Genomic DNA, 576,716 nt, shown 5'->3' with positions numbered 1-576,716 from the left:
CAAGATTCCTCTGGCTATTCGGGGTCTCTTTTGGTTCCATACAAATTTTAGGATTATTTGTTCCATTTCTTTGAAAAAAAGTGGATGGTATTTTGATGGGGATTGCATTAAATGTGTAGATTGCTCTAGGTAGCATTGACATCTTCACAATGTTTGTTCTTCCAATCCATGAGCATGGAACGTTTTTCCATTTCTTTGTGTCTTCCTTAATTTCTTTCATGAGTATTTTATAGTTTTCTGAGTACAGATCCTTTGCCTCTTTGGTTAGATTTATTCCTAGGTATCTTATGGTTTGGGGTGCAATTGTAAATGGGATCGACTCCTTGATTTGTCTCTCTTCTGTCTTGTTGTTGGTGTATAGGAATGCCACCGATTTCTGTGCATTGATTTTATATCCTGCTACTTTACTGAATTCCTGTATGAATTCTAGCAGTTTTGGGGTGCAGCCTTTTGGGTTTTCCACATACAGTATCATATCATCTGCAAAGAGTGAGAGTTTGACTTCCTCTTTGCCGATTTGGATGCCTTTCATTTCTTTTTGTCGTCTGATTGCTGTGGCTAGGGCTTCTAATACTATGTTGAATAGCAGTGGTGATAGTGGACATCCCTGCCGCGTTCCTGACCTTAAGGGGAAAGCTCTCAGCTTTACCCCATTGAGAATGATATTCACTGTAGGTTTTTCATAGATGGCTTTTATGATATTGAGGTATGTACCCTCTATCCCTATACTCTGAAGAGTTTTGATCAAGAAAGGATGCCAGACTTTGTCAAATGCTTTTTCTGCATCTATTGAGAGGATCATATGATTCTTGTTCTTTCTTTTGTTAATTGTATTGTATCAGGTTGATTGATTTGCGGATGTTGAACCAACCTTGCAGCCCAGGGATAAATCCCACTTGGTCATGGTGAATAATCCTTTTAATGTACTGTTGGATCCTATTGGCTAGTATTTTGGTGAGAATTTTTGCATCCATGTTCATCAAGGATATTGGTCTGTAATTCTCCTTTTTGATGGGGTCTTTGTCTGGTTTTGGGATCAAGGTAATGGTGGCCTCATAAAATGAGTTTGGAAGTTTTCCTTCCATTTCTATTTTTTGGAACAGTTTCAGAAGAATAGGTATTAATTCTTCTTTAAAAGTTTGGTAGAATTCCCCTGGGAAGCCATCTGGCCCTGGGCTTTTATTTGTTGGGAGATTTTTGATGACTGCTTCAATTTCCTGAGTCGTTATAGGTCTGTTTAGGTTTTCTATTTCTTCCTGGTTCAATTTTGGTAGTTGATACATCTCTAGGAATGCAGCCATTTCTTCCAGGTTATCTAATTTGCTGGCATAGAGTTGCTCATAATATATTCTTATAATTGTTTGTATGTCTTTGGTGTTGGTTGTGATCTCTCCTCTTTCATTCATGATTTTGTTGATTTGGGTCATTTCTCTTTGCTTTTTGATAAGTCTGGCCAGGGGTTTATCAATCTTATTAATTCTTTCAAAGAACCAGCTCCTAGTTTCATTGATCTGTGCTACTGTTCTTTTGGTTTCTGGTTCATTGATTTCTCCTCTGATCTTTATGATTTCTCTTCTCCTGCCTGGTTAGGCTTTATTTGCTGTTTTTTCTCTAGCTCCTTTAGGTGTAGGGTTAGGTTGTGTATTTGAGACCTTTCTTGTTTCTTGAGAAAGGCTTGTATTGCTATATACTTTCCTCTCAGGACTGCCTTTGCTGTACCCAAAGATTTTGAACAGTTGTGTTTTCATTTTCATTGGTTTCCATAAATTTTTTTAACCAACTGAGCCACCCAGGCGCCCTCCATGAATTTTTTTAATTCTTAATTTCCTGGTTGACCCATTCATTCTTTAGTAGGATGCTCTTTAGCCTCCATGGATTTGAGTTCTTTCTGACTTTCCTCTTGTGATTGAGTTCTAGTTTCAAAGCATTGTGGTCTGAAGATATGCAGGGAATAATCCCAATCTTTTGGTAGCGGTTGAGACCTGATTTGTGACCTAGGATGTGATCTATTCTGGAGAATGTTCCATGGGCACTAGAGAAGAATGTGTATTCCATTGCTTTGGGATGGAATGTTCTGAATATGTCTGTGAAGTCCATTTGGTCCAGTGTGTCATTGAAAGTCTTTATTTCCTTGTTGATCTTTTGCTTAGATGATGTGTCCATTTCAGTCAGGGGGGTGTTAAAGTCCCCCACTATTATTGTATTGTTGTCAATGTGTTTCTTTGCTTTTGTTATTAATTGCCTTATATAATTGGCTGCTCCCATGTTAGGGGCATAGATATTTACAATTGTTAGATCTTCTTGGTGGATAGACCCTTTAAGTAGGATATAGTGTCCTTCCTCATCTCTTATTACAGTCTTTGTTTTAAAATCTAATTTGTCTGATATAAGGATTGCCACCCCAGCTTTCTTTTGGTGTCCATTAGCATGGTAAATTGTTTTCCACCCCTTCACTTTCAATGTGGGGGTGTCTTTGGGTCTAAAATGAGTCTCTTGCAGACAGCATATCGATGGGTCTTGTTTTTTAATCCAATCTGATAGCCTGTGTCTTTTGATTGGGGCATTTAGCCCATTTACATTCAGGATAACTATTGAAAGATATGAATTTAGTGCCATTGTATTGCCTGTAAGGTGACTGTTACTGTATATTGTCTGTATTCCTTTCTGGTCTATGCTGCTTTTAGGCTCTCTCTTTGCTTAGAGGACCCCTTTCAATATTTCTTGGAGGGCTAGTTTTGTGTTTGCAAATTCCTTTAGTTTTTGCTTGTCCTGGAAGCTTTTTCTCTCTCCTTCAATTTTCAATGAGAGCCTAGCTGGATATAGTATTCTTGGCTGCATATTTTTCTCGTTTAGTGCTCTGAAGATATCATGCCAGTCCTTTCTGGCCTGCCAGGTCTCTGTGGATAGGTCTGTTGCCAATCTAATGTTTCTACCATTGTAGGTTACATATCTCTTCTCCCGAGCTGCTTTCAAGATTGTCTCTTTGTCTGTGAGACACGTAAGTTTTACTATTAGATGTCAGGGTGTTGACCTATTTTTATTGATTTTGAGAGGGGTTCTCTCTGCCTTCTGGATTTTGATGCCTGTTTCCTTCCCCACATTAGGGAAGTTCTCTGCTATAATTTGCTCCAATATACCTTCTGCCCCCCTCTCTCTTTCTTCTTTTTCTGGGATCCCAATTATTCTAATGTTGTTTCATCTTATCGTATTGCTTATCTCTCGAATTCTGCCCTCGTGATCCAGTAGTTGTTTATCTCTCTTTTTCTCAGCTTCTTTATTTTCCATCATTTGGTCTTCTATATCGCTGATTCTCTCTTCTGCCTCATTTATCCTAGCAGTTAGTACCCCCATTTTTGATTGCACCTCATTAATAGCCTTTTTGATTTCGATTTGGTTAGATTTTAGTTCTTTTATTTCTCCAGGAAGGGTGTCTCTAATAACTTCCATGCTTTTTCCAAGCCCAGCTAGGATCTTTAAAATCATGATTCTGAACTCTAGGTCTGACATCGTACTAATGTCTGTATTGAGTAGGTCCCTGGCCGACAGTACTACCTCTTGTTCTTTTTGCTGAGGTGAGTTCTTTCGTCTTGTCGTTTTGTCCAGAGGAGAATAGATGAATGAGATAACAAAATGCTAACAGGTTAACAACGTCCCCAGCAAATATACTCTAAACACATCAGAAAAGACCTGAAACCAGGGGAAAAGAAAGGGAAAGAAAGAAAAAAGAAAGAAAAAAAAAAAGAAAGAGATAAAAACAAACAAAACCAGAACAAAACAAAACAAAAAGAAACAGAATATGATCAAATATGATCAGGCTAGTGCATAGATCAGTGCCACACACTAGATTTTGTGTGTATCTTGGTCTGTTAGAAGATAGTGCCTCCTAAAATTTAAAAGAAAGAAAGACTTATATATGTACAAAATAAGGGTTGATACAATGAAGGGATGGAAGATGACTGTAAAGATGAAAATTATAAAAGATTTTATAAAAGGAATTGATAAGTTGTTTGAAAAAAGAAAGAAGAAGATTTAAAAAAAAGGGGGATACAGAATGTGATCAGGCAGGAGACTAGAACAAAGCCATACACTAGAGATTTAGCATATATTTTGATCTGTTAGAAGAAACTGTATCTCAAAATTTTAAAGAGAGAACAACTTATATATATATGCCAAAAATAAGGGTAACTACTATGAAGGGATAGAATATGACTCTAAAAATGAAAAATAAATTAAAAAAAAATGGATTGATAAGATGTTGGTTGCAAAAGGGAAAAAGAAAAATTCAAAAAAAAACAGTTAAAAAATTAACTTTGAAAAACTAATGAATCATGGTAAAAATGCCATGAATTCTATGTGCAGTATTCCCCTAGTGCTGGAGTTCTCCCGTTCTCTTTGATGGTAAACTTGGTCTTGGCTGGCTGTTCGTGCTGATCTTCTGGGGAAGGGGCCTGTTGCTGTGGTTCCCAAATGTCTTTGCCGGAGGCGGAATTGCCCCACCCTTGTCCATCCAGGCTAAGCAATCTGCTCCGGTTTGCTCTCGGGAGCTTTTGTTCCCTGCAAGCTCTCAGTATAGCTTTGGAGGATGAGAGTGAAAATGGTGGCCTCCCAATCTCCGCCTGGAGGAGCCGAGAACTCAGGGTCCCGCTCCTCAGTGCGCCCCCAGAGAAAAGCAGTCAATCACTCCCGTCTCCCCGGTCTCCAGCCGCACTCCGTGCTCACCTAGCCTGTGACCAAGCGTTTCTATCTCTGGCACCCGACCCCATGTGGAGTCTCCAAACCCAGCAGATCCCTATGGTGCACTTCCGTGCCGCTCCTCCCGGGGGAGGAAGGGGAGTCTCCCCCGCTCTGCCACTTGTTGGGTCCCTGCTGGAGGAGCAGTGGCCCGACTGGGCCGCGGATCACAGTTTATGGCCACCCTGAGCTGAGAGCCCACGCCTCGGCTCTGTGTCTGCAGCCGGCTTCCCTGCTCTGATACCTGGGAGCTCTGCCGCACTCAGGCACCCCCAGTCTTTCTGTGACCCTGAGGGTCCTGAGACCACACTGTCCCGTGAGGTTTCCACCTCCCGCTGAGCCACTGGAGTGACGTCCCTCAGCGGAGCCAACTTCTAAAAGTTCCGATTTTGTGCTCCGCGGCTCTATCACTTGCCAGAAGCGGCCGACGGAGGCCCCCTCCCCCGCCATCTATCCTCCCGAATATCGCCTCGAATTCACTTCTCCGCACGTCCTACCTTCCAGTAAGTGGTCGGTTCTCTGTTCAGAGAGTTGTTGCTACTCTCTTCTTTGATCTCCTGTTGAGTTCGTAGGTGTTCAGAATGGTTTGATCCCCATTCAGCTGAATTCCTGAGACCAGACGAAATCCAGGTCTCCTACTCCTCTGCCATCTTGCTTCGCCTCTCCATTATTTATTTTGAAGCTCACTTCCCAGATTTGGCCAGTGTGACCCCTTTAAACTTGGCTCCTCTGTTTTTTGTTTTTGTTTTGTTTTTAACATGTACTCATCATTTTTTGAGATCATTCTTAATTTCAGGTCCAGTGAGAAATTAGAGGTCATCTTATCCCTTCCCTGCTCTAGTCCTAGAGTCCTTTAAATGAAGAATGGCTTTAAGAAGCCAAGATCTGGGCTTTACATGTGAACATTGCTACTGGAGTATCATTGCTTCTAAACACTTTCAATAGAAACAGCTAGGAAATAAATGTGTGCATATAAACATATACTTCTGTGTCTATATCCAAAACTTTGTGTTTATACTAATACCACCAATCCCAATCCAATGCCAGACGGTTCATTTCTAGCCATCGACCTTTTTATATTTTAACTCCCTTCTTCAATACTGAGAAATCTGCTTTCAACTTTCATCAATGCATTTGGTTATTTGCTCATTTGCAAGAAACATAAAAGCAGTTTCAAAATTGCTAACCCCACACCACAAGGAAAACAAACCTAGTAGACTAATATCTGTTTAATAATCGTTAACAGCTCCTTTTGTCTTTAATCTGTGGATTTATATGCAAAACATTCTGTTCAAAATTACTTGTTTTTTTCCTCCCCTCAGTGCAGCTATAGTATTCATCCAAAATACAATTAGATACATTTTCTCCAGTTTATATTACATTTTAGTTCCCTCCTTCCTCCTTGATGATTTTATTTTGTTATTTTTTTAGTATGAAAAACATTAGTATGGTTCCAAAAGTCAGAACTACCCAAAGATCACTATGTCTACATCACTTCCACTCCATTTCTATGTCCCTGTAGGTATCCACGTTCACTAATTTATTCTTTACCCTTCCTGTGTTTCTTTTTTGCCGAAATGAGTAGTTACACACAAATTTTATTATTTTAGTTTCTTTCACAGAAGTTAGAATTTGCATCCTAGGCATGAATGCCTCCTTAAATTTTGTGCCCTAGGACCTCACTTACCATATCATAGTCCCTCCCTGCCTACCAAGAATTGATTAAAGAAGAAAAAACAACTTGCACTTAGTTGAGAGATGGGTATACAGAGCAACCACTCTCAGATGGAAGCAGATGTTACAGCACCGTAATTCCTCTCAGACGAGGACGGGGGAAGGGAAAGCCTCCCACCAAGGGTGTTTAGCAGTTCATCTGAATGTCCACTTTGCCTGGATGAAAAAATGGCCAGGAGGGAAGGTGTGTACTGATTTACAGCCAGGTGCTAATGGGTTGTCTGTGCTATGGACTGAATGTTTGTACTTCTTCAAACTCATATGTTGAAGCCCTAACTCTCAATAGGATAGTGTTTGGAGGTGGGGCATTTGGGAGGTAATTCGGGTTAGATGAGGTCATGAGGATGGAGCCCCCATGGTGAAATTAGTGCCCTTATAAGAAAAGGAAGAGACCAGAGAAAGTTCTCTTTCTCTCTCTGCCATGTGAAGATACAGCAGGAAAGCAGCTATCTGCAGCCAGAAAGAGGGTCCTTACCAGATACTGATTCTCCCAGTACCATGATCTGTGACTTCTCAGTGTCCAGAACTGTGAGAAATAAGTTTGTATTATTTAGCCACTCAGTCTATGGCATTTGCTATAGCAGCTTGAGCTAACTAAGTGTGTCCATATGGTCAGAATTCAGAAAAAAATAAGATTACAAAGGATGAATACCCACCATTTGCATTGACATGGATGGAACTGGAGGAGATTATGCTAAGTGAAATAAGTCAAGCAGAGAAAGACAACTATCATATGGTTTCACTCATATGTAGAACATAAAGAATAGTACGGAGGACCACAGGGGAAGGGAGGGAAAACTGAATCAGAAGAAATCAGAGAGGGAGACAAACCATGAGAGCCTCTGGACTCCGGGAAACAAACTGAGGATTACAGAAGGGAAGGGGGGGGAATGAGGTAACCGGGTGATGGGTATTAAGGAAGGCATGTGTTGTGATGAGCACTGGATGTTATATGCAATTAATGAATCGTTGGACACTACATCAAAAACTAATGATGTACTATATGTTGACTAATTGAACATAATAATAAAAAAAGTTAAATATCACAAAAAATAAGATTAGAGAATTGATGATTGGAGGTTGTGGGAAAAGCAATGTGGAAGAAGCTCTTGAACTGACACCATTGTATGAGGATATTTGGGTCCCTTGTGAATGGTCATCAATGGCACTAGCTTTCAAAGGGGGCTACCGATAAGCAGGTGGGCAAACTCATTCATTCTTCAGATGTCAGCTAAACTCTTCCTCAGTCATCCTAATGGTACTCAGTGGTACCATTTACAAGTACTTACGGGGCAGAGATGGAGTATATGCAGAAGCTCATCAACATGGATTCCCTTCACTAAAGCTGATCTGGATGCCACCACTGTTGACTTCCCAGCTTGCTAGGAGCAGAGACCAGCACCAAGCTCCTGCATGGCACCTGCCACCTGGAAGCTGATTACAATGTACCCCTTCTACCTTACAGGTAACAATTATATGTTCTTACTGGAATAAATGCATATTCTAGATATAGATTTGCCTTTTTGCCCACTATACTTCTCCTAGCACCTTCATACATGGTACTGTATTTGCCTCCCCATTTTCCCATAAAACAAAGAAACTCATTTTATGGAAAGAGAAGAGAAGCAGTGATACCACAGCCAAATAATTCATTGTTCTTATCATTTACCTGATAGAATTGACCTATTGAAAACTGAACTATGGAGCTAATTCTCTACAAAGTTTCTATTTTCTATGTATAAAAATACCTCATACCTATTCACAAGGTTTTTATTTCCCATCTTTATATCTTTTGTTTTGTTTTGTTTTTTGAGAGAGAGAGAGAGAGTAGGGAGGGGCAGAGGGATAGGGAGAGAGAGATTCTTAAGCAGGCTCCATGCACAGTGTGGAGCCCAGGGAGGGGCTGGATCTCAGAACCCTGAGATCATGACCTGAACCATAATCAAGAGTTGGACACTTACCCAACTAAGCCACCCAGGCATGCTCCATCTTTGTATCTTTGAACTATGATATGTTCCCGAGACACAACAACTGTTTTCCAGTTGGAAACTGGGCCTCCCACTTGGTTATTTGAATCTCATTGTTCTGTAGAATGAATAGACAAAGAAGGAGATGACTGTACTGGCTAATGCTGTTGATCCCAACTAGCAAGGTGGAATTTGGTTACTTACTGCTACACATAGGCATGGAAAGGGAGGAGTAGGCCTATAGCCTACAGGATTCTATGGGATACCCCCTGGTATTTCCATGTCAGTTAGGAAAATTAAGAGAAGACAATAACAACTCAATTAAGGTAGAATCACTGAGAACTTAGATCCTTTAGGAATGAAAGTTTGGGGTATTTTGATAAAATATCCTAATCAGCTGAAGTGTTCACAGGATGCAAAGAGAACACAAAAAATAGTGGAAAACAGAAGTTATAAACATGAACTAAAGCCTTATGACGTGTTACAGAAATGATTGGAGCAGCTATGTATATTTTTTTCCATGCTTTTCATGGTGGCCAGCTTCCAAGATGGACCCTAATGATTCCTGCCTCCTGGTACCCCACCCTTGTGTAATCCCCTCCCACATTAAAGCAGGGTTGATCTGTGTGTCCAGTAGAGTACAGCAGAAATTTTGGTATGCCAATTACAAGACTAGGTGATAAAAAGGCACTGAAACTTAAGTCTTGGTCTCTCTGTCTTTTTCCAGTCACTTGCTCTGGCAGAAGCCAGCCACCATGTCATCATGAACAGTCCCATGGAGAAAACTACATGGCAAAGAACTAAGGGCTCCAGCCAACAACCATGTGTGCAAGCTTAGTGTTAAGCCCTCCAGTTATAATCGAGCCTTCAGATGACTATAGCCTTAGCCAACAACTTGACTACAGATCATGATAGGCCCCTGAGCCAGAACCATCCAGGTAAGACACTTCTGGTTTCTTGATTCTCAGAAACTGATTTAACTGAGGTAATAAATATTTGTTGTTTTAAGCTCTTACATTTTGAGGCAATTTGTTATGCAGAAATCGGTAAATTATACACTTGTTATTTCACATTTATAAATATTAGCTAATCCTCCTCCTTTTTTCTGAAATAATTTTATTTTATGAGTTGTTTATAATTTAGACTCTCAGGTACAGAATAATCAAGTGAAATGGTGACTGAACTAAAAAAGGAAATTACCATCATCCAGAGATAGATAAAATGATTGATGGATTTTTGTATCTCAACTTTTTTTAGGAGAGGGTAAGATCATCTTTATTTGTACCGTTGAGGTGCTATTGAGGAAAAGTATTCATCTTCAAAGAATAGTTGCATTATATTAGGTAGAAGTATAAAATGGTTGTCACTGAACTCTAGGAAACAAACTGAGGGCTGCTGAGGGAAGGTGGGTGGGGGAAGGGATAACTGGGTGATGGCCATTAAGGAGGGCACTTGATGTAATGAGCACTGGGTGTTATGTGCAACTGATGAAACACTAAATTCTACCTCTGAAATTAATTTTAAAAAAGTGGAAAAAAGTGGTTGTCACTGTTGTATGGAAGCTTAAATGTATATAGAAGGTTGTATTTGAATACTGAATAGCCAAAGGGGCTGGTTATTTTTCTGATGTGTCTCAGCCCCCATGTTTCCATTCTTTGCTCTGTACTGCTGGGTTACGGAATCTGAAAACTGCATTTCCCAGATGCCTTTGCTGGCTGGCTTCCTGTTTGGTTCTGCCCATGGGAGACATGGGAAGAGACCAGAAGATAAAAACTTCATGGTGCTCGTTCTGACAGTACTGACAGTTACTAGTGATGGGTATAGGGCAGGAAGAAGCAGGCTGCTGTGACTCCCGCATCCCAGGGAGTGCACCACCTCCCTGACGGGTTCCAACTGCTACCTTCGTGACAATTATGATTCCAACCCTGGCAGAAAGAACAGCTTTTCGGGCTTTCTGGTACTGGCAGCTGCCAAGTAACCCACAGCACAGCAACAGGCTCAACACACGGGTCTAGCTCCAGAGTGTTAGCGGCCTTCTGATCTCTTAATATCACCTCTCCCCTTTTATAACCCCCCCCCCAGCATCCCCTCCTTCTCCTTTGTGCTCCTCAAGCCCCCTGAGTACTTTGTAAGTTATTCACTGTATTATATCACTTCTATTTTAAATACCTCAATGGTTTGTGTCTTCCTGACTTGAACAAGACTAATATACATTCATACTTGGTGGATGCACTTTGGGGAACAGCAAGCTTAAACACTTCTCTGAAAGTCCTTTCTTTATCTCTCAATATTTTGGAAATACACAAAAATATTGTATTTTACCTGCATGTGTTCTATTGAAGACTATGCACATAACCAAAATTTGTTAACATCTGGAAACTATCACAGTGCTGACAGATACTTCTTCCAGTGAGAAATAGTGCAAAACAATCTATAATCCAGAAACTATAGTAATATGAAACATACCAAATTCTGTACTTAAATATTTAGCTACAAAGTAAAATCGGCCTGTGCTGAGAACTATTTATTGTCGAGATAATTACTTATTTAACTGGAAACCGGTATCCTCATAAAAGCATGTTGCATATCAGTACGTTAATGGACCCTTTCAAATCTGTGTTCATTCCTTTGTTCCTTTTTTGTGCTATGGTTTTTAATATGCTTCCCATGTACTGAACACATAAATAAGGAAATTGAAGGTAAAAGTGTTGATGCAGAGATGTGTATTAATTGATAAATGCTAGTGTATAGCTCCCTGAGTTGGCCACTGCCTACCTCCTCATCTTTTTCTGTGTCCTTGCTGCAGCCACTCTGGCCTTCTTGCTGGTCTTCAAGCATGCTAAGTCTGTTCCCAACTCAGGACCTATCCATGTGCTGTTCCCTCTGCCTGAATGCTCTTCCCTCATATCTTCACCTGCCTCACTCCTTCACATCATTGCAGTCTTTGCTCAGATGGTTAACTTTTCAGAGGCTCCCTATCTACCCTTTCCCAGGTTGCCGACCTACCTGGTCCCTCTCCAGCCTCTGGGCCTGCTTTACTTTTCTTCCCGGACCTTATCTCTCCCTGAAATCATATTCTGTATATATAATCCTATTTTTTACTGTCTTTCTTTCACCGAGTGTAAACTCCAAAGGGGCTAGGAAACTTGTCTTTGTTCACTGTCTTATTTCCTGTGCCAAGAACAGTGAGGACTCAGCGCATAGTGAGTCTCTGTAAATATTAAATCAATACGTTGGTCTGTATATTTTTGTTATTGTATTTCATATTTTTATTTCTGCAATTTTAGGTTTAACATACATTTTCAGCATTATATGTTTTAAGCACTACAGAGTATGATGGTTAATTTTCTGTGTCAATTTGACTGGGCCACAAGGTGTCCAGATAGTTGGTCAAACATTATTCTGGCTGTTTTTGTGAGGCTGTTTTTGGATGAGATTAACATTTAAGTTGGTAGACTGAGTAAAGCAGATTGCCCTCCCTAATGTGAGTGGGCATATTCAATCAGTGGAAGGCCTGAATAGGACAAAAAGGCTGACCCTCCCCCAAATAAGAGGGAATTCTTCTTGCCTGACTGCCTTTAAGCCAGGGCATCAGTGTATTCCTGCCTTTGGACTTGAATTTAACCTTGGCTCTTCCTGGGTCTCAAACTTGCCAGCCTTCAGACTAGAACTGCACTGTAGACTCTCCTGGGTCTCCAGCTTGTTGAGCACAGATCCATAATCATGCTGTGAAGCAATTTCTTATTAACACATACATACACGAACAAACAAACATATCCTATTGTTTCTGTTTCTCTGGAAAACCCTGGCTACTACACAGACATTATCTATGTTTTCTATAAATGGCACATAGATAAACACTATCCATGTCAACAGACTATCTCATAGGTGCCATTGGTCAAATTTTTCCTCAGGACAATGATTATGGACGGTTTGATTCTGGTGGCACTACTATTAGACACTTACCTCAAGGATCCTATCAATCTTGGCTCACTACTTTCATTCAAATGTGTAAACATAGGTCAACACAACTAAGTTAAGCTGAATAGCATTTCAGTAGCAATTTGCAAAAAAGTACCTTCTGTCATGCATTTGATAGAGACTATGGCTCAGTTCAGAGCCTGTCACTGAGGGCGCCCTCATTTATACCTTCCCACTGAGATCACAGTGTGTGTCACCACATCTCTGAGCTGTGTTTTCTAACAATGAGTTAATTTTGCTTGATGAGTTGGTTTTAATTAAGAATATTTTTGTCTCTCTTGCTTACGGGGGCACCTGGGTGGCTCACTCGGTTGAGCGTCCAACTCTTAGTTTCAGCTCTGGTCATGATCTCAGGGTCCTGAGATCGAGCCCCATGTCCGGCTCCATGCTCAGCTCGGAGTCTGCTTGGGATTCTCTCTCTCCCTCTCCCTTTGCCCCAGCCCCCCATCTCACTTGCTCACTTGCTCTATCTAAAAAAAAAAAAAAAAGAGAGAGAGAATATATTTTCTCTCACATTTGAATTATTTAAATCAAGTTCTTTTTTTCCCACTTGGAGATTTCTAGACATCACATACATTTTGAATTCCAAAACATTTTTTTAAAGATTTTTATTTATTTATTGAGAGAGAGAGAATGGTAGAGAGAGAGGATGAGAGGGAGGGACGAAGGTCAGAGGGAGAAGCAGACTCCCTACCGAGCAGGAAGCCCGACGTGGAACTCGATCCCAGGACTCCATGATCATGACCTGAGCCGAAGGCAGTCGCCCAACCAACTGAGCCACCCAGGCGCCCCCAAAACATTTTTGATGCTGTTTACTCTAAAGGCATTCCAGTTGTAGAATATTGAGAAATTAACACCTGAGATACAAGAATCAGTGTTGTGTTTCTTCTTATTTCCTGTACTTAAGAAGAATGAAAAATATGTCTTTTCTTCTTTATGCTAATTAAAATATAAGAGAATAAATTATAACTGTATCTCTTCAATTGCCTTGTATTTTATTTAGTTTTGTTGATTGTAAGTCAGAATTTAAAAGGGGAAGAAAGAAGCCCCACAAAGTTGTGCATCAAACCAAAAGTTATTTTTGTTCTGCCTTTGCCACTCTGCTTTGGCATCACTATCTTTATAGCTATTTTCTTGAGGTAGTAGACACTAATCTCAGCCCTCTTTACATCTTTAGCATCTGCTGGAGTATAGTAAGTGCTCAATAATGCTTTTGATGGCAGTAATTGCTCTTTACTTAAGTAATGATAAGAATTAGACTTGTCAATGCCTTAGAAAATGTAATCAGTCAAGCACTGGTATGGATTTGACTTGCCTGCCAAGATTTATACTATTTTGAGTAGTTTTCCTTGTTCTGTGCCTGGAGGTTTGGGTGGGGTTTGTTTGTATGTTTGCTGAGAAAGCATACTGCCCTCCCTCTCCTGGTTTGCCCCAGTTACCCAGATACTTGTATTTTTACACTAATGTTCTGATCTCATTTGGAAGGATAGAGTTTACTTGCCAGCGTGTAGACTCATCCACATGACTCTCCTGGAGAAAAATATAAAGCAGATTGTTCTGTTTTGTAACAGTTTATGAGACAAACTAATCTCTTTCCTCTTTTTTAATTTCCTTGACTACTTCCATTAATATTGAATTAGCATTCTATGTGATATGCAATTTCCAAATTCTCCAAGGTAAACCTGTCATATGTCCTAGCTTCAGTCTAAGCTTCATTATGTGGGTGTGGGTACCAACAGAAGCCTGCGCCCCTCCCTAAATTTGACTCAGTGGAACCATCAGCTTAAGCAGGTGGGTGTTTTCTGTTTTTACAATTTAGAGAGAAAACGCATTAGAAAGAAATTTGAAAGATTTATTAGGTTGAAGAATTGAATGTGAAACATAACTTTTATCATCATGAAATGCCTGATTAATGTCAAGAGAGCCTTTTGCTAGTACTATAACAAATTAGAGATCAAAGAACAAAAACATTTGTGAGCAGGAACCTATTGATTAAAGAAAGATATGAAAATCACAGAAAAAATTACATAGAGAGCCAGCATAAAGAAAATAATACAATTATTAACAATTGTAGCGAAATCATGCTAAGAACAATGCCAGAATATTTAAACTTATCTGGTTAATTTACAGGAGTCCAATGTTCAATAATTGAGATAAAATGTCTACTTCCACATTTTAAATTTCAGCCTGAAGTCTCTTAGGGCAACACTAAAAGTTTCATCACTAACGATTTTAATATGAATAGGAAAATGATCAGATGTCACCTTATGAAAAACAATTCTGAAATCACAAGGAAAGTGGTTTATAAGAGACAGATTTAAACAGAGTTCCCAAAGTTCCCCAAAAGGCACTTTTTTTCAAGTTATTCTTTCAAAACAAGACAAGTAAACTCACCCTGAAAGGAATGATGAAGAGCCTGTTTAGTAAGCTACTTCCTCTGGTCCAGTCAAGGGAGAGGTTTTCTCTCACATCATCCACAAAGGAGGCAGGGATTTGGAAGTAGAGTTTACATGTGATCTGCTGGAAGGAACCATCTAAACTGAGAAGTGTTTTGAAGAATTCATAGAAGGGATACTGAGATTGTCCCTCTGACAAGGGATTATTGCAAAAACTGTAAAACCCATAGGTGAGTTTCTAATTATGCTGGTCAACACACTCTAGAGCATGCAATGATTAGATAAACATTATTTGTGCTCATTTGTAAATGTTGACCCTGTCGGGTGCCATGTAATAGGTGACTGTGTATAGAAATCATATGCATTTAGGAACATTTATTTGTCTAATTTTTTTAAAATCAAGCTCAAATTTCTATAGCACTTCAGCTAGTTCAAGCTTAAGCAGCACAAAAAAAGATTTACATAAATTGCATATGCACCCAAGCATTTATTTATCTAAATAGAGTTTTAAGAACTATAACAATGGTTGAACCTTGGATTCAAATTCTGGAAAATCATAAAGGAAAGATTAACGTGATATTAGATATCCACTGAGCAGCAGGACCTGCGTGAACCTCTGTGGTTCTTTCCTAGAGAGCCTTGAAAAACAGAAGAAAAATTGGAAATAGAGTAAAACTAATCATATAGAATTACCAGATAAGAATAATCATCTAACTGTAAGACATGTGGAAGAATATAAAAGAAATATACTGTACAACTATAAGAACAGCAATGTAAGCATGATACATCAAACAATTATAATATCTGTGTGTATCAATAAAGATTTGTTGGAATAGTTAATGTTTTAAAGGAATTAGTTTTTTAATTAGTTTTTATCATAATTCAGTATGATAAAAGATTTAATTTTGGTGATTTGTGATTGTAAACATTTGATTATAATTGCAATATTAGTTATTTGGGGGAATAGTCTTTCTTTTATTTAATGAAATACCATATTCTCCACTTGGGGGCAGCAATGGTTCAAAAAAACCAAAGGAGTTTTGAAAAAAACGTGCTTTAGCGTTGAAAATCTCACTTATAGGACAAACAGATGAACAGACAACTACTAAACTACAATAAGCTAGTTACATAACCCATAATACAAAGTTCATAGTTTCATGGAACTATCTAGTATATAGAAATGAGCAATTAAAACCAAATATTGGCTTTTTTAATGTTTTATTGGCAATATTGATTAAGTTTCTTGTTAGAATAAGAAAACCAGTTTAAATGGTATCACAAATGGATTAATTGCCATCCAACATACAAATAAGCTACAGAGATATCAAGGTATTTCTTTTCTCTAGAACAGATTTTAAAATAATAATTTGTTTTGGGGGTGCCTGGGTGGCTCAGTCAGTTAAGCATCTGACTTCAGCTCAGGTGGTGATCGCAGGGTCCTGAGATTGAGCCCTACACTGGGCTCCCTGCTCAGCGGGGAATCTGCTTCTCCCTCTGCCTCTGCCTCTTCCCCTCCCCCTGCTTGGGCTCTCTCTCTCTCTCTCTCTCTCTCAAATAAATAAATAAAATATTTAAAAATAAAATTAATTTGTTTCTAACTACTTTCAAGTAAGAATAATGTCATAATTATTTTAGTACTCCCTCTACCCAAAACTTCGGCTGGTATCTGTACATATTCAATAAGGATTTATTGAACAGAAACAAACTAAGGATACAGCCAATTTTATACGTATATGTAAATTAGGTAAAATTCCCTTGCAGTTTTCTCTGACTTGCCATCTTTGCAATTGTTGTAAAGGAATGTCAGCATTTATTTACTCAGTCAATGAAAGTATTTAGGATTTACCATGTATCAGTCACTTGTTAGGAGCTGAGAGTTTAAACATGACTAGCAAGTTTGGAATCTCAGAGAATTAACACTTGAATGGAGTAGAGACTTGAAAACAATTAACTTTAGAAGACTCTTAGGAATATTTAAACACATATACAAACTGCAGTGGGAGAAGAGAAAAAGGGGCAATAAACTCTAGTAAGGGACGGGTCTCAAAAGTTTTCAAAAAGACACCATTGAGGTGTTTTGTAACCTGTTTACCTAAACCACCAAAACACATGAATCTCTCATTGGTCCACAAGGTAAAATAGCAGAACCTGGTACTCACCGGAGAAAATATTGAATTTGAAGACTTCTAGCTCCTGTTAAAATTGAGGCTAACCAAAGTGAGATTCAAAGAAAACATTCTAAGTATATGGAAGACATTATCTATTTACTCATTTAGAAAACAGCACAGATTTGAGCCAGGTGCAGATGTCTTTCTGCCTCCCCATGCCCCTCAGCATCTTGCTTAAGAGCTGTGTGAGTGGGCTGCCCCTCATCCCAAAAGGGTCATTAAGAAGAGCCCCATGGAGCCCTGGTGGAACCTGCCCCTCCTCCTCCTCCTCCTCCTCTATCATCCCTTGGCTTCTGATCCCTCCTCCACTCCCCTCCTGCATCTAGGCTTCTGCTGAAGAGCCCTTCGGGAGGTCAGCGTCCTGTTGTCCTTGTATAATCCTGGAGACGGGCCTCCTAGCTCCCTTTGACAACGTTTGCATAGAGTCCAATTGAAGGGAGAGTTACATGGCCTTTCCATCTTCTCTGAGCCATTTCACTTCTCTCACACACCAGATTTCAGTGGCTTGACTTCTATGAATACAGTTTTCTATCAGACGCTTACTTTGTTTATTTAGTTCTGTTGGTAAATACTGGAACACACTCTTCTAGTCATTCCCCCAGAGCTAGGACTGTCAGCTACTAGGAGCTAAAAATAAGAGGGACTCGCAGGCATTTAAACAAATACTGACATTTAAACAAAATCTCTCTTCCTTTATTCTAAGAATTCAAAAACACAATCCAGGCAATTATTTTTCACATACTTAAGTACACTCTTAGCTAAAAATAGTGCTATGTTTTAATATCTGTAACCTAGAATTCTCATCCAAGCAAAAATATTCTGCCTTACTGTGGTCCTGTTGTGATAAACATCTCTTAGGGAGATTGATCCATAGATTTATCAGTACTGTATTTAAATGTGAGTACCCCCCTAGAGAAAAACATATTTTCTTCGGCCAAAAAAATTCTCTCCTTCAATGATTTTCCCCTCTCCAATGTAAGTCCTTATTAGGAAAAGTGGGAAGAAAATTGACATTGTTTGGTCTCTGTTACATTATAGCTGCCTAATAAACAATTTCCATACATTCCCGACTTTAGGCCTCACAACAAACCTCTTAGGAAGATATTACTAACTCCATTTCCCTGAGGAGAAAACAGATTTGTGGGATTAAATCACATATCAAAGATCACAGAGCTAGAAAAATGTCCATCCTGAGTGTTGAGCCATGGTTGGTCTGATTTTAAATTGCTACTTCTAGATTTGTGAGATTTAATCTATTCTTGACACATGCAGTAGACTCTCTTCCTCTAGCCCTGGTTTTGGAGGAAAGGATCGGAATGATGAGAAAATTTTCTGTAATGTACAAGATCATGTACACCCAACATCACATCGGTAATTAAATGTGGTTTGCTTATATATGCAGTTATGTTTTGGGGCAGGCGAGACTCACAATTTAATAGCAACAATGAGGATGAATTGATATTTAAGTGATAAAATCTGGCTTGTACACTGTATCATTTTTACCCTCATTGAATATATTGAAATGAAACCACCACCATGTAAAATGGCTTAATGGTAAACTAACAGAATGTCCTATAGTTCTCAGTGTGTGGCTGGATCTTCTTGACGTATCATTTTTATTCTAACCCAGAGGATTACTCTCCGCACCCCCCCCCAAAAAACCCTCTGATTATTAACTTCTCTTATCTTTTAAGTTACTTAACAATCAAGAAGATTGACAATGGCCTTTGTTCTTCATATAAGAGGGCAGAACATACCAGGCCTTTCATGGATCAATAACTTTTTTGTATTGGCCTTGAGGCTTTCACATCTGTTTTGGTAAGGATTTTGGTGTAGTTTGAGGTCATCCTTTGGGGTGCAAAAAAGTAACTCCCATGTCCAAGTTCTGACTCCATTTGTATTTTTTTGACTCTCTCTCATGGCTCGACCAATCCCTTGATTTCGGTACCAGATTAGTCTTTTCATAAAACCTAATCTAAAAGTAGTCCCTGTTCTTCATTCCAGATTTGCTCATATACTTCTCTTAAATTCCTCTGATTTTCTTCCTAGGCATGCCTGCATAAATTTAACTATAAACATTCCTTTTTGACCTCAATATATTATTGGTGCTCAAAACATATTATTACTAGAATAGTTTTTGCTGTGAGTAATAAAATCTTGGAATCCAATGGTGATGGCATCATGGATCCAGCTTCTTTCCATCTCTTCTCAACCATGCCAGCTTTGGTTCCATCTTTAGGCTAATAGCAACATAGCTGTGGCAAATCTAGTCTTCTCATTCTGACTCAGTATCTAGAGAAGAAAAGACCATCCTCTTTTTTTTGCAGTCTCTCCTCGGAGCCAGGAAAAAGATTCCTGGCAGTCCCTGAAGACCTCCCCTCATGTCTCATTGGCCATATGCCCATTCTTGAACCATTCACTGGCAAGAGGAATGGATATGCCATGATTTGCTTAGGCCAGTCACCTGGGTAGAATGAATTTTAGGGAATCAACTACAATATTCACATGTAGTGAATTTCTTATAAGCATATTATAGTTAATGATAATGCTAATGTACTATTTGTGTGCATAGTGTCTTGACATTAGTCTATTGAAAATCAAGAAATATTTTACATATTCTAATATTACTGGTTGCAGAACTGTAAAATATGTTTAATGCAAAGTTCCTGTTATATTTACAGGTCCTACCACATGTTGAAACTCTCTAATGCCAAGAAATTTATCCAAAGTTAAAATCTGAATGAATTATATTATCTACTTCATCCTTATAGGACAAAAATGCATCCTTAAAAATGCAGGATGTTAAGTGATGCTTTTTACCATAGCTTGGTTTTAGCAGAGGTCCCGGGGCTGAGAAAAATCATAGGACTTAATATGGCTTTTCAGTCATGCTAAGAGACTGTGATATGGTTTTGTCAGCATTGGTAGATCATCCATCTCCATAACACCCAAAAGAAGGAAATTGAAAGCACCAGTAGATTTCTTTGATAAGGGTTGTCATTGAGTTGTGTTCTACTCCCTTGCTGCTGTTGAGTAGAAATGGGTACTTATTCCAAATGAGAGGAGCCGTAAAAGTACCATAAGCATATGCCCATTAGTATTTGGAGATACCTGATGAACACCTGAAAAGGTCTAAGGGGAAGGGCCTGGCCAACCTCTTTGGAGGCAAAGCAAAGGGAGATTAAAATACTAATAGGGAGTGACTTCCCCACCAAGAGCAAGGTTGAGGTGTGAATTTCCCATGATGACGAAAACTCACAGGAGGAAGATGGTCTTGAGTCCTCTTAAAAGTTATCTGAGCAGTCTATGAAGAAAACCAGGCAGTCAAGATGTAGTGGAAGACAGGAGAATGGACAGCAATAGCAAAAATTTCTAAGTACCAAGTGACCACTGGATTTAGCATAAAGCTTATTGACACTTTTGGTGTGGAACAAACCAGGCTATAGAAGGTTGCATTTTCATGGTGATCAGCTATACGTTTGGTGGAGGGAAATTGGAATTTCCATCTGTATTCATTATTTATTGATTTATAACAAATTACCCCCAAATGTAGCAGCTTAAAACAGTACCCATTAATTATTTGACAGTATCTCTAGTGAGGGGTTTGGGCACAGCTTAACTGGGTCTTGTGATTTAGGGCTTCTCAGAAGTCAGCAATCAAGGTGTCAGCCTTGGGTGGACTCCCATCTGAATGCTTGACTGGAAGGGAATTGTTTCTAGGTACATGTGATCATTGGCAGAATTCAGTTCCCCCAGGACTGATGGACCAATGGCCTCAGTTCCTAGCTGGCTATTGGCCAGAGGCTGCCATCGGTTTCTTGCCACATGGGCCTCTCAAATATGGTAACACATCAGTTTTATATTTTGTATAACAAATTACTACAAATTTAGAAACCCAACATAATACCCATTTATTTTCTCCCAATTCCATAGATCAGAATCCAGAGGGGCTTGACTGAGTTCTTTGCTTAGGGCCTCCCAGGCTAGGGTCAAGGTATCAGCCATGCTGGGCTGTTATCTAGAAGATCTGGGAAAAATCCACTTTTAAGCTAATTCAGATTTTTGGAAGAATCCAGTTACTCATGGTTGTAGGCCTGGAGGTACATGTTCCTTTGTGAGCCATCACTTGAAGACTTCTCTTTGCTCTTAGAAGCTGCCTGGATTCCTCATCCCATATTTCCCTCTCTCAGCAAAGCCCACAATGGCTTGATGAATCCTTCTCATGCTTCAGATCTCTCTTGCTTCCCTTTTTGCAACCAGTCAGAGAAAGCTTACTGTTTTTAAGGTCTTGTAAGACTAGATTATACCCACCCAGATCATTTTCATATTTTGAGGCCAAGTGTGCCATATTATATAACATAATCATGAGAATGATACCGTCCTATATTCCTAGGTTCTGGAGACTAGAGCACAGCATATTTGGGTGGGCTAGTTTAGAAATTCTGCCAACTACAGGCATTTTGATTCATTACAGTGTGGTAGCCAAGAAAGCAGTACAGCCTGTCAAAATGCAAATTACGGTAGTGTGGAAACAGCAAAAGGTGGTGATTATTGGGAACCATCTTACCATGGTCTGCCTGCCATACCACCTAATGTTCCTATTTTCTCCATGAAGTAAGCAGCTGAGAGTGAGTAGGAATTGCTATGGCCAGAAGTTTTGGAAGAGTGGCAAATTTTTCAGATAGTCATAGTGGAGAATGAGGAAGCACACAGACTAGGGAAACACAGGTTTGCTGGACACCTTGAGGTTGGGCTTTAGGAATTTAGCTTATTTAAAAGGCTCACAAAATGGTTCTGGTTTTCAGAAATCTTGGTCTACTCTGTGTGTCATAGATATTAGATGGCATTTCTAGATTCATGAGTGGTCTGAGGGACTTTGATTAATTTAGCTATAGCAAACATGCCATTCTTTTTAAGACTATCTGATAGGCAGCCATGGCCCCAAGGAGGTTTTCTACCCAAAGTCTACAGATTCACTCAGATGCGTGTTTATTTTAGAGGAAAATAACCAAAAGTTAGCCAATATGATAGTATAATTAAAATGTGAAATTACAATTAAGAAATGCAAGGCATAATTGGTTAAATGTTTAGTGTTAAAACAATTCAGCAGACATTGAGTTGGCAACTGTGTTATCTGATCTCAGTTTTCTTTCGGATTCTCCAGCCTTAGGTAATTTGAGCAACTACGCATAGAACAAAGCTATTGAATGGAAAGAGCATTCAATAAGTGGATGAAAAGTATGTAATTTTAAAACTCTTATGTATATTGCTTGGCAGCAGAATCTTATTCTGACTTTAGACAAGTCACTTAATGTCTCTGAGCCTTAGTTTCTTTACCTGAAAAATTGGAACAATAATATATCTCCCACAGATTAATTGTAAATATTAAATGAAACGCTATATGTAATTAGTACAGAGTAAGCAATATAGGCATTTATTATAAATGCATTTTTATTGCTTGATTTACTCTAAAAAGAATTATGAGTTTACATGTTGTCATTCTAACCTAAATCACTGTAAAACCAAATCAATGCCCAAGGTCTATTCCAAGACCCTAAACGAACTAAAAGCCAAGTCTTGGATTTTGTTTTTCTTGTTGGGAGGGGAGTCTAAAAATAAATGCAAACCCCTTTTCGATAATAGACACTTTATCTTAATTGTCTGCTTGTTCAAAAGGCTGAGTTACAATCATTTACTGTGTTCTGATGTTGTCAAAGAACCCAATTATTTCTCTGATGGAATTGATCTATAAATGTTCATACTTCAAAAGCCTTAATAAATAAATATTAGAGAATCTCACAAAAACTATGAATGAAAAATGTATATTGAGTTCAACCAAGAAAGAAATGAGTATAATCAGACTGCCACTCGATTTTGAAATTGCGAGAACAAAGCAAGTAAGTGGCTAATTTCATGACAAATTGGAATGCACTCAATTGCCAAAGAATAATGAATGGTTTTTTGTAGACTCAAAAGAAAAGTAGGCTATTAATTGAATTTTAATTATATTGGCCTTTCCAGTGGCCTTTTTTGTTCATATAAAACTTGAATTTTACAATTCAGTTGAAGTGGAATTTGGAAAGGAATAAAGTATATTTTCATTTAGTATCTGCTATTTTTAATAAATTAATCCATTACTGATAATCAAGGAATGTATGCATATGGATACTAGTGCCATTCATATATCACAAGCCATATTTACTGCTTCGATCAAACTAATAGTACATATGCAAAAATTAAAGGCTGAAGTGATCATTTAAAATTTCAAGTTACTTTTGACAGTTTGAAACGATTCACTTAGGAAGCCACAATTTACTTCCAACAGTAGAATTTATTTGGATGAATTGGAACCATTAGATAAAGTATGGAACTATAAACCAAGACCAAACACAAAATCACACACACATGCACACGTGCACACGCATGTGCACATCTTTGCTATGGTACATACATGTTTATAACTGTATACTAGTCATTCATTAATTCAATGAAAAAACAAAAGTGAGGTCCACATCATGGTGTCAGGCATTGATCTATGTTCTGTAGATACAATATTAAGCAAGATATAGTCATTGCCCTCATAAAGCTCACACAGAGAATAAAACAGGCAATCAGAATACCCTGTCATAACTGTTCCAAATAATAAAAGGTACCACTGACTCATATAAGAAGGCCAGCTTCTATTCTCTTATCCCACCCACCAGACGATTTTCAGGTAGGGAACCTTGGCCAGGTAAAGACAAAACATATGGACGACTTTGTACATAGTCATAGATGCCCCTAGAAAATCAAGTCCGTCCACATGTCCTACTGGCTATCCCCATATTTGAGTTACCTATTTTTTAGGTATCTAGTTTACTGTAGGAACATCCAGTTTTACCCATACCCTACCACTTTAATTTTTTTCAAGGAGCATCATGGTTATGCATATCTGAATAACTATATACATAAAACACAACCGAAGGAATTTACATTAACTCTTAATAATTGCTTTCTTGGTGTTGAAAATTGGGGGAATATCACTTTGTTCACCATCTATTTCTGTATCTTTGTATTTTTCAACATACATGTATGACTTCCATGATCAGAGAACAGTAAGGATAAACATATTCCCTCTCTTTCCTGAGGACCTCAAGAGCTTTCCTAGCTGTCATCCTCTTGCTCTTTTACTTCATAGCCAAATGTATTTAAGGAATATTCCATACACCTTTTCAGTTCCTCGTCACCCATTTCTTTCACAAACTAGCGAAGCCTGCTCTCCCTTCCTGGTTTCCCTCACCCTATGGTAAAAACAACAAAAGAATACCTCATCTCTTTTATTTTTTATGTGACGTCCTTATCTTACTCGCCTCTCCTTTGAGCCACTATTCGCTATCATTTGTTCTCTCTTCTTTCTCAACTCCTTTTCTAAGTTGGATTGCCAACAAGATAACAAACCGGTTTCCTTTCTGTGGCCCTTGTCCCATTACATGTTCTCAACACAGCAGCCTTTTACAGCTATGTGGCATCTGTCATTCTTCTTCTCAAGGTCCTCCTCCAATGGCTTCCCAACACACTCAGAATGAAAGGCTTCCATTGTCTCTGTCTTATCTCCTACTACTCCCTTCCCACCTAGCCCTGTTTCAGCCACACTGGCCTCCTTCCAGGATTCTCTTTCTTTACTCATTATGTCAGATTCTGTCTGCCTGGAATAGATCGCCTTCCTTACCAAATTCACATGAGTCTCTCTCTCACTTACCTACAGTATTGATCCAAACGTCACTCAGTTCACACCATTCCTTACCTCTCCACTTTGGTTTTCTCCTAAGCATTTATCACTATTTAATATACTACATAATTTGCTTTTATACCTTGTTTATTATCTTTCTCTTTCACTAGAAAGTGATTCCTTCAAGGGCAGTGTTTGCCTTTTTTGTCCCTGCTTATTCCCTGTTTATAGAAAAGTACCTGGCGAATTGTTAACCCTCCCTCCCCCCCAAAAGAGTGTTAACTGTAGGAATGAACATAACAGTATAAATGTTTAATAAATAATCATTTATTCATATAACTGGTATTGGCTGAGTACCAAATACATGTCAGGAACACTTCTAGACACTCAACACACACTGGGAAACCCAGACAAAAGAAATCCTGTCCTTGGGGTGCCTGGGTGGTTCAGTTGGTTAAGCGTCTTCCCAAGGTCATGAGCCTGGTGTCTTGGGATCGAGCCCCACGTCAGGCTCCCTGTGCAGCGGGGAGCCTGCTTCTCCCTCTCCCTCTGCCTCTCCCCCCAGCTTGTGCTCTCACTCACTCACTCACTCTGTCTCCCTCAGATAAATAAATAAAATCTTAAAAAAAAAAAATCCTGTCCCCATGCAGCTATAGTGAACAACTAAATAGAAAATACAATTTTTGATCTTTAAATATATCATGAAGAAACTTAAGGCAGGATAACAGGGTAAAAAAAATATGAGAAGATAAAACACTAGTGACAAGGAGAGAGAATTAGGTAAGGGAAGACCTTCTACAGAGGTGACGTTTGACATCATGGTTGTGCTGATGGAGATGATTGTAATGACATAATGACAATGATGAGGAAGACAGTTATAAAAGAAGTGGCCAAAGGTTAAGCAGAAAGTCTCTGGGCACAAAATGCAGCTCTCTAACATCCCCGCTGCATGGTGCTGATTCCCTAGAACAAGTTGTGTCTTGTATCTAATTTGTTAAACGCTTAAATAAAAGATTGTACAAAAATGTGAGACTAGCACCATTAGTATTGTTCCTGGTTCTATTACATTTTGTTCTTTTCCAAATTGCTTGTTTACTCTTTTAAAAAAAGTACATCATTTATACTTTCTAGGATGGATCTCAATGTATTTTAAATAAGATCATGACCATCACAATTATTGAGTGGAAAAGTTCATAATTCTCAAGGAAAGTAAACAATAAGTTCTCATTTTAATGAAGACTGTGACCTACAGCAAATTGGACATGCCTAATCTCTTCTCGGCAATCAGTTAAAGTTTCCAGCAGGAGACCAGCCAAAGAAGGTCCAAGTAATGATTTTCCTTGACATTAACATTATTATTTCATCCTCTGGGTAGCTAGTTGTATTCCTACCCTCAGCCCCACACTCCCACCCGGAAGGCTTTTAGTGGTGTGAGTCCTTCCCAACATAATCCTGACACTTCCAGGCACAGAGCCTCTAGAGTATGTATCTGAAGTAAGCAGTCCTCTTAGTTACTTCAAGAATAACATCATTTTCACTTCTTTTGTAAGTCATTATCTTTTTAGTCCTAAACTTATTTCATTCCTCTTCCTAAATCTTCTTTGCATCCAATAATTCCAATCACCTTTCTTCTCTTTATCTATACCCAAAATAGACCCAGTATGGATTTTTCTGACTAATACTTCCATTTTATAGGACTAAAAAAAAAATTCCTGTTCATTTTAAAAGGCAAACTTCCTAGAAGAAAATTAACTATTTACTGATGTATATCAATATTTTTTTTAGAATTAAGGTGGTGTTATTCTTCTGGACGATGACAAAAACATACACTGATCACAAATTTTTACTTTATTGTCTGAGGCCATGGGCTGGGCACTGAGCAATCATATAAAAGGCTTTTGCTTTCCATGTGCTTTTGTAGGTCCAGGTATTTGAGAGTGACAATTATACAATCAAAAAATAAGCAGGATTGGCCACATGTGGTGTGAGATTATTTCAATGGCAGTGCAACATATGTGAATCTGGCATATATCACATAATTAATGCAGAAGAAAAGATATGACATGAAAGTTGCTGTTTTTCTTAAAATACAAACTGTGAAACACATCCCAATGTATTCCCATTTGTTTATGAATAAAGACTGCAAGATAATATCTTAAAATATTGATCTTTCTACTCTTCTTTCCTACCTTTTCTTAAAATTTCTTAAAATACCTCTGTATTGACAGACACAATGCAACTGCCTTGAAGAGATAAAATTTTTATAGTGCACTGGAAAAAGAAGTCAACGTTTACTTTTTTACATAAACTTATATGTTAAATCAGTGATCCCCTAGTCCTGGCAGGCCAAAAACCCTTGAAAATCAATGATCACAAAAACAATTTTTCTACCAGGTATCCATTGCCAAAATGGAAAGAACACTATTAAGCTAGTAATGGGATTTGTGTAAGAAATAATTTTAATTCGGTATAATTTGTTTAAGAACAATTCTTAGCAATAGGGATTTCCACTCCTTTGGAAATAAGTTGTTCTCACAATATTTCTTTTTGCGCATTAAGAATAAATTGTTTGCTTATTTCAGTGTTAAGGATTTATCTGTGACAGATTCCCAAAACGAGCAGCATTCTGAACTATGTGTGCATATTGAGGTCAGGATTTAGGGAGTACTTGATGTGTGAAGGGGTTTAAAAGCAAGAATGACCCTTCTCAATCAGAGAGGGAAGTTCATATTAATTACACAATACTTTACAATCTTTACAGGGCCAGAAGAGTTATTTTCTGCAACAAGCTACTACCTATTCCAAAAATGGCCCAGGAATGGACATAGGTTGGTGCCTCTTGAAGGATCCATGACCTGCAATGATCACCATTAATCTCCTCAGCATGAAAGGGGACCATGTACTAGGTGCTTAGCTTAGTAACTAATCTATAGCCCATGACTCTGTTTTCTTTATTTTGCCACATCTAAAATCAACAGTTATGATGAGACCAATTTAAATTTCGGGCTTTCAATGAAAGGTTTACTCAGAGACTCTGTTCTACTCTCTTGGCCTTTGTTATGGGTTTAATTGTGTCCCTCAAGAAGGTATGTTGAAGCCCTAACTTGTAGTATCTGTGAATGTGACCTTATTTGGAAGTAGGGTCTTTGCATATTTAATCAAGTTAAGATGAGGTCATTAGGATGAGACCTACTCCATTATAACTGGTGTCCTTATAAAAAGAAGGCCATGTGAAGAGATGCAGAGAGGGAGGATGCCATGTGACAACAGAGGCAGAGATTGGAATGATACATCTACAAGCTAAGGGATGCCAAGCTTTGCGGGTAACCACCAGAAGCTATGAAGGGAAAGAGAACACATTCTCCCTCAGAGACCTCCGAAGGAGTCACCCCACTGACACCTTGAATTTGAACTTCCAGCCTCCAGAACTGTGAGGCGGTACACTTCCGTTGTTTTAACTGTTAGTTTATGGTACTTTGTTAGCAGCCCTAGGAAACTAACACAGCCTTGGAAACCACTTCACCACATAATCTATATCCCCCTCATCTTCAAATCTCAAGGGGCTCGGATGATAGCAGCTCACATTTCTGACCACATTGTAGTTAGTCCCCTTGCTGTTTATACTCTAATCCATCCATGGCTAACTTCATGTCACTACTTTAGGAAAAGGAAACCATCATATCTCCTTATTTCTGGCTGCCTTACAGATATTCTAGGCCCTAACATGCAATTTCTGGTCATTTCCCTTCTTTGAGGAAGCAGTAGCTTGCACAAAAAATCTTCTATCAATATTTCATTACTTTATTCTTTTCAAAGGCAAGGAGACCTTCAAATTGTGATTATCAACTTCCAAAATTCTTTATGAGTCTATTATAAAAAACAGTCACCTGTGTCCAGAGAGAGAACGTAGTCAATTAGATTAAACTTCTACATTTTAATCCTGCCCCTTGGCATTGTTTTCCTTGGAACTTGGGGCAAATCATTTAATCTTTCAGTACTTCGGTCTAATAATATTGACTTACCTTCTAGGGACATCCTGAAGATTAAGTAATATTGAATTGAAAAACACTTGAGAATTATAAAGATAAATGTTAAAGGTTAAAAAGATGACCCTTCCTGACCTGAGAGGGAAGTTCAGGTCTTGATTCATTCACATTACTATCTAGCCACATACCATTCTCAAAGGATTCTTCTTGTAAAAAACGGGCTGTTCATTAAATTTGGAGCAATAAAAAGTCACCTTGCAAGGTAGGACTAATATATCTTTTACTGATTTCACATTATTCACATTTCAATAACTATATTAACAATAGCAGGATAAAACAATGTTTCTGCTTCCATGCACTGCATATTCACATTACTTTTTTCTGCAGTAGTTCTTACAGGAAGAACTGCCAGGATTTATCATGGATCTAAGTCATGATATATTACAAATCCCAAAACCATGGACAGACTCTTATGTTTAGAGTAACTGAGATATTTTCTATGTTTGAATTCTGGTATTTTATATCATTTGGGAAGGAGCATGGGTTATTATAATTCATTTCACATCCATATTTACACAGCTTAAAATTGTTTTACCTTTAAGAGTGTACAGATTGGGCCACTGAGATCAGCCCAGATAATGGAAGATGTAAGTTGTATTCTTTTATTATTTCATTTTACAAGTAGTTTGTTTGCTGCTGCTTCATTCTGTGTGCCCTGGTTGAACACTGTTGCTTTACTGCATTTAAACCTCAAGATTAATTTTTAGCTAAATCATTTTATATGCTAATTTATATAATTGTATCATTGGCAGATTTCTCTTTTAAGGACCTGGGCCCCAGATATTGAGGAGAAAATGGTGAATCTAGCTTGTGTTGCATCCTCCCAGGCACCAGAAGAGAGATGGCTATAATACTTACTCTCTGTGGTGTTAAGGAAAAACAGCACTAAACCTGCATTCAATGACAGGCATGGAATGACCCCGTGGAACCAGTTGCCTGGTTGCTCCTTTGATTGAGCTTCTTTGCTTCCTGTTGGCTTAAAGGCAGTCTCCAGATTTCTGTGCTCTTTTCTGGGTGTCCTTTAGAAATTTTAGCTTGTCAAGTCCTAGAGAAGATGTGTGATTTGACTTCCTGTCCCATACTTTAGGAGATGAGCAAGTGCGGCTACCTGTCAGGACTTAGGACATTTTCTGGAAGCAGTATCCCTGGTGGTGGGAGACCATCCTGTCCCAAGCTTGGAGCTGTGAGTGGACTCTCCACCCCGCATCATCTCCTGCCTCATCAATCTCCTACCTGAAAAGGGTCTCCCTGTGAGACTTTGTTTTGCCATGCAACTCTCTGAAAAACACAACCCTTTCTTTCTTATGTTTTCTAAACTTGGCTAGCAGAAAATTTTAAGCCTCTGTCAGGTCTCTAATCAGTGTGAGCTTATAGTAAATAGACACAGAAGCCTGTTACTTTAATAGAGAGTAGTTATACTTTCTCTTCAGTAATGCCCATCTGTACTACCTATTGCAGCAGCATTTTGGATCCAAACCTGTGAGTGGAATCTCCTCTTTTCTTTAAATACATAGTCAGAAATTTTAAGTGAGTGATCCAGCCACTACCAAATATTCACTAGAGTAATTTTGAAAATTTAATACCATGAAGAATTTCTAGGAGTGCTTTCTCAAAATCTAGAGCTCCTGACATGACCCAAGAAATACTGATAGTAGGTGAATCTTATGCAGGAATGTGGTAGCTTGCCTCCAAGGTGAATCTTATGCAGGAATGTGGTAGCTTGCCTCCAAGATGGCTGCCTCCAACTTGTCTGGGGATACCATTCTGCCAACAAGAGGTGGAGTCAGTTCTTCTACCCCTTGGAATCAGGCTGGCCTATGGCTTTGACCAATAGAATACAGAGGTGTTACACTGTTACACTGGCATTTTGAGCTGGTAACTTCTGCCTGGTTTTCTTGGAATTCTCATTTTGGAAGAAGTTAGCTGCCACTGAGAAGACTAACTACCCTGAGACCACCATGCTTTAAGAATCAGCCAGGTCATAGGTATTCCCCCTGAGCTCCATGATGAAGATACTCTCTGGGTCAATCTAGAGTAGTGGTTTAGAGATGCAAATGGGCCCTCCTTCAGAATTAAACTATTCCAGAATGAGCTAACTATAATGTAACCCAGATAGAGGACACCCCATGCTCAAGAATCACCTTACTCTTATGTATGTGCTTACCATCAGTAAAACCAAACAAAACCTGGAGCCTGCACATCCACAACATATGCATAGTAATTTAGTTATAAATTACATACATACAAATGCAACTTGTAAATGGATGAGATCACAAATAAATGGTGTGAGATAATAGAATGTGTGTGTGTGTGTTTGTCTGTCTGCTCCCAGTTCCTGGCACAGAGCTCCCAAAACTGTTGTAATTTTTTCGCTGATAAGAGTACTAGGAGCACCTCTTGTTTTCATATTTGTCCTTGACCCTGTCCCTGACATAGGGCTCTGAAAACCCTTATAAATTCCTAAGTGATTAGAACACTAGCAACATCTTTTATTCTAGTGAGGTGACCCTGGGTGGGCTCCTGCATGGTTCCTGGATGGGAGCTGGTCACCAGAAGGACCAAACCGTGATTAGAAGCTCAGAATTTTCAGTTCCACCTGCTGTCCTCCAGAGGGAGAAGAGGGGCTAGAAAGTGGTGTTCGTAATTTGTCCTATTTATGTGATGAAACCTCCATAAACATCCCAAAATATGAGATGGGAGAGCTTCCAGGTTGGAAAACGGGTGAGGTGAGGGGAGAGTGGTGTGTTCAGAGATGGCATATAAGTCCCCAGCCCCTTGCCACATCCCTTGCCCTACACATCTCTTCCATCTCTTCATTTGTATCCTTTATCAGATCCTTATATCATAAACTGGTGAACAGTCCTAAGTTCTGTGAGCCTCTCTAGCAAACTAACCAAACCTGACAAGGGGTACCTCAGATTTATAGCCAGTTGGTTGGAAGCACAGGTGCAACCTGGACATGTGTCTCCCATCTGAAGCAGAGGCCGTCTTGTGGGACTGAGCCCCAGCCTGTGGGATCTAATGCTGCTTCCACATAGATGGTATCAGAATTAAGTTAAACTACAGGACACCCAGCTGATGTCACAGAGAATTGCTTGGTGAGGGGGAAAAATCCCTACACATTTGGTGACTACAGTGTCAGAAGTGATGTGTTCTGTGTGAATAGTAAAGGACATACATAGTAGGGAGGAACTGAGGTCTTCTAGTACAAATGGAAATTCTAATCATTTCTTTTCATACCCCAGAAAGATCATCTTGCACATCCCTCTTGGGAGCTGCCGGTCGGGGGAATGAGGCTGGCCTCATGTTCAATCCTCAGTATGTTTGTACCACAGCTCCACAGCTCTCAAATAAACCCGACTTTTGCATGCTTCCATGGATTCCTCCTTTAAAAAGAAAACCAAAATCATTTTTTATTATATAAAATTTCAAGGATATGCAAAAGTAAAGAGAATAACATAATGAACTCCCACTAACCCATCATCCAGCTTAAAGAATTACCAAAGAATAGTCAAAGTTGTTCATCTGTACAATTCCTTCCTACCCCCTTTTCTGTCCTCAGTATATTATTTTGAACCAAGCCATATAATTTAATTTACAGTGTTTTATTTTACACATCTAAGAGTTAAAGACTTTTTTAACCCACATAGTGTCACTGTCACATCCACAAAGATTAATAACAATTCCTTAACATTCTAAGATATCCAGTCTGTGTTCAAATGTTCAAAATTATCTTATGTATTTTTTAAATTTTATTTTATTATGTTATGTTAGTCACCATACAATACATCATTAGTTCTTGACGTACGATCCACGCTTCATTGTTTTCGTATAACACCCAGTGCTCCATGCAGTACGTGCCCTCCTTAATACCCATCACCAGGCTAACCCATCCCCCCACCCCCCTCCCCTCTAACACCCTCAGTTTTGTTTCTCAGAGTCCACAGTCTCTCTTGGTTCATCTCTCCCTCCGACTCCCCCCCTTCATTTTTCCCTTCCTTCTCCTAATGTCCTCCACGCTATTCCTTATGTTCCACAAATAAGTGAAACCATATGATAATTGGCTTTCTCTGCTTGACTTATTTCACTTAGCATCATCTCCTCAGTCCCATCCATGTTGATGTAAAAGTTGGGTATTCATCCTTTCTGATGGCTGAGTAATATTCCATTGTATATATGGACCACATCTTCTTTATCCATTCATCTGTTGAAGGGCATCTCGACTCTTTCCACAGTTTGGCTATTGCGGACATTGCTGCTATGAACATTGATTGGGGTGCATATGGCCCTTCTTTTCACTACATCTGTGTCTTTGGGGTAAATACTCAGTAGTGCAATTGCTGGGTCATAAGGTAACTCTATTTTTAATTTTTTGAGGCAACTCCGCACTGTTTTCCAAAGTGGCTGTACCAACTTGCATTCCCACCAACAGTGTAAGAGGGTTCCCCTTTCTCCACAACCTCTCCAACACCTGTTGTTTCTTGCCTTGTCAATTTTTGCCATTCTAACTGGTTGTAAGGTGGTATCTCAGTGTGGTTTTGATTTGAATTTCCCTGATGGCTAATGATGTTGAACACTTTTTCATGTGTTTGTTAGCCCTTTGTATATCTTCTTTGGAGAAGTGTCTGTTCATGTCTTCTGCCCATTTTTTGACTTGATTATTTGTTTTTTGGGTGTTGAGTTTGAGATAAAAAAGATGTGTATTAAGGAGGGCACATACTGCATGGAGCACTGGGTGTTATACGAAAACAATGAAGCATGGAACACTACATCAAGAACTAATGATGTATTGTATGGTGACTAATATAACATAATAAATAAAATTTTAAAAAAGGAATGGCAAAAATTGACAAGGCAAGAAACAACAAGTGTTGGAGAGGTTGTGGAGAAAGGGGAACCCTCTTACACTGTTGGTAGGAATGCAAGTTGGTACAGCCACTTTGGAAAACAGTGTGGAGGTGCCTCAAAAAATTAAAAATAGAGCTACCTTATGACCCAGCAATTACACTACTGGGTATTTACCCCAAAGACACAGATGTAGTAAAAAGAAGGGTCATATGCACCCCAATCAATGTTCATAGCAACGTCTGCAATAGCCAAACTGTGGAAAGAGCCAAGATGCCCTTCAACAGATGAATGGATATCTTATGTATTTTTAACTGTGTTTGCATCAAGATTGGAAGTAAAGTGGATGCATTTTAATTGGTTGTAAGGCTCTTAAATATTTTAAAAACCTTCAGCCTTCTAATTTTTTTGTTTTTCAGATTGTTTGTGCAAAAAACTATTTTTGTTTTTGATGGTTTGTTTTGCCCCTTTGAGATTTCTATGGTCTGGATTTTGCTGATTGTATCCCTGTGATATTTTTTCAAATGCATTTCTCTATACCCTGTATCTTCTGGAAAGTGGTAGTTAAATCTTTAGACTTGATCAGATTCAAGTTCAATTGCTTTGCCTTCATTTTCTCATTCCTCAAATCCAGGTCACGTGTAGCAAACTTCACTGATGGTTCAACTATTAGCTATCTATTGTTGTGTGGCAAATTACCACAAATAAGGTGGCTTAAAATAATACATTTATTATCTCACAATATCTGTGGGATAGGAGTACAAGAATGACTTTGTGGGGTGCTCTGCTTAAGCGTCTCACTGACTGCAATCATGGTGTTGGCCAGGGCTGTGTTTTCATTTGAGGCTCTTTTGGGGAAGGATCTGCTTCCAGGCTCACTTAGGTTGTTGGCAGAATTCAGCTCTTTGCAGCTGCAGCACTGAGGACTGGGTCTCTTGCTGGCTCTCTGTTGGGGGCCACCCTCAGGATCTAAAGCCTCTCACAGTTCTTTGCCACATTGGTCTCCCAACTCAGGCAGCTTGCAACAGGGCAGCTTGCTTCTTCAAAGATAGCAAGGGAAAGAGAAAGATGCAGCAAAGCAGGTGCTATAATCTTGGGTTTATAATCATGTACACATCATCAGATAAATCCTATCAGCTTTGCTGCATTCTACTAGAAGCAAGTCACAAGTCACCAATGTGCAGGCATGAGCATCAAGAGACAGGGATCATGTGGGGACCACTCTATTGCCTGTCCACTACAGCCTGAGAATTCTGGAGGGGAATACAGCATAGTGGAGCATGGCAGATAACTTTCAGTTTAGTATGTATTAGATGTCCTTTTGCTTGGCAGACTTGCCTCTGTGAACTTTTCACTGGCCTTCTCTCTCTCCTTGGCTCTCCTGTATCCCCTTATAGCTAGGTTTTATGCTCTCTACTCTTTGGGCATCATCCCTTCTTGACTATTTCTAAAAGTTTGCTTTTCTTATACAAAGAATTTAGTTTTCTTTGTTCCAGTATTTCATTTTTCTGGACACTCCCTAAGGCCAACTTTTTCCTCAATTAAATGCCTTAGCTAAAAAAAAAAAAAAAAATTGTATTTTCCAGTCTTCATTTATATGACCAACACACTGTAGTTACTCACTTTACCCTAATATTCTGCTGAATTCCATATACTTTTGGAAGCTGAAACATAAAGAATGTCATGGAGAGGCAACTGCTACAAAAGGTCTTTCCTGTGCTTTATTTAGGGTAGGGCCACATGCTTTTTTAGAGTTTTTTAAGACTATAAAATTTCCCTTATATATGAGTGAGAAATTGACTCATTGAATCAAACCTACATTGTTGAGCATGATGGGTTTCTACACAGACTTCTGTCTTCCCATCTAGTTACTCAGATCAAACAGATGTCTTATAGAATAAGACAAAAGAATAAGAAAATCCCGACTCATTGATAAATTTAAATTTTTGGTTCAAGAGGGCAAAGAAGCTTTTTCTCCAAGATACAATCCAATACAGTGATTCTCAAATGCTCACATCAGAATCATTCAGAGCGCTTGTTAAAATATAGATCGCTTGGTGCCACCTTCAGATTTTTTTTAAAAAAGATTTTATTTATTTGAGAGAGAGAGAGAGAGAGAGAGTGTGTGTGTGTGTGTGTTTGAGAGAGAGAGAGCGTGCACAGGAGCAGGGGCAGAGGGAGAGGGAGTGAGAGAAGCAGACTCCCTTGCTGAGCCGGGAGCCCAATGTGGGGCTCCATCCCAGGACCCTGGGATCATGACCTGAGCCGAGGGCCAACATTTAAGTAACTGAGCCACCCAGGCACCCCAACCTCTAGGTTTTTATTCAGTAGGTCTGCAGTGGGGCCCAAGAAGTTGAATTTCTAACAAATTGCCAGGGGTGATGATGCTGCTGGTTGGGCACCACACTTGGAGAACACAGCTGTATACAACTGCCCAAAATATCTCACAACACAGCAAAATGAGGTGTGATGAAATGGGCAAATATGCCTTCAAATTCTAAAGGCTATGCTATGCAGCATTAGCAATAGCCATGACACCTAGAGTAGAAGACAAAAGTCTAAGTAATTACATACTCTGCATCAGTGCTACTGATTTTCCCAGTGTTATCCCAATTTTCTAGGGAGAGCTATATAACTACAAGATCTGCTGTCTTTTATTATCATTATTAGTACTGAGGTATAATTGACATACAGTATTATATTAGTTTCAGGTGTACAACACAGTGATTGCTCATTTATATACATTGATGAGTGATCACTACAATAAGTCTAGTTACCATCTGTCACTTTACAAAGTTAATGCAATATTATTGACTATATTCTCCATGCTTTACATTACATTTCTCATGGCTTATTTATTTTATAACTGGAAATTTGTATTTCTGTCTTTGGAGAGTATCTGAAAGCATAAAGAACTGAGGTATTGATGAGTAGGACTAAATTTTATTGGGCTCAATACAGCATCACGAGAAAACTTGAACATGACAGTATAATCAATTATTAATCAGTCACTAGCAATAACAATTTTTTAGTTAGAGGGCAGTCACTAAGATGTCTTTTGTAATGTTTACAGGTTTCAATACTCAGATTCATCCATTGTTACCATTTAAGAATGCCTTGTTCCTGGGGAGGGGGGGAGGGGGATGGGTTAGCCCGGTGATGGGTATTGAGGAGGGCACGTTCTGCATGGAGCACTGGGTGTTATGAACAAACAATGAATCGTGGAACACTGCACCAAAACCTAATGATGTAATATATGGTGATTAACATAACAATAAAAAAAGAATGCCTTGTTCCTAATTTTGGCAGAAAATGATATGTAATCACCTTTCTTACTTAGTTGGTAGTAGGCATTTTGTTTTGTTTTGATTGTTTGATTTGTTTGTAGTTTTATAAATAAGTTTACTATTTAGGTCATTCATAAAACTATAAGTAGAAAGTAAATCCCTGAGACTTAGAAAATAAATAAATCCTGTATGGAATAAATAACCAATAATCAACTTCAATATAAAGTAATTTCTCTATCAAATATGTCCCAAAAGAATTAATTTAACTAGTACCTCATACTTCTAAATGAATTCTTTTCAGAGACAACATGTTTTGTAAAGCATTTTCTTTGGAGACAGGCAAATGCCTATGGTTCTACCAAAACCCAAAGATGAAAACCAAACCAAATCAAAATGCGTCATAGATACATCATTTTAAGTGCAGTGTAACAAAAAGAAGTATTTTCTGCTGAGTTATACAGTGAATTTTCTCTCCAATAGTTCTATTTGTTAATGTGAATAGTTAATGAGTTGTGTATAAATTGGGAGAAAAAAGTGGAAAAGAAAAGAGGGAATCGATTTATCCCAATGTGAATTTTATTTCTTTTTACTTTTTAGCCTTATTTATTTATTTATTTTAATTCCAGTATAGTTAACATACAGTGTTATATTAGTGTCAGGTGTATAATACAGTGGTTCAGCAATTCTATACAGTACTCAGTGTTCATCATGAGAAGTGTACTCTTAATCCTCTTCACCTATTTCACATATTTTACCCATCACCCCATCCACCTCCCCTCTGGTAACCATTAGTATGTTCTCTATAGTGAAGAGTCTGGTTTTGGTTTGTCTCTTTTTCTTTCCTATGTTTGTTTCTTAGATTCCACATATGAGTAAAATCATACGGTATTTTTCTTTCTCTGACTGGCCTATTTCACTTAGCATTATATTCTCCAGATCCATCCATGTTGTTGCAAATGGCAAGATTTCATTCTTTTTGATGGCTGAGTAATATTCCAGTGTGTGTGTGCATGTGTGTGAGTGTGTGTGTATACCACATCTTCATTATCCATTCATCTATTGATGGACATTTGGGCTGCTTCACTAATTTGGCTATTATAAATAATGCTTCATTAAACATAGGGGGGCATAGATCTTTGAATTAGTGTTCTCATATTCTTTGGGTAAATACCCACAGGAGAATATAAGGATGAGGGACAGCCTACACTGTTAGCAAGTTAGGTAGCAAATGTTGGCACTGGACTGGTGCCCACAGATGTCTATGTGTTTATGCTGGGGGCAGGGGAGGGAAATGGTGCCCACCAACTCCTTTGTTCCTAGAAAAGTCTCCCTAAGACCCCTGTCCCTCCACCATATGTTCTGGCATTGGTAAACAAATCTCCCTCCCATATACCCCAGGCATTTTTCAAACTGCTGCTTCTATTCTCTATCTCTGTGGGACTATCTCTTTAAGGTCAGGGACTCAGTTTCCTCTTGTCCTCCTGGCTCTCCCAGGAGTATGTTGATTTTTTTAAGTTCCAGGTGTTAAGCCCTACTTACTGTAAGAACTAATGAAATTCAACCCTTCTGGTTTTTAAAGCCAAATATTGTGGGAATTTATCTTGGTGTGAGAGTCTGTTGCTTTCCCCTCTCTGCACCTGCAGCATCCCTCCCTCTTGCAGACAGTCCCATGGGTCCATTTAGCTTCTGACTGCATCTGACTGCATCTCCACCCTTTCTACCCTCTTTGGTCCAGCCTCATTTCTACATTTAGCTGTGGAGAGTCTTTTTTACCAGTCTTTGGGTCATTTTTTAGATTCTTTACACTGATGTGGGTTATCTCGTTGTATCTGTGGGATGAGGTGAGCTTAGGGTCTTCCAACTCCATCGTCTTCCCCAGAAGTCCCAATGTGAATTTTATATCAAGACATCTGGGCCATCTTTAGATGCAGTCATGATATTTCCTGTAGATGAGTTCATAGGTAACGCTGAGAAAACCACCTAAAAACATTTGGTCCTGGCTCCTTTCTGTGCTGACATTTGCTGTTATCTGGTCTATCCTCCAAAGGTAGATATTTTTTATCTCTCCCTGTACATGTGATTTTAGCATCTGTTAAGTTGAATCATATGAAGTTGCCGTATTTGGCAATTTTTGAACTACAAAAATGATTTCATATATCACAACTTAATAATTTATCAGGAAGAATGTTGCACAGTATAACATGTATATTTCTAAGCTCATTTCATTTCTTTGGATTTCAATTCTTGCAGGAGAGTAGTTTGTAAATTGTGATCGTATTTTTTAATAAATAAACTTGCTCATGTTTTTTAGCATCCTGGTGACTGACCAGGCAGACCACCATTGGAAGGAGAAGAGATTACCCAAATGCCTTTGCTTCTTCACTTATAAAAAGATTGCTTAAAGTAATTATTGAATATACAACTGCAGAAGGAACTTGAAATGTTGTAAATTTCATACATAGATGGAAAACTAAAATCCTACAAAAAGTTCATATTGTACCTTATAATAATCTTCAATAATACAGATCAGATTCAATCTTAATATCTGGGCTCAGTCAACACATAAGAGAATCCTCAGCAATAAATTTGGGAAAGAGAAGTGTATTCCTTCCTTCCTCCCTTCCTTCCTTCCTTCCTCCATCCGTCCATCCATCCATCCATCCATCCATCTACTCACCCAGTTAGCATTTGTTGAGTGCCTCTCTTATGCTTGACACCATTCTATCAACTGAGTTTGCGCTCATGTAAAAGAAAGACATGTTCCCTTCTCTCACTGAGTTCACCTTCTATTCTAATCATATTGCCACTAGGGAGAGTGAGAATGCTTTAAATACAATACTAAATACAAATGTCTGCATAGTGATCTATTGGACGTCTATCCCAAATTTGCTATGGTGTTTCTTATATATCTGACTTTAATTAGAAGAATAGTTATAAGAAGCATATTGAAGTTGATAATGATATACTTTCATAAAATCTCGGTTCTGTAATTTGACATATGTAAAATAATTTTTAGAGCTAAAATTTCTTAATATTAATGTTATCTGCAATATGACTCTATATGTATATACTGCCTCGTATATATTAAAAGAACTCTAATTATTCCCAGTTCCTATGGTTAAAGGAAATTGATTCTCTGGATCAGTAGTTCTAAACCTGGGGTGATTTTGCCCTACTCCCTGCCCCCCAGTGTCCCCCTGAAATCTGCTATTTAGGGACATTTGGCAATGTTTGGAGACGTGTTTGGTTGTCACTAGTGGCATCTGGTGGATAGAGGCCAGGGACACTACCAAACATCCTACAATGTACAGCATAGCACATCCCTCCTCCACCCCCCAAAAATTTCCTGCCCAAACTGTCAATAGTGCTGAGGTAGAGAAATCCTGCTCTCACTAATGAAAGAGATTATTCCCTTCTTCACATTTCCTTTTTCCTCTGTCTCCACATCTCACTTTTAGAGTTTAACTCCATTAGTTTTTCTGACCACTCATTTATTTACATTTCTCCAAAATCCACTGTTAAGACATTATGGGGGGTACAAAGACATAAAATAGGATATCTGGTCTCTAATTCCTATCTGATTTTAAGAACCTACCTTACATCTACCTGGAGGATTATTTGGCTTTCTGAGAAGGATGAGTGACCAATCAAAACATTCCTTTGGATGATGATACCTAGAGATCTTTTGTGCATTCTGCTCATCTTTCCAGTTTCCTCTATCTCCAGTTGAATGTCATTTTGCATGGTAGAAGTCTGGTTCTGAATTCTCTGGAAGATAAAAATGCAGTTCTATTGTTCCAATTGCATTAAAGGCAGAACCATGGGGGGGTGAGAAGGACAAGAAAATATGACCCTTTGTAATCATAATGCAGGGGAAATGTTTGGCTTAATAATAGGTTACAAAATAGATTTCTTAATCTAAAACGATAAAATCTCTTGAATAAGGGCAAGATGATACTCCAAACCATGTAGAAATAAGGCAATATTTAATCACATTGTAATCCTGGGCTACATCAAACAACTAACCCTTTCTTGTCTGCTATTAGTCAAATTTACACTCTGACAATACAAAGATCCTCCTCCTTTGCACCCGAGATGGCAATGAGTTGAATCAAGAAGAGAAAATAACATCAGAATTGTGTAATAAATCCTTATCTGAACAAATATAGGTGTTCTTTGACTGCATTTGGTTGAGAAAATATAGAGACACAGAAAAGCTAAGTATGAACAAAGAAAAGTTAATGTTTTTCATCATCACTCACTACTGCACATACACTGTGTGTGTGTGTATACACATACATATTCTGTATTATCCAGAAACACCCATATAATAGAGATACCCTGCCTGAATTTCTGTAAAGAGCTGATTATGTGGTTCACAATGGTGCAGTATGCTATATGCTCTTATCCTCAATTTTCCTGATGATTCACCTAGAATATGGCTATCTATCTAGAAACAGCTAAAATTAACAGAACAATTTAGAAAACCCACTGAGCTAAAGTTGCATAGTGCAGACTAAAAGAAAAGAGGAAGAGGGGCACCTGGGTGGCTCAGTCGTTAAGCGTCTGCCTTCGGCTCAGGTCATGATCCCAGGGTCCTGGGATCGAGCCCTGCATCGGGCTCTCTGCTCTGCGGGAAGCCTGCTTCTCCCTCTCTCACTCTCCCTGCTTGTGTTCCCTCTCTCGCTGTGTCTCTCTCTGTCAAATAAATAAATAAAATCTTTAAAAAAATTTTAAAAAAAGGAGGAAGATGGGTGACTCGGGATTCTTAATGGAATTTTAAATCTTTCGTTTTCAGACTCCCTCAATTTATGGATGAGGCAGTGTTCTCTTGGATACTTCCAAAGTGCTTTTTTGGACAACTCATTACTGCAAATTAGGGGAGGCAGATAGCAGGTGTGGTGTTTCAGGAGCTAGTCAAGAACAGAGGCCAGATTTCCCACTCTGGATTGCTGGTATTTAGAAACTTGGTTTATAGGGAGCCCCCTCAGTGGCTCAAGGGCCTATACAACATTTGATCTCCCTGGGAGGCCCCCTCCAGTGCTGATAATCTCCTCCCCTAAATCAACCCCACTGTCTGAAAGAGGTTCTAAAAATCCTTTGGTCTAGGGACGTGTGGGTGGCTCAGTTGCTTGGGCGTCTGCCTTCGGCTCAGGTCATGATCCCAGGGTCCTGGGATCAAGTCCCGCATCAGGCTCCTTGCTCAGTGGGCAGCCTGTTTCTCCCTCTGCCTGCAGTTCCCTCTGCTTGTGCTCTCTCTCTCTCAAATAATAAAATCTTTAAAAATAAAATAAAAAAATAAAAAATAAAAAATAAAAATCCTTTGGTCTAAGGACATAACGATGCATTGATTCCTCCTAGAGCAGCTTGCATCCCCAGGAGAAAGTTGGGGGCTAGAATGCCCCCCATAGTCACACACGATAATCTCCCAAGCTAGGAGCCAACCCAAGGCAGGGGTCATTTTCTGTGAGCTCCCCACCTCCAAAGACATGGCAGTTTCAGATCACAACACTGGAGTAGTCACAAGATCTGGACTAGTTCAAACATTTAGAAATCTGAAACAGGGGTATTGGGTACTTTTCCTAAAATAGATAATCATAATTTATGCAAAGCTTTCACAAGAGCCCAGTCACCCTACTGTTCCCTAGTGTCTCAGAGAAAGTGGATGGTGGCTGGTCATTTAATGAAAGATGTTCACAATTTAATTTTGTTATTATGGGGACAGATTCTCCCTTTAATTCATGACCATAAACCTGACATGGGCCTGGCAGCCAAAATGTGATCAAGAAAGAAGAGGTTCTGGGGAAGTCTATGAGAAGCTATTGACCCTGTGTAGGGTCCATAACCAATACCTGGTGGTGAGTCTGGGGTCTGTATTGGACAACAGGGCCAACAGTCAGGAAGACAAGCAGATATGCTGTAGAGGGGAGCAAAAGCAAGCTACACTGATCTATCACCACATCTCAGAGCAACAACTTTCTGAAGGGAGTAACCACTGTCTATCTGTTTTGGTGAACTCTAACCTGGAACCAAGCAGGGAGATATTCTAGGAGAGGAAGTAAGAGGGCTTAACTGAGTTAACAATAGCATGGCTCAGCAAGAAATGATAATCAAGATGAGTGACCAATGCAAAGCACATTCATCAAATAAATATAATAACCTTCACATGTGCTTAGCACTTACTGATTTATAATTTCATTTTGTTAAGCTTCCCAATCTTGTGAGATAGGCATTATCATCTTCATTTAATTGATAAAGAAAATGAAATTCAGAAGAGTTAAATGACTTGCTCAAATTCTTACAAAATTAGTAAATGGGGGACCCAGAACTTAAGTAGTTAGATAAAGACTGAAAATTAATCATTGGATCCAGCAATGGTGACCATGGCAAGAGCAAATTTGATGGCATGATGGGAACAAGAAATTTTTTGGTGTAAGTTTATGAGAGATCAGTTGGAAAAGAGAGAAGCAAAGAAATGCATTAGTAGCTGGGTGACAAGAGAGGCCAAGGGAAGTTTTTAAAATGAATATTAATTTTTTATTTGAGCATAGTTGACACAATATTACACTAGTTTAAGGTGTACAACATAGTGATTTGACAAGTCTATACCTTATGCTATGCTCTCCACAGGTGTAGTTACCATCTGCTACCGTACAACATTATATAATACCATTGACTCTATTCCTTATGCTGTATCTTTCATCCCCATGACATTCATTCCACAATGGGAATCTATATCTCCCATTCTCCTTCAGTCATTTTGCCCATCCCCTTGCTCCTCTCTGGCCACCATTAGTTTGTTCTATTTATGGGTCTGTTCTGCTTTTGTTTGTTTTTTTTAGATCCCACATATAAGTGAAATCATATGGTATTTATCTATCTCTGTCTACTCACTTCACTTAGCATAATGCTCCCTAGATCCACCCATGTTGTTGCAAATGACAAGACCCCATTCCTTTTTATGGCTAAGTAAAATTCCATTTCATATATATATATACTTATAAATATAAGTATATACTATATAAATATATAAATATAAATTTATTTTTACCACTTCTTTATCCATTCATCTACTGATAGACACTTAGGTTGCTTCCATATCCTGGCTATTGTAAATAATGTGGCAATAAATATAGGGATGCATATATCTTTTTGAATTAGTGTTTTTGTTTTCCTTGAGTAAATACCCAGTAGTGGAATTGTGGATCATGTGGTATTTCCATTTTTAATGTTTTGAGGAAAGTTCATAATGTTTTCCACAGTGGCTGTACCAATTTGCTTTCCCACCAAAAGTGCTTAAGGGTTCCTTTTTCTTTACATAAGGGAAGTTCTGTTTTTTGCTTTGTTTCTTAAGTTGGAAGAATAAAAATGTGTTCATATGCTAATGGGAATGATCCAGTAGAGAGGGTGCACTTGACTTGAAAAGTAAGGGGAGAATTGCTGGAGAAATGTGTTTGGTTAGAAAAGAAGAGAGGCAAGCCAGCACACTAGAGGCACTGGCTTTAGAAGTGTGGAATCTCAGCCTTGCTAGCCACTTCCACTCCCACCAGCTTGGTCCAAGCTGTTGTGGTCTCTTACCTGGATGATTGCAATAGCTCCTAACTAGTCTCCCTGCTTCTGCCCTTTATCCACTTATAAACTGTTCTCAACACAGCATTCAGAGTGATCTTTTTTAAAAGTATGTCAGATCAGGTCATCCCAGTGCTCTAAACCAATGGACCTCACTTCACTAGGAGAAAAGTCAAAGTCCTTGCAATGATACACCAGGTACTTGGTGATCTAGTTCTCCATGTGTCTATAATCTTTCTTCTCTCTCTCTCACTCACTCTCTTTCTCTCTCTCTCTCTCTCACTCTCTTCTTTCTAAACTTCTTGACTTTTCTTGGATCGCCCTGGAATCCCCCTGCCACAGGGCCTTTGCTCTATCTTTTGCCTCTGAGTAGGACACTCTTGTTCCAGATATTTCCTCATTTGACTCCCTCTCTTGCCTCAAGTTTTGTTCATTTCTCAAATTTTCAATGAGGCCTGCCATGACCACCTAGCTAAAATTATAACCTTAGTCCATCTTCTTATCCCCCTCACAGTGTTTATTTTTTCTTTTTTCCACAAATATTTATACCTTCTAAAGACGATGTAATTGACTATTTTCTTACGTTTATAGTGTGTTGCCTCTCTCCCCCAGATAGAATGTGAGTTCCAAGAGAAATATATCCATGACTGTGTCTCAGGCTCTTTAAAACCATGCCTGGAACATAGTAGGTAGTCAATAAATATTTGTAGGATGAATTAATATATTTAGATATCAGAAAAACTCTAGTAAGCTCTCTGAAGGTTTATGAATGAGAAGTCAGAAACTGCCTCTTGGTGCCAGGTCAATATATTGTTCTCTGTAAATCTTGTCATGGTGTGTCTGGTAAGCTGCAACAAATTAATTTGAAAGCTAAAGGATGTGTATGATATTTTTATCTAACTCTTTTGCATTCAATGTAAAGCACATTCATCAAATAAATATTTATAATAACCTTCACATGTGCTTAGCACTTACCAATTTATAATTTCATTTTGTTAAACTTCCCAACCTTGTGAGATAGGCATTATCATCTGCATTTAATTGATAAAGAAAATGAAATTCAGAAGAGTTAAATGACTTGTTCAAATTCTTACAAAATTAGTAAATGGGGGACCCAGAACTTAAGTACAGACTTTCTTATATTCCATTGGAGATGCTTCCTAGCTTCACTATTTTACATGGAGAAATAGCTCATGTAACATCAAATATGGCAACTGCACACTGAAGGAATTTTATTTCATATTGGTAGATTGAGAGCCTTTATATCAGATTTTAACTAGATATCTATATATCCATTTATCCATCTATCATTCACACATATATACATTTGTTGAATATTTGTGCCAGGCATGATGTTAAGTGCTATGCAAATATTATCTCATTTATATCCCATCCAAACACTATCATCAAGATATTCCATTTTATAAATGGGAAAACTGAGGCACAGAGAGGTTAAATAACTTGCCCCCGGCTGACATCAGAATGAGCCACAGTGTAAACCTAGAAAGTCCATCTGCACAGTCAGTGTTCCCAACCATCCCAACATACATTTTCCTTCCTCAGTAAATGAGAGGACGTTTGATAATCTTAACCAGATAGTATGGAGAGGGAAATAATTTCTGAACTGCTTTGCTTTATACCTGAAAAAAGATGGGTATTTCTTAAAGTGCCTTTGACTGATGTTGTGCTATGGGGCTAGTTGCTGACCAGTCCCACTGTCCTGAGTGGAGCTGACACACCATCTCACATGCAGGGAGGTCAGAGACACCACCCTGCTAGAGTTCCTCTTTTCTTTTGGAACCTGCATCTGATATAAGTGTTCAGTCTTCAAACACCTGCCTCAGTGACTCCCCACACTGGTCATTTTCAACCCAGTTCCTGGAGGCTGAGCACAGCATACCAACATTCTATGTTAAAAGATACATTATTTTAAAATATGGTTAAAATATCTTCATTGGTTAAAACATCTACTCTTTGCTGTCCTCATACCTATTAACATTTTAATCTGAGCAGTTTGGAATGGGTGAGTGCAAGAAGACCAGGGTAAAATATCAAATTCAGATTGTAGATATGTACATGTGAAGAGATGAGCATCTAGAAAAGTAATCCATGTGTTCATAAACTCACTTTTAACTATATTCCAGAAATCTCTTTGCACTCAGAACCTGACCAAAATTTTATAGTTCAAGATCTAAGCTTCTCTGGCCCTGGAAGAGGTAAGCAATACTTTTTACTGCTTCTTTGGTGGCCTGTTAATTACCACTGGAGAAAATAGAGAATGGAGGAAAACAATATTCTTATTTTTAAGAGATCAAAATAGTACATGTAACGATGTCTCTGGGGATTCTTCTATCAATTTATGATATAGGCATTCTGCATTTATCTAGATTTATCAATAATAAGAAGAGCTAGATAAGTTTCTTTCACCTAAAGTAGTGAAACTATAAGTAGGTTGGAATAGGCTAACCTAATAATTAGTCTAAAACAAGTGCAAACCCGTTCCCTGAAGTGGTTACCAGAATAGTTTCTTTCTGAACACTGTCTGGCTTTTATTGGGCTACTCCACTACATTTTTGTTAGACTCATCTTGATTTCTTTTAACCATTGGTCATTTATCCACTGATTCATTTAACAAACATTTTATTGGACATCACCTATGTTCTAGAAACTGTGTTTAGCATCAGGGACACAGAGGTGAATTCAAACCAGTTCCAACTCTGAGGGACTTAATAGCCTTATGTAAAACAACTACCCTAACAGGTAATTATACTATAATGTGATAACCACAGTGATAGAGATAGTTATATAAGAACCTGTGCCTTATAGCACTATTTTAAATCAGACAATTTCTGCGGCATATGAAAGCAAATTAGAAATAGAAACTGTCAGACTATTGTGTGCAAAACTGTATCTCAAGCTATACAATGCATAGAGCCATGCTATATTAATCTCAGTAACAGAAAAGAAAAAGAACCCATAATATTACAACTCTAAAAAAGCATCAGATCATTAGATATAAGGTATGGAACTACTTCATTATCCTAGCCATAGTGTTAAAAATAGCACTTGATACAATGTACTTTGTTATTTTTTAATTCTTAATTCCCAAGTTTTAATCAACTTTGCACCTCTGGTTCTTCTGAATCATAATAGATTTTTCTGTCTTCCTCTTCCTGACCAGTTATTTTTAAATTTGTATTTATAATTATTTGTTCAGAATATAGGTTTGTTTCTACCTGCCTGATTTTGAAGTGCTCAAATATTATTTTCATGAAGGCCTTCCATTGTTACTGATTGGCAGACAAGTAGAATCGTCAAACTGCTGAGTAACAGGCTAATCTCGATTCTACTTCCTTTTAGTGACAGCACGTCAGTGTTATTCAGCCAGAGGGGGGACACCAAGGTACTGCTTAAGCCTAGACTGATTAGTGCCTCTTCTACTCTCTGTGGGGGGAGTATGAGTTATATATACTTTCCTAGTAAGGAAAGTAAGTTCCTGTACTTCTCCATTTTATATATGGAGAACTACTGGAGCAGGTGTGAAGGAGAGGGAAATATCAGATCTTGGCAAGTTATTGGCAAGGATGGGAACCTATGTAGAATTGGGAGGAGGGGGAGATTTTCTTGATCTACTCATATGTGTTCACATGTGCATAGTCAGTGTACCGATCTGCTTTTCTGGGCATAATCAAGTAGAGACTTGAAATCGGCAGTGCTCCCCAGAGGAGAGGAGGTGAGATGAATATGGAAAGAGACTGGAGGAGAGAGACAGACAAGTGGCAGACAAGGGCCCTGGAGTGAAAGACAGCCACGGGAAATGATCAGCACTGGGTTCCATAAGGCATTTTAAAGAAGAAAGTTACCATTAACACCCCCATTGTAGTTTTTGGCCATACTGTAGGGTAACTGCCTCAGTTACCTACAAGCCTTCAATAAAACTACACTATATAAAGCAATGTTGTATTTGAGGTTGTTTAGGAACACATAAGTAAAAGGATCTATGATGAACATTAAGGTCATCTTGAGGCTCAAAAGAGACTAGCCATAGGAACGAAGTATAGGACCCAGGTTTCAGTGGAAAAAGAACATGAGGGGGGAGCTAAGATGGCTGTGTAGTAGGAGGACCCTAGCCTTGCCTCCCCTCTTGAACACAGCTAGATAACTATGAAATCATTGTGAATACCCAAGAAATTGACATGGGGACTGATAGAACAAACTACAGAACTAGAAGGAGAGTGAAGTCCATTTCGAGGAAGATAGGAAAAGCAGAGACGTGGTTTGGAGGAGGAACAGATCACTAATATCATCCTCATCGGGGAAAAACAGAGCTTTTCCTCTGTAGTCAGGAACAAGAAAGGGATGTCCACTTTCACCACCATTATTTAACATAGTACCGGAAGTCCCAGCCTCAGCAATGGGACAACACAAAGAAATAAAAAGCATCCAAATCAGCAAGTAAGAAGTCAAACTTTCACTATTTGCAGATGACATGATAGTCTATGTAGAAAACCCAAAAGACTCCACCAAAAAAATTGCTAGAACTGATACACGAATCAGGATACAAAATCAATGTACAGAAATCTGTTGCATCTCTATACACCAATAATGAAGCAGCAGAGAGAGAAGTCAAGGAATCAATCCCATTTAAAATTGCACCAAAAACCACAGGATGCCTAGGAATAAACCTAACCAAAGAGGTGAAAGATTTATACTCTGAAAACTATAAAACATTGATGAAAGAAATTGAAGATGACACAAAGAAATGGAAAAATATTCATGCTCGTGGATTGGAAAAACAAATATTGTTAAAATGTCTATACTACCCAAAACAATCTACATATTTAATGTAATCCCTATCAAAATACCACCAGCATTTTTCATAGAGCCAGAACAAACAATCCTAAAATATGTGTAGAACCACAAAATACCCCAAATAGCCAAAGCAATCTTGAAAAAGAAAAGCAAAGCTGGAGGCATCACAATTCTGGACTTCAAGTTATATTACAAGGCTGTAGTGATCAAGATGGTGTGGCACTTGCACAAAAACAGACGCATAGATCAATGGAACAGGATAGAAAACCCAGATATGGACCCACAACTATATGGTCAACTAATCTTCGACAAAGCAGGAAAGAATATCCAATGGAAAAAAGACAGTCTCTTCAACAAATGGTGTTGGGAAAACTGGATAGCTACATGAAAAAGAGTGAAACTGGACCACTTTCTTACAGCATACACAAAAATAAATTCAAAATGGATGAAAGATCTAAATGTGAGACAGGAAACCATCAAAATCCTAAAGAACACAAGCAGAAATCTATGACATTGGCCATAGCAATTTCTTACTAGATATGTCTCCTGAGGCAAGGAAAACAAAAGTAAAAATAAACTATTGGGACCTCATCAAGATAAAAAGCTTTTGCACAGTAAAGGAAACAATCAACAAAACTAAAAGGCAACCTACAGAATGGGAAGAGATATTTGCAAATGATATATCTTATAAAGGATTAGTATCCAAAATATATCAAGAACTTATAAAACTCAACACCCCAAAAACAAATAATTTAGTTAAAAAATGGGCAGAAGACATGAATGGACATTTTTCCAAAGAAGGCATTCAGATGGCCAACAGACACGTGAAAAGATGCTCAATGTCACTCATCATCAGGGAAATGCAAATCAAAACTACAGTGAGATACCACCTCACACCAGTCAGAATGGCTAAAATCAACAACACAAGAAACAACAGGTGTTGGTGAAGATTCAGAGAAAGGGGAACCCTCTTACACTGTTGGTGGGAATGCAAACTAGTACAGTCACTCTGGAAAATAGTATGGAGGCTCCTCAAAAAGTTAAAAATAGACCTACCCAACAATTGCACTACTAGGTATTTACCCAAAGGATACAAAAATACTGATTCGAAGGGATACATGCACCCTGGTGTTTATAACAGCATTATCAACAATAGCCAAATTATAGAAAGAGTCCCAATGTCCATTGACTGATGAACAGATAAAGAAGATGTGGTATCCATATATACAATGGAATATTACTCAGCCATAAAAAGAATGAAATCTTGCGTTTGCAACAATGTGGATGGATCAAATGGTGTTTCAGATCAAATGGTGGTTCTACCTATAAACCACACTTGTAGTGAGAGATACTTACTGTTGTATTGCTTGTTTAATAAATCAGCTCAGCTGGTTTGAGTCTCTGCTAATGAAACCATTCAGGAGTTTACCTTTCACTCCAGGCATTTCCCCTTGTGCAGAGGAGAATTCTGTGCCAAAGTCGGGGCCACTCCAGAATGACTGATACAGAGCAAAGCAAAGTCCTACTGTGTTCCAAGCCTGGCAAATGCTGCTCCTTCTATCTGAACTCCATCCCTGCCTCCCCACCCCAGACAAAGTGTATTATCACCCACCTGGTAAGACTCAGCAGAGAAGTTACATCTCCGTAAATCTTGGTATGCTCCCCACTCTGGAAGGAATGTCCTTTCCCTCACTCTCCCTGTATCCCAGTGCTCTATTTGGACTTCGTCAGTCACTGCTCTTGGAACCCTGTAGAGAAAATCAGCCATGGTAAATGAATAATGCTGGGGTAACTAGTAAGGACTTTTCAAGGGAAAAAAAATCCTTTTAACATTCAATTAATTAACATTCTGTAATACTTGATTACATTCCACTATCATGCTAGTATCATATGCCAGGCTCCGTGTATTATGCAGTGAATCATTCCAGGTCCAGGGACCCCATCTTATCTTATCCTTGAACCCCAGGTTCTTCCATAACAGGTGCTTATTTATAAATGTGTGTTACAAAAATAAGTAAATAGGTGGATGGACAGATGATTGGATGAAAGAATAGATAAATCTCTTGCCCCAACATCTGCAGTTTCCCTAGAAAAGGCAAGGCTTCTTGTTGTTGCTATATTTTGCTTTAAAAAAAAAATCAGTGGATGAAGATGAAAATATCTGTGAACTGAGGTAAAACTAAAAAGGAACTGCTTAGGACCAGCCTTGTCCATAATCATCAAATACATCTTATATAAACCTCTCATAAAGGAGAATAAGAAAGAGATTGTGGATGGATTAGTGACAACCTATCCTCACAAGTAAGAAAGTGAAACCAAAAGTCTGGAGGTTAAGTTAGATCAGTTTTGTGGTGGAAAGAGTACCTCCATTTAGAAGATGTATTTGTGTGGGAAATATAGATATTTCCTATATAAAAATTTTTGTGTAAAATTATATATATATATAATTATATATATTAGAATTAGAACTGAGAACAGGACACGCCCTATAATATATGGGGATCCAGTGCAAAACGAAAATGCAAAGCCCTATATTCAAACATTATTCAGAATTTTAAGACAGTGACAGTAGAGCATTAAACCAATCTCAGGGTCTTTCTAAGTGTAGGTCCCATGTGACTGTACATTTGACGTACCAGGAATTCAGCCCTACAATTATTCCTTTTTCTACAGTCTTTAGATATAATACATTTTTGTTTGCTTCTAATTATATATGATTGTCATGCTATTTTCAGCTGGAGGCTATAGAATGTCAAGGATTATATTGCATGGATATATTCCACTTTGTAGCTATTTTACATATTATTTATATCCTCCAATACTAATGTCTTTATGTTCTAATCATCAAGATTGTTTACGTAGGGTCCTTGTGTGGTATGTAGTAAACTCTTGATAAATGTTTAAAACAGAAAAAATATCTATTCTCGTTCATCTTAATAAAATAAAAGTTTCATCAGCATCCCTGGTTATTGGCAAATAGAGGTATTAGTGAACAATAAATTTACCATCCAATATACATTTATATATGTAAACTTCTGAATATATACAGTAGTGTTTGGGAGCTATATTCTAAAACCTTCATTCAATTAAGACAAAGGTTAAATATTGCATTTTTTAAAGGATTTTTATTTTTATTTGACAGAGAGAGAGCACAAGCAGGGGGAGTGGCAGGCAGAGGGAGAAGCAGGATCCCTGCTTAGGGAGCCTGATGTGGGGCTCGATCCCAGGACTCTGGGATCATGACCTGAGCCGAAGGCAGATGCTTAACCGACTGAGCCACCCAGGCGCCCCTAAATATTGCATTTTATAGGAAGTTCTAATGATGTCAATTATATCTCAGTTCCATCTTTGAAGGCACATGTACAAAGGAATGGAAAATGACATTTTCTACTCTCTGGAAGGTGCTTTTGAAGTCAAGAGTGTTAACTGCGGATGCGTTGCTTTGGCCCCACTCAGAACACTGATTCCTCTGTCCAGTGGTAGCCAGTGAATGCTGGGAGACTTCTACGTGTCATTTGGGTATCAGGTTCTGTGTTTGGTATTTCTTGCATCAGTTCCATTGTTCTACATAATGTGTGACTTAATCAGACTTAGTCTGGGTCCTGTCAGATCAGCTCCAGAACATTAGCTTTATTTTTGTAGCACTTCTTACGTACCAGAAACTTCCTTTAATCTGCTGCTTTAATTCAGCTATTATCACAACCCATCTGACACTTATTGACTAGTTTTTCTCGATGCCTATATATACCAGGTACGATTTTAGACACCTGTACCTCCATTATCTAAAAGCCAGAAATACTGGGACAGATAAAGTAGAATCTTATTATAAAGAACTTAGAGTATTTAAATGTTTTATTAAAACTCTGAAAAAAGGGTTTATCTAAATAAAACATATATTAATGTTACTGGAAATCTAGAAATCACATGTAAAACTCTTCTTCGTATGGCATTGGAAGATGAGAGGGTGTGAGGTCTAAGATACAGTTTTTCCTCATTAGCTCTTAGGAAAATATGCAGTGGTATGTTTTTGTGGCCTCTGGGCCTAAATGGTTCCCTATTATTTACATTTCTCTTTTCATCTGATTAGCAGGTGAAACTGGTATAAAGCCCTTGAATAAATATTTCTTACATAAGTGGGACTGATTTAGTAGACTTAGTAAAATCAGATCTCCTAAGGACTTTTAGAGCAAAATTTTCTTCAGAAGCATCATCACTGATGTTGATTATACCTCTTCACCCTAGAATCCATAGCATATAAGAATTGTGGTTTCATTTTATTTAAACTCTACCTATTTCTTTATAAGCTATTTGGAATAAACCAACATAGACTAAGAATAAACAATGGCAGAATGTATCTACTTTTCTTCCCAACTGACTTCCAAAGGTTAATTCAAGTTAGCAAGGGACACATTATGGGTTCCCAAAGAGGCATGGTGGAGGGTTTGGTTCCCAAGGAGGCATGCTGGAGGACACTAGATAAAGAGTAGACTGACTACGTGATTTCTTGGAGGAGTGGCAGTGCCTTCTATAAGAGAAAAGCATAACTGCTTCCTAGTGGTGGCAGGGGGGGATGAAGGGTGGGTAGAGGGTGAGCAGACTATAGATGTGTGGTCAGAGAAAACTAGAAGAAATAGCAGATTTGGACTTTAGAAATATCTTTGAGTAGGTTCCACACATGTACTGTTTACAAGCTGAGCCACATTAAAATATGCTGAAAGTAAAGGAATCTCACTTAGAGACAAAAAAGATGGGGTAGAGATAAGTGGAGAAGAATAAAAATGCTAGACCAGATCTTAACTGAGTGAGATTACATGATATCTCTAAATTTATAGATTTGTCAGTTAGGAATCTTTGGCTCTGAAAGACAGAAGGCTCGATTCAAACAGGCTCAACTACAGTGGAGGCTACTGGGCTCCTTAACTGGAAGTCCAAAGGCACCCCGGGCTTCAGGATGGATTAAATAAGCAACCTCTGCTCCACTTGTCTGCAGTGTTCTTACCGTTTCTGCCCTTCTAGGTGTCAGATTCATAGTTGGGCCAGGAGTAAGATGGTGGCAGCCGCTCTGGGTCTTCTATCTATATATGGCAACGTCCCCACAAAGGGAGAAAGGATCATTTCTTGAATTTCTTTGGAAATGGGACAAAAGAACAGTTCTAGAAGCCTCTTCTTTAATCTCACTGGCCCGTATTGGGTCACATGCTCACTCATGAACCAATCGCTGGAAAAAAGGATGGTATTCTTTCTCTTTAGACTAACAGGGCCTATTTCTTTTCTCCCTTTTTTTTCATGAAATATATTGTATCTTTGTGAAAAACATTCCAATACACATCAACTATTGCAAAGTTTACTCCACAATCTCTTTCATAACATTTTATTAATTACCTTAGTTTCTAGCAGTTGTTCTGATAAAGAAAATATAAGATGGTATGTAGTCCATTTTCCTCAAAATTAACTAGCCTAATAGGGCTCATTTCTAAGTCTGGGGTTTGGTTAAATTGGGGTCTCATTGGGCCTGCATGAGAACTCTATCAACTGTCTAACACTGGGCTGTTTTTCCCCTACTGGATATAGAGTTATATTTGAGAATAATTGAGTAGCATATTTTGTAGTGAAGCTCTTTCTAGTGTAAGAAAAAAAACCAAGCATTTCCTTAGAAATAAAGATTTCCTTCTCTTATAATGCATGTTATTTTTTTATTATTGAAATGATACTACTCCCTTTAGAAAACTGTAAATATGGAAAAGTATAAAGAAGAAAATAAAAGTTATGTACAATTTCTCACCATCATTAACATTCGGAAAGCTTTTGCTATTCTGTTTTCTGTGCATATTTGTTTAACACATATTCTATTTGTTGTAAATGACATAGACCCATTTCAAACTGATTTAAACAAAAATGAGAATTTATGTCAAGTACACCAGTGATGCTCCAGGGAACCACAAGGAGAGCAGAACCATATATGGGACTAGTACCAGAAACTGGGAAACAAGTGGGAACTTAGGAAGTACAGGCTCCACCCTTCTCTCTTTTTGTAGCAAGGCTTTCTTTGCTTTGGCATGCAGATACTCAAAGTTGGCCACTTCTTAGGTCCCAACTGTGCACCTTATTCTTTCTCCCACTTATCAAGAACAAGCCCATGCTCAGTTTTCCCAAGCTTGGTGTTCACCCTGAGTTCAGTCAACTGTGGCAAGGAACACTCACGTAGAATAACATGGCAGCTAAGGGCCCATGTGTGTAGGTAGTGGGTCGTTTCTCAAAGAGGACCATTGTCACATGAACGGATGTCGCCAGAGGAGCATATTTATAGGCTCTGAGGATTAGGGCATGGACATCTTTGGGAGGTCATTGTTCTGCCTACTACAGATAGGAAATTGAGGAAACTTGGGTAGAATGTTTTGTTTTTAATTAGTGAAAGAGAAGTTTCAATAATTTCCTCAAAGTGAGAAAAAAGAGATAAGGCTGGAACTATTTTCGTTTTCAAGAAGCGAAACCAAAGAACACACAACTGGCAGCAGCTTTGGCCAGCATAAACTATCAACTCGGATATATCAGGATTAGCTGATACCCTGGTATAAAGATTGCTTTGCTTAATTGTGATTGTTTAGTTCCTTATTTACACTTATTTGTTTAATGTCTGTTTCTCCCTTAGTTCGTAAACAACATGGGAGGGGGTGGGAGGCAGCTGTGTCTCTTTTTTTCACAGCTGTATTTCCTGTACCTAGCATCAACAGTAGGTACTAAATAAATATGAACTGACCAAGTTAAATAAAAACCCTACTGGACAGTCTGACATTTCCACACTTGCAAATTCAATGGTTTTACTGGTAATGAAACCTAAAAGCTTCTACAACCACCTACAGCTTAAAGGGACAGGACTTCCAAGCCATATGGTTCAAAGGCTTTCCTGAACTCCCCAAGCCCAAATTCCCCAGTCGTTCCCTTGGTCAGCATGTGCTATTCTGGACTGGTCCTAGGCTCTCCTAGGCACCTAGAGACATGGTGGGGTTGATCTTGATGTCTGATCGCTCATTTTTCTCACCAGAGTCCAAATCCCTGATTTCAAGGTCCTGGATTAGATAGTCTTTTCTTCTAAAAGTATCCAACAGCTTGCCCCCAATACAGACAAGATATTTTTAACAGCCTTACTCAGGTATAGTGATATACCAAAAAAAAAAAAAAAAACATATTTAAAGTATACAATTTGATGAGTTTTGACATATGTATATACCCTTGATTGTGTAATAGACATATCCATCACCTCCAGAAGTTTCCTCCTGCCCTTTTTTTTTTCTGTTTTTTATTTGCTGTTTTGTGGTAAGGACATTTAATATGAGATCTACCCACTGAACATTTCTAAATGCACAGTATTATTAACTACAGGCACAACGTTGTACAACAGATTTAATAGTAGCTTCTCAAAGAGTAATGCTCTCCTTCTTTCCGAACTTATAAATTGACCCATTAACTGTGAGGTACCCATGGCAGTGTTTCTGGAGCAGCCAGTTGTCCCTGGGTCCTCTTATCTTTCCTTTTTGGGTGAAGTCATCCTTGTGGGCTGGAGGTAACCCTGACTCTAGAGTGGCTCTTGGGAGCAATGTTTAATCAACAGTAGCCATTACCTCATATTAAATTCCAGCCACAACGCCACGTGCAATCTGGCCATGACCCTCACAATTCAAATTGTTGTGGACTTGGATTATGTAATTCTGAGCTACATATTTCCTTCAGACATGAAGTTGGCTCTTCTGAGTCATTGAGATCAGGGAGATTTCTAAGGGTTGCTTTTCTACTTGGAATGATAGATTGGTGTTGTTCTGTCCAGTTCTTTTTGTGCTTATCGGTGTTGATATGCCCAGTTATTTTTGTGCTTATCAGGAAAAAATAGACCATGAACTGAGGCTGGGAGTAGTCTGTGATGATCAAAAATAATAAAGGTAATTTAATCCTTGGTGATTTAACCCTTGATCATATAAGAAATTTTAAGAATTTAAGTAGTTCAGGGGCGCCTGGGTGGCTCAGTCGTTAAGCATCTGCCTTCGGCTCAGGCCATGATCCCAGGGTCTTGGGATCAAGCCCCACATTGAGGTTCCTGCTCAGCCGGAAGCCTGCTTCTCCCTCTCTCGCTCCCCCTGCTTGTGTTCCCTCTCTCGCTGTGTCCCTCTCTATCAAATAAATAAATAAAATCTTCAAAAAAAATTTAAGTAATTCAAAACATTAAATACACAAAGTTCATTTAATTTTGCTCGTTAGAAGGCAACTCCATTCAGAATCCCGTAACAAGAGAGTCTGTAAGTCCTAAAAGGAACAAATTCTGCTTAATTAGTTTAAAATATCATCTCACGGGTGCCTGGGTGGCTCAGTTGGTTAAGTGACTGCCTTCGGCTCAGGTCATGATCCTGGAGTCCCGGGATCGAGTCCCACATCGGGCTCCCTGCTCAGCGGGGAGTCTGCTTCTCCCTCTGACCCTCCCTCCTCTCATGCTCTCTCTCTCTCTCTCTCTCTCATTCTCTCTCTCAAATAAATAAATAAAATCTTTAAAAAATAAAAAAAATAAAATAAAATAAAAAAATAAAAATAAATAAAATATCATCTCACTCCCTACAACAGCAAATTATAATTGAAGAGCTAAACACAAAATTAAATAATAAACATAAATATAAAAAATAGAAGCAAATATTCACCAAAACTTTAGGAGAAGAAATGTCAAGCAACAGAAGAAATTACAAAAGATTGAAAGATATATTTACATAAAAGATTGAATACATCTAAAAAAATATAATAGCTCTTTTTCCCCCATTGCCAAGCAATGAGGAGCTCTTGTCTATGTTCGCAGCCATACGGTCCAAGGGTCCTCTGCAGTCCGTGCAGGTCTTCGGTAGCAAGGAGACAGCCACAGCCACTGCCTCATCAAGGTGAATGGGCAGCCCTAGCCCCGCATGCTGCAACATAAGCTATTGGAACCAGCTCTGCTTGGGCGCAAGGAGCAATTTGCCAGGGGGGACATCTGAGTCCGAGTAAAGGGTGGTGGTCACGTGGCCCAGATTGACGCAATCCACCTGTCCATCTCCAGAGCCCTGGTGACCTATTATCAGAAGTACCTATTATCAGAAGGATGAGGCTTCCAAGAAGGATATCAAAGACATTCTCCTCCAGTACAACCTGCCCCTGCCGGGTAGCTGATCTCTGGCGCTGCCAATCCAAAGAGTTTAGAGGTCCCGGCACTGGTGCTCGCTACCAGAAAGCCTACCAATAAGCCCATCATGAAGATCAGGGTTCACCTTTATAATAAACAATTGTCATGGGACTTACAAAAATATATATAATAGAAATTAAAAGTCAGGGGCACCTGGGTGGCTCAGTCGTTAAGCGTCTGCCTTCAGCTCAGGTCATGATCCCAGCATCCTGGGATCAAGCCCGGCATCCGGCTCCCTGCTCAGCCGGCAGCCTGCTTCTCCTTCTCCCACTCCCCCTGCTTGTGTTCCTGCTCTCAGTATCTCTCTCTCTCTGTCATATAAATAAATAAAAAATCTTTAAAAAAAGAAATTAAAAGTCAAATAGCACATTGGAGCAAATCATTTGTTATACCAGAAAGGATTATTAATTTTTATATAAAGACATATTTTGATATAAGCAATGAGAGCTGATAGGAAAGTAGGCAAAGAACAAGGTTTCTCTTTATTAATAAAAGAAAAAAACACAACTGGTTGATAAAAATACAGAAAAGTGTTCTACCTTGTGGTCATCAATGAAAATTTTTAAGACCCAAGATAAAATTTTAACTTCTCTAGTTATTTACTTATTCAGTAGGTGATTCACTCAACCAGCCTTTATTAAACAGGAAGAGGCAAGGTGCTATGGATTAAGTGATTAGATACCCAGAGTGCTTCTGTCAGTGAAATTTCAGCCCCCTTGTAAAAAGAAAGGCCCAGAGAAAAGAGGCACACACACATAAAAGGGGTAGTAAAATATACCTGGTGTAGCAAATAGTTTCAGAAATATTTCACATCATTAATAATATTGCTACTGATGAGAATTTGGTACAGATGGGTCTCCTTATACTGCAAATAGGAGTAAAATCACTATCACATTTTTTGGACAGAAATTTGTCATATTATTTTAAGAATTGTAATTCATGAACTCTAAATTCATACCCTTTGATCCTACTATTATTTTTCTGGGCATCTAGTCAAAAGAAAAGGTTTTATGTTCTGAAAAATAAATTCACGGGGTGCCTGGGTGCTGTTGTTAAGTGTCCAACTCTTGATTTTTGGCTCAAGTCATGATCTCAGGGTCATGAGATCGAGCCCTGCATGGGGGTCTCGGCTGGGCATGGGATTCTCTCTTTCCCTCTCCCTCAAGCTCATGCTCTCTCTCAAAAAAAAAAATTCACAAAGATTTCCATAACACCATTGCTGATCAGTATAAGAGCAAAAGACTGAGAGAAACCATAGAAAACTCTGGTTTCTCCACTTAATGAAATATAGCCATTAAAAATAAGTTTCATGAAAAGTATGATATAAAGCAAATATTTGAAATCTGAAATTGTATACATACAAAAAATAAAATCTATTTAATAAATAAACTGTATCTAAAAATATCCCTGAATAAAAATGTTAGCAGAAGTTGTTTGGATATAGCAGTCATAGTAATGTTATTGTTTCTAATGATTCACTTTATTCATAACTGTAATAGTGTCCCATTCATTCTGGCTTTAGCCATGTGACTTGCTTTGGCCAGTGGAATGTGCATGCACTCTACTCCAGGAGAAGTTTTAAATGCAATTTCATGAGATTAGCACATCCCAAAATAAGGACTACTCCTCCAGCCTAGATCTTGGAATAAGACATAAATCACCCGCACAACCCCCCTGTAATGTGATAGGAAAGTGAAGATGTTATTTTAAGTTGCTGGAGTTTTAGAACTGTTTATTTCTTCAGCAAAGGCTAATTAATACAGAAATTTTGTTTACTTTTTAGAATACTGTGTTTTCAGAAATTTCTCAGTAAGCGTTTAATGATTTTCAAAGTTTCAAACAAGTATCTCTGCCTGAAAACTAACAAAGGCCCTGGAGGGAAATGAAAATAGTTATTTTCACACAAGATGGAGGATCACGTCTGAGTATCATGGGAAATTATTATGACTTGTCCTGAGGATTAAAACAAAAAACAAAAACAAAAACAAAAAAACACCTCAGTTAAATGAAATTTTTTCACTCTTAAACTTATTTTTTTAATTTTCTTATTAAAAGTGAGGGCGAAAGCCACTGAGGACTGACAATCAGGAACAACTAATGAAGATCCAGATTCTGGAACAAATTATATCCTTCTACAGTGCATTCTTTCCCTTCCTGGCTCATTCTTATTCTTTCCAATTAATGTTGTCCTTATTACCTCAGAATAATGGGAGTCAGCTCCGCCACCATTAGGCTGGCAATGAGTGCAGTGGCTTGCCTGGCAGCAGGAGTGACAGCAAAGACCCCTAATATTTAAAATACAGAATGAGCCCTTAATAAATAGTAGCAAATAATACTCAAAATATTCATTAGCGACAGTATTTTTCTTGTTCCAGAAATGAGAATAAGAGCCAGTCTGTAAACCCACTGCTGCCAACCACATATCTAAAATAGTATACAGGGGATTTTATCATAGGGGAAATAAAGAGATTTCCTTTAATGAAGGATTGTCAAGACTACACAGGGAAGAGAAATGTTGACAGCCAGCTGTGGCTGGAAAGTGATCGGATCACTAAAGCAGGTAGCACAAGCTATGTTAAAAGGAAAGACTTATGCTATCCAAAACCTCAATGAGAACAGCTTCCTAAGTAGAATTTATCATGCCTCAGTGAATTAAATTTTTTTATTTTGTAAGTAGCAATGTCATTTGAGATAATTATTAATTGTTCAAGATTTGCTTTCAATCATGTGCTGTTATATATATTTCCTCATGATTGCCCTCATGGCTTATTATACAAATCCATCTAAATTAGTAACAGCCATTACTCTCAGTGCACTATTAATATTCCTTTCAAACTGTTGTTATCATTTTTAGTTATATATCTGTAAAATAATTTCTTTAATATTCACTTCTTCTACTAGACTCACCACCATATTCCCAGTGTCCAGTATCTGAGAAGCACTGAATAAATATTTGTTGGTTAGTTGGCCGGGTGATTGATTGCATGAGTTAGAAAGTTAGATTACGTGACTATAAAAGTTGTGGTTTTATGATATCCCATATTTCTGCAGACAAGGATTTCTATGCAGTCTAGAAGAGCTGGTGGATTTCCTCCTGCTTCCCCACAGTGAGAAATATACTGTAAATAAAGTTAAAGCTCAGAGAAGTTAGTTTTCTGCAGATCACACCATGGTGGTTAAGAGCATCTGGAGCTGGACTAGCCCCACACTGCTTGTTTAACACATGTCTTTGAGATAATAGAAAATATATGTATTGGTCTCTGCCCCTCGTTCCTGGCACAGAGATCCTAAAACCCTGGTATATTCCTAAGTGTTAAAGAGCACTAGGAGCATCTTTAGTTCCATTGAGGAAACTCTGGTTGGGTTTCTGGATGGCTCCTGGACAGAGGCCGGTCACCAGAAAGACCAAGCCATGACTAGAAGCTTGGAATTTTTAGCCACCCTCCCCCATATCCTCCAGAGAGGGAAGAGGGACTGGAAGTGGAGTTAATAATTGATTATGCTTATGTAAGGAAACCTCTATAAAATCTCAGTAGTATGGGGTTCAGAGAGCTTGCAAGTTGGTGAACACATTCACGTACTGGGGGTGGGGGTAACACCCTACAACTTCACAGAAACAGAAGCTTCTGTACTCAGGACCTGCCCAGGCCTTGCCCTGTTTATCTCTTCATCAGGCTGTTCATCCATATCCTTTATTCTATCCTTTAATATATAGATATGTGTAAGTGTTGCCCTATGTTCCGTGAGCCACTGTAGCAAATTCAGAGAACCAAAGGAGGGGGTCATTGGAACCTCTGAGCTACAGCTGGTTGACCAGAAGCACAGGTGATAACCAGGGCTTGCTGTTGGCATCTGAAATGAATGGTGAGGGTGGGGAGCAGTCTTGTGGCCCTGAGCCCTGAACCTATGGAATTTGATGGTGTCTCCAGGTGGAGGGTGGTGTGGGGAAAACAAAACCCCATGTTTGGTGACCAGAAGAGTCAGAAGCAAAGTGTGTGTGAGTAGTAGAGGAGACACACAGGAGACACATGGGTGGAAAACTGGGTCTTTCTTATCCAGTGACCATGGACAAGTCACTTAAACTCTCTGTGTTCCAGCTTTGTCATTGGTAAATTGGGGGTAATAAAAGTACTTACCTCATGGGGTTGTTTTAGGATTTTAAAGTCCTCAGAAGAGTGTCTGATACATAGTAAGTGCTATGTAAGTGTGAGCTATTATTATCAAATAATTGAAAATAATCTAGACTGATTCCTAGCATCATGAGCCCAACTATTTAAACATCTCCTTGGCATTTTCTGTGTTAATCTAGGTATTAATCTAGGCTTTGAGGATGCAAAATAATGTAGACAGTCCTTGCTCTTGAAGAACATGCAATCCAGGAAGGACAAATAAGCCAAAGAACAGATATCCCAGTGAAATCATGGTAAGTGATATTGCTGAATTAAAACTGCAAGTGCTCCTGGAGTACAGAGGAGCAAAATAACCAATCCTGCTCAAGGCGAAATGAGGAATACTTACCTGAGGTGTTGCCACATCAGTTGGGCCATGAAGGATGAGTAGGAGTTGAATTGATACAGCAGATCCACATTCATGACACCCCCCTGTTCTCTGAAAATGGAATCTTATTTTTTCAAGAACTCCGCAGAGATTTCCTGATCTTCAGGCAAGTAGGTCCCTACCCTAGTCCTATGGGATATATCAAAATCAGTAAACCAATCCTGGTAACATCTGTCCTCTTCACCAGCAACTGGTTCAGTCTGTCAAATTAGATATAAGGAAAGGCTGGCTGAAAAAGTCTGTCCTTCCGAATTAAGCAGACAAAGCCTTATAATTAGAAGGCCACTGTTTGCTCTTCCCTTCCTCCATCTGCTGGTACACAGATGCATTGCCTGGAGGAAGATGCAGCAGAGGTAAGAGCCAACAGGCCTCAGAGGAGAGAACAGGGAGATGGAAAGAAGCACGTTTCCCTGACACCATTGCTGGGTCACCACAGCATCCCTGAACTACTTACCTGTAGTCTTGTTAAGGGAGAAAAAAACACCCCAATTTGTTTAAACCATAGTGGTAAGGTTTTCTCTTACTTAACAGCTGAAAGCACTCCCAACTGACACAAAGAGGCAAAGCGAGGATGTATTTAAACAGAGCAGAGTCTGGGCAAGAGTCTGTTTTGCCTACAGATAGGTCAGAAGCTTAGTAAGGCAGGAGTGAGTGTGGATAATAAAAGGAAGAGAAGAAGAGATGTGGGGCTAGACATGTAAATCCCTAATGCTATAGGTTTGAATTTGGATTTGTATCTTACAGATAATAGCAAGCAACAGAGCATTTTAAGCAGTTAAATGATGTGATTGATATTGCTTATATAGGAAAATAACCCAGTCACTTGTGTACAATGCACTGGAAACCAGTTAAGAAATGGGAGTAGCAGTTTAAGAAAGAGGATGAACCAAAATAGCAATATGGGATGAAGAAGAAAGGTCAGCCACAAGAGGCCTTCCCTCTGGAAGGCACCAGGAGGCTTCCATATTGTATTGCATTGGTCCCTCAGAAGCCGGGAAATAAATGGAAGGAGTTGATGAGTGAACTTGAGTAGAATCACAGCTCCTCTGCTTGGCACCTGTGTAGGCTCCCACGTGACCGTCAAACTTGCAAAGCCAGTATTCTTACCTGTAAAGTGTGCTCCATAATACAATTATTTTTATTTATTTAATAGGAAGTTATGTGCCACTTACTGTATGCCAGAAAGTTTCTAAGTGCTTTACAAATACTGCAAAATTTAATCCTCATAACAAACGTATTAGATAAGTACTATTAATATCCCCATTTGAAGTATTGCCCCCCTTATTGTGTCCGACACACTGAAAACCCTCAATAAACACTTTCTTCAGCTACTCCTTTTCTTTCTGTTGAAATTATTACAGTGAAATTTCTCTTTTTATTTCTCACCCTTTGCATGTGTACATAGTAATTAGCAGTACAGAAATATTCCATTTCTTCTCCTCCTCTCTCTCTCTCCCTCCCTCGCTCCCTCGCTCCCTCCCTGTCCCTCTCTGAGAGGGAATGGTCAGATTTATTGCAATATAAATTATGTGCCATAAATTTCACCCTTTAAATGATTGATGAGTTTTGACAAATGTGTGCAGACATGTTGCCACTACCAGTTCGGAACACTTCTGTCACCTATTTCTATCACCCAAAAAGTTCCCTCTTGGTCTTCTGCAAATCAACATTCTCCTCCATCCCAGAGCCCCTAACAAACCACTGATCTGATTTCTCACCCTCCTTTAGTTTGTCTTTTTCCCAAATGTGATATACATGGAATCCTATAGCATGAATTACTGTGTTCTGACTTTTTTCACTCGGCGGGATACTCTTGAGATGTTGTTGTGTGTATCTGTAGTTCATCCTCAGTATGGCTGAGTATTATTTAATGTATAAATGTACAAGTCCTTTATCAAATAAATTTTCTTCAAATATTTTCCCCAGTCTGTGGCTTATTTTACACTCTCTCCAGAATGCCTTTCAAAGAGTAATAGTTTTTAATTTTGATAGTTTGTGCTTTTTGTATCTTAAGTCTGTAGCTCTAGGTCACAAAGATTTTTCTCCCATGTTTTCTTCCAGAAGATTTATGGTTTTATGACATACATCCAGAATTGTGATCATGTTTGAGCTGTATTTTGTACTTAGTAATAGACACGGGTTAAGATTCATTAATTTGTATATGGATATCAAATCATTTGTGCAGTAAGACTACTCTTTCCACTATTGAATTACCTTGGTACCTTGTTGAAAGTGAATGTGTGTACATGTTTATTACTGAATGCTGTTCAGTTTCATAGAACTATGTTTTTCCATTCAGTCTTAATTACTATAGCTTATAGTAAGTTTTGAAGTTAGGCAGTGGGAGAATCCCTGACTTTATATTTTTCAAAAACTTTGGCTACTTTAGGTCTTTTGATTTTCCATGAAAATCTTAAAAAGAGCTTGTCAATTTCTTGAAAAGGAACTGCTGGGATTTTGAGATTTCAATGATGTATAAAAACCTATCGGTCAATTAGGGGAGAATTGACAGCTTAACAATTTTAAGTTATCTGACATATGAAATGACATATTTCTCCAATATTTAGAACTTATTTAATTTCTCTCTGTAATGTTTGTCTTGTTAATATTTTAGATCTTACCCATATTTTATTAAATATCTCCCTAAATATTTCCTGGTTTAATGCTATTATTCGTGGTATAGATTTTTACATTTTAATCTCCAATTACTTGTTACTACTATATAGAAAAACAATTGATTTTTATATTTATTTTCTATCCTGTGAATTTGTTAAACTCACTAATTCTAGAGGTACTTTTGTAGATGCTTTAGATTATTTATATAGATGATCATATCATGTGCAAATAAAGACATATGTTTCTCTCTTTCCAATCTCCATCCCTTTTATTTAGTTTTTCTTGCTTTACTTCACTGACTAGGACCTCCAATACAATGTGAAGAGAAGTAGTGAGAGTGGATACCCTTGCCTTGTTCTTTATCTGGGAGAAAAAGCATTCAGACCTCCACCATCAAATCTGATGTTAGCTGTCAGTTTTCATGGATGACTTCTATTAGAAGTAGAAGTTTCCTACTATTCCCAGTGTAGTGAGAATTTTTATGATGAATCTTGTCAAATTATTTTTCTGTATCTATTGAGCTGAGCACGTAGTTTTGCTTTTATAGTCTGTTAAAATGGCAAATTATATTGATTTGCGGATGTTGAAACCACCTCACCTTCTTTGCATAAGCTCTATTGTTCATGAAGCACTATCCTTTTTATACATAGCAAGATTCAGTCTGCTGGTATTCTGTTAAGGTTTTTTATCCTGTCTGTGTTCTATTTTCTGGAAGAGTTTGTGTAGAATATGGATTATTTCTTCCATAAGCATTTTGGTAGAATTCACCAGTGAGGCCATCTGGGCCTGCAGTTTTTCTTTATGGGGAGGTTTTTAACTACAAATTCAATTATTTTAATAGATATAGTGCTATTAAGGTTATGTTACTTCTCAAGTGAGTTTTGGTGGTTTGTGTCTTTCCGGGAATTTGCCCATTTCATGTAGGTTATCAAATTTATTGGCATAAAGTTGTTCATAATATTTACTTGCTACATTTTAATGTATGTAGAGTCTGTAGTGATGACCCCTTTTTCATTCCTAATGCTAATAATTTGTTATTATTCCTCTCCTTATTCAGTCTGACTAGGCACGTATCAAATTAGTTGCTCTTTTTAAAATAACCAGCTGGTAATTTCATTGCCTTTTTAAATTGCATTGCTGCTTTTTATTTCATTGATTTTTGCTCTAACATTATTTTCTTCCTTCTTTGTGTTTAATTTTATCTTCTTTTTTTTTAGTCTTTAAGGTGAATGCTTAATCGTTCATTTAAGACCTTTTATCTTTAATTTTCTAATATAAACACTTGATGCCATAAATTTCTCTCTCAGCACACTTGAGTGACATCTCACAAATTTTGATATGATCTGTTCCATTTCCATTCACTTCAAACTAATTTCTGATTACTTTTGGGTTTCTTCTTTGATCCAAGAATTATTGGAAGTATATTTAATTCAAATATTTATGGATTTTTCCAGGTATCCTTCTGTTCTAGTTTAATTTCATTGTGGTCAGAAAACATTTTTTATGATTTCAATCATTTTAATTTACTGAAATTTGCTTCCTGATCCAAAATTTTGGTAAATGTTCCAGGTGTATTTGAAAAGAACATGTCTTCTTCTGTTGAAGGTTGAAGTGGACTATAAATGACAATTAGGTATAGTTCACTGAGAGTGATGTTCAGATTTTCCATATATTTGCTGATTGTTTTAAATTTCTTTTTCTCTCATTTGCCGAGAGATCAGTTGGGACATCACTAATCGTTGACTTATTTTTCTCTTTTCATCATCAGTTTTTACTTTATGCATTTTGAAGCTCTGTTACTACGTACAAGCATATTAAGACTGTTTTATCTTCTTGATGAATTGATGCATTGATAAAATGTAATGGCTCTTTTTATACCTGGCTGTATACATCCTGTATTCTGAAGTCTACTTTATCTCATATGAATATGTTTACTCCATCTTTCTTTTGATTAGTTTTTCCATGCTATATGTTTTTCATTTTTTTCTCCTTTAACATCTACATCTGTATGTTTAAATTGAATTTCCCTACAGATGATTTAATTGAAGTCTTGCATTTTGATTCAATTTGATAATCTTTGCCTTTAGTCAAGATGTTTAGGACATCTAGGGTGCCTGGGTGGCTCAGTTGGTTAAGCGACTGCCTTCGGCTCAGGTCATGATCCTGGAGTCCCAGGATCGAGTCCCGCATCGGACTCCCTGCTCAGCAGGGAGCCTGCTTCTCCCTCTGACCCTCTCCCCTCTCATGCTGTTTCTCTCTCTCTCTCTCACAAATAAATAAATAAAATATTTTTTAAAAAAAAGATGTTTAGGACATCTAAATTTAGTGTAATGCTGAATTTGATTGGATTTAAATCTATCCTCTTCCCAGTTTGCTATTTGTCTCATCTATTTTTTGTTCCTTTTCCCCCTTGTTTCCTGCCTTCTTTTGAACTAACTGAACATTTTTTATTCCATTCATCTTCCCTATGACTTATTAGCTATCCTTTCTTTTTCTCGTGGTTGTTCTAGGGCAGTGGTTCTTAAAGCAGGGCACTTTTTCCCTCAACGGGATATATGTTAATGTCTGGGGACATTTTTGACTGTCATGACTGATGGAGTACAGCTGGCATCTAGTTGATGGAGGTCAAGGATTTGGCTAACCACCCTACAGTACACGGGGCAGCCCCCACAACAAAGAATTATCAGATGAAAATGTCATTGTATGTCTGAGGGGCCCTCTGTGACTTCATATTTCTCTTATTTCTACCACACAACCTAACAACCCTCTTATGGCCTATGATTTCTTGTACGTCATGAAGCAAAGAGAAGCCTATCAGACACAAACCTACTCCTCTCTCTTACACTAGAGCTGCACAGCCTACATCCACAATCTTCCCAGGGGATGTTTCCTCAAGTCCTCTCTCTCCAAAACTACTCAGAATCCTATTCATCCTCATCACCATCTCAAGGGCTTTGCCCCCTCAGTTAAACCCTCACACTCTTGCATCATCCATCAATTTCTATCTAAAGGATCATTCTCATCATCATACTTATATGCTCTAGTATCTCCTATTAAAGGCAAACAAACACATCTCCGTTGATCCCACATCACTCTCTAACAACTACCACATTCACTGCTCCCTCTCCTAGCCAAATGTAGTTGAAGAGCTGCCCATATCTGGTCTCTTCCTACCTCCATCCATTTCTTCACTTCCAGTTTCAGCTTATATGTCTCTCAGAGGGGCCGTCCCTATCACCTTGCCCCAAACAGGTCTTCTTCTCTTAGTCTGTCTCTCAAATCACTGCTTAATTCCTTCCTTCCACTTACTACTGCACATTTTTTCTGTGTGTGTGTGTGTTTATGATAGGCTGATTGTTTGCTCCCTCACCAGAATATAAACACCATGCAGACAGGAACCACATCCAACTTGCCTACCACTGTCTTATATTATCATCTGTGACTGGAATGGAGCCTGGTATATAGTAGAGGCTCAGAATATTCCATGATGACTGACTGGCAATATGAGTGAATAAACAAATGGAACAGTGCCATTGAAAACCGGATATCAGTTGTGATGTTTAAAATGCACTCTTTGGAATGTGGCATGGTTATTTTTAAAATTTCACTATTATTCATTGTTTTGAACTTGAAACTTCTTTTATTATAATGCTGAAATGACAAAGTTGTAGCAGTATCAGCTTATTCACTTTACATATCTTTTATGGGTAATTTAATTGTGAAAAAATATATATAGAGCGCCTGGGTGGCTCAGATGGTTAAGCGTCTGCCTTCGGCTCAGGTCATGATCCCAGGGTCCTGGGATCGAGTCCCACATCGGGCTCCCTGCTCAGTGCAGAGCCTGCTTCTCCCTCTCCCTCTGCCATTCCCTCTGCTAGTGCTCTTCTCTCTAACTCTCTGTCAAATACATAAATAAAATCTTAAAAAATATATATATATTTCATTATTTTCCAAGCACAGCTACAAATCCTTCATAAGTTTCTAAGTTCCAATTTTAAAGAATTCAGAACTAAATGACTTACAGTGTTCCAGTCCTCTGTGAGGTACCTCTTCCCGTTTTTTCCTCTTTTTTCCTTAATCCTTGACCCTGTGTAGAATTGCAGTCTACAAACTGACAGGCAATAATTTTACAAAATACATGATATTGCCATTTCACACTGGCTACAATTTAACTTTATTAAGATGCTCATTTATCAAGCTTCTGGCAGTTTTCAAGGAGCACTAATGTAAATTCAAATGAGCTTTAAAAATGCTTTACAAAAGCCCATTAAAACACCACATGCTTCTTTTTTTCTTTACTATATAAAGTTTGGCATTACTGGTGATAACCGCCAGAGTATTTTTATATAAATCAAAACTCTCTGCCTTCTAGTCCAACAACTTTCTGGCCTCGTTGTACAGTGTTGTCATAGAGTGTTGTTTATGACATCATCACACTTTATCAGGAGAGGGCCTATGACGATGTGAGCAAAGGTTGGTGTGTTCAGTTCTTCATTTATCCTTAACACAATCCAATGACAGCCTTTTCCTCTCTTGGACCTTAACTTTGATAGTGAAACTCTCCTTAGAAAGAAAGGTTTTTATTCAAAACTTTGATAGTGAAACTCTCCTTAGAAAGAAGGATTTTTATTTAAAACTATGTGATGTTAAACAGAAGCCATTCAAAAGGAAAAGGAATGCTACAAAAAACTAAAATCACCTCATCTTCCAGTGCTAGAAATATCAGGAAAGCAGGACTGCTCCCCCAAGCTTTCCACAGATCACCCCTTGGATTTCAGGTTGCAGCAGAAATGCCAAAGCAGGCAAAGCAAGGATACACAAATTCCTCTGAAAACATTCAACTGGCTAGCCATCTCGTAAGATTTCAACCAGTCTCAGCTTCATTTTCCGAAAGATGTCTAAGAAATTGGTTCTCGTTTTTTTAACAACTTTGCTGATAAAAGAGGCAAAGTCCTGAAGTCGAAGGGAAAATTGTTGGAGCCAATGACATCTCTAGTTTTTATATTTCAATTCCTTTATTTGAAATGCTCTTCCATTTCAAAAGGACTCAATTATCAGTTTCTTCTAGCACCATCATATTCGAGCAGTGAAGGGGCAATGCTGCAATTTGATTAATGGTTTCCAAGAGCTGAAGTCATCAATGGGCAGTGTTGCTCATTATTTTAGGAAAAAAGTGACCTTTGTTCTGATTTATTATATATATCTCAACTGGGCTTATCACGTTGCTCCAGTAATTTTTGCCTTGGAGAAATATTTTGAGTTTTGAATGTCATGATAGCATATTGTGACTGGTTAAAATATAATAACATATCAAAGGGATGTTTCCTTGTTTCCTACCCTCCAAAGAACCTTAGAAAAATCTGAGAAATGTTGCTACTAGAGCCTTTAGCTATGTAAGAATCCTTTAAGAAGAGATCTTTGAATTATTTTAAAAAGTATTTTTAAAAAAAGTAATTGCTGGTATCGTCAAGGAGAAAGGTTTCCCTTGTAATAATTGTGGAGACCTTAAACATAACAATTGTAAAAGGTCTTTCCCCCCCTAGAGCTTATTAACGTACCTAATATGAATGTGACAAATTACTTTACTACTTTACTACTTTACTACTCATATTTAAACATGGTGAAAATGGTCAACAGAGGCCTTGAGCTAAAAGTGCCCTTTGATGATGGTCATTGTTCAATTACACAAGAATCAACAATTTCAAAAATACTTTTAAAAGTCATTTACTTTTGGCACCTTGGTGGCTCAGTCGGTTAAGCGTCTGCCTTCAGCTCAGGTCATGATCCCAGGATCCTGGGATTGATCCCTGCGTTGGGCTCCCTGCTCAGCGGGGAGTCTGCTTCTCCCTCTCCCACTCCCCCTGCTTGTGATCCCTCTCTCGCTCTCTCTCTGTCAAATAAATAAATAAAATCTTTTTAAAAAAAAGTCATTTACTTTACCACTGTTAATTCAGTATTATAGTTAAAATCCCTGATGTAGAAGAAAAGTAGTTCTGTGTTCATAACTAATGCTAACAAAAAATATATATGTGTTTTCTAAACATATTTGAATTCTGACTGCTTTAAGTCCTCTACTACTGATGTGAAAAACCCATGATAATAGAGTTAGTATTAGCTTACTTGCTCTGGAGTTCTTAAAGTACCATGTCATTAAATAGGGAGACCACACACTCTGGACACAAAACCAGTATCTTAGTCCATTTGTAAATTCAGGCATACTTCTCAATGCAATAAACCCGCTGTGACAAGGACAAAATAACATTGCTCCTTCTATCATTTATTTTGTGGTGATTTATACTTTTAATTTGGATGTGAAGGTAACATCTAAACCTGCCAGTTTCCAGTGATCATCCAGAGTCATAAAGGTTTAAATACTGGCCATAATTTTTTGTTGAAATAATATTGGATTTAATCAGCACCCATTATGTACACTCTGTGTTCTAGATGGCACCACAATATACGTTATAGCCACTGGGCCTCAGAACAGTAGTATGATTTTACTTGCAGCGTCAACAGGCACAATCACCTTAAAAGGGACATTTTAACTCACCTTTCTTTCTCTTACCAGTTTTCATGCTATCATTGGTTCAAACTTGGAGGTCAACTCCAATTTGGTTATGATAGTATAAGATAGCAATATTATAGACACCTTATTTTCTTGTTTGTTTTTTAAAGTTTATTTATTTAAGGGTGGCTCAGTCGTTGGGCGCCTGCCTTCGGCTCAGGTCATGATCCCAGGGTCCTGGGATCGAGCCCCGCATCAGGCTCCCTGCTCGGCGGGAAGCCTGCTTCCCCCTCTCCCACTCCCCCTGCTTGTGTCCCCTCTCTCGCTGTGTCTCTCTCTGTCAGATATTTAATATCTACACCTAACATGGGGCTCAAACTTAAAACCCTGAGATCAAGAGTCACATGCTCTTCCAACTGAGCCAACCAGGCTCCCCAGTATTACAGATTCTTTAAAAGAGATCTTTGCTTTCATGTATCATTTGCTTCAGTTCTTAACGACAAAAGCGGTTTGGAGTAAAGAAGTTAAATTTTTTAAGTGCTGTTTTCTAACTTTTCCTCACCATTAGGAGTATGATGAGAATCATAGAGGACAAGATTGTTGTGTTAATTTCGAAATTTGTCCACAAAGTTTTGATAATCCTTCCCTTTAAAAGTGGGTGCCCCTTTCCTTGGGTGTGAGCTAGATTTAATGGCTTGCTTCTGGTGTGGTAGAAGTGACCATGTATGAATTCCAAGACAAGGTCATAAGAGGAACTGTGACTTCTTCCTTGCTTTTGCTTTTGGATCCACCATTCTGGGGGGAAGACAGCTGCCTTGACATGAGGACACTCAAGCAGCAGTATGGAGAGGATCATACGGTCAGGAATTGAGGCCTCCTGCCAACAACCATATGAATGAGCCACTTGGGTCTTGTAGTCGCATGCAAGCCTTTAGATCAGGGGTCAGAAAGCTATAGTGCATGGGCCAAGTCCCTCTCATGGCCTGTTGTTATTTGGCACTCAAACCTAGAATAGTTTTGTTTTTTTTTTAAGATTTTATTTATTTATTTGGAGGGAGAGAGAGAGTGTGAGTGGGGGCAGGGGCAGAAGGAGAGGGAGAGAGAGAATCCTAAGTGGGCTCCACACCTAGTGCAGGGTCTGATGCAGGGCTTGATTTCACAACCGTGAGATCGTGACCTGAACCAAAATCCAAGAGTTGGCTGCTTAACCCACTGAGCCACCCAGGCGCCCCTCGAATAGTTTTTCCATATTTTAAAGGAGGTAAAAAAGAAGGAGGAGGAGGAAAATGAGAAGAAGGAAGACAGGAGGATAGGAAAGAAGAAAAAGGGGGAGGAGGAGGACATAAGACAATGTGACAGAGACTGATGGAGCTTGCTGTGTGCCCACCCCCTACTTCAGATGACTACGACTCTAAATAACGCCCTGACTGCAACTTCAGGATATACCTAGAGCCAGAACCACACACCTAAGCTGCTCCTGAATTCCTGACTCTCATAACCGTGTGAGATAATAAATGTGAATGAGATAATAAACTGTTTTAAGCTGTTAGGTTTGGTGGTAATTCTGTATACACAACAGATAGCTAACACAACTAGTTATAATATGAACTCCATTTTATCTTAGTCATTTTCCCCACCAACATTCTGTTTGGAAAAACTTCACACAACCTTGATTTAGTTGATTTCTTTCTCAAGATTAGATTCAGATTAAACATTTTGTCAAGAACAATATGTCAGTTATACCCTATTTCCAGCTATCTTTCCTGCTTATCTATTAGATTGTAGATTAAACATCTCTTTTGCAAGAAAGTCTTCTTTGAGGCTTTGTTCATCTCCAGTATACAGACTTTTTCTTTGTAATGCTTTCTCATACAACAAAGTATTTTCTGCATCACACAATCCTAAGTGTAAATATTGAATTAATATCTGTTGCACCCGCACCATGTACTCCACAAGATCAGGAATTGCATTGCCTTTCTATTTTAGCCAATATTAGCACTGTCCTTTGGAAAGAGTAGATTCTGAACAAATAGTTGTTAAGTCAATACCTTTATGAATAAAGTCATTGATTTATAGCTGTTTTATCCAGTTCAAATTTGCATAATAATTTTACCTGGCATTCATTGGATGCCTACTATGTGTTAGGCCTGTGTTAGGTATTTTTAAAAATAGCTGTAATTCAATGAAATATGCAATGTTCACTTATTAATTCGTTCAAAAAATTATTTTTAAGTGTCTCCAGTGTGTAATATTTTGCATTAGGAACTACTGGCTAGTTGGTGCAATTATGAATCTCAAATCTTTTGAGCAAAAAAAAGGGAGCCATAATATCTTTCTTCATAATTTCTTGTTTTAAAGAATATGAGGAAGGAACTATATGTTATAAAATTGGTGAGAAACAATGATGTTCCAAAAATGTATGGCCTCAATCCACCAGCTAATCTAGGTCCAAAAGGAGACAGACACTAAGCCTTCTGCTCTTATTCTACAGAATTTGGGGAATTTGAAACAGGTCTCTTTCTTTGATATAGAAAAACTGATTTGTTTAGTTTAGCAAAGATATATGTGAATTTTGTGATAAAAGACTCTGAGCACAGATGGTCAGGAAAACAAGAGATGAACATGGAGAGTTTAATGGAAGGAATTGAAATTGCTAAGTTGGGAAGGGTTTGGTGCCAAGTGTAGCACAGAAGCAAATGCATCAGTTCAGGGACACATTTATCAACTTAACACATGCCTGCTGTGTGTGGCTACATCACACCTGACTGTACTGAGCATCCCCACTCAGGGGATTTGACTGGAACCTCTTTATCTTTTTATTTTTCAATGTGAAAATCTGTGCCCAGGGCTCCAAAGTTCTCTGGATATACCAACCATATCAATTACCAAGCAAAACAGCACCTCTAAGGTGCTGTTTCCAATCAGTACGGTGGAACTAAGAATGAGCATGAAGGTTTGTCATCTGACCAAGACTGCGCCCTCAGAGGACAATTCCTGATTTTATTTTTTTCCCTTGGGTTCATATAGCCAGTCGGTCAGATAAGGCAAATCACACTTGATGCTTCCTTTTTCATAATATGTTTATACAAATAAAGTCAAATCAACAGAAACATTTATTGAGGGGAAAATGGTTCAAATTTAAAAAGTAACATGTTTGTAACATGCTAGGCACTATTTTACCATAGGGCTATGTGTATGTTTCTCTTTTAGCCTATACAAACACACACACACACACACACACACACACACAATTTATATACAATAGCCAGCTTTATATACCATAGCCAAGTTGGTGGGGTGGAATACAAAATAAAAATGGAAAGAAACTACCTGTAAGCTTATTAAACTTGAAATATAATGTTAAACCTCTTATTTTCTAAATCTTTTTTAGTATAGCAAAAATAATAAACTCCTCTCAGAAGACCTGAGTTTGGCCACTGGATATAGTAAAAAAAAAAAAAAAAAAAAAAAAGATACATAAGGTATAAAGTTGATGAGTTAAGGTCATAGAGGTGCTGAGATTATTCTTAGTTGACACCTTGGAAATTTATTTACCCAACTGTATAAACCAAGGTTAAGAGGTATGGACTTTGTAGAATTCCTTACTGGATCTGGGTATTGCTCACTCCTGTGATGGAGTGAATTAAAAGGCTTAAGCTACATAAAGTGCCTTGGGAAGATTGATTCATCTCTAGAACCACCAAGGGACTGCTATGAAAGAGTGAATACTAGTCTTTTGTTGTTGTTGTTTCTTCTTCATTTTTTCTTTTCAACCCTATGGGTGGAACTCAAAGTACAGTCTATGTAATTTTAAAAAGGAAATCTTTGGTGTTCTCAAGATATTAAACTCAACAGCTTAATGCATTCCACTTGAAATTTGTGTCTCCTTTTTAATAGACTACAATCCTGGAATCCTTTCAAAATTGTAGCTAAGGAGCAGATAGGCCTAATGCATGGCATTTCCATTATGGCAACTATCATATATTTTCCTCTTTTAGAGAAATCTACTGAGAATACGACAAGGTTATTTGCAGTTTTCTTCTTTCCTTTTTTTTTTTAAACCTTAGCCTTTGACTTAAATAATTGGTTAATTATGGGCTATGATGGATGGTTTTACTACAGGTTCACATCTGATTTCCATACCAAGCCCACAGTGTTACGCTATTTCAGGAGTTTGGGAAGAATGACATCTTGAAACACAAAACAATAATTTCCAGTTGTCATTTAAAAGATGATGTATTCTGTCATTACTCATAGCCAACCTCCCCCATTTTTTAAACTTTTACCTCTTATTAAGGAAAAAATCAAACATACACAAATAAATTGGATGATATAATAAACTTCCATGTATCCAGCTCCAACAGTCATCAACTTTCTACCTACTGCATCTATATTCCTCAATATACTCCCCACTGTTCCTTCAGATTATTATTTCTTTAGAGCCCTTTTTTCCACCATTCTTTTTAATTTATACCTTGATCACTTGATGTCACCTCTGGATGCGGTGGATGCATGCTTCCTACTATTGGAAATATAAATATGGTTGTACATATAGAGGACAAGGATTTGTCATGACCTGCCTTTAATAGACAACTAGTCTGGCAATGCAATTCCTGCCAAAGAGAAGAGCTGCAAATAACAATTCTGAAAATAAAGTCATTGTTTCTTGTCATTGACTGGTTTATAGCCTGCCCAGTATTTCTCATGCTCTGGGAACTCAACCACTGTCTTTGCAGAACCTATTTCTTGTGGTTCTAGTGGAGGCAACTCTGCCCTGCCCAGGAGTGAACATGTGATCCAGAGTGTCCAGGGAACTCCATTCCATGGTGACTGCAATTCATGAGCACGTGATTATGTGGGCCCTGGGGCAGAGGCTCTGATACTGCCTTTGAGACTGTGAACTCTGAGGATACTATGAACATTTGAAGCTAAAAGTCATTTACCATCAGGAAGAGGGAGCCTAAGAATGAAGCAGTACAGAATAAAGAAAAGTAGAAAGACCAAAGTAGAAAGAGACAGATGGAGAGAGACTGAGGGAGACAAAGAGGAGAGAACAACATTTGGACACTTGAATATCCAGTTGTACGTGGGGCAGTCCTGACTTCTTCAGATGCATGAGGCAATAAATTCCCTTTGTTGAGTAAGTGGTTTCAGTTGGTTTTCTGCCACTCAAAACAGAATCCTAGTACAGTAAATGTCTCCCAACATTTTGCTGACCACCAGCCATAAATACTGTACCACAAATTCATTCAGCGTTCTGCTACCTGGCAGCATGTTTTCCAGCCACCCTCATGGAGGCAGGGACCTATGTAGAGCCACATCTGTGAGGAGCTCGGATGGCCTGGAATCATGAGTATGAGAATAGCATGTCCCAAAATGAACTCTTAATCTTTCCCTGCAAAGAGCTTTCTCCTTTGGCATTTCCCATCCTGTAAATGGCGCCTCCATCCCCCAGTTATGTAAAATAGAAACTTAAATTCTGTGCTTGCTCCAATCACTCCTTCACATGCCACCCCCAGGCCATCAGTAAGTCTTGTCCACTCTGTTTTCAAAGCACAGCTTTGCGTCCTCTACTTCTCTCCATACCTGCTGCCTCTACCCTCTCTGAACTAGGTCAACTCTCACATGCACAGCTCTACCCAGACTGCTAAATACCAGATTCTGTCACTCTCTTCCTTAAAACCATCAGTGGTTTTCCATCCCACCTAGAATGATTTTCAGCCCCCTTATAAGAGCCTGCAAAGGTCCCCATGATCTGGTCCCCAGACAATCCAGCCCAGGCCCATGATCCGTGAAGCCCTAGCTCACACATCATTCCAGCAAAGGACCTTCTCTGGGTCGGGCCAGGATACCCAACTTTTTATCACGTCAGCATCCCTGGGCAGACTTTCGTCCTCTTTCCCCAGTTTTTACTGTACAAAATACCACTTACTATTTTGCTTTCAATTTAATGTCATCTCCATAGAGAAGGTTTCCCTAACCTTTCAAATCTGAAGTAGTTTCTTCTGTGTGACCCTGTAACTTACCTTTGTTCTTTTTCTCCTCAGAAATATCACAATTTTTAATTTTGTTTATTTCTGTATTCACTTGTTTATTGTTTCTCCCTTTGGGGCTATAAGCTCCACGATGGCACCAATGGTGTCTGTCCTCACCATGGAATCCAGAGGGCCTGGCACAGCTCTTGGCATGTAGTAGACACTTCATAAATCATTTAATAAATAAATCACTTAAAGTAATCATTGTTTAATGAAGCTTTAGTAAACAGTGGCTGCAATTAGTAGCTTTCTAGGAAACTGTATATATTACAAAGTTTTTAAATTAAAATATATATTAAAAATTTTTTAAAATAAAAAGTTTTAAAAATAAGTAAAATATTTAGGAGAATTTTGTTGAATATATAGAAATCTAAACAAAAATTTTCATTGTGAGTTTCTATAATTAATAAATTATTATTATCATCATTTATTATTATCTGTCCTGTATGTCAGCTTTTACTGTAGACAGCTACCTCACTTTCCGTTCACTGGTTATCAGTCATGCTATGAATCCATATAAGTGACTTGTGTTCACGTATGGGACTGAGGAAGAGGTGCTCCATCTTCATGCTGAATTAAGACAGAAAGCAGGGCATTCTGACAAGTTCTGAAATCAGAAATTAGATCATTGAAACTGTGGTAAAACCAAATTAATTTTTAGTTTTAGGAGTTTGCTAATTCATACATATAAATTAACTGTGGAAACAAAATTATTTTTGTATGTTACAAACAGCCCTAAACGACATATGTTTGCATAGAAACAAAAGACCAGCAGAAAATCCACCAAAATGTTCCCTGTGGTTTCTTTCAATAGGCTGAGTTTGAATGTGGTGTTATTTTTTGCATTTCTAATTTCTACATCGTGTCACATTTCAAATTTTCTACAATAAGCTACAAATTATGTTTAAGATTAAATTTTATTCCATAAAATAGCATATAAAAGTATACTATTAAAGAGATGAAATGGGGGCGCCTGGGTGGCTCAGTTGGTTAAGTGTCTGACTCTTGATGTCGGCTCAGGTCATGATCTCAGGGTCAGGAGATCGAGCCCCACGTTGGGCTCTGCACTGGGCATGGGGGCATGGAGCCCGCTTCAGATTCTCTTTTTCTCTCAGGGCACCTGGGTGGCTCAGTCAGTTAAGAGTCTGCCTTCAGCTCATGACCTGAGCCCTGCCTTGGGCTCCCTACTCAGCAGGGAGTCTGTTCTCCCTCTGCCTCTGCCCCTCCCCCCACTGCTCCTGAGTGCTCTCTTTTTCTCAAATAGATAAATAAAATCTTAAAAAAAATTCTCTCTCTCTTCTCCCACCCACCCCCTAACCCCAGCATGTGTGCACCTGCTCTCTCTCTCTCTTTCTCTCTAAAAAAAGAAAAAGAGATGAAATGATAACCTTGGAACCCCAACACCTGCATATTTTGAAGTCCACTTTTGAACAGGAAGTATAATAGAAGAATACATTGACCTGGCCTACTGGCGAGCTTCTGGGCCACAGCATCATCATGCCCGGCATCATTATGGTAAAATCTCACCTCAATAGTATAAGAGTTTTTGTGACCAATAGTAACTAAACTGAACTATCGTTAACATTATTGCAATTCCATTATGCAGGAAGCATTGTGATAAATCCTCATCGTATATTACCTCATTTAATCTTTATCACAAAAAACTAATGATGTAATGTATGGTGATTAACATAACAATAAAAAATTAAAAAAACATCATCTTTATCACAATCTTAGGGTTAGGACAGCAGTTCTCAGTGTGTGGGCAGGGACTTCTGGGGATCTCTGAGTGTCTCTCAGGGGGTCTGCAAGTTCAAAACTATTTTTAAAATAATCTAATGACATTATTTGTCTTCTTCACTTACTGTTCTACAGGTGAGAAAAGGGGCTCAGAGATTTAGGTACCAGTAAATGGTGGAGCTAACATTTAAAACTTTGTCTCTCATCCAGAAACCTGTACCCCTAACCACTACACTTCATCATTTATATTTTTCCACTTCTACTCCAATGAATTTACCATTTGGCATCAAGGAAACCTTTGAAAGTTGCCAGTGTTCTTGTTGGTTTCATGCAACTCTGCCTAACAGGGTGACCTCACAAAGTTAAGGTTTTTTTTTTTTTAAAGATTTTATTTATTTATTTGAGAGAGAGAGAAAATGAGAGATAGAGAGCATGAGAGGGAAGAGGTTCAGAGGGAGAAGCAGACTCCCTGCTCAGCAGCAAGCCCGATGTGGGACTCGATCCCAGGACTCCAGGATCATGACCTGAGCCGAAGGCAGTCGCCCAACCAACTGAGCCACCCAGACGCCCCAAAGTTAAGGTTTTGATAGACTGAGAGAGACCAAGAGAAAGACATTCTTCCCCTCATGTCTATGATTTAGAAGTTAAAAGTTTGGCTTTTACTTTCCTAGGTTTGGGCTGAAACTTTATGGTCATTCAAGGAGGATGAGAGCAGTTTCCTGGCTTTTCTAGAAGGCTTCACCTTATCTTACCTCCTTACTTGTCCATTAATCCCATCCCTTCTGTATTACTAAGGTTTTCTTATCAGAGCCACTTTTTGGATTAGAGGCTCTTGTACTTTTTTTTTTTTTTTTTGAAGATTTTGTTTATTTGACAGACACAGCAAGAGAGGGAACACAAGCAGGGGTACTTTTGAATGTGGCACTATTAGCAGGACATAAAGAAACCCTGGATTCTGAGACATTAAATAGTAATGTGCCTCCCCTCACTGAGACAGCCAAAAATGTGGGGCAAATTCATCTATCATCATAGAGGCGGTATGTTTATAATCTGCAATACAAGTGTTTATTATTAGCAGCAATGAAGTAATTGATCAAAATAGCTGCTTGCCATCTTGAAGAGCAAAAGGGATAGTGACACTTGGAAGGTGAAACAGGAAAAATCTGATAAGCAGACAAAGGCTGTCCTGGGCAAATCAGATGTATGGTCACCTTAGGCACACAGTGAATCCCTGTATTAGAAGGACAACTGAAGGTTTTCTGAGGAACCTGGACTTCTGGAGGTTAGGACGTGGCATAGGGGTGAGCCCTGGAGAAGGCCAAAGACGACCTCTTTCTCCTCAGTCTTTTTGCCCAGGTTTTCCTTGCTCGGCACACAGGAGAGAATTCCTATCCCAGCCTACTAGAACTAGGCAAATGTTGGAATTCAAATAGAAAAACTGTAATTTCTTCTCTGCCTGGGATGAAAAGCCAAAATTGTTTGGGTAGCCTGATATATATTCTCCCCAAACAAATCTCCAATTCTAAGAATTCTAAAGATTGAGAAGGTGAAGGACAATGGCAGGCAAGAGACTACTTGCAGAGAGATCAATAACAATGGGTTAAGGATACACTAGCCATTGCTAGAAACAGCATGTTAGGAAAGCCAGTCACAGGAGTGCCTTTCTGACCTTTGAACGGTTACATAACAATATGCCCTGGGCCTGGAACATTTCCTTATGGAGAGATAAAGAACACTCTCAGCCTATGTCGGGCATATTTGTTTGTTTGAGTTCCATGTTCTGGGTTTGTTCTGCTTCACTGTGGGCCTCATAAGGCACCTGACCCATCCCACTGCCCTACCTGTTCCTGGAAGGGAGGAACAAAGTCCTTGGCCTGCAACAGAAACCATCTTCCGGTATCAGCTGCAAGATGAGCCCCGCTGCCCCTGGGGGGCTGACCCTCACTATTAAGGCTGATCCTGCTTTGTCTCTGTGCGAGGACAGTGTTGCTCCATCAGGGCCTGTGTGAGTGTGAGTTGTCATTCTTGGTGACCCTGACTGAGAGGGTTGACATCCTGGGATTGTCGCTTCTAGTGGAAGGCAACAGCTTTCACTTGCTTGACACTGAAGGCATGCATCTCTGGTACCCTCACCCGCACGCTCAGCTCAGCCTGACTCATAGAACTCCAAGTTCATAGCCGAGAGCCAAATCCCATTAGATCTCAATTCAATGCTGTTTCTCACCAAAGCAGTCAGTCAAAGGCATTGTTCACCCCAAAATGTATTATTTATCCCATCTGAGATTTCCTTCACTAGAGTTTAAACACTAAAAGCAAAACAAAAACAGTCCACCAACCCTTGAATGTGTGTGTAGCTCCGGGGAATAAGGCTCTGTCCCTACCCAGTTAAATAAGGCTAAAATACTGAATCCAGAACGCACACTTTTACCTGATCACTGATCCTATTCTCCCCTCCTCTAGCACATTTTTAAAGTGTATCTCAACCATTCTGGTATCTCAGTCAAGTATTATAATGGGGAATGAGTTCCAAGTTCAGGTTCAGAGAAAATTGTACCAATATATCCAAACTTATCTCTCATGGAATATGGTTTCATATTAGAGGTTTTTTTTTCATTATCCTTTTTTTAGGTGTCGATGCCAATTGATAAATAGTGACAGCTAATATTCACTGAGTATCTTCCATATACATGAGGTAACACTGAATGTTTTACATATGAGGTAATATGGATCTCATTCCATATATTCAAGTATGCATGAAATAGTTCCTATCTTTATTTTAAATAAATCAATTTAAACTTTATTTTCATGCCCATCCCTCTGACTGGCAGGAAACTTAACTGTCAGTCATTCTTGGGTTTTCTGCCCTACCATCCAGAATTTTGTGATTCTGTGCTGAGAGCATACCAAGAACCAGAGTGGGGCGGAACCTTTGCTCATCAGTCATACATTTTCACAGGCTCCCACTGAAACATGCAACCTTCCTACCCACATAGCTTCTCTGCTGCAGTGGTACTCAGTGGCTACCAAGCTACTTTTAGGTCACTGGGAACCACTGTGGAGCTTCCTCAGGCCTCATCAGCCTTCACCTACCAGGTAGTCATTCCTCTCTGGGGTTTTGCTGCCTCAGTGGACACTGCCAGAAAGCAACAAGAACACCACTGGCTTCTAGAATCCACAGTCCTCTCTGTTCCTCTCACATCCCAGGATATTGGTGAGAGAAATCCTTCTTCGAGTTTTTCCAGATCCTTTCCTTTGGCACACACCCCTTTCTTCCTTTTATTCCCTTTGGCAAAACCTGTAAGTTCTCCTATGAACTTATGCTCTTGGAAAAATAAATCCAGACAGAGTCTCTCAGGCTACTTGTGCTTCCCTCCTTCCCTGACACCAGCCCAGAGGAAGTTGAAGAAGCCAGTCACTCGTGGTTTTTAAATTAAATTTATAAAATTTAAATTTTATAAATAGGAAAACAAATTCAGAGTGGTTACCCAGGTCACATGACTATTAAGGCTGAAAATGTAACTCTGGGTCTATCGACCCAGGTACGGTCAATCTTACTTGCAACGTTCTTTGTAAATAGGCTATATCATAGAATGTGGACTATACTTACTTATAAGTATCGAATTTTTTTGGATTATTTGGCCTAATTAGGTTTTTTGTTTTTTTTTAATTACAGGAGAGAAACTCACAGCAGTGTTTGAAACTGACATACCGATGTATATATTAAATGCTTTTGCTTCTGAAAAAAATGTTCCTCATGAACTTGAAGATTGCATTAACTCTGCCACTACCAAACTGGGACCAAGTATTTTCAAGGCAGCTTGACAAATTTTCATACTTAGAGGATTTGTTCTTGTTCAAATGGGGGCATTGCTTGCCGAGACTCTCCTGCCTGCTGGGCTTCTGGCTTGTAGGCATTTTGACAATATGTAGTCTTTAATTGGCCTCTTTGCAAATGCCTGCTCGTCACTTTTGGCATTAATTGCTAATTAATAAAAGCATGAAAATGTCAGTGTGTCAGCGTATGAGCCAATACCTCAATGTTGAGGAATTAGGCAGAAACACAGCCTTTAGATTTGGGATAGGAAAAATGAAAAAAATTTAACAGGTCTATAACATCTCTTCTTCAAACTTATCCTGAAGTGTTAGGAGAGTCAACGTTCCCAAGACCCTCAGGACATTCCCTTCCCCCAAGAGACTTAGATAAGAAGGTTCTGCATAAGCAGGATGCTGGGTCACACTTGCCACTCTCTGCAAGGCACCCACCCATCACCCCAAGTGACGGGAGATTTGTTTGACCTGAAATCACTGTTAAACTTGGGATGCGTTAGGTACAAATGTAAATACACACTCGATTGGTCCCATTACTGCAGTTTTTGGTACCTGGGGTAAGAGGTGAGTTTGTCCTTGGAAAGGAGGAGAAGCTTTCCCCTGGGCCATGAGCTTAAGCCACAGATATAGCCCCGGTTTTCAGAGGGCAGGAGTCCTTCTGAAAGGAAGGGGCCCTCCAAATTCCCACTTGCTAGCAAAATGCCTATAAATATGTGCTTTGGGAATCTCATGGGGAAGGCTTGCAAATATTTTTCTGCACTGATGTCCACTAGATACCAGGATGTACCATCATGGAGAGTTCTGAATGTAAAAAATAAGAGTTCCTTTTCCTACAACTCTTTCTCCCTCTGCTCAGAGCCTCTATTAAAGCAAAAAAAAAAAAAAAAAAGCTTTGAGTTAAAATGGGAAGGAGGTGCCTGGGTGGCTCAGATGGTTAAGCATCTGCCTTTGGCTCAGGTCATGATCTCGGGGTCCTGGGATCCTGGGATTGAGCCCCTTGTCTCGGGCTCCCTGCTCCGCGGGGAGTCTGCTTCTCCCTCTCCTCTGCCCCTCCCCCTGGCTCCTGCAGGCTCTCTCTGTCTCTCTCTCAAATAAAATCTTTTAAAAAAGAAAAGAAAAGAATAAAATAAAATGAAAGGAGAGGGCCTAGAATTTTCTGAGTATGGCAGATATTGTAAAAACATTGTTTCAAAATGGGCTCTCTCTTATCCTGCTTCTAACCACAGCCCAACTCCAGGTAGCTGGCAACTGAAGACTTTATCACTGTTGATAAAGGGCAGTGGGTATTGGGCAAGGGTGATTGTCTCAATTCTCCACTTTGCTTTTATAAGAAATAAATTTACTTTAGAATATTTTTACAGAAAAATTAAGACGGTAATAGAGACCGTTTCCTATACCCCTCATTCCATTTCTGAGAATGTTAACATTTTACATTACCATGGTACATTTGTCAAAACTGAGAAATCAATATTGGTACCTATTTTTGACTAAACTCCAAACTTTATTTTTCTTTCACTAGCTTTCCCACCGATATCCTTTTCTGTGCCGGGATCCAATTCTGGGTACCACATTGCATGGAATTTCCTTGTCTCCTTCGTCACCTCCGGTCTATGACAGATTCTCAGCTTCCTTGTTGTTCAGAACTTTGACAGCTCTGAGGTGTGCTGCGTAGGTATTTTGTCAAGTGTCTCTCAGTTTGGGTTTGTCTGATGTACTTTCTTATGATTAGACTAGGGCATGGGTTTTATGGGAAGAATATCACAGAGGTGGGATGCCCTTCTCATTCTGTCAGAAAGGGATTTGAAGAGGTAGCGTGATATAACAAGGGGATCTTAACCTTAATAACTTGGTTAAGATAGTGTAAGGAAATGGTAAAGAAACATTTTTCCTTTTTCCCTTCTAAGTTCTTTGGCTGGCCTAATAATTAAACTGACATAAGAAAGATGAACAGGAAAACAAAATTTAGCTTTGTACACATGGGGCCGCATTACAATATGAAACTCAAAGAAGTGACCAAAGTAGGCAGCTTTTATACATTTTAGACAAAGAAACAAATTTATGAAGAACCAACAAGACAAAGGGGTTTGAGCTTAGAGTAGTAAAATGGTGAAAAATTAGCAGGTTTGTTTATACATCCTCCACTGCCCTAAATTCCCTATTTCTGGTAATAAGGATGCCTCAATCCTCTAGGTACAGGCAGGGTACCCTTCACATGGGGAATTTATTTCCTAATTTCAGGGGGACAAAGGAGGGACAGAGTGCTCTCCTTACACTAGCTCTTTCTTACTAAATTAAATTCAAAATAAAAATGGCATATTTTGGGGTGGCACATTCTGCTCCCCTTCAATAGAATTTGCCAGGTTTCCACAACATGGAATCACTATTACTCCCTTTCCATACTCTAGTCCTTTGAGGCCAGTCACTAAGTCCAGTGCCCACTGAAGAAGGGGAGGGATTAAGCCCCCCCTTCCAGAGAAGGAGGGAATGTCTACGTATATTATTTGGAATTCTTCTTTAAGGAAGGTTTGTCCCTTCTCTGCCATGTATTTATTTATTCAATCATTTTTTGAAATCATTATGAATTCATTTATATTATACTTTGGATTATACATTAATTTTTATTTTGCCCAAATTATTTCATCTTTGGCCATTGGAAGCTCTTTCGGGTGTGTCCCTTTTATATGCTCCTTTTGCTTATTTTTTGACCACTGCCTTAGTTTTGGGCACAGCTTGAGGATCATCCTATATTTTCCTTATCCCACTCCTAGACTCAGTTATTTCTCCAGGCAGCCTGATTCCTCCGTTGCAGAATGATATTTAGAAACCAAGATCTGGGCACTGGGTGTGCTCATTGCCACTGTGGTTCATGCCTCTAAGGCCTCTGAGCTGACAGAGCTAGAATATAAATCTATTATACTGAGCCATGTATACCCACACATTTACAATTATTTCTATGTCTATTCACCTATATAAATATTAGGATAAACATGAGTTCTTATTGATGTCTCTAATTCTAATCCAGTATTCTAAGATTTATTCTAATCTCTCCCCCTTGCTTATCTGTAACGTCTCTATGCAAAAGTGAGAAACCAACTCTCACCTTCCACAATCCACATACTTATTCGTTCAACCCCAGTACATTTTGCTTTTTGAAGCAGGGAAAATCAGAATAGTTCATAATATCAAAAGATAGAGAATTAATGTAGTGGTCTGTGTGATTCATGAAAAATAAGACTTTTAAATCCTCCCCCCCAGGGGCACCTGGGTGGCTCAGTCGTTAAGCGTCTGCCTTCGGCTCAGGTCATGATCCCGGGGTCCTGGGATCGAGCCCCACGTCAGGCTCCCTGCTTCCCCGCGGGAAGCCTGCTTCTCCCTCTCCCTCTTCCTCTCCCCCTGCCTCTCCCACTACGTGTGCTCTCTCTATCTCAAATGAATAAATAAAATCTTTGAAAAAAATAAATCCTCCCCCCCATATAATGCACATAAATTAAACTTAAGTACTATTTTTAAAAATAGTTAAACTATGTATTTGTAAAATTGCAAAGAATAATAATTTCTACCTCATGACATTACTTGTGAGAATTTAAATGAGACAATACATTTAAAGATTTTAGTAAGTAGTAAGTTTGGGATAACTCCTGGCTGTTATTATTATAAATAATAACCCAAACTGTTGAAATGGAATTCTTTATAAATTTATCTTATAAAAATGTAATTTTCTCCTCTACATAAAACCCTGAGACCCTCGTGTAGAACAAACCGGAAATGGGTTTTGATACCAAAGCGGTAGGGAGGCCCAAGTTGACCCACAGGTACTATAAGACAGCACTGCGGGGTAGTCATGGTTCTGTTGCCACGCTGCCCTTGGTGGATTCCCCAAAGACTAGAGGCCTGAGACTTACGTGAAACCAAAAAAGTAATAAAAGTTCAGTGAGTACAATTCAGGAGTTAAAGGAGCACTGGGAAGTTAAGCCCAGCACTGAGGAAGACAGCCCAAGCACAGCTTACTAAAGATAAAAAGAGGAGTCTTGTTTTTCCAAAATAGATGGAAGGTACTGTCTCCCACTCAGCAGTGTGCAAATGCAAAGAGCCAAAGATATAATAAAGATTAAAATACAAGCACAGAAGATGAAAAACAAGAGCAGATATGACAGAAAGCCTCAACACCATCTCCTCTGTGAGTGAGGCTGCAAAGACCGCAGAGCCAGCAGAGTCTAATGATGCTACAGTGTCCAAAGGTCACTGACTCTAAAAATATGGTCCCTGGCCCACTACTGGAAGGGTCTTGTCACAGGCGAAGAACTGACACAAAATGAGAATCCTTTCTTTAGATTTTAATCAGTTAGATTATATGCCTTTCTATGGATATTCATTTTTACATACAACTGAATAGCTTCCAGTGAGCTTATTGGGTTATTAAAGATTATATAAACTAAAAGGAGCACATTATGAAAGTTGGTCCGGCTGCCATGCAAAGTTGGGCAAGGCTGAGACGCTCCCACTGTGTGCCTGCACCTTCAGACATCTGGATTTTGCAAATGAATCATTTTTTGAAAGGACCATTCATTCTGAGTGCACCACGGATGTTGGCTAAAGGGGAGCAGAATATGCCACCCCAAGATGTGCCACTTGACATGTGGATTATTTTAAGCTGAAGACAATCAAGACCCAGCAGAATCAGGAAAAGCTTTTTACCTCTGCCATAACTGCCTAAAAGAATTTGGAAAGGGGGCTTATACCAGGGAGAGAGCTATTACCAGAGATAACATTTTCATCTGACACACCTGTCTGCATGGCCTGGCAAACATTTATTTACCAAACTTTCCCTCTTCTCACCTTCCTGTGAATTGCTTTCCCACCTCTTTAAGCCCCAAACCCCTTTTCCTTTCCATAGCTCAGGTTGGTATATAAACCTCCATTGCTTTGGCTGTCTTTGAGTCTCTCATATCTTTATGGGGCTCCCATACAAATGGAATTAAATTAAATTTTCTCCTGTTAATCTGTCTCATTATAGGAGAGTCTCAGCTAAGAACCTAGAAGGTTAGAGGTAAACTCCTTTTTCCTCCCCTACATTTCTTAAGTTGGTCATGCTTGTATTTACAGCTATTCTTGCTTTTGAATTATAAACACTCCCAGTTTCATTTCTTCACCCAAGTTTAGTCAGAGATTATTTGGTTCATCCTGTATGGATATGTAACCATAAAATCATTCACACCATATTGTTAACAGAAATACCCAGTAGTTGCCAATATTCCCTCCATAACAAAATAGACGTGCTTAGAACATGATTCTTAACTGTTCCCACCTAGAAATAGAGAAAGCAGTGAGTCTTTTACAGTAAGTTACGGAACCAAGACAAAATAAATGAGGTGGGATTGGTGAATCACATTTCTGCTGTGTAAATTGTAACTTGTTACCAGTGTATGTATGACAAATCTGCCTATAGCTGATCATGCAGTACTGTGTTCTTCCCAGCCATTTATTATCAGAGTTCAAATTAAAGAAGCCTATTTAAGTAATGTGAAAGCAGAAAAACTCTAACCAAGTGGTCCCAAGGAACGCTTTGTGGATAGTCATAGTAACCAAGCCTGGAGCGCCTTGACTGCATCTGTCTCATTTTGGCTGATGAAGAGGATTTTTGCCAGGAAGCAACAAGCTTTTCCCTAGTATTTAACACCACTGATTGCTGAGAAGTAGTTTCAAACCTCACAATCATCCTGGTTAATTTTTCTTTTAGAGATGAAACTGAAAGTTTAAACATGACATTCTTCTGGCTTCTATCTGTTCTTGGGAGTTTGTATCTTTTCTCCTCAATTTGATGTCTTAAGTGAAAAATTGTAATTGCCTTAATATACATCTCATTCTCCAATTTGGATTTTGCAAAACTTAGCGAATTTGAGCAAATTCTCATTTGACGATAATTTCTGAATTCCTCCACTGAACATTTTAGTTGTGACTCATAGAAATATGTTAAAACAATGTCTTAGCTCAGATTCTCCCCAAAGCTGAGCCTGAGATAAGAATTCAGTTGTAGGTGGCTTGGGAGTGGATTCCAGGAAGGAGAGAGAAGAGAGAGTGAGATGGGGAAAGAGGAAAAGCCAAGAAAAAGACTAGCTATCTGCTGAGACCAGATCGCCCTGGAATCTCTGAGATTCCTTCCAAAGGACAGGAAGTGGGGCTTGACCCACAGCAGGCTCCTGCCCCATGGGCTGAGGGTTGCTCCAAGAGATGTTTACACCCTCCTACTTCTGGATGAGAAGGCTCCCATGGCTTTAGGGAAGATGTGGAGGCACAAAGCGAGAGACTGAGGGTAGCCTGGAAGTGGTTGCTGTCATTTGAGGCTGTGCAGCCACTGAACTGCCCCGCCCAACTGCAGCCAAAATCAGAGGGAGACTAAGGGTATATGTTGGGGCACAAGACCATCTGCTACAGATACACCAAGAACGCTCTGTTCCATTACATGGCACAATTACTCTACTTCAGCGATTACTCTTACCTCCTTTATGATGGTTTGTTTCATTCTCTCATCAGAATAGCTAGAGACTGATATACTCCAAAGATAAGGAGAGTGTCATATGACATTAAGTTTCTTCACACTTTTAAAATTATATACCCTATCAATCAAAAAAAAAAGTTGAGAAGTTAATCCAAATATATGTATATTATTATTTAGACATCACATACATGTACTGTCACACCAATTAACTGTATAAATAGTACATATGTGTGTATAATAATATACCTATATGTGTATCAACAATGTACATAAAATAACATTATCAAAGTTTAAATAAATAGAAATTTAGGGACACCTGGGTGGCTTGGTAGGTTAAGTGACCAACTCTTGGTTTCAGCTCAGGTCATGATCTCATGAGTCCTGGGAGCGATCAAGCCCTGCATCAGGCCCTGTGCGCAGTGGGGAGCCTGCTTGAAGATTCTCTCCCTCTGCCCCTCCCCCCACTCACGCTCTCTCACTCGCTCTTTTTCTCTCTCTCTCCAAAATGAAGAAATAAATCTTTAAAAAAATATATAAATAGAAGTTTGAACAATTTTTTCTTAGCCTCAATATATCATCTGACATATTCCTGTTTTGGAGACTAGAGATTTTAATATTAATATATACATCTTTTTTTCATAACTCAAGCCTGAAATAAGGAAATTAAGTTTGCGCTGTTTAACTCCTGTTTAAATTTGTTTGTGTCTGGTTGCTAAAAGCCACGAATAAGTTTCATTTTACATGAAACTCTTTAATGTTATAAACTCCATGAATATATCCTAATTCCTTTATTCTCTGGTAATAATATGCTGGTAAAAGGAAGTATATTCTTCTGTTTATTAGATTTACTGTCTATCCTGAAGCCAAGGCCATAACTCACTAATCATGTTTGGAAAGACATTCTCCTCTTAATTTATGAATGAAATAAAAGTATACTAATTATATCCCTGCAATGCTGCCAATGTATGCAAGTAATTAAATACTCGGTTCAGGTCTCAGAAGGAAGTTTTAGCAATTTCAGATACATACTAGAAATAGTCACTAATATTTAAGCTTACAAAAGGTGAATTCTCATGTTTTTTGAAGAACAAATATATGAGCAACGAAACATGAATTGTCCTCTTTACATAAACATATCTTGTTTTACCCAGCAATGAAAATTGCTAATTGAGCTATTTTTATGGAGGTCAACTCTAAAACATAGACTTACCTGATGGGGAGTTGATGGGAAGTGTAATCTGACCTCATTCATCATTTCATAACCAGTTTTTAGGGAGACCTTTTTTCCTACCCCATCTCTAATCTCAAAATTAGTATGTTTTTCTTTCTTCAGCATGATGCCATGGCATCTCATTTTTTAAAGGTTATTTAAGAAATAGGCAGGCAAGGTATCATATTTATCTTTTGATATCTTCAGCTCCTCTTGATTATGAAAGATAATTAATGGTTACTCAATCTATTCTGGAATTGGCCTAAACATATTCACAGGGCTTACTTCACTTTGTTTTCAAACTAGGAGTCTATGTTAACAGATGGCAGGATTTTCCAACATTTAGATTCCAGTATTGAAAAAATTCACCAAAGTATGAGCTTCAATTATGAAATTATATTTAAGTCAATGATAAAGCAATATTTATACTGATTTAAAGCACACGTTCCATGTTGTTAGGCAAAAGAATTTAATCCGGAGAAGGGAGAAAGAAGAAGATCCTGAGGAGTCAACAGGCGGTGGACGCCTTTGAGGTGATTATTAAAATATCCTTTTCATTTTTTATCACTATTTCTCCACCCACCACAAAGACCGGCATTATGGTTATTGCTTTCATTGTCATTCTTCTGGAGGAGAGGTATTAGTGGGGAGGGCAGGCCCAGGTAGACAATGATAGGACCACAAGTCTACCTGCGTGAGGGAGAGAGGCTGCTCCCCAACATGCAAGGGCCAGTTAACAGACAAACCGCATCTATTGCTTTTGCCCTGAGGATTCTACAAAACCCTGGGGAGTTATGTCAGTGGTGAATATCAGAATGGTTAAAAGCATGCAGGCTTTAGCTGGAATGCCTATATTTGAATGCCAGCTCCGTGTCTTACAGCTCCAGGATTTTAAGCAATTTATCAAGTCTCTCCTGTATGTTTCTTCCCCTTGTAAAATGGGGATGGTATGAGGGCTTATTTTGTAAGGTTGTTATGAGGATTAAATTACTTATATATTTGCAAATGCTTTCAAGAATGCCCGATATTTAAAAAATCATATGTGTTTCGTTAAGTTAAAAAAGTATAGTAAGTAAAATATGACTCCTCTCCTTAAAACCTTTGGTTCTTCTCATCTCATTCAGAGTAAAACTCCAAGTCCTTCCAGTGGTCTGTCCTATGGGATCTGTCCCCTGTTTTTGTCTGACTTCACTCCATCTGTTCTAGACTCAGCTAGATTGCATTTCTAAGCCCTTTTGCACTGAGGCCGTGCAGCTACTTCTGGCCGTGGCATGTGGCTACCATGATGCATTTCTAGGCCTGGCTGACAGTCCCCAACCATCCCGGTGTGCTGTCCCAGTTTTCATTCTGGAAGTCCCACATCCTGGGAAACCTGGCAAATTGGAAACAGTTAGTCACCCTAACCCCGGCCTATAAAAAACACACACACACACACAAAAAAAAACAAAAAAACTCTTGTAACTCTTCATACTCTGTTCTACCATCTGCTGGATATCAATGTCCAGAGTGACCTTGAAAGTCACATGTTAAAGATGACAGAGCCACCATCAGCCTGGGCTTCTGAATGAAGCAATTATGGCCTCCGCTCCCCATTGGATTTTATGTGAGCAAAAATAAATTCTATTCCATTAAGACTAATGAAACCATTACAATTTTTCATTGCATTAGCTTAATCAATAAACTGATTACCATGCTGGTCATTCTGGCCTCCTTCCTGTTCTCTGAACAAAATAAGCATGCACCGACTGTTCATTCTGCCCAGGATGCTCCATTCCAGACGTCTGTGCAGCCAAATCCTTCACCCCCAACCACTGTTTGCTTAGTTCTTGTTTTCTATGGCACCTACTTGACCAGTTCATTCAAAAATATCACCCTGATCTCCTCCGCCCCCCACTCCTCCTTCTATCTTCTTTCTCCTCCTCCCCCTTCTCCTCCTCCCCCACCCCCTTTTTCTCTTCCTCTTCCACTTCTTCTTCTTTTGACACAGTATTACCACCTTCTCATTTATGCAGTAGCCTCTCCTTGTCCATGGGGGATGTGTTCCAAGACCCTCAGTGCCTGAAACCACAGATGGTGCTGATTCTTACATAAACTGTTTTTTCCTATGAATACATACCTATGATAAAGTATGATTTATAAATTGGACATGGTAAGAGATGAACAACAATAACTAATAATAAAATAAAACAATTATAACAATATACTGTAGTAAAAATTTTGTGAATGTGGTCTCTCTCTCTCTCTCTCTCTCTCTCTCTCTGTCAAAATATCTTATTGTACTGACCTCACCCTTCTTACAGTGATGTGAAATGATTAAATGACTACATGATCAGACGAAGTGGGGTGAACTTAGGCATTGTGATGTAGTATTGGGCAACTATGAACCTTCTGAGGATATGTCAGAAAGAGGATCATCTGCCTCTGGATCTCTCGTGACCACAGGTAACTGAAACCATGGACTGCAAAACCATAGAGAAGGGGTGACTACTGTACTATATTGTTTACTCTCATTTCTTATGTTTATTATCATCTGTCTGGCTTTCTCCCTTCAGAATAGAAGCTTCACAAGGGTTGAGAACTTTGTTTTGATCACTGTTTATCTCGAGTCTAGAACACTGCCTGACATATAATGAGCGCTCAATAAATAATTGCTAAATGAATGAATTATTTCAATTTATTTCATTTTCAAACTTTATCAAGTTGACAAAAATAAAATCCAACCTTCAAATGACTCCCCCTGCAAGAAGTAACACATATCATAGAGTTTCAAAATGATGATTCCTTCCAGCCAGTTTCAGAATATTATTATAGGTTTTAGAAATTATACACAGAATAATCCTTCTATTTGTTATTTCACAATAACTTTTGTTCCTGGTGTGCATCCAAATTTCTCCAGAACAGAGAATCTGAATAGACTATGTCTGAAATCAAAGATTTCAGTCTATCTCTATTTTGGCTTTTGTAGTCACCTTAATTACTCGTTAGACTCTGCTATGCCTTAAATCACGTTCCCTATCTTTTTAATGCTGTAGCAATAGCTTACTATTGACACTTCATCTCTTTCTGCCTCCTATCAGTACTTGCATATCTCAGTAATTCTGGGTGTTTCAAAGAATGTACAAGCTGGAGGTTCTGCATCTTTGAGCAGAGTAAAGGGATAAAGAGTCAGTTGGCTCTCCTATTGATTCATTATCCAAAAATAGAGAACATATTTGTTATATTTAGTTTCTTAGGGAAGGTGTTATGTATCAGTCTTTTATGGCAATAATTATAATGCAGAGATCTGCAGGTCACAGTTTGTATCTTCTTTTCAGCAAACAGAACACAGGGTATCACCTGTTCTATGGGCACTCTTTTTGGTCCAAGTTTCCAGCTAATCGAGATTTGGATTTGGCAGGTATAGCACCCCTGAGTGATTGCTTTCAGAGTGCATGGAGCTTTTGCATTCAAGGGAATGTTACCATGGAGAAAGTCCTCCATCCATTGATATGATTGGTATGATTCTGGAAAAGATTAAACAGGCCACCCCTGTGTAATTCCATTGTTTATTTATATACCTCTGAGAATGGTTTGAGAATGGCTGTTATCACTGAAGCGTGCATATTCAGAGAAGCTACCTAATGAGAGGTAAGTTTCGAATAACTATTTACAGACGATCTAATCCCAAATCTTCCAGAATTATTTTTTTATGATTTATTTTGAATTTATTTGCCTACGAACGTTTTTTCAGTCAACCCCCAAATAAACTATGCATCAGGAACTGAGCTAGGTCCTCCATGACTTCAAGGAGCTTGCAGGCCAGTGGCAAGGACGGGATGAGTGAACAGAATGTAATTCAGTGCCTTCCTGTGTTTGTATGGAAGAGGGAAGAGGGAAGTACTGAGTACCCTAATCCAGGTTTAGTTTGCTTCCGTTGATTAGCAGATGGCAGATGGTGCAGGTGACAGCAAGTCTGGTGTAGTAGGGCAACAGCAAACAGTTCACTCTGGTGGGTGGTTGCTGGGGAGGGAGTGAAGGAGGTGTGGCTACTGGGGCTGAATAGGGCTTGAGAGGTAGGATTCTGTCTACTTCCTGTACAAAGGAGTTTGAACTCTAAACATACAGGAAACCATGGAAGGTTGTAAGAGGAGGAGTCTTTTAGAATGTGCCCTTTAGAAATGTACCCTTTAGAAAGTTCACTCGTCTGTAAAGAGGTGGAGGAATTTTGAATGGTTAGAACAAAACAAACTAGGAGGCTGAGAGACCTGTTTTGACAGGGCTTACTTAAAGAGGCTCAGTGACGGTGGTGACCTTAAAGTAAAGTGGTGGCCAGGACAATGGAGGGCAATTAGAACCCAAGCTGAATATCTAGATTGGTGGTGGGACACTGGTAGTGTAGATTGCCTGGGGACACTGGGAGAGCTCATTAAAAACAGTTTGGGAGACTCAAAAATTTAAATTATTGGTAGGACAACTGAAGAAGACACCCATCCTCTGTGTGTCAGCTTCACATTCCTTAGTCTTGTTAAAAGTCCAATTAGGAGGAAAACATAATTTCTCTTTCTCACAGGCTTTCAAATTTTCAATTGCAACCCACACGCAAAAATGATATTTCACATCATTATACACATGTACACAGAAATGGCAACAAAAAAATCTATAAACAAAATTACCCTCCTTACATTGGGAGTGCTCTGATGTCTTCTGTCCTGCTACCATTTTTACTGTCTCTTCCAGCAGGGTACACATCATAGTCATGGACACAGAAGTTAAACTTGAGGGGTGCCTGGGTGGCTCAGTCGGTTGAGCATCCAACTCTTGGTTTTGGCTCAAGTCATGATCTCAGGGTCCTGGGATCGAGCCCTGAGTCAGGCTACACACCCAATGGGGAGCCTCCTTGGGATTCTCTCCTTCTGTCCCTCCCCCCACTCACACTTACATGTGTTCTCCTCTCACTCTCTCAAATAAATAAATAAATAAATAAATAAATAAATAAATAAATAGAATCTTAAAAAATTAGTTCAACTTGAGTAATAAGGAGTGCTCTGAGGACATTTTCTTCCATTGAACTCAAGACCTTACACAGGAAAATAAACTGGAGAAAGACCTGGACTTCAAAATTACACTGAGTTCTGCCCTAGAGTCACAATTTATTAAGTATGCTGCCTAAGGCATAACTCCTCCTCTGAGATATATGGTAATGCTACCAGCTGTCATTTAATAGGTATTTTCTCCATACCAGGCATTGTATTGATCTAAACACACACACACACACACACACACACACACCACCAAAAACCAAAACCAAAACCAAACCAAACCAAAAAATCACCAAAGTAAGGGTAAAATAACAATAATACAAAATTAGAGGATTGTTGTCCTGATTAATGGAAGGAGCCCTAGCATAGGATCTGGAATATAGTAGTTCAAAAGTGAGTGAATAAAAAACATATATATAATGTAAAGCATTTATTAAAACCCTTATGAGGCACCAGATGGCTCAGTCAGTTAAATGTGGGACTCTTGATTTCGGCTCAGGTTGTGATCTCAGAGTCATGAAATCCAGCCCCTGGTCGGCTCCAAACGCGCCCAGGGGTCTGCTTGAGATTCTTCCTCTCACTTTCCCTCTGCTCCTCCCCACCCGCTCTCTCTCTCTCTCAAACAAACAAACAAACAAACAAACAAACAAATAAATAAATCTTTTTTTAAAAAACCATTATTAAACAGAAACTCTTATTATATAGTTTCAGACATTAAAAGAATACACACGCCCACACAGATGCATGATTTTTTTTTTTTTTTTTTTTTTACAAAACAGACAATTTTTATTCCCAACTGGGGTGGCAGAGTGGAGATACTCCCAGGTCAGTCCAAAAGCAGAGATACTGGGGGGAGCAAATGGTATAGGGATTCAGCACTTGTTCTCGCCCAGCCCAGCATGTGGGTTTTAGGCATCCAGGCCGGACCCTGGAGGTGAAGTTGGGATGTCCTCATGATCTTCCCTCTCATCCGCAGCTCGGTCCTCCTCTCCCTCCTCCTCACAGGAGCTGCTCAGCTATTCCTCTTCCTCCTCCTCATCATCACCTGTTGGCCCCACCCTGCCCTGCAAACCCACCAGCTCTGTGGTCTGCAGATGGGACTCCCAGGTGCCTTTCTGTTCACTGTAACTGAGGGGATGAAAGATGATGACAAACCATAAACTCATGTGCTCAGCAATCAGCTTAAGAAATAAAATGTTAGCAGTATCTTTGAAGCACCCTGGAAGGAAGCTCCTGTAAAAAGGAATTAAGGTTAAATGACATAATAAGGGTGGGGCCCTAATCCAATATGATTGATGTCCTTATTCGAAGAGGAAGACACGTCCAAGCTCTTTCTGTATATACAGAAGAAAAGCCATGTGAGGACACAGTGAGAGAAGTTGGCCTCTGCAAGCCAAGAAGATATGACAAGTTGTACTTTAATTTTCATTTAGTTCAAAATACTTTTCAATTTCCCTTGAGATTTCTTCTTTGACCCTTATGTTATCTAGAAGTGTGCTGTCTGATCGCCCCAAGTATTTTGGGATTTTCCATCTCTTTTTATGTTATTGATTTCTAGTTTAACATCATTGTGATCTAAAAGCAAATATTGTATGACGTACATTCTTTTAAATTTATGAAGTTGTGTTTTATGGCCCAGAATGTGGTCTATCTTGATGAATGCTCCAAGTGAGTTTGAGAAGAGTGTGTATTCTGCTGTTGGATGAAGTACTCTGTAGATGTCCATTATATCCAGTTGATTGATGGTACAGTTGAATTCAACTAAGTCCCTACTGATTTTTCTGCCTGCTGGACCTGTCCATTTCTGATAAAGGGGTATTAAAATCTCTAACTATAATAGTGGATTTAACTCTCTCTCCTCACAGTCCTATCAGTTTTTGCCTCACATATTTTGATGCTCTGTTGTTAGGTGCATACACAGTAAGGATTGTTACATTTTCATGGAGTATTGACCCCTTTATCATTATGTAATGCCCTTCTTTAATCCTGATAACTTTCTTTATTCTTGATGTCTGCCCTGTCTGAAATTAATAAAGCTCTTCCCATTTTCTTTTGAGTAGTGTTAGCATGGCATATCTTTCTCCATCCCCATTTCGATCTATGTGTGTCTTTATATCTAAGATTAGTTTCTTGTATACAATATATAGTTGGCTTGCTTTTTATCCACTTTGACAATCTCTTTTAACTGGTGCATTTAGACCATTGACTTTCAAAGTGACTACTCATACAGTTGGATTAATATCTACCATATTTGTTACTGTTTTGTAGTTGTTGCCCTTATTCTTTGTTCCTATTTTTGTCTTCCACACCTTTTCTGTCTTTTTTGTTTGTTTGTTATAATTAGGCAATTTGTGATATTATTTTCTCTCTTTTCTTACCAGATAAATCATCCTTTTTTTTTTTTTTACTCTTTTTAGTGGTTACCCTTGAATTTGCAGCTAATCCATGTCCACTTTCAAGTAACACTCCATCACTTCACTAGGAGTGCAAGTGCCCTTTTTTAAAAAGATTTATTTATTTGAGAGTGAGAGAGAGAGATGCGTGAGCATGCACAAGCGGGAAGAGGGGCAGAGGGAGAGAAACACCAAGCAGACTCCCTGCTGAGCGCAGAGTCCTATGCTGGGCTTGATCTAACCACCCTGAGATCATGACCTGAGCCAAAATCAAGAGTCAGACGCTCAACCGACTGAGACACCCAGGCGCCCCGCAAGTACCTTTTAAAAACAAAATATTCTTAATTCCTCCCTCCTGTCCCTTGTATCATATATATATACACATGTATAATCAAATATATTGTTGCTATTATTATTTTGAACAAATTGTTAGATCAGTTAGGAACACGAAAAAGTTTTTATTTTACCTTCACTTATTCCCTCTCTCATGCTCGTTCTTTCTTTATGTAGATCTTTTACCAAACTATATTATTTTCTTTCTCTCTGAAGAATTTCTTTTAACATTTCTTACAAAACAAGTCTGCTGGCAACAAATTCCCTCAATTTTTGTTTGTCTGATAAAGTCTTTATTTCTCCTTCACTTTTGAGGGATAATACTGCAATGTACAAAATTTTAGGTTGGTGGGTTTTTCTCTCAACACTTTAAATATTTCACTGCACTCTTCTTATTTTCATGTTTGCTGAGGATAAGTCAGATGTAACTCTTATCTTTGTTCCTTTATTTGTAAGGTGTTTTTTTTTTCCTCTTCTTTCAAGATTTTTTTCTTTATCTGATTTTTTGGAAGTTTGAATATATGTCTAGGTGCCTCTTTTTTGGGCATTTATCCTGCTGGTGTTTTCTGACCTTCCTGGATCTGTGGTTTGGTGTCTAGCCATTAATTGGGGGAAATTCTCAGTCACTATTGAGAAAGGAAGGAACTATCGTTCCTTTCTTTCTTCCTTTACTTTATAGTATTCAAAAAATACATATATTACACCTTTAATATTTGCCCCCACAGTTCTTGGATATTCTATTCCCTTTTTTTCAATCTTTATTCTCCTTGTTTTTCAGTTTTGGAAGTTTCTATTGATATATCTCAACCTCAGAGATTATTTCCTTAGCTCTGTCCAGTCTACCAATAAGCCCACCAAAGTTCTTATTCATTTCTATTAGAGTGTTTTTGATATCTGGCATTTCTTTTTTGTATTCTTTTTTAGAATTGACATCTTTCTGCTTACATTATTATCCATCTATTCTTGCATGTTGTTTACTTTTTCCATTAGAGCCCTTAGCAGATTAATCATAGTTGTTTTAAACTCACATTCTGACAATTCCAGCATCACTGCCATATCTGAGTCTTGTTCTATCTGTTTGCTCTGTCTCTTCAAACTGTGTTTTTGCCTTTTAGTATACCTTGTAGATTTTTCCTGAAAAGCAGACATGATGTGCTCTAGTAAATATACTTTTAGTTATGTGGTGGTAACATTTCTGGAGAGTGGAAGTGTTATATAGCCCTATTATTAGGTCTTGGTTTTTTAGTCTGCATTTATCTGTCAGCTGTGAACTTCATAAATGTTTCTCAGTTTTTTATCCCCCTTAAGTGGGACAGGATGGCTAGAGTGGGCTGGGGTTGGGTATTTCCCTTCCCCCACATGGAAGGTTAGAGGAGCTCAAGATCAGTATTTTCCTTCTCTGGGTAGGTTAGACACTGGTAAAACCCCAGTAGATTACACTCTGGTAAAACAGTTTGTCTTGAGGGAAGGCCTTGTTAAGGAGAACAGAATGCTCTTGAGTATTTCAAAATGGTTACATTTCCCCTCCCCTTGCCTGGAGCACAGGAATCCTCCTTTTCTCCTTTATTCACTGTGAGGAACTATTAGAGGTCCTGGCAGCAAAACACACAAAAGTGTGAGGGCCTCTTTATTTCTGGTCCCCTTTTGACTTTTAAACTCTCACACTTGTCCTCTCTGAGCCTCTAGCAATTTGTCAGTTACAGTTTAGGTTTTCCTAGCCTGATACTGGTTGTTGTGAAAATGTCTGCATATGGGCTTCTATTCTGGTAAGTTGTGATTCTGTCCTCACCTGGCTGTCTCTCCAGTTTTGGGGGCAGCAGTTTTTCAGGTAACCTCACTTCTCTGATGGACCCAAGAAGAACTGATTTCTCAGTTTTAGTTGTTTTTCATCTGGAATGATGATTTCTAAGTTCCTTACATGCCAGACTGAAAACTGGAAGTCTAGACATCTTTTATTGGTATTAGTTCTATTAATTTATCTATAGGCTTTGTTAGGGTTTTCTATGAAAATAATCATATTATCATTAATATAACCGGTTTTGTTTTTCTTCCACAATTATTTATTTCTTTTTCTTGTTTTGCTGTACTGAGACCTTGAGTACACTGTTGAAACGAAGCAGTGATATTGAGTATGGTTGTCTTCACCATGGACAACAATATTTACATTCTATTCTGATTTTACTAAGAAGTTTTTTTTATATAAATAAATGATGTATTTTATTAAATGTTCTGCATGTTTTGAGATTTCATATGATTTTTCTCCTTCAATCTGGTAATGTGATAAATGATAGTTATAGATTTTACAATGTTAAGCCTTCCTTGAATTCCAACTTGGTTGAGGTATAATCTTTTTTAAACATCACTAAGTTTGCTATTATCATACTTAGGATTTTTGCATCTTTAAGATGAATGAAATTTTACTATATATTTTTTATTCTACTGTCCTGTTCAGGTTAATGTTTCAAGGTTATACTATCCCTTGGAATGAGTAGGGTAGTATATAGGTCAGTTTATGTTTTGGTAACAAATGACTCCAAAATTGAAATGACTTAAGTATGAAATATTTACTTCTTGCCCAGGGTCTGCAGATCAGCTTCAGCAAAGCTGCACTAGCCTGGGCTCAGTTGAGTTCTAGGTGTCTTCTCATTCCAGGACTAGCCTGAAAAGAAGTCACTCTTTGAGACTGATCCTCACACATCCAAGCCCAAAGTCAGTGAGAAAGCCACCTACAATCTATCACGGGGAGTATTTCCTTTTACTGTGTTTTAGAAAACCTTGTAAGCAATTGAAATCATCAGTTTCTTGAATGTGTGGTGGTGCTGCTTCATTAAAGCATCTGAACCTAGAGTTTTCTTTGTAAAGGAATTTTAACTATTAATTTATTTAATGGCTATGTGTATTTTCAGATGTTATATTTCTTCTTGAATCTCTTAGGTAAGTTACATTTCTCTAGAAATATATAAATTTCATTTAGCTTTGCAAACGTATTGGAATAAGATTGTTTTTAATGTTATTTAATTGATTTTTAAACCTCTGCTGGATTCACACCAATATATGCTTTGTCATTTCTAATGCTACTTGTCTTTTTATACTGCTCCATATCACCATAGATTTATCTTTTTTAATAATTTAAAAAAAATTTTTTTTAAAGATTTTATTTATTTATTTGACAGAAAGAGACACAGCGAGAGAGGGAACACAAGCTGGGGGAGTGGGAGAGGGAGAAGCAGGCCTCCCAGCTGAGCAAGGAGACTGATGTGGGGCTCGATCCCAGCACCCTGGGATCACGACCTGAGCTGAAGGCAGATGATTAATGACTGAGCCACCCAGGTGCCCAAAAAACAATTTTTATTATATTGATCTTTTATATATTATCTTTATTTCTCTTTACAGTGAATTTTTAATCCCATTTTCTAAAAACACTTGAAATTTACCCTGTATATAATGAGAAACACTTATTTTACCTCCATTCTGTCTGTATAAAAAATGATGCCCAATGTAGACTAGTATCCTTTTATAGTTATGTCAAGGGTTGGAAAAGTTGTTGGTAGACTGAATGCAAATATTTATAGTGCAAATTTTGTGCAGTATAATCATCTTCCATGCAGCCTGTAATAATCTTGACAAATTTAGTTAAGTTCTTAAACTAATTAAAAAACACCAAATAGCTTTTTCTGAAATAACTATGTACATGTCACAGAGATTCTATTTTTGTTTGGAACTTAATAATAACCATACATGTTGTAACGCACACAGGTATGCTTCTTTTGTTATAGTAAATGTCCCTTCTCTTTATCAGTGCTATACAGTATGACAAAATGCATGAGTCAAGAATATTTATGAAAAGTAGGTGTTTGAGAGCAATTATTTTTAAATTCTTTTTAAAGATTTATTTATTTTAGAGAGAGAGAGTGGAGGGAGATGGAGAGAGAGAATCTCAAGCGGACTCCCTGATGAGTGTAGAGCCCAGTATGGGGCTCAGTCTCATAACCCTGAGATCATGACCTGAGCCAAATCAAGAGTTGGATGCTTAACTGATTGAACCACCCAGGCACCCCTTAAAATTTTTGAAACACATGATCATCTCTATTGACAGTGGTTGTATATGAACCAGAGAGACCATTATAAATCATACAGCTATCACTAAAAATTTTTTTTTAAATATTTAATTATTTTAAGGTTCTTTGTTCATTATTCATATTTTCATAAATTTTTAAATGTCATACTTATTCTAAATCATGGCTCACTAGTTTTGTTTCTTTTCTTCATTATATAGACTCTCTCAAGCCACATGCTATCTATTCTAGTTTGTTCTCATTCTTTTAGATTAAGTACTTACATTGAAGGATGTCTTTCTCATCTCAGTTCACCAAAGTGTACAGTAACTTCAACTGTATTTTGGAGATTTATAAAATATAGAAAATAAGAGAGGAATACAAATAAACAGAAGTGTAACAACAGGTAATTTTCTACCTTGTGCACAAGACAACATGATTTCTTTTCTTTTTCAGGCAAAGTAGGAAATATAGGACATGTCATTGTATTTCATATAATATTTCTAAGATATAACTATAGGTAAAATTACTCTGTATCTCTCAGCATAATATACTTTATTGCTAAAATATTATTATAATCGTCAATTCATTCATTAAGGAATACCTAATATGTAAATGAACAAGGGAAGTTACTTTATGTTTTATTCTATAAAATACTTTTCAAAATTCATAGGAAAATTTTCCATTTCTGCAACACATTGAAAATTACAAAATTGAGATGAACAAAGTCATTTGATAAGAACGTTGAGAAAATTTTTCCTACAAAGTTAGCACTTTAGTCTCATCAGAAAGGAAAATAAAATTGAGGCATCAAATGTGGACATATGAATTTAAGGTCCCTGAAGATTTTCTTGTTTTACTCAAGGTGAACATACAAAACATAATAATTAAACTCCTAGGAATGAAATTTTTCTTGCTCTTTAGTCGTTTTAAAAGATAATTGTTGAAACAAAAAACAATGACAGTGTCATTATTATGCCAGTTCACAGGTCAACCCGTAGTCATGTCCCCTCAGTAACCTCCCCCAACACTATGTATTTAATATTAGAGCTTTAAAATACATAAAACAGAACTGAAATAAGAAATAGATGAACTCGCGATTATAGCCAGAGATTTCAACATCCCCCTTCTCCGTAATTGATGAAACAAGTAAGGTTATAACAGAAAGGACAGATTTTAACAAAGGAAGGCAAGAGGAGGCTGGAAGTGTTTTATTAAGTTAGAGAGCCAGGATCCTGTAGGGAGAGGAGGGGAATCAGCAGAGGGAGAGAAGAACAATGCAACAATGTAACCATGAGTATGGTCAATGAGTGAAGACTCCTGCAAATGCTGGAAGGGTTGGGAGTAAATGCAAGGATGATGCGTTAGTCAAGGCAAAAAGACAGGCACAGATAAAAGGGAGAGTGAAGATTAAGAAGCTTTTGATTTGAAGGTGAAATTAAAGGAGCCTGTACACCCTTCTCCCCTCCTATACTTGGGTTGCTTAGTACCACTGCAGATACCATGTGGTCCTGCAGATGGATGCCAGTACAGATTTATGGTGTCCAATCATTACTGTAGATGTTTGCAAGTCTCCCTCTCTTCTATTTCCTCAATCTTCCCCTCCCTTCCTCAGGCTAAATATTCCCTATGGACAATCATATACATGTTAATGACTCTAATTATAATCTTGGTAACTTATGACTCCTAAATTTACAGCTAGTGCAAATGACTTGCCCTTTTCAGATCCTTATGTCCAATGTTGAAGCCTTCTACTCTGCTCTACCTGGAAAATGCCCCAACTCAACATGTTCAGAAGCATACCTATGGTTTACATCTATTGTCATATAAGATGGCACACAAATGTCCACTCACTGAAGCCAGAAACTTGAGGGTCACCCTAAATTTGTCCTTTCCCTTACTCTATATTGAATAAGTCATCAATTTCTATCAGAACTTCCTCTTTATCACCCCTACCACTGCCATTTTCCTACTGCTAATATATTGTGGGCTCTTGTCAGTTTTCTCTTAGAAAAGAACAAGAACTTCCTAACCATCAACAAAATGAAAAGGCAACCTACTTAATGGGAGAAAATATTTGCTAGTCATGTATCTGATATGGGGTCAATATTCAAAATATATTTAAAAACTCACAACCCAATAGCAAAAAAAAAAAAATCTGATTTAAAAATGGGAAGATCTAAATAGAACTTTTTTTTCCAAAAAAAGAGATGCAGTAACCAAGAGGTACATAAAAAGGTCTCAACAGCATTAATCATCTGGGCAATGCCAATCAAAACCATTCCCTACCTCACTATTCCTAAAAATTCCTATTCATCTTTTAGATCTCTTCTCAAAATCCTTCCCCATAAAACTTTCTAAGATTCTGCCACTCATTCTTAAGTGCTCCTTCTCCTATATACCTATGTGCACTTTGACTCTCATAAGATTAGATGCTGAAAGAATTTGGTACAAATAAAATCATGATAAATCAGAGCATGATTTCACATCAATAAGATTTTACAAGATTCCCAAAGTAAGAAGGTGGGAGTATGAAGGAAATTTCAGAGGAAAGGGAGTTTAGGTGCTGGTTGAAGTCTGTGCCATTTGGACTCAGCTCTGGGAGAGAGGAAAGGATAGGGGACAGTAAGTGATAATACAATGTCCAGATTGATTGTAGAATCTGAGAGTAGAGACCAGAGCCTCTCTTCCTGAGCAGACCCTTAGGGAGGGATGGAACAATAGGAGAAAAATGGCAACATCATGTAAATCAGCAGACAGGGCTGCTCAGGATGTAACAGAAATAGGATGATGACATTGTGGGCCTGAGAGGTACACATAGATAGGGTCTCAGCCACATAGTGGATTTTCAGGACTCATGGGTCTTGTGGCAGCAAAATTTATTTCTGTGCACCAAGGAAGGGTATGGAAGTAGCAAGAAGAGCTGCCAGAACTAGGGTTCTCACTCACTGGAAACAGCAATAATGCATCATAACTCCTGTGGGCAAATGACATTGAGTCAGTTAAGATTTACCCTTGGAGTTGCTGAGGTGTCCAACCTTTTTCCTCATCTCCAACTCCAAAGGTAAATTGTAACTGATAGCTCATCCTGGTAGCCATGCCAAGTCATGGGGGTTTTACTGGGGATTCTAGAAAAATCTTTGTTCACTGCACAGAAGGAGGCCCTGGAAGGGACAGTCCCTTTCTGTCTCTGAGTGTTGCTGTCTCTTGATATCTCTGCAACCACTCCAGGCATTTTACAGTCATAAGGCAAGATAACCTGAGAGCAAAGCTAATATAAGGAGGAGGAAGAGAAACAGATGAAAAACCAAGGTCCTTCATGATGCTGAGCCACTGTAACAGTTCTGAAATCTAACCTCCACTTAAGTGAGGTAATATATTTTTCTTTATTTTTTACACCACATTGGGTCAGGATTTTCTGTTATTTGAAATCAGAAGCATTTGAATTATATAATTATAAACCTAAACTTGCCTTCTGAAAACCAGCACATTTTGGTGGTTTTGTTCATTTGCAAGAGTTTCATTATCAATTGTATGCCATTATGTGTTGAAATGGTTCACTAAAATATCAAATAAATGGCAGAGAGGGAGGCCAAGATGGAGTACATAGTACATGTTGTATAAAAACACTCAGCTGAGGGTTGTGCAGACAGCCTACATTGGTTGAGAGATCTTTTAGTGTAGAGAACTGAGACTCACAGGTAGTGTTCAGTCTGCACTGCTAGTTGTCATTGTCCAAGGGCACATGACAGTAGTTGGCACGCGAAGGGATATACGTGAATGTTTTCTTAGGAACATATCTCAAGGAGAGAGATCATACATTCAATTAACTAATAATTTTAGGTAACTATAAAATTAATCAGTGCTGCATGGTTGGCATCAAATGGGATCCCTATTCAGTGTGCTTTCATGGTCTCTGTTCTCCAGAGACTGGAAGCCTAAAGAACAGCAAAGAAAGCAGACAGTAGGAGTCACACAGGCTGGTGGGAGTAAGAATCTAAGAGAGGGAGGAGGAAGGGTTGGAGCAGGGGGAAGGAAGGTTAAAATGCAAAGGACCTAGGGTGGCGCTGATTGCTGTTCAGCTCCATCTGATCATGAAACCTGGTTGAGGAGGGCAGCAAGTAAGGGTGGAACAATGTGACAGTCTGAAATCATTAGGAAAGGTGAGTAGATGTAATAGCAACAAAGAAGTGGCAGAGATGGTGGGCCAAAAGAGAGATTTGAGAGTCTGATATCGAAGAGACAGATGTAGAGGGGAAGGGCTAAGATGCAACTAAGCTGGTTGAGTGAGCGTGGAGGATGGGGGACAGTGAAGGACAGGGGGAGAGATACTGTGAGCACCACATGCTGGCTTATTATCCTGTCATCTGTGTGGATGGAAAGAGAAAGCCCATTTCAGAAAATAGCATAATCTTTCATTATTGGCCAAATATTCCACATGCAGAGATAAAAAAAATTGCATTAAATGAAGGTATTTAGCATAACACTAATCATCTCTTTTTACTTTGAAAACACAAAGAGATACAGTGCATATTTTAGTAAGATGTTTGCCTTAATCTGCTTCAAAATGCAGTCACCATACAAACTGGCTTGCTGAGCCATTTCTAGGGGAAAAATATGGACTATATTGTTTTTTTAAATTTCCTTTGCAATGTCTGATGTTTTATGACAACTTTCTGCTCTGCTTACTGAGAAAGGTTGAGATGAAACAAAATTTTTTTAATCTGTCTCTTGTTCAATTGCTTCCTTCTCTGTGGTGACTAATATCTTTTTGCTTTTGTTCTTCCCTTGTGTTTATTTTTGTTTACTACCTTGCAGGTTGTTACCCAAGTAGAGCGTTCGGATCCCAGAGAAGCTGCAGCTTCACCCCCAAGTATAGACTTTGCAGCCTCCTGAGCACCATCAGACCCTTCCACTGAAGACTCAGAATGAGAGCATTGGACCACACATCCTGGAGGTTCTCTAACAACTAGTTAGACCTAAGGTCTTGGTTTCAATATTTTTCTTTGAGAGCTAAGACTGGTATATGTAACATGGATTGATGAAAGAACTTGGACTTTGAGACTCAGTGGGTCTTGTATGTTTTCCTAATTATGACTTCTACAGAAAGTTATTTAACCTTTCTATGCCTCAATTACCTGTCTGTAAACAGGTGGTGACAGTAATGTTCATCTTCCACATGTCTTATGACAATTAGGTGAAATAATGGATTATGGTATCTGATTAAAATAAGCATTCAATGAATAGTAATATCATCCTCTAATTTTCTTCAGATAGGTAGAATCAATTTTTTAAACTAATAGAAGGACTTCATTTGGGTCTTTTGTTCCACTTTGTTTATGCTCCTAAGGCTCATAGGAAATTAAAAATTTGTTCCCAACCAAGCTCTCATCCTGGCCTTCATGTCTGATTTAGACTTTCATCATCTAACTTTCCTTTAAATTATCTTTCTTTTCTTCAAATAAGTCATTAAGTTCCCCTTTTCTAATGCACTTTGCAATTGGCATTGCTTCAAATAATATGCGACTCTCATTAATATTACACTTGCAAATGAAAATAATTTTCTCTCATTCCTAAATTTTTAAAGTACAGTATGGGTGATGTGTGTCTCTTTGGGAAAAGTTTTCTGTAAAATGCTGCTGATGGTTTCTTTCTCTTTAGTCTCCTTTCCTTAGCAGCAGGGGCATTCCTACCTGTGTCACCAATCATTACCTTTGAGTGACAATTGCTGCATCTTACAGTGGGGAAAAAAAGCACTGAAATGGAAGCCAAGAGACTGGGTTTTAGCCCCAGCTCTGCTATCAACCAGCTGGGAGAAGCTGAACTAGCTCACTAAATATTCTGTTACATTAAGTGATTAGAACAGAATTGCTCTTCCCAATAGCCTTGAGCACAACATTAACATTGTGTTAATTAAGAAAAAAAAAAAAAGGAAGAGCGTTTCATACCAGGTTAAAGAGAATAAAATGTTTCTCAACAGCAGAACTTCTCAGGGCCTTTAGTATGCTAACGAATATGATGAATCTTTAGAAAAATATATATGCTGGATTTCCCAAATTTTTTAATCAGTAAGTACTATTTCATGATATTACTACTAAGAAAACAAGACAACTTAGGAAATTCTGCATGGGATAGTTTCTGAAATCCCTACCTCTTCCATAATGCTGACTACTGATTAGTTGATGTTTAAAGAACATTGAATTAGTTTTTGCTATGTACCAGACAATATGGCAGCACTGGAACACGGGTCATACTGAGAAGAAAGATATAGTCTCTTCCCACAAAGATCTCATAAATCTCTAGTTAGGGAGAATATGATACCAGAGTTATTCAAATCCAAATCATTTCTTAATTTTATTCATATCCCCACCTCACACCCATCTTCAAAGGTAGGTGAAACGAGGTATGTGTGGAGTGAGGGCCAGTCAAGCCTCTTTGGTGACAGTGGGTTGTTTATGCCAGCAAAGGAAACCCTTCTGCTCATTCCCACTGCTCTCCTAGGAGAGACACTTAACCACTACTACTCATTTTAGTGATCTCTAAAGGGAGGGGTTGTTGCAAGGGATATTCTCCTACATAAAGAGAGCTCACAGACAACAAGAAAAATACAAATACCTCATTAGGGAGAATAGGCAGAGAAAGGACACATGAACTAAAAATCAACAAAAATAAAATAAACCTTAAAATGAAATGAAATGAAATATGGCATAGTATAGTATAATATAGTATGATATGATATGATATGATATATATGATATGATATGATATATGACATACACACACATACACCAAGCACCATGCTGGGCACTGGAAACAAAAAATGACTGGATTTAAGGGAATACAGAAAAATGACTGATAGATTTAAGGAAAGGAAGAAAAGAAAGAAAAATGACTAATAGATTTAAGGTAAAACAGACACATAGACAAATAATTATAAAACACTGTGGTAACGCTAAGATAGAAAGCTCCAAGTGTCCTCCCAGAGCACAGAGGAGAAGTTCTCTCTCTCTCTGGACCATGCCCACAAAGGCATCCCAGGAGAAGGAGTGTCTTAGTTGAGTCTTGGAGGACCCAGACAGACAAATGAGGGAAATGAGTCTAAGCCAAGTATTCCTTCTTTTCTGTGGTATCATCTAAAAATAGTATGGCCCAATAGGCCCCAAAACTTGTGAAACTTAATTATTGCCTCTTCCAAGTAGAGATAAAGACCATCTTCCTTTTTTTTTTTTTTGACCTTATTTCTAAAGCTTCCCTTTGGATATTTACTTTGTTTATATACCATTAGTCCCTTAATGCATAGCCCTAAATTTCTTAACTAACCTGTTTTCTAATAAAGGACTAGTGAAGTGTGTTTAACAGATTGAGGCACACTTGTTAGATATAATATCACATCCTCTTGGCCCACCTGATTTTAACCAAGGAATACTGAACAGTAATGTGCACTCTGCCGCATCTCTCTGCTTGGCTACTCCTTAAGCTGTAGAGACCGCTCACCTATGCACAGGGACGACCCCCAAAATAGAGAGGTATTAATGTTTCCAAGCTCAGCCTTCAACCCATGGGGAACAGGACATGGTAGAATGCTTCAGTCTCCCTGTCTTGAAGTGGGACAATTCTGATATGCAGTCTGCACAGCTCCTAAGAGGACCAGCAAAATTGTATCCCACAGGTTAATACACTCATCAAAGCACATTGATTGGTCTTCCCACCATTCACTCTGTGGTAGGCAGAATGGTCCCCCAAAGATGTCCACATCATAACCCCCAGAATGCATTAATATATTAACTTATATAGCAAAAGAGACCTTCCAGTATGATTGAGCTTAAAGACATTGAGATGGGGAGATTAACCTGGATATTCCAGGGAGGCCCAAGCTGATCCCAGGAGACTTCAAATGCAGAGAAACTTTCCTGGCTGGGGTCAGAGAGAGATGTGACTATGGAAGAATGGTCCTAGAGAGGCAAAGTTGTTGGCTTTGAATATGGTGGAAGGATTCATGAGCCAAGGAATGTAGGCAGGCCTCTAGAAGCTGGAAAAGGCAAGAGAACACATTCTCCCCTAGAGCCTCCAGAAATGAATGCAGGCTGCTGACACCATGCTTTTAGCCCATGAGACCTCTGTTGGACTACTAATCTACATAACTCTAAAATAATAAAATTGTATTACATTAAGCTCTTAAGTTTGTGGTGACTGGTTACAGAAGCAATAGGAAATAAATATACCTGTCTCACCTTTCTATTTCTTCACTTCTGTTTCCTAGAATAATCTCTGAAATAAACTACTTGCAGTGAGGTCCTTGTCTCAGGGTTCAAGTAGCATAAAGGACACATCTTTTATTGAGGCAATAAGAAATGCCAGTTCTTGGGGATGCTGCCATATTTAGATAATGATGACTGTCCTCTGAGGACTAAGGTAGAGAGTAGGAGATGCTGTCATGGAAGAGAATCTATAGTTTCAGTGGAGGTGATAATCTTCCAGAGTAGCAGAAGCCAGAAGACATCGCAAGGGTAGACAAAAGTACCATAATGGGCAGCTAAGCCAGAGTGGTCAGCAATGCACCTTGGCCTATCTTGATCTGTCATGACAACTAACAGATCATTATTTTAGGGATGAGATAAATGGGCAGCTGACTAGGGAATTGCTTGATTTGTAAAACAAGAAAAAAATTCAGAGCTGGCAAGAAGAAAGTTAACATCTACTACTTCAATAGGGCATTGCAATTCCTTGCTCAGTTCCCATATCTGAGTCAAATCTTATATGCAAGAGCCATTGATGGAAGCAGACACTTTTTCTTCTTGAGGAAGTATGCTGATCATCACTGCAAGTATACTCAGTAAATATTCCCCCAATACTTCCCTAAAGAGATGGGATGCTGTTTATCAGAGTAACTTCACATGGAATAAAAGGGAAAATTCAAACTCTTTGAAAGCAGTTATATACAAGGCTTGAGGTAGCAATAATACCTGAGGGTCCCAAATTCCATCATAAGGGTTGTCATGGACGTTTACTGAGGCCAGGTGATAAATGGAGTCCTAAACTAACACATCTTAGAGTCACTGCAATGGGTGATTCTGTGAACCAAACGAATATTTTTTGGAAGAAATCAACAAAACCTCTGGTCCCTTACTATTGCTATTGCTCTAATAATAATTCTTTTTAATCCCCATCAGCAAAGAGAAGTAGAAGTAGTTTGCTTTCATATGGAGAAAACAGCAGTTCACATTCGATGTCTTTCTCAGGGGCTATGTTAACTCTCATGCTCTCTGTCACAACATAGTGTCTGACTGTCTTAAAATTCTGCAGGACACTGACCGTCTTAAAATTCTGCAGAATGATACATTGGTCCAATGTTCTGATAACTTCATGTTAAGCAGAAAGTAGCAAGTACCCTGGATGCTCTGCCAACATATTTGCATGTCAGAAATAGGAAATAAATTTATAGGTCCATCAAATTGGTAAGTTTTGTATAAGTCCATTGATCTGAGACATGCCAAGACAACCTCTCTAAAGTAAAGGATGAATTATTGCTCCATGTACCCCCTGTCATTAAGAGGCATAGTACTTATTGGAACTATTTAGATTTTGAGGCAATATAAGCCATACTTGAGAATATTCCCCGAACCCATTCTCCATCAGGTGACTTAGAAGGCTATCATTTTTAAGGGGGACTCAAATCAGTAAATGGTTCTGCAGCAGGTCCAGACTCTAGTTCAACCTTCCCTGCCTCTTAAGTCATAGGATCTTGCAGATCCAATGGTGGTAGAGAGAACACTGTGTGAGTCTTTGGCAAATCCTAGCAGAAGGGTCCTAGCGTTCTAAAGCAAGGTCTCATGTTCCTCGGCAAAGAACTGCTCATCACTTGAAAACTAGGTCTTGGCATGCTCCTGAGCCCTAGTAGGGACTAAAAGCTTGATCATGGAATATCAGTGACTATATAATATCAGTGACCATCAGATCTTCAAAGTCATAATGTTGAGTGGGTGCAAGAGCAATTCCTTGTATAGTGCAAATGATCCACTGGGGATCAATCCCAGGCTGGTCCAGAGAGCTTTAGTAAAATACATGAAAATGTGGCTCAGACTCTCATTTCACCTATCACTATTGAACTGATATTGCTCCCTCACTTTCTACCTAAGAACTGGGGGATTTTCCCGTGACCAGCTAATGAGGGAGGAAAATTCTCAGGCTTCACTTAATGGATGGATTGGCTCAGTACAATGGTGCAAGCCAAAAATGGACTGCTGCTAAATTACAGTCCCACTCAGAGTAGGCCCTAAAGGATAATGGTGCAGGGAAATCCTCTCAGTGGGTACAGCTGCAAGCATTTCAGGCCATCAAATTTATATGAAGGAAGAAATGGCCTGGGAAATAATATAAAGAGAATCCAGTGACTTGGATGGTTGATCAAAAGCCTAGAATATTAGGAGAATGGAGGCAAGGAGTTTGAGGGGTGAAACATGTGAATGGACTTGTGAAGTGGCACAAACTGGGAAGATATCCATGCTCATGGCATTTCTCCCCAGAGATTAAACTTCATAGAGGATATACTCATGAATCCAATGGGCTGGTGTCAGTCAGGCTCCATCTTTGGTCACCCCAAAGGTGGTATATAAGAGGACTATGAAGAGAGTACCCCTACCCCTAGTGGTAGAGATGAAAGCTATTCATGGACCTAAAACATGAGCAACCTCTCACCAATTCTACTGCTGAAGACTGACCTATCAGTAGCAGGGACCAAATCTTAGGGAAGACTGAACACCTGACTTATACAGCCAACTTCCTCTTGACATTTCCACATACATACTGAATAAACATCTCAAGAAGGAAGGGATGGTGGAAGGGGGGGAGGAAGGGAGGGAGGAAAGTCTAATGGATTGAATAGTATCTCCCAAAAAGATATGTCTAAGTCCTAGGTCCAAGGTTCATACCTCTGGTACCTATGATTATGACCTTATTTGAGAATAGGTTCATTGCAGATGTAATTAAATAATTAAGTTAAGGATCTCAGGATGAGAACATTCTAGATTTGGGGTGGAACTTGTAAGAGAAAGGAGAGGGAGATTTGAGACATAGAGATGCTGAGGGAAGAGACAATGGGAAGACAGAAGAGATTGGAGTTATGCTGTCACTAACAAAGGAATACTTGGAGCCACCAGAAGGTGGAAGGCAAGGAAGGATCCTTCTCTAGAGACTTTGGAAGGAGCATGGCCCCACAGACACCTTTATTTCAGACTTCTGACTTCCAGAACTGTGAGAAAATAAACTCTTGCTGTTTTAAATCACCAAGTTGGTACTAATTTGTCGCAGCAGCCCTTAGGAACCTGATATAGGGGGGGAAAGAAGACAAATAAGCAAGAATTGCAAATACTTGATAAGAGCTTCATATTTGATATAATTTATAAATTGAGAGATAGTAAGTGATTGCAATGATTCCTTCTAGCCCTAAACATTCATAAGTCTAATCAAGGTCTTGCACTAAATATCTACTATATTTTGAAGGAACTAAGGAAAGACCAGGGAGATGGAATTCTGGTGCTACCTTGAGGTTCCCCTGCAGTGTGGGTGTGTACACTGACTGGGTGAATCTTTTCTCCAGTAATGGAAATATTGCATTGTTTTGTGGAAGAAGTATATGTGGGAAATTGCCCTGCAAGAATGCAGTGAAGACTATTTGATTCAAAGTAGTTAACACATTTTTTATCTGTATAGAAGAAAGAAAATAGATTTTATTTTAGTCCTAGTGCAGCAGAGATTGAAGAAAATGGAAAATACTGATGAACATAATTCAGGTCTAAAATATACAGAAAAGTGAACTTAATAAGCAAATTGGCCTCCGGCTCTAACATTAGGTTTCAGTTCTGCAGGTAGAATCATTATGTAAAAAAAAAAAAATCTAGCATTTTTGGTTCTCAACTTTGTTAACTAAGCAGGAAAGTTGAAGGTAAAAAATTTATTCTGCTGGTTCTTAGGCAGAGATGTACGGTGTTTAGAGTGTGCATCTCAGAAATTCAAATATAGAGACAAACATAAAGATGTTCTGGTACTTTTTGAATGTCAATATTCAGGTATAAGTAATACAGATTTACTCGCTTATATGTGATTTTATTAACTACACATCTTTGCTATCCACAATCACTCCCTGATGAGCTCTCTAAGTTTCATGGCTTTAAAATACCATTTTACTGCTGACAACTCCCAAATTTATATCTCCAGCTCAGACTTCTCCCCTGAACACCAGACTCACACATCCAACTGCCTCTTGACATCTCCACATACTTATTGAATGAACCCCTGATGTCACCCTCAAGCCTGCTGCCACTGCTCACTTCTTTGCATTCATTGGTGGCATCTCCATTCTCATCATCATTTTCCTCTGGCATCCCACACTCAATCCTTCATGAAATTCAGTCACTTCTCCCATCAGGATACATCCAAATTCTGATCACTTCAACCATTGCCACCCTAAGCCAATTCCATCATCCTGACCTGAATCTTGCAATAGTCTTCCAACTGATATTTCTGCTCCCACCCTCCTACAATCTAATTCTCAAATAAGCCGCAGGAAAGATCCTTTTTACACATAAGTGAGATCATGCCATTCTTTTTCTCAAAATCCTGCAGTTTCTTTCCTTCTCACTCAGGGTAAAAGGCTCCTCTTACCTACTTCCCTGAACTTGCCTGCAACTACTGGATCCTTGCCCATCCTCCCTTGCTACACCAGCCTTCTTCCTCTCCTTGAGTACAGCTGGAAAGGCTCCTCTCAAGGCTCTTGCTACTGCTCTTCCCTCACCTGGAATGTTCTTCTGTAAGTCCAAGTCTTCCAAGAGGCAGACACCAAGATGGGATTAGTGTGCCTGGATTTTATTAGAGGAATTCCCATGATTCAAGTCTGACCCTGGTGAGGGGGAGAGGGAAGGAAGGATGGGTGGTGGCATCCTAGAATGCCACGCACACTATGGAAGTTTCCATAAAGCCCCTCAGGGAGTTCCCAAGTCACAGTCAGCTGTCTGGAGAGTCCCAGGTGTCCCAGGAATGGGCCTGCCTTGATGCTGGCACTCTTGAACCTTGTGGAAGTCAGAATTCCGCACTCCCCTACCCCCACTAAAGATGTTCATATCCTCATCCCTGGAACCTGCAAGCATTACATTACATAGAAAAAAGAGGTTTTGCCAATGTAACGAAGGTTAGAGACCTTAAAGTAGGGAGACTCTCCTGAACTGGGGACAAATCTAACCACATAAACCTTAAAAGCAAAGAACTTTCTCCGGCTAAGAGCAGAAGAACTGTGACGGAGGATAAGTCAGAGAAATTCAAAGCATGAGAAAGACCCACTGTACTGTTGTGGGAATGCAGGTGTTCTTTGGGAGCTGAGAGAAGCTCCAGCGGATAGCCAGCAAGGAAATGAGGACTTGGGTCCTACAGCTGCAAGGAACTAATTCTGCCGAAGACCTCAGTGAGCTGGGAAGCAAATTCTCCTCCAGAACCTATAAATAGAAGTCCAGGCCCGCCTACACCTCGATTTCAGCCCTGTGAGACCTAGGGCAGAGGAACCAGCCAAGCCCATCCAGGCTTCCGACTTACAGAAACTATGAGATAGTAAGTTTGTATTGTTTTGAGCCACAAGGTTTAGGGTAACTTGCTATGGTAGAAATAGAAAAAAAATACTCCCTGTAGCTGGAGGTCTGTGAGGCACCCTCTCCATTCCACCCTATTTAGAGGCACGGCCCAAGCCTTTACTCCCTAGCCCTCCCCTGCCTTACTCTCTTATAGCACGCATATATCACTTTCTAATACTCCTTATCATTTCCTGATTGGTTTGGCTTATTGATGTTTCCTTCCAGAAGGACTAAAATTTTCATCCGTGTGCTCACTGGTGGGCCTCTGACAGTGCCTGGAACATAAAAAATGTTCTTTAAAACTGAAGGAATGAATGACTATTAATACTCCTGCATTTGCATTTGGTTTGGATCATGGCAGCGTGCAATTGAATGCATGGGACGTGGGTCAAGAAGTCCAAGTAGAGAAAGATATAAGGCTAGGGGCGCCTGGGTAGCTCAGTCAGTTAAGCATCCAACTCTTGATTTCGGCTTATGCCCTAATCTCAGGGTTGTGAGATCGAGCCCCGCGTCGGGCTCTACAATGGGTGTGGATTCTTGAGATTCTCTCTCTCTCCCTCTCTGCCCCACCCCCCTAAAAAAAAGAAAAGAAGATGTAAAGCTATAAAAATTGAGTATCAGTGCCATTGATCTGCTGTCTTCCTCCCAAGGATATATGTGGTTACTGATTATCTGAGTGATTGCATGTCCTATCTGCATGTTCATAGACTGACTAGTAATTTGCTGCAAGGGACACCGCCTACAAATCTTTTGACTCATTGATTGGCAAGATGGTTAGCCCCTTCCCCTCTCCTCCCTCCTTGGGTATCCTGGAGCTACCCACTTAGTCCAAGAAAGCTGTTAAACCCTGACTTTGGCATTTTATCGTTTGCAAATCACATTGACACCTGTGATCTGTTTATTTTGATGAGCTCATTCACCACAGGTCCAAGTGATACAATCTCCAATTTAGAGATAAACTGAAGCTCAGAAAGACAGTCATTTGCTCAGTGTTATACAAATAATTAGAAGCAGAGCCTGCACTCAAACCCATAATTTCCAACTTCAAATTCTGTGTCGTTCACATTGGGACATGCTGCCTTTTAGCTTGATTGGTTTAAAATGATGAATGAGAAAGAAGGCATGTGGGAACAGAGAAATCAGTTTAAGAGAGCTAATTGTAGTAGAGTAGGAAGATTTTGAGAAGAGGAAAATAAATTAGGGCATAATAAATTTAGAAATGTACCAAAAAGCTTTATTTTTGAACATGCCTAAAAACAGACCACATGCATTAAATATGTACACAATCACTGGGGACTCACCATATATTTCATTAACCTGGACGTGACCCTGGGAAAATCCTAATGAAAACCATGACTCTACGTGCTCTTTTCTCAATGCACTGAGTACAAGATGAGGAGAGAATCATAAGCATTGCTGAAGTCAGAACATCTTAAATTATCATCTCACCTCAAGGTTACTGTGGCTTATACCTGACTAGAGAAGAGCATTAGGTACAAATCACCAGGGTTTCCTCATATCTCATGCTGACCGCAACTCAGTTTTTCTTCTAAAATGGAGGCTGCTGGGGGTGCCTGGATGGCACAGTTGGTTATGCATCGAACTCTTGGTTTTGGCTCAGGTCATGATCTCAGGGTCCTGATCGCAGTGTCGTGAGATTGAGCCCCACGTCTGCTTGAGAGCCTGCCTCAGATTCTCTCTACTTTCTCCCTCTGCCCCTCTTGTGCTCTCTCTCTCTCTCTCAAAATAAATAAAGAAATCTTTAAAAAAATAAAATAAAATGGAGGCTGCCATGATTTTTCCTATAACATGGATGGTTAAAAAAACATGGGGGAAGGACAATTATAAAGTTAAGAATTGGTTATTTTAGAAAATTTGAAAAATAGAGAAAAATATAAAGTGTAGGAAAAATTTTACCCAAAGTGCCACCCTCCAGAGTCTCCCACCTGCTAACATTTTATTATACCTCTGTCCAATTTATTTTGTGAATTTTTGCACATTATAAATAAAAGGCTATAAATAAAATTGAAGTACTTTAAATTCTGCTTCCCCAGATCTAAACTCCTGTCCCCCCAGAGGCAATCACTTTAAAAAACCTGACATACATCCTTCAAGTCAATATTTTATATTTTTGTTACATACACATTTGCATTGTATTATTTTTGTTTTTAAATGTTTGCGTAACTGCTAGCATACCGTTCTAAAGCTTTCTTCAACTCAGTTGTTTTTCATTCAATCTATTTTTTAAATCTATCTTTATTGTCAAAGGTAAATATATTGCTTATGAATTTCAACTGCTAGATACTATTTCATTATATGACTAGACCACAATTTATTTATTCCTTCTGAATAACATCTAGTTCTTCTCAATTTCTTCTCTTATAGTTAAAGAACACTATAGTGGATATTCTTAAAATATGACTTCCTGGAGCACATTTTCAAGAATTTCTCTGGACAATATTTTTAGAGGAGAAATTGCTGGATCATAAGGTATGCACAATTTTAGTTTCACTTGATATTGCCAAATTACTCTCCCTGTAATGGGTATACCAATTCACCTACATGCATGAGAAGTCTTTTTTTCACATGCTTACCAATATTTGGTACACACACACACACACACACACACACGTATAAAAACACACACATATATACACATACACATATATTATATATCTATACATACATGAATATTATGGATATGAACTTTATGTTACAATGTTTCAGCTGTTTTATTTCAATCTGACACTTGCCATTTAAATCTTACAAGTTTTAAATTTGATTGTAGTCCAATTTATCAGTCTTCTACCCTAAGACTTGTGCTCTTTTATGTCTTATCCAAAAAGTCCTTTTCTTGACTCTCAGTCATTGTGTTGTTGGATAATCACTGTTTGCCCTTCCAGATTCACCCTCCACCCTGCCCTTCTCTGTGCTCTGTCAGCTGGACTCACTTGACCTCTAGCTTCCAGCTGAGTTTCACCAATGGGAAACATCTGCAGATCGAGAGGCAGGAAGTGAGGTATTTATATTCCTGATTTATTCCTTGACATATGAAGGTTTGGCGATATTGCATTCCTCTATCTCAGGTCAAGCTCCTGCTGAGTGGCCCTTTTCTGCAGCTCCTGCTTTCCCTTAACTGATCCCTTCCCACTCCCCTTCAAGCCTAGGGATTGTAACAGGACCATTGGTTGTTGTCAGTCCCAGAATGCTTCATTATCCCATATTTGTTTCCCTTAACTGTCCCCACAGCTTTGTAAGTGGTCCAGTCATTAAGCTCTCTTCAATTGCCACTTTTGAGTGACTACCTGTTTCCTGCCCAGACCCTGATCAATATAGTCATCAATATTTTCTTATATATGTTCTTCTAATAATTTCAGTGTTTCTTTAGAGTTTATGTACAGCATATGGTATGAGGTCAGGAACTAATTTCATTTTTCCCCATATATCTGGAAAGCTATGTGTCCAGCATCATTTATTGAACAGTTCCAGTCTTTGCCACTGACTTGAGGTGCCTTCTCTATCATACACCAAGGTAGCACATACCCTTGGTCTGTTTTTAGGTAATTTATTCAGTTCCGGAGAGGCAAGGTCCTTAACCTCTCCATGCAGATAGTACTAGTATGTACTTCATATTGTTGTTGTTGCGAGGAGTAAGTGAATTCATACTTATCTATTACTTTGATCAGTAGAGGCACAGAGCAAAAGCTAAAAAATTCAACTATTAGTGTTGTCATTAATATTCGTAGGTGTTTGCATGAATCCTGCATTATTTTAATGACTCCAGCTTTATAATTAATGTTGGTTTCTGCTAACCCAAATCTTTTTTCCTGTTTTCTTTTAAATTAAAATTTTCTTAAATATTTTAAGCATTTTCCCCTTAAAGTTATAAAAATTATTAAAAATTGTTAGTAAGAATGATTTTTAATGGTTGAATATCATTCCATCATAGGTACATACCTTAATTTACCTATTTTCCTGATGTGGTGCCTATTCCATTACTATTGTCAGTAATGTTATGACCAATATTTTATATAAATTTTTATTTGTATGTTATATTATTACTTTAAGATAGAGCTCTTAAGTAGAATTACTGAGTTAACATGGGTAGAACACAAGTTACTAAGGGTATTGAAGACCAGATATTTTTATACTTTTGAAATAAATTGTTTTTAAAAATCTGTCAGGCTAGAAGCTTCTGAATTTAGTGTGTGGTGTGACCAATGAATCCCATAATTATGTGTCCACTGCTGTACCTCTTTTGCTATCAGAGTTAGAGGCAATGATATATGGAGTTGTATGCCAGTATTCGGATACTCCATAAGTCTTATATGGTGGAGGCTGAGATCTGCATAGAGAAAGGAAAATGTATACTTGGAATATGAATCAATTCCAATAGGGAAAAATTGCTGACCTTTTCAGGATAGAAGGGATATTTTTAGGGTAATCAACTTGTCACCAAGTAGCCGATAGTAACGTACTGGAGGCTTAAAGTCAGTCTTTGTGGATCATGAGTTGAACACTCAGCAGCAGTAATAGATATATCAGCCTTGGTGAGAGAGCCATGGTGGCAGACTCATGTATCACTTCCACTCTGCCATAGCTACTCTACACATGAACACACTGCATAGCACTGAGGTAGCCAAGGACAGACTGACCGTCATTTACTGGACTAATTATTCAATTCACCTGTATGCTAGTCTCTTCTGTAGTGGATGCTCCCCAGTGGATGTTAACATGTGATACTAAGACTCTTACACTCTGTGCCAAATTCCATTGGTCTGTCAACATGCACCCTCCATGACCTCCTTATGCCCAGTCTTCCAATCTTACTCCTCTGGGTCCTAACCAACCATCAAAGACATTCACCCCCACCCATAAATTCAAGTAAATCCTTACCTCAGGCACTTTTATTTCAACACAAAGTAGATGACCAAATGGTCATTGGGAAGATTTCTACTCACCATTATCTTTAGAAGTACCCTTAAATGAGACTGTATGGCAATGGTAATCCATTTCCAGTTCACCAACATACTAAGCCATGAATCAAGCTCATTATTTTCTCTTCCATCAGTCAGTCATAGGCAATCCCCCATGAGGCCATAGACATGAGCTAAGGGAGAGGCCCTGGTGCAAAAATAATGAGCCTGAGAACTCCTTGGGCCTGAACTCAGATATATCACCTTTACTGCACAGTGGATTAAAACTGAGCCTTAAGTCTTGATGGGTCTGCAGCACTCACCTCATGATGGCCAGCCTGGTCTGCATAGTTAAAGGATGTCCCATGGTACAGACATTCAATCTCTACCAGGGTACATAATAATATTGAGAGCCAGGTTTTCAAATGGTATACAGTTCTCTGCTGCAGATGGCATGACCTTGCTCTAGAACCCAGGAATCTGTGCTGTGACATTCCTATTGTGACTTGCCAGAGACTCCATGTGGCATTTTTATCTTCCAACAGATCCTTCTAGCATGATAGGATCTGCCATATCCATAGGGCCTGATTGGCAAGTACAGGTGTGATTTCAGGTGAATCCCAAGGCTCAACCTGAACATGTAGAGAAGTCTGGAGTATAAATAACAACATAGAGTCTCTTGTGTTTTCAGGAAGTAAGCTGGTCTTTCATATTTCTATATCAGTCATTGGGTTGCTCCAACTTAGGGGAAGAATAGGGAAATTCTTGAGCACCTCCACCTTTCAGTTGTCTATGTGAAGCAACTGGAGTAGTCTAATAGTGGTTCTTGAAGAAAGATGCAGGAACAATCTAATAGGAGTGAGCACACTGAAGTAAAGGGAAGGTAAAGAGGCTCTGCGTGGGGGCTGGGGATCTGAGCAGAGTACCAGCATCGTCCATTATAGCAGGCCCATCCATAGAATTGCGGGAGGCATGATAGATGGGGCCCAAAGGTCTGGTAAATGTCAAATGCCACAGCAAATCCTCCAACCAAAACCAATCCTTGATACCAATAAAAACATGTATTAAACCCAAAATCCTACATAGCAAGTTCTATATTTTTGTATAGGATGTATATAGATGCATATAATATTTGTCAATCCCCTAGTTCTTACACTTTTCCTCTTTTGACTTGTTCATAAAGGAATTTTCTATGTTCTAAATCTGTTCCCCTTATGCCTTGGAGTTACTTTTCTTTATTCTAATTTAACAGATCACATTTGGTACTACTACTATTATTATTGAAAGTCTTTAGGCCTCGTGGTATTCCATTTCCTAGGATTAAACCTAATATTTTGGAGTGAAGTTGAATTTACTGGTGGTGTTTTCGCCAAAAAAACTTGATTATGGTTGATGTTGCAAGGAATTCTCAGTGATTACCCGATACGGCTCTGATTTTAGAATGCTGATGGGTATTCCAGTGATATACTAGGAAACTATTTGTGATGATGACAATCCTGAAAGAGAAGGAACATGTGAGCATAATGTCATTACAGAGGGATGATTACTTTTGTAAAAATAGGACAAAGCAACTTGTTAAGTATGATAAACCCAAACAGATAAAAATGAATACACTCTTGGTGATAGCTATTTTACAAGGAAAGAATTCTCTATTTTCATATAAACTTGAAGAAGATTATATAATGTTTAGGGTCATATACTCAGAAAAGGTATGATAAATATTATGACATTTTAAAAGTATAGTTTAGTCATTGGGCTAATCTCAAGTGAAAAATGAAGTGATTTGTTCTATTTGACCCAAGAGATCGCAAAACCTAATTATTCCATTGCATAATTTCCATGTCTGTTTTTGTAAGAAGCTAATTCTCTGAGGATGCTATTAGTAACTCACTTCTGCACTGTTTGTCCCACACTGGAAATAATGCAGGTGTTATAAATGTCACTGTGTTTCCAAAGTATAAACCTCCATTAATCTCTTATATTTATGGCTTATCAGGAAATAATGTCCTAGGTGGTAATAGGATATTATCAGGATAAGGTAAATAGGATACTGAGGGTTTTTTAGGAACAATGTATATTTTCATGCCTCTGTGCTACTATTCCCTTGGCCCAGGTTCCTCTTTATCTCTCTCTGCTATTGAATTTCTGCTTGTATTCAAGGCCCAGATCAAATATCAGCTCTCTGAAGCCTTCTCTGTATGTACTCCCAGGTAAAAAGCACTCTCTTCCTCCCCTTTGCTTATGCAAATATTTTAATACTTAACAGGCTCTGACCATGTGCCTCTCTCTAGTTCTGTGCCTGCTTCTCATCTGTCTACTCTATTACATTTCAAACTCTTAAAAATGAACCCTTCTCATCTGTGCTTCCTCGATACTTGATACTGAGTGGCACACAGTAGCCATTCAGTGAATGCCTATACCACGTGTTGTTATTTTTCTGAAGGGTCACTTTGCTCCACCCATGCCTTTGTCAGTACCTGTCAATATGGATACCTCTTTGCAAATGTTTGTAGAATCGAATAGAATCCATTTACATGTAAGACAAATATTTGATGATTATTTTAATTTTCTTAACACTCTCCAAATGGCACGAATAATAGTAGATCGATGCTTATTTCTGTTGCTATAGGCAGTCCATAATGGCACTTAGGAATGATTAATTGGCTTCAACTTTCTTCAATAAAAGCTTATAAACTGAAACCACTAGACATGTGTACTGGAACTGGACAATTAAGTAAATGGATGGTAGAAGATGGGAGCCAGGTTTCTCACTGTTGGAGTGGGACATTACAGACAAGCAAGGGGAGAAGGCTAGAATGATCCATGTGATAATAGATTAGACCTAGAGACATCAGTGTGAACTAATATGTAGCTTGATATAGAGATGGGTACACACACACACACGCAAACAGGGGTTTGTTTGCACATATGTATTTCCTGGCTTTGTCAACTGAGAGGTCCTAGAAGTAAAACACCCCAGTAGCAACAAGCACACCTATTGCCCCGATTTTGATTTCTAATACCCTTCTCCAAAATAGCAACCAGGCATCCTTGGAGAAATGGCTAATTATAGAACTAGAGCAGGAAATATAAGATGAGCCCAGAGCATCTTACAGTGCCAGAAAGTAAGAAGTGCTCAAAAAAACAACAATGATGGGAATATGTCAAAGAGGCACAGAAGTCAATTAAAATAGCTCCCTATAGTCAAAGTGGCAATCATTTGAGCAACAGAATAAATTGGCATTGGATTATAACCCAAAGTATAAAATAAAATCTCTAAGTCCATACCAATATAAATAAATGATGGATAAATAAATAGGCAGAAAAGACAAACTTTCTCTGTAGAAGAATTCCAATGATTTATGTTACTCCATTCTCAAGAGGGAGGAACATCGTTCCTTGATCTTTAAGTGTGAGCTGTTCAGTGACTGACTTCCCAAAAGTACGGTATGGAAAGGTGAGAAACTAGTGGAGACAGCTGACAAACAGTACTTCAGGCAAGTGGTCAAGAGTAACATCAACAGCACTAAGTCAGGTGCGTATTATGTTGTGATGAGAATGGCACTTTACCTCTGTGTGTCTCCTTTGATCTTTTTTGGGATCTTCTTTCCCAAAACCCATAGCCCAAATTTAATCATGAAAAAAATGCCAGAAAACCCCCAAACAGATACCTTCTACAAAATACCTGACCAGGATGCCTCAAACTTTCAAGATCATCAAAAATAAGGGAAGTCTGAGAAGGTGTCCTAGCCTAGAGGAACGTAAGAGAACGTGACAGCTAAAAGGAATATGGCATCCTGAATGGAATCCTGGAACAGAAAAGGAACATTAGGTGAAACCTAAGGGAATCTGAATGAACTTTTGACTTCAATTAATTTTTTTTAAAAACCTATAAGTACATAATGTAAACTTGTAATACCAGAATGCAGGGTAGGAGCTGGCATGTAGTGGACATTTAATGTGTATTAGATAAAGGGGTGTGGGAATGATTGGCCCTCCCTTACATTTATGCTCCTCATCCAAACACATATTAGGCCCATAATTATATAAACATAAATACTTTTATCCATAAATGTCTGTATATAGAATAAATACTAGTAAGTAAAAGTAGATAAGCAATTGTATCCATTTCTGGCGTATTAGTTTGACCTTATTTTCAGATCCTGAGCCCTTTATTTTTATTCTCCCTCTCTCATTTAATAGAACATAAGAATTTCTGCAGCCAAAGTGATGACCCAGTGTTGGCCTGTTGGCTTCTGCATTTCTGTAAAGCTCAGAGATAAAGATGTAGAGAAAACACTAAGCCACTCTTTTGAGAAAACAACTGCCAAGTGTAGCTGCTGATTGCTTCTCTTAACATCCCAGTGGCAAATGGCCAAACGTTCATTCACATCTTTCATGGGGATGCTGGACGCACCACTTTTCACAATCCCTGACCACTGGCAGCTAATTCTATGTGTACTGAGGGATACAGATGGATGAAGGAGCAAGTCAAGGCACGGTAAGAAACTGCACCCGAAATCAAGGAAAACGTAAGCAAAGAGGTCTGGTTCAGCTGGACTTGAAGGATGAGGAGGTGTTCAATCAGGAAGAACGACCATACTAAAGGTTGAGAAGAAAGGGACACTTAGAAAAACAATTCATTCTGTGCTTCTACATAAGGACGGGGGGGAGAAGCCTATGAATAGAATTACCCTGCTAAGGAAAAGTCGAGGCAAAATGGCAAAATTGGTGAGGGTTGGTTTTGGTGCTTCCTGCTCTTAGGTGAGGTGAAGAGTGTTTAGGATCAGGTTTAAGGCAACCTGAGTTTATAGCCCAGCTCTACTGTTTATGACTGAGTGAGCTACAGAAGTTCTCTGTGCTCCAATTTCTCATATGTCAGATGGGATAATAACAGTGTCTACCTCACCTGGTGAGAGAATCAGTGAGATACCATATACAGCAAACACTTGAGTAGAGTGGGGCACATGAGCATTCAAGACAAGTTGTTTTTATGTTAGTGCTGTTTTTGATGATAACACAGGACAGTCCTGAGGTGGCATGGTCTCCCTTGGAGCGTATGTCTGCATTTTGGGACCTGCCATCACACCATCAGTGGGACCTACCTTTGGCCGCATAGAGGCTATCTTTTAGGCTTTACCCCAGCATTGAAAATGAATAATCTTTGTCATAAAATCCTATCCTCCCTGAGTGAAGATGATATCTCTATCGTAAAATAAGTTCCTACATGTTTTCGAACTAGACAATACGTACATTATATCATAGTGTTATATATGAATTTCTAAAGTTGATGGATGGGAAATGCTCGAGTCTCCACAACCCTGAAGGAGTACATTATTGTGAATAACTGCATCTTCCAGAGAGCTTAGGGAGCAGTACTTCAAGATTCAAAACTTCTAAAATTGTATCAATTTCAAAGGAATATTATTCTGTAAGAAATAGCCCTATTTTATCAAGAGTACTTTTTTATTTACCCTTTGAGTTATAACTCTAATAAACTGTTCCCTGTAATATTTTAAACTCTAAGGGGAAACTCATTTTGGCCCTATTGCAGACTAACAAAGAAAATTTCATTATTATAAATTCATAGAAATAAAGGATGAAATATAACCAAATTTGAAAAAATACACGACTGAGCTAGAAAAAAAGAGAAGGAATGTTCCTGGTGCTAGCTAGAGTTGCCGCAACCCAAGGGATGTAGAATCAGAAATAGAGGGAGGGTCTAGGAACTGTGGTTTTAATCGACATGCCAGGACAGAACGTGTTACTTTGGGGCTCCATCCGTTCACGGTGTTTACCTACAACTGAGACACCTGCATGTAACTGAGCTCTGGAAAGGCTGCCCCCCCCCCAACAACAACAAAAAAAGAATTTGGAAAGCTTGTTCTGCCAGGGAAGTGATAAAAAGCTGTGGGTGAAGGAAATAAAAGTCTGAGCCATGTACCAGTAAATCTTACCAAATGCATAGTAAGGGAACCATCACAATAAGAAGTTAATGTCAAAAACTAGTCCGGATGTGGGCAAACACATGGGACACCAGGCAGAAGCAAATGCACAACTTCTCTACATCATGCTTCAGCCCAGAGGACATGTGGTTCTCAAAAAAAAAAAAAAAAAATCCCCGTTGAAGATATAAACTCACCTTCCAAAATTACATGATGTACAAGGAAATCATTCGCCTTATGCAAAAGTCAATGGACAGGAGAAAGAGCCAGATTAGACTTTCAGAACGTTCACAAAAGTAGTTGTATCTAGAATGTTAAACATGTTTTTAAAATGGAAACATAGGCAAAAACAGGATATTCTGAGAAAAGAAAACATATCATCTTTTTTTTTTTTTTTTTTTGGTCTTTGCTGATCTTTATTAAATGAAGGATACCGGGGCAAGCAGGAGGGATCAAGAGCCACAGCAGGAGCAAATATAAAAGTATAAAATGTAAAGTGCAGCACTGGGCAATGTGTGCAGGGTTGAGCCATGCCCCACAGGGACCTTGGGGACACCAGACAGAGGACGAGCCAGAGCCCACCCTCTAAGGGAATCTAGGCCTGAGGAGCCTGTGAAGGGCTCTTGGCTGGGGGTGGAAGTGGCTTGAATGGGGCCCAACCTTGGGCCGTGAAGTAGGAGACCAGTTGTGTGGGTACTTCTGCGAGCACAGTCTGTGCCGGTGTCTCCCAAGGGGCATTCTGGAAGCGGCGGTAGGGCATAAACGGCACTACGTCACGGGCAGCTGCCTCCCCGGAGCGTGCATGCAGGGGTCCACCATCAGCATCCAGCTGCTCCATGGCCTCGCAGTCAGCGCCACCCACACCCATGATGATCACTGACATGGGCAGGTAGGAGGCATGCACCACAGCCTCACCTGTAGCCTCCACATCTGTCACAGCACCGTCAGTCAGCAGCAACAGCACCAAGCATTTCGAGGCAGTCCTCTGATGTACAGTCTGGGTTGCCAACCTGGCCACATGGTTGATGACGGGTGCAAAGTTGGTGGGGCCATAGAGGCGAACTTGGGGCAGGGCTTGGCGGTAAGCATCCACAATGCCCTGGATGCCTGGGCAGTAGGGGTTGCTGGGGTTGAAGTTCAAGGCAAATTCACGGGAGACCTGCCAATTGGGGGGGTACCTGGGCCCCAAATCCAAATGCTGGGAATAGCTTGTCCGAGTCATAGTCCTGCATCACACTGCCCCACTGTCAACTGTCAGGTACTTGCTGACCCCTGTTGGGCTTGAGGTAGTGCAGGGAGTCTGGGGAGGAAGGCTCTCCATTGGAGCCCGTGAAGTCAATGCCTACAGTGAAGTTGATTTGACAGCCTCCCATCCCATAGTCCAGGAATGAATACTGTGTTTCCACCTGGCAAATCTTGACACAAACAGTCCCAGAGTTCTTGTAGCTTTTCTTTTTCTGCTGTTTCTCAGGGTGGTTACATTCAAACTCAGCGGGGACTGCTTGCAGCTGGGCCAAACTGGTGTAGAAGGTACCAATGAGATCATGTGAACCATCACTGTCATAGTCTGAGCATCGCACCTGGATGGGTGTGTTGGGGTCTCCCCCACAGAAATGCTGAAGGGGGACAGAGAAGCGCTTCCATGTAGGGTTCAAGTTGTTCTTGATTACCTCAGATCTGTATGCCAGGTGCCATTTCCCATCACCCTGACGGAAGAACTCCAAGAACGGGTCCGATTTCCCCAAGAAGTCCTTCTTATCTAGTTTTCTGGCCTCCACCTCCATGGTCACTATACGATTATGCTTCATCTCTTGAGCAGATACCGTGATAGTCCCCCACCCAGCAGGTTTTCCAGGCTTCAGCATCAAGGGTAGAGTTATTATCTGGCTGGACACAATCTGTCCTAGGGAACACTCAGCCCCTCCTTAGGAAGTCATCATCCCCCAGCTCAGGTGTCTTGTTGTCTATGTCACAAATGCCAAATCGGAGCTTCTGGACTGTTTCAAAGTGGTACTCAGGCTGCAGTCTTGGAGAACTCGGGGCTCGAGCAGTTCCGCACTCGCTCAGTTCGGCCAAGCTCAGCCCAGCTGCCCCCTCCCACATCCTGTAAAAGGACGCAGAGTGGGTCGGACTTGGAGCCGATGTCCTTGTCAATGAGGTGGTCACAGGAAATGGAGAGTTGAACCAAGGTCACGCAGTGGGTCATCTCTTTGGCTGCTTCACAAAATGGACGACAGCCAGCTCAGCAGCTCTGAGTTCCAGAAGGGGGGAATGGTAAAACATACTTTCTTAAATAAAAAAGAATATCTAGAAATAAAAATTTCAAATATTTGATATTAAAAACTTTGTGAATAAATCAGCAATCTGATTTATTTTTTAATATCAAATAGTTGATATTTTAGTTTTTAGTATTTAACATATTAGATATTTAGTATTTAGTTTTTAATATCAAATAGTTGAGATTTTAGAGATACTAGTAGAAGAGAGAATATGTTTCTAAGGAAATTCATTGTAGTGCAGCACAGTGAGAAAAACAGATAAAAATATGACAGTTGTTAAAAGACAAGGAGTAAAGAATCAAGAAGGAGAATGTATAACAAACAGGAACATTAAGAGAGATGATAAATGATAAATATTCATTAAATAAGACAGAAATCCTTAGATTAAAGGAAAAACACCTAGTCTAGTTAGAATGAATAAAAATAAATTTGCACCTGGAAAAAATCTTAGTAAAAGTACAAAACATCAAAAACACCGAGAAGATTGTTAAAAATCACCCAGAAATAAAAGCTAGATTATCAGCAAAGGAACATTTGTGCTGATGGCTATTTTCTCAAACACAATAATAGAGGACAAAAACCAAGGGTAAAGTCTACTCCTGAGAGAAAATAGCTGTGATCCTCCAATTTTAAAAGTATCTAAACTACCGTTTAAGAATTAGATTAAAAACTGCATTTTTAGGCAAATATTTTAAAAAATACTAACAGATGGACTTCAGGAATAAGTAAAGTGACAGGGAAGGTGTAGGATAGAATGTGTGGAGAAGGGAGGAACAAAGGCATCAGAAAACATCTGGTAAATCCAAACAAACATGCTGTAAAAACAAGAGCAAGGACTGATTTGGAGTGAGAGGGTTTAAAAAGACGGTGGAACCGAAATATTTCCCGGTCGTGATATGGACCATGGGAAGAGCTGTAATTTGATTACAAGTGTTGTAAAATGCTTCTATAGTTCAAGCGGAAGCCAGACCTTTCGATTATTATTAGCTCTTTAGATTCAAGAATGCATGTCAAAAATTTAAGAATAATTAAATAAATAAGAAAAGAATCTGTAACTCTCAACCAGTTGACAGGCGAAATGGTGAGGAATAAAGAAAACTTGATCAGTCCAATAGAAATGCTCTGTGATCCTACAATTCTGCCTCTTGCTACGTAACGCAGAGAGACTCTGGCACATGCGCAAAATAAGATGTAGACAATGTATTCGTTGCATCATTCATCTCCATCAAGAGCAGAATAAGTAAACTGTGGTAAGCTTATCCAATAGAATGTTATAGGCAATTAAAATGAATTAGCTACAGCAACATGGCTCAAGCTGAAAAGGAATGTTGAGTATAAAAAAGTAGAACCATAGGTAAAAATGATGCATTTATGTAAACTTAAATACACCAAAAGAGATCTGGGATGTTGATGAAAGCATATATGCACAGGTAAATTATAAAATCATGCACAGGAGGGATTTATCCCCATTGTAAGATAGTGGTTATCTCTGGGGAGAGTGGGAGGAGGAGTGGGAACAGGGAGGTGGGTAAATGGCTTTAGCTCTATCTATGACACTTAAATCCTTTTGTAAAAAGAGAGCTGCAGGAAATATGTCAAAATATTGACATTTGATAAATCTAAGTGATGGAAAGACAGGTATCAGTTCTATTTTCTGTACTTTTCCATATGTTAAACTTATTAATTTTAAAATATTAAAAAACAATTCAAATAATTTATAAGTATACAAATCAATCTTCTGTCCCTCTCTTCTGGCAATTTTATCTTTCCATATTTCCTTTTGCTTGTGCAAGAATACATATTATTCTGGAACTTTTTTTGACTCAGTATATTGTAGAGAATTTCTTTTTTTAAAGATTTTATTTATTTATTTATTTGAGAGGGAGAGAGAGAACATGAGCAGGGCAGGATGGGGGCAGAGGGAGAGAGAGAGAAGCAGACTCCCCACTGAGCAGGGAGTGCCCCAGCAGGGCTGATCTCAGGACTCTGGGATCATGACCTGAGCCAAAGGCAGTTGCTTAACTGACTAAGCCACCCAGACACGCTTAGATAATTTCTTCCAGTCAATGCACATGGATTTACTTCATTCTTTGTATTTTTCCACAGCATGGATGTTATCATAATTTTACCCCCCACTGATTACCATATTAATTAGATTTCCAGGAATGTTTTCATTTGTTGGTTTGTTTGTTGTTTATTTGGGGAGAAATTGCTACTAAAACAATTTCTTATAAGTTGCTGCCCTCTTATTTTTGCCGGATATATTCCCAGAAGTGAGACTTTGGGGTCAAAGAATATATACATTTTCCTTTTTCATAATTATTATGAAATTGCTTGCAATGATAACTGTAATATTTTAGAGTCCCAACAATTGTGTTTGAGAATGACAGTTTCATGTATCCTGGCCAGCCCAGAAACTATCAATCTTTTCCATCTTTGGCATTCTAAATTATTGGTTTTTGTTTTGTTTTGTTTTTGCATTTCCCTAACAACTTATAAATTTGAACATCTTTTGTATGTTCACAGGACATTTGTGTTTTCTCCTTTGAGAATTGCCTATTAATATCCTTTGCTCTTATTAAAAATGACTTCATAATTTCTATATAACTCACTCATTTGCCCAGTAAACATTTATAGAGCTGTAGTGAGGGTCTGGGACTAAGCACAAATGGCAATTAAGATACAGATTGGGGGCACCTGGGTGGCTCAGTTAGTTAAGCCTGAGACTCTTGGTTTAGGGTCAGGTCACGATCTCAGGGTCCTGGGATCGAGCCCCATGTCAAGCCCTACATCAGGCTCCATGCTCAGTGGGGAGTCTACTTGAGGGTTCTTTCTCTCCCTCTCTCTCTCTGCCCCTCCCCCGTTCATGCTCTCCCTTTCTCAAATAAATTAATCTTAAAAAAAAAGATACAGACTTTTTCTTCAAGGAGCTTCCCATCTAGTACAGAGATTTAGTGATAAAGTGCTACAAACACTGCAAGAAATGTCTGTCTGAACAGATTGCAATGAGCCACCTTTGGAGACCCAAGAAGGATAGAAAACCTTAATCCAGCATGTTGATGCTTCTACTATTGGGTCTTGGATTGAGTAGGTATTGGCCAGGCATTTCCCAAAGCTTGGGATCTGTGCAAAAGAAAGGCAGTGCAAGTAGAAGAAACTGTATAAATCATGCGGATATGAACCGTGTAGAATAGTGCTCAGGAGTCATACCACTAAGATAGGAAATCAGGAGGAATTGTAGCTTCCTTAAGAGAATGAGGAAGAGAAAGTTGAAGTGCCTATAAAATATCCAGCTGGAGACATCCAGTGCATAGTTGAGTAAGTATGTCTGGAGTGCAGAAGAATGGTCTGTTAGAAATCCATTCTTGAGGGTCATCTACATATAGGTAGCAGTTTGTCATTCGTTATAGCAATTTTGAAGCTGCCCCAGCTCTCTGGGGTTTCTGGTTATGTGGGGCAGTTTGTTAGCAAACTAAATGGCTTTCAACTGCTCTTTTTTTTAAAGCTTTTGTCCTTACTTTATTGTATATATTTTTTTAATGTCTCTGCCCTTGCTTTAAGACTCATTCTTAAGGCTGTGAAGTACCTCCTATTATATTCCCTTTTCTGCCAACTTACTAAAAAGCGCTGTACATAGAGATTGGCTACTCCTCCCCCAAATTTGGGATTATGTATATATACTGATATCAGTATCTATTAATAAATCCAACAGGAAGGGTATGAGGAGCTGTCTTGGTAAAATCCTGAGATGTGGAAGTGTCTTTTTTTAAGTTTTTACTTAAATTCCAGTTAGTTACCATACAGTGTTATATTAGTTTCAGGTGTACAACATAGTGATTCAACACTTCCATACATCACCCAGTGCTCATCACACGTGCACTCCCCCCCCTCTTTTTTTTTAAACAAGGGAGATTTTGTTTATTAATCAGCTTACAAAAAGTATAGTCTGGTCATCCTAGTTCTTCTTTCCTCTATTTGTCTTTTTTTAAATTTAATTTTATTATGTTATGTCAGTCACCATACAATACATCATTAGTTTTTGATGTGGTGATCCACGGTTCGTTGTTTTCGTATAACACCCAGTGCTCCATGCAGTACGTGGAAAAATGAAAGGGGGGGCAGTTGGAAGGAGAGATGGACCATGAGAGACTATGGACTCTGAGACATGTGCCCTCCTTAATCCCCATCACCTGGGGGATTTAACCCATCCCCCCACCCACCTCCCTTCTGGTAACCACCAGTTTGTTCTCTATAGTTAAGAGTCTGTTTCTTCATTTGCCTCTCTCTCTTTTTTGCCCCCTTTGCTCATTTTTTGTTTGTTTATTTTGTTTCTTACAGTCCACATATGAGTGCAATCATATGGTATTTGTCTTTCTCTGACTGACTTATTTCACCTAGCATAATGCTCTCTAGCTCTATCCATGTTGTTGCAAATGGTAAGATTTCATCCCTTTTTATGGTTGGTATATATATATATGCCACATCTTTATCATCAGTCAATGGACATTTGATCTGATTCCATAATTTGACTTGTAGATAATGCTGCTATAAACACTGGGGTGCATATATCCCTTTGAGTTAGTATTTTTGCATTCTTTGGGTAAATACCCAGTAATGTGATTGCTGGATCTTAGGGTAGTTCTCTTTTTAACTTTTTGAGGAACCTCTATACTGTTTTCCAGAGTGGCTGCACCAGTTTGCATTCCCACCAACAATGCAAGAGGGTTCCCCTTTCTCCACATCCTCACCAACACCTGTTGTTGTTTCTTGTGTTGTTGACTTTAGATATTCTGACAGGTGTGAGGTGATATCTCATTCTGGTTTTGATTTGTATTTCCCTGATGATGAGTGATGTTGAGCATCTTTTCATGTGTCTGTTGGCCATCTGTATGTCTTCCTTGGAAAATTGTCTATTCATGACTTCTGCCCATTTTTAATTCAATTATTCATTTTTGGAGGGTTGAGTATTTTAAGGTCTTTATATATTTTGGATACTAAGGAGGTTATGTCTTTTAAGAAGTTCGTAATTTACATCCTGATTCTTGTGTGTTTTCCAAGATAGGTTAAGGGGTCAGATACTTGAGTTCTGGATCACTGAAACTTTGCTATGTTTATAGACTTAGACAAAATATCAGCATTTTTAATTGTCTTCATTTTACAAATAAGTTATTTAGGAATTGAATTTTTCAAGAAAATCATTTGAGCAAATGATTTACATTTTCATTTCAGACACACTTTAAGATGAATATTTAATAGCTCTACTTCTCTCATTTTAGCTTGAAGATCTTCTTTATCAAGCAGTTTATGATCTAGGACTAACAATGAAATGCAGATGGCATCCTCACTATTTAAAAGATGTCCATCACTGAATCCATAGTAAATTGAGTAATATCTTGTAATCAAATCAGTACCCCAAATTATTCTGATTTATGAATTCTAATCTGATCTCACAATTTGTTTTTATTTGGCATTGCACTTTGTATTTCCCTTTACAGTGTCAAAATAAGATATGCATGTGGTTGCAAAGTCAAATAGACTGAAGAGTCTGCTGCTGCATCTTTCCAATCCACCGGTTTGCTCTTTAGACGCAACCCTTTAAAAATGTTTGTTTCTAGTTCCTTTGTGATGCCTCAACAATCTCTTAACTTGCTCACTAGTGCTCACTGCTCATTAGTGTTTGTGTTTTCATAACAGTTTTAGACAGTGTCTATTAACATCCTACTGATAGATGAAGGTTTATCTCATATATATCTCCTTACTTCACCTTCCCTTTTTCCTTACCTCCCCATCCTTTGTCACTATTTACACTTCTACTGGATGTCTCTGCAATTGTAAACAACTTATTAAATCTCTACTTCCTAGCCCAACAAGTATCTGGCCCACAGCCAGTATCTCTTGTCCTCCACTAGAAAAGGTCAAGACAGCAATACACCACTTTTCTATCCATCTCTTCAACTCCAATCCATCTCCTTATTTCATATCTTTTATGTTATAAAGATGGATATAACCTTTACATTCTTTCTTGTAATACAGTTAAGTCCCTGATTTGTCTATGGGTTAATTTTTGTAATTGAAAGTTCAATGAACAATTTAAAATTTACAATATTACCAATATGTAAATTTTGTTTCCTGCAGAGCCAAGTTGTGTGATTGGATTATATGTTTTCTACAGATCCGATGTCATGAGTACTGTGCCATTCAAAGGAAACATTCCTATAGTCAGGTTCAAATGGATTCTCCTTTCTCTGTTCCATCACATTATTTACCATATTCCCAATCTTATCAAGACTCTCATTCTATCTAATCAATTAAATCTCCTTCTCTCCCTAAGTCTGGATTGGGAAACCTTGGCCCCTTGCTCACATCTGGACTAGTTACTCTTTATGTCTCAATAAAACTACGATTTAGGGATTATATACCATTGATCTTCTGGTTTGGCACTTCTATCTCCTAAAGCCTATCTTGTCTTTTTCATGGTTTAGTTGGAACACTTCTTTAGATAACTTTAAAAAATTGCTGAGCATCATAAAAACAGATACACAGACCAATGGGATAGAAGAGAGAGCCCCAAACAAACCCTCGCATACATGGTCAAATGATTTTTAACAAGGGGGTCAAGATCATTCAATGGAAAAAAGGATAGTCTTCTTAACCAGTAGTGCTAGGAAAACTGGATATTACATGCTAATAATGAAGTTGGACCCTTATCTTACATCACATGCAAAAATTAACGGATCAAAATGAATCAAAGATCTAAACATAAGAGCTAAAACTATTAAATTCTTAGAAGTAAACATAGAAGGAAAGCTTCATCACTTTGAACTTGGAAAGACACCAAAAACATAGGCAATAAAAATAGATAGAAGTCATCAAAATCAAAAGCTTTAGAATATCAAAGGGCCCTATCTACAGATTGAAAAGGCAACCCGCAGAATGGGAGAAAATATTTACAAATCATCTGATAAGGTATTAATATCCAGAATATATAAAGAACTCCTACAACTCATCAACAAAACAAACCAATTAAAAAATAGGCAAAGAAAAAAGTTTTGTCTATAAAACCAAAGAGTTAAAATAAAACCTTACATTTCAAATGGGAAAAAAAAATAGGCAAAGAACTTGAATAGGCAGTTCTTCAAAGAAAATACACAAATGCTTGATAAACAGAGGAAAAATGCTCAACATCACTAAGCATTAAGGAAATGAAAATCAAAACCACAATGTGATACTACTTCATACCTTAGGATGGCTATTATAAACAAACAAACCCCAAAATAAAAGGTGTTGGTGAGGATGTGGAGAAATTGGAATGCTGTGTGTTGCTGGTGGGAATGTAAAATAGTGCTGCTGTGGAAAACAGTATGTCAGTTCCTTAAAAATTTAAACATATACCAGAAATTCCACTTCTGGGTATTATCCAAAAGAATTTAAATCGGAGACTCAAACAGATATTTGTACACCAATGTTCATAGCAGTATTATTCACAATAGCCAAAAGGTAGAAATAATCCAAACTTCCATTGACAGATGAATGGATAAACCAAATGTGATATATACATGCAATGGAACATTATTCAGCCATTAAAAGGGATGACATTTTTGATACATGCTACAACAGGGATGGACCTTGAAAACAAGTGACATAAACCAAACACAAAGGTCAAATATTGTAGGATTCCTCTATGAGGTACCTAGAATAGTCAAATTCATAAAGGTAAAAGTTGAATAGTAGTTACCAGGGTCTGAGGGAAGGGAGAAATGAGTCTTTGTTGCTTAATGTCTATAGAGTTTCAGTTGGGGATGATGAAAAAGTTCTGGAGATGAATAATAGTGATAGGTGTACAACAACTGAATGTACTTAATGCCACTTAATTATACACTTAAAAATTGTTAAAATCATAAATTGTATATTATGTCTATTTTACCACAATAGACAATTACAATTATATGGAAAAAATAAAGTAAGCTACTTAGAATATTTTAAAATAATAAATGAAAAGAAAACATTTGATTTCTTGGAAGTCTAAAAATCCCTTTAATTTTCCCTCAGATTTTATTGATAGTTTAGCCAAGTATACAATTCTAGGTTTAAAATAGTTTGATTCAGAAATCTGAAGACTTTTTGCCAGTAAGAAGTCTAATGACAACCTGATTCTTGTTCCAGTTCTCTCAAAAGTTCCTAGAAATTTAGCGTGTGATCTTAAAATAAGACATACCTATTGAAGACCTAAGAAATTCAATGGCCTTTCCCCTTATGTTTTAAATTACAGATAAAGCTTCAAACATAAGTTATAGGCATCTGATCTGTTAAAAACAAAGATTGTTTATGGTATTTAAAAATAACTCAATCTCACAAACTTCAGAGTTCTGCAACTAAGTAACCATGCATATCAAATTATTAAGAAAAGATTTTCCATATGTATTCCAACAAGGAGTTCGAATCCTATATGGGTACTTGTTTCTTTTTATGCTTATGTTACAATTTAGAAATAGTGAAGTCCCACTGCTTCATCAAGCACTATAGATCCTAATATAAAAAATAGCATGAAACACCATGAAACTAATCATTGACTGAAAAGACAAAAGCACTGTTGGGGCTGATTTTATCAAGGGAAACTGTGCAATATCTTTTGATACTGGAAATTTAATTAAAAGAAATATGTATTTTGATTTTTCATTTTTTTTTTACCTTACATGGGAAGACTGTCAAGCGTGAAGGTTTAAATACAAACCAGAGATAATTAAACTATATAATCAAAGCTAGACTTTTGAGTAAATTTTTTTCATACCCTTATGCTCTGAGTTCATTTTCAGTAAAAGGAAGGCTAGTGATATTAACTTAGCCGAGTTGTCCTCTGAGTATCCTGTATACATAATAGACATTCCAATCCAGACATTTATAAGCTTATTTATTTACATAATACTGCTTTTGTATTACTTACTGTTACCAAAGAAACATAATCTTCTTTTCTGCAACCAGAAAGTCAATGATGAATGCCCCTAAATGATACCAAGCAACAAAAACAATATTACTGATCATTACTTGTTCCTTAATTCTGTTTACAATTTGTGGATATTTTCAGATTGTTGATTTCTGAATTTGAATTTAATTATCTTTGCTCCATAAAGCCATACAAGGTTTGGGGCTAAATTACCTTTGCATCTCACACCCCAGCAGCACAGCAAGTAAGGTATGTTCCCATACCTGAATACAGAAACACAGCAAGGCCTCCACATGGGGGCTTCCTCACTACCATTCCCTTGTTGGTCCTTAGGGCTTCAAGCACAATGCATGCTTTTGTTCTGCAACAGTCTATTGAATTTTCTGCCTACTGGATTTAGTTTCACTTGATGTAATGCTATTACTTTTTTCCAGTGGCCAATGTTGTCTTACACATTTAGTAAACAGTCAAATTACATTATTTTGTTTTATGGAATTTCTACCTGCTTTTAAAATCTGGCAGCACTGAGACCAGAGAAAGAAAAAGGGACAATAGCAGTTAAATGCACCCATCTTAGAGGGTTCACTGCATTTTGTACTGTTATTTTCTTTGTACCTACAACCTTCTTGGAAATGGGAATTCACCCCACCATTACTTAGTTGTGAAACTCTCATCCCACCATAAACATAGACCTGCATCTTATTTTTTGTGTGTGTGGAGACTTATAAACTATATAGAATATCTCACCAAATCTAAAGAATACTGTAATTTAAGAAATAGGACACATATGTCACTTTTAACATTTTGTATTCATGTGGTATTTCATCTTATGAATTATATTTTATATATTTAATCACATTTGATCTTCAAAGAAATCCCATGAGAAGAAAATTATTGGTCTTATTTTACAGGTGAGAAAACAGAAGCTCAAAGTGGTAAAAGGATTTGCCTAAGGTCACATAGCTATTGACTGTCAAAGCCAGGAAGTTAGCCCAGCCTTCTGAAACCAAGCACATGCTTTTGCAAATATCTAGCACCTACTCTTCTTCCCTGAGGTTCTTACCCACATATTACAAGAGGAGCAAGTTAAAAAGAAAGCAACAGTTCACAGGACTCTCAGGTCAAGTGTTTCAGCACGTCATATTTCAGATTAAGTGAGGAAAACAGCCCAGAGGCTGACAATCCCCACCTTCCTCAGGCTTGCACCAACCTACATTGTCAATCTTATTACTCTCTATCATGTTGCATGCACTTTTGGTCTAGCAACTTCTTTCCTAAGAAATGTTAAAAATGTAAATTGTTACAAAAATTTTGTTACCAGTTAATTTTGACTAAGTCCCCAATGTGAGTAAGCTACTTAGAGGACACAAAGAGAAAAAGAACTTATATTTACTGAGAGTAACTTACATTACATCTGTGGTTGATATCTTTACAGGTATTATCTTAATTAACCTTTAATACAACATTTCAAGATAGTTATATTCTCTTCCTTTTTGCAAACAAGAAACCAGAAGTTTAGAGAAGCTAAGTAACTTCCCCATTCTCATGATAATGTCCTCAGTTTGTTTTGAACTTCATAGATTATTGTAATTTCAAAGCTAGTAATTTTTAATTTTTTCTTTTCCAAATTTCTCTTAAGTTGCTTATGATCTAATTATAGAGAAACAGATGTCCTTTGTAACTCTATTTGAAAAGTAATTGTACAATAGCATTTAATACACTTATTACCTTAGAAATCCAATATAATATATGATAGATGAATGTATGTCTATTCTAAATGCTACCATTTTCTAGGAAAAAAGAGTAGCAGATAATGTGGTATAGTCAGGAGAGAACAAAAGCTCTTCTGCCTACAATAGTTAAGAAAGTTACTTCAGAGAGTACGTGGGATTTAAGTGAGGTTTTTCCAGAATTCTCATTGATGGAGAAGGAAGGAGAGGGTATTTCAAGATAAGAACATGATGTGGTTGGAAGAGTGAACTGGGCAAGGCCGAATCTCTGAGGGAAAGTGACTATAGGAATGAATGTGGGGAATGAGGGTGGAAACAAGAGGTAGAGTCAAATCATGGAAAGGTTTGAACGTTAGGCTAAGGGGCTGGACATTTATTTCATAGGCAGCAGGGAAAGATTTTTGACCCCAGGTTGATAGTAGTGTTTGGGGAAGGTGAGAGTGGGAAAGTGTTCATACTGGAGGAAACTGTGGAAATGGAGCAGAGTATGAGGCCGTGTGTGTGTGTGTGTGCGCGCGTGCATGCGCGCGCGCGCACTTTCAAGACTGGGTTAGAAGCCATTATGAAAGAAAATTCACAGTACTTGTTTAAGTAGCTGAAAGTGAGAGGGAGCAAGCCATGAGTTAAAGTATGGCTGCCAAATCTTTGATGCAGACAATGGAAAGAAGAGTGGTCAGGCATGGTGATTGGGGGTAGAACTATCTCAGATGAATTAATTTGAGGTAATGGCAGAATATCCAAATGAGAAAATCCAATACACAGTTGGAAATGTAACACTAATTGCAATGATAAAGGATTAGAAAATGTGGCTTGAGGAGTCATCTGCATATGGATGAAGTCTTAGGGACAGCACTGGTCAGGGCCGGAGGAAAAGGTGGAAGCATCAGGAAGGAGACTATAGTCAACTTCGATTCTGGCTTTCCTAATTTCATCATTTCCATGCAACTTTCTAAGGGGTAACCCCACTTGTGATGGAAATTATTACACATTTTTAGCCACTAAAACTGTTCCTTTAGCTGTGACGGATATAAAATTGTTCATAAAGTGCGATAGTGTGAGGGAAAGAAGGAAGGGATATCCAATAGGAATGCTGAAAACTTTGTGAAATCCACATATTTCTTAAGGAAAAAATGAGTGACTTTGTACAGAAATCATTTACTCTGAGATAGTCAAGTAAGTTTTCATTTAGACAGGAGATTTATTAGAATTTTAATTCTCTAAATCATAAATAATTTTGGGACATAGCAATGGAACAGCCAGTCCAAATATTTAACAAAGTCAATGTTTATTACTTGATATACTACATATTTTCAACATAAAATGGGTCCCCAAGGTATATAATGTGCCTTATTATTTAAATGATCAAAGAGGGGCACCTGGGTAGCCCAGTCCGTGAAGTATCTGACTCTTGACTTCAGTTCAGGTCATGATCTCAGGGTTGGGCTACCTAGATGTTGGGCATGGAGCCTGCTTGAGATTCTCTCTCTCCCTCTTCCTCTGCCCATCCCCACCCTCTCTACAGAAATTAAAAAAAAAAATTGATCAAAGAAAGTATCACAGTTCTTAGGTGCCCTTTGCCTTGGTGAGTTTTATTAGGAAAAAATCTCTAATGTACTTTTTTTTTTTCCTTAAGAGTGTGAGAAAAGTTGCTCTTGATCATGAACAAGTTACATTCTTTAAGTCTAAGTATCTTTTTTGTTTTGTTTCACTTTTTTTGTTTTAAAGAGGGGCTTGCTAAATACTTTGAGAACCTTCCCTATCTTGTAAAATGGTATTTTAAAAATAGTGTTTAACCTCATTCTTTGATGATATTTATCTTAAGTCCCTGATTATTATCTCAACGTTACCTCCAGTTCTACTTCTGTGATCATTTTTTAGACACGAGATTTCTCTATCTCTGTTTCCTTATCGTTTCACTCTAGTAGTACAATTTAAATGTTCCTCTTCCTATTTTCCTCTGTAATCATTTGTGTTACTCTTTTCCAAATTCCCTCATCTGGCCACATTCTTCTGGTAATAAAGTGTACAGAATGGACTGTAATTTTCCAGGTCAAATCTTAACAGAGTCATTTAAATGTCAACAGCCACATTTATCAAATGGGGACGCCAGGAGTTCTTCATAGTTCTGTGAGCCAAACCGTAATATTGTCTACGGGCACTCAAGTCTCATGCTTCAGGGAGTAAACTGGAGATTTGTAAAGAGACAGCAAAGTGCGTCTTCCTTCCCCGGAATTCACATTTCAGCTAATTCAATTTATCCACTTTTTTAAGTGTGTGTGTGTGTATGTGTGTTAATCTCTAGTTCTACAATTATTGGTAATTGCCACAGGCAACATAGAGAATTACATAAGCCAATAACCTTACTGTATAACTGTATTGAAAGTCTTGTGCCCGGTAATAAGCTCTCTTGAGCTTGTCATTCTTAATAGGTAAATTTCATTTTTAAAAAATTATTTTCTTTTATTTATTTATTTTTAAAGATTTTATTTATTTATTTGACAGAGAGAGACAGCAAGAGAGGGAACACAAGCAGGGGGAATGGGAGAGGGAGAAGCAGGCTCCCCGCGGAGCAGGGAGCCCGATGCGGGGCTTGATCCCAGGACCCTGGGATCATGACCTAAACCGAAGGCAGACACTTAATGACTGAGCCACCCAGGTGCCCTGGCAAATTTCATTTTATGTATTAGATAGAAACATGCTCTTTTCAATTATTTCATAATATCCTATAGGGTGCCCTTCAAAATTTCAAAATGAACTTTGTGCAAAAGGATGAACTTTCAAGCTTTCTCCTGGGACTATAAGAATTAGAAATGTTTTAAATTAATGAAATCTGTAATAGAGAATATGATGAGCCTTGCATTAGATTTCTTTTGTGTCACTTGTTATCAAAGGCAGTTGTCACAATGATTGCATTTGGTAATTTCAAAACAGTCTAAGAGAAGGCCACACTCCTCTTTGTGTGTACTCTAACTAGCTAATTCCACCGGGTACCAGTGATGCACACCCACAGCTAATATCAGGGACTAGTTTTGGAGGGAAACACAAGTAGTGAAAGAGGGATCAAGAGAGATTCTCTATTGCAGGTGAGATTTTTATCCCCCTACTCCAATTAGCATGAACCACAGAAGACATTGGTTTCGGTTTTTGTCGCTGTCCTCAGGAGAGGTTAGTTTTCTGTTGCCCTCGCTTCCTTATGTGGGGGAAAGGAATATGATGGGATGAGTCACCGCTAACTTAAAAGCTCATGAAGATTTACTTCCTTAATGATGCCAACATGTCTGTCAAAGCAGTGCCATGTGAACTGATCAACAGCTAGGATGGTGAGGGGACTTATCTGATAGCAGGAGCAGAAAGTCCAATTAAATTGCTTTTGTGCCCATTAGACTGACTTAACAGGCTGAATTTCTATGTTTGAATTCCCGTCTTTTCTCCCATGTGTGATCATTGCTGTGAGCAATGTGATTAGCTAGGTCAAATATGAAATATGACAAATTCTAAAACCTACTTGGGTCTGGTTTAGTTATGCGTAGAGTAGAAGTGGTGGCTGGGGGTGTAAGAAGTAGTCATTTCAAAATTTTTGTTTCTATATTTTAAATTCCAGGCAAAATCACTTGTTCTTGTGTTCAAAAACATACCGTGTTTGTTGAAACAAGTCTTCGTTTTTTTTAAAGATTTATTTGTTTATTTATTTGAAAGAGAGAGAATGAGGGAGAGAGAGAGAGAAAGAAAGAGCACATGAGGGGGGGAGGGTCAGCGGGAGAAGCGGACTCCCTGCTGAGCAGGGAGCCCGATGCGGGACTCCATCCCGGGGACTCCAGGATCATGACCTGAGCCGAAGGCAGTCGCTCAACCAACTGAGACACCCAGGCGCCCCAGTCTTCATTTTTTTTATTGAAAAGTATTTTCAATACAAAAAGTAGATTAATAATAGAACCAAACACATAAAACACACATTGACAATTTTAACTTCAAATAATATATGTGGCATAATAATATATATTATATGAAGTAAAATAATGAATATGTGTCATAATTAGCATATATGTTCAATTCCATAAACTGACAATTTGCTGGCAGTTAAGCAACCTGAAGGTTAGAGTTATTGAAAAAAACATCGTTCTTCCATTTCTGTAATATATTTTAATGAAAATGTGCTTATATTTAAGTTTGTATTCCTTCTCAGAAGTGTCTATCAATTTTCACTAGTTATATCTATTCATTTTTAATACTTAATGCTTTTCAATAATTACTATGTTAAATTCTTGATATAATTTTAGTGAATATACAATGTTAGGGTGCTTTTAAAAAGCTCTGCTTTTACATTTATTACCACAATATATTTTATTTGGAACAAAACATTAAAGCATGGCCTTGATTAGTAGTGAGACATGATACTTTTAAGGCTACAGATCCTAGTAATGACTAATATTTCTGCTTGATATGGCAAAGAACGTTTTAAAGGTTCAAGAGTGCCAGTTACTGGGAAGACCAAGAAATATGGCAGCATACTTTTTTGTCATTCGGAGAAATCATGGCCCTATTGGAAGTATGTCTCTGTTGAATGTACTGTCAGCTCAGATTTTATTCTCAGAAGGGAACAAAGGCACTGCTAGAATATCCACCACAATTTAAACCCGATCGCTTTGTTGAGTCCTAGATCTACACAGAAATTTTTTCAGAAAAGACTGTGGGTAACTAATTTAATTTTGCTTGTTGTGGTTGTGATCTTGGCTTCTGACAGACAAGGTCCTTGCCTGGCCATGAGAGACATCTTACGTCATTATATCCACTTTTTGCTTATAATGATGTGAAGTCTGGGGCTGAGAATAATGCCCTAGTATTTGCAAAGAGGGCTCTTTTCACTTGTGACTGGTTGTACTTCCTCTACTATTGGAGATTATTCCATTTCCTACTTACCCAAAACCCAGATTACTCTAAGAGTCCCAGAAGCTTTCTGATCTACCACACTGGTGGTATGTTCACAATATGGAGCTGTTTAGTCCTTTTGGGTGGAGAGTGATTCACAGAGGTACCTTCCTCTGTAAGCCTGAAAGCCTTTATCCTAGTCCACGGCGACATGCCTCATCCCAAATGAATCCAGCCTTGTCAGGTCAAATCTCCGACAAACGTCATGCAGACAACTAGTGAGTGGTGTGGGTGGGGCAGCATCAGTCTACCTATTGGGGAAACAAAAGGTGTATGTCCTACCTCCATCCCCCGCTTAGGACCAGGAACACATTCTTTTCTTCTCTTTCCTTTTCTTTTCTTTAGGTAGATGGTGTTTGGCAGCTCCCACATTTATCTTAACCAGATTTCCATCCTGAAAGTTAAAAATAATATTTTATACGATTTTCCCACTTGAGCTTGAGACAATCTAGTGAAAGAGGCAGAAAGGTAGTATCAACGTGGGGTGAGGTAGCGGGAACATAGTCTAAAATTTTAAGGTCACGCTGCCTCAGTCAAATTCCAGTTCTGACAGTGTGATCTTAGGCAAATAATTTAAAAATTCTCTCTAGTTCACTTACTTCCTTTTTTAAATAGAATAATAAGGATCGGCCCTACCACAAAGAACTATTATAAGGAGTCAATTAGCATATACCTGTAAAGAATTTAGCCCCGTGCCTGCCATGTAGTAAATGTCTCGGTAAAATTTACCTATTTTTAGCACACAGCACAAATACATAACAGACATAGGACTAAGATCTAACTAGGAATCCAATCCTTGTTTCATTGTGTCCCAGAATAACAGTTAGCTTTCAGATCCTAAGTAGTATATTTTTGAAATTTGCAGTTCACTGGCCTCAAAACCCCTCATCCTAAGCCTCTCAGATTCCTATGAAGAAACGAAGTTCTAGACTCATACTGTCTGGAAGTATCACTAAGGATGGATGCAAACACAGTACTTACATTCATGCTACTTACTACATGGCAGGAAAATGTTGTGTTTAAGCATCTGGCATCTTTCAAAAAGTTCATGCTGAGTATAAGAACTGTTAAAAAAATACAAATTCAGTCAGTCTAGAGCTTATCTCTCACTTTAAATCTTCAAAGGACAGCCAAATCTGTCTCAACTAAATTCAAAAGAATCAATGAGATAGTACTTATCTCCTTAATGAAGAACACACAGACAGCTCATTTATTTTTCAAGCCTTCACTGCAATGTGCAAGTGTAGGATTTCAGTGGCTGCTAGGATTCTGAGACTTGCTCTAAACCAACCCAGCTTTCCTACATTTTCCTTCAGAAGGGCAGAAGAAAGCATATTAGGTCTCAGAATGTGGTAAATTCCAATTATTCTTCAGTGGTTGCTTTCTTGTATGATGATAAGCACCACAGTAGTATTAGCCCCTATTTTTAAAAAGTGTAGTTTCAATCTATGTATATATTTGGTTTGATTAAAATGTAGTATCCTCATGGGGCTGATGTTTAAATAAGATTAATATTCATCTATCTTTTGGTATAATCAGGTTATACCAAATAAAACAAAACCTGTATCTCAAACTCTTAGAGATAATTTCTTTAACTTGTTCATGTATATCCTTCCAGAATACACACACACATACACACACACACATTTACATAAATGTTTGTAAATTTTCCCCTTTAATGGGCTTTGCATCATTTTTAAATATTGTTCTTTTAGAACTTGTTTTTGTTTGGTTTTACTCAGTATGTCATACACTTCTTTCAGCTGGACCTTATAAAAAAACTTAAGTCCAACTTTAATTCTTCAGTCTCCAAAACCATAAATTCTTATCCTTATGCTTTTAACATTTTTAAAATATGTTCATCCTCAAGCCTTTATTACTTTAGTCTAATCTATACAGGCTCGCTCTGCAAGTCAATTCGCCAGTGAAATTTCAACTTGAAACATTAAAGTGTAGTCAGTAATGATGTTATTCAGGTTAGGTTAAATATTTTCAAATGCTTTATTCAATAAAAAAAACCAAAACCTATTATGCTTGATATTTTTTTGTGTATATAAATACACCAGCATTATGATGGATGAGGAAATACTTCATCTAAATTTTATCTGCTGATGTGCATAAGACTATTGCAAGTTAAACTTACATTATTTATTTTACCAAGCATTATGAGGGAAGCATTTTGACATACGAAACATTTATCTCCTTCCTTATTAATATAATTCTATCAAAACTCAAGGTGAATCTGAGAAATTGAAATACAAAAGAAATGTTTCCATAAATACCAATAAATGTAAAAGAAAAATAAATGGCTTAAGGGGCAATGTGAAAACATGTCTGACTTTTCAGCTAGTTCATTTTCATTTTTGCTTTGGAGAACAACTGAAAAAATACAAAACTGTATATACTAAGGCAGTAGAACCACGTGGTGATAATCAACACAAGAGTTGTAGCCCTTACAGAATTCAAGCTATGCCTATGGAGAACTCAGCTATTCCAAACAGTTTGTACACTAGGTTATTCTCCATAACCTATTTGGGTCATGAGTAATTTATTAAGCAGAATTAGATTTTATTTCCAAAGACCATTTTTTCCATAGCATTGCATACTTGTAGACACAATTCAGGGATGATGGATACACTACTCCTAGCACCCTACTTCCACAAAATGGAGACAACAGCAATGTCTTTTAGCCCATAGATAATTTGATCTCTTGACAAATGATCACTTAGTAGGAAAATGGATTTGGATTTCTAAACTCTAATGGAAATTTAAAGTAAAAAAAATTTAACGAATTATTAAATTCTTCCTACAGTGACCAGTCATGTTGATGTAAGGCTACTAGGTAAGGGGATTTTCACCACCTCTAAAACTTATGAAAGATTACACCACTTAACTTTAGGCACACCTCAAGTGAATCTTAAGTGGTTTTTGTGAACTTAAAATATTTTATAAATTCTATTCATTTAACGAAGAGTGCCTGAGAGAAGTTGCAAAATAAATGTTTGGTGGATAAATAGGTGTCTCTTACATATGTGGCTTTGGGTTAAATGTAAGGAATGCAAACAAAGTGATATGGAATCTACCCTGGAGAAACTTACTTAAACAGTACGAAGACCTGTACAGGAGGAGGAAGTCGGAAGGTGGTATGTCTTTAAAAAGATAGCTCCAACCATGTGCTATAAATCAAAGGGGAAGAGTTGGAAGAGACAAGAGTTTGAAGTGGGATCTGAAGTGCTGGAATGATTTTGGATTTGAGAAGGGGAGAGGGGCGTCCTAGAAAGAGAGATTTCCACATGCAAGGGCACAGGTGTACAGACACTGGGAGGGAATGGGGAACTAGGGAACCTTTGTGATCAGGGAAATGAGATGGTCAGGATTGTGCTTGGGGAAGACCAATCTGCAGAAAGCACGGGAAATGTACTGGAAGGTGGAAAGACCATAGGCGCAGGAGCAGATATCCTGCAGGTCCCTGGAAATGTGCCGCTGAAGCTTGGAAACAGGTCAGGGTTGGTGTTAAAGGTGTAGGAATCTGGAAGTCCTCTTTCTCTTCCTAGTAGTCATACTTGAGAAGCCTCAAGAAGAGCAAAGGACCAGGACAGGTCCTGGGCGGAGGGTGATGGCGTGTGAAGGGCCAACTTCTATACCAAACATCCTGCCCAACATCTGGCACCTCGAAAAAAACAAACCACCTGCACAAGATAAGGCCTCTGGAGGGGCGGGAAATCAAGGTGTAGCGATCCCTAGATGATAGTGCTTCCCAGTACACCGCAGGGCCACTAAAACCGAAACATGGACTAAATGAGATCTATTTAAAACTGAGTGCATTTTGACTCTCTTCAATAGCCCTCTTTCTTCGACCAAAGAAACTCAGAAGGGAGTCCCAGCTTTGAATATACAATAATGGCCTACACGCTTTTTTATAGGGTGTTTTAAGCTACTTTGTTTTCCTAAAATCCCCTCTAACTGTGCCCGTTAAGAGCACACGGGTCAGGGAACCGGAGAGCCCAGTGATGTTATTATTCAAGTTCATCCTGTCTTTACCGCACCAGAAGGTAAGGAAAGGTCTGGGTGTCCACCAGGCGGCCTCGCCGAGGAGGAACTTGGCACAAATTCTCCAGATCTCAGGGAGAGCGGGCAAAAGAAAGCAAGCCAGAGTACGAATAGCGCCCCCGTGGAAAGCGAGACTTAAGGCTGCCACCAACCCACCCGGCTTCTCCCTCAAACCCAGGAAAGAGGGATTACGGGGGTTGGCTACGGCCCCTGAACGGAGCTGGAGGTGCTGGGAGGAAAGTCAGATCCCATCTGTGCTCCCGGTCAGCCCTGCACTCCTCCGGGAAAATACTCCGGGCCCTATCACTCAGGAGCGATCTCTCCTCACCCCAGGTCCCCGGGGTCGAGTAGCGGGCCCCGGGTCAGGGTGGCGTCAGGGCGGGCGTGGGGAGAGCCCAGCATCTGGAAGCACAAGGGCCCAGGGAATCCCGCGAAGCCACCACAGCGCTCGTCGGCGGGGCACCCCGGGCTTTCCCCGCCGCCGGCTGCGCGGCGACCGCCGAATGCGGACCCTCCTGCCGCAGAGCGGGAGCCACAGAGGGAAGCAGGTGGGTGTGGAGCCGGGCCCGGGGCCCCAGGGAGCGGCGGGCGCGCCCGAGGAGAGGGAGGTGCCAGCCGAGGTGTGGGCGGTGCCCGCCCGCTCGCCCGCGCCCCGGCCGCGCCCTGGGCTCGGGGTAGCTGTCCCAGGCCGGGCGCACACCTCCCGCCCAGCGAGGCCGAGCCGGGCCGTACCCGGAGGTGCCCAGCCGGCCGCCCAGGCCCGCCACGCGGGCGCGCTGCGCACCTCGAGAGCCGCGAGCGCCCCGGGGGAGGGGGAGGGGGAGGGGGAGGAGAAGGAGGAGAAGGAGGAGGAGGCGGAGGCGGCGGCGGCGGCCCCTACAGCCCGCGGGTGCGCGGAGCGCGGGAGGAGGCGGAGCGCGAGGCGGGGTGGCCGCGGGCGGGTGTGCGCGCCGGAGCGGCGCCCCCGAGCGCCCTGCCTCGCCTCCCGCGTCCAGCCTCTCCCGGGCTCAGCCACAGACACACACCCACCAAGCACCCACCACCCTCCGCCCCCGCCGAGCGCCGCCACCTCTCCGCCGGCAGCCCGAGCGAGCGGCAACTCTCCGGTCCGCACGGCTCGCCTTCCCGGCTCCTTCCGCGCGGCGAGCTCAGCCCCACTCGATTTTTCCTTTTCTATCCAGCCCTCTCCTGTCTGGGCGGCGGCGGCGGCGGCGGCGGCGGCAGGGTGATGGGGGCCCGCGTGGGGAAGGGGGCGAAGATCGATGAAGATTATTGTTCTTTTTAAGGATACCTTAGCTTCCTCCCGCCGCCTCTCCTTTGAGCTTTCCTGCTAGAGACCGTGAACAGAGTCAGGGATGTGAGGAGAGGGGGGAAAAACGCCAGGAGCTCCAGCCAGCCGGGAGACCCTCCTCTCCGTGGAGGGGAGGGGGATTTTCCAGCGACAGATCACTGGCGAAGGGGACCGTCGCAGGGAGAGGAGCCCCGGAGGGAGCGGGGAATCCCACAACCCTCTGTGGCGCCCGAGCCCGTGCCGCCTGCTGAGCGGGGTCTGTGGGAGCTAGGTAAGTGAAGGGGCATTGCTGCTCCCCGAAGGGGTCTTCCTTTAAGAATGAATCATCGCGGGCAGCGTAGCCAGACTTGAGTTGCTAAAGGAATTGGAAACTGCCATATGGCGCCGAGTGGACTTACACACACAAAGCTGAAGCTGACTTAGCCCTGAGAGGTTTTTAATGCAAGGCTCCGTCCCCGTGGGGAAGGCACTCCAGTGTTAGCCCCTGAAAAGGTTCTGAGCAGTCTGCCTGGGAAGGGATGGGGAATGTTATTTCTGGGAGATGAGCTCCTGTTGCCTTCTGTTCATTTGTTGGTAAATGCCACACTCACATGCACACACTTGTGGGACCGGATTTAGGGAGTGTGATGTCTCTGATGTATGAACAGTGCTCAGAGCACAGAGACATGCATGCATCTTATCCTTCGGGCGGTGCGCGTTCTCCGTTCTGTAGCAAGGTTCCCGAGAGGGAGAACGAGTCTCTAAGGAAAGAGCTTCATGGCTGTTTCCAACACACTCTGCTAGAGGACTTGAGAATACAGTTGCCCTCAATGGCACCAAAAGACACCGACCATTTCTCTCATCGTTTGCTTCCAATGCTAAATGACTGTTTTCAAAATAGTATGCTGCCATCCATTTTCTCGAATTCTAAGCATTTTTGTGTGTTCATTCATAAAAATTGTCAGTGTGCAATATGCACAAACATGGCATTTATACATCATTTATGACTGCACAAGTGATAGAATCATAGATACAAGATTACACTGAAAAATTTAGGATGCACAGATGTACACTGGGTTTATTTCATGCAGGTTCAACAGTCCTTCTAATCAAGTTATGCAATAATGTCAATATTTTAAATAGCTTTTCACATTTCTGTTTTTGCACTGGTTGTTGGCTTTTGTTGGGATTTGATTTTTTACGCTCAGCGAAAAAGAGAAGTAGGAATTTGTTATTGTTTCTAAATGTGTGGCATTGTGTGGGACAATGGTCTCTTGGTATGTTTATCAATAAACATCAATTGAGATATTACATTTCAGAAGACAAGAGAAAGGTAAATTCTGGTCAAAAACCTAAAGGCCACCTTGTCAATACTGCATAACTTCCAGGAAAGATTTTCAAAAAAGAGGGTAACATTAAAAAAATATATGTATATATGTATTGAAGTTTTACTTTATTTCACTCTTTAGAGAGAGAGAGTGTTGTGTGTAGGTGAATAAATATAAAGTTGTCCAAAGCTTACTTGTAAGACATGAATTAGATCGATAGACATCTAAACTAAAGATTTTTGATTCTTAAATTAACCAAAACTTAAACAGTTGAGTAATCTGGCCCATTATGTATGTGTATGTGCGTTTAATTGCTGCTAGGGGTGGTGTTTTTAATGTAGGGCATAAATAATGTGCTTGCTTCCTTGTGTGGCTGGGTAGAGTTTCTGAGGGTACTGTGTATAAATAACTTTTTTTCTCCACTGAATAAAAAGTATCCTCTTCACCTAAAAGGATGAATATGCCTCCACAAAGTAAATACTATAATCCCCTCCCTCTTGCTGTCAGGTTCAGACCAGTTGTTTACCATGAATAGAATTCCGTCTAATGCACTCTTTTTCCTTTTCTGGCACAGCACAGACTCTTGGAGAAAGGAGTGAATCAGTTGGCAGTTCTCTTTGCTTTCTTCCCCCTTTTAACCTTCACCATTCCTTCTCCAGGGTAGTGCTTCCAAATCTCCCTCATACACAAACACACACACACCGACTCCAAAAAATAACTTCATTGCCTGCCACTTTGAGAATCTTAGCGTCTGTCTTTTCTTTTTTCTCTGATGTTTTTCTAAGTAGAATCAATCCATGTGTCACTTTAAACTATTTCCAATTTCACTTTTCTCCAAATCCCACAGTTGAACTTTCCAGGCATACATGTTTACTGAATACTCAGGTGGGAGTAGTGAAAATTATCACCTTATCTAATCCTGGCTGTTTGGCTTTTAAAGTTTCCTTGTTGACACCATGGAGCAACTAACTGAGCGTGAACGCACGCTTCTCATTTCCAGTACAGTAACAAAAGTGAGACCGCTAGAAAAAGTGGAGTGGCAAGGATAGGCTTTCAGTCACATTTCTTGGTAACTCAAAATAATATCTGCCCAGGTTCTTTTTGCCTACCTGCCTGTATGTCTGTGGAAAATCTTCATTAAGCATGGAAAAAATATTTTTTCTTCAATTTATATTTGTCATTTTGAAATAGTATTCTAGGGAGATTGGGATATGTGTGTACATACTATGAAAGTAGACCAAACTACTGGTAAAATCTAGGAGAGCTACAAAATCTGTTCATTCTAACTTCATGCATTTTTTCCTTGAGGAATTATAAAGAAGTAATTTGTTATTTGAAATGTGCTATCCCTTAGAGACTAAATTCCTTAAAGTTGATAGGACATCTTCTCAGGGACATTTTTAAGGTAACTACGTGAGGTTAAGATACTCTGTTTACTTCAGAATGTAATGTTATTTGGGATTTGCTTATATTCAGCAAGTGGATTCTGCATAAAGTCACAATGCCTGTTATTTTCACAAAGGTTTCAGAGAAGAGTAAGCACGTATTAGTGATATTTTTTAAGTTCAGTATTTTTTCAGAGTATTTTTTAAGGTAAGAGCTTACGACCTTGTTATTCCCAAAGTGATAAGATAAACTTCATAGAGCAGCACAGTCTTAAACTTTTTAGTTATATACTACAAGCATCTCCGTACTCTAGATGTATAGTCCATTCTTGTTCAGTGGTTGTTTCCTCTTTGTGCTTAAGTATAAATTCCCACCGATTCTTTACTATAAGCCCTGGCTGTCGAGCAAAAGGTCTAGTGTGTGTGACCACAGACTCCGTGGCCTGTGTAAGCCAAACCCTACCATATTATCTTTTTTTTCCTATCATATTATCTTTAAGGGAAAAGTACCTGTTCCTGTAGATTGAATTGTACCTATCTATACTGTGATTTAATGTCATGTATCTACTCACTCATTCATTAATTCATTTATTACTCATTAAGTGTATATAAGGAGAAGTGTGCTTGATTAGAATGTAACCAGTATAAAACAGCTAGATAAAAGACATAGTCCTTGCCCCTCAAGGATTTTTTAAAGTGTAGAGAATACAACTTGAATATATAACTAGTCAAAGAATCACATGTGTCGTTCAAAATCAGAGATCTCTGGCATATAGACATACATTTAACAGTTTCATACTTAATAAATTAATTAAGGCAAATCATGAAGAGGATCATGAAAATTTGTCACAGTCTATGCTTTGGGGAATTATTAAAAACCAATAACAACTTTTATTAAAGTGATTACTCTTTAAATTGAAATTAAATTAAAACATTATTATAAATATTTATATTTTAATTTTAATCATTATATTGTGATTATTTTATTTATATAAACAAAATAAATTTCTTTTTACTATTATTATTATAACAAGCACTTTGGCCAGGAAATGTTTTCAGTGTTTTACAAATATTAAATAGTCTCACCACCACCCTATGAGGCAGCTATCACTAATTCTCTTCATTACACAGAAATGAAAATTCAGGTACAGAGACTTTTTATATAAAGTCACGTAGGAAGTAAATGGTACAAACTTGTCAGGCATTCTGGCTCTACTTAACCACTATGATATTAAGAAGTATTAAGGGTGATCCCAGACAGAATAAGAAAAGATGTTTGCAGCTTCTAGATTTATTTGAAGCTCTATCTTCCCATTAAAGGATACAACCATAGTTCTGATTACAGGGATGCTTGGAAAAGGTCAAAAAGGGACTTTCAGTAGGTGAAAATGCCAAAATTTTCAACGTAAATTTGAAATAAGAAGCTAGGTTACCTGGACGCTGATCTTTAAAAGTTGGGTAGACTGTTATCAGAATGCTAAAACATTAGAAAGTACTGCTTTTAGAGTGACCACAGAGAATAAAGCTGGCTGAGAGATGACTGACTAGCCAATTTCAAACGATAGATTATTTTATTTTCATTTCCAGTTTTTAAAAACTTTTGTGAATTGTTTTGAATAAAGTGTTATATTTTTAATTTATTATTTTAGAATTATATATTCATATGTTAAAAGAAAAATTATTAGTTTTCCAATATATAATTTTCTTGTACCCGTGTCCCCATATTTTCCTCTGTGAAATGTACCTCCCATATATTATGGAAATTGGAATACAGTCACTTAACAGTTTTACTTTCTAGTATATTGTCTAGAATGCATTTATTTTATTAAATGACAACTATAATATAATTGTGAAAGCATAAATCAAATTATAAATTACTGAGATTTTTAGCAAGGAAAGCTTCTATAATATTTGAGGTAAAGTTCTTTCTAAATAGCCATGGCTTCTGGTTATGTGAAAAATACCACCTGGATTAAATTTGGACGATAAAATGGCCAAATATTCCCTGAAGCATGCCATATAATTAAATATTTAGATATATCCTCATGATTAACATTTTAATTTTTCCCACAGATGTTAGGTTTCATAAGCTCAGTTGCGTATTGTATAGACAACTCTCAACCTACAGTTGGCTTAAAGCTTATAAGTTGATTTTAAAGGTTTGGTTTTTTTTTTGGAACCTGTATTGCATTTAGAGAAGCAGTACTTTTCTGATGTTTAGGTCTCTAGCCCAATCTACAAATGCCCTTTTTTAAAATCAGTAATATACCCAAAGTATAGTAATACTAGTACTAAAAACATAACCATTGTGTGTAGCAATATTCCTGGGGAATAACTTGATTTGAATAATATTTATTGACTGCTTCCTCTGTGCAGGGTTCTTTGGGGATACAAAGGTGAACATGGTGCTGCCTGGGCCTACAAGGAAGAGAGAAAATTGAGTTCATACCTAACTCGCTTTCACGTTAGGCAGAATAAAGAAATATAATATTGGTATAGGCAAAAGAGTGAATAATTGATTCAGAGATCTATCAGAAGAGCCAGGGACTGCCTACCTCCTTAGGATTCTCATCTGGTGTTTCATCCTCAGGGTATCTCCCGAGCTCCTTTCTTGGTGCCAAGCCCTAAGCTAGGTGCTGGGGACATAAATATGAATCGGACAGCATGCTTTCACAGCCTGCACATGCAGACAAGTAAATCATAACAAAATGTCATAAATGCTGTTGGCAGAGCAGATTGGCAATTCAGTGGAGTAGTTGCCTGACAGAAGCATCCCGAGAGTAAAAAAATGTGATTGCTCTGAGTTCCTAGATGGATTTAGTCGTGATTCACTCCTCAATTAGACCCAGTGTCCCCTTTTAGTAAGCAGGGTTTTGTAATGTCCCTTTTACTTTCCTGAAATGATATTTATAGATAATATAACCTATCTTCATATGTAATATTTTAAAAGTCAATCAGTTCTTTCTCTGTAAGAGAAGCCAGAAATCAAAGGAAAGCTGCTTACGATAAGCTTGTAGGTGTATCAGTTTGCATATGCTCAGGCGTAGCTATACTAAGAGGTGCTAAAGTAGTCAGATGCTTGCTACTTAAAATGCATAAACTTGGGCTTAAGAGAAAACATTGAACTGAATATTGGTGACACTTTTGTATATTTGGCATTTTTGAAATAAGAATGAAGTAAATATATCCATGGCATGCGACAGCTACAATTGCAAACATGTGGGTGTACTGTATTAGTGAGTGAGTTCACATGAGCAGCGTTATGGCTGGTGACATGACTCTCCAAAATGGTGAGCAAATCGTGGTGAAGTTCCAAATATGGTACTTTCCTAGAAAATGCCCATGTAGAAAATATTTTTTGTATGACAGGGTTAAGATCGCATCACAGATGCTCACAAGCAAGTTTTTCGTGTATGTATGTGTCTGATCAGTAGTGTAAAACTTAGGGAGTGCAGGATTTCTGTACATGTTATGGGGTTTCTGGTATTCCTGGGCCTTGCCCTCCAAATATTTCACAGTTGTAGAAAACTCACCCAAAAGACTGGGTTAATCTCATTCAACAGCACTGATTACAGATACAGTCTGCCACCGAAGGGAGCCAATCTCATTCTAATGCATCACTGGGCTGTTTTGAAAAAGCAGGACTCTCTAAATTTTTAGTAAGAAGATAAATTTAAAGGCTGATGGAATAACAAAGAAAATAAACAGCAACAAAATCAGACCATGTAGATAACTGAATAATAGAAACACCCCAAGAGTAGGCACAATATATGAGGCTGGCTGATCTGATCATAAATGTCAGGATTCCGTTTCGTATGTGGGAGTGTCAGACAAGACTTCACAGATGAAATGACAACTAAGCTAATTTTTAAGAGATGAGCAAGCATTTTCCAGGCTAAAAAGGAGGCAGATGGAGAACATTCTAGGCAGAGGGAACAGCATTTGCAAAGCAGTGTCATAAAGAGGGCTTGGCTGGTAATTGGGGCTCAACATTGTCAGTTGCAGGGAAATGAGGGGAGATGAGGTTGAAGAAGGTTGGAGGTTAAATGGGAAGGGTGTTGTGTTCTATCACTTGGATCTTATCCTGTGGGACAGGCAGTGGGGTTAACTGCAATTTGAAGTAGGGTGACATGGTCCACTTTTTGTGGGGGACAGTCTCTGAGCTAGCGTGAGGAAGGTGGATGGTGAGAGGAGAAAAGATTGAATCCCAGGAGACTAGTTAGGAGCCTGTTGAGGCATACAGGCAGGATATGGTCCAGGACTTACCTTAATAGGAATGGTGAAGAAGAGGAGGGTCTGAATTCCCCAAGTGTCCATAAGGCTTTCAGCTCCCAACTTGGGTTGGAATAACAAGCTTGGAGCCCCACTCTTTCTTCTTCAAGGGTCATTGTCTTAGTTGTGGTAACACGAGCTTCTGTACTAAAACTCCCTATTTCAGTGATTAATAGAGTAGAAGTTTATTTTTTGCTCACATAGGAGTCCAGTGTGTGTGTGTTTTGTGCAGTGATTTGGGGACATATTCTTGTGAAGTCCTAGGAATTTGGAGTTCTCTGCATCTAGCTGGGAGTTATGGACGAGAATGAACATAGAGAAGGTTTACCCAAGAAGTGACACACCTTGCCTCCATTCACATTCTTTTGGTGAGAGAATCACATCCCTCCATCTATATACAAAGAGGGCTGGAATATCTAATATCTGGTTAGCCGCTCCCCAGCAACGTTTCTGTATCATGGAAGGAGAAGCAAAATTTTGCTGAACAGCTATTTCTATCATATTCTGCCTCTCTGGCCACATGTAGCAAAACCTCAGCCGCAGGAGACTACCTGAATCCCCCCTGGTCATTGCGTCCATGTCAAAGTCCAGGCTGTAAGGGTGATGCTAAGTCCTCCCCATTACGTCTGGATATGGCTCCTCATTGTCCAGAAACCTTTATACTGAAAGACAGGTTATCGCCCTCCCATGACAGAGTGATGGATCAGGTGTAGAATAATTGTATTAAAAAATTCCCATTTGGAAAAGGGAAGAATGGGAGATGCAGTCATTGGCCCATGACCTGGAAGAAATCCTGCTAGACATTGCCAAACACCTCCTGCCCTGGCAGTAGGGGAAATCCTTTATTTTGTAGACTCTGTGTTTTCTATCTTGGAATAACTTTGTTCATTGTTATCTGTAGCCCTGGCCACCCTCTGAGAGATTCTTCCCTACCGATTACACACACATCCAAAATGGATATTGGGAATTATATTAACTTCTCAGCACCCTTCTTGCTGGTCCAAGTTTGGGTGCCTTAGAGGATGTTTTATAGTCACTGTTTGTTTGTTTGTTTCCTTAGGCCAGGCTCCTAATTTCTTTGACAATACAATTCCCTTAAAATCTTCATAGGTTTTTAATGTATTTGCTTTGTGTCAGTTACACTACTAACTACATTGAAAATTCTTTCCTATTCATAATTCTTGAACCTGCTGCATTTCTTTGCTCATGTCTCAATGCCGTGTCTCAAGTGGTTACTTTGAGGTCATCTGAAAGAACAGCCATGGGTGGTTGGGTGACTTATTAATCAGATCTTTGTTGCAAGGCCGAGTCATTTTGTCAAAAATAGGTATCTGTTATTCGAATCCATTTTCAGAGTTATTCCTCACTCTTAGAGTCCCTGAAGCAATGTACTGTTGCAGCTTCATAGTCTTGGATTTCTAGAGTTTGGCAATTTGCCCCATCTCTGCTCTCAAACCAGGCAATTATTTCCTGAGCTCATCCATTATTTTATAACACCTTGCTGTAGGCAGTGAGAAACAACCATCACACACAAGCATTCTGGCTCTTTCCAGCCATTTCCTCTGGAGTTAGTGCAGTGTTGCCAGGGCTGAGGAGGGTTCCAGGCCTCCAGTCTCCTCTGGCTATCTCCTGACTGATGCCCACGCTACATATTTAGATTTTTATAAAGGCAGCACCCACTTCAAGGTATTAGCTTCAGAATGAGTTAGGATGATGCCAGCTGCTATAACAAACTGAAATGTTAGTGGCTTGACATAATATAAAAGTTTCTCACCCACATATCAAATGGGGAGAGGTGTTTATGTGGGGAGAAAGGGAGAATTGAAAATGCACATCTACTTCTTAAACATCTTGGCTCAGAAATTATGACAGCAACACTCCTGCTTACAATCTGCTGATGAAAACTAGTCGGATGGCCCCCCCTAGAACGCTGGGGGGCTGGGAAATGCAATCCCTGGGTCAATAAGAGCTTCCCAGAGACAGTTCTCTCTTACAAAAGTGAAGCATAAATTTAGACAATTAGCCCATTCCTGCTGTAGTCATCTTCCTCCAGAATAAATTAGGGAGGAAAGGGCTTGAGTTATATTCATTCTCCAGTTAATCCGTTCTACGCATGGCATCGCCCCACCTCACCCCCGTCTTCTGATTGGCTCTCCATCCAGACTTCCGGGACTAGCACAGCCTTCCTTAGTTCCCTAAAGCATCACTGGTGTAAGGCTCTTGTACATAACAGATTCTGGCTGAGTGCTTTTGGATAAAGGATGGTAATTCTACCAAAGACAAGAAACTAGTTCTAATTGAATGTTAGATGTCAATGCTTCTAGAACTGTCTTTACCATTCCTTACCATGGGGGTTTGCTCACCGGCCCAGATACAAGCCGTTTGCTAGCCTTTCTCTTCCCCCAGGCTCTTCCTCACATCTCTTTATCTAGGATTTCCCCTCTATCCTTTCTCAAGGTGCAGTGGACTCGGTGTGCAGGTCTACAAAGGGACTTGCCTGTAATAGCCAAACAGTCCATTATGGTTTTATTGTTTTTCCAAAACAAAGCTGTAGTTCTTTCTCTAAAAGGACTTACTGCTTTCTCATAGCCCAACTGTCTCAAAATTGTAGCCAGCTTTTTAAAGACATGCATTTAGCAAATATTTGTTAAGCACTTTTCATAGGTAAAGCATTCTTCTAGGTCACCAGGTTAAACAGAATTGTTCCTTATCCTCACAGTGCTTAGAGTCTGTCGAGAAACAAAGAACCGCCCAGCTCCCTCTTCAGTGGCAAGGGCAGTGAGTCTGCCCTAGGTCCAGACGATCGGGGGTTCTTTCTATTTGGAAGGGAAAGTGCCGGGCAAAGGCAAAGCTGCTGGAAATGAAAGGGTGAGGGTGACACTTGTGGAGTGAGGAGCCGCATGTGGGCTGTGGTGTGCTAAAGTGGGGGATTTGAGACATTATGCCGCCATTATTACCCAGAGATACCTTTATGCTCTGCTTCTGGTCACCTGGTTTGTTTGTTGCAGACTCCGGGACTTGAGTTCTTTGCTTCTTTTTCCACTCCCTCCTCCTGTTTTCTAACAGTGGGCGCTCAGTCATGGCAGGGTCCAGGTAAGCTGGTCCTAAGAGGAAATCAGGCAGGTAGGCACACGTGGCATCTGGAAAAGCCAGAGATGGATGGCTGGCGGCGGTCCAAGTGGGCAGAAAGTTAGATCTCTGGTGTACTGGCAGAAGCCCCAGTCAAATTATGGGGAGGGGTGTGTGGGAACAGGCAATATTTGAGACTCAGACAGGTAGGGGCAGACGGGGCAGGCAGGATTAGGAAGATCCAGCCCCATAGGCTCAGATGCTATGGTTTGTGGACACTTAAGAATTTAGAAGGAAGTCTATTGTATGGAGCTAGCAGGAGTCTGGACTAGTTTAGACATGGGTGTCTCTTGTCAGGAAAGTAATGTGATGGTCACATCATAAATGCAGGGTTTCGGGCACAGTGGACACAACCATTCCCTGTGCCATCACCCAACTGCCAACACCTCTTTCTGGACTTCCACTAAAGCTTATTAACTGGACTCCTAGCTTCTTTTCTTGTCCCCTCAATCCATTTTGCCCTTTGCTTTTCTTTTTTTATAAATGGCAAATCTGATCTTATCACCCATCTACCTTAACCCCTTAAATGATTTCCCACTTTTCTTAGGACAAAGGCCTCAATCTTTAACTCAGGGGTTACCCTATTCCTTCTTCACTTTCCAAAGCATCGCTAGCGTAAGGCTGTTGTTGGTAGAGGCTCTGGTCAGTCTGGCCCCTGCCCGCCTGCCTCGTTTCAGGCCACTCACCCTTCATAGTCTGCTATGATTTCTGGCTTTCTTTTAGTTTATCCCAGGTGCCTGAGATTCCTTGCCACAAGGCATACACAGGTGGTGGTTTGGGGTACTGTCTCTTCCTTTTACCTACCTCACTCTTACTTATGCCCCTGATCTCAGGTCAAAAGTCATTTGCTCAAAGAAGTCTTCTTGGGTCTCTCCATTATTCTCTTTCTTAGCACCTTCTATTCTCCTTTACAGCACTTACCCAATTCTAAATTGTGGGTCATTTTCCTGTGTCGTTTTACTGTGTGAGAATGTCAGCTCACTAAAGGCAGAGGCTGTCCATATTCACTGCTTTATCCACAACACCTCCACATAGTTGGTGCTCCTTGTTAATGTGTTGGGTCATTGAGTGAAAGAATGGATGGAACCAGGACCCAAGTCAGGTTCTAGGTCACAGAATAGCTACCAGGAGTGCAGCTACCAAGAACTGCTGCCCAGGGTGGGCCAGAGTAGCACCAGAGTAGGACCAGCATGTTGATGAACTGCCAGCCCATGGCCCTGCACTACTCACACATTCTTTACGTGCTTCTTGACAAGGGCTAAAATGGTTCTGCAGCCTGGGCTGGAACAGTTGGAAAGTGGGGGTTGAGGGGCTACCACTGGTAGGAATGGAGGCCACTGGTGGAATGAGATGAGGAAGAACATGGTACTTCCAATGGAGTTTTTCTTTCATCCCTATTTTCAGAACAGGACTCAGCTTCATAACTTCACAGGAGTGAAGACCAGTGCTTTCCGATAGAACTGTTGTGATGATGGGCGTTTTGTCTGTCTGCGCTCTTCGATTCGGCAGGCACTAGCCATATAAGCTATCGAACCCTTGAAATGTGACTCGTGAGGCTGAGAAATTAAATTTTAAATTTAAATATCCATATGTGGCTAGTGGCTACCATACGAGACAGTGCAGGCCTGGATTATTATTAGCATGAATTACTTTAGGAAACACTAAGTTTCAAAAGCAGTATGGTTTAAATTCTAGAAATACCCACTTACAACCAACATCAGCCTCCAACTAACCATATATAAACATGCAAGCCATCTGTGGAGTCCAATGCCTATTTTGACTCAGATGAGTATCTCCCAGGTACATCCTAGTGAAGGGATTTGAATGCACTATGATTTATTTCTGTGCATAGGAATTGTTCTTTATTGAAGGCATTTCTTTCTTTATGTGAACTACAAAATGTAAAATGTGATACAAATATAGAACATTATCTTTGTAAGCGTCTAATGTGACCTTAAATGCTTTCTCACGCCCACTTTTCCCAGACAGGATTTCCTTCCTTCCTTTATTTTTCTTTCTTTCTCTCTCTCTCTCTTTCTTTCTTCTTTCTCTCTCTCTTTCTTTCATTCTTGTCCATCTTTTCTCTCTGTCTCCTGCTTCTATTCATGTTTCTTCCTCTATTCATGTTTCCCTTCTAACCTCTAAAATGACACAGACACAACACTGTGTTCTTTAACAAGTTCCTTTCCTTTTGCATATTGATTTCTTTTGTGCTTATTTGTAAGAGCTGTTTTATCAGTTCAGATTACTAACAAAAAATCCCTCTGAAATGATAATAGCTCTTGACATGCCAATTGATATATTTTTGGAGATTTGTCAGATACAATAATTTCAGTATTTATTATGTAAAGCACGTTATTATGGTGAAGTATTATGCTGTTTTTTTTTTTTTTTCACGGTTATCACCTAGATAACATTAGAGTTGCTTTTAATCCTTGGAAGTTCCCGTTTGACTGGATCTCTTGAATTCTTTGTTCTGCTTTTCACAGATGAAAAGCACTATCTTCCAGAAAGATAATACCAGAATGAGAAAGTAGTATTTAGAAGGTACAGTTCTGAAATATAGCAGTAAAGAAACATTTGAGAAGAGATGGTTCATCTTTAGTCCTGTTCTCTAGTCTGTATAGCTTAGGACAAATGTGTCTAGGGGCTTCCATGCTAAATGTCTTTAGTTCGTAAAATCACAATTATTAATTAGACTACCATTCAATATTAATTTACTTTTGAGATAAATGTCATTTTAAATTTGGAATCCTAGGTTTTTTTTTTTCTAAATCTAAGGAGAGCATTTTCATTAGGCTTAATAGAAAGAATGCACATAGAAAGCTTAGAAGCTATTAAAAAGTTACTTTTTTAAAATTGTCTTCTGGTTTCATTTAGGCCCAGCAAAATAATAAACATGGCTTGTAATCATATATGTGCAGCTAAAGTAGAATGTTATAGTAAGGGTTTTGTCTTTTCTTCTTTTTTATCTTTTGTCTTTTCTTTTTTAGGGAGCCATTTTCTTGCAGGCATTTTATAACACAATGTTTGATACAGTTGTAGGTGCTCAGTAAGTATTTGTCGAGTGACTTAATGAAATAATCCATTTAATTCATTAATTCATTTAAGACCTCCAAGAGCCTTTAAAATTGCAAATGATGGCCAAGGCTATAGCTCACATAAATGAACATTATGTTCTATAAAGCCCCATGAATTAAAACATCTGTGTCACTTCCTGGCATTTTATACTTTTCCCTTCCTTCACATTAATATGTTTAAATCAGGTGGAAAGCATTAATTAGGTGCCAGTTAAAGAAATATTTAAGTCCATAATATTATCTGAGCCTGTAAGACATATGCTAAAAGCACAAATCCAAAAATTCTTGTAATATTCTTTGCAGTGATCCTATGGGTTTTTTGAGATCAAGGGCTGGCTACCTTACCCAATTTTGTATCCCCTGCATTCAGTATAAAGTGATAGCCAATTAACACATTGTTTTGGAAGGAAGGGAGGGGGGGAGGGAATGAGAAAGGAATAATTTATCTAAATCAGTATGTATTATTTGTAATGTTTGATCTTTTTCCATTCTGACCATTATTGGAATAGGAGAAATTATAGATTTATGTTATAGTCAGGATTCATTAATAATTAGGTTCAACTCATCAGTATTTATAGGTTTAACTGAATATAAGATAGTTTGATTGCTCTTACTTCACTTTTTCTCTTCCATCATTGTAATTTTATATATTGATGCTCTAAGGTAGCAAAGTCTAGTGGAGAAATATAGACTCAGGAACAAGAGAGTTGACTTCTAGCCCTGATGCGGAATGGACCCTGGGAAAATCACTTAAATCCACTAATGTTGCCCTTCCAAATGCTATGAATTATATATGTGTGTATATATATACACATATATATGTTTTTTAAAGATTTTATTTATTTATTTGAGAGAGAGAGAGATAGCGAGAGAGAGAGCACAAACCGGGAGGAGAGAAGCAGGTGCCCCTGAATTTTATATTTTTAAGGCATCTATCTTGAGTATAAATCTCAAATTCTAAGGCTAATAATATTGCTTTTCAAAGTCACTTACTAAAATTTATTTAGGGGGCGCCTGGGTGGCTCAGTCGAGTAAGTGTCTGCCTTTGGCTCAAGTCATGATCCCAGGGTCCTGGGATCGAGCCCCATGTCGGGCTCCCTGCTCAGCGGGGAGCCTGCTTCTCCCCATGCTCTCTGTCTCAAATAAATAAATAAAATCTTTTAATAAATAAAATAAAATAAAATCTGTTTAGTTTAAAAATTTAGAACTGCAAAAATAGTTGCCAACCCTACCATCTCTATACATGAGAAAATTATAACATTTAATATATTTTATACATGCCACTTAGAGCAAAGGATAGCTATAATGGTATAAGAAGTATTTGAGTTTTAGTCTTCTACATCATGCTAAAAATATTCCTCAATATTGTTTCCATATTTCCATTTGTTTATCATTCTGAGGCATCCAGAATCCTGCCATTCAAGGAAAATCTCCAGCATCTTATGAGGTTAAGGACATGGGCTTTGCATTAAGATAATGCTGGATTGGAATCCTGGCACCAGCACTCACTAGTTGTGTCATCGTGAACAAGGAACTTACCTTTCTGGGCCTCAGTTTCCTTTCCTTTTTTTTTTTTTTAAAGATTTTATTTATTTATCTTGACAGAGAGGGACAGCGAGAGAGGGAACATGAGCAGGGGGAGTGGGAGAGGGAGAAGCAGACTTCCTGCTGAGCAGAGAGCCCGACGTGGGGCTCCTATTCCAGGACCCTGGGATCATGACCTGAGCCGAAGGCAGCTGCTTTAATGACTGAGCCAACCAGGCGCCCCAACCTTTTTTTTTTTTTAAAGATTTTATTTATTTGAGAGAGAGCAGAGAGTGGGGGGGCACATAGAGGGACAGAAGGAGAAACCGACTCCCCACTTAGCAGGGAGCCCCAACTGGGGCTCCATCCCAGGATCCTGGGATCATGACCTGAGCCGAAGGCAGACGCTTAACCAATTGAGCCATCCAGGCGCCCTTGAGCCTCAGTTTCCTTATTTGTAAATTAAAGATAATACCCATCCCTAGGTGGGTTGAGAATTAATGCATGTTCATTCTGAAAATTAAATTTAAGGGATAAGCATAAAAACTGCATATAATAATCACCCAACATGTGGTAGGTGATAAAAATGGTAATTATTAACAAAATTCACAAAGCAAATGAGATCATAACTTTGGCTTTCCTTCAGATACATCTCCAAGAATATTCTTACCTTCTAGGAAATACAGTTTCTACTTATGGGCATTTTGATCTTAAGCAGAAATAAAATCCAAGTTTTAAATCTGAATCTTATAGCAATAGCTTATTTTACCTTGACATGCTCTTGGACTATAATCCTGACTACGTGAAGCTTGTAAAAGTGAAAAAGAGTGCTTTAGATACCACCATACCTAAACCCAATATTTTTGACTCTTTCCATGAAGAAAAAACATTTCCTTGAAGAAAAAACATTAAAGAAGAACTGAAAAGGGGAAAAATCCAAGATTTCATCATTCTTAAACATACTAGTCCGTTCAGTGAAAAACAGTAGGTAGGTGTCCTTTATTTATGAATATTTTCACCTTTGCTTCAAAATGACATTCCCTTATCACAACCATAATTTTTATGATTTTTTTCCACACTGTTCTCCAGATTATTTATTTCAAGACTGTATCATCTGGTATAAGTCACATGAACTGAAGGCTTTCAGTCAGTCCATCTGTGGTCCCGAATTTTCACATTTTTATTTTAGAATATGTTGATGGAATATGATTAGCTCATTTTCCTCATCAAACCGCTTTGATATTTTCTTATCAAATTGTGCTAAATTATATTATTAGCAGTAAATTTAACATCCTAAAATTCTTAGATGCTAGTAGGTCATCTCATCCATCTGCCTTATGTTCTTACCATTAATTATTTATTATCATTGTAGTTCCCTAGCATTTTATACAACAGAGACACATGGTAGATTGGGAAAGGGAGCAGGGGCAAGGGGAGGAATATTTATAAAGTGCCATACACAGATGGATGCTTAATAAATGCTGTTTAATGATCCTCACTGATGACAAGGGTGGATGGAAAACATTAATTATAAGGGATGTGGAGATGGATGTCTACAGTTCAGTGAGCCTCTTTCCTTTTCTACTTAATGCACAGAATAAAAATCAAGCATATGATTACTTGTGACACATTCTGATTTTTTAAATTAGCTTCATTAATGAAAGATACCATTGATTTGTTAGAAACTGTTTTTTCACACTAGAAGCTAGAACACATGACAGTATTTTGAATATGGACAGTCAGGAAAGGTACCTATGGCTGTGGCTACACTGAGCATCCTAAGTCAAATTTTGGCCATAGTCTCCTTTGAGTCTGAAGACATGGCCACCTATATATTGTGATTTGAATATGTTGGGAAAGATTTCTACCTTTCAACTTAAACTATTTTCCCAACCCAAATACGGCTCTGCTTGTATTTCCGTTACCACTGGGTCATTCCTTCGATTAAACTTTGCCCTCCTCGTATAGTTTTTCCATGGCAATACTTTATATTAATTAGAAAGAGGAAAGATCATTGTTAAAGGGTGTGAGCTCACCTCTGGGGGGAAAAAAAAGGGACTCACTAACTCTGGTACTTTCTTTTCTTTTCTTTTTCTTTTTTTACTACTGAAAATTCAATCACATTGTCTCTTCTGGCTTGCATATTTGTCTTCAGAGCGAGTAGTGTAAGCTGAGAAATTGAAAATTCACTTCTGCAAAGTTTTAAACTTAAGAAATTGAAAGGGTGGGGTGCCTGGGTGGCTCAGTCGGGCTGAGCATCCGACTCTTGGTTTCAGCTTAGGTCCTGATCTCAGGGTCATTGGATTGAGCCCCGTGACGGGCTCCATGCTCAGCGGGGAGTCTGCTTGAAAATTCTCTCCCTCTGCCCCTCCCCACACTTGTATGTGCTCAAGCTCTCTCTCAAATAAATAAATACATCTTTTTATTTAAAAAAAGGAAATTGGAAGGGTGAGCTTTTCCCTATTCTTCATCTGTCCAGTGGAATGTCTAGATGAGTGGTATTCACTTAAATCTCATAGAACCATAAAATTGGAGTGATGGAAGCCACTTTGAAGGCTATCTTCTACATCTCACAACAGGGTAGGAGTTTCTTCTGTGCATACCTGACAGGTGGTCACCTGGGGTCTACTGGAACATTACTAGGCTAGGCCCAGTAGTGTTTTCAGGTAGCATATTCCAGTTGGGGCAGCAATAATTGTTAGAGTCTTATTTATTTATCACTTCTTCCCTACATATTCCAGAAAACCTAGTTCTTATCTTGAACCCAGGCCTTGTCAAAATAGATAAATAAGGGCCAGTAGAACTTCTAAACAAATTGGAAGTCACCAAAATAAACTGATAATAGGAGATGTTACCCAAAACATTTGACCAAAAATAAAGATAATAGTGCCTTGAAATTCATTATTCACTCATTCATTCATTCTTTTGGATAGTCCACAAAATTTGTTAGGCATTTGCGTGCCAAAGTTGCAAATATGGATAAGAGAAGCTTATTACTTTTTTTTAAATTTTTTTATTGTTATGTTAACTGCCATACATTACATCATTAGTTTTGGATGTAGTGTTCCCCATGATTCATTGTTTGTGCATAACACTCAGTGCTCCACGCAGAACGTGCCCTCTTTAATACCCATCACCAGGCTAACCCATCCCCCAACCCCCCTCCCCTCTAGAACCCTCAGTTTGTTTTTCAGAGTCCATCATCTCTCATGGTTGGTCTCCCCCTCCGATTCCCCCTCTTAATTCCTCCCCTCCTGCTATCTTCTTCTTCCTTTTTTTTTCTTAACATATATTGCATTATTTGTTTCAGAGGTACAGGTCTGTGATTCAACAGGCTTGCACAATTCACAGCACTCGCCATAGCACATACCCTCCCCAATGTCTATCACCCAGCCACCCCATCCCTCCCACCCCCCCACCACTCCAGCAACCCTCAGTTTGTTTCCTGAGATTAAGAATTCCTCATAACAGTGAGGTCATATGATACATGTCTTTCTCTGATTGACTTATTTCACTCAGCATAACACCCTCCAGTTCCATCCACGTCGTTGCAAATGGCAAGATCTCATTCCTTTTGATGGCTGCATAATATTCCATTGTGTATATATACCACATCGAGAAGCTTATTACTTTTAAGAACTCACAACCAAGAAGGTATTTTCAGTTAAAGCTCATGTGGAACCTTCTTCTCCGTTGTAGTTTTTTTTCACAGTTGTAGTCAGTTGCTTGTATGTTTGTTTGTAGAATGCCTATCTACTTCCACTAGAATGTAAGCTCCATGATGTCAGAGACTGCGCCTCAAGCAGAGTAGAGCTCATAAATATTTGCTGAATGAAAGAATAAAAAGATTGAGTAAATGAATAGTTATGATATAAGATAAAAGCATTATAACATATAGAGCAAAGTTCTAATTCATTATGGCAAAAGAGATTAATTCACCCCGGAACAAGATATTTGTTCTTGATCTTGAATAATGAATAAGCGCTTATCAGATGGAGAATGTAGAAAAGAGCATTTCATACATGAAGGTCAGATTGGATTTGGGGAGTGGCAGGTAAATATGGGGTAGCCGGAATGAGAATATAATTTTTAAATAAATGCTAAGTAAAATATAAATCTGATCATTCACTTTTTCATTCAAAAATATCATTGTGGGTGTACTTCATGCCAGGCACTTGGGATACAATGGTGAATAAGATGAGACATGATCCCTGCCTTCAAGGAACTTAGAGTCTATTAAAGAGGATGGGTATTAATCAAATAATCAAAATACTCATCCCAATAAATATAAAACTGCTGTTGTGACAAGTGCTACAGGTAAAAGGCACCTACTTCTATATAAGTTCTTAAAATAAGATGATTGTATAGTCAGGGTAATCAGGGGATGTTATCTAAGATGTGATTCTTGAGTTGATATCTAAAGGTGAAGAGGGGAAAAAATAGAAGTTGTGCAAATTTCCTGTAGGAGGAGAATAGCACATGAAAGAAATGAACAGAAAAGCTAGAACACAGAATGAGAGGTAGTACGGTACATGATAGAACTGCAGGGAGAAGTAGAGGATAGACCTTGCAGTCTTTGTATGTCGTGTGTCTTTATCCAGCCCTTGGGAAGCATGGGAGCATCTTCTATACGAAGTGACCCCGGTTTCCTGGTGTTGGGGCTGCAGTGTGCAGAACTGACTGAAGGGATCCAGAGCAGAAGGGGGTAGTAATCATAAGAACTGGTACTAGGAAAGGAGAGGTAATGAAAGAACAATTCTGTGAAGTTCACCTCTCTTCATCAGAGCACAGTCAAGTTGCCTGACTACAGCCATTAGCCTTTAAAGAAATGAACAATATATAGGAAATATTGCATCTCAACTTAGTGTAGTTTGAATCAATATTTTGACATGGGGGTAGACAAAGAAATAAAAGCTTTTAAAAACTGTAAGGTGAAAAGCAAAGAATAACGAGGTGGGATGTAATAGATAGAGACTTATGTAGGCATTTATAGATCTCGTCGGTTCTAGTCCAAGTTTGGCAACTACTGGAGAGAGAGAGATCAACCAGTCACATGACCTCATTGGATCTCAGTTTTGGAACCTGGAAATAAGGAATTGGACTGGATCATATACAAGTTCCCTTTGCTACATTTTGTGATTCTAGTCTCCAAACATGAGGGGATATAAAGTATGGTATAATGTTTAGGTCATAGAAACTAAAATCAGACTCAGTATTCGAGCTTTTAATAAAAACCACATTGCCTGTAATGTGTCTGATTACCAGAAGTAAGGGACCAGAAAGTAACTGGAAAGTGTATTTTTGCTTAATGTAGCCCAACTGAGAGAAACCTCCCTTGTCAAGAATGTTACTACTGAACATTCCAGATCAATCATTACATGATCTAAAAGCTAATTTTATTGGAAGAAACCTAACAAATATTCAAATCCTATCCAAATTTCATGAACATTTTTTTACTTGGTCTTATAGAGGCTAAATCTAACTTAGGCCAAACACCCACATGGCATATGAAATCTGAGTCCATCACCCAATTGAAGATTGTATCATCCACATAGAACTGAAGTGTTTGTGATTTTTATCAGGATATTACAGGGTGGCCCAGGCTTGTTTTCATTCCTTTCAGTGGCACAAGTAGTTTTTCTGTTGGCTGCCTTTTTAACTTTTCTCATCGCCTTTCATCTTTATTTATCCCCTTCACGGCATTGTGACTCTGGGAGGACGTTTGCAAAAAGAAACTTAAAAGAACACATCTTGGGCCCCAATGTAAAGGGCATTTTTACCTTCATAATAAAAAATCTTCCACCAGCTGAATGAACATGAACACTCATGTAAAAGTTTTAGCCTTTCTGTGTGTTTGGAAACAGACTGAAAATTTCAAGCCATGACTATACCTTATAGTTTATAAAAGGCCCAAGATGCATTATAATATCAGTATTATATTTTTCAAAGTAGAGGATATTTTTTGTCAGCTATGTCTTGTAAAAAGCCCTGTTACTAAAGGCAAACCTAGTGCTTTAATCTCTAATTATAGCAAACATATATATGTAGGATCTAATTATTTAAATAGTTCTCTATTCCGATGAAGAACAATCATATTATGAACAATCATATCAGAAAATGGTTTATTTATAAATTTGGTTATTCAGAGACATCTGTGATATTTAAAGATGCTCATATTGCATATTCTACTTATTGTCTTTTCCCCTTCTTACTGCAACACAATGCTTCCTCTGACCACTGAAAGCAAAGCTTTTAGGATTTTGTTCAAGTGTATCTAAAAAAAGCATCGGTTATATCAAGGATAAAGGTCCTAGATTTTTTTTAAACTAAGGACTAAATATTTGTGCTAAAAATCGAGGAACATATTATATTAACAGCTTTTGATTGCAGAAAAGAAATGCCACCTTTCGCCTTTCTGATGACAAGGACAATATATCAGTTATTGCTAGAATTTGATATATTAAAAACAAAAAACACTATGAAATTCATTGATATTTCTGGCCAGGTTCTAAAGTAATTCAGCGGGTTTGTTCAATTTCTTAGGATAACTGAGTTTCCAGGGCTTTACTTTAAAGTACTATCTTTCTCCAATGAATTTGATTCATTTTTAACTTGTTATCATTTTTTTTCATTAGTAAATTCTGGAAGTAGTCTCAAAAATTTCAGGAAGTACTAAAATTTTTTTTAAGAAGCATTGATTACATTTTCAACTAATAATTAGGGTGCTTTTCTCACAGATATCTACTACAAATAAACTTAGTGGCTCTCTGAACCAGAAATAGCTATTATAAAAAAAGATTCCTTTACTACTTAATAACGTACATGAAAATTTAAGAAAATGCTTTAGCTATACATTGAGTGATTTAGACTTTAAGGTCTCAGAGCTGCTTGTGTGCAAATGCCTGCTCAGTGTGTACTAGCAACACAGAAATGAAATGTTTAAACTTCACTTAGATCTTTAGAAAGATTTGCTTTGCGTCTTCACAGGATCACACATGGGACTTTATCCTGCCTTGCTACCCTAAGGAAGTGTCAAGTGTATGACATAATGGTAGTATTTTTGAGACTACAGTAAACTCCACCCCCCACACCCCCCCTCCCCCAGCCGCCACAACCTAGAGTCCCAGGCTGTAATTATGATGCCGTGATCAGAAAGTTGTGTTTTGTCAGGTTTGGCCCTGAACGGGTTGGCAGCATAATTTCATGCTGCTGGTAACAGCACAGTGCAGCTGTGCAAAACGAGAATGTTTGTTGTTGTTTATTAGTTAAAGAGTCGCTTTTTTCTCTAACAGACTAATGAAGGGAGTTTTAGTACATTTGCACGGGTCGACTGATTGTTGCAAGCTTGACTTTTCAATTGATCAAGTGAGGTGAAATAAATCAACAAACTGCCCTAAGAAAAGGTTCACTGAGATTTTGCCCTTGAAATAAAAAATTCTTCAGTTTATAACTATCTATGCATATAAATTCTACACAGTTGCATAACATCTACATCGTTTGAACATTGAATTATTACATTTTATATTATACTTATATACTAAATTAGGTGATAAATTTTTATGGAGTAAAATCATGATGATAGACATAATTTCACTTATAAAGCTAAATGTGAGAAAATGTCCCATCATATCCATTTTAATTACTAAAATTAAAATCATAAATTTTGTGAGCTCTTAAGAGTGTCAAGATGCAGTACCTAACCCAGAGGAAACCGACAGGTTCATTGTTAGAAGTAAGATTAGTATAGCAGAAAAGAACGTAGATGAAAAATGAAAAGTCAAAATATAGAAAATTAAACACTAAATAAAAGATGTGAAACTTTTATGATGTTCTGAAGGTAGTTTCAAGATCTGGTAAATACTAAAGGGTTCTTGAAAGGAAACATGGAAACCACCTTTTTAAAAGAAATTAGGAAAAAATTCTTCATTGACTCTAAGGTAGTAGGATTTGTTTACTTTTATCTAAAGTGAAGATAATGATTGGAGCGGAGGGTGGTAAAATCACAGAATCATAGTGCGAGGAAAGATTAGCCAAGTGTCATAGGATATTAATGATCTGTAGGGATAAAATGCCATTATTTAATGGATGAGGAAACAAGTCCAACCAGAAAGGTGAGGGGGAGGCAGAAACTCAGCCCGACTGGACCCAGGGGTCCTTAGCCTCTGAGCAAAGCCCCTTGTGTGAACTCATACAACGTCCCCTACAGAGCAGCTCAGTTTAGACGTTTTTCTCTTCTGGATAGAGATATGGCATTTTCAGCTCAAGAGGTTTTCATATTAAGACTATAGAAGACTTTTTGAAGTGGGTACAAGTTTGAAATTATATAGTTTGATTTTGTGGTTGGTTAAAGGCTCCAAGGATAAAAAAAATCTAGGGAACAAGATCAGAAGAGAGGGAAAGGAATGGGAGAAAGGTAAGGAATGTGTGGAGAAATAGAGACAGGAAAGTGGGAGAGAAAATCCACAGAGGAAGAAAGAAAAGGGAGAATGACAGGTGGGGGGCAGACAGAAAGGCTCAGCGCATTTCAGAGGTACTGTACTCTGCACTTGTCTTCAACTAGAAGCTCCAAAGATGACCATTTGTTTTCTTTTTTTTTCCCAAAGGAAAAAGGTTTAATATAAAGATTCAAGATTCACATCATGATAAATGATTTAAAATTGAATACATTCTTCTGACAAATGTTCAACTTTTCCATATTTTCCCTATTTAACTTATATTGCCAATTTTTTTCCTGTGTTTTTCTATTACTTTCACCTCACCTCTCCCTATGGTCACATTGACAGATTCCCTCCCTCTCCCCAGTAGTTTAGAAAGCCTAGTCTTGCACAAGCTACAATGATTAACACTAATTTTAACACAGCCTTTAACTTCAGCAACATCTAAGCAGTATCTGTAACCTTCCTTTCCCCTACTCCCCAAGTATACTGTTCACAGTCCATCCTCCTGGGTAGAAATGTGGCATTTTAATTTCATTTTCCTTTTTGACTCTTGCTGTGGGAGGAAGGTAATATATATTGTGTGTACATGTTTATAGTCATCCTAGATTGCTAAAGTATATCCTCCAGTAATTCTTTCAAAGAGGGTATGCAAGAAACAAACTGTGAATTTTTTGGTATCAAAAAATGTCTTTGTTTACCCTTCAAAATCAGATGCCAATTTGGCTGGGCATAGGATTCTAGGTGTAAAGCCTTTTGCCTGCAGAACTTTTATGACATTGCTGCACTGACTTCTGGCATCTAGAGTATCTAATGATAAGTCTGCAGTCGCTGATTCTTGTTCCTCTGTAGGTTATATCTCTTTTTCTGGAAGCCTTTAGGATTTTATCTTTATCACTGGAATTCTCAAATTTCACCAAGATTTGTCTAGGAGTGAGTCTCTTCTCATCGATCTAACTAGGTATTCGGTAAGCACTGACAACCTCAAGATTTGAATCCTTTAGCTCTGGAAAGTTTTCTTCAATGATTTCCTTAACTATTTCCTCTGCTCCATTCTCTTTATTATCTTTTTCTGGAATTCCTATCAAATGGATGTTGGAACTTCTGGATCTATCCTCTATGTCTCTTCACCTTTCTTTATTTATTACCTGTTTGGCCAATGGCCAATGAAGAAAAAACAAATAATGACCATTTGCTTTGCACGATTATTCTGAATGCCTGATGAACTCTCTCAACACTATTCAAAGCTCTTCAACTGCTTGAGAACTTAGGCCTTTGAGCCTGTACTCCTTATCAGATAATAAGCAGAACATTCTGCCAAGGGAAGATACAAACTTTTAACCACAGTAACAGTAATCAGAGCAGACCATCTTTAAGTCTTAAGAAAATCAAATCAGTAGGTCACATTCTCTCATCCTAAGTTTCTTTACCCCTGCTTTGAAGACAGGGCATTGAATTTCAGCTGTCTTTTATTCTGGGTCAGTCAACACTGGATTTCCTATAATAGGAAGTTTTTGATCAGTAAAAGAGATATTGTGAAATTTAAGTCTTAGGACTTCTCTTCACTAGAGACACACAACCTACAAAAAGGGAAGTTCACTGTAAATCATCTGTGAAATTATCTGAGACAAATGGTGACTATGACATAGCATTTATGCTTTTAATAATGACTTTTACAAGAACGCAAGTCACACTAAGCCCCTGCGCTGGAACAAGAGATGTTTGTATCAGTGTTGGGGTTTGTTCTCTCTCTTTCCAGAAAACCTCTAATCTGATAGTCTAGTCAGTTCAAAAACTGTTTATCTTTTTCACATTAGTATAAGACATGATATTCCAGAAAGAATAAATTCATTTTAATGTTTATTTGTAGCCAAATTAAAAATGGATTAGCCTTTGTTTAGTATTCATGTGGACTGTTCACATGATCTATATGGATTGCTGAGATGTCATTGAGTCTACAACCAAGTTATTTAATGGAGAACAAACAATCAGATTTTCTACTGGAACTGCTCCATCTCTAATATTTTTAGTTGTTTTCCCTGATCCTAATATTGTTGCTCAATTTTGTGTATGTGTATATATACATATTCCCTTGTCACCTGAATACAAAAATTGGACATGGGCATCAAGGGCATCCAAGATACATGCTGTAGGTGCCTGTTATGTGTAGGTACGGTGCAGGTACAGAAAAAGTGTGACCAATAGTTGCTGGCCTTACAGACTTATAATTTACTGGAGAAGACAGAACATATGAATAAGGAAACAATTTAAATGCTAGCATTTACTTAATAGATACTAGTGTAGCTTTTAATCTCAGTTTTCTTTCAGTGACTCGAAAACAAACTTAAAATGAGAAATATAAATTTTCTTATTCTGTTCAGATATACCTCCCGGTAGCGAGCACTTCACATACACTATCTCATTGAATCATCATAGTACTGCCTGTGATACTGTAGATACTGTTATCCTCATTTTGTAGAGTAAGAAATTGAAGCTCAGAGAATTTAAGTTATTTACCCAATCATTGTGGCTCTTCTTTATTTTTGTAAAAATAGGTATTTTTGTCATCTATGATGACAGTGTGTATGTATTTACTTAACATATTTCTGTCACTGTGTGGTTGAAAAAAATTCTCAATTCAAGTGTATTTATGGGCCATACATGAAACATTTCTTATAAAGTCCATCGACTTTTTTTCATAAATATGACTTTTTTTAATTTGAGAGGATACTTGACTTCCAGATGGAGAAATAAATTTAACTTATAGGAGTGGAGAAATCAGAGACATGCAGACATTGGTGTTGTATCTTAAAAGAGTTCTAATTATAAGGACCTCTTAAATCTAAGAGGCTATGAAACATGGTGTTTTACATTAAAAGTGGTGTTTTGGATGTATTGCTTGAAGCTCCATGATTTTCTGCAAAAACACTATAGGGTAAGATCAAATAAGAAGATCCTTGCTGCTGAAGATCAAAAGAGTAGATCAACAAGAGGGAATACTAGAACAGTTATTTCTTAAAGATTTAGTACCCAGGAGGAAAGAGCTGTGGAGCAAAAGAATACAAACATGAACACACACAAACACACACATTCTGACATATACTATGTACACACAAACATATATATGTATAACATGTAAACATAGATGCATTTTAGGCAAGTCATTCAAATAACCCCATTTATGCATTTTTCTGGCCATAAGCATTTTTATCAGCTGTTTTGTGGAAAACAAAGAAATTGATTCATTATTTAACATTTATTAAACTCTCACAATCTATAAGCACTGTTCTTAACAATAAGGATACCACAGACAAGATAGTCTTTGTCTTTAAGAGCTCCCAGCGTCCTGTGGGAAGAGTGTTATTGCAGTGGTATGATGAAACAGAAGTGACATTCACAGAGGTTTCATGATCCTAGAGGAGGAATGTCATGGAGGGCTTTCTGGAGGATGTGATTGATGTCTGAGATGAGTCTTGAAGAGCAAGCAGCAGTTAGTCAAAAGGAAATGGGAAAGGTAGAAGCCCTTCCAGGACACAGCATGAAGAAAGCTCCAGAACTTGAGACAGAAGGATGTGTGTAGTCTGGGGTTGCTGGAATATAGTGATGATGGAGGGATGAGAGGTGAAAGTGAAGGGGTAGGCCAGACCTAATAAGGCTAACTGGACTTTATACTGCCAGTAATTATGGATCTTTGTAGGATTTAAAGCATGGAAAGGGCCAATTTTGTTTCTTAGCCGATCATTCTAGTAGCTGTGTGGAGAATGGTTTTTAGGTTGACAACACCAGAGTTTGGGATCCAGTTTAAGAGGCTGTTGTAGAAATGTAGGCAAGAGATGCTGAGGGTTTGAACCAAAATCATGGTTCAAGGGTAACAGGGACTGGGTCATGGTGGTGGAGCACTTAAGCAATGTTTAGAAGGTACAGTTGGTTAAGACCTGGTTCTTAATTGGATGTAGACAGATGGATCGGGATTTCTCAGAGTTTTAGCTTGTGTGGCTGGCTGTGGGGATGTGGAGGGTGAGAAATCTGAAATGGAGAAAAGAACAGGAACTGGTTGGGCAGGTTGGAGGTGTGGTCAGGTTAGTGTAAGGTGTCTGTGGTTCATCTAGGATGAGCTGATCAACACATTAGATATGTTAGTCTAGAGCTTGAGAAAGTGGTCCCTGGTGATAAATCTGGGAGTTACCACCTTCTAGATGTATAACATTGAATACACAGCCTATTCTGTGTATAGTACGTTGTATTGTCTTTTTCTCTTTTCTCATATCTTGAGGCAAAGATTCCTATCTCCATTAATACACAGTAATTAATATTAGACCCCCTGGTTGTTCAGTGAACAACAAAAGCGATCCCAAAGAGTAGGAAATGCTTTAGGAAAGTAGAAGTAACCAAGTGATCATTGTTGCTTTTTTTCCAGTTGTGTCGGTGGAAATGCCTACCTCAGAGGGAGATCACTTCAGCTGACCCTCCCACAGCTCATTCTTTCGAGGAGCCTGGCTCTGCGGCTTTGTCCAGTTCAAAATGGCAGAAAAGGTCCCCCCTGGCTTAAACAGGAAGACTTCAAGGTCGACACTCTCCCTTCCACCAGAACCTGTGGACATCATTAGGAGCAAGACGTGCTCGCGGAGGGTTAAAATCAACGTGGGGGGCCTCAACCACGAAGTCCTGTGGAGAACGTTGGACCGGCTGCCCCGGACACGCTTGGGGAAGCTCCGGGACTGCAACACGCACGAGAGCCTCCTGGAGGTGTGTGACGACTACAACCTCAGCGACAACGAGTATTTCTTTGACCGGCACCCGGGGGCCTTCACTTCCATTTTAAATTTCTACCGGACGGGGAAACTCCATATGATGGAAGAAATGTGCGCTCTCTCTTTTGGGCAAGAGCTTGATTACTGGGGGATTGACGAGATCTACCTGGAATCCTGCTGCCAAGCCAGGTATCATCAGAAGAAGGAGCAGATGAACGAAGAACTGAGGCGGGAGGCCGAGACGATGCGTGAGCGGGAGGGAGAAGAGTTCGATAACACCTGCTGCCCGGAGAAACGGAAGAAGCTCTGGGACTTGCTGGAGAAACCTAACTCGTCAGTGGCTGCAAAGGTATGAAAAGCGGAGTGTTGCTTTCCTGTGTGTGTGTAGTCAGAAAATGTGTTGCCTACCTTCCAGACAGCGTCATTGTCCTCTTTTGAGATGGTTTGGTAAGACAGAACAAAATGTGTCTGCTCGGTGAGAAACACTTTCCAGAAGCTGATGTAGTCACATAGAGTTATTCTTCCTGCAAGATGCCACGCAATGGCATTACTCTTTCTTAACTATCATTATTGGGTCAGAACAGGCCCTGGGCAGCAGAATCTGGAAGGGTTCTGGTGGCCATGGCGCTGCATAGAGTCGGTGGCTTGAGTTTGCGGAGAGCACAAGCCAGGCTCCATCCCACATGGAGTCCTGCAGAAGGTTGGGGCTTATGCTCCTTCCTGGATACAGGCGAGGTGCTGTCATTGAGGGTGGAGGAGGTGCCTCCTGGCCCGGTTCTCTCGAGGAGCAGGGAAAGAGAGAGTGTGGCCCCGTGTAGCTCAGAGGGCTGTGGGACCCCACGCCTGAGAAAAGGGCCATCTCCTTAAGCTGTCTCAGGAGCCAGTCCATGTCCACAATGCATCCATTTACCTCCCTTGTGAGGTCTGCTCTGACACAATGATGTTTCTGACTCTTGGTGTATCGGTTTTTTCCACAACTGACGAATTACCCTACCTCAGAGTTCATCGTGGTTGCTTAGGATGAAGGCAAACTCATGTTTCCATTGTGCCCACATGCATCTCAGTCTCAGAGAGTAAGTTTGTTTTGCCACGATTTGCAGCATTTAATTCAACAGCATGATTCTGTTTATCTAATTTTACTTAGAGCTTTGAGGGTTAGGGCAAACTGATTTTCATCCCATATATTTAGTTCTGTATTGCAATATGAATTATGAATACAGTGTCAAGAGTCATCTTGAGCTGCCGAGGCACAGTAATGGTATTTTGTGCATGTTAGATGAAAATGGAATATGGAATAGAGAAAAGAAAAATAGCAGAAAAGCGTGTCATCATATGAATTCTTTAAATTGCTTCGAAGCTTTTCAGTGGTTCTTTCTTAAAAACAGTAAAGATTATGGAAATGTAATAGACCATATGTGCCTTTTGACTGGAAATTAAGGTCGTATATGATAATTTACAACATGTAAATTATGTAAACAATCAACTGAAAGCAGACGGTCGTAAAACTGCTTCTGCTCTATTTGATATGCCTAGTTTTGCATCCTGGTGACTTCTAAAGGCATTTTACTTTCCGGCCAGAACATGGAAGTCAGTGAAATAAAGTATATCTCTGTTGTACATAATGAGGAAATGCACATCTTGTAGCAGATGGAAAGATTTCAACTAGGTCTTTTGTAGTTATGAATAATTTGTTTACTTTTCTCTTATCCAGAAGAAAGAAATAAATGTGCTACACTTGTGGGTTTGGGTTGAGAAAGGTTACTGCTCATTTTAGTGTCAAGTGTTAGGTTACATATTTGAGTCACTGCTAAAAGTATGGAGTGAATTTTAAAGATGAAGGAGATAAATTCTGGATTTAAAGGAGTATTTTGGGTGCTAAATGAACTCTTTCAGACCTTTAGGCAATTGAGGTCTAAGTCATTGTTCCATCAAATGTTCCAGAGGGTGTCAGCCATCAATGCAAAACTCAGCAGCTAAATCAAAGAAAATGTAGAGGTTAATATGGCTTATTTGCTTATAACAGCGTTATTAATACATATCTAAAATTAAGTACTGTTATAGAAAAAATCTTAAGGTCTATACATTTGTTTTTCTGAAGCATTTCTGTTGAGGATAGAATACGGTCAATAACCTGATTTCCCAGATGAGAGAATTCACTGAATCTCTAAATTTTAGAAGCAGCAACTGTCTCTTCATCTCTAAGAAGGTAACATTGATAATGGCCTATTATGGTACCCTATAATATACACCTGCATATCAGATAGATTATTGAAACTCGCTTCAAATTATGTATGTACAGAGAAGATATCTGCCTACAAACTACACCCAGCAGCTAAGGACAGTGGTTTTAGAAATTTTAATGTAGTTATAAATAATTTGTTTCCAAATTATTAATCAAGCCAAGCCAATCTTTGCCAGTCTAAGTAGATTCTTTACTAAATTTTCATAAGGGATTTGTATTTGTTTATTTAAATATCTACATTGTCCTCTCTGTTTGAACGGTGAAATATTATAGAAATTATTTACATTTGATTATATGGTAGTTTAGTGAAAGTATTGTTCATTTGTCTGAGGTTTGGAACCTTTTAAAAACAGCTCTGTATGATGTCTTATATAAATCACTACCTTTTCCTATACTCTTCTCGAATCATATAACTTGTTGTTTCTCTAGAATAATTCTTGGTGAGGTGAGTGCCATGTGTGAATAGCATTTTTACAACTTAGGAACAATTTGTTTTGTTAAAAGTGCAGTAGGATGATACTCTGGCCCTCACTATTTATGTTATGGGTACATCAGGATCCTGCTTATGCTGTGAAGCTCTTGTGTTGGAATGCTTGGAATCTATGTGTTTTTCCTAACTTGCTTAGGAGGTGAGATATCTTTGGAGGAGAATATCTGTTTACCTTGCCTCTGCAGTGATTGCTTATTCAGTTGGGTAGTTCAGTTGAACATATATAGAAGGCTCTATGCAGGTGACACACATTAAAGTGGACATGTAGAAAAACACTCCCTTCTCTCCAGAATTTAAAATATATTCTCTTAGCTTACACAGGAATTTCATATCCTTGAAACTATTTGTTTTCTTCCCTTTTGGTTTTTCTGTCTTTTATAATTTATTGAATATTTCTGTAATAAAGTTTAAAGTTATGAGTTTATCTGCCAAATCCCTAGCATAGAAAGAAAAATTTGACCTTTTCTATCAAATATTCCACAATGGGTTAAAATATCTATTCAGTGACATGGAATAAATACTCAGTAATCAATTCAGTAATAATTGTTCAGCCTAGGCTATGTGCATCCACTATGATACACAAAAATTTGCAAGTCCCCTTGACCTGTTGTGTTTTGTCCTTGGGTATGATCCTAAAAATAACAATTTGGCTCTTACAGAACATGCTTCTTGGTGTCACTTCTATTAATTAAACTTTGTAGTATATAAATAACTGGGAAAAAATGCCAAAACAGAGTTTAAACGGGTGGTATATCTTAAATGTCTATATTTCACAAATCAGCATTTTTACACATCTACAGAATAACATGAAATATAATTGTACTTTTCACAAAATAATAACAGGGCTAATAGAAATTGTTCTTTCATAGTTTTCCGTGGTGTGGTATGATCTGGTAACGTGACCCGAGTTTATATCTGTATGATGGACTTTGGGTTCTTTTAGTCTTGTTAGATGGGGACTGTCTGTATACCCTCAGGTAGAGATACTGTACAAAGTTTCAGTTTGAGGCTTTTTGTGAATGTAGGGCCCACCAAATGGGCCTGGAGGAGGGCTGGCCCAAAGCTCTGGAATTGCTGGTTCTGGCATGCCTTTCATAGGAATGTGCAAGGGAAGAAGATGGGCTTAACTGGCTGCCAGTTTCCTGGGCAGTGAATTGGAATTAGACTTGATCCTGTACCTCTTCCAGCCCTGGGCAATTTAGTCAGCCTCTGGCTTGGAAATATTTCTTCTCCCTTTTCTTTGGCCTTTTCCCAAAGGGACTGCTATTTGCCTTTAAATTTTGCATTACAGACACTTCAGTCTAAGAGGTGTTTGAAAGCCTTAAAGGAAAGCATGTGGCATGTGGTATTGTCTGCCTTTGTGATGAAACAACAACCAACAAGGAGCAGGGCCCACCTGAGAGCTGAAAAGAGAGACGCAGTACTGCACAGTGCCTTCACTTTAGATATCTGAAGAAGGTCAAGAGCAAAGGACATCAACTGTGTCTTTAGGCAAACCCAGTTAGGAAACGGCTCAGCCTTCTGAGGCAAGCCTCAGCCTGGGCACAGACATGGATATGGTGTTCAGGACAGTGCCGGCCAATGGGCTCATCTCAAGTGTCAGGTCGGGAAGCTAGACTTTAGCCCTTATTTGATAAGAACAGTATAAGGCTGCAGAAAGACATTTCTGTTCATCGGAACCCATACAGTGAGAACCACCCAGCAACCCTGTTGGGCAGGATCCAGGGTCAGGGGGACGGCTGGGGGGGGTGGGGAGGTGCTGTTTCTTATCGGCTTCCCTTCCCACTTTTCCTGTGTATCCACAGCTACCACTTATTTACCTAAGGATTTTCCCTCATCCTCTTATGTTTTTCCCATTCTCTCCTCCTCCTCTCTTTCTACCTCCTTCCCTCAGAAAAGGGACGATGATTGACTAGAGAATTATTTCTCAACCTTTTTTCATTAATGGCCCCCCTAAGGAGAAAAATTAAGTTAAATTTAAATTCTCCCTAAAGAGAGAAACTAAATACTAAGGAATAAGATTTTGTCAGGTAGGGTAGAGCGTGGAAAGCTACAGACTATTGTAATATCTAAGATTTTTTTCACCCTTCCCCACAAGAACCAATTTCTCCCACTGGCAGTGACATTGATCCCATGGAGAATGCATACGATCATGGAAAGGAGACCTGCCTCCAGCTCCTTGCCTGCACACGCCCACATGACCGTCCCCATTGGCACAGCACAACACCTAAAGCAAGCATGGGGAGGCTCGGGAGACCTTAGACATTGTTGGATCAAGAGAGAGGCCTATAGGAGCAGATGCACAGAGTCTTCCTTTGGGACTCCAACTCTCTGGAGAGAGCCAGAGGTCAAAGTTCAGAGTTTCTCAGGGGATGGCGCCTGTTTAGTTGCCCTGTTGGTGGTAACTCCTTGAGAACCACACTCTGCCTTCCGACTGAATTAGAGTGTGGGCATCTCAAGTCACAGAAGTAGTGAAAAGAAAATAAGTCCAAATAAAATAAAAACTCCTGTGTACTCATAAAGGGGAAAAGGGTGCATAATATTTTCATTCTATTTCTAGTTTATGGATCAGTTATTCTAATGCTTTGGATGAAAAAAAAAAGAAATATATTGGAACAGAGCCACCAGTTATTTCCTTTTAGTCCAAGAACAGAACTTCCTCATATTGTGTGGTGTGTGTGTGTGTGTGTGTGTGTGTGTGTGTGTGTGTGTACATGTACAGGTTTCCCCCATTATCTGAAAATAGAGCATTCCTAGGAAATCCTTTGTAAGCTGAAATGGCATAAAGCAAAGAAGCAGTTATTTCACAGAAGTGAAAATCCTATTTCTCTTTCTTTCAGGCAGTGAAAACAGGTCCTAGTGTATGTAGGTCTTTCATAAGAGCCGAGTAGCATAAGGAGAACTTACATATAGAGGGGGACAGCGACATCTAGGTATGTGTACATACACACGCACACACAGTCGGGTGAACAACTCCGCCTGTACATAGCTCTGAGTTTAGCTTTCTGATGACTGTCTTAGTGATAAACAACAACAGCATCCATTAGAACCATAAATGGGCCCCCCGAACAAACTGATGCAGTGTGAGCGCACCTGGAAATCTCCCTACCTGTGCAGTTCCCCAGTTCTTATCCAGGATTGCCAGTGGCCTAATTAGTGTGCCAATCATGTCATTTCTGTGTTGTTTCCTGTTTTCTCTTCTTGCCCTTTCCTTTCTACAACCCAGCTGTACAGATGAGGTTGTTTGTTCTCCAATAACATGGCATAAGAGTTCAGAGGTCCTCACAGGGGATAGCTTAAAAGACCTTGGCCAGTCTATAGAGGTTTAGACTGGAGATATGTGTTTTTTTTTCTTTCTAAAATATATAATTCATGCAGACTAACTGGTTGAAAGCCTGGACTAAATTAGACATAAACAAAATAAAAGAGTTAAGATAGAAAATGTTGGGTTTTGATTAAAATGTCTCAAATATTCCATTCCTTAGCTGTAGTGGTCCTATTTTGAGAGCCATGCTCCTCTGTTTTCCCCAAAAGGCTGCCCTGAAACTGCACCCCTTTTTGTCCACTTGACTTCGTTTGATCAGGGAGAGAATGGTGAGAACAGAAAAGGAAATTGATAAAAAGCTCACATCACACATTCTCTTTCCTTGGGTGCCATGGGTCCTGCTTTTACTGAGAATGCCCTGGTTAATGCCTTTTGTCTGAGGCTAATTAATAAAAGCATCTCCTTTCACTCTTAAGAAGTGTCCCAGTTTGGACAATAAATGATTATCTTACACGTGAATATCTTTGAAAAAAGAAATTATCCAAGAATCGTACACTTTTCCTCTTTGCTTCTTTGTTCCATTTGAGGAGGGCCTGTCTTAATTTTCAAGAACTTTTTCCATCTCTTTTGAAAAAAGCCATTGGTTTTAATTAATATTAGAGTAAGATTATCAGATTCTTTTCAAGCTTGGCTCTTAAATCTCAATAAGTAATTATCATTTTCAACATAAAAAAACCAAACCAAACCAAACCTAGGTGTTCTTTCTACATTATCTAATGTTATCACAAAACAGACTACATTGGCAGTATTTAAATATTCTGGTTTTGAGAATTCATGTACACTGCTTTGGTTATTAATAGATTTGTTTTCTTTATTTCAAGTGAGAGACTTTGAAAACTGAATACTGCACTAATTTAGGTAAGCATAAGTATTATGAAGGCATGGTCACAATATTTAACACTTTCCACTTTGAAGACTCTAGAAGGGTTTGACTAATACTTTAGATTAAGTATTCTTATCTGAGCTCTGTCACTGTGAACTGACCATTCTAATGAAGAAAGATACTTTCAAAATGATCAACAAAGTTGATTCTGAAAGAATAACTGGAATAAAAATTGATCAAAGCATGATTACATAGAAGAAGAAACCTTCCAGCTGCTGATGTATAATTCATGAAGTAACCATAGATTATAATAGATTTTTTGGTTTTGGCATTGATTTAGCATTGGTGGTTTTCTTCTATTTGAGAACAACCCCGGAGTTCCATGACATTCAATAATCTATAATGTGATGAGGCATAAATCAGAATGCTCTATAATATCAGGTTGGTTAGTTGGAGCTGGTTGACTTTGTTAGAGAGTGAATTTAGCTGGCCACTGAGCAGTAGCCTAACCCCATTTGGTTTTTTTCTCTTCATTGTTACATATACCAACTCTTATGAAATGTTCCTGTATTTTATAGGGGAGATTATGTGGTACAGTAGAGCTTTGCAAAACTCTTAAGACACATTCCTCATTAAAAATATCCTATTTAGGTATTCCAAGAGTGACAGATTTTTAAGGTAGCAGTCAGCCTGGAAATTATTCTTGCCCTCCAATAGCCTGGTCTTTAAAACCTTTCCTGCCTCGGCAGTGGTTCAGAGAAGGATAAAGGATTCTCCAGGCCAAGACAGCGGGAACATTCCACAAGCTACACTTCCTGTATCTATCAGCAACATTCAGCCCTTCACCCAACTTACTCTGTCCCCACATATCCTGGAATAGAGTTGATGACTTTATAATTTACAATCAGAACTTTGAAGGACTTGAGGAGATGGAGACTTCTCTGTAATTGCAATGTCAGCCTTGATATACAGATGTAACCAACCCAGAATAAAGAACCTAGACATAGACCAATCAGCTGGGAGCAAAGAAGTATAGTGACCGGCACAGAGACAGGTGAAATAGTGGAAGAGGAGGACATCTGCTCTCATCCCTCCATCATCCCTCCAAAACCTTTACAGGAGACACTAAAAGCTAACATCAGAACTATATCAGATTTTGCACCTATGTATTATTTACTTTTGGCTGTGTCTATATCTATGTTTACATGAACTCTTTTGCTAATGCATGAAGCAAATGTATTTTTCCCCTTAAATCGTAACATTTTTATAAAGCTTTAAGTGAAGGAACTCTGGATATTATTAAGAACAGAAACCTGAGGTGTATAGATCCAGCTAATGTTTGTAGTGAAATTTGTGTGTCTCAGGTGGGTGAACCAGGTAGTATCAGCCCTCACTGAGTGGTACCTGAACTAGGTCTGTTCCTGTGTGTGTGTGTGTGTGTGTGTGTGTGTGTGTGTGTGTGTGTGTGTGTGTATGACAGAGAGAGAGAGAGAGAGAGAGAGAGAGAGAGGGAGAGATGCATGTTATTTATACACACTGCCACCTCTCCTTTAGAGCATATTATATTATAAAAATCCACCTGCACAAAAATACAATAAACTTCCACCTGTATTTGGTAATTTAGGGTAGATGCAATTTTGTCATCCGAGTAAGACAGCTATTCAGAATATAGCTTTTATGATAACCTGATCGGGCATGAAGTCCATGGAAAGTGCTCTAATGGTCTAAAAATAGCAGGAAGAAGTATTTTCATTAGTCTCCTAGGATTTTGTTTCACGATGCTGGAGGTCATTGCCACACTGGATTTCACGCTTGTACTTATGTCTCGTTGAGTCACTTCTGACACAACCACAGGTGTTGAATGCCACTTTAAATAGCTTCTCTAGCCTATGCCACACACTGCCAAGGACAGCCAAGTATCCCCTACACAGTTCTGAAGGAGGCTGCCTGGTTGTGGCATTCTTCACTGAAATGAACCTCAGGATATTTGCACATGCATGAAAGAACTCCCAGGCTTCCAGTCATTGTTTTATCACTAATTAACAAAACCTAGAGTACAATTTTGGATATTGAAATGCAGTTGTCTTAGCTGGTATCATCTAAATTAAATCCTCAACTATATTTATTCCTTGAATTAGATTTTTTCTCCTAAACATTCAAATTTTAGTTTACATCTTAGTGTTGCACCTATCTTTGGCAACATTTTAGAACTGTCTAACTTTTATAATGGTGTCCAAGCGTACGGTTTCAATCAGAATTTGGTTGGATGGAAAAATAACTCAGTGCCACTATCTATGAGCTATAGCAACATATTTGTGCTATGAAAAACAAGTGTATTTCATTAATACAATGGAAATTTTTACTTTGGGAAAGAAACTAGCAGGAAGCTTTGCATAATATCCTTAAGGTGAGCAACCTGTTTCATTTCAGTGCAGCTTTTAGTTCAGAGGCAGAAAAACATTGGTAGGCAATCCTGTTTTTTCAAAGGTGATAATTTGCTCTACTGCAGATGCAGTGACCTACAAATGCAATGAAAGAAAATATGAAATAGTAGGCTAGAATCTAGTATAACATGAACTTGCTGTTACATATTTGCTATGTAAAAAAAATCTAGCACATTTTATTATATTTATTAAGTGAATTCAGCAGGTGTGAAAATTATTGTATTATGTAAGTAAAGTAATTGCATTATGAGCAGTACTAAAATTCAAAGCAAAAATCTCTTTTTAGCACTGGTCTTTATTTTTCAAACTCTAGCTCATGAGCCATTATAAATATTTTAAATTATACAGAGTATTTATAAAATGCTAATCATACTCTTTTTTCCCCCCAAAGTTTTGTGTATAGATTATACATGAGGTAGCTGAAAGGGTAGCAAATTGTTTTGATAGGCATAATTAACAACCCATGAGGTTACATGGCCTGAGGGAAGAAATGTTATATATCAAGGGAAAAACTTGATTTGGGTTCCGTGTTTCCCTGTCCTTGTTAAGTTATCCAGCATATGCCAAAGCACTGAACTTTTTCTGTTCTGCTGCACTTTGATGCACACATCTAAAATTGAGTCTGAAGGTTAGATGACAGGTCTCTGCTGTTTATCAGGAATGCAAAACCTGTTCTACTTCCCACTTCACACACGGCTCTGCTCGTTCCCTCAAGAACCCTCCTCATCAGGGAATGTTTTAGTTACACTTCCTAGAACAACTTTTTATTACTATTTTTTTATTAAGGTGTAATTGACATAGAACATTACATTAGTTCCAGATATACAACACAATGATTTGGTATTTGTATATATTGCAAGATGATTCCCACAGTAAGTCTAGTTAATATCCATTACCATACATAGTTACAAAAAATTCTTTTTCTTGTGATGAGAAGTTCTAAGATCTATTCTCTTGGCAACTTTCAAATATATAATAGAGTATTATTAACTATAGTCACCATGCTGTACATGAACAACTATTGATTTTCCATTTAATTTCTTAGGCTCCAATTGGATTTCACCTTTTTTAAAGCCCGGTTTTAAATATTTCATGAGGTGATACCTGCTTAAATTTCAATGAAATTGAATGTAGTGAAGTTTCCAAATTAGAGAAGGTGGATAAACCTGAAGAAATCCAGACTTTATTTTGTCTTTAACTTATAAACGGCCATTTGTTTTTCCTTATCCCAAAGCATCAGAGTCTAAGAGTAGGTAGACTTTTTCTTCTAGACTCTTTAAAATCAGTATCTAAATAGGACTTTTCCTCTCCGTTTGAAAGAATCTGATTCTTTACGCATCCTGTAGCCTCGCTTGATTCATGAGCTCTGGCTGTTAAAATCAAGCTGGTTTTTCTTTCCACTCCCTCATAATAGTTGTCAGTATCCCCAGAGCCTTCTGTTTTGAGCAGAAATTTAATTCTGGGGGAAGAGACTGGTTAATTGATACCTGATACAGTAACAGATGCTTTTTACAAGGCTAGATTAACTTCTGTTTTCAAAGTCCTCTGTGAGATAGAGCTGTAACTTCCTGATAGCTTCAGAGTGTTCTTGCAACACTTACCCTGTCTTCTTATTTTGAAACCAGTTCTCTTCTAACAATACTCCTTCCTTCACAACCTGGAAAAAAACGAACCTTGTTCCCTGCAGCCCAGAGTCATGAAGTGAAGGCCACATTTTTCTTGTTTCTTCAATAATTAGTGTGACCTTTCTCAAAGAGCACAAAGGGAACAGTTTATATTGAGCATCGGCCACGTGCCATACACTGAACTCAGGGGTTTTTCATATTGACCCTTTACAACAGAGGTCAGCAAACATTTTCTGTAAAGCGTCAGATAGTGAATATTTTCAGTCTCTGTCACAGCTACTCAACTCTGCTGGTGTAGTGTGAAAGCAGCCATAGACAACAGGTAAACAAACATCGCTGGGTTCCAATAAAGCTTGGCGTCAGGCTAGATTTGGCCCTTGAGCCATAGTTTGCCTACTGCCGCTTTATATCAATCCTATGCAAAACGTCATTTATCCCATTATACAGATTACAGAGGCTGAAACCCAGGAAGACCAAATTTGTGTCTCTTGTCCTTTGCTAAGTGGCATGTTGGAATTTGTATCCCATCTACCAGTGCTTCCCCATAATTATTCTTCCTATCTAGTGGCATTTATCATTCCTTTCTCATCACTGTTCATTATTCCTGTCACTCTCCAATATTCACTGAAGACTTTGGTTTATGACTGACAGTCATCTTACTACTGTACCCCCTTGCTATCCTGCAGGCCAGCGAGCTGTCATAAATTTCAGCCTACATGTCCCCCATCTTGAACTCAGCATGTGGATGAAACTGCTCTCCCTTTGGAATCTGGAACTCTGATTACAACCACTGAGCCTTCCATTTTCCACCCAATCTATACTTTGTCCCTATTGCAACTGCTTTAGCCTTGACTTATCGCATTCTTTTTCTCCTCACTGGGGAGCACTGGATCCATTGCCATAGGTGAGGCCTTCACCACCTCATACTTGGGTTGGGGCGATGTTGCGAACTGGACTTGCTCACTTCATTTCCGCACCAGCTCTCATCTATTCTCCATGTAGCCAGCAGAATTGCCTTTCAGAACACGATTGGGTTACTTCTGAACTAGAAACCCCAGTGATTTCCTGTTGCCTGCCGTCTAGTTCAAACTCCTGAGCATTGCATTTAAGAGTCTTCCCGACCTGCCTATCCAACCACATGCCTTGCCACTCCTCATACATAATGCTCCAGTCATTCCAGAACATTAACCATTTTTGAAGGTGGGGCTCTGCTCTAGACAGGTAGCCCACTGCACTCAACAAGCAGTGCTCTTACGTGGCTACCTTCATCCTTTCTCTAATTTGCACGGGGGTGACTTGTAAACTGGCAGTGGCCATACCTGCACACAGCTAACACATTCATGGCTCGGCAGCCACGACACTTTCCTGACCTGGTGTGCCCTTTGCCCCTTTTCTGTCCTCTTATGTCTCAGCTCATATGTCCCTCCTCCATGATGTCACCTGACTCTCCCGCCCCTGCTTTTCCCAAACTCTTCCCTCCTGCTTGTAATCTAGAGTTTCTGTCTGTGCCAGGCTCATTTCCCCAGTTAGGTTTGTCATCCTTGAGGAATCAGACCAAGTCTCTTCATTTTCAATTACTTACACCTAGCACAGCTCCTGGCACATACCAAACACTCAGTAGTAACTGCCACCAAATGGCACCGAAGGGTAGAAATAACAATAGGACCAAGTGTTTCACGATATTTTAATTTCTCTGTAAAAATTGAACAACACAGATAGTGGTTGAATATCACATCCCAGTGATGATACCAGAATAATGCTAGGTTTGTTGTAGGCAGGTTAAGAAAGCTGGATATCTTACCCGTTTTAAAGGGTATGTTTTTGAAATAGGCGAAGAGCCATAGATGTGGGTTTTCCATTTTTACATTGTATAAATTCTCCATCTAGAATAGTGTGTAGGCTGCTCTGTATGCCACAGAGTTTATGCAGAGAAAGGCGTCAGGTGCTGCTGAAAGGCAAGCTTTCAGATGCTTTGCTTTGCTAAGATTGCTCATTTTATTTGAACTTCAGGTTCTGGGAACTCTTGTTATAGGTAAAATGTAGCCTGTGTATGAATTGGAGGCTGTGTATGAATTAGAGCAGGGGAAGGGCTTGATCTGGCCCCCAGGGAGTGTGCAGTCCTTCCATACCCTCCAGAGGATTGATAGATCATTTCTTTACATTCAACCATCCAACTTTTGGAGGACCTTGGCACCAAGTGGAGTTATCCCATTACTCAGAAAAAGTCACAAAGATGGATAAATCCAAGATTTGAATCAAGACAGAGCTGCAAAATGGTGTCTTTTTTGTAGGAATGTGAAGAGAGTCTGAAAAAATAAATTCTTAATGGCATAATGGAAAAAAGGGAGATCAAGAATCTATTTTTACTACAAAAGCTAAAAGAATCATAATGGTTTCAGCTTAGGGGAACTGACTTTTATTGTAATCCAGAAAGGTATTTTCTGGAAACTTTGTAGTTTGAGTTTGTTTGTTTCTAAATAAAAATTAGATGTTCTTTTTTAAGCTCAATATTGCTTGCTATCAGCATGCTACCTGGACATCAGGTATGTTCAAATATAATTCTGATATTTCAGACTGCACTGGTGGGATTTTCTCACTTGGGTTTTCTCATATGGGTGGGTTTTTCAGAAAGAACCTTCGTCGACCCCTTTTAAAATTTCCCAGTCACTTAGGAAGCAATTTTGACATAATTTATTTTAATAATTCATAAAATTATTATTTGAAGAGCTTCTTTGTATATAAGAAGTCTCTAAGCTTCATATGTGTTTTCTAAGAATTTTAATGAGGTAGCTGCTAAGAATAAAATCATTTTCATTTGTTAAATCTTTTGACCTTATCATATCTCAGTTTTTAAGTTTTTAGTAGGTACTGTAATTTAATTCTTTCGATTTTATCACAAAAGGAAACTGTCAAGTTAAAGTATGTTTTGAGTTCTGCTGTTCCAATTATTTGTGCACTGACCAGGGGAAAAGTAATCTTCGAGGAGCTCATAAGACTTTATGGGAGACAAAACTGATAGATATAAAGTGATCAGTTCTTAATACCACAAATTTAAGTTATCTTCCATTTTGTATGACATTTAGAATTTCAGAGGAGGGATCTAATAATGTGAATTTTTAACAGGTAGGGAAAGCTTTGTAAGTGAGAGGAAACCAAATAGGAGAAATAGAAAAAAATACTTTGAGAAGAAGGAGGAAAGCCTAAACTTAGGGTAAAGAAAGGGATTAGAGTGCCCAGTGCATGTATGGGACATTAGGGAAGTTGTCAGTATGAGGAATTGGGTTGGAAGGGTCAGGGAGGGCCATGTGTTGACCCAGCTTGAGTGTCCACCTGAGAGTCTGCATTCCCAAAGAAGGTCATAGGTGGATGACATTTGGGCCCATAACTATTTGTTGCTGGTGGGAAGCTGCTAGGGAGGTGGGGCAACACAGTGGTGAGGAGCATATCCTCAGGGGTAAGACAAACTTGTGATGGAGGGCTGGCTCTGCAAACTGCTAAATGGTGACCTTCTGAACCTCAGATTCTCAGTGGAGAGTGGAGAGGATACTCATTTGTACCTAATACAGTTATTGTGAGGATTAAATGAGCTAGTTAGCTAAATGCCTGGTACATAAGCACACCTGGATTATTTTATGTATTAGTGTTATAATTATTATTACCGTTATTACTCAAAATAATCCATTTTTTATTTTTATTTTTTTAAGATTTTATTTACTTATTTGAGAGAGAGAGTGAGAGAGAGAGAGAGAGAGAGAGAGCATAAGCGGGGGCAGAGGCAGAGGGAGAGGGAGAAGCAGACTCCCTGGGACCCTGGGATCATGACCTGAGCTGAAACCAAGAGCCCGATGCTTAACCAACTGAGCCACCCAGGTGCCCTCAAAATAATTCATTTTGAACTATTACCAAGAGGATTTTTTTTCCCCATAAATATCTGGTATTCTTCTGTTGCACTTTGAATTTTATTAGACCATGAAGGTAAGGTCTATGTGTAGGTAACAAGTTATTTTCATCTCATTTTTAGAACCAAACTCCTTAAAAGTAGCTAATTAAATTGATATTTATTTATTGACTTGTCCAAATTTTCATGATAGTGATACCTTAGAAATGGAACCTGGAATACAAATTAAAATTTAAATCTTAAAAAGTCTATTTTGGGGAAATGGATCTTGATGAAAACAATGAAAATAAAAAGAACGAACTGACCATTCCAAAGTTTGATTACAGTATAACATTTGTATTCATTGCTCTTCTCCTGATGGTCTCCTTTGTGTTAATCACTGATACTAATATAACTGCCTGGAAGTTGAGCAGCTATAAATAGCTCTATTTTTGTTCACAAACAGTGTCTTTGCCCTGAGAGAGGGAAGCGATCAGACTATCACTTTGTGCTTTCCAGTTGGGTTCATTGGCTCATATTTCTTATCTAAGTATCTGTTAGTAGGGTATGAAATTGAACACAGATCATTGACCTTCTAAATCCCTTGTCATTATGATGCATTAACAGTAATATGTTTGATTGCAAATAATTATTTGGCTCAGGAAAAATTGGATTCAAAGTAAATGTAGTCTCAGCCTTAAAATTTTCCATGCTGAACCTCAAAGACACTCAGGATTGTTAGAAATGCTGTAATAACTCAGTGTTTAGAAGGTTATTACGCACAGAAGATAGTTCTTTAATACTAGTTTTCCATGAAGAACCACATTTTCGAAATTTAAGATTGACACAGGTATTTAGCCCAGCACTTGTTTTCTGACGTGTAGATTTAAAATAAATAATCAATATTCTCTCAAAATCAAAATATCCGATTTTTAAACTGAGATTAGCATGTTGAAAAATCATTTTCTTGATTAAGGACAGGTATTACTATATCTCACTTCCCCTGAATTATTCAGTGGATCATGCAGAGATATATAATATGACAGGATGATAAATGACTGAATGGATTGTGGATAGATTGGTAGATGGACAGATAGATAAATAGACTAAAGGGAAAGATACACTAAATAGAAAGCTAATCTAGAGAGATGATAGACGGATGGATAGATGGATTGATAGATAAAAGACAGAAAGGAAATATGAGTGGAAAAATAAAGAGGAAACTGGGAAGATGAGCATATAAAATATTCATGACACAAGTGCCCAGTACAATTGGTGGAGGAGGGCAACAGGCTTTGAGCATCCTTAATGCTAAAGCAAATAAGCAAAAAATAAAAAGAATAAAATTACATGAAATCTGGATTTTGCAGGCAGGACTTTTGGTCCTTTACCGAGTAGGTCCATTGGAAAGGGAAGAGATGTGTACAGACAGCAGTTCCGATGACCATTCTCTTACTGAACACAGAGTACCAGACTCTGTCCTAGGTGCTGGGGATCTAGTCTTGAACAGAGTAGACACAACCTACTGTTGCCATGGAATTTACATTCTGTAGAGAGGAGAGAGATGATAAAGTAAATGAATAATTATATAACAGATACACAAGTGTTCAAAGAAATGGAGGAAAATAACGCAAGAAACAAGGTTAGGGAGTTCCTGGGGGCGGGTGGTTTCATTTTAAAAAGGATTTCCAGAGAAGGCTTCTTTGGAAAGCTTTCTGAGCAAAGTGCCAAAGAAGTGAAGAAGCCCTGCGGATGTGTGGGGAGAGGGTTCCAGCAGTGGGAGATGCATGACTGGCAGCATGGCTCTCAACCTGGGGGACTTTGTCCTTCAGGGAACATTTAGCACTGTTGGGAGGGTCCCATCACCTTTTACTGGGGCTTTCAGCTTTTCCCTAAGAGAGAATGGGAGCCAGGGGTGACTCCTGAGCAGTGGTGACCTGACTCACAGTGTAACAGGCTCAGTCTAACTCCTGTGTTGAAAATAGACTTCAACGAGGAGAAAAGATGAAGCTGCTTGGGGCCTATCATAATAATTCTGGAGAGAGACTGAATCACATTAAATACTAAAATTATATAGGGTGAATGAGTATGTTATTTATCCAACAAAATATCATCCAGATTATTTACATTTTATGTCTTTTAACTTAAAACTAGGGTTTATGGATATGTTCTTCTAGTTACCCATTTTTTTAAATTACAGAGAAAAATTGCTATCTGTCAAAACTTAGGTTTCACCAGAGAATAGAATATCTCAAAAACAAAACCAAACCTCTTTCATAAGTATAAACCAGTGTAAGAATGCTAGTAGTGGTGGACTTGTCTTAAGCAATCCTTATAATTAATTAACTTGTTTAGTGCTGTCTAAAAAAGGGGGCACTTAGGAAAAAATAAAACCAAGCACAGACAAATCCAGATACCTTTTTAGGGACATCAAAAGTGGGTTACTTTTGTAAAAAAGTCAATCAGAGAAGATTGATAAATACAGGTTTAAAAAAAAAGGCAAATCCAGATGCAGGTAAACATGAGGAACTCTGAAAGCAGGCAAATCCAAAGTCAGGGAAATGCCATAGACCTTGTTGGGCTCTGGTGCTTGGAGTGGGCTCAGTGCTGACACTCCCACAGGCCCTCTCTCCCCTCAGCTCCCCAAGGGCTAATTCAGTGCTACTGGAGGATGCACTTTTTTCCTTTTTCCTTTACTATAGATAAATGAATGAATATTTGTGTTTCTGTATATAAATACACGTGTTTATAATATTTTGTCAATTATAAGTAGCAAGAATGATTTACAGGAAGTGAAAAAAAAATTTTTTTAATTTAGACTAGATTGAGACTATCCTACGAAGCTCCACCTACTGACAATGTTATAAGCTACCCACCTACCCCCTCCCCTGCACAGGAACGTGAACTATCTCTCTAGAAAGCCACAGCAGATCTCTGTGTAATCTTGAGCAAGTAAAACATTGCTGTTTCTACTGTATGAAAAAGGCATGGTCTTATACATTTAGAATGTTTAAAATCATGGAACACACGTTGGTGTTTCTTTGTGGTTACTTGCGATTGACAAAAACGGCCATCAGGAGCCCTGATTTGGAGCTATTGGAGCTACAAAAGCCTTTGCTCCTTTCTCTGTGCCCATCTCTCTTGGCTCCCTTACCCCAGATTAGTAGAAGGAGCATGGAGTGGAAAGAGGGACCTCTGGAGCCTCTCCCTTGCCAATCATGGCTCTGGGACTCAATGACATACTAGGCATTCATGCAGGTAAGCACCTTGTACCTGATGTTCCTCATCTGGAACATGGGGGTGGTCACAGTCCTGGCTTACTGGGTCTTGCCGACGATTCAACCCCTTAATACATGTTATGTGGCTTTGCAGAATACCTGGTAAATGGAAAGCACCAGACAAGGGGATTTGTTGTTGTTGTTGTTATCAGTTTCTCTCCCTGGCCAAGTGTAGGCAAAAGATTCCATCAAGCTTTGTGAACAGCTCTCAAGTAACAGGGAGAAAAGTTGCAAGTAATTACCTAGGAATTGTTCGTAATATCTAAATTGATAACGTTTTATTTATTTTTTTATTATTATGTTATGTTAATCACCATACATTACATTATTAATTTTTGATGTAGTGTTCCATGATTCATGGTTTGCGTATAACACCCAGTGCTCCATGCAGAACGTGCCCTCTTTAATACCCATCACCAGGCTAACCCATCCCCCCACCCCCCTCCCCTCTAGAACCATCAGTTTGTTTTTCAGAGTCCATAGTCCCTCATGGTTCGTCTCCCCCTCCAATTTCCCCCTCTTCATTCTTCCCCTCCTGCTATCTTCGTCTTCTTTTTTTTTTTTTTAACATATAATGTATTATTTGTTTCAGAGGTACAGGTCTGTGATTCAACAGTCTTGCACAATTCACAGCGCTCACCATAGCACATACCCTCCCCAATGTCTATCACCCAGCCACCCCATCCCTCCCACCCCCCACCACTCCAGCAACCCTCAGGTTGTTTCCTGAGATTAACAGTTCCTCATATCAGTGAGGTCATATGATACATGTCTTTCTCTGATTGACTTATTTCACTCAGCGTAATACCCTCCAGTTCCATCCACGTCATTGCAAATGGCAAGCTTTCATTCCTTTTGATGGCTGCATAATATTCCATTGTATATGTATACCACATCTTCTTTATCCATTCATCTGCAAGCTGGTGCAGCCACTCTGGAAAACAGTATTGAGGTTCCTCAAAAAGTTGAAAATAGAGCTACCATACAATCCAGCAATTGCACTACTGGGTATTTACCCCAAAGATACAAGTGTAGGGATCCAAAGGGGTACGTGCACCCCAATGTTTATAGCAGCAAAGTCCACAATAGCCAAACTGCGGAAAGAGCCAAGATGTCCATCAACAGATGAATGTTTTATTTTAAGAAATCATCCTGCATTTAGTTATCTGTTTCTTCTTGAGTTTTCTGTGGATATGTGTTCATATCCCCCGTTAGATCTTAAACTGTGTGAAGGATCAACTCCTGTTTCCTATTTCCCTCTCTCTCTAATATTCAAAGTCGTGTTACAGTGTGGTGCAAATAAGCATGTGATCAGTAAATGCTTCATTTTGGAATTTTTTCTTTAAAAACAAGTTACATTAATGGCAAAAAAAGGGGAAAAAACTAAGACTTTGTATATAAATGATTATGAAAGACAATGATTTCTTGTAATAGATACCCACTGGGTTTTCCAAGCAGGTTTGGAAAATACCTTATTTCAGCCAAATAGCGGCAGCTGACATTTGTTTGAATTTGTCATTTGATGTTTTTTAAATCTACATTTTCAAAAAAGAAAGGAAATCGGCAGTTTGAAAAGGCAGTCATTTGAAACGTTTTAAAGGGTATGGCATTTCTCTGTACTCAGATCTCTTCCAACAATTAATTGCCATTTCGTATGTTCTCTGTCACTCAAAGTGGCCTCTTATTAGCCCACTGCCAGTCCTGAAAAGTGACATACTGATGTTTCTCCATGTGGATCATAAGAAATGTCCACCCTGCCAGAGAGATGCCTTAGGCTTAGCAGAATGAAACCCTGCATTTCTGCCCCCTACCTCCTTACTACGAGATCAGAAAAACTTTTACAAAATTAACTTCTTAGAAATACGTGGGACCAGGGTACGCCTGGGTGGCTCATTCGATTAAGCTTCTGCCTTTAGCTCAGTTCATGATCTCAGGGTCCTGGGCTCTTTGCTCCATGGGGAGCCTGCTTCTCCCTCTCTTTCTGTGCTCTCTCCCTCTGTGTTCTTTCTCTTGCTCTCTCTCAAATAAATATATAAAATCTTAAAAAGAAAAAAGAAATACCTGGGACTGGTTATCAATGCAGAACCCATCACTAGTTCCATTCTACTTTGAAGTATTATCTCTGAGGAATGGCAAGATTCTGTTTGTAAGCGCTTTTTTATTGTTGAGGTTCAAGATGGAGTGCCAGGTGCTACTTAAATTAGGATTTCTCTTTTTATATATAAGCTCCAGGTAATTTAACTAGTTCACCAAAAAGATAATAAAATGTATCAGGTGATATCATCTTTGAGACAAATGTGTTGAGCGTTTTGTAATTTCTGCACTTAGTTAAAAAAAATCTTCATAGAAAGGAACCAAGCAAATTGAGGAGCATGGTGATAATGCAGAAATGTGAGATGTCTAGGAAGGAGATGAACGTTAATTATCTGCCATAATACTTTTCACATTGTCCTATTTCGGCCACACAGTAATCCTGCGAGTTGGTTGCTCTTATTCTTACTTTGGAGGATGAAAATCTAAAGCTCTGAGAGGTTAAGAAACAAATCTCAGGGCATTTCCAAACTTCAGATCCTGGTTGGAGTGACTCCATCACCTGTGCTGTGAAGACAGTATACATAATCCTTGGATAAAGAAGGCGAACTGCAGTCAGCAGTCTGACCACATCACATTTATTGAAAACCACTTTGACTCCTAGGACTGGGGCCACTTTTGGTGGTCACTAATTTAATTTTCCGGCCATCAGGAAATATCACCCTCACACTCCACAGAAGAGGTAACATACACTATCCTCTCGCAAAGGTGGCTAGCGACTCTCTATCTGAGGTTAGCCTCCCTGAGTTCTTTATTTTTTTTTTTTAAAGATTTTGTTTATTTATTTGACAGAGAGAGAGACAGCAAGAGAGGGAACACAAGCAGGGGGAGTGGGAAAGGGAGAAGCAGGCTTCCGGAGGAGCAGGGAGCCTGATGCGGTGCTCGATCCCGGGACTCTGGGACCATGACCCGAGCCAAAGGCAGACGCTTAACAACTGAGCCACCCAGGTGCTCCTCCCTGAGTTCTTTATTAAAATAGGACCTATGGAAAGCAAAGACAAAATCTGAAATTTTGTCTTTGGCTAAGTACTTACTACCAGTGCATTGCTGTCAAGAAAGAAATAGTTCTTTGTTGTTGGTGTTGTTTTACTGGAATTCACGCAGTATGTACAGACTGGATAGTGAAGAAATTAAAAAGCTTGACTTTGTAACCTTGTGGACAGCTCATCAGCGCAGCTTTAATAGGACAGCTTTACCCCGTGCTTGCGAGAGTCACATCGTTTTGCACACTGAGTGCCGATCCGGGTGGGTCAGCTTGGCTACCTCAAGAGATCAGAGAGCTTGTTGAAGACAGGGATTATCTCTCTTACTTCATTATTTCCTGCTCCTCCTAGATGACAAGAAAATCGGCAGTGCTCTGTACAGGGGGCTCAGTGAAAGAATGAATGAATGAGTTTGTTACATCAAAATATGCTGATGTTGCGATTAGTATAAATATTGCAAATGTAAACTTCAAAACAGGTTGAAACTTTATTTTTAAGTTACTTTTTACTTAAGATTGTTATGCTTTGATCACATTAGGAAAATAGGACTAAATATTACTTGTTAGTGCACATATGTATATGAGCTAGAGCCAGAGTTAACTTTGTTAAAATGGTTCATTTAATTGAGGAGACTGTCTTTTCCCCATTATGCATTCTTGCCTCCTTTGTCATAGATTGAGTGACCATATAAGCGTGCATTTATTTCTGGGCTCTCTGTTCTATTCCATTGATCTAGGTGTCTGTTTTTGTGCCAGTACCATACTGTTTTGATTACTATAGCTTTGTGGAATGAGTAAGTCATGGGAAGAAAAGCCACAGCATAGAGAATATAGGCAATGATATTATAATAAAATTGTAGGGTGACAGATGGTAGCTACACTTGTGGTGAGCATAGCATAATGTATAGAAATGTTGAATCACTATGCTGTGCACCTGAAACTAATATAACATTATGTATCAACTATACTCAAATAAAACTTTTTTTTAAATAAAGTGATTCATTTAAAACCTGAAAGAGAATAGATTTAAACATCTGCCCATATATAAGAAAAAGGTTAATGTTATGCTCTGTGTGCACTATTTTTGTGGAACATTTTTACTGAAAAGCTATTTTCCTGGTTGTTGGATTAGAACAGAACTGGCTCCTTGAAACATGGTCATATCTTTCAAGCCTGAAAGATCTGTCTTCCTCATACATTTTCATAATGACACACTTTAGCGTTTATGATTTTAAACTTCTAAGTTTTCTTCCAGTCTATAGTGTCTGAGACCCTCTGGGAGGATTCTTCATCTTAAAAGAGACTTTTTTTTTTTTTTAGATTTTATTTATTTATTTGACAGAGAGATAGCAAGAGTAGGAACACGAGGAGGGGGAGTGGGAGAGGGAGAAGCAGGCTCCCCACCGAGCAGGGAGCCTGATGCAGGGTTCGAAGCTGGGCTCGATCCCAGGACTCTGGGATCATGACCTGAGCCAAAGGTAGACGCTTAATGACTGAGCCACCCAGGCACCCCAAAAGAGACTCTTGAATATCATTCATCTCCATTCACTTGGACTGTGGGGCCAATGGCCAACACTTAGCACCTGCTGTGCACTGACATTGTTCTAAGCACTTTAATGGAATAACTCACTTAGTCTTCACAACAAACCGAAGATATTAGTATTTTTTTCACCCCATTTTACAGGTGGAAACATGCCCTGAGTCACAGAGCTGTTAGCCAAGCTGGGTCTGAGCTCATACTGTGCTTCCAGATTCTCTGTTCTGCCTCACTGGGCATACTGCTCTAGTCACGGGGGGAGTGTGAAAATATGCAGAAACCATACCAACAAGAAGAGGACACCCAACACTAGAAAGGAAGGGTAGATAAACTGAGCAGTCAACCAGGGTCAGCACCAACCGTTGATTACTCAGAGGCCACAGAAGTATTAGGTGACCCCTGAATGTATGAGTGTGGATTGCTACTCCCTCAGAATGTATGGAATGGATGATGGCAAATAAATCAATTAATTTGAATCTCTTAGAAGGCTTATTTGTAATTTTGGACTGTGCATCTGTTGTCCACTTTATGTGAAAGTTTGTGGCATGGAGAAGCGTATAAAAACATAGATATCTAGCTTTTTAATATAAACTTTCCTTTTAAAATATGTTAGGACAATAGTTCTTAATGGGAGTGACACCTCTCCCTTAGGCGACAATATGTCTCAATGATTGTCTCAATGATTGCGGCGCTGTTGGCACTTGGTAAGTAGGGGCATTCTTACCAAGTTGGCACTTGGTAAGAATGGTCCTCTGCCATTCACAAAGCCATTTTTTTTTTACCTCTTCTCTGAAAGAACTTTGGAATCAGAATAGAGCTAATACCATTGAGCAATACCTAAGGAAGAGTTAATTGATAGATTTCGGAAGCCTGTCTAATTATCCAAACCTAGAACCTAAGTCTGTTGACATATTTATAAGCCCAGTTTTCATCCACAGTGTTTTTTTCAGGGACCCAATAGAAGTGTACATCTAAAGACAAGTGCACTTAACTTTCGCTCTGATTTTTACACATGTTCGACATTTCTGAAATTACATCATCAGTAGCAACACTGCTCATGGTATTTGAGGCACTAATAACACACATTTGCAGATACCATACTGCTTTCCTGGTGATTATACAGCTAAGAGCAGGCACACGGCTCTTCCGTTCCAGTTGTCCAACCTGAGAATTTACATTATGAAAATATGGATTACTTTATTATAAATTCATTTCCTTTTATCTCTTTTATATTACAGTTGGATTCTTGTAATGATTTAAAAAAAAGGTGAGTGTGTAGGTAAGTTCAATTACCCATGAATTTCAGTTTAATATAATAAATGAGACCACACAAAATGATGTTTCTCAAAGGAGGTGTTGTGAGTGATAGAATTGAGAAGCCCTGGGTTCAATTCCATGTGGAGCCATAAATACCCAGAGTCATTCATTTTACTCTTCAAAATTTTATAGCAACTTTAACTGTAGGTAATTTAATCACCTCAGAATTATCTCCTTTTTAAGTACCATGTGGTATGATTAACATATGTATACAGCATCTATCTTCTTTGTAATTCAAATTTCACGAAATCCAAAAGCAATACAAGAATGGAGGTGTCTGGGCCCCCTAGGTGGCTCAGTTGATTGAACCACTGAGTGTCTGCCTTCAGCTCAGGTCCTGATCCCAGGTGCTGGGATCAAGCCTTCCCATCGCCTCCCCCCAACCCCCGCCCCTGTCGTGGGGCTCCCTGCTCAGTGGGGAGTCTGCTTCTCTCTCTCCCTCTGCCCCTTCCCACCCCCCCCCCTTAGGTGAATAAATAAATAAAATCTTAAAAAACAACAACAACAAAAGAATGGAAATGTCTTCCTGAGATGGTTCTCTTCATTTTCCTGCTGCTTTTGTTTTTTTTTTTACCTCTTCTCTGAAAGAACTTTGGAATCAGAATAGAGCTAATACCATTGAGCAAAAGGGCAAAGTTACTTCTTTTAAAAGAAAAGCTCATTTTTCACCATGGTAACCAGCATATCATATGACATACACACCACATGGCCTGTGAAATATGAACCCTTTCAGAAATAAATTTCTACCAGAGCATAATGAGCTTTCATGTTAGTGTAGCAAGGACTGGAATAAGGTGACACTTCAGGTTGATTTGGGTCAAATGATTCCTTTTATATCTTGTAGTGTTTTTCTCGCAGTTTGCAAGAGGTAACACTAGCATTTAATTTTTTTTTAATGCTTAATGAAAGTGAACCATATGCTATGAATGCAAGATAAATGCATTCCACTGAGTCCTAGATACGGCACGTTTCCATTTCCTGTGAGTGTTAGGACCAAGAAAAGACCCTGAGATTTTGTCTTCAGTTTCTCAGGGTGTTTATTTGTCACTGCACACTCAAGTGAAAACAAAAACAAAAGTTAAAAATCACAGCTGAGTGTAGTGTGCCCAAAGCTACTCTTCTTTCTTTTAATTATGGTAGCTAAAACCTTTGTTTCTGATTTAAATTTATGGTGCTTGACCAATGACTAATAATGAAAAGGAAGACGAAAACCTTTTATAGGTATGCATCACATCTTGGGAGAGGGAAAAATGAAAATGTTTCACTCAACTTTTAAATATCCTTTTGCCCTTTTCGCTTGGAAACACCTTTTGTTCAGTCAGCTCTTTTCGGTTAATATCTTTGAAAATCTCTTCTAACCATAGTACTTCCTAAGTGTACTTTCCTAATGCTGGGATACTTTATATTCAGTTGAGCTAGTTTCATAGGCATTCAGAGGTTTCACAGGTCCCTGAAAGCTCTGGGTAGCTTCAGATCCAATGACTCCCATAAGCACAGATTTCTATAGCCAGACACTGATCTGTCCCTTTCAGGGCATCCAATAGGTTATTAGTGGTTTTGGAACCAAAAGGTTTCTTTCCGAGTATATAAATCAACCAAAAGTATCTTGATGTCTGGAGGAGAGCTGGAAGTTGATGGGCACATAGAATAAGTTTCTTTTGAAGCTTAGTCAGAAATGTAATAGAAATTAAATATGTTATCTATTGTGAAAGTAGAAACTATTTATTCTAGTAATCCCAATGGCAAAACTATCGAATCCTATCATATGTTTAGTCATCAGTGAAAAGTCAGGAGTTATGTTTCTATTTCTTAATCCAATTCCTTTTCCTCCTCAAATTTTCCTGTCTGCATGGACATGAAATCGCAAGATTTTAAGGAGGGGATGTAAGAAAGATAAGATTCTTATACACAATGGAAAAAATTCACTGTAGGGTAATTAGACCAGACTATCAAAGGATTGAAGATCATGGTTATATTTCATTCAGCTTAGGAACCCTTGGGTACTATGGGGCTTAGTAGACACTCAGTAGATGTTTGGTGAGATAAAATTATTTTGGTTATTATTTTATGTAAAGGTTTTCCAATTATAATGTTAGCCTTTTGAATTATAAGAATAGTATCACTGAGAATAATCTTATATAAGCTTATGTAACTAAGAGCTAGATAATCTCTTGAAATGAATATTTAGCTACATCAAAGTATACATCTAAAACTTAAAGCATAAGAAATTTACATTTTGGCTTTAGAGATTCACATTATTATTGAATTATGCTATGTCCATCTGCTCAAGTACTGGATATATTTAGGCTCTAGTGAGCCAAAATGAAAGATTCAATGGATTATTCATCTGCCTCATGCTCTGATACATAGAAACCTTCTGATTTGTAATTTTACCCAAAAGTTGTCTTCTCTCTTAGTTTCATGGTAAGAAAATTATGAAATGCATACTTGGGTGAAGAATGATTTTGTGATTTTTCTTCTTCACTCTTAAAGAGAGAAAACAGAGTTAAGTATAGTAGAGTGAGTGCTTGCACTGATGCTGAGTTTGAGAATGACTTATCTTTTTCTTACACTAATATCACACACAAGTATAAATATATAAATATATATATTTAGTATATGTAATATAATTTGGTATATAAATTAAATGTAAGTGGTTCATTTTTGTATGCAAGGTCTACTTAAAATTGTGGTTGTCATTAGGACTGTTCACAGATAGGTCTTTCAGGTGCCATGGCTATGTCTTGCATTGACCAATGAAATGTGACTATTAAAGTGGGTGTCACTTCTGGGCAGACACTTTAAGATTCAGTGTGTAGTTTGCACATTTCTTTTTTCCTGTCTTGGTAAATATGGAAGTGTGTACTGAGATGGGTCTTCCGTGAGCCAGGATTTCTCAGTGACTGTTGTGCCAAACACCCTGAAGCTCAGTATTAGTCCCATGCCTTGAGAATGAGAAAGAGACTTTTGTGTATTGAGCTTCTGAGGTTTTGATGTTCTGGTTTAGTTTTGTTTTGTTATAGCAGTGTAACCTAACATACTGAGGCCAAATCTGGAATACCCATACAGGTCATTTTTGTCTTCTGTCCCTGAGGGAAAACGTAGGTTTGTGTTTGTGTAAGTATAAGCATTTATAAGAGGATCTGAGGGAATAAAAATAAAAGAGTTTTTGAATTTGAGCTACTTTGAAATTTATAGACCTTTAGGCTTCTTTTGTAAAGTTGTAAGAGAAGAGAAATGTAAAAAAGAAGTTTTCTTTGATTACATTGACTATTTGGCATTCTTGGTATTTGGTTATAATTTAAATTAAAAAAACAATCACTATAATTAGTGTTTGTGGTTGTTTATAGACATCTTTTAAAGTTTGTATAATATTTACATTTAGAAAGATATGCTGCGCCCTAAATATCTGTGTGAAAAGAAATACTTTAAAGTACAAAACACTATAAATGAAATATGACTTATGGAAAGAGTTGCATTAAATTCTTTAATTGTGTCCTCAAGGTAAACCGCTTTTTGTTTTGGGAAGTACAAGCATGTAACTTAACTTGAAGATGTGTTAGATGTTCCTTTTTTGCTATGGAAAAGGCAAAAGAGACAGATTCTGGGATCTTTAGTGACCAAAGGGAAAGATGTCAAAAATCCAGCTGAATGGGAGAAAAACGAGACTTTCCCAGAATGTGTCTCTTCTGAAGTGGGTGTTAGGAAAAGCAGGGTAACTGCTTTCCTTTCCTATGTCTGTTAGCTCCTGGGCAAGTAGTTGAGAACTGATGTGAGGTCAGGGCTATGCTCTGACAACTTTCTCATCTTGGTGATCTTTCAGGAGATGGTGTCCAATGTGGGACCACAGGAGTTAGGGACCACTTCAGGGTTTGAGTGAATTTCCGAAAATCCCTTCCTGATCTGGAGCCATCATCTTTGCCATGGTTGAATTGGTATGTGGTGATCAATTGTGAAGACCATTGTTATGGCATCTAAAATGATTGACTGTGCTGGATTATGGTTAATTTCATAAATAGTGAATGAGCTACAGTCTGCCAAATGGCTTTGTTCTGTTTTTTGGCCTCATAGGAAGCAAATGGAAACTTGTCCTTTTTTTTTTTTTTTTTTAATTTTCAGATTGAAGAGGAAAGAAAATCTCTGTGTACAATGTCAGTTAATACAAACCTTTCAGTAAGTTTCAGTGAAGGTTGTTTTGCTTATCTCTACTCAACAGTAGTTAATTGAATAAGACATTATGCTAAATACTGTAGGAGATAGAAAGATGAGAAGAGTTGGCCTCGGTTTCAAGGAATTCATAGTCTAACTGAGGAAATGATAATCTCGTTATGTACCTCGTCTTGATATTTCTTATGAGCCAGTTTCATTGATATTTATGATAGCCTTCAAAGAATTTGAAATAAGATAACAAACAAGTTGCTTATTATTGAAATATAAGGTGTCTTCAGTTTGAAAAATGTTAAAAAATTTAACTACCACAAGAAGCAAAACAATTTGGTCCCCCCTTAACCTTGCTACCCACTATCATTTAAACGAATGTCTAGCACATTCTCTGGTCCAGAGGACCAGAGAATGTATTTTTCAAACTAAATAGAATCAGGCAGAAAAAAATTTAAATGCTTTGGCTTGTGATGGACAGTCTTGGAGGTATGGAAGAAAAAGGTAACATTTCAGGTATATTTGGTGGTTATAGAAAGTACAGTATTTGAGTTAGTGGCTGTAGCCTAGACTTTTCTTTTGGTAATGACCCAGATTTCTAGACAAATGTGTCAGTAGAAAAGCATACAAATTTCAGCAAGCTACTTGCTTTTCATATGGCAGAACTTTTCTTTACCTGGGAATCATTGACTCAGCAATTCCAAGTAAGGAAACACAGGGAGTAACAGAGCCCTCCCTCCCTTCCCTGCATGCTATTTATGAAAGTTCACTCAGCCGATATCCTTACTCTTTTTTTAAATTAAAAAAAAAAAGTCAAGCATTTGAGTAGTCTTAAATATTATAGCAGACTATACAGGAGCGGCCAAGAAAATTAGAAAAATTCCCTCAGTGGACTCACATTGGTCAGAAGTGATGGTTGACAAACAACTGGACAAGTGGAGATGGAAAGGGGCTGAAAAACTGTACAAGAAGAAAGAGCTCAGCGACCTGGGGCCAGTTAGTGGAAGGGAATTGTTAATAGTTCAACAAACCCTTTGGGTGCTGCTATTTTCCAGACAGGAATACAGTCTGACCCTGTCAGTCTCCCAGGTAAAAGAGCAGCCTCTTCCCATTAGCATCACCTCCGAACTCATTAACAGAGCCCATCCTGGGCTAGCCCTGTCTTGCCCTGCCCACCATCCTGTCCCTCTCTGCTCTAGCCGTTGAACATCTTCACATGGTCATCCTCAAATGCATCATGTATATCTCTTGTCTCTGGCCCTCTGGGTTTTTTATTTTTCCCCTGGATTCCTTTTTGCTAGTTTCTACTCACCCTTCGATGATCACCTCATATGTCACTAGCTCTGAGATGTCACTGATCCTCCTAGAATCAGTCGAGTGGCCTTGCCATGTTGTGTTCCCGTAATATCCGGTATGTCCTGTATCTAGCTCATTCCACATTATAATGTAATGGCTTGTTTCATGGTCTTGATCAGGGGTCAGTGAACTGTGGCCTGTGGCCCACGGAACAAATCCAGTTCCTGCCTAACTGTGCAAATAAAACTTTATTGGAACACAGCCATGTTTATTTCTATGGCTCTTTTTATACTGGCAAAGTTGAGTAGTTGAGACAGATATCATTATGTCCCACCAACCAAAACTATTTACTGTTTAGGACTTTTACAGAAAAAGTTTTTTGTTTTTTTTATTTTATTTTATTTATTTATTTGACAGAGAGGGACACAGTGAGAGAGGGAACACAAGCAGGGGGAGCGGGAGAGGGAGAAGCAGGCCTCCCGTGGAGCAGGGAGCCCGATGCGGGGCTCAATCCCAGGACCCCGGGATCATGACCTGAGCCAAAGGCAGACGCTTAATGACTGAGCCACCCAGGTGCCCCCAGAAAAAGTTTTCTGACTCCTTGTCTCAAGAACAAGGAACATGTCTACTTTATTCACTACTCAATCTCTAATATTTGGGACAGTGTTTGTGCAAAGGAAATATTCCATGAATTTTGAAGGAATGAACTAAAAATAAATACAAGGAAACTGGTCAAGGAAAAATCAAGATAATTATCCAGCATCTTCCATGTGCTAGGCACTGTCCCCTGTGCTTTACGTGTATGCTTGCATAATCCTTACAGTAACCCTGTGAAGTAGGGACTGGTCTTCCTAATTTGCAGTTGAGACATTTAAGTTAAGCGTGAATAAATGATTTCCTTAAATGCTATGAAGCAAGTAAAAATGGCTTACCTGGAGCTTGAACTCAGACTTTCTTTGTAGTAAGGTGCTCTCTCTAACGTGAAGAGACTGTCTAGTGTACAGAGGTGGTAAGAATAGAATCTGGCAGAATGCGAGATCTAAATCTTGGCTCTACCACTTACTGCTTTCATGACCTTGTACGAGTAGTCACTGAACTGCTTCTGTGCCTCATTCTCCGCAGCTGTAACAAGTTACATAACCTCTCTGGCCTTTGTTTCTGCAGATGATAAATGAGATGATTTTAGCATCTCACTTGTATGTTGTGAAGTTTAAATGAGATGTTATGCATAAGGTGCTTGGCACATAGGAAGCATTCAAGACATGTTCATCCTTATTATTTTATAAAACTGCCTCAAAATCATTGACAATAGCTCAGAATTTTCAAGAAATTCCATTCGATTTATAACTTCTATTTACCTAGTTTCAAAGAGGGTTTTCAGTGGCATTTTGATTTGGGCACTGTATGCTCTGTTTATAAAGGTAAGGAAGACCTTATAAAGGTCTTGATCACTGACCCCTGATCAAGACCATGAAACAAGCCATTACATTATAATGTGGAATGAGCTAGATACAGGACATACCGGATATTATGGGAACTCACGTCCTTACCTTTATAAACAGAACATACAGAGCTTTTTATTAAAAGCAACACCAAGTCTTGTATCTTATTTTCTCTGTTGAACTAAATAAATCATGTACTGTTGCCATTTGCATGAGTTGTGCCTACCTTTTGGAATTTTCCAAATATTGTATACATGATGTTGAAATGTAATGCCTGAATCAGTGTGTGGCTTACCTCCTAAGGATTTTCTGTTGATGTTAGTGACTGTGCTATTGGCCCCAGCATGGTAGGAACGCTGTATGGCAGCCAGCTTATTTCCATTTCACCTTGCCTGAAGCTGGCATGTTTTCCTTTATATAAGGAAAGGATCAAGCCCTTGCATACAAAACCAAAGATGTCTAGAATCCATGTACAGTTTTGGAGGATTTTTCACTTGTTTGTTTTGTCTTTTAGTTAAAGCATCAGTGGGTTATCAGGGCACTGTAAGAAATTTGGGGGAACATTTTGTAAAAATGAAAATATAGCTACTCAGTGAAAGTATGGTTGCCCAGGCAATATAGGAATCGGCTTTACAGTCTTGCTTCAATTCAAGTCTGTCCCAGCTTCTTGAAAGTCCAACCTAACAGAGTAGACTATTTTCTTCATGAAATCATTGTTAGAATAAGAATTAAGCTTATTGGACAGAAGGGTAGACTTTGGCTCTAATGATACGGTTAAGATTATTTGTTCTGCATGGATGGAACCAGAGGGTATTATGCTAAGCAAAGTAAGTCATTCAGAGAAAGACAGATGCCATATGATTTCACTCATATATGGAATTTAAGAAACAAAACAGATGAACTTAGGAGAAGGGAAGGAAAAAAAGATAAAAACAGAGAGGGAATTCAAACCATAAGAGACTCTTAACTCTAGGGAACAAACTGAGGGGAGGGGAGGGGGGGTTGGGATAACTGGGTGATGGGCATTAAGGAGGGCACGTGATGTCATGAGCACTGGGTGTTATGTGCAACTGATGAATCACTAAATTTTACCCCTGAAACTAATAATACACTATATGTTAACTAAATTGAATTTAAATTAAAAAACAAATACAGCACCCAACAGAAGACCTCCCAAAAATGTGTTTTGGGGTATGCAAAACAAAAAAATTATTTGTTCTGGCCTCATTTGAGACTATGAAGTTGTCCTAGATCCATGATTCTAGAATTTACCCCTAACTTTGCCAGCCAGTGCATCCCAGCTCATAAACACTTGAAAAGAAACAAGGATAATATGTTTTAGTCACAATGAATCCTGTATTTTGATCTTAAAATTGTATTACTACCTACAAAGAAAGAGCATCAGCAAATTTGTTAATTATCTTTTAAATATTTTGGTTGGTGAATTAAGAGCATTTCGTTTAACATTCTCTTAATTGACCATAATTTTAACTCTCAGTAGGAGTTGATGTACTTGAATTTCACCGTTGTGTCAATTACATTGGCCTTTTAGTTGCCACAAGGGATGATCCTTAACAATCAGCACTTTTTTTTCACAATATGATTCCAAAGATAAAAGTCTAATAATTAAGTTGTTAATACACACTCCATAGAACAAACACATTCCAGTAGAAATTCTGTCATTAGACCTCTATCAATTAGCATTTTGCTTCCTGTGACTTAGAGAAAGGGGAGGATTATGAGCCATGAGTTTGGGGAAAGAAGCAAATTGGGAGTCACAGACTTTTCCTCAAACAGTAACATGTAGGAAATTCTGGTTCTGAACTTGATTGGCTTCTCTTTAGTAGTGATATCTACATGACAAATTAAACTTCTGTAGGTTGAAAATCTAACCACTTTTGTGTGGAGTTGAACATTAAATCTTGCACTGACTGCTGGGTAGTGATTTGACTCATTCTAACTTGATTACTTCATTTCCACTGCAAAGCGTTTAAGGGGCAAATACTCGGGCAGGCTACTGAATACTGGAAATAGGACTATTGTGCTAGCAAGGTAAACCTTAACTCTTGAAATAGACATTGATGTGGTTTCTTGACTTGGGTAGCTTGAGACGCCAGTTCAGGTCAGGATGCTCTAACACAAAAACAATTTGTGGAGAATAACACTGGAGCACTACTTCAGCAGCCCTAAATGATGTTGGCAGGCCGCAAATGAGGACAAGAAGTCATGAACTGAAGCTCCAGAGACATGCACACATTTGCAAATGTATTTTAACTTGCTTAGGTCCTCAGAATTGCAACTCAAGTCTGGTCAACAATCAAGTAGTTGAAGGCTTGTGCTTTTCCAGACATGCTCTATTTCTGTTCACTCTGTGTGTGTGGGCAGAAGCCCTGGGAAAGCTTTGTTATCATTCCTGAAATGCAAAGTATTCTATTTAGCTTACAAGCTCTATTCTTGGTACTAATAACTGATATTAGGCCGCTCCAGCCATTTAAAAAACTATTAAGAGAGAACAAACCTTGGCATTTAATTTCAGAACATCTGTATCAGTAACTAAGTGGTCTGTTATGATTATACCAGGGTAAATTTGGGGAGGTAGCCTCAATGTTGTCTAAATTCTTCCCCTGCCTTTGGGTGGCATAACACAGTCGAATTTTTCCCACTGATACCCACTACTGAATCACTATGAGAATATTTTGCTACCCTCCTGAATTTTAATCATGGGATAAATGTGCATTTTAAGTTACTTTAATTTCTGTCACCCTTATCAATATTTGTTCATTTAGCTTTACAGAACATCTCTGTGTGAGAGATGAAATGAATCATGCCACCTCATTTTACCAGGAAGTTCCAGTTATCTTTCCCAAACGACCCCAGAATGTAGTGGCTTCAGCAACAGGCATTTTACTCTGACGGTATCAACTGTATCAGGCAGTATCAGCTGAGGTTAACCGATAGAATTCAGCTGGCGGCTGGCTGGTCTTTGCTCATAAGCCTGGCCCCTGTGTGGGAGCATTTGAAAGGCTGGGCTCATAGAAGCTCCTTTCCTTTTCCAGGTCGCCTCTGGGTATTTCCACAGGATCTCTCCGGTAGGATAGTCAGACTTTTTATATGGCAAGTCCAGCTTCTTAGAGGCCCAGATGGGAGCTGCAAAGCTTCTACTGACCTAGCCCCAGAAGTCCCACAGCATGATGGAGCACCCCCAGAACCAAGGAAAGTAGACACGAACATTGCCTTTCTCTAGATGGAAGGAGTATCAAAGATTAAGAACATGCCAGACAAAGCCACCATGTTAGTCACTGACCATGAAGCCATACCCCCCACAAACCTAATGTATATCCCATCCTTCCCTTATTCCCTACAGCCAGTCAAATTATCATCTTGAGTTTTACCCCTGGAATTTAGTCTCTGGGCATCTCTTGTATAACCTCCCAACTAATAACCCTGTCTTTCCTGCATCCTCTCCATTACTGTCAAATCACACATGTGATGTGTCACTCACTTCTCATTCATGGCTCCAAGTGGTCTATGAGGCAAAATCCAAATGTGTTAGCCTGACCCACGAGGCCCTCTGTTATTTGGCCCCAGTCTTCTTTTTAACCACAGCACCCACCATTCCCTCCCCACTCTCCCCCACCTCTGCTCTCTGTGCTCCATGTTCTAGTGTGCTCTGGCTATGCTAGTTCTCCAGCTGCGGCATGCTCTTGCATGACTGTGTCTTACTTGGCAGTTCTTTTCTTGAATATTTGCCATTCTCTCCACATCCACCTACCAAAGGTGGACAGCATTGCATTCAAATATCACCTGCCCTGCACTCCCTTAAGACTGTGTTGCACTCCCACACCACCAGTGCAAGAATGGATCACACTTTTGTCTCTTTTTTTCCCCTTTGTTCATTTGTTTTGTCTCTTAAATCCCACATATGAGTGAAATCATGTGGCATTTGTCTTTCTCTGACTGACTTATTTCACTTAGCATTAAACCCTGTGGCTCCATCCATGTTGTTGCAAAATGGCAAGATTTCTTTCTTTTTTATGGCTGAGTAATTCCATTTGTATTTGTATATATGTGTGTATATATATGTATATATATATAATGTTTATATATATATATATGCACCACACACACACATATATATACACCACATCTTCTTTGTAAGGTATTTTAAATGTTTATGTGTGTATATTCCAGTACAATGGAGCTCATGTTCTATTTGGTTTTTATGCCTTATTTTGAGAAGCAGTGTGCATAGCAGAAAATGAAAACCCTGAGTTCAAGTTCCAGATGTGGTATTTAAAAGCTACACTGATTTTTGAGCCTGTCTCAAAATTTTTTAGCATTGTTGTAGAAGTACCTGTTCAAATGAACATTTTTGGCAATGAATTCTGTATTTTTCCCCAAAGTATTTTTGTGGTTTTAAAATCTGTGTCCTTTCACCTAAACTCCAAAGGTCATCCCTGTCAGGGATTAGAATGCTGAGTAGAAGCACATGATTTTTTTTTAACGTATCTTTCATGATTTTATGAACTAGCCATCAATCACACCTTCTCCTATGTTTTGTGACAAGCTTTCCATGACTGCCTCTTGATGCCAAGCTGGTTTTGTCTTGTTCTCATAACTTTATCAGCAGTCTTGCTTAGACTACTTTATTTTGTTCCTGTTGTGCTGTCACTTTTGAGATAGCCAATCCACCTAAGTGTGATTCACCCTTGTGTGCCACTCAAATGTGCAGTAAGAAAGTATTTGCCACCCAAGGCTAGGAGATGAAGTTAATTAATAGAAGGAGGCCGTAAAACGTCGCGTGGGGGGATGTCGAGAAGAAATGCAGTGCCCCATCACATTGGTGTTGTGCTCGTTAGCAAGTCTGACACAGCACGGCTGGGATGTGGTGGCAACGGCGGTGCCCACACACTCATCTAGCTTCTCGGCAGCTGGCTGGTGTCTTGGCTACACCTAGGGCTCTGCCTAAGACATCATTAGGGGTTGCGTGGTGTTGGCAGCTTTTGATTTTGTTCATTGGGCTCACTTGGGTCATTATTCCAAGTCTGAGACATGAAGACTTTTAACGATGGGGAAAACTATTGCATGGCCTTAAAGAATTTTCTTAGGAGAAGAAGAGAACAGGATTGAAAGAGAGCCATGTGGTCTTATTAGAGCAGCTTTCTAAGTCATTGCTAAGGAAAGGAGCATCTTTCAAGAGTAGATGTTATACACATAGAGAGATGTATATAGAGTATTTTTTAATGCTTTGAAAACTGCTTTAAGAAAATTATGTGAAGCCTTTTATGTTACACACAAAGTAATTTATTTGCAGACCAATTCACTGAAATCTTCCAAATGAATCTCTTTTCCAGTTTTTAATTTTGTACTCTGTCCAGATGTGTGACTCAACAAAGATGCTAATGATGGCAGGTAAGCATAATGGTATAGACAAGTGGTAGTTCAATGGACTTTATTTTTATAGGAATATAAAAATAATAATTTAGACTAGTTTTTTAATAAAAACTATAAAAATGTCCTATCCTTAATATTTTCTAAACAAAAGGAGCCCTACCCCAACAATTGAAAGAAAAGACAATTTACAAATTAACCAAAATATTACCAAAGAAATATAGATTGCAATAACAACTTACTTTTCAAATTGTACAATGGCAAAGATTGCAAAGCCTTAAAAAAAGAAAAGAAAAGAAAAGAGGACTCCGTGCTGGTGAGTATGAAGTGAGATGGGCCCCCAGTATAAGCTAAATAAGTATCATTTTCTGGAAAACAATTTAGCGGCATATTCATACCCTTTGACCCAGTAGTTTTATTTCTAGGAATTGGTCCTAAGGAATAATAAGAGACTCACTCAATATTAGGTATAATACTTCTTTCACAGAACTATATAAGAGAAAAAACTAAAAACAATTTTATGGGAATGACTAGACAGTAGTGACAAATCCATGGAATTCTATTTACTGCTGGTTAATATTTAGTGATATCTGAACATGCTCATGATTCAAGTAAAAGAGAATACAGAATTGTAGATGGAATACTATACCATTGCATAAAATGTATAATATTTTAAAAGATAGGACAATGTACAAAATGTTAATGATTGTCTGTGACTAACAGAATAATGGTGGTTTATAATTTTATTATTAGTATCTATCTTTTTAATTACTAATTATTATTTTACAACCAAAAACAAATGGAACATTAAGTTTTTAGCCTGAAGGCATCTCAGCTCCACAGCCCCTGAAGGTTTGGCCCTTTATGAGGCTGTGGGTTGGTCTGTTTGGCCAGGATGTGATTTGCATGGAGGACTGATAAGCCATGGAGGAGAGATCGTGAATAGACCATCAGCGATGCTCCCCATGGAGAAATGATCCAAGCAAGTAGAAACAGCCACTTAGCTGCCACAACCCATGAGCACCAGATGATGAAGTAACCTCTGGAAGGTGAAGCAAATGTTGAGGTTGAAAAGTGTACCTGAGATGAGAGCTGGGCTCTGGGTTCCAGAACCTCATTGCTGGGAATGAATACCTGCTAGTGGGCTGGATGCTAGAAGGAAAACTGGCGAGATTGGTGTCTGGGGGAGCCTGAGATCGGGGTCACACAGCTGTGAGTACAGTCTAGCTAGAGAAGAGCCCAGGACAAAATTGGTTCTAGAATGATGGATTGCACTGTGTGTTGAGGGAGGGAGAGAAGGTAAATAACTGGGTAACTACCTCAACCACTGACTGGTGTTTGCCAGGTCCCTTATGGGGCTCTCTTCCAGCAATGTTTGGGGCAGCGCGGGCAGTGATAATGCTGAAGAGGTGATCAGTGTCAAAGGCAGCCAGAGGAGCGGCAGCCATTGGAGTGGGGAGAAGGATAGGGTTTAGGTGAGTACCAAAGCAGAGGCCCATGAGTAGCAGAAGGGAGGAAGGTGGGCTTCGTAAAGTAGAAAGGACTGTCCTCAGCAGTGTTGCAAGGCACTCCGAGGACCCCTTATTTCCAAATGCAGCAATTTGGGGGAGAGAGATGGAGGGCTGGGATTTTCACAATACACTTACTGGAGACTGAGCTAGAGAATTTAATTGTGTTACTGCTATAGTGACTCATTCTTCACTACTGCACTCTCAGGCTGGCATGTCCTAGCCAATGTGAAAATACCAAAGTGTATGAAGCATAAGGAAGATAAAACACTTCATTGTCTCTGTGATTAACAGTAATACAATGAGCAAGAAGGTACGATTTTGTGATTTATACTTTATGATCTATTTAGAAAATAATCAAGTCTTTTTAACTTTTGGATATAGTTATAGAAAATTTGCCTTCCCTAGTCTCTGAAGATTTTATCACTTACATACTGGATAATCAGTCTTAGGAAGGAAGTCTATTTATTACAAAATGGAGAAGATCCATAGATGCACTTCATGTGGAAGTGATACAAGATTGGATAGGAATATGAAATACTATAAAAAAAGATTAGTTTGTCTTTCTAACACATTTTGAACACCACATATTTATTTACAAAATTAAAATTATAATGATGAAAGAAAAGTGACTTGTTTAGATTGTGTCAGTAAATGAAAAGGCAGAAATCATTCATTCATCATTATGAAGCAAACGTTTATTGAGCATCTTCTATGTGTCAGGCATTGTTCAAAGAGCCAGTGTTTCAACGTGAACTGAGAAGACAAGATCCTGCTCTAATGGAGCTTATATTCTCATGGGGACAGAGTGGCAATAACCTGAAAATTTTTGCAGATGGTGATGAACTGTTCAAGGATTTTATTTTTATTTATTTATTTATTTATTTATTTATTTATTTTTATTTTATTTTATTTTTTTAAAGTAGGCTCCATGCCCAGTGCGGGGCACTGACGCACTTGAACTCACGATGCTGATATCAAGACCTGAGCTGAGATCAAGAGTCAGATGTTTAACTGAGTGAGCCACCCAGGTGCCCCTGATCAGGGATTTTAAAGCAGAATGATGTGAGAGAGACTTCCGGTGGCTGCTGTAGATTGTGTAGTGGAAGAAACCCCTTTGGAGAAGGAGCCTGTCTTGTGTACACTTGCAGCAGGATGCAGGAGGCATTCCTAGCAGAGATAAGAGTGGCTAGGATGGGGGAGTGAACAAAGAGCAGGGGAGAGGCCAGGTGACACAGAGCCCTGTTGGCCAGGGAGAAGTGGCTGGACACGGTTTTGAGTGCGGTGGGCAGACATTAGGTGGCGTTAAAGCAGGGGTGTGGTGAGTTCTGATTTCTACTTTTAAAAAATGACTCTAGTAATTTGGGGGTGGAGTCTTTTGTGTTTTCCACATAAAGTATCGTGTCGTCTGCAAAGAGAGAGAGTTTGACTTCTTCTTTACCAATTTGAATATCTTTTATTTCTTTTTGTTGTCTGATTGCTGTTGCTGGGACTTCTAGTACTATGTTGAACAATAGTGGCGAGAGTGGGCATCCTTGATGTGTTCCTGATCTTAAGGGAAAGGCGCTCATCTTTTGCCCATTGAGAATGATATTCGTTGTGGGTTTTTCATAGATGGATTTTATGAACTTGAGGAATGTTCCCTCTATCCCTATACTCTGAAGAGTCTTAATTAGGAAAGGATGCTGTATTTTGTCAAATGCTTTTTCTGCACCAATTGAGAGGACCATATCGTTCTTCTCTCTCCTTTCATTAATGTGTTCTATCACATGATAGATTTGCAGATGTTGAACCACCCTTGCATCCCGGGGATAAATCCCACTTGGTTGTGGTGGATAATCCTTTTAACGGATTGTTGGATCCTATTAGCTAGGATTTTGTTGCGAATTTTGGAATCCATATTCATCAAGGATATCGGTGAGAAATTCTCCTTTTTGATGGGGTCTTTCCTGGTTTGGGGATTAAGGTAATGCTGGTCTCGTAGAATGAGTCTGGAAGCTTTCCTTCTGTTTCTGTTTTTTGAAACAGCTTCAGGAGAATAGGTGTTATTCCTTCTTTGAATGTTTGGTAGAATTCCCCAGGGAATCCATCAGGCCCTGGACTCTTGTTTTTTGGGAGGTTTTTGATCACTGCTTCAGTCTCCTTACTGGTTATTGGCCTATTCAGTTTGTCAATTTCTTCCTGTTTCAGTCTTGGCAGTTTATAGGTTTCCCGGAAGGCATCCATTTCTTCCAGGTTGCTTAATTTATTGGCATATAGATGTTGATAATAATTTCTAATAATTGTTTCTATTTCCTTGGTGTTAGTCATGATCTCTCCCCTTTCATTCATAATTTTATTAATTTGGGTTCTTTCTCTTTTCTTTTGGTTAAGTCTGGCCAGTGATTTATTGATCTTATTAATTCTTTCAAAGAACTAGCTTCTGGTTTCATTGATCTGATCTACTGTGTTTCTGGGTTCCAATTCATTGATCTCTGCTCTAATCTTAGTTATTTCTCTTCTAATGCGTGGCTTAGGCATCATTTGTTGCTTTTTCTCTAGTCCTTTAAGGTGTAAAGTTAGTTGGTAATTTCAGGATTTTTCTATTTTTTTTTTGAGTGAGGCTTGGATGGCTATGTATTTCCCCCTTAAGACCACCTTTGCAGTATCCCATAGGTTTTGGACCAGTGTGTTTTCATTCTCATTGGTTTCCGTGAATTGTTTAAGTTCTTCTTTGATTTCCTGGTTGACCCAAACATTCTTGAGCAGAGTGGTCTTTAGCTTCCAAGTGTTTGAATTTCTTCCAAATTTTTTCTTGTGATTGAGTTCCAGTTTTAGAGCATTATGGTCTGAGAATATGCAGGGAATAATCTCAGTCTTTTGGTATCGGTTAAGGCCTGATTTGTGACCCAGTATGTGGTCTATTCTGGAGAAAGTTCCGTGTGCACTCGAGAAGAATGTGTATTCTGTTGTTTTAGGGTGGAATGTTCTGTATATATCTATGAGTCCATCTGGTCCAGTATGTCATTCAAAGCTCTTGTTTCTTTGTTGGTTTTCTGCTTAGATGGTCTGTCTATTGTTGAGAGTGGAGTATTGAGGTCTTCTACAATTAACGTATTGTTATCAATATGACTATTTTGGTTAACAGTTGGCTGCTCCCATATTGGGGGCATAGATATTTACAATTGTTAGATCTTCTTGTTGGATAGACCCTTTAAGAATGATATAGTGTCCTTCTGTGTCTCTAACTATAGTCTTTAGTTTAAAATCTAATTTTTCTGGAAAAAAATAATAAAATAAAAAATGGCTCTGAAAAAAAAATCCCTCTGGTGGCTATGTGGAAAGTAGTCGAAAGCAGAGAGGGTTAAGTTAGAGATGCCCATTGGTGTCAACCTGGCAGCTTGAATATATAGATGGAAGGGAAGCGAGCCCAGGAACTAGCCCTGGGGGATTAGGCAGAGGAAGAGGAGACAGCAAAGGAGACTAATAATGACAATTCGAGGGTGGGCTCTCAGAAGATAAGAAAGAAAAGTCTTTCAAAAAGGAAGGGGTGAAACATATTCCAGGGCCTGGATGTAGGACACCACTGTGCAGATTAATTAGGTGGAAACCGGGAGCCTACTCAGCTTCACAACCTTTCCCAACTTACAGTTATGATATAGATGTTAACCTTCCAAAGTTGGGTCAAAAGATAGCTCTAAGAAGGAGCACGATGAACAAATAAGCAATTTTACTTGATGGCTCATGATGTGGGGCAATTATATATATATCACAAGTAATTTTCTATGATGGAGACATAACTTTAAGCCAGAGCAATGTGGTGGGGAGTAGGTGAATTGTTTCAGAGAGTGAATGAGAAGACGTCTCAGAGTTGAAGTCTAACACCCCTTTCATTTGACAGATGAGGAAACTGAGTCCCAGGGCATTTAAGAGAACTTGTTCAAGATCACATAGTTAGTTGTTGGATGAGCCAAAGCTATAACTTGGGTCCATGTTTCTTGGGCCCAATAGCTCCCCTATACACACACACACACACACACACACACATTTTCCACACATATTCAAAAGGATATGCACACATATGAGCACATGGTATTAGGTGATAGTTATTTGCTTTTAAAAGTGATTTAAAACAGTAATGCTGAAAAATAATGAACTCTCCTGGAGCATTTTTAAAGGTTTGATTCATAAAATTTGAGTTAAGACTTCTTTTTCATGAACTTTCCCTATAAACTGTGTTATATTTGCCCTCTAAGGTGGGGGGGACAAAAAAACAACAAACACTATTCCTTCGGAATCAAAAATGTTAGCATAAGAAATCTCTGCATCAGGGTTTATAATTTTACTCTTTTTTTCCCACTAGGTACAAGAATTTACCCATAACAAACATTATTAGGATTTTCTGCTGTTCTTTTATTTGTGCTTGAACATAAAGTAGAGTTGATACAGTTAAAATGAGATTTGAAATGTACTGCAAAATCTGATATTAGACAAAAAGAGCAAGAAAGAAGTTTTTAATATTTTATGTTATAGTGTCAGTCAGGTTCAGTTTACTATAATTTGATTTGCAGTTCTTAAAATATCTGTGGAGTATTTTAGACCATCAAGCATTAGGCGCATGTGCATTTACCCAGCCGTTTTTCTTTACCGTCTCCAGCTGCGTCCCCATTTTTCTTTACCATCTAGACATCTGCAGTAGAGCCACATTGGTAGCCTGCTCCAGCGCACCATTCACCTAGAACCTGACCTAGGGGCTGCTGTTCACATGGAATGTGTTCATGGCTCCCTGAGACTTCTTTTTTTTTTTTATGTAAAAATCCTGAAAACCTAAAATAGCTTTTTCTTGCTCCTATTAAAGTACAATAAAATGATAGTATCTGAAAAGAAGTTGGTGACTTTTCTGCCCAGAGTGTTATGAGAAAGCAACAGGAAAAAAAATCTACCCGTCCGTGAACAGAAAAAGATCAGAGTGAGAAGTTGTTAGAAGGAAAAGATGATGACTCTTAAAGCACTTCAAATCACTTCTCTTGAAAAGTAGATGTTGTACTGAAATATAATCCCCTTGTCTTCAAGGGTTTAACATCCCAGTCTTCCTGCTTAAATCAGTGGGATCACTTCTTCTAACTGATGTACAGGCAAAGTAGGCTCCAAGCTAGGAGCAACGTTTAAAACAGAATCTAGACTTTAAGTAATGATTTATGATTTATGATGACAGGAAGATTTGTTTCCTATTTTTTTTCTTATTTGGGTTTACCAGGCATTACTTTTTAAAAGCCTAGATATGCAGTTGATTTGTCTCTTTCTGAAATTTTCTAAACAAATCATGCCTAACCAAAGGATAAGTAATAATTTCACTAATAATAACCAAAAATTATGTAGCACTTTGTATATGCAAGGAACTGTTCTAAGCACTTCGCAAGTATATTAACTCAGTCCTTACAACCAGCTATATGATGTAATGTCTGTTAGCTTATTTTAAAATGCAGGTGAGGAATTAAGGCATCATTAAATTAAAAATGGAATCATTCCAAAGGAAAACGAAGACGAATTGATTAGATGGGGTAAATTCGGAAGACAGCTTACATAAGACAGGATTCTGGTATTTTAAAACATGTAAGAATAAGACAGGCAGCTTGGGTCATAGAAGGGATAACAGGGTAACTTAGGTCAAATCCAGTGAGATCAGATTTGTAAGAAAATGGTTTTGTCTCAAATGAGCACTGACTTCACAGGCTGGCCTTGAGTTGGAGAAACCACCTTTTGAACACTGCTTTTGTCACTGGTACTGATTAAAAACAGTGATGCTCAAAGTATCAAGGTGTGTATGTTAAGATTACTATAGACTCATGTAGCTGTCATTTTGTAGGGAATAAGGAGCACTGAGTAAAGGGAAAAGATGTGCTATAAATCTTAAAACTGAGGCCATATTTCAATTTTCAGCATATTATCAGTATTGTCTTATAAATTCCTGACCGTCGTGCAAATGGTTGATCTTAAAATATCACGTTTAAAGTTGATTGGTATTCCAAAGTGTTAATTGTATTAATTTTGCCAATACCTTTACAAAGGTTGCCAACCTAGAGAAGGCCCTTAAATACAGATGGAGTCTCCCTTCTTCCAGATGCCACCTGGGACTAGAGTTGGTCTCACCACCTTTAAGCCTGCAACTCTTGAGTTTTTTGTGACCTTGGCATATTGAAGTCCCCTGTCTGAATCTGTCAACATCTCTCATATTACTTTAGCCACAACTTATGTGTATATTTTGCAATATATGATCTTTCAATGATCTATACTTCCTGTGATGAGAAAGGTTCCCTTGCATGTGAATTGCATATAACCCGAATGGCAACATTGGTGGACAAAAAGAGTACATGTGTAGCAGTTTGCAAGGCACACTGGCTCTTCACAATGGACTGTGTAAGGAACACCCCTTCTGTTGCGGTGTACCTTCCGCCTTGCAACACCTAAAGATGTAAATAAAATATGGTTCTTTCAATTTCAGCTTTTTGCTCTGTGTTAGTTATATACGGGAAAAGAAAATATCAGGCCTTAGCTCACTCCAGTTAAGACTTAATATCCTATGTGGTCCACTTGCTGCCTGACTTTGAAGAATCCATTTTTTTTTCAGATTCTCACTTTTCCTCATTTGCAAAAAGGGACGATAGGATTGTGATATAGATGAAACTGGTATTAATTCATGAGTATCTGTGCCTGAAATATGTTTAACAACTCACTAGATGCTAACTACAGTATTATTTAAAGTGGAAAAAATAATGCTAGCTTATCTGTTATAGAGTTCAAATAAAACACATAAGCCTTAAAAATAGTATACAAATGTCAGGTACTCTTACATAATATATCCTAAACAATGTCATTATCAACTCCACATTTTACTTAAAATTCGTATCAGTAAATTCTGTGATTTTTCTCAATTCATTGCTTTGCCAACAATGTTAAAAGTTTGTCCTGCTTTCTTCCTCCCTTTTCTGTCTCTTTTAAGCAAATTATATCATGGAATATGCTACAGGAATTAAAAGCAGGTGCCCCTGAAAATCTGATTCTAATTCGAGTCTTAGTAATGTTCGACACATTGAAGCGGGCAGTGCCAGGCACCCAGATACCAGGGTCCAAGTCTAGAACAAGGTAAATAGAAACAGTTGCCTTGGGCTCTGTGGAGGTAGAATGGACATCTGAGTGCTGCTGGGTGAAATAATTGCTTTTTTCTGAGGCAAATATTATTGCAGTCCTTAGACCTCCCAGGCTTTTTCAAGTTTTAACTTCCTAAGAATTATTTTTTCAGTGTAAAGTGCAGTGTGAGAAAATAATCTGGAATGTTCTTTTCAGTAGATTTCATTGTTAAAGTCCCAGCGTTGTAACACTTTTTTTGGAAAATTAAACTTGATGGTATTGTTAGAAGATACGATCCCCTGTTGAAATAACATCCTATAAAGTTAATGTCAAATGTCATTTTATTCATTCACGCACATGCACACACATGTGCGTGCGCACACACACACATTATAAAATTAAAAAAAACAACACTAGATAACAGTAGATCAAGAACTGCTCCATAGTGGGGCACCTGGGTGGCTCCAGTCAGTTAAGCATCTGCCTTCAGCTCACGTCATGATCTCAGGGTCTGGGATCGAGCCCCATATTGGGCTCCCTGCTCAGCGGGAAGCCTGCCTTTGCCTCTCCCTCTGCCTGCCACTCCCCATGCTTGTGCTTGCCTGCTCTCTCTCTCTCTCTCTCTCTCTCTGTCAAATAAATAAATAAAATTTTAAAAAACCTGCTCCATAGTTACATATGGACTAATTTGTTTCTGTCCTGCTGCTTCATTATAGGGTGTTCCACGCTATGGCCAGATAGAGTGAATCTGAATTTAGAACGATAAGCTGAAAATAAAAATGAAAGCATTGGATTTCCAGCAGGCAATTATCTTCCAGCTGAATTCAGTCGTAACAAGCAGAAACCAGATTATCACATTTGGCCTCTGCAAGTCCTTAGGGAATCTGCTACTGTGCCTGTGATAACTATAAATTTATATTCCCTGGAAAGAAGGTTTTAAGCTCCTTTCACACTGTGATCCGATACACATCGAGTCACTGACAGACTATGAGTTCTGTGTCATGTAGGTCTAAAAATTATTTCTGATCAGTCGCATGTGTCTTCAGCATTTGACTTAGAAGAAAAACAACATAAAAATAAAATCCCTCTTACGTCAGATCAGTGTTTTGCTGTGTATTAAGATCTGTCCATCAGGGGAGTATGCCCAACTGGTGATACTTCGTGCCTCAGTTTAAGCTGTGCTTCCAGAAGTAAACTTCAACCCACTTTGGCCTATCCCAGCCATTCTGGGATGTCTGAGAACCATTTCCATACATCTAACGCAGTTGCGTTGTTGCTCTGATGTGGTTAAACAGTGGCCTTGTCAGTTGCTGCCCGTTGGCACATCGAATATTTAATTAGCAGAGTTCTTTCCTCTACTGGTAAATTCTGAATGGTCCACATTTAAAATTCAGCGCCAGAACGAAGCAATGCAGAAGAAGAGTGGTTTCTGGAGCTCTTGCAGTTATTTAGAGTCTTATCCGTTGTCAATATGCAGAGATTATGGGTTTAAACTCCCCCACGGCCGCTGAGATAATGACACCAACTCAAAGCATATATGTGGACCATCTAATTTTAGTCGGGTGGCCATGAACTGTCCTGTAGAAATGCTGCCCGTCATCCTCCTGGGAGGGACAGGGGACATACTGAGTCACACCACTGATGCAAACTAGTTTTGCTCCTGCAAGAGCATGTGATGTGCAGTCTGTGTGAAGCAGCCCTTCCTTCTGACCACATCGTAGTCTCTTCTCCCAGCACCGTGCATTTGGTAAAAATAGTTTTATTAGATATTGATTAAATGCCAAATAGGAATGAAAGACCTTCTAATTTATTTCTAATATAGTTCTTTATTTTAGCTCCCACTATGGAAGGATTTTGTTGTTGTTCTGAAGGGTGAATGTAATGAGGGTCAGTGAAGAATCAGAGAGGACTTGGGTTTAAATTCTAACTCTGCCCTATTTGCCCTGTGCATGGAGGCAAGGTTCTTAACTTGGAAACTTGATTTCTTTTGTTGTTAAATGAGCGCTCCCTGCCAGATTGTATCGTTCTTACGACTGAATTAACAGTAAAATATAAGATCAAGCACAGAGTCGATAGCAGTCCATGACTGTTGCAGTTGTCTGCTGTGTTTGTCCTTGCTCTGCGTGCTGGAGAAAGGGTGTCTATAAGGGGGTGTTGCTCTTGTATGGCTTTTTCAAGGAGAATTGCTTCGGGATACTTTAAAATCCCCCACCTTGTGCCTAGACACTGAGTCTTTGTCTGCTTCTGTAGGTTCTGACTTTCCTGAAAACAACTGATTTCATTTCTTGAATAATTTTCTGTTCCTACTCCATCTGACAGAAAAGTTCAGGGGAGACATGGTTTCCGTGGAGACCTGGACAGATGCCATAACTAGGTGATTGAATGCCGAAATAATTTTGAGGAATCAAAATTATCAAAGAAGCAGGAACTGTCTTAGTCTGCTCAGGTTGTTGTGGCAAAATACTATAGATTGGGTGGCTTACACAACAGAAATTTACTTCCTCCCAGTTCTGGAGGCTGGAAGGCTGAGATCATGCTGCCAGCATGGTTGGATTCTGGTAAGGCTCTCTTCCTGGCTTACAAATGTCACCTTCTTGCTGTATCCTCACACAGCAGAGAGAGAGAGAACAAGCTCTCTGGGGTTTCTTCTTATGAGGGCACTAATCCCATCACATGGACCCCACACTCATGACCTCATCTGAACCTAATCATCTCCCAAAGGTCCCATCTCCAAATACCATCACCCTGGACATTGGGGCTTCAACATATGAACAGTGTGGGGGGCGGGGCACACAATTTAGTCCACAGCAGAGACTATGTATTGTTACTAAGAGGCCCCATAATTGGGTGATAGAAGTGTTCAGGGCAGGCCATAGCAGTCCACAACAGTGAACAGACTTCTTTCCACCTAGCACTGGCTGCCCGAGCTATCCCTTGGACTCCACGTTTGCAGGTGATGAGGAAATTATGGCCAATCCAGAAAACAGGAGCATGGAACTCCTTAGAAGACCTAAAATCTAGCCCCAGGTCTGCCTCTTGCTAAGTACTTGCAGTGGGCACATCATTTGTTTTTTGTGTGTTTTTTTGTTTGTTTTTTTTGTTGTTGTTGTTGTTTTTTAAAACCTCAGTTCCCTTATCTGTAAAATGAAAATCAAAAGATCTCTACTGCCTCCCTGAAAGGGTGGTTGTGAGAATCAAGTAAGACATTGTATGTAAAATCACTTAGTAATCTGTGGTCCTGTTAGTTCCTTTCCCTGATCTGGAGCATGAGGGGCATAGCAGGCTCAAGCTAGAGCACAAAACTCACATTAATGCTGTGGAGTTTGAGTTCTCAGTTGCATGAGAATTGCCCAGGGGGCTGATTTAATATACAGATTTCAGGGCCTCACTCTATGAGTTCCTAATTTATTTGGCCCACAATAGAGCCTGGAATATGCATTTTAACAAACGTGCACATGATGGTTTGGATAGAGCTGGACCTTGGGCCAAGTTTTGAAAAATACTGTTCTGCTCCATTTATTTTATGAAATAAAAAAGTAGAGAAGAAATAATGAAGTAGAGAAGAAGTATAGACTAGGAACTCTGATACCTGTATTGTACTTTACAATTTGGAAAACTTACCAAAAATTGAATAAGATAAAAAAGATTCTCTAAACCTATAAATTGTCTTTTCTGGGCTCACATCAGGCACACACATTTTTTAAAAGTGAATAAATGAAATGAATGGATGAAGGAAGAAAGATAAGATTCATCCTCACTGGAGTCCTTAACCTCACAGCTTTAAGTATCAGAAATTATTTTACGAAGTTTATAAAGTTACTGGACAAAAGATAATTTAAGTTTAAGACATACAGAAAATAATGTATCGCTCTTAAAATGTCAGCTGCCCTGTGCAGGATTGTCCCGATTCTTAGCCATCCCTAGTTTATGAAACCTGAGGCTACATACTGACAACAGAAGAAAGCCTCACTGAGCTATCTGAAGAGTCATGCATTTTATAGTTCACAGTGGACCATCATGTTACCCTTTCTCTTTTTCTTTTAAATTCTGTGTTAAAGGATGCCTTTTCAATTTATACATTTTGTTGGAATTAAGCATAGAATCTTTCCGAATTGTCATCTTCTACTTCCTGGCCATTCAAAGTTTCAAATGGAGATTTGGAATAGCTATAAACTTAGAACTGGGGTGGAAATATAGCTGTAATTTTTAAAGCAATATGGATTTTGGTTGTGCAAGTGGCACCTTTATAAGGAGTGGAAGCTAACAACAGAACAATGTCATATATAACCTCCGGGGTGTTAAGTCACTTGCGCAAGGCTTTTTTTTTTTTTTACTCTAAAGTTTTTAGAACTTTTTGAATCACCAAATTCAGACATGTCCCAGTATGTCTTAACTTGAAATTCTCCAGTTCTTAGGCTTTTTTCAATTGGGCTTTGTTAGGAGGAGGACAGTAAAGTATTATCTAGACCAAGAAGGTTCTTTGAGACTGAAAAATGAGGCAAGCTACTCCATACTGTTTACAGAGTTTTATTCAGGGCAACTTACTGACAGGGGATCTGGGGCAGTGGATGATCCAGACACTGCACAGCTATTCTCTGCAAAGTCAGGGCCTTAATCCCCAGATTTTATAGCATTGAGGGGACAGATAGAGGTCATGGTGGTGAGGTCAAAGGGTAGCTTTCTAAAGCGGCACCATCTGTGCACCAGAGGGAACATCAGAACAAGCCTTCCCGTATTCCGGTCAGGGCAGACATTAACCTCCAAGGGGCCTGGAACATGTAGCTGAAGGGAGGTCACTGCATGGACACAGACAAAATGGAGGACCAAAGATGGAGTCCAGATTGTCAGCACTCCTACAGACCTCCATTTAAATACTCAGTGTTGTTGTTCTAAGGGTGCATCCCAAACTACCACATACAAGGAAATCCCTCCCTTTTGTATCACATTACTTGGTTTTATTTCATAGCGTGTAGCACTGTCTGAAATTTCTGCATTTCTGTATCCATTTGCTATCTTCCATGTCCTCCTAGAAGGTAAGGTTTATGAGAGCAGGAATTTTGCCTGTCTAGGTTAGAACTCTTCCCAGTTCCTAAAACTATCCCTGGCACACAGAGAATTAATAAATATTTGCTTAATGTATGGAGAGGAGATTAATATAATCGGCATAGATTCCACAGAGCCTCTGCACTCTGCCCTTTGCCTTATACTGAAATGATGGAGGAAGCTTGGAAGGGTTTCAATGAATCACAGGCGATCTTTGTTAACTTCGAGAATTCCTCCCTCTCCCAAAGTTCTCTGACTTCACACCACGGGCCAGCTTCCAGCTCTCATGTGATTTATCTAGAGCAGTTCCCAGTAGCTGGTGAAGTAATTCCTGAGAAGGTAGGGTCTACAAGCAACAGTGCACACTAATCAAGAGGAGCTATTGTTCATTGTCCATTTGGGGTTTCCATCCTACTAGTCTACATTCATCAAATGCACTGGTTACTGCTTCCTACTGGAAGCAAGGTAAGGATCAGATGGGAATCTCAGGGAGTGAAAGCTGAACCTGTCCCTCAAAGATGAGTCCTTCAAGTCTGTCTGTAGTTAGATGGAGAAAGCAATAAAACCTGATTTGGTGGGCTCCTGGGTGTCTCAGTCAGTTAAGCATCTGATTCTTGGTTTCGGCTTAGGGTCATGATCCCAGGGTGGTGAGATCAACCTCACATTGGGCTCCCTGCTTAGCACGGAGTCGGCTTGGGATTCTCTCTCCCTCTCCCTCTGCCCCTTACCCCACCCCTCTCTCTAAAATAAATGAATAAATCTTTATTTAAAAAAAAGATTCTCTCTCCCACTCCCTCTGCGCCGCCCCCCCGCCCCCGTGCAGGTGTGCTCTCTCTCTCTCTCAAAAAAAAAAAAAAATTAAAACCCGATATGGGCCCCGGAGTCCTGCCTTCCTAAAGTGATTGTCCTTTATTTCACATACTTCTTTGCTATTTCCTTTTCCGTCTGAAACATACATCACCAAACACATATCTTTGTTTTTGAAATTAGAGATAAGGATGTATTCTGAAATACTGTTCAGACACCAGGTTAGAACCCATCATTTTGGAAAGTCTGGAGGGTTAGAGCAACTTAGATCATGAGATTACTTGTCAGTGTATCCGGTAGTGGGTGGAGATTTAAGATACGGTTCTATTAGGGAGAGGAAAGGTTTGGAAAAGCTGCGGAAACAAAGCGATGTCTACGGAATCAGTCCAGAATAGGGCACACAGGTTGCAGATAGAACAACACCTCCTAGCTAAGAAACCTGAAGGAAAGGAAAGGACACAGACCCATTTCCCAAACTCACTGACATGCCCAGAACTGACCCAATTTGTCTCCAGCGCCAAGGTTTCATGTTTTCTTCTCATTTCAAAACTCTCCACCTAGTGGTTTCCCCAGACACTAAATTCCCCCACACCCCTCAAAAACATAAACAACCAACTAAAAACAGAGCAATTTCTGGCAAGTGCTGTCTGCAGCCTTTTTTAAGAAAATACACACCATAATATTATCTAAGCTTCTCGGCTCTTTAGCAAGGGAGGTACATATGTGGGAAAATGACTTTGGGGCTCACAGTGTAGAACATCAGCAATGACATCGAAAATCGTTCGCCCCACAGCCGCTCTGCAGCCTCCCACGCTGTGGTACCTCCACACACTGCTGTTTCCCATACAGAACCTTGTGTTGCTGCATCTGTGTGACAGGGAAGCTAAAAATACCTGCCAACATGGCGGCATAGACTGATGTTATCTCACAAGCTTTTCCAACTGCACAGCTCATGTAGGAAGATGATCCCAAAGCAGTAACATCTCAAATGATTCAAGTTTCTGTGGGACCTAGAATCGGAAGAGTAGGTCCAAGTTCAAAAACAAATAGTGCCCCCAAATAAGTTTGGGGTCTACCCCCTTAGAATCAGAGACACTCTCCTTTTTTTCTTGCTAGTTAATTCACCCTAAATATTAATTTAAAAATAGGTGTCTTGCTGTGTTGTCATGCAGCCTTGTCGCTGATAAAACTAGATCTTAATAAAAGATTTCTTTTTATTATTTTTTATTTTTTTAAATTTAAATTCAATTAGCCAACATATAGAACATCATTAGTTCCAGATGTAGGGTTCCATAATTCGTCAGTTGCACATAACAGCCAGTGCTCATTGTATCACATGCCCTCCTTAATGCCTGTCACCCAGTTACTCCATCCGCCACCCACCTCCCCTCCAGCAACCCTGTTTCTTTCCCAAAGTTAAGAATCTCTCATGGTTTGTCTCCCTCTCTGACTTCTTCCCATTCTGTTTTCCCCTCCCTTCCCCTATGATCCTCTACACTGTTTCTTATATTCTTCATATGAGTGAAACCATATGATAATTGTCTTTCTCTGATTGACTTAATTCTCTCAGCATAATACCCTCCAGTTCCATCCACGCTGACGTCAATCATAAAATTTCATCCTTTCTGATGGCTGAGTATATTCCATTGTATATCTATACCACAAAAAGATGATTTCAATGAAAATAATTTTTTATTGTTTTGCTGTTGATAGAGTAGTAGTGAAAAAGTTAAATACTATGTTGTCATGCAAGAAGAAATATAACTAATAGTTTAGATGCTCTGTCCAGAGAGCTGACCAGTGCTCTTCTAGATGAACCTAGAGGCACATCTGGAAAGAAATAGGCAGGTTTATTGTCTGTGCTGATTCAATCCTAAGTCCTCTTTTGCAATATCAACAGTATAAATTAGTGCTAACTAGAAGGAGTTAACTGGATCTTAAATTTTCTGGGAAGAAAGGGATTTTAAATGAGCATGTACAAGAGAGGCAAGCATTTTAGTGCCCTCTTAAATTTGTCTGTGATAAATCCCAGTGTCCCTTTCTAACCAAATCATTTTTCTTAGAAGCATTTCTGTCCAAAGATGTCAGGCTTTGCAGCATCATATTTTAGATATATTAATTCAGGGCATTGTGTGTTAGTTAGGCCCTTAAATACAGAAGTGACTTTGTGGGCTTTTTCATTTTAATTGTGGTGAAGTGCACATTACAGAAAATTTGCCATCTTAACCATTTTTAAGTGTATGGTTCAGAGTGTCAAGTACATTCCTACTGTACAACCAATCTCCAAGAACACTTTGTCTTACAAAACTAAAACTCTATCTGTACCTATTAAACACAACTTCCCATTTCTCCCTACTCCCATGGTTCTGAAACTTTTGTTTTTTCTGAGAAATCTAACCATCTTGTATGTGGGTATCCTAGAACAAGAAATATTACTATATTGTGATTAATATAAGTGATTCTGCACCTATGGTTCTTCCTTTTGACATAAGAGATAAGACTGCAAATTCATGCAAATATGTTTTTCAAAAGAATCCCAGTTGAAATTGCATCATTACTTAACCCTTTCTGATCTGAATTTTTTATTTGATCAGAATGATTTTTTAAAAAATTTTTTTTGTTTGAGCATAGTTGACAGTGTTACATTAGTTTCAGGCCTATAATATAGTGTTTTGACAAGTCTTTCTGTTATGCTGTGCTCACCACAGGTGTAGCTACCATCTGTCGCCATATAACCACTATTATAATACCACTGATTATATTCCCAGTGCTGTGCCTTTTATCCCTGTGACTTATTCTGATCCAAATGATTTAAACCCAAGCATGTCAGGAACGACCTCCCATACATACCAAGTAGCTTCTGCCATCTGGTGGTGTACCTGGAAGACAAGGCAGTCAAGATCCTCAACATGATCCCATCGCCCAGGCCACATCCCAGCTTCCAGATCTTTCTACTCAAACAACTAGAAAGATGGAATGGATCATCAGTTCAGTTAATGGCTCTGTCTCTTGCTTCCCAGAAGTTTTTTGGTTGTTTTTATACGATAGCCACATTACTTGGCTCAACTGTTTTCCTTCATTCATTTTAATTAGCAGCACAGTTTAAAAAAAAAAAAAAAGAATCCAGTATCAACACCACAGTTTTTTTGTTAATTTTTATTTATTTGAGAGAGAGCATGATGGAATGGGAGAGGCAGATAGGGAGAGGCAGACCCCCCACTGAGCGGGGAGCCCGATGTGGGGCTTGGATCCCAGGACCCTGGCATTGTGACCAGAGCCAAAGGCAGATGCTTAACCGCCTGAGCCACCCAGGCACCCCAACACCACACTTTTAGTAAAATTTAGACTAAAATCTTTGATTAATTATAAAAATCAAATAGAGATCTAATGAAATCTATAGTTTAATTTAATCATATTTTGAAATTTATTTTGAAAAGTTATCTCCGAGTTAAATGTTGAAGGCTGGTATTCACACATCTGATGTGAGTGTCCGAAGCAAATACTGAAGCAGTGAGCCTTGACAAACTGTTTAGAGTTAACAGTTTGCCTTTTAAAACATAAATTTGTATTCCTTATCTATAATCTACTTTAATAACTCATTCTATCTATTAGTGCATGGTTAATGAGTATCTGCCATGTGCCAGGCCCTGAGTGAAGTGTTGGGGAGACACTGATAAACAAGACATCATTCTGATCCCTGTGAAATGCGCAAAGAGAACAAACATGCTTTAGACTTTTCTCAGGGCTTTGTTTTGTTCTGTGAAACAAGAAAAGAAATATTTTCTTGGTTTTAACATATGATAAACATTTTTAAAATGATTTATAAATGATTTCAGAAGGAGAAAAGCCCTATGCCTCTGTAACTGGTCTTATGAATAAATGTCTCCCCAGTCTGTCACTATTATCCAAGAGAATTAAGACTAGTTGGAGCATTTCTTGACCCTCCAGTAACAGGAGACATTCAAACATGTTACTAACATGATCTGTCACTGTACACAACTGAAATAATGTGATAGTAGTTATGATCTACTAGAAAGTCTAAAAGTGTATATTCCCTTGGTGACAAGTGATTGAATAAGCATCTTCCTACATATGCAAAGTGAAATGGGGATGAAAGGCATTTCCTCTGTGACAAGCCTCCAAAAATGGTTAGTTTATTAATCAGAAAACTTCAGGCAAATTTAAAAAAATAGGAATCTAATGAAAAGGGACATGAATAATTTACATAATGAAATCCTACTGTGCAATGTTCTTTAAAAGTTAACCTACAGTTAACGCCATAAGAATCTGAAGAGAACCCTAATGTTTGATTGTTTGGTTCTATATAGCAGTGTTCACTCAAACATAATTTGTATGCAGCAGAACTTGATTTGAAGTGGGTTCATTTCAGACCCCTATCTATGAAAGTGCTCAGTGCATCTTACTTCTAGTCAGAGGTACCTGAAAGAGATTCCCATGGAGCAGCTCCAGGAGCCAGGGTACTGGGATCTATTCCAACTTGTTCTTGAACTCATTGTGTGGGCTCATGTGAGACACTTAATCTCCCTGAATTTCTTCGTCTATGAAACAAGGGGGTGGGCTCAGCATTCTGATTTTACAAAATCAGAATAATGCAAAAAGAAGGAAGCTGGAGGCTGGTAAAGGTTATTTTTGGTGTGTCTCCATTGACTGGCTTGTTAATCATGATGCCATCTCTTAGCAGCATTTCTGTTGTAAAGAGTTCTGTTGGAGTCAGCCAGAGTCAATCAATGTTGAGGTTAACTTTCTCTGACGCTATCAATCAGGCGAAATAGTTACCCCCAAAGCTGGAGGAAGGAAATACAACTTAGATCACAGAGATGCCCATCACGATTTAGTGGCATTTCTCGTCCTTTGCCCTTCAGAAGTTGACATAACTCCAGGAGTGCAAATACTCAACTTCAGCCTTGAGGAGGGGCCAGTCAGGAGCAGTGGGAGACATCTCAGGGCCTCTGGAAGCCCACACGGAGGAAGGGATTGGGCAGAGGACTGAGACGCCATTTACTGAAACAAGGAGGGTGGGGAGACAGAAAAGGCAGGAAAGTGAAGGCTCTGGTGTGCAGTTACCGGTCTTTTCTAGTGGAGGACCTTGGAACCCCAGCCATTTGGATGCATTTCACGGGACAGTGAGGAGCTCAAAATGTTTTACAAATGGAAGGAAGGTTGATAGGTTGTTAGGGGAATGATGAGTCATGACCTTTTGAATAAGCTGAAGGAGGGAGGCTTCGAGCACATAGGAAGCTTAAACCAGATTTCACAAAGATTACCTATTTGTAACATTTCAGAACATAGAGCCTACATCTCATTGTTGATTTGGGAAGAAAAGGAAAAGGTTCTTAGTAGTAGTTATTAATACGGCTTCTTCGGAGGTTATCAGAGTGAATTTACGAACATCTTTTTTCTGTTGTTCATGTTTCTGTGAAAGAAGGTATTTGGATGCATATGATCAGTTGAGTAAGTGTTAATCTGTTTTCCTAATAAATAGTATTAAATCTTACAGCTAACATTTATCTTCCTGGCAGTATTCTAAATGCATTACCTATATTAACTAATTCTTACAATACCCATCAGATGTAGGTTGGTTCCTCCCCCTATTTGATAGATGAGGAGAAGTCATGGGAAAATCAGGTGCCCAAACTCTCAACTGTGGAGGGTCACACTCAGGCTGGCCCCTGAGACATGCTTCCATTTGCATAAAGTGTCCTCTCTAGCCACTGCCCCCTGAGTGTCCTTGTGATCACCCCTTCTCACAGACAGCCAAATGTTTCAGGACTAAGTCTTCATCAGCACATAAACCTATGTTCATTAGATAGGGTGGTTAAGCTGGTCCACAGCTAATCCTATAAATCACTAGAAGACCCAGAACTAAAAACCATGTCTCTTCCTTTTTTTGTTCACTCCACTCTGATATTTAAATAGTTTATATGATATTCATATTAGTAAAATATTTAAACGTGAGCTATTCTGTAAATGTGTGCTAACTTCTTAAATATCTTTATTCTGCCTGATGCATGCTTGGCTTTCTCTACTAGTCTGTCAGTCAAAGCATATGGAACTAGATTATTCTCAGGGAAAATTTCTCCAAGTTATCTGTATGCTCAGTAGATCTGGGAGAGCAGCCTAAATGAGGAAGCACATATTCAGTGCCTTCTCCTTTACTGAGATGTTCCCCTGCTGTGGCACACCATCCCTTTGTGCTTGTGGAAACACTCTCTTCAACAACAAAAATGATACCGTTATGGTTCTATGGTACATTTACAATCTCTTACACACTTTATAAGCCTGAAATGGCTTTTAACAAATGATTTTTTTTTTCCCCTCGGAGGTAGGTTTTCTAACCAAAGAAGGAATCAAAAGTCTACTGTTTATAGAATAAAGGACTCAAAATTTAAAAAACTTACTCTACATGATCACACTAAATGCTAACTAAATACTGTGGCTCCGCATTCATTTATTGGGTCCACACATCATACTGAGCACTGTGGCAGATAGACTCTCTGGGGGGCCCCTAGACTTCCACCTCCTGGTGTTCATACCCTGTGTCCTGCGGTCCCCTTGAGTGTGGGCAGGGCCTGTGACTTGCTTCCAAACAAGTGAGTGGTGCAAACGGATATACATGATGAGATGTAAGTGATTGTATTACGTAACACCACAGCATGCATCTTGCTGGAATCTTCCTCTCTCCTTGCTGGCTTTGAAGGAGTGGGCTGTCTGTTTTGGGAGCCCACGTGACAAGGGGCTGAGTGCGGCCTCCTAGAACTAAGGGAGCCTCCAGCCAACAGCTGGTAAGAAACCAAAACTTGCAGTATCATAGGCATAAGGAACTGAATTCTGCCAACAAAATCAGATACGATACTTCTCTACTCAGGCCTTAGACAAGACCTCGGCACTGGCTGACACCATTATTGTAGCCTTTGTGCAATCCTCGTGGAGGACCCAGCAAGCCGTGTCTGAACTTCTGACCCATGGAAACTGGGAGATGCTAAGTGTTTGTTGCTTTAAGTCACTAAGTTTGTGGGAATTTGTTACATAGAAATGGGAAGCCAACACAAGCACCTACAGTGTTCCAGACATGGTTTTAGATGTTGGAAATGGAGCAGTGGACAAAACAAAATGCTTTCCTGGAGGAGGTTGTGCTCGAATAAATCTAGAACATGCACATGCTAGAAGCTTCAATTCATTTAAATTATAATTTCTAAGTACAAAGCTCACTAGCCTTAGCTAAATGAGAAAGAAAATCTGAATTTTCTCTAAAGTCTTTGTTTCCAGTGTGGTAGATATTTTACATTTGAGGATTTGGGTTTGGGTCCAAAGGAGAAAAAAAAAATCATTCTGAGCAAATGCTAGTATTGAATTACCAGGTGATACTATTCAAGGAAAGAACATGGGGACAACATTGTCAGCTGCAGAGAAAATGTTCTGTGTGGACTTCAGCTTTGGAATCAGAACTTTGCAGGGCCCTGAGAATGCACTCACACAGTACAAGTAATCATTTCAAAAACAAGATACTTAAAAGCTTAAGCGCAAAACTGCCAAATGTCACCAGAATAAAAAAGCAATTTCCAAAATTAGCCTAGCGATTCTATTTCTATAGAAAGACTACCACCTAAAAGAAAACCTAGAATTCATTCAGAAGATCGGAGTCACATTTATTAACGTGTCACAATCATTAGTTCTGGTGTCTGGGCCAGAGAGCCAAGCTAAGGAGGGTGAGGGCTAGGCTGGAATATCTACATGAGATACTCTGGCTTTGCATGCAGCCCTAGAGTGCCCATGCACACAGGCCACAGCCCACCCTAGGTCATCTGTCCAGCTCTTTTGTGTTACTAGTCTCTTGGGTCCCCAGGAACCTGTGCTTATGCAGCAAAGCACAAAGCAAGGGCCACATTTTATAGACTAAACTTAAGTGTCTTTTGAAATTGATGGGTAATCCATCACATTCCGAGCACGTTTGGGCAGCTTATGTGTAGATGTGTCACATACAGTTAAGTGACTGACGTTTGTATTGTGTACAGAGGGTGTCTATAGAGCTAGCTCTTATTGAATTCCTGTTATTGTTATTAATAACACGTATTGAACACTAGCTCTGTCTAGATCATGTGCTGAGCACTCTGATATGTATTTACATATGTTTTCTTTTTTAAGATTTTATTTATTTGAGAGAGAGAATGAGAGAGAGAGAGAGCATGAGACGGGGGAGGGTCAGAGGAAGCTGAGCAGGGAGCCTGATGCGGGACTCGATCCCGGGACTCCAGGATCATGATCTGAGCCGAAGGCAGTCGCTTAACCAACTGACCTACCCAGGCCCACTAATTATGTTTTCTTAAAAGGATCACTATCCCCGTTGTATGGATGAAGAAACGGAACCTTAGGAGCATAAGAGACATACCCAAGTTCCAACAAAGAAGGAGGGGTGGGGTCAAGAGAAATCCAGACATTCTGATTGCAGAGCTGGTGCCCTCAGCCATCACACATGCTGCCTCCTGATGACGGGACAAGCACGATACCAGAAACTATGTTCTTCCATTTATTCCTCATAACAACCCTGTGAAAAATATATGAGGGTGGTGGGATGGGCCCTGAACAACACTCTTAAACAACTAGTATAAGGAGGAACCAGGATGGAGACATGCATCTTCTGATGCCACAACCAGGATAAATGGGGCGCTGAGGGCCATTGGTCTGAGTAGACGACCACTGTGTGCTATTTATGAAATATTTACAAGGCCTCTATTTTTACCTTTAGTAGCAGTGCTCCTACCCCTTTGATAATGACTGACATCCAAAAATACATGCTAAATTCCTTTACCTTGAAGTTTTGATCACTGTAAAATTGTTCCTTCTCCTTTAAGCTTATCAGTCACATATACTTCAGTAAGAATAAGTTTAAGTTTATCACACTTTTTCATGAAAGCAGGTTTTCATGCAGAAGAGAATGCAAAAATATGAGGATCCCAAGTGCTAAGTCTAGAGGCCACTAAGGAGTGAAGAGAAAGGGCAGGAGGGATTTAGCCTAATAACAGATCCTAAAAACACCTTCTGGAGGCTTTAAATTTGGATTTTTCTGTACCTCCAATTATATTATATCGTATATCATGGACAACCTTGTCTCTAACCTAGATTCAGTAGAAAGTATAGAGTCAAAAAGCAGGGCACAGTCAGTTTTGCTGCCTACTTACTTAGAAAATGCAGTTGATACGTTAGGGAATGGTGAGCATAACAGAATGTTTTGTTTTCTTCTGTGTGATTTTGTCCACGATAAACGCCAGTGAATGCATAACGCTGCACCCAGCTGAAAGGGACTATGCACAAATGCACAAACCATGCGCTACACGCATCTCTCACATTTGCCTTTTTTTTTTTTACAGCTACTTCAGTTCCCGGTGTGTTGGGAGCCACACACACCCACATCTGGGGTTCCAGCTTTCCTTCTGCATTCAGATCACCTTCCTCCCACCCCTTCCCAATAACTCACAAGCTGCAGTCCTTCCAAAGCCCACTTCCACAAGCAAACTCCAGGTTGTTTCAAGATAAAGTGTTATAGTTATTGCGTTATTTATGTATTTCTGAACCATTTAACATGTGTAAAGCTCTGCTCCCGTTTTTATTAGGTGACTTTTTCCCTACTGTTTCACCGCTGCAGTTTGTGAGCATCCATTTTTCTCATGAGCCCTGCAGTTTTTATTGCGTGATTTTGCATAGCATGGTGATCTTTAGAAACCGTGTGTAATGTTATAGCAGAACTAAGTGTATTGTCCTTGATTATGTGGATCGTGTCCCTACTGGGGCGTGTGTTCTGTGCACTGAAGGAGGGGCTGACATTTAAATTTGGACATTATCTGAAGCACTTCTTTTCACAGTGGTTTAGCAGATTAGCAGATTTCTCCCAGGAAGGAAGTGCTAGCCAGGCATCAAAATCACACGTTTTAGGAGAGTTTCTGGAGGATTGATTCTTGAGATAGATATCTCAAGAGACCTCATGCTAATAAATGTGTATCTCTGCAGTGCTTAGAGAGGCAGCTTTCAAGGTAGGGAAGTTCTCACCTTTGCATTTACCCCTTTATCCTTAGATATAGCTGATATCGGGAGTTGGTGGATTTCTCTTAGGGTCAACATTTGTGAATTGGCCTAGCCCTACTCCCTGCATACATGTGCTATTGAATGTGCTTTCTGAGCCCTGTGCAACTCTAGAAGGTGATGTTAACTGAGGAGAGTCAAAGCCATTGTTATTCAGGACAAAAACGTGAAGACATTTGAAGCATTTTGCCACCTAACAGTTCTGACATAAGGAAAAGTCAGATATGGTAAATCTAGGTAGGATAAATCCAGGACTTCTGAAGAATAAATTGCGACTCATACTCAACAAAACACTGTAGGAAGGTTCAGGTGTTAACAATGGGAAGACTCCCACTGATAGGAGGAATAGATTCCTACTGGTTGGTAACCCCTTATTTAGGGGCACTGATGTTACCAGAGTTAAGCTTAATTCTGTGTTCATCAGTCTTAGGCAGGCTCTCCCTTCATTGGCATTCTATGGCGTCCAGAGACTGCAGCCTTACAAAATATCCTCTCAGCAACCCCAATGGAATTCAAATTCTTCTCTCCCAGAATCCCAAAATAATAGTAAAGATAATGATAATAATGCAATACTGAGCTGCCTTGGTTCTGTTTGAATCGCATGCCAGTCCCTAGGCTAAGCATAGTAGCTGGTATGGCAAGGGAATTGTGATGCTCTGATTGGCCAGGCCTGATTCACATGCTCAATTTTGAGCCAGGAAAGGAATAAATTTCACTTCAATCACATGAATTGAAAGTAGAAGATAAGAAGTTCTTCAAAGAAAAATGATAGTGCTATCACCAGAAGACAATGGCCCTGGACATGCAAGAATACCAGATGGACACTCTCAGAGCCTCCTAAGCCAGGCATTTTACTAGCCACTGAGGCTTGACCAGGAGCAAGAGACCGAGCCTCTGCCCTCCCTCAGTTTACAGTGGTTTAGAGAGTGGGAACATTAGTTGAATAAATACACAGATGAGGAAACTGGGGCCTACAGAGATAAGTCCCTTTCTTAATTTCCCAAACTACTTAGAGGCAGCACAGTATCTAGAAACTCTGGAATCACTTCCAGTTCCGAGGTGCTAACTTACCCTATCCCTTATAGCAAGCTAACCCATTTGAAGCATGAGTATCTGTCAGATGTACAATTTTGTAACTTAATATTGTTATAGCCAGTTGTGTTCTGGACCTGATTGGCACCAGCTGGTGAGAAATGATCCTACTAAGTAAGTGTTCAGTGAAATAACGCTAGTAGTTCAAAATCAACTGTGGCGGAGATACTTATGCCACAGAAACTGGCAAATATGAGAAACCAGACCTCTTCCCGCCCCCCCAAGAGCTGGTGATTAAGCATTTATCCCCGCACTACTAGTTATAATAGTTATAAGAATTAAATCTTCAAGTAAGTTATTCTGCACAGTATTTAATAAAATTCACATAACAGTTAACATAGATGGAGAGCTATAACAGGGTGGGAATTTAATAAAGCATAGAATTTTTGTTTCTTTTTCCTTTCATCCTTTTTTTTTTTAAGATTTTATTTATTTATTTGACAGAGAGAGAGAGACAGCGAGAGTGGGAAAACAAGCAGGAAGAGTGGGAGAGGGAGAAGCAGGCTTCCCGCTGAGCAGGGAGCGCGATGTGGGGCTTGATCCCAGGACCCTGAGATCATGACCTGAGCCGAAGGCAGATGCTTAACTGGCTGAGCCACCCAGGCGCCCCCTTTTTCCTTTCAAATCCAGAGGTCTTCAATTTTACACATTTGGTGCAATTGATATTTCATTTCTCTATTTAGTACATGTTGATCAAACTGCCACTCTCTATTAGCAAGGCACCGATAGGTAGCATGTGTGAATTTCCAGCTACTGACTTGACCTCAATAATGTTGATTTTTTTTTTAACACAACAAATAAAAGGGCCAGACTTTATAACGGTGCAGACTGGTAGCCCATCCCCCGTACTACCAGATTTGTTAGCATGACCCCTTTCTACCAGCATGCAGTTATTTTGGCAAATGAGGGGAAAGAAGATACATAGAGACCACCCCTTTATATCCTCACTCTGAAAGGAAGAAGAAAGGCATTTGTATTAGTATCCTAGGGCTGTTCTTAACAAAGTATTACAGACTGGATGGCTTAAACAACAGAATTGATTGTCTCCTAGTTCTGGAGGCTAGAAACCCTAAATCAAGATGTCAGCAGTGTTGGTTCCTTCTGAGGTTGTGAGAGTAGAAATCTGTTCCATGTCTCTCCTAGCTTCTGGTGGTTTGCTGGCAATCCTGGTGTTCTTTGCCTGCTGTGTCACCCTGATTTCTGCCCTCATCTTCACGTGGCATTCTCCCTGTGTGCAGGTCTGTGTTCAGATTTCTCCTTTTTATAAGGACGCTGGTCATATTGAATTAGGAGCCACCCTAATGACCTTATCTTAACTTGATTACATCGGTAAAGACCCTATTTCCAAATAAGGTCATATTCTGAGATACTGGAGGTTAGGACTTCAACATATCATTTTTTTTATTGGCAAGAGGAGAGGGCCAGGGGAACATATTTCAACCCATAACAGCATTGTCAGTGAATTGTTAAATTGTCAGATATTAATATCAATACGTGAACAGATGTTCCTTGTCAAAGTAGAATTCTAACAAATGAATATTTCATTCTTTCAAAAAACAGACATTCCTATTGAGCTGACTTCCCTATTATTCAGATTGTCCTGAAGGAGTTGTCAGTCCATCCTGGTCTTCAGCCTTGTAGCAGTACCTCCTTTGTCCAAGTACAGCCTTAATTTTAGGACAGGGGTCAGCGGACTCCAACCCACTGCCTGTTACTGTACGGTCGCCAAGCCCAGAATAGTTTTCACGTTCTTGAAGCGCCGAGAAAAAAATCAAAAGAGGAATAATATTTCATGACCTAGGAAAATTCTAAGAAATTCAAGTTTTGACGCCAATAAAGTTTTATTAGATCACAGCCTTATTCATTTGCATATTGCCTATGACTTCTTTCACACTACACTGGCAGAGTTGAGGAATTGCAAAAGAGACCATTTGGTCCACAAAGCTTAAAATATATACACTCTGTGGCCATTTATAGGAAGAGTTTGCTGATGCTTTAGGATGCTAGTTCTGTGAACTACACTTCACTCACAACTAATTGCTGAGAGGGTGGAGGAATGAGGAAATGTGTGCAGTGTTGCTAGTTTGCTAATGAAGCAAAGATACGCTTCAGTGCTCATTGTCACTATTAGGTTCCTTCTCTCTCTCTCTTTCTGTCTCCCTCCTTCCCTGCCTCCCTCCCTCTCTTTCTCTTATGTTTCTTTTGAAATAGCTGATTCTTGGAAGACCTCTCCAAATCCCTCTTCTCTCATCTCCTTTACATATAAATTCCATTTAACAGGTGAGTTGCCCTGTCTGTTATGAACTTGACCCAAAGACTGTTAAACCTACAAGTCACAAAAGACTAGGCATCAACCTCGTATGAGAACAGAAAGCAGATTGGGTACTGAAAAACCTACTAGAGACCAGATTGGAAGGTAATTGAGTGAGATGAAGAAGGAGGAGGAGGAGGAGATGGAGAAAAAATGAACAAGCTATGGAACGAGGAGTAGATAGAAAAGGGTTTAAAAAAATCTGAAGGGGTAGTTGGGTAGGTGTTTCCTTGTTTCTCCTCTTACCAACTCTAAGACTTTGGACCAGCTCACTCTTTGTGTTCTCATCTGCAAAATGGGATAATGATAACACTGCCTGTCTTGTATAGTTGTGAAGATTGAGAAAATGAATGGAGAGCGGTTAGCACATGTTTATACCTGTATTCATCCGTTATTGTTGGAATTTTCACCTTTTCCCCCACACTAGTAATTAGTTTCCTACATCAGCTCTGCAGAACACTGTAAGGGATCATTTAAGATCCTGTGAGAGCTTTGCAGTGAGTCAGAACCTATTTTGTCATCTCTTCTTTTTTTTCTCTTTGTCTTTCACAGTGCACTAAACCTAGAGTGGATACCCAAAGTTTTCCCCTGTAGATGCATGGAAACGTGCACAAGATTGGCAAATTACCATCAAATTAAGCCTTTTTTTTTTCTTTAATCCCCAGAAACTCTTTCCACGAAGGGCTTTGGCCACCAAGGTTCAGGGGTATGGCTAATTTTGTGACTTCTTTCCAAAATAACAACATGCCAGTCTCCTTCACAGCTCCAGGAAGTCCTCTTCTCAAAGCTGAATTCTTCTTTTAAGATTTTTTTAAGATTTTTAAAAAAGATTTTATTTATTTATTTTAGAGAGAGAGAGCATAAGTGAGCAAGGGAAGGAACAGAGAGAGAGGGAACGAGAACCTGAAGCAGACTCTGCACTTAGCATGGAGTCCTCCGCAGGGCTCGATCCCACAACCTTGAGATCATGACCTGAGCCAAAACCAAGAGTCATACACTTAGCTGACTGAACCATCCAGGCACCCTGCTGAGTCCTTCTTTTAATGAATATTTCCAATTGTGCGGCTCTTGTGTAAAGCAAACGCATATATTTTCAAGTCAGCCTTAAAATCTTAACTACTGTCTAATTTCTGCCTCTGAAGCAAACAAAAAGCACACACAAGCCAGCGGTGCCCCCAAACTTCTGCAAAATCCAGTTTCAATAAATGTATAGCCTTTTATAGCTGGAAAAAGACTCACAAGCCATTTGATGCCATTTTCTCCATTTTATTGTTGAGGAAATTACATTGGAGAGGTTGGATGACCTGCTAGGACATGTGGTTGTTGTGAAAGAGCCTGTAACTTCCCCTACTACATTGTATTGTTTCCCACCCCAAAATAGAAGAACTCCAAATAAAAACACCCTTGGTGCCTCTAGAGGATAAATGCACAAAGGAAGTACTTCTAAGGCCAACTTTAGACAGCATTGAATCCATCACCCCATTTTTTGTAAGATTTATTTATTTGCGAGAGAGAGTGGCAGAGGAGAGGGAGAAAGAGAATCTTCAAACAGACTCCCCACTGAGTGTGGAGCCTGATACAAGGCTCAGTCTCACAACCCATGAGATCATGACCTGAGCCAAAACCCAAGAGTTGCACACTTAACCGACTGAGCCACCCAGGCGCCCCTCCATCACCCAATTTTATGTAAATTCATTGTGACTTCTTTGATTTCTCATTATTAACTCCACTCATGCCCAGTGTGCACAAATTACCTAGGAAGTTCCTTCTTTCTCTCTCCACTGATGGCACAGACTAGCGATACAAACTGGCTTTAAAAACTTTAAGTCATTTTATGGCTAACAAACCCATCATGATACAGAGGAAGCTAGGACTTGGGGGATTAGATTCCCTGATTTTGAGGCTGATAAACAAAACCTTCCCCAGCATGGTCTTGTTACATCCTAGAAAAACCTCCGGGCCTGGTTCTGACCTAGCCCGACTGTTTGAAAGCTTGCTTTACCATGCACAGGAGAAGCACAGAAATAAAACTAGCAGGCCCCAAATCTATTGATTAGACATCCACCAGCTTTGTTACTAATTACCAGCTCTTCAACCTTCAGGCAGAGAAACATGTTTCCTGCTCCCATTCAGTCATTTATTTTAAAACTCTTTAATATTTCACATTTTCTTTCTTTGGTTTTTGATTTCTCTGTCTCCTTCTGTGAGGGTTGCCTTGTGTTATTATTTGACAAACAGAGCCTGTTTCATTTGGCCTCTCTTCTGCCTCCAACCAGAGAGGGGGGAGAGCGCTCCCTCCTACATAAGGTTGTGCAGAGATGCCAAGGGATGTGTGATTTCACCCAAGTTTGGCTCCTCAGGCTTCATCATCACCAAGGAGAGCAGTGTTTTGGAATCCCAGCTGTTTTCTAGAATCACTGACAGAACATTGAAAACTAAACTTATTGTGGAAATCCCTTTGCGATATATGCAGGTCGAATCATTAGGCTGTACACCTTAAACTTATATAATGCCATCTGTCAGTTATCGCTCCATCAAACTGAAGGAAAGGAAACATGTGGGTGCTGGGGCTGCCCTGGAGACCAGTTGAAACACAATGTCAGGGGAGAAGGTCTTGCCGTGGGTCTATTTTTCTTAAGCGCCCAGGTTAACCTAGTGGGCAGCCAGGGTTCAGAACTAGTTTAGAGTTTTCTTTAGAGAATAAAACTTGGTCAAATGCATCATTGAGCATGTCTAGAGCTATAAGCTCAGGGTGGTGTGGCAGTCCCCCTGACCCAAGATAAAGGGGCTCTTTCACCCGATTAAGACAAGTGAAAGAAAAGAGTAGTGTGTACTTTGTTCAATGAACAGCAACAGTTGACTCTGATTTTAGGTTTTGCTTGCTGGTGTGATACTGACTGTACTTTGTATATTGGTCTCCTGTAAGACAGTGACTTCTCCAATAATGGTAACATGTCTGTCTCTAGTGCTGGATGCATAGCAGCAGCTAAAGATGTACCTGAGGAACAAATGAATCAGAGAAGGATGAATGAATGAATGAACAGCAAAATTGTACCTAGGGGCCAATCCTCTGTTTTGCTGGGTTTTATTATGGTCGCCAATGATCTGATGTCAGGGCATACCATGGAAATGAAGTAACCCAAATCCTGCTTTATCAGAGTCTTCACTTTCGGAAATTTTATCCTGATCTTTCAGAAAGTGCTGTCAGTGGATTTCTGTAGTAGCCCTTAATCCAGTGTGCTGGAAACACTAATGCTGGGAGATATCCATTTTTAAAAAACCAACTTTGTTAAAAATTCCATTTTTAAGCTCTATAACATCAGATGCTAGATGATAAAGTATTAGAAAGTCCATAAAACTCATGATAAAAAATACATTAAGAAGAAGAAAATTAATTACAGTGTATAAACTGTTGATATTACATTATGATTAACTTCAGTATGGGCCAGTCTTCATGATTTTGGTGAAAAACTTTACATTCTGAACCTAAGGTATTTTAAATGATGCTGTTATCAGCTAATCAATCAATTCAATTTTATATTACAAGTGGTGCAAGACAAGCCTTAAGCAAAGGTCTAAAAGCAAAAGAAGTTGGTCTTCCCTCACTGATATGAGGAATTCTTAATCTCAGGAAACAACCTGAGGGTTGCTGGAGTGGGGGTGGGGTGGGAGGGATGGGGTGGCTGGGTGATAGACATTGGGGAGGGTATGTGCTATGGTGAGCGCTGTGAATTGTGTAAGACTGTTGAATCACAGATCTGTACCTCTGAAACAAGTAATGCAATATATGTTAAGAAAAAAAAAAGAAGATAGCAGGGGGGGGAAGAAGAAGGGGGGGATATCAGAGGGGGAGACGAACCATGAGGGACGATGGACTCTGAAAAACAAACTGAGGGTTCTAGAGGGGAGGGGGGAGGGGGGATGGGTTAGCCTGGTGATGGGTATTGAAGAGGGCACGTTCTGCGTGGAGCACTGGGTATTATGCACAAACAATGAATCATGGAACACTACATCAAAAACTAATGATGTAATGTATGGTGATTAACATAACAATAAAAAATTTAAAGAGAAAAGAAAAAAAAAAGAAGTTGGTCTTCGGTGCCCTTCCCGCCATAATCTTGGGCACTTACATAGTAAATGTTGATTCTCTACATGTTCCTGTATCAGAGGAGGAGGTGCGTATGGTGGGCGGGGGGCGGTGGAAGAGATCGGTAAAAGGACAATGACAATTTTTAAAATGTGAAAAATGGAAGCAGAAGTACAAGAGAGCAGGCAACAGCTCCCTGGTATAATCATGCCAGGGATGAAACCGCCTAAATCCCCTCTCTACAATCTAACAGAATTTTCCTCTTTAATAAAAATTTTGATGAATCAAAGTGCCATCATATGCTTTAATTTGGGGATGATTATTTTGATGGTAATGGTTCTACCAGAGATAATAGATTTAATTGCTCCCTGTTTGTAGATGCGTTCATTTTCTCACATCCCCCAAGCCCCATTTTACCGAACAACTCCCAATGTCCTGATTTTTCTGTAACTGCCTCGGTGGGTTAGGTCAAGTCCATTTCATGAATTCTTCACTGTCTGCTCAAGAGAGAGATGTGTGTCATGCGTTTCTATGTCAGGCAAAAGAAATGGACATTCTGATGTCTTGGCAGATACTTTCTTTCCTTGCTTGGGTAGCGCTCATTACTAATGCTTCCGGTCCTTTGCACCTTTGTTTTTACAACACATTAAATTAGAAACCAAACAAATTGAATACCTTTGTCTGTCCTTGAGTCATCTGAATACCATGAGTGCCTGGTGGGTGGTGTGCACCAGAACTCTGTGATCGGGCTACCTAGACCTGAATCTTGATACTGCTTCTTACTAGCAGCATGATTTCGGTCCGGCTCTGTTATTAACTAAGACTCAGTTTCCTCCTTTGTAAAATGAGCACAATCATACCTCACAAGCTAGTCGTGAAAATTAATAAAACAATATATGTAAAGCATGGAACATAGCGCCTGGGGCCAGAAAAGGGCTGGATGGAGGTTAAGTACTAACTGTAACACCAGATATTTCATGTGCAGTCATGACTGCTATGCACACGAACCTCTGTAAGCCAGAAATACTTATTCAGTGAATTTTCAACTACTTATTAATCATATACTCTGGACACAGGACTGTGTCCTGTGTCCAAATTTAAAGCCCAGGATTTAAATTGAACCTTGAAGTTTAATTAGGTAGGATTTAGTTAAGTACATGGAGAGGAAGAACAATCTATACTATCTTAATAGGGTAATCTCTCACTCCATGTCTCTACTGAGCACTTGAAATGTGACTCCTCTGAACTGAGATGTGCCGTGATGGATGCATGATTTTGGAAACTTTGTGCAAAAAAAGAGAAAATTTAAAATATCTCATTAACGATTGTTGAACTGATAATATTTGGGGTATATTGTGCTAAATGAAATATATTAAAAAAATAAAAATGAAATAAATGAAATATATTATTTCATTCATATAAGAAATAGCCTCACCTATTTCTTATACTTTTAAAAAATGTGACTGTTAGAAAATGTAAAACTACGTATGTGCCTTACATTATATTTCCAGTAGGAAGCACTGTTCTAGATGGTACAGCCCCTCATTTTAAAAAGAGAGCAGTGGGATGGGAAGTGACTCAAAGAACTTACAGTGGGAAAAAGGAGACGGTGCTAATACACAGGAGAGAAGAGTCCGCAGTCCCTTATATGACCTGGTTCAGAACCCCTGGGAGCTTTGAGGTCACCTTTCATACTCAGGCAGAGTAGGTGGAGGGAGTTGTGACAATGGCTGTCCTCTTCTGAAAACCCACCTAAGCAACAGAGGAATTTTCCTAACCATTTTTGAGAACTTAACAGCACCCTGTTAGCGTTCTACAAAATCAGATATCAAAATAGCAAAATGAAGGTAAAAGAGCTCATTGATGGTCTTCAGTCTTCGGGTCCTCTTTGTTCAGCAAACTTTTTTTTTTTTTTTTGCATCGGTTTATGTAGTATTTTGGCCAATAGAGTTGAGACATATTCTGGAGTACTTTGTTGAAATAATATAAGACGTGAAATAAGCTGTTATATAGAGGACTTGAAACCAGAAGAAAAAAGGCACATTTTAAGGCTCTTAGCTTTGTCAAGAAATAGCTGTTTTAACTTTCAGAGAGATGATTTTTGAGCCTGCCAAGAAAAGGAAACAAAATTTTTACTAGCCTACCAGAATCTTATTTTCCTTTCCATAATATGCCAAATTTGAAGTAGCTGTTCTGTGTTCTAGTTCAAAAGCATGCTTTCATTCTGTTTTCAGACCCACCCAATGGGTACGCTGCAGGTACCCTTTCCACTCACCGCCAATAAACACAGTACATCTTGTACCTTCAGTTTTGGAAATAAATAAGGGGAGGATGAAAGTGAGGATGGAAAGAACAGTCCCTTTGTGGAGCTTCTTCCTTATGTCAGGCACTGTGCTAGGCATCTTCACTTTTAATCGAGGTGTGAGCTGGGCTAGAACTCTCTGGGAAGTCAATTAAAGTGTGGAATTAGAAGCTCCTTAGTCATCCCAGGACAATAGTGACAGTATTGCACACCCCTGAACCTGCATCTAGACTGAGACCACTTAAGGATTCCTTTTACCCATTTTGCATATCTGACTCATGAAGTGGCCTGAAATCCCAGATCCACCACAAATAGGAAGATCCCTCTGTGTAGAGTGAACCATTCACTCTGCTGAGATGTGTTGGTTTGCCCTTTTTTTTTTTTTTTTAAGATTTTATTTTTGAGTAATTACACCCAACGTGGGGCTCGAACTCACAACCCCAAGATCAAGAGTTGCATGCTCTTCTGATTGAGCCAGCCGGGTGCCCCTGGTCTGCCTTTTGATAGGAACATGGTGCACATTTTCGAGAACTACTCATCCTTCTGAATTTGTATCACTTTTGATCACTGCTAGCTTTTCTCTTTTGGGAAATACTCTTTGATGCCAGGAATCCCTAATGGACAATATAGAGACTCTAGACACTTCCCATACATAACTGATTTTTGAAGACCAGAGGACTTTTGCTGAGTAAGGGAAGATACATCTGATAGACAAATTGTCTCTTCTCTGAGAAGAGCCTGTAGAGAAAACTTGTTAGGAGAACATCAACCAACTTGAGGAAATCCTGCAAAAACATGGAGAAGAGGAGTTTTAAGTAAACTTTTCTCTCATGTTCTCAGCAATATGAAATTAGCTTAAATGGGACAAATCAAGGGAAATAACCTTTGTTTGTCTGGGGGTTATAGCATTTTAAACATCTAAGGAAAGAATGGCGCTTCATTCATTGAAATATGTGTGCAGTAAATGAGTAATAACATTATGATTGGCAGCCTAAACTTGTATGTAAAAAAGCCATGTTCTTTGAAAGTGGATTTTGTGCTGTACATGATCTAATTGCTTTCATGCTATGAAAACAAAATGCATACCAGAAACTTAATTACCCATGTGTACCACAATTATTCCAACTACATTAAATCCTGGTTTTTAGAAATCCTACATCCCCTTCTCTTCTGTCTGTCTGGAAATGAAATCATGTTTTTCTTTTATTTTGTTTTGCCATGTTAGAAACCACACGTTTGTCTATAGAACACAAACAGAGCCTTAGAATAGCATCTTACTAAAAGAACTCTGGATTTAAAGTAGATAGCCATCACTTTAAATATCATTTTAAATACATCTCAAGTGTTTGCTTGGATCTCTAACTGTATTAGCTTATAATTCAGTTAAGATTTGTTCTATATTTTCCTTGTACCAGGTACTCACTGAACTGTTCATGTACATTATCTCATTTAGTCCTTGCAGAAAGCCCGTGAGCTTATTTCTCTTGCCTTACCAACAGAGATGTCTAGAAAAACTAAATGGCTTGACCAAAAGAAATGAAAGTCAGACTCAGATCCAAGTCTGCTGACCCCAAGTCCATTGATAGGTTTGCTGGCTCTGTCGGAGGCCAGGAGCCAATGCAGAAGACTTAGAGACAGGAATGCCCCAAAATGCAATAGACAAAAGCAAATGATGCCAGGGTTTTCTATTAGAAAATGAGAAAAATTGTGTTTGTGATCTCTGTGGAATATAATTGAGCCTCAGCCCCACAATGCAATCCATTGCCAGTGAGCGCTGGGAAAAGCCTAATCAGTACCATACTAGTGTTAACTCTATCTAATATGCAATGATGTAAAATCTTAGAGCCCATCTTTTGCCTAAGAACCATGTCTCATGGAGGCAGGGTCTCACCCTCAGGACTTGCTGTTTAATGTCCTGGGTATATACTCTAGATCTCTGCCCCATGCCATTTTAGAGGCTCCTTATTACAGACCATGAGTCCCATTATTGGAATATGTCGGGTTTTCAGGAACATCTGAGTACTCCTGAACTCTTCATATGAGCAGCTACAAGATGGCAGTAGTGCATTTTATGTTCTCAAGTGCATCTTTTATATATATATATTTATCACAACATCAATTCTATCTTAGCTAGGCCTAATAACAAAACTGCTGTCTTCCTCTACTGCTGAAGGCAGCCCCAGAGAAAGTATTATATATAGTTCACATTGATTCACTTGGCTCAGCTCTCAGTGATATCAGAGCTTCTGGGCTCCTATTTCAGAGTAACTAATGGGTGGCTCTGTTCCATTGAAGCTTCAGAGAGGACACAGGACTGCTTTAAATTCTATCAGCTCAACTGCCTAGTGATCTCAAAATGGAACCAAATACCAAATTATGTCCTGATGCTTCTAGGTGCCAGCCTTAAGCACTCCCAGAATCACATGTACTTGAGGATAGAACTCCAAATGGAAACATGAACAATTTTCCTGCCTTTATCAGTTTTAGATACTGATCCATCAACAGTGTCACCTTCTTGATTGGTAGATGACAGAGGACACTGATGAGTCTTTCCAGCTGTTGTCACTGTTATTCAATAAATGTTCTGTTTCAGAAATTACAAATTGGTACATCACTAAAAATGCCACCTGTCCCGAAATTATTTTTATCGTTTCTTCTTCAGCTTTTTCATTAATGTCAACAGCAAAATTTTTCACCTTCATTTTGTAACATGGATGAAGGATCTACCAAGTTGAGTTGGGGAGTGTTTTTTGAGTTGTGAATCAATTGTATTTTCACTATTTTTCTAGGTATATATAAGTTTAATATAATCTGACATAGATATATCAGAAATACTTTATATATTTGAATAGTACAATATATTTAAATATATGTTAAACATTACATGTACATTAATATTGCCATTTGAATTGCATATTATTTTGTGTTTGCATTTTTTGTTATAAATATCAATGAATGTATTAGAATGTATATATTATGAGAAGTCAAATTAATAAGTATAATTTTCCTGAAATCCTTATTTCTTATGAGAGAATATAGTGGTAGTCCCTCAGAACTGAACTGTTCCTTTTCTTTTTTTTAAAGATAATTCATTTATTTATTTGACAGAAACAGACAGCACACGGAGGGGAACAGCAGGGGGAGGGAGAAGCAGGCTCCCCGCTGAGCAGGGAGCCCATTGCGGGCTCTATCCCAGAACCCTGGGATCATGACCTGAGCTGAAGGCTGATGCTTAACTGACTGAACCACCCAGGAGCCCCTAGAACTGAACTGTTTCAAGGAACTGAAGAATTGGTTTATAAATCTTCCAGCATCTATTTGGTTGCATGATGAAAGTCAGAAAGATAATTTTTAGATAGGGGTTATACTTCCTAAAAAATTAGGTTGAAAACTATCCTGTATTCAGCCTTAAAAAGGAAGAAAATTCTTACACATTCTACAACATGGATGGACCTTGAAGACATTATACTAAGTGCAATAATTCAGACACAAAAGGACAAATATTGTGTGATTCCATTCTACTCCAATGAGATACATTGAGTAGTCAAATTCATAAAGATAGAAGAATGGTGGTTACCAAGACTTGGGGGAGCAGGAAATAGGAGGTAGTGTTTAATGGGTATGAAGTTTCAGTTTGGGACAGTGAAAATGTTCTGCAGCAGGATGGTGGTGATGGTTGCACCACAATGTGAGTGTACTTAATGCCACTGAACTGTTCACTTATAAATGATTAAAGTGGTAAATTTTATGTTATGTATATTTTACATATACAATATTTTGAAAAGGTGATTCTGTTATGGTTTCCCTGTTACTTGAGAGTGTGATTCCCTGAGTCCTGAGGGGTTTCTGACAGAGGGAGAGAATTTGGGGGGGTGGGGAAGGGACCAAGCACGCATTTAACAATGTGTGGTTTGGGGGAGTTTACCTTTTCTTACTTTTTAAAAGTTAGCGCAAGAGGTGGAAAAACAACACATTTTTCTATTCACCACAACTCTCAATAATTCCTCATAGAGGTGCTGCAGTTTTGAGAAAGATCCTAGAGATGCAAAATAATAATACATTTTTATAAAAAAACATTTTTTACTGAAATCTTCTAAGGAAAATTATAATGATTTATATTCTTGGCCAAAGTTCCAAAATAAAAGAAGGTTAATTCACCTCAAGATCACTCAGTAAATAAATGGAAGAGCTAAAAATGGAACTGAGGATTCCCTGACTCTTGGCGTCTCGATAAACACGCACACATCCTTCACTGCAGCAGTGAGGTTGGCAGGATACGTGAGGGGCTGGCAGCAGGAAGAGAATCTTCCATGTCTTAAAATAGTTTTTGGGTTCTAAAAACCTATCATGGCAAAGCAAACTCTTACAAATGCTGACTCTGTATCCCAACCCACCACTGTCTACTAAAGGACAAGAAATTTGAGGAAATAGCTTTCCTTTAATAGCCAAGTTGTCATTTCTTGATGAATTCCTCCTATCTGGATGCTTAATTGTTTGGCTAATTTTTAACACTGTTTTTCCTCTTTTTCTAGAATAACATCCATCAAATTTGCTAGAACTTTTTCATGCCAAAGAAACTAACAGAAATTTAAAAATCAATTCAGTTTCAACATATTACTCTTCAATTTACTTTTAGAAAGCACATACATTCATTGAAGTTCGGGGAGCCCGATGCGGGACTCGATCCTGGGACTCCAGGATCATGACCTGAGCCGAAGGTGGTCACTTAACCAACTGAGCCACCCAGGCGCCCTGGGTTTCTATTTTCAAGTTATTCATCACTGAGAGTCTGTTGTTTGTCTTATTCTAACCTTCTCTGAGAGATTCTAGAACACCACCTCCCGTTTGCTTAAAGGATATGGTATCGTTCAGTTTGTAGAGGGGAGATTGAAGGATGAATCATGGTCCCTTTAAAAGCTCTATTTCCTACTAATCATCAATGAGAATAGATGCTTCCATGATGGAGATGTGGTGTCACAAATGTCAAGCAGGGTACTATGAAAATCTTCCCAGGCCTCCATTATAGACTAGATCCCATTAGAATTTCAGTGAACCTCTAAACACACTGGTCTTTTCCTCCTTGTGGGGATTCTTAACAGTTCCAAATGTGATATGATCAAATAAAGTGATTGTCATAGCCACCTGGAATAACTCCTACAGGGCAGATCACTAAATTGTAACTGATGACATCCACATCTCACTAAACAGATGACTCTTCCGGTAGTGACAGGTCTGTTCTTAAGTAGTTGGTAAGAGAAAGCAGGGAACCCAGAAGGGCCACCCACCGAAGGCAAGACTGGATAAGAGTGGTCCAAGGTTCTTCTTCTTTTTTTTTTTTTTTAAGATTTTTATTTATTTATTTGAGAGAGAGAGAGAGAGCGTGAGCAAGGGGTAGGGGCAGAGGGTGAGGGAGAGAGAGTCTTAAGCAGACTCTGGGCTGAGTGCAGAGCCTGATGTGGGTCTCGATCTCACAACCCTGAGATCACGACCTGAGCCAAAACCAAGAGTCATTGCTTAACTGTGCCACCCAGGCGCCCCAAGAGTGGTCCAGGATTCTAACCTATTTTATGTTACCATGGATCATAAATAAGCAAAGTGTCATTAAAAGAAAAAACAATAGGGAGCCTGGGTGGCTCAGTTGGTTAAGCGACTGCCTTCGGCTCAGGTCATGATCTTGGAGTCCCGGGAGCGAGTCCCGCATCGGGCTCCCCGCTCAACAGGGAGTCTGCTCCTCCCTCTGACTCCCCCTCTCGTGCTCTCTCTATCTATCTCATTCTCTTTCTCAAATAAATAAATAAAATCTTAAAAAAAAGGAAAAACAATACATAGAAATCTTTAAAGTAATCACATACATACTTATTATCTTAAATAAAAAATATTTTTCATGGGGAGAAAAATAGATAGGTAATATCCTGTAGCTATTTTATAGCCCCTGCCTATAAAGCACTTTTATAGATAGTCTGCTTTATCTTTACAAGTCCATTCAACCAAAAGTTCCAGGTTTCTTCACTACCTTGGCCATTTCCCTACAATCCAAACCTTACGGGCACCTGGGTGGTGTAGTCAGTTAGGCGTCTGACTCTTGATTTTGGCTCAGGTCCTGATCTCAGGGTTGTGAAATCGAGGCCCACATCAGGCTCTACAATGGGTGTGGAACTTACTTAAGATTCTCTCTCTCCCTCTCTTCTTTCCCTCCCCGTCTCTCTGTCTAAAAAAGTAAAAAAATCAATCAGTCAATCCAAATCTGGGATTTCAATCTGCTGGATGCCCCAACATCATCTTCTAGCTCCCACTTAGTGGCTGCCTTTTTCTAATAGCTCAACAAGAGACAAGAAATGACATTGGAAGAATTCTGGCCTTGAGTTAGCTTTCAGTACATTTTCTCATTTAATCTTCACAACAATCTCCATTTTCTGATGAGGAGACTAAGGTTAGAAAGGTTAAGTAACTTGCTCAACATCATGTTGATGGCCTTTCAGAGCCAGAGATCACCACCAGCCAGCTCTGATGCCACCTGAACATCCCACATCCCAAGATCTACTTACCCACTGATGAGTGAGGGTATCTTCAATAGTCTGCTTGGAAAAGAGGGGTTTGGGGATTTATAGGGTATTTTTTGTTGTTTATTTTTAAAGGGAAAATCAACATTTATCATGCTTTCTGAAGAATTTACCTGTCAATATCTCTAAGCTCTGATGAAGACATAGAAATAAATACAAAGATGCAGATAGAGAGATATCTCCCCCCAGCAAAGTGACTCTTAATCTCCCCAGAGACACTTTCATATTTACTATATGGCAGCCAAGAGCTATGTAGTGACTGATACATTTGGGAACTTCAAGATAGTCCTGGGTGTCAAAACTGACATTAATTTTCCAAACCCTAGAATTACTGTGTCACAAGGCTGTGGGAAGCATTGGGGGAAAATGCCTTTTCCTGTGCTCTACAGCATTCATTGAGAAAACTTTGGTGAAGAGAGTGTAGGGAAATGAAGAAAAAACAAAGCATAAGTTTAATGCTTTTCTTTCAATCTGAACATGTTTATTACTAAGGAGACATAGTTATGTGTCATTTCATTTTCTCCAAGCATTATAAAAATCATTTATTAACATTTTCTTCTTTCTGTTAATACCCAGTATGACCTATAGCTGATGAAAGTTATTTTTTCCCATAAGTAAATAATTTTTCTGTACGGGCCAAGGGAGGCTATTTGGGCAAAGGAATAATAAACAATTTTCTCTTGGGAACTCTTTCAAAAGGTGCATTTCAGTTCAGATGGTGTTGGATAACAAAGGCAGTGTGAAGTGGAATTATGGATTTGAAGTACTTACCATCCAACACTAAAACAACTCATTAAACTCCTACTGTTAAAGATTACTTAACATTAACATCCACAGAGACTTTCTGCCCCCCCCCAAAGTCAATGAAGGCAGTGCTGAGCCATACAAACCAGTGATAAAAGGCTCAGCAGTGACTTGGCTAGAGGCCCAGATGTGGTTCATCCACTGTAAATTTTCCGAGATAATCACAGTCAATTCCAAGCACCTTTTGAAAAGTGCTTTTTTTTTTTTTTTTTTTTTGGTCTTTGGGCACTAGATACAAATCCAGTTTATCCAGTCAACCTTTCACTATTAGGAGGAAATGTGACATCAATTTATTACATTATTTGAAGATACAATAATACTGGAAAAGAGCTTATCAAAAATTAACCCCCAATTCAGTATATGCAGCTGTCTACAAGATCTCTTTACTTGAATGTTTAGCAGGCATCTCAAAGATAACAGGAAGAAGCAAATCTAGAGTCCAGCCCCACCACACACAAACACCCCACACACCAGATGAGCATTACCCGGTTTACCCCATCTTGGTAAATTATATCACCCAGTGACTCAAATTGAGAAAGTGATGAGTTGTCCTTGATTTTTCTCTCAATCTCATTCCCAGCAGCAGCAGTAAGTCCATCAATTCTACCTCTGTAATCTACTTTGAATTTGACCTCTTCTCACTACCTTCTCACAAGTAGCCCAAGGCCCAACCATCATTAGCTCTTGTGCAGATTTTTAAAATGCATCCCTTTCTCAAGACATACCATCTTTTGGAATATTGCTCTTCTGTACTGTTTTTCTCCAAAGAAGGCACATCACAGCATATCTGCTGGAAAGCTGTTATAAGAAATATATAAGCCATGTGACAAATACACAGTGTTCATACTCTGAATGACACCTCTGGGATTGTGCTGTGCACAACCTGTAGGATCATTTAGCGACCCTGAATCAGGCAACCATCATCAGATGCCTAGATTACCGTCAGAGCTACCTACTGTCCTACTTCCTCTTTTGCCTTCCCAATACAGTCCGTTTTTCCACAGAGCATTTAGAATGATCTTTTTAAAATCAGATATCAAATGATGTTTCTTCCCTACTCAGAACCTTCCAATAGCTTCCATGTACACTCAAAGTAAAATCCAAACTCCCTTCCATGGCGTACACATCCCAGTAAGATTGGGCATCTGCCGACCTCTCCAGTCTTTTCTCTGACCTCTCTGGTTGAAAATGTATCAGTATGTACTGGCAGGCCGTAATGAATGGAGTATGTTCTGATTGGCGGTGCCTTTGTCATGTTCATCACTAAATATTTTAGGTATCTTCCCAGATTATCTCTTTCGGTTCTGCCCTCATGGCTGTAGTTCTACTGGTTTTGCTGTTCCTGGAACATACCAAGCATATTTCCATTTGCATTAGTTTCTTAGAGCTGTCTTAACAAATTACCAGAAACTGGGTGGCTGAAGATAAAAATGTATTCTTTCACAGTTGTGAAGGCAAGAAATCCAAAATCAAGATGTTTGCAGGGTTGATCCTTTCTGGAGGCAATGAGAGAGAATCCTAGCTTCTGGTGGATGTTGGCAATCTGGGATTCCTTGGCTTGCAGCTTTGTAACTCCTGTCTCTGCCTCTGTCTTCACTTGGCCTCTGCCCTCTTTTCTCTTTGTGTGTTTCCACTTTTCTTCTCGAATAAGGACTTGTCATTGGATTTAAGGCCCACTCTGATTGGGATAATCTCAAGATCCTTAACTTAATCTCATCTGCAAAGACTCTTATTACAAGTAAACTCATATTCTAAGGTTCCTGATTGTCATATCTTTTGGAGAGCCACTGTTCAGCTCAATGCACAACATAATAGCTCTTTTATCTGCAGGTTTTTTCCTAGAATTTCTATCCACTTGGCAAACATGGCACTGCTCCTTGGTTTTATCCCAGTCTCATCTCAAGTGGTAATTCCCCAGAGCGGCCTTCCCTGACTGCTCCGTCTAAAATAGCCTCTCCATTCCCCACTCATTACTATTGATTCTCTTATTCTGCTTCTACTTTTCTTCATGAAACTTTAATACCATCTGCCATTTCATTGTATTTTGTTTGTTTTTTTATTGATTATTGTCCCTACTAGCATGTAAGCTTCATGAGGTCAGGGAGTTTGTCTTCATTTTGGTATTACCTAGAATAGGAGTCAGCAAACTCTGTCCCACTGGCCATATCTGGCCTACCACCTGTTTTTTTTGTTTGTTTGTTTGTTTGTCTTGTTTTTTAAGTTTCACTGGAGCACCACCATGCCCATATGTTTACATGTTATCTATGGGTGCTTTTGTGCTATAACAGCAGAGTTGAATAGTAATGACAGAGACCATATGGCTCACAAAGCCTAAAATCTGTACTATCTGGACCATTAAGGAGAACTACGTGTGTATACATATGTGTCTGGTTTATGGTATATATTTATTGATTTACATTGTAAAGAGTTATTTCTAAGCAGAGAAATTAAATTTTGTCTTAGGGTTGACACTCTGAAAAGGAAGATATCTGGGTTCTTTTTTCTTCTGTTTCTAATTTAGAATGATTTGTGTGGTTAAAAAAAGAAGAGGGAATTCTATTAAGATTACAGAATGCAGAAGTCAATCCCACTTACAACTGCACCCCAAAACATAACATACCTAGGAATAAATCTATCCAAAGAGGCAAAGAATCTGTACTCAGAAAACTATAAAATACTCATGAAAAAAATTGAGGAAGACACAAAGAAATGGAAAAACCTTCCATGCTCATGGATTGGAAGAACAAATATAGTGAAGATGTCAATGTTATGTAGAACAATCTACATGTTTAATGCAATCCCTATCAAAATAACATCACCGTTTTTCAAAGAAATGGAACAAATAATCCTAAAATTTGTATGGAACCAGAAAAGATCCCGAATAGCCAGAGGAATGTTGAAAAAGAAAAGCAAAGCTGGTGGCATCACAATTCTGGACTTCAAGCTCTATTACAAAGCTGTAATCATCAAGACAGTATGGTCCTGGCACAAAAACAGACACATAGATCAATGGAACAGAATGGAGGGCCCAGAAATGGACCCTCAACTCTATGGTCAGCTAATCTTCAACAAAGCAGGAAAGAATGTCCAATGGAAAAAAGACAGTCTCTTCAACAAATGGTGTTGGGAAAATTGGACAGCCACATGCAGAAGAATGAAACTGGACCATTTCCTTACACCACACACAAAAATAGACTCCAAATGGTTGAAAGACCTAAATGTGAGACAAGAGTCCATCCAAATCCTAAAGAAGAACACAGGCAGCAACCTCTTCGACCTCAGCCACAGCAACTTCTTCCTAGAAACATCACCAAAGGCAAGGGAAGCAAGGGCAAAAATGAACTATTGGGACGTCATCAAGATAAAAAGCTTTTGCACAGCAAAAGAAACAGTCAGCAAAACCAAAAGACAACCAACAGAATGAGAGAAGATATTTGCAAATGACATATCAGATAAAGGGCTAGTATCCAAAACCTATAAAGAATTTATTTAACTCAACACCCAAAGAACAAATGATCCAGTCAAGAACGGGCAGAAGACATAAACAGACATTTTTCCAAAGAAGACACCCAAATGGCCAACAGACACATGAAAAAGTGCTCAACATCACTCGGCATCAGGGAAATCCAAATCAAAACCTCAATGAGATACCACTTCAACACCAGTCAGAATGGCTAAAATGAACATGTCAGTAAATGACAGATGTTGGCAGGGATGCGGAGAAAGGGGAAACCTCCTACACTGTTGGTGGGAATGCAAGCTGGTGCAGCCACTCTGGAAAACAGTATGGAGGTTCCTCAAAAAGTTGAAAATAGAGCTACCTTATGATCCAGCAATTGCACTACTGGGTATTTACCCCAAAGATACAAATGTAGGGATCCGAAGGGGTACGTGCACCCTGATATTTATAGCAGCAATGTCCACAATAAACTATGGATAGAGCCCAGATGTCCACTGACAGATGAATGGATAAAGAAGATGTGGTATACACACACACACACACACACACACACACACACACACACACACACACACACTCAATGGAATATTATGCAGTCATCAAAAGGAATGAAATCTTGCCATTTGCAATGACGTGGATGGAACTGGAGGGTATTATGCTGAGCAAAATAGGTCAATCAGAGAAAGGCATGTATCATATGACCTCACTGATATGAGGAATTCTTAATCTCAGGAAACAAACTGAGGGTTGCTGGAGTGGTGGGGGTGTGGGAGGGATGGGGTGGCTGGGTCATAGACATTGGGGAGGGCATGTGCTATGGTGAGTGCTGTGAATTGTGTAAGACTGTTGAATCACAGACCTGTACCTCTGAAACAAATAATACATTATATGTTAAAAAAAAAAAAAAGATGACAACAGGAAGGGAAAAATGAAGGGGGGGAAATCGGAGGGGGAGGAAAAAAAGATTAAAGAATGCACTTCTTAATCACAAACTGCTTTGAAGAATGTGCCACCTTGTTTAATTTTCATAATTACCTAATTAGTTCAGTATTATGCTCTTTCACGGGCAGGTAAAATGAGATCACACTCAGCCAGAGTGCAAGTTCTAGCAAGGCCAGAACTCCACCTGGGCTCTAACTTGGGGTTCAGATGTCTTCCCTTTGCTTCTGCCCACAAGAAATGTAATCTTCCAAAGTCAGCAAATCTAGATGCTTCACTAGGACCACTTCATGCTCCAAACAGTCTCTGTGAACATGTGTATCATCATGAGGCACATCTCAGGCTTCCCAAATCATAAGTATCTTATATGTTAGTGTTAAAGATTAAAGATTATCACCTACCTCAGAGCTTAAGAAATGCTATGTATTTTTGTACTCTCACAACATCTAGAAGAGTACAAGGTACTCTGAGATAAGTAATCAATACTCAGTGAATGAATTGGATTCTGATACCCACTACAAAATAAAAAGTAGTGCTATTTAAAGGCTTAATGTTTTTCTTGGAAATATTTGTTTGAAATTTCTATTGGCCATCTGGAGTATAAAGTAAAAGGTATGTGGGTTTGTTAATAATGTAGACTGTATCATTAACTGCTTTTCCAAGTTCTTTAACCATTTGCTTTAAAAAGAAGTATTAAATAAAAAAGTAGTAAACATCAGAATGGATATTTAAAAAACAATTAGTGAATAAGAATACTAACTTGAATTCTTCTAGAATGTGGAGCAGAGAGATAAGCAGGGAAAACTGTGAGAGAAAAGGCAAAAGATATGGAAGACAGAGTAAGAAATTCACTGTCTATATAATAGGAGTTTCAGAAGAAGAAAAACAAATGAGATGGAGAACAAACTATTATCAAGCAAAATCTTGAGTATTAATTAGATTGAAAGATTTAGGAAATGATAGGATTAATGAATGAAGAAGAAAGATAACTATGTCCTGGAAAATTACTGATTTCCAAAATAAGTAGAGTACCTGTAAACCAATAATAGGCTGCCCATAAAGGGAAGGTAATCGAGCAACAGACATATTTTGACCATGATACATTTAGGCATTATTCTGGTTGGTAAACTATTTGCAAGGTTATTGATGGGGTCAGAAAGTACTCATAATCATGATTAAGACTTTGAGTAGAAGGGTGGAAATTTTACCAGTCATATCATTCTAAAAGACAGGATGGATATTGCTACCTCAAACTTAGTCCTTTCTTGTTTTTTATTTAATTCATGCACTTGCCATAAGGGCAAAGCACCCAGTGCTAGATGCTGGTGATAACACAGATGAATAAGGCATACTACTCGCACCCAGGGAGCACATAGTCAGGTGAGAGACAAACGATTTCAATAGGCATGGCCTGGGAGAGGTCAAGGAAGGCTTCTCAATGGAAGAGCCTTCTGGGTGGGAGATAAGGGAGGAAGGGCATGATGGGCAGAAGAACCAGTATGTGTCAAAGTGCAGAGGCAAATGAGTTGAAACTTAATTGTCATAGTTATGTTCTCCTTTCCACTTCTTTACCCCTATACTGTCAGTGTTGCACCTGGGACACCAGACTAACTATATTTTAGGAAAATTAACATCTTCATTCATTGTTTCATTGCTCTCCAGTGAAGGAGTGTGCAAATGATGACAAAAGGTTAAAAAGATAAAGAAAGAAAAGGACAAGTGTCTTAAACAACTTGTACCTTTGAGAGCTATATCTAGAGTTGAGAGTTTTAATATGAAATATTTTTCCTGTCTAATTCATTCAGTAAGCCCCAAGGCGGAAACCATGCTTACGCTATGGCTTATGTAATGCTGAATTGGCTGTCAACACTCAAGTCATAAATAATAATAATAGCACACAAAAGCCAGGAAATGCAAAAGTGAAGGCTTTCACATAATGTTAACTCATCCAAATTGTACACATATATTGTCTCTCAGTATCTAGATGAACTTTCCAGGGTTGTTTTATTATATGAAAAATGTGCAATATAGCCAAGTTAACTGTAATGAGAACCTTAGATTTTCACAGTTTGGGCTTTTCTGAGCATTATGGCTTAAAGCTTTAACATTGTATTAGCAAGAAGTTTCATATTAAGGAATAAAAGGAGGCTGCCCTTTGTATTTATAAATAATTCTCCCCTGTGGAAGCAGGGGCACATGTACTATGGAAGCTATTTTTCAGTAAAAGTCACAGATTTCCTTGATCACCTTTGTACTTTCTCACCAAATCCAGCTTAAAACTAGCAGTTCTTTTTCATTGTGGGGATGTCTGAGGGAAAGGAGGAATTGTGTTGCCTGAGATAGAAAAGCTGATAGTCTGTTTCTGTAAGCACACATGTGGGATACAACCCTGGCCTCTAAATGATCGTTGGCCACAGGCACTGTTGTACAGTGGTAGAAAACCGCTCAGTATGTTTTCAAATTCACTATATTTAAGTAAAGTGATTTTAATTCAATTTTATGAATATTTATTACCTCTAATGTCCTTGTGTTTAAAACATACACTAGTTACAGTACAACACACATAGATTGAAGCATACTATATGCTCACACACACAAAAAATTGCAGTCTGTAGGAGTAGTGGTCAGTTACACCAAGATGTTGCAAGATAGTGTACAATTAAGGTAGTACAAAGTACTTTGAGAGTTTATAGGGAGAAATCACAGAAAAGGATCAAAAGCAAATTCCTAGAAAGGGAACCATTAAATATAAAATGTTAAAGATGAAGAGGTATTTTAAAATCAAGATTTATATACTTAAATATATTAATCTTGAGTAAATTCAGCCCCAGTTACACAGAAATAAACTTTGAGTTTCGAATATCTCCAATTGCAAGATTGGTCGTGTAAAGCTCCTAACTACTGTTCATGTTGTGGAGAACCCATTAAGCAGCCACAACTGGAAATTTTATCCCTAAATTATTTAGGAGAAAAAGAAAAGGAAACATTTATCCATGAAAAATCACTTTTAAACTACATTTATAAAATATTCTCCTAAGAATTGTATTTAACTTCCATTGAGAAATTTGTATAATCAGTTAACTATAGCAGAAACTAAATGAGAAGAAATTCAAAATTACTTTAGAAGAAAAACAAGTTTCTGTGTCAATAGAAGAGATTTGAGGTATAAGGTATAAACCACTTATTAATAAGATTCCCATTTATATAATGTATAGCTATAAATCATTCACTTAAGAATGACAGTTCTATCAAGTTACCATTTGAAATATTATAAAATTATTACATAATAACAATAAAACCAAAATCAGTATTATATTAGAAATAAAAATTTTTTGCTGTGTTCCTAGATGATTTTAATGGACTTAACAACAATAAAGATGTTGTGATTAGGCTACTTAGACATAGAATTACAAAGATGTAACTAACTTACAAGATTCACATTTCAATAATCTACATTTATAAATTATCCTAATTATAATTCTATCAGGCTTCCATTTGAGCCATAATCCTAGCTTAATGGCTATACAGTTAATGGAGAAAACATCAAATTATTTTAGTCTGAGGGTGGGGCAGAAAGCTTCTTGCTATGGTTTTGGACCTTCAGAAGGAGGCTTCTTATTAAGGGAGGATCAACTTGGAAGGTAACTCACTTCTGCTTTCAGGTTGTGTGGAAGACCAAATTTAGAGCTTGTTGTAGAGATACCTCTTGTTGCCAGTAGAGGATGTTCTGAGCCAGGGAAGCCCCTCAGGGGCAGGAGAGAATTCCTAGGGAGTTTTGTTCTTGCTCTCAAGAACAAGGGAGGGAAAGGGGGTTCTTTTCTTGGGAACTATATCCTAGGAGCCCTGGGTAACATCTGACCAGTGATGGGATCATGAGATGGAGAACGAGTACTGTGACTTGTGGGTTCTCATTCAGGTGGGAGGGTTGAATCAAGAAGAAGGTCCCAAGTGCCAATGCAAAAAGCCCCAGGAAAAGTTCTGGCATGCCTTCATGGAGGATCTCCTACATCAGGATGGAGGTGGTCTCGGAGGGATTCTGCTCCAAGATTTCTGGGCCCCAGTAGAATGGCATCTGGTTCATATGGGATGCTGGAACTGAATCCCTCCACCATCACAATTTCTTCCATGGGGATCTGGTTTTCCAGAGGATTCCCTGGTGCTCATTGCAACCTTCTGTCAAATAGCCTGTTTCCAACAGAAAGGAGGACATAAGTATACTTTTCAAAATGTTTAAATTCTTCCACAATAATTTTTTTTCTGATGTATGCCTTGTTTCTCCTTTAGTTATTGAGATTTCTCTCAGCCAACAAGGCTCTTAAACATGAACTTTTCTTTCATGAGCAATAAACTGGCTTTGATAAGAATTTGTGATTCATTCAGATTTTTCTGAAAGAATTTTGGCTTGTACTGTATAGATGTCCAGCCCTTCACATGCATGGATGATCTGATATTAGCTTTGCAAAAATTCACATCTGTTTTTATGGATAAAATTAGTTCTCCGTTGGTTGTTTGGAGAAAATTAACTTTTTATTTAATATAGTTCAGAAAGGACCTAAAGTTTCTCCTGGACTTCCTGCAGTGGATTTTCTTTTATTTATTTATTTTTTCCTTAGATTTTATTTATTCATTTGAGAGAGAGTGAAAGCGAGAGAGGTCACAGAGGGAGAGAAACAGACTCACCGCTGAGCGGAGAGTCTGACGTGGGGCTTGATCAGATCATGACCTGAGCTGAAGGCAGACGCTTAACCGACTGAGCCACCCAGGTGCCCTTGGACTTCCTGCAGTGGTTTTTCTAACTGCTGGGAGGCCTTCTCTGTGTGCAGACATCTAATATCTTTCAATTCATTGGTTATTTTATTTTCTTCAGTTAATTTAATCTACATTTCTTTCCTTTTTTTCTTAAATATGTATTTGACTCAGCCCTGTCAATCAGTTTCTTCAAAACTGGTTTGATTTCCTGTTTCAAGAGGTCTCCTTTTTCTGGTGCATTCTTTTTTCTGGTACATTCTTTTTTCTAATTCCAGGTTTCTACCCCCCTGCCCCCATGTTGCTTCTTCAGGAACAGCAACCCAGTCTCTCTTCTTTAGCAAGAGGGCATCCAAAGGCTTCATTTGACTTTGTTATTTAAACTTGTCCTATAGGCGCTTCAGTGTTTTCTCCTACTTTATTATGTTTAACACAAGTTCGTTCACTCTTGCTTCCATTCCTTAGCCTCTTATGAAAGCAGCTTATACTTCTTGGGAAGTAGAATTTTTATCCAAAGCATTTTTAGTGCTGTATGAAGTCGTTCTTTATTTTTCAGATGTGTTTTGAAAGCTGTTTTAGTGGTGGCTACTTGAAATTGGATGTTTGTTGATGCATCTTCTAAGGATTGAATCTTGTAATGTCAGGCATCAGTTCAACTTTTCTAAATGTTTAAGTTTCTCTTCTTGAAGGCCTTTTAAACCTAAATAAACAGCTGGGTGCCTCCAACTCTTGCCTTTCTTTTCCAACGAGGCTAAGCTTTTCAAGAATTTGATCTCATCTCTCCTGAAGGGCAGAAATTCTAGTAGCCAGGAGTTCTTTGTTCTACTTGCACAGAGTAGATTTTTGATGACTAAGAATCCTACCATGAGAATCAGTACCACCACTTCCATGGCAATTGGGCTCGGGGCCTGGTGTAAGGGTCCTGGCAGCACTGGTACTGCCTGGCACAGCATCTCCAGGGCTAACACAGTGCAGAGCATCAGGACTAACTATGGGGCTACCATGGCTCCAGAGGCCACTGCTGACATGACTCAGCTTTCCAGGACCACAACAGACTGCAGAGAATAGTGGTGAGCATTCCTCCCGAAACCAAACCCGTGCAGGGCAACCAGCACAGATGTCCCTCAGGAGTGAGGGAGAGAGGACACTTCCTCCCAACCTTCCTCTCAGCAAGAAATACTTAGATAATGATAGCCTTGTGTGATGCTGGGGACTATGAACTGAGGCGACCAGGGGAGATGGATGATGTCCTGGAGCCAGACCTGGAGCCAGTCCTAGAACTAAGGGCAGCAGTGTTACAACATAACCCATTCAGTGTCACCCCTTGTACAACCTTACTGGAGAGGATTTGGAAGACTCCCAACTAGCTAGCACTCTTTATTTGCTTTATTCTGTGGCACTTGAGACCTCATCCTGCCCACAGGAGTCACAGAAAACTGCTCTTAGGCCTTCCTTAGTCTGCATCTAGCATGAGGAGGGGTACAAGAGGATTTGGGGTCTTTTCACTAGTTTGATCATTAAAAACTAAGGAAGAAATATGTGGGATTTTCACAGTTAACACATTCCAAGAATGTGTCATCAACTGTGAGCAAGGAAAGCACAATTTTCAGACTCTTTCTGTTTGGTGACATGGAAGTCTTCAGGCTGCTGATGTTCAGAATGACCATCTTAGAGGGTATTAGAGTTCTCCCTGAAGTGGCAGGAGTGCTGAGCCACCTGAGCTCCTTCCCAACATGTAGGCATTCTGGGCATGGGATGACAACCAACAATGATGGGACACTGCTACCATCCAGGTGCTAATTGCTTCTCATGGGGTTGCTCATAACAACAATATGAGGTAGGTACTTCTGTTTTCAGCTCTTGTAGTTGGATTAACAAAGGCTTGCAGAGGTTCTATAACCTGCATAAGGTTCACACAACTAGGAGGCACTTGATCCCAATCCCAGTTTTTTATATGAGACATGGCAGAATGAAAGTGAGCAAATATTCCAAGTACCAGAGCAGGATGCCCTGGTTTAACATGGGATAGCTATTGGGTATTGAAACAGAGAATAATGGAAAGGTAATTTGGGGTCATCATTTGTGGAAGATCTTGCATAACAGAGTGGGAAAAAAAGGCTCTTTAATTTTTCAGGCCATGGTCTTGGGAATGGCTCTATGAGTCTGAATATTTGTGAATATGTGTGTGTGGTGGTAGGTGGTGGTGGGGATGGGTTTAAGAACCAATTGGTTTCTAGGTTTTCTATCCCTACCCTACTTTCCACTTTTTATCTGTATTACATTTTGGTGTAACACTTATTTTTAAGAAAGGATTCTATTGCTTAAATATAAAAACCTTGCCAACCACTGTTTTGAACAATGAAAAGTCCCTGGAGATATCTGAGAGGGAGTAACAGGAGATGGGCTGAACTGTGGTAAGATTAAAATGTTGCTAGAAGATGGATGGAGTAGAGAGAGATGAAGGGTAGAGCACCCAGAAAGGGTGATTTTTACCCTGATAAAATAGTAGCTTTCATATTTCTGCATTTTTTGTTTATTTGGTAAACAAAGATCTTAAACATGTTAAGGTATTGCTTCCAAAAAAACAACTACAGTGTGTCCATTTGTCAATGCAACATCAATGTCTTCTTATAATTTTCTTTGCATAAATAAATGGGCCTCCTGGGTGCCTGGGTGGCTCAGATGGTTGAAGGTCTGCCTTCGGCTCAGGTCATGGTCTCAGGGTCCTGTTATCGAGTCCCGCATCGGGCTCCCTGCTCCTTGGGAGCCTGCTTCTCCCTCTGCTTCTCTCTCTCTCTCTCTCTCTCTCTCTCCCTCTCTCTCTCTCCCTCTGTCTCTCATGAATAAATAAAATCTTTAAAATAAATAAATAAATAAATAAATGGGCCTCCTCTGTGGTGCTTTAGAGGAGGCCCTGCCTGAAATCATGAAATGAAATTCTCTTTGAATGCAAAAGTTGGATTATTTTAATTTTTTCGTATGCTCCAGTTTTCTGATTTAGATTAAGGTAAAAAGGAAAATTTGTTTTCATTACAGGAATTTTATGACTTCCCTGGGCTTTCAAAGCTAGAAGTTCCCAGGAGATAAGAATGAAACTTGCTGACCTCTCTCTTTCCAGAGGCTGTCTCTTCCACCCTGTGTCAGCTTTGCCTCCTCTTTTACTCTGCAGCTTCCTCCCAGATGAAGTCTGCACAAGGGATTTTGTGTAGGGCTGGCCCAGAGATTAGGTAAAGGAACTTCTGAGGAAGGAAGAATTCGCCTACATTTTGTGCTAGGGGTTAATTTGAGGTGAAATGAGCATTCATTTATTTCTATGCTTGAGGATAGCATCTCCAAATGCCTATCACTCCTCTCACCTAAAGCTCTAACACTTTCCATCATCTCTGGTGTGATTGATGGTCTTGTTGCTGAGAGTCAACACAAAATGCTGCCTGCCTTACAAAAAACTTTTTATATCACAGAGACCACTCCTGTATAATGTTATTTCAAAGGACAGGCTACACTTCCTTATTTGGAGTATAAAAAGCATCCCCCTCATTCTAACATTCTGTCACATAACATATCTTTACTGCATACCTACTAGGTGTCAGACACTGTTCTGGGTACTGGAGATACAGCAATAAGGAAAACAAAAATCCCTCCCCATCTGCCACTGCTTTCCAGTGGAGAAAATTAGATAAAATAAATAAGAAAAATCATAATGTGTTAGGAAATGATAACTGCTATGGAGAAAAAAAATAGGGAAATAGTTTTGGAATTGTTGGGGGATTGCAGTGAAGTAGGATGATCAGAGAAGGGTGTGGGACCAAACCAGTTAGCACAGGCAGAGAAATAAGGACAAAAGCCTGAGGGAGAGTGACTTCAGTGTTCAGTGGGTATCACATGGGCTAGGGAGGCTGATGTGCTGAGAACCAAGGGAAAGGGCAAATGAGGGTAGGGGCATACACAAGGAAACAAATATGGAAGAACCCTGGAGAACTGGAGTTCACTGCATGTGAGCTGGAAAGCCATTGGAGGGTATTGATAAAAGTAATGTGTTGCCATGAACTGATTCCCTTTTGAATGTGATGCCTTGAGTTGCTATGCTGAGAATAAAAGAAAGGGAAAGGTAAGAGGGAGGAGATCCATCCTGTGTCAATTGTGATCATCCAAACAAAAGGTCCGTGGTAGTTGCAGGGGAGATGGTAAGATGTGGGTAGATGCTGGTGAGAGAAGCATCTCTGAGAGAAGACAAGGATGTCTCCAGGCTTTTAGCTGGAGCAACTGGGATGGTGAAATTGTCATTCACTGAGATAGGGGAAATGCTGGGGGAACAGATTAGAGAAAAGAACAGAGAAACCCTGTCAAATACCTGTTGCTTGTCCTTCATATCACCATTTAAAAAGCTGAAGGTATTGGGGCACCCTGGGTGGCTCCATCGGTTGAGCTTCTGACTCTTGGTTTCAACACATGTCATGATCTCAGGGTTGTGAGATCAAATCCTACATCAGGCTCCATGCTCAGTGTGGAGTCTGCTTAAGATTCTGTCTCTCCCTGTCCCCCTACCCCTCTCCCAAGGTCACATGTTCTCTCTCTAAATAAACAAATAAATAAAATCTTTAAAAAGCTAAAGATATAAATCATATTTATAAAAGAAAACATATATGTGGAATTCCAAAGTAGACATTTTTTAATCAACATAATAAAAGCATTATACAGGAAGATCATCAGATTATTTGGGAGGACATCTCTTATTCACTATTATAGTCTTACAACCTAAGATGCCCTGGCACTCAATGGATATTCTTTGAATTCAGTCAAATTTACTACTATGGAAACTAACATAGGTAGATTTGTTCTTATGGGTATTTACAAATTGTAAGATTGAGTTTGTCCCAAACAAAAACTTAGTTCCATCCAGATGATTATGTTTTATTCAACTAAAAAAGCAACTGTAGACCCAGCCAAAACAGACTAGTTGCCTCCCATCAAGCTAATCATTAAACACAGTAAAACTCTCCCGTCCTAACCAGCTGCCGTACTGTGAAAATAAACTGGTTACTGCAGCGAATAAGGAAATAAGGAGGGTGGAGTTGTGTGTACTCCAAGAGAAGGGAACAGGCTCCCTGTGTCCACATGGAGGTGGCTGGGTGTCTGTTATCCCTTCCTGATTTGCCACAAACTATGACTGTCTCTCCTTTATTTATTTATTTATTTATTTTTTGTAAAGTAAAACCAGGAAGATGTGTTCCTTTTCAAGATGACTTTTTAAAAAAGATTTATTTATTTACTTGAGAGAGAGAGAGGAGGGGCAGAATGAGAGGCAGAGAGAGAATCCTCATGCAGACTCCCTGCTGAGTGTGGAGCCTGATGTAGGGCTTGATCTCACAACCCTGAGATCATAACCTGATCTGAAACCAAGAGTCAGCTCAACTGACTGAGCCACCCAGGTGCCCCTCAAGATGACTTCAAAAACAACAACTGCCCCTATGAACTTCTTCCACTTTGTTTTTTACAAACAATAATAATAATAATATATTTAATACAAAAAAAGTTGTTATGCAGATGCTTCTGGCAGACCTCATTTTCTTTCTAGTAGCATATACCTGATACCATGACACTATACTAAAAGATTACATTTTGGATCCCGTTGTCATATCTCTTTCTGCTGCTTAAAAACAGGACCTCTCTCTTTAATCCATATATCATCCATTTAGAGAAAATGTGATGAGAAGACCTTAAGAGAATAATGATGACCAATATCGATAACACTTTGCCAAAGCACTTTTGAGTACATTTTCAAGTGTAATTTTCAAACCATGATCTTGATTTTATAGATGAGGAAATAAAAGCTTGGATTGAATTCTGAATGAAAGGTTGGGGAGATAGGGTGCTTGGGTGGCTCACTTGGTTAAGTGTCTGCCTTCGGCTCAGGTCATGATCCCTGGACTCTGGGATGGAGCCCTGAGTCAGGCTACCTGATCAGTGGGTAGTCTGTTTCTCCCTCTGCCCCTCCCCGACCACTCGTGTGTACATACTCTCTCTCTCTCAAATAAACAAATTTAAAAAAAAAGGTAAGGTTGGGGAAAAATATCTTCTGGTGTTATGCTTTATTCAGTTAGTTGTCTGTAATGTTTTTATATTTTCTTAGGTGACTTTTAAATAAGAAGCAAAAAGACTTTTTACTTTAGTGACAACTTTTTTGTGTATATTTTTCCTAATTCTAGAAATTATGACTATTAGAAATTCTTTTAATCCTTGACTGTTTTTGTTATTTATTTTGTTATTTTTGTTTCGTGTTTCCCTTTCTATTTATGACATTGAAGTAGAACAAAAAAAGAGCATAGGTTTTGGAACCAGATGTTTGGATTCTGATTCTTCCATGTAATTGTGTACTTGGTGGGGGGAAGGTGGTGGAAAACAGAGACAGAGGTACACAGAGAGAGAAAGAGAGAGAGGGAGAGAAAGTGACAGAGAAACTGAGATATTTAAGTTATCTGAATTCTCTACATCACGTTTTGCACTTCTAAAATATAATGGGGGTGGGGAGGGTGCCTGGGTGGCTCAGTCAGGTGAGCATCTGACTCTTGATCTCAGCTTAGGTTTTGAACTTAGGGTTGTGAGTTCAAGGCTCTGTGCTTGACGTGGAGCCTACTTAAAAATAAATAAATAGAGGTAGCAGAGGGACAATGGCAAAAGAGTATGGGACCCGTGTTTCATCTGGACCCTTAAATTCAGCTAGATATCTATCAAATCATTCTGAACACCTGTGAATTCAACCTGAGATATAAGAAAAGAATTGCTGCAATTCTACAAAGAAAAAAGCAACCACTTTTTGCAAGCGGTGAAAAAAACCTTCAGGGAACAAAAACCACATAGAGCAACCTGAAGCAGTTTACACTGAGCCCAGCCCCCTAGCAAGGGGTGGTGCAACTCTGCCCGGGAAAAGACACCTGAGAATTAGTGCAGCAGCCCCCCAACCCAGAAGACCAGTAGGAACTTCAGGCGAATACCAAGTTTATGGATCACACAAAACTGAAAAATTTCTGTGCTAGGGGAAAATAGTATATAGAATTCAAGGTTTTTTCTCATGAGTCTGTAGTCTTTCAGTTTAAAATTTTCTTTTTCTTTCTTTTCCTTTTCAACTGGTTTCTTATTTTATCAACTCTTTGTTTTTAAGTCTTTAATTTTCATCTTTGCACTTATATTTTATAGATATATTCATCTTCAGCTTCCTTTCACTGTATCCAGTTTTATTTTTGTACATATATATACGTTTTACTTTCTTTACAATTTTGGGGATTTAGTGTCTGCTAACAAACAAACCAAAATACACCCAGGACCAAATGGATCACCCTTTTTTGTCCACCTGTGAGATTATATTCTCTTTTTTCCCTTTTTTCCCCTTTTGGGGAGGGGAGCAGGTGGTTTCTTGCCCTCTTCAGATTTGTCTAGTGTGTATTTCACTGGGGTCATGGTTAATATTTTTGATTTTTGTTTTCTTATTCATCTATTCTCCTCTGGACAAAATGACCAGAAGGAGAAATTCACAACAAAAGAAAGAACCAGAGGTAATACTCTCTGCCATATATCTAATCGATATGGATATAAGTAAAATGTCAGACCTAGAATTCAGAATAGTGATTATAAGGTTACTAGCTGGGCTTGAAAATAAACATAAAAAACACTGGAGAATCTCTTAGTGCAGAAATAAAATCTAATCAGCCAAAATTAAAAATGTGTTAACTTAGATGCAGTCTAAAATGGATGCTCTAACAGCTAGGGTAAATGAAGCAAAAGAGAGAGTCAGTGATATAGAAAATAAAATGATGGAAAGGAAGGGTGCTGAGGAAAAGAGAGAAAAACAATTAATGGACCATGACAGGAGCCTTCAAGAAATCAGCGATATCATAAAGCAAAACAATATTGGAATTATTGGGGTCCCAGAGGAAGAAGAAAGAGAGAAAGAGAGGGACAGAAGGTATATTTGAGCAGATCATAGCTGAGAACTTGCCTAATCTGGGGAAGGAAACAGGCATTCAAGTCCAGGAGGCCCAGAGAACGTCCCTCAAAATCAATAAAAATAGATCAACACCCCAACATATAATAGTGAAGTTGCAAATTTCAGAGATAAAGAGAAAATCCTGAAAGCAGCTTGGGACAAGAGGTCCTTAATGTACAAGGGTAGGAACATTAGACTGGCAGCAGACCTATCCAGAGACCTGGCAGGCCAGAAAGGGCTGACATGATATATTCATGGTACTAAATGAGAAAATCATGCAGCCAAGAATACTTTATCCAGAAAGGCTGTCATACAGAATGGAAGGAGAGATAAAGGGCTTCCAGGACAAACAGAAACTAAAAGAATTTGTGATCACTAAGCCAGCCCTGCAAGAAATAATAAAGGGGATCCTGTAAGCAAACAGAAAGCCCAAAAGTAGCATAGACTAGAAAGAAACAGAGATAATATACAGAAACAGGGACTTTACAGGTAATACAGTGGCACTAAATTCATATTTTTCAATAGTTACTCTGAATGTAAATGAGCTAAATCCCCCAATCAAAAGACACAGGGCATCAGATTGGATAAAAAAGCAAGACCCATCTGTATGTTGTCTACAAAAGACTTGTTTTAGACTCAAAGACACCTCCAGATTGAAAATGAGGGGGTGGAGAACCATTTATCACGCTAATGGACATCAAAAGAAGGCTGGGGCAGCAATCCTTGTATCAGACAAATTAGATTTCAAACCAGAGACTCTAGTAAGGGATGAAGAGGGACACTATATCCTACTTAAAGGGTTTATCCAACAAGAAGATCTAACAATTATAAATGTTTATGCTCCTAACTGGGGAGCAGCCAATTATATAAGTCAATTAATAACCAAATTAAAGAAACACATTATAATAATACAATAATAGCAGGGGACATTAACATCCCACTCACAGCAACGGACAGATCATCTAAGCAGAAGATCAACAAGAAAACAAGGGCTTTGAATGACACACTGGACCTGATGGACTTCACAGATATATACAGAGCATTCCATTCTAAAGCAACAGAATACACATTCTTCTCAAGTGCACATGGGAACATTCTCCAGAATAGATCACATACTGAGTCACAAATCAGGTATCAATTGGTACCAAAAGATTGGAATTATTCCCTGCATATTTTCAGACCACAGTGCTTTGAAACTTGAACTCAATCACAAGAGGAAATTTGGAAGGAACTCAAATAGTTGGAGGTTAAAAACCATTCTACTGAAGAATGTATGGGTCAACCAGGAAATTAAAGAAGAATTAAAAAAATTCATGGAAACAAATGAAAATGAAAACACAACTATTCAAAACCTTTGGGATGCAGCAAAGGCAGTCCTAAGAGGGAAGTACATAGCAATACAAGCCTTTTTCAAAAAATTAGAAAAGTCTCAAATACACAAGCTAACCTTACACCTAGAGGAGCTGGAGAAAGAACAGCAGATAAAGCCTAAACCAATTAGGAGAAGAGAAATAATAAAGATTAGAGCAGAAATCAATGAAAGAGAAACCAAAAGGACAGTAGAACAGATCAATGAAACTAGAAGGTGGTTCTTTGAAAGAATTAATAAGATCGATAAACCCCTAGCCATACTTATCAACAAGAAAAGAGAAAGGACCCAAATTAATAAAATCATGAATGAAAGAGGAGAGATCATGACCAACACCAAGGAAATACAGTTTTAAGAACATATTATGAGCAACTATATGCCAACAAATTAGGCAATCTGGAAGAAATGGATGCATTCCCAGAAACTTATAAACTACCAAAACTGAAACAGGAGGAAATAGGAAACCCAACAGAACCATAACCAGCAAGGAAACTGAAGCAGTAATCAAAAGTCCCAACAAACACGAGTCCAGGGCTGGATGGCTTCCAAGGCGAATTCTACCAAACATTTAAAGAAGAACTAATACCTATTCGTCTGAAGCTGTTTCAAAAAATAGATGGAAGGAAAACTTCCAAACTCGTTCTGTGAGGCCAGCATTACCTTGATCCCAAAACAAAACAAAGACCCCATCAAAAAGGAGAATTACAGACCAATATTCCTGATGAACATGATTGCCAAAATTCTCACCAAGATACCAGCAAATAGGATCCAACAGTACATTCAAAGGATTATTCACCACGACCAAGTGGGATTTTTTCCTGGACTGCAAGGGTAGTCGACATTCACAAATCAATCAGTGTGATACATTACATTAATAAAAGAAAGGACAAGAACTATATGATCCTCTCAATTGATGCAGAAAAAGCATCTGACAAAATACAGCATGCTTTCTTAATTAAAACTCTCCACAGTGTAGGGATAGAGGAAACATACCTCAGTATCTTAAAAGCCATATACAAAAAGCCCATGGCAAATATCATTCTCAAAAGGGGAAAAACTGAGAACTTTTCCCCTAAGATCCAGAACACGACAGGGATGCCCCTCTCACCACTATTGTTCAATGTCAGCATTCAGACAACAAAAAGAAAAGGCATTCAAATTGGCAAAGAAGTCAAACTCTCACTCTTTGCAGATGATAGGATAGTTTATGTGGAAAACTCAAGACTACACCCCAAAATTGCTAGAACTCATACAGGAATTCAGCAATGTGGCAGGATATCAGATTAATGCACAGAAATCAGTTGCATTTCTATACACTAACAATGAGACAGAAGAAAGATAAGTTAAGGAATTGATCCCATTTACAATTTGCACCCAAACCCATAAAATACCTAGGAATAAACCTAACCAAAGAGGTAAAGGATCTGTACTCTAAAAACTACAGAACACTTAGGAAAGAAATTGAGGAAGACACAAAAAAATGGAAAAACATTCCATGCTCATGGATTAGAAGAACAAATACTGTTAAAATGTCTATGCTACCCGGAGCAATCTATACATTCAGTGCAATCCCTATCAAAATACCATCAACATTTTTCACAAAACTGGAACAAAGAATCCTAAAATTTGTATGGAACCAGAAAAGACCCTGAATAGCCAGAGGAATGTTGAAAAAGAAAACCAAAGCTGGTGGCATCACAATGCTGGACTTCAAGCTGTATTACAAAGCTGTAATCATCAAGACAGTATGGTTCTGGCACAAAAACAGACACATAGATCAATGGAACAGAATGGAGGGCCCAGAAATGGACCCTCAACTCTATGGTCAACTAATCTTCAACAAAGCAGAAAATAATATCCAATGGCAAAAAGACAGTCTCTTCAACAAATGGTATTGGGAAGATTGGACAAGCACATGCAAAAGAATGAAACTGGACCATTTTCTTACACCATACAGAAAGATAAACTCAAAATGGATGAAAGACCTAAATGTGAGATAGGAAACCATCAAACACAGGCAGCAACCTCTTCGACCTCAGCTGTGGCAACTTCTTGCTAGACACGTCTCCAAAGGCCAAGGGAAACAAAAGTGAAAATGAACTTTTGGGACTTCATCAAGATAAAAAGCTTCGACGCAGCAAAGGAAACAGTCAACAAAACTAAGAGGCAACTGACGGAATAGGAAAAGATATTTGCAAATGACATTACAGATAAAGGGCTATTATCCAAGATCTATAAAGAACTTCTGAAACTCAATACCCAAAGAACAAATAATCCAGTCAAGAAATGGGCAGAAGACAGGAACAGACATTTCTGCAAAAAAGACATCCAAATGGCTAACAGACACATGAGAAAATGTTCATCATCATTAGCCATCAGGGAAATTCAAATCAAAACTATAATGAGATATACCACCTTACACCAGTTAGAATGGCAAAAATTAGCAAGACAGGAAACAACAAATGTTGGCGAGGATGTGGGAAAAGGGGAACCCTCTTACACTGTTGGTGGGAATGCAAGCTGGTAAACAGTATGGAGGTTCCTCAAGATGTTAAAAATAGAGCTACCCTACGACCCAGCAACTGCACTACTAGGTATTTACCCCAAAGTTACAGATGTAGTGAAAAGAAGGGGCACATGCACCCCAATGTTCCTAGCAGCAATGTCCATAATAGTCAAACTATGGAAGGAGCAGAGATGCCCTTCAACAGATGAATGGATAAAGAGGCTGTGGTTCATATATACAATGGAATATTACTCAGCCATCAGAAAGGATAAAATCTTACCATTTACATTGATGTGGATTGAACTGGAGGGTATTATGTTGAGCAAAATAAGTCAATCAGAGAAAGACAATTATCATATGGTTTCACTCATATGTGGAATATAAGAAACAGCACAGAGGATCTTAGGGGAAGGGAGGGAATACTGAATGGGAAATCATCAGACAGGGAGAAAAACCATGAGAGACTCTTAAGTATAGGAAACAAAGTGAGGATTGCTAGAGGAGAGGAGGGTGGGGGGGATGGGGTTATTGTGTGATGGGCATTAAGGAGGGCACATGATGTGATGGGCATTAAGGAGGGCACATGATGTGATGAGCACTGGGTGGTATGTGCAACTGATGAATTATTGAACTCTACATCTGAAACTAATGATGTACTATATTTGGCTAATGAATTAAAAAAATAATAATAAATAAGTAAATAAATAGCTTATAATAATATTTGCCTTTGTGAAGAGTAGCTAAGTTAGCTCATGATACATAATACGCCTCCCTCTTTATCCTCTGTCTGACTTCTGAATGTTAGAGGTGCTCAGAGATTAGTTCTGGACCCTGTCTCTTTTATCTGCATACATTCTCTCTAGGTGACCACATCCATTACTGTGGCCTTAAATATCATCCATCTACCTATCTGCTTTCACCTCTCAAATTTATATCCTTAGTCCTCTCCACTTAGATGTCTCACAGCTACCTAAAAGTTAACTTGTCTAAACATAAACTTTAGGCCCTTCCTTTATCCTACAAACCTTTCCTTCCTCCGGTCTTCTCCATTTTAGTAACACTGTCATATACTTGGTTAAAGACAGAAACCTAGTAATAGTCTATTAATTGTCTTCTCTATCCCTCTTGAAATACAGCCCATTACCAAAGCCTGCATCCTCTTTATCCATTATATATCTTAAATCTTCCTTTTCTCTTCATCTCTATCACCCTCTCCACCCCAGCCAAGTCTGAGTCACCATCATCCTCCTCCTGGACAGCTGCCTGATGTCTCTTCCTCCACTACACACCACTCAAATCCTCTTTCCGTGCAGCAGCCATTGAGATCTTTGGAAGATGTAAACCAAATACCATGCTCTTACTTAACACCCTTACGTGGAGTCTTGTTACACATAAAGCATAAACTCTGTAACCTTTATAATCTCCTCATCAGAGATTCCTCATGATTATGTCCTTGTCATTCACTACCCTCTGCTCTCACTGACTGTGTTGGGGGGATTCCAAGACCACTCTCAGGTTCAGTGATTCACTAGAAGGACTCACAGAACTCTGAAAACCTGCTGTACTCATGGTTATGGTTTACTGCAGTAAAAGATACAGATTAAAATTACCAAAGAAAAAATGCACACAGGTCAGAGTCTGGGAGAAACCAGCCATGAACTTCCCATTGTTCTCTCCCATTGGAGTCATGTGAATAGCCCTTAATTCTCCTCCAATGATGTGTGTATGTGACAACATACAGAGTATTGCCAACTGAAGATGCTCACTTTAGCCTTAATTACTGGGTTTTTACTGGAGACTAGTCGCATAGGCATGGAGTACCCATGTGGCTGATCTTAGTTAATGTCTAGCCTCTTTAGAGGCCCAACTGATAACAGATAACCCAAGGCACCCATCATAAATCAGATTGTTAACGTAAACTATCTGGGAATCAGAGCCCTGGGTAAGCAAACAAGGGTTTAGAGGATATAGTCAAACACCAGACTTTTCTTTGTGATGTGCAAGGTTTGGATGACCCAGGCCTGTCAAGTTAAGCCTGTGGATCATCTGAGTCATCTGGATCATCTGCATCATCTGGAAGTTCCTAGAACAGGCCAAGTCCTTTCCCTCTCTGGGCTTTTGTACCTGGTATCTCGTTATCCTTCAGGTCCTACATTAAATACCACTCTTCAAAGAGTTTTTTCCTGACCACCAGACCTAAGTCAATCATCCCCTTTATTATTCTCCACCACAGAACCTTCATCAGATCTTTAGTAATACTTATTTCTAAGTGATGATTATGTTTGCATGTGCTTATTTACTTGCTTATTGTCCATCTCCCCAACTAGATTTGAAGATCCACAAAGAAAGGGACCATGTTTGCCTTGTGCATAGCATATCATCTGAGAGGTGGTTGTTACTCAAAGACATTTTTTGAATCATGGGAGTTGTTCTTTTTATGTGTGTAGTTGTCTCCTTGGTTTTTATTTGTAATTTTAATGGATGTTTTATAAATCATTCTAATCTGTCAGTCAGATGTGAGGATATTCTAGTTAGACTACGTGTAACCTCTTGAACTCATTAGACTAATCTGGCTGGTCAGGCAATTTCTATTTTTCTGTTGGTTCTTCAGGTGTGTCTTTGTGAAGCTGCCCACTCTGTGAAAGAGGGTGAGAGGTAGGCCCCAAGGGAAAGCTACTTGTTTCTTCATAGTTTTTTACCAGAACAAGATCCACGGCAGCCATTGATCATGTCTCCCTTTGCTTTGTGAATTGCATGTGTACAACATTGACATTTTAACTGAATCACTGCTAGTCAGAAACTTTGGTAGAATTAAGTATCATAGCTCAGTTAGATTTTAAAGCATGTATAAGTTGTGTTTTTAATTTAACTAAAATATTGAATTAATAATGGTTATGGAAATAATTGAATAAAAACATACACTTCTCAGTTCATAGAAACCTGACACAGAGCTGAAAAAGATAAATACATCCAAAAGATTCTGATTCACAGTGGTGTAATTTTAGAAATGTCACTATAATAAACAGTAACTTCTTTCAATTTTGAAGTTTTTAAAAAAAAATCTAATTGCCTGTGGCAATTTCCACAAAATTTATTCTTTTATAGTAATGAAATCATGTGACATGTATTTCATTCAGATTTTGTACAAGAATTTAAGGTAGTACAGTATTTTAAAAGAATTTATTTATTTATTTGAGAGAGAGAGAGCACAGAGGGAGAGGGAGAATCAGACTCCCCGCTGAGCAGAGAGCCTGATGCAGGGCTCAATCCCAGGACCCGGAGATCATGACCTGAGCCAAAGGCAGATGCTTAACTGACTGAGCCACTGGTAATACAATACTTTCAAATAAAGCACAATCATAAAAATCTTCCATGATTCCATGATTTCACATTTTCTACCTTATGGGATTTCAAATCTGCTTGTCACTCAGGGTCTTGGAGAATTAGGAAGTGGCCAATATGTATAACCTCCTCTTCTAATCACAGAAATCTACTCCATACCAGCCTTACCATACTACCTGCTGTTCCCTGTCCTCAGATATTTTGTAGTTTAAGCAAAGACCCCATGGTTGAGAATATTGACTTAAACATCTGAACAGACATGAATGTGCCTGCATGCTAATTAGTATCATACAAAAAGCACCAGAGGAGCATGGTGAGGAAAGTTGGACTTTGGTCTGAATCACTTGACTCACTGAGCCTCATTCATAAGATAGGGAGATTGAACAAGATAATCTCTAAAGTGCTTATAACTCTGAAGCCTGGATTCTATCTTCCTTGTGTTGATGGTCTAGAAGACTTCATTAGTTATCAAGAGATTAGATTGTGCTCAACCAGCCAGGTGGACAGTTCAGCCTGCTGAAAGGTAAATGACCAATGAAGTGCTTCTATGGGTGGTTACTGCTTTTGGTAATAAATCAATTTAAGCTTCTCATGACTCTAGTGATGCTTTCAAGGCTAATTACTGTGACAAAGATCTCTGGTAGAATCTGGTTTTGGAATAAATTCATTGTAATAGAAAGTTTGGGAAGATTTTGAGAACTGCCATTTACTGTAGGATATATAAACTTGGAGTGTAACTTGACTGGCTTCCTATGAAGAAAGATTTAATGGGCAAGATGCTGGGCTATTGCTCTTACCCCCCAACCCTCTTTCTTTCAGATTCCCCACTCTCACTGCCATCTTTCCAGTTCAGAACCTCATTATCTCTCACCTAGACAATATTAATAACCTGTGAACTTATCTGCCCACCTCCTCTCCCTACATAAGGCAGTTCTGTACAGAGCTGTCAGATTAATCTTCCTAAAATAGGTAAGTCTGCAGAAATAAGTACTAACTCTTCAGTTTGCTCCTCAAAGCCATAAACAATATAGATCCAACCTGTCTTTCCAGGCATATGTCCTACCAGTTGTCCACATTTACCCTTTGTTTAAGCAAAATTGGATCACTGCCTGGCCCTAAATATGCCAAGCCTCACTTACCTGTGCATCTTCGCTGTCCTCCACTGGTTTTTAAAGTCCTCCAAGTCCTTAAATGTGACCTCTCCCATAAAGTCTTTATTCTCCAACCACAAATGGGTATGACCTTTTTTCCTTTAAATTCATCTGTTATTCTGAATGCCTTTCTGCCTTCTATTAGTTTGTGCCTAAAATAATAAGATTGTGGAATTTCAGAGATGAATAAAACCTTATAGATCATTCTCAACTGAAAGATATTTTATGCATCCTACAGAATTCTAAACAAGGATGGAGTTTGATTTTTCATCTCTTTCATTGATTTTTCACTAGAGAGGTATCACTCACATTCTTGAGTTCTTACTATAGTGTTTTGCACAAGAGATGCACAATTCATATTTGTTGGATAAATTGGTTGCCGTTATCTCAACATGGAAAAGTAAGTATAGATGTAGAAGATCACCAAACACACATTTGTCTTATGTTAATCAGTACTGTTCCAAGTCGCTACTGTGTTGAACACTATAGCCTATAGAACCTTTAATTCTTTCATTAATTCATTCAGCCAGCATTTATTGAACAGCTACTCTGTGTTAGACACTGTGTTGAATTCTTATTACCCTGTTTACAGACCAGCATGATATTTGTTATGGGTCTTGTGATTGGGCCAAAGAGAAAAAGAGCCCTGCCCCAGAAACTGTAATAAGAAAAATTCCATCACATATGCAAAACTGAGTGTGGTGGACTGTTAGTATTAATGACTCCATCTTTCATCCCTCTTTGTATCCAATTTCTTTGTCAATATAACCTTGCAGTTTCTCCCCTCAAAAGGTGGAGTACATTTTACCACCTCTTGATTATGAATTTAGCCATGTGGATTTGCCTTGGTCAAGATAATGTTAATGGTTGTGCCCCAGTCAGAAACTTGAAAATACACATGCCTGTCTTTTTTTCTCTCTTACTTCATTGCCATGATCATAAGAACACACCCAAATTAAGCTTGCTGGAGGTTAAGACAGGGTCAGGTCCCGCATATGGTTTGAATGTGGCTGTCCTGGGTCAGCTAATAGTCAGTTAACACCTAAACATGTAAGCAAGCCCAGCTCTCATCAGCTAAGCCCCAGAGAGACCAGTCCCTGCAGACTCGTGGGCTAAATGAATGGTTAATCTATTCCACTGAGGTTCAGTGGTTGTTTGTTATACAGCATTGTTGTGCAAATAAAATGCGAGTGAGACCCGCCCTCAGACTCAAAAATTCCTTAACAAGGAAGTGACAAGTACTGCAAATGCACTGGAGTTTTTGGGTTTTTGTTTGTTTGTTTGCTTATGCATCTAAGGGCAGCCAGATCCAGTATTCATTGAATAATCAAAGGTGTTCTAGAAAGCTTATTTAGCTACAAAATTATTGTTTTGAATTGAGCTAAATAAATTAGAAAAATAATGGAATCTCTATTTAGAACCATAAAAGATAATATTCAACTACCTCATTTCCCTCAAACTCATTAGCGTAGACATTTCCTCTTTAGCTGCAGCAAATTAACATGGGTTATTTCTTTATTCCAGCAATTACCAACATGTTAACATATCCTGAATTACGGGTGGTTTAATAAAATTTGAAACAATGGCACATTGCTCTTGGAGAGACAAAGCTAGGGGGCATCATAAGGCTTTGGGCAGTTTTGATCAATTAAGATAGTTTATTTTTTCTCATAATTGCTCCTGTTATTTATTCACTGATACTATCTCTAATGAAAGATCAGTCTATGCTGTCTCTTGCTTTATTTTTTATTTAATAACAACTGTTTCCAAAGTATCTAAAGTCTTCTGTTTACTGAAAAGTTTTGTTTCAAGTGCACTGTTGCTTCAGGAGTGTAAATCTCAATCTCAAGTACAACTCTCCTGCTCCTCCTTATAGTGAGGATCTTATGACCATTAAAAATTCTTTACATTCTTATAATTCTTATCATACACACTGTGATCAGTACATTGCAACTTAAAAATTAGTAGCATTATTAAAACAACAGAAAATAACAAGTGTTAGCAAGGATGTGAAGAAATGTTCACTCTTGGTAGGAATGTAAAATGGTGCAGCCATTATGGAAAACAGTATGGCAAATCCTCAGAAAGTTAACATCGAACTACTATATGATCCAGCAATTCCATCTCTGACTATATGCCCCAAAGAATTGAAAGGAAGGACTCAGACAGATATTTGTACACCAAAGTTTGTAGCAGTATTATTCATAACTGCATTATTCACATTCTTTTGATGGAAACAACCCAAATTCCATTGGCAAATGAATGGATAAACAAAATGTGGTATATACATGGGATGGAATATTATTCAGCTTTAAAAAGTAATAAAATTCTGATACATGCTACAAAATGAGTGAACCTTGAACATATTATAAAAAGTGAAATAACCCAGACACAAAAGGACACCATATTGTGTAATTCCACTTGTATAAGGTACATAGAATAATCAAATTCACAGAAACAAAAAGTAGAGTATTGGTTACCAGAGTCTTGGAGGAGTGCTGAATTGCGAGTTGTTGTTTAATGGGTATAGAGTTTCAGTTTGGGATGATGATAAAGTTTTGGAGATGAATGGTTTTGATGGTTTCACAACATGGTGAATGTACCTAATGCCACTGAACTATACACCTAAAAATGGTTAAAATGGTAGATTGTATGTTAGGTATATTTTACCATAATAAAAATATAATATAGAAATAACTATTAATTAGTAGCTTCAATTAATAGCTTCTGATATGTTCCATCGTCAGTGACTTCTGGACCGCCCACCTCTACGGAAAGAACTAGCATGGTGTGGTATCATATTGATAAGGTCATAGGTTATAAAGTCAGATGTGTGAGTCCTAATCCCAAGTACATCTCTTACGGCTCTGGGGCAAGTTAATTAACCTTTTCTTACCCTTAATTTTCTCTTCTGCGAATGATGATGATAATATCTACCTAGAAAGGTTGTCTCAAAGAAGTAAACATTTTAGAGTTAAAAAGTCATTCTTCACTAACACTGGATTTTCCTTCATTCGGTTTGCTGAACACTGCTTATGTTAACAACATCTTAAGTTGTAGGTTTCATCAGAGATCAAGGATGTATCAAGGTCCACTTTGGTTTTGGAAGAGTGTGGTGGCATTTTGAATCTAGTTATTTCCCATTTGCAACTTTAGGCTTTTGAGGAGGTAATGTACAATGATGAGACTTTACAGACATAATAGTTTCCATTCATCAGTACCATTAGCTTATCAAAGAAAAGTTCAGTGTAAATAAAAGGATGCTTTACAAATATCATCATGACAAAGATTGTAGTTCTCTTTATGAATAAGGACGATGTGAAGTTATTTGCTTAAATCACTGGTGCTAGAAGACATGCCATTTTTGTTTGTAGCCCTAGCATTTGGCACAAAGTAAGTATTTGATAAATGTTTTGAATGGAAAGAAAAAACCCCAACTTCTGACTCATAGAGAAGGATATCTGTAGGTTGAAAACTACATACAATAGTATAACTATAAAACTGCTGGTAGCACAAAGGCATGAGAGGAAGATTGAATAGTTAAAAGAATTGTTAGAACAGTCTATCTGTTGCTACTGCAGACTGCTGGATGAAGTCATATCAAATACAAAATAAGGATTTTTTTTTTCTTGTATAAAAGCAAAAAATGGCATTATGTGGGTATGAGAGATCAAACATGCTCCTGAAACAACCCAAAAGTAACTGCTATGGTTTCACTTTGTTGGATAGGTTGACTATTTGTTCTAAATTTTAGTCATTCCCTTTGCTAAGGTACAACTAAATGTAGAAATGACTAATGGGGCTTTTATACCAGTCAATACATTTTGGAAAAGAACAATGTGAGAGAAAAAAAGGATTCTTTTTATCACAAAGCAAGGTTGTATATGTAGGTACATTGAGGGGAAAAACTTAATAAAAAGTGTTTAAGTATCTTTGCCAAGAATTTTTTTAATCAAAGCTTTTATGTTTATGAGTTTCCTGATGGAAGCAACAAGCACAGTCTTTGCTCAATTTGTTTCAAAGCAATATTGAGGAAAATTGAACAAAATATGCAATAAGAAAAAATTTTGTCCCAGTCCCCAGGGTATGAGGATACTGACAATATAATAGATGTTTTCCATTTCCCTGTGTCTAGAGTTCTAGGTGGTTGCAGACCATATTTTACCCTTGGTCCACTCCCACCATTTGCACTGACATTAATGGGAGGCTCGTTGCAGAAATAAGGCCGTCTGTAGTCCTATTTTTATATATGGAATGAGATCATTCTATCTGGTATAAGAGCTCCATTACCCCTCATTACATACTCAAGATAGACAAAAAATGCTAATAGCAGTTATGTGATTGCTTCAGAGAAGAATTAAGCCTCGGAAAAGTGTAACATTGGAAACATTTATTTAAAGCAGGGATGTTTTCACTAAAACAGCAATAAACAAACATTCCAAATGGGCTGCATTGTTTTTGTTCACATCTGTCTATCTCATCCACCTCCCCAACCTGGTCTTCACATATGCACGGAACCTCTTTGGAGTTACAGGTGAAAATTGTGGGGAAATGACAGTATTTCTTTTGCCAAGGTCTCCATTGCAAAATCAAGTGCAGTAATGGCTAACATGAGGAGCTTGAAAGAGTTTATTTAAATCATAAAGTTGTTGAGGCCAATGAGCAGTGCACATTCACCTCAATTCCCACGGGTAGTGAAATTGTTGTACCTCTATTCTGGGGTTATTAAAATCCCAGAGCATCCTGAAAAGACTCCATCGTATTTCTCCTGGCTTGAGGAAGGTATCTGTTTCTGAGCCGTTCTCTCTGCTTCCTATATTCTTGTGTTCATTATCTCCTCCCATTATCTAAAGTTTACATAACCATTAGCCCACCATTCTAGCTAGTATTAGAAACTCGTTCATATTCACACTAGATCATAATTCCTTAATTCCTTAAATAGTAAACCCAATGGGAGCTTTGCTGAATTGCATACACTTTTGTTTTGTTTTTTGAATAGTAGAATTCACATTTAAGTGTAGTGGGGCTTAAAATTTGAGTGGCCAGTATTCAGTAGAGGTTTAGGTTAGTTGGGCAATCAGGAGTTGACCTTAGGATGTTGACATTGCCTTTTATTTCACTGAGAAAATAGAAACTATCAGAAGAGCACTCCCACAAGCTCCACCACCAAGATGACAGCTAACACTCTATCTGCATCTGAATTCATATACATCCCCCTTGGCTTCCTCCTCTCACAAACACCAGCTTTCCTACTCTGTGTTGGATCCTGTTATGGGTTGACTTGTGTCCCTCCAAAATTCATATGTTGAAATCCTAGCCCTAGTGCTCAGAATGTGCCCTCATTTGGAAACAGGGTTGTTGCAAATTAGTTATGATGAGGTCATGCTGGATAGAGTGGGCCCCTAATCTAATATGACTGGTGTCCTTATGAAAAGGGAAGATTTGGACACAGACACATAGGGAAAATGTACTGTGAAGACTGGATCTGCACAGCCATAAGCCACGGAACTAGCAGAAGCTGGGAGAGAGGCCGGGAACACATCCTTCCCTAGCGAACTGTGGGAACATGGCCTTGCCAACACCTTAGTCTTGGACCTCCAGCCTCCAGAATTGTGAAACAGTAAATTTCTATTGTTTAAGCCACTCAGTTTGTGGTACTTTGTGACAGCCCCAGGAAGCTGATACAGATCTTGCCCCTTTCCCCACCCAGCCATTGCCCTGGCCAGGATTCGTAAGTCCTCCCCTCCACTTGGACCATCCTCATCAGCACACACCTGCACACCGTGAGCTCCTCCAGCTAGGGCATGTAGCCTCCAGCTATGTTTCTTTGCTCCCTCTTACCAAAAATCATTGAAAAACAAAATGTTTTCACTCCCTTAGTCTACCTCTTCTCCATTCTCTTTGAAACTAGTTCCATTTAGGCTTTTATCAAAACTGCCCATGACTGCTGCATTGTCAAATCCAGTGTAAGTATCTCAGTACATATTCTACTTCAGCAGCAGCAGCATTCACTAAGCCTCCAGGATACCATTCTCTTCTTGTTCTTCTCCTAACTCACTGGCCACTCTTTCTCGGTCCCCTTACCGCTTCATCCCATTTTTCTGCCCATAAACATTTGTGTTTCAATGATATCTCAATAAAAATGTTATAAAAACACATCAACAGCAGAGTGCTTCACATCTCGGTTCCCAGACCTATTAAGATTCTCTGAATCTACATTCATTTTTAGATGACCTTATCCAGCCTCCCTGCCTTTAAATAAAATATCAGTATGCTGAGGCTTCCAAGTTTGTCTTCAGCTTGGATGGACCTCACCCCTGAACTCAGTCATTGTGGATCCAACTACTACTGGGCATCTCTAATAAGCATCTCAAGGCAAACCTGTCTTCCCCAAATATCTTCTTTCCCAATCTGATAAATGGTAACTCCATTCTTTCTGGTACGTGAACTAAACATTTTGGAAACACCCTTAATTCCTATTTTTCTTCTATCTCTCATCCATTATACCAGAAGATCCTCTACCTTTGTAACATCCAGAATTCAACCACTTTTCCTCACCTCCACTGCCTGTGCAAGCCACCATTATCTCTCACCCTGTTTGTCACAAGAGCCTCCTAATTGAAGACATACTGTGTTAATAATTGCCCTGTAGTCTACTCTCCATTTAACTGTCTGGATGATCCTTTCAAAACAATATAGACCATGGCACTATCTTCAGTGGCTTCCATCTCGACACTCTCCAAAGTCCTTATCGTGACTGAGGGGCTCCATGAGATTTGTTCCTCACTCACTCTGGTGTTGTTTTTTGTGTGGTTTGGTTTGGTCTCCAAGCATGCCACACGTGATCCTGCCTTAGGGCCTTTGCACTTGCAGCTCTCGCTGCCTTTGATGTCCTCCTGCTAGATGGTTGCCTGGCTCTCTTCCTCACTCTCTTTAAGTGCTCAAATGTCATCTAACTGGAGAGCCCTCCCTGACCAAATCCTTGCCCATCGCCCTCTATCCCTCTTACCTTATTTTATTTCATTTTTTTAAAAGATTTTGTCTTTATTTATTTGAGAGAGACAGATAGTGACAGCGATAGTGAGAGAGAGCACAAGCAGGAAGGAGAGGGAGAAGCAGGCTCCCACTGAGCAGGGAGCCTGATGTGGGGCTCGATCCCAGGACCCTGGGATCATGACCTGGGCCGAAAGCAGACGCTTAACTGACTGAACCACTCAGGTGTCCCACCTTACTCTATTTTTAAAGAACACAAAAAGCTTCCTGAAGTCAGGGACTTCCATTTTGTATCATAGGCCATTAAAACAGGTCGTGCCACACAGATATATATTGAATGAATTACTGAATGATCCAAGGTTAGCCTGGTAAGGTTACACTGCCAAGTATAGCCTGGTATTTCTGTCGCTGTGATACATCCACCAAGGATCCTGCCACATATCCCTGTGTGGATTCTTATGATAATGCCCTCTGAGAAATGTTTCTGTCTTTGTTTTCTTGGTGTCCAGGTGAATGCCCATCACATGGTAAGTGATTTTGAATGACTTAAGTGTATGTTTGGTTTTTAGACCTTAGATTTTTAATCTTGAGCTATAATCCTGAGCCAGATTAATTCTGCAATAACCTTGTTCCATGGAAGATTTGTTTTAAAGGGATTTAGATTGCACATCTTCCACCACATGATAGCTAAATCATGTTTTAGAAGATCCAGGGTACATTGTGAAACCTCAGTTAATAAACTAAAGGAATAAAAGGAACAATCAACTTTTAAGGAATAGCATGAACAACATTCTTTGTACACAGGTTCACATAAGATTATAAACTTCATTTTTCCATATGTATTAATGGGACATGATCTTTATGTCTGGTAGGAGCCTCTCATCACATTGATAACTAGATTTCACTGGGTCTTGGTCCACAACACTTAGCACATTACATCAGTATTTCTTGAGCTTTTCCACTGAAATGCTTCTGATATCAGAGGGTAGCAACATGCACTCCCAAGAGTCTGGCTGCGTAAACCAAAGGAGTCAAATTCAAAAGGGTTCATGTTTTATTATAAAAACAATGTGGAATTTTCCATTCTATTCTATAATAAGCCCATGGAGTTTTTATGTTTTGACATAAAATATTATGAGATATTTTAAGTTCAATTATTTACATTTTTTCCTGAATCCTCAAAAGTAAATTAAAGATGAAGCATGTTTATCCTGTGGCTTTGAGTAGTCCCTGGGACCTGGCGTCATTTTAAATCCCTGATCTGGGACTGACTATATGATCTCTAGAGAACAGCAGAATTGACCATCCTTGTTAGACGTGGCTCTGACAGCTATTAAACCAGCCCAGCTACCTAGGAAGGCTGCTCTCTGATTGTAGGGCTGCCTTTGGCAGCTGATAACTTCCTGTCTGATCCAATCTTCATTTCTAATGGATGGTGCATCACGATATAATGGGTCCTGTTTTATCCATCCTGTTCTGTTAGGCCAAGATCAGTAATACAGCTAACATCCCAAAGGCTCGTATTATACTCAACTTTCACTAACGTGTCACCTCCTTAATTTAATATTATTGATTGCTTACCAAGATTTTAATTGCCTGAATTTCTAGAGCACTATAACATACTCTCAGCTCATACATTTAGGGGTCTGTACCCCAGGGAATGAGGCCTTAAAGGACACCTGCATGAGCTTACAAGTGAAGGGCCAAAGCATGGAGGAATAAACAGGGTGGGTTAAGGAATGGAGATCCTCAGTATAAAGAGCCATAGGCGGTCAAATGAGAAAGATAAGAGGGGTCAGATTGTGCGGGAGTGTTACATCTCACCTTCTCACATGGCCTTTAATGCCAGAGTGGTGAATTTGGAATTTCTTAAGTAAGAGCAATCATGCAGCCAAGGGGAGGCCTTTGGAAGCTTTTGATCCAGAAAGTAACATGATTAATGCAGCGTCTTATGAAATTTAATATGGTGATCCTCTCAGGGATACTGTGGAGTGGAACAGGTGAAGCAGGGCTGGGCATGGGGCAAGGAGGCATTGCAAGGTAGCAAAGAGTGTGGATTTTGGAGCTACTTCCTGGCTATGAGGCCTCACGTATAAAGTGAGGACATGACCCAGCTCACAAGGTCTTACTGATGACTAATGAAGACAAGAGATAACAGTGTTGAGCTGAGTGTCATGCCAGGCCCTTGTAAGTACTAGAGGCAGAATGGCATAGCTTGGGCTCTGAAGCCTACTGCCTGGGTTTAAATTTTGGCTTAGCTACTCTGTGCTGGATGGGGCTTACTACACAATCCTCGACTTCTGTCAGCCTCATTCCCTCCTCTTAGAAGATGGGGATAATTACAGAGCCTACCTCAAAAGGCAGTTGTGAAGATTAAATATGCTAAGCACCCAATTGCTGTTCTCTGTTGTAGCCCCTCTGCCCTCTTATCATAGCCTCCAGACTGGGTGCCAAACAAAATCAAGGAGTAGACGTGGCAAAGTGGACAAGAACTGAGAGCTCATTTTATATAGAGAGTGATGCAAAGATTAAGTCAAAGACAGTCCTCAAAATGGTTAAGTCGGCAGAGAACAGGGAATCAGGAAACAGAGTGAGTTTGATTTGGGGGATAGATGATATAGTGGGAGATGTTAAACTTGAAGTAACAGTGTAACTTCCCCCTGGAAATATTAGAAGAGGTTTATTGTTAGACCAATGTCAAGTTCAAATGATGACCCTGTTATTGGGGCAGTGTAATTTATTTTCTCTACATTTCACTAAATTGAAGTTGGTGGTGGTTAATATTTTCACCAAGGGATTCTCAACCCAAAGTTGTCAGTTGTACTCTTTGAGGGGCAGTGGAGCTTCATAGACTTATCCATGCTTTTAAAGGAAAACATATATATATATATATATATATGTATAGTTTTGTATGTGGAGGGGATCATCTGATTCAACCCCCTCATTCTTTGAGTAAATGGGGACCCAAGGTGATTTGCTCAAGGACATACAGCCACTAAGAGGATAAGCCAGATGGGACCCCTGACCCCAGGCTCCTCTTGCTTGCTCTTGGGATGACATCTTGCTGCCTTTCATGCCTGGATCTTTACATATTGACTCTTCTACTGTTGGGTAGATGCCAGAATTAAACAACAACAAAAGGGTTTATTTATTTTTTTTAAATCCCCTAGACTAGCTATATAGATACTGACTGCTAATTCCAGAGTAACCTGCATCTCAGGTATGATATTCTGTGGCAGTAGATGTTGGAAGAAAAGCCCAGTAGAGACTCTGGGCTTTCCTAAGTGAGATTTCTTCTCATAAAAAAGAATGCCATCTTTGATTCTGGAGGAGCGCTATCTATCTTTTCAACAGGAGTTCATCTGGCAACGAGCAGAGCTTTCAAGACAGGAACACATCCGTGGCCCTCAAGTGATATTTTACTCTTCTCTGGAATGCAGTATCACTGGATGAAGGTACCAATGGCCACAGAAAGAAAGGTTTACTCATGCCGTAATCTCAAGTGAAACGTACTTTTATTTACTTTTAGAGAAATGGCCCCTGGGGCTCATGAATCCTTCCCAGCTCTGACTGAATATATGTAGATATGGTATGGATCAGTTAGGTTGAGTTTTCTAGGAGCCTTTGCCCTTCTGGTTACCACATGGGCTACTTATGCTCTGTGCTGGTACAGCCTTCATGAAGAAGTCAAATGGGATGGTCTCCTTTGCATGATGGGTAGAAATGTGGTTCTTTGGTCTCATGTTGCACCACCTCCTCGCTGAGTGCAGTGTTTGTACCCCTGTCTTTTAGGTCCAACTTGTAGGTCTTAGATCTGCTTCTGCTCAGGATGTAACCATTCTCTTCATTGATGTTGACAAGGTCTCCCTGTTTGTCTCTGCTTTCCAAAAGTCTCCGGTGACCCTGCACCTTTTCTGAGGGTCTCAGAAGCCTGATTTAAGCCCCGTAGGTGAAGTCCCCCTTCAGCACATTCTACTGCACCCTCAGTGATCCTGCTGTTAGTCATTCATTCTCAGTCTGTCACAAGGGACATGCATGCTTGCCCCTTGGAAAGTCAGATCACAGCTTGTTGAGAATGGAGGCTTTCCCAGATTGCAGATATCTGGCTGGAGAAATTGAGTATGCTTGGGGTTGCATCTTCTCCCAAAGCATCAGTGGAGTTGCATGGTTTGGTGTGTGGAAAACAGTATCCCTGAGTCACAAGAAAAGCTACAAAGGAAAACCTGAGATGAGAGATAGTGACTTAAGATCCCTGATCCTTCAGTTAGTGCTTTTTTGAAAACTCTCTGAATCTGGGGGGTGAAGAATTACATTTTAAAGTCTTTATGCCTTATCAATTAACCAAGACATTTGACTTCGCAGGCTGTAACAAGAAGGGTTTCAATTTTCTAGACATGTGCATTTAGTTTTCTTGAGATAACGTGTTAATGTTACCTGATTATCTGATTTCTATATGAGACATAATACCTCTTAGAAAATAACTAAGGCTAAGCTTTTCAAATATATATATATATTGGGTTCAGGCCCTGAGAAATGTCCTCTGGGGTATGGTATTTTCTCCTGAAAACTCAATAAGACTTACTCAGTAGTTATAAACCAAGGCAACAGAATACCTTATACTTTCAGAAATATATATATGTTAATGATTGTACTGTGCCTTCTGGAATTGAGGAAGACCGACCGCTCACTATTATGAAGAAGTTGCCAATTACGGTATGAATATCATCCTGTTCACACAAGAATTTCTGTAAGCTTTAAAGTCAATTCTAGTAAATCCAGAAACTAGAAAATCCCCATATTTGATTATGGCTCTCTTTCTCCTTGTGTCACCGGCCTCAGCCTTGGATTCTTTCTCCACACAATTGCCCAGGCACTCATTGACAGGAGAGCAGAATTCTCTCACCTGGGCAGATTTGATAAAATACCATCAGTGAAAGAAATTTGCTTCCAAATCCTAAAAGTTACTATTGTTTTGTATTTATTGCATACCCATAACACATTAAATGGAGAGAGAATCAAAAACATCACATGGTCTAGTACTGATGAAATAATATGGTGGATGCTTGTGAACAACATTTATCCTGACATAATGAAAAAACTTTCTTATCCTTTCTTTTGCAACATGAGGACATATGAAGTAAACATTAGGGATGTAAAGAGACAAATAGCTCCGGTCCTCCGCTGTCAGTGTTGACCAATTTCAGAACCTTTCCATTGCTTGTGACGCATTTTTTCTGTTTCCTCTCAAGGGTTCTGATTATTCATGTATGCAAGCATTAATTAATTGAACAAATGTTTATTGATTTCTAGGCACTGTGCCAGGCCAGTATAGAAATATGAATAAAGCAGTAAAATCCATTTTTCCCCGAGCTTTTTCAATTAGCAGTGTGTGTGCGTGCGTGGTTTGAGGAGGGCGGTGTATGCAAGCAACTTAAAAAAAAAAAATTAAAGGATCAAAGGAAAACTAAGTTTTAGGAACATCTAGGATGAGGAAGACTCCTAGGATCTAGATGGAGGAATTACTGGACAGTTCCAGCCAGGCACTGCTGCCCACGTGAATCAGCTCCACCTCTTGTCCATTTGTGGTCATTCTACCCACTTACAATTCTGGGAAGAGATTCCAACTGGCCTGACTTAAGTCAGGAGCCCACCCTTTAGGCAGGGAGGGCAAGGTATCTTGATTGGCTCTCCACTGGAGCCCAAATAACTCCAAAGTTCAGCTTCCAAAAGAAGGAGAACAAACTGTGCACAGAGGAGGTCACATGGCTACTGTTCCCCATGCAGTGTGGGGCAGGGGGCTGGGGGGCCGTGGAGGTGGAGACTTTGGAGAGAAGGAGAAAGTTCACATAGGAGAAAGCAGCGGAAGAGGGGGTTGGACAGACGGGCCAGGGCCAGATCAGAAAGGGCTTTATGTGGTGTGCCCATGAGTTTGTACTTTATCCGGTGAGTATGAGAAGAGATCCAAGGATATTAGCGTAAAAAAAATTAGTTTAAAAAGTTACTCTGCTGGTGAGGCAGTGGGCAGATTAGAAGGTAAGACCAGGAGCAAGTTCATCAATTAAGGGAAATGGCAAGGCCTGGCCTAAAAGCAGCACTAATAAAGTTAGAAGGGGCCAGATTCTAAAGATGCTTGAAAATGTAGGGGATTTGATGACTGACTGACTGAGAGACATGAAGGAGAATTAGGATTCTGAGTGGCTCTCGGGTTTCTGGCTTGAGTCAACTGTGTGGTCACTAAGAAAAGAAATGCAAAAATAAGGTGCTGCACTTGTAACATGTTGACTGATATTTCTCTGGGACATTCAGCTGCTGCTAACCCAGGGGGCAGTGGCATGGAAGGGTTTAGGGACGAGCCCAGAGGTCAGGCTGGGAGATTGAGCAGTCAGCAGTATATATAGGTGGTAGCTGAGCCCTTGATGTAGGCAAGATTGTGCAGGGGGAGAGTGAAAATGGATGAGAAAAGCAAATTTGAATCTTTGGGAATCACAATATTTAAGAGACAGGAGGAAGAAGAGAGGGCATGAGGAAAGAAGAAATGTCATCATCTGTCCCTGCCTGACCCCTACCTACCCTCAAACTATAAGTAGGTTTGATAAATCTCTAGAGATTCAAATAAACCCTTTTCTCTAAAAAAAGCATGTCTCTAGTACAGTACATCCTGGTACCATGGGGAGCTTTGAATATGTGAGATTTGAAAAGAATATTTGATCAGTGACCAAGAGCTGAAAGCAACCATCACTAAGAAGGCTTAGAATTTGTTAAGCACTGGACCGACAGAATTGCATTCAGAGTGCGTTAGAAGGCCACTGAGTGCACGGATGTGCTGTGTGCTTCTACACTGAGATATTCACACAAATGTATTCAGGCTTATTTTATGAGGTCCACCCAACACATGTTAAATGTCACCCTGATTGTGCTTCTACCCTCTGAATAAACACAGCCATCCTTATTCCTGTATACTCTTCATCCTTCGTCTTTAAATAACTTATGTCAAAACAAATTTAGGAGGTTTCCAAGCAATGAAAAAAATCTTAATTTCACTAAGGTCAAGGAAAGCAAGAAACATATCTCTGACGTAGGACAGGACTCCATTGCTATTCTGAAACACATATGTTGGAGTCAAGACATAATATGCCCTTCTGACGAATCAGAAAAAACTTCTAACATAAAGCCACCATGAAAGGCCATCCTGATATGTATATATCTCAGAAAAAAATGACTCGGTGTCGGGGATATCTCGCTCTTAGTATCAGCACCCCATATTGTTACAGTTTTTTTTTCCTATGGTGCTTCTGATAATCTCATTTTTCTTCTTCTGATTTTTAAAACCAATATGTACAAAATGCATGTTCATAAAGACTGGGGAAGTTTTTAGCTAATTCATTAACAAATATTTATTTGAGTTCCTGCTATATGCCATGCCTTGTCCTTGGAGCTGAACAGGACCAACATAGCTCCTGTCTTCTTAGCTTGCAGTCTAGACAGAAAGACAGGTGTGCGGTATGAAACACAAGGAATGGTGGGTGCTCTGACATTGCAGGTCCCGGGAGCCATGGGAGTATATAGCAAGAAGCTACTCGTGGGGGTCTAAGAAAGTAACCCAGGAGAAGGGATGTTCACGGTGCAACCTGAAGGTAAGAGGAGGTGGGCAGAAAGGGAAGACAAAGAGAACCACAGTGTGAGAAGGTCCAGATGCCAGAGAGAGCGTGTTTGTAGAAACAGAAGAGTTCAAGATGCCAGAAGGATAGTACGCGAGGGGGAGAGTTCTCCTGATGTCAGTTCTTTTTTTTTTTTTTTTAAACTTTGTCTCTAAGATTATATTTTTCCCACTTGAAACACAAAATTTCTCAGTGTATTGCTTTGTCAAGACCTTAACCTTTCACATAGCAAGATACTCTATCCTTGAGATGGAGCTTGTAGTGTAAGCCCATTGTATCTGACACAAATGTCCTGGTATTCATCTTAGAAGCTGTGTTTGGGCTTCTCCAACCTAGCAGTGTATGATCATTCTTTGGGGGGTATTTCTTATCTAAGAAACTTGAAAGAATGAGAAGCAAAGCTGCAGAGCTGTAAGGTGATACCGAAAAAAAGCAGTCAATAAATTATTTTGCCAGCATGGTAAGCGACCTAAAAACAAACTTAACCTCAAACACAGTACATCATTGAGTGTCTGGTAGTGACCTCTAAGAAATTGTTTCTTGTCACCAGGTGATAAGTAATTTTCTAAGTCTGGAAATGATTGTTCTGCCCATGGTAGAATTCCATATCCTGGGTGATTTTGTTTAGAAACAGAGCCCTGAGGCTGAGAACTGAGAGATTAAACCCATACCATGTTTACACAGATCAATACTTAGAATTAAATGTATGTCCTAAATAGCCATCTTAAAATTACCTTGCTCTCCAGGACAGTGGTCTTCCAGATTTGATAGCATAGAATAATGAGGATGAGATGTCCATGAGATTCCTGTAGAATTCCCTGGAGTGGTCTGATCCACATGAGTGCTCACCTTCTAGCATCAGTTACCCCAGAAGCTTGGTGCGAAGTCGCTTGGGAATGGTATTTTGAATAATGAAAAGCGTCCTCTCTCACTGACAGGAAGGTGATGGTGTCTTCGTAAATCTTTGAAATGAATGAATATGATTCAACTCACTCTTTGATATTGATAGGTCTTGATAGTAACATACTGGAATATCTGTTCCTGAAAGCAAAACAATTCTTAAAAACTGACTAATCAGTATAAGTCTTTTTATAGTATTTTCTCATGACTTTGGGAGCATTTTTTGGAAGAGTAATAACATTTTTCCTCTCGGATCTATTGTCATCAACCAGTGAAAATTTTAAGCAATCTGTGAGACAATAAGAGAAAATTTTCCTCACTGAAACATAATTTTATTTTGTGTGTATATAATATTTAGCCTGTTTTTCAAGCTTGACCTGTCATCTTTCTCCCTCAGTAAGTGATGAGAACGCTGTCTAAGGAGATTTATTCTTTGTCATTTGCAGCCAGTGTGCTGCCTTTTGTGGGGGGGGGGAGGAGCATATGATTTTCTTGGGCGGGGGGGGGGGGTGCTGCAACAATGGAACTCATTAACAATAAGACCGCAGCAATGAAAATACAAAAATAAACCATGGTCTAAGTATTGTGCAAACTAAGCCTAAAGACACAAACTATATTATTCCAGATACTTTAAGGGTTGGTTCTTTCAAACTAAAATTTTGTTTCAGTAATTTCATTTTGACCTTCAGCAGTGATGGTTCTACAACATCATATTCTAGAAAGATGTAATGGCCTTGGAAATGGAGACATTGGTTCACATTATTTTATCTGAATATCATTTAAAATACAATTGCTGATGACCCCTCCATATCTCATGTCACAGAAGCCCAGAAGTGGCCTGCCCTGGGTGCCTGACAAGGAACTATTGCTGGGATCTGGATTTGTCTATGCCAGGGGAAGAATGGGAATTCCCATGCAGGGCAGCTGGAGAAGTTTTTGCAAGGCAGGCCAGAGTCTGTGATAGGAAGTACAGAAGCACCAGGAACCAACTGAAGCCCTGGTTCCTGAAGATGGAGTCAGTCTGGAAGCCTGGGACGTAGAGCCCAAGAGATGGCCAAGAGCACCACTCCTCTGGAAAAGGGGTCCTGTCTGTCCTCCACACTCACATTGAAATAATCTCTTTAATATACCCATCTGATTTTCATTCACCATCTTGAAACCCTTCATGGGATTTCAGGTTCAAAAATCTAAGACCCTTTTGCGATCCTTAGCTTGTCATAGTAGGCCTTTTCTGAACCAGTGTTGGTCCTGTGTTCTGGCCTTGTTTCCTATGGATACCTGGAGTGCACTCATTACCTTAGTCTGCAGAACCTACACAAGCTCCCCAGGTACATCATGCTCAATCTCTCTCTCTCTTTTTTTTAAAGATTTATTTATTTTAGAGTGAGAGTTGTGTGAGAGAGAGAGCACATGAACAGGGGGAGGGGCAGAAGGAGAGGACCTTCAAGCAGACGCCACGCTGAGCACAGAGCCCAATGCAGAGCTTGATCTCACAGCCCTGAGATCATGACCTGAGCCAAAACCAAGAGTCAGACGCTTAACCGACTGAGCCACCCAGGCTCCCCCATCATGCTCTTTGTACCTTCCCTGGTGTTCTTTCTGCTGGAATATCCATCCTCCTTGAGCCATCATGTAGCTAATTCCTATGTAATGTTCTTGAGTTGGCTTGGTTGAAAATCATCTCCCCACCCCACAATATCCAACATACGCCTTTGTCATTGTATTCACCACATTTTACTCTAATTCTTTATTATTTTTACTACATTAAACCATAAACTTCTCGAGGGCAGAGACCAGGGCTCATTGTACTTTGCATTTCAGTGCCTGGCAAAGTGCTTAATAAACACTGAAATAAATATTGAATAAATAAATTCATTAACTACTTTAAAGTATAATTACCATAGGAAAAAAGAGAAAGGGGACAGTTTAATTCACTCATTCTTTAATTTGTGGTGCATTACATTTATAGGTAACCTTAACATTTTGAGTCAAGATAGATGTATAGATGGATATAGAAATAAATATACAGAGAGATAGATTATCCTTTAGAATTTAGTTATGTCATTTGTATAATTGTCCATCGATACATATGTGTTAAATAACTGCTATGTCAGAGCAGCAAAGTGTACATACCATAAAATTCACCTATTTTAAGTGTACGTGTCAGTGATTTTTAGTGTGTTTACAGAGTTGAGCAACAATTACATTTCCATCACCCCAAAAAGAAAGCTTGTGCCCATTTGCAGTCATTCTTCATTCCCACAACCAGCCCTAGGTAACTACTAATTTACTTCCTGTCTCCATAGATTTGCATTTTCTGGACATTACCATAAGTGCAATCGTAACAGTATATGATCTTTTGTGTTTGGGTTCTTTCGCTTAGCATAGTTTTTGAGGTCTGTCCATGTTGTATAGATTATATCAGTGCTTCATTTCTTCTTTATTACTGAACAGTATTCCACTATATGAACATATCACATTCTGTTTATCTGTGCTTCAGTTGATGGGCGTTTGGGCTGTTTCCCTTTTTTGGAATAATATGAACTTTGGAATTAAAAAAATTCTTCTGATTGTGAGTCTTGCTTATATTTTGCATTGTTACTACAAGATCTGTCTTTTGTATTTAGTAACCAGACCGGGACCAACTTATTTTATTTGTGACACTAAAAGAAAACTATTATTTTTCCTGAGATTATTTATTCCATTAACAAATCTGTGTTACATCTTGCTCTAACCATGAAAAAAAAAAAGTTCAACTTCTTAACAACTTAGAGCTACGTAGTCATAGTGGTTACTGTAAGAGAGAGTTTTCTGAAGCCAGCCTGTCATATTTTCTGAATTCATTGAGCTTTGAAAGATGGGAAGAACTTCATTTAAGTCACTCGCTCCCATGAATGGCTACTGTATAGAAATGATATGAGCCCAACATCTTGATTCCTTAGTCTACGTAAGAGGAACCATGTGATTTGGTAATTACCTGTTTCCTCTCTCCCAAGAAGCAAATCGCTGTCATTACCAACTGTCATCAATTAAGTCAACTATCATCTCAGGGTCTATATACCAGCTAAAGATCCCTCCTTTAGGGGAATAAAGCCAAAAATATGCTTTCTCATTTCCCAGAAAGTCTTTCTGCCTTTTACATGGTCCCCACACATGCCTGCATCTCTCATAGCACTTTGCACTTTCTATAATTCTCAGTTTGTCTGTCACCCTCCCTAGACTTGAACCTTCTTGAGGACAGTAACCAAGTCCTCCTTGGCCAGGGCCATCATTTCTGGAAATGCTCAATTTCAGATTTTGATAGGACTTTTAACAACTTACCACAATTATACATGACCATTTTATTTCATGATGGTACCAAGTGGATTAGCTATACTTCCTTAAATCAAAACTATAAAAGGATACAATGACTATTTCTTTAATTCAGATGCCATGAAACATCCACAACCATCTGTTAAGTGTCTTAATGCAGCAGGTAAAAGCAGAATCTCACAAATACCCTCATATTTTAGAATCGGACAAGAGCAGTTGACTCTCACATTTGCAAAAGCTTCTGGTTCCATTCTTCTAAAACTGAGGACAACTGAATTTGTAGAAAGAGTCTTGAGGGTAGCCAGATGCTTGTCCTATTTGAAAGATCCATGGCAGACTGTGAACTTTCCACATTGATGGAGCTGCGTGTTAAGTCAGCTCGGTGTCTGTTTCCTAAGATGGGCTGGTGCAGCTCCCCCTAGGCTAAGGGGGCATTTCATCTGTTTCCCTTTTGAATTAAGTGTTTATATAACTTGATGTTTTAAAAGATAGACTTTGTCTTCCCCAGTGCCTGTCATTCCCTATAGTACTCTAATTTGAGCTCTAGCAGCAGACATCGCCGTACCTCCCTGTGCACCTAACTTTCTCACAGAATAAAAATGAAGTGTCATAACTGTGAGGACACACTGTCACTTTGGACAAATAACCAGTTGATTCAAATCCTCTTAACAGCCAATGCTGAAGTTGCAGTAAAAAGAAAAGTCTTACACACTTGAACTAATGCCATTTTACTGCACAATGGGAAACTGCTTCCAGTTGATAATCGGTTTTAGATCCTGAAATCTCAGAAGTAGTAAGCCTTATAATTATTCTCATGAATGTAACTGGTAGTTTTTACTCATGCGTAAGGAGCTAATCTGTTTTCTGCAATAATATTCAACCTCTGCAGGTGCCACAGGTTAATTACACACTGTAGCACGTGTACAGCAGCTCACTAATCATTGATATACTTAAAATTCTCAAGTGATTCTCAAGGGGAACCTGCAAGTTTCCTGATTCTCCAGAGCTGATCACCAGGGAGCCTTAATGGTAGCTTATATTGTCATGATGTCATCATCTTCCCATTAATATTTACATGCTCAGTTCTACCTCATGTTTATGCCTGCCTTTTTTCTTCTTTCATTTCAATATTTCACATGAGATGACTAAAGATCCCTAACTTCCTATTTTGATGCTACATAAAGTGAGTTGTTGGTCTGTGGTCCGTGATGAGATAAACACAGAAATGGAGAGTGGGCATTCATATATTACAGTTTGACCATGTCTGCTGAATCTGATTACAAAATCGAAGGGTTGCGTTTTGTATATGTGGTTTTTAAAATTCATTTTTCTATTAATTGGTTTGTATTATATTTTACAAGAGTATCACTCTGTGAAGGCTCGGGGTGGGGGGAGGCAGATCCTTTCCCCCAGATAGTTTAAGAAACACTATCCTGTTCTAGCAACACCTGGTTTGTGGGAACAATTGATAGGTGCCTATGTCAACCCAACAACATGGTTTATTAATATTAGTGAAAGTGAATAGGAAAGGTCTTCACCTCCAGCAGTCTATGTTGTCTTCCGTCTGACGTTATGCCAACATCCAAGGATTGCACTGTGGGATAAAGAGACACTTGGGCTTTGAATTCCAGGCTTGTATCCACCAAAGTGCTCCCTGCGCATAATGTCCTCCCATCTTGCACACAGAATCTCACAAATTAAATAAAAACAACTTTCTGTTTATTTCTAAAACTGTATTCTATACTACTGAGGTGTCTTTCTAATTTGGAGGTTATTGGTACTTAATATTGTCTTAGTCACTGGATCTTAAAATACAGCAATGTCTTTCCTAATTCGGGATAGTTTCTGTTCAAAAGTGTGAACTAAGAATAAGCTTCGGCCTTTGAAAAATCTCAAGTCGATTAGTATTACCGCTGCTGATGTGAGTCTCATGAGTTTTGTTTTAAGGCTTTTTGCTAATGGTGAAATTATGCAACTTGCTTTTGATAATGAAAAAAATAGAAGACTATGATTATCATCATATTATGATATCATTATCACTGACAGCCCTCTTTTGGTCACCATAATTAGCTGCCTTGTCTAATTTGAACAAATGAGCAATTGAGGACCTTTTGCACTCCCTCCTTCCATTTGTGGCTGGCAGATTTTCAGTTACAGCCAGATTGTGGGTGATGTCTGCGTGGATCCCAGTTTGCACAGGAAAGGTGGGCATGGGCTGGGGGAGAGGCACTTCCCACAGCACATTTCTCCACCTTGATTTGTACCTGTCCTCTGCACAAAGTGAGACCCCCCCCTTTGGAGGCCTCGCTACCGTTTTTGCGAAAGCACCGCAGTAACACCAATTGTGTCTGAAAGTACACCTGCTTGTGAGAAGCTTCGTCCTTCCCGCGCCCTTGTACAGGGTTCTCTGGGACTTGTTGAGAGACCATGTCTTACAAGGAGCATAAATCCTACTGTCCGTCAACCTGCACGTCCACCCCCACAGCCAGAGAGAGGGCAAGCTCTGTGTTCTAAAAAAAGCAAAACTGCCTGTACAGAATGTCACTCATTCTGCCTGGGATTGGGCCCAGGCTCAGGAATATATAGGTAGTTCATAATATTCCAGAAATATCCTCAGAATGACTTAAAATTTAGCCAGTTTAGCCTAATCTGCGGAAGCCTGCTCCTCCCAGTAGTAACCGGGTTCCGGTTCGGGCTAGATAACCCCAGAGAGAAGAGAAAGGAGACACAGAGAGAAACCAGAGGACCAGGGCAGGGAGAGAGTAAGAATGTCCCTTGTCTCTGTCCTCCCTAGCATACCGGAAGCATCAGCTCCGTTCACCTAAAAATCAGCAAACTGGTCCCCCGACAGGCTACTGTGCTTCTTCACAGTTCAATATTCTGTTTTTCCTTTTCTTGAACAACAGGAAAACTTGCGTTCAAATTGACCATTATTCCAAACGTAATGTAGGATGTTTATCGTGAGGACATGATAATACATATACATTGGGAAAGAAAATGGAAATGTAGTATTTAGTGTGTGCATTTTTATGTCCTTTGTTGTCCTTATGAGAGGGAGAGGGATAATTGTAGCATAACTAAATTATGAACTATTAAAGGATATGGAAGTACTTCTGGCCTAATTTAATTTGTGTTTCTTTATTCTGCAAAGGTCTTTTCTTAAAATATCCTCTTGCAGGCATGCAAAGCCCTTTACTTTGCATAAGGTGGCTGGGAAGAACCCTGGCTTTTGGAGTCAAATCTCCAAGTTTGCATGTGTGACGCAGCCACATCTGCTCCCTCTCTCCATGTGTGCTTTCCTTTGGTGTCTCCTACAGTAAGCCCTCCACAAGACTCAGAAAATGCCAGGATTTATATATTGTGTGGATTTGTTCCATTTATGTGTTCCTACATTTTAAAGAGAAACCTGCCTGAAGTAGTCATTCTAAAGACCAAAAATAAATCCATCACATAGAAGTTTTTAAATAACAACATTTTTTTAATGTGTATGAAAAAATTAGATCAAAATGTTCTAGAAGATAACAACTCCTATATAGACAGACATTAAAAAATAAAGTGTTTTCAAACCTTGTCTGATATAACAAAACAGAGGGTATTTTATACTGATTCGTAAGTATGAGCCATTCATAAGTGAATTCTTTTAAATAGTGAGTACAGTGTGTTGCCCACATTATCAAGCTGGATCAAGCAATAAGTAGTAATAGCAGCTTTTTTAATAAAAACAACAGCATGTGTGTATCTATCTTTCCTCATTAAAAAGATAAAGTGTTAGTTTTAGGGGGCACCTGGGTGGCAGTGGGTTAAGCTTAGGACTCTTGGTTTCACTTGGGTCATGATCTCAGGATCCTGAGATCAAGCCGTGACTGGCACTGCGCTGAGCAGGGAGTCTACCTGAGATTCTTTCTCCCTCCCTCTCTCTCCCCTTTTGCTCCTCCCTCTGCTCATGCCCACACACTCTCTCTCTCTCCCTCAAATAAATAAATAAAATCTTTTAAACAAAGATTAAGTATAAGTTTTTGAAACAAAACTAATAAAGATCTTGCTTGTTCAAGTCATTGAAATTTATATGTATGATTCAGGCTCTTCAATTGATATTTTCCCCCTAAAAACAAGGACACCTGAATCTTTGTCCCAGTTAAATCTAGTAACTGAAGTCTATAAAGCTGAAGAGTTAACATTGCCTTTATGAGCCTGTCTTTCCTCATCTGTAAAATGGGCTAATAATATGCCCAGTTTGGAGAGAACTTTTGAGGAATAAATGATATAATCAGTGTTAAGTAAATAACACAGTGTTGGCATAAAGTCAGCGCCCAATATATTCAAGTTGTCATTGTTAGTTATAAAGAGCTTTCAGCCTCTCTTCTACCGTCTCCATGATTTCTCCTCTCCAATTTAGAGAAGGAAACAAGGAAATAAAAAATTTCACCTTTTAACAAAAGCAGAATATGTAATGATGTTTCTTCTACCTGGAAACTTCGACCCTGTTAGCACTGGAAATAGTTTTCCTCAAGACAATAAGATGTCTACTGCAAAAAGTAGGGACCAGGTATTCAAGGATGGCATTTACTTAGAGAGTGACAGATTTTCCCATGTGCACATGATTATGAGACTCTGGTAAATGTTTTCAAAGATGATGGATATTTAAAATTTAATTGAGTAATCTAACAAATGAGCTTTTTTTTAATAGGAGCCTTCTTAATCTTGGATCTTAATATTGGATGCCTCCTTTAATTCATCCATGGAAAGATCTTATGTTCACAAGAAAAGGTTCCTTTAAGCAGAGCCATCACAAATTAAATGAGAGCATTACCAAATACCCTTTTTTTTTTCTGGTACAATTTTTCTATTCTTGACTAATTCAACTCCTTCAATGTATTTCCTAGAACCGATTTTGACACATCAGTAACCCCTGTATGAATCACAGACAGAAACTTTGGTCATTGTTTAACATAGACAGCCAAATCATTAAACAGTTTCTTTGTCCTAATTGCTTAATACTTTCTGTGTCTGTTTTGTATTTTCCAAGACCTCTTACAAATTAAGTATTAGCTGTATGAGGTGGCACATTAAATTAGTGACAGAGAGATTGGGTTGATCACGGTCCTAGTTTGTAGTCGGTGAACCGCGCTGAGAAAGTGATTTTTCTAAAGTGGTTTAGTAGCTGACACTTGCAGAGTCATCTATGGGAGGCGGTTTGGTATAACCTTGTCAGGAGACCGGGAATAAATCTGATGGTTTTTGAAGCTTCCCTCCCTGCTTTCCTACCTTTATTCTTTCCTTCCTTCAGTAAATATTTATTAAGGGCTTTCTCAGTGCTAAGTGCTTTGGCAAGAACCCAGGGGTGAATCAGACAAGCATCCTGCCCTGAAGGAGTTTATAATCTACCAGGGAGATAAAGCAGGAATAACTAGAACTCATATGCTAAATGGCATGAGAGGGTGTCTAAAGTGATAGGATAATTCACAAGAAAGAGATTATTTCAGTTTTGGGAATTAAGGAAAACATAAATCTCTTGGAGAACTTGATAAAGGGTATAAATCGTTGTCCAGAACAATATTCCTCCCATGAGGCATGTAATTACAGAGTTTATGGAACCACTGGAGGTATGTGTATGATGTGTGGTGTGTGTATGTGCGGTGTGTATGTATATGTATATGTGTTATGTGTGTATGGTATGCATGCTGTGTGTGTGTGATATGCATGTGGTATGTGGGCAGTGTGTGGTTGTGTTGTATGTGTGGTATGTGTCTATGTATTTGTGTAGTGTGTGTGTGCAGTGTGTGGTATATATGTGTGGGGTGTGTATTGTGGCATGTGTATATGTGTGTGTGATATGTGTGTGGTGTGTATGTGTCATGTATGGATGTGGATGTGTGGTGTGTGGATGTATATAGTGTATGTGTATATGTGTGCAGTGTGTGGTGTGTGATATGTGGGGTTTGTATGTGTGCAGTGTGTGATTGTGCAGTGTTTGTACATGGGGGTGTATGTGTGGTGTATGTGTGTCTGCAGTGTGTGATATGTAGGGTATGTGTATGTACAGTGTGCAGTGTATGTATGTGTGTGTAGTGTGTGTGTACTTTTTGTGGTGTGTGACATGGGTATGTATGTATGTGGTATGTGTACATTGTGTGATGTGTGATATGTGGGGTTTGTGGTGTGTGTATATACAATGTGTGGTATATATGCAGTGTGTAGTGTGTGTATATGTGAAGTGTGTGTATGTGGTATGTGTATATATTTCTGTGTATATGGGTGTGTGCAGTGTGTGATGTGTGTATGTGTGTGCTTTATGTATATGTATGTGGTATACGTGTGTGGTATGTGTGTGTGACGTGTGTGATATGTGGGGAGTGTGCATGCAGTGTGTGTGCAGTGTGTGGTATATGTATATGGGAGGGGATGTGGTGTGGGGGGGATGTGTGCATGCAGTGTGCGTGCGGTGTGTGGTGTATGTATATGGGAGGGGGTGTGGTGTGTGTGTGGGGATATGTGCATGCAGTGTGCGGGCAGTGTGTGGTATATGTATATGGGAGGGGGTGTGGTGTGTGATATGTGGGGATGTGTGCGTGCAGTGTGTGGTATATGTATATGGGAGGGGGTGTGGTGTGTGTGGGGGGGGATGTGTGCATGCAGTGTGCGTGCAGTGTGTGGTATATGTATATGGGAGGGGATGTGGTGTGTGATATGTGGGGATGTGTGCGTGCAGTGTGCGTGCAGTGGGTGGTATATGTATATGGGAGGGGGTGTGGTGTGTGTGTGTGGCAGGGAGAGGGAGGTGCTAGGCCCTAGGTTAAGAACCACTGACTTAGAGAAAGCAGTTGACTTGAGCCCTTGGCTGGGAAGACCTAACAGAAGGATCTTTGGACAGAGAAAGTAGCAGGAGGAAATCAGGAACCAGGAAAGCATGGCAATCATAAGGGAACAACCCATTCTGGTCTTGGATTCTGCTTTCTTGTTTGAGAGCCAGTTTTCTGCATAAATCATTCTGCTAAACTAGGGACCTTCATGGGCCATGGACATGCTAAAACTTTCTAATTTTAATAAGATGCTTTCTTTTCATCAATGATATTTTCTCTCTACGTAGAGGGTTTGCTTTTTTTCTACATATTGGTCTATCCATGAGTGAAGCAAGTAAAAAAAAAACAATGGCTTTGTGTATTTAAAAATCCCTCCTGTATAGATCTAAAATTGTGTTATCTTCCCAAAAAAACTTTTAACTGTCACACTTTCTATCATCCCATTCATCTGAAAGCCTAAAATGTAGTATCTTAGCAATTACTGTTGAATCAGTGTAAACATCACGGCTGCCTTATTGTTAAAGTTTATTTTGCTGTCCTTGGGCATTATTGGCGGGGGGGGGGGGGGGTGCGTTTCAAGGTCTGGATTCAAAATAAACAGACTGGTAGAGCCGATAACGAAATAAACAATTTCCTTTCCATAGCACGTGAAATATGCCTCAGCTTTCTCATCTTAGAAAAAAAAAGGGATAGACCCAACTCCTACCACAGCGGTGCAGATGGACTGAGATGATACTCGTACAGTGCTTATGTGAGCCCCAGACTCAGAGGAAGTGCTCAGCAATGTCAGCTACAGTCATCATCCTCCTCCTCATCATCATCACTGATATTTTACTTTTACTTAGGTATTATCTATGTCTTTTCAGTACTTGATTCTCCAGCTAAGTCCCTTGCACATGCTACTCAGCAAAGATTTTACACAGGGAATCATCACTCCCTAGGAATCAGATTTGCATTAGAAATAGAGGCCACTTAAAGTCAATCCAATTTCAGAAAATTAAAACTTACAAAACAGACCATTGGGAGAGCAATTATTGATATATCTCCCAGTCTGTTTGGGCTGCTATAACAGAATTTCATAGACTGAGTAGTTTATAAACAACAGAACTTTATTTCTCACATCGCTGAAGGCCCGGACGTCCAAGATCGATTTGGTGTCTGGTGGGTGCCTGTATCCTGGTTCAGAGACGCCCGTCTCCCTGCTGTGTCCTTACATGGCAAAAAGTGCCCTGGAGTCTCTTTTACAAGGGCATTCATGCCATTCCTGAGAACTCTGCCCTCATGATGTAATCGCTTCCCAAAGACCCCCACCTCCAAATAGCATCACTTTGGGGATTAGGTTTCAATATGTGAATTTGGAGGGGGAACCAAGCATTCAGTCTATGGAAACATAAAAAGTGATTTTTTTTAAACATGAGGCAGCATTTGAATAAAAACAAGAAAGTACTGCAGATTCTTTAACCAAGTTTTAAATAGCTATGGTTTCCAAAGTGTGATCCCCGCACCAGCAGCATCAGCCTCACTTGGCAGGTGTGAAAAATGCAGCTGCTCGAGCCTGGTCCCACTCTCCTGTATTGGAAACTCTGGAGTTGGAGCTCGGCATTCCACGTTTTAACAAGCCCCCCAGGAGATTCCCATGCATGTTAAGGTCTGAGGACCGCCGCTCTGACACATTTCCAATTCAAACTAAACTTCTTTGTGGACCAGGCGCTGTCAGTTGCACTTTAAAAACTTTATTATCACCATTTTCTTTACATGCATGATTTAAGAGATTAACCAGTTGCATAAAAGCAAGCAGATCTCATAGTAATGGAAGTCACTTAGTGATCAGGTTACCTATTAGTAACACCCCTCTAGCATTCTCATTGCCCTGCATCCCACAGCATGTTGATTCTGTACAGGTGCAGTATGAGCTGTGGGATGTGAACATTCCCCACCTGTCCCTTTATGTAGGTTTTCTGTAACGTCCTCCTACTCACATTTTTTCGTACTTCTTAGACTAGATAAGAGGATAGGATGGAGTAGGCAGAATGAACATTAAAGGGACCTTTTTCAGTGCTATCCCTAAGAATTTATCCTAAGGAAATGCTCATGTATGTTTTCACATGTGCAGAGATTCAGCTACAAAGACATTCACTGAGGATGGTTATCATAGCAAAAAAAAAAAAAAGAGAGAGAGAGAAACACCTAAATGTCCAATAGTTGGGGAAAACTATGCAACTCTTTAAAATTATATGGACATATAATTTATTAAGTGAATAAAACTTACAAAGCAGTACTTTTTCACATGGAATACGTATATATAAAACATTGTACATGCAAGCATCCTACGTGTTATCCAAAATGTTAACAACAATTATTTCTGGAAGTGAGATTGTAGGTAATTTTAACTTTTTTCTTTCTGGTGATATGTATTTTCTAACTTTTCTACAATGATTATCCTAACTTGAGTACAAAATATCCAGCAAACTGCAAAGCATGAGGCTGACTTTCCTCTTGACCTTTGTTATTGGTGATGAGGTCACAAGGCCACCCCAGCACTGTATCAAAACATGATCTCATCAGTGGGCACACATCACTCAAACATAAGTGAACATCCCTGGATCGCATTTTGTGGACACACCTGTTTAAGGGTGGAGGCACTCACTGAGCAGCTGCTGTCATTGCCAATGAACTTGGTTTCTGCCCCCCCACGCCCCAGCTTGTCATCTTCCAGGGAATTCCCCCACTGAGACCAAAACAAGACTTTGAGAACACAGACAGAAACATGCATCTTTGATTGACACCAAAGGAATTGTGCCAGCAGGATAGAGCCAGTACCAGCTCCTATTGTCAGCATCCTAAAATTATGCACACAATCTGTTTGTGGCCTGGTTGCAGGTCTGTCTCAGGGAGAAGTCTGATTTTGTTTTTGTTTTGCATTTTCTCCCCCAGAGCCTAGAAAATAGGGCATGCAGTCAATTACTTTTCTCGTGGCCGCTGAGAAACCTTGGATTCCGAGCACATCAGAGAGGACAAGAGGGCTGACCTTATCAGGCCCTCACTGTCTCAGGCCACCACTCTTAGAGGGAAGGAAATAATGTGAAGAAATCCAACCATGATGCACCATTTGTTTAATTTAAAAGCCTGCTTCTGCCAAAAATCTGCTAGAAAAATAGTGAGTTTGAGCTGTTAAGTGTTATGCTCTATTCAGCCTGGTTGGACATAGCTCTGGATAAGAGTCATGAGGCAGATCTGTTGTTACACCTTACAAGAGGGTTAGGAAGTGGCTGGGAGGGTTTGAGAACAGGTTTAGGGGACAACTTCAGGGGTCCTGTAGGTCTGTACATTTCCAGGGATCCATTTCCGAGAGCCAAGCTGCCCTGCGTTTGGACTGTTCTTCCCAGTGACCTGGCCCCATTTCCGGGCCAGTAGGGAGCATTAAGGACCCACTTCCCTAGCCTGGTTCTACCGAGGAAGCTTTTAGGTTTGCGTCTCATCTTGCTGGGGCAGCAGTCGAGAGCTCTTATGTAAATATCAATAAACACTCAACATAAGGCCCAGTGAGAGAAGGGTATAGAAGTTCAAGGCCTTTCTCTTCCAGCTGCACCGTTTTCTACACGGTTCCAAGCTCAGTTATGATGCTGTCAGAAAAGAGAGAGCTTAACCATCGGTGTGCACAAGAATGGTAGACACACTCCTCTTGTTGGGAGGTGAGGGTATGGAGGCCCAGCCCCTGGGGAGCATCTTGAGGTGGAGATTCAAAAGTGCTACCTCATTAGGAAGTGCCCCTGGGCTCACCACCTGTGGGGGAGCATGGAGAGCAAGAGTGGGCAGAGAAAATAGAACTGCGCTATCACCATCATGGCCTCAACTGATCCCACAGGTTGCTCGGGAGCTGGATGGCCCTCCCGAGTTGTCAGCAGTTGGGATGACGGGGCTGGGCTTTTATACCTCTACGTTGATCGCTCCTTGGGTACAGGATCCTGGGAAAGAGACATGACCTTGGGCAAAATGACTCTTCAGCCTCAGACGGTCTCTAGAAAGGTTCTCAGCTGAGAGCTGCTGGCTGCCAATACTTCCAGCATCTGAGAGGATGAGGGCTTTGGTCCTGAGGTCAAGGTCAGGAAAAAGCTGGGCCATGCTTCAGTGTTTACTACAAAGAACAGCCCCCCAAAAATCTGAATGTAATATGTAGGTATACGTGGTGTCTCAGTCAGTTAAGCATCCGCCTTCGGCTCAGGTCATGATCTCAGGGTCCTGGGATCTAGCCCCGCATCGAACTCCCTGCTCAGCGGGGAGCCTGCTTCTCCCTTTCCCTCTGCCTGCCGCTCTGCCTTCTTGTGCTCTCTCTATCTCTCTGTCAAGTAAATAAATAAAATCTTTTTTTATAAAAAGTGGCTTATGAGGGTAGTTCTGGGACAAGAGGTACAATATGATCAAACTCCCTGAAAACTACCCATGAAAACAGTGGAGGCTCAGAGAGGAAGCCTTGGATTGAACAGTTTGTTGTTCATGCAGAACAGATAATGTTTCCAAACATCATCCTATTAATGCCATTCTAAGAAGTATACTGCCTTTGATCCTATGCTTAAAAATTTAAATATAGTAGATAAATTTTCAGAACTAGGCCAAAGACTGATGTCTGCGTTTGAATTCTCAATATACAGCTGCCAGAGGGTAAGCATCCCACATGTAAACTTTACAGCTCAAAAATCCATTCTTGGATAATGTCAGTGACCATGAAAAACAGACCTTTGCTACTAGAGTTAATTGAGGGAGGTCAGGTCCAAATGACTTTATCAGTCATTTACTCAATGACATTTATTGAGCAAATAACCTTTTATATAAAGGTTGTAGGGCACTACCAAAGTGGAATGGAAATAATTACTAACATTTGGCTCATTCTTCATTGTCTGCAGAATATTTTAGCATAATATTATCTCACTTAATGAGTTGTGTTAGTGTCCCCATTTTATAGATGAGGGAAGTGAAGTTCAGAAAAGCAAGCAAATTGCCCAATTTCAAGCAGCTAGTGATAGGTGGTATTATTGCCTTACCTTGCTAGGAGTCTGTAGTCTGAAAGGAGTTACTGAGATGGCACAACTACTACATCTCTCTCAGAGACAGGGTACCAGAGAAAGCTGGTGTGTGTGTGTGTGTGTGTGTGTGTGTGTGTGTGTGTGTGTGTGTATAAAACAGCTAGGCAGTCCTGGATTTAGGGTATCAATAGAATGAGCAAGCGCTGTGTCCTTGAAAGGACCTTAGCCATCAAAAGTATTCTCCTACCAGCACCCAAAAATATGGAGTGAGCTTCAAGATAAATCAGGAGTTACTCTTTTGAATAATCTCTCTGCAGATGAAGAATCTAGCAGTGACTCCAGACTTACCGATGTGATAGGTAACAAAGCCAAAGGTGATTTAAATCTTAGTTGGTTCACAAGGACTCTTTCCATCTATATCAGCGAATCCCTTTGACATATTTTCTCAATTCCTCAATCTGTCTTTTACCTAATCATCTGTAGGGACTGAAGCTCAAGCTATTTACTAGCAAGGTGATTTAGCTGCAGATGTGTTACCCCTGGAGCCTGTTTCTCTAGATGGCCCCTCTTTGTTGTATATAGCCTTGTACAGTTGTCCAAGTCCTACCTGGTCTGGATTTCACAAGCAGCAATTCCATTCACCAGTTGCATCAAGGAATTCCCACACAGAGCCTAATCCAGTTTTTCTGATAAAATGTGAAGATAGAATAAAATGCAGTGTTAGAAGGAATTTAAGCTCGGTCTTACTAGTGGAGAGAGGGAAGAAAAAGAAAAGACTAAGACCCTGTTAATAAATCGTACTGGTAGGTGGTCATTCAAGTTTCAGCAAAGATGGACATGCTGGGCGTATTTCTCTTACCTGCCGTAACACTGGATGTGGTAGTGGTAGGGTGACTCAAGAGACTGTAAGAACCCACTAGAATGGAGATTTTTTTGAGGCTGGAAGAAAGCAATCAAGTCAGGCAAGCCAGAGCACCCATGGGTGTCAGTAGACAATATAAGATGCAGACAGATGTGGAGGGATCTTAAGAGGCATCAGAGTTATTTTGTCTGGTGTGTGGAGCATGGGAGTGAGGTGTTTGTTACCAGGACGGCTGGCAGCAGATAATAGCACCCAAGTATTCTCAGTGGGAGAAATGGGAGTGCAGAGAAGAGGTTCAGTTTTTGAAGACCCAGGCAGACTCCCAGAGGGACAAGGCAGAGAACCCAGTTCCTACCTGGGTTATACTCTGGGGCTCAGTTGAAGGACTGGGGCAGAGAGTCCACTCCTAGAGCTGCAGGTTCCTGGTCAGGGGGAGCCAAAAGCAGACCTGGCTAGACAGGGAGGGGTGCTAGATGGAGCCTTCTGGAGGAGAGCCTTCCATGGCCAGGGCAAAACTGAAAGACAGACTGCCCCATTCATCTGACGAAAGCTGAGAGAGAGCCGGGCAGGAAAGGGAGCAGGAGATTGAGAAAACATGGCAGCTGGATGTGGAGCCTCCTGGAAATGGAGAAGGGTCAGGCTGAGAACTTCTTTTTAGGGAAAAGGTGAACACAATGGTGTCTGTACTTCCATAGTGTCCAAAAGAGGACTGACAAAACCTTTCATAAGCATCTAGCCCAAGCTGAGCCATGGCTGTGTGTCTGGTCAGCATGGGATGAGGGATCTGTTGAACTCAGTCTAAGAGCCTTCTGAAGGCTCTGATTTTACTCTTCTCTCACTAGCTAAAGTCCTGAGTTTCCACAACTTAAAATAATATGTAGCACTGATCCAATAGCTAAATATTGGTACTTGACTGTGGATCTATAGATGGAAGTGCATCAAGGGTCTTAGCTCAAAGTATTGGTTTTAAACCACTAAGCATAATTTTTTTTAAAAAGTAAAAAATAAATAAGCATAGTCCACCAGTGACCCATATTGAATAAAATGTCTTTCCTGTAAGGTGACTGTGAATTCTTCGGTCATCAGAATTGCTGTTTAATTACCTCAGAGGAGTAAATTACCAATTAGTGTCATGTCCCTGGATTTCAATGCATTTAGACATAAGGATTTATAGTTATTTGAGTTTTTAAACTATACCCTGAATCATATTGTTTCTGTCTCTATACAGTGCTGTGATAAACACTCCATGAGTTAGGAAAATAAACATGATCTGTCTTTTCATTGTTCTCTGAATAATAATAGTAAAAGTGCATCTAGTTTTTGTATAATAAATGTAAGGACCCTTTGAAGGTGAATCTGTCTTTTCATTGTTTCCTGCATAATAATAAAAAAAGGTGTCTAGTTTCTGTATAAGAAACCTAGGGACCCTTTAAAAGTTGCTGCAAGTTTGTTAAAATAACAATTTGGTCATACCTCTTCATAATCACATACTTCTCAAAAATTTTTCAAGAAATGGGGTTGCTTTGCCATTGTGTTGCCCAAGCTCCAGTCTCTACTCAGGAATCTGTGTTTGTTTAGGGTGTATGCTGCTCATTGCCCATCTGGTTCTCTGCTGAGTCACACTCCCCCTGCCGCCATCTGCTTCCCATGGTCAGCTGTAGGGCTTCTTGGTTTAATACCAACTTCATACCCCTTTCTGCCATTACCTGGTAAATGTTCGTACTTTCTGATTGGTATTTTATAGACTAAGAAGGGACCTTGAAACGTTATTTAATCTCACACCTTGCCTTCAGAGAAAGTCAGAATGAAACCATGCCAGAGAGGTAAGAACCTAAATTTCAAAGACATCCAGAGAAACTAATTTCACAGCTTTCTTTACTAAGCCACTTTAGTATTTGAATAGACAATAACCTTCATGGACAGAAAGTGACTCTTTTTTAAAATCTCTAATATAGGTTCCTTGTACTGCAATTTAAATTCTTGGGAGCCCAGGAGGAATAACGAATGGTTGGTTGGATGCCCTTTCTCTTCTGAAGGAGCCTCCTAATTGTCTCTATATTTCTCTTCTCCTTTAGCTACCGGCTCATTGATCTTCAAGCCCTGCTTTTTGGATTGGTTCGGTTGCTTGGGTTTTTGTTTTGTATCTCCATTTTATAGACTGCAAAATGGAACAAGAGGAGGCATGATGTATTGTGATACAAACTAGAGAGTATCAGAAAAATTGACCCCACTCCTGCAAGTGTGTGCTCCATGGGTGCATTGGTTGTCACACATACCTAAGTGCCACCAACATCCAATGCCCCATCTTTTTTTTTTTTAAGATTTTATTTATTTGACTGAGAGAGAGCAAGTGAGCACAAGCAGGGAGAGGGGCAGAGGAAGAGGAAGAAGCAGACTCCCCGCTGAGCAGGGAGCCCAATGTGGGGCTTGATCCCAAGACCCTGGGATCATGACCTGAGCCACCCAGGCGCCCCCAGTGCCCCATCCCATCGTTATCCAGAGCTCAAGAACCAAAAAGGGCACATATTCTAACTAAGAACATTTAATGAATAAGGTTTCACTTTTTCCTGCTCAGGGTTATTTTTCTCCCATTTTCCAGATCATCAAGATGTGGCCTAGGAAATATACTTTTTCACATTCAGCTAAACTATCAATCAGGTCATCAGCCAGCAAGAAACAGATCATGCAGCACACTCAAATTAAGGTAATCTGAGGAGAGTGTAACAAAGTGACTACAAAGGTAGCACAGAGTGACAGGATCCCCTAGAGGACTCTGTTCCCATCTTGAGGCCTGAGGAGTTGAGAAAACCAGAACCCAGACACAGAGGCCTGTGTAGAGAGCCCCCGACAGGAACAGGGTCCCTGGGTGAGGGATGTAGTCACAGACCACTGTGACTCTACGGCCCACCATAGCCAGTCTCCTGCCAGGGTGCCCCATCAGACAATTACAACGGGAAGCAGGGGGGTGAGGGAACCTATTGCCATTGTCCATTTCAGTCAGCCTTTCCGGGCCCAGAGAAAAATGGAGAAAGATGGAGAGTGCACCAGTGGGCAAATGAAAGATTTCCGGCATTGACAGTAAAGAGAAATTTGGCCTTTTATGAAAAGTAAGAATGTGGGTTATCTATTCGGCTTAGTTTCTTCTTTCTTTGGAAAGTACATTATGTCAGCAGTGTGATTATAGAAGAAACAGCTAAGTGCTAGTGGAGATGAATCTACAACTTTGTTCTTATTTGCTGAGGTCGTCTAAAATGACTTGTCCTGTACAATAAAGAATCAATAGTTGCGTACGGACAGGAAGTTGCCATTGATTTTGGGGAATGCCATCTTCTGGTGCATTATCTTAGAGTTAATGCTTCTCTTATCAAGGAATGGGATAAGCCTCAAATTCCTCTGCAAGCTTCTTTGCATCAGTGTTAAAAATTCAGACACTTTGCCCTTTAATAGTGGAAAGAGTGATTATTTCTCAGTCTTTGACTTCAGTATCTTCACAAATCTGTCCTTCCCTCTCTCCCCTTAGTCAGGAAGCAAACATAGACTTATTTCATATCAGAATTTTGTGTATTTATGTGGTTTTCCCAGTTCCTACCTTTGGACTTCATAATAATGTCTTTCTTCCTCTATGTTTCATAAAAGTGGAAGCAGTGTGTTTCTGACAGTCTGACATAGTTTAAAGAATGAGAATCTGGCATAAGGTTATGCTTATTTCTATCCAATTCTTGTGCACAGACTTAGTTGCATAAGAGATTTTAGAAATCAAACCCTCCCAGGATCGCCTTTCTACCTTGTGGACATTAATAGCCTAATGTGTAACCTGGAGATCTACCCTGCCAGGTTGTTAAGGAACAACTAATGAAAAATGGCAGGCACTGAACAAAGTAACACATCATTTACCTTTTGATAGTATTGCTTTCTCCAAGTATTGACATTATTTCCAACCCCTTTATATATTTCCATCAAGTAGCCAGTGGTTTGAGTTTAATATGTCTAGAACAGAAAGAGGAATACTATTCTTTTTCTACTGAAGGAAGGAAAGAAAGAAAAGAAAAGAAGAAGAAGAAAGAAAAAAAAGAAAAATCTCCCTAGTCTGTATCACTTCCACTCTAAAACAAAACAAAACAAAACAAAATTTAAATTTTCATGGGAATGCAGTAAGGACAAAAGAAGATCCCCAAAACAAATTTTAAATTGTTTAAAATTTGGTTAACCTTCCTAAATAGCCAGATTCTTTCAGCTATCATGTCAAGTATGGTGGCTCTTTTTGATGATAATAGAACTACTCAGTAAGTTACATTGTACCCAGAATGTTCTAATGTTTCTTACAGAAATGCCTCCTACAGTCCTATGAGTGCTTGGTCATGAGAAGAAGCTCCATTGACCCTGGATGAAGCTGTAAAATGGAGTCTTTGAATTTGCCACCTCTTGTGGTTTCAGTAACCCAACCCCTAAGTGTTCATGGCTTCTGTTTGCGCTTACCTGTCCAGGGAGTCTATTGAATCCCTTCCATACCATCAAAACATCTTTATCTTGAGCCTCAGTGATCTCAGGACCATTAGCTGGCAGATGTTTGAGGACAATAATTAATTAATTTTAATCCATCCCCAGATAACTTTCCTAAATTTCATAAAGGACTCTCAGAGACACTAACACAAAGGAATGTTGGCAATTTGAGGGCAGTTATGCCTCTTAGCTCCTTTCAGATCACATGCCCCACAGGATGTAGCTAATACTGTGCCGTTCTACTTTGTTTCTTATATATTATCTCTTTCAAGTTTCATAATAACTCCCAAATAAGAAACCAATACTTGAAAGTGATAAACGATTTATCCAAAGACACAGATAATTAGAGCCAATAATGAACTGATATGGGGAATATGGTCTTAATTATTGTGTAGGCTCTACATATTTTGAACTGTAAGGAAAAAGGAGTGCGTGTGTGTGTGAGAGAGAGAGAGAGAGAGTGTGTGTGTGTGTGTGTGTGTGTGTGTGTGTTGAGAAAGAGCACAAACTAAAGGAAAAATAGATGGGAAGAACAGCGGAGGCTCACCTATCTCAGCAATGGTGAGAGTTGGCCTCACACTGGGCTGAGTTATCAAATGGCTTCACAATATATCAGAACCAATAGCATAGTGAATCCACAGAGTACCCTTCAGTATTGTTAAGGACACTCCATATGTCATGCCTTTGGTTAGATACAAAGAAGAATTTCCTATTGAAAACGTAATTGTATATCCAAATGTACTCCTGGTCACCTCTAAAGATTCTAAGAGACTAAATTTAAAGTATGATCTTCCCTGAAAGAGAAGCAATGGATCAGAAGGCCTCTCAAAACAATTTAAGCAGGTGGAGAGGCCAGAGGGCTGTTTCTTCTTTATTTATTCATCAGTATTATGGACTTCATAATATTAGGGTGGGCTGTCATGTTAATAACTTAAAATTACTAGTTTAAGCTAGTAACAAACAATGCCAAAATCTCAGAGGTCTACAATGACAAAGATTTGTTTCTTGCTTGTGCTTTGTGTCCACCATGGTCAGCTAGGGACTTTGCTCAGCATTATCTTCCTCCAGGATTCAGACTGATGGAACAGCCACTCTCTGGGAGGTTGCTGGTCCCATGGCAGAAGAAAAGAGAGTTGGGTAAGGTCTTCTTCCAGCAATTGATTTTTCTGGCCCAGAGGTGATACCCTTTACAACTGATTGGCCAAAGCACATTGTATAGCCCAGTACAACCACAAGTGGGCCAAGAGATACAGTCCTACCATGTGCCCAGGAGGCAGAAAGCCAGGAATATTTGTATACAGCCCTAATGACTGCTCTGCTGCTTACATGTGTCAGCCTCTCAGTGAAGTCCAGGTGTAGTTTCTCTTCTTCCTGTCCGTACATTCAGATTGAAGACTCAGATACATACACTGGCAATTTCACTAGCATTTCATAAGGTCTCGAAAAAGAATGCACACATACCTAAGGGGAACTCGAACTTATTCTTAAAGAGTCCCAAGATGCCTTGTGGAGGAAATCATACTTATGATGCAACCTAAAGTGTGAATAGGCTCTAACTAGGCAAAGAAGGTTGGTGTGTCTCTCACCACCTTATTTAACATAGTACTGAAAGTCCTAGCCACAACAATCAGACAAGAAAAAGAAATAAAAGGCTTCCAAATCAGCAAGAAAGAAGTCAAACTTTCACTATTTGCAGATGACATATACTCTATATGGAAAACTCAAAAGACTCCACCAAAAAAATTACTAAAACTGATACACAAATTCAGCAGAATTGCAGGATACAAAGTCAATGTACAGAAATCTGTTGTATTTCTATACACAGTAATGAAGCAGCAGAAAGGGAAACCAAGGAATCAATCCCATTTACAATTGTACCAAAAACCATAAGTTATCTAGGAATAAACATAACTAAAGAGGTAAAAGATCTGTACTCTGAAAACTATAAAACTGATAAAAATTGAAGATGACACAAAGAAAGGGATAAACATTCCATGCTCATGGATTGGAAGAACAAATATTGTTAAAATGTCTATACTACTCAAAGCAATCTACACATTTAATGCAATCCCTGTCAAAATACCACCAGCATTTTTCACAGAGCTGGAACAAACAATCCTAAAATTTGTATGGAGTCACAAAAGACCCCAAATAGCCAAAGCAATCTTGAAAAAGAAAAGCAAATCTGGAGGTATCACAATTCTGGACTTCAAGTTCTATTACAAAGCTATAGTGATCAATGGAACAGAATAGAAAAGCCAGAAATGAAACCACAACTATATGGTCAACTAATCTTCAACAAAGCAGAAAAGAAAATCTAATGGAAAAAAGACAGTCTCTTCAAAAGGGTGTTGGGAAAACTGGAGAGCAACATGTAAAAGAATGAAATGAGACCACTTACTTACACCATACACAAAACTAAATTCAAAATGGATAGAAGACCTAAATGTGAGACAGAAAACCATCAAAATCCTAGAGGAGAACACAGGCGGTAACCTCTTTGCCTCTGCCGTAAGAACTTCTTTCTAGATATGTCTCCTGAGGCGAGGGAAATAAAAGCAAAAATAAACTATTGAGACTACCTCAAAATAAAAACCCTCTGTACAGTGAAGGAAACAATCAACAAAACTAAAAGGGAGACTAGGGAATGGGAGAAGATATTTGCAAATGACATTTCTGATAAAGGGTTAGTATCCAAAATATATAAAGAACTTATAAAACTCAACACCCAAAAACAAATAATCCAGTTAAAAAATGGGCAAAAGACATGAAGATACTTTCCAAAGAAGACATACAGATGGACAACAGATACATGAAAAATGCTCAACATCACTCATCATCAGGGAAATACAAATCAAAACTACAGTGAGATACCACCTCACACCAGTCAGAATGGCTAAAATTAACAAGTCAGGAAATGACAGATGTTGGCAGGGTTGCGGAGAAAGGGGAACCCTCCTACACTGTTGGTGGGAATGCAAACGGGTGCAGCCACTCTGGAAAACAGGATGGAGGTTCCCCAAAAAGTTAAAAATAGAACCACCCTATGACCCAGCAATTGCACTACTAGGTATTTACCCAAAGGATGCAAAAATACTGTTTTGAAGGGGCACATGCACCCCAATGTTCATAACAGCAGTATCTGTAATAGCCAGGCAAATTATGGAAAGAGCCCAAATGTCCATCAACTGATGGAGATATATATATATATATTATTCAGCCATAAAAAATGAAATCTTGCCATTTGCAACGACATGGATAGAGCTAGAAAGTATTATGCTAAGTGAAATAAGTCAGAGAATGACAAATACCATATGATTTTACTCATATGTGCAATTTAAGAAACAAAACAAATGAACATAGGGTGAAGAAAGAACAGAGGCAAACCAAGAAACAGGCTCTTAATTATAGAGAACAAACAGGGTTATTGGAGAGGAGGTGGGTGGGGGGTGGGTTAAATAGGGCACTTGTGATGAGCACTGGATGTTGTATGTAGGTGATGAATCACTAAATTCTACACCTGAAACTAATATTACACTGTATTTAAATAAACTGGACTTTATTTATTTATTTATTTATTTACGTACTTACTTTTAGAGAGACAGAGACAGAGGGGGGTGGGGAGGAGCAGAGGGAGAGAGAATCTTAAGCTGGGGGCTTGATCTCACAATCCTGAGATCATGACCTAAGCTGAAATCAAGAGTCAAATGCTTAACCAACTGAGCCACCCAGGCACCTCTGAATAACTGGAATTTATATAAAAATTTGGAGAAAGAAAAAAAAAGAGCCTAATAGAAAAAAATAAGGTTGGTGTGTGGTACTCCTGAAAAGGGAACAGCATATGCAAATGCCAAACATTGGGCTCCTAAAAGGGTCATTTAAGAATGTAATTAACTTGACTTTTGTCCTAATTGATTATGTGTTACTTATAATATTCTAAATATGTGTTCAACTATGCTTTTAATTTGCTTTTATAATGATGACTCTTATGAAAGGAAAAGCAAATAATTTGTAATTGTGTTTCATTCTGTAGACTCATCTAAGCAAGTTCAATCTAGAAGGGGAAGGGAGAGGGGGAAAGGAAAAGCGGGGAAAGAGAAGGAGCCCAGGGCTGCTTGGGTGGCTCAGTCGGTTAAGCATCTGCCTTTGACTCAGGTCATAATCCCAGAGACCTGGGATCAAGTCCTGTACTGGGCTCCTTGCTCAGCGGGGAGCCTACTTCTCCCTCTGCCCGCTGCTTCCCCTGCTTGTGCTCTCTCACTCTCTCTGACAAATAAATAAATAAAATCTTTAAAAAAGAAAGAGAGCCCATTATTTGAAGATATGCCAAGTGTCACATGAAGCTGTAAAGTCCACCAAGTCTTGCTGGTGGAATGGGTAATGTTTTATTCACTGATTCTTACTTTGCAGTGGCAGCTTTATCACCTTCTTTTCTCCTGTGATACACATTTTGCTTGAAAACCATTGGCCTACTGGCTGAATTCAGAAGGCCAAATACTTCCCCGGGCTGATCCTTTGACCTGGGCTGACATTGAAGTAGATGAAGTGGTTTTCTTCTGTAACAATAATACAGCAGGAGCTGTCACTTACTGAATACTTATTAAATATTAGAGATGGTAAATATCAGAGATGCACTGTAGTTTATGTGCTTTAATATTCTGATGTTTAATAACCACCTGGTCAGGAAATTATTCATTATGGTAATAAATCTATAAGGTGAGTATTGTTTTTGTAGGGGTCCCCCCTCTTTTTTTTTCTTTTTTTTTTCTTTTTTACCAATAAATAAACTGAGATTCAGAGATGGGAGAAATTGTCAAGGTCATAAGTTGAGATAATTTTTTTCCCTATCTTTCAGTAGATTTGAGCACCTCAAATGTTAAGATGAGCATTATAGTAATGAGAGTAGTATGAGACATGAAATATGGGTCAGGCATCAGTGTTCATTTTCTTGGATGATATATCTTCTACCTGGAATAATGCCTAATGTTGGGAAATAAATGGAATAGTCTCTCGAATCACTGTTTTGGATTCCTTTTGATTTTTACCCTCAAGTTTTGCATATCCCATGGTATCAGCCACATCCAAATGGAAGAACTTAGCTCCCAGTAATTTCTAACACTCTAGTGGAAGAATTAGGAAGACATGCCCTTACTACCCTATTCCCTGAAACTAAATTTTTGGAGGGAGTTCAGGCATAAAACCGTCTAATTTATTAATCTTTTAAAATGTGGAGGATAATGACATTCCTTTCATTTCAGATCTCTTCTGCTGAGAATGTGCTATTGTATTTATTACTAAATACATTTATTTAACAAACACCGGTTTGGTTTATAGAGTAGTTAGGGTCTTCCTATTGAAATATATTTTCTTAAAAAAAAAAAAAACTAAACTTATCCCTTAATTTTCTATCTGCCTAAGTCATTGTGAATTTCCTCCCACAGATTTCGTTTTATTTATTTATTTTTTTAAAGATTTTTATTTATTTATTTGACATAGAGAGAGACCAAGTGAGCACAAGCAGGGGGAGTGGCAGGTAGAGGCAGAGGGAGAAGCAGGCTCCCCACAGAGAAGGGGGACCCCGATGTGGGACTCGATCCCAAGACCCCGGGTTCATGACCTGAGCCGAAGGCAGTCGCTTAACCAACTGAGCCACCCAGGCGCCCCCACAGATTTCATTTTAGTTGAAAAGCAGAAAGAAGCCTTGGGGCCTGAGGGTTAAATCTTCTCTCCTTTGCTCCTGCTCAGTCATTTTATAATCAGGGAGAAGTCAGGAGTAGGTGGTAAGAGTTGGCATTTGTAGTAACCTAATGACAAAGGAAGGAAGGAAGGAAGGAAGGAAAGATGGAGGGAGGGAGACAGGCAGGAAGAAGGGAGGGAAGAAGGAAGGAGAAAAGAAAAGAAGGAAAAAGAAAATTCAATTCTAATTGAAAAACAATGAGTCAAAAAGACTGAAGATTAGAAAACTTAACAGGAAAAAACTGGTTAAAAGAAAGAGTAGAAAAGATGACCAGTCTTTCCATTCTATATTCTGAAAGAAACATTCAGAGACTCTGAGGCACTCAAGATGTTGGTCCTTGATGTTGAAGAAAAATGGAGGCCGAACTAATGAGTGACCAAGGCTGGGCTACTCATCCATTTCATCTTCCCACACCTTTCACAGTCTGACCTTGAGAAACTGTACCCTAAGTCACATATTCTCTTCTTAAGTATATTTTTATGCTACCTTTTTCTCCAGAAATGAACTTTTAGTCCTTGAGCCTCTAGACACCAGTACACTCCGTTATACTTAGTCATTTTCACATATCTCTTCCCCATCCAGTCATGGGTCCTGATCTCTCAAAGTTTATTAATACTTGGTGCTTTGAAGAAGACACATTAGTTACCAGGTTTTCTGAGACTGAGTTGGAAGGTGTCAGGGAGCAGAAGATAATTGTCATGTATAGATGACCTTTATCCTTCCTAATTTTTTCTCATCTGTTGTAGAGGAACCCTTTCTGAATCTTAGCCCTTGCTATGTTGCTATAATTCTTCACCGAAAAATCATTTCTCTTAATTTCCATCAGAACATGTGTTTCCCAGCTTCTTCAAACTCATCTTCAAATCTTCAGATCTTCCTTTCAGTAGCCTTTTGTGGCCAAGCTCATCTCTTCCCAAAATATTTCCTACTTCTACAGACCCTCTCCCCATCATATTTCGTGGTTTCACTTGCTGTGCTCCTGTCACCCTTTATACTTACCTTCTGTAGCCTTCACCGCACTCTGTTGTACTTAGTTGTTTTCATGTCTCTCTCCCCTGTTCAGTCATGGGTCCTGTTTGTCTTGGCATCCCCAGGACCCAGCACAATGACTGGCACACAGTAAGTGCTTGAGAAAAACTAGTTGAGTGAGTACATGATCATAGATAGATTGGATTTTGTCATTCAACAAACATTTATTGAGCATCTCAATAGTATATTATATGGCCCACCTTAGGTACTGTCAACCTTCAGGTAATCTAAATACTTTTTTTGTAAATATCTAATGACTTTCCAAATATTTATATTATAAATTTGTTGAAGATTTTTTTCTTCTGTTTCTATTAAGTCTTGAGATAGTGTTTTATACTATCTAGATACAGTAAAACTAGTTGAGTATGGTCTTGTGCAGAAGACGGAGACAGAGGTGAAGTTTCATTTGACCTTAGTCTCAAAGTCAGAAAGGACCCCAAATTTGGACTTCATTATTATCTCCAAGCAGGGCTATGCCTACATTAGAGATACACTGAAATAATTGAAAGAGGGGACATTCATCATCCAGCTGTAAGCCTTTTACCCTTTCTTGTCTCCTACTGCTTCTGGTGTGTATACTGCTAGTTTTGTGACACTCATTTTAGTATTTCTTCATAGGGTCTCTCTCAAGAGAGACCTACACTACTTAATCTGGAGGTTACTCTCTTTTTTGTAAACCGTTGTGATGAGTTCCAGTGTGAGAATGAGTTTGATATGTTCTTTTCTCTTTCAAAATAGAAGTGACATGAGGGCAACCAACTTTTCCCTTTGTTTCAGCCATACTCTCTCTTTATCTAGTATCCAGGTCTGGCAGTTTATAGTTCCCCAATATTGTTATGTCCCTGCTACCTAAAAGAAGGTGAGACTAAGGTCATGGATGAGGTAGGTGTCAGAAAAGAAAGAAGTAAAATGTCAGAGACTGAGGAATGGGAGGGCAACACTGGTTCAGTGGTCAGTAAGAGCCATTCAGTCTTGGTACAGGACTCTGCCTTCATACATAGGAAGTAACTCAGAATTCACCTTGTGTCATTATTCTTATTCAACAAAGGAAGGCACAGAGCCTGCATATAGCAGAGCTGGGACTGAATCGATCTCTCGTTTAAAGCCTTCCGCTCTGTTGGCTCCTGCCCTCTAGAGCGAACATGCACCTTCATCTCTGCTGCACCTTGGGCAGTAGAAACTTGAATCAGTGATTTTTATGGCCCTTCTCTGAGCTCCAGGCCTGTATATTCAACCATCTCCTAGATAGATTCCTCTGGAATGCCCAAATATATTCTCTTCCCCTTGTGCTTGGTCTATTTCCAGGGTTTTCTGTCTTAGTGACAGGCATCCTGGTCTTTACAACTGAGCAAGCAGGAAACTCCAGGACCCTCCTCTCAAAGCTTCCCTTACTGAGTCTATGGAATCTATCATCAGATCCTGTTGATTTACCTCCCCAAATCTGACCACACCTTGTCTACCATCATCACCTGTCCAAGCTCCCCATGCAGCCTATCACCATGGCAACATTACCTCCTCGTGAGCCAGCCTGCATCCACTTGGGCCTTCTCTCAATCTGCTATACACACTCTTGACACAGTTCCTGATTCACAGTAGATGGTGATGGAATAAATGGACAAACCATTTATTTATGGTTAAAGCAGACTTTGTTCTAGATATTTACACTCTAAGAAGATCTCTGTTGTTTCAGAACAGTTAAGAAGTCAAATTAAAATAAATGCCTAGAGGGAATATAGTCTATGATCTTGCAACAGGGTTGTATGGTGACAGATGGTATCTGCACTTGTGGGGAGCATAGCAGGATGTATAGATTTGTCACATCACTATGTTGTATGCCTGAAAGCAATATAGCATTGTGTCGGCTGTATTTCAATAATAATAAATAAATAAACCCTGTCTAGATATGTCGACAATGGCAACTAAATTAAATACAGTATTATTAATTAAAGTCAGTGAACTCATTTTGTACCTGCTGTAGAAAATGCCAGTGATTCTACATCTGCCAAGCCTGGTTCACACCTTCCTTGTCCACGTGTCTAGAAAACTTCATGTGTTAGAGAGCTCCATCGTTTTTTCACCAATCAATCCAAAATTAACTGCCCCAAGCTTTGCAAAGAGCCAGCTTCACTTCTTCTTTTGAAATTACTCATATTATAGAAAGCACATATCAATGCATGGAGAATTTATATTTGCCTGAGAGGTCTGAGAGGTATTTAATTTGACTGTTTCAAGTCATGTGGAATTTTTGTTTTTATTCTATTTCATTATAAAATAACTGGTTAATTAAATTTTCAGTTGGACTGGGAAGTAGTGCACAGACGTGAAAATTCCTCTTCCGTTGTTCACTTTCTTTGCCCTTTGCCTTGCTTTAAGTGGAGCACCTGAATGGTTGCATTAATGCGTGCTGAGAGCATGCTTTGCACTATGTGTTTATTTGAACTAAAGCATATTTTAAATGGGGTAAAACTAGAGCTAAAGAAACGAAAAGCCTTAATATCCATTCAAAAACCAAGCCCTGCTAGCCCAAAGGAACTGATTATCCTGATTTCTTCAATCCTGATTTCTTCATAATGTGTCCATTATGATCACAATCTCCTTACTGACCTCGGTCTATGTGCCCTCCTCCCAACCTCACAGAAGTACTCAGATCATCAGGATGCCATTGTTAACATCATGGCCTCCCTGGGGCCCGAAGCCTTGTAAGCCAGCACCCAGGAAACCCAGTGGGCTATGCCTTCTCTTTGGTAGCCACCTCGGCTTCTGGGTGGCAGTTCTTCCTCTGCCTAGTAGTGAGCCCCTGGCACACACTAAGCCTCGGATACCAGATGGGATTGTTTCCCTGTCCTGACCATCCAGGAGCCCCAAAAACAAAAGGCTCAGAGTTGTGGTCATGTTTTCCAATTTAAAATCAGTTGAACAAACGCTCCTGAAGAAAACCAAGAAATGGCAGAATTTCCCATGCCCACCCTAGGTAGGACGTGTGCTCATGGAACATTGTAAACCAGATTTCTCTCTCCGGCAATGATCTAAAGATTCACCTGGGCAAATTAGGAGTTCCTCCTCATCCTTTGTCTGATCGCAGTTTTTGCATGTTGTGCCTGAGAAGTAGTACTCTCTTTCTGCTTCCTTTATTCAGGTGCTAAGTACCTTTCCCTTACAAGGTAGAGCTTTTCCTTTTCTGCTCCTAATTAGCCTCTTGAACTTTTACTTGCTCTACCTTCTTGTCATAGTGTTATGTGCCTATTTCATAATCTTATTTGAGAATATCTCGTGTCATTGTCTGCTTTGTATTTCTATTGTGTACCCACAGTTCCGTAAATTAAATATGAGTGCATGGTTATGGCCAGGAAAATCAATCTTTAAACGAATTAATATTTCAATGCCAGTTGTAGAGCTATTTCCCCATTTAATGTGTGCCTTGGCTTAGAAATGGAAAACAATGAATGTATCCTTTTAGAAAAACTTAAATCAAAATGCAGACAAAGAAAGGAAGCCAAATATGCCATAAGATTCTGAAACTGAATGTCAGAGGAGAGCTAATGCCGTAATTTGTGGAGTCCAGATCTTTTAAGACAAACAGAGGCACCCTTATTTGATTTCTTTCCTGGCCATTTCATTTCCATGGTATGGAAAGTAAAATGTGGATCACCGTACCTACCGCTGGTTGCCAAAAAATATATAGGTTGTCAAGTTAAATTTGAATTTCAGGTAAATAACAATTTTTGGTGTATGTCCCAAATATTTTGTGAGACATATTTACACTACAAAAATATTTGTTGAGCATGTGAAATTCAAATTTAACTGGTGTCCTATATTTCTGTTTTTTTGCTCAATCAGGTATCCCTACCACATAAGGCAGTTGTGAGAAATAAAAGCAATTTCTCGAGATAATATAAATGAAAGAATCTAGCATAGTAGCCAACACACAGTAAGTGTATGACTTTCCCTTTCCATTATGAGGAAGTCATAGGTTATCATTCTGACAAAAATTCTTTATTATTCAGAGAAATGGTTTGGGTTTGAGAACTCGAGTTGTTGCTTTTCTTTTCTCTTTTTTTAACCCTAGAGATTTCAGTTATTTCCCCTAAATTGTTTAAGATTTAGTTCTCTTAACACCTCTAGAAAATTAGTCACTCTTCTCCATTGAAGGAAACCATGTTTTAGAAAAGAAAATTGCACTTTTAGTCACATCATTGCCCCCCCACAGATTATTCCAAAATTAAAATTTAGGCAAGAAGTATTAAATACTTCAAAATTTTCACTTCTTCATTGTATCTCAGAGCAGGGTGTTTATACGAATAAAATGTATTTTATCTTCTTTCTCTAATGAAGAATATTTCTATTGTCTCTGGAATAGTTCTAGTTACTGAGCCAGCAAATTGATTACTAGCAATTTTAGACAAGAACAGGGGATCCAGCAATGGGCCAACAAAAGTCAAGTTCAGTCCAGTAAATTTTGAAAACTGAACCAACAGAGAAGTGGGCTTTCTGTACAGCTGGTAGGAATATTATAAGCTTTCTGGAAGGCAGATTGGCAATATGTATAAAAATCATAGTTATGCATCCTGCTGAAATGAACTGGCTCTCTAGAGGACAAAGGGAATAAGAAGAATGCTTCAGTTCTCATTGTTTGTTTACTTGACCTCCAAATCCATCCCTCATCCTTCTGCCCAGACTGTCAACTCCTTGGGAGCAAAAATTATTTTCTCTCTCTTTTCTGTTTATTGTACTCATAGTAACTTACACATAATAAGCAGTTAATAGTTATTTGTGAACTGAGCTAATTTTGAATGAACAGGATATAATTGGTTATCCTCAATTAATTTTGGGGGAAACGTCTAAAAGAACTAATCTTACCCAGTAATTCTCAGAATTCATGCCAAGGAAAAAAGTTTTTATAGTTAGAGAGCTATATGTCCAAGGATGTTTATCACAGCATTATTATAGTAGTGCAAATTGAAAACAACTTAAAAATGGGCTATGAACTATATTATGTCTCCCACCCCAAATTCATATGCTGAAGTCCTAACTCCCCATGTGATGGTATTTGGAAGTAGAACACTTGGGAGATAATTAGGTTTGGATGAGGTCATGAAGCTGGGCCCTCATGGTGATATTAGTGACCTTTAAGAAGAAACACCGAAGTTTTTTCTCCATTTCCCTCTTTCTGACATGAGGATACAGTGAGAAGGTGCCTATTTACAAGGCAGGAGGAGAGTCCTCACCAGAACCCTACCATGCTGGCACCCTAATCTCAAACTTCCAGCCTCCAGAACTGTGAGAAAATAAATTTGTTGTTTAAGCCACACAGTCTGTCGTATTTTATTGTGGAAGCCCAAGCAAATTGAGACAATGTCCAAGAATAGGATATTGGTTAAATTAATGATGGTAAATCCATATGTAGATTATTGTGTAGTCATAATCATTCTTTAAAAAACTTATGGCATAGGAAATTTTTTATTATATTTAAGTGAAAAAGCAGACTACAAACAGTATTACATGTGGTGCTGTTTTTATAAAAACTAATACACATATATGCATACACAACATATACAAATTTTTGAAAAAATGCAAGGTAATACACTAAAATGTGAATAAATAATTGTCTCTGAGTAATTGAATTGCAGATTATTTTTCTGTAAATTTTCTTTGTGTTTTACCATATTTTACAAGTTTGGGGTTGTAAATATATTTTACTTTTGTAATCAGAAAAATAAGCTAGGAGGTTTTCTTTAGTTAATGAACTGATACCCATCCTGGAGAGTGACATTGAAAACAAAGAGGCAGTCTGGGAGATACATTCTCAGACCTGGGTGGGGGTCTTTCCCCATGATGGTTGACAGCTCTCAGGTGAAGCCAGCAGCCTCTTAATGTACTACGCAACACGAACCCCACCTAATAGAAATACTCTCTCTTTTCCTCTCTTTCTGTTTTTTATCTCGTCAGTATTCATTGCCAATATTCCTGATATTTATGTTCATTGGATGAAAAGACTACTAAGCTAAAAAGGAACCAGGAAATCTTTAACAAGTAAGGAAAGAAAGATTTTTCTTTTTTTAATGAGCTAAAGAGACCTTTAGAAATTGTAATAAAATGAAGAAAAATGTTTCAAACAGAAACTAGTTGTTTCAAAGGTAAGACTTGGCTTCTCTACACATCCCCTTGGACCTATTTTAAATCCCCAGTGCACTCACCCATTTACTTAATCTGTGCACAATTTGGAAATTTTTCTAAGCTATCAGATATTTTAGCAGTCACACTGCAAACTCAGTAAAAGGGGTATGTGCCTTATCTTCCTTTGGCTATTACAGTAAGCTCATTAACCAAGACTTCTGCTCCCCTTCTGTGGCTTCCTTTTGTCATACAGCTCGTTATAATAGTACATCTATGTAACCGTGTTCACTGTTAGGAAATGGAAGCATTTTTATAGCTTAGATTCAAAAGCCAGGTAAAGCTGCTGGTCTGTTCATTTACTAGGTGACCTCCAACCCTTAGCATAGCTATGAGGTCCTTATATCCTGGCATCTTGTTTGAAATATTGGCAAAATCTCTACCTAGTTAGCAGGTCATTCTCGAAACCTTCTGTAGGGTAGTAACCCTTGCTCTCTTGCATCGTCACAGCTGTGTGTGGTGACCAGAGCCTGGAGGAGTGCCTGAATTACACAGACTATGTGTAATGACTGGTGGCCATGCATTCATAACAGACTGTCACAAGGAAGAACAGACAAGAGATCATAAACTGTGACTGAAGAATATACAATAGAACGTTGAAGATGGGTTAGGACATGATCTAAGGAGGGAAGAAACATGATTCTTTAGGTAGCTATTTTAAAGCATAACTTAATGGAGTGCACATAAATAATAACCTTAGCAATACTCTTTACACGTTTTTAGACTTCATTTAAATACCAAGATTATTTATCCCAAAAATGCAAAGAAAACTAAATAATTGGGGAAGCATGAAAACCAGTTCAAAACTGCAGAAAATGGGACATGGTCTCTTTCTTGGGGAAGTTATGCTTATCCCTCCACCAAACTGCACTGCAGTTGAGAAACGATGCAAAAGAACAGACATCAACTCTTCTCTTCCAATTCCACAGCTTCCAGAAACGTCCCCAGCATACCCTGTTCTCAAGTTGACTGTGTTCTTCCGACATTTCTGCTCACTTTTTAAATCGGGAGGGAGGAAGTAAACATTAATTCCAGGTATTGTCGACTAAATACATGGGTAAAAATCTGTGTGATTTATAATGCTTTCATTTAGCCTGGTAGTGTGATCCTCAGTTATTCTTCATAGAGAAGCTGATCAAGAAGTGTCATAAATGGCATTGTTCCCTGTTCTTGTTAATACTGATTTCCGGTCTTGTTTCCGTGGTTTGATTCCCTGCTGTTCTATTAATGTACTGTGTTTAAGAGCTAGATGAATGGATAGTCATTCAAGATTAGTTTAGAGAAAGACAGACATCTGATTGAACAGACCCTTAATGAACCCCTGCATATATTGCATTTCAAGCACTATATTCTTCTGGAATACAAGATGTGCAACAGCCCTTAAGTCTGCAGTCTGGTGGGACCAGCAAAGGTAGACAAATATCCATGATATAATGTATAATGAGATCGATGCTGTAATTGGAGGTATAAAAGAGCACTGTGGGAAAATTAATTATATATTCGTTAATATCTTAGTTAATAATTAATTAATTTTTTTTTACCTGCGAGGTAAAGGAGCAGGGGAGGGAAAGTAATGCAAAAGAAGTTATAGAAAATAAATAACATTTAAGCAGGACCTGAAAGTATCATGAGTTTGCCAGATAAAGTGTGCAACAAAGGCATTTCAGGAAGAAGAGCAAACTGTCTATTTATACCTGATGTGACTCTTCAAAGAATTTGAGGTGAATACCATTCCATCTGCCCGTTTTCTATTTTTAATTTGCAAACATTTCTTTGGGCTTCAGCTCCAGGACTCTAAACATAGAGGAACCCAACGGTTAAAAAAATGACTCTTAATTGCACACGGATAGGGAGAACATTATCCTGACCAGCCATGGATACTCTATGTGTTTCCTTCCACTGACAAAGATAAATGTGCAGTGAATTACCACTCATCGGAGTCTCACGTGACATCAGGATACTCTGGGAACACTCCCTTCCCTGATCAAATTTCTCAAGAAGAAATATTTTCATGAATTACAAAATGTTTAATAACTCCATGTCTTAGGAAAGTATGGATCTTAATAAAGGGCAAAGCATAAATTTTAATATGGTCAGTTCAGTAACAAATAGGAGAGAATTTTGCTGCTAGTTCTGGTGACTTCTCCTGATGTTTTTGATGTTATTTAATCGGGAGCTCCTCTTTAGTGCCCTTGTCATCATCCCATGTAAGAGAAGCCCCCAGTTCTGTCTGCTCCCAAGAAAGACCCTATGCTATACATTAGTAGCAGAACTTTCAGGTTCGCTAGGCAGTGGGGAAGAGTTTAGCTTATTTAGGACTGGCTAGACCCCAAAATACATTCATGCGTTTGCTTTTGACGCATCTTTCCTTCAGACTGCCCTTAATTTTAAGCAGCCAACCACCATTCCAAACTTACTGCAATACATTTTAAATTGGACATCTACAATAGCCTTTCATGAAATCTGGATTGATTTGTATTAATTTCAAGTGAAATGCCAACTGAATGCTAAAGCCATATTAAGAAAGAATGGAGTATATAATGCTCAGCTTAATGATTGATTAAGTTTTACCTGCTCTGATTGGCCTTTTTTTTGATCCAGCGAAGTCTTACTGAGTGTATAAGAAGGCAGTAACTCATGAACTAATTCGTATGTCCTGGTTTCTTCTCAATTAGTATCACTTTTTCAGTGTTTCCTTCCCAATGAACAGTAAAATTTGAAGAAAAACAAGCAATTAGCACTATTTTAGATATATTTACTTTCAATACTGAACCTCCAAAAATAAAATAGCAGCGTTAAATCATCTATGTAAAATACAGTATGTGTAGAGAGAAAGAACATATCATACCTTCTTTAAACATCAGAATCATAGGGTTATATTCAAGCCAAAGGTTGAATTTCTAAAGACCAGCCAACTTAGGCAATTTCTTAAAATCTTATTATCAAGAAACTCTTCAGATAACTCTCCCCAAAAACAAACCACTTTAGACTCTAAATGATTGGGAAATTTCATACCAAAAAAAAAAAAAAAAGATGTTATTTTTACAAAAACAATGATGCCAGATGTAGCTCTTCTGACCAGCCATATCCCCCTGGCCAGGAAGCTCTCTCCCTATCCCTTCCCTTCTGTTGTGTGCCAGCCTAGTTTTCTAGAAAACAGCTGCCAGAAATGAGATATAGATTTTTGGTGATTCTGGTGCAATAATCAGAAGCTCATACTATAAAGAATAAGGTTATAAGGATGGATTGGATGGAAGGGTGGATGAGTGGGAAAGGAGAGAGTAAGAAGAAAACATTGAATTGTATGTATATTAGTCTACATTTTTAGAGAATGGAACATTTCACTCACAAGTCATTATACCTATAGATCAATGCTGAACTGTTCACTTAAGAATTAGCATACAGGGACGCCTGGGTGGCTCAGTCATTTAAGTGTCTGCCTTCGGCCCAGGTCATGATCCCAGGGTCCTGGGATCGAGTCCCACATTGAGAGGAAGTCTGCTTCTCCCTCTGCCTGCCGCTCCCCCTGCTTGTGCTCTCTCTCTCTCGCTCTCTCTGACAAATAAATAAATAAAATTTAAAAAAAAAAAGGATTGGGACACCTGGGTGGCTCAGTCGTTAAGCGTCTGCCTTTGGTTCAGGTCATTTTCCCAGGACCCTGGGATCAAGCTCCTCATTGGGCTCCCCGCTGGGAGCCTGCTTCTCCCTCTGCCTGCCAACCCCCTGCTTGTGCTCACGCTCTCTGTCAAATAAATAAATAAATCTTAAAAAAAAAAAGAATTAGTATACAGTAAAATGTACTAAAGACAAAAACCTGTATAGAGCAGAATTTAATTTTCTTTTGAATGATTGGGAAGGCGTTTCAGAACCTTGCAATCCTCATTTTGAATATCAGTCATCATTGTATTTTAAACATGTAAGTATCTGCCAAGAGAGTTTGCCCATTAACCAAGTGTTACTATGTTTTTAAAAATACTTCACAAACAAGATGAAGACAGACACTTTGTAAAACTTTACCCGTTTAGGAGCTGATTTGAGCAAGGGCCCTTGCTCCCTTGCTCAAGGATAAATATGGCGATGCAATGCGGCACGTCACAAGTGAGAAACCGTGCTCTGTTTGAGGGTGAACACCTCACTTAACCTTTCTCAGCCTGTTGGCTCTCTGGCAACATGGAATGAAAAGATCGACTCCTTTCAGGACAGCTGTGAGAAAAGAGCTAAGAAGAGGAGAGAAAAGCACATTACCAATCAATATATGTCACCGAACTTCTAATAGAAAGTGTTCTGTGTTTCAACAGATCATTGATTTTAGCAGCTCTGACTCTTTGATGTCCTGCCTGGGAAGTTGGATCCTTGCCGTGGCAACCTTGCCAGGCCAGGGCCACTCTGCCTTCCTAGGAACTGGCCGCCTGAAGACAGTCCCTGCTGAAGTCACATGACATCTGGTAGCACCTGTGAGTTTAGCTAATTCGTCTTCCCGAGAGGAAGACGTTTTCACAGTCAGATCTGAGTTCCCTGCTGATTCTTCCCCTTCAGATGCCAAGAGGATGTGTCTGTTGGAAGTCACTGCAACCACGCACATGAAGTTGATTCTATCTGGTACAGGCTGTTTTGTTTGCTTTTCACAGAAGATGTTTTCATTTCTTTTTCTTTTTTTTTTTTTTTTGGCCTTGGGAGTTGCTTCTTGTTCCCACAGTTGTCCATTCAGGGGCGGCTTACTCTCTGTCAGGCTGCAGGTCTTTTGTTGGAAGGTGCTACTCTTTAGCCAGAACCTGTGAACTCTAGAGTTTCTAAACCTGTCAGCTCGAACTCCAGACCTTACAAGTGAACGTGAGGCAGAGTTTGCTTTGTGTTACAAGCTGTGGTCCTCTAGCCGGTCTTCACTCTGACTTGACTCCACTGCTGGGAGGCAGCCTGTTGGCTTTTAGGAAACATTTGGCAACCTCATGCTGGTCACTCTACCCTTTAGACATTTGCATGTTACAAGAAAGTATGGCTAATAGATTTGAGATGCCTCCTAAAGAGCTAGGTTTTTTCCAAAAGGTTTTGGCCACAGGACTGATTAACTAAGGTAGGACTTACAACCTCTTACCAGGCCCATGAGTATAGTCATTGAGATGTTGAAGCTGGCGTTGGTCATTCTGTGGACTCGGGAGAAAGAATAGGTTACAAAAGAGTGACTTAATCTAGTGACTGTTTGTCAACCGTGTGTGAGACTAATCTTAAACATAAAGCATCCTATTAAAGATAAGACATGGAAGAGCATTTTATCCCTCTCTCAGTGAGACTGGGCTGATTACCCAACCTAGGTGTGATGTGTGATATCCCCGTCATAAGATCTATCAGCCTGTCTGTCTCCCCAACTAAAAAGTAAGCACTTTGAGAGCAGTAATTGTATCTTTGCCTCTCTTGCACCAGGACTGTGCCTGGTGTGTTGAAGGCCCTGAAGAAATAATAGAACAGATAAAGGCATGAAGAAATAAATTAACCTGAAAAAGGGAGAATAGGGAGGGGGGAAATAGAGACAAAGAGATGGTAGAAGGAAGAAAAGAAGTGGGGGAGCTCTGCAAACGCTAAGGCTATGGTTATTTTTGCACAGACAGATGTTCTACCACAAGCTAAAACTTCATTCATTCCCTTTAAGCCATGTGTTCTCATGGAGTATTCCAGGTTTTAACAAAACGCTATCCCTTTATTTCTTTACTTTTCACTTAGAGTACCTTTTTAAAATGCAAGTCAGCTAGACTCAAAAATTTGAGTTTTGGTGTGAGGTAGGGAGTGGGAGCAGGCTGATTGGCATACCCCCTACACCCGCATGTGTGACCAAATGGGCAGCTCCACATAATGGCTGAAAGCAGGGTTGAGAATCTGCTCTACCACTAATAAAAATATGTGCCCTTGGAAAAGTTATCTGAGCCACCATTTCCTCATATGGCTGTTGGAGGACTCAGTGAATTCGTGTATTAAAGCATTCAATACAGTGCCTGGCACCTTGTACACACATTCTACACGTTAGCACTAAAACGTTATCCCTTCCCGGGAAAGTGCTTGTTAGAACAGTGAGGCGGAGGAGCGTGCTGAGCTGGCTACCTCATGCTGTGGCTTCTGATGTAGTGTTTGGTGCCCATGTCTTGAAGGCACCTGTTATGAGTGCTGAATGCACCATAGAAATTGTTTAAGGAGCCGGAGGGGGGAGGGAGGCAGAGTTGTTGGAGGGGAAGCCTGCCTGACATTGAAGTGAACTAAATCTGTGCAAGTGGCTATTTTTGTCAGCCCGACCACAGTGGGTGTGTGATGGGGCGTCTACTTTTGATCCAGCTCTTTTTATAGATGCTGATTTTTCTTAAAGGCGACTGTCCTTTCCCAGGATGCTGAACTGATTTGGAAGACTGCTTATGGAGTATTTAGCATCTACAATCTTGAATAGACAACATTTAGATGAGTAATTAGATACTCCTCTAAGATGTAAAAACAGTCTCATTATCAACCCTAGCATAGAATCAGCATAACGGTGTTTTACCCATCAAGACTGCAGAAACAACATTACCATTTCAAAAACGAGCTTCAGACCCGCAGCATGGGCTCAACCTGTCCAGGCAGCTTTGGTGAAAACCAGAGCCCACATCCGTACACCACAGCAGCCCATCCGCTTTATCCTTTGAACTTCAACCATTTCAAAACATTTCCCCATTATTATGACTCAGACTGGTTCACCAAGAGTCCCCGTGCTTCCCGGGAGCGTGTGTCTATGAAGTCACAAATTGTCTGATATAAAAATAGGATGTCTGTGTCATTTGGTGCTTTTAAAATATTTTTAAAGAATGGTCTGAATATTCCCCACCTGTATTCCTATCCTGAAAAGTTATTTTTAAAGAGTCTGGATGCGACTATGACCATCCCAGCACCTTGACAACAGACTCCATAATGCAGTGCGAGTGCATCCATACGTGCGTGTCTCTGGGAGAAAAGAGCTGAATGAGACTCAGTGCCATTGCCTCTGAGACTTGGGTCCCAAGTGTCCAGACTCAAGGGGTGACCTCTTCAAAGAGGAAATCAGTGTCATTCTGCGGTGGCATGCTCTAGGGGGTTACCTGGCTGCAGGCTGCCCGCAGCATTTCACAGTCACGAGGAAGACTTTCAAAGGTTTCGGATAAAGGTCAGCCATTTTAGAAAAACATGGACTTCTTGCTCCCTTGTACTTTCCTCCCAGAGCCAGGCAGGTGGTCCACGCAAGCTTGTGCTAATGAATTAGGCAGCTTGTACCGTGCAGAGTGCATTTTCATTACTGTGAACAAAGCAGGCTGTGGGGGAAATTTGATAGGTGGCTTCCACTCAAAGGACAAGATGCATTTATCTGAAGGCAATTGAGTGGTTTATAATGGACAGTGGGGCCCTTTCGTCTCCTTGTCACAATCTTCCTGTGAGCATCACCATGATTCATAGTCAAATTACAGTCACTTTCTACCACCCCAGCTATTTAAATCGCAGACTCCCCAATCTATGATCTTCACAATTTTAAATAGCATCCAGGAGTGCAGTTCCATTTTTAACACAATATTTTGCATTTGCACAAGTAAGGATTGGTCACCAGGAAGTGACTTTTGATTATTTCTTGTACTTCGCTATAGATAAGTATTGAGGCTTTTACAAGTACTTTGATTACAAGCAGTTGGAATCACATTTCCCAGCAAGACTTATTATTTTACTCATGAAAGTCATTGTGTATCTTACAAAAAAAATGGCAATATTTCCCATTTCCCACAAGAATCAACCTTGATACTCAGCCTGGGTAAAGGTCTCCCACACATAAAAACGATTAGGTTATAATGTAACGAGGTATTGTCTAGATGAAGGATTCTCAAACTTTGCTATGTATAGAGTCATCCAGGGAAATTGATGGAAATTCAGAGACTGAGGACTTCACCAAGGCTGGCCTTTGTATTCCTTACGGTCCCTGCAGGTGCTGATACACATTAGACTAGATCATTTCATTTCTGTAGTTTATTAAGGAGAGGAACAACTCTAGACTGTCTTCTGGGAGCAGTAATGGCACTGTTGATCTATGAATACACATAGGGTATGCATGCTATGCGTAGTAGTCATTTACTAAACAAATTGCCAATCCCTTAAGCCCCTGGTTTGCTCAGATGCCAACAAGATTGTTCTTAATGGATGCTATTAAGATATATTACAGATATATTTGGGCGCCTGGGTGGCTCAGATGGTTAAGCGTCTGCCTTCGCCTCAGGTCAAGGTCCTGGAGTTCTGGGATCGAGTCCTGCATTGGGCTCCCTGCTCCTTGGGAGCCTGCTTCTCCCTCTGCCTCTCTCTCTCTCTGTCTCTCATGAATAAATAAATAAAAATCTTTAAGAAAAAAAGATATATTACAGAAATTGGACAGAGCTAACTCAAGTTCAGATTTCACAGAAATTACAGCTTGCCACTAAATCACACTGCAAGTTGATAGACAAGTTGTTTATTCACTGCTCCTGCTTAGAGAATATATATGCTAGAAAATAATTTCCATGCATCCATGCAGGACCACCATCCTTAATTTACCATTCCAAAATCCCACCGAAGACTGAAAGATTTCCGAAGTTTTGCACCAAAACTTGCTTGACAACAAAATTTGGCTTAAATTGACATGAGGGTATTAATAGCCCTTGCTTATTGTATAATTACACAAATTAGTGTAAACATTGAAATGTTTCACTGTAGAAATATTATTGATTTGGATTCCCCATTGGCCGTGTTATGCTCTGGTCAGTATATACCCCCTCCTCCCTTTCATCATTTAAAATTTTTTTTTTAATTCTGAACTACATTTGGCCCCCAATGTTCAAATATGAGGTTGCAGACCAGAATTATATTATTCCATATTGATGATGGAGAACTGGGGACTTGACTGCTACCTTGACTCAGTCTCAAGAGTTGTTGCTGATAAAATTAAACAAGATAAGATTCATTTGTTGGAACTTGAAATTACTGAAAATGATCAACTCTTCTTATTAAAGAATCATGACAAATGTTAATGCTCATTGTCTAGTGAGCCATGCCTTGTCCTTAAATTCTCTGACAGAATGCCCTGCTTGAAACAAAGAGTTTGTTTGGATTTTAGATCCATCTCCTACCATCTTCTTCAGTCTTCTCCTTTTTCCCAGACTGCAACTGACCATATGTAGGGATGATATGTTTACATTAGCTTAGAGCTTAAGACTAAGATTTGAACTGGAGGTAAATATGATGGTGAAAAATATGCCAAATTAATGATATATCTGGTTAGTTATTTCTGATTAATGTCAGAGATGTCTGTGGGAGGAATCTGCTGCAATAGACTTCAGCTTCAGGGAAACCCAGTATCATTTCAGCTTCAGTAAATGTACTAGCAACTGCTTGGAAGATATGCCCCCTTGAAAGTATTTGTATGTGTATATATATGTATGTATCTAACATTCATTTATATACTTTTATTTAAACTTATATAACTTACCATTAAACAGTTTTACAGTTGTATAATATTTGAAACATAGTTGCCTTTGTTCTTTGGAATTTTTTTGTTGTGGTTATTTGTGCTTATTTATATGATTCAGCATACTAGAAACCATGGTTACTTAAAATATATATATATATTTTTTTAAGATTTTATTTATTTATTTGACAGAGAGAGAGATAGTGAGAGCAGGAACACAAGCAGGGGGAGTGGGAGAGGGAGAAGCAGGCTCCCCGCAGAGCAGGGAGCCCGATGCGGGGCTCGATCCCAGTAAAAAATATTTTTTCTCAGGATATTTAAGCTATTATTTATGCTTTATGAAAGAATCAAATGACACTTCCAGCTGATTCCTAGCACAAGTTTGGGTTATAACTGAATTTGCAAATAATCTCTCAACTAGAGAAACAACAATGTGCTTGCTTTACAAATAAGGACTATTAATTGTGATTTATAATATCTGGATTTTGCCAACTATATTAAGTAATGAGTGCTCCTTATGGACAAAATCAATTGCCTGTTCTGCTAAAATCTTGGCTGTAATTCAGAGTCACTATGGGACAAGGTTACACCTTCACAGCTTGTAAACATGCCTACTTAGCCAGTGTTCATTAATGCAAATTATGCATTAGTTGAAGGCAAATGTTTTCAGTAACAGTATTTAAAGAGAATTTCTGTGATGTTTTCTGGTAGATAGCCAGATTCAATGTTTAGTTTCAACTATTATAATTGCGAACTTTACAGCAGCATGGAAGGCGTGGTGACCTTAATGTTGAGTCAAAGATCAGGTCCTCTGCAATAGGATGGGAAGATTACTAAATTAACTAATACTGACTAGTAGTTGGATACGGAGATGGGGGTGAAGACTGATGGCAGTTGAGGAGGACTGTTCTGCTTTAGGTCAAAGAACAGAAAATAATGGATTTCCTCTCAGAAGAATGTATAAATCTCAGTACTTGATTGTTACATGGCTATTAGCACTTGTTTTTCAGAATCCTATTTTTGGTGAAATTTTTACAGATATTTAGAAGTGCCTTGTATCAGGTGCTACTAAAAAATTTGAATGAGATGAGGGATTTTCCTGATTTTTTAAAATGGCGGCCCTATACCCACTGCAGACTTGCACCACATATATAGAATAAAGAATTTTCAGACTGTTAATACCCAAAATATATCCCCTTACTCAAGCTGACAACCTCTAAACAAATACAGTCTTCAGAGATTCTTTTAAGAGTTCTCAACTTGAGGGGATCTCTGAGGAATGCGGACAGTTTCTGGATGTATGGAAGCTGTATATTTTCGTGGAAAACTGTCCACAATGTCCATCAACCTCTCAGAGGCTCCATGGCCCCTTAAAAACAGGTAAGAGCCATCATTTTAGAGGAAATAACAACCTACAGTTCCTATACTCACAAGTGTGTATCTTTCTGTTTTTCATTAGAAGTTTGGACCAACTTGTACAACTCAACCCTCTATTCTAATTCTGGGCAGGAAGTCCCCATAGGAGTTGATCGTCACATCATTGCTTGATTGTTCATTCTAACAGAAGTGACTTCTGTGATTGTTTCCTGATGCTTAAAGGGCAGTTGTCTCAGTTGTCCTCGAGGGTAACACTTGGCATCTCCAAGTCTGTTTCCTCCTTTCTCGGCTCAGTTTCCTTCTCCATTTCAGAGCCAGCCCCTGGGCACTGCATACCCAAATACATGCTGGTGGGTATTCACAAGCAGCCCTGTATGCCCTCCACCAGTCTCTGGGAGAAAAGCAAACCACCCAGCCCACCCCTTGCTGTCCTGCTGGAACTGTACACAACTGGTATATGGTGATTAAAATTAATTGGTTGCTCTGGCATCATTTTGCAACTCAGTACCAGGGCAAAAAAAGTCAAGTGTGAGCGTCCCTGGCTAAAGAATAACATACTGAATTTAAAAACTAAGCTAAAAATAATTTTATCATATTATGTTACATCTATGTTCTTGCCAAACAAAGAGTGGGTTTTTTTTTTTCAATAGAGGCATCTAAGAACATTATGGCATAAGCTGTAGTTTTCATCCTGACATCACATTATAAATAAAAGTAGAGAATGTAACCTTAAAATATTGTTTATGGATAACCATCCCTAACTATACCACTTGTTGGTATTAAAAGATCTATTTTTATAAAAATTTGTGTTCCAAGCATCAGGTGATTGGCCCTGGCTTTAGAACATATGGTGGGATTTAGTGGATAAGTTTATCTCACCGATCTCCTCTATGGTTTCATAGGTATCACCCCATAATCACTCTGCCCTGTTGTACTCTATAATTTCTTTTCTTATAGTCCCATCTTTCAACCCTATGGAAGAAAATCTACCTGCCATCTGCCACCCTCACCACACTGGAATTCATTCAACAAATATTTATTGACTGACCTATTTGTTCCTTGGTTTCACATTAGACACTAGGGACACAAATGTAAATGAAGCACAGATCTTCATCCTCACTTTAAAAGCTAGGGTAAAAAGGGAACTAAACAAATATACAAGAGATTTTAGTACAATGTGAAATTTCTATCATATGGTTAAATACAGACATCAATGGAAACAAATAGGAGGGGCACAAAGGTTTTTAGAGATTAGGGAAGACGTCCCAGTGGAGTAGACTTTTAAATGGTTGAGTAGGAATTAAGCAAAAGTGAGTGGGAAGTGCATTTCAAGCAGAAGGAATGACTTGAGGTGCCAAAAAAAAAAAAAAAAGATAAATCTGGAAAATTACATATGATTTGGTAGAGCTGAGGCTTTGAGTTCATGAAATAAAGTGCCAGAAGATGAGACTGGAAATATGAGAAGAGAACCAAACAGAAAGGGCTCCCTAAAACTGTAAGGAATTTGGACCTTGTCCTGAAGATAAAAAGGGAAAATATAGAAAGGATAAACAGTCATCAGCTCTATCAGTACCTCATAGCTCATCCCTTTATTTTTTTCCTGATTGTTTCATGGGAATTTTATCTCTCCAACTAACCAGAAGAAAAGAACCTCATCAAATTGTGCCTTGTACAGTAGTGTTCACAAAAAGGTATTCAACAAATAAACACTGATTGATTGGTTGGAACAGAACTTCTAGATAACTCTACTTTGAGTCCAACTTAGTGATGTTATGAGTATCCTTTTGTTGTAAATACTCATCTTCTAAAAGTTTTGGACTCTGCCCTTAAAAAAAAACTGCCTTGTGAAGTCATGTTTTTCATCTTCTATCTAAATTTGTTAGATATTGATATTCTCTGAGGCTGGATAATATTCAAATGATGGATTAATTTAGATAGAGTTGAAATCAGCCAACTTGTATGATATTTGAAATTGTGCCCAAACAGGTACTATTTTCATTGACACTGACCCAGAAGAGCAAATAGGATATCATTTTCTGAAACAGATTTAGAAGCAGATTTAGGCCTAGGAGATATAAGTAGGGACCTATGTGTTGAATACTCAGGCTCTTGGAGTGCCCCAGATCAAGATTTACCTCCTAATCTAGCTAATAATGCCTCATGTTCTTCAATGAGAAATTTAGACCACTGTCCCCTACCACCAAGTGAATATGGCAGGGAAAGATCCCCTGTGTAAGCTTTAGCACTCCCTCAGACCTAATACCAGTATGCTTATAAAACCCTTCTCAAAGAGCAATTTCTCCTGAAGAAAATATGAGGCCCATGAACCAATGACTGCCAAAAGGAAGGGATAGAGCAGAAGAAAGACTCGTATCAGAAGCACACGCTTGACCCTCACAATGGACTTGGCCAGCCCCTCATTCTCCTTTCAGCGCTTGCATCTGAATTACAGCTGAAGAAAATCCCTCAGCCTATCTTTAAATCCTAAACACCAACCTTAATTCTCTCAAGATCTTCTATTTGTCAGTTCTTCCAACCAAATAAAACATCTTGGAATTTATGTGACTAAGAATCTGTGAATCTAGACAGGTGGCATTTGTAGCAAGAGGAAAATGAATTCTAAATTGTTCAATGGCCTATTGCATCTTGCATATTACAACTTTATTCTAGATATTTTCATTGACGTCTTCATTCTCTCACTGGTTTTAATCAATGTCTTTTTCTCTTCTCAAGACATGTTCACTTTTCAGATATATTTCCTAACTGTGAGCTGAAATACTGTTGATTACTAAAACAGCAAAAAAAAAAAAAAAAAAAACCCAAAAACAAACAAAAAAAAAACCTTGATAAGTGAGAAGTTTCCTTCTGGTCAAATACAGTCTCAGGGAATAAATCCCCAGGGGATCTAGAGGGAAGGAAATGAATAGAGGTCTTTTGAAAATAGGAAAATTACTACTTAAAATAATCTTGTCAGTAAACTTCCCAATAATGCAATTTGGTATTATTATTAATTTTTTTAAGATTTTATTTATTTAATCATTTGGGAGAGTGAGCAAGAGAGGGAGCATGAGCAGGATGAGGAGCAGAGGGAGAGGGAGAAGCAGATTCCCCACTGAGCAGGGAGCTGGATGTGGGGCTCGATCCCGAGACCCTGGGATCGTGACCTGAGCTGTAGGCAGATGCTTTACCGACTGAGCCACCCAGGCACACCTTGGTATTATCATTTCTAACATGATGTTTAAAATTCATATGTTTTCTATATCTCCCCAAGAGTTCTGGCTAAAATCTGACATTTCATACATGCTGACTTTGATGACGTTGATTTTCGAGGAAGAAGACCAAATTTAGCACCCACCTTTCCAGACTTTATTTTGCTGCTTCTTAATGAACGCCTGGTTTGTGTGCTACTCTGTGGTTTCTAGAACATACCACGTACCTACCATCATACTTGGGAGCTTTACTGTTGAAAACTGCCTTCTTCCTCTCATTGCCTCCTAGATCCCTGCTCAACCTTTGTTCCTCAGTTAAAAAGTCATCTCTTTCTTAAGCCCCCTGGCAGAATTAGTGACTCTCTTGTCCGTGCTTATGTTAACAGTTGTTCGTACTTTTGCTGCCATGTTTTCCCATCACCTTGTGATTATGGTTTTGATTTAGGCTTCTTAGAGTTTGCCACAGTTTAAAAGTGTGTTTGTTTACCATTGATCCTTGAATCTCATTTCCTCCTTCTGTATTCAGGTTTCCTTTTCTTGATGTACGTTCTCTAATAATTTTTTTTCAAATACAGATCTGTAGCAATAACTCTCACAGTCTCTTTCTGAAAATGTATTTTTCTCTCACAGCTTGAAAAATAGTTTAGCTACGTCTTTGCTTAGGATTCCTAACACCATAAGGGTGGTATAAATTAAGACTTTACACCCATGATTGGTGCAGCCTAGGGATTTTTATTTATCCCAGGAGACACCTCCCACCCTACCCTTCCACATTCCAGAGCTAGGGGCAGAAATAAGCTGGTCTGTTGCCCGTCTGGCTAGCTGATTCCCTGCCTCCCAGCAGCCACAAACATCCAGATGGCCTCTAACTTTCCACACCACAAATAATTCAGCAGTGAACATCCTCGTGTGTGTCCTCTCTGGTACTTGCATAAGAAGAATGTTTCCTCTTCTCCTTTGCATGGAAGGGGCATTTTTTTTTTTCCAGGGTTCTGGTTTTTGTAGGGTTCTCTGTCCTGGCTTCTACTCACACCTATTCTTGTGGAGGCGGTCAGGGTCTAGTACATAGCAGATCCTCTAGTCAGCTTGTGACTTTACCAAGTTGATGATAACCTCTTCTTTCAAACTTGGCTCGTAGTTTTAAAAAAAGATGGTTATGGGACGCCTGGGTGGCTCAGTCAGTTAAGCATCTGCCTTCGGCTCGGGTCATGATCCCGGGGCCCTGGGGTCGAGCCCCGCATCAGGCTCCCTGCTCAGCAGGAAGCCTGCTTCTCCCTCTGCCTGCTCTGCCTGCCATTCCCCCTGCTTGTGCTCTCTCTCTGACAAAAAAATAAATAAAATCTTTAAAAAAAATAAAAAATAAATTAAAAAAGATGGTTACATTTTAATAGCATTTATAAATGCTTGCCATTGGAATTGGGGTAGAGACTCTACTAGCTCAGTCCATATGTTCCTGGGGCTGGAAACATGGTATGGGCTATGTGTCCTCTACCATGAGCACCTTTCAGACAGATAACAAATCTTAGTCATACTTTATTTTTAATGAAGTGCAGTATATGTCCATAAATATCTGTGGAATGAATAAATGAGGACATTGGGTACCAGGTGAGACCTAGGGCGGTAGCGGGGAGGGGGACCGTGGGGAGGTTTGTCACTTACAAGTATTAGAATGAAGGTCTCAGTCTGTTCATTTCTAAAACGAAGTCCTTGAATTGCACCTAGACATTCTAGAAGGTCTCTTGTAGCTCTAGCATATTCTGATTCTAAGAAATACGAAGATACTCCCTTATGAGTGTTAGGCATTAAAGTTGCCTGTCTACAAATGTAGCACGATCCTAAGTCGTTACGGCCCAGTGAAAGCACATGACTGCTCTTTTTTATGTCATCCCCTAACTATGACCTATACCTTTTCTAATCTATGTTGAACATATTTTTTTAAAAAATTACATCTGTTTATCTAGAGGATAAATACCCCAGGGAGGTTTTTGTTCCATCATTCAGATGGAATGCCAATTTCCCTTTAAAAACACACCCTCCATTTCAAAGGGTTGTATTGGATGGCACTTAAAAAGGAACTAAAGCTGGTTAAATTTAGGGTGTTGAACAAATTCCAATCCAAGAATATTCCTTGGCACTGGGCCTATGGCATTTTTTAAATGATTCTAAATTGGATAAATTTTAATTCATTTTAAATTCTTTGCCTTCTGTATTTTTTTTTCTTCTGAGACAAGCAACCAATCACTGGTTTTTATTCTGTCTTTAACACCAGAGCTAAATTATGACATATTGTATACATACTATCACAGTCCCTATCAGTTTTACTTATGATTATACAAATCCAACTATCCTTTAAAACTTATCCATCGCATCTTATGAAATCTTGCCATTTGCAATGACGTGGATGGAAATGGAGGGTGTTATGTTGAGCGAAATAAGTCAATCAGAGAAAGACATGTATCATATCTCACTGATATGAGGAATTCTTAATCTCAGGAAACAAACTGAGGGTTGCTGGAGTGGTGCGGGGTGGGAGGGATGGGGTGGCTGGGTGATAGACATTGGGGAGGGTATGTGCTATGGTGAGCGCTGTGAATTGTGTAAGACTGTTGAATCACAGATCTGTACCTCTGAAACAAATAATACATTGTATGTTTAAAAAAAAAAGAAGAAGAAGAAGAAGATAGCAGGAAGGGAAGAATGAAGGGGGGGAAATCAGGGGGAGATGAACCATGAGAGACTATGGACTCTGAGAAACAAACTGAGGGTTCTAGAGGGGAGGGGATGGGGGGATGGGTTAGCCTGGTGATGGGTATTAAAGAGGGCACGTTCTGCATGGAGCACTGGGTGTTACATGCAAACAATGAATCATGGAACACTACATCAAAAACTAATGATGTAATGTATGGTGATTAACATAACAATAAAAATTTTTTTTTAAAGAGTGTACCCTAAAAATAATACAAGAAAATAATCACACCATAAGTCTTCTTCCCTTACTTAGTATGGCCTTAGAGTTCCTGGTGTAATTTTAGTAAATTTTGAAGCCCCAAATCTTATTTTCCTATACATTTTTTTTCCAATTTTTTTTTTTTGCCCCTACTTTATGTCTCCTGGGAGGCAATGTTAATTTTTTTAAAAACAAAGGAAAGAAAGCAGACCTGTTGTATTTCGCTAAGACTGTAGGAAGCAATTTAAGAATCAGCCATGTCGGATACCGTTTAAAGTCCAGGCAGGGAGACGTCCATGAAGCAGGAAGAGAAGGCCAAGGGCATGACTTTGAACCACACAATAGAAAGCAGAAGCAGCCACAGCAATGGCTGGAGTTCTCTCCTTCTTCTGTGTGTGTGCCTCCATTTCTCAGGTTCCTTAAGAAGGAAACCAGTCTTGCGCATTTCCTATAGTTCTCACACCACCTTCCCCAGTAAGAGGACCCAGTGGATTCTTTCATTCCGTCATTCATTCACTAAGAGCTGCCAGTTACTATGCTGTGGGCCAAGAATACGGTGTAGACAAGCTCTGCAAAGTCCCTGTCATCTGTGCTTCTGCTAGAGTTGTGTGTGTGGAAGAGACAGAAGCAGGGAATAAGATTGTAACCCCCTCAATAGGTAAGATAACATCTGTACCCACAAGGACTACAAAAGGAAATTCACCAAGTAACAGGCTAGGAAGGAGCTCTGTCGTGGGGCTGAGGGTGGGTAGTGCTTTGCCAAGTTTGGTGGCAAAGGTCATACCTCTGGGAGGATATGACCTTGGAAATGAAATGTGTGTGCTGAGAAGGAGCCACCATGGGAGCTGCTGAGGAAAGAGCAATTCCAGAAAGAAGACAAGCGCCAAGGACCTGAAGCAGGAACAAACTCAGAGTGGTTGAGGTACAGGAAGAGAGCCACTGTGGCTGGAGCCTGATGCACAAGGACAGGAAAGAGTCACAAGGTCAGCCAGTGAGGCCCCTTTGGCCAAGAAAGTGTTTGAATTTTATTCTGTTCGCACTAGTCTTACAGGCAAATCCACTTGATGCTACTAGTCTGTCCTTGCGCCACTGCAGCTCCAGCCAGTGAGTGTATCCACGTATTTGGTCCTGTTTGAAGAGACGGGGAACGCAGGGGAAAAGAAGGCAACTCTTTGCTACCGCAGCTTTCTCTTTTACCTTCTGAATTAAATATGCATCCTGGGCTCCCTTCCTCCTGGCCCATCCCGAGAGATCTGGTGCCTGCCACCAACCTTGAGAAAGAAACCAAGCATATCCTTGGCAAAATTGGAGTGAAGTGAGCAAGCTTAAAAACTGCACTAATAAAATAAATGTAAGATAAGGAGTTTCTGTCCTAAAAATACGTCCCATGTTAATTAGGAGGGAGGGAAGGAGAGAGAGAATGAATATGGATGTTCTAGGGCTTCTGTATTCCTAGATGACCAGAGGTTAAGGACCCAGTTCTTCACAGACTGGTTTCACTTCAGACAGCAATCAAAAGTTTGGGAATCCCCAGGGCCACCCTCACTTCTGACCAGCTGGCTACAAACACAGGCATTCCCACTACCCTGTCAGGTTTGATAATTCACCAGAAAGACTCACAGACCTCACTAGAAGCACTGTGCTTATTATTACGATTTTATTATAGCAAAGAGATACAAATTCAAAGAGATACCTAGGGCAAAGTCTGGCAAGATTCCAAACATGAAACTTCTGTCATCAGGAATGCATTACCCAAGTAACACGTTCATTTGTGACCATATGCAGAGAATTGCCAACCCAGACAGCTCACCCAAGCTTCAGTGTCCAAAGCTTCTATTGGGGTTCCATTAAGTAGACATGACTGATCACATTGGCCAGGAGGCCGAACTCAATCTCCAGCCCCCTACCCTCTCCAGAGGTTGGATTTGATATTGTCTGGCTCAAAGCTTCCAACTTAAAACATGCAGGTCGTCTCTCTGGCATAGCCAGCCCCCATCCTGCCTCTCCTCATTAGCATAAACTATCAGGTGTGGTCTGAGGGGCCCACCATGAATGACATTCATTCATGAATGAATGAAATTCCAGCAGTTTAGAGGCTTTCTCCCAAGAACCAAGGACAAAGGCCACTCAAATTCTTTGTTCTACACTAGAAATCTCAAATCGGATCTGTAATCAATTGCCTATTCTGTGTATCAGTCCTGAGGACAGTTCAGATTGCTTGAGTAAGGAAGAAACAGTGCTCGTGGCTCGAATTTTTTAGCAGACTAGAGCTATGGGATTGAAGGCATCATTACAGAAGTATTGCAGCTTCACGTGGCCATCTCTAGGCCTCGCTCTCATTGTCTGAGCAGCATTTCTCTGTGCTTCCTTCCTAGCTGACAGTTCTCACAATTCTACTCAATCCTCTACTGAGCACAAGTTGGATTTTTGCCTATGGCTGGCAAATGTTACATTGTGCAAATGACATAAATATTATGAAAAACATGGAGAAAAAGGCAATGACCCTGGCTCATCCTTTTGTCCGATTGAGAGTGGTCTTTAATAGAACTCTGATGTCCTTAACGTTTAGAATCAGAGGCTGCTGTCAACTTTTCAAAATTTTCTTTGTCTACCGGCAAAAAAGTACACACACACACACACACACACACACACACACACACACACACACAGCTGCATGACTCAATGGGAAGATGATGTAAAATACTTTATGTCTTACTGCGTAATGAGCTGGGAGATGTGTGCCCTTATGTACTGGTTTTTCAGATGACCTTGAGCAGTGCACAGAAACTCTGCCGTCCGCATTTCCCAACATGTGTGATGGCTGCGAGGGATAGCCTCAAAATGATTACACCATTTTTTGAAGGAGCTACAATATATCTTTCTGTGATTGCCTGGTCTGCACTGACCTGAAGAACTCTGTGGAAGATGATGGTCACATGACAGCTGACTTCTAGATGGAAAGCCACAAAATTGAATCACCCAAATGTTTCTAAGCATTGTGTAGACTAACCACCCAGAAAACTGAATTTTCATCTAGCTAAATTTTATTATCTTGGAGCCTCAGTTTAATGCCCCTCTCCACCATTCCAGTCCATTCCCAGTAAACGTTTATTTGATCACAATTCCAGGGGAAATGTGAAGTCATCTTTAATGGGTTAGTGAGGTGTTTTAAAGGGTACCTGGGATTCGTTTAAGTCAGGAAAGGTAAGACACCCAGATGTGAAAATGATTGTCACAAAGAAAGAAGATTACTTAGGTTCTGGTTTTATAAACAAAATCCTTTGAATTTGCAAATCCAAGGACTCTGAAACCACAGTAAGAAACTCGAACATATTTTTGAAAGAATATAGAGGTTATTTCTAAAAGCAAGGGAAATTATCAGGATGATTATCAGCCTACTATAAACTCTCATGCTCAGTAGAAAGCTCAAACATAGATGATACTCTTTTTATTTTAAGAAGGCAATTGAAATTATATATTGAGACATTCAACTAAAGCAACTGCAATTTTTCTCTGTTTAGGAACAATCTGGTACTTCCATCTTCAAAGCTGTTATTTACCTATCAACAGCTTTGTTCAGCTCCCCTGTTCTTTGGTCAAGTGTGAAATTGCAATGAAAAGTAGAGAACAGGGTGGTACCCACCGATAGTAAGATTAAAAAAAAAGGGGGGAGGAGTAAACAAGAATATTGGAACAAATAAACAATACTGATTAAAAGTGCAGGTGGATTGTCTTAATTTAAAATGAATTGAATTTTTTTGTCATAATTTTTTAACATCCTGGATGTTTATTTCATCATCAGTTTACGTCTCATGAACTTGCAAAATATGAAGTTTTTTTATTAAGAAAATTGCTGAAGTAAATGGAGCCAGTAAGATGATTTTATGTCACTCAACATTATTCTATCAGAATAGCTTCAACAGATGCATATAACCTTTCTCTGTGCTAGACGATTGATTGCACACCAAATCCATTAGAAGAACAAACTGTCATGATTAGGTTTAGATATTTTATTATGCCATGGTAAATTTCATGCTATTTTTATTTCAAACCTTAGACCTTTGAAGAGATGGGTCTTGGGGAAGAGCAAATAAATTTTATTTATTTATTTATTTATTTATTTATTTATTTATTTTTCCCAGTATTTTTTCCAATCCTACTGAACTTGCAAAGCACCCAACCCATCGTTTATTTTAGAAATTGGAAGCTAAAGAAATATGACATGTATTTTTATTATAATGGTTTATTCTGATACATATCTGTACATAGTACTCTTGAACCTAAAATCACCCAGGGCCTTTTCTAGGCCCATTCACAGATTTTAGTCTGACCAGTCATTTTCTCTGAAATTTTGTGGGGGAAAAAAAAACATTTTTTAGCTGGTAAATATGTGTGTTTAATGGTAATAAATGATCATTGTATTTTTCTGGACTCTATAGGTAATAGCATTCCCCTGCATCCCAGGAAAGGATCCAAAAACTGTTCTTAAGTATAAATATAAATAGGATCCCACCTATTTCTTATTGCCTAGAACATTTCAGATAAGGGAAGTGACATTTAGGACCCCAAAACCATGATATAGCTTAAGAAGATTTTTTTCTAATACATATACTTGGCACACACAAAAAGGCAACATAAATATACATGTAAAAAACATAGTAATGAAGTACCCATGAGCCCACCAACCAATTCAAGATCTAGAATATTAGCAATTCTGCATTTGAAGTAATACCTGTGTGCTCCTTTCCTGCCTCCCTACACTCACAGTAATAGTGAATTTTGTGTTTATCAGACATGAATAGTGAGTTTGTATTTATCAAACACACAAAAATGTGTTTTATCATCTTTATCCAAATCCCCAAACAACACACTGCTTAGTATGCTTGTTCTGAGCTTTATAAAAGTGATGTCATACTGTACAAAGCCTTCTGTAACTTTCTTTTTCTTCAACATTATAAATCTAATATTCGACTATTTTGTGCATGTAGCTGACCTTTATTCATTTTCCCTGTTGTATAGTATTGCCTTGTGTAAACATACCACAGTTTATTTGTCTGTGAACATTTGTGTTGCTTCAGGTCATTTGCTATAATCTTATGGTAGCAGTGTTTGATAATTTCTTTTATAAACTCAGGAGTGAAATTCCTGGGTCACAGGGTATGCTTAGGCTCATCTGCACAAGAGAATATCCAGTTGCTTTCCAAATTGGTCATACCTTCTCCATCAGCAGTGTATCTTATTGTATGTCAAACTTAGAGGTCTAAGAAACAACCAGCGTTTGTACCACTGAACTGATTTGAAATGCTTATTTCTGAGTTAATTACTTTTCCGGTTTTTAAGAGCATCCTTCCTCATTGTCTTGAGTGTCTTCTTTGTCTTCTAGGTTTCTCTGCTGAATTTTGGTTAGTTTGCTCACAGATGCCCCTTTCAACTAATGCACCGTGCCCTTAGTCTTTAATTCAATAATTAGTTCCATCAACAGTATCTATTTCTTGTTTCCTGAATCAATGGGCATTAATGACTGCGTATTTTGCCCAACTCAGGTTCATATCCTTTGGTGGAGAAACTCAAGAAAGGATGTATTCCATGTATCAGGCCCTGACATGGGGGTTATCACTTGAGGAAAGGAAACTGGAGGAAAGGACATTCAGCTCAAAGACATGCAGATAGGAGGTAGGAGACAGAGACAGACAGACAGGAGATGGACGCTCAAGTCTCCCCATTTAAGTGTTACAACTCCACCACTAGGAAACATGGCCCACTGGAAGCCAGACTCACCCCAGTGATATAGCTCATTTCTCTTCCTGTGGAAGAGATGAGCCACTGGATTAAGCACTCTAAATACATTATCTCTCTTAATCTGTCCAACATTCCTATACATAGATATTAACATTTAATTACCAGGTTATAAATGAAGAAACTAAAAGGATTAACAACCTTGTAAAGAATTTCATAGCTAAAAGTGGTAGAGCTAAAATTTGAACTCAAGTCTGCTGACTTCAAAGCCCAAAAGCTTAGCCTCTTTCCTATATAGCATCTCCTTTTAGTAGGAGTGCTTTGGGGACCCATTGCTTCCATTCAACAAAGTAATTGTAATAATATAAAGTCCTGGTACAAGGGCAGGTCATAGGGACTTTGCTTTACTTTACTTGGTTCCATTTAAAATATACGTTGTTCAATCAGCCCTGACTTTGGGATTCCAAGTTTGACACTAAAAAGCTAGCTTAGTAATGTTTCCCACTAGACATTTTGATAATTAAACAGCCACATGAGGCTTAATTTGTGTGTGGCACTCTTTTGCATGATCTGTGAGCTCACACACACACAACACACACACACACACACACACACACACACACACAGTGAGAAAGCATAATGCCTGCCCTGAAGAAGCGTGAAATCCAATAGAGGCCAGGAGGGAAGAGATCTTTCCTGGGAAGACTAAGATCCTGAGATCTTAATCTATGAATCACAATGTTGAAGGAGAGATTGAGACTGAAGGTGAGATTCTGTCCTGAATGTGTCAAGACAATGAGGAAGGATGCTGTAAGGTGGCTGTAATTTCCTCTTTTAGGAGTGTCTTCAGAGCAAACTTGAATCTTTGAATAGGCTAATGATTTGGGGCTAGTAGGAGTGATGGTGGAAATCTATCTTTTCATTAATTAATGAATTTTCATTATTTCCTTTGACTTAAAGCCTTCTTTTGTTCTGCCTACTGAACATGAGTTTATGTTGATGAACATAGTCTGCCATTAGATATATAGCATAATAATCATATAATGACCAATTTAGCAACATTACCTGTATCACAGTGCAATTAAACAAATCTTTACTTAGCAACTTCTGTGCCTTGGGAATATAGTAGTGAAACAGGCAAATCTAGTGCTTAACTTCATGGGGCTTATTGCCTAGTCCAGAAGAGTCACTTAACAAGTAGTTTACAGTTAGGATGAGCTTTACACACTAGGAAATACAGATGTTGTGGGAACCTATAAGAAGAAGATATATCCAACTAAGGAGCTTGTCAGTTGCAGAGTTTTATTTGACACTCTTTATCTCATTCTAAGGCTAACAGACTCAGTAAGTTTAATTGACTTGCCCCATAGCTAATAAGAGTCCAGGACTAGAATTAAGCCTTCTATGCCAAGTCCTTAAGCCCTCTCCAATGTATCAATGAAGAATAACAAGAACAGTTTAGAGCAAGTTACTTACTCCTAGATGGAGATAAAAGGGAGAATTAGTTCTTCAGCCTACCAAATTCTGCCTTAAAAAGTCTTCCTAGGATTTATGCTCTCTAATCACAACAGAACATGCATTAAGAAAGATACTCTCAATGTTTTTCTGCTTATTTGAACCTGTGAGAACTGGAATTGGGAGCCCTGCTACCTTGCACCTGTTAGGTGTGGGGAGGAGTCTGCAGTTCAAGTGCTGCCCCCATGGAGCCTAAGAATGATGTCAAATGAGAAAGTGTGAAGACATATCAGCACCTGGAAAGAGCTTGAGCCAGAATTCTCCTTAGACTAATTCAAGCCAACGAGACCTGAAGCTATAAAGCCTGGGCCACATGCATGGAACCATTATTAGAAGATTCTGCAAAGTAAATGGTAGCAGGCCAACTGGGAAAGAAAGTTAGAATTTGAAGTACCACCAGTTCTAGTCCTTAGCAAGTTTCCCATTTCCTTTTAGTATTCCACAGCCTGGAATCAAGGCAACCTGAAACCTAGAAGTGGACCTCAAGTGTAGACAGAGAGAACTCCAAGAGAAGCCCTCTAGTTCAGACTCAAGATAAACAAAGGGGATTGCTCACAGGTTTTTCTCTCAATTCTGTCACGGCCCAGCCCCCGGACAGTTCCACAGCAGCAGCTGCTCAGGGTCTACCGATGTCTAAAACCCTGAGGGAGAACAGTCTTTCTCTCTGACCTAAAGAGCTATGGCCCTAAAAAGGTATAGAGAACCCACCTCTCTGTGGCCTCCCAGCCCTTAGCCTAGAATGTGCTATTGCAGCAGAGGAAGTGAGCAGAGCCCCAGCTTTCTGGCTTTCTAGAGGACCAAAGATGGATAATTTGGACGTCAGTAAAATTTAAAACTTTTGCCTACAAAAGCTACTATTAAGAGAATAGGGGCACCTGGGTGGCTCAGTCGGTTAAGCATCTGCCTTTGGCTCAGGCAGAATCCCAGAGTCCTGCTCAGTGGGAGTCTGCTTCTCCCTCTCCCTCTGCTCCTCCCCCTGCGCATGCTCCCTTTCTCTCACTCACTCTCTCAAATAAATAAAATCTTTTAAAAAGAGAGAGAATAAAAAGACAAGCCATCAATGGGAGTAAATACTTGGGATTCATATCTCTGACAAAGGGTTTGATGCAGGACATCAGGAGAACTCTTGAAACTCACCTGTAAGTGAGTAACTCAATTTAAAAAATGGGCAAAAGCAATAAAAAAGAATGAAATCTTGCCATTTGTGACAACAAGGATGGACCTTGAGGGTATTACACTAACTGAAAGAAGTCAGACAGAGAAAAACAAATACCGTATCTTATATGTGGAATCTAAAAAAATAAAACAAACAAGTACCTGGGTGGCTCAGTCAATTAAGTGACCAACTTTTGGTCTCAGCTCAGGTCTTGATCTCAGGGTCATGAGTTCAACCCCGTGCTGGGTTTCACACTGGGCATGGAGCCTACTTAAAAAAAAAAAAAAGTTAAAAACAAAGCAAACAAAATGAAACCAGACTCATCGATGCAGAGAGCAAATCGATGGTTGCCAGAGGAGAAAGGGGTTGGGGATAGGGAAAACGGGTAAAGGGGATTAAGAGGTACAGACTCCCGTTTACAAGACAAATAAGTCATGGGGATATATTATACAGCATGGGGAATATAGTAAATAATGTTGCATTAACTTTGTATGGTGACAGATGGTAACTAGACTTACTGTAGTGCTCATTTTGCAATGTTTATAAATGAATCATCACTGGGTTGCACACCTGAAAGTAATGTGATATTGTATTTCAATTATACTTCAATTAAAAATGGGCAAAAGCAGAATTCTACATAATATATGTAGCTAATCCACTCTCAAGGGGAAGAGTATAACTCTCCACTACCTAGGTACAAGCTGCACTTACTGACTTCCTCGCAAAGAGTACAGTACAGAAGGGGAAGGAGTGGAGAAATCTGACCGACACTACCTCAGTCAGCCAGTGATCTAGCTTAACATCCACAGAGATAAGCCATGTTGCTAGGATGCTATGATATGATAAAAACAGCGATTTTTCCTCTGTGGCCTTCCTCCCATAAAACCATAACCCCAGTCTAACCAGGAGAAAATTTAGACAATCCTCAACTGAGGGATGTTCTGCATTAGACCTGATCAGTAATCTTCAAAACTATCAAGGTCATCGAAAGCATGAAAAGTCTGAAAAATTTTCACAGCCAAGAAGAAACCAAGGAGACATGATGACTAAATGTAATGTGGGATCCTGGATGTGACCCTGGAGTAGAAAAGGTAATTTTTCAGAACAGTTTTAGGTAAAAACCAAGGAAATCTGAATAAAGTAGGGGCTTTAATTAATAATAATAATATATCAACATTGTTTCATTATTGTAACAAACCTACCATATTAATGTAAGATGTTAATAGTAAAGAAAATTGAGTTTAGGATATATGGGCTCCCTACCATCATTGCAATCTTTCTGTTACTCTAAACTGTTCTTAAAAGTTTATTTTTAAAAATTACATGAAAAGGACAAAAAAAAAGGCAAAAAAATTGAGCAGACACTTTACCAAAGAGGATATACAAATGGCAAAAATCACATGAAAAAATGCCCAATGCTGTTGTTCATTAAGGAAAATACACATTAAAACCACAATTAGATACTACTATACACCTACTGGAATGGCTGAAATAAAAAATTCAGACAGTATTAGTGCTAATAGATGTAGAGGAACTAGAACTCTTATATATTGCTGGTGGGAAAGCAAAATGGTACACTCTAGAAAACAATTCGGCAGTTTCATTCAATGGGTGCATGAATAAGCAAACTATGTTACATCCATATGGTATTTAAAAAGCCATACAAAGTATTGAACTATTAAAAGACAACAAGTGTTGGTGAAGATATGGAGAAATTAAAACCTTTGCACACATTGATGGAAATGCATAGTGTTTCAGTCACTAAGGAAAACAGTGTGGAGGTTCTGCAGAAATTAAAAATGGAATCATAATGTGATCTAGCTAGCAATCCCACTTCTAGGTATTTGCCCAAAAGAACTGAAATCAGAGATATTAACACCTAAGATATTAGCACCTCCATGTTCACTGAAGCACCATTTACAGTAGCCAAGATGTGGAAACACGTAAGTGTCCATCCATGGATGAATGGATAAAGAAACTGCCGTATATACATACAATGGGATACTATTCAGCCTTAAAACTAAAAGAAAAAGGAAATTCTACAATATGTGACAATATGGATGAACTTTGGGAACATTATGCTAAACAAAATAAGCCAGTCATGGAAAGACAAATAACTTCATGATTCCACTTCCGTGAGGTATTTAAAATAGTCAAATTTAGAGAATCCAAGAGTGGGATGGTGGTTGCCAGGGGCTGAGGGAAGGGGGAAAATGGGGAATTACTAATTGAAAAGCATAAAATTTCAGCCAAGCCAGGTGAATAAGTTCTAGGGCTCTGCTGTATGAAATTGTACCTATAGTCAACAATACTGTGTTGTACACTTAAAAACCTTAGGTCTTAGGTTAAGTGTTCTTTCCAAAAAAATAAATAAATAAAATAATGATCTGTTGATACACACAACTTGGATGAATCTCAAAGGTCTGCTGCTGAGTGAAAGAAGCCAGAATCAAAAGGTTACATACTATAGGATTCTATTTATATGACATTCCATAAAAGACTAACTGTGGTGTTGGAGATCAGATCAGTTTTGCCAGCGGTCAGGGGTGATGGATGGTGTGACTGCTGAGTGGTAGTTACTGGGAAATGACAGAGCTGTTCTGTATCTGGATTGTCCTGGTGGGACCATGAATATACACATTTGTTAAAACTCATAGAACTGATCAACAAAATTCATTTTATTGTTCTCAATTTAAAAATAAATAGAGATCCTAGGAAACCAGCCCAACTCTATTAAAAAGAAATGAGCCTTTTGGGGTGCCTGGGTGGCTTAGTCGGTGAAGGGTCTGCCTTCGGCTCAGGTCGTGATCCCATTCAGGGATCGAGCCCTGAATCAGGCTCCCTGTTCAATGGGGAGCCTGCTTCTCCCCCTCCCTCTGCTGCTCCCCCTGCTTGTGCTCTCTCTCTCTCTCTCTCTCTGACAAATAAATTAATTAAATATCTCTTAGAAAATAAGTAACTAAATAAAAAGAAATGGGCCTTCCTAGAGAATGGTCTATCTGAAAGCTGGAAAATCTGACCTGTGAAAGTCCTTTCATGCAAAAGGAGCAGACCACAGAGACGCAGGGATACCGTCCTTCCCACAGAAGCTGAGATGACTCAGTGACTGTAAGCGACATCATGGCTGATTTTTCCTTTTGTGGATATTGGGACTGGTGAAATTCCTAGAAGAAATTTTCTCAACATTCAAATATCAACAAAAAGTATGCAACCGTATGCTAACATGGTTATCACAAGGTCATTATTCAGCTGATAAATCCATCTCTAAAAATGTAGCAATTTATTTTGCAAAGTGTGATCCAGTCATTTTAAAACTTATATGCAAGTTGTAGATCCACTGAACTTCTGTGGGAAAAAAACAAAACAAAAAAAACCCTGCTATGTTTTAGAGGTATTTGCACTGAATTTTGGAATGAGGCCTTACTAGCATATGGGAATATAATGCTTACCTCAATTCAGCATTGGTGCTAAAATGTGTGACAGTCTGTGGATTCAGGTATTCTACAAAATAAAATAAAGAGAGCGATGGACATGTGACTCTTGCAGCTAGTGCCTGGGCAAATGGCCTTAGAGTATCCATATGATTTGCATTATTTGAACTGCCACAGTATCTAGACTAATTACAGACTCACTGGTCTGGATGGCCATTAAAATTTAAAATGTCTATTTGGGGATTTTTTTTTTTTTTTTCAGTAAACTGTGGCTATCTTGGGTTTTTTTGTAGCCTTCAGATGCATAATAGTCACAGGCTGTCCAGAACGTAAAAAAAGGAATGGTAGCCCCAGGTTGGCCAGGCCTGGATTCCTTGGCGAAGGGTGCCCTGGCCCCAGCCATAGGAATGGAAGGAACGAAGCTAGAGTCAAGATGGCCTTTCTGTCTCCTCCTGTGTCCTCCTCTGCCTATGGAGGACAGGAGATGCTTTCTCCTGGGAGAAAATATTTGCAGATCATCAAGTCTGGCAAAGGACTTATATCCAGAATACATAGAGAATTCTTAAAATTCAACAGCGAGTAAACACGCTCAATTAAAGACTAGAAGGAATAGCGAGAGTTTGGGTCCCTCGGGCCTACTGTAATAACTCAGCTAAGAAATGTTGGTTGGGTCAATGATTAACGCCTCTTTTAATTGTTTTATAACTCAGGGTGGGATCCTGGCTCATTCATCAAAGAGAACAGCCACAAGCGGGCCCCAGCTTGAACAGAAAGCCCGTGGTTTAAAAAGCTCTAGTCACCAGTTAGTTAGCAGAAAGACGCCCATGGAGTCCCTGCTGCTGATATCTGAAGAAAGATCTGTACCCTTAAGAGCCTAAAGAAGTCACCGTGCCCAGGAGGCAACAGCATGCTGCGGTGAACTTGGCAAGGTCTTAGGGACCAGGCTGGCTAGGGCCACACTCCAAGGCCTGCCCCTTAGTCGCTTTCTACCTTGACAAAGTTAGTGCTTCTGAACCTCAGGGTCTGTACCCTAAAATGAAGATAATACTACCTGTGACGTAGGGTTCATGTGATAATATGTGTGAGACCGAGTGCGTATTAGTCAGGCATTGAATGGTAACTAGACAATCCCTAAGACTAAATGGTAGCTAGGTAACTCATAAGGCAATGGCCCTCCCTAACTGCAGAAAGTAGTGAGTAAACTTTTGAACCTACACTCCCCCAGACTTCTGCCAGAGAAGTGGGTAACTAATGTCTACAGAGAACAGACTGAAGAGGGAAGGAGTCGGGAGACGTTCGCATTACTGAAAAATACATCCAGCTCTGGAAGTTTCCTGGGCTAGAAGGCATCTCAGAGAGCCTACACCTCTGATGCTGGATCGTATACTTGTTATATTGGCTTCCTAGGGCTGCCATAAGAAGTACCACAACTGTGTGACTTAAAACAACAGAAATTCCTTTTTTCACAGTTCTGGAAGGCCAAAGTCCAAAAGCAAGGGCCATGCTCCTTCGGAAACTGTAGAAGAATCCTTCAAGGAAAGATGGCTTTCCAGCAGTCTTTGGCCTTCCTTGGCCTATAAATACATCTGCAATTCTGTCTTCCCAGGGCTTTCTGCCTTGTCACAGTGTTTTCACTCCATGTGGGTCTGTCTCCATACCCAGATTCCCTATTTTTCTAAGGACACCTGTCATATTAGATTATGGCCCACCTCAAAAACTTTATTTCAGTTTGGTTACCTCTGTAAAGACCCTATTTCCAAATAAGGTAACATTCTAAGGTAGTGGGGGTTAGGACTTCAACATATCTTTTCTTAGGGGACACAATTCAACCTGTAATACCTGGTTAGCATGAGTTAGAGGTCTCATTTGTCATTTTCTTCCCAATGTGCTGACAAGTAGGAGATTGCTGCTTGTTTTATAAAGCAAATGTTCTGGCTTTCTTGAGCCCAGAGAAAAGTTCCATTCTTCAGAGCTCAGTGAGAAGGAAAACTTCCTCCACCATGCCCAGCTCTTTACTTATCACAGTAACTCCACGTCTGCAATCTAAGCCTCGGGGGAGGAGCCTGGAACCGGCGGCCTCTTCATCCCATAGAGGCCAGCTGAGGAAGTGTGTCCAGCTGGGGAAAGCTGCCTTCTGCAACCTTCAGCAGCTGTCCATGTGATGTCACCTTCTGGCCAGAACTGCCAGAAAATTCTGGATCTTCTCACAATGGGCTCAGTCCAGAAGTGGGCAGTATTAAGGCTCACGTGCCAGGACAAGGCCCAGCCCATCCTGGGCTAGAGGCACAACGTGGGCTCTGCAGTCGGGGGCATGCCCCAAAGCACCTGGGAAGCAGGTAGCAGCCTTCTAGGAAGCAAGTGTCTGGTGACACTGCGCAGCCCAGTGAGTTGCTGGGGTCAGCGGCTCCCCCTCACTTCTTGCCATTGCTGCTTTCCCCCTCTCTGTAGATCTGTGCTCCCATCCCATCCTTCTGCCTCTTCCCATTATCCTTACCTTGAGTCTTACCTGGGGGATACCTTACAGCAGTATCCTCCATGCATATAGACTGGTCTTTACATTACAGAGCTGACTCGAGGACAATCCCATGGGCAGAGCCCCAGCTCTCAACCTTGGCTGTAAATTTGAGTCACCTGGAGAGTTTTTAAAATTTCAGTTCCTAGGTCTTCCCCAGACTAATTACACTAGAATGTTTGAAGATTGGGATCTAAGCATCCGTATCTTTAAAGTTTCCTAAGTGATTCTAATATCTGGCCAAAGTTAAAAATGACTGATTTAATAGGAAGCAGAGAGAAAAAAGGAGCCACGTTACTTGTCTGGTCCTTCCTATGACCAAGTTAGAAAGTGACTGCCATAGATCACGTAAGAGAGGACAAGGAGAGTTAGGGATGGAGAGGTGAGGCAGCTTCAAGCAATCACGAACGGTGAGATCAACAGAGCTTGAGGAAGTTAGATAGGGAGTAAGAGGGGGAGGAGTCTAGATAAGGAACAGGTTTCAGGTGCCATTAAATCAGTATAAGGAAGGCAGAAGGAGGGGGAAAATTACTGTGGTTTCAGACGTGTTAAATGTCATACGGTGTGTCAGATACTCAGGATAAAGTGGGGCCAAAAATACCATTTGGGAATCATTGTCATAAAATGATACCTGAATTCTTGGGAGTCAATGAGATTGTCTAGGAGGTGGTGTGGGGAGAGCAGAGCCTTGGTGGGTACCCATGTGCTTATAGATAGGGGCGAGGAAAGGGGGCCGGCAGAACTGACTGGGGGGTTGCAAGGACAGAAGGGCAACCAGGAGAGTGTCACTAAAGACGAAGGAGCGGACAGTTTCGGAAAAGAACCAGTCAGCAGGTCAGGTGACGATGCTCGATCAACTATTGCATTTATTGAATTTAGCAATATGGAGGTCAGTGGACTTGAGGCAGGCCATGTTAGCAGAGTGGTGGTAGCAGAAGCCTGACCACAATGAGACGGAAGAAAGAAATGAGGAGATAGAGACAGGGAGTATAGATGAATCTTCTGAAAAATTGTTGTGAGTAGAAAGAGCAATACTCAGTGGTGGCTGGAGGAAAATGCAGAATTCAGGGAAGGAAGAGTGTGTGTGTGTGTGTGTGTGTGTGCATGTGTGTGTGTGTGTGTGCGTGTGTTTGTGTGTTCATAAGCTGCAAGGAAGGAATAGATACCAAAGAAGAGACTGAAACTCCCAAGAGAGAGATGCATATTTGACGCATCAAGGAAAGGATCCTGACTGGGAAACGGGATGGTATCTAGAGATGGTGGAGCTTTGACCTGGAGGGACACCTTCTTATTGTTTTTTGTTTTGTTTTGTTTTGTTTTTTGTTTTTTGTAAGCCTAGAGAAACAAGGAAGAGTTCTATAAAGAATGGTATGGTATAAAAACATTTTCATTTGAGCCTTTCCTTAGAAGGCCAGGGTTGGTGCAGTGGAGGCTGATGCTGGAGTTTGAGCATTGACAACAAAGGAAAAATGAGATTTCCAGGAATGGAAGGAGCCAAGGAGCGAGTGTGAGCTGCATCCCAAGAAGTGCTGAGTCTCAGTCAAGGACGTCAAGAGTAGTCTTCAAGTTAAAAGGTTCGGAGTGGGCCCAAGACCACTATGCTAAGCCAAGGTCAGGTGTCCTGTGGATGTGCATGATATGCGGGGAAGAATCAAAGATAGGAAGGAGAATCCTAGGAGCTGATGCTTTCTTAGCCATCACCTGGGTCAGTTGTAAGGTTGGGAGACTGCCCACGGCGGAGCTGTTCTTTCTCTCTGCTCTGGACAAAGCAGGGTTGGTGGTGTCTGTTAAGCAAAAGGGAGCAGGAGTATGGTAAGGAGACGGCAGGAGAACAGTAAAGCTTTGGGATGGACCCTAAGGAGAACAGAAAAGAGGCTGATGAAGGACAAATAAAAGGATAGTCCAGTTAAAAATGGAGACTAAAAGTTTGTAGCAGCATTGGCGCTTGTGACTGAGTTGCTGATGTTATGTTCACCTTGGCAGCCCAGGTGTAGCAGCAGACAAAATGCCTCGAGAGATTGACCCTCTGGGCAGGTGTGGCACAAGTCCAGGGCCAGGCAGTTGAGGAGGCGGGGCAAAGAATGAGCCAGGTGGGTGCAAAGATGTATAAACACAGACGTGTATATAGCTACACAATTATATGGCTAATGAATGGCTCACAGTTATCAAAATTAACCCAGACCTGTATTTAGATGGCATTTTTCCACTTCCTAAGAGTAAAATCTCCTGGTTCTTTCACTCAAGGAGATCGTGTTGCTCCATGTTCATTCCACAGAATTCTGTTTCCATTTCCCTCCTGAAAGGAGAATGTTTTACTCTCTCTCATCTTTGTTGTAAGTTATCAGACAGAGAGGCAGCTGAAATTCCAGGGTACTTTTGCAGGGAGTACCTAAATTTAAATAGTGGTTGCATTGGAAGTCACTGAAAACTCAGGGCCCACAGTTTCCTATTTTTTGAAGAAAGAATATTGGTTATTTCCCGTGGGCATGCCATTAATGGAGAAAAAGCAGACTCTGCAAACTAACCTGGTTTGACATTTACTTAAAATATGCCAAGTGTCATTTACCCAGATTACGTATTACATGCCCTAGCTCTGCCAGATAATTAAAGGGCAGCTGAGAATGAGGCTAAAATCATGCCGATATTTTACAGAAACTTTGAGAGGCTCTGGCGCATTTGTTTAATGAACTTAGTCTGAACCAATCAATGACTGTTATGTTGGGGCCGGGATGGGGAGGATACAGTGGGAGCAGAGGGGAGTGTTACTTTCCCTCTTGTTTTAGAAAAAGCCTTGTTTTTTTCTGGTTAAGTAAAAGAGTCAGCAGGATAGAGGGAAAGATATGAATCTCTTCAGTTTCAATAGAAAAAAGATTTCATTCTTGGCTCATTTATTCTGTCTTGTGACATTATATTGCATTATAAAATATGGAAATGAAACTCACCCTGATGAATAAAGAATGCCACCTCCCTATGTTTTTACTGGAAATTAAGACATAAAATATCTTAATGAGAATTTATGGGGGGGGGGAATCTGGATAATCTGGGAAGAATCCCGCACAGGAGCATGCATCCTATAGACAACGAATATTAATAGATGGTTGTGAAAATTTAAATTTGGTTCCCTGCTCCAACTCTGCTGGCTTCTTTCTCCTGCTACGGTTACCTAAAATTATGCAACTACAGTGTGCTAGACTTTCAACAGAATGTATATTTCTGTCTTTGTGTGAAATGAATTAACCAAACTACAACACGGCTGATCTGGAATGCTGTGATCCACACCATTTATTCAAAGTGACAAAATTACCATCCCTAATATTTAGAAGAGGTCAAGCGAGGGAGGGTGTGATGGGGCATGGGGTTTTGCCCCAGTTCGGAGGGGCATCATCATAGGCGGGTGGCATGGCAAGCAATTGTGTTCAAGGGAGAATTCACCAGGAGCTTTTGCAGGATAAGCCAGTTGTTCAAAGGCAGTAGTGATGACTGGATACCTGAGTGAGACCAGATCAGGATCAAGGTCTGGGGCAAAGCCATAAGAATTCAGGTAAGTTTACCAATATCCCGGGCAGAAACAAAGAGATTCAGCATAGCTGGAGTGGAACATCTAGAATTTGGACAGTGGTGGTCCACATGGTCAACTCAGATGCGTGCCTTGACCTAGCCTTGTTTTTTCCTTCTCTGGAGGTTCTATAAGACACCCTTTACAAAGATGGAGGGAAGGTGGTATAAGGAGAGGCCTGGATATCATGCAAGGTCTATAGGTTTGCAGTCAGACCAACCCAGGTTGAATCTCAGCCTGAGCACTTGCTATCTTCGTGAACTTCAGCAAGTGAACTGACCTCTCTATGCCTCCATTCTCCTCACTAATGGAGCACTGGGTGTTATACACAAACACTGAATCATGGAACACTACATCAAAAACTATTGATGTGATGTATGGTGATTAACATAACATAATAAAATTTAAAAAAAAAAGTGAGGGTAAAAACACCTGTCAGGTTGTTGTGAGTATTAAATGATCTAACATATAAAAGAATCTAACACACAAGGGTTTCTTTTCTTTTTTTTTTTCATTTTATTATGTTAATCACCATACATCACATTATTAGTTTTTGATGTAGTGTTCCATGATTCATTGTTTGCATATAACACCCAGTGCTCCATTCAGTCCATGCCCTCTTTAATACCCATCACCAGGCTAACCCATCCTCCCACGCCCCTCCCCTCTAGAACCCTCAGTTTGTTTCTCAGAGTCCATAGTTTCTCATGGTTCGTCTCCCACTCCGATTTCCCCCCCTTCATTCTTCCCTTCCTGCTATCTTCTTCTTCTTCTTCTTTTTTAACATATAATGTATTATTTGTTTCAGAGGTACAGGTCTGTGATTCATCAGTCTTACACAATTCACAGTGCTCACCATAGCACATACCCTACCCAATGTCTATCACCCAGCCACCCCATCCATCCCTCCCACCCCCCACCACTCCAGCAACCCTCAGTTTGTTTCCTGAGATTAAGAATTCCTCATATCAGTGAGATCATATGATACATGTCTTTCTCTGATTGACTTATTTCACTTAGCATAATACCCTCCAGTTCCATCCATGTCATTGCAAATGGCAAGATTTCGTTTTTGGTGTTTTTTTGATGGCTGCATAATATTCCACTATATATATATACCACATCTTCTTTATCCATTCATCTGTTGATGGACATCTTGGCTCTTTCCCTAGTTTGGCTATTGTAACACACAAGGGTTTCTGAATAGACATTTCTCTTTTTCCCTTTAGTGAGTAAACATTTAAACAGTCTAAATGATGGAAGCCAGTTTTGAAATCCTCATTTTTCAAATAGGGTAAACAGGTCATTCCCCTTGTCCCTCAGGATGTGGTTCTCATATTTGGTCCCTGGACCAGTGGCAACAGCATCACCTGGGAACTCAGGCCACATCCCAGACCAAACCTACTGAATCAGAAAATCATGGCTGGGAACCAAAAGCCCAGCAACCTGTTTTACCAAGTCCCCCAGCTGATTCTGATGCACACTGAAGTTTGAGAACTATTATATTAGATAAATCAGGTCAGTAACTCAAAGTGTACACTAGGTATAGAGCTCACAAGCCTCAGGTAAATAACTGACACTGAAGACAGCCTCATGTTTACTTCCCCAGATTCGCCTGCCATTGACAATACTTTACTTTGAGTGCTGCAGGATTGGCCTCCAGTGGGTATCTAAGTGATGGCACCTAATTCCTGGACTTGAGGACAAGAGCAGTAATTTCCAAACTTTTTTCTACTGTCAGACCATGTATTTGATCACATATCCCCTATTTGTTTGTTTATTTTCTCATTTCTTTTTAAAGATTTATTTATTTATTTCAGAGAGAGAGAGAGACAACGTGAGCATGAGGAGGGGCAGAGGGAGAGGGGAAACACGCTCCCCACTGAACACAGAGCCTGACGTGGGCTCGATCTCCCCACAGGGGAATCATGACCTGAGCCAAAGCCAAGAGTCAGATGGCGCCCCTGATCACATATCTTTATCAGGTTTGGGAAACAAATGCAGAACTCATTACCTCCTTGTTGCATGAATCCAATTCTTTTTTTTAATAAACAGGAAGATAATTTATTTTTTTCCAAAACCACATTATATCTGACATATAACATTGCATAAATTTCAGGTGTACAACATAATGATTTGATACATGTTCATGTTGTGAAATGATTAGCACAATAAGTTCATCTCACCTGGTTACAGATTTTGTCCTTATGATGAGAACTTCTAAGATCTACTCTCTTAAAGGGGCCCCTGGGTGGCTCAGTTGGTTAAGTGTGTGACTCTTGGTTTTGGCTCAGGTCATGATCTTAGGGTCATGACCTCAGGGTCATGAGATTGAGCCCCGCATCGGGCTCTACACTCAGCACGGAGTCTGCCTGAGATTCTTTCCCCCTCTCTCTCTGCCCCCTGCTCTCACACTCTCTCTGTCTCTCTCTAAAATAAATAAATAAAATCTTTACCAAAAAAAAAGCTCTTAGCAACTTTCAAACACACAATACAATATTGGTAACTAGTATCATCATGCTGGACCACACGAAGCTGACCCTTAGTGGGCACCATAACCCCTCTTCCCCTCCTCTCTACTGTATTTAGTGACTGAATGTAAACCTGGCCACTGAGTACCTTGGTATGCTTTCAACTATTGCAGAACCTCAGAGCCTCAAAAATAGTCATGACAACAAACAGCAGTCCTGAGAATAAGCTTTCAAGAGGCCTTGGTAGTGCAGCCTGGCAATTACGAAGTATGGGAGTCAATGTGTAATTTCTGACTTCAGCAATCTAGCATGGAGGTCTGCTGGGAGGAAGGCTGGCCTGCTCTCTGCTGTGCCCCCAGTCACACAGACCCTGGCTGGGTGCTGCCTTCTTGTGCATTTTCAAATGACTTTTCACCCCGTGTCTGTCATGCTTCGGATTAACTGTACACCTGCTTCTTTTCCCTCACTGCCCTCTATCATGGAAGAGAAAAACAAAACACAGCCTTGAGCTTGTTGAACATGCATTCACAAATGAGCCCCTTTCAACAATGCCCAAGGAGGTTTGGAAAACAAAACCAGCTCTTTCTGCCTTCTACATACAGCGGCCACCAAAGGATAATGTTGTTCTGTCCATGTCTAACACTTGCTAGAGTGATTGCTGGAACCTTCAGGGAAGAGAGGTTGTGTTTAGGAGAGGAAAATGGATAATCAAAACTCTAGCCTTCAGCTGTCAGCACTAGAATACAGTACGTCAGTTGGAATATGAGGTGGCTTTGACAAGAATACCATCTCACTTGCTTGAGTCCATCCTATTTGGAGCAACCTGATTTAAGCAATGATTTTCTCTGCAGCAGATAAATGCATACCAACAAAATCCTTTAGCTATGAAAATTGTGGCATTGATTTTAGAATAAAATGCTGTTGTGAAAGAAGGAAATCATTCTAGTATCTCCACTGCTGACAGCCTGTACGAGCCTCGGGAGAGAGGGGCTAGCAAAAGTATATCCCTTCCGTAAAGCACGAAAAACTTTGTCTATCTCAATCAGCAGACTACTAGAGTCTATAGGATCCTCAACAGTTACAATTCAATTAAACATCTGAAACGAAAATTGGCTTACAGCAGTATTACTTCTTTTATAGATATTCCTATCTCTCTATAGGTTCTTTATGGAATTCGTTGTGCTTCCAATCAAGAGTTTTGGATAATGCCATCTCCCTGCCCTGAACAGAGGCAATCATGTCACCAGAGTTACATTAGGAACTTGCTGCGAGTTACTCCCTGCCCCTCAGGAGATGGGACTTTCTGACACAGAGAATGGTCAGAAGAGGGACCCTGTGGTTTTGAGGCCGTAAACGCTATATCCATAGCTTTCAAGTTTTCCAGGCAAGAATGATGTGATGTCTGTACCCATTCCAATACAGTCATATGAGCAATCTTTAAAGTGATCGGCTGACATGTTGGGACAAATCGGCTTGATATTACTCAAAGCCAAAACTGATAAGAATATAGTTTTTAGGGGCGCCTGGGTGGCTCAGACGCTTAAGCGTCTGCCTTGGGCTCCGGTCATGATCCCGGGGTTCTGGGATTGAGTCCCGCTTCGGGCTCCCTGCTCAGCGAGGAGCCTGCTTCTCCCTCTCCCTCTGCCGCTCACCATACTTGTGCTCTATCTCTCTCTCTGACAAATAAATAAATAAAATCTTTAAAAAAAGAAAAAGAAAAAGAATACAGTTTTTAGTGGAATTCCACTTGGAATCCACCCTTTGCCACTGAGCATTTCCAGTCTCCCCCAGGTACCCAGTGCCTTCACACCACGCTGGACCTTACTCCACCTCTAAAGGTCTGTTTCCCTCAGCTTCCTCACATGTAAAATAATATACATTATTCATATTTGTACCTATTCACAGGGTTTTAGAGGATTAAATGAAATGAAGATTTATTGACCTGTAGAAAGTGCGCAATAAATGTTAGTTACTATTATTATTCTGCTTATGCTTATCTGCTCCAGGAAACCTAAGGATAGATCATTTAGTGTTTATATTTCTCAGTTTGAGCATTGAAAAGTTGACTTTGTTTCCTGGTAGCTGAGAAAACAAACAAACAAACAAAGCAAAAAGCAAATAATAATATTAATAAAGATGTGTATTTTGTGTTTAAATATACATGTCCATACATACAATGGGTACATTTTTCATTTTGATGGCAAAAGAAAGTTTATAAACTTTTATGCAGAAAGTCCTGTTTTGAATTATGCTCAGTATGAAGTAGTGTCTGGTGCCCCTGTACAAAGATTGTTTGGTAGCAGTAAATGATGTCTTCAACCAGAATTTTGCAAATTCAAAAAACAAATGCTTTTGAACAAGCTTTCTTGGAACAATGTTGCCCTAAATCTGAGAGTCTGATATCAGGTAGTAACTCAAAAAAAATTTTTCTCTAGGGATTTTCTCATTGACGCTATGTGTTAGTGCAGGAGAATCTGTGTGATCTTAGAACAGCACATCTGAGAACACCACTTATTAGCATTCAGATTCCTAGACCCAACGGAGACCTAAAAAATGCAAACTTCCAGGGAACCCTGTGAATCTGCATTTTTAACACACTCCCCTGTCCAAGGCAGTTCTGATTTTGATACAACACTGAAGTATCAGAAACACTAATTTATTGTCATCTCGGGCAACCTGCTGACAAACATGCCTCTCAAAAACCCAAGCCTCTGATGGGCACTGGGCAGATTCTGAATATACTCAATCTGTAACTGGATTCATATGTCAGTGTCTGCCCTATGGAGGGTCAGAGCGGAGAAATGAAATGGAGAGCCATGTGCTTGACGTGAAGCCCAAGGGGAGAGGCACCATTTGGTGGCGATTATTTAAAAACCAAACTTCTATTTCTCAAAAAGTTTAGGGCTTGGGAAATTGGGTGTCTGCAGGTAATGCCAGTAGTTGCCAGTGATAAAAATAAATCCTTTAAACACTTACCCATGCATATGGTTGAGCCACTGAAGTTCCATATTGCCTAGCACAACTCAGATACCCAATAAGTTTATGTTAAATGATTGAATGCTAAGAATGTATCTATCATAGGCTTAAACAAGTAAGTGCTATTGTGAAGGCTTACATATACACTGTTGGAAAACAGAAACAGAAGGCTTCCTGGAGGAGGTGAGATCACAATGTGTGTAAAGGCATGGACCCAAGAGAGACCTTGTCTTGTTTAGGAATTCCAAGTAGTTCTGCTTGGCAAGCGTGCCCAGAGGTGTGCTGCAGAGAGCAGGGCCAGTGGCTAAGAAATCACGATTCTGCAAGATGATTTCAGGGTTTGAAGTGGAAAGGAAGACTGGGAGCTAGATGGGTAGTCCTCCATGAAAGAGATGGGGCCCTGAGAGCTGGCAGAGCACAGGGATGGAGACTGGTGGAAAGGATGGATAGAATGAATTTCTCTGCTGAGTGATAGAGAACCAACATCTGATCTGGAATGATGGGGGACAGTGTGCCACCTTTACTCAAGATTTGGCAAGGGAAAAAGTCAGTTTTCCTTAAAGGTGAAGGAAGTGAAGACAACATTCCAGAAAGAGATTGAAGATGTAGGGAAACTGGATTCTGAAGGACAGGCTAGGAATGGCCAAGAGGGAGGACCAAATGGGTAGAAAGAGCTGAAGGAGGGAGTGAAAACATCCAGGGCTCATAGTTGAAGCAAGCAAGGGGGGTTCAGGAAGGACAGAAATGGCAAAGAGCTGCTTCTGTGCACTTGGCTTCCAATTCTTGGTAGAGATTCTGTCCTGGGCCCTGAACTGGCTGTTGGATTGTTGAGGAGGTAGGCAGCTCACCTCTCGGTTGAGGGTGAGGCCACTTGTTTTGGCCATTGTATATAAATTCCATTTGCCTATGTTCTCTCAGTTGAGAAAATATGCAATAGTAATACAAAATAAACCTATCCAACTTCTGTTTACGTCTTATGCAATGTATCTTCAGAAGGTATATTCTCAAATTTATCAGGGAGAAAAAGCACTAACAGGCTAATTTGGTTTTGGTGCTTTCCTACCCAACAGAAAAGTGGCCCAGAGTTAGTGTCTCTTCTGTAGGAAATCTATCTCTAAAACGCCCTAGAATAAATTCCCTGACAAGAAATGACAGGGATACTTCCCTCAGCACAGAGTCTGAACTAACTATACAAAGATATCCTAAAGAGGGGGATTTACCCCTTTAATACAGTACAATATAATTTAATACAATTCAACAGACATTTTTAAGTTTATAAAGTTAGTGGCTCCCAATTAGGGAATATCCTAAGAATCTATAAAATAGGAAGAGACTCACATAACCCCGACTAATTGAGGGGAAATATCTGTCCAGTCACTGGCAAGCATTGTTTCTGGACTCCCCTGTCGCTGAAGCCATACTGAGGGAAATGACATCCTAAACCTTCATTCATTATTGGCCTCTGACAGCGGAGCCCAACCCCCACGCCATGGGATGGGCTCTCACCCAGGGTTGTTTGTTGACAGTTTTGTTCCATGGAGAAAATCATTCCTGGGGAAAGTACTCAAACTTGTGAAGGCTTCAAATGGTATTATCTGATTTCCATTTGTATGTTGTGCTGACTGATATGCCATTAGTTTTGCCACCCCTGTCCTCCCTGGCAGATTTTATTAAACCAGGTACAGTGGCAAGTTCTCTGCTGGTTTCAGTCAATCTGTTTTATGCTCATATATAGTTAAAGAGGATATTTTCCCTAGAATCAGTGTGAGAATGGTCATATCCAAACCTTTTTCCCAGGGAGGCATCTTGTTCAGCTTCAAGCTTCTTCTTCCTCAAAAATTATTACAGTTCCAGTTGTGTATTTGGTTAATAACTTTGAAGGTCAGAATAAATTTAATGGAAAAGAATCCCTTTTAAAACAATCTGGGACCTCTACCTGTAGAGTTGAGATAAGCACAGACAAGCTGATTATTATGTAATCAATAATACTGATTAGTTTACTTAAAATCCATGTATAATTAATGCTACACTTTATCCTGGCGGTTCTCAAACTTCAGAATACATCAGAGTCACTTTGGAGAGCTGTTAATATAGATTACTGGGCCCCACCCCCAGAGTTTTTAATTCTCTAGGTCTGAGGTTGGGCCCCCAGTTTTTAATTCTAGCAAGTTCCACGGTGATGCTGCTTGTTGGTAATCTGGAATCTGCACTGTAAGAACGATTTTAAAGATTCTGTTTATGGGGGTGAGTTCATTGAGCCAGATGTTCCCCTCTTTGATTCTTAAAGCTGCTTCCTGAAGTATGGTCTAAGGACCACGTCCATCAGAGTCACTTGGGATGGTTGTGAACAGTGAGTGCGACCCAACCCTGACTTCTGGATCAGGGGCTAGTGTGATGAACGAGCTCCCTAGAGATACAGATGAACTGCCCTGCAACCGTGATTCTCAGCCTTGACTCCATCTGAGAATCACTTGGGAGCTTTAACAAACATAGATTCCTGGGCTCCGATGACAGAGATTGTGATTTAATTGATCTGAGTGTGACCTGGACATTGATATGTTGAAAACTCCCCCAGAGATTCTAATGTGCAAAGTCAGGAACCACTGCCCTGGAAAGATAATCTATGGGTAAACTCTTCCCAGTTTGTCATTTTTTAAACTGTATTCCTCAAGAGAATTTGTGATCCACCAGATATTTATAAGTATCATTTTTTTTTAATCTAATATGACCAGGGAACACTGGGTGAAGCAAAGTTACTAGGTTGTTTTACACCAGGATGCCTCAGGGCCCCACGAAACAACTCTTCCATGTGACATTTCTCAAACTATTTTACCAAGGAAGATTTTTTTGAAGAGCACTTTATTGGGGCGCCTGGATGGCTCAGTCATTAAGTGTCTGCCTTCCGCTCAGGTCATGATCCCGGGGTCTTAGGATCGAGCCCCGCATCGGGCTCCCTGCTCGGCGGGAAGCCTGCTTCTCCCTCTCCCACTCCCCCTGCTTGTGTTCCCTTTCTCACTGTGTCTCTCTCTGTCAAATAAATAAATAAAATCTTTTTAAAAAAAGAGAGAGAGAGCATTTTATTAAGTGGGTTTTGGGTTTCAGAGAACCCCCCTAAAATTGTGTGTGTGTGTGTGTGTGTGTGTGTGTGTGTGTGTGTTGTTCATGTATTAACACATCCTCTTATGTGTTTTCTGGAGAGAAGGCCCATATTGTTCATCAGACTTTTCAACCAATTCTGAACATAATCCATAGATGGTTAAAAAACACTCACGTAGAGTCTCCGACCCACCTTGGGGTTCTAAGAAGACCTCTGAGAAGCAAATAAAAGAAACAGAGAATTATTCCTTCATGATCTGAGACATAGGATATCTGCAGGCTACTTTTGCACTGATATTTGCTAGTCCCCTTCTTTGGGATTTCTAAAAATACCTTTATTATGATATAATTCACATACTATAAAAATCATCCATTGAAAGTATATGATTCAGGGACTTCAGTGTACTCACAGAGTTGTGCACTCATCACCACAATCTAGGTTCACCACATTTACATCACCCCAAAAAGAAATCCCACACCGAGTTACCCCCCCAATTCCCTTCCCAGCCCTAGGCAACCATTCATTCACTTTCTGTACCTAGTCCATGTAAGTGAAATCTTACAATATGCAGCCTTTGTGACTGATTTCTTTCACTTACTGTATTTTCCAGGCTCATCTGTGTCGTAGCATCTATCTGTACTTCATTCCTTTCTATTTTCAAATAATGTTCTGTTATATGGATATACCGCATTATATTTATCCATTCACCCATCGATGAGCATTTGAATTATTTCCTCTTCTGAGCTATTATGAATAATGCTGCTATGGAAATTCATATATAGATTTTTACATGAACATGTGTTTCATTATGTAGGAGTGGAATTTCTGGGTCTTGTGGAAACTCGTGTTTAACATTTTGAGGAATTGCCAGACTGTTTTCCAAAGTAACTGCACCAGTTTTCATTCCCACCAAATAAATGAAAGTGTTGATTCCTCACCAATACTTGTTATTGTCTTTTTTATGATAGTCGTTCTGGTGGGTGTGACAAGGTATCTCATTATGTTTGGATTTGCATTTCCCTGATGGGTAATGATATTGAGCATCATTTCATGTGCTTATTGGCCATTTCTATATCTTCTTTGGAAAAATATCTATTCGAACTCTTTGCCCAATTTTTAATTGGGTTCTTTAACTTTTTATTATTGAGTTGTCAGATATTATAGATAAAGATACATACATTGATAAGTCCCTTATCAAATATATGATTTGGAAATATTTTATCCCATACTGTGTTGCTCTCTCACTTTCTTGATATATTTTTTTCCCTATTTTTTGTGCTGTATTATTTGCAGCACAAAAGCTTTTACTTTTGGTGTAGTTCGTTGTACCTACTTTTTTGTTATTGTTGTTTCTGCTTTTTGGTCTCATATTTAAAAGGCAATTGCCTTATCCAAGGTCACAAAAGTTTATGCCTATTTTTGTCTAAGAATTTTATAGTTCTAGCTCTTATATTTAGGACCCAGTTTCATTCTTTTGCATGTGGATATCTAGTTGTCCCTTCACGATTTGGTGAGAAGACTGTTCTTTCCCCCCATTAAATTGTCTTGGCCCCTTTGTCATTCTTTTGAAAATTAAGTGACATCAAAAGATAAGATAGTAAGATTTTCATGGATTTAAAGATTCACTGAGAACCAGATTAAGATAGGTATGGGTGCTGAATACTGTTAGTATCCTGGAACAATTTAAGAGCCTAATTCAGCCTTCCTTGGACATTGATTAAACACTTCCTGTGTGCTGGGTCCCAAGATAGAAAGATGAATTCACCATAATTTTTGTCCAATCTCTCAATCTACCTGGAAAGAGAAGTAAGCAAATACAGCAATATAGTAAATGCTCTGATAGGAATATGTACAAGGCAGAATGGAAACATAGTAGCCCCGTTGCTTACTCAGTCCAGTGTGAAATTGGAACTCAGCCATGAAGGTGGGAAGGGCACTCTTGGAAGAAGAGAAAGGGCAGTGGAGTGGAAGGAAATGATCTCTATGGAGTTCCACCGGCCTGGGGGCTAGGAGTGTGTGTGGAGGGTGGAGAGTAGCTGGAGATGAGCTGGAAAGGCAATCAGATTGTGAACAGCTCTGCATGTCCTTCTGTGGAGTTGGGGCCACATTCTGTGGGCAAGAGGGAGCCCCTGAAAGGACTTAGGCAGAGGTGGTTTAGTGTGTTCCTGGGAGGTTTCCAGACCTCTGTGGGAATCTGGCTTTGGCAAAAGGTGATCCCAGTTCTGGCATCACTGGCTGAGAATCGGAGACCTTTCATGCTCTCCAAGCCATGCCTCAGGTGCTTACTTTTCTTCGTAAGTGGCAAGGGTTCCACTATAAGGGTCCCTATCATAGCTCAAAGTCCTTTCTTTATGTGAGAGCCTGGCCCCAATAAAAAATTAAAACCTAAGTAAGAGAAAATAATAACTTCTCCAAATATTAGCATTATCTCATCAGAAGCCAACTAACTTGCATCAATTTGGGAGTCAGTCCTCCTATTAGGAGAAGGGGAATAGCCCTTAAAGCTGTGGGAACACCATAGCTCCGCAAACCCTATAGCTTATTCTTAATGGCTACAACAGCTCAAAAGTCTCCCTTCATGAACAGTCCTGGAATAGCCCAAGAAATAATAAGAAGCATTTATCTTAGGCTAGTAGAGCCAGGGCACAGACACGTTCCTGTAACCACCTGGGCCATGTGCCCTTTAGGTCTCCAAAGACCTTGAAGGTATTTGGTGATTCCTATTAAGATATAAGCTGTGTGTGTGTGTCTGTGTGTCTGTGTGTGTCTGTGTGTCTGTGTCTGTGTGTCTGTGTGTCTGTGTGTGAATTGAAAAGGCCTCTTAAGGGAATAATCTATAATGCCCCACCTGAGCTCCAACGAGGACAGTCTAAGTAGTCTAAGTGTTATTATTTGTTTTTTTTTTTGTTTTTTGTTTTTAAGATTTTATTTATTTATTTATTTACTTGACAGAGAAAGACACAGCAAGAGAGGGAACACAAGCAGGGGGAGTGGGAGAGGGAGAAGCGGGCTTCCCGCCAAGCAGGGAGCCCAATGTGGGGCTCCATCCCAGGACCCTGGGATCATGACCTGAGCCAAAGGCAGATGCTTAACAACTGAGCCACCCAGGCGCCCGTAAGTGTTGTTATTTGTAAAACAGAGCAAGAAAATGTTCCTAAACACTGTAAGAGATAAAATCTTCAAAATTAGTGGGAAGGAAGGTAGCAGAGTGGTGGAGTATTGAAGCCGTCATACTACTAAATTTAAACCCTATGTCTGTCACTTCCCAGCTCTGTGATCTTGGGCCAGTTCCTTCTTGAAGCTGTAGCTCCTCACTCTGTAAAATAGGGATGATAATAATAACACCTATTTCATAAAACCATTGTGAGGATTAAAAGGGATAATCATGTACAAAGCTTTGCTAGCTGGCACAAATTAAGTGCTCAATAAATGATCTCTGCTGTTAATACTAGGGCCAGAGAGATTTCTTATTTCACTTCAGGAACCAATATAGATACACTACACTGAAAATAATAATGTATATTCATTGTGTATGAAAGTTTATGAACTGAGGGGCGCCTGGGTGGCTCAATCGGTTAAGCGGCTGCCTTCGGGTCAGGTCATGATCCCAGGGTCCTGGGATCAAGCCCCACATCGGGCTCCCTGCTCAGCAGAGAGCCTGCTTCTCCCTTTCCCTCTGCCTGCTGCTCTGCCTACTTGTGCTCTCTATCTCTCTGTCAAATAAATAAATAAAAAATATCTTAAAAAAAAAAAGTTTATGAACTGAGTTCTTGGCCAAACCACAGAGCTATGCGTATTGACTTTAAGCAACATGCAATAACTTCTGAAGAAATTGTGCTCTTCTTGTATCGGTCCAAATGATATTTTTAAAACATTCCATTTGTTTATGATGATTTGTGTCTTGCTGAAGAAAAAAAAAAAATCAAAACTCCCAGCTATTGGCTGACAGATATGACCAGAACTAGATTTAGCTGGAGTCCGTGGTTTCTCCAGAAAAGTCATCTGAGGTAGCAATGACCACACAGGAGATGGACGTAAAATGTATAATTAAGGAAAGGATACATTACCAAAAAGTTAGGATGATAACAAGGGTGAAGATGATATGTAATTAACCTTTCCAACCGCTAACATCAATGGTTACTTAAGCCTCTCTTCACAGAACTGCTCTCATGAAAAGTGTCCGGTTCTGCTGTGGCATGTTCTTAAATAATTAATTTACCTGCCTGCGGATAAAGTCACTTCCTCTCCCTATTTTTTTTTCATTGAGCAATAGAACCTGACTTTCACCACATCAACATTCAAAATTGTATTTTGTCAAATGAAATGATTTTTAAAGGTGCTGATTTTTCTCTGGATTCTCTAAGTATAAACTAGTATCTGGTAAGCATTAATAATGAGGAGGTCAGCCTAATGTTTCTGTATTATTGAAGGATTAGCTTGAGATGGGGCTTTAGGTTATTTCTCCAATAACCAGGTCCCAGTGAGTGGAGGAGAGCACGGGCCAAGCAGGGACAGAGCAGACACAGAGAGCAGGGGGACTGGGGTTCTGGGCAAGTGCAAGCAGAGGGTAGTTGGAAATTTTGCCTGAGGGAAGTCTAGCCATCAGTCAAAAGTCAGGTATTCCAGGAACCACCAGGCAGAGCAGACTATTTGGTATAGGATTGTAAACAGAAAGCCTAGGCCCTGAAATCTAAAAGGTAAGCATGTTCCTTCAACCCTATAGTCTTCAGGAAGGTCCAGGAGCAGAAAGTGAAGCAGATAAGTAGTTGCCATCAGGAAGATCCCATGGCAGGCCCAGAGGACTGGAGTGTAGGACCAGGACTTTTAGTCCCTAAAGGACTCTGATGAAAGTTAAGACCACAGTGCCTGGTGAGCCAGGCAGAACATCAGTCAGGAAATTAGAAGAGGAACTCAGTGATGTGGGATAGGGGAGAGAAAGCAAGAACCAGGCCCTGGGGTTCAAGAGCAGAGCAGACAAAATTGCAAAGCTGGTGCTCGTTGAGCCACTAAGGCCCTGGCTAGTGGACCTGACCAGAAGCAGCATTAGCCCCGATCTAGGGCAGGTGGTCCCCACAGATAAGAGTCAAGTCAGGGCTTCTCAGCCTCAGCACTGTTGCCATGTTGGACCAGATAATTCTTTGTTGTGGGGCTGTCCTGTGCATTGTAAGATGTTTAGCAGCATACCTGGCCTGTAGCCATTAACATGTAGTGATGAAATCAAAGATGTCTCCAGCCATTGCTAAGTGTCCCCTGAGGAGAAAAATCTCTCCTGGTTCAGAACCACTGGGTTAAGTGGGCAAGGCTACCCAAATTTGAGGAAGACCAACATGAAAAGTCAAGCACATGATTAGGCGTTCAGAGCTTCTGTTTTGTTGTTGTTGTTGTTTATCGCATTTGTTTTCTTCACCCTAGAGGAACCTCCTTTTTGTTCCTAAGCACCAAGTCCTTTCTGCTCATGTTTGACATTGTTCTGGATTCTTCTGTAGCATGCTAGTAGGAAATAAATATGGTATTAAGTGTTTGCCATAGAAAGAGTTACATACCTGCATAATTTGTGAGGTTATATTACAAATACATTGGCCCATCCATTTCACATAAATACCTGGGTGGGGAAGTTCTGTTGAGAATCCTTGCTTACTCTGTCCACATACAATGTCCACTATTTGATGGAGAACTCCACCCTTGCTTAGGTGGGTGTATGATACTGATTTCCAGTCAGTTCCTGTCTCTGAAATGTCAGCTAAGGCATTCTGAAAAGTCCACAGGTTCACAAATATCCCTCTCGCTAGCTGGTCACTAATGCTTGAAATGGCCAAGGGTCAGCTGGTGCTGGTCTGGCCCATGCTGCACACTGGGGAAATTTTGCCTAACCTTTCTCTTCAGTCAGTTCTCCCAGTTGGCCATAAGCAGTGAATGGAAGGACCATGCTCAAGTTTTAATCTGGAAGGGTAACAAAAGATACTAACAATCTTAGCATCTTTTCTGGCCCAGGCATGTTCTAGGTGACACTTAACATCTGCCAAGTGAAATCTTTGATAAATAGAAGCCAGTCACACAGCTACTGCCATGTTGAGCTGAGCACCATGAAAACTTACCCAGTCTGCTTTGTATTGCCCAGACCTGCCAACCACTCTGATATCTGTGAATATGGGGTAAATATAGGCTGAGTTTTTGTTAGGGTGGAAGAAAATATAATCTCACCTAGTCTTGCCAACTATAATTAATAAGTTGTTAAGATTTTCATGAAATCCCACAGAAAGACCTATTATCAAGGCCATTTGGGCCTCCTGAGGAGAACATGATGTAAAATTTACTATTTGATTATTCATTCATTTTCTTATTAGCATAGAGTATAATAAGGTGGCTCCAGAATTTCTCCATAAAGGGGTATAGAGATTTTACATAACTGTTTATTTTTGATGTGACATGGCTGATGGAAATTGGGAAGCAGAGTCTAAAGTTTACCCAAGCCATTCTTAGCAATATTATATCTTATTGCCAGGGTATTGTCCCGGATATTAGGTAAAAATCTTCCAGCTTTTCAAGTATTTTAAGCTGATCAGTTTTCACTTTTATTTTCCTGGAGTTTATTCACCTTCATAATGAATTCTGTACCAAGAATTTTAAGAACTAAACTGTTGAACTCTATGCTAAAATATTTTTATGCTAAAATATTTAAAGTATTAGCCAAATCACTCATTCATTCCAAGGTCTGAGCTGTGGTTGATAGGAGATATAATAGTCAGTGAGGAACTCAAGAATCTAGAGCGGTAGTCTCATAAACTTCTGAAATTCTTGAAAGGAGTACTATGCAAGTTAACTTACTAAGTTGTACTAAATAGTAACAATAATAATAAAAAATTATCAAGGGCTTGGACGCCTGGGTGACTGAGTTGGTTAAGCATCTGCCTTTGGCTCAGGTCATGATCCCAGGGTCCTGGGATCGAGCCCCCACATCGGGCTCCCCGCTCAGCAGGGAGCCTGCTTCTCCCTCTGCCTGCCACTCCCTCTGCTTGTGCACTCTCTTGCTCTCTCTGACAAATAAATAAACAAAATCTGAAAAAAAAGTATCAAGGGCTTATGATATGCTACTGTACCGAGAGCTTTCACATGCATTTCTCATAAAATCCTTTATAACCCTATGAGATTGTTACTATTGTTATCCTCATTTTATAGATAAGGAAACTGAGGCATGGTAAGTAACTTCCTTATGGTTAGTAACAGGCCTGTCATGAAACCAGCATTTTATTTTATTTTTTAAAGATCTTATTTATTTTACAGAGAGAGAGAGCGCGCAAGCAGGGGGAGCAGCAGAAGGCGAGGGAGAAGCAGGCTCCCCACTGAGCAAGGAGCCCGATGTGGGGCTCGATCCCAGGACCTGAGCTGAAGGCAGATGCTTAACCGACTGAGCCACCCAGGCACCCCAGAAGCCAGCATTTTAACCCAGGCAATTTGACTCCAGAGTTTGCAGTTAATGACTATACTATTCCGTCCATTTCTCTTGTATATGAACCAAAGGAGGATATTTTTGCAATTTTACTTGCCACTCTTTTTTTCACATTTTACCTCACTTTCTGTCTTTCTGATTATATATTTTAAAAATCACATCAATCGTAACATAGAAACAAGAGAATTCTCATGCCCTAGTATACATTTGGATGTCCCTGAATTAAACTTGGCAGTGTGTTTAGAGCAACAAAAAACTAAAATGATGAGGCATAAATAATAATGAAATCTGGTATTAAGTCACTCCAAAGCCTCCTATGCAGAGATCTGTTGAAGTTCTTCACCACTGTGGCTCCACAGTGAAGAACATTTGGCTAATTCCACAGTGGTGGAATCCAACTTCCTATGGGTTCTAGAGGCAGAGAACAACTCACACCAGGTCTGCGTTGGAAAAAGCTGGGGGAGTAGCCCATTAACAGCTGGCTGAGTGGAAGCATTTAGCGACTAAGGTCTCTGTGTGAAAGAGGTGTCAAGGGACCACAGAAGTCCCAGCTTATCCCTAATGCTGACGCCAAGGTGGAGAATTCTTGACACACTTCGTACCTCACTTCCTGAGCTCAAGATTACAAGTTCCCTTGGACAGAGGAGAGCAAGAAGGAGGTGGAGGAGGGCCAGGGAAGGCCATCTTTCCCCCTGCACAGTGAGAACCTTCCACAACCCTCTCTTCCCGCCCGGAACAGACAGCATCTAAAAACTCAGTCCTCAAGGGACTGACATCTGGAGGTGGTGGTGGACTCCACAGAGAGACGGAGAGAGTATAGGCAGTGTCGAAAAAACACTCCAATTCTAATTTTTAAAAATACCGCACCTATAGAGCAAAACCATGTGCGGCCAGATTGTGGCCCCGTGCTGCCAATTTTTGACCTCTGTTAGAACCTCCCATAATGAGAAAGCTCAAGGAATTCCTTCAGAATAGAAACAGTTCAATCACAAGATGTGTGCATGTATTTTTAAAAGCATGCTTTTTATTCTCCCTTAAGTAAATAGATATTTAAAAAACACAGATGCATGACTCTACTTTGTGACTCACAGTAAACAATCCAATGGCAACGCCCCTTGGCCTTGGAGCAAAAGCAAGAAAGAACTTTGCCTCTCTCCCTACCCACCCCGCCCCCCAGCCTTGTATTAATAAATGGGAGGACAAAAACTAGGTAGCTGTATGAATGAGCTTCTAAAAAAAATGATCTACAGGTAAGAACAGCCAGGTAGCCCACACTTTAGACGACAAAATCCTAGGCTGTGTCCTTCTTTAAAAACGATTTAATTATCTCCTGTGTTTTCAAAAACATGTTGCTCTTTATTCATCCTCCTGTCCTTATTTACATATGTTTGCTTTATGTAGGCAATAGGATCTCAGGAGGATGTTATCAACTCCACTGGTGAATATTTTTGGCTTTTTCAATGTAGAACTCCTCGTTCACAGCATCTTGGTTGTGTTTCTATGATTGCTGCTAACCAGTATCCCTTACAAACATCTGTGGAATGGGAATGTAGGGCCTGGGCCTGAGGGAGATGAATCTGACACGGCTGTGAAAAGGGTACTAGGGTGATGATCGTGAGGGGTACAGTTCAGAGATCAACATGCATTCATCCAGGTTCTGTACATCAGGTCTGCATCGTGGCATCAGGTTAGAGACCTGCAGGGCAGAGTCCCAGGGAGAGAGGACACCCTGGGGCTACCAAACCAGCTGAGAGATCTTGGACCAAAGCTCTCCCATGCTCTGCTGGGAAATGAGAAGGGGTTGAATGACTTCTGAGATTCCTTCCAGTTTTAACATTCTGTGACTCTGTGATTTGTTGTGATTCTTTGATTTGATGCTGTGTGTGATTTCAATGGAATAGACCTCAGAAAATTTACAGGAAATACAGAAATCATCTTAAAGCAAACAAAATGAATTCCCTTGTTTAACTAATCTGCATGGCACCAGGACATTAAGGAATTCTCGGGTTAGTTAATTTAAGGAGCATCTTATTTGTTTGTAGTACAGTGTTAAACCAGTGAATCAAGTACCTAGAGGCGAAATAGTTAGTGCTATATAAACATGAAGCTCAACAGACTGCTGAATAATATTGTATGTTTTTTTAGCCTCGCATATTGCAAAGTGTTACTAAGTCACTTTATGAACCAGTTTAATGTGGCACTTGGCAAATCAGACGATGAGACTCTGAGATTTGGGAAGTTGTGTGGGGCAGTGAAAATTACTTGACTGTCATTGGAATTGGAAATGATGGAGGACTGGTGACTTAACAGACTGAGTTATCAGGGGGCAGCCCCCTAGGGCAGGAAGTCAGGGGCCCACGCATTCAATGTGTCTTCTTAGAAAAGTCACCCTCGTTTCATGTCTCCCATTCTTGGTTTATAAAATTGGTGTTATAAAGAGCGTTGTCTCAGTTCATTGTTGCCACCGTGTTTTTTTTTTTCAAGAATTGCCGAATTCCAGATTTTTAAAAGGTGATAAATGAATGTACACTATGGTCATATTATTAGAAATACTCAAAAACAGTTTGTGTGTTTATGACTTGCACTCAGGCTGAAAATATTTCATTTACTTCTTGTACTCGGGTTCAGTGGTGAAAGTAGAAAAAGGGAAGTAGTAACAACACATGACATTCTGCCTGATTTTAAGACAAAAAAATTATACAGATAGCTCTTCAAAACAGTTGGCTAGTACTGTCTTTTGGGATTTTATATATCCACTGATTTGTTACTGAGCCTGTAATTTGTTACTTCCCCCAAAGAAAACTCCAGGACTGAACTTCTGTTTGAAGCCTTCTCTCTCCTCCACTAAAAATAATATTATTCCAGACATCTGAAATAAAGCTGGCCTTTTTTTCCCCCCCACTCCCTTTTCTTTAGCACAGGATATCAGAAACGCTGCTATTTCCATGCTTTGTACTTATAAAATAACGTTAGACTAAAAATGAATTGTCTAAAATAGCATGTGTGAAAGTTAATAGCTCTCATGAGCGGGCCATATACTCTCCCATCACTCACTATGTGATATTTATGATTAATATTCTCTCCCTTCTAGCCAGTACTTAGGCAGCTTAGTTTTCTAATTATGGAAACAAAGAATGAGTTTGCACACAGAGGTATGATTGTTTTTACTGTCCTAGAAAATGAAGATTTAGGAAGAGAAGCTAATTTCCATTGGCCTCTGGCTTCCTACCAATCCTTGAGGTTCAGCTGGGTTACCTCACCTCCCTGGAAGGAGGTTAAGAATGCACGTCCCTTCATTTGGGGGGATATTAAATGGTAGCTGGATTCAACATCTCCTTTCTCTAGAAATCATTCCGATTCAGTAAAGTTCACAATCACAAAGTAATATATTCTAATCCCAACCCAACGCTGTAGCCTCATTTCCTACTGGGTCACTTGGAAAGCCAAGTGGCGGGCTTGGCCGACACATTCCCTTTTTAGCATAGCTGCCAGGGCTACCTGCAGAGCCGGCGAGGGGAAGAAGCCAGGTAATACCTCCGCAGCCAGTTGTATGTAGTGGGACTGCTGAGCTCTGTGGTGATTCCCTCTGCCCCAGACGGCAAGTACACACGCTGCTGGAAAGTATCCAACCCCTCCCTGCCTGGCTTGTGGCTCACTCACAGCTGAGCTTGTTGCTTTCCTGGGTAGAAGCCCATCAAGACTTTGGCATCGGAGGCTCAGGAAGAGAAAGGTGGGCTTCATCCTCAGCCTGCAAAGCAAAGGACAACACAGCGTTTTCATCATTCTCTGTGCTGTAGTCCTTGTTATATACATTTTGCCTCCCTTAAATGAACGCGGTGGTCTCTATTTGAGTGAGACCCTTGTCAGCTCCCCCTTGTGCTGACCCTAGGAACAAAGGGTAGAATGCCCACCATGCGGAGAGATTGGCGCGCAGGGCAACTTCGACGCCGAATGTCCCTGTTTTTCGGGCTGAGCGGCCAGGCAGGCTGACATCCTTACCTGAGGCTGCATTAAAACCAGACGCCTGCCTGCCGGTAGCGCCTCCGACCAGCTGCCGCTGCCTGGCGCCCGAGTTCCCCGATGAGGACATGAACAGGAAACTTTCAAAATGCATTTGGCATGGTGCTTCAGTTCTAATCCTGTTCATTTTCATTTACCCTTTCCCAGAATTCAGTCCACAGATTTGATTTCAAAGTCCTCAATTAGTGAATTTCATGGCTCATAGAAAATCTGACAGTCTCTGGCTGTGGAGCTCTTTTTTTTGTTTGTTTTACAAACAGCTTTATTTTTTTTATTATGTTATGTTAATCACCATACATTACATCATTAGTTTTTGATGTAGTGTTCCATGATTCATTGTGTATAACACCCAGTATGGAGCTCTTCTTTTTTAAAGCAACTTGACAATTTCAGAATATAACATTACAGATAAATGAAGAAAAGGTGCCAGATGAGAACACGTAAAACCACAATGACTGGATGATATAGAGGGTAAGTCAAGCTGAATGTTCTTCTCAGCTCAGCACAAAATTGACTGTAGAAGAGCTGTATAAAAATGGACTGCCGCTTCCTAGTGACCCTGTATTTCAATATCCTCCACCACTTTTCAGGATTATGTGTTGAGTTTGAACATGTTATTGAGATTTATCCAGTACCCTTCTTCCAATTACTCTGCACAATACTCGGATCAGATGATGGACCTGCCCCTTTATTCTGAGCAGTTGCTATAGATAGAGCTGTGCTATAAAATCACCATTTCAATGTAAATCAAAGCCTCCATGTCTGAAATGTTACTTAATAATTTTCAAAGCTAAACGTGGAATGTAGTGGTTCAGACTCAGAGCTAGGAGCCAAATACTTTTTGTGCCCCACTCAGCCTGGACACTTTTACTGTCTTATATGACTTCCAACCATCTGTGCTCAGGGGGAATTGAAAATCCCAGGCTACCTTGACAAATAAAGACCAAAATATCTGCAAGGTCCTGATATTGAAATCATTTCATTTTAAATTATAGGGTTAATATATGCATCCCACTTCAATTTGCATTATTCCATTTCTGTTTCTTCTCTAAAATGACTGCAAGTGTCATTTAGCTGCTGAAAAATGTTAATATTCTCAACAAGAAGGAGATCTGTAAATTTAAACCGTTCAAGACCAAGAGCTTCCCAAACCTGGAACCAAATTTTAAGCCTGTTTCAGTGCTTGAATTGTGTAAATCTCAAATCATTAAGAAATTGTCTTTTTTTTCTTCAGACCAAATTTCCTTAATGATTAGCATTGTGCTTATTTTTTTTCTTTTTTCCTCATCTTATTTAAATTCAGTTAACTTATAGTGCATTATTATTTCAGATGTAGAGTTCAGTAATTCATCAGTCTTATATAACACCCAGTGCTCATCACATCACGTGCCCTTCTTAATGTCCGTCACCCAGTTACCGCATCCCCCCACCCACCTCCCCTCCAGCAGCCCTTACTTTGTTTCCTAGAGTTAAGAGTCTCTTATGGTTTGTCTCCCTCTCTGATTTCATCTTGTTTTATTTTTCCCTCTCTTCCCCTATGATCCTCTGTTTTGTTTCTTATATTCCACATATGAGTGAAACCATATGATAATTGTCTTTCTCTGATTGACTTATTTCGCTCAGCATAATGCCCTCCAGTTCCATCTACGTCCATGTAAATGGTACTTAAATCCCATTAGAAAAGTCCACCCTTTCCAAATAGCATATTGGTATGTCAAGAAGTTTTTGATTGCACTTATTCCCAGTGTCTACTCCTCACATTATTAAGAATTCCAGGTCAATCCATTTAATTATTTAAGATTGATTAAAGATGGGGACAGTGCGCAAGTGTGCCTTGTTTCGTTTTGATTATCTAAACCTCTGAGAAGACCCCCAAGCCTGCAGTGCTTAGTTATAACCCATTGTTTTATGAGATGTCCATCCTTCCAAGTGATCCATCCTAAGTGGCTCTTTCCATCTACTTTTTCTGGGTAACTCCTGAGTAAGACCCACTTCACACAAGTAATTTTCCCAATATTTGTCTTGCTGGCTGGGAGTGAAGTTCAAGTTGAAGTTCAATTTCATATTGAAAACCTTGGCAGAGTGTTTGAGGAGAGTGCTTAGCTATTTAAGTTTTTCTCTCTCTCAGTCTTTGATTTTTCTGCTGTACATATGACTACAAGTTTTAGTTTAAGAATCCTTCAAGTAGTTGTTATTATAAAAGAGAACGCTTTTGCTTTGCGTAAGAATGGTGATGGATTCAGAGCTAAAGTTGTAAGAAACTTTAATGGGGCACCTGGGTAGCTCAGTAGGTTAAGTGTCTGCCTTCAGCTCAGGTCATGATCCCCAGTGTCCTGGGATCAAACCCCACATCGGGCTCCGGGCTCAGCGGGAAGCCTGCTTCTCCCTCTGCCTCTCCCCCTGCTTGTGCTCTCTCTCTCTCTCTCTGTCAAAGAAATAAATAAATAAAATCTTAGAAAAAAAATGAAATAAAGTTGTAAGAAACTTTAAGTTTTTACTTTCTGCAACATCATCTGATGTTTGCATCTACTCTATGGTACAGATAGAACTCTCCTGTCGTGTCTTACAGAACTCTTTCCTGCAGTAGGTTCTTGGAACTTTACAAACATCTTATGGGCATCCATTTGTTTCCACTTTACAAAACTGAAGCCACCATCATTTCTAGCCTCCTACAGGGGCCCCGAGCTTCTACTTTCCACCTCTTCCCCATAATTTATTCCCCACATAGCAGCAGTGGTGACCTCTTTAGAGCACATTATCAGGGCGCCTGGGTGGCTCAGATGGTTAAGCGTCTGCCTTCGGCTCAGGTCATGATCCCAGGGTCCTAGAATCGAGTCCCGCATCGGGCTCCCTGCTCAGCGGGGAGCCTGCTTCTCCCTCTGCTTCTCTCTCTCTCTCTCTCTCTCTCTCTCTCTCTGTCTCTCATGAATAAATAAATAAAATCTTAAAAATAAATAAATAAAATAAAATATTAGAGCACATTATCAGCTCACGTCTCTCTCCTCCTGGCAGGGGCTTCCTGTGGAGTCTGACCCCTGCCCCGAGCCACAGGGCCCTACAGGACTGACCTCAGCTGCCCTGTGCAATCTCCTCTCCCACCGTTCTCACCTCCTCTCACTGTTCTACAGACAAACTACTCCTCTCTCAGGGCCTTCCATATCCAGGTTTATCCCTACCTCAAAGCCTTTGCAAGTGCAATCTGTCTGCTCCGGAAATCTCTTCCCACGTAATCCAGTGAAATCCCTGGGTCTTCATGGTTCCATGTTGCCTCCTCAGAGAAGCTCTTGCTGAGTCACTGTCTAAAGATGTCTGCCTTTCCCACATCCCCTGACTCTCTATCCCATTAACCTTTTGTTTTCTTCACAGAATCTATCACTATGAGAAATTATTTGTTTGCTTCCACTAGATGTAAGCTTTTAAGAGCAAGAGCCTGCCTCTTGTTCACTGCTGTAAGCCATGCACATAGCAGTTTGGACAAATGAGAAATTATGATTATAATATATTTATATTTATATTGTAAAACTTGCTTCCAGTCATACTATGAGTAGGAACAAACTCCTGTTTCTATGAATATGCCATAATATTTCTGATTCCATGACCTTGCTCATATGCTATTCTTTCCCTGGAAGGTCATAGGTCTTCTGGATAAGTTCTGGCATCCTTTGATACTAGTCCAGCTGCTTGCCACTTAGGAAGCCTTCCCTCACCTCCTCAGGCTGGTTAGGTAACCAATTCTAAGCATGCTCCCCATAGTGTCTACCATTGTACTTAGCACATTGTTTTATCATTATTGATTTGGTTTCTGGGCTCTTCCAGACCAGAATCTACTGCAAGGAATGGACTATTTAATTCACGTTAATTTTCCAAGCCAAGAATGTGCCACTAAGCACGTGTACAATTCAAGTTTGCTAGAGGAGATCAGAACCTGAAACTTCTGACTGTGGTTGACTGTTTTGCCAGAATACATTGTGTGTTCCACAGACGGAAACCATCAATATCTCAGCCCACATTTCATTACTTAAAATTACTTAGGTAGACCTTCGGAGTTAAAAAAACAAACAAACAAACAAAAAAACTTCATAATCCAGTGTCACTCAATTTAAACTATTTTCAACATAAGGGGAATGTGGCTTATTGCTATAATTTGTAAAATAATCTGAGTTGTTGCTAGGGATAACTGAAATCCACAGATCATCCCCAAATCTCGTTGTAGAAATTAATTACATCAAACTTTTGATCAAAGCTGTTAACCAATAAGGAACTATATTTGATCTGAGTTTTACATTCCTTACATTTATCTTCCTAACAAAACTCTGTGGGAGAAAGGGAGGAATAAAAGGAATTATAAACAGCCCACATGCTGGATCATGAGCTCCTGAATAATTGAGAGCTGCCTAAATTTGTGTTAGTCATTTCTTGCATTTCCCTGAGACTATCAAGTCCATCCTAGGGTGTGATGAGAGCCCCTGAGGAAATAATAAAATGTGTTTTGCTCTTTTCTCTTCTTTCTCAAGCAAGAAAATAATATTAATCCAGTCAACAGGTCAGATAAAACGAGAAAGGAAAGTGACTCAGGTTTAACCATGCTCTTAAGTAAAAGACATTTTTTTGCCCTAAGGGAAGATGATACTATGTAATCGGGTATTTTTCTCACGTTCTGTTTTATGTGATTATAGATAACTGCCATGAATAATAAGTCATTTGTTTTGTTGATGTATTTCCAAAATTTCTGGTATATTGTCTTCTCGGGCAGAGTTAACTCTGTCTCCATAGACCTGTTTTCCTTTGGCAGTGGTTTGAGCAGTTCCTGGAATTTAATGTAGAAGATGCGATTCATTCTTTCAGTAACTATTGAGCACCTACTGTGTATCAGCTGTGGCTTTGGTGCCAGATGGGACACATCATGGGGTTTATATTTAATGAGACCTTTCCCTATAATGAGCATATTAAAAAGGGCAATTCCATTTTTAAATTCATAAGTATTTCCATATTGAAATGTGGCTCACAGACTCAAAAAGGTCACTAGTTTTCCACAAAAATAAAGTTGTTCATAATTAAATGTGAAGGGGGAAGAAAAACCTGAAAACAAAAAAAGCAAAAACTTTCCTTGCATCTTCACATGCTCTCTGTTCAACCTTTTATAAAATCACAAATTATCTTTGATTTTCATGTCAGATATTACAAGCACAAAAATAACATTATAATGTATTGTTTAAAATATATGACATAGCCATATTATTTAAAATATAGGCACTCATCCCCGATGATACACACAGCATGACGTTTACCAGAATTCGTTGTGTGTTATACAGATAGAAACCTTATATATATAATGTAATGTAATATATATATATATCTCTTCACATTTCATTACTAATAATTATTTAGTTAGATCTTCAGAGTTAAAAAAATCTTCATTTTGCTCATAAATCCTTATAATCCTTAAGGCATTTTATGCCAAATCTATTTTTAGCCACAATTTTAGAATGAGTAATATATAAATACATGGCTTATCAGAGGTTGCTCAGTGAGTTTGAGACACACTCAGAAAGAGTACCCACATTGACAAATCTACCCAACACCTTGTTCCTTGTGTACATCGAGAAGATACTTTTCCCCATGCTCAGCCATTCTGTGGCTCTGTGTTAAGGCAAGACTGGGTGCAGTGTGAAATTCTTCTGGAACTGCAGGATCTTTCATGGGTCATGTCTCCTCCTGCCATACAGCTAAATAAACAGCCGTGGCTTGGCTCTGAGGTCTGGTATCATTGTGTCCTACGAGTTCCACTCTTCCTCTTTTGGATTCATTGGGCAGATTGTTTAACATGTCAGTTCGGTTGGGCTTCTTTAGGACCCGGATGACTTGAGGATATCTTCTGACAGCCTTGATTTGCTTCACTCTGAATATCTTCAATTGGTTATGTCTATCCTAAAATAAAAACAACCTTTAAGGAACTGGAATAAAAATAGCAGAGAATAATAATCATTGGAAAAAGACTCTTAAAGAAAAGCAGACATCTTGTTTCCCATTTTCCTTTCACCATAAGCACCACTCCTAGGGTGCAGGGATATAGTATTTTATATAAATTCACGAGAGAATGTGATAATAAATCTATGCCTAAAGATTGTATTTCATTGCTGCATGCTAGTACTTTCCACACCAAGCCATTTGCTAACTCTAAACTATCCTCTTCCATTTATGAAATACTTGTCATTTTTTTGCTTCTAATCATAATTAGAAAGGAATTCTTAATCTCAGGAAACTGAGGGTTGCTGGAGTGGTGGGGGTGGGAGGGATGGGGTGACTGGGTGATGGGCATTGGGGAGGGTATGTGCTATGGTGAGTGCTGTGAATTGTGCAAGACTGTTGAATCACAGACCTGTACCTCTGAAACAAATAATACATTATATGTTTAAAAAAAAGAAGAAGAAGATAGCAGGAAGGGAAGAATGAAGGGGGGGAAATCGGAGGGGGAGACGAGCCATGAAAGACTATGGATGCTGAGAAACAAACTGAGGGTTCTGGGGGGGGGATGGGTTAGCCTGGTGATGGGTATTAAAGAGGGCACGTACTGCATGGAGCACTGGGTGTTATACGCAAACAATGAATCATGGAACACTACATCGAAAACTAATGATGTAACGTATGGTGATTAACATAACATAATAAAAAAAAAAAGAAAAGAAAATGAGTCTAACTTTCCATTGACCTATGGAGCAAATCATGAAATGATAAGTGCTTTGCCCAAGAATAGCAGGTCTCTCTATGAAAACACTGAGATCAAAACCCAGAATACAAAGTTGAAATGAATGTGATACCATTTTCCAAAAGTACCCATGGGGAGGGGTGGGGTGCTTATCATTACAACAGAAGCTCTCTTAATCTACTTCATTTAACCAAGTAGCCAGATTAACCAAGGATCTCCATCCCTTCTAAGATACACTGAGTGGTTCCAGAGCCTATTGACCACTCAGGGCTAAGAGAATGCCCACTCACCTCCTCCTCCCTCCAAGCCCAGTGATTGATTGCTAAGAGTCTGTTGTATTTGCTCCCCAACCTATTTATGCCAGTTGAGGTTATTATACTTATGCAACTTAACAATATATAAAACTCATGAAATACAAGCACGATAAAAAAAATGGGTTGTTGCTTTAAAAAAAAAAAAAACTAAGGTGAATGTTTTAGAGAGATTCAGTAGGGCATGTGGCTTTTTGAAAACTCTTTTGAATTAGGTGTGGAGATGGCAACTTTAAAAGATTGGGCAGAGGAAGACAGAGCTAGGCAGAAATTCACACAAATTGCTTAGCAAGGGTCTTTAAGGATCCATTCCACTCTGAAGGAACTAAAACTGGCAATCGTCAATGATGCGTTTCAGAGTATGGCTTATGGAAGAAAGATAATGCAGAATTCCAGTAACCCATATCAAAGAAATGAGCATTGCCTTGCTCCTTCTTCCCCCAGGTAAAATATTGGCAAAGGAATGTGCATTTCTGCATTTTACATTAAAATGACATTTTAAATTATGTATTATATTTTTATTGCTTTTCTCACTTTAATTTTTTAATTAACCACTGATAGCCTCACTCATGTCAGATAATTCAGTTTTACTACATTACACGTGGTTGAGTACATAGCCTCTGCAGACAGACAGCCTGAATTCCAGATCTGACACTTTTTGCATCTGTTTCTTTGGGCAAGTTGCCTAACTATTCTGATCTTCTGCTTCCTCATTTGTAGAATGATAATAATAATAGTATCTGCTTCTTAAGTTTTTCAAGAGGATTCAAAGAGATAACTCATATTAAGGATTTGCATTGTGTTTGTGTCTGGCAACATAGTAAACCCTTAATCAACAATATCAATTTATATTTTTTATGATTATAGCAAAAATGATAACACAGGTGTGTTAGTCAGCTTGGCTGCCATAACAAATTACCACAGACTGGATGACAGAATTTTATTTGGAGGCTAGACCTCCAAAATCGGGGTGTCATAAGGGTTGGTGAGACCTCTCTCCTCAGCTTACAAATAGCTTCTTTTCACTGTGTCCTCACGTGGCCTTTCCTCTGTGTGGAGAGAGAGACAAAGAGGGAGAGAAAACTCTGCTGTCTCTTCGCCTTCTTATGAGGGCACCAGTGTTATTGGATTAGGGCCCCCCTTCTTATGACCTCATTTAACCTAAAGACTTCCTTAAAGGCACTGTTTCCAAATGTCATCCCATTGGGGGTTAGAGCTAAAATTTTGGGTACACACAGTTTAGTCCATAACATCAGGTGTATTTGTACTCTCCTTATAATGAATGAGCCCTAGAAGTAGCTTTGGGATACAGAAATGACCTGGCAGGTAGGATGAATCCCAAAGAGAGAACATGTTTCAGTCCATAGTGACACAGATTCAAAAGAGTTAGAGAACCTTAGTTTCATGCCTACATCTACTGATCCACTGTATGAAACCGTAGTTGTTAATTTCCTTTTTTCCCTAGATCCACACCTAAAATCAAATTATAAATGAGCTCATCATCTATTTGCTTCATTGAGGATGTATTAGGACTAACATGACATTGTTCAGTAACTAGCCTGAGATGTCTACATAAAGTACATACCAAGGGGCATAAGCAGGCTTGTTCTCTTGATATTACATTCATCTGTTGTTCTCTTCATTGAGTAAAAATTTGTTGATTACCTACCATGTGCCACACACTAGGTATCAGAGGAAACAGTTTCTAGAACATAACCCTAAAGTAGCTCCCAGGACTTTGAGATAGGCAGACATATAATTAAATTATTATAATAAGTCAGAAACATAGTGTGCATTTGTTTGCTGTAAGATTAAATGCCGTGAAAATGTAATAATAGATAACATTTATTAGGTGCTTACTTTGATATTCTAGTACCCATGCCAAGTGTTTTATATTCATTATCTCATCCAATATTTACAAAAATATTCAGCTAAGTACTATTATTGTCAACATTTGACAGGTTTAGAGAGGTTAGATGTCTTATCCAATGGCTCATAGTTGTGAAGTTGTAGAGCAAAGATGAGAACTCAGTTGTGTTCCAGAGGACATATTCATAACCATGGTCTGTCCTGCCTCTTTGCTGTGGGAGGACAGAAGAATATCTAAATCTCTCTGAGCCATGGAGGATTTAATAGAAGAAGTTACTATTGAGCTGGATCTTGAAAGATGAGTAGAAGTTGCCCAGGTGGTAGAAGAGGAAGCAAGAATGTAGGCAGGCTGAGAGATAGGAAGGAACACAGCTTACTCAGAAATGGAAGGTGGGACATATATCAGGGAATGGTCCTGTATGAGACTACTTTGAGGGCAAATGCTCAAGGGCTACTGTAAGTCATGCTTTATCTTAAACACAGCAAGGAACCTCAGAGATTTTTTGAGCAGGAAAGTAATGTAAAATGAAATACACTTTCCATTTTGTTAGATCACTCTGACAAAGATACATATGCTGGGATGGGATGGGTGGTATAGCAGAGAGTTGCTAATTTATAACTAGAGTTGTCCAAGCAAACAGTGATTTGGCTCTGCAGTTAGGAGGTGGGAGTAGAGCTAGGGAGAAGAATGTTGAAAAGGTATATTTAAAAGATAGACTTTAGTCTATCTAATTACACATTAGTGTGTAGTTAATCAGATATGAAAAATGAGATTGAGTGTTAAGGCAAGACTGACTTTCAGGTTCCTGGCTCAAAGAATCGGATGAAATACCATGCTCTGAGGTGAGAGAGGGAAAATAGGAGGAGAGGTGGGCTCAGAGTGGATGATAGAGTTCCACTGAGGATGCCTTACTTCAAGTTGTTTGTGGGATATCTAAGTGAATGTCACTTCTAGACAAGTAGAAGTCCAGAAGCCAAGAGAATTCAAGAGGGCAGGATTCAATGCCACAAAGGTTAAGTAAGGAGGATTTCTTAAAAATCCACTGAATTTGATAATCAGGAGGTCACTGGTGACATTGCTGAAGTATTTTCAGTGGAATGTAAGGATGAAAGCCAAATTGTAGTGGTTAATGGAAGGTGAAGAAATGAAAGCTTCGAATAAGGAATATGTTTTCAGGAACTTTGGCACTTGGTGGGGGGAGGATTGTTCGGTGACAGGAGCCAGCAGGGAGGCAAGATCAAGGGAGCACTGTTGGGTTTTTCCCCATTACATCTAATGTTTCCAATAATACCTGAACTTTTAAAGATCAAACAGTATCCTAGCTTTTAAAGCCTTTGAACAACACTTTATAGACATCCTTTTTTAAGTTTTACTTCATTTGCTAGTGATAAATAAAAATTTGTTTGTGCTTGAAATTTGTGTAGAAGATTTTCCTGTGCTTACTGCATGTCTAGCTGATAAAAAAACAAAAAGCCTTAACAAAAATATCTTTACTAAGGAGTATCAAATTCAGGATACTTTTATATTTGCTTTTTCTGTCAATGTCAATAAAAATGTCCTATAAATCTGTTACTTGATTTATCCTAAAATACGATCGGAATAAAGAAAATATCCCACATGAGCATTTCCATGATTAAACAAAGACTAGGTAGGGGAAGAAAGAGTAACCAAATGACTCCTCCCAAAGATTTCCATGTTTGGGGCACTGAGAGAGAGAAAGAGATCCCCAAAACATGGCTGAAACATTCCGAGTGGCTAATATGTGTGGCAAGATGTTAAAGATTCAATAGAGGCCCTTTTTCTAAGTTTCAGACAAATGGGGTCTAGAGTTCTAAGACAAGAAACAGGGATGAGCCATTTTATGTAGCACATTTATCAGCACATGGGCTGCAGTGGGATGCTAATCACTCTAGAGAGTTCTTGCGTCCAGGCTTCACAAAGTAGACAGGATGGGAAAACCATCCTCAGTGGCATGACAGAGCCCCCTTCAGCAGGTAAAACTGAAAAGCCTGCTTGTCTTCAAAAAATGCTGACTGATAATCATTTGAGGGCAACCAGCATATTCACCAGTCTTTCACCCTCCAATTTTTCTGGCTTGGTTACCTGCTCCAAAGACACAAAAATGATCCATACTCTCCTGTAAAATGAGGGAAAGGAAAAAGTTATAAAGACATTTAAGATAATACTTTTAGGACTTCAACGTACCCAATAACCAAAATGTGGAAAGAGCTCAGATGTTCATCGACAGATGAATGGATAAAGAAGATGTGGTACACACACACACACACACACACACACACACAACACACAGACTGAAATATTAGTTGGCCATCAAAAAGAATGAAATCTTGCTATTTGCAACGATATGGATGGAACTATAGTGTATAATGCCAAGCGAAATAAGTCAATCAGAGAAAGACAAATACCATATGATTTCACTCATGTGGAATTTAAGAAAAAAACATGAACATAGGGGAAGGGAAGGAAAAATAAGAGGAAAGCAAACCCTAAGAGACACTGAACTCTAGGAAACAGACTGAGGGTTGCTGGAGGGGAGATGGATGGGGGGAAGGGGTAACTAACTGGGTGATGGGCATTAAGGAGGGCACATGATGTAATGAGCACTGGGTGTTATATGCAACTGATGAATCACTAAATTCTACCCTGAAACTAATAAAAAAGAAAAGATAATACCTTTAGGTCTTGAAGTAAAATTTGTCCACATCAAAAAAAAATTGAAAAATAATAATAGACATTTCAAATACTTATTTTTTTAAGATTTCTTTATTTTAGAGAGAGAGAGGGAGCATGAGAGTGGGGGGAAGGGCAAAGAGAGAGAATCTCAAGCAGACTCCCCCGCTGAGCATGGAGCCCTACACGGGGCTCAATCCCAGGACCCTGAGATCATGACCTGAGCCGGAATCAAGAGTCGGATGCTTAACCAACTGAGCCACCCAGGAGCCCCGACATTTCAAACACTTCTTTACCACTCACTATGTGCCAGGCATAATCCTATCAATGGGTATTCTTGTAATTCAGAGAGAAAAGAAAGAGAAAGAAAAAAATCAGCAGAAGTGCCTAGCACTTTACATATACTACCCATGTTTACCATAATAGTCCAGTAAGGAAGATGTCGTCATCATCCCATTTCACAGCAGAAATAAACGAAGCTAAGAAAAGCTCAATAGTTTGTTCAGGGTCACAACTGGTAAGTGGCCAGGTAATTGTCAAACCGAAGGTTCTCGGCCTGAGGCCTGGTCTCCATTGCACCAGGCTGCCTTCTTGCAGCCAGATAGTGGAGCTAACAAAAACTCTTAGTCCCTTTCTCAATAAACTGCACATACCGCACTTCTCTGGCTTCATCAGCATTTTAAAAATATTTTTTCCTCAAAAAAAAAATCTACGTCTTTTCTTTTTATGACTACTAATAGCATTCGTGACTTTGTAAAACAAAATGATGGAGTAAAAAATCAATGTGTTTCAAGGTAAAAACTAAACATTTCTATTGTCGGCAAAGGATTACTCTTATTGGGGATATTTTCTACCTGTATTAGCATATTTAATGGGTTTTCCCTTTCCTCCAGGCCAAATTGTGTTGACTGTCAGTGGCTCTTAAATCTAACTGCACAGCAGAATCATTTGGGAAGCCATAGAGAAAAAAACCAAACTTTTTAAAATGCTGATGGCAGAGCCCCATACTTAGAAATTCTATGTATTTCTATAGGATAATTCTCCAGGATAATTAAAAGAGGGAGAGAGAGAGAGGCCATGCGTGCACATGCGTTGAGGGAGGGGCAGTGGGAAAGAATCTCAAGCAGACTCCCCTGCTGAGTGCAGAGCTCAACACGGGGCTCAATCCCAAGACCCTGAGATCACGACCTGAGCCGAAATCAAGAGTCAGACACTCAACCGACTGAGCCACCCGGGCGCCCCCAGACATATTTATACTTTAAATTCCCCTAGAAGGTTCTAACATGCAGCCAGAGTTAGAAACCACTGAGGTCCACCATCAGATGAGCCAACCTAGAGCCGCAGAGCCAAATCATATGTTTACAGGATAGCCAAGAATCCTCAGTTCAGTGTCCTGCCTTACTCTTTCCATACACCATCAGCCAGATGGTGGAAGATAGAATAATGATGGATCAATAAAACATCAATAAAGCTATTGGCGGCAGGATATTTCTGATTCTTACTGATTAGATATCTTAAAATTTAAGCAGTTAGAACATTTGAGAAAAAGGAACAGTAATCCTTCTCCCTTCCTCAAACCAAAGATTTATGCTTTAAACCTAAGAATGCCTATGCAATTTAAACCTTCTAGTTGTTAAACAACTAAAAATGGGGGATCTTCCAGGAAAGTACCAATTTCAAGTATTCTTTCCGATTTTCTTATGATTACACTGATACTGCCCTCATTTGTTCATTTATTAGGTTGTTGTTGAGAATCTATGCTATTTTAAACACTGGAGTTAGTTCCTGCTTATATAATCTAAAGGAATGAGCAGAAAGGAACAAATAAACAGACTAGAAACAACCAAGGCTAGGACAAAAAAAAAACAATTTTGGGGTGTGACAGAGACCAGTGGCTGGCTACCTGAGCGTTACTGATTAGGGAAGGCTTCTTCAACAAGGTGCCAATTGAGCTAAGAACCGAATGACATTTACCTTTCTGAATTAGTGTTTTTGTTTTCTTTGGGTAAATCCCCAGTAGTGGAATTACTGGGTTGCACAGTAGCTCTATTTCTAATTTTTTGAGGAATCTCTGTACTGTTTTCTGTACCGCCTGCACCAATTTACATTTCCACCAACGGGGGCGCCTGGGCGGCTCAGTCACTAAGTGTCTGCCTTCGGGTCAGGTCATGGTCCCAGGGTCCTGGGATCGAGCCCCGCATCGGGCTCCCTGCTCCGCAGGAGGACTGCTTCTCCCTCTGCCACTCCCCCTGCTTGTGTTCCCTCTCTCACTGTGTCTCTCTCTGTCAAATTAATAAATAAAATCTTACATTTCCACCAACAGAGCCACAAAAGTTTCCTTTTTTCCACATCTTCACCAACACTTGTCATTTCTCATCTTCTTTATACTAGCCACTCTGACTGGCATAAGGTGGTATCTCCTTGTAGTTTTTGTTTGCATTTACCTGATGATCCCTGATGTTGTAGATGAATGGTTGTGTGTGTGGCTGTGGGTATGTAATGGAAATATTACTCAGCCATAAAGAAGAATGAAATCTTGCCATTTGCAACAACATGGATCGATCTGGAGGGTGTAATGCTAAGTGAAATAAATCAGACAAAAATAAATACCACATGATTTTACTTATATGTGGAATCTAAAAAACAAAACAAACAGACCAACAAACTGAAACATTCTCAAAGATACAGAGAACAAACTGATGGTTGCCCAGAGGGGAGGGATGGGGGGCGGATGGGTGAAATAGATAAAGGGGGTGAAGAGATACAAATGTCCACTTAGAAAATAAATCACGGGATGAAAAATATAGCATAGGGAATATAGTCAATAATATGGTAATAACTATGTATGGTGACAGATGATAACTATACTTATCATGATGAGCATTTCGTGATGTATATAAATGCTGAATCACTATGTTGTACACTTGAAACTAATATAATATTCTATGTCAACTATTATTCAATAAAAAATTTTTTTAAATAACTAAATGACAAGAAGGAGCCAACCTTGTGAAAATCAGGGGACAGAGCATGTCCCCAAGGCAGGAATGGCCTTAGTGTGGGCTGGAGGCCACTAGAGTTAGAACATCAAGAAGGAAAGCCAGAGTCAGGGAAGACCTGGACATAAAGGTAGATGACCAGGTAGGCAATGTTTCAACCCTGTCTATACATTCTGGGGCATTGAAAAAAGAAAAAAAAAAAAAAAAAAAAAACCCTGGGCCCACCGCATATCCATTTATCAGAATCTCTAGGGTTTCAACATTGGTTTTGTACACAAGTTCCTAACATGCAGAAAGGATTGAGATTGACTAAGCAAGGCTTTAAAGGCCAGAGTTAAGAGTTATGGCATTTTATTCTACATATAATGAGAAGTAACTAAGTGAGCGGCTCTAAGCAAGGAGGTGACACCACTTACTGGAAAATGGATTGCAGTAGACTCAGCAAGATCAGAAAGAAGGAAATCAGGCAATTGCAATATTCCAGAAAAGAGATGATGGTGGTTTGTCCTAGTCTTGAACAAGTAGAAAGAAATGGTCCGGCGTGGCATGTTAAAGGCACATGGTGTAGAGTCAACCACATTTACTGGATTGGAGGTGGAATGACTCCTACGTTTGAGGTTGAAAAACAGTGTGGAAAGAGGTATTCTTTACTAAGATAGAGAAGCCTGGGACAGGAGCAGGTTAAGGGTGGGTGACTAAAGTATGAATATGGAGGCCCTAAAAAATCTGTTATCCAACTTGTCTATTGGTCGGCTAAGTAATGATATCAAGTAGACAATTGAATAGATTGTTCTGGGGCTCACTCAGCTCAAGATTAAGGCCAGAGATGAGAACTGAGAAGCCCTCCATTACCTAAAAACTACTCAAAGTCACAAGGACTGCTTGAGAGTGTCTGGAGAAAAACAGCCAAAGTAGAAAGTGTTTGAAGAAGAAAGGAAGGACCAGCTGGTTCAAATGCTGCTGAGACATAGAGAAGTAACCACTGGAAAAATCTTTGCCCCAATTTGGGGTGTGGGAAATATGGTCAACCAAAGGTAATGGTGGTGCTGACGCTAAGATTCTTGCCACAAGCTAATGGGTACATTTGGCAAGATAGATCTAGACTGAAAATATATACGTGACGATGTTAAAGGTGGGTGAGTGGGGGTGTGGGCATGCTTGTTCGTGCGAGATGAATGCAAGATTAATGCAAGGTCATTATGAGACAAATAGGATTTAGAATTTTAATACCACACAGAAGAAAGCAAATGGATCACATTTCTTTCTAAAGTAGAGTAAGTGATACATTCCAAAGTAGACAGTGACTCAATAATATTTTACATATTTGCTACTTCCCCTTTTCTTTAAAAATTCAGCAGGACGTAGGAGAGTTGACATGTAAGAAACAACAGTCATGAGTGAGGCCCAAAATTTCAATCAGTCAAGTGACCTACTTTGGGACTAGAGGAACAAATTTACAAACATCCCTCAAATAAATAATCTGAACGTCTTCTACTATCGCCCGAGATTTCCATTGGAAAATTGTCTGATGTGAACCCAATACTAAGATATTTTTTAAAACCACCTTGACTTGTTTAAAGGAGAGTGCAACGCAGGAAGTAATCCACATGCCACAGGAAGAGTCTGCTATTTCAATAACTATAGGAAATCAAATAGATTAGTTACTGTGAGCCTAGTAATTTCTTTATCAGAGGTCTTCACTGCCAAAAACAAACAAACAAAAACACTGAAACAAGAATTTCACCCTTCCAACATCCTAAAATGTTCCATATTTAGGTGAACTGTGAAAATGAGGATAATGCAAAAATCCCTGAAGATGACTCTAAACACATACCAAATAAAGCTAAAACCATTTGTGCAGCTACTATTCATACTAATGCTAAAGAACAGCATATTTTATTTATTTTTCATACAGCCAAGCAGGCAAGCATCTGTCTCAGAGATGCATATATAATGATGCAGCAATAACTAAATTAGCTTCTGTAATTTTAAAGAGTATGAAAGAAGGTAAGTCTTTTATTCCAAATGACTAAAATACGAATATGCAGCCCGGAGAGTTGTTGTTTGCCTTGTAATATATAGCGTGTAACATCCAGGGAAAAAGTAAAGCTCTCTTCTTGCAGTCATAAGTAGATCGTAATAGCCACCTCTTTAAGGCTCCATCTGGCATGCTTTCCATTAAGCAGCCACATTTACAACCCATGGTCTTTTAGATCACCAGAAATATTTACCAAAGGAAATATTTGTTCAGGCTTGTTTGTCGTAGGGTGACCACCTGCATAGAGCCGTTCGGATAATCAGTGCTTGAACTATCCCAGGTTCAGGATCGCTCTTTACAACTGAGATCTAAGATTTCTCATATGTCCTTATGTCTTTGTCACAAATACAGAAGAGCTAGATAAAAGATCTTAAGTATCAAAGGATTGGAGAGAGAAAGCCTTGCTTTTTTTTTTTTTTATGGAGGCAAACAGCTGCCTAATGTTAATTGCAGCGTTAGCAATTTGATAACTTTCCAAAGAGAGAGAAAATAAGTTTGTGACTTCATCACTATTCCTGTGACTTTAGGACACTTTCAGAAAATTGATTCATATCAAATTTATTTTTTTATTCATGTCAAATTTAAAAGCAATTATGGTTTTTTTTTTCAGCTTCTCACTAGAGCTGTGGGAGAATTTATAAATATTCAGGGCATTTATTGAGACAATAACATTGGAATCTATGTACCTATTCAGTCTAATTAGATTTACTCTAACTTACTAAAAATCACAAAATCAAAATATCCCCGTTGAACTCCCCTGGAAGTGAATACCAGGGAAATAGTTTTTGATCTATTGAACAGAATAAATAAGCCAAACAGAAATATTTTAGATCTTATTGTGGCTAAGGTAATCATACGAGAACTTTGGTTTGTCACCAAATTCTTATCAACTATATACCAAAAAGTAGGCTCCTGAGTGCATGTGTCTCACATGGAGAATTCCAGTTGCCCTTTGCAGGGTCCAGAAAGTTACTTTCTGACTATTCCTGAGCAAAGTATTTGCTAGATATTCTTGGAAATGTTTTTAGGTGAATCTGATGGTCAATTGCGATCAAGTGTGTGAAAGTACTTTTTGTAAGCTACAAGTAATTCTATTTATAGTATGCATCATGACCCCCCTGGGTTAATAATGATCATATGATCTATGATATGTGGTATGGTAATAATGAGAACTTCAGATCCCTCCGTGCTCCTCGTTTCATGATTCGGGTGATGGCGGCCGATGACATTTGTAATCTCTAAAGGACAAGGTTTACCTGAATTTGCAGGGATTGCTGTTAAAAGCGTCTTAAAAGATTTTTGAAGATTCTATCAACACAGTGCCCACAGAAGCTTCTGAAAAGGTTGCCATAGAGTGGAATGAATCTTCCTATTTTACCATCTCGGAAGTTCTGGCTTCTATGCCTTACATACATAAGACTGACAATAAATTACCCCAAAGCTATGAGTGTAATAAATAGTAACCCCAGTTGCAATGGGGGAGTCAGCAGCACAACTCCTCCAGGCCGTGTCTCTTGGAGGCCCCTCCAGCAGTGCCTGCATTCACCAGAGACCATGAGAAATCAGCTGTTAACTTCTATCAATTTGATCAGTTTATTCTTCCACATATATTTTTAACATTATTGCCAAGAACATGTGCTCAAATGGGAGTCGCTTAATAAAGTGAAATGAGGTTTGCGGGATTCAGCATCCAGCACCTGCCAGGTTGAGAGCATTTTCTCATCCATCTGGGATAACCCATGCTGACAAAGCTTAGCTCTGCAAAACCAATTATCCACATTGCTTACAGTAATGTGGCCTGAACTAGATTGTGGTTATCCAGACCACTGTGAGGACACAACTCCCAACGGGTTGTCTGGAATGCTTTTGGGACGTATCCTGTGCATTCTTTCGGGGAGTTGGAGGGGAAGAGATGGCCAAACAGCAAAAAGAGAACTCCCATTGTCTTCCAATTTTTTTGAACTGTTTCTTATGCAAAACTTTCAAAATTTTATCTGTGTCTAACCATTTCTTTTTTTTTTTAAGATTTTATTTATTTATTTGACAGAGAGAGACAGCGAGAGCAGGAACACAAGCAGGGGGAGTGGGAGAGGGAGAAGCAGGCCTCCCGCTGAGCAGGGAGCCCGATGTGGGGCTCGATCCCAGGACCCTGGGATCATGAACCTTAGATCCCTTTTTCTTTTTTTTTTTTATTTTTAAAGATTTTATTTATTTATTTGAGAGAGAGAATGAGAGAGAGAGAGAGCACATCAGAGGGGATAGGGTCAGAGGGAGAAGCAGACTCCCTGCCGAGCAGGGAGCCCAATGTGGGACTTGATCCCGGGACTCCAGGATCATGACCTGAGCCAAAGGCAGTCGCTTAACCAACTGAGCCACCCAGGCGCCCGATCCCTTTTTCTACCCCACTTGCCCTCTGAAGTATTGTTTCCTTGTCCTTTTTTCTCCCTGCCCCCCCCCCGTCTTTTCCCTTCCTAATATGCGTACACCACATCCTGTCCTCCAAGTTACTTTCATTAGGATATTTTATGATGGGTCAAGGTTGGAAAATGTACAGCAGTCTGCATCTGCCCTTGATCCTGGAAAAACAACCATATCTTTGGCATTCTTATAAGTTTAAAGAAAACAGCCCCAGGCTTGGAACTCTACAGCTCTGCCTAAATGTATGATACCCATGGGAACTTTCTTAGCTGTGCCTTAGCTTAGGACTAGCCTAAAAGAATTTTAGTCCATATCTGTGCATCTCAGTGATCTGGTAATCCAAAACAGGCACTCAATTCTTCAGTGGCCGAAGCCTGAATGCCCTAACACACCCACTGAAACGTCAGCTTTTTTGGAAGGCAGGTTTTCTGTATTGTATCTACCATTGCACTGAGTATAATGCCTTCCTCAGAGAGTCTTCCAATGGGTACTTGTGAAAGTGGACTTTGCCTTTATCTATTCTGCCTTTCTACTCCTGGAAACCTGAAAATAACTCATGGTAAAAGCTAGCTCTGCCAACTTGGGAATCCTGGTGGTCATATATGCTAATAAATAGTGGGTTTCTTTTTGGTGAGATAAAGAAGGTCTGCTCTCCCTCCTATATGGCTCATTCTCACCTTCCAGGCCCCCCAACACACAAACCTTTTGGTATTCCATCTCTCTTTCCCTACTTCATCCAGCCCCATTAGTAGAATATGACTCGCCCTAATAGTAGAGATGGCCTGCCATGTGGTGCAGGTTGATAGGTTTCTAATTGATTCATTTGCAGGCCAGATTCCTGTTAAGAATGGTCTTTCAAGGGTGCCTGGGTGGCTCAGTTGGTTAAGCGACTGCCTTTGGCTCAGGTCATGATCCCAGGGTCCTGGGATCAAGTCCCACATCAGGCTCCCTGATCTGCAGGGAGCTTGCTTCTCCCTCTCCCTCTGCCTGCCACTTCCCCCGCTTGTGCTCTCTCTCTCTCTCTCTCTCTGTGTCAAATAAATTAAATAAAATCTATAAAAAGAAAAAAGGTCTTTCAGAAGAAGAGGCACAGGATGAGCATATTCCCAGATGACCATCTGGTCAGTCAAGGAAGTAACAAATAAGTGAAGAGAGTCTCTCACTGTCTCTCTTCTTGCAGGTTCTTGCCTAGTGGTACTTCTCCAAGCCCATGTTTGCCAACACAGCACCATCTGTGGGGGACTCTATCACTGTGAAGTATATCCTGATGGAGTCTTAAGGCACAGCTCTTGGTTCTAGGCCTTAGTTCCAAAATGCAGACACTGAAGCTACACTCCAGCTATGTGAAGACCATGAGCGAAGGACTCATTACCATCTTCTCAACTCTTATAGAGGACTTTTAGTCACATCATCACACTTGTTTTGCATAATTCAGAGGGCCAGATGAAATGTTCTAGAGATATCTCTCCTAGGCGCCAGTCTAGTGCTGATACCTCGACAGATCAACTTCAGCTTCCTTAACTGTAAAATTGAAATAGCAATACTTCCCCCCTGACCTCCAGTCTAAAAAACTAAATAAATAACAAATAAATATGGGGAAAGAACTCAACTCTTTTCAACTAAAGCACACCTCCCAAGAGCACATTTTGTTATTTTCTCCAATACGTTTGGTTTTCAGAACTTCACGAAACATGATAATATTCAAACAAAATGATTTACTTTCAAAACACTGATGAAACAGATTTCCTTAGCATTTCATATGTTCTAGAAAATGAAAAACCATGTTGTGATTTATAAAAAAGAGTAGGGGATCAGACAAGAGAAAAACCATGATCATAGAGTCATAGAATGTTAGGTCTATCAAGCATCTAAAAAGATAGTAACCTTATACCCTGATTTTGCCATCAGCAAAACCCAGGAAGAAGACAGTGACATAAAGCAGCAAACACGTATTCAGCAACCGTGGGCCAGGCACTGTGCTGGGTGCTGAAAGAAGGAGGTATCTCAAGACATGGCCATACATGAATATAATTAAAGAAGAAATTTGATATGGTGGGAGGACCGAGATTAATTTTAGTCCTAAAGGACTCTTGAAAGAAGCTGCATTCAATGTGTGCCTCAAAGGATAATAGAATTTCAGTAAGTGGAGCTATAAATACTACATGCTCAAAGCAGGAAAGTTTTTGTCAGGGTGCTTTCTGGGAATCCTACGGTCCATTTGCCTGGTGCCCTGGTGCCAAAGGGAGAATAAGGGGGCATCAGGCTAGCCGGTTGAGGCTAGCCCAACACAGAAACTGAGTTAATGAATTTGAGTTTCATCTGTTGGCCTTAGACTTTGAAAGCTTTTGAACATGGGACTGAAATGATAAGAGCTATCTGTATTTAGGTGTTTTTACTCAAGACTTGAGCTTTTACTCAAGTGCTCATGGCATACCTTGAGGGGTGTACGTGTATGTGTTCACGGGCACAAGCTCACAGTTGTGTGTGACCATATTTTATTCAACTATAACTCATGAATGTTTACAGAGTTCAGCCCCAAACTATGGGACACTATGTCTCTTGGCCAGCAATTTTTGGTTATGGAATAAGTTTGAATTTTGTATAATAAAAAGATCATAAGGCAGCTTCTTTATTCCTGAACAAAAGCCTATATATGTTTGTAAATAATCCCCAGTGAGGCTCATAGCTCACTTGAGTCAGTGCCCCTGGTCCCCTAAGGCTCCATATTTGAGAAAATACGGTTATTACCTTAGAACTCCATAAAAGGTCCAATACCTACTTTGTCTGTCGAGAGTCAATAAATAAGTTTTGCCAGTGACACAATCTCTACCACCTTTTCATAGATTTTTTTTTTTGTCCTGCAGCCTCCCCCACAAGAGCAAGGTTGCAGTTGGCTACAATTATGTTTATTATTATAACAGAATTTCAGATTCTCTTTCTGAAGTGACACTTTGTAGAGGGATGTCACTTTTACAGTTATTGATGGTAAAAAGGGCTCCTCATGTGCTGTTGTTTGACTTCCAATAATAAGAATGCCATCTGAAGGACGCCTGGGTGGCTCAGTCTCTTAAGCACCTGACTCTTGATTTCGGCTGAGGTCGTGATCTCAGGGTCGTGAGATCGAGCCCTGCATTGGGCTCTGCGCTGGATGTGGAGCCTGCTTAAGATTCTCTGTCTCCCCAAACCATGAGAGACTCTTGACTCCTGGAAACAAACTGAGGGTTGCAGATAGGGAGGAGGGTGGGGGGATGGGGTAACTGGGTGACAGGCATTTAGGAGGGCACGTAATGGGATGAACACTGGGTGTTATATGCAACTAATCATTGAACGAATCATTGAACATTATTATCAAAAACTAATGATGTATTTTATGTTAATTGAATTTAAATTAAAAAAAATTCTCTCTCTCCCTCTCCCTCTGCCCCTTCCCACCTGGCTCGTGCTCCTCTTCTCTCTCTTAAAAAAAAAAAGAAAGAAAGCAAGAAAAGCCATCTGAGTTAAAACCCCCTTGCAGGTTCAGAGTTTTCCTAAAAGAGTGGAATGTTTATTCCAACCGATGCTGGTGCAAGAAGCTCTTTGTAAAGTTTCCGTCCCATGACATTCATTCTGTTTCCTATGTGAGGTGGTTCACCAGTGGCTCAAAACATGAAAGGGACAAATCTTGACTTGAATCCTGAGATTCATGTTTCCCCCTAGGGAAGACAATGCAAGCTAAATCCCTGTTAGACCTGGAAAGACTAGGAATGATACTAAGTCCTGCTAGAGTCCTTTGATTCAAAAAGATGCTATTACTTGACTGAAATAGAAGTTTTATATAGCATATTGGGTCATCATATACCCCCTTTTTAGATGCTTGTCCCCAAAACCTAAGATATCTTTATTGACAGCAGTGTCCCTTCCTCCTCTGTTAGTAAAAAGAGTAGAACATACTCACTGATCTCTCCTGAACCCTATTTCGGTGAGCCCCCTTGGGAGGATGGGTATTGTACCCACTATAGTTTAGGCTTTAGAACATAAACTTTAAAGGTCAGATAATAAGACACCTTACTTTTGTGTAGATCATTCTGTTACCTTAATATTTTCCAGAATCCTTAATTTTTGTTTTTTTCTGGAGCACTTCTTGGTTTCAAAATATATTATGCGTGAATTGAGACACTGGGTATATAAGAATGAATAATGCAGCCCCTGCCCTCGAGTCTAGTGAGGAAGACAGATTGAGTAAAACCTCTCTAGAGTATCATATAATGAGAGCTATCACAGAGATAAGATCAAGGCTCTAAAACCACCAAGAAGGAGGTTCTTTATCTGGGCACGTCAGAGACGGAATCTAAGAAGAGGTAGCTTGTATTCATGGCTTGGCGAGAAGCTTTCCAGATGAACCGAGTGAGGGCTGTGAGAGAGAGCCAAAAAGCTGCCACTTGTCTTCATTTTCCATTTTACACATTTGCTAAAACAAATGCAGAATCATTTAAGCCTCTAAGGGGGGGAAACTTAACATTTAAAAGAAAAATTAAATAACTGATTTGCTTATTAAATCTCTGTGAAAGATGAGTTTCTTATTAGTCCTATTAGCTTGCCTGGATCTCAATTTGGGTAATTACATTCCTCCCACCCAATTTATCCCTGTAGGTTTAATTGGTTTCAGAATTCGACTGCACTTCTCTTCAATTGTTGTGTAGTGTTGCTATTTGGTATCAAACAGCTGTTGTGTTCTACCACAGAACGAAATATTCTTGAGCAATTGATGCAGTGATTTCAGTGCTATCGGGCAAATAAGGCAATTTGCAGGGCCTTTGAGATGGCAAATAATCCCTAACGGCAGAGATGTGTGGCATTAATTATTGACAGCAATGGTTACTACTCATAGAATCACAGCTCTTAGAATAACCCAGAGCATCATCTTTGATCTATAAAATTGCATATGCAGAGAAAAATCCTTCTTTCTTTAGATATTGTCTCTGGGCTGACATATACTCCAATATGTTGATGATCTTCTACTTTGCTGAGATCATGTTGGCTTTAATTAAATATACTGCAGTGTACCAAGAACAGATGTTCATTTTGTTTTTTAATCAACTTAGAGGAAGTCTGTTAGGTCATTTATGGGTTTGGCAATGTGCTGTGTAGCCATTCTCCTTTCGACCATTTGTTTGTTATATCTGACTGGGGATGGCAAAGATTGAAAAGTCTACAACTAACAGCTACTCTGAAGCCTGACTTCAGTGTGTTAATGAATTCAGTGCTCCTCTTAGGGACCCGCATTATTGCCGCTGCTGTTGTAAAGTGCCACGTTTGACACCCTTAATGGAAACGAGCAGTCTCTGCTATCCATTACAGTTTTCACTTTTGGTTAACGTTCAGGCCCAGGGTAAGTAATAATGACCTAATTAGTAGACACGTAGACAGCTTCCTTTTCCATCTTTTTGACAGCAGAAAAAGCTTTTCTTTGCTCTTTTGATGAATGTAGTAAAACAGCTGAAATATCTTCCTCTAAGAATTGATGTTCACCAAGAGATTCATTTCTATCCAAGTGTCCTTAAAACTTTATCACCCAGATCTTTGAAACATCACATGATCTAGTACATGTGGTCATCACTGAGATGCATATACTCAGTGCAGACAATTGTAGCTCTGTGCTGGTGGCCTCAACCTGTAGATATAAGTAAGACAGGAGCCTCTTTGTTCACTTTATGGGACACGTGACATGCAAAGGCAGCACAGAGTACCAGCATCTGCATCAAGGAGGTTGGAGTGAGCGGTGACTGACCCGGGCTGGGCCTGCTAAGAACCAGCCAACTCCATGGTCTTTGTCTTTCATGGGCATCTGCCCCCATCCCATTTCCTGTATTACCTGCTGCTCTCACACCTGACCTACCCAGGATGTGCAGATTTTGACTTGTGCTGATAGCATCTCAACAACATTTGCCCCATCTTCCCTAATGGCTGAAAAATCCCCGAAGCATGACAGCCATTCTAGGTAATGATGAACTGCATACCCACAGTAGCAACCTATCTGGACCACCAGCATCACATATAAATCAGGCATATAATATACTATAAATCTATAGTATAGATTTATATACTCTATATAAGGCTCTATAAATCAGGCATAATAATACTTTCCCAACACCTGTGAAAACTAAAAGGCATATCAAGCTTTCAGAAAAGTCCTGGCACCCAGGACTATCTCGCAAACATCAGTTCCTGCTCCTGATTCCTCTCTGACTACAGAGACAGTGACACCAGAATTGAGTGTCTCAAAAAGATGGTCTTTGTGCATGGACAGGTGGACAGGTGAGCGAAATGTGAATGAGAACCAGGGTACCGGGGTTGAATGGGATGTCTGGCAAAGGCAGAGAAAAGCAGGAAGCATGAATGAGGAGATCCAAACTATACTTCTGCCAGGCTGCTCTGATCATGGGGTTGGAGGGGCAGGGAAAGCGGGAAGGACAAGCTGAGTAGGCCTGACTTTGCGCAATAGCTTTCCCTTTCCCTCCTAGGTGGAGAAGAATGTGTGTGCGAACGGCAAGGCATTTTATATAGCTGTCCCTATGTGGAAAGGCTATGAGAGTGGCATGTTCCAGAAAAACAAAACGAAATAAAACAAATAACAGAGGTTCCATTTGGCCAGAGAGAAGGGAGATGAATGGACACAGCAGGGTAGAAGGTCTGAAAGGAAGCTGAGCCTCACTGTGAGCTCTCCAAATATGGAGTCACCCTTATCCCCGAGGCAACAGGGAGCTGTGAAAGGATTTTCAGCAGAAGAAGCGGGATAGGATCAAACTTCTTTTAGTAGAGCAGTAGCATGTATATTGAAGTGGGGAGAGATTTAGGGAGGCCAAAAAAAAGGTTTTAAGAAGTTTCCTTGTAGTCCAGGGCAACAACTAACAAAGACCGAGTATACCTGCCTTTCTCTTTTACTTGTGTTTTTTTGGTAAAGCCTGCAGATGACTGCATATCATTCTCTTCACTCACCACTGTGATGGAATATGGAACCTAGAAAATCTAGTCTGTTTTGAATCATAAAGTATCACCAAGATATAGAAACTGCTGATGGTCACTTAGAAATGGGATCACAGGGAGAAAGACTGAGTGCCTCAGGACAGCAAACATAAAATAAAATGGATTCTTCTCATGAAGCTTAGTATTCATATTTGATCGTATCCCCCTCAAGGCTTTAATCAATATTGTCCTTTCTTTTCTACTTCCTTGTTCTCCACACTGACCCCTCCCCACAGGGTAAGCCAAATTAACTACTAATTAAACCATAACATTTGAAAATGACTTGTAAGGCTTTGCTGTATTATTAGTAAAATGAAAGGAATAGCAGGCAATTTGAAAAACTCATGTGCTTCTTGAACCGACGCTATCTGGACATCTGTTATCTGTATTTGTCAGCCACTGACCAGGCTACCGGTCGGCAATACCACGGTGAAAACTGGTGGCCCTGCTTCTCAGAGCTGGAGCAGAGACCCGGGGAGAAACTAAAGATCTGGTCGAATCGCAGCCTTGGAAAGGAAGGGCTGCTTCACAGGGAAGTAGGTCTTCTTGCTCCTCAGAGTAAATGTTACCATGAGAATATCCACTTCAGATCAGGAGGTTAAAAGTGAGACGTTGCAGTGACTGTGTTGCTGGGCACTGGTACCTGGCTGCCTGGATTCAAATCCCAGCTTCACCACTTCCTAGCTCAGTTTCTTCTTTGGTAAAGGGGGATCCTCACCTCGTAAGGATAATCGTGAGGATCCTATGGGTGAGTGAAGCGCCCAGAGCAGTGCCTCACACACTGTAGCTGCTCAATCCTTGTTATCTATTATTATTATTCGGATCAAAGTCCAAACAACTTATGTTAGCAAAGTAGAAAAATCAAGTTTAACAGTCAAATATATTAAAGGAGAGATGTTTTCCCCAGATATCTGTCCTTGCTCTCCAGAGGTAAACTTTCTCCTTTGGCCCTGGTTTTAATCAGAGTGACCATCTCTGAAATCAGACAGTCATAAGAAGGATGCTATTGTTTGTTGTTCTTGCTTTCCAAGGATGACATAGCAGGGTGTAGGGCCCCTCAGGGAATTATAAAATGGAATTTAAGAACATTTTCTTAGAGTACAAATCTGCCTTCCTCCATACAGCTATGTTTTCAAGAGTTATTCCTGCTGCAGTTAAAGATCTTGGGGCAATAGTGACATATGGAGTTAGCCCAGTCTATTGAACCAGTAGTGTTTTCAGTTACTCCTTCTTACCCTTCATTTACCTGATTGATTCACGCTTCTCTCAACCTCAAACCCATTTTCAGTCTGATTCTTTAAATAAAATAACCAACTCAGATGCTGGTTTTTGCTTTCAAGCTATGGGACCCTGCCAACATTATCATGTCCTTCTGAGTTTACAGACTATTTCACAGAATACTTTCTCTTCACTCCGTGTGCATGAAGCCTACAGGGATGACTTTTGTGCAAAAAAGGACTGACCAGGGGCTCCTGGGTGGCGCAGTCAGTTAAACATCTGACTCTTAATTTCGGCTCAGGTCATGATCTCAGGGTCCTGGGATCAAGCCTAATGTCGGGCTCCGCACTCAGAGGGGAGGGAGTCTGCTTGAGGATTCTCTCCACCTTTCCCTCCCCCCACCCCGCTTGCATAGGCTCGCTCTCTCTTTCTCCAAAATAAATAAATAGATCATTAAAAAAATAAAAAAGAACTGACCATTGGAACCTTTTATATATATATATTCTCCTTCTCCAGGAGGGGCCAAGTTGTGGTAGGAAAGGCATTTGGCTAAATAAGGAAAAGTGACCTGGCTCTCATCCTGACTCTGACCTGGGGGAAAAAAAACACAATTTCTGGGGGCTTTAATTTCATCATTTGTAAAATGGTGAAAGTATGTTATGTGAACTCTATGGTTTTAATTTAAGTTCCCAACTAATGAAAAGTGATAAAAAGTTTTAGTCAAAACTATAATTGAGTGAAAGCCTTCATTGAGAAATGCTAGATTATTTCATTCATTTATTCAGTGAGGATTTATTGAATGCCTGGACCAAGCACAGTGTTCAGGGCATGGTGATAGGCAAGGATAGGTCCCTACCCACATGATATGTATTTTCCAGTGGGGGGATACAGACAATAAATGAAGAAATTAGCAAAATAATTTCAGATTGTTAGAAGTACTCGGAGGGAAATAACTTGAGTAATGAAAGAATAGCAGAAGGGGGCCCACGCATCTAAACAGAGTGGTCACAGATCTCTCCCCCACACACCTCTCTGTCTCTTTGTCTCTCTCTCCCTCCATCCCTCCCTCTCCCTCTCTCTCTCTCATTCTCTCTCTCTCTCTCTCTCTCTCTCTCAGGCAGATACATTTTAATTGTGACCAGAATGAAGAGTCTGCCACAAAGGAAAAGAAGAGGTTTCCAAGAGAGAGTACAGCCCACTGCAAAAACCCCAAGGAGGGAAAATATTTGGGTTTTTTAATACAACTAGCAGTTCTAAATATGCACATAGTAACAGCCAGTGGGAGATTTATAGCTGTTTTTGGAAACTGCAGAGATCTGGTTTCACAGCATGCAGACCGTGCAAGTTATGTCCTATATCTCAAAACATGCCTGCTCCCAAAAGAGCTCTTGATATGAAGTATACGAACCATATACTATGTGCAAGCCAACACAAGCAAGCTGTTCTCAGGGATCCAAGGGTGTTGTGAGAATCATATGGTGTTCTCTTAAGTGATTAAGCCCTTGTAAACTTGAGCCACCCTGCAAGTCTGAGTTATTATTATGCTTCCTGCTAATATAGACCTTGCAGATGGCTTCTGGAAGCACTGTTCACTTCTAGACATTCAGCCTGGTTCTGTGGGCAGCCCTGTTCTTCCTTTGTACAGATCAGACTAATCTTGCTTGGGATCCGACTCCTGGTGTCACAGAGGTGAGGTCTGACCTTTAATGGCTCATACAGACAGATTTGTTTGACTTGCTCACTGAATCCCAGGGAACTGCTCAGCAACACAAATCAGAAAACACCATCTAGATGGCACCTGGGCAGGGGAGAGGTGGCCACTTCTGTATCACACGAATGTGAGACAAGAATAAAGTTATGTCTCAGTATGAGCTCACATTTCTCCAGGAAACAATAGATAAAAAAAAAAGAAACCTAGGTAAAATGAGCCAAAAATCAGTGAGTGTTTTTCTAAGTCCTCTATTGAGTTAGTAAGGGACTTTGAGAGAAATAAAAAAACAGAGAAAAGGAAACAGAAGGGCAACTCCAGTTAGTAAAGCAGAGGTACTATTAAAAGGGCTGAAAAATTGCTAAAATATCCTACCTCAACAATTTTCCTGATGCTAACCTTCCCAGTAGCTTCAGTGCAAGACAGATAAGAGCCAAGAAGCTTCATGTTGTGGTGTTTCTCTGTTTAGCCAAATACAGCCTTCCACTTGACCTCACTAAGTCTTTTTTTTTTTTAAGATTTTATTTATTAATTGGACAGAGAGAGAGAAAGAGAGAGCATAAGCAGGGGGAGGGGCAGAGGGAGAAGCAGGCTTCCCGCTGAGCATGGAGCCTGATGTGGGGTTTGATCCCAGGACCCTGGGGATAACGACCTGAGCTGAAGGCAGACACTTAAGCTACGGAGCCACCCAGGCGCCCCAACCTCACTAAGTCTTACATGGCTAGGGATCCATTCTGCTCTGAAATATAGTCTTCTGATACGAGCTATAGTGCCATGTAATTGGATGAGTTCTCTTAGCAATTCCCTGCACATTGTTGATATATTTCAGGATATGTGCTTTCATCAGTACATCTAAATCTATATAATAATTTCATAATATTTCTTGATGTTTCATTACGTTCTTCAGTAAAAATATTTAGGTGACAACAAATGACTGAACCATCATATGATCCATTTCATATGATAGTTAAAAAAAAAAAAACACCTAATATGGTGCCTGACATATAATGGGCAACTCAATAATTTTCCTAAATGAAAACTGTTAAGTAGAGCCTTTGAGAAATATCGTTGTAATCTAGCCCCCATAGTAACCTTGAATGTGAACTAGAATCCATATGCTTCATTTATGAAGTGAAAAAAAAGTTTTAGAGGATGTTTGCAGTTAGAAAATATGAGTCACAATACAAATTTTATGTCTTTGGGAGAAATTTTCTAATACCACTGAATATTAGATCATTTAATGGGAAAATAGACAAGTACCCCATGTACTCAACATATTCCCCCACCCTACCTCACCCCGAGCCAGCTCGTTACCTAGGTAATGCCTACTCATCCTCCAGGCCCAGAGTCATGTCCTAAGGCAAGATTCTTGATCCTAAATTTGTACCAGATCTCCTCTTATACACTCATAGCTCCAAGTATGATGACCTTGAAATTCTCATCTTGCTCAGGCTCCTACTCAGACCATCAAAGGTAAGTCCTCTTTAGCTGTTCATATAACGATAATTTTATATCTTTTTGGCTCATTACTTGATTAATGCCTATTTTACACATTAGACTATAAAGTCCTTGAGGACAGGATCATGACATGTTGCTTGCTATTCTAGCACAGTGTCTGAATGTCCAATAAATATTTGTTGGATAAATATTTGAAATGTTTTTGTGTCCAGGACCTGTGTGACCCATTAGTCATCTTGAGCAATCAGGAAAGTGGTCTTTAAATCTAGTAAATTATAATCCAGGATTTTAATCTAAATGCTGTGCTCTATGTGATGGTGTGGGGATAATACTCTGTTCCAGGTGGAGACAAAGTTCAGACATCAAATATCCTTTCTCTTTTCCAAGACAGACATTACAACATTGCTCTCTCTCTCTCTGTCAAAAAAATAAATAAAATCTTTAAAAAAAATTTTTTAATTAAAAAAATTGATCCCTAATCAATTTTCCCTCTATTATATGAGAATTAGTTATACTTTCTCTTATAAATCTTATTTGCACCCAGAAATATATATGGCATTTACAAATTATAATTAAAGTAAACAAAAAGAGAAACCTGAACTTGGAGTACAGTTCTTACAGCTTCTCTCCCTGGCACCTCCATACATTACTGCCAGTACTCTGGAGAATTGAAAGAGGTAAGAGGGTTGATTAGCTCGGGGACACTGGTCTCTGAGATAAAGTAAGCCTTCTCCATTCAACTTTATTAGAGAAATATGTTTTAAAAATGAATTCATAATAGCCCAGAGGATCATAGGGAAGGGAAGGGAGAACTGAATGGGAAGAAATCAGAGAGGGAGACAAACCATGAGAGACTCTTGATTCCAGGAAACAAACTGAGGGTTGTGGAAGGGGAAGTGGGGTGGACGGATGGGGTAACTGGGTGATGGGCATTAAGGAGGGCACGTGATGTGATCAGCCCTGGGTGTTATGTGCAAGTAATGAATCACTGAACACTACACCAAAAATTAATGATATACTATATGTTGGCTAATTGAATTTAAATTTTAAAAAAATTAAATAAAAAATTTTTAAAAATGAATTCATAGTGCTACTATTGCCCCCATATATCCTGTATCACTTCTCTGGCAAGGAGTAATCAATACCCAAGAATGCCTCTTCCTCAGGAAGCCCCAGAGATCCCAAATGCTCTAGGTCCTCCAGTATATTCAGTGCTTACCATGGCTGAAGTCAGACCTTCCACCTTAAAATTTAGAAACAAATGCCATTCTTAAATTGTAGCCTGTTTTTTAAATTCTTTTGAAAGAAATTTTTAAAATACTGTTATATAGGAATGTGTTTTTCAGGTATCTTTTGCCACAGTAATACTGCATGACAAATAATCACAACACATCGGTGGCCTACATCAGTAAGCATTTATTTCTTGTTTATACACAGACACACAGACACACACACACACACCACAGAGCAAGCAAGAAGGAAATAATCACCTAATACCTTCTGCAAGGGTATTAGCCTTTATTTCTTATTATTTTTCTTTGTATCTTTTAGTGTCAGTCTTATTTTAGTATCCTTTACCCTGACTTTTTTAATTAGTGCCAATAGGACCGGAACACTAAAACCCCATTGGCTTAAATCTCTCTTACCTTGACTCCTGCTTGGATGGTTTTTACCTGTAGCGTCAACCTGCCCCCCTAGCCTAGAATCTACGTGGGTGTGGGGTGGATGCATCATTTGCGCTTGAGATGCCGGAGGGATGAGGAATATCTTGAGAAGATGCCAATCAAAAATCAGAACAAATCATCCAGAGGTGCCTGGCTGACTCAGTCGGTGGAGCATGTGACCCTTGATATCAGGGTCACGAGTTCAAACCCACATTGGGCGTGGAGCCTACTTAAAAAAAATTTTTTTAGGGGCACCTGGTGGGTGGCTCAGTCGGTTAAGCGGCTGCCTTCGGCTCAGGTCATGATCCCAGGGTCCCAGGATCAAGCCCCATGTCGGGGCTTCTCCCTCTCCCTCTGCCTGCCTCTCTGCCTACTTGTGCTCTCTCTCTCTCTCTGTCAAAAAAATAAATAAAATCTTTAAAAAAATTTTTTTAATTAAAAAAAAAAGAACTGGAACAGGTCATCCCTTCTTAACGTTTCTCCAATAATTTTAATGCCAGCTTTTGGCTGGCATGGATGGTGGATGGATGAAGGAACTTAGCAGAGAAGGTTCTGCACCATGGGGACAGGGATGAGAAAACAGATGAGACACAGAAGGCTGACGGTCTAGGGACAAAATGCCCATATAATTTATCATCCATTTTGTTTTGGGAATGAAAGAAGGTACTGTAAATAATTACACCAGAACAAGAGGCATAAACCTAGACTGTCCCTGATATAAGCCAGATGGTGGCCATCGTCAGAGGGAAAAGATCCAAAGCAATCCTGCGGTCTCTGCTATGATGGAGACTGTCTCTCTATCCTTCTTTGTTCAGATATCCATTACTGGCCGACTGCACTCTGATGGACACAGATTCCTTCTCTTGTTTAGATCAAGAAGTACCTTCAGTCAGGTGTGGTCAAGTCTTGTCTTTGTACCATCCGGTGTCTTTAAGGTGAGTGTTGGTTTTATAATATAACTATTAGAGGAGGACAGACTTATGTCCTTTATTCCCAAGTTCTTGAAGAATATTCTCCAATACAGTTACTCCAAAATTTTTCCTGCATTTATTAGGACATCCATTTAAAAAAGAGGTATTATTTTTCAAAGTTTTAGAACTTGACATCAAGTAATTAGGTGGCTTAAAAGAGGGAAAGCATGGGATGCCCCCCCTGAATATCCCAACCTAAAGCCTACATGTCTGTGGGTGTTCATTCATAAGTATTTAAAATGTGATAGACTCTGTCAGAAGGGCATGGCATCAGCTATGTAAGTTGTGGTATGTAAATTATGGCCCAGCTTGTTGTATAACTGTCACAGTTGTCAAGCTAGAGCATAAAAGGAAAGAGAAATGATAAGCATGATCATCTCATGAAAAGAGACCTGTTCAAGCTATATCTATGTAATCTGTTATCCTACCTTTCAACCATTTCTTTCTCAGCTGACATCTTGCTTAAAGAAGTAAGCTTCAGTTATCTAGAACGAGTACACACAATGGCAGATAAGGAAGGGATTTCCATCTTTTTTCTTTTTATTGTTATATTTTTTTAACCTTCTTGATTTTGAGTCAGTTTAAAATGGCTTTCCCTATTCTGAGGTTTTATATAAAGGTATTTCGTCCTTTTCTTCTAGAGCTTTTGTGGTTTCATTTATTTGTAACATTTTTGTCTTTGTCCCATTTGGAATTTATCCTGTGATAAAAAAAATGGATCCGACTCTCCTTTTCCACTTGGCTAACTGCCATCCTAAGGATGCCACATTTATCATATATAAAGACCTATAAGTGATGGGGTCTATATTTTTAAATCTTCTTCCAGTGGTATATCTTTTCACGTGCTTATACCACACTGATTTAATTATGAAGGCTTTATAATATGTTTTAACATATGGGAGGGCTGGTCCTTTTTTATCTCTCTTCTTTCTCAGAGTTTTCCTGGCTCTTGTTTTGCCATATGAACTTTAGAATCTGTGAGTTTAGTTTCTTTAAAAACTCATTGATATTTTTATTAGGATTATACTAACTTCATAAATTCCTTCAAGGGGAATGACAGCTTTCTCTTGCCACATATTCTGATCCCAAGTATGAGATGTCTTTTCATTTGCAAAAGTCTAATACTGTGTCCTTCAGAAATGTCTTAAAGTTTTCATATTAAGTTTCCACATTTCTCACCGTTTGATCTTTAGGAGTACTGTTCTAAATGGGATCTTTTCTTTCATTATACCTTCTGGCTTGTATTTATGTACAAAGACTATTGATTTCTATTAATTGATGTTGTATCTTAATGAATTATCATTATCTCGTTGTATGTTTTTGCTGTTGATTCTCCTGGGTTTTTCAAGTAAAAACTCTTATCCAAATATAGTAATAGATCTATCTCCTCCTTTTTTATGCTTTTTTAATACTGTATACTTTCATACTTCTATTTTGTTAAATAACCACAGTAGTAACTGTGGGTATCCTTGTTCCATCTGTGACATGAGTAGGAATGCTTCTTACATTTTCCATTAATTTTAATGCCAGCTTTTGGCTGGCATGGATGGTGGATGGATGAACAGATAAAGATATAGAGCTACTGTGTCAACAATTCCTACTTTAATTAATGTTTTTAAAAAAATAGTTGCTGAACTTAGACAACTATCTTTTCTGGGTCTGTGAACATGATCATATGTTTTTCTTTAATTCTAAAATATAATAAACTATATTAATACATTTCCTAATACCAATCCATCCTAGTATTTCCAGAATAATCTCCATTTAGTCATGAAGTTTTATTATTTTAGTGTGTTGCCAGCTTCTGGTTGCTACTGTTTGATAGAGGATTTTTACATTGATATGAGTAAGTTTCACTGAGCTATAGTTTTCGTGTGTGTGTGTGTGTGCAGTGCTTGTCAGATTTTGTTGTACAGACACCATATAAAGAATTTGGAGGGTTTCTTTATTTCTCTATGTCTTAGGAGAGTATAAACTGCATGGGAACTAGATGGTCTTTAATGATACGGTGAAATTCCCAGCAGGCTTGATCGATTGCCTACTCTGTGTCAAACACTGTGCTTGGTCACTGGGGATGAAGAGGTGAATGAAAGATAGTCCCAGCCTTCCAGGAACTCATGGTTTAATGGAGTTGATAAGCATGTCAATAATATATTACAAAATGAAGTTGTATGTTTCTATAATAAAATTATGTAGATGAGGGGCTGTGAGACTATAAAGAATGGTTAAGATGGTAGTGAACTGTGCACAGTGTTGGCATTACTCGTGAGAAAGGCAAGCAGAAGCCTAATCAGTGTGATTTCAGAAGCCCTATCCCTCCCCACACCCTCAAACCTGACTTCAGCTGCTGAAGTGCCTTTAATAGGAGACTTTGTATTTCACGTTAGAAACACTGTAAGGCGTAAAACACAGCTGCCCCCGAGAGGTGAAACACCCAATTAAGTTTACACTTGGAAGGAAATGATTGACAGACCTCTGTTCCTGATGGTAATTTCAGTACAGAAAAAGGGAAGGTAAAGATTGTAAGGCCCCGGGTCCATGATAGTGAGACTAATGAGGAGGTCCCAAAAGAGAAGGAAAGGGGAATCAATGGTAAACGTTGTCAAATTTGCTCCTTTGTCTGGGTCTGCTCATGATGCAGTCAGTGAGTAGATTAGCTTGTCTCTTCACCAACCTCTCTCTCTCTCTCTCTCTCTCTCTCTCCTGCTCTGCTCCTTGTAAATTTTTATTGAAGAATTATATACATACACAAAAGTACATAAATAAAAAGTGGATAACTTGATTGGTTTTCACAAATTAAACACCCCTGTGTTACCATCAGCCCTTTCAACCATCCCCCAAGGGGGACTCTCCTGACTATTAGTTTGCCTGATTTTGAACTTGATGTAAGTGAAATCTTCTAGTGTATTTTTTTTTGTACCTGGTTTCTTTTGTTCAATATTTTGTTTGTGAAATTCAGCCATGTTATATATGTTAAATCAATTCTCACTTCAGTATAGTATTACATCATGTGAATACACTACCATTTATTTATCCATTCTAAGACTGATGAGCATTTAGATAGTTTCTGGTTTAGAGCTGTTATGAATTCTCATACTGCTATAAGCATTCTTCTCCATGATTTTTCATGGTCCTCCTAGTGGGTATATACCGAGGAGTAGAATTACCAGGTCACAGGATAGGTATATAATCAGCTTTTATCAGTACATCCAAACAGCTTTCCAAAGTGGTTGTCCTCATTTACACTCCCTCCCGGCGGTATATGGCGTTCTAGTTGCTCTATATCTTCATCGATCCTTGTTAATTCTCACCATTATCATTTTAGCCATTCTGTGAAAGCCACACATGAAAGTTAGTTTCAGTACTTAGTAAACCTTTGCTAATTTTGATTAACAGACTCATTTTAAAAAATAAAAATAAAAGGAATAGAAAGTTTTTCAGTCGCCAAAGCTTTTATTCATTCAAAGGGTAAAATCACTCCACTGAGGCCAATTTTCATTTAAATCAATACCAGGCAAGCCCTAAGATTAGGAGGATGCACTTTTTTAGAATTTTTTTATTTTTTTTTCCAGTTGCCCTGTTGCCACTCTATTCTGCACACCATAATTCTAATAAATGACATCTCCAAGTGTGTGGAATAATAATTGTTCTGCATAAATAATGCAAGATGATGAGCCAAAGAATAGTGTGTGAATTACAGAGAAAACAGTGGGTAGAACTGTAGTAATTACTGGAAAAATTAAAGAAATCTATCAGAAGGTCAATAATAGGTAAAGAGGAGGGCGCCTGGGTGGCTCAGATGGTTAGGCGTCTGCCTTCGGCTCAGGTCATGATCCCAGGGTCCTGGGATCGAGTCCCGCATCGGGCTCCCTGCTCCTTGGGAGCCTGCTTCTCCCTCTGCCTCTCTCTCTCTCTCTCTGTCTCTCATGAATAAATAAATAAAATCTTTAAAAAAAAATAATAATAGGTAAAGCGGAATTAAACAGAGCAGAGAAAAAGAGACACTTTTTTTTTTTTTAACTGAGGTTGGAGAATTCCTCGTAAACTGCTAAGTTAAAGGCCACAAAGAAGGAATTGCAAAAATGTGCACTTTAAATGGTGGGCTGTATTCTCCTCCATGTTTTAGGAGTTCTTTAACAAAATCTCCCCAGGTAAAAGTGACGGGCAACCCTACCCATTCAAACAAATACTGAATGCATCTTTTTTTTTTTTTTTTTTTTAAGATCCTAACAGAGAGAGACACAGCGAGAGAGGGAACACAAGCAGGGGGAGTGGGAGAGGGAGAAGCAGGCTTCCCATGGAGCAGGGAGCCCAGTGTGGGGCTTGATCCCAGGACCCTGGGATCATGACCTGAGCCGAAGGCAGACACTTAATGACTGAGCCACCCAGGCGCCCTGCATCCTTCTTTTATACTGAGGAACAAAGAAATGGAAATGAACTAGACAGAGGCAGAGGAGTTGGAAGGTTCTGAGATGGTTCCTGATGGATATTTTAATTTTTTAGTGCAAACTCTCCCCAGAATGTACTCAGACATAAGGGCTAAAAAGATAGGAAAATCCTGTTTTATCTCTTCTATTAATTCTTAAAGATAAAGTATTAAATATAATGTAATAACATGTATTTTCTCCTTCAGCAGCACTTACCTATGTTGTAACTGTTCTTTTCCCTCATTTGCTATGCCCTCAGAGAATGCAGGGACCTTTGCCTCTTGTTCTCCAATATATCTCCAGGGCTTGCTATAGCACCTGAACCACTCCATAAATAGTTCCTAAAAACACGAATGAATGGACAAAACAAATGGGGACCAAATTTTAGTTAACACTTTCCTTTGTCTCTTGCTGACGAATCCTCAAATCTTATCTTTCATATCTTGGGTTTCAAAATAAAGGGGAAGGTGGAGATCTAGTCCCATTATACTGAGTTTCTTGTCCACAAGGAAGATTCTGTGTGAAGGATTCCAAAGAGTGGGAGAGAGACTTAGAAGCTCAACTCTGTCCTTGACGAAGGTCAGAAGAGGCCATGAAGAATTTTCTAAAACTCGGAGAACAAACCCCAAAACAGAAACCTTAGTATGAAAAGTTTATGGGAACTAAATAAGAGTATGGAGAAACAGACGTAATATAAAAGAAACAAGTATTCAAATATAGTTAATTTGAGTAAACAGTAAAGGACAATCATGGGAGAAGAGAGAAAATAAGGAAGATTAAATTGTCATAATTAAGTGACTCAAAATTATATCACCATAAGTAGGACAAAGTTTAGAATGTTTTCTAGAGAGGAAAAAAACTTACAATCAGCAATGCGTGAGACTAGCAGAGGAAGATGGATCCCTTTTAAAATGAAAACAGATTTCCTTAAAGAGGGAAGATTGGGCAGATTTTGGCAAAATGTGAGTAGTGATGTTTATCACCATGAGAAGTTAGTAAAGATAAGCTTCTTGGATTGAAGCTAGATCTCTGAACCCAGGTCCTTTGCAAATTGCACAGCTGCCAATGCATTAGCCGGGTTTTATTTTAACAACATTTACAATTTCCCTTTGAGTTGAAGCAAGGCTGAAGGACCATCTGAACAGATAATGAAATAACTGTGAAAGTTCAGAGCATGCTGAACAAAACAAAATATGTTTTGCCTGATTTGTGCAAACTAAACATATTGTCAAGGTTTTGAAGCAGTTAGTCCAAAATATGCACAAAATACAGCAATTTCTCAAGTAGCCTGGCAGCAGATGAATTAAATGGAAATGTGCTCTGAACCAGTTTAATCAGACTATATAGACGTGCTGAACATTCTGATAGTTTCACAATACGAATTCATGAATAATGTCTTTTCCTTAAGGAATACCCTACCAAGTTCACCCTAAAACCACAACTCTTGATCTTTATTAATGGAGTTCTTCCATTATGGATTCTAGGAGCATGTTTATTTTTTAAACTGCTGCTAAGGAAGAAATGAAATTAAATACATTGCCTGCTCCTTTCCCCATGGTAAACAGACCAGATCAATGGTGGGCCTCCATTGTTGGTGTGGTCACAGGGAAAACATCCAGGACCTCGAATGTCTGTGGAGGGCTTTTCTACCCCCAGCCATGGCTCTAGTGAAGAGGTCAATGAATTCCACAAATATCCAAAGTTAGAGAATTCCTAAACACTTTTATATGTCCTGGTATGCAACATCCTGAAGGAAGACACAGCCTGTAGAAAAATAATCTTCTAAGAGGAAAGAAAAACATGGTCTCCAGAGAAGACTTTACATCATTTTGAATGAATCAAAGAGTTTCTGCTTATGACAACTTCTCAATGGTTTTGTATTTCTGAAGGAGCAAACTGTGACTCATAGGGCAAAACCTTGGTGAGGGCTGTGGCAAGTGGTGCTGAGAATAGCCTTGCCCTCTCCCACTGTGGCCCCTCACCAGGCAGGTTCGCGCAAGGCCTAGCCAGTGGAGAAACCGAAGAACAGGCAATGCCTATTCTCCCTGACATCTTTAAAAGATGTATAGGACACCCCAAAGAGTCACTGACTTTTCTAGAATGTCTTTGGAGCAAGCAGAGTAGTCAAACTTTTGACTCAATACTGTCTCAGATTTTGGTGTGAAGAGTTTCTGCTCTTATGAAAAGCAAAGTGACATCATTTCTCAAATTCTTTTAGGACAATGGATCAAATTTCTAAGTCCTTTGTGATTCACCTTTTCTAATTGGATTCTTCAATGGTCAGTCTAGATCTAGAGCATTAACATTTCTTTCAGTAAATTTCTCAACAAAAACCCTAAGAATTATTTCTCTTCCACCTAATGGTGACCCACCAAACCTGTTCTCCCCTTGTCAGCCTTTCTGCTCAGTTTATTGTTAGCAAAAACCAGCCAGTTTTATGTGACTTCAGTGACTCTTAAAAGTGAAGACAATTAGAATGTCTTATAATTCTCTCCTCATGGAGAGCTTTACATTTTCTCACAATAGTACTAGTGGACATGTTTTTTATGCACATTCTCTGCTATGTTTTTAAATTCAATTTAGTTTTTAAAAAATTTAAATAGGTTATATTAAACTGTGTACCAATAAAATGTTTCATAAACATCATGGATGTCTCCCCCAGCATCAAATGGGAAATTGTGTCTGGGAGGAAGGACTGACTAACATTATTGTTATTTAACAAATACAGAAATATGTAGAAGGAAGGATTTGGTGGATATGTACAGCTTTACCCAATAGTTAATTGCCTATAACTTAACACCAGATTCAGAGGCTTTGAATTTCATTCTTAAAACATGTTGCACATTCTAACTCAAAGTGAGAAAAATTCTTGCAACTATTCTATTTGTAGGCAAGGGAAGTCTATTATCCTTTAACAAAAATGAAAAAAAATTAAATACCATGGCTTACCACCCTGATACACAACAAAAATATTATATAACTTCTTAATAATGTCAAGATTTTTTTTCTGACAATCAACTTACTAAATTTAAATCTGTTACTCCTACTAAGATGCATCAAGACTCACACCAGGTCCAATACTCATTGTACCTTAGGAGAGATTTTGGTTTGGAATAATTATACAGGGGAGCAGCAACCCTAGTTCTCCCCTACCTCCCCCCACTTGTTCTGTGACCTTGAGAATGTCACTTTAACTTCCCAGGACTCACCTGGAAAATGCAGAGTCATACCTCCTTCACACATTGCTATTTTAAGGACAAAGTAATATGAACTAATATTATGCCATGCCAGGTAGGTGGAAAAATCTTTTAGGTAATAGTGATGTAAGTTTTTAGATTAATTGATATTGAGTGAACATATTTTATGATGATTTTTTAGAAACTATCTGCTTTACTTGCTTAACTCATGCTAATCTTCAGGCTGTACATTTCCCTTCATTAGCCTAAAATAAAATTCTTCCTCTTCTACCCCTCCTGATGTGCTCTGGGGTACACCTAGTATACCAAGAGACACTGTGCTTAGTGACTTCCTTTTCATTCCTTATATCTAATCGCCAAGGTTTCCAGTCCTTTCATTCATGGCTCACTTCCCTTCTATCTTATCTTCCAGTTTAGACCTTCCCAATCTCACACCTAAACAGTTGCAGGTTCAAATCTACTGCTTCCCAGTAGCATGGAACCATTCTTCTGGGTCTCAGATTCCCCAGCTGTAAAAGAGCGAGAGAATGAAACCCAGGAGGAGAAAGTAAGATTTACCTTAGTAACCATCAGACTTTACAGTGTAATAACAGACAGATAAAGCCAACACAAAACAATGCTTCTTCCAAGGTCAGCCACAGCCACAAAATGTCTTACCTCCTTTCTTTGGAATAATGACCACTCTCTTATCAATGACTTACCCTGCCCCACTTTGTTCCTGAGAAAAGATTACTGAGATAGCTAATTGCTGAAGTAGCCTCACTTCCTGGTGACAGCGGCCCAGAGCTGATTCTGTTTCTGGGAATCCCCACCCAGAGATGATCTCCATTCACCTTAGTTCCTCCTCACAGTTACTCAGCCAAGCCCAAACCCTGCGGAAAAACCCCTGCCTCCTCCCTCTTCTCAAGACACAACCTGACTTCCCATGGTCTAGACTCTCCCTTGTTGCAGCAAGTTGAATAACCCTACCTTTGTGGGACTGATGGTCCCCGGTGCATTCCTAATTGTCTCCATCATGTGGGATTTATCAGTAGGAACAATATCATTCCCTTAAGGATGCTGAGAGATAAATGAGATAATGTATGCAAAGCACTTACAATGATAGGCGGCCATAGTAAGCCCTGAATAAATGTTAGTTATCATCACCATAATTATTGTAACATCCTCCTCATTGGTGCCTGCCGCTAGTCTCTTTCCTCCCAAGCTACCCCATATGAGGCTTCCAGTGGTTCTCATCTATTTGTACCCCTATTTGAAATTTTCAGTGGTTCTCCATTGCTGTCAAATAAGGTCTAAACTCGGTCTAATCTCCAACCCCTGCTGTATTGACGTCAGTGACATTTGTCTTCATATTGTCCTACAAGGAGCCTCCATTCCAGTTGGCTGGTTTTTTCCTGGCTCCCAAAGTGTGGCTTACATGTGGCTTGCACACTTTTACTGAAGACAAGTTCCCATCTTGCCGTGGCCCCCTGACTTCCTTCCCAACTCGCCAAATACTGCTCCCCCGTCAGCCCACTGCGAAGCCCTCCTCCTCCATCCAACACATACCCTCCCTGAGCTGACTCATCCCCACTGAACCACACAAAGCCTTGCTGTTTATTCCCCACAGTTAGCATAATACTTATTTGCATGGTTACCGTGGTGGGTTCTGGTGGCGAGGGCAGTAAAAGGATTCACCCACCCAAGGCAGAACAAAGAGAAGTTTACTGAATACACCTCAAGGGGGAGGCACGCAAGACAGCAGAGGAGAGACTGCATGAGGCAGTGGTGACGGGCTATCATTGTCAAGTGGAGTTAGTTAGGATGTATGGGAACATACAGGATTTTCCCTTCTTTGGTAATCTTAGGAACTGTGCCTGGTTGTAAGTAGCCCATTGGTCAGTTTGGGCCTATGGCTATTTCGAGGTGGGTCGCATAGTGAGCCTGTTTGTGTCAGCTTGGTGGTCACTGGGGGCCCTTTGCCTTGCCCAAGTTTCCATCGCTCTAGCCTGTGGCCTACAGTCGGCCTCCGCAGTTGCTTTTCTCATATATATATATATATATTTTTAAGATTTTATTTATTTCTTTGAGATGGAGAGAACAGGAGCAGGGGAGCAGAGGGAGAAGAAGAAGCAGACTCCCCGCTGAGCAGGGAGCCCAACGTGGGGCTTGATCCCAGGACCCCAGGATCATGACCTGAGCCGAAGGCAGACGCTTAACCATCTGAGCCACCCAGGCACCCTCACAAATATATTTTTATCTAGGTGATAAACCCCTAGCAATAATTGGAGTATAGATCTCTTTTTATTACAAATAATTTTATCACAGATAAACGATACCTTTTGAATAAATAGCTTCACAAATCAACCTTTCCATTTCCCTGAATAGTATATTTATTTCATGAAATCCTTTCCAATTCATTTGCACTAGGAATTTCTCCAAACATGTGGGACTTCCAGGTGAACTCCTCAAACATGTTTAGGGTGGGATTTTCAATTCCAGGCCTCAAAACAAATGTATCATTTGTGCATAGTTTCGTTACATTTATCTGCCTCACTGTTGCAAAATTGTATCTAGAAATCCTTGCCTGTACCTGACCTATGACTTTTTTTTTGCTCTGTGTTAGTTTTCCTTTAAATTTTCAATTCTTTTCCTTCATGAAATAGCATCACAGTGAATCCTGTGATTACTCTACTTCTAATTCTGTACCACAAATTAGATTAATATTATTTCCTTACATCTTAAAGTTTTCAAAACTGTTCAACTTATTCTCTAAACTTATTACCCTGCTTTTGATTCCTTGTCAGATCTCTCTCTCTCTCTTTTTTTTTTTTTTTTTGGTCAGATCATTTTATAACAATCTTTTACTTCACTATTCTGATTTATTCAGACAAAACCATCCTATTTTCCTTAAGTTCATTGGTTTTGTTAGTTTCTTCACAAAATTATCTCTTTCCTTTGAGACTTTCCTGCTACCAAGTCCAAGGCCTGTTTCCATTCTTAGTCATTCTTGTCGTACAAGCGAAATGTATTCTTTTCTAATCTCCTTGGAAAGAACTATAATCTACTAAGTTTTCATTATGGTATTCTTTAGCATGTTCTAGCATTCTTTTCTTAGAGATTTAAATGCTCCTACCCACTGATTTAAGATTATATTTTCTTCCTCAATTTTCATTTCTCAAAAGACAATATTTGCTAATAGACAAAACAAAGAAAAGGTTAGTCACTTTGTCTTATGACTTGCTTTTAACCATGAATGTTCACTGAACCCTCCTCTGCATAGTCTCATCTGGTACCAAGAACCATCATCCCGGTTCCTGTTTACTCATGAGGGGTGCTGTTAAGGATTGCTGGGTTTTCCTGTGAAATCTTTTGATCAGCTTTTTAAAACTACTAAATAGGGATGCCTGGGTGTCTCAGTCAGTTAAGTGTCTGCCTTTGACTTGGGTCGTGATCCCAGGGTCCTGGGATTGAGTCCCGCATCGGGCTCTTTGCTCAGCGAGGAGCCTGCTTCTCCCTCTGCCTGCCACTCCCCCCTCTTTGTGCTCTCTCTCGCTCTGACAAATAAATAAACATTTACAAAACTAAATTCTAACTAAAACAAAAGTCTAACACATGACTTAAGAAGACCTGTAAACACTTGTTGGGTGGACAACAAATTTAGATATACAGAACCTTAAGTTAAAGTGCTGGCTTCATCCCCTTACAGCCAGATGACCTTAGGTGACATTTAGCTGCTCTAAACCTCAGATTCTACCCTGAAGTTGAGATAATGCATTTGACCCTTGAACAACACAGGGGTCAGGGCCCCAATCCCCCTGCAATCAAAAATCCATATATAATTTTTGACTCCACCAAAACTTAACTACTAAACTGCCTACGGTTGACCAGAAGCCTTCCTGATAACATAAACAGTCAATTAACACATATTTTGTATATGTATTATATACTGTATTTTTACAATAACGTAAGCTAAAGAAAAGAAAATGTTATTAAGAAATCATAAGGAAAATACATTTATAGTACTATATTGTATTTATCAAAACAACCCCACATATAAGTGGACCTGTGCAGTTCAAACCCATGTTGTTCACAGGTTAACCATAATTAAGTATATGATAGAGTAGTGTAAGTTTTACAAAAATGTGAAATATCAGAATTTGTTAAAGAATTTAAAGCCAATGATCTGTATTTTCTGGTATACTCATCTCAGGTCAGTTTCTACACTCTACTAAACTGATTCCTCAGCTAAAACACACACACACACACACACACACACACACACACACACACACACACACACACACACACACCCTGAGCCCCACTGTGTATGGAATTGGAAAAACTAGACAATGATTAATAAAATGTAGTCCTATGAAATTTACCTTCTATAAGCAGTCATTGATGTTTCCTTACAACAAAAGTAAAATCTGTTGCTTTTACAACAAAAATGAGAGGGAGAAAAAGCAGGAGAAAAACAGCCATGCAGGTCATCCTTCCCTCTTGCTTCTTCTTTAGCGCTCCCCCCACAACCCCTGCCATCCAGTCGCTTACCATGTCCAATGGCTAAAGTGGTTTGCACCTCCTAAATGTATCTCACATTTACCCCCTCTCCTCCATGTTCATCCTCACTCCCCTGCATAATGTCTCATCCTAGGCTACTACACCAGCCTGTTAACCAGTCTCTCTCCATCACTTTGCCTCATTCTAATTCATTTGCCAATCTGATTGGGTCACCATCCTCCATGAAACTCTGTGGTGACTTCCCAGGTCATTGTAAAGGGCCTTTCTCCAGGGAAGAGTTATGTGCTCCTGTAGCTGCTGCCCTTTCTCATTGAGCAGGACTGACACCTTTGCTTTTATGGCACTTGCCAAAGTCTGTATTGTTTGCTGGTTAATTGTTCATTTGCCTTATGTTCCCTCCATTCTGGTGAGTTCCTTGGTGGGAAGGGCCAATGCCACACACATGGCAAGTGCTCAGTATCTATGTATTGAATGATGTGCAGAGACAAGTTGCAAAGACAAGACACAGACATAACAAAAAAGAGTGGAGAATGACTTCTAGGCAATATTTACTGATTATGTGGTACAGGCAGTTGACCTAAGTATGTATGGGCTGTTCTTATCTTGCTTGCCGAGCAGCAAGCACGTTCAGCCTCTCTCACTTACCTTCCTTCCACCTCTCTCACTCTGGACCAAGCACCATTGTTTGTCATTCAAATAACTCAAGTCTCTTTCTGCTTCCCTCCTGCCAACCTGCCCACCACCTACTACTGGGTTCAATCTCTGATAGCAGCTACAGGGATCTTTTTTAAGTAACTATAAATCAGATGACATCACTGCCCTGTTTAAAACTCTTTCATGATTTTCTATCAAACTTAGAATACAGTCCAAACTCAGTACAGGGTCCTCCAAATTCAGACACTTTCAGACTCTAGCTCTTCTGTGTGACTGGAATGGTCTTTGCCAGCATCTTCCCACGTCCTAGATCCTTCCTGTCATTCACATCTCAGCTTCAATGCCACCACTTCATTTTCTCAAGCACCCAAAGACTCTCTTTGGATGGCATTTATCACTGTGGGATAACTTCTGGTTTATTTATTTATGTGTGTGTGGCCTATCTCCCACTGGGCCCAGTGCCCTGTAAACTTGCTAGAGAATGGCAGCCTGTCCATCTGGTTCATCACCAATTTCCAGGGACCTAGACCAGTACCTGGCTCCTGAAAAGCAGGTAGCGAATATTTGTTGACTTCCCGAGTACTCCCTCGTATCCTAGCCAGTCATGTTGCAAATCCTTCCTCTCTGCTTTCGTGAACATGCTTTCTTCCTCGTAAGGCATCTCTGTAACTCAGGAGCCTCTTTAATACCCTGTGTTTGCTCAGCATTTATGATCCAGCAGATAGCAAGAAAGAGAAAGCCATCATGAGTCATGCTGTGCAATTTCGAGTACCTTGAGAGCAGGTGATATTTTTCACAGTGTCAGCTGCTGTTCTTTGCAAGTGCTTCCCTGTTGCCATGGTAAAAGGCTTTATGAAGCAAATCCAGCCCAAGAGAAGCAGGTTCTCCACTGTTCCTGAAGTCTCTGCACAGACGCTCTCCCCCAAATGGGCCCAGCAAAGGACCTTGCTTGTGGTAAGCCCCCTGTTAATGTTGATCTGAGTTCAATTGAGTTGAGACTTTGGTATCTGATACTCTGCTTCCCAGCCCCTTGCCAAATGCAAGTTTCCAGGATTTCAGATAGAACAGTCGTGATATTCATTGCTGGAAACTAAATTCTCAAAGGCAAACACCTGTAATTTTTTCTACCCATAATAATAATTATAGCTTACATTTATTAAGCACTTACTTTCATTGTCTCATTTAATTCTAAAAACCATCAAGGTGGCAGATACTATAATTAGTTCCATTTTACAAATGAAGAACCCGAGGCTCAAAGAAGTAAATTACCACAGTGAACACAGAGAACACAAACTAAGACCAGAACAAAACCCCCAAGTTGTCATGGGGGCCATTGCCTTTACTTTCACCTCTAGAGGTTTTCCATGACGCCTGCACCAATTCTGTAAGGACGCCAAGGGAGCCTCCGTCTTGTACCTGGTGGTGGTTAGTGATCAAATATGTTTGGCTTCTGTAGTCCTTCTGAACTCCGTGCAATATAAGCAATATTCCTCTTCTCCCATAACTTTTCTGCTCAGTCAGAGGTAGCCACTTCATGGGTCAGTCTGAACTGAGACATTTGAATGTCTGCAGTCCAAGGTATCAGTCGAAACTCAGAAGTTTCTTGGGCTTGGTCCCAGGATCCTGGGATCAAGCCCTGCATCGGGCTCACTGCTCCACGGGAAGCCTGCTTCTCCCTCTCCCACTCCCCCTGCTTGTGTTTCCTCTCTCGCTGTGTCTCTGTCAAATGGATAAATAAAATCTTTAAAAAAAGAAAAAAAAGAAACTCAGAAGTTTCTTGAATCAGTTCTCTGGGCTTGGCTTGCTTTGGGCCACCTTAGCTTGTGTCCATCCCCCTCAGGTGGGGAGGGAGGCAAGGAAATAAGAGTTTGTACTTGAACGAGGGCCCCTGAATACTGGCTCCATGGTCCCTGGCCTGGCAGATGTTTAAAAGCTGAATCTCTTGCACCACGCATCCGTGAGTCTTTGGAGGACACCTTCTGGATCTTTCCACCTCATGCCCTGGCCCTCCTGCAGAGGCCCTCTGGTCACTTCCTAGACTTGCTTCATCTGCCAGGCCTCCTGTGGTGAGCTGCAGACCATTGCTGCTGAGGTCTTCTTGCCCCTGAGTTGAGCCTGATGGGTGGTATCTAAGAAAATCCAACAACTCACTCTGTGCTTGGTCCATAGGCACACTCGTGTCCTCTGTCCCTCAAAACTCCACAAGTGCCCATCTCAACGCAGTAGTTCATGGTCACAAGACCAAAGCAGGGCGTCTGCCCTTCTCTAGATATACTGGTTAATGGTGTCCCAGTTGCAGAGTCCAAGTTCTCCAAGTGTCCCACAGCAGCCCACCCCCCATTGGACCTGCAGTGAAGGAGACAGCAGCCCTGGGATGAGGGAAAGAAAGTAGATGGGAACCCAAGGCAAGCCTTTTTCTAGAGAGCCTCCTCATAATCTCCCCTCTCTTCTACACTCTGACTTCTTTTTTTCTGTTCTGGTAAGACATACATAATGTAAAAATTTACCATTTTAACTATTTTTACGTGTACAGTTGCTGTGGCATAAAGTACATGATATTGTTGTGCAACCATCATCACCATCCAACTCCAGAACTTTTCCATCTTCCCCAACTGAAACTCTGTACCCCATCCCCACCTTCCCACAGCTCCTGGCGACCATGGCTCTTCTTTCTGTCTCTGACTGACTACTCTGGGAACTTCACATAACTGGGATCTTACAATAGTTATCCTTTTGCAAACGGCTTATTTCGCGTTAGTATACTGCCTTCAACATCCATCCATGTTGTAGCATGTGTCAAAATTTCATCTTTTTTAAGGCTGTATAATATTCCACTGTACATATAGACCACATTTTCTTTATCCCTTTATCCACTGATGGACACTTTGGCTGCTCCCACCTCTTGGCTGTTGTGAATAATGCTACTATGAATATGGGTGTACAAATATCTAAATCTCTGCTTTCACTTCTTTTGGGTGTATACCCAGAAATATAACTGGTGGATCGTATGGTAATTTTATTTTTAACTTTTTGAGGGCTTGCCATTTTCCACAGTGGCTGCACTATTTTACATTCCCACCAACAGTGCACAAAGTTCCAGTTTCTCCACATCCTAACCAACACTTATTTTCTGTTATTTGTTTTAAATGTAATAACCATCCTCATGAGTGTAAAGTGGTATTTCACTGTAATTTTAATTTTATTTCCCTAATGACTAGTGATGTTTTCAGGTGCTTATTGGCCATTTGCGTATCTTCTTTGGAGAAATATCTATTCAAGTCCTTTGCCCATTTTTGAATCAGGTTATTTTTGTTTTCGTTGTTGTTGAATTGTACGAGTTCTTTATATATTCTGAATTTCAATCCCTTATCAGATTGGAAATATTGGAAATATTGCAGGCTCATTTCCAGACCACCACAATAAAGTAAATATTGCAATAAAGTAAATCAAATGAATTTTTTGGCTTCCAGTGCATTAAAAGTTATGTTTATACTATATTGTAGTCTATTGAGTGTGCAATAGCATCATGTCTATAAACCAACATACATACTTTAATTTAAAAAATACTTTACTGTTGGGGCACCTGGGTGGCTCAGTCGGCTAAGTGACTGCCTTCGGCTCAGGTCATGATCCTGGAGTCCCGGGATCGAGTCCCGCATCGGGCTCCCTGCTCGGCAGGGAGTCTGCTTCTCCCTCTGACCCTCCCCCCTCTCATGTGCTCTCTCTCCATCTCTCATTGTCAGTCTCTCAAATAAATAAATAAATAAATAAAATTTAAAAAAAAAAAAACTTTACTGTTGGGGAGCCTGGGTGGCTTAGTCGGTTAAGCATCTCCCTTCGGCGGAGGTCATGATCCCAGGGTCCTGGGATTGAGCCCCATGTCGGGCTCTCTGCTCATGGGGAGTCTGCTTCTCCCTCTCCCTCTGCCTCCCTCTCTGCCTACTTGTGCTCTCTTTCTCTGTCAAATAAATAAGTAAAATCTTAAAAAATAAAAATAAATAAATAAATAAATAAAAATGCTTTATTGTTAAAAATGCTAACCATCATCTGAGCTTTCAGGGATTCATAATTACTGATCACAGATCATCATAACAAATATAATAATAATGAACAAGTTTGAAATATTGCGAGAATTATCAAAATGTGACAGAGACATGAAGCAAGCAAATGCTGCTGGAAAAATGGCACAAGGAGACTTGCTCCACACAGGGTGGCCACACACCTTCAATTTGTAAAAAATGCAGTTATCTATGAAGTGCAATACAACAAGGTATGCTTCTATATGATTTGCAAATATTTTCTCCCCTTCTGTAAGTTGTCTTTTCACTCTGTTGTTGGTGTTCTTTGGTATACAGAAGTTTTTTAATTTTGATGTAGCCCAATGCATCTATTTTTTTCTTTTGTTGTCAGTGTTTTTGGTGTCCTACCCAAGAATTTATTACCACATCCAACGTCACAAAGCTTTTCATCTGTGTTTTCTTCTAAGTTTTCTAGTTTTAGCTCTTATTTTTAGGTCTTGATCCATTTTGAGTTAATTTTTGTATATGCTATAAGGTAGCTGACTCCCTTTTTAAAGTTTTGATCTGCTGTGGATCCTAGCATCATGGATTTTGTTTGGAAATCTCATATGTGGGGCGTGGCTCAGTAGGTGAAGTGTCGGCCTTCAGTTCCGGTCATGATCCCAGGGTCCTGGGATTGAGTCCCACATCGGGCTCCGTGCTCCACGTGGAGCCTGCTTCTCCCTCTCCCTCTGCCTGCCATTTACCCTGCTGGTACTCTCTCTCTCTCTCTGTCAAATAAATAAATAAAATCTTAAAGAAATCTCATATGTGAATTTTCCTTACACTTTATCCAGTATTTATCATATTGGTACTTCAATCAAAGCTGAGTCAGAAGAATCTAACTCTAACATCTATATGATAGGAATATGGAAGTAGAAACTACATTGTCAAGTGTTCCCCAGTTGGATTCCATGTAGCACAAATCCTACTAAGACAGCAGGTCCACACCTTGGAGTTTCCCATCCTGTGAAAACAGTGTAAAATTTTTGATATCTCTGAACAATAAGGAAAGGCAAAAGGAGTATTCGACTTAAAGAGAAGACCTGAGAGGTGATAAGAATAGTTTGCAAGCATATGATAAGGGCTGCAGACAGCTGTTCCCTTACTTACTGAGGAAAGAATAAAAGGAAATAAGTTTAAATTGCAGCATGAAGGATTAATTTAGAAATTTCCTGAGAATGTGTATCTAGGTTACCGAGGATGGTAAATTTCCTTCTTTACAGATTTTTCTTTTTAAAAAAAATAAAGAATGAATGGGGGTGGGGTGAAATAAAAGACTCTTTAAAGTCTCTTCCCCATTGGGAAATGATATTGCAAGAAAAAAATCATGATTTGAAAGGAATTAATTTCCTTATCTGACTAGTCTGTAATTTTGAACACTAAGAATTAAAACCCGAAGTGCTTTCAGATAAAACTCCCACATATGTTGCTGATTATGCCCTTTATACAACTCCTGTGCCATTTATGAGAGCTAAACGTAAGCAACAAAAATAGCATCTTTGTGTTACTTTTGTTTTTTCATTCTCTGCCATATTTGTTTCATACTTGAATTTGCTGTTGTGGTCACCTTTTAGCTGATCACTGTAATGAAGGGAACCTGGCTTAAATATCTATAACATCAGATAATCCAAGAATCAGTATGGGGGAGTGGTACCTGGGTGGTTCAGTCGGTTGAACATCTGACTCTCGATTTTGGCTCAGGTCCATGTTGGGCTCTGAGCTCAGCGGGGAGTGTGCTTGAGATTCTCTCTCCCTCTGCCCCTCCCCCACTCACTCACACATGTGTGCACACTCGCTCTCTCTCAAATCAATAAATCTTTAAAAAAAAGTTTGGTTTTATTTTTTTCTTTTTTTAATTTTATTTTATTATGTTATGTTAATCATCATATATTACATCATTAGTTTTTGATGTAGTGTTCCATGATTCATTGTTTGCTTATAACACCCAGTGCTCCATGGAGAACATGCCCTCTTTAATACCCATCACCAGGCTAACCCATCCCATCACCCCCCTCCCCTCTTGAACCCTCAGTTTGTTTCTCAGAGTCCATAGTCTCTCATGGTTCGTCTCCCCCTCCAATTTCCCCCCCTTCATTTTTCCCTTCCTACTATCTTCTTTTTTTTTTTTAACATATAATGTATTATTTGTTTCAGAGGTACAGGTGTGTGATTCAACAGTCTTGCACAATTCACAGCGCTCACCATAGCACATACCCTCCCCAATGTCTATCACCCAGCCACCCCATCCCTCCCACCCCCTTGGTTTTAGACTAGATCACCTGATTCAGCAGAGAAAGATTGACCTTTGTATGATAGCTGAAGGAAGGGAAGCTGAATAATAGTAAATTTATTTTCCATCCTCTGAACACATGCCAGAGGCTCAGGATAAGAAAGGAAAGGGACAGAAGTAACTTGGATGTATCTTGGGAAGTCATTTTGACATTGAGATTTTTTTCCACAGGTCATCCATTAAATAATTATGTGTGAGAGCTAACTTAATAATGTTAGCAATCCTGGGCCTCTTTTTTTTTTTTCTCCTCACAAATTCAAGGCACTTTCATCTAGATTATACTTGAGATGTTTACCTTCCCAGTCCAGGACCAACCATATCCCTGTGTTACTATTACTTCCTTACTAATGCAAAAAGTGAACCTGTCAGATGTCAAAGTTATAATTGGCTTTTTCCCTGTAGCTCATCCCTGGTTCTAACCTCTCCTTGCCTGTCTAGCTTCATTACCCACCACTTCCCCCACTCTATCTCAGCCCCAGCCCTAAGTTCTCAATGCCAGCCACATTGCACTACAGATCTTTTCCCTAGACACACCCTGCTCTCATGTGGCCATTCCTTTACCCTGAACACATAGGGAGTTTATCCTTCAGGCTCTTTAAAAGTTTCCTGCTTCTTGAACTTAACCCAGACAGAATATCCAGGGTACCCCACATCATGGACTCACCACCTTGTATTGTCTATGTACGTGGCAGCCCCAACATTCTGTCCACTCTTGCTAAGCTTCTTGGTGGAAGGGATGTGGCATGTTCATCGTTGAAATCCTTGCATCTGGCATATATAAATGGTTGTAGTAATTAAATGAATGAATTATGATCCCAACAGTAGCTAGCATTTCTAAAGCATTTAAACAGGTATTTGTAGTTGTTGGATTGTTTTAAGCCAAGAAACAAAATCTACCCTTTAAAATACATGATAGAGATCTTTTAAACCTATATTTGCCATGGTAAAAAAATTCCAACCAGGGGCGCCTGGGTGGCTCAGTCTTTAAGCGTCTGCCTTCCACTCATGTCATGATCCCGGGGTCCTGGGATCGAGCCCCGCATCGGGCTCCCTGCTCGGCGGGAAGCCTGCTTCTCCCTCTCCCACTCCCCCTGCTTGTGTTCCCTCTCTCGCTGTGTCTCTCTCTGTCAAATAAATAAATAAAATCTTTAAAAAAAAAATTCCAACCAGTTTCTTAGCCATGATCTTAGAAGAAATGAGTAAATTAAGGACAAATGAGAAAAACACCTTTAATTGCTACACTGGCACCTAAGAGTTGTGAAGAGATCCTAACCTCCAACGCTTTATTTTTCATTCAGCCAACACTGATGAATACCTATTTGATCTTTACAAGTAGGTTATAATGCCAAACGCTGATGATATAAAGCCTCAGAAAAGCCTTATTTCTTCCTTATGTTTTGTTCTGTGCATTCAGATTCCAATATTGTTCTTTCTTCAACCAAATATCTTTTTAATTGCAACCATATAGAAAAATAAATAGTTAATATAAGGAATAATATGAAATATGTGACGGGAGAGCCAGGGCAAAAAATGAGTTTATTTTAACTAATTCTCTCATGAGGATTCAGCTTAAGGATTGATTATTGAAAAAATATAATCAAAGGTATTACAACATTATTGATTATATTCTCTGTGCTGTATTTTTTTTGTTCCTGTGACTTCCTTATTTTATAACTAGAAGTTTGTACATCTTAATCCCCTTCCACCAATTTCACCCATCCCCCTCTCCCAGCAACCACCAGTTTGTTCTCTGTATTTATGATGCTACTATTGTTGTTGTTTGTCTATTTGTTTATTCTCTTTTCTTATTTTTTTGATTCCACATGTAAGTGAAATCATATGGTATTTGTCTTTCTCTGTCTGACTTATTTCACTTAAAATAATACCCTCTAGATCCATCCGGGTCTCAAAGGGCAAGAACTCATTCTTTTTTATGACAGAGTAATATTCTATTGTGTGTACACACCACATTCTTTTTCATTCACACACTGATGGACACTTCAGTTACTTTCCCATTGTATGGTGACAGATGGTAGCTATGCTTATTCTGGTGAGCATTTCATAATATATATAATTGTTGAATCATTACGTCATACACCCAAAATTAATATAATATTCTATGTCAAATATACTTCAATTAAAAAAAAGAAAAATATAATCAAAATGTGTTCGTGGCCTTAAATTATGATAGTGTCTTGTTAAATAATGTGATGTGAGCATATGGGAAAATAACCTAGTTTTTACAGTATTTCAGTATGATTTTCTATTTGATCTAATATCCTGGGTGCTTGGATTGTTACAGTAATAAGCATCTTAGAAATACTTATGCATATTTTCATCAATAAGAAATGGATTAATGCCCATGCTCTGAGACCATTTATCATATGGCCCTAGCAGAGAAGTTGGCAGGAGTTCCTAGATTTTTTTTTAATGTGCATATTTGATTAGAGCAGCTCTCCTGATCTCATAGGATTTGGTTTGAGAAAGGACAGATTTGCGCCTGCAGGGTTTCAGTATTTATCCAATTTTAAAACCCTGGACATGTTACAGAACAGCACATGGGTTTCCATCTGTTCACTCTTTCTATGGATCTAGTTTTTGGAAGGGTTGAAAAGATTTATTATGCTAAAAATATATTCTATTCTATAGCTTTCAAGCCAAGAGAAGATCATTCATTTTCCAAACCCTCTAAGAATGAGGATGCTATATTCACCCATTCTTAATACTTTAAGCCTAGAAAGTCCTTAGTACTACTTAAGCAAAAGTCTCAAAGTAAAAGGTAAATTAGTAATAATGCTGGTGCCTTTTCTCCTCTAGCACTCAAAGAAAGCTTAACATTTTAGATAGCTTGAAAAGAGCCCCTTATATTTCTTGTTTCTGTCTTCATTCAGAATACTGTAATAAAATATTATTAAACATAAATGCATGGGAGCCCTAGCCACACGCATTCATGATCTCCGGGTTAATAATGTTAGCATTCCTCTGTTCGACTCTTTAACTTGGAGGCCCCGTCAGGCAAGCTTCCTCCCGTAATTCATTATAATTTCATTTGCCTCCTCATGGTTCTACCCAGAGAAGATTCTGAATATTCTCCCTTAAAGACCAAATTGTGTCTTTGAAAGAGAAGTCAGTAATTTATTTTAGATAAGACTGCCCAAAAGTATTTCCCAAATTTAAGGATGTGGGAGGCCTGAATTCTTATTACTAAAGACAGTCTTAGAGTCCTTATGGTCATGGACATGGTCACGAAATACATTAGATGTCATCGGATTCAGTAATTCTCCAATTCTGCCCATTACTGTGGAAAAGCAGCCTACTACAGAAACAACCTCACTAGTAAATGGGCCCCATTGAAATCTTCAGAATGAATGGAAGCCTGCTAATATTGTCAGAATTGTGTTCTCTGATGCAGTGCTAGAACAGCCTCTGTGTAAAGAGTGTATGGAATAATAATGAAGAGGAATTAATCTTTTCACAGTTGTTCCCAATTTCTGAAGACATTTTTTTTTTGAAAAGCATTTTCTCGTTAAGTCCTCACAACAACTCTATAAAGAGGATCTTCTTTTTCCCTCTTTCCGGACGAGGAAAGTGAGAATTCTAGAAATGAGGTAACTTGCCTCAGGTCACATTACTAATATATGTGGGTCAGAGCTACAACCCAGGTTTGGCACTTGTAAATTGCACGTTCTTTCCAAATATTAGCGTTTAATATACTGTTCTATTTGGCTTTGTAAACCCTTCCCCGGCACTTGATGATTTAAATAAACAAAGCAAAAATAACCTATCTGCTTGAAATTAAAATGTCTTAATAAATCTTTGTATGTGACTGGCCTTTTACAGGTGGACATCTTTATATAAATATTATGAGACAGAAAGTGAGAAATCGTGTCATGAATTCTTATTCTTTGTTACAGTAATAACAAGATAAGGGTAATAGGAAGAGAAAGAGAGTTGGGGGAAAAAAACTGTTGCCAAAAACAAAACCAAAAAAACCTAGTTATTCCATAATTGGTTGCTAAAAATTGCCAGTCTTTGTCAACTGAGAATATCCAGTGTTTTTCAAAATCGTATTTCTTCTGCTCTTCACTATTTCTTCTGCTTTTAGTGTAACACAGCCCACTTCATCATAGTCTCTTTGCCTTCAAATGACATACTCCCACACATGTTGCTATAACCGTAGAAATTCTTAGAGCTGAAAGATGTCTTTATAGATATTTGCCAAAAAGAAGGGGAGGGAGGGAAGGAGACTTCAGCTTTCCTGTTCAGAAGGTAACAAAAAAATAGGTTATCCTCATATGTGACATCATATACTAAATAGAGTAAGCCAACCAATCCCTTGCCCGTGTTAAGAACTACTTGTCAGGGTCTCATTACTACCCAACCCACCAGTTCCAGAAGTAACTTCTTCCATGTTTCATTCAATCCCCTAAATCCAGGTGCATAGTAACTTTACATTTTAATCTCTACTGATTGTTTTTCATCTTTTATGGCCTGTTTTTGCAGTCCTTCTTTGTACTTAGGCAGGCATCTGGCTGACTGGCAGGTGGGCGTGCATGCCTGTGTCCTCCAGGTCATGCCACAGCTGAGAATTAGTGCCTGGCCTCTCGGTGCTTCAGACACCATTTGAATCTCATTCAGACATCTTTTCTCTCTGCTTTGTGACAGTAGGCCAAAGAAAGCAATGACAATTTGAGAGCCACTCTGGTGTGGTCTTGCACTTACATCCCCACAGTGTGAGCTGCATGCTCACCAGGAGTCAGACAAAGGACTTTATCACTCACAGCAATAGCCGTACCTAGAGTATCAGCATTTCCTTGTCCTTGTTGCCCTAGGCTCAATTCCCACAGAGTGACCCAGGAGAAGACCCGATGACACCTGGATTGCATTACAGGAGAGGAAACCTAGGTTTACGGATCCCAAATCTTTTATAATGGACAGCAAGCAAACTTACCCTTTGCTTTGAAGGGAGATCCTGTCTCTGTCTTCCAAGGCTATCTGCCATCCAAACATCCTTGGAGAAATAGTCCAAACAAAGGCAGTCATGCCTCTTCACATAGACCTCTCCATGCAGAAACTCAAGAGATCCTTGGAGAACTGTTTCTCAAAAGTAGAGAAGTTGTTGGTGGAAAGGGAAATATTGATTACCATAAAAGATAAATAATCCAAGTTTCTAGAAGGAGTTGGAAGAGCTAGAATTAAGAGTACTGAAGGAATTGTTGGTTTTGGAAAGGAGAAGAGACTGTTTCTATCTAGAAGAGGAGACAGCCAGAAAAGAGTAGGTATATTGTGGTAAAATATCAAAGAAGAGAAGTGGAAAGCTGCAGGAACTTTAATCAGAATGCCCTTATCTTGGGGGGTAAGGAAGAGATGAGACCAACTGTGAAGATCCACCAGGATGGTTGAGGTCTGAGAACAGGGGAAGGTGAGATGAAGAAGAAACAAAAAAAGTTTCATAAGTTTGAGAGAGCTACTGTGGGGCATGTCACGTGCTGCCAACAAGGAATGAATAACAAGACTGTTGGAATTAGTGAGGGTCCAGCTGAGGAGAGAGAGATTGTGTGACTTCTTAGGAGGGCGGATCAGAATGGTTGGTGCCTTTGACCTGTATCTCTGCTCTCTGAAAGCAAAACAGGAGAAGCAAATGGTAGAAATTATTTAGGATAGGAGTAGCAGAACATCTGGTGAGGGGAAGAAAAGTCTATATAAGTAAATCAAAATGGAACTGTCCATCAGAAATATGGGAGGACAGGAGCTAGAAGGTAAAAATGTTGTGGTTGCAGAGAAGGAGTATGAACTTTGACAGAGGAGCAATTCTAAGTAAAAAAGGGCTTTAGGAGTGGCTGGTTGAAGTGGAGTTCAGACAAAACCGTCTGGAGATGAAAATGTTAAGGAACCGTGCAGTTGGGAAGAGAGGGCCTATCAGTAAAGTCATAATGAAGGCAGAAGAAGACCTTGTGGACAACAAAGAGGTCCACCATCCCTTCCCCTTAATTCTGTGTCTTTTCTTTAAAAAACAGGGTTGTAAGAATGACATTTAACTGACAAAGACAAACTCGTGGCCATGTGAGTCATTCAGTTTACCATATAAACTAGTGATTTCGAATTATCTCTTTATTTATACACCTGTGTGAAACATCTTTTAACCTATCCAGGAACCATCTATCCTAAATTTTAAACATTGCTTTGATCCATTAGTATCTTTGAGTTTCTCCCTGTGTTGGATCTCCAAGTGGCAAAAATATTTCATGATAATGATAGGAAGGAAGGCATGAAGAGACATCTGACTTTGCAGTTACATACTATGAGGTGGCTCTAGAATTTCGATTAGAGAAATGTTTGGAGAAACATTGGTATAAGAAGAAGAACGCAATTCATAGGAGAAAACAACATCTGAAGTAGGCAGGGCGTGCATTTGGATTAGGCCTAAAGAGATCTGAGGACCAGCCTTGACACAACCACCCGGAGACACTATTCTGAGGGACTCATTATCAAGCCCAACTGACGGGAACTCACAAAATAATTTAGTCTTTGATATGCAGTGGAACCAAACCAGAATTCCCTGCTGGAAGTTCTTAGACACATGCTTCAAGCCAGTCCTGGAACAGTCTTCCAAGGAACTGTGACCTTCCTAAGATATCTTTAGTCTGCCATTTGGCCCAGGAATAGTGAAGTGAGCTTCACGTTCAGAGTACTGGTGGTTAAAGGATGCACCCAACCTAGTCATGCCTTTCTAAGTAAGAAACGAGGCAGGATGCCCCCAGGGATGTTTTAGGGAAATCATTACTATGACTACTGTAGAAAAAAATTAATCACCATCTTTGAGTATAATTTAAGGACTCATGCCAGAAATATATATAGCATTGCCTTCTTGTTTTTGTCACTCTGCATCGAGCCCTACAAATAGGGCAACTGATTCCTCCAAACCATGCCAGTGCTAATGAATGGAAAACTGGCAGAACACAGGGGATCGTGCTAGTCCTCTAGTGAATTTTCCTGTAATGAGGCTCATTTCTCATGTTCCAAGAACAATTGTATCTTTGAAGAGAAACTCAACTCACACATGACTTGGAGTAGGAGGAGAGGGGCAGGATTAAGTGAGGGAAGCATGCATGCAAGACAGAAACAAACTAATGATGTACTGTATGGTGACTAACATAACATAATAAAAATAAAATTAAAAAAAGAGAGACAGAAACAAACCAGGCGAAGGCTAACCAAAGCCACTTTGTTCATAACACTTCAGGTTATAAGTATGCTGCTAAGACTTCACATTAATGCTGGGTATGAGAGAGTTGTCAAATGTTTTAGCTTAATTTACAAATAAGGTATTTTGTTATGGGAAGACATAGTATACCCCACCATCCTCAAAATTGAACTTTATAATCACTTCTCAGGAAGAAGGAAGCAGTGGAAAACAAACCAACCAGAAAACAACAACAACGATGGTAAAAGGCTAAGCAAAAACTCCAAGATGCTGAAAGAAAGATGGATAGTGCCCATGGTAGAGAGTTCTGAGAATCATGTTTTCTTCATTACATCTCTGGCAAGATACCCTATACACCAATAGCCTCTGTCTTTTACAGTTGGCCTTGTGAGTTACGGAACTGGGCTTGACGGTGCTTACAGTACTTCAGAATCAAAACCTGCACTTATGGGGCGCCTGGGTGGCTCATTCAGTTGGGAATCTGCCTTCGGCTCAGGTCATGATCCCGGGGTCCTGGGATCATAGCTACTGCTGCGAGGGAAGTCTCCTCCTCCCTCTGCCTCTGCAGCGCCCCCCGCCCCATGCTCACACTCGCTTGCTCGCTCTCTCTCAAATAAATAAATAAAAACCTGCACTTATTCTGAGGTTTCCCATGCAGAGATTTCCCAGATGTGTGACTTCCAAGGACGCCCGAGGTATAAGTGAACTAGGAAGTACAGCTCACAACTTAAAAGTACAAATCGCTCATGGCACAAGTTGAAATTTCATATATATCTGATTGATGGGATTAGTGTAGACAACCAAACTGTAAATCAGATAAAAAACCTACCTCCTGCCCTAATCATTGCAAATTCACTTCTAGAAAACATCCGTTCATTCACGTACTCATTTACTCCTTAAGCAATCCTTTGAATAGTCACTATATTCAAAAGGCGCTGTGTTAACTGTGAACATTAACAGGACTCCAAGTATACAAGCATCGACATTTGGCTTTTTGGGTGTATGTCATCCTTGTATTGGCCTCCCTTTTCTTTGTCCCTTCATACAACCCATATTTAATATTCCATCTTTTACTCATTTTGGAGTATAGCAGCAAAATTTTCAGTTGGGCTCTTTTGCTCCAAAGAATTCTCTAGATTTTAAGTTAAAATGTCAACACAAGATCTGTTCCACTTCTATTCACCTGCCATTGTTTCTCTTCTCTTGAATTTGCCAAGTGCCTGTGAAAGAAGTAACAGAAACTAGTATTCAAAAAAAATTCACCAATGAGATATTATTCAAAATTGTCACATTGCAGCTATAATTTTGCTTTTTTAAAAACTGGCTACAGTTTGCAAAGTAAATTTATTTTAAAAACAAACCTATTTTGGGGGCGCCTGGGTGGCTTAGTCAGTTGAGCATCCAACTCTTGATTTCAGCTCAGGTCATGATCTCAGCATTGTGAGATTGAGCCCCGAGTTGGGCTCTGCGCTCGGCATGGAGCCTGCTTAAGATTCTCTTTCCCTCTCCCTCTGCTCCTCCCCCCTCCCCCCACTCATTTTCTCTCTCTCTTTCTAAAAAATAAAAAATAAAAATATATAAAATAAATAAAACAAGCCTATTTTCTCATCAACTTACAATAAATCAAATAACAATGAGAATGAAAAATCCAGATATGTTTCTTTGAAAAAAATCTAAAAATAGGGGTACTTTGCAAGAGGGGCGACATGCCTGTTACCACGGCCCAGCAGCAGACAGATGCGAACTGCAAGTGGTAGTGCTAACTTAACTCTTTCTTCTTGGAATTTTCATTTTTCCTAGAAATTTTACAAGCTAGGGCCTCCCTTTCATAAATGGCTACTCTGTGCTAGGGAATATGAACTCTGTTGCCTGTTTATTGTCTTATTCTACTTTCCCTGCCCAAAACATTATCAATTGCTCTCTCCTTATGTTTCAGTACTTCAAAGTCCAGGTGGACCTCTATAAAACACTTCTCCACAGTGGGCACTACCATTTAAGGTCAGAACATGTCTCCAGATGGTAGCTTCTAAGTCTATAAAAAGGAGTTTGAGCCCGATTTTATCAGTTCAGTGTGTTTAGAATCATACATACAGAGTACTCTTTGAATGAAAGAAATCTTTACTAATAACTGGTCTCTGGGCTGCAACTCTCAAGAATAACACCCTCTAACTGCTCTTTACTCACAAGCAAAAGGGCCCGTTGAGGTTGATGGGTCTTTCTCGGATCAGCCACAACCTTTACATTACCTGGTGCTTTGTGGCAGTTGGCACTCCAGAGGTACCTCCTCTAGTTAGGACCTCTTGTGCTTCTGCTCATTGACTGAAAAACTGGCATGCCTCCATGCTGGGGGAATGGGGACCCTCTTGGTTTCCAAAGATACTTCTTAAAGACCTGGATTTTTTTTTTTTTAAGATTTTTAAGTAATCTCCACACCCAGTGTAGGGCTCGAACCCACAACCCTGAGATCAAGAGTGGCATGTTTCACCAACTGAGCTAGCTGGGCACCCCAAGACCTGGATTTTGACAGTGACCAGTAGTCTTTCACTATAATCCCCTGGTCCCTGGAAAAATTCATAAATCAAATTGATGGGCACTACATTTAGAAATTGCACCATGACTTTCCATTGATGCAATGATATCTCAATCTTCTGTGAACCTAGGCTATTTGAGGGGATGTACTCATATACAGTGAAATCTCTTTCATTCTAATCCCATCGGTAAGGAATCCATGATTTTTAGGTAATAAAAGCCTCCAAAGTTGAACATTTGTCATCTCACACTACCTGGTCAATAAATGTTGAGCTAATGATAGTGTAGCGAGATCTACTAGGCCCATAGTAGTTATTCCCATAAGAAGGGGAAATGTTGCAGACTGAAAAACAAATCTTTTGAGGCACTTTAAAACATTTGCTATGCTAATTTTTTTTCAATTTATTTATTAAAGAAGTAATTTACCAAAAACCAATCAAGATTATCAAATATTTTATTAGCAAAGTTTGGGTCTAGACTAATATTTAAAAAACGCAGCTATATTTCTTTAGAATTATTTATGGGGTTTGATATATACATTGATACTGGCATTCCCTCTTAAATTATATTAATTAGGCTTTGTGGTGTTAACATTATTATCTTTACGAAATGTACTCATCCAGCATACTCTCTTAAAATATTCATGAACTAAGCACTTGAGTAAATGTTGTACATATTACAGCTACTTTCTGGTATGGTAATTAACATTAAAATTTTTGGATCTAAATTGTAACATATACTGTAAGTCTACATATACAGCAAAATGGATAAAAATCATATGTAAAATGAAGAAAATTTCATAGATGTGATTTTTGTGAAATTTTAAAGAAAAACAATCCTTGATTCTTAGGAAATTTCCAAATTTTTTGAAGCCTCTTCCCCCTTTTTTTAAATAAAAATTTATAAGTATTTGCACTTATTCTCGGCATTATCCTAAAGATTTTCTTTATTTTTATTAAAAAGGTAATGTAGGGGCACCTGGGTAATGCAGGTGGTTGAGCATCTGACTCTTGGTTTCAGCTGGGGTTGTGATCTCCAAGTCGTGGGATTAGGCCCCACATCGGGCTCCTTGTTCAGCGCAGAGTCTGCTTCAGATTCTCTCTCCCTCTCCCTCTGCCCCTCTCGCTTGTACTCTCTCTCTAAAATAAATAAATATATCTTTTTAAAAATTTAAAAAATAAAAAGGTAATCTAATATAATAAACTATATAAAATAAAAAATTAAAGCAATATATTGTTTATATATATTTGTTTATATACAACAATCTACTTTATATATTATTTATTATAAATATATAAAACAACATATATTGATATAATTTACTTACATAAATTTGTATGTAACAATATATATTACATATATTATAATAGTATATATGCTATATATTTATACATTAAAACAGTATTTTCTATAGATAATAATAATAAAATATTACCATTTATAATAAGATGCTCATTCAACTTCAATTATTTTCCATTTTGCATGATTTCTCCTACTTTTCTCATTACCAAATGTGTATATTTTCTAGGCAAATCATGATTTGCATATTTTTGTTCTGGTTTTTTCTGAATTCCGTATCTTCCACATTTGTTCATAGTTATTTTAATATGAAAATGATATTAATGATCAATGTCAATTTAAATGGCAGAAAATGATTTTATAAGAGCTGTCTCCTCTTTTCTTAGAAAACCTCCCATTCCACCTTCATTGAACAAACATCTTTTGAACATCAGTTGTATGTTTCGCCATGTATCTAGCTAGTCGTTGCAGTCTAAAGATGAGTAAGAGGTTTTCTTTGCCTTTCAGGAAATTATAATTTAATAAGGGAGAAGAAAAAACACATCAAAAAAATGTTCACTAATTCCTACAGGTGCTATTTAGTAAAATATGTGTTTCACTTGCAAGAAGGCTGGGAAAAGTAAAAAGAAGTGATCCTTCAGCTGAGTCTTGAAAGACTCCCACATTAAAATTTGAAATGATTCCATGAGTTGGATTAGGATTCCACTCTAGAAATAGAATAAAAATCAGCTCTCTCAGGAAGAGATTGGGTTTAGAAGCAACCTTCAGTGTTTTGTGATGGTCAAGCACTCCCCCAGTGCCCTTTACAACATCGCCCCCAAGTGGCCTTTCAACTTGTGCCTGAACGTGGGACCTGCCAGGATGCCAGCCTTCCAGGCATGCTGCTGTTATAAACAAGTTGCTTTATAGCTTCTAGCCTGTGGTGGCTACTTCAGCTGTTTAGTTTCCACGATATTTGTTAACATATGCATAAATTCAGTATTCTTGCGTGGAAATTATATATTTTCTTTTGCATCTGTACAACCAGTACAGAGTGGGAGATCAATTTGAATATGTAAAATATGAAATTTTAATTTCATTTGATAGAATCATCTGCTGCTACTGACCTAGAAGTCCCTGGTTTTTCTGAGAAGTCACCAGGATTTATTTATGATCAAACTAAAGAAAACACCCATTAAAAGAGATTGTCCAGATAAGGCATGGCCCAATGTCCTGGATATTCCAGGTAAATAGTGGGTTTAGGAAATCAATAGATGAACGTTTTCCCGGTGTAGCCCGGCTCTCCGTTCCCCATCTTACTATAAATAGACAGACACACACCCCCCCATATTTGCTTCAGGGGATGGCTAGGGTAGAACACAGGCCTCTGTGGGAAGTGAATTCTATCTCCGTAGCATTCATTCTTCTCATCATATATTACGAGCCAGGCCTGCTCCATGGCTTAAAGCTTTCCCTTTCCGTTTACTTCATGTGTGTGTTTCTTCCTGCACTGCATTGTTTTTGGCATGAATCCTAAATATTGGTGTTGCCAGGAAGGCTGCTATTTACACCAGTGAGGCTCAATTTGCATTTGGAATATAGAAAAACAACCAAGTCTATTTTCATTTTATCAATAAAAAAGGTCATAAAATCAGGCCCTTAGCTAGAAGATTTATCTTTTTTCCAAATATGAAAGCTTGGAGCTTTTGGATCTGGCAATCCCAATGCTTACTGGCTACTTGTCTTATAAATCTTGGTTTCCTTATCAGTAAAGCGGGGATTGTAGTGCATATTTTAGGACAGTGCTTTTATATTCTCTGATAAAGGATTCGTTTCTGATTTATTTTCTTTCTTTCTTTCTTTCTTTTTCTTTCTTTCTTTCTTTCTTCTTTCTTTCTTTTCTCTTCTTTTCTTTTCATAATTTCCAATTTGTTATGAACTGATACTTTTATAAGTAATAAAAAACATAAACTCATAAACTAAGATAAACATAATCATGCCCTTGGCTGATTGGACAGTGTCAAATTGCTATAAAAATAAAAATTCTCAATGCTTACTATCATTTCCTGTATTTATCTTGTCATGGATTGTGACAAACAATTTGCAGGTGGGCACAGGTCCACAGACCACACTTGGAGTAGTACTGTCTAAGAGGACTGATCTGTGACTCACTACGTAAAGCACCTAAAACAAGGCAAGGCATAACACATAATCGGTCTTAAGTAATGTTACTTTCATTTCCTTTCTCCCAAAATTCATTATACAAATAATTTATTAATTGATCCATCCCCCTATTCTTTAACAATTATTTATTGAGCACTTATTAAGAGTTGGGCACCGTGCTAAATGCTGGGGATACATTAATGGAAAGAACCCTGTTTCTAGCCTCAAAGAGCTTACTTGCTATGGGAAATATTTTCACTAGAATTACCCAAAATATTTGAGGTTAAAAATCTAACGTTATAAAATTATTATACATTTTTAACTTTTATTTCTAACGTTATTTTTAAATTTTTCAGTGTCTCCCATCATCTTTGAGATTAATACACACTCACCACACACACACACACACACACACACACACACACACACACACACACACACACACCCCACACACACACACATTATTTATTTTAAGGCCCAGCTAAGTATTCATTACTCTCATTTTCTTAACCACAAACAGGGTTTTCACTCACCAGGCTTGCAATTCTTCATTACAATATGTAAATTAAAATTTCTTTCAGTTTCATTGGGATTAGTTCTAGCAATCTTTCTAATTCTAAGCCATCATCTGTGATAACTATAAAATCCATTTTTCCTCAATACACATTCTCTTACTCAGAGTCTGTCAATCATCATTTAAAATAGATCATATAAACCAGCATTCTGCTTACTTTTTAAAATCCTCTCTCCATTGAAAATTTATAGACATTTAAAGTGAGAAAGTTAAATCTGTTTAATGCTTTGGAGAAGAGCTGGCCAAGAATGCTCTTTAAAAGCAGAAGGTCGGCTGGTATTCATTTTTCAGTCGTTCTTCAATAAGGCAAGATCTCTTTTTTCTATAATCACTGCTATGAACCATGAGGCTTGGGGGGCAAGGGGCAGTCTTTAAAAGAAAAAGAAGAGAGAGAGAGAGACTTCAGATCTGTGATCTAACATCCAAACAAGGCTGTGTGTCTAGTAATCAGTGCCCTGTTCAAGGTGAGATCTCGTTGTCTACAATACCCAGAACTTTGTCAAACAGAATCATATACATCTTGAGGACAGGGATCATACTTAGTTTGTCTTTTGTATCCCAACATTAAGCACCGTTGTGACACCTAGTAGAAACCAAACAAGTGTTTAAGTGAACGCTAAATGCAGTAAAGCACATTTTCAGGTACAGTTGTGCATAGGTTTAATTTTGCATAATCTGAAGGCTGAACATATTTCAAGCGTTCTTACCCTTTACATTTAATAAATTGCAAGAATCCTCTCTGCCTGTGAGTGCCAGGTAATGAATTATGGTGCAAAACTCAGATTCTGCTTTATAAAAAGAAATTATTTGGTAGAGACTTTTATGGGGAGCAGTAGTCACTGTACAGTCTTATAAATCCCAAACTCCAGTTAATGTATGAGTGCCAGAGGAGAAATTTTAATGGAATAGTTTTATAACCCTGGGTGAATGAGATGCGGGAAGTTAACACGTGGCATAAATTGGGAGAGGCTAATGATTCAAACCATTTCCCATTTGCATGTGTGATTATAAGACAGGACGTCTGTATAAGTGTCAATCTTTTTTACGGTCATATGATCTTGACACAGTCATTTTGATTGTCATGTCATGGGAATCCAGTTTTCGTGTCTGTGTCTAATATTGTATCCCATATAGCTCCTATCATCATCCTCCAGTACGTGTGTACAATGAAGAACTTTCCACCGTGATTGGCAAGAGCTAAGCCACAACACTCCGACAGAGACACTAAACTACATCCCAGAGAAAAAGAGTTGATGATCACCAAACTTGATTATCTTCCTAGAAGCTAATGCAGCAAAGCCTATAAAGCATATGAACATACTGAACCTTTTTGTGGAATGAAACAGAACATTTCCCAAAGTGAACTACAGAAAATTCCATGTCTCCTTTATTTCTACTGACTTCTAAGCATAGGAAATCCTCAGCATTGCTGCCTTATAAACTCGAGTATTTAGGGAGCTCCTCCTATGAGATTAGCCCTGAGTCCTGAGCACAGTGGGGTTGCAATGAAGTCCAGTTGAGAGAAATGAAATATGCCATCTAAAACAATTAATGACAAATAATAAATGATACAGAGGCTACACTGTATTAATTAGCACTTTATTACATTTGCACATTCATTTTGCATTATGTTTGTAATTTGAGGTTCAAAATGAATTTTGATGGGGGGAATCTGAAATGACCTTAAATCACTCTAAAGAATTGGACACGACACCAGAGCCAGATCTTTCCTCCAAAAACTAAATTTGACGTAGATCTCAACTGAACTTCCATCACCTCGTAGTGAGTGGCACGAACCCTTCCAGAGCAGGGAAGTGACTTCTCCCCAGGACTCCCACTGAACATCCATGCGCGGAGGTTCCACAGTTCTGAAATGTCAGGTGGCCACACTTGAGAGAAGATTGCAACAACTACCATTGGTGGGGTTCGTTCATCAAGCAGCGCGTTGTGGGGCCGCTCTACTGGACAAGCTGATGTCTACCTGAAGTGAGCAAAGGCTCTTCTTTCTTTCTTTACCTTTCCTTTCCTTTTTTTTTCCCCTAAACAGAGGAGCTAGTAGAAAGTCACATGCTGCTGAGTTCCAGAACTTTCCACACTATCTTTGTAGACTCTTGATGAGATATGAGAAAATCTGATGTGTGTGTATAAAGAACAAAAAGGGATATAGGAAGGAAGGACCTCATTTCTTTTATCAAATATTGAAGGAGCCATAGCTAGTGCTCTGATATTTGACAGAAGAGGGCTGTCTTCAGTTTAATTACCACAGGTCTTGCCTTTATTTTCATGAGTCCAGTACAGTAACCCCCACCTACCTGGCTGTCGAGCACTTCATATATGGCTAGTTTACACTGAAATGTGCTCTAAGTGTAAAATACACATCAGATTTTGAAGACTTTATAAAAAAAGAGAGAGGAGAATTTTAAATACTTCTTTAATAAATTTTACACTGAGTATGTTTAAATGATAATATTTTAGATATATTGAGTTAAATAAATATTATTATACTGAATATATATTATTGAAATGGATTTCACCTGTCTCTTATTAGTCTCTTTAATGTGACTACTAGAAATATTTATTTATTTGTTTATTTGTTTGTTTGTTTGTTTATGTTAGAAATTTTTAAATTACACCGGTGGCTCACATTACATTTCAGTTGGACAATGCTGCTTTAGATAAAGTAAGTTAATAGGTAATTTATTCCAGAAGATTTTCGCTTTGTCAAAAATCTCTTCACTGTTGGACTCCAGTCAGGAAAACCATGAGAAAAGATACTAATTCTGTCAACAAAGCTTAATGCTTACCATACGTCTTAAAATCTTATCCTCAAAATAAGTTTCTTTCTGCTCCTTAAAAACTAAATGAAGGAACCATATGTTATGTTTCTTTTGAGGTTCCCTAGTATGGCACTCAAAAACAGTATTAACTGATTTATACTAATTAAAAAGGCTGCCAGTCCCTTACAGATTTAACTTAAATGAAGACATGTTTTTAAATGTTTTTGAAGTTTTTCTTCCCAGATATATTTTTTAGAACAAATATTATCCTTGTTTCACTATTGCACCATGCATTTCGTAGCCATTTCTACTGCTGTTTACTAATCCAAAAGAAGATTTATGTTATCAGCAATATTACATGTTCCATTATATTTACTGCTTTGTTTACACTCATTCCTTGTTTACACTATGATACAAACTACAGTTGAAATATTGCAGGCCCTATCGTTCTATTACATTAATCTTAGTTATAGCAGAACGTATGATTAAATATTCACGTGGGATGAGATAGCAATCAATAGCCATATTCTACAGTGGATAATCTACAACTGAGTAGGTTCATCTGTAATCATTCTCTGCACAGGATGGTGGAGATATTCCAGTAGAATTTGATGGTTAATTTCTCAGTCTTATTTCTCTCTGTAAGAATGTTCTATAAATGAATGCACAACAACAGTAAGGAAATATTAACAGATTATCTAGTCTACTACCCATGGTTTTAGAAGTTTGGTCATTTGTAATTTATAAAGTTAAGCCTTTTGTTATATCAGATAGCTTTTTAGGTACTATGGATTATTCACTTCTAGATTTCACATACATAGGATTCAGAAAATAAGTCTGTGGTCATAATGCTTTCTATTTTTTTTTTAAGATTTTATTTATTTGAGAGAGAGAGAATGAGAGAGAGAGCACGAGAGGGAAGAGGGTCAGAGGGAGAAGCAGACTCCCCGCCGAGCAGGGAGCCCGATGTGGGACTCGATCCTGGGACTCCAGGACCACGACCTGAGCCAAAGGCAGTCGCTTAACCGACTGAGCCACCCAGGTGCCCCCATAATGCTTTCTATTAACACAATGTAATCAGTAACAGCAAAAAACTGACTACTTAGAGAGCCTTTGCACTGGTCAGTCTTAATCAGGAGTTATTATGGCATTCCCTAAACCGAATCTTGCTATCTTTGGGGGTTATTATGCATTTTCCCTAAACAGAATAAATAAAATCAAAAGGAGTAAAATCTTGTCTTCCTCCACACATGCCTGGCAAGTACAACTCAGATAATATACAAGTGTCAGTTCCCTATTTTTTTAAAGTGTTAGGAGAAAACTATTTAAAATTTAGCTTTTGATGTCAACTTTCAGCCTAGGGACTGTCATGTTCTCTAAGGGCTGACCCCAGGATTAGTACTTTTCAGGTTTTCACGGTGCCTTTACAAGTTAGAATTCATTTGTCCACTTGATGTTTATCAAATTTCTCTTAGGCGTCAAACACTGTGCTAAGAACCTGGGGAGCAGAAACATGACTAATGCCTGCCTCTTCAAGTGCACCGTAGGCAGTGAGGCTAACTTTAATCGGAGAATGAGTAAATGTAACCATGATAGGTTAGTGGAAAGAGAGTGAAAGTTGAGCAAGTATTAGAGAGGACATCCCAAAGAAGTGATCATTAAGCTGACATTGGAGAAAAAGTAAGAGGAAGCAGAAGGAAGAACGTTCCAAGTAGAGGGAACAGCATGTGCAAAGCCACTGTGGCAGGAGGAAACGTGACCAAGATGTCACAGCTAGGGTTAGAGGCCCTAAGATGATAGGGCAAGCGTTAAGTCTAAGAGCAATAACCCAGAGAAGCTAAGTACAGAATTGAAAAAGAGAAGAAGGTCATTCAACTAGGAGTTATAACAACTCAGTGAAAATGTATTTTGCATGAATGGGGCCGTCCTCACTTTAGATTCAAAAGGACCCCACCAACACCTCTCAGCTCCGTTGCACTAGTCAGTCCCTCCCCTCTACCTGCCTCTCAGAGGTCACCCTTGATCGACCTTGAATTGTTCTTGTACCAAGGCAACTAAAAGCAGGTACATCCTTATCATACGGCTGTTTTTATGAAGGCTAAGATCTATTCTCCGCTGTAGCTTCTTAGGTCATAGGCCTGATGTTGCTATGCTTTAAACCTTGCTTGCAGGGTACAGTTCAGTTTTGCATAGACGGCGCTTCAAGACTGGACTGTCTCTCCACCTCTGTGTCTCATTTCTCCCTGCACGGTTACACTTCAACTCCTGACTGCTTTTGGTTTCACTAAGATTTTCATCAAAAGTGGTATATACCATAATGTCTCAGGCCTCTGGCGCCTCCTCTCCTTCAGCATTTAGCTCAGACAAACTCCTCCCCAAGGAAGCCTTCCCTAACCTCTCACTGCCCTATCCCAAACCAGTAAGCTGACCCTCTCCTGTGTTCCAATATCCCTTTTCCAGATTCTTTGTTGAATTTTCCATGCTGTTAAAATGATTCAGTTATATATATCAAGAGCCACTCTTCACTAGACTAGACAGAGAGTTCCACAAAGTCAATTTCATCTGTTTTGTCTCTGTATCTCTAGGGACTAGCGTAACTTCTGGCAAAACATAAACAAGATTACTGGATAGATCTGAGCAGGCAGTGGGGTCGGCCTGCTCTCCAGACCCATTAATTCAACCATCCAGGAACCTAGACCAGCACTGTCAAAAGGAAATACGAGAACGCAAGCCACATTTTAAATTTTCTGGTAACCACATCAGAAAAGTAAAAATAAACAGGTGAAATTCACATTACTAGTATATTTCATTTAGCCTAATATATCCAACATATTATCATTTTAACATGTAATCAATATAAAAATTATCAACATTTTTACTTTCTCTTTTTTCATACTTAGTGCCAGAAATCTAGCATATATTTTACTCTTATAGCAAGTACCAGTCTGGACTCATCACATTTGAAGTCCCAATAGCCACATGGGGCTAGTGGCTGCCACATTAGACGGTGCAGATCTAGATAGTTAGCATCCAGGTGAGGCTAGCAATATCAATAACCAAAAGATAAAAAAGAAGAAAAAAAAAAGCCTGAGAACAAGTTGAACAGAATTGATATGGGACTCACTGAAAAGACCTTGAAGGAGCCAGTTGTCTGAGAATTTAGAGGCTTGAATTATCTGATTTAGTGTTCTGTGCTTCTGGAATAAAATGTTTCCATAAGTTTCTACATAATATGTGGAGATTAGTTGAAGTGTTACTATCATTTGCAAAAACAGCCAGTATTTCCTCTATTCTTTATGGATCACTCTTCTTGGTTCTAAAACCACAGATGCGGGTGCCTGGGTGGCTCAGTTGGTTAAGCGACTGCCTTCAGCTCAGGTCATGATCCTGGAGTCCCGGGATCGAGTCCCGCATCGGGCTCCCTGCTCAGCAGGCAGTCTGCCTCTCCCTCTGACCTTCTTCCCTCTCATGCTCTCTCTCTACCATTCTCTCTCTCTCTCTCTCTCAATAAATAAATAAACATCTTTAAAAAAATAAAAATAAAAAAATAAAACCACAGATGCATGTGAGATAGTTGGATGCAGTCAAACACCATTATAAAGTGGTTCTAAAAATTCATATTTCAGGGGGAAAAGCCAACAAGTGCAATATTTTGCTTAGTAACAGCATTTCTCTCTTTGCCCCAGAATCAGCATTAGAGCTTTTCTCACTTGATCACTTTATTCGTATCACTGAGTGAGATTCAACAAAATATCTTGCCTCTCCTCCCTCACCACAGAAACATGGAAACACAGAAGGAGACTATATGGATAGAAAAACTGCAATTTTCATTTCTATGCCCTGTTCATCCTTTGTACCCAGTTCAAGGACTGACATGGACGTAAGAAATATAATCTTATTTCATTCATTCTTTTATTCATTTGTTCATTAAATACTTACTGAACACTTATTATGTGCATACCTTGTGCTGGTCTCTGGGACCATACAGTCGTTACCTTCAAGGAGCATGTAGCCCTTGAGGAGGTCAGATCAGCAAGTCTGTGATATGCATGGCGAAGGTGCAAGAGCTTGTAGATCGATGATGGATGGTTGGAAAGCTTTTAAATGGATGGTTGGAAACCGATCCAGGGGCTCAGAGAAGGCCTTCCCAAGGAAAGGTGATTAAGCTGGGAACCGAAGGGGGAGTAGGAGTTGTAAAGTTGAATAGAAAGGATCAGATCAGCCAGGTAAAGGAAAGAGCATGTAGAAAATCCAAATTTAAGAAAGCGTGTGGCAGTCTTGGCTCCCTGAAGCTTGACTTTCAAGGAACTGGAAGAATCCATTGTGAATGAAAGGGTAGAATTTAAGGGCTGGAATGACCATGAATGAGGCTAAAGGAGTAGGCCAGGAGTCAGCTCACAGGTGCCTGTGAGATAGTTGGTTCAATTGGTTAGAATGACGAACCATGGAAGGAGTGGCAGAGTGTCTACCTGGGGATGGAGGTGGTAGATGAAATGGAAACAACAGGGCAAGATGGGGGGCAGTAAATCAACAAAGGGTAAATAAAGGAAGAAGATTCAGGAAAAAATTAGAAGACATCATTAATCACAGTAAAAGATCAAGACCGAATTTGAACCAATTACTAAGATGCAGTAACCTGGGAAGGGAGAGTCACTCATTGAAAAACTTGGTATTTTTAGGCCCTGCACACATATTATTTTATTTAATTCTTCCAACAGTGTATTTTGCACTGAAGAAACTGAAGCTCGGAGTGGTTTGCTTTTTTATTTTGTTTTTTGTTTTTAGAAATAGATTTTTTTTTTAAGAGAGAAAGAGAAGGTCCTAGCGGGGGTGGGAGGGGCAGAGGGTGAGGGAGAGAGAATCTTAAGCAGACTCCACACCCAGCGTGGAGTCAACTCAGGGCTCAATCTCACGACTCTGATTGAGATCATGACCCGAGCTGAAATCAAGAGTCGGACACTTAGCTGACTGAGGCACCCAGGCACCCCCAGAGTGGTTTTGTAACCTGCCCAAGATTATATATTAGTAAGTGGTGCATAAGGGATATAAATTCAGATCTATCAAACTACAGTGCCTTCACTCTTTCTATGAGGCTCATCAAAATAGGCAATCTTAGCTGATGTTTAAAGAGTAACTTTAGAATTAAAATGATGTTCATTCTCAGACTTTAAAAATTATATCAGGAAAGTTGTTCAACTTCATCTGTTTGGACTTAATGTTAAAACTGAGAATTTTGCTACTTCTATTACCTGTCTAAATGCATAGTCATAAGATAATATATGAACCAGCAAGAAAGAATGATGACATATTAATCCACATGTGTACTATTACATTTCTAAATCATAGAGTTCCCATTTTTAAAAATTATAACATGTCTTAAAATATGTTAAGGAAGATTGATCAAATTAAATTGCACTGGCCCAGTGATATTTTGTGAGATATATGTTATAATTCTAAGATACGTCATAAAATGAGACCATAACCACATCCAACCACATCCATTAAAAACAGCACCACACTAATTTTTGTAAAGAGTGCTTTTATGAGAAAAAAAAAGATATGCTTAAATAAGGGAGTTACTTTAATTCTTGACCATAATGTGCAATTTAGCCATTTTTTCCTGAAGTTGTTCAATGATTTTTCCTAACTGTGTTTTTGAGGTGCTAAGACACAGAAACTAAGCAGGAATTTTCCCATTTTGAAGAGCTCAAATTCGCTGCTCTCTACAGCTTAGCACTGAGGTCACAGCCTGTAGTAAAATCAATTTTATCAAGAAAAACTTTGGAAACAAGGTGGACAATATATGAGGTTTCAAGATAGTTGTCACTATAAATCTCTAAGGCTAGCCCCCGGAACCTGCTACGATTACCAGCGGCCTTGCCAAGTGACTACAGAATGGGACCACCTGGGAATCTGGCTTTTACTGTGGCTGCAGATTCTCCTCCGTGCATATTGTCTTACCCTGGTAGGAGCTGCTCCTCTCCCCGGTAACTTTCCCCAGCTAAATGCAACTCTCTGAGGGGAATAATGTTCTCAGGTTTCTGCACCCTTTATCTCGTAAATTACTCTTGGCTTCAAGAATGGGGCATGTAATCTTGTTTTCCTCCATTACAGATATAAGATTACACAAATGCTAAGATTATTGCTCCTGCAAAATGTCCTCATAGGTGGGCCCTAAAACCTTTCGTTTTCACAGTCATCCCTCCAATTTTTTAAAGCATGAGTCTCCTTAAAAAAAAAAAAAAAAATCTCAGCATGAATCCAGGACACAAAAGTGTTGAGTCTCACCAGGTACCTATGAGGAAGAAAGGGTAGAGTGGTTTGCCATGGTTATTGCCATCTTATAGATGGGGAAGCATCAAAAGGCGCTAACCTGAGATTCCTCGGGGATCACAAAGCAAAATTGAGAATTCTAGTGTGGCATATTATCAAGCAGTTTCCTGTTTTCTTCCAAGTTTTCAATATGCTTTGATGACTTTTTAAATAACAGCTTTATTGAAATATAATGCACATTCCATTCAATTCACCCATTTAAAATATATAATTCAACAGTTTTTAGTGTATTCACAGAGTTGAGTGTCCATCATCACAATCAATTTTAGAATATTGTCATTATCCCCATAAGAAACTGTATCTATCCCTTAGCTGTCAATCCCAATCTGTCCATCTCCTTGCCAGGTCTAGGCAACCACTAGTCTACTTGATATCTCTATACATTTGCCTACTGTGGGCATTTCATATAAATGGAATCATACAATATACATAGGCTTTTGTGACTGGCTTCCTTCACATGCATAATAACTTCAGGATTCATCCATGTTGTAGCATGTAGAATGTTGCAGCATTCTTTTCATGGCCAAATAATATTCCACTGTATGGATATACCACATTTTATTTATGCATTCATCAGCGAAGGGCTATTTGGGTTGTTTCTACCTTAGGACTCTTAGTACTAATGCTGTGATGAGGGTTTATGTACAGGTTTTTGTGTGGACATATGTTTTCATTTCTCTTGGGTATATACCTAGAAGTGGAATTGCTGGGTCATACAGGAACTCTGTGTTTAACCTTTTGAGTAACTGTCCGATTGTTTTTCAATAAAGCTACCCCATTTTACATTTCCATCAGCCCTGTGTGAGGGTTCCAATTTCTCTTCCTCTCCGCCAATACTTGTATCTGTCTTTGAGATCCTAGCCATCCTTGTGGATGTGAGGTGGTATCTCCTTGTGGTTTTGATTTGCATCTCCCTGATGACTGGTGATGTTGAGCAGCTTTTCCTGTGCTTATCAGCCATCTGTGTTGATGCCTCTTTTTAAACCTGTTTCTCTGTTGGGTTTTAAAAGTAACACCACTTAGGGGCGCCTGGGTGACTCAGTTGTTAAGTGTCTGCCTTCAGTTCAGGTCATGGTCCCAGGGTCCTGGGATCGAGCCCCATATCAGGCTCCCTGCTCCACGGGAAGCCTGCTTCTCCCTCTCCCACTCCCCCTGCTTGTGTTCCCTCTCTCGCTGTCTCTCTCTCTCTGTGTCAAAATAAATAAGTAAAATCTTTAATAAGAAAAATAAAATTTAAAAAAATAAAAGGAACACCACTTGAATGCCAGGCAATGGCCAGAGACTTTCAAATAAAGGATTGGCTCTTTGGGCTATACTTTTTTCTACTTGCATCTATAAAACTGTACTTCCAATTCACCGGGAGAAACATGTCCTGTAGCAAGCAGGCCCATTACTGCTGAGGACATATATTTATTTTGCTGTTTTTTATTTATTTATGAGGGGGAGAGAGAGAAAGAGCACAGAGGGAGAGGGACGGGCAGACTCCATGCTCAGGATGCTGATATCATGATCTGAGCTGAAATCAAGAGTCAGATGCTCAACTGACTGAGCCACCCAGGCACCCCTGAGAACATATATTTAAAAAGCAGACATCATTCCTACCCCTAAAGTAGTAAGGAAGTTAAAAGGCAAAATCCATTTCCTTGCCCTTTTCTTAATCCATCTGTAAACAGTCTCAAAAGCAGATGAGTATCTCCCCAGATATTTCTCAAATGCATGATGCATCTTCTTCAAGGATGAACCAATATGACTCTTCAATGAAAGGCTTCCCATGTACCTGGAAAATGGTCAAGTTCACACCAGCAAGACAATTAATTCACTTTTGCCCAAATCCAAATCTAAATAGCTTAAATAATTGATGGGAAAGTATTTAAAATCAGGGTTTGGTTATTGCAAAAACAAAACACTTTTCTTGTATGGTTTATTACATTTGAAGGATAATGTCTATAATCTGTGAAATAGCAAGGCTACACAGTTTTTAAGTGTCAGAAAGCTGAAAAGAACCTAAGCTCCTCATTTCCCAAACGTAGAAATGCAGACATTGAAGGACTCATCTCGAATCCATACCTAATAGTGGCAGGAGTGGAACCAGGACCTACTTGTCCTGTTCCCCGGTTCAATATATTTTTCATAACACCAGACCCTTTCTAAGGTCCCTGCTGGTTCTAAGTTCAGTTACTGCCTGTGAGTGACTTTAAATTTATATTAGGAAAATAATGTTAAGGTTCTGGCTTCATGGAGATGAACTATGAATCAAGTGTCCTAGAAGAGAAAAGCCATTTCCTATGTAACTCAGACTAAGGAAATTGACTAGACTTAATATATTCATTTATGCAGAGCTGCCCCTAAGCCCCTGGTTTTCAACCCAGATGGCAGGTCATAAAATCAGAGACAGAGAGAGAAAGAGAGAGAGAGAGAGAAAATGTGTGTGTGTGTGTTTACTGGGTTCTATAGCATAAAAGTTCCTTAAGCAGAGGCAGGGAAGGATGTTAGTCCCACACATATGAGGTTATTTTCAGGATACCAAAAGGCTCACATACCACAAAGATCTCTCTGCCAAAGTGTGGGAAATCGATCTCATTTCCCCCCATCTGCAATTTAGATTAAGCTATTATTGAAATAACAACAAACACTTATTAAGCATTTAGTATGTTTGAGTGCTTTATACGTATTAACTCCTTAATCCTATATTGAGATACAAAGATGTCCACAGAGTTGCTCACAATCCCATCACTAGTTAGTAGCAGAGGTGGGGTTTGTCTTTTTTTTTTTTTTTATAATGTATTATGTTGTTTCAGGGGTACAGGTCTGTGATTCATTGGTCTTACACAATTCACAGAACTCACCATAGTACATACCCTCCCCAATGTCCATCACCCAGCCACCCCATCCCTCCCACCCCCCTCCACTCCAGCAACCCTCAGTTTGTTTCCCAAGATTAAGAGTCTCTCTGGTTTGTCTCCGTCTCTGGCTTCATCTTTTTTTCATTTTTCCCTCCTTTCCCCTATGATCCTCTGTCTTATTTCTCAAATTCCTTATATCAGTGAAAGCATATGATACTTGTCTTTCTCTGATTGACTTATTTCACTTAGCCTAATACCCTCTAATTCCATCCATGTCATTGCAAATGGTAAGATTTCATTTTTTGATGGCTGCATAATATTCCATTGTATATATATACCACATCTTCTTTATCCATTCATCTGTTGATGGACATCTAGGCTCTTTCCATAGTTTGGCTATTGTGGACATTGCTGCTATAAACATTGGGGTGCATGTGCCCCTTCGGATCACTACATTTGTATCTTTGGGGTAACTACCCAGTAGTGCAATTGCTGGGTCATAGGGTAGCTCTATTTTCAACTTTTTGAGGAACCTCCATACTGCTTTCCAGAGTGGCTGCATCAGCTTGCATTCCCACCAACAGTGTAGGAGGGTTCCCCTTTCTCTGCATCCTCGCCAACATCTGTCGTCTCCTGAACTTGTTCATTTTAGCCATTCTGACTGGTGTTGAAGTGTTATCTCATTGAGGTTTCGATTTGTATTTCCCTGATGCCGAGTGATGTTGAGCACTTTTTCATGTGTCTGTTGGCCATTTGGATGTCTTCTTTGCGGAAATGTCCGTTCATGTCTTCTGCCCATTTCTTGATTGGATTATTTGTTCTTTGGGTGTTGAGTTTGATAAGTTCTTTATAGATTTTAGATACTAGCCCTTTATCTGATATGTCATTTGCAAATATCTTCTCCCATTCTGTTGGTTGTCTTTTGGTTTTGTTGACTGTTTCCTTTGCTGTGCAAAAGCTTTTTATCTTGATGAAGTCCCAATAGTTCATTTTTGCCCTTGCTTCCCTTGCCTTTGGCGATGTTTCTAGGAAGAAGTTGCTGCGGCTGAGGTTGAAAAAGTTGCTGCCTGTGTTCTCCTCAAGGATTTTGATGGATTCCTGTCTAATATTTAGGTCGTTCATCCACTTTGAGTCTATTTTTGTGTGTGGTGTAAGGAAATGGTCCAATTTCATTCTTCTGCATGTGGCTGTCCAATTTTCCCAAGACCATTTGTTGAAGAGACTGTCTTTTTTCCATTGGACATTCTTTCTTGCTTTGTCGAAGATTAGCTGACCATAGAGTTGAGGGTCCATTTCTGGGCCCTCCATTCTGTTCCATTGATCTATGTGTCTGTTTTTGTGCCAGGACCATACTGTCTTGATGATTACAGCTTTGTAATAGAGCTGGAAGTCCGGAATTGTGATGCCACAAGCTTTGCTTTTCTTTTTCAACATTCCTCTGGCTATTCGGGGTCTTTTCTGGTTCCATACAAATTTTAGGATTATTTGTTCCATTTCTTTGAGAAAAAGTTCCTGGTATTTTGATAAGGATTGCATTGAATATGTAGATTGCTCTAGGTAGCATAGACATTTTCATAATATTTGTTCTTCCAATCCATGAGCATGGAATGTTTGTCCATTTCTTGATGTCTTCCTCAATTTCTTTCATGAGTATGCTATAGTTATCTGAGTACAGATTCTTTGCCTCTTTTGTTAGATTTATTCCTAGGTATCTTATGGTTTGGGGTGCAATTGTAAATGGGATCAACTCCTTAATTTCTCTTTCTTCTGTCTTGTTGTTGGTATATAGAAATGCCACTGATTTCTGTACATTGATTTTATATCCTGCCACTTTACTGAATTCTTATATGAGTTCTAGCAGTTTTGGGGTGGAGTCTTTTGGGTTTTCCACATAAAGTATCATATCATCTGCAAAGAGTGAGAGTTTGACTTTTTCTTTGCTGATTTGGATGCCTTTGATTTCTTTTTGTTGTCTGATTGCTGAGGCTAGGACTTCTCGTACTATCTTGAATAGCAGTGGTGATAGTGGACATCCTTATTCCTGGGCTGCAAGGTTGGTTCAACATCCACAAATCAATCAATGTGATACAATACATTAATAAAAGAAAGAACGAGAACCATATAGTCCTCTCAATAGATGCAGAAAAAGCATTTGACAAAGTACAGTATCCTTCCTTGATTAAAACTCTTCACAGTGTAGGGATAGAGGGTACATTCCTCAGTATCATAAAAGCCATCTATGAAAAACCCAGAGCCAGTATCATTCTCAATGGGGAAAAACTGAGAGCTTTTCCCCTAAGGTCAGGAGCATGGCAGGGATGTCCAAAGTCTGCCTCCTTAATTACTGGACCATACTGCCTCCCCAAACTGCTGCCTATGGAGCATTTACAATGTGACTACTGACAGGAAGTAACTGGTTCTGTTCCTTATTCTGGGATTCTAATGCTGCATGTCCTTTCTGATGGTAGTTTATTGGGCACTGGCAGTTCTATATATATGGATTTGAGAGTGGAAATTTGGTTGAGGGATGAGACCCTTGAGAATTCCTGAAGCTACATGTACCAGAAAGAATACTGCTTTAAACCTAGTTTTATGTTTACTTGGGTGGCTTTGTGGGTAGGCTGATGGAGATGAAGTTCACTCTACTATTGGTGTCCAGAGTCTGGGGTATGGGGTGACCCTGCCGAATAGTTTGGGGAGTGAGGGGCAAGAAATGGAGGGCATGACAGTGAAGAGTCCCTGGTAGCCCAGGGCAACCTATAAGTATGAAAGAAACTCAACCTATAAGTATGAGGGCCAGAAATAAGTATGAAAGAAACTCAACCTATAAGTATGAGGGCCAGAAACAAATGTTGCCCCTCTTCAGAATCACACCTAGAAGAAAATCCCATTGGGCATGGAGAGCCAGACAGTTATAACCTGAAATAATTAATTACATGGAAAGAAGGTGACAGAGGCTAAGATCCATGTTTGACTTTTTTTTTAAGATTTTATTTTTGGAGCGCCTGGGTGTCTCAGTCAGTTAAACGTCTGCCTTCAGCTCAGGTCATGATCTCAGGGTCCTGGGATCGAGCCCCACATCAGGCTCCCTGCTCAGTGGAGAGTCTGCTTCTCCCTCTCCCTCTGCCCTTCCCCCCTGCTCATGCTCATTCATGCTCTCCCTCTCAAATAAATAAATGAAATCTCTAAAAAAAAAAAAAAAAAGATTTTATTTTTAAGTAATCTCTACACCCAACGTGGGGCTTGAACTCACAACCCCAAGATCAAGAGTCACATGCTGTACCAACTGAGCCAGCCAGGCACCCCTAGAACCTTCATTCGACTTTTAAGAAAAAAACACTACAATGCTAAAATTTAGGGACAAAAACAAAAATCTGCTTCTGCAAAGTATCTGAGAGGGTATTGTGCCGACCAAGCCAATGGAAGTTCTGTTTTCTTGCACAAGTGTAATTCTGCTGGGCCAGAGAGAGTTGTCCCTGGAGCCACGGGGCCAATGGCACACAGGCTCGCATTGTACAGAGTTGAACTCAAGAGATCAAATCTGCACATCAAATTCTTTTTAGGCTCTGATGTCCTCTGGCGTCTGTGCCAGTACTCCCCTGCCAGGTGGGCGGGAAGGGTGAGGTTGCAGGATATCAGTGCCCTACTACCACCTCATGAAAGGAATGTGCCAAAAAGCTTAGGAGGGCTCCAGACAGGCTTTGTTTTTCTGACTTCGTTCTGGCTGTTATCTCTAAACCCTGGCTCATGCCATTCTTCTCTCCAGAAATGCCTTCACTGCTTCAATCCAGCAGTGTCTATTATTGTCTTTAAACTTGGTTTAAAATTTCTTCCTCCTCTGAGAAGTCTCCTGTGATTATAAAGCCCTTCCTGCATCATCGTGTTCTCAGTCCGTTCAGCACTTGGATAAAATTTTTATCATTATTTAAAGACACATTTACTCGACAGAAAACAAACAGTACTGAATGCGTTAGAAGATACTTGAAAATACACAATCTTTAGAAACATTCTAGAGAATTTTTTTGAAACTGCCTCCTACCTAACCAAAAGATTATGGTGTGGGAAACAAAGGCAAAAGAAAAAATTAAATTTTTTTACTACCTGTAGACCACCGACAAGTCCTTGAAACGGGCAGAGTGACATTCCTCTGGAAACTCAGCTGCCCCAATATTAATACTTTGCTAAGGGCAAAGGGCCATCTTAGCCCAGCCCCCAGGATCCTGTAAATCTACTTTAACATATAAAAATTCCTTTGGAAACTTCCTTTATCTCTAGCCCCCAAGATACATGTTGGCAATCATCCTCCAAGCATATGGCCCATCAATATATAGCAGAAGAGTCTCATGACTGAGTTTTTACTAAACAGTAGTAAATGACCTTTTCCCAACAACAGCTAACCCCTCAAAGTCCTGGAGACCTTGCTTCCAAAATTCCTTAGAGACTTACCCTCTCCCTAACGCCCTCCCAACTTGAAAGTATATAACGGGCCACTCCTCATGACCCCGGTGCAGCTCCTTCTGCCCATGGGTCCTGTCCCCGGGCTTTAATAATACCACTGTTTTGCACCAAAGACGTCTCAAGAATTCTTTCTTGGCCGTTGGCTTCGAACCCCAACATCTTTCCTACATCAGATATACATTTCTTTAGTAAAAGTTTGGGAGAATTTTTTACTTATATCATTATATATCTAGCATATTGTAGGTTCTTAATACATATTGTTACATGTTACATTAATTATTTGATCATCTTTCAAAGTATGTAATTGCTGTTTGTTTTTTTGTTGATGGTGATAAGTTTTGGTTTTTTGGTTTGTTTTGTCTTGTTTTTTAGTCATTCTCAGATACAGTAAACCAGTGGGCCAATATAAAAATTTTTTATGAAAAAAATAAAAATAAAAATGTTTTATGTATCCTAACATATAGTTATTAATCTATGATATTAGATCCATATTGTCTATAATTACACTCAGGTTATTTTGTTATGTGCATGCATGTATATACTACTATAGTATATAATATATACTATATTATATAAGGTGCCCTTGTGTCACAGAATGTGGGAGGGGGCTAGTCTGGGTTGGCATTGACCCTTCCTACATCAGGACTGGACCAGATGCTCCCTGCCAATGGAAAGTGTCAATTTGCCTGACCTGGAAGACAAAGCAAATCAAAGACTATTTCACAAAAGTTCATTAATCTTTTTTAAATAAATGCTGTGCTTAAATCTTACTGTTAACTAAGGTAATTTCCTAATGTTCCATGAGTGCTCTGTAAAATAGGGATGGTTTAGGTCTCTTGTGGCCAAGAGTGTCTTCAGTAATCAGAATTGTTACCAAGTTAAAATGTTTGGTTGGGTTTTTATTTCACTGAGAAACACTAGAAATTTGAAACTCAAAGAAATTTGTGAAATGACCATTTCTAATTTCTTAAGTCTAGAGACAAGCCAAATGTAATTTTTTAAAGATTTTATTTATTTACTGATTTGAGAGAAAGTGAGCACAAGTGGGAGCAGGGGCAGAGGGAGAGGGAGAAGCAGACTCCCCGTTGAGCAGGGAGCCTCATGATGCAATGATGCAATGCTGGACTGGATCCCGGACCCTGAGATCATGACCTGAGCCAAAGGCAAACACTTAACCAACTGAGCCCCCCAGGGGCCCCTGTAATTTTTTTTTATTTAATTAGTTAAACAAATCATTAGTTTTCAGGCATAAATAGAGATGTAAAGAGGAATAAAAATCATGAGCTTGCCAGTGCTCTTGCAAGCTGTGAACATTAGTTAAAAGTGGTCTTTAACTATACGGTCAATCCCTTTCTTAATATTTTTACATGAAGCCTAAGACCTATTAAAAAAATTGTAACTGCTGGTAAACATAAAACGTATGAAAATTTCCCAAATATTTACATTAAAGAGATTTTTATGATTTTTAAGATAGTGTTTTTTTGGAAAATCCTTTCTTTTCTAATTCTCAGCCGCTGGATTTAACACTAAAGTTATAAAGGACAAAAGTTTCCACAGTTTTTTCATCTATAAAAAGAGGATTTTATAATAGCTGTTAGTAAATGAGAGCTGTTATTTTTACTATTCCTATAATTAATCTAATCACCATTCCCGCTTACTTTCTCTCCAGTTGGTGAGATTATATTGTATTTCTATAGAGTCACATTTTTACCTCTCAAACCCAAAAGCTATCTAGAGAGAAACACAAATGAGCCCTTATTAGGTGCTTCCGGATTCAAATAGGTCCCCCCCCCCCCGCCCCCGCAACCACTGTGTCTTCACAATAACCCAAGGTAAGTATAGACGCCTCGCTTTACCTTAGAGAAAACTGAGTGTCAGAGAGATTAAGCCTCCCACCCAGAGTCACAAAGATAGTTGAATGTGATGCAAATCCAGATTTGTTTGATTCTAAATCCCATGTTTTTTGCACCATTTTTCCACGTAGTTTTCTTTCTAATTACAATAGAATGTTAAGAAGTGCAGTTTGAGTCTCTCAAAAAAACATACAATAACTCAGATTAAGCCAATTCAGTGTTGCCTAGTAGGGAAGATCTGATTTAATTAACAAATTCTAATGGTTGTAAGCAGCATGTCATTTGTTTCTATGTAAACAGCACTCCGGCAGGGCTTGTGAGTGCTGAAAACAATTTGTCCTTTAAGGATTTTAAACATTCCCTCTACAATCTGGTTTGCACTATTAATTTTACACTATTAAGAATGTGTTTTACCAAGCAAAAATAAGCCAACCCAGCTTGGTCCTGTCAAAATGATAATAAATGCTGAATTAGTGGAATTTTTATTAGGTGTTTGTAGATTTTAATGGATTTTAGAACTCATACCAGATTATTGTCCAAAAACTCAAATTAGTTAATGCATTTAAAAAAGAAAGAAAAAGCCAGGGTTTTGTATCATCTTCCCTATCAGTACCACCTCCTTTTAGGGGTCATGCCACTGGGGTCGCTCACCATCATGTTGTCATCAATGGTCACCATTCTAAGGGTTGGCGTCTGTACACAGAGAATATTCCTTTCACTGGAGGGGTAATGGTCCCCTACACAGGCCTCCAGCCTCTGAGACAGTGTGGAGCCCACATGACAGCCTGCCAATATGTGAAAGTGTGACAATACACGTAATAACCTTCTGCCTACTCTGTCCAGGTGGCAGCATGAGGGAAAATCACTATCTTCTAAAACCCAATTGGAGCCTGTCTCCCCATTGCCTTGACAGACCCCTGATCCTGGTTCACATCAATTGTAGCTCCTGCACAGAATGCTGGGTGATGGAGAAGATTATGGAATCAGAGCTTAAATAATACAGAAGTTATTAAATGAGTTGTAACTCTTCATCAGGTTGAAGAGTCCAGTGGTCTACCCACTGTCCACCCCAAGGACTGATGTCAGCCTTTTCATGCTCCTTATCAAAAAAAAAAAAAAAAAACCAAGAAAACAAACAAACAAACAAAAAACACTAAGTAGATCTATGGAAATATGAAACAGTTTGTTGTAAAGTCCATCTTTTATACCCTTAAAGTAGGCTTATTTATTCTAAAGATGTATCTTCTCTTTATCTCTCCTGGCTCATAAGAACAGAAACGAAAACCAAAGCAAAAACCCCTCTGTGAGTTCCTTTAGTAGACAACTCTGCCTGATGTAGAGGAGGTATAAATAATTTATTGAGTTTCCATTAAGGTCAGCCTGAATGTATATTATGTCCAGTGTGTATGTGTCAGAGGAGTGAGCTCTGAGCTAATGATCAAGGATCAAGATAGGGAAGGTTTCTGTTGTTTTCAGTGAGTACAGATGTGTCCCGACATATAATTTACCAATACAGAGATGGAAAACAACTGGAAGACAGAAGATAAATGTAATAGGATTCTATATATAGCATGATATGGGGAGCTGCTCTGAGCACTTACTCTTCTTTCATTGCCTGGCTTGATTAACCATCTGATGTTTCTAGAAGAGCTTGGTAAAGGAATAGGAATTGCTGGTGGCCAGCCTCTATTCAAGCTCTGCTTAATTAAGTCTCTCAGAAGGGATTCTGTTTGGTTTCATGAAATGGTTGTGAGAAGGAATCAGAATCAGCATTGTGTGAAATGTGTTAGTCCTGATGACACCTCAAATCAAAACCTCTAATACTGGGGCTCCTGGGTGGCCCAGATGGTTGGGCGTCTGCCTTCGGCTCAGGTCCTGATCTCAGGGTCCTGGGATCAAGCCCCCCATCGGGCTCCCTGCTCAGTGGGAAGCCTGCTTCTCCCTCTCTCTTCCACTCCCCCTGCTTGTACTCTCTCGTCTCTCTGTCGAATAAATAAATATCTTAAAAAAAAAAAACAAAAAACCTTTAATGCTGAACTCATCATCTCCCCCCACCCCCAGCCTGGCCAAATTCACCTCCCATGTGTCTCACCTTTGTCTTCTCCCCTCCACCCATGGCCATTCTCCTGGCAAAGGCCTTCTGAGTCTTTTCCTAGAATTATTGCCATGGGCCCCTGGCTGGCCTCTGAGGACAACCCTGGCCCTCTCTTTCCCTTCACTTCACCCCGATGTTGGCAGCTAGAGCCATAAAACTATCGAAGCTTGTCCCACCTCCACTCAGAAATGCCAGACCACTCCCATCCTCAGCCCTCATCTCTGCAGCCAACAGTTACCCATTGCTTGGTCCCTAAAGGCTGGGATTCTGTTCCCTCAGCCAGGCACCGGGTACCACTCTGCTAACTCTAAGAATGCTCTGCTCCAAGACCTCCAATCCCCAGACACGTGCCTTCCTTTCTGCTCTGCCTTATTGTTGTCAAGCTTCTTTTAGGGAGACTGGAGTGCTCTCCCCAACTCCAACGGCATATTTTATTGTATAGATTTTGTGAGAAAATACATGTTGCGTGCCTATAGCATAGTGTTTAGCACGCATTAAATAATTAGTAAAGAATAATGGTTGTGATGATTATTATGATTATTATTAAATCACTTAGAATAATCCTTGGCACATAATAATTGCTTAATAAATGTTAGTCTTTCCCCCTCTTCAAGTTGCTTACATGTAAGAGGCATTCACAGACTCCCAAAATTATGACAGACTTTCCTTCTTAAAAACTTCTAAGGGCGCCTACCTCGCTCAGCTGTTAGAGCATGCAACTCCTGATCTCAGGGTTGTGAGTTCGAGCCCCGTGTTGGATGTAGAGGTTACTTAAAATTAATAAAAATCTTTTTTGGGGCACCTAATTGGCTCAGTCGGTTAAGCATCTGCCTTTGGCTCAAGTCATGATACCAGGGTCCTGGGATCCACTGAACCCCGCATCAGGCTCCCTGCTCAGTGGGGAGTCTGCTTCCCCCCTTCCCTCTGCCCCTCCCCAACTCGTGCTCTCTCTCTTGCTCACTCTCTCTCAAATAAATAAACAAAAATCTTTTAAAAAATAAATAAATAGGGCTCCTCGGTGGTTCAGTCAGTTCAGCGTCTGCCTTTGGCTCAGGTCTTGATCCTGGAGTTCCGGGATCCAGCCCGGCGTCAGGCTCCCTGCTCAGTGGAGAGGCTGCTTCTTCCTCTGCTCCTCCCCCTGCTCATGCTTTCTCTCTCTCTCTCTTATTCTCTCTCTCTCACATGAATAAATAAAATCTTTAAAAAATATATAAATAAATAAAAATAAATAATTTTTTTTAAAAAAAGCTTCTAACTTTCAGAGTTAATGACACACTAAACTCTTTTATGCATTTGTGTAGAATACTTGTCTTCTCTCTCCTCAGCTTGCTGCCCCTGATTTATCCTTAGGGTCTTTTCCAAAATGTCACCTCCTCAAGAATGTGATCCCTGACCACTCTGAGGAATACCCTTCCCCTCCTAACCTAACTTCACTTTGTTTCTTTTCTTTATGGCGCTCAACACTACTTGTAACAATCTGTTGGCAAGAGTTTGCTTGTTACCATCATCCTCTCCCCTGTACTATCAGGTCCATGAAGGTAGAGGACACGATGTTCTATTCACCACCATATCTTCAGCTCCTGGCACAGGATCTGTCCCACTGTGGTCACTCAATAAATATTTGTTCAGGAATTATCAATTTCAGTCTGAACCAAATATGCAGAATTTACATTTACATTCAGACAATGAAAATGAGGACTGCAAAGAGCTATCAGTAATGAGAAAAGCCAACAAATAAGTCTGAGTATGCTGAGCATGACTTAACAAAAAAGACATTCTCATTGTGAAACTTGTACCGTGTTACTCCTGGAACATGCTCCCATCACTCTTCCCATGTATGGCTTGCCCAGCCAGTTCCAGCTAATATTCAGAGCATTCTGCTGGAAAACAGAACCGTTATCCAACCCAAACACTGAAGGACTCCCCGTTAAGCAGAGTCTCCTGTATGAAAAGGAGATGGATGGGACGCCTGGGTGGCTCAGTCGGTTAAGCATCTGCCTTCGGCTCAGGTCATGATCCCAGGGTCCTGGGGTCGAGCCCCGCATCGGTCTCCCTGCTCTGCGGGGAGTCTGCCTCTCCCTCCCCTCCCCACTTGTGCTCTCTCTCACTATCTCTGTATCTCTCTCTCTCTCAAATAAATAAAATCTTTGAAGAATAAAGGAAGAAAAGTAGATGGAGCAAAGCTTAGAAGATGGGAAACTGTCCTTTAAGCATATTTGCACAGATTTATTTTTACCTCAGCTTCAATTACCTAATTTAAATTTCTACTGAACACTTTTGCATAACAAGTGCAATATAGCCATACACAGGATCCCAAAATGAGTTTTCTGTGCCAGAAGTACTTGCCTTGGTGAGTTAAAAAGCTTAAAAAGGAAGACTCAGAACATTCTTGTCATTACAGTTACTCTGTTTGAACACATTTCACACAGAACAATCCTTTCTTGGAATACACTTTTGTCAAGATAACATTCTCGAACCTGCCAGAATTTACTTGTAGGGATATTCGGAGAAGTAGGTGTGCTTCCTACAAGCAACTGTGACTGCCCCACTGACACTTTCACTTTATGAATTAAAAAAAAAAGCGGGGCGCCTGGGTGGCTCAGTCGATTAAGCAGCTGCCTTCGGCTCAGGTCATGATCCCAGGGTCCTGGGATCGAGTCCCACGTTGGACTCCTTGCTCGGCGGGGAGCCTGCTTCTCCCTCTCTCTCCCTCTGCTTGTGCTCTCTCTGTCAAATAAATAAAATCTTTAAGAAAAAAGAAGAAGCAAACTTCTCGTCTCATTTATTTTAATGCTTTGAAGCAGGTCGGAAAGTATTACTTTTTAAAAGGGTAGGACTCCCAATTAAATCAGTTGCAGGTTTTGAAATTGAGTCAAGTCACGTGTCCTCTTCACCAGGAAACCGTGTCAAAGCCCCCGCCGTAGGCTCAGTGCCTTGTTCTCTGCTCTCACGGCCTCCTCCACATCCCTGCATTGTACACTAGCCCCAAAGACGTGCTCCTTGAGGACAGGTACTGTGTCCCCAGCTCTGAATTCTACAGAATTTCTTTATCTCCTGAACTATGTCCAGCATTCTGCCTGGCATAGAGTAAGAGCTTAATAATGAATGAATGGATGGATGGATGGATGAAAGAATGAGTTCGTCAATGGCTTGGATAGATGTTAGTCACTTGCTCATCCAATTATAAGCCCCTTTATTTTTCTCTACTTTAGACATCATTCTATCTATACAAGTAACACCTCATTAACATATCACTGAGTACCATATTATGAAGTATATGGCTGGATACGAGAAGTCATGTAGCTCCAGATGTGAATATTTACTCCATTTATAGGAAACTGTTCTTACCTGTGTTCTGGGCAGTAAATAGTTTGTGAGCAAGTCTTAAAGCTGCAGGCCACAGATTTTCTTCTTGATAATAAATAATGGCTCTTGTTTAAACTTCAGTTAGTCTAGTGAGTCTGTGATCAAAAAGAGACCTTTATAAAAAGTAGCCCACAATAGTACAAGCTACCTATTTTGTGAACCTCATGACACATTTTTTGTTCCCGCTTGTTGGGGTTTCAAAAAAGGCAAGCCCAATAAATCCACTCACATTTTTAAAGTGAACTCTTAGTGCACAATAGATGTGGTATGCCCTGAAACATTCATCCAGCAACAGCATTCCCACTGTGGAGTCTCTTTTCCTTTTTTTGTCAAAGGAAGATGACATCGCCACTGTTTTCTAGATCAGAGTAGAGGAGCAGTGACCACTGGCTCTAGATATAGTCCAACGTTTCTTGACTATTGTCTTCTTCCCCCCCTTGTACCTCAGGAGGATGTCATAAGGATTCGCAGGAAAAATTCTGCCTGGTTCTTTGAAATGAATAACATAAGTATGGCAGGTATCCGCCTTATTGGTTAATGAAATAATAGTCTAGAAGCCAGCAGACGTTGGTTTCCGTTTTATCCTAGCTTTTTTTAAAAATTTTATTATTGCACACTCATGTTTCCTGATTCTAATAAGGACCTTGTTATTAAAAGAGACTCTGAAGGTTACTGTCTATTTTATAAAGTGAACATTTAAAAAAAATACTACCTTAATGCATTATTCTGAATTGATTTGGTGAGAAAAGTAAAAGCACTCAAAGTAGAGGGCACTGGTGGAGTATCAGGGGAAGAGGGTGTTTGGGTCAAAGGTGCACACACACCTGCCTCCATGGAGGGCTCCAACCAGACCCTTGAAGATTGAAACGACGTTCTTCCCTGTGTCCCAGTATTGCCACCATCCATCACTACAAACCACACTTCAATGGGATAGTGTCGCTTTCTTCCTCCAAAGTCCTCATTTATGAAAATCGGACCTAGGCAGGTGGCCAGAATTGAGGGCAGAGGTGGGGGGTGGTTGATCATCCAGGAAGGAGATCCACCATGTCTCTCACTGCCAAAGGGAGGGAAAGCCAGTCACTCAGGACGCAGCCCAGAGGTAAGAACTGGGGGTATGTTTCAGTTGTCCGCCCTGTGGGTGATGACAGCAACAGGTTTCAGTGACCCTCAGGAAGCAGGGAGAAGTGGGTGTGTGCCTCCCAGCTAGCGAGGGGGTTTGGAGGGAGAAACAAACACAAGGAAAACTCACAGACCCTCTTTGAGGGTTTGTATACATGAGGCAGGGAGCCACATAATGGGGCTGCATTTTGACGTTCGTGGACCCATTTTGGGTTTGTGGACACCTCCCTTCGTTAAAAACATTTTTAAAGTTTATTTTATGTCTGCATTGGAATAAAGATGAATATAATTCAGGCTGGATTCATTATTATCTATTGGTTGTTATGTTCATTTTTTTCTTCTGATTTTAAATGAACTTAAAATGAAAACATTTAGTGGGCCCCTAAAAGTATCATCGTCCTGGGCACAGCGCAAACTGTGCCCAGTGGACAAGGCAGCCACATCAGGGAGGATCTGAACATTCCTCATGCTACGTTCTCATCAAAAGGAAACAAGGTGTCCCAGGATAGGAAACGGTATAGGGTAATGGCTCGCACATCACTTCTTCTATCTATGACCTCGAGCAAATTAATTTATCTGAATCTTGGCTTCCTCATAAATTGTAATTGTGAGTATTTAAATGAGATATATACAAAATAATTTGCCCACTACCTGTTTCAAAGCACTAAGTTAGTGGTAGCTATTAATAGTAACAGCAAGTATGTGATACATAGAAAAACAAAGTGGAGTGAAAAAAGTAGCTTCTAGTTCTGGTTTTTGTTTTGTTTTGTTTTGTTTGTTGTTGTTGTTTTTGCTGTGTGACCTTGAGCCAGGCACTTCACCTTTCTGAGTCTTGGTTTCATCATCTATAGTAATATCTGCCAACCTTACAAGATTGCTAAAAGAACAAATGAGATAATGGATGTAGAAGCATGTTTATTACTCACTAAAAGCATCACATACAGGAATTACTAATACTCGAAGTTGAAAACTCTAAAGAGGGAAGTGTACAGTGCCTGGCACACAAAAGCTATTTGGCAGATGTGTATTGAATGAATGAATGCCTCACAAAGCTTTCAACATTTAGAACACTAAAATCTCCATTGTTGTACTTAATGGGGAAAAGCATTGCAAAGGCAGCTAAAGACAAAATTGACAAATATTTCATTTGAGGAGATTGTAACTAATAAATCATAACTATAACATTTACCAACATGCCAGTGTCTTACAGATTGCCGGCTTCCAGAAGGTACACGTGCCTTATATTTTTGTGTCCCCAGCATTTCCCATCCCAGTGTTGATACACAAGAGGCACTCAGCAAATGCTTAGAAATTGAATTGATTGAATTTATCCAACAGGACTTAGTTGGTCTAGTAGCCATTCTTAATCTCTCTTCATACTGAAACATTCTTAATTCCATTCTCTCCCCCAAGCTCTTCCTTGGCTATTTGTATCAGTGAGACTCTCAAAAAAAGGCTTTTGATAAATATTATTTGAATGAATAAATTAATGTTTCCCACGGTACATTTATTTTAAATATGTGTTGCTAACCATAGAGCTAGCAGATGCCTGAGAAAATACACTTTTGTGCTGTAGGAGATACGATAGAATAGTTTAAATTTATACAGTGCTTTCATCAAATCAGACTTCGAAGTTCCATTCATGATTCTTGGCTAGTATAAATCATCATATAAGTCCATTATACCTTGAAAGAGAATCATGACCAAGTCTAGGAGTTTCTCACTGATGAGACCAATCCTGCTTACTCTTTTCTCAGCTTTGGAAGGTGGCCCCTCATTGTTCAAAAACAATGTGCTTAATGTCCTCAGGGGTGCCTGAGTGGCTCAGTCGGTTAAGCGTCTGACTCTTGATTTCAGCTTAGGTCGCAATCTCAGGTTTGTGAGATCGAGCCCCACGTTGGGCTCCGCACTGGGCGTGGAGCCTGCTTAAGATTCACTCTCTCCCTCTCCCTCTGCCTCTTCCCTCTACCCGCCCCCACCTGCTCCCACACGTGGCCATGTGCTCTATTTCTCTACCTAAAAACAACGGCAATGTACTCAAGGGTAAAAAACTCTCACGCTGGCTTGCCAGCATCACACAGCCTGCTGAGTCTCTGAAGCTGTGACCGCTTGCCTGTTGCAACAGAGAGTGTCTTTGGAGAATTAGTATGTGGTGCACTTTGTGAATATTGCTCCTTTTAGTAGCATCTGCTTATAAATTGGCATCTCAGTGGTGCTGCTGTGATTATAATTGACTGAAGTTCTTAGCAGAAAGGACACCGACCATCTTTCTCAGGCAGATGACTCTGTCAGAAAAGCCCCATTCCAGACATCTCCCAATCAGCCTTTAAAAGATCTCTCTTGGGGCGCCTGGGTGGCTCAGTTGGTTGGGCGACTGCCTTCGGCTCAGGTCATGATCCTGGAGTCCCGGGATCGAGTCCCGCATCGGGCTCCCTGCTCGGCGGGGAGTCTGCTTCTCCCTCTGACCCTCTTCCCTCTCGTGCTCTCTATCTCTCATTCTCTCTCTCTCAAATAAATAAAATAAAAAATCTTTAAAAAAAAAAAAAAAGATCTCTCTTTTGCTGGCCTTCTTTGATGTGCATCTTCTACATGGTTCTATCCTTTCCCCATTCGTTCTAAGGTATCATTTGTTGTGTGTGCAGTGGGAGAGTCCCTGAAGAGTTGTTGGTTGTTAGTTATTGTTAGTTGGCGGTGGGGGGTGGGGGGGACTGGAAGGAAGACTTTGGATTTCATTGACAGTTCGTGGAGGTTTCTGTGACTTAGCTCTGTACTGAAAATGACTGTCACCAGTAAATTGTGAAGAGTGGCACATAATAGTTAATGATAGCGAGATGTACTACATGGAACAGGAGCAGCTTTTCAAAACAGAAACTTTTACCTTTCTGTTGAAAGGAGAGCATAAAGCTAGAAATGTGGTCTTCAACCTGTGCCTAACCATATCTCCTTAGCAAAAAGCAAATCGACTATCAAGAAGAAAAGAAAGCTCTGGCAGGTAATCTTCTCAAATATTCTGGGGGGTTTACCTTATCCCACCAAAACTTGTACATTTCTCTGGGTGAGCCAGCTCCGACCTGAGTCTATTCGAAGGGTCATGTCTCCTCCAAATTAAGGCTGCGTCTGCATATTCCTTTTGAAGCCATGCACACAGTAGAAGCTCAACCAAGTTCCTCGACTGACAGAATCATGTGGGCTCATCCTTGTGCCCAGAATTGGCAACACTCACACTTGGCCCAGCACAAAGTCAAGTCCTGCCCTCTTCCTAGATCCCTTGGCCACTTCTGCATCCCACCATGTCACAGTAGGGGGTCTCAGTGATGACCCTCAACTTCAAAACCCCCATTCTTAAAATCCAAACCTGAAAGGAAACCAGCATGGCGAGTACTTCAGGGTAGTCATTTTCTCTTGCTCCATGGAGTGTACCACATATCATGCAGGTTAAAGCTGTTTCATTTATTTGTGAACTGCAGGGCAGCTCACAAATACAAGGAACCAGCGCCCCTTCATTGTTTTGCAGAGCCAAGAGAAAGGACACTAAGAGTCCATATGACTTCAAAACCTGGCTCTGACATATGCCATGCACCTTTGATTTAAAAAACAAGGGGCACCTGGGTGGCTCAGTAGTTAAGCGTCTGCCTTCAGCTCAGGTCATGATCCCAGAACCCTGGATCAAGCCCCACATGGGGCTCCCTGCTCAGCAGAAAGCCTGCTTCTCCCTCTCCCACTCCCCCTTGCTTGTGTTCCCTCTCTCGCTGTGTCTCTGTCAAATAAATAAAATCTTTAAAAAAAAATTAAAATAAAATAAAAAACAAACCAAAAAACACAGAAAAGCTAAGTTTCATGTTCTCATAGTTGGAATAATAAAAACAGTGTCCCACAGGCCCCCTCATTGGAGTGAGATTAGGTGAGATACTTGAAAGCACCTGTTACAAAATAGTTGCTCATCAAATGCTGGTGGTTCTTCCAAAGAGCCTCTGGCAGGGCCCAACTGGCCAACAAAGGAACAAGAAACTATGACTATAGGTGATGAGCTCATGGCAAGAAGAGAATAAGGCATAATGTGGTGGTCAGTGTTTGTGTGACAGCAGTGGGGAGTGAGAGTGATGCAGATCCATGATCTTACACAAGGTAGTGGGGATGCCCCCCACAGGAGTCTTCCCATTTAGAACAACAGGACATTCTTATCTACCTCTGTAAGTGCTCATGGCAGTACCGCCGGGGATTGGGAGGCATGCAGCATCCACGGTAGCCACCCAAGTTATATCTATTAGCCTACCTACCTACCTTGACATGAGCCAGAGCCTTTCCTCCTACAGATTCTCTCCAAGCATAGCTTTTCCTGAAACTACTGTTTTCTGAAAGCAGAAAAAGCGTTGCTTGCTGTTTTGACAAATTTGATATTCCATGAAATATATGTAGTGTATTTTCCTTATTTCCGGAAGAAGCATCAAATAGGCAAGTGTGGACTCGCCTACTTATGCTCATTCATTTCTTCAATTTAAATTGAATTAGGTTATTTCCTCCTTTGTCAGTTGGAGACCATGTTTTCCTTTAATTTTTTCCCCTTATTTTGTGTAGGACATAATTCTCATTTAAAATATATATATATCTTTAGGGGCACCTGGCTGGCTCAGTCAATAGAGCACTCAACTCTTGATCTCGGGGTCATGAGTTCGAGCCCCATTTTGGGCATAGAGATTTCTTAAATATACATGTTAAAAAAAAATCTTTACCACTGCCCAAAATTATTTAGGAAGAATCTTAGGTAATGTGGCTTTGCCCCAGGGAGTGACTGGAATTAGTTGGAGACATTCCACAATTATTAAAGGTGTCTTCAAATGAGGCCTGAAGGCTCGCTCCATTTTATTCCAGTCACGGATGGACATGGACATGCTAGAGGCTTTCACAGCATGTCTGAGGTGGTACTGAGCCAAATTCACCCACAGACTGGGGGCGAGGTGTGTTTTAAGCCAGGTCAGTACCTAGGACTTCTCCAACCTCGCATAAATAGCAGGCAGGGCAAGCTTGAGGGGAACACCTGAACCCCTGCCCATCAGGAGCTTTGCAGTTTTCACATGGAAAGGCAAAGACCTATCGGAAGACAATTATTCAGAGCAGCGACGGGACCAGCTGAGCACATGAGATGTTTACATTGTGAATGGGGCTCTCGTTCGGCTGTTGGAACCAAACAACATCTGTTGCGGTCCTGTGGGGCCCAGAGACTCTCATCACCTCCATGTCAGAGATAGGAGGGGGCGGGCCCGCCTGTGACACCATCTGTGTGCCAGGGACTTGGGCCAAAAAGGCCTGGCGCTCAAGGGCTTAATTTCATTCCCTCCAGTCTGCAACAAGGATAATCTTGGGACAGACTGACAGCATTTCCCTCCTCCTATCCCTTACCTAACCTGCTACATACAGCCATGAAGCCAACACACAATGGATAATTTGCCGCTTTCATGAGTCCAAGTAGCTTCGTTCTATGGTCACCCTCTGATCTTCAGCTCACCTCCTCCAGAGCTGCAGTGCTGAGAACAATGACTGCTGGAGTGTCATCTTCCTCCACAAAGGAACATACCTCTCCCCTCTGGGCCTTTGCTGTGTCAGCCACCACCAAGCTAGGGATTTTCCCCAACAAGGCTCGCATGACGCATTATCATCCTGGGCAGGAAGAAAAGGCATATCCTCAGAGTGAACAAAGGGAAGCTGCACCTCCCTCCCATATCCCCCCCACCCCCTTCTCTTAGCCTTGACCTCCCTTGCTCCTCAAGGTGCATTCCAAGGGCCAGGAACATCAGCAGCACCTGGGAGTTTGGAAGCTCTGCAGCGTCTCAGACTCACCCACACCCACAGGATCAGCATCTGCATTTTAAGAAGACCTCCAGTTGCATGGCCAAGTTCAGGAAACCCCACTCTGAGTCTTCTGTTAATGATCAGATGTATGATCACTTTATATTAATTGCAAGTGGGAGGAAATCTCTGCTTATTCCAAATCTTAGAAGAAAAAATGAAGACACTCAAACATCTGTAGATTGAAAAGCACCACTACACAGATGTTGGTTGTTGATATTAACAATGTTACAGGAGGCCGGGCTACCTTTGTTCAGAGAGGCCCTGAGGCCCTGGCTCAGAGAGGTTCCTGAGAGGAGAAAAGGGCGTGTGCTGACAGTTTGTTAGATAGAAGCACCCAGACGCTGGGGAGGGAGTGTTTCCTCTGCCGGCCTGTCTGCCCTCCGAGCAGGGGGAGACCCAGGCCCTCGCTTCCACCTTCTGCGGCAGCCAGAGAAGAGCCAGTGAAAGCCACTTGGAACTCCCCCGTCGCTCAGAGGCCATTAAATTTTTACAAGATGAAAAGTACTTTTTCCAAAAATAAAACTCAAGAATTATCATTTCACTAGGCTGGGGAAATGTACAGTGCCTTTTTATAGCTGCAAATAAGAGCAGTTCTCTAACAATTCTAAATTTCTTCCTTTGATTCTACAATCTTCTCTCCTTCACAGGAAAAAAACTAGTAGAGCACTCAGGTGTCATTTCGACCCTCGGGGCACACCTGTGCCCGACAAAAGCACTCTCAAATTCCTCCACAGCAGGGACAATTTCTCTTGATGTAACACTGCAGTGTTGCCCTCACACCTCTCAGTTTCCCCTTTCGCACTAAGCTGTTAGAAAAGCTCGGATGCCTTCGGGGGCCACCCATGGAATGAAAGCGAGTGAGGGGGTGAGGAGGGGACCGTGCAGCAAGGGAGAGTGTAGCCGGAGGTCATGGGTCATTGCTAGGGAATTTGCATGGCTCCTTCCAGCTCATTCAGAGGTCCAGTTTGGTGAAGCTGACCAGGCACGTCTTTGCATAATTCTTTACTATATCAACTCTTGAGGACTGGGGGGGGGGGGGGGGGGGAGAGAGAAGGACGTCATTACTGTCCTCCACTTGTACTCTGTCTGCAACAGGGAGGAGTAATGTGACCAGTCATGGCTCCCAACGACTGGTGCTTTCTCTGTGGACTCCAAAGGAGAGAGTCTGCTAGTGGACATCCCCAAGGAGCAGCTTGCTTATGTTCTGTGGCTGTTGTTGTTGTTGTCGTTTTGTCTTGTGTAGTTTTTTTAAGAATGTTTGAATTACTTAAAACATTTAAAAACAGGAAATTTCACATCTTTTTTGTTTTAATCCATATTTCTGGCTTCCTTCGACTTGGAAAATAATGATGACACTCACCCGTATTTCTGTGTGGCAACAGTCAACCCAGTGTGCAGCCACTTCCTCCTTTAGACACCCCTTCCCCTCCCGCCCCACCCCCTCTGCTCCTGCCCATACCTCACTCCGGATTCTGACCCACCTGGTCCCGGAGGGATTCTGATTCCCACCCTTTTTTACATCCTCATGCAAAGCAGAGTTCCCAGGCATGGCCAGGGTCTAAGAAGCCAGATGGTTGAGAATATGCCATTGGGAAGGTCTACTTCATCTGGTTTACAAAGCACTAAAATGTTTCTTTGTCTCAGAACATCAGTTTTTTTTTTTTTGTTTTTTTTTTTGAAAAGGCATGCATTGGAAAGAAAATGAACAAACCGCGCGGTAAAAACACATAGTGATTAAGGAAGGTGCCAGTCTAATGGCAGTATAACTAGCAGGTTCCTGGTGCTGTCAGCCCTCCTTTGGGCATCTCCCTGGCTCCAGCCACTCCTCGGGAATGTTCTGCCATCCAGGCCGTGTATTACCTGGGTGCAGATAATACAGTCCCTTCCCATCCTCACTGACCTGCGCGCAAGGATGCTGTCAGTCTCTGTTCACCCAGTGCCCCTTGTGTCATATAAAAGTGACTCATTTCTAACTGTTCCTTTGTTTTAAATTTTATTATCAGTTATTTCCAATCTGTAGAAAAGAACTGAGGCCAGCATAACTTATCCACCCCCCACCCCCCGCCGCTTTATCGAAACCTAACGCATTGCCGAATAGCTCCAGACTGGTTTGTTCCTACGGAACAAAAGAGTACAGGTATCCCACCCTGATTCCCTTCTCTTTAACTTCCCAGAGGGCACCAGCAGCCCGAATCACCTCTCTGACATTATATAAAATACAATTTTTAGATTTAACCACTCGATACAGGTTTCTTTTGAAGTGCTCTGCGGAGTTCCGCTGTAAGATGTGCCGTGACGGATTATAGTCACTTCTGGACGGACATACACATTTTTTCCTACTTTTTGTATTACCAGCAATGCTGCAGTGAAGATTCCTCTATCTGTCTTCCTACACACACGTGCACAAGTCTCTTTATACGCCTGGAAGTGGAATTGTGAGTCACAAGGCAGCACTTCTTGACTTTACTGCTGCGTCCTTCTCCAGAACAATTGCCTTGCTTCAGCTCTCTCAGCAGCCATCCCTGAGAGCTTCCTTTCCTCTACATCTTCTCCACTACTTGGCATGTCAAGGCTCTTGATGTGGGCCCATTTGAGGGTAGAATGGCATTTGAATTTTTCTCTGGTTACAGGGAAAGCTGAGTATTTTTTCACGTGTTTAGGGACCATGGGAATTTCTCACACTGTGAATTGTCTGTTCACTGATTTTGCGTTTTTTTCTATTGGGTTGTCTTATGTTATTATTGATTTGTAGGCATGTTTTCTAATTCTAGTAAGAAATCGAAAGTTAGGTGCATCACAGATTTCTTTTCCCTGTGTGTGTGTGTGTGTGTGTGTGTGTGTGTGTGTGTGTGTGTTATGTGGGGTCTTGTTTTACAGAGATCTTTAATTTTAAGGTAGTCCAGTTTGTTAACATTTTTCTTTATGGCTTATGTTTCTTATGTCTTACTTAAAAAAGATTTCCCTACCTTGTAATCATACATTTTCCTGTATTAAAAGGGTTTTTTTTTGGGGGGGGGGACGCCTGGGTGGGTCAGTCGGTTAAGCATCTGCCTTTGGCTCAGGTCATGATTCCAAGGTCCTGGGATCAAGCCCCACATCGGGCTCCCTGCTCGGCGGGAAGCCTGCTTCTCCCTCTCCCACTCCCCCTGCTTGTGTTCCCTCTCTCTCTCTCTCTGACAAATAAATAATAAAATATTTTAAAAATAATAAAATAAATAAAATTTTAAAAAAATAAAATAACGAGCTATCTTTTGTCAGGTTAAGGAAGTTTCTTTGTATATCGTCCTTGGCCATACCTACTCTGACCTAATTTGCTAGTATTTTATTTAGGGATTTTTCATTCACATTCATTATTGAGATTAATCTATAATGTTCTTGTACTTTCTATTCATTTTTAGTTATTAGCCAAATGAGTTGGGTAGCTTTCTCTTTTCCTACTCTCCAAAATAGTTGATATAATGAAGAGATTATTTGTTCCTTGAAGATTTGTCAAGCATCATGTGTAAAACCATTCAGGCTTTGTGTCTTTTGATTACTGATTTCAGTTTCTCTAATGGTTATTTTATTCAGACTCTCAACTTCTCCTTGAGTCACTTTCGTAATTCATTGTTTTCTAGGAAATTATCCATTTCATCTTAGTATTCAGTGTTATTGGCACAAAGAGATACATCATAATACATGTATTATTATGTTTATGATTTTTAAAAATTTCTACAGCATCCCTTTACAATTTCTGGGTTTTTTCTATCATTATTTCTACTCCTCTCTCTGTTCCATCCTTCCTTTCTCCTGCCTTTTTTCCTTTTTCATTTATACATATGACAAAGCTCAACTCTGAAAAATAATTCCTTCTGCTACAATTTTGAAATTATAATTGATTTCTGAGATGGTAAGTAGGGCTATGTCTAAATGCTCATGAATTTAGGTAGACTGAGCCACCAGAAAGATTGCCTCCTGGTAGTTTAATCTCCCGTCTTCCATGGTATTTTTCTAATTCTGACTAAAGACGTCAATGTTGCAACTTGGAGCATAATCAAACCCCATCCCCCAACCCTAAGACTTCCAAACCAGCTGCTTTGGAAGAAAAAAAAAAAACAAAACACGGTTTTATCCTTCCCTGCCTTCATATCCCACAGATTATTTTTCCCTATGTCAGAAATAAGTCTAATGGTCAAATTTTGTGTATTTTAAATGTTGTTTCTATTAATCTTATGAAAAGAAAAATATATTCTTTTTTTAGATATGGTCATTCATATATTCTTGTGCTTAATTACAAAGAAAGCCCGTGTGAGCTTTTTCACTTGCCCCCGATCTTCGCGCCCTACCCTCCCACACCTTCCCCCTACCCCCAAGCTGTGCATGATCACCCTGCAGAGTCTGTGTACCTGTTTCACCTCAGAGTCCCTGACATTTTTCTGTTTTCCTACAGGCTGCTCCGTCGTAGTCTCTCTCTCTCTCTCTTCCGGGTACCATAAAGAAGACCAAATCAAACCGAAAGCAGGGGTAGTGATGATCTCAGAGCATTCCTGTGACAATCTCTGGCTCCGGGCAGAGAGTTTTACTTAGAAAGATCTCCTCTTTCTTTCTTCGACTGTCGGCCTACCCCAAGCAGTGAGACACAAAGCATCTTTCTGTCTGGGAAGTGTAAATCCCCACCATCTACTTTTCTCTGAGCAGAAAGAAGTATTTTTTTTTTTCCCAAAACAGGTTCCTTCAGGAAGGGAGTGGAGCTGCCTGCACCTCTAAGCTCATTAGGTTTGTCCCCCACAAACCCTGACGGGCAGTTGCCCTTGGCCCAGCCCCTGGCAATGTGGTTCACAGAAAGTTTCAACTCTTTCAGGGAAACGAAACAGCAATTTCAACCCATAATCAACTACTTTCATCACAGTGGCAGCTGGTACATTGTGAACCTTCAGTAAATATTAATCAATAGCTATCCAGTGGCACTGAAGAGAGACAAAAGCATCATCTGATGGCTTAACCAAGGTCACACTAAACAGACGCTGGCCCTTAATTCTCCAGGGATGGTACATGTCCCACCAGCTAGAGCTGCCTGAGCCGGGAGCATCTGCCCCATGCCGAAGCCTCTAGCATCCGGTCCGCACGCAGGCTCTCCAGGACAAAGGACATGCTCTGTTCATGGTTGATTTGTATTAGTGAAAGGAGATTAAGGATACTCTAAGCCAGCTTCCTGAGAATTTTCTGTAGCTGTGTTCTGACCCATCAGGCGAGGGAGCTGAGTGAGATCCTGACTGTGGTCCTTCAGACAAAACCACAGCATTAGCAAATGCCTCATCCTCCCCCCCTCCACCATGACCTATTTGTCTAATACAAATGCAATTGGTATCACATCTCATGTAGTTTTCTGTATCTGAAAGTTGGCCATGCTGGCGACGGATCTTGCTTACTTAGTGAATAATCTTCCAAGAACTAAAACAAGATGGAAAACATTACTTAAAAGCACAAAGAGAGGGAGCTTTGCCAAGATACGTGATAAGTTTAGCCTGTTGGTTGCACGGATGGGAGCTGACATGGTTCCTGATTTTCTTGGATGGTCTGATTTCAAACAGTCACCCTTTGTTAAGCACGTCAGAAGGTTGGCCCGATCTCTAGGCAGGAATGGGAAGAGGGCTTCTGATAAGAGCCACGGTCTGAACTGACAGTGCATTTGCCAGGGCAAAGCAGAGTCTCCTGGTAAAAGACTTCTTTCCAGGGCAAACTGTTGCTTCCAGAGATACTTCCAGCTCTATTTTCCTAACTGCTTTACTCTCTGACCTAACTGGTCATCCCTCTTGGATTTTGCTCCCCTCTGCCCTACACCCTCAGGCAGGACCCACCCCAGTCCCCTCACTCCATCAAGACCAGCTTTGAAACCCATTCTCAGCCAGGCCCTGGACTTCCTCTCTGCCCAGACAGGGAGCTTGGATGTGAACAGGCTCCAGGGAGGGAACACCCCATCATAATCCTTCAACCTGTTCCCTGGTTCCTAGAAGTGTGCTGTTGGTAAGACACGCCCCATAAATATAGTCTGCCTCATGCCAACTTGTGTATCTTGTCTCCACCAGATTGTAAGCTCCTTCAGGGAAGAGCCTTTACACTTTATTTATTTTTTTAAGATCTTATTTATTTATTTGACACAGAGAGAGCGATAGTGAGAGTGAGAGAGAGAGAGAGAGAGAGAGCGAGAGCACAAGCAAGGGGAGTGGCAGGCAGAGGGAGAGGGAGAAGCAGGCTCTCTGCTGAGCAAGGAGCCCGATGCAGGACTCAGTCCCAGGACCCTGGGATCATGACCTGAGCCGAAGGCAACCGCTTAACCAACCGAGCCACCCAGGCGCCCTGAGCCTTTACACTTGTAATCAAGTGTTTTGCACATGGCAGTCTCCCAATAAAGATTCCTGGATTAGTTTCCAGCCAGTTAATTTTCTAATCTACCGACAATCACAGTCATGATTTTAAAAGCTATTTTTTAAAGCTATTTAAACTTTGCTTCTGATACATGAAGAACCAAGGATGAAGTAATTCCTTAAGCCCTTGACTCAAACTGATTATTGCCGTTGACACAGCTATACGTCTTTAAAACAAGAAACCCTCCCATAGACATAAAGGTAAATTACATGTGGCTCCTTGCCATCACTAAAGCCTCAGACTTGAAAACCAACAAAATTAAGCTCCTTGTTCTTCAGCAATAGAGGCTGATACTATGATTCCCCAGTAAGACCATGGTACATAAGCTGCTGCGACCTCTCAGCAGAGGGAAACATAAGCCAGTCTCTCTCCTTCATAATTATTTTATTTAGAAGGCATGGAAGAGACATATAGAAAAATAACAGTGTGAAGAGTACAGGGAGAACTCCTTTCTTGGAGTGGGTTTAAATGAATTAGAAATGTATTTTCAGCATCTGCTGTTGCTACTGCTCTTATGAAATTTGGGATTCACGAATTGCAGTTTGTATAACACTAACTCTGGGACTCGGAGAATCTACTCAGGATCTGTAGCCTGAGGGAAATGTTCTGGATTACTTGTGAAAGCTGCACAGCACAATAAGGAACAGACTGTCTGTAGGGCTTCCCCAACATCTGACAGGCGGCACCATGTGCTCATCAGGGGAGAGGGAGGATGACAGCGGCATAGTACTGGGTACTCTACCACATTTCATGTTGGGAAATCCTTCACAACATTTGCTGTGACTACTCCCAGCATCACTGAATAGAGAGAGCCTCACTATCCACCTAAAAAGACATGCTCACTGGGGCTAGAGACATAGGAACACAGGACACCAAGGGGTAAGAAAAGAACGTAAAGGTATATTCTCACACAGCCTCTCTCAATGAGGAAGACATCTCCCTAATCAGGAGTTTAAAAAAAAAATGAACAATAAATATGAAGTAATAAAGTGATAAATATGAAGTGATAAATATTTTTCATTATTTTTTCATCTTCATTCTTCATTAGGTTGGAAAGTGGGAGGAAAGATAGGGACGGAGAACAAGTATCCGAATCCCCTCTCAAAGGGTCGGATTCAGATTCTAGAGTTCTAGAACATTCTCTGTAGCAAAGTAACCTCAGACAGCCAATCTACCAAGTACAAATACCTAAAGGTCATTTCACTCATTCTGCCAACAGTGCCAGGCACTGGGTCTGCAGGGATGAAAAGACAAGGCACAGAAGGTGTTTCAATCTAGTCAGGGGGCATAGATGCTGGCGATCACAGTGGGTATGACCACGTGTTAATGCAAGAAGGCATAGAGTGTGGCGGAGCAGTGACAGGATGCAGAACCACTAAGTCTGAGCCCACCAATCCAGTGTTCTTCAGACCTGTGAAGCTCGGGTGCCCTCCCCTGTCCCACCACCCTGAAAACCACCTGCCACACTTGTTGCCACCAGTTACCTCAGAAATCACAGCACCAGACTTGTGCAGGAGAAGGAGGATGTGTCTGAATTTTGAGCACCTACTCTCTACAGGGGGTGATGATTTTATTTAATCCTCACCACAACTTCATTTCCCAGATGGGAAAACCGAGGCCCAGAGAAGTTATGTGGTACCAGTATCAGAGAGTAAGAATCGAGGGAGCCACCTCTCACCTCAAAGACCATGTTCCCTTCATTATATTTCACTGCTTCCCCTCCTTTTGCCCGTAAATAACTGTAAACAACAAGGATGGAGGTAGCTCTGTTTCTGTCTACTGAAGTTTAGTTTCTTTAGTGTAGATTGCAATCTATGGCAGAAATTTAACTTTCAACAGTGGTGGTTCAGTATGTGCCCCTTGGGATTACATTGAAGAACTCTCAAAAATACCAAGTGTAGCTCTCCCACCATGAAACTCTTGGCCCCAAACCACATTGTCCTCAGGGCCAATGCAGTTATGTAGGGGGACACGAAACCCTTATGACACATAGTTCAACATGACCAGGATTGTCATCTCTCTTAATTCTAATCATGCCAGGCTTAAATATCATATATAAGTAAGTGCAATTAAAATGGAACACCAATTTCCTGCATTGATGCAAAAATCCTAGTAGTTATAAAAGCACATGCTGCTTACATAATTTCAGTGTAAAATAAATTTTGTTTTCTTGGAACGGCAAAGACCATAGCCCTATGTCATCATACTGCAGCAAAGAGAGAGGCAGATTCAAGGAATACAGATGTAGAGCTGAAGATGATCATGTTTACTGTTTCCATTTGCAGGATGGGTATGAGGGAGTTGTTAAGGTCCTGCATAAAGTTCCACTGCTGCCTTAAAAATGATCATGAATGCTTATGTAGCAAGAACTGGAAAGGAGAAATATTAATAGCAAAAGGATAAGCTAATAAAATTATTGACAGACAGAGTTTGTATGATGCAGTTCTCTGAAGCGGTGGCTATCCAGCTTAGGTTATAGAAGACCCATCTCCTTTCTAAGGTGTGTATCAAGAACGCCAAGCCTAAAAATGTGGGCAACTTGGTGTCTTGTAATCCACTTTAGCACTTACATACAACCCCTAAAATTCAGGCAAGCACTTTGATGAATGAATAATTTCATTAACCATTCATTCCTGGTGCATAAATCTTTGTATTATGGAACATTTTCTGAGATTTAACTAAAGTTGGCCCTAGTCCAGACAGAGCTGGTGATGCCTTGGCCTAACCCAAAAGGATGCTCTGGCCAAAGTACCTAGCGATTTTTTTCCCTTTTAAAACACAATAAGCTCTCAGGAGTTAACACATCACATTCACTACCAAGCATTATTCCTTGTGTGAATAATTTAATCGGATGTCATCATTGTCATGGACGACTGATCAAATGGAAGTTTTAGGTAGGCTCTGAGTGAAGAGGAGAGAATTTGGAAGCTTGGCCGGTGGATCTGAGGTGTGCTCACAGATCTGAGAAGCCAGAGCAAACTTGCAACAGGAAGTGAGTTAGAAGCTGGGGGAAAGCCAAAGACATCATGTCTGCACCCTTAGTTTTCCTCCATTCGCTTGTCAGTGCTCACTGAAAACAGCGGTAGGAGAGGAAATCTGCAGTTGCTCCCTAAGCTTCATTCAGTTGTCCATTTTAAACTTCTTTCTCACTGGGGATTATTCACAATCAGTATTTTCCCACTCCTGGGCTCTCACTATGTGATTCCCAAGGTGCAGGACACTCGCGGTTGTTCCCTCGTGAGAATGGAGAGCGAACACTGGCTGTGGGTGTGGAAAGGGGTGCCAGGAGCCATGACCCCAGGGCCTCACAACCCCAGGGCGCCAGGAGCCATGACCCACTCCTTGTTTTCGGGAGTGGCAGCAACAACAGGAAGCTTCCAAGCTGGGCCACCGCCCATGGAAAATCAAAGAGGACCTCTTCAGCAAATTAGAAGGCCCTGCCACAAACATCGAAGCCTACCTCACCCTTCTCTTTCATTTTTGAATAGGACAGTTGGCTCCTGGACTAGGCCTTTTTCTTGCTCCTACCTTGCCTCCTATCCTAATTCTCTATCTCACTCCGTTCTGGCTTAATTTTTGCTAAATCCCCTAAGAAAATTGTTGCCTATGAAAATTTTTCTACCATCTGATGGCTCTGGACCCAAAGCCATTAAGTTGTAAATTAAATTAAATCGCTCTTCAAACAAGTATGCAAAATAATCTTTAAAAGCAGCAAATGTGCCCAAGGAAGTGGCCATGATAGCATTTCACTTCAGAGACTGGGAGCTTTGCAGCGCCAGCTTATCAACCCTCGGGAATATGTGATGATTTTGTCCTGGACTACTGCACAGCCGGAAAATGTGGCTTGACTTTAGGATGATGAATGTGTGTGATTTAGATCTGAGGACTGATAAAATGAAGGAGGTTTATGCAAGTTGACAAAAAACAAGCTGGCCATGGCTCGGTGTGATTTGCTATTAATGAAGAGCTTCTGTTTGCTTTTGGGGTAGATTTATCTGCTCTGACATTTATTCTGCTTATTAAAAAAATTCGCACTCATCAGTTCGCTATCTGGGCATGATAAATACATTTCATGTCCCAAGTCCTATTAGGCTAAATTTATTTTCCATTCCAGCATCAGGCAGAAAATATATCTTTGATTTGTTCTTTCCTATTTTGTTGAGTGCTTTACCCTGTGATTTTATGCATTTTATAATTTTAGATATTTTACTTGCACTTCTGGGACTTTTACCTGTTTTAACATATAAAGCCCACAACATTAGTAAACACATTTGAGACCTCAAGTTTAAGCATAAAACCTTGCACAGTAGCACTAAGTAAGCTGTGCAAAGTGTTTTTTACATATGCATCACCTTATTGGATCTTCGTGTATATTAGTTATCAAAATTCATTGAAACGACTTAGAGTAGAGCAGATCGTCAGAGGATTGTCTCACTTTTTGGGGGGTCACCTAGCAGATAACACAGGAAAAAATGTTGAGGTTTGGGTGATGTCTACACAACACCAAAGTATATAAGGAGTTTCTTTTTTAGTCTAGATGTTTATTATACAAACTTAAAAGCCGCATAGTTTGATTGACTTGATTTGCTATGTGGACACTTAACAGAAATGTTCACAGAGAACAGCGTAAATTCCACAACATTGTAAAATCAGTTTTGAACCCAGAAGTGTGCCCATACACATGATACAATAATAAAGTCACATATGAACCCAATGGCACTTTCCTTCATGCCATCCCTAATTGAGCCCCTTCTGTTTGCCAGGCACTGTTCTGGGCATGGAGGATACAACTGTAAGCCAGATTGGCACTTACATTGCTCTCTTGGAGCTAATTATCTAATTAACAAGAAAAATCTCAGAGCATGGTAGCGCTGTGCCAGGAAGTAAAATAAGGAGTTAGGGTCAGTAGATGGTGAAAGTCTCACCAAGGAGGTACCATTGAACCTGAGGTCTCAATGACAAGAAGTAGCCAGCGATGTAGCAATGTGCAGGACCAGTATTGCAGGTGTCAAGACGAGCAAAAATGTCAGAAGTGGGAAGGAGCTTGGCGAGAGGCCCGTGACCAAGGTGGGGAGTGGAGAGGAGGTCGGAGAGAGGAGGTGCAAGGCCACGTGCAGGCCTGGGCAAGGAGCTTGCATTTGATTCCGGATGTGAGAGGAAGCCATTGGACGATTTTAAGAGGAAGGGCCCAATCTGATTTACACTTTTTAAAGTTCTCAACGTGTAAGTTCGCGTTGTGAGTGTGCACTAATTCTCAGAATAAAGAACCAGTGGAATTACCTGTATGATTATGTCCAACTGCATGACATCACATCGCCTCCTCGCTTCGCTGCTCTCCTTGCAGCATGAACAAGAAGGGGCCATACTTGACCCGTTTGTCAGTCTTTCCAAGGACTTCTCTGCAAGGCACCCGTGGCAGCAGTCTCCTTGTTGACTCATCTCGTTTCGATGTTGTCTGGTCTAATCTCCCATCTGCCAGTAGCCTTACACGTGATTCAAGCAAATCTCCATCACTTTATATAACTTTATGGACTCCCGCCTCTCTCTCAAGAGTATTAGTTTCACTTTACAACAGGTTGGCATTGCATATTTTAGAGCATCCAGACAACCCAGTGAGGACCTGGTCATGATCGCACAGAGAGACACTAGAGTTAAGGGAGGGACATTTGAGAAGTATTGTAAATATTCAGGTGAGCATTTTCATGCTTTGTTCCCATAGATCTCTTAACTGCAAGGAGTGAGGTAGCAAACACTCCTACGATCCACCGGCCTTGCCCCTAAGACCCTTAGAAAGTGGCTGGGGAAAATGGGCCAACAGTCATGAAGCAGATCAGTGAGCACAGCAGAATGATACTTATTAGCCTTCTATAATAATGTGATGGGCAGAATAATGGCACTCCAAAAATGTCTGTGTCCCCAGCACATGGCAATATGTTATGTTCTATGGCAAAAGGGAATTATGGCTGCAAATGGAATTAAGGTTACTAATCAGCTGACCTTAAAATAAGGAGATTATCCTGGATATCCAGGTGGGCCCCATGTAGTCACAAGGGTCTTTTTTTTTTAAGATTTTATTTATTTATTTGACAGAGAGAGACACAGCGACAGAGGGAACACAAGCAGGGTGGGGGAGTGGCAGAGGGAGAAGCAGGCTTCCCCAAGGAGCAGGGAGCCTGATGCGGGGCTTGATCCCAGGACCCTGGGCTCATGACCTGAGCCAAAGGCAGACGCTTAACGACTGAGCCACCCAGGTGCCCCAATCACAAGGGTCTTTAAAAGTAGAAGAAGGAATCAGAATAGAGTCATGGAAAGATAACAAAAGCAGAAAGGCATAGGTTCCCGGCTTTGAAGACAGAAGAGGGGGCCATGACCCAAAGAACACACGTGGCCTCAAGAAGCTGCAAAGAGCAAGGAAATGGGTTGTCCCCTAGGGCCTCCTCAAAGGGGTACAACCCCATCAAGACACTAATTTTACCCCAGCGCGACCTGTTTCTAACTTCTGAACTACAGAACTGACAGATAATAAATCTGCATTTTTGAAGTGCGTGGTAAATGGTTACCATGGCAACAGAAAAGCAATAAGTAGACTAAAGCTCCGCACTGTGGAGTGAGTTCAGACTTGCAAGAGGTGAAGCTGAGAGCCCTGAACAGAGCAGAGTCTCAGGCTGAGCGTTTCTCACAAAGGGCACAAATCGCGGTCCAAAAGACCTGCAATAGAAAACCTTCTATTGACAAGACAAAACAAAGCTCTTAATTAACATTGGTGGGGCCAGCTCTCATGACCAGCAGCCTGCCTCAATTAATGCAGGGCACAGAGTGTTTTTGAATGGTTTCTGTATAAATTTTAAAATGTTGGGGCTAATTAATATGGCTGCTGATTAGGGGATAAATCTCGTTCCTAATTTTAAAAACCTATATTTCATAACCATTTGAGTTGTCATTTACTGCTCATAAAATTAGCAGGGCATAATATCCTTGAGCTTTTATTTTTTTTCAAGTTTCTAAAATAAGTTTCTGTAAACTTCCTTGGATCTTTGAGAGGAGTCATGATGAAGCATAATCTATACCCTGGCAGAGTTTTATTTTGCGGAATGTTCCAGACTAAGAGAAAGTTAGCTCAGAAAATCCTCCTCTTAAGTGCCTATCGATATTTAATAAGCCTGACTCTGATGACAAGTGTCAGCCAGTTGCTCTTCCAGAAAGTTGACACTGCCTGTGTTTGTCTTGTTACATAAGCAGTTTGGGGAGGAGACCATCACCTCGTGCCTCACTCTGGGAATTGCTGTAGGCTTGGCATCTGTCTCTCTCCAAATTTTCTCCTCCCTTAGGACAGATGTAACATTTGTCTTTCACCTTGTGTCCACCCCTCCTACAAGTACAGTATCTTTCAGAGTCAACATGATATTTCACGAATAAAATAAAGGAAATACTCTAATTATAGCTCAGATGTTGAACAAAGTAGCTTTTTCAGGTTCACAATTATGTATGAATCCACATACTTACATAGAAAACTTCCGTATTTATACATTTGTGCAGATATGTGTGCATATAAATATACTAAGTTCATCCTAATATATCTGATTTTGTCTGCTGCGAAATACCAGACTGTTGAGACCTAAATGATTAGGTCAAATATGCCAATTCCAGTGATCCAGAAGATGTTTTAAAAGAAAGCATTTGTATGTAACAGTCAGAAATCCTCATTCTTGCCATACCTTTTCAAAAGGACTGGTTTTCTTAATTGAGGGTTCTTCTAGATCCAGGCTCTGTTGCTAGAAAGAAAAAGTCAAGATATGAGTCATTCAAAGAAGCTCATATTGCCAGCCTGATACAGACATCAAGACCAGAAAATTCCTTTTCCCTTTTGTTGTCAGTATCTATTTACCCCTAATGGGCATTTTAAAATCATATTTTTGTTGTTGTTCTGGACTGCTAGGAAATTGGAATAGCCTTATGGAAAATACGAGAATGGTTGTGCCTACAAATACGTAGATTTAAATAACATAAGTGCATCATCTAAATTCCAGACAATTCCAGACCAGACTTTTTCGTTATATCATTACACTATAGGAAATTACTGTGGTCTTTTGTGTACATACCCTATATAGTGACAGACACCACACTCATTAATTTTATATAGTTCCTTATCCCTAGAATATAGTGGCCCTCTAAATTTTTGTTCAACTTCACTCTACAGATAGCAGAAAACTAATAAGACAATACAAAATCAAGTGAAAGTAAAAAAGTTATCTAATTAATTTTACCGTTTGAGATAATGATAATAAAACTAGGTAATTAAAGCCACCAGACACTAACTTATGCAATTTAGCAGGATAATAGAGGACTTAAGAAATTATCTAAACATCAAATTTAGAAAAACAACTTTTGTCCCTATTGAGATATTTAAAACATAAGTCATCTTCATCATGAATTATCCACAGAATATTCCAATCCCCTCTTCTTGTTTTGCATACATACTCATAGATCAAGATTAAGTGTTTTATTTAAGAACCTATTTAAAAGACAGTAGCAGCTAATCATTTAAAATTAGCTCCTTGACCAGAACTACACAGCCATGCAAAACCAAAGCTTGGGGCTTGATCCTAATTATTGAGATTGATTGTCTACTTCTCCCAAATTCATTAATGCAGAACTCCTGCTTCTAGCACACTCCCTCATTTGGACGGTCTTGATCTCACTCTTGAAAGCGTTATTGCCTGGGGAGGAAGGATGACTGTTTTAAATAAATCCTAAGTAAAATGGGAAATCAATATAAAACCCCATCAAGTTAAAGAAATCCTTACCTTGATACTGTATTCTTCATTTGCAATTTTGCTTGATGGATACACCCTATTCTCAGCCGTGGGGTGACTTGGTGTGTCTTGGAAGAAAGTATAACAGACCCTGATGGAAAGACAGGGGTGCCCTGGGTGGTTACAAAGCCTGTGTGCTTCGAGGGCAGTCCCCTCTGATAGCTCTAGAATTTGAAGGATTGCTTGGGTCTTCTGAAAGCAGCCCGTGGATTCTGGGAAGTGTTTTACCTGTCTTTTCATTTCATCCTTCAAATTCTGGGTTTTTTTTTTTTAATGGGGATTTATTTCTCTATGGAATTCAAGAGGATTTGCATGTCTAACAAGGACTAATATATTTGGAGGGAACTGAAGAGTCTTTTGTAACCACCTAGGTGTCTGACAGGTTACAACTATAAAACTACAAAAAACACCACTGACGTTGAAGAGCGGACCACCTATTTTGTCTGGCCTAGTTAGTCCCTGGCCTGCATTATGGAGGCCAAAGCAACATTAGCCTAAACTATACTCGCCAAGTGTATTGAAATTTTAGGCCAGGGCTCTTATCAAACCAAGCCAGAAGTTTCCTTTGTTTTTTCACATTTCTTTCTGATTTTGCTGAGCTACCTAGAAATTTATTTTAAGAGGTTGTTTCTTCATGGGCTCATGAACATGACTTTACTTTTGTAAAGCTGTCTGAATTCAACAAATATTCAATAACTATTCCCTGAATATTAACTATAGACCCAGCACTAGGCCAAGTCAAAAGAATTCCAAGGGTTTCTTTCGCATGTACCAGTGAGCTTGGCTTCTGATAAATCTATTCTAGACTTCCTTTGATTTATAGACTTCTCCAAGTGAAGGCCTGTCAGCTACTTTCTTTTTTGCTCCAGGAAAGTGATTTACCCCACTGAAGGGCAATTGCTTTAATTGAGAACTTTTGTGCTTGAGTGCAGGAAACAACAAAATATAGGTTCCATTTTTAAGTAGTAACTTTAGTAGTCCTGAATGCCTATAAGTTGCTTTTTTTTAATTTTATTTATTTATTTATTTATTTATTTATTTATTTATTTAAGAGAGAGAGCGCGCACGCGCAAGTGAGAGGGGCAGAGGGAGAGAGGATTTCAAGCATACTCCCCTCTGAGGGCAGAGCCCAAAGCAGGGCTCCACGTGGGGCTCGATCCCACCACCCCAAGGTCAGGACCTGAGCCAAAACCAAGAGTCAGATGTTTAACCGATTATGTCACCCAGGCGCCCCCTTATAGAGAGGCTTTTGAAACCGTGATTTATTTCATTGTTTTGGCCCTCCGCATTGCTCTAGCCCAGAAGTAGTTGGTCCAAGAGGGTTGTGGGAATACAGAGAGCCGACCAAGCAAGGACAGAGATCTGGAATCTGGTGGGCAGAGGCACAGGCTCGTGCTGGAAGACAACTCTGGAGATGCAGTGAGCAGGGTGTGGCAGGATATCCGAGTGAAAAATCTCAGGCGCATTTTAGCAAGTGACCGGCAAGAAACAGTAGCAGAGTTTCAAAAAAAGAGGCAGAACCCTGCCCGGGGATATCCAAGCAGTAGTCAACACGTAAGAGAAAGCCACACATTGCTTTTTTTGTTTAAAACACAAGCAAATGTGTATATAGAGTCCTATCCTCACCATCATTTTTACACCAAAAGTAGCATATTACAACTTTCTCCTATGCCTTGCCTTTTTCACTGAATGAATACAGAAGATCACTCCATTACGGTCTGCGGATATCTTCCCTATTTCTTTTTGACAGCTGTGCCGTGCTCCACTGTGGATGTGTTTATGGTACTGAAGGACGCTTAGGCTGTTTCCAGTCTTTCCTTCTTACAAACAGTGCTAGAATTAATAGCCTTGTGCATAGGTCACTTTGTGTTTTTGCCATTTTATCTTTCAGATGGATTCCTAGAAGTGGCTTTGCTGATTCAAGGCATATGCCCTTTTGCTAGATGCTGCCAAATTCCCTTCCATACAGGTTGTACCATCTTGCATCCCCTTCAGCAAAGAAAATCAAGTGCAGATGATGTGATGTTGGAGAAGCAGGGTAGTAATCAGATATGGCAAGCCCGGTGCTTGTTTTCTGTTGAGATAGAAAACAAGGTCATCAGTGAATGGAGAAAGGTGGGTGTGAAGTTGGTGTCTTGAGGGGAGAAAGGAAGTTTTTGAATGTCTGACAAAGGAGCTGAGCAGCAAGGTGTAGGATAGAACTATTCAGCAGTGCTGAGGGCTCAGGGCTCAATCTGGACTCTAGCCTCTGAGTTTCTCCTACCATCAGTCAGGCAAATTTCTTCAGCAGTGGTGCATAGACCAAGTATAGGACTTTAAAAAGATAAATGGTTGGATTAATCTGTGGCAGGGTTGAAATGGCAGATAGTCAAGGGGTCCATAGAATTGGAGGTATTGTCAAGAGAATGGAGTCTCAGCTGGATGGGGAAGGAAATGAAGTTAAAGAAGGGTCCAAACAGGAAGGTGTTTACAGGACAGAGTATCATGATAAGGAGTCAAAGACAGGTGTTGTGGGAGTAGAGTCATGGGAAAGCCAGAGGGGTACAAAGCAGTGATCAGAGTGTGCAATTTTAGAATTTGAGATTTCAGGTATGGAGAAATGCCAGGTGATAACAAGGTCCTGGGGGGACCATGGAAGTGGACAGAGGAAGTGGAAAGGAAATGGAGTTAAGAAGATTGAGAAGCTGAGAGGCTAGGGCATTAGAAGGGGCATCAAAGTCCCCTGTGATAGGGCTGGAATTGACCAAATTATATGATCACTGGAGGAAATGTCTACTATCATTTCACTCTGATAGAACCTATTGCCTAATATACAGCTGAAGTTCACAAAATAATTGTTAAATAGACAAATGAATGAAAAACCCAATTGCTACAGAAAAGATTTACCAGCTTTTGGGAGACAATCTAGTTTAGGGATACTAGTGATATTGGCCCGTAGTCATTGGGATAGCATTACTGACTTGTTCTGTGATTTTTGTCTCTGAGAGCTGACTAGGAAGGGAAATTGGCATATTTATTTCCCTGTATCTTATTTTGCTCTATCTGTGAAGAAATATATAGTAGAAAGAAGTATAAAGGATAAATTGGGAAATCAGAGTTTTGATACCGTCACTGCTCATTACCTGTTACGTTGAGCCTTTGTCTTCAAAAATAAAGATAGTTCTGGATAATCTTTTCATTCGCTTCTAACTCTAAAATTTAGATTTCTGTGACTATGTACTTTGAAGTAACTCAGAAAGTAAAAATTCTAGTTATATTTACCTATCTATAGACTGAAATTATTTTGGTTTCAAATTATTTTGAAGGCAAATATTGAAACTCTTGAGTTGGCCTTTTCAAACTACTTAAGGGAAATCATGCCAGTTTCTTGCCACAGAATGAGATTCAAGATGATGGAAACACCTCTCAAATATTCCATGACCCTAAATCAAAGGTTAGCTCTGAAAAGAGGATCTTCCCCATGAAAGCTAGCCATCTAAGAAGCCAAATCCCTCAGTCTTGATCAGATAAATAACATGTTTCTCTTTCTATCTAGTCTAGGTTTAAGAATGAAAAATATATTTCTCTATTCAACCAAAATGTAATTTTTTTGTAGTACTTGGTTAGATAAGACACAGCTCTTTGCCCTTGAGGAGATTACACACTAATAGGGGAGATAAAACCACATGGAAATATAAGCAAATAACCACAGTCCAAAGCAGGCCAAATCCCATGTGAGTAGTATAAGTAAAAATAGATTTCTAGGTTATTTTTAAAAGGTGTTAAGAAGTAGAGAGTAGTTGAAATATTTCCATTTCTTATTTTTTATACCATATTTACTCTATTGTCAGCTCTTTCTATTTTTATCTAAATGATTTGCTTTTGTATACAGAAGTTGGCCACATTGCCAATTATTTTTATTCAATATCGATGTGCTTGCAGGTAAGTATAGCATTACAAAGATGCACAACTACAGTGCTATTTTTAAGTGTGTATAAATAGTTTTAGACTCTTGCAATTTAGTTATCCAAAGTGGATTATTCACTTTCTGTATAATATTAACTTCTCCCCATTTTTCTTCTGCACCTTTGAATGGTCTTAGGCATTTCAAAGTTCTTTAACAAGTAGACAAGAGAAAGAAACCAAAGATAACAAATTAAATTAGCTTAACTGGTTGCCTCTAAGTAGCTTTGGTATTAAAAAATAATAATAATAAAGTCTTCTTCACTGGTATCCCCATAACACCTTATGTGACCTTATACTTGAAAATTTATTACACTGTACTGTAATCCTTTGCTCAAATGCCTCCCCTCTACTTTTCCCCCTACCTTCTCTTTCTTCCTCCTTCCTTCTCTCTCACCAGAATACAGCATCTAGGGCAACAGGAACCTTGTCCTATTAACTTTTGTATTCCTTATACCAGTACAGAGATAAACACTGGGTGGATGGGTGGATGGGTGGATGGGTGGATGGGTGGATGAATGGATGGATGGATGGATGGATGGATGGATGGCTGGCTGGATGGATGGCTGACTGGATGGGTGGATGGGAGGCAGCTCTAAATGAACTCTTCCACAAGACCTGGAGAACCACTCACGATTGTCTTTTAGCCATGAAATACCTGCCCACTATCAACCTTAGTTTCAGTGGGTTTCTGACTCCAGTTATATCAAATGATTTATTGATATGGACCAAGAACCAGTGTCTTTAAAAGTTTCTCAAAAACTTCTACAAGTTAAGCTTGGCCTCCAGAAATGAAGATAATGGAATATTTTTAAAGCTCGCTGCAGGCAGATGAAATGCCCTCTGAGGCTGGATTCACAGAGCTTTATTGAAGAATCTCTCCTCTCTCCAAGCTGACCACCTAAAAGGTTCCCAATTAACAGGATCCTGCAGTTCTCCACTTCACTTTAGCCATTCAGATGGAACAGAAAGAAAGACACTTGGAAGTGCAATTCCAGAAAATAAAAATAAAACTCGGGACCTAAGGGAAGGTGCTAAAATTACAGGCAAATTAGAAAATGGTGAATTTTCATGATGTGAGGCCTTCTTTACAAGGAAGAGGGCTTTCAGCAAAAGAAGAGTGGCCACACCAATGCAGCGTGGGGGGTCTGCCCAGGGCAGCTGACTGCTATCATCTGCTGTGGACACTTGCTTCTGACGACCGGGGGGCACATGAATGACAATGTCACTGACTGTCCACCAGGAAGTAGAACATTTCGACTGTGCTATGTGTGACATGGGCTTGATTCTCACAAGGGCACTTGCTTTAAGACCATTGGTCAGATGCCTAAGTCTTGTCATGGCCCCCCTTTAACCCTGAACCCTCCAAGACCCCTGAGGAGACTGATTCCCCAGCTCAGTCAGGAACTCATGCAGCATATTGTGCCCCCCTCCACAAAGCCACCAGACCATCAGGAATTAATATGCTATTTGAGATGCAAATCAAGAGTGACAGTGAAGGAGTGTAGAATCCCACAGGCCATTGCCCAAAGTAGGGGTGACTCCAGGCTAAATCCATGGGCTTAACCGGGAACAAGACTTTTCTAACATGGAAAGCCAGCCACTATTCAGTTTTGTCTCTTCTTCCTCTTGATGCTTTTGTTCAATTGTCAAGCAGCCCTAGAGCTGCATTTTCCTTTCCATATGAATACCTTAGGGTTCATTTCTGCATATAAGTAAAACTGGTCACTGTATTTAGGGTGGGGCGCCTGGGTGGCTCAGTCGGTTAAGCGTCTGCCTTCTGCTCAGGTCATAATCCCAGCATCCTGGGATCAAGCCCTGCGTCTGCAACCATCCAGGCTCCCTGCTCAGCGGGGAGTCCACTTCTCCCTCCCCCTGCTCTTGTGTTCTTGCTTGCTCTCTCTTTCTCTCTCTCTCTCCCTCTCAAATAAATAAATGAAATCTTAAAAAAAAAAAAAGTATTTGTTTCAGTTTCCTTACAACTAAAATAGTCGTTTAAAAAGAGTTTAAACGATCCTCAATAGAATTCAAGCTATATAGTGAAAGAAAGCAGCTTCAGTGATTTTATGTGAAAATCTTTTCCTTTCCTCTCTTAGAGTAAGAAGCTGGTTTGCAAATTAACAAGGTGGAGCCAAAATAGAGAATTGCATTGTAAAAGAGTGATTCACAATGTTTTGACTTTTTAAAATACATCCTTCCCGACAGCAAAGACTGCCTTGTCATTTGATTGCTTTCTAATTAATGTTAAGCTTTCCATTTTAAAATCACACTTCTGCCACCAGAGCTACCAATTGTGACCTCATATTACCTGACCTTGAAGGATGCACCAGGCAGTTATGACTGTGGGTGTCTATCATTACCAAGATGTATCTCCTCATATTCTAACCCTAGATGTGGTTCAATCAGTACTACCCTAAGAACCCTTCCATTAATAGCAGAAAAGCAAATCAATGTTTGTTTGCTTAGAAGTAAAAATAGGCACTTGCTGATAGTATGTGTTCCTTGCTACTTTTATTTACAAAGAATTAACCAACGATTAAGTATCCTCAACAAAGAAAACTAAGCTGCTGTCTTCATCAGGGATTTAAAATACTAATTTTTGCCAAAGAAAGTCGTACTTTGCGTGAAGGAGATAGATTGATACAGTCACCCCGGGGTACCCAGTACGCCCAGCAGAGCAGACCCTGCTTGAAATCCCTGACTAAAGCCTTCATGAAAACTGAAAAGAATTCGACCTGGAGGAATACAGGGACCCGTCTGGATTCTCTGAACACAAAAACATTTGCAAATAGGAAATGAAAGTGGTGTTTTCAAGGCTCCCAAGTCAGACTGTGCCAAATGTGGGGCCTGAAAGCATCAGTAACTCTGTCTACCTGCTACTCACTGTTTCTAGTAATTTAGATTCAGGGAGCTTGAGGTGGCCTCTCTACTGTCTCTGAACCCAACAGACAGAGTGTCAAGTTTAGCTTTGGTATCCACTGAATGTTATGTGATAAGGTTTACATCCCAAATGAATCAGTTCTTACATTTAACTTCCAATTCATTTTTTTTTCCTTTCTACTCGAGATAAGGTAGAGAAGCAATGTTTTCCTGGCCTCCTGAGACACTGGTAGTTGTACACCTGTTTACAGAAACTGCCATCCTCCACTTGAACAAACACTGTGTTCATCTCTCCTCTGGCACATCCTAGAAACTCCCAGCATAGCTTGGTTTTAAAGTCTTCCTCCAAGACAAGGTCTAACTTGACTTTTCCTGACTCCACCACTCCTGATTCATTCGGTAGATATTTACTGAAACCCCCCTCTTCTGTGCCATGCCCTGAGGGAGAACTTTGCAAGGTGAAGGAATACAACTTTTCTCCCCATTCTGTATCTACTTAACCTCTCTTTAGCCTTCATAGGAACCATCGCTTCCTCAGAAAAGCATCCCTGACCCCCAGTCTAGGTCAGTCCTCTTTGTTGTATAGAACCTCAGTCTTTCCTTCATAGAACGTGTTTGTTTGTAAATAAACTCATTTATTGATTATTTTTACTAACACCTGTCTCACTGGGGAACAGGAACCATGTCTGATTTCTCTCACCAGTTTATTCTAGCATCTGGCACACGGCAGTGCTCCATTACTTGGTGAATTGATTGGTGGGTGATGAATGGATGAATTGATAAATGAGGCATAGTTTCCTCGCTCTAAGAGCTCATGGCATATTATAGGGAAATAAGTATAGCAGGGCATGGAAAAAATGGGTTTGGGGTAAAATTACCAAGAGCCTTGCTAAGGTGCTTCAACATTATCTTACAGGCAATGAGAAGCCAACAAAGATGTTGAAACAGCAATGATTAGGTTAGTATTTCAGGAAGTTCCCCAAGGTAGCAGGATGGAGAGCAGCCAGGGAAAGGGGGAGTCAGTAGGCGGGACAAGCAGGGAGGTGCCACGGTGGCTCAGGTCATGGATGATGAGGTTTATACAAAGGCAACAGGTGCAGAACAGCAGGATCAGAGGGGCTGAGTCACAATATCTCAGACATCCCGACACTTTCTTAGAAGATTAGTATGCTTTGTAAGGGATACCCTCCAAAGGATGGTGCCCCTGCCATAGAGTAGGACCTGGCGTGTAAAAACTTCCTGACCCAGGGGATCCACACAGCAAAAAACTGTCTTTGAACCAGGGTCTGAGCCAGAGTTGGGCGTGACATGTGTGGCACTATCAGTGGAATGGCCATTTGGTATGTTTCTTCCTGGCCATTTCTCAGACGGTTTCAGGAAGGTTGAAACTCCAGGTTTAGCTAGACAGACAGTTGGTCAACCAATATTTATTAAGCCATTGGCCATATGCCAGGAAATGGGAATAGAAGGATAGAAAGATGGACATGATTATGGCCACTGCCCTTGCAAAGCTCAAAGACTAATAAGCAAAACAGCAAATGAGCATGAGCACATGCAGCTCGGTGTGCGAAGTGTTCCAATAGGAAAGGCGCCGAGTGATATGAGCACCCAGCCTGGTCCCAGGGGATACGCAGTCCCAAAGAACATATGATCAAAGCTACAAACCAAATGCAGAGAGGAGTTACTCAGTGGAGAAGTAGAAGAAGAACGTTCCAGGCAAAGGGAACAGGTTGCACATAGACTCATAGACAAGAGAGAACATGGCATAGAGAGGGAATTAGAGGAATTCTAGAGTGTGGGGTGTGGAAGGTCAGGGTGGGCAGCAAAAGGGGCAGGAGGTGAGGGAAACCCTGGAGAATGAGGGAGGGACAGAATCACACTGCCTTATAATCCACGTCAGGAACTGAGCTTTTCAGTGAGGGCAACGGGAGGGTGGGCTCTGCAATTCAGAAAGCTGATTGGTTACAGTGTGGATAATACACTTGGGAGGAGCAGGCCTGGGGAGGAAAGACAGTTGCAAGGTTAAGGCATTAATCTGGATAAGAAATGACGGTGGCCCACACTCAGGGGGTGACAAAAGGGGTGAAAGAGCTATGGGTAGATATGAGAGGTATGTAAGAGGCTGAATGTGAGGCTTTAGGGACTGATGGGGCAAGAAGGGAGAAAGAGAGGTGTTGAGGTTGCTGGCATCACTTCTAGAAGGTGGGGCCTTCCACTCTGCCATGGCACACAAGAGAGGAATAGCTTTAGGTGACAGGCAAGAGATGAATTTAGTTGGAGGTATGTTTGGGTGAAAAGTACCCATAGAACATCCCAGGAGAAATGGTTGTCAGGTGGATCAACACACCTGGAACTAAGGACGGAGATTTCATTCATCATTGTGACTCTGTTGGCAGCAGACTCCATAGCAATACGGGTCAGGGGAGACCTAGGTTCAAGTTACTTATTAGCTGTGTGAGTTCGGACACTATGTTCTTAAACCTATTTCTTCATCAGAAGCTGGGGTAATGATATAACCTACTTCATAGAAAATTGAGAGAAGCAGATGAAACAATGCTCGTAAAGCACTTGGCCTCAATAAATCTTTAGTGGTGATGGCAGTAGGAGCATCATCTACCCTGGAAATAGAGATTCGAGAACTACCAGTGTACAGACAATATTCATATTCGGAACCACTGGAAGAGATGTGGAGAAGAGGGGAGAGGAAGGGAGTAGAGGGGAGTGGGGGGGAGAGGAGAGAAAAGAACACCAACACTGGAGGGCTACATAAAGGACAAAGACAGCAGAGCTTGAGAAGTAGCCAAGGAGGTAAGAGGAAAATGAAGGGAGTGTCATACCATCATGGAAGCCAAGGGAAGACAGGGTTTCAAGAAGAGGAAGTGGTCAGTAGAGTAAAATCCTACCAATGGATCAAGAAGGATAAGAGCTGGGGGCGCCTGGGTGGCTCAGTCGTTAAGCATCTGCCTTCAGCTCAGGTCATGATCCCAGGGTCCTGGGGTCGAGCCCCGCATCGGGCTCCCTGCTCCGCGGGAAGCCTGCTTCTCCCTCTCCCGCTCCCCCTGCTTGTGTTCCTGCTCTCGCTGTGTCTCTCTCTGTCAAATAAATAAATAAAATCTTTAAAAAAAAAAAAAAAGAAAGGTAAGGGCTGTAAAGTGACAGTGAATTCTGGGACAAGTAGGCTCAGTGACCCTTGAGACAACAGTTTCAGTAGAAGAGCAGGAACCAAAAAGCAAGATGACGCCAGGTTGAGAGAAGTTGCTGGATATAGATCACTATTTAGTACGCGAACGCTTTTTATTAAAAAAAACAACAACAACAACAGCTCAGGGCAGGGACATAAGAGAAAGTTAAAAATGTTTTCTGACTATAGAAATTTGATTTTGCCTCAGGCTCTTGTTCAGCGTGTAACAAAAAGATCCTCAGGGACCAGAGGAGGATGCCCTATTCTAGCTTTTTATTGTGCATTGTCAGGTGCTGGCGAAGGAGAGAGAAAATAATCATTCTAAAGTCGTTTCCTATAGAGGCGACTTCTTGAATACACCATCCAAGCATAATGTGTTTATTCTGTTCTCAAGGCTTCTTTGAAAAGGAATTAAACTCTACATAGAATCAGTAGCCGTTTTCTGCTTTGCGTGCGTATTCACTTGGAGAATTCATTTTCCCATTTAGAGCATTATAAGGTCCCTATTGAGCAGAAACTCTGACAACAGCCTCCATCCTGAGGCTCCATTTCAGGGTCTTCTCAGTGACTCTTGTGGATTCAAAACCAGCTTGCCTTCCCAGTGACACTAACCAAAAGAATACACAGATTGGGGATTTGCACTCAGGATTTACTTGTCCTTGTGTGGACATTGTCCGTGGTCTGTGTTATGGCCTTTACCCTCAAACCAAAGCAGCTTAATTCCCTCCAAACACACACACACACACACACACACACACACACACACACACACACACACGGCTCATACCACACAAAGCCTTTCACCTGGAAATAGCATTTAACAGACAAGGGGAATGAGGAACCACGCGATTCGTTTTTAGACACGTGTACTGGGCATCACTGGTCACTTTAGAGCAGAGCCCTTCTCACTAGCCAGCAGTGCCCACTTAGCCAGGGAAGTCACAGCGGGCTTCAGTTTTGAGCGTCAGCTCAGTGGGATAAATTACGGCAGGTGATCCTTACTGGACCATCTCAGGTGTGAAAACTGCCACACTAGTCCCTTCTTTAGCAGAGCCGTCTCTGGAGCTAGGATGGCTGGGTTCAAATCTTGGCTCAGCCACTTAACAGCTATGGGCCCCTTACTGAGTCTCTCTATGCCTCAGTTTCCCAGTTGCTCTAATCAGGACAACAATCGTATCAGCTGACAGTGTGGTGGTGAGGGCAACATGAATTAACATGTATCAGATATTTAGCACTGTGCACGGCCTTTAACCATGGTGTCTTTCCTCTTCCCCTCTGTAAACTAAGGATGGGAATAGTACCTACTTAAAGTGTGTTTGAGACACTGGCATGAGTCGATGCGTGTAAGCCTTTAGTTGTTACTATTAACCATCTCCCTCCATGTAGTTGACATCCTCATCAAAGCTTGCTTGGAAAATCAGGATAGCTTCATCAAAACTTTTGTGCGTCTTCATGGTCGGTCATTTTCCCATTGATTTAGTCCCTATTTATATCACTGGCTTCTCCATTTTTCAAGTTGTGTTTGTAACAAAAGCATGAAACTCAGCTCCACGTGGAAAGGAGCTTCCTGACTGTGACGGATGAAAGCCTTCCTAGTGGCTCTTTTCTTATGAAAATACACAGAGTGGTGGAAATAAGTAACTTCAGGGAACACCTCCACAATATTTAGTTTCATGATCCTAAACATCCATGGTTTGTGAGAGACGAATCACAAAGAAGGTGCACATGTGCCCTACAGGAACCTCGGGAATTCAGTTCAGTGATGCCAAAGTGGGGACTAGCCTTGATTTTTCACATATGTTATATATAATCTAACAGATATATAGTCAATACATAAAAGATATTTATGTAACTAATCACATGACACGCAGTGTTCTATCCGCTTTAGCTGTATTTATTCTTTATTCTTGATCATGTAGTATTAGTACTACCATTATTTCCATATTGGAAAACAGAAGCACAAAAGGAGTAAGGAACTGGAAAAGGATCAATCCAGTAACAAGAAGCAGAGCCAGGATTTGGACCCAGGTAGTCTGGAGTCAGAGGCTACAGACTTAACCATTATGCTGCTCAGCCCGCCTCTGAATGATTAACATGTGAGGCAACTCCAGGGGATGCTCAACCCAGGGCTTGGTTTTAGGGGCAAGGGGATAGATGATTAGGAGAAAGAGTCTGACCTTTTGAGCAGCCTCACGTACCTGGAAACTTAGTTTTTGCTCTTTTGCTCAGAAATGCACCACTGATTGAAGTGAGATGAAGCCCAGCAACAAAGCTACTTGAAGTACCAAAGAGTGAAAAGGGGGGTTTATCTTGAAAATGATCTCCAGCATTATCGGCAACCAGTGCTAAAAAGCAAGGCCAAATTCAGAATTACAGTGAATATAAATAAAAAGAGAAGACGTTTTATATCTTCTCTTTAAAGTATACCATTTCTAAAGAAAAGATACCTTTTATGTAACATCTGTATTTCCAAGGGAAACCTAGGGGACTTTGCTGGCGAGCACGATGGAACAGAGACACCTACTGGTGAGAACGAGCCTCACTTCATAGATTTCTATCCTTTATTTTAAGAATGACAGCAATTCTCATTATTATTTGAAATGTACTGGATATGGACAGAATCTTCCCTTCGGGACATTACATTCTAAAAGGAAAAAAATCAGATGTATCCAACTATTTATGTAACAACTCAAGCACAGCATTTCTACTGTCCCTTATAGGAATACCAAGCTACAGTTTAGGATCCTGACTCAATCAGCTATGTTTGGGGGAGGCAAACACCACGCTGGGTATAAGGTGCCTGGGGCCTTTCATTACTCTCATTTTGACTCAACAAACCCTGTTTGAACCTTTGCATTCCAGGGATAGGTAAGAGAGCAGCCTATCCCACAAGGCACTCCCATCTCAGAAGCTGGGAGCCAAGATGCTCATCATGCCTGACATCCCAGGGTGGCCCCAGACAGGAGCTCCTCATCCAATCTGGAGCTCCCAGAAATCAGACCCTGTCTGATAAGATCAGACATTCTTGTCTCTTCTGGGGCACTCAGATGTTATTTTGATTCCCCAGAATTTTTGATTCCCTCAAAAATTTCATGAGTAGGTAGTCATTTGAATTCTCTCCTATACCATGTCAGTTGGTTGGAGTTGGGGTTGCACTCTGAAAAGTATACTTTTCTAAGTTTTATCTAGGAGAAGGAGTTCAGAAAGAATAAATGGATGGAGGAGGATGAGGTTTAGGAGAGGAGAAAACTTTGTAGGAAGATGGGACTATCGCTCCTCTTTTGCTTTGGTTCCATTCGTTAAAACACTTTGGATTCTGTTTAAACCTTCTACACTTCCTAGCGGTAACCATGGATAATTGAAAAGTCTTGATGGCTTTAGGAGAAATAGTTCTCAGTTGGGTTGTTGGGATGCAATAGTTTGCTTTGCTTTGTTTTTGTTTCAATGTGGAATTTGGAGTTAAAGTAAAAGAACTTGCCTACCTGAAAGTGCAATTGAATGAACAAAAGCGATTAAGGCACCCAGTGATCCAAACAGGATAGTTTCATCTAGGGGGAGATGAGAGAATTGAAAACAAGTTAATGAGAAATGTGCGTATTGGTATTGAGAATATAGCCAGTTATTGAGATATACTACTAAGTATTAAAAATAAATTCATGAACACTATTGACTAAGATAAATTGCCAATTAAGTTTTATTTATTAAGCACCTAGGTATGAGCATTGTGTTTAAAGCTCTGAAGAAAATAGATCTCAATCAAGTTGTAATCCAGGGGGAGAGATGAAACCAATGACTAATCTCTAAGACCATAGGAAAAATTCAGCGGCAGAGTGAACAAGGTAAGGGCAAGGAAAGCATCCTCTGCTCTTTGAATTCCCTCTTCCCTCACATCCATTTCGTCCCCAGGTGGAAAATGGGCAATAGAGGAAACAATTGGAAGGTTAATGTAGTTGTTTAGGAATGAAAAGTTAAGGGGCCGAAAGGGGGAAAGAAGAGATGGATTGGAAAATAGGTCTTAGAGGATGAATGAATAGAACTTAGGGACTTGGATGTGGAGCTTGAGGAAGAAGAGTTGTACATAAACGTAGATACAGACATACAATATTAGAACTGGGCGGGGGGGGGGGGCGGCCTTTAACTCCCAGGTTAGGAAAATGAAATAAAGGCTGTACTGATAGAAGAATCCAGAGGGATTTGTTGTAGGAAGGTGGGGCGGAAGGTGACATCATCATGAGCTTCCTTTTTTCAACTGTGTGTAAGACTAGAGGGACCAGTGGATATGGAGGTGGAAATATCACCTAGGAAGTTGGAAATGTAGAACTGGTCTCAGGAAACTATTTCTAAATCAGGAGATCTATGGAGAGAATCCATGAAATCTTGTGAACCCCCGCCCCCCAAAAAAAACCTTTTTGCAAAGAAATTCTATTAATTTGTTTAGATTGGGGGTTAATATGAAATCACTTTCACTCCCATGTGCTTTGGTAGAAGGTTAGTTCAACAGAAAAGATTGTTCATTGTAAAGGAAGTTTCTAGACATGAAGAGCAATAAATCATTAAACTAAGAAGGAAAATTTTCCTTGTGAGACTTTTTCGATGATTACTGAAGTTGAGAGATCATTTAACTGTTTAGAGAGTAAATAAAATGAAGTAAACCCATCTATGGCTAAGAGAAACCAAGAATCAAAACGTTGAACTTAGCACCAAATATACTTTCAGGGGAAGAGAGTAAATACTATAATCAGTTGGCTAAAATCAGTCATTAATATGTGAGATATCACCCTTATTATAATGTTTAGATAAAAAAGAAAGCCAAAAAACAGACAATGCAAATAAGAGGGAATTTATTTATACTATCCTTAAGTAATAATATGGTCCTTTTATTAAAAACAAAGAATACAATTCCAAAGTTAAAAGCCTGAGACCTAATCAATAGGTCAACTCTATTTGGAATGTCCTTAATTGGCAAGCATATGCCACCTGAATAAAACCAGAGTATTTAGGTTCAGTTCAAGCAGAATTTTTATTCTGCCAATGGGGTTGAGATTTGGAGAGGAAAAAAAATATTACATACCATTTATTTAAGTGGTAAATTTTTTAAAAGAATGATGATTCCCGGTACCAAAACACATTTCTCCAGTAATGTCAGCCTTATAATTAGGCATAATAGGTGAATGTTTCATGATATAGCTTAAAAGATTCTACAAATAAAAATATCTCCATTGCCTGAAATTCTACAGATGAGGATATATTCCTTTGGGTCAAGATACAATCCACCTCTCATAGTGGCATCAATTTGGTAGAACCCGAGCTGGATGTAAAGGCTGCTGGACAGGCATTTGTGTAGAAAATGGAGACAGCGGAAGGAAGGGCCAGCAGCAGCATGTGCTGTGATGGAGAGCCCTGAGCAGCACCCCCAGAGGCTGAGGACTTGGGGAAGGCAGGAGTGTGAAAGGCGCAGAGGGGAGAAGGGGAAGCAGGCTAAAGGGAGCCCAGGCTAAATAAAACTTGCCCCACAACATCTCCCAGACTAACCTGGAATGCCAATATGCAATGGGGGCAATTATGTTCTCATTTTCAACCTACCTAGTCATGGTTTTGCAGAGAGCAAATTAGTTCTTTTCAGCCCGTTTCTATTGTGAATGTTGGTGTTCTTTGTTTTTCTGCCAAATATGTGGTACCTGACAATCTCCCAACTATATCATTAGGATGAGAACTTTAAAGCAAAAAGATCAAGCAGCATAAAAGTTGTGTCTTTGGCAGCAGTGCTAAGCCATCATTTGCCTGCGCTTTGTTCTCTTGTCTGCTTAGATTTTCAGAAGCAAAAACCTACTATTTATGCAATGAGAGGGTGGGGCTGTGGGAATGACACTGTGAGGTTTTTTTATTATTATTATTAGTATTATGTTAACTCTCTTATTTATATAGAAAGCTTAGATTTGTTTTACTCAGCTTAATATCTTAGGAAATAAGACTTAGAAACTCCAAGGGCCACAGATGGTATTTGTTGGATTGCATTTGCATAAATAAAAATTTGATGAGATAACACACATATTCAATGGGCTTTCTTTGGGTTGAGTACTCAGGCCTGGACAAAATCCTAGAAAATGCTTTTTAAGGAATTCTAAACCAATTTGTAAATGATGTGACAAAATGAATGGTGTATATTTTATTATGTTTATCTAAATGATCCTGAACCATAAAATAGTACTCTGATACTATGAGAAAACCGATGATTCTTTCTCTCCTGGAGCCCAAACCTCTCAGCCTCCTAGAGGCCATTTAATGTGGTACAGCTGGTCGGTGACAGCCAGGCCTCAATGGATTGCAGTTTTATGTGTTGTCTTAATATAATGTGTTTAGTCATGCCGTCTGCCTGTTTGGGGAGGTCAAATTTTAGCTTTTTGGCATATATAAAACTGGCCTGGCACTTAGAAGACCTAGAAGTCTAAAAGACAAAGCTGTGCTCAGTAATCAACTCTGCAAACAACAGCTGTGGCCACAAATAAAATAGCCATTTATTTGTGAGTAAATAGTGGGGGAAAGACAGAGGTCTTTTCCAGCATATTCTCAAACACAAGAGGCAATATTTGTCAGTATTGTCATCTCCAAAGGTGCAAGACAGCTGTTCATGTATATACAGGCATGTGTTTGTATGTGTACATATGTTATAGAGATGGAAGTGCTTCTGTGAAGAATGTCCACCTCTTCATGTATTTATGTGTCTTCAGCACCACATGGAAGGACAGCACCACCTGATTAGCCGCCAAGATGGGGTTCCCATGGCCCTGTCCACTAACTTTTCTTTCCACAGTGGCCCTCTAAGCATATCCATAGAACCCCAAATCTCCAGAAAACCCATTTTGAAAACCAAAGAAGAAAGTGATTCTCAATATGGAGATCAAGAACAATTATTTTAGAAGACATAGCATTTAAACTGAGCCTGATTCAAAATAGTTGTATACCACACAGAACATAAGCTTCTGAGCAGACATTGCGTCTTGCCATGAGAAGGAAAGGGATGTGTGGTAGCCTTCAGACCTGACCCTCCACCTCTCTTTGCAGCTGGTGACGATTTTACGAGCTGTAAGAAAGGAGCCATGGCCATAGGGCTTGACAGGGTGACTATGTATAACTCAACAACTGACGAACTTCTACCTAAAAAGTAAGAAATTCAGACATGAGGATGTTTAGGCTATATATGAAACAGATCTGAACACTTGTCATCATATAATCAGTATATTTTTTTATGTAGACTAAATATCTGGGTGGTTGAATTTTGCAGTCCTAACCAGGAATCAGTATAGACATAAGTCTTCATCTGTGAAAACTATTTGTTGAATATGTACAATAACATTAGCCACTGTTAAATGAGCACCTACTAGATGCTACATATATTTAAGATCTTGATCTTACCAGCTCTTTTACCTGAAGTGTAGATGCCTCATCATTATGAGTGACAGGACTGGGATTTGAATCCAAAACATGACCAAAAGCTAAGATTATAGTTTAAAATGATGGAATCAAATATTTTAATGTTACTATTTAAGTCATATATAACTCTTATAGGATAAACATTTACCTAATCAAAAATCGGGTCTTTTATCTTTTTTCGAGACAAATCATATAACTGAAAAACTCACATGGTATTTAGAAACCAATATCAATCAATGGTCTATATCAATAATGTCAACTTCTATTCACTTTTGAATTATTTAATTCCGAGGTTAATTTTAAAAAGTCCTAAAATGGCAGTAATGGTCAGGCATGAGTTAATATAGGACGCTTCCTTACAACAAAGATATATAACCTTATGAATTTTATAACAAAGTTTTGCAAAATAGATTTGCTAGTTATTAATGAAAATTTATCACTCCAGCTTTATCATAGAAAATATCATGAAGGAAACTCCTTGGATCCACTTAGAACCCAAATAACAAAAGAAGCACAAAAATGGAACTCTAAATGTCAGAACTGAGAAAGGGCCAATATGAATATGCCACAGAAGCTATATATATAGGTAGATAAGTTGTCCAAGTCCTGAGTCAGAGTAGTATTGAAAGACTAAGAGTTTGTCCTTTTTGGGGGGTAGCCTTCCTTCTCTCCCATTGATAGAAATTATCTAAAACTCAGCTTGGGAAACTTTAGGAGCACATTATCTCTATATAGATCATCAAAATAAAATAATAAGTATAACAACTATTATTGTTACCATTATTTAGGGGTAGGAATTATGATTCAACAAACACTCAACCAAACATTACTCACCCTCCCTGGTATTCTCTGATGCCTGGGTGGCACAGCTGGTGGAGCGGCGGACTCTTGGTTTCGGCTCAGGTCATGATCTCAGGGTCATGGGATTGAGCCCCGCGTCTCGCTTAGTGCAGAGTCTGCTTGTAACTCTCTCTCCCTCTCCCTCTGTCCTTCCTGCTAGTGCTTTCTCTCTCTCTCTCTCTCTCTCTCTCTCTCAAATAAATAAATCTTTTTTAAAAATGCCAGTTATGACCCTCAGAACTGATTTATGATCCACAAAGGGATTGCTACTCACAGTTTGAAAAATGCTCTTCAAAAGACATGGGCCCATCGCTGGCTCAGTCAGTACAGCATGTGGCTCTTGATCTCAGGGTCATGAGTTCGAGCCCCACATTACCCACATTAGGGATAGAGTTTACTTTAAATAAATAAATACACACATACCTACATAAGTAATTTTTAAAAGGTGCTGTACACAGGTAGCTGTTTTGGAAGAACCTGCTTACAGAGAGACAGGGATACACAGTACACTTAGTGGTGCTTTTTATGTAAAAATTGGTTTAGCGAGACAACAGCATGAGAATTCCCCAACACTTTTAACTTATAAACCAACGCTACGGAAAGTGTTTTGAAATTGGGTTTTTAAATTTCCTAAGAACAGAGAAATATCTTGTTGCCTACTTTACCACTGTTATGTCGTATTTCCTTACTTATCTTTCTCCTTCATCCTGCTGGTATAAGTGACTTCCACAGCCTCTGGACCCACATGTTCTAACTTGTTCTGGGCTGCTATTTAGAATGCAGGTGTTAATTACCTACTTAACAAATCCTAGCTATTTACTTCCAACAGTAAATACAACTTAGTTTCTCCCAATTAAACTGTTTTTCCTGCTGACGAAGGTTCCAAACCTCTTTGATTGTCCTCCCCTTTGCAAATAACATTAAATCCACTTTTGAAGGAAAAGGTTGGAATGGCTTTGCGTGTTCTCAGCTCTAACACTAAAGATGGGACCCTCTCGTGGAAGAATATGACCTGACTGTATTGGTTTCCGAGAGCTTCTGCGGCAAAATATCACAAACTGGGTGGCTCAAAACAACAGAAACGTGTTCTCTCACAGCTCTGGAGGCTAGAAGTCTGCGGTCAGGGTGTCCGCAGGGCCCCGCTGCCGCCACAGGCTCTACAGGGGAATCCTTCCCTGCCTTGACCAAGCTTCCGGTGGTTGCTCTTGATTCCTGGGATTCCTTCCTTGGCGTATGGCCGGACCACTCCAATTCCTGCCTCCACTGCCACATAGCCATCTTCCCTTAGTGCGTCTCTTTCTCTATCTCTCCTGGCCGCTTTAGAAGGACAGCAGTCATTGGATTTAGGGCCCACTCTAATTGAATATGACTCCATCTTAAATAATTACATCTGCAAATAAGGTCACACATTCTGAGGTTCTGGATGTACATGAATTTAGGAGGGCACGATTCAATCCAGTATGCTGACTTTCCAAAAGGACCAGGCATTTCTCTCTGCCAAACTTACTGAAATCAACGGGCAGCATCCACAGAGATGAGCTCAGTGGCAACTGCAGAGGGAAGAGTGTGCTAATTTCAAACAGGAAGTTGTAAGAATAAAATTCTTCTACCTCTAGCAATAAAGACCAGCTAATAATTCTGCCCCAAACCCTGGAGTCCCTAGCGAAAAAAATGTATTTGGTTAGTATAAACATACTGGCCTTTCCATGGAATTGTGTAACCTCCAGAATACTCTCACGTGCACTGTATAATGTCATGATCACTGCAACCCAGTAATGTAGATGAAACTGTCATGCGTAGCCCCGGGCTACGCAAGGAGAGCCGGTGGGCTCCAGTCTACACTCGGGTCACGTGGTTAATTTAGTAATGCAGACCCAGGGAGAAGGTCAGGTCCTCTGACTCCTAACCCTGGATTCTTTCTGCGGTCAAGCTCAAGTGTCTTATGTGAAAGTGTTTAAAGCAGCGGCTGTCAACTGCAGGCTATGCAGGAGGTCAGGGAGGAATTGGAGACCACGTTAACATCAACTACGCCCACCCACCTCAGAACTTCTGAACAGTGTTGAACTGCCCCGCAGGGCCTAACAACCCACTCCCATTTCCAGAACAGAGATCCACTTTAAAAATCTTTAGAAGAGCCTCCAAAGCTGATTTTTTAAATGGCATGCTTTTGTGCCTTCGGTCAGAGCTCCTCAAATTTAAATGTGCCTATGAATCCCTTGGGAATCTTGCAAAAACAGATTCTGATTCAGCAGGCCCAGGATGGGACCTGAGATTCTGCATTTCCAGTAAGCTCCCAGGTGATCCTGCTGGTTCAAGGATCACATTTTGACAAGGCCTTGTGTAGCCCTCCTGATAGGAGCCAGGAGGGACTCTGTACAGAGAACAGAATGTTGTCTTTGTGAAGGTAGGAAATGACCACATCAGACAGCTATAAAAAGCAGGACCCTCTGCCGAATAAACAGCTTCTCAGTTCCCAATAAGTACAGATGTTGCTTGAGCCCATTCACCGCATTCCACGGTCGCTGCTTTCGAAACAAACCAAACAGGATTCACATAAAGGCCCTTGGTTGTGAGGCTCAGCTTCGTGCCATGAAGAACACCTGTCACTGTGCAAGGGAAGCATCAGGGAGCTGCTGCAGCTCACTGGCCCTGGGACCACTCAGCAGTCTCCCCCCAGGAGCAGATGTACAGCAAACCACGCAAGTTTTCTGCAGGCCTGGCTGGATGGGCTCCCCTCTAACGGTTCCTTTGGCAGAGCTCCTCCATTTCAGCGTGGCCCTCACATGTCTTCGGTTTTCTGGCATTCTGTAATGTGGTCTTAATGATGCTGACCCCAAAAGTACTTTTCAGAAGAGGCTTACTGCAGAGGTGCATTAAAAGGAAAAATAATGATTACATTATGGCTTTTGGTTTTTGTTGTTGTTGTTGTTTTCCTGAAACTGCTGGAACACAGTCTTTAGGTATGGGGATAATGGTAGAAATAAATCCTTGAATTTCTCTGTTCCTGGTGATTGATGAGCTGATGAGGCCAATGAGGTGTCCAAGGAACAAAGCCACGTTTCAATGGCACTTTAAATCTGGAAATTTAGAAGACTTCCTTGCAGAAATGGGAAGTTGGAGTAGGTGAGAAATAGTTCAACAAATGAGTGTACTTTCAGGGAACAGCTAGTCTAAATGGGTGCCCCCGCTAGTCTTTGCCCAATGTGATTTCAGAATGTACACTTGAGGTAAAATTTTATAAGAGAAAATAGCTCTGGCAAATAATATTGTGTGTCTCATGTTTTCATGTACCAATAAACTGTTGTTTGACTCTGAGAGAAATTTTTCTCTTTCTAGTCCAAACCCTGAAATGCTTATTGGAATTTTTTTTGATATGAAGAAACACTATTTTCAAAGAAAGGGATGATTTAAGGCAAGGATCCCTCTGAGTTTTCCACCCACATGAGATACTCACAGAGATGCATCGGGGCGGCTGTCTTCCTGGTAAACTTAGTCATAAACACGGCGGGGGGAGGTTCCTAGACTTGCCATCTTCATGGCAAGTGAGGCTGAGATTCCGCTTTATAAATAACTTGGTGCCGTACTTCTTTCTTGAACCCCTTTCCTGGTGCCACTGCAATAGAAACTTCTCCTCTTGCCTTCAGTTGCTCTCCTACCCCAATCAGCCCCACACACTGTAGTTAGTGATCTCTCTAAAATGCAAATCTGAGCATGCTGTTCCCTTGCTTAAATTTTTGTTGGTTGGTTGGTTGGTTGGTTGGTTTTGTTTCTGCTCCTTATTGCAGTGTCCTCAAGCTTTAGCAAGGATCAGAATCACCTGGAGCACTTGCCAAAACACAGATTTCTGGGACTTTCCCCAGAGTTTCTGATTCAGTAAGTATGGAGTGGGGCCTGAGAATTTGCAGTTCTAACAAGTTACCACAAAATGCTGATGCTGCTGGTCTGGGACCACCCTTGGAGGAAAACTGGTCTTTGGGGGAGGCTCACCAAACTCTTCATCAATGCATCGAGTGCCCTTCAGAATTTGTCCATTGCCTAACTTCCCAGAAGCACCCACCCCCACTCATCTCTATGCCTCCACCTGCATCCAGTCCCAGTAGAGTACTAAGTTCCCTGAAATCAGCATTGTGGGAAGGTTGTGCAAGTAGCACACTGCACAAATGATGGAGGCACCATTCACATGACAAGTACACAGCCTACACCCTTACACATAGCAGCCCTGCAATCACGATGGACTCCTCCATGCCATGCCTTCTTATAGATGTCCCCAGCCATCCAAAATTACTTGGAACTTTCTGAGCAAACCATATGTTTTGGGCTTCAAAGCCTTTGCCCACTTAGTTCTCTTGGCCTGTTAGTACCCTTTATCCCCTTTTCTGCATGGCAACTTCTACTCATCCTTTAAGGCTTCCCTCTCAAAGAGAAGATTTATGATTAAGAATTGTCCTTAGAGGGGCGACCGGGTGGCACAGTCGGTTAAGTGTCCAACTCTTGGTTTTGGCTCAGGTCATGATCTCCCAGTCGTGAGACCGAGCCCCAAGCCTGGCTCCATACTGAGCATGGAGTCTGCTTCAGATTCTTTTTCCCCTCTCCTTCGCCCTTCTCCATGTTCCTCCCTGCACTCACTTGTGTGCTCTCTCTCTAAAATAAATAAAATCTTAAAAAAAAAAATGTCCTTAAAGCAAAAAAACCATTTTTCCAACAAGAAAAGGAAGAATGTTATAGAATCTGGGTATAACTGTAAATACTCTAGTGTTCAAAACACTCTAAGTGTTCAATCTGTTTTTTCTGCCTTGGGTTTTCATGAATTATTTTTTCAAAGGACTAGAGAGTTGATAAGAAGGAAGAAATGGAGGAAGGCTTATTTCCATCTATTTTGTTATCGTCTGCACATCTCTAAGATGTGTATTTATATGGATATGGTATTTTAACAAATTACATTTGTAAATAAACATTGTAAATGGAATATGTAGCATTCTTAAGTTTACACTTCTATGACTTTTTTACTTCTTTTCTGTGATGCTTGAGTTTTTTTTCTTAAGATTTTTTTACTTTAAATTTTCTATTGTTATGTTAATCACCATACATTACATCATTAGTTTTTGATGTAGTGTTCCATGATTCATTATTTGTGCATAACACCCAGTGCTCCACGCAGAACGTGCCCTCTTTAATACCCATCACCAGGCTAACCCATCCCCCCACCCCCCTCCCCTCTAGAACCCTCAGTTTCTTTTTCAGAGTCCATCATCTCTCATGGTTCGTCTCCCCCTCCGATTTACTCCCCTTCATTCTTCCCCTCCTGCTATCTTCTTCTTCTTTTCTTTTTTTTTTCTTAACATGTATTGCATTATTTGTTTCAGATCTGTGATTCAACAGTCTTGCACAATTTACAGGGCTCACCATAGGACATACCCTCCCCAATGTCTATCACCCAGCCACCCCATCCCTCCCACCCCCCACCACTCCAGCAACCCTCAGTTTGTTTCCTGAGATTAAGAATTCCTCATATCAGTGAGGTCATATGATACATGTCTGTCTCTGATTGACTTATTTCACTCGGCATAACACCCTCCAGTTCCATCCATGTCGTTGCAAATGGCAAGATCTCATTCCTGTTGATGGCTGCATAATATTCCATTGTGTATTTATACCACATCTTCTTTATCCGTTCATCTGTCGATGGACATCTTGGCTCTTTCCACAGTTTGGCTATTGTGGACATTGCTGCTTGAGTTTTGATTACATGAAATGGTAATGTGTGTGTGCATGTATTTATATGTATGTATGTAGATATGCATGTTCATGTGTGTGCATATGTGTGTAATTTTTTAAATTGAGGTATAATTGACATTTAACATTCTATTAGTTTCAGGTGTAAGACATAATGATTCAATATTTGTATACACTGTAAAATGATCACCACAGTAAGTCTAGTTAACATCTGTCATCACACATAGTTACAAAAAAATAGTTTTCTTGTGATGAGAACTTTTAAGATCTCCTCCCTGAGCAACTATGCCATATAGCAAATATGCCCCACGGGTTCATTAGCTATGGTCACCCTGCTGTACATTACATTCCCATGCCTTGTTTTCTAACTGGAAGTTTGTATCTTCTAACCACCTTCACCCATTTCTTCTCCTCTCGCAACCACACGTCTGTTCTCTGTATCTATGAGGGTTTTTTAGTTTTGCTTGTGTTTTAGATTCCACATACAAGTGAGGTCAAATGATATTTGTCTTTCTTGTATGTGGTTTTTAATGGATAACCCACATGATTAATTCTTCTCAGTGGCTTAACATTTTGTTGCACAAACCTGAATCTACCCTGATCTATACATGAAACTATCACTTCATTGACTGGTTGAATTAAGAGCTAATAGACTCAGCAAAAAAAAAAAAAAAAAAAGTGACACAAAAAATACAGCACTTTTCTTTACGAAAATGTATCCTTCTGTGAAGGTGAAGTCCAAAGCTAATATATAGTCTCAAGCAGGCTTCTTAAAGAATGAGGTTAAAAAAGAAAACAGCAGTCTACTCAGGATAATGAAAAAAGAAAGGATTAATAAAAAGGAGAGCTTAAACCTAGGAAAAGGTTATGTGGCTGAACTTGTGAAGCTGGTCTGTTATCATAAAATGGTCTATTTGTAATATGAATTTCTTTTGTTAAAAAAATTCTATTGCTGGTTAAACTTTTAGGTTGACTTTGAGCCACAGGGAAGTGATGGAACATGGCTAAGAACCCGTCTGATTCTTCTGGGTGCTATTAGGCATTATAAGAAATTCTATGAAAAATGACCAAAAAGAGGTTACCCAATCATTGGAGTATGTGTAAGATGAAAGGTATCTCCATCTCACTGTTGCTCCTTTCTTTGAAGAGTTATGGTGAAGAATATTAAAGTTTCCTTCACTAGCCTCCTACCTAATAAGGTGCTTCCTAAGACCTAACCTTTTAAAATACAGAAATGTATCATGAGTAGTGAAACAAAGCTTATTCCAGGAGATACCAAGAGACTATCAAATCAGTATCTTTAATCATAAGATAACCAAAAACTCTTCTCTCAAAGAAGTGGTTTTGTATGTGAGAATAAAAAACTGAAAGAAGAATTTGATAGTATGTGGAACTAGATGGTTTCTCACACCCTACCCCAAATGAAAGGCATTATGCAGGTGGACAGCTGACCTCAGCTTGGGCATGGATGACTAAGTGTTTCCAAACGCCTCATTCAACAGCATACAAATGGGCGTGGGGAAGGATTGAATTCCTGGGTCCCTGTTATCCACGGGGCCAAAATAATTGACAAACAACTGAACAACTGAACCTTTCAGTGATGCTCCTTCTTTGCAATGTGTCGTGTGGCGTTAGCACGTAATGGCTTCATGCTTGTGTCTGCCAATCAGCTGCAGGTACTTAAGAACAGACTCCCTTTTGTCCTGGGCAGGCTAAGGGAACATTCTGGAGAAGACAGCTAGAGCCACCAGCGTAGAGGAGAGTACCATATATTCTAGGAATATGAAAGCTAGAACTGCAAACTTCGATCAAAGAGCAAAGGATTTCCTTTCTGGTTTGCTATGGTTAATATCAGCCTGAGAAATAACTAGAAAGAGAAGATCGGTAGGTGAAAATCATGATATTCTAATGAACTTCTAGCCTCTTCCCTCGACAAATGGTTTAAACTTCGGCTTATATGCTCATGCTTTGTCCTTTTTGTGGAGGTAGAAAATTATTCATGCTCCTAATAATGTTTGTCACAGGGCTTTTCCTTCCTGTCAGTTTAACCAACTGAGCCACCCAGGGGCCCTCCTTCCTGTCAATTTAAATAAGCTGGTTCTGTCCTGAAAATTCTTATCATCACGTTTGCCATGTCGTTTTCTATTGCTGATCAGGTTTTTCGTTTGTTTAATGTGTTATATCCCACTAGGAAGAGAAAGCAGGAATGCTATGTAGTTAAGAGCTAGTAACTCACTTTCACCTTTCAGCATATATTTGTGAAGGAAGGAAGGAGGGTTAGGGAAGAGGGAAGAGAGAGAATGTACCTGCACACCTTCAATGCAAGGCACAGAAGTTTCCATGTGTTTTTGTGGAGAGTTGAATGTCAGTGACTTTAAAACAGATATGAAATTGTATCTCAAAGGGGGATAAACAGTCTAAGTATTTTCTATTCCCCTTGATGCCGGCCAAACGCTTTGTCCAGACACATCTCCCTCATTTCTATCCCAGTTTACATTTTACAGAATGCTTCATGCGCATGATCTAGTTTGATCCTTAACAACCTTGTGAGGCAGGCAAAGCAAATGTGGGGCACCTCATTTTGCAGATAAGGGAACCAAAGCTCAGAGAGGGAACTGGCTTGTCTAAGTAGCCCGCAGAGGTTTCCAGCATGTGTTTTCGTTCCCTGTCCTATGTTCTTTCCACCACAAAGCACCCATTAATACCATTATATCCCTTCAGAGGATACAACATGAACAAGTTGTTATAACTGAGGCAAGTCTCCAACTGCCTTACTTCCTCTCACAAACAGGTATCAATGCAACCAGTTTTTGGTACCTATTAATGCAAGTGAGAGGAGTCCCAATCTTAACTCCATGTGATCCTGTGAATTTCTGCATTTATGTGAAGAATTAAAATCGTTATCCAGGTGATTTGAAAGGAAAGTTTTATCCAGAAAGAATGTCTATTCTCAGTAACTTAATGCTTGGAATATAACAGTGCAATAGCTTTCAAAGTCTTCTCATTTGACTTTTCATTTCTTCAGCAACAAAAGTTTATCGGCCATTCAGCCAAATGACAAGATCAGTTGTGACTCGTCCTTGGTTTAGTTTGCAGACGTGATGGAAATTAGCAAAATAATGGTGCTTTAGAAAGAGAATGATCACATGTGAGAGGTGAGAGGGGCTATGGAGATGATCTAATCCAAATCTCCAGGGGACTTGGCCAATCTCACACAGATCATTTGTTTGCAATTTCTGCATGTCCACTTCATTTGCAATGTGCAGACCTAAATCTCCTTGCTAGGGCTGAGGCATGTAGCCAGCTCATCCCTCATCCCTGGATGAGGCCAGTTGGTAGAGGTGACAGGCATTAAGAATCTAACTTGTGTGTAGTTAGGATAAAAGAGGCAAAGCCTAAATGCCATACTAAGTACAGGGTTTGCCGTACTAAAAAAAATCCATGTTTAGAAGTAGATCCTGTAGTTTAAAGCAAAATGTCACATTTATTATATTTATTTTGTTTTTTTAAGATTTTATTTATTTACTTGACAAAGAGAGACACAGTGAGAGAGAGGGAACACAAGCAGGGGGAGTGGGAGAGGGAGAAGCAGGCCTCCCGTTGAGCCAGGAGCCCAATGCGGGGCTCGATCCCAGGACCCTGGGTTCATGGCCTGAGCCGAAGGCAGACGCTTAACGACTGAGCCACCCAGGCGCCCTGATATATTTATTTTGTTTTAAAACTCTACAATAAAACAATAAACTCCCATTTGGCTTATTGTCTTACACATCATCTTTGGTATATATTGAATAATTTATCTACAGCACTGTCTTTCTGGGAGAACTCCAAGCTTCAAAAGATACTTAAAATAAGCCATTTCTATAAACTGAGAGCAAATGGCTTTTGACAGATTAAATTTGAACATGAGACAGAAAATAATGCACTTCAGTACCTATGGCTTCTTTAACACGAATAGGGGGTTGCTAAGAGCTGGGGTGTTTGGTTTTTTTTTTTTCTGTAATCATTCTTTTCCTTCAAGAATGTACTCCAGGGGCATCTGGGTGGCACAGTCATTAAGCGTCCGACTTTTAGTCTTGGCTCGGGTCATGATCTCAGGGTCATCACATTGAGCCCCGCATCAGGCTCTGTGCTTTGTTTGGAATTTGCCTGGGCCTCTTTCTCCTCTCTCCTCTCCCTTTGCCCCACTCCCTCTCTCTCCAATTCAGTAAATGAATCTTTGGGGGGGGGATGGGGAAAAAATGTACTCCAAATCATGTTGTGCCTGTGCTGAATTTCCAGGTATAAAAGGCAACCATATGTGTTAAGTTGGGGTCAACTAGACTATGGACCGCATTAGTACTATACAGTGTTTCATTATTTCCCAAAATTAGCTACTGAAGTCAAATGACTTACAGTCTAGCTGTGATTTAGGGAGTCAAGGAAAACTGAAGGTCTACCCTGGACCATCCACTTTTGTTCTTTGTCCAAAAGGGTTGGAAGATAATAGGATGATTTCATTTGTATTTCTACTTCTCTCCTTGCTCTTTGAAGTGATAAGCATCAGGAGGATGCATCCAAAATGGGCAGGTGAACAGATAAGATATGGAAAATCTAGAGTATGGATTGTCAGAACAAGAATGATGGCAGAAATCCCAGCACTTAAAATGCCCACTTAATATTATACACCTGTTATATGACAGTATGACCCTCTAGAAAGTACAGAGGGACCTGGTTACTCATGGTAAGAGCATAAGAACGGATGCGACCTGACCAGTGCTTCCTAAGAAATGTTGGGGCAGAATTTTGTCAGCGTCACCATGCCATTGGCCTCTGTGGGTGGAGATTCAAGGTGAACATTCCCAAATTGCCCTTAGTAAACCCTCTGAATCCATTATCCATGGATTTATCTAAACCTTCTGAGAGGATTTCTAACTTTAGCCTCCACAATCTTTTAGAATAGGATGAAGAGAACCTTTTTTCTACTGTGATTTCATTGATCCACACTTTTCAAGGAAATCCTGAAGTATACTCAGGTAAAAAGTACTTACCTTAGTTTTGTTCAAGAAAAATATATAAAATACTAATCGTAAAATACTGTTCTATAAGTTAAGGAACCATAAATCTTTATTCAATATCTGTAACACACTCTGAAATACGTCATACTGTGATTTTACTTAATAGAGATTTGAGGGGAGAGATGGAAGCTGGAAGAACAAGAACAAAAAAACAATGAAAGTTATAAAGGAGGCATATGAGGAGAAAGGGTCAGGAGAGTAACCCAGAAGAAGAGAAATTCACGAGAGTAAAGAGGAAAATGGAGAAAGAACAGGAGAAGACTGTCGTTTACAAGTCCTGATGTCAGTTAGAGGCAAACTAATTTTTTCATGATCTCAGGTTTACTGAGCTGTGGGGTCTCAAGCTGCTTAATCATTGTCCTTTGAAACGTTTACTGGATGCTAAATCTTTAAATTAAATAGTCACTGTCAGGGGGCGCCTGGGTGGCTCAGATGGTTGAACATCTGCCTTCGGCTCAGGTCATGATCCCAGGATCCTGGGATTGAGTCCCGCATCGGGTTCCCTGCTCAGCAGAGAGCCTGCTTCTCCCTCTCTGCCTCTGCCTCTCTCTCTCTTTCTCTGTCTCTCATGAATAAAGAAACAAAATCTTAAAAAAAAAAATAGTCACTGTCAGGATAATTTTCTCAGAGCTACATATAATAACTGAGACCAATGACAGCTCCCAAGATCATGGACAAAGGTCATTTGAAACGAAGGCAGACCTAATCTAAGTAAGAGAGGCTTCCTACTTCACCAAGAAGTATGTGTCCCACATGCACAGTCTTTACTAAGCAAAAAAGTGCTTCCTCCCATTGCTCTCAAACCTTAATCTTCATGCTCGGCCTTAAAAATCTCAGCCTTATAAAGAAATTCCTACTTGGGATGTCTGTATGGTGCATGGCTTCACAGATGTCCCACATACCTGTTCTTGGCCTTTGTCTTTCCAGACTGAAGTCCTGGTCATTTCAGCCTCTACTAATACGAGTGCCTTTCATTTATTTAGCAATATTTGTGTGTCATGTAATCGTCACAACAACCATGAAACAGCTATGACCATTGTCTTCTACAGATTTGTAAACTGAGACAATGAGAGGTTGAAAACCTGCCCAAGGTTACATAGGAAGCGATAAAGCCAGGTTCAGAGCTCAGACTGACTAAAATCCTGTCATCCCATCTTCTTACTTCTCACTGAGCTCTTCCTCTTTCCTGCCACTTCTGACATCATGCGTTTTCCTCCACCTAAAATGTTTGCTCTGCACCAAAATCATCGTATATGGTCAACAAGCTCTTTATGAAACCTTCCTTGACGGAACGCAGTTAGCTCTAATCTTCCTTTCCCACATGGTGTTGTCCAGAGGTCCCCATAGCCCAGGCTGAGGGCTAGCCTAATTTTGTTCTGCCGCCAGTGCTTCCCGTATAAATGGTATTTGTTGTACGAGAAGCACGGTTGTACCGAGTGCTATATTATCTCTCGTGTGTAGGTCTGCATATGTGGTTTTAGTTGCAGAATAAAACTCCCAGAAACCATGAATTCTGCCTAGCATATGTGGCATGTCAGGTGATTCACTTCAAGAAACACAAACCAGGTGGTTAAGAGAAAAAAATAACAAAACTAAGAGAAGGGAGATTGCTCCCCAAGGCGATTCCAAAAGGTGGTTACTCACACGAGAACAAAGGCAGGGGTGAGGGATGGATTTTTTTTTTTTCCAAATTGTTTAGGCCCCCGGAATTTAAATGGGTACTACACTGGGCTTCTAAATGAGATGAACTCATAAAAAGTGAATGTGTTTGCATTAGTTAGGGCATTTTAGGCTGTAGAGTTACCTTCCTGGAATATCTTTGAGCAATTCACATTGTTGAAAGAACCGTGAATCCATGTGTCTCCCAGCTGCCTAAGCCACGAAGAGCATTTGCTAACTTGGACTTCCTTCTCTCTTCCAGATCTTGGCCATTGTGTCAATCCTGTTCATTGTACTCTCCACCATCGCTCTGTCTCTCAACACTCTACCAGAGCTGCAGGCAATGGATGAATTCGGACAACCCAACGACAACCCCCAATTAGCACATGTGGAGGCTGTGTGCATCGCTTGGTTTACCATGGAGTACCTTTTACGCTTCCTGTCCTCACCAAATAAGTGGAAGTTCTTTAAAGGCCCACTAAATGTCATTGATTTGCTGGCCATCTTGCCGTATTATGTCACCATCTTCCTCACGGAGTCCAACAAGAGCGTGCTGCAGTTCCAGAACGTGAGGCGTGTGGTTCAGATCTTCCGGATCATGCGCATCCTCAGGATCCTGAAACTCGCCAGACATTCCACAGGCCTGCAGTCCCTGGGGTTCACCCTCAGACGGAGTTACAACGAATTGGGCTTACTGATCTTATTTCTGGCCATGGGGATAATGATATTTTCCAGCCTGGTATTTTTTGCTGAGAAGGATGAAGATGCCACCAAGTTCACCAGTATCCCAGCATCGTTCTGGTGGGCCACCATCACCATGACCACTGTGGGCTATGGTGACATTTACCCGAAGACATTATTAGGGAAAATCGTGGGAGGCCTCTGCTGCATTGCCGGGGTCCTGGTTATTGCCCTTCCCATCCCAATCATCGTGAATAATTTCTCTGAGTTTTACAAGGAGCAGAAACGCCAGGAGAAGGCAATTAAAAGGAGAGAGGCCCTTGAGCGGGCCAAGAGGAATGGAAGCATTGTTTCTATGAACTTAAAAGATGCCTTTGCCCGGAGCATGGAACTGATAGATGTGGCCGTGGAGAAGGCAGGAGAGTCAGCCAGTACCAAGGACTCGGCTGATGATAATCACCTGTCCCCGAGCCGGTGGAAGTGGGCTAGGAAAGCTCTGTCGGAAACAAGCTCCAACAAATCTTTCGAGAATAAGTACCAGGAGGTTAGCCAGAAAGACTCCCACGAGCAGCTGAACAACACTTCTTCCTCCAGCCCGCAGCACCTGAGCGCGCAGAAACTGGAGATGCTGTACAACGAGATCACCAAGACACAGCCTCCTGCTCAGCCGCACCCGGCCTGCCAGGAGCCACCGGAGAGGCCCTCGGTGTACGAGGAGGAGATAGAAATGGAAGAAGTGGTCTGCCCACAGGAGCAGCTGGCTGTGGCGCAGACCGAGGGCGTGGTGGACATGAAGAGCACGTCCAGCATAGACAGCTTCACCAGCTGCGCCACCGACTTCACGGAGACCGAGCGGTCGCCCCTGCCGCCGCTGTCTGCCTCCCACCTGCAGATGAAGTTCCCGCCTGACCCCACGGCAACTGAAGAGCGCCAAAGAGCCAGGGGGCCCCCGTTTCTAACACTAAGCAGAGAGAAGGGGCCCGGGGCTAGGGATGCCATCCTGGAATACGCTCCGGTCGACGGAACTGTGAGCCTCGATAACAGCGCTTACCAAAGTGGGCTCCACGGCCCTTTGCCGTCGGACGGTACCTCCGAGAGCCCTAAGAGTTCGCTGAAAGGCAGCAACCCCCTAAAATCCAGGTCGCTCAAAGTGAACTTTAAGGAAAACAGAGGCAGTGCCCCACAGACCCCGCCCAGCACAGCCAGGCCACTGCCGGTCACGACGGCGGACTTTTCCCTCGCCACCCCTCAGCTCATCAGCACCATCCTCCTCGAGGAAACCCCCTCCCAGGGAGACAGAGCCTTGCTGGGCTCCGAGGTTCCCGCACACTGTCAGGGACCTTCCAAAGGGCTGACGCCTAGGTTTCCCAAGCAGAAACTCTTTCCTTTCTCGACAAGAGAGAGGAGGAGCTTCACGGAAATAGACACTGGCGACGACGATGACTTCTTAGAGCTGCAGGGGCCCAGGCAGGACAAGCAGGCCGACTCCAGCCCAAACTGCTTTGCAGATAAGCCTAGTGATGGAAGAGACCCTTTGAGAGAGGAGGCCTGTGTGGGCTCTTCCTCCCCGCAGGACCCAAGTCACAACTGTAGGCAAGACATTTACCATGCTGTGGCGGAAGTAAAAAAGGACAATAGTCAAGAAGGGTGCAAGATGGAAAACCACTTGTTTGCCCCAGAAATTCATTCCAACCCAGGAGACACAGGTTATTGTCCCACACGTGAAACCAGCATGTGACTAGTTACAAAAGCAATAATAATAATAATAATAATAAAAACTTGTTTCTTTAAAATGCGGTAATAATGCCTGTGAACTAAAAACATGGGAAGCCCCCCCCACAAAAAAAGTGCATAAAATGTTATTTTTGCATGGCATGAACAGTTTAGTTTAAGTACTGTTTAAATAAAGAGTCAAGACTTCATTTTGTAACAAACAAAAATGACTGAGGAACAGTGAACAAATAAAGAGAGCTCTATTAGGAACCAGTATTCGGCAATGTCTGACATTTTTGATCCTTTCATTTCGAATTGTAGACAGATTTCCAACTTTTAATTTTTTTCTGTTACAATGAATTTTAGAATTTGCACATGAAAGGATGAAATGTCATTGCATGCATTCGGTAATTAGGAGGACCAAGGTGCTTTGAGCTTGCAAAATGCGTACTTTGTAAATAATGGGACCCGGGATGCAAAATTGTCAAGAACGTATGGAAACAAGTTTCTGAGACACAGCTACTTCCTTCGCAGCTACTGCCTGGAGTTGCTGTACAGACTTCTTGTTGCAAAATTGCAACCTCTTCTTAAACCATCTCACATATCTTGCTTTGGGTTATAAAGCTCTTAAAAGTACATTTGTTTAAAGGAATACAGTATTTTTATTGTGATGTAGTTTATAGGGTGCATTTTTCTTTTGTGCTTCTGCTTAGTTGTGGCACTTGTGGTTTTCTTTATAAATCATGAAAATAGGCAAGATTTAATGACCAGATATCGGCAAATTTGGAATTGAAGCTTGAAATTTTGCCAATTATGTATCTAATTTTGCCACAGCCTAAAAGCCTGAAAATATGTCAAAGGTTGTATCATACAACTAAACTTTTTTTTAAGTGTCACTCCACATTTGGAAATTAGATTTTTTGTTTTTTGGTTTTTTTTCCACTTGTATGTTGACCATCGAAAGATGACGATATTTTCCAGTTGAAGCCAACATAAACTTTTCTATCTAAAGAACTGAAGATAGAATGCAGATATGCCAAAACGGGAATTCCAAAAAGTGACTTGACAAACTAAAAGCAAAGCTATTTAAGTGAGACTGCCACACCTTGTATGGTTAGTTGGGTTCAGAAATGAGTTACCATAAAAAGAGCCCTAGGCTGGTAATGGGTTGCCCAATATTTCCCAGTGGGGGGAGGGGACACCACCGCTTCAGGAGCCCCACAGAGGCCAGTAGGCACCTGCCCCTAACTGCAGCAGCTAGAAACACCCCCTCACGTTTCCAACGTCCTCAAGCATCGTCAGGACTACCTTTGTTGAAAGCCACTCCAGCTTTTTCAACTGAAAACACTGAAATCAGAGGAGTTAAGACACGTTGGTGAAGTCTGTGCTAAGAGCCCAGGTCGGTCGAATCCATTTTGCTTCACAGGAAACGAAGGCTCTGGTTCCAGATCTGCAACTACTAGATGTGTCATTCTGGATAAGCGTTGAAAACCTCTTAGTCTCAGTTTTACCCCAATGAACCCAAGACAAAACTCTTTCTCAGCTCCCTTAAGACTTAAAATTAATACGATAGCTTGGTCTCTCAGGAATGTCCCAAGTTTTGCCTCAGCATAATGCATTTTGTACGTGTGTGTGTGTGTATTTGTGTGTGTGTGTGTGTGTGTGTGTGTGTGTCTGTGTGTGTGTAGTTCATGGAAAGAGTTGGGAAAATTCCAGACCAAATTTAAAGCACAACTTTTGTTTAAAGAAAAAACAAATTCTAAATTGTATTCTATTTTTAAAATTACGATAACACTGGCAGAAGACAACCCAAATGTTTAGAGTTTAAGGCTTTAGGAATGACATTTATTAACAGAATCTGGTCATTATATCTCAGATAAGAAAACAAGTTTTGATCTTAGTTGAAATCCAAGCATCCTTACTGCTAAAAACAATTTTAAATGTTTCTTTTTCACTGTGCTTAGAATTTCTTAATGGTTTTCATGTTTGTCTCAAGACATAACCTTTAAGGGTTTATGGTCATTAACCATTGATATTTACAGTACTCATACTTATTTCAGTGTCTAAAATGAAATGTTGATCTGTTTTTGTAAATCTAGAGTGTTCGAATTTTCTACATGTAGTTTTTCAAGTCAAACAGGTGTGTCTGCTGTTAGATGAATAGCAAATAAGTCATGAAAATCATTTTCTTGACATAGTCTAACAAAACAATTATTTTCTAATGTCTCTGTATTGTTGAATCTCAATTTTTTTTCATTTATCTGTCTGCACAGGTGGATTTGTCTTTTTGCCCTGATAGTTCACTAATGCCCACTTTCAGTGTCCATTAGGCTTTCTACTAAGAACCCGCTCCAGAATGCTTCATGTTAGAAATCTTACCTAGATAAGGAATCCTAGACATTCCACCCTGGAAGCATTTTCCCTAAAAACTTCTTTCCTTTAATATTTTTTAAGTTTCAGAGAATTTTCAAGAACATTTTATGGGAAACTTAACCTTCCATTCTTCTTAGCCCCTCTGAGCCAAAAGTCTTCAGCTAGGAGAAAAATAAAATGCTCCTCTAAAAAAAAAAAAAAAACTGACTTTGTTGTTTCACAGGGAGGCAGTTTGGGAACCGAAGGCTCCCAGAATGCACTTCTGCAGCACTTCCTAAACGTTTTCAATGAACTGCAGCTAACGCAGAGAATGAACATGTGTATGCCTAAAATGGTCTGCAGATATACCAAGCACAGAATTCTTTTGAAGTCTTATTTTTACATTAAAATTCATGTAAATGCTGCATTTTACTCCATATGTTTCAATATAAAAGAAATGATGTTTTATATTGCTTACCAACTAGTAAAATTGATACTCTTATGACTTCATATACCTCTTTTGGACCCCTTGGAAAATATATCCCCAGTTTAAGAAGCACTGCATGAATGACGGGGACGTAGACTGGTTCCTTCAGGCGCATTGGAGGTTTCTGCTACTGGGAAAGGGTACACATCAGGAGCTAGCTCAGTGACCAAGGACAAACGTCAGTGAGTAGAGACTATTTGAATGAAGTCAAAATAACACGATCTCAAGAATGGTTAATTTGATTCTTCTAGCTATCTTAATAGCCAGTGCAAATGGCCGTAAGATCATCTTAGCTCAAAGACTGAGGTCAATCATGAAAGTATGGAAATGGATACGTGGATAAATGTCTTGGGTTGGATCACAAATACAAGAGTGACATAATTAAGTGAGTCCCTGGAGTTGATCTAATTTGTCTCTAAATATTTCCACTAGAAATTTCTCCACTCTGGCAAAACCGCTTTGAGGCAAGCATTTAGATCAAGCATTGTCCTGATGTGACTAGATCTGGTAACAAGGAGAGTATATGCCAAGTGTTTGTTCTCATTAATTTCTTGTCAAAACAGTCTTACTCTCATGTAGACACAGGCTGGGGAAAGCCAACAACTCAACTATTTTCTCTTGGAATTTGAATAGGGGGAAAAAAAAGCCTTATGTATGTAAAGTAACTTATAGTTTCTTTTTTTTTTAAGATTTTATTCATTTATTTGACAGAGAGAGACACAGCGAGAGAGGGAACACAAGCAGGGGGAGTGGGAGAGGGAGAAGCAGGCTCCCTGCCCAGCAGGGAGCATGATGCGGAACTTGATCTCAGGACCTCGGGATCATGACCTGGGCCGAAGGCAGACGCTTAACGACTGAGCCACCCAGGCGCCCCTACTTATAGTTTCTTCTTGAAGTTAATCCTCACAGCAGCCTTCTGAATTAGGTATTGTTTATCAATAAAGGACCAGAGAGGTTATGCATTTTTTTCAAGTTGACACAGGTCACTGGCGAATAGCAGAACCTGGCTTCATCCATGTTGTCTGGCGTCAAGTCCGTCATTCCAACGTACCACAGTATGTTTCATTAAGTTTTTTTTTTCCTATTAGTATCTGAAATTATGTAAAAAACAAAACAAAATAAAACCCTTGAGGTGCATTTATAGTCATGCAGTTTGCTTAAAACAACAGTGAATCATGCCCAATGGTAATGACTGAAGATAAATGACATTGACCATCTTTAGCATATGTTTGCCAATTTAGAACTCTGGTCATAAGATCCACACCCTTGGGTGAAAGAAAAGAATTTCATAGCTCATGATGTAACATGACATACATATTAGGCAGAGGGCTGAAGGAAGCCACTTGATTTTCTGAAACAAAAACAAGTAGAATTTTAGAACTACTTCTAGTCTAATTCCAAAATTTTGTCTAATTGAATTTGTCATTTCACTGTTCATTCATTCAGCAAATACTAGGTGAGCACCTCTATGTTACTAAAAACTAGGTATACCCCTAAATACGAGGTGAGCACCTCTGTATTCCAGAGAAGGCACTGTGCTTGGTACAAGAGTACAACCCTTGGCCTCATGGAGCTTACTGCCCGGCCCATTTACAACCAGGCTGAGGATCATTTGGGTTACTGAAAAATGTCTCTTCTGAGTATGGAAAAAATCACTCAGTATCAAACCAGGGAAGCAGATGACAAGAACAAGTGAAATGCTTTTCCAGCAAACTGTTTTCCTAAGAAATAGATAGATGGCATAAACGGAAGTCTGATACATAATTATTTTTGAGTCACAATTTAGATTTACATGAGATAACAAATTGTTAACCTGACTGAGTGAGGTTATGGGTTGTCTTTCCTCTTGATCTGATAAATTGTAAAATAATTTTTTAATTAGGCATATTGCTTGTCAAAATTCCTAGTAATGGTCTATCACTAATAACTAGAGCAAGATTCAATACCAGTGAAAAGTCTATAACACATTTTATATTTTAATAGTTTGATGATGGTTATGTGGTTTAAACCATTTTTATGGCTTGTCTTACTTCCCATTGACTACAGGCAACATTTTAGCAATGTATCACTATTCTTTGTTTAGCCCCCTGAATTTCTAAATGGAGGATATTTAAAATTCTATTATATAGCTTGACTCAAGGGATTTATTCACCAGATCTATGTGACTTTGAAAATATATTATTTTCCACTGCTACTGTCCTCACCCAAACAGAACTAAGAAAAGAAAAATAAAGAAAAAGAAGACCCTACAAAAATCTAAGTAAAAAATGGAAATGCTCCAAGGCCCATCCCTAATAGGAAAGAGGAAAGGCCCCAACTCCAAAACCTTGGTTCTATATTATTGAAGCTCATGCTTACTGTAATGTAATGCTGTCCTGCAATATAATGCTATTGGTTTCAATAACCATTTCTTCTACTTGCCTTTTTAAAACAGCCTGAGGTAATTGCATAAGTCCTATTTACCATTACCATTAATGCATAATCTCTTCCTTCTTAAATCTCAAAGGGTTTTAATCTATAAAAATCCATATAAAGGGAGGTGGGGAAGATTCTCTTTAATAATAAGACAACAGAGGCCAGCAAAAGATACAAGTACAAAAAAGAAGGAAGAAAGAAAGAAATATGTGAGTAAACTAAACATGTCTTTTAAGCAGAGAAAGTTATATTAGGTACGTGTATATGCTTTTATAAAATTTATACTTACTATTGACATGAAATTCACAATTGAGACCATCATTCCAAGTTTAATCTCTTCTGAATAAATCATTTCTTATGATTTAACAGAGTAGCAGATTGCTGTGATAAAATATTTCATTCAACTAACATTGATTGTCTTCCATGGGCCAGAAATTAATTTATGCAGTTTATCCCCTCCATTTTACCGTCTAGAAGAGATTTCGTATTTAAAGAGATTATATTCCCAAGTGAAATCCAGTTCCACAGGGTGAGTGGGAAATAGTATGGCGATATGTTTGAGTTTGTAGTCTGAGAACTCCTGTAATCCATTTTTATGTTCCCTCAGACTCAAATTATTTATTTCATTCCCTACTCTAGGATCTGAATGACCACCACAAACACTTTCTACACATACATGTTTAAAATCATAGTAGCTGTCTGAGATCTAGTGACGGTGTATTTCAATGGAATACACCCTCTTCCAAAGGAAATATAATTCTAGCAAAAATGATGTTGAAATTCATTGTTTTTCTACTCCCATAACTGTTCTGTTTGATTTTTTTTTTTTTAAATCTCAGCCTACATGCTGTGATAGAAGCTATCACAACCTGCTGGTCTCATGAAAATCTAATGAGCAAGTAGCTTCTCCCCCATCCACTATGGGCAGTAATGGCAAACAATATGGCCGAATGGTTTTTCTTTCAGTTATTTTTGTTTCACTTTAACCTAAAAAGGCTCTGAAATGGCATACCAAACAAAAAAAGTAGGCTTTCAAAAATCAAAGATTCAGGGAAACAGACACAGAATCGTGAAAACCGACCAGAGGTAGACACGCAGATTCAGAAAGGATGTTGCGGGCTGCCATCTGCTGTTTATTCTCCATGCTGAGTGCCTTCTAGTGGTCGGCCTGAGAGGAAGTGCAATTCTCTATTTGCCTGGAAAGGAAGCGGTAATGAGGACTTGAAAGAAAGTTTTCTACCATTTTACACCTTCCGTTACGCGTGCATGTAGCCAAAATCACAACTACGTCCTAGACGTTTCTGCAGTGATCATTTCTCAGTGTTATTTTTCTTATTCCAAAATACCTGATAAAATTGTTACTACTTTCTGCACAGCACTTTCAGAATATTTCTACCTGCTGCCTCCAAATCAAAACAGAATCACAGGTTTTGCTAAATATTTAGTGGTGCCCTAGTGTGGGCTCTGACTACATAGTAAATGCACTGTGACCTTTCCACTATGAGCGGGAAGCTACAGAGAACTCAAAAGAGTGATTTTTTTTTTTTTTTAAGAATCATGAACCTGTGAAGATAAAGTCATTTGGTTGGTTAACTCCAAAACCTACAGTCTCCATTCTTCCTGAAGTTTACAAATAGAACCCGAAATGCCCCTGAATTGACCCTGGTGAAAAAATAGATGGTTTCTAAACTCCTAAGAGACATCTGTGGGTGCTGGCCAGAAACTCTATTACAGCCAGATTTCTGCCATCTTTAAACCAAGATACTTCTAATGTTCTTATTTGCAGCATATGGGTTAGGCTGATTTTTAAACCTGCAATACTCACATCATAATGTTTACTTGAAATTAGAATTTTTGTAAAGGAAACAGATACATAGAAAGTAATATGTACTAATGTTACTCAAATTACTTCTATAAAAAATGCTATAGCCAAAATTAATATATATATGTGTGTGTGTATATATATATATATATATATATATATGGCATGAAAATCTCACTAAAGAATTGGCAAAATTTTCCTATTTAGTTCAAAGCCAAAGAAAGAAAAGGAAAAAAAAGAAAAGAAAAGAAAAACCTGCAATTTACAAAACACAGGTTTGTCATACAATAGCCAAGTTTTAAATTTATGTAATTTTAAAGAGGTATATTAAACCGTTAGAAATTCAACAGTGGATGTATAAAAAAGGTTTATTAAGCAAATATAAGGTACCATTAGCACACTGAAGCGTTTTTAATAATCTTTCATTTGACAGCTTAATGACTATGTCTTGCTCTTAGCACCTTGTTTTCCACCCGAAAGCTTTTCTATTTTATACAATTGCTTGTGTGTTTCTTTGTTTCTTTGCTTTCTTTGAAGAAGTGAGGGTAAGTGGGAAAACATGTTCAAAGGGGAAGTTATTGGACAACTTATGAACATTATTTAACTGTGCCCGGGGTACAACGGGAACCATTTGTGGGAGGGACTTGACCTCACTCCCTTATACCTTCTTCTCAAGTCTCACCATCCTGGTTTGGAAACAGATTCTTTTGATCAAACTCAGATCCTGCTCATCCAGATTTTTTATTCCTCTCCTGTCTGCAGTGCCCACCAGCAATCCTCCCCTAGGGTCTGCCTGACTATAGTACTTCTGGTCTCAAGTCAAGGGCATGACCAATTGAGCCATTAGCAATAGCAACTTGAAGCCCAAAGCTAAGAATACCAGGAAGCTGTCCAGGCGGTCAGAGAAGCCTGAGGACAAAGGAACTCTCAACACAGTGTAACAGTACGGTTTGACCATCAAAGCAATGACACTGTATTTTTCTCCCCCTGTTAACAAAAAAAATAATTTTTTAAAGCCTCTATTAAGTTCTTGAACTTCAAAGGTAAATAGCTAGGTTGATGAGAAAGGTGGTGTCTCCTCACTGATTTGTCACCAGATATCATCCTAAATGCACTTTCCACTAAATTTCTGTGGGCAACCGATTAGTGTGTCTGTTTTCAGGGCAGTACCCAAAAGGGAAAATACCAATATTACCCTTTTCACTTTCAATGGTAGCAAACATTTCAATCGGGGAAAATTGATATAACTCTGTAGTTTTTATAAGGTTCTTGGCCAAAACCTATGTTATAGCAATTTAAATAGAACTTCAGCAAAAGGTATTTGGGATGAAGAAAAGTCCATCTCGAAATATTGTACTTTGCTGTACATACAATTAGAAATCATTTGAAAATGGATTAGGATTTCTTTTTAAGTTCTTTGTATAAAAATATCTTTAGGTGATCGTTTGAAATTAATATTTCTCATTTGACTGTGAGTTTCTTTAAAAGGACTATGATAAATTAAAAAACCAGATGGTATATAGTAAAGCACCATGCACAATACCTGACAGGAGGTATTCGTTTTCTTTTTTGAAAATATTCCAGAAGAAACCATTCAATGCACATTTGTGTGCTAATTACTTAGTCTTCTAAGATTTTTCTGTGGCTTTCTAAACACTCAAAACTTTAAATGTGTGTGAGTATAAATGTAGATTTTCACTTACTGCTATTTTAAAATAGAGAATATTTTATTTGCTAAATTCCATATATATGCATTCTATTTGTTTACATATATATGTATCTCCACCTCGTGTGGACAAATAACGTGCTATGACAACTTAGGTAATGTGATTTCTTTTTTTACCTAACAGCCTTACATTTTTAATGTTTAATAGAAAAATGTCAACTTCTTCTAAAGAAAAATCAGCTTCCTACAGTTATAAGACTTTAGCTTTATTATCTATTTGAAGATTCTTTTACACTCTCCTTATTAGCAAAAAATTAAACATACTTAGGCATGTGACTGCAACACACTCTTCCATCTTTATTCTTTCAATATTTGTGAACCTAAGGAGATATATATTTATATACGAAGTAATTCATAACCAAATTTGGTTCCAGATTTGCCACAATTGACAATTTGCCAGAATAAACTATAAAATGAGAATAAAAGCTTTCGATTTAAAAAGAATTCTTTATTAAATGTGTTTTTATATTCTAAAGTGTGGATTATCATTAGGCTTCACCAGAGACTTTTTGTTTTGCCTTTTTGTCAATATTAAAATCTTATGGACCAAGAAAAGTAACAGGAAGAAATTCATTTTCTATTTCAATTTAAAAATGCCACGTCAGAAAAAAATTAGATGGAACCCTTATTTCCCACAAGGAGCTTCAGAGTTGAGTCATGACCAGGGACTACATATGATGCAGCACACTGCAGAGTCTTTACACGAAGTACAACTACTCCGACCAAATCATGGGGAACCCGGGGAGGGGGGCAACTAAACTCCAGTATTAGAGACAGACTGACTTTGGGAAGATCTTCCATTGAATCTGCAAAGGAGTTTCCAAGATACACTAAAATTTCACCTTCAGAGTATCCAGTATCCATCACTGGTAAACTGAAAATAATATTTTGATTTTGATGGGGGGTTTTGTTTTGTTCCGTTTTGACTAGGAATTTTATGAAAGCTTTAGTATAACATATTACTTAGTTTGGGGTTTCAATCAGTTGTCTGATGCTTAGAAAAGTAATTCATGATCTAAAGCATAATTGCACGGCAGTTTAGATCTTACTATTTAGTTATAGCCTAACGAATACTGTGCTTCTACCTGTTTTCTCAAAAAAATAAAGCTCCTAGCTTATTAAATAGCATTCAGATAAAGCATTAAACCATCCAACCAGTTCACTAAATGTAGTTATTACCTGTCTCTACATAGCTTATATAAAAGCTCAATGTTGACTATCCGTGTATGCTGCATTTAAAAGCTGCTGAGTGGCTGTCTCATCTTATTATGTCGACACACTATGTGACAGTGTCATGTACATAGGCCACAGTACAAACGTGACTATAAACTGCTTACTCAACATCTAGCCCAAAAAAGGACTGAGGCAGCGTACTCATGCCTTTAAAGTGGCTCACTGAATCATTTCCATCTGTGTGTTCTTTACCATAAATACCGAGGTAGTATTTTCTAACTGTCTTTTCAGGCTTGTAATACAAATCTCTATACCATAGCTATGTAGTCTAAAATATGTCGAATAATTCCATTTAAAAAGTATTGCCTACTAACAAACTAAAGAGAAATAGCTACCGGTTTTCCTATTTAGTTGCTTAAATCATTTGCCATTGCCAACGTAGACCTGCCTTAAATGGTTTCTTTCACCACTGTTATGTGTGAAATAAAAAGAAGATATTGTGGTGAACTCTTACCTGTTAGCTGTTTTCACCAGTATAAGAATATACATTCCTCAGGAGTGATGCATCTAGTGATGTCCAGTAGTCAAGAGGATACCTTATTTTCACTTTGGTCTCCAAAAACTAAAGTTGGGAATCTACAAAATGAACATGTATAGATGTTCAAAGACCAGCATCTTGGGGGGTGGGGATGAGGAGGAAGGAGGAAGAAGCGAAGGGGAAGGGGAAGGAAGAAAAAAAAAAAAAGAAAGAAAAGCTAATATAGAAAGGCACATCTCCAAATGAGTTGAGTAGGGGGAAACGAAAGTCCATCGTGTGTATTTTTTGAAAAGCTGATTGGCTTTTGGGGAAGGCTGTATGTGTTTGTATATGTGAGCATGCGAACATGAGTGTGTTTAGGGTCAGGAGGGGGAGCCTGAATCATCCACTGCTTTTTTGGTTAAATAGAGTCATATATTATTAAAAACAAATACGTCTAATTCCCAGACTCATTAATTCAATGTTTAATGTTAGAATTATAATCTTATTGTTAAACTCAGGACAACTCTGTGAAAAGTCACAAAGTAATTGTATGAAACATTATGGCAAAACTACAAAGCTATCAGTAATTAATGCACATAAAAAGCCTTGCTGGGAATAATCGTGGGTGATTTCCCTATAAAACAGGTTGACGTGCAACCTATTCTTTTTTTTCCCTCAAGTTGTAGGGATTTTAGTAGTTTCTATTAAATCCCTAACATCTCCCAGATTAAAAACACTCAAAACTATTTTTAAAACCTAAGGAATATAGAGTATCAGACATTACAAGTTAAATGAATAGTTCCTACAATTGCTGTATACATTAAGTAATACAATTTCATATTTCTAAGTTACACATGGTACTAGATTTATGGGCACAGTCGCATCCACTTTTATTCACTTCAGTGTTTCCGAGGGTTTTCATACTACTCTATGAATGCTCTGAATGCTGCAGAGGAAAAGAAGCACAATCAGTATTTTATGTTTTAAGATTTCTCAGTTGGGTTATCCTTTCCTGTCCATACACGTAATAGCGTTAGCATTTCATCTTATATTGTGTTGAAATACTTTCAATACAAACTCTCAATGAAAGCTAAAGCTTCCGCAGAAGTGGTAAGTGTCATCTTACACCATTCATCTGCCTCCACGTGCTTTCTTTCATTATATTTGCAAACGAGGTGTTCTGATTTCAGTTTCGTGAAGAGGGTACGATTTAGCGTACTCGTGTTTGTTCAGCTGTCCAGCCTGCACCATTAATACAATGCCTTCCTCTCCCATTTAATGGTGTTTTGTATCTGTGTCCCCATATCTGCTGCATTTTAACTCCATAAAAAGAAAATGTGATTTTGTATGAGTAGTTTTGCTGATCAACTCAATATTTCTGCACCAATCAGCATACTTAGATGCATGTAGTAGTCTGTACAATTGTTCAACATCAAAATACTTGTTTCCTTTATGTCAAAATGTCTATAAAATTGCTGGCATTGTTCTCCATTTCAGTCTGGTAGAATAAGATAGAAAATAAATGCGTAAATGAATCATCTGTGTCATTTCAGTTCTCTGCATGAAGTCACTTACATTAAGCATGGCACACATGCCTGCCCCACCCAACAATCCATGGTTTCTCGAAACCTCATTACTGACTGTGGAGGCATGTAGCTCTTGGAGGAAGTGTAGGATAAAACTGCTAAGTCTGGAAAAAAAAAAAAAAAGTTGGATCCATTGCCATCAAAAGTACTCTCCTTTTCAAACGAATCCTTTCAGACTGCCTACCGATGTATGTGACACGGTTTACATCTGTTATTCAATGCAAAGCACCTTGCTGAAACTCTGGGGTAAAATCATCAAAGAGTTTCAAGATAGTCTCCTACTGCCATTCCTGAAACCAATTCCGGACAGTCCTTGTCGGGTACATGAAGTCTTAACTCCTGACCCCAGGGCCCACTTCACCGGTATGTGACCCATGCGGTTGCTAAGAAGCACGGACACCCTGAAGAGCCCACACTTAATTTAATGCCCTGCTTCTGCCATCTTTATATTCTTACTGATTTTTGAGCAAAGCACTCTGTCTTTTCGTGTTGTACTGGGTCCCACAAAATAGATACCCAGTCTTGCCTGACCAGTGAGGCAAATGATAAGACTACCAATTGAGTCAGGCCCTCCAAGGCAAGAGATTAACAGGTAGTGAGGAGAGAGGCTTATTTCGTTAATAGACTCATATAGCACTTACCATGTGCCGAGTCCTATAAGTACGTCTGCTTATTTCATCCTGATAATAATAGCATCCTCATTTTACAGAAGAGGAAACTGATGCACAGAGAGGTTAAGTAGCTCACCCAAGGTCACACAGCTAATAAACTCAGAAACTCAACTCAGGCATTTGGCAGAGTTTGGACACCTGACCATGTAGGCTAATGCTGGCTTCTTGCTTTGCTATGCTGTCTTCCCATCAAAGAAAATTTCCTTATTTTGTCTGTTAATAGAGTACTGGGGATATGCATTATGGTCTCTACCTTAAAGACCTTTGCTGAATAGTCTAAAAGTTTCAAGGATGATACCTTCTTTGAAATTCCAATTCTCCACAGCAACGTTTTTCTGCTCTTAATGCCAAGGACACTTGTCTGAGTTAAATTAATGAGATGACTATAAATATAGAGTAAGGTATTGCCAGTGTGTTTGTGGCCCAACACAGATGTGACTACGGAGTGCCCAGACTCTCTCTGTCCAACTTCGGCACTGCTGACAGAGGGGAAAGAAGTGACCAGGAGAATCGGCTGACCTTGGACCTGATGCTTTCCTCCATTCACTCCCTCTGCCTCCTCAGCCGAGATAGCACCACACATCTTCCTAAAAGCAAGAGGGCCCCATCTGACTGTCATTTCACTTAAAAGAAGATGAAGCACACATAAAAGATGCACTTTTATGGACATAAAAGGTTAGGGCTGGTGATGTAGAGAAAGTCAGTGTGGATTCTAAGAATTAGACAAAGAGCAATGTGCTCACTGCTCATCAGTCTGCAAGAGTCCTTCTGCTCTGGGCTAATGCTCAAGGTCAAAGCCATTGATGAGGACAGAGGGATCCCCAAAAGCCTGCTGTACCCACACTCTCCAGGCTTAACTGTATCACCTAAGAGCAGCCGGTTCAGTCAAAATGTCCATAGGATTCTCTGGTCATTCCAGAGGGTCAGCAGGCCCCAGGACAAGGGCAGTCTAGCCACAAAAAGGAAATATAAAAGCTTCTCCATTCTATCCACCACAGTCCACTTCCAGAATCCTCCTTTTCTGGAAATTCAAGAGACACAGACTAAGAGAGAAGATAACAGGGAGCAGTCAGGGGAAGAGTCACATTCCCGTGATTCCATCTAACCTGAGAGAAATGGAATAAAAGCAGCACTCTGCTCCTGCCTCTGTTGACCTAGGTGAATACAAATTTCTTGCATCTTTGATGTGGTCCCTTCTTTCTGCTCCAGTCCACCCTATTCACCCTCCACCCTCAGCCCTAGAAACACAAACCCTACAGGGCACAGTTTGGAGGTGGAGGGGAATAGCAGCATGACATCTCCTCTAAGAGAACTAAAAAGGATTCCCTTGTTCCCTTTCCACCTTTCCTCGTCTCCAGCCTCATGTAAGCAGACGGCTTTAACAGCGTGACTCAGGTGGCTGTGGAAGAGCTCCTCTCAGCTAAAGATGCTAAAGTCTCCCAGCAAGAACTTTATAGCTAGATTTGCAAAGTGATCAGCAACTCTGATCGGGACAAAATTTTGCGCGGAAGCCTCTGATTCCATTAGCTGAAACACTGTGACACCTCGCATGACTTTGAACTTTATTGGTCCTTATGTGCGTACAAAGCCAGCATGGTGTCAGGAAGCATCAGCACAGAGCGGGAAATACCAGAACTCCTCACAGTGCTCAAGGTTGTAATGAGACCCAGGGTTTAATTCTGGCCTCTCTAACTCACAAATAACCTGGATGAACTTGAAGCACCCTCAGAGGAGAGTCACAAGGACCTCCTTGCCCAAATAAAAGAAAATGGAAAAGAGAAGGCTGACCTGAGCAACAGCAATATGTTCAAGGGCAAATTTGTAAAACCATACTGGAAGATAGGAATACCACTTGGATGATAACATATTGTTGAGTGATTTTTCTAACAGTCAACACTTATGTGTTCAATTCGTATCATGTCTTTCTATGCTGGGCACTGTGCTAAGTCCTACAGACCCAAAGCTAGTAAGTTAGAGTCCCTGCCCCCAGAGAGCCTGCCATCATCATCATGGGGATGGCCAACAGCTGGCGCATACTGTGGCCGTTCCTTCCATGCCCCCTGCCTTCCCCCATGTCAACTATGAATCACGCATTCCTTCCCCTGAGCCAGGATGCAGCCTCGGGATACAACACCCAAATCAACCATCACCAGGCGGTCAGAGCTGCTTATCCCCAAATTACTTGGTGTTCCTTTATCACCAGGCAAAGACCCTGATCTCTCCATCTACAATGAGAATCATGATAATTATTATTATGGCACTTGTAGACCCTATTATGTTCCAGACACTGTTCTAAGCACTTTATGCCCAATCTCGTCTCTCTGAAATGGTTGGTTAACAGAAATTTTATGTGGTCGTCACTGAAGACTCATTTAAAGGAAATGGGATAAACTCCAGTATGAGGAAATTAGATGTCCTTCAGACAAATTTTCCACAAGTGATGGATGTTTCACATTAGCAATAACGAGAAAGCTGGTGAGTCTTCTTTCCAGGATGTCTTCAGAATTAGGATAGATTCTCACCCAGCTGTAATGAGAAGTGCAATCCTGTCTGAATGAAGAAGGACAAACCAGATGACCTTTCAGTGTTCTTTTCATTTCCGAGATTCTACAATTTGTGGTGTTCCAGAATCAAATTTATTTTTTACTCAAGTCTGTGGTAAATTGTATTCATTAAATTGTCTCCACATCCAGTTAGCACAAATGACTGATTAGTAAAGGGGGAGGGCAAGCAATTTGCAAAAACATATTTTTAAACTTCTGTTAATCACATATCTACGTTTTATGCTGAAGCACAAATCCTGTTTAGAGAATTACTCTCAAAAACATCTCAAAGGACACACTGGACATGATGCAAAGGTAAAGGCCTAGGGACCCAAGCAAATGAATCACAGTAACATGTGTGAATAAATTAATTTGTGCTAAAATGCCTTAAAGATGGATGTAATTTCATAACCATGTATTCCTTGTGGAAACAAACTGATTCTGCAATCTTGGTGATTTAAAAAAGAAAATCAAGGAATAACATTAGACAACATTTTTCGATTTTAAGAATTCAAATTTTTTGTTAGCTGTAATACAGAACACCATAATTTGTTGCATCTGAATTTTAGCAAGAAATTGCTTTGTTTCATGGTAGAAGTCATTTCCCAAGAAGCTAGGGCTTTAAATAAGAAAATCCCATTCTATTTCTCACCTTTAAATAACGACATCCCAACATTTATGAGCTATTCTATTTCTCACCTTCAAATAACGACATCCCAACATTTATGAGCTATTACATAGAGCCATCTGACTTTATCAGTTCTCAAGCCTTTGTCTACAATGTGAAGTCCTACCTATTAGGCTCTTGGTTCCCATCCCCACCCCCAATCAGAGTAAGGTTGACATAGATCTTCCCAAATAAATTAAAATTCCAATTTCCACTGAATAACTTAGGGAAAAAACAAAGCACATGCCAGCTAAATGGAGAGAAGAAAAGGGACACAGGAGAAAGGAGAAGCTGGGAAAGCAATTTACAGACTTCCAGATCACTATCAAATCAAGAAATACAGGACAAGAAAACATATGAAATCTTTCTCTTTGTTGATAGAATTGCAAGTTTTTATGTCTTCCTTTTTTCCTTCTGCACAGCATTTTAGAAAAAATTGTAAAGGAAGAGAAAGTCTAGCATATCATGAGTACTGAGTATTGCAGCCCTTTAGAGACTTTACTCAGCCCTCAGCCAAATGCCAACCACATCAAAATGAATGCTTACGCTTCAAGGGCACAGACCCTTCTTGGGGCTAGTGGGTGTGTGAGGGGGAGGAGGGGCAGGGGGAGAGAGAATATTAAGCAGGCTCCACACGCAGCAGCAAGCCTGGGAAGCCCAACAGGCCTGACGGTGCAGAATCTCATGATCCTGATTTCATGACCTGAGCCAAAGCCAAGAGTGGACACGCAACCCACTGAGCCACCCAGGTGCCCTGAAAGGGCTGAAGTCTTAAATGAGTCATACCAAACTGGGCTCCTTCCACCCTGCAAGGTCTTGTGGGAAAAAACATAAAAGAAATAGAAGCCCGGAGGGAGCCTACAGCCTAGTAGGGACACATCCTGTAAATTATCATCTATTAAAAAAAGGCAAAATAAAAGAAATACTCGGGCAATGTGCAAGCAGAGTGCCGTGGTGCTGCTGGGGATGTGGAAATGAGATACGGAGATCTCCAAGAGTTTCTGCAGCAAGATATGTGCTAACAGGTTTTTGAGAAGCCAAGAAAGGAAAAGAAAGACCCCAGTTTGAGGGATACCATGCATAAGGAGATGAACATGTCCAGTTTGTTCCAGATACAGCACATACCTCACAGAATGCACGAAGGTGTAGAGTGGCTTGGGGCTATAGCGATAGAACCTTGAAAGTCATGTCACCTCTACTCAACAGAGAGTGAAAATTTCTTCAAGAGGGAGTGGCATGATCTGTTGCAAAGCACATAAGGCATTCAAGCAAAGGGGGCCGGGGACTTGAGAGGGGAAAAGGGACTGAGCACTTGTTATCCAGTAAGGAATAACCTACTCGCTTCACGTGCCTAATCCTAGGTTAATTATCACAAGAACCATATGAGTGGGGGAAGGGCTCCAGCTACCCCCACTTCATAGAATGGAAATTAGGGCTTAGAAACTGAGTTTTGGCAGCAGGAATACTCTTTCAATGACTGAGATAAGAGGGGGATGGGCAAAATGGGTGAAGGCACAGCATAGGAAATACAGTCAGTGGTCTTGTGATAGCGCTGTATGGTGACAGATGGTTGGGCTACACAGGGCATAACCTATAGAGTTGTTGAATCACTATGCTGTACACCTAAAACTAATGTTAACACTGTGTGCCAGCTATACCTCAATAAAAATAAATAAATAAAAATAAAAGATACTATAGCCGCCCCCCCCCCCCCGGCTAAAGAATTTAGATGAGTAATGAGAGTCTGAACTAGGACCCAACAAGACCCAAAAGGAACAAAAAGAATGAATGGTATTTTATATGCATTGCACTGGCCACTGTTGTTTCCATTTGGAGACTTTGTATTAAAAGTGACAAAAAAAGAAAGAAAGCTCATATTAGCTTAAATGATAAAAGGAACCTGTTGGCTCAGAATGTGACAACTCCAGTGCCGGTAATAACTTCAAATGTGGCCTGTTGAGAGTCTCAAGCCCTGAGAACAAGGACCCAAATGCCCACCATCCCCCTGCTCTGCCACTGCTGGGGTCAGCTTCATCTACTGTCACCTAGTGGGACTCTGGCAGCTCTAGGCTCTCCATGACTGGACAGCTGCTTCAGTTTCAAGCTTCATACCCTTGTGCAACTTTGTGACTCTCTTTAAAAAAATATGAAAAACAAAATTACATGCAAAGGAAAACATATTTTAGAATGCGGAAGGAAATCACAACAAAGTACAAATGTTAAAAGCTGACAAACACCAGGACATTAAAATTAGCATCATACTTTATTATTAGTTAACTGCCTTATACATCCCTAGCTTATCTCCTTTCTATACTTTAGGCTATACATTCTTTAAACACCTCTTCATATGATGATTTTGTAATTCTTTTCTTTTTTTTAAAGGTTTTCTCTTTTTTTAAGATTTTTATTTATTTGAGAGAGAGAGAGCAATAGAGAGAGAGAACACGAGCAGGGTGAGGGGCAGAGGGAGAAGCAGACTCCCCACTGAGCAGGGAGCCCAATGCGGGGCTTGATCCCAGGACTCCAGGATCATGACCTGAACCAAAGGCAGATGCTTAACCAACTGAGCCACCCAGGCGCCCCTGTAATTATTTTCTATGGAGACTACAGAAATTAACTCAGCTTTTCTTAGGATTGATTTAAAAATTATTGTTATTATTATTTCCAGTTTAGAAAAGATTTTTTTCCCTGTAAGTTGTTTTTGGAAATGCCACTTCCAGAGCCTGCATGGTTTTTTGCCCATGTACCACTTTCCATTCCTCAGAAAGGGCAGTCCTTTGACTCTGCTAGTTATGGTCTCCGTTGGCCAATACTGAAGCAGGTGGTCCTCGTTTACTGCCCCCCTCCCCCCGCCTCTGGTTCCCACATACACACCTGAGCAAGGAATGGAGGAGCTTCCTATTCAGCAACTTCTCCTTGGTGTCAAAGATAGGGTCTGGATGGGCAGTGACCTCTAGGACCAGAGGGAATGTGGTTACCACTAGCCCCAGGACTGCCATTAGGACTGTAGTAGTGTCATGAAACACACCTCAAAATCTCAGTGACTAAAATTACAAATTTTTTTTTTTTTTTTAACTCATTGTCCACAGAAGAACTGAGGTGGCTCTGACTCAAGCAGCAGTTCTAGATTAAGACTGTTTCCACATCTACCTCATTCTGGGGCGAGTGGCTACTTATTATTCTCAGGGTAGATGGCAGCCACACTCACCAAGAATTTAGCCTCTTCAACTTGGGAGTTGAAGGGGATGAGAAATGCTGGCTGCCTGCTCCTCCCAGTGAGATATGGTAAGCCTTGACCGGGAGCTGAGGGGAGAGAGTCCTGTCTTCTTGGCTACACCGGACTGGAGTGGAGCTTCCATCAAGCTGAACAGGGAAGGGAGGAAAGGAAAGCACCTGTAACAGCTCAGTCACCACAGATTGTCCTTGTTCTTACCAAGTTTCAGTAGATTTTCTTGAATAAGTGTCTCTTCATTGATTGTATGGGCAATCTCCAGAAACTTTAAATGGTTATTTAAAAATATTTTCCACCAGCTTTGCTTGAGTGACTCCGAGGAGCTGCTTCTACTGTCATCCTGGAAGTGGCAGATTCCCAAGAGTTCTTTTACATCTTGAACAATCACAGTTTCATTTAGGCTGGTGATACATATGGCAGAAGAGCTCTCTCAAGATTTTGTTGTTGTTTAAAAAAAAAGTGTAGTTGATTCCAGTCAGCTTTAAGAATTTTCTTGGAAACCTGCATCTCTCCCTAATTTCAGAGACTTTGGTCATGTCAGGTTTTCATAAGACCATGCCCTTCATCTCCTTGCTGAGGCCATGATGAAAGGATCTTGCAGAAGTCTTAACAAAAGACATGATGGCAACATCTCTGATTTGGTTATTGCCCTGAGATGGAGTTTTGTAAGCCTTTCTAACTCAAAAGATTTCTCAATTTTATCTTTTATGGCTTAGAGATTTTTTTAAAAGTTCCATTCTTTGAGCTTACTTATTTGAGAATTTCTGGTTCCTCTACAGTCCCTCTCAATTCTGCTTGCCAACTAGCTAGATCATTTCTGAGCTCATCTCTTTTTTGTGGCACCTTATTAAATATAACTATTACAACCAGTTCTTGGCCTCAACATTCCACCTTGAAACCTTGTCCAATGCCAGGAGTTCATTAGGTACATTTTCCTTCCATGTCATCATAGACAACAGTTTTATCAAATGTTTCTCCACTACATTACATGTGTTATGACTTTTTCTAACCTCTTCTTTGCTGTTCACTGCCTGGCACAAAGCCAATGCCACATGCACTTAAGGCAGCACCCTACTACTGATACCAACTGTCCCACTCTGCATAAGGTTAAGAAAACTGAGTTGCTATAAGGTGTTACAGAAATCAAGCAATTTAATATAGAAATTAGGGCAGTGTATAGGGAGAGCTAGGGAAACAAAGGGCAGGAAGGCTGCAACCTGAATCCCAAGCAAATAGCTCACAAATCTCACCAGCAAACTACTACAACTCTTGAGTTTCTCTGAGGAAGCTTCCACCAACTCTCTCAGTCTGCAGCAATGAAATATGTACTCCCTTAGAGGTATGAGAAGCTGCAGTGCCCAGCCTCAAAGCCCTCCCAAGAATGATGGCCTCTCCTCACCACCACCTTCCAAGTCTTGTGCAAATTCCACCTGCTGGCAAATTCAAACCCGGAATCCTGCAGGAAAGAAGATTCTGGGAAGTGTAGTTCTTGGCAGAGGAGACCTGAGAAGAGGGTGGTAGTGATAGTGTAGGGGGAAAAAAGTTATCCCTGGTGAGAGCTCTCTTTCTGGTTTAGGATCCAGTCAGCCCTATTTTTCTCTTATCTAAACCATGGTTTCTCAACCATTGACATTTTCGATGAGTTATTCTTTGTTTTGGAGAGGTCCTATGCTTATTAGAATGTTTAGTAGCGTCCCTAGCCTCAACCACTAGATGCCAGTAACACTCCCCAGTGGTAACAATATAAAAGGTTGCCAGATGGTTGAGAACCACTTATCTCGGCTAAGGACCATTAAGAAGTGAGATTCAGAATGTTGACATTGAGTTGTCATACCTTGAATCTCTTCCTTTGGTAAAGATTAAATAATGTTCTTCTTTATGAAGAAATGGAGATCAGGAGGTACACATGTTATTAAATTTCTGTTTGTTTTTTATTTTGTTAGTCTGTCTTTTATTACAGCCATCTAGAACCTAGATGGGTAGAGGGAAAATTATTTTTCCTCTCCTACACTACATTAGTCAAAAAGATTATGTTTCTGGTTAGTTGAGAATTAACTATGCCATTATTCTTGGGTATTTCTAACTATTTTATTCATTTTACTAAGCAATCTTTGCATGTAATCTTCCTTTTGCCTAAAATCTTTCTTGGAACCAAGTGGGGTTTAAATAAATCAATAAACTAAATAACTAATAAGCATTGTAATCCCATGTGAGTAGTCTCATTTTTTAATATGGTAAAGTTGAGATTGACAAATTCAATGTCCTCTGCATATTACATGACCCATTTAAGTGAAATAATTAAATAGATTTCTAACATCTCTACATTGTAATTAAATTTCTAGGAATCAGATTTTGTCACTCATGGTGATTTCCAACGGAGGAACACTTGAGAATGTGCAGGTCAAAGAAAAGAGTAGAAAGATGCAGAAAAGAAGCTGGCAGTAGTAAAAGAGTTAGGAAGGGATCCAGGAAGGAGGAAGGAGGGAATGGTGAACTGTCAAATGCTATAGAGATTGAAAAGGAGTGGTTGCTGAATTTGTTGATTGATAAAGACCTCTTCATTAATCCTGATCACAAAATCTAGAATCTATAGAAAGGAACGGTTGATAAATTTGGCAACTAAATTGTAATAGATACTATAAATAGATTTGAAAGACAAACTAAGAACTGGGAAAACATATCTGCAACACATAGAACTATAAAAGGGCTAATTGACAATTTATAGAGAGCTCTTCCAAATCAGTAAGAAAAAAAAACAACCCAATAGTAAAAAGGGCACAGGCCCTGAAGAAGCAGTTAACAACAAAAAGAATTCCAAAGGAGTTTTAAATGCCTAGGAAGTACTTAACCTCATTCAAATGGAATGCAAATTAAACCACCATTAGATGTCATTTTTCCCAATCAGAATAACAAAGATTTGTTCTAAATAACAATATAATTTGGCCATGTGTGAGAGGAAACTGGCATTCTTATACACTGTGGGAGTCTTAAGTCACCATAAGTTCTTTGGAGGAAAACTTAATATCTATTAAAAGATGAAAATTTGATTTGACGTGGCAATACATCTTTTAAGGATTTATCTTAAAGAAATGTTCCCACATGAGCAAAAAGATGTTCACCACAGCTTACTCTAAAAGAGCAACACTGAAAAAAATCTAATATCCACCGTAGGAGTTCAGACATGCTGCCCAACAATGTGGGACTTCAGTGTGTTGATTTGTTTTGAGCTGCAGGCATGTGAAGAAAAGCAAATGCAGGGACAAGCTTTCTCCGAACTCCACTTCTTTGCCCTAAAGACACATCCTCCAACTGTCATGAATCAGGGAGTATTGACTCTTATTCCAGGAGAGAAGACTAGAAGTGGACACCACACCCAGACAAATGTTGTCACAAACCATCATACCTCTCACTTATTCTTCTAAGGACTGTAGAGGCCAAGGGCAGGCTGCCCTAAGATGGGCCACTTGGACATGAATGTTATTTTGAATTAAAAGCAATCAAAACCCAACAGATTCGGGAAAAGTTCCTTACCTCCCCCTCAACTGCCAGTGTGTATAGGAAGAGAGTTATTACCTTATCTGCATAACAGGGCAAACTTTGTTTCCCAAACATCTCCTTTCACCTTCCCATTAATGGTCTTTCTCCTCTTTGTATCCTCAGACTCCTACCTCTCTCTTCAGCTCAAATAAGCATCATGTTGCATTGGTGTCTTTGAAATTTTCATGTCTGTGTGAATTCCCTGTATGTGTGCTATTAAATTTTATTTTCTCCTGTTAATCTGTTTCATGTCAATTTGATTTAGTCTAGCTAGAAGAAACTTCAATGACAGAGAAAATTCTTCCTTCCCAACAGGGCTCATTCATCTTCCCTAAAAATCATTTACTCTCTCCTAAAAGGTTTACATCCCACTCCCCTTCCCCTAATAAGATGGTATATAAGCTCTTAAATCTCATGGATGGTTTTTTTAGCATAGTCACTCTTTTTTCCTGTGATGCCCTGTATGCATGTAATACTAAAAATACATTTGTATAGCTTTTCCCCTGTCAATCCGCCTGGTGTCAGCTTATTTCATAAACTCAGCTATTTTTGAACCAGAGAGTAGAGAGTGTTAAAAAAAGGAACAGACCCAAAATGGAGTTACTTGGCCCCACAACAGGAAGTCAATACTTAATGGCAGTGTCATCTGATGTGGGAAACAAAGGCAAAAGAGAAAAATTAAATTTCCTTACTACTTACAGCTCATTGACAAGTCCTTGAAAGAGGCACAGTGACATTCCTCTAGGAACTCAGCTGCCTTGATGCTAATACTTCACTAAAGACAAAAGGCAATCTTAGCCTGACCCCCCAGGGTCCTGCAAGTCTACTTTAACATAAAAAAATTCCTTTGGAAACTTTCTTTATCCCCAAGGTATATGTTGGCAATCATCCCCCAAGCATGTGGCCCATTGATATACATCTGAGGGGTCTCATGACTAGGGTTTTATTAGACAGTATTAATGACCTTTTTCCTAAAATTACCTAGCCCCCTCAAGGTCCTAGAAACCTTGTTTCCAAAAATCCTTAAAGACTTACGCTATCCTTAACCCACTCCCAACTTGGAAGTATATAATAAGTCACTGGTCACAATCCCAAGGCAGCTCTTTCTGCCCACGGGTCCTGTCCCCATGCTTTAATAAAATCACTTTTTTGCACCAAAGATGTCTCAAAAATTCTTTCTTGGCCATCGGCTCTGAACCCCAACCATTTCCCATATCATCACGCACTCCCAGGAATGCAACCTTTAACTGCCAATCTGTAATTACCTGGTCAGCAGTCATGAGACTTCCCACATTCCCACAAAGGAAGGTGACCCTACCTGTAACAATCCTTTCTTGTGTTTATGATTCCTTCATCCCACCTCCTTACTGCCTCTAAAAATACAGCTCCTTGGAGCTCCTTTCTATTTGCTAGTGATGTGGGAAACAAAGGCAGAAGAAAAATTATTAAAGTCCTTATGACTTACAGCCCATTGACAAGTCCTTGAAAGAGGCAGAGTCCTCTAGGGACTCAACTGCCTGGATGTTGACACTTTGAAAAGGACAAAAGGCAATCTTAGCCTAAGCCCCCAGGATCCTGTAAGTCTATCTTAACATACAAAAATTATTTTGGAAACTTCCTATCTCTACCCCCCCAAAATAAATGTTGGCAATCATGCCCCAAGTATAGGACCCACTGATATACATCTGAAGAGTCTCACTGATTAAGGGCCAGGAGGGGCTAGGTAGGGAGACATAGGTAAGGGGACTAGGCTTACCAAAAATCCCAGAAATGCTCAGGCATAACGAAACCAGAGATAAGGAAACAAACCAGACCAACTTGCCCTGGGCGTCAGAGGAAGGGTCTTTTTATAGCAGTCACATTGTGACCACACCCCAAAGAAGAAGTAAACCATTAAAGATGTTATCACCAGTCCTCACCCAAACCAAGATGTCACAAGAATGTTAAAGCCACAATCTCCCTGGTCAGTTCTAAATAAAAGACTCCTGGTAGAGGCCTACGTTGGCAAACCCATTGGGAACCCTCTCACTCCTGAGAGCTTTTTCTGTATCCTTGCTTAATAAAATTCTATCGCTTTGCTCACTCTCCTTTGTCCGTGAGATTCATTCTTCAACTCTGTGAGACAAGAACCTTGCTCTCCTGCTTCACTAGATGGTATGCTGAATCTTTGAATATAGCCAATTCGATCTTTAAATTTACTCAGTTGAGTTTTGTGTTTTAACCAGAGAAGGTCTTTCTTCTCCTACACCATCAATAGGGAGTTTTACTAATCCTAATATAGAGAATGGAATTCCATGAAAGAGCAGAATCTCCAAGACAAGTCCTTAACTGAAAAAAGAAAGTGGTAACCATAGCCACCTCTGTGAAAGACAGTTTTGCTATAAATTTTTTGGACTATTTGGATTTTTTCATATGCTTGTACCTTTTTTTTCCAAATTAAAACAAAAAAAGTTGAAAAAACACAAGTTGAAAAAGAAAAAGTTGTAACTGAAAAGTTGTAGCATTTCAGTAAAGTGGGAGAGACCACAGCTGGAAGGCACAAGAGTAAGGGGTAATCTAAATGGAGAAATGCATGGAATGGAGGTGCATGTGCAGCGTCTGGGCTCACCTTCCCTTCCTTTTAGTTAATCCTGATCATAGCCCACTCTGTGACTTATTGCTATTTGGGGGCTGGAAAAATCTTCACAAAGTAAGAAGGGGAGACAAGCAGGAGGAGGTAAGGTCATGTATTCTGTGCACTGCGCTGCTGACCCTGACTTGGCCAAGCCAAATCCTAGCTGCTTCCTCCTCCCCACTGACTTGCCTGCTGAGAACACTCTGCTTCCAGACAAGCCTCCTAAAACACCTCCTGTAAACATTCTTTTGGAGGCTTGGACTTTCTGTTTAAACTTGTTTGAAATAGCCCTGGGAAGTTCTTAGATATTGAGGCATTGAAAGAAATTTCATAAACAGCCCCAAAATTCTTCTTTGCGGAAATGGAAAGCTTTGCTCTCACTGAACAAGTAATCAACCATTATTCTCCAAAGAGCCATTTCCCCTTTGTGAGCACTGATGGCCATTTAGGAGTTTTCATGAATGTAACTATTTTATAAACGAGCCGCCATCAAAAGAAACACTCCACCATTAAAGATGGAAGCAGCAAGCCAGGAAATAAGGGTCTGGTAATAGAGGAACAATTCCTTTAGCTCTGAGGAATTGTCTACATTGCCTTTTAGGTTGCAGTGTTTAAAAACGGGCCAAGCAATTCCAAAACCCAAAGTATTATTAATAGTTTAATCATCAACAGAAAAATCAGGCTGATTTGAATTTGTGAGGGAAAATATCACTTCAACAAGATTAAAAGCACTCTGTTCAGATTGAACCAACATGCAGAGTTAAAATGAAAGCAGCTGCTATTTTTGCAAAACATAAAAGCAACACAATATAGAATTGTTATAATTGTAAAAAAAGATCTGGAGCAATTATCTAGTCTCTAACAAAGGGGGGGGGTGATAGTGGTTTCTAATCTTTTTTGCATCCAAACTGTCTTTTAGAATCAAATGAAAATGCAGATGGTTAAAAATCCAAGTCCAAGAGTTAGATGGACTGAGTGCAAATTCCTGCCCACCTTTGTGCCTTAGGCTATTAGTCTGACCCTTCCAAACAGTTTTCTCACCTATAAAATGGAAATAATAATAGTAACTGTTTAATAAGGCTGTCTTGAGAAATGAATGAGATAACCCATATATGGTTCTTGCAGCATTACCTGATACTTAGGAAGCACTCAATAAATGTTCATTATGACTACAAGCATATGGACTCAAGTATCCAAAAATGCAAGGATTTCTGGGTTAGAGAGGGCTGCATCCAGTGGTTCAAATAATGCCCCCTTTCTTTCCCCTGTGTTGGCTCCATTCTCAAGCAGGCTCTCCCCAACGGGATGTTCTCTCAGAAACCTGAATGAAAACTCATACCTCCTTAATATTCTCAGATTAGAGTCTTGGTGCCTCTATGCCGTGCCCAGCCCCAAACCCATCGCTGTGTCCAAGGGAATGCACAGTTCTGATTGGCCCAGCCTGGATCAGCCAGGATGGAGAGGCTTATCCTCACCAGAGCACAGGCCTGGACAGAGGGCATCTGAGGGAATGTTCCCCTGAGAAAAATCAGGATGTTATTCCTAAGAAAAGAGTCAGTGGAAGCAGAGAAAACAACAGATAACCACTTATCCCAGGTTCATCACCCTTGTTTTAGGCAAACACTTCTTCAAATATTACAGAAATTGAAAAGATTCCATAATTTCCTCTTATCCATTCAATGCTTAACAGTTCTGAATATGAAGAAATTTCTTCTTTTGTTTAGCTTTGAATCTTTAGTAGAAATTAAAACTCATTTTCTCAGAGACTCTAGAATTATTTTCAAAAAGAAAACTTGTTCTTACCATGTTTTGACTCTGTGGTGTTTGGTTTTCTGGTCTTGGTTACTTTGTCTGTAAAAATGAAAGGGTTGGCTTGGGTGATCTCTAAAGCCCCTTCTGAACATCTGTGGTTTCTAAGAACAATCACAATGACTCAACAAAAAATTTGCTTGTTGCCATCAGTTCTGTGTGCCCTAGAAAAGTCTTTCATCTGGGCTGCCTCTTCAGAGCTCATCTCTAAGTAACAGATGGTGTTATGAATGCATTTAGAGGGAAGGCACTGGACCCAGATGCTTATCCAAGTTCTACCTCTATTTATTATAGATATGTGGCTTTGGGCAACTTGCATAATCTGTTTCCTTATCTATAAATGAAAATAATAACAGACCCTGCCTCATAGGGCTGTGTGAGCCTTAAAGAGTTTAATACATGAAAATGTCTGGTACTATTATGTTAGTAAAGGAGCTGGTAGTTACTAAGCAAGCAACGTCAACACGAATGAAGAAAGATAGTGAGGTCCCAAGGACAGGCTGGATGTTTTTCATTTAAATATTATACCTCACCCTTCAAAGGCCTCCCCTACCCTTCCAAAAACTCAGGATATTATTTTCCTTTGCCTTGAGTTGGTCAAATAAGCATTTGACAGTTTAATTAGCTAAATAAAAGTTTCAAATGAAGGTTCCTTAGACCAAGTTATATTCAAAAGTAGAAAAAGAACTATCAAAGTCTACTATATCCATGTACTTCTCCAAGCTACCAAAACACTGATTTGGTGTACCCATACCACTATAGCTTCAGACCTGTTAGATCCAGCTGTACAATGAAAATCCCGCCACATCACAAAAGTATATATGACCCACATTAAGGTCAACAGTTCAACTTGTAAATCCTGGTGTCTTCAGGGAATCTGAAAAACAGGAATTATCTGAATGAAAATATAGATGCTATTTCCAATGGGACAATGTACATTAAGGACTATTTCAAAAAGGAACAATCTGTTAGATGCTTACCTTGTGAGGTTTATCAAGATCTTACAAAAATTAAACATTAGTAAAGAGAAGAGATTGACTAATTACTAACAATGAAACTTTTTATCATTTTAAGTTCATCTGGGTCTAAATTTACAATAGGAGCACTATGGCATTCATTAATATAACATTTTGGCTTTAAGTAAAATCTGATTTATCATTAGAGTTCACCGAAATATGCAGGTTTCTCCAAACTACTTTGTATCATCTTGAAACATTTGGATTCGACCCAGGGATTTTTATCCCCCAAATATTAAATACTCAAAGGGGCATCAAACAAAATCTTATCATGAAACACCTCATGAAAAGTGAAAATTTCAGGTAACTCTCTGGGCATTTCCAAATATCTTCAGGTTTTATCTGGTATGTAAATGATTTTCTTCATTTTTATATGAATTCAGTGAGAAGGGAAAGGCTAAGTAACTAGTATATGTAGTGTATGTACTCTTTTAAAAATAGGGATTTATTCCCCACTCCCTTTATTTCCTGAGACCTAGTACTGTAAAACTTTATTTTACCATAACTCACAGCAAGAAATATTTTACATCGTGACCCAGCACATACATACATAAAAATACATCAAGATTCATAAGCAAAAGTTTGATGAAACAATATTTTAAAATTATAAGCTGAGACTGATTTTTTATACTATTTTATTCTATTTTGTATTCTTAAAAAAATTAGAGACCCCCTAAGTTTATTCTAGGAACTGCTAATGAGTAGAATTTTGAAGTTTAAAATAGTCAGCCTTAGATAATTTAGGTGGTGCATTAAGGTACTTAATAAGAGGATAGCCACCAGGATGACTAAAAACTAAACTAAAAAACTAAGTTTTAGTTATCTGAAATTGTCTACTAATTAGGACTTTCTTAGTTTCCCTCCAACCAGAAGGAACTGCAGCCTTCTATTAAACATGTAGACTTGTTTTCTAAATCAGCCCCATCTACTTCCCAGCTATGCTATAAACTCTGGAGAAGACAAAAGCTGTATTTGATGTGGTAATAAGATATAGAAGAAAGAACTCTAACTTTGAAGTCTGAAGTCATCACTGCCATTTGTAAGTTGAGTTTTTTGGGGGGTAAGTCACTCAATACCATAGTTCCAGTTCCCTCATCTATAAATTCAAGATAATAATAGCTACAAAAGTCAACTGGAACTTCCAGTTTTAATTCCAACATGTAAAGAGCTGGGAAGTTATTGCTCTCATCTTTACAACAAAAAAGAAGCCAAACAAACAGGAAATCAAGGAATTTTCTTGGGCCCATCTGGGAATTGAAGTCACAGGGCAAACCACTATCCAGAAATCTGGAGACAGAGGTGACTACAGAGAATCACAGCCAGATCTGCTTACAAGGGGATGGAGGTGGGAGGAGAACCCCCTAGAGTTCTAAACTTTTAAGAACACTTTAATGGTAATAGTGATGAATAGCTGGAGACCAAGTGTGGATGTCTGTGAGAGTGAGAAACTCCTCGCAACTGCAGTGATAGGGCGACCCTCACACTTTCATGGGCTTTACCTTCAGGAACTCTACCATGTGTTCCCTTTGTGGCTCTAGGAGGGACAGGAGGGTGGTAGCTCTTTTGAAACACACTCAGAGCCCCAGAACACGCCCTCTAATAAAGGCTCACTCCCCAGGAGGAAAGACCCACCAGAGCCTACTTGCCCAACAGAAAGGGCATCTAGAAAGTCCACTCCATCCAGCCTTCCTGTATCACCTAAGGATGGGAAAAAAAGACCTCAGAAACATTCGTGAAGGTGACAACCTAGGGACACAGGCCCCCTAGAAGACTGAGATTTAATCACATGATTATAGAATGTTTTCCTCCCTGACACCACGACCACTTCAGCAAGGCTCCAGGATAGTAACAGTGATTACAGCTTGAAGGAGCTGCAAAGCTCAGACTCAGTTTAAGGAGGAGTCTTGAGGGAAGCTGACCAACAACACGGGAGGCAAAAACAAGGACACTAGGTTAATTTGGCATCTGTGTCTACAGCAAACATTAAATACAGCTCAACTCCTAGCCAAATTAACACAAAACCCCATACTAAAGGCCTTTACCCCATTTCCTATTACTTTCCTATACAACATGCCTGATTTTCAACCAAATAAAAAAAAATTACAAAATAGGATAAAAGGCAAGACAAAATATAGTTTGGAGAGACAAAGCATCATCAGAGCCAGAGCCAGCTAGGACACAGATTTTGGAGTTATCTGACAAGAAATTTAAAATAACTATAATTTATTTGTTAAGGACTCTACTGGAAGAAGTAAATAATATGCAAGAACACATGGATAATGTAAGCAGAAAGATGAGAAGTCTAATAGAGAAGCCAAAAGAAATTCAAGAAAGAGAAAACATTAATAGAAATGAGAGTATCTTTCTTTGATGGGCTCATTGGTAGAATGGACATAACTGAAGAAAGAAGTGAGCCTGAAGATGTCAATAGAAATTTTTCAAACTGAAAGGTGAAGAGATAAAAGAATGAAAATGAAACAAAACAAATGAACTGAGCATTCAAGTATTGTGGGACAATTTGAAAAAGTGTGGTGTGAACATACTTAGAATACCAGAAGGAGAAGAGCAAGCAAAGCAGATGAAATAACTGAAGTCGCTGATGGCTGAGAATTTTCCAAAAGTAATGGCAGACACCAAATCACAGCAAACATCAAGCAATAAATACCAAAAGATCTACATCTAGTCATATCATATCCTTTTTTTTTTTTTTTTAGAGATAGAGAAAGCATGAGCGGAGTTGGGGTGGGGAGAGGAAGAGGGAAAGAGAGAATGCCAAGCAGGGCTTGATCCTACAACCCTGAGATCATGACCTGAGCCCAAATCAAGAGTTGGCCCCTTAACCAACTGTGCCACCCAGGCACCCCTAGGCATATCATATTCAACTTACAAAATCCAAAGACAAAGAGAAAAATCTGGAAAGAAGCCAGAGAAAAAGAAAACTTTACCTAGAGAAGAATAAGGATAGCAATTACAGTGGACTTCTCATCACCAACCATGCATGCAAGCAGAAAGTGAAGTGCAATATTTAGAGTGCTGAAATATAAAGTGATTCAGGGTTATTGGTTACACAGGAATAAACATTTGTCAAAAATCCATGGAACTGTACCTTCAAGTGAGTGCACTTTATTTTATGTAAACCAGAATGACTCCATAAACTCAATCAAGGTTTACCATAAGCCAATTATCAAGTGAGGGCCTGGGAATGTTTAAGGGGGCCGGGGGTATGGTTAAAGTGTAGTCCTCATCTTTCATGACTTAAAGGCTAAAAGACGTCGGTGTGCGGTATGGAGGAATAATTTGTGTAGTGTGTTAAATAGCCTAAAAGAAATATGAACAAGGCCCCAAGGAAGCCAAAGGATAAGCACTCAGCAGTCCCTGGCAAGGTCAGGAAGGTCTTTAGAGGAAGTGACATTTGGGCTAAGGCCTGGAGAACAAGTGGGAGCTTACAAATATTTTCCTTTGCCTATTATTATTATTTTTTTTTTTTAATAAAAGCAACCCCACAGCATTTATTGTCCTCTGGTAATAACATAAAGGTAATCAAAACAATAGGAACAAATGTTTTAGAACTACACTCACAACAAAGGACATCTAAAAAAACAAACTACATGGTCTTCTCAAGAATTTCTCACTTCACTGATCATTTCTAGTTGGAGACACTCTGGAGCAGGGTAATATTATCTCCTTTTAGCATGATCCGACCCAGTTGTTTTCTTGACTTTGTTTTAGAATGAATCTCTTCGGCATCATCTGATATGAGGTTCATGTACTCATCAAAACCAATGATACAGCTCTCTATTCGCATGTTCACTTGCTCATAAAGCCACACCTGAATTCGAGATCTATTTTGCAAGTATCTGAAGATGAGATTGATCACCTTCTGCACTTTTTGGCCCTGGCCACGGTACGCCATGGTGGAAGCCAACAAAGACCGTGCGCTACCTCAGAAAGCAACTTCCGGGATAAAGAACCGGAAGCGGAAGTGTATGGCGCCCGCGAGGCGACCTGGGGCGGCTCTCCTTTGCCTATTCTTTTTTTTTTTCCTTTGCCTATTCTTATTGTGGCCTCTAGTTACTATCATATAAACGCGTGCAGCACGGCGTCCTGAGGCATCTTTCCTGAATAACCAACACACTCTTCCCCAAGAAGCCCTTTGCTGGGAAGAGAGTTCTGAAATTTCCCTGCTGGTTCCCGTTGAGAAAAAGACAACCAGGCTGAGTGCTTTGTCTTTGTTACTTTGTATCCTCTAGAGTTTGTCATCTCTTTCCCTTTCAGTTTGAGAGAAAAAATGTCCAGGATAGAGTCAAATTTCAGTTTATAATGTTGCACTACGATTTAGAGTCCTTTTTCAAAAAGAACAAAATTACCTGCAAAAAAAAAAAAAATGCAGGCATCAGAACGAATCAGAAGGCCATTCTTCACTTTGTCCAAGTTTTGTGTCCAGGGGAGAAATGTGGCATGCACTTGCCGTAACTATTTTCTAGATGTCCCACATGTGCTATGACTGAACAGGAGAACATTAAAAACCAAGTATTAGTTCATCTTTGTTTTACAGCAAACTTCCTGTAAGAGTGCTTCCTACCCCTTGCTCTCCACAGCCCTCCTTCCCACTCACTTCTCTCTGCTCCGCAGGGCCCAGCCCTTGCGGCTCTTCTAGCCCCACTTTCTGTGACGCTGGTGCAGCTTTAGTTAACTTCAGAGCAGCTCGCCCACAAGGGCCCCTTCCAAGTCCCTGAGGGAGCAACATTGTCAGGCCGCACCAAATCTGGATCTGCTCTGGGCCTATCTCACGAGCCTTGAAACGTCCTTCATCTGGGGACTGCCAGGGGTGGGGATGGGGGTGGGGGTGGGGGTGGGGGGGCTTTACAGCCGTGCTCTCTCCCTCTCTAAGTCAACCTACTGATGAGCACTGTACTCATTAGCTGTGAACAAACCTTAACAATCTAATTAAACAGATATCACCACTACTTTTCATCTTGTGTGTTAATGGGGACACAGACAGTAACAAGTAATGTTTCTTATTAGAGGAAGTACAAAACTAGCATTTACGGGTTCTAATTAAATTTTGGCTTCCAAATATGCTTTTTGCTTTTCACTAAAAATAGGGAACTTGTAAACTAGGGCAGGAAATAATAAAATGCTCAAATGATTAAAAGGAAATTGACGTGTGTAGCACCATTTTGTTTCATAGCTTCTGATATTCCAGAGTTCCATGAATCATGGGAAAACCCAGACGAACCGGTAAGACAAAATGAGATAAAAAATAAATAACAAGGGCGCCTGGGTGGCTCAGATGGTTAAGCGTCTGCCTTCGGCTCAGGTCATGATCCCAGGGTCCTGGGATCGAGTCCCTCATCGGGCTCCCTGCTAGGCGGGGAGCCTGCTTCTCTCTCTCCCTCTGCTTCTGCCTCTCTCTCCTCTCTCTCTCTCTCTCTCTCTGACTCTCATGAATAAATAAATAAAACATTTAAAAATACATAAGCAAAACATTTTAAAATAAATAAATAAATAAATAAATAAAAAATGTGAATGTACATTGAAAAAGGCAAACATTTCTCTTAAATATGATTTGTTTATTATTATTGTTATTGCTGTTGTCATGAAAATACTTGCCCTTGGGATTGGAGAAAGAGTCTGCATGGACACAGAATATTAAATGCATAAAGTTGAAAACATTTATCACCTTCAGTTCTACCAAGGTCAGGAATATCAGAAGTTGTTCAAATCTTTAAAAATCAAACCAAAAATACTTCTATGTGGAATGGATGGCTTAAAAAAAGGCACTTGGAGCAATAAAATTTCACCTGGACCTTGTATAGCACACTCAGACAAAATAAGCCTTTATTTTCTTCTAAAACACTCTGCCAAATGCCTACAACTGCCTAGTTACTACCCCAACAGAAGATGTCTCCTTCTATTTTGGTGGCCCTGCAGCTTTCTCTCCCTAATTAGAGCCTCCATATTGTCTGGCCATCTGCTTCTGGGTTCTGCCCAAGCTGTGGTGATGGAAGAGATATTTTATGATCTCATCCGTTTGGTGGGAGGATAAATTCTACATTAGTCTGATCTGGACAAAATGCTTTGGGGAAGACACATGTACCCCCTGGTGCTTCCTGTGGAACAGTTAAACAGTCCCTCCAGCTGCAGAGGTTGCAAGGTTTCCTGTTTGACTACCTTACAGCCAGCTAACATGGTAACTCCATGTCCAGAACATATCCCATCTACTTTCTCCATCGTTGTCCTATGTTGTCTCCTTCTACTTGATTCACTACTTGATAGAAATCTTGGTATTTCCTTCATGCATAGTTGCCTTTTCTTACTGTTGAGTTAATTTGGCTAGTACCTGTTTAGGTAGCCACCAGCCTAGACTAACCCTTTGACCCTAGCTTCTCATAAGTCACCCACCATTGAATCTGGGATTTGGGATGGTGGGTGAGTAGACTTCACCTCTTGATAGGAAGAGGAACATGATTTGTACAGGGATGAAAGGGACTGTTGAAGGCCATCTTTGTGAACTATGTACCAGAGTGCTTGACTGAATATGGAAGTATGAAGTCTGGCTTGCTTTGACTGAAAGGGCACAGAAGAAGTGATTCTGTACAGCTCTGGGCCTGGGCCATCAGAGGCCTGAGTATGTCTGTTCTCGGTCTTGGAGCCTAGCTGCTATGGAAGGAGGTCCAGTCTATCCAACTCAAGAGAAAGGCTATGACGAAGGCTCTGGAGGAGACACCATGTGGAAGGAAAGGCCACATGGAGAAAACCAAGGATCCAGACATACGCATGAGCCCAGCTGCCACCACGAGAAGACAGAGGCTCTGTCAGCCCACACAGAGCCCCATCTTTTGAGACATCCCTGATCAGGTGCTAGACATATGACTGAGGCTACCTTGGGCCCTCCAGGCCCAGCTGGCTGCCCCTGTCAGCACCATGTGGACCCAAGAAAAGCAAGCCCCATCAACATGTGCCTGAGTTCCTGATCTACAGATTTATGAGCAATAAAATGGTTATTCTTGTAAGCCACTAAATTTGGGGGTGATTTGTTATATAGCAGTGTATACCTGATACAGAAATACTATGATGAGGGTTATAATAATGCCCCCCCAAATTATGATACCCTATGTCTATGCCCCCTTGCAACACAATACTGCTGCCCCTCTTATTCAGAGGTGGAGGCCTGTGACTTCCTTTGACCAAAAGAATGTGCCAGTCCCAGAGCCTAGGCCACAAGAGATGATGCAGCTTCAACTCTCACTTTTGGAACCTGGAGATCATCACACTGGAAAAAGCCTAGTCTAAATTAGTAGAGGAGGAGAAGCCACGTGGAGGAGAGTCAAGGTACCTCAGCTAACGGCCAACACCATCAACCAGAAATGTGAGTGAGGCATCTAGAACCCAATCCAAGGTGACCGTGAACATATGAGTATTCCCAGGCAAGACTATCCAGGTTGATTCCAAGCCATGGAATCATGAGAAACAACTGTTGTTTTAAACCACTAAATTTTGGAGTGGCATTTTACATAGCAAAGGATAATTAGGAAAAACACCCACTCACGTGGCTCCTGGCTGGTTCATCCGGCCTGGCTCCCCCAACCCCCCACTCCAATGCTAAGTCTAAGCACACAGTGTAGCCCGACAATGTAGCCAAGCTTCTGCCTCCATTTTTGACTGCTAGAAGTATGAACCCTCAAGTTAATTAGGGCTCTGCCACTAATAAGATGAGCAACCTGAGGCAAGTTATCCTGTTGTTAAGTAGGGATAGTAATAGTAAGCATTCACTGAGTTCTTGTGGACATTTAAGAGATAATCTACATAGAATATACTCAGAAATGGTAGACAGCCTCATTTTTCAAAAGCATGAGATAGGTTTTTATGGAAAGTCTTTACAAGTTTTGAAATGAAGTCATATCCTTCAAAATCTTTTTATAAAATGAAACTGAGAATGAAAGCCCACATTCCATAGCCCTCCAAATCTTCTTCAGGGAGTTGTCATGGTAGTACTGGAAGGATTAGAGAAGAAATGGTACAGGGCATCTTTCACGGGATAGATCTGTAGGAGGGAATACTTCTAAATGATAATTTTAAATATTTTGGGGCAAAGCTTTAAGCTCTGCTTTAGAAAAAGAAAATTGCTACTTCTAATTACTTCTTAAACTAGGAATTTTAAAATTTCAGACTTCCGGTCGATATGAAAATAGGCATCTAATACACTTATTTTATTCTGATGCACAACAGAATCACTGATAAACTAGAGAAATTACACTGATATACTAGAGAAAATGTGACTCTTAAGTTTCATAGAATAGAGTAAGAGGTTTCACTGAGGTGATCTGACAGTAGAAGCACAGAAAGGGAATTACGCAGCTCTAAAAATTAGAAAATAATCAATGAAGATTGAAAATTAATGAAAAGATATTACATCTATGCATCACGAATTTGTAGCCTGGGAATACCAGGCAAGATAAAGGTAAATGCTCCAATATCTTGGATGATAACGCAAATAATTTCATTTAATGGTATTAAGGGCTTTTGACTTGAATATTGCTTCATGTAATTGAAATGTCAACAAAACTGTCAAGATGGTGCATTCAGAATGAGGCATCTTCTGTAATAAGAAGAAATAAGATGAGGATTCTATGCAGCCAGAGATGACACCACAGCTCTGGGATATTTTTAATAATCAGCACAGAAAATATGTAGAAAAAAATGTATACTCTTCAGTTGTCTAAGTTCAGGCTGCTATAACAAGATGCCATAGAATGGGTGCCTTAAACAACAGAAATTTATTTCTCACAGTCTCGCAGGCTGGGAAGTCCAAGATCAAGATGCTATCACTTCAGTTCCTGATAAGAGCCCTCTTCCCGTTTTTGTTGGCACGGAGAGAGGGAAGGAGCAAGCTCTCTCCTGGTAAGTCTCCTTTTATGAGAGGCACTAATCCCACCTAAAAGCTGCACCCTCATGACCTAATTACCTCCCAAAGGCCCCATCTCTAAATATCATCGGGGATTAGTGTTTTGACATATAAATCGGCGGATGGGGGATATATTCAGCCCATAGCATTAGTTAAAAGGTTACTGTGGCAAATTACATTTTCCAAAAAATGGCCACAAATATATATACATAGATTTTTTTTTTGTCCTACATGCTCTTCCAAACCCTTGCTATTCCCTATAAATAGATGGAACCTGAGCAGGCCTTTGTGACTGCCTCAAAACATAGAGCAGTGATTTTTACCCGGTGGTGTTTTCTCCTCTAGAGAAAATTTGGCAATGTCTGGAGACATTTGTAGTCATCACAAACTGGTGGGAAGGGTACTACCACTGCTGAATATCCTAAAGAGGACAGAACAGCCCCACAACAAAGAATGATGTGGCCCAAAATGTCAATAGTGTGGAGACTGAGCAACTCTCTAATTGAGTATGGTTGAAGTCATGCTTTATAACTCTTCAGGCTAGGTCATAAACGGCCATACAACTTTTGCCTAGCACTCGTTCTGTGGGAGATTGCTCTCCTTTGGAATCCAGCCACCATGCAATGAAAAGCTGAGGCCACAAAAAGGAACCCACATGGGGAAGAATCAAAGCTGGCTCTTAGCCCTTGCTGAGGTCTCAGCCAATAATCAGAACAAACTCAGATAGTCACGTAAGCATGCCATCTTGAAATCAGATCCTCCAGCCTCAAACCACCCTAGCTGACACTGTGTGGAGCAGGAATGAGCCATCCCCTCTGAGTCCTGTTTAAATTGCAGATTCATGAGACAAACAAATGACTTATTTTTGAATTCACTAAGTTTGGAGATGGCTTGCTACACAGCAACAGAAAACTGACATCTTATCTATCTATCCAGCCTTTAATTAACCCATCACCCATCCATCCAATAGCATGAGTAGCAGAGATTAGCACCTTTATAAGTAGTAGCATGTGCTTGATAAAACACTTCTGTTGTTTATTCTCAAATATTACTTGGTATATGGAGTAGAGTGGAGGATCCTTGGGTGACAATGGGCCCTTCCAGGAGGCCCTTCCTTTAGTTGCAGTGCATTGTGGCCACCTACAAAGTTACCAGTAAATCTGACATGAAGAATTTCTACAGTTCTTATGCCAGTAAAAATAACACGGTAAACATAAATTAGAATTCCAAGATTTTAGAGCAAGAACATAAAAGAACATAATTATTGATCCTTTCATAACACTTCTGAAATAAATGTAAGGTTTCAATGCATTTGACAGGCTAAGAATATTACTTTTAATAAAGAATCAATATATGGAGGGGCACCTGGGTGGCTCAGTCATTAAGCGTCTGCCTTCAGCTCAGGTTATGATCGCAGGGTCCTGGGATGGAGCCCCGCATCGGGCTCCCTGCTCAGCAGGGAGCCTGCTTCTCCCTCTCCCACTCTCCCTGTTTGTGTTCCCTCTCTCACTGTGTCTCTCTCTGTCAAATAAATAAATAAAATCTTTTAAAAAAAAAGAATCAATATGTGGATTATTAAATAGCTATAATGCTTTATAGGAAAATTTTTTCAGGAGAAAGTTGCCCTGGGGCAAATCAGTAGAAGAAATTTAAATAACAGCTTTTATTTCTACTCAAAATTTCTATATTACAACATATCAAAAATTATACCAAGAAATTTTTGCCAGGCCATTGCCACACTAAATAAAATAATGATGGCAACTGGAATATTTTTAACATTAGTTAGTATCTTAGGACTTACCAGGATCTTTCTAGTCAACATCCTCACCCTCTGAGCACTGTGTTTTAAATTTTATGTATTTTCTGAAGTTATTACTTTTTTCATTAACAGAGTTTCACGTGGTTAATATTTTAGCATCCTATCAAGGTAAAGAATACCATCTTTTCTTTGTGGAATGAGACTGGATGGTTAGAAGGATGGATGGATGGATGATGGGAAGAAGAAGCAGAATGAATGGATGGCTAGATGATAGGTAGGAGATAGGAAGGGAGGTAGGTGACAGAGAATAATTGATTGATCGATAGATTAATAGATAACCCTCTCTGGCAACAAAATTAATACAACTAAGATTTTAAGTGATTCCAATTTTCTATATAAAATGTATCACTGAGAATCTGATACCAATCTAAGACACCAATCTCTGCCTGAAAAGAGCTGCCTTTTTCTCTTCCCTCACACTTCCTGATCCAGTCAAATGTCCTCACTTATCTCTACCTACTAACCCCAGATCAACTGAGACAGGGGATTGGCCCCTGATTATATAGGAAATTTTATAAACATAATCCACTGCCTCATTACAGTTGTCTCTCTGAATATTGCTGTGTACCATCCCCATAATCCTCCTGAGGTTTCTTCACTTTGGTGTGTAACCACCTACCTTGTTCCTGCAAATCACATTACTCTTACCTGTTGTTTGGTGCTGGCCTTTCCAGGGCTTATGATCTGCTTTTCAGACTGAACCTGGAGAAATTCTGACAACTACCTGAACACACATTTGTGACTCCTTGTCTAGCCTATCAACATCCTCACCCTTCCCATACACAATGGCTCCACAACCATTTTTCCTCTTTGTACACTCATTACCACCCACAAAGTCTTAAACTCTGTAGTGACTGCATGCAAGACCTGTCACACTATTTCTTGCAACCAGGAGAATGTGTGGTAGTCATTAAGAAATCTGACGGAAATATTAACACTGACTAATTTTTGATTGGCCTAATTGGTTTATTTATGTCATTTTAGAATAGTAGTAACACAATCTGTAGTGAAGGGTCTGTTTCTTTTATATTTCAATCTCTGCAGAGGAATATGTAGCCCTACTCTGTACAAATAGTTCACAACCCTAACCATATGCCCATGAGACTATGTTGAGTTCAACACTTGAACTTGTCTAGACCTTGTTCAACAAAACAAGTCCATTGATTATGCACTTGGATATCACAGCAATATTTAATTGCTATGAAAGTTTCTAAATACTTAATCTCAGCTTTGTACTTTGTGGGCCAGTAATCAATAGGTCAGAATGGCACCAGCTGCAGATCACATGCTGAGTAAGTAGTACTGAAGTAGTAGATAGCATGATTGCCTCCTTCCTGAGAGCATCGCTTAATGAAGATATTAAATGTAGAAGATTTAGTCTTCTCAGTGGAACATTTTATTTGTGTATTTGTACATTCCAAGTAGTCATTGTAAGAGTGAAAAGAGTAAGGATTTGATGTCACTGCACATGGACTCTAAGCCTAGCTCTATCACTTACTAAACACATGGCTTTGACCAGGTTATTTAGCTTTGTGAACTTCCATTTTCCACATTTAGAGTAAGTGGATAACATACGACACGGATTGTGTGAGGATTAGCACGATGCTATTGTAAAGCATTTAGCACAGTGTCTGGAATGTAGCAATGAGAAATAAATGGTTGCCCCCATTTTTATCTTGAAAAAACAGGTTGCTGTTGTTTTTTAAAGATACATCTAAGTTTTCTTCCCAGCAAGAAGGTTTTCCTTGGGTAATATTTTGTCATGAGTCCAATAACTTATTTAAGGGGTGCCTGGGTGGCACAGTCGGTTAAGCGTCGGATTTTTGGTTTTGGCTTAAGTCCTGATCCCATGGTTGTGAGATCGAGCCCTGCATTGGGCTCCACACTCAGCATGGAGTCTGTTTGGGATTCTCTCTCCATCTGCCTCTCCCGCTCATGCTCTCTCTAAAATAAATAAATAAATCTTTAAAAAAAAAAAGAGAGAGAGACCAATAACAATAATAAATTGGACTAATGTAATCATCGTTTGACATTTCACAAAATAAAAGGCAGCATTGATATCATTTAAATTTCATATAATAAGATTAAAGGCACTGTAAACATAATATAGCTATTAAGCAACAGACTATTCGTTTTGACTGGCCCCAAACTCTGTCAGTGTTTTCGACCAATATGAGACAAATTTTCCAAAAAAATTCTATGAACTTGTTTCAGGATGAGAACAACTACAAAAGTAGGATTGCAGCTATTCCTGCTTTTCAAAAACATAATGTGTGACCACCCAGATTTTCAAAACAAGCAAATTAGAAGATTATCTGAATCACAAAAATTTTTTCATTTAAATAAAAAAGCATTATTTTAAATCAGTGTTTCTCAACTTGCAACCACCCCCACCAACATTTTTGATTGTCACAACTGATGAGAAGTGCAGGGAAGAGCTACAGGCATCTAGTGGGTAGAGGCCAGGGCTGTTACAAACACCCTAAGTGCACAGGACAGCACTCCACAATAAAGAAGGCACCACCCCGAACGGTGATAGTGCGGAGATTATGAAATGTTGCTTTAAATGCACTCTTTTTTGTGTATATTTAAGTATTTGAAATTGGTATGTTGCATAGCACCAATCATGACTTAATCAAAACTCGTTTATTTTTTTCATTTTATCTTTTAAATTTCATTTAGTGTGGATCATTTCACCCCAACCCCTGATGAAAATTATTGCCAAATCCCTGACTTTTCTGTTCTTCACTCTTAGGTCCTATGGTCACTGTAATGGGCAAACACAGGCCAAATCCAGGAATTAGAATGTTCAGTCCAGAAAGCTAATCAAAACTCTGAATTTGATTTAATGTCAAATCTTCTCCCTTCCCATAGCTTGAGTTTGGTTCAGGGGGAAGCCTGGTGTGGGATGGGGGGATGGGAACTCAGTTGGCATCTCTGTTTCCCTGTTCCTTTAAGTGTTATCCCTCCAGGCCTGGCACACTAGAAGAGAAGAGAAGTAGGAAAGGTCTTACTTAAACTATTACCATCATCAGCTGGTTTTTCACATTCTGGGTCAGGCAGAAGTTTCAAGATGACTCCCTCATCTCCTGGTGTTTTCATGGGCTCTTCAGAGTTTCCCACTGAACCTTTTAGGGCATAGTATTTTGTCTTTGTCTTTGTCCCAGATTCCTGGCGCAGAGCTTCTAAAATCCCTTGGGATTTCCTGAAAGACAAGAATCTTTGTAATGATAATGAGGTGATGATTAGTAGGCCCTTGGGATGTGGGCTGGTTAGCAGAGAGAAAACCATTATTAGAGGGTTGGGACTTTGGGCCGGCCAGACCTCTGGGGAGGGGAAGTAGGCTGGAGAATAAGTTCAATCACATGACCAATGATTTAATCAATCATACTTATGCAATAAGACCGCCAGTAGAAACTGGACAGAGAGACTCAGTGGAGTTTCCTGCTTGGTGAATATATTGATGTGCAGGAGAGTGACAGACCCTGATTCTACAAGGAGAGGGTGTGGAAGCTCTGCATTGTTTCCCAGACCTCGTCCTATGTATAAAACCATAATCATAAGTACAGCACTTTGCTGAGTTCTGTAAGATTATGGCAAATAATTGATGGGATAGTGGAAACCCCTAAATTTATAGCCAGTTGGTCAGAAGTGCAGGTGATCTGGGGACCTCCAAAGTGCAGGCAGTGTCTTAAGTGAAGGCAGTCTTGTTGGGGACCATGCCCTTAAACCTGTAGAGTCTGATGCTGACTCCAGGTGGTTAGTGGATTGCAAAAGACCCAGTACTTCCCTCTTCCCTTGATAAATTGCAGGATTATCTCTATGAAAGATGGGTCTTTAGCATTTCTTTGTCTTGGAGGCATTCACCTTCAGCTTCTTGCTATTGGGAGTGCCTTAACTATTCAAGGCAGCTTTAGGTGCTGAGACCCAAGACCACCCACACTGACTCTGTTGGGTGCTGCCCACATCTGGCCCATGACAAACACTCACACCTCCCTTGCCCTAACAAACTCCTGAAAGAGCAGTATTTTTTTTTTTTTTTTTTTTTGCACTCCCACCAAAGCAAGAGGTAGCTCTTCCTGTCAACTCTATGTTTTCTGAGCAGGAGTAGACCTCAGTCTACTATGCCCACAACTGCTGGGCCACAAATTAAGATCCCTGTGTGAGAAACTTCACCAGCTCTCTGTGGAAGCTTCATTAGACTTTATAGGAAGGACATAGAAACTACTCTCACACCTTCTACAGGGAAGAGGTACAGGCTCATAATATAATGACAACTCTAAAAAAAAAAACGGTCACAAATCCCCCTTCCCATTCTCTGGACCCTTCTACAGCCTTAACATGGGTAAGGAAATTAGAATAGGTTCTAAATTATTTCCTCTGAAAATGTGAAAACCTATGGTGATTTGGTCTCTCACTCTGAAATTTCACATTTATTATTTCTTGGTGGCAACTTACTTGGCATTTTAACATCTGTTACATATTTAATTGAAGGCTACAAACAAAGATGAAAACTAGAATAAGAACTTTAAAACAAAAATTATAGGAAATGGAAAGATAATTCTCAATTAGGACAAAACAATCCTGAGTTAATCAGTCAATGGTAGAAACATTAAACTTATAAAAAGTGATTTATAAGAAATTTTTCTGGAAACCTCTATGTTGCTTGATTGTTTTAAATGTCTAAAAATATGCATTGTAATTTGTCATTTCAAGTTTATCAGCTATACAAGATAGTTCATCACACATACAAGATAGGATAGGCTTTCCAAATTCAAAGTAATCACAAAGGGTCTAGTACAATAAATAAAAACAAAACTACACCAAAAAGAGTATCATGAAATTGCAGATGACTATAAATAAAGAAGAAACTGTAAAAGCTTCCAAACAGGAAAAAAAAAACTAGTTTCCAGACAAAGATTAAAAACTTTAATTGCAACAGAGCTCTCTATGGTATTCCTGGATTCTAAATACAATGGAGCAATTAATTATCTTCCAGCAATTTCCAATCATGCATTCTGTATTCAAACTATCCTTCCAGTGAGAAGGGAGAATTATTGTATTTCTAGGCAAGAATAGTCACCTCCCATACATAGATAGGGTAAGGGCATGCTTTTCCAGATGTTGGTTGCCAAAGGAGGAAAGAAACAGTAAACCACAGTGATGTATGTTACTTGTATTCGTGCAGAAGCTTTCAAACCAGCTTCCCAGATCTCTGGACCCCATCCCACCTCACATTTTACTCTTTTGATTGTTGGACTTACAAGTGAGCTAGTAAGAAAGAATTTCACAGAATTTTTGTTGTTGTTGTTAAGATTGAAAATATTTGCATGAGGGAGCACTATACTATGTATTCTATTGTGTAACCAAATATTTCATTACATAGTGACCTCTACTGGGAAGAAGAAATAGATCACCAGGGCTGACAAAGTAAGTAGCCAAATTAGTCAGTTTAGTTAAGGAATTGGTTAAATTGGAAAGGCAATGCTGGTCAAATCTGCTACTAAGAATTGTTAAGGCCCAATTATACTCTGAATATTTTTATTTTTAAAAAGATTCTGGGAAGTATTTCAAACTTACGTAGGATAGAGAATAATATAATAAATACATACCTGCCACCCACTCTTATCAATGTTAACATTTTTTCATATTTAACTCAGATCTTTTAGTAAAATAATTACATCTTTGTTAGGTCTCTTACATCCCCCTTCCTGAAAACAGTTCCTTCCTCCCCTCTCAAGAGGGCACGACGTGGCCTTCATCTTTCTCAGGAATTTTTTCCTACTTCTCCTTCACATGAATGTATTCATATATACTATAGAGTAACATGTGGCAAGTTTTAAATTTTTACACAAATAGGATTACACACACACACACCATTCTGAAGTTTACACTTTTCTGCTCATTGAATTGTCCTGTTATTGTGATCCTGTACCCCCCCTCCCTTAAGGAAAAAAAAAAAAAAACCAAAACATTGAGATTTAAACTGACAAGGAAAACATGGTTCTTCATAATAGAGGTAGGTCCGATTGTTTCCAGTGGGACTCTGTACAGAAATGTTTGAAAATCAGGACAAAGGAGAAAACCAGTAGGAGCTAATATTATGGAGCGCTTACAATATGCCAGACAGAATTTTAAGTGATTTCTTTGGTTCAGTAATTTAATCCACACAGCAACTCTTTAAGACAACTTCTGCAGTGACCTCCACTTTACAAAGAAGGAAACCGAGGTGAAAAGAGGTTACCTAATTTGTAAGTAACAAGTAGGTCATGCTGCTGAGCGGCCAGCCAGGCCAGGAAGCCAACCCCCTCTGACTCCGTGCTCTCAACTATGTGTAGATGAGGCTTACAAAGAATTGTAATCTAGTGCCGATGTGGATGCGCTTGAATTCTACCAATTTCCCCTCCTTGCAGCTTTCTGAGACTCCTAGCCAGGCCCCAGAGGGTGCTGACAGTGGCTTTCTCCTCTCTATTCTGAAATTTCACTGACCAGAAATTGAGCACCCTTCTCCATGCAAAACCTCTTGGTCCCTTGGCATGAGAAAAACTAAGATTTGTTCTTGACTCCAGAAACGGTAACCTGAGATAAGTCAAATATAATAATTTCTCCAGATCCATTCTTTTAGACAAGGC

At 39.7% G+C, this 576,716-nt stretch overlaps 1 protein-coding gene and 3 pseudogenes across 1 annotated transcript; 2 read left to right on the top strand and 2 right to left on the bottom strand.

Moving 5' to 3' along the window:
* The first annotated feature begins 58,058 nt into the window (after window positions 1–58,058).
* On the top strand, window positions 58,059–58,497 carry LOC114213784 (small ribosomal subunit protein uS9 pseudogene; annotated as a pseudogene).
* A 69,798-nt stretch (window positions 58,498–128,295) lies between these two features.
* On the bottom strand, window positions 128,296–132,066 carry LOC114215587 (copine-1-like; annotated as a pseudogene).
* Window positions 132,067–178,570: 46,504 nt separating this feature from the next.
* KCNB2 (potassium voltage-gated channel subfamily B member 2) lies at window positions 178,571–531,212 on the top strand. Its single transcript, XM_028112724.2, has 2 exons — window positions 178,571–179,149; window positions 529,056–531,212. Exons 1-2 carry the CDS (start codon window positions 178,571–178,573, stop codon window positions 531,210–531,212), a joined length of 2,736 nt encoding a protein of 911 aa, XP_027968525.1.
* A 31,652-nt stretch (window positions 531,213–562,864) lies between these two features.
* On the bottom strand, window positions 562,865–563,303 carry LOC114213777 (small nuclear ribonucleoprotein E pseudogene; annotated as a pseudogene).
* Window positions 563,304–576,716: the final 13,413 nt, after the last annotated feature.

Source organism: Eumetopias jubatus, unplaced genomic scaffold (genome assembly GCF_037043125.1).
Source record: "Eumetopias jubatus isolate StellerSeaLion01/CBP00866 unplaced genomic scaffold, mEumJub1_p1.0 scaffold_4, whole genome shotgun sequence".
NCBI lineage: Eukaryota > Metazoa > Chordata > Mammalia > Carnivora > Otariidae > Eumetopias > Eumetopias jubatus.
This window is presented reverse-complemented; position numbering and strand designations above follow the sequence as displayed.

What these genes read in the sequence shown, in the direction of transcription:
- KCNB2 (XM_028112724.2), top strand. Translation starts at nt 178,571, where the DNA reads ATGGCAGAAAAGGTCCCCCCTGGCTTAAACAGGAAGACTTCAAGGTCG. An exon ending in ACTCGTCAGTGGCTGCAAAG is followed by an intron (nt 179,150 to 529,055) that starts GTATGAAAAGCG and finishes TCTCTCTTCCAG; the next exon opens with ATCTTGGCCATTGTGTCAAT.